Source organism: Xiphophorus hellerii, chromosome 9 (genome assembly GCF_003331165.1).
Source record: "Xiphophorus hellerii strain 12219 chromosome 9, Xiphophorus_hellerii-4.1, whole genome shotgun sequence".
Lineage (NCBI taxonomy): Eukaryota > Metazoa > Chordata > Actinopteri > Cyprinodontiformes > Poeciliidae > Xiphophorus > Xiphophorus hellerii.
The window spans coordinates 17,379,042-17,915,330 of NC_045680.1; the positions used below are offsets into that span (position 1 = coordinate 17,379,042).

A 536,289-nucleotide genomic window follows, 5' to 3' on the forward strand; every position below is an offset into this window, starting at 1 on the left:
AATTATAACAAAGTTACTGTGCAATTACATCATTTGCTTCAATAATTACAGTTGCATAGATTTTCATATTAGCTTCACTGTTTCCTAAGTTCTGTCTATTTTGTGTTTGACAAAGCTTTGAGTGGTGGCTGTGGAGTTTGCCATGTTCCAACAGCTGCCATTTATTACTTTGTTGGTTTAAACAGGTAATGATGGCAACTTTTAGAAAGGTATTTCCATCTGAGAAAGGATGTTCTACTTTGCAAAATGTATGTAAAACAAGCACTAATATTAAAGTTAATAAGCTTTAAAATGAATGACTCAGGATTCACTTCAAAATTAGTAAAAGTCTCATCTGTTGTTTTTTTGTAAATAAACTGGTTCACCTGATTAATGTACCTTATGTAATGTCATTAAATCAGATATATTTTGCAGAATTAGCAGTTTTGTTCTGCTGTGCTCCTTTAAAAAAAAGGCGTGTTGTAAAATCCGTTATCCATACACCGCTGTAGAGGAACTCAATGTGCTACTGTTTTTACATTTTGCTTTAGCTAAATACAGGAAGTAAATAAAAAGTCAAAGACACCACAGTCAATGATCACAACTTAGACAAGAATGTCTGAGTGGTTTATTAGAATAAGAAAATTAACACAGAGCAAAGTCTCCATGCGGAGTGACAGGCAGAGCTCGGGACATTGTGGTGGACGGTGAACAACTGCTGGAGTGAGTCCGGTTTTCATGTGCCTGCGTGTGTGTGCTGTGCAGCTGTCAGAGGGTGCATGCATGTGTTTGGCGTTCTGTGTGACAAGAGACACGTTTGTTTGCTGACACGAGCGCACACACCTGCATGTACGGTACAAATTCACACATCGCTACTTCAGTACACACACACACACACACACACACCCACACACGGAGGCTGTGTTGTCATGCAGCTACTGCACTGAAATTACATGTAAGCATTTAGGTTATGTACACATAGCAGGGACATGTGTTGCCATCTGATGACAGCCATCTCAAAGCTCCCACTGCACCCAAACACCCCGCCTTTGGGCTGACTAGGAGTGTGGGAGTTCAGCCTCTGGTCGGGGCGACAGGATGACGGGGATCCTTCACAGTAGCAGGAGACTCCACATTAGTCTTTATAAGTTAAATTACTTCCTCTCTTCTTGTAATTCATCATTTAAACAGGACACAACACTTCGGTGCTCACAGTACTGCTTCATAATAATAATAATAATAATAATAATAATAAAAATAATGATGATAGTCATCAGGTTGAGCTTCATTGTCATCACTGAAAAAAATTCGGCACAGGAGAGAATTGAAACATCCCACAGAAGATTTAAATCAAATATCTACCACAGAAAAACAAGTAAAAAAAAAAAAAGGCAAACAAATCATCAGTGCCGACTAAACACATATAAGTTCACAAAAACGCAAATGTCAACTGGAATCTTGCTTTTGTGCTTATTCCTGTTGCACGTTGGCTTGGATGGGAGCAGCTTGATGACGTGCCTTTCTTAAATTTAGTCCCCGTCTCTGAACAACCTTTAATACGAAGAGGAACATGCAGACGGGGCAAGACGGCAGTTATCGGCTGGGGACTCACATTGCAGGGCCACATGGTGAAAAAACCCCAAACCCAACACACACAGCGGCACGGTGTGTTCAATGAGAGCAAAAACACAAGATGATAACAGCGTGTAAATGGGAATTTTGTGCATATGTGAAACACAGAAGCTCTTTATTTTGCCTTGCATAAGTATTCACACCAGTTGGGGATTTTCACGTTTTGCTAGCTTTCAACCACAAGCCAGGAATTTTAAGTATTAGACAAATCCATTGGTGCATAACTGTGAACTAAAAGGGACATGACACATGGTTTAAAAAAAAAAATAAAAAATCATATCTGAAAGTTTCGATGTGCATTTGCAACCAGTTCACTTTGTCCCCTTTATTCTAATACTCCCACATTAATTCAAATAGCTTTCAGAAGTTTTAATCTAAGTGAAAAATACAGATGTACTGGAGTTTGGTTAAAAATGTCCAGAATAGTAAACACACAGCATAATTTAGACCAAATCTGGCCCAAAGCTAAAGTGGAAAATCTTTCACTGCCACAGGGGCAAAAATGTCCAGAATTAAAAATGTTATCCCACAGCTCTGTGTGGAGAAAGACTAGCACATGTAACCTCCAACATATAATCACCAAACATCAATAAAGACACCACTATGTTTCACTGATGAAACTGTGGAGATCCTTTTCTTCCTATTTTGGAAAAAAGGAAGAAATAAAGAAGGAAAGAAAGGGCAAATAACACATTCCTGTAGATTCGCAGAACTAGAGGAGTTGCAAGTAAAAAAACCTACAGCTGTAGTTACAGTTGAAAATGTAAATTGTAAAGATTTTCAAAAAGGACATATCCTTCACATTCCAGCCGCAATTACGCACTACTTTGTGATGGTCTGTTAAATAAAATGCATTGAAGTTGGTGCATTATGACAAATTGTCCTAAGGGTATGAATACTTATGCAAACCACTGAAAATGGGCCAAGAAAAAAAACTCCCAACTTAATCAGTGACGGCAAAGAAAAGCAATTTCTCACACGAGAAGCTGGATAAACATGCAAAAGAACAAGCTTAGCATTTAGGATTTGACATGAATTAAAGGAGGGTGGGAGTGTTACTAAAAAAAAATTCTGTTTTTGAATCATTAAGTTAACCTGCAGACCTTTAACACTGAAAAAACACAATGAAAACCCCGGCTTTTGCTTAGTGGAGATAATACGAATGGGTTCCCAGTCAAAGGGGCTTAAAAACACAAAGAGCAGCTGCTAGAAGAGAAGGAAGAGAAATGGGAATTACATGAAGTATGGAGAGATGAGGGAGGATGAGGGCTTTAATAAACATACTTGCCTCTATGAGGTTATACCTGAATACTTTAGCTGCCTTGTAATGTTGAACTAAAGTAATCAAATTGTGCAGTCGGTAAGATAACATCATGAAGTGCTCTACCTTTATTTGAACCGGCCTGTGTCGGGCTCCAGTTTCATTTCTGATTTAATTCAATTACATTCCCCAATTTGTCAAATGGGGTACTTGTGTGGGGGTGCATGTGCGTGTGTGGCTGGTGGTCTGTAAAGGGTCAGAAAGCGCTGGTTGAACGAGTAGCTCCCTCTCAGAGACAACCTGTCTGCAGCAATCTTTCTCAGGGGGCACATCAACCCATTAGAGGGGCTTGGCGTGTACTTTGCCTCATCAAGCATGTTTAGTGAAACACCAGAAGAGATGCGGAGTGAGGACACGGCTGGGTGGGCACGCCGGGCCCAGATAAAGAGGCCACATTCAAAAACGCGCATATAAAGACCCAGAAATGGGAACACGGGATCAGGATGAGAGGCTGAGGTTTGCAGAGTGGAGCGGTCCTCGACACTAATGACCCGTTTCAGGGTCGAATGTGTAAAGCATACAGTGCGCTAATGTAGCGAGGGAGTAATATATTAAGATCACATTTGCCTGTCTGACCTCCTATGCATTGGTCTTGCTTTTATAAATCTTTTTAACTGGACTGCCTCATGTAATTTTTTTTCTCCACACATTCTCATTGTATATCAAATGAAAATCTTTCTCTCAGCTCGTGCCAGAGTACATTTTGAGAAAAGGTTTGCATTTGGACAGGTTGAAGAACCACACTTCACATCCTACAGCCGAAGCTGGACTTCTTCCCAAGCAGACTGTTGTTGCTGTCTGTGTTCTGGATTAATGAACGTATATTTCTTTCAGCATTCTTTATCATAGTTTCACACTGGCAGTACTGTTTCTGTAAGCCATCTCCAAGCTGTATGCCTCACAGCAATGCATGTTGTTGCCTCACAAGGTCCTAACCTCTTCTGCAGCAACATATTTTCAAAGCTCAAATTTTCAAAGTAAATTTTTCAAAGCTCTCACTGTAAGAAGCAGGTAAGCCTACCCTGTCTTACAAAACTTATTTAGCCAGTTTGACAGTGTGCAAATTTCTTCTTGAGGGTTTTTATTTTGATATAGTTTGAAATTGGTTACATTATTCCTGCCTTTTACCAAAGATGTGTTTACACTGCTCATGACTTTCCTCACAGAAAGCTGGTAAGTGTAATGGATAGACAGAGAGTTTAACATTAAGCACCATTACGATGTAAGCAAAACCATTCCATTCTTGAGAACTGATCATTTCAGACAGTATGAGAATCAGCCACACACATTTGTCATGTGATTTGTTATACAGGGAGTCTGAAAATGACTGCTTATACATTTGTAGAGTCTTGCATTGCTCTATGAAGTAGAGTTTATGCTTAATTTATTGACAGAGATAAGAATAAACTCCCATGTATTTAGGACAACAGATTTATTTAAATAGAGAAATAAACTTAGCTTATTTAGAGCAGCAAGCATATACTACATGTGTATAACAGCGAGAAAGAGACCGATGTGTTTTTTGCTTCCAATTGTCCTCATGCTGTGGTTTACGTTTTAGTTGAAATATGAAGCGACAAGGGAAGTGGTGAAGGCAACCACCACCTTTTGGCCAGTACAGCAGATGGTTACTATGGAGACTGAAGAAAGGCTTTGAACAGACTTCTTGGGCATCAAGATATTTGACGGGTGCTGCTCCTCATTTGGATGCTTATCGGTTCTAAAGGAAGACAATGTTTTATCAATATCCTGAAGACAAAAGAAATACAGTTTTTGTTTTAGTCAGTTTCTTAGTATTCTTGAAATTATAAATGAATGACTTGTGATCCATGGGTTTTTATTCAGCCCGTTTGTGAAAAATGACAGGTAAGTCAACACGGCGAATCGTAAGACATTTTTGAAAAGTTTTTTTTACTTCCAAATGAGGAAATAATGGTAGAGCAATGTCTGTATATTTAGAAGAAATATTAGGTTTTGTATGCATAAGATAACACATGGCAACTAAATGAGTTCCTAAAACACATGCAATAAGAGGAAACTCTTAAAAGGAAACAAAAGATGTGATTTTATTTTCATAAAGGCCTAGGTTTTCTTTGCTCTTTGTGGACTGCGAGGGGCTCGTCATTTCACCCTTTCAAGAGTTTTTATTTTTGTAGTTTTCGTCATTTGATATCAAACTTTTTTTAGGTTATTATCCATGGCTTCATAACAGCCATGCATCAGTTTAAACCTGCCACAGGATGTTTCACACAAATTATGGCTACTAGCATAAATAACGTGTGTAGTTATTGTTCTTTGATCTGACGTCATAATGTCTCATTTCACTGCATCAAATGGCCTGAAGAGGAATTAAAACCGCCACCAGTCGATAGTGTGATTTAAGATGTTCTGAAAATAAAACTGGAAAATTTAATTACATTATGTGAAATGCGAGGATTCTGTCATAACTACGTATTATTCACAAAAAAATACTTTACTGCTAACAAAAATAAACTGATAGGCTATGCCAATGGTTAATTACATGGGAAAAACTGGGATGCTTACATGAATGTAATTGAAAGAGGTTGAGGCAAAATAAGATTGGTACTATTAATATACCAATTGGTATATTAATAGTACCAATTGATGAGGAGGCAGAGTGACACAAGGCTGTCTCTGTCACCAGGTTTCTCACTAATAAAATGGTTTGTTCTAGCTATTTTGGTCCCTCTGCATGTTACACCAGGCTGTTATTTTTCTACATTTTAATTCCACTATAACTCAGCCTGGGGGTCCGGTGCTCTTTTGCTCAGTTCAGTGAACCATCATATTACCAAACAGCAGTGGCTGAAAACATGATACATTTCCTAAATTACAGAAGAGTTTCAACATTTGGGTCAAATGTGCAGTAAATCAGAGGGAACAACTAGTCCTGAAACATATTTTCTGTGTTTCCAGAAAATGTTCATAACCTTTGAGATTCTTCACATCATGTTAAGACAAATTCTTGTGCATTTCTTCTGGATTTTATGACAAACACAAAGTAACACAAAACTGTGAAGTGGAAGGAAGAGGATATATGGCTTTCTCATGTGTTTGTATAAACAAGAGTGCTTCTATTTAACCCCTTCATTCTGATATCACTAAATAAAATTCAGTCCACCTCTATTTTAGTTTGAAGTCTGCCATAAGCCACGTAAAAGGACATGGTGTGCTTGGTGGAAAACTAATGCTGAACGTCAATCAGATAGGACTTTTCCACAGTGAAGCTGGCTGGAGCTAATGAGACTAGCTCAGAGGTTCCATCGGGAAAAAAACCTTTAAACATACAGCAAGAGATCTAATGAAATGCTTTGGGGTAGATTGGTCCAGTCAAAGTCCACTCCTAAATCCAAATAAGTAGGAAGATCTCTATCCAATCTGACTGAATTTGAGCAGATTTCTAAAGAAGAACAGGAACAAAATGTTAAAGTTGGTAGAGACACAGCTCAAAGAATAAAGGCAACAGGTGCTTCTAACACTTGTATCGAGTCATGGGACTGAATCCAAATGCATTTCCTACTTTTGTGGATTTTTATTTGCAAGACATTTTGAAAATGATGTAACATTTTTCTTCCACTTTGCAGTAACACACTACTTGATATTGGTCTATAAAATAAAATCCAAAAGCTTTGCTATTGTAATGAAACTAAATGTGGAAAAGTTCAGAGGGCATAAATAATTTTGCAAGGCAGTGTGCATTATTGAGTTTTTTTTTTTTTTAAATCTCAGTGACTTTACCAGACCCTTTTAAACTAAGCTGTAAATCATAAAACACACGTGGCTTTGTTATATTAACAATATCAATCATGTAAAGAAAAGGAGCCAACTTGTTCTTCTATTACAGCAGGATTTTAGGCCCAATCTGATGCCTTTTGCCTACATTTTGCAACAGCACACACTGCTCCCACACAAAGCAGTGACACTGTTAGTACCTATTTGTAAATGTAAGGCGGATGGGGTTGAAAAGATAAGAAGGGTGGGGGTGAGAGCGAAACTGATCAAAGCCGCTTCTTGCACTCAATATGAGCAACACAGTGATGTAAACAAGCCCTAAGAGACTTTCTCATACACAAGCTGACAGACGCAAACAGAGCTAAATACCACCTTTTACTGAACCCTGACCCAGATGGATTAAAGCTAAGCATATCTACATTTGAATCAAGAACGGATGAAAGCGGACAAAAAAAAACATAAAACATGAAAAGATCAGACAACGGAGTGAAAGAGAAACTCCACACCCAAGTGCGCGCACGACCATCTGTTTTCTTTATCCAGCTTTTGTTGGGAGTCACACTGAAAGGGGAAAAAAAAGGGACGAAGCCACCAGGGATGACCATTGTGATGGTTAGCCGTGTCCTGACACTGACCCCCGCTGCAGCTTCAGGCCCCAGGTCCTCCCTGTACTGCCGACTGAGTGATTTGCCACGACCGTTGATCTACAGGAGATGCCCAAACCTGACTGGATGGAGCTGTAGCTCTCCTCATTGCTATTCTGCTACGCTGTGGTGAGTCAGATCCCTGACTCTTAATTGTTATTTGTGGCCGCAGTTTCTTCCTGCACCCGGGGCACAAAGAGGCTCAGTGTCGGCAGAAGAGACTGACTGGAGCTCCCAAGCGGCGGAGAATCTCCGCCTCGGTCAGATCGCCAGACAGCTCACATTCCCCTTCTTCAAATGCACCACGGATCCCAGGGAGGCCTCGTTTTGGGTCGGGTGAGACAGACCCAGGTATGTGGAGAGCCAGAAACTGTTCTTGTCTTTGTTGTAAAGACTTGTATAAAAAAATACTTAAATTAGATAGTCCTTTTCTCGTCATTGTCATTCATTTAGCTAATTATTGCTTTCTCTTACTTCACCATGGCTCTGTACAGCCCTAACTAGCCATGATCAGCCACTTAACCTTCTGATTGGTAATCACACTTAAAATTACACACAATAAAATCATTTCTGTATAAACAATATTATCACCAAATTCATTATATAGCCATACTTCACAGTTAAGACAGGACGCTGGTTGGGATTGTTGTGGCCAAACACACACCCTTACATGATGTATGATTTCTGTCTTTTTCAAGGTCCTCTGGCAGAGCTACAACAGTTTTGTCTCATCTGAAATCCAAAGTAAAGTACATCGTTGTCTGCTGGATGCCACTGGCACAAGACAACAGAGACAAAAAAATTCACCAAAAGAAGATCCGATCAATGAACAAAGTGGTCAAGGGGGGCCTGTCACATTTGTCCTTGCGAGGAATATTGTTTTTTGTTGTTGTTGTTTTAGGTATAAATCCTTCAGTTGTCCTTTCAAGAAGGTTCCTATTTCTTCTTGGCCCCACTCTTTACCTTCCTGTGAGACTTGTTGTGTCAGAGCTATGAACTGTGGGTGGCACACCACAGGTTATGAACAGAGAAACTCAATGGTTTGAGAATTATCTCAACTTTCAACTCTTTTCTCTCTGCCTCTCTCTGCAGTTTGCTGAATGACGTCAGAACATTGAATGACAGTGAGAGAGGACAGAAAGGATAAGGTCGGATCAGGACGGCGAGTCTGAGGGGTGGATATTTTCCAGTTTTCTATTGGCAGGAATGTTTTTTTTTTTTTTTCCAGAGAGCTCAGCATCAACGCTCACTTGACTTCACCTCATTGGCCACTGGGGGCGTGCTCTCCCATGTTCTTCCCCAGAAGGTGGCTGAATTCAGCCAGCTCTCCCAGACCTCGAGGTCCGTGTACGTCTGGCCTGATGAGACCCTGGCGCTGGGCGTAATAGGGCATACCGTTGTTGCTGTTGTAGTTGAGCGCCTCATGACTCCAACGAGGCTCTCCGTAGTCCACATGTGGGGTGGGAGCAGAGACCACCCTACGTCGATCTGGCGAATCCTGTGGTGTGGCAGGGTAGATGTACTCTCCTGCTGAGTTCCTCAGGCTGCCGGTGGGACGGCTGCCTCCATGCTCCCCCCTTTGGGTGGCAAGGATGAGGTAACGCTGGCGATCAGAGTGTGGGGGCAGCACCACCTCGCCGGGATCCTCTATTCGTACCAAACCCCCTCCTCCGCCGCCTCCATGCAGAAACTTGGAGCTCAGGTAGATGACAGCGTTGCCAGGGCACGGGTTTCCCATGGAGGTGAGGAAGGTCTGGCTCTGGTCCCAGTCGGTGTCTGGGAGGCGCATGACTCGTTTCTGCTGTAGCGGGGTCTGCTCAGGAGTGGGCAGTAAACCTGGGTCAATCTCTCCTTTAGGCCAACCGTTGGGCATCACGAACAGGTTATCTGGCTGCGAGCGCCGTCTCTCGCCTCCGCTCGTTCTGGTCACGCTCATCACTGAGCCGCTGCGACCCTGTCCTATCATGGTCTGCTCTTTATCATTTTTGCGACGGGCGCCGTTGGCTCCAGAACCGCGGGAGTTCCTATGGCGGTGGCTCATGATCCAGCAGACAGTGAGACCAGAGAGGATGGCACCTGTGGAGAAGGCTGAAACGGCAGACACCACCAGCAGATTTACAGACACCAGGCCATCCGGCTCCTCGATGAAACTCTCCTGAAACAGTATTCCTGCAGAGAAAGATGCAACAACACACAGACAGAAGGGTCATCAGTCAACTAGTGGAACCATCTTAATGGCGTAAATATTTCCTGTATTAAACTTGTGGGAGTTAATGAACGGCCAAATAAAACGACTTACTTTCTCCCTTCCCTCTGTGGGTGGGAATGAGCATATGTTTTCCAGCCAAGGTAGCTCTGTTTAATTGCCTTCATTACATAAAGTGGATAGTGATTTTAATGGCTATAATAACTGTCTTCCTGATTGAGAATGGCTCTCAACCGTAACATGTTTTGCAACATTAGCTTTACAGGGAGAAGCCAAGTCTGGCAGTAATGGTGAGTAATAATCAAATGTTTTCATTTCATGAAATCTGCAATGTTTACAGTAAACAACAGAGGTGAGGGCAACTACGTGCAACTTCATCTACAAAAATTCAGTTACGGAAAACTGCATCATCGCTCTATAACTGAATTACATTTAAATTGAAAAACTGACAAATTACTTTGGCACCCAATTAAATATTTGAAAAACACTTTGGAACAAAAGTGAACATACACTTATTGGTTCTTACACATAAGTCTAAATGACTTATGTGTTATCTGCACACTAATTGCAAAAATATTAATATAAAATGACCTGTTAAAGGAAGAGCTGCGTAGGTAATGAATCATCTGACGAATCATCTGTTTTTCTTTATTGTGGCCTCACAAACAGCTGTCAGTATAATTATACTCAGCATTACCACTTATTTGAGCAGCTGAGGTGATTTCCTCAAAATAGCAGCACAGACAGTGCAAAGGGTATTAAATTCTAATGACAAATGAATAAAAAAATATTTTAATTAACTAAATCTTAAGAAAGAAGCTGATTAATGGGGGTGAACCAGGCCAAATTAGAGGCAATGACTTCATAGTCCCACCGATGAAGCACACATCAAAAACTTTTGTTGATGCACCATCGGATTTTTTTTTTGCACAAAGAAGAATTCAAAATATAAGACAGTACAAAAATAATTTCTAAGAAAACGACACAATAGTAAAAGAGCTCATTTAATTTTAATGAATATTAACAGAAGCAAATTTTTGTCAGCAAACTGAGTCAGAATGAAAGAACTTCAAAGTCCCAAAGGTGAAGTCCAGAAGTGGGGGAATAATAATAATATTAAGGGATGGGGTTTCATGTTTTAAAAATGTATCAAACCATTTGCAGATCACAACACAAATAATTATGGATATGCAAAAGTATTACCTGACTAGATTATTGGAAATGAAGATGTTGAGGAAAACTGATTCTGCCAGAAGAATATAAACAGTATAGAAACAACAAATGTCTGCTTACAGAAATACTGCTGCATTAAGATCATTTACAAATACTGCAAGCTGACAGTGAGCTGACAGTTTGAATTATTTGATATGCATAGGCAACATCTGAGAAATGGCCATTATTAGAACATTTGTTATATTGTCACTGATGTTTTGTCCACTGTTTTATCTTTACCATTTAGTTTATTTTATTATAGGCTGGTGTTATCTATAGTAAATATGCAAACCTTTTTCTTTTAAATCATTGCACTGGAATAACAAATGTCTGCTTTTCATGTCTTGAACATTTATCAGTGTGTTTATGGATGAATGTTATCACATGTGCAAATGAAAATATTCTATATCATCTTTGTACAAGTACATTTAATGAACTCCCTCTCTGTGAAAACGCTTATGAATTATTGAAGACAAGACTACAGTGAGACCACAGCACAGGCTGCCAAGGATCAATTAGAAAAATGCCAGAAGAAAAGTTGTTTTTTTGGCTCCACAAGCTCCTGGGACCAACAGCGGTGAATACAATGAAATTGTGCCAAGGGAAGCAGATTGGAGAAAAGCAGATGAGGAAAAGAGGAATGAGTTACAAAGAGAGAAAGAGAGATAAAGAGAGAGAGAAAGACAGAGAGTGGCCTAAAGCAAACTTGAGCATTTGGGGGCTTAGACAAACAGTAGTAATAGTTGTTAAATTACAGCAGCAATAGTGGCAGAGGCAAAGTGTCTCCACAAGGACAGGAAAATAAATCCTTTTTCACAGAAAATTAATGGATATCATTAATAGGAATTGGAAACCACTTGCGAACTAACCCTATACAGAAAAAGCCAGGGCAGAGAGAAAGAATGAAAGTATTCAAGAAAATAGTCATACTTTTTTTTTTAAATAAACAAACCTCTTTTTTTTATGGTTTGATTAATTATTTTTTAATGGGGACTTGGGAAGTTGTTTGTGTAGAAGATCCTGCAGTGAGAGTTGGCCCGGTGGGTAATTAATGTGGCCTGTGGCTTTCTAATGTAAAGTGTTACTCTAGACACATCGGCATTAAGCTAAGGAATGGTAGATTAAACCCTGTGAAAAAACCCTTAAACCGCTGCGCCGCACCAGAGGTGATGTTGTACATGTTAAGCTGTTAATATGCACAAGAAGGAAACTAAGAATTAATGCCGATTGTATATGTTCTTGTCTGGGCCCAGACCTGAGATTCTATAAGGAGCAATTACTGTGATGGGAAAAATACACAGCAGGTATAATAACACAGTGAAGGAGGAAGCCAGAATCTACAGAAGCAGATTCAAGAAATGTAAATGTTTCTCCCCCCCAAGTAATTTAATGTAATTACCATGGCAGCACAACAACATACAGTAACCCTGCTTAGGATTCAAACCACAGCTGCATCCTGTGGGATTAGAGAGTAATGAGTACCTCTAATAATAAGAGAAACACCAAGTAAATAAATGAAAACTATTTGGATTTTGAATTAAACTGAAGGTTTTAATCTAACTTAGTTTAGCTAAAAATCACAGTTAGTCACTTATGGAAAATAAAGATCATGAATCATTGTCTACAAGACTACAAGGCAATTATGATTTCAGCTAAAAACATTCATTTGCTTTAGGGTTCTTGTGTAATGTGCAAGTATCAAAATAACAAAGCCTATCCTTAAACTCAAAGAGTGTGAAGGAAAAACAAAAATACTTCATTTGTAAGTGGCAACTATCTTAGTTGATCAATGAAGATCCTTTTCACATCTAATTACAAACCTTCAATTGAATTTTATCAGTTGCTTCACTGTGACTCTTCCGGTTTTTCTTCTCCTGGCTAAACTTTTCACTCGAAGCCGATCGATTTAAAATAACTCTACCAGTTCTCATAAGAAGACTTGTACAAGCTTGTTCGTGGCTTCGAGCATTTTGTTTCTCTGTAACTTGCTTGAAACATTTACCAAGATTCTACTGCCGGTGATTTCAAGCCTGTATGCAAACGTTTTATTACAGTTAGAATACAAAAAATCCAGACTGACTTCAAAATGTGAACCTCGTTCTTGTTTTAAAATCACTGGATGCTCTGCTATCAGTCAGTCTAAATAAACCTGGGTGCAAATTTATCAAGGAATTCATGCCTGTGAAGATAAAAAAAAACAAAAAAAAAAAACAAGAATCTGAAGGAGCACATTTGTTTTACTCCTGTTTTCCATTACAGACTCGTTCACATTTGGACAAAGCACATGATTAAGCATTCAAACTATTACTCCTTAAAACAGCGTCAAGTGGTTTGGACAATCTTACATGTGTCATTTCTGGTAAGAAATGAATGTGGACACTATCATTTTTCCTTCTGCTACAAAATACTTGGAGCTTGTGTGGTAGAAGCACAGCTTCCAGCCTGTCAGCATGATTGCATCTGCTAAATAGTAACAAAAGAAAAAAAATGAACATTTCAGTGAGATGGTGTTATTAAATATGTCTCAATCTCTAGTCCTCAAACAAAACATTGGGCCTCTTTTTAAAAAGGTCTGCACCGTTGTTAGCATTCCTCTCAAGGGGGCATGAAAACATCACCTTTAATGACATTAAATGTATTAGTATTTATTTATTACAAGTACTTATTTTTAAAAAGGTCAACATTTTTAATTAGTGTCGTCTCAAGGAAATTTAAATGGATGAACATTTTCTGTTTTTCTTTAGTCAATTTCACTGTTGAGCTTTTTATTCAGAACCTAAAAGCATAACTGCCCACTAAAAGCCAAGATAACAATGACACAGACATTTCTTAAGCCTTTTATCCATTTTGTGTCACCAACAATTGGACCTCAGACTTCAGACAAAGGATCCTCAACGCTGTCGATGCAAATCAACATCTTCAACAAGTTTGCCTTTCCAATTGATCGAAACCTGCCGTAAATCAACAGGCCATGTTGGTGAATCAATATCCTTCCAGCTCTAATTACTCCTTTATTACCAGACTGATAAGAGAGGATCCGCATGAAAGTGGGTTGTAGTTATTGCTTGACATGACAAGAACATTTTAGTTCTTCACCTCATCACAGGAATCCTGCCCTATATTTCCAGTCATATTTTATCAGGGGATTAAAATGAATTTATGCAAAATTTGCTTTTAATTCAGTCTTTTGTGTGATGCCATGACCCTCTCTTCCCTAATTTCTTTTCACATCAACTCTCCTTTAGTTTGGCACCACTTCTGAATATTAATTTTTAGAAGAAAAAATGAACTCCTCTTGAAGTTGGCCCAGGGTACTAGATTTAAAAATGTGCTTTAAGGTATTTAGTAAATGGTTTCTCTGAGGGTTCCTTTTCTGACAGGCATGATTCACAGTAACTCCAAACTATGGCAACTTCTTCTTCCCACTACTGTTTTCAGATAAAATATGTTTTTTTTTTTTTAAGTATTTGATAGATTTAAGCTTAAGTGATAAATATTTGGTTAACTGAGTGTTACTTTTCTCTTCAAAAATTTCATTAGAGTCTTGGCATGAGCAAAGACTTTCTGTGAAGGGGCTTGCAAACGTATTCATACCCTTTGAATTGCAACTAAAGCAACACATCAGGTTTTCACATGTAGAGACTGAATTTTCTGCTGAGGCTCAGTCAGATCGGACGCAGAGTGATGCTTCTAATTTTCAATTAAATTCAAGTCTGGGTTTTGGCTGGACCACTCTAACGCATGAATATAATTTAATATAAACCATTATGTTATACAGGCTTCATCACCACAGCATGATACTACCACAGCCGTGTTTTACAATAAGAATTGTTTTGCAATGGTGATGTGCAGAGTTTGGTGTCTGACAAATCTAACCTAGTGCTATAATTACAAATCTGACAAGAACACATTCCGCTGTGTCCTTTACACGGCTTTCACAAAAACATGTTCCTGTTTGCAAAAACTGGAAACAGTTTTGCAACAAACCTTCCTGCTAGCTAACGTGCGCAACAGTGCTTTGTGTGTTCAGAGTTTGGGATACTGTTTTGAAATCTCTTCTAACCTTTTTAATAACTTTCTTCCTGACTGATTTCCTGACTCACGTTAGTGAGTCTTCATGATAATCATTAATGTTCTTCAACTAAACTCAAGCCATCACAGAACAGATGTATTTATACTGATATTAAATTACACGCAGGGAGATTTTATTTATTTTATAGGTGATTTCTCTAGGCAATTAGTTACACTTGATTTTATTTAAAGGGTAGTGCAGAGAACACTTCTGTGATCACTAATGTATGAAACACTTCAGAATTTTTATTTGTGCAGCTGGAAAATATCCATCACTTTATCGTTCTTCTTCACATGTATGTACTGCTATTTATTGTTCTGCCACATCAAGTCCCAATAAAACACATCAACATTTTTGCAACGTGACAAATTGTGAAAAGGTTCAAGGCGTATTAAAACTTCACATGTTTCTGTAGAAAAATATCATGGTTTCCAAATATTGTTAAGCTTTAATTTAAAATTCCCCCTCAGTCTTTTTTCCTCAATATGATCACAAAGTCAGCTCTTGGTTGCTGGGCCTCATTGGCTAAATGCTTTGTTTTTCTAATAGTTCAGCAGCCATCATTCTATTTTAAAATCTATAAGTTTGGCTCAAAAGTTGCTTTTTTTAGCTTCTAAAACATCCCGTTTTAGAAGTTTCTCTCCCCAAATCTGCAGATGTAACACAAAAAAATCCATCTGCTGGTTAAAACAGATACAAATAAAAGGAGGTCAAGAGTGTCAGGTTTAACTGATTGACTAGAGCTTTGGCTACTTTCTAAACCAAAATGAAAAGGCCAAAAGCACAGACCATTTCAGAGAGAGAAAATTAATGACCACAAATCTGCAATCTTTCACACACACCCACACACGCACCCACACGCACACACACACACACAACATCTGGAAATGCTCTGCAGAGGTTATAGATGACATTTATCTCCACTGTAGTTCAGGGTTGCTGTGTGACACTTTTGATTAAGTTCTGCATACTGCAATAACAGTGCTGTCACATTCACACAGGGGGAATGGTTCTGACTAAAATGGAGACAAACTGGTTCAGCGTTTCCTCCTGCGCGTGGACACCCCATTATCCCAAACTTATGTTTTTTCTTGGATGAACAAAAGCTAAGCAAACATTTATAGCCAATGGCTAAAAGTTATGTGCAACATGCACAGATATTTGGCAGCATGTGTGTGTGTGTTGTTGTTGTTGTGACACATTTCTGTGCTTGCTACCAGAGGTGACAATAAAAACCGCTGGCTGGGCACTCTGTCCTTCCACAACTTCTTTCCCAATCCCAATGGCTTGTTAAAGCTTAATGGAAGCCAACAGGCTGTCTGTCAGCCCGACGAACACTGAGCTGTTTGTCTCGAGGTTTCTAGCTCCAATTACAACATAACGAGGAGAGGAGAGGAACGGGGAGGCAAGCCAAGGAGAGGAGAGAGATTTTTACACTGTGTGTGCTGAAAGGAATTGGGAGGACAAGTGAGGAAATGAGACAAAAGAGATGACACAAAAGAGTTGAGAGTACAAGAGGAGGATTCAGCCAAAGAAAACAGCTCGGGCAAAAAAGAGCAGATAGGAGATGATTAAAGCAGTGAATGGAGCGAGAAAGGCAACACACGAGCAAAAAGGACTAAAAGCACAAGAGCTCGAAAAGCTCTATAGCTACAAACAATACCTAACGTCAATTTGCGTAAGTATAGTTTTACCAGTTAACATTTAAAACACAAAGACTCTGTAGTTTAATACCTAGTTTAGTTTTTCCTTTTTCTTGAAATACTTTTCTCTATGTACGTTGTTTCCACCTTCACCTTCTAAATCGTCTCTTCTGATATCTCTCTTGCAGCCACCTGCCCATTGATACCAAATATATTGGCATGAAGGGAACAATTTCACATTCCAAAAACATGCACATGTCAATCAGTGCATGATTTAAACTTTAAACTAGCATAAGTATTTGTACAAATAACTTAAAACAGAAAAAGGACTTCATTATACTTTTAATATGCCTCCATATTTCACATCTCAAAACATAAAAATTCCCCACAAAACTGATTCATTGTAGTATGTGATACGATTGTTAAATCACTGACTGGTTTTATTGCGTATTCTACCCATAGCAAATAATAGCTTCAGGATTACAACATATAACCTAATAAATCTTTAATACCCATTATCCCTTAAATGTGTCACCTGCTTACCCAGCACCTGGTGATATAAAGGAAAACCTTATGAAGTATATCTACTCAAAGGTTTTATTTCCAATATAGAAAGTCAATGTTTTCTGAGCAGCCCTTAGTACAATATCTGACATGGCTGCAGTGTATAACTCAAGTTGAAGCTGCGTGTGTGACCTTTTTTAAAAGCTCTTGTGAGGTTTTTCCCTCATTAAACCAGACTTAAGCAGCCCTGCTCAAGGACTGACAACATCACCCTTTACTGTGAATGCTTACTGAGTGGGAAGACTCAACGTTTGCAATATATAGAATTGGGAATGTGTCAATTAAAGGAACCTCAGAGGTATGAAAAACTATTTAAAAGGAAGATGCATTTCTTAAGATATGAAGATCTAAATGAATGAATTACATTTAGACTGCGGAAGATTAAGAGAGAGCAACACTTAAAGCAGATAACAGACTAAATATTGTATATCAAAGTTTCTGTGTTTTATTACTTTGAGCTCTCATCCCCTGTCTGTTTAGTAAACTGATGGATTTAAAATGTCAGATTTAAAGTAAGGAAATCATTTTGTTTTTGCTTTAAATAACTATCACATATGTGGTGTGTCATCATCTGAGCTCCCAATATAAATAATAATAATAATAAAATCCTTATTTTTGTTTTATAACCGCTTATACTTCTTGTACATATACATACATACAAACTCAATAAGCTTCTTAAAATCCATTTTTTGTACATGGGTGAGGCTATGTGAAATCACCTGCGTGGCCACTGCTTTGGCTTTGATTACAGATTGGGAGGGCAGGTGCTAACTAATTAATCTGAGAGCTATTCTGAAGCCGCCTACGGTTCGATAGGTTTCTTAATCAAAAGCTAGACCTGGAAACTTTTATTCACTTTCACAGTTAGAATACATGTATTACAATCAGGGCACATCAAACTCGAACAAAGAGACTTCACAGCGTCCCAGCGGATACGTCGGTGGCATAAGCACACACTTCTAAGCTCGATAGGCTACGACTGTGTCATGGAGCAGCAAGTGATCTGAAGGGCTTTCATCTCCACAATCTACCATTTCGATGCATAATGCTAATGTGTTTATGTACGGAGTGGAAGAGGGATGCACATGCCAGACCGCGTGCACTCCACTGTGAATATGTTTGCATTGATGCAGGAATATAAGTGTGTTAATAAGTAAGTGTGTGCAGTGTTTCCACGGCTGAGTGACTTTGCTCATTATCCTCCTCTTCTTATTCTTTGCTTAAAGGCTGCCTCTTGGTCTTTTGGCCACATTTTTGTCCTTTCTACTTTCTTTGTCTCAACATGCCTTGTAAATATATTTTCCATCTACTTTTATTTCTCCATCACATAACACCAGACAGTTCCTCTCATGTTATCTGTCAAACTAAGACTGATGTGTATTATTTAAGTACGGAAACAAACTAATAAAGAATAAAGCTGCTTTTAAAAAAATGATCTCAGTTCCTTACTTGGACAAATCCCTGGTTGCACATAAACTGTGTTGACTCTCGGGATGACGGTAAAACCCTTTATGGCCCTTTGCTGACAGCGATTTTAGAGCTGGGCTTTAAAAAGTTTCTGGTGAGTTCTGCAGTAGTCTATTAGCAAAATAAATACATAAAATAAAAAATAATAAGGTAAAGAAAAAATTTATTCAGTCTTTTATCCTGTCAGACGTGCCTTGGCTGATCAATATGGTGAAACATTTATGCACACCAGCCATTCATGTGTTTATAATTAAAATTCTGTATAATCTGCACCAGAAAAACACAGTCTTGATAGATTCAGGTCTTCCTCAGGGTTTATTAGCAGGGGTAGTTCAGGCTTAGAGTCAAGGTTTGCTATGATGACTACATAATCACATACCTGCATGACTCTCCTATTGCCCTTACATTCCTCTTTAGCATATTTCACTTCTTCCAGCTACCCAGAAGAGCTTAATTATTAATTCAGCCTCATTTATGTTTCTTTTTCGTCTGTAGAGAGTAGACAGGTTTCTGAACGGGGTAAGTGAGGTGACTACATATTTGCTTCAGGCCAGGCTGTGTGTTAAAATCATCGGGGAGGGGGGTCAGCCATGTAAACAAAAGGTAAAGGCTTTATATTTTTCCCTTTAGAAGGCTTTTCATGACGGGTTTTCAGTGCCTGGCCTGCAATCAGGAATATGTGGATTCAATTATATCAGCAGACTTTTTTTAGTTTGTTTTCCCAAATCTGGTCAATCTTTTTAAAGGGAGTCTTAACAAGTAGTTTCAGCTGAATCTTATCCAAGTAAAGCCACCAGATTGTGGTGGGCAATGTGGTGAAAGAAATTGTTTTATGTGCATATTTGCAAAAACTTTGATTGGGTTTTTTCAGTGGGAGGCAGTGTTATTTTTCTTTTAACAGTGACTCTTAAAAGTGAACAAGCTCTTTTAAGAACCCCGGGGTTTCTAGACAAATACAAAATATTTCAAATGTCCTCCTACCTGTTTTTGTGGAATGTATCCTGTTAAATCAAACTGAAATTAAACTAATTTGTTAGGGGAATGTGTGTAAAAAATAAAGATATAATAACCTGCTTGAAAAAGTATGGACACTCACGCTTTACAGAACCAACTACTGAATATTTTCAACATTTGTTCTTTTTGGGTACACCCCCAACATGAGTTATAGTGAATCTGATTATCCAGAAATTAAGATGAACCGTCTAAGAAGATTCTTCTTTATATTTACCAATTTACATATTTTTAAAGCCAGAATTTGCAAAAAGGTAAAAAAAAAAAAAAAAGAAATATATATATATATAAAGAACATCTCATCATGTAAAGGTATCCGCAAGAAGAAGGGAATAAAAAAATTATAGCGCATCACAAGAGATAGTGAGGATGTTTTTTTGTTTTTTTTTTAAAGAAAATTTAGAAAATGCTGCAAAGCAATGACATTGGTGAAACTGGACTTTTCTTCCAAATGGGTAAAACCAAGAGACCAATAGCAACGATGAATGTGCTTCATAGGAATTTCTGCCAATTACTGACTTTGTTCTGTAGGAGAGAAAATCTAGAATTTTCTCTGTATTTTGCATAAAGGGCTTTTCTTTCAAAGAAAACACCCAGGCTGGATAAAATACTTTAAAATTTTAAGTTGTACAGATAAAGGGAACAATATTCAAGCTATCCAGAAGGCAGCTGGTCGAAAGTTCTCCTGTTTCTTAAAGTTGTTCCTCAGTTTTGAACATAAGTTGAAGTTATCACACTTATGAGCTGACGTCAGGACAGTCAAATCTAATCTACATTACAGCCCAGTGAGCATTTATGTAATCAGGTTATTGTGGGTTTTTTAAAGGTTTTTCTTTCATGATCAATGATTATTTGTGGAAAAAGGTTTGAAGGGATTCAACACAGTCTCCTTTTTAAAAGCTATCAAATATAAAATGATGCAAGAATTACATAGCTGGCTGTGTAAACGTGAATGCATATGGTGTAGAGCTACAATAAATATTTTAAGATATGTCTAAGGGAATGAATTAAAATGTAGGTCTGCATCAAATTAGTGTAATGATCTGCACAGGGTACATTTTTCTCATTCTTGACTTAGGACCTAAGTTTCAACATAATCTCTCCCACCTGCTAGAACCATATATAAAGTCAGAATCATAAAACTTTCAATACTATACTTACAACAACAAAAACACTCACATGCCAACAGGAGGCATGCCATCTGGTTGGCTGACTGAACTGCTCTCACCTCCTTCTTTCCACTGTTTGCCCGCCACCTTTGGTAATTTACAAATCACTTTTAATGAGATCTCTCCTCTGTGACCCGAGGCCAAGATACCTTTGAGTGGACATGCTATCAGAGTGCGCTACTTGAGCTCAATAATCGCTCAGGATCAGTGCGCTTGTCTAGACCTGGGACTACACAGAGCTTCAGCTGATCAATACCGAGGTACACTGGTAAACTCCAAGGTTTTAAGTTGACAGGAAAGAGCTGATGGAAAGATGAACAGAGGAAAAAAGATCAGGAGAAGTGACAGACGGACTGAAGAGGATGTGCCACAGAGAACAGAAGCATGCACGCGGTGAAAGCCAATGAGAGTGTGGAGGAAAGAGAGTGAGACTCGTGAGAATGAGTGAAAGCCTGAGAGTAAGTGGAAGTGTGGAAAGAAGGATGGCGGTGTTGTTGATATGCTGCAGAGTAGAGGGAAGAGTTACTTAATGCAGAGTTATTCAAACTCATCTGGAGGTTTTTTGCTTTAGTGATAGAAAAACATTACGGCAGCGACAGGAGTGAAAAAGAGTCCTAGAACCCTACATATCACATTAAAGGACTCTCTTAAGCTATTTCCCAGTGCCATCAAGACCTACCCTCTACCAACTGTGCAACATCTGTCACCCAGGAGGGTTTATAATCATAGATAGGTAAAAAGAAATCTCTGAAATGAAAATAGGATATATCACAGCTTCTAAGTGCTTAGGTTAGCATAAAATGGGTTTTGGATAGGTGTTACTGTCTAAAATCATTTGCTCATTGACGGTAAACTCTAGAGATGTTTTAAGATAAGTTTTTATAACATTATCCAACTTTTAAAGTTTACATACAGTAAGATTGCAATGCATTTAAATAATTTGGAAAATCCCAAGTGATGATGTGATTGCTTGGTAAGGATGATTACGAATTAAAGGGCCGGTTGTGGCACAAAGCATTGACAAAACTGATTTTGAAAAAAACTTTTTAAATATGAATATATAGCCGTCTCTGTGTTTAATGAGTACTTCTTAAAATGAAATAATATTGAACATATTTTCACATTGATGTAATTTGGCAGTATGCTCATAAAAACTGCTTTGATGTGTGACATAAAAATATTTAAGCACAGGTTATCTGGATCTATAGTTCTTGTCTGTGGGTATAAGGCAAAGTTTGGCCACATTTGGGGTATTCTTGTTCCCCTGAAGTGCAGAGTAAATTCAGCTTGATGGTCTGATCAGCCAATAATATTTTGGTTTACAGTCAATTATTATAGGAGATGCAGCTGTCACTTCAAATTGAAGACAATCCATAAAAAGAAATGACCTGTTGAAAAGATTTGCATACTACAGTCATATTCAATAAATCAGAATATTACTGAAAAGTCAACTTATTTTGATAACTCAATTCACTAAGAGAAAACAGATTAATAATAGACTGATGTTTTCAGATTTGCATATTTCTGTTACTTGCGATGATTTTCTGCTTGAAAACACAAAATTTAAGATTTGAATATTACATCAGACCAACAAAAACATTCTTAATTCAAAATTGTGGGTTTAATAAAAAGTATTTTTAACAAAGCTGATTAATGTCAAAATGTACTTTTAATCTCACAAGTGGTACTCACTGGAATGCATATTATTTTTTTTTATTATGACTGAATTCGCTGTTTTTTAGTTTGTGACTTGTAGACATTTTTGGTTGGCCACTGGGAAGGTTCAACTCGGCTTACAGCTTAATGCTTAACTCAGGAGGTTCTGGTGTTGGAAGAAATTTATGGACCGATGCAGCAGTGTGGAACTGAAAAAGCTTTGATAATACAAACTGTTTAATTAAAGCCACATCAAATAAAATAACAGGTGGTTTTAAGCCAACAAACAAAATGACACTTGAGATCATATGGGTAGAATATTGGCAGATTTGAACTATTTAAATGGATTTAGTTCAACTAATAAATATTAATAATGGGAAACCTAATTTATTTTTGATGCAGTAATTTGAGCCCTATCAGAATCTATTAGCATCTGCTACAAACTAAGTATTTAAAGTAGGACTGTTGCAGGGTGACTATTGGGTTTTGGGGAATTAGGAAGAGAAGGCCCAACAATGTGAAGCAGGGCTTGTTATTGATATCAAGCCATGCTCAGATTGCTCATCTCCTGGTGTGGGATTGTTTTCTTTTGGGTTCTGGAATACACAATCCTCATTTAATTGGACACTTTGAACTAACTTGGATAGAAAAATCTAAAAAATGCAGTAGTGTAGAGAGTGACTTAAACAGCAGCATAATGGTGCTACAAGTAGAGACCAGTTTTATATATGCAGAACATTCAACACAAATAGAGACTTAGTGCAAGATGTTGCACATATTCAACAGGTCTTGAGTGTTTTTCTCTCATCATAATCTGTGTAGTGGAGCAACATCAGAACAGATGACTCAATAAAATCTCGGAAGGTAAATGAGGCTGAGTCTGTGGTGTGGACAGCTGCACAGAGACCCTTGAGCTCTCTCGAAGCAGAATATGGCAGGAGTTGGCAAGCATTGTGGAAAACATTGCACAACCTCCACACAACATGATGATAAAACCATAAACGTTTCTTCAGCTGCAGATCTGTTTAGCTCTGCTGCAAAATAAAAACAGCCCAGATGGTCATTCCGGCCCACAGCTATGGCCCTAAAGATTTTTGAAAAAATATTCAAAGCATTAGTTTATTTTATTTTAATTAAAAATGTATATTCTGTTAATTATGTGCGCACCAACAATATAACATTCCCCTAGGGAATTGAGATTTTTTTTTCTTCTTAATTAAGTACAAATAGGAAACAACTACTATGTTTTTGGTTCAGATAAAAAAAACAAAACAAACTTGCCTTATCTACCGCATTGCAATCAGAGAAAATGTTTTTCTTTCCTGATAACTGTCCTCAAGGTACTCTTTAAGGCATTTAATGATTGCTTTTACAAATGAAATATTATGAAAGCAATGTGATATAACTGAAACTCTTTTGTCTGAAAAGTTACAAAGCACTGTGGGGACATTCCAATAATTTCAGGATTTATTTCACAATCACAAGATCACATTTAGGATTTACATACCCGAGCTAAGGGTCATGAGTTGCAACTGTAGGCCACTCTGAGCAGAGCCCAAAACACACAAACTCATTTCAACAAAGTCCTTGAAAACACCCATCTATCAGCAAGGGGCTGCCGCTTGCTGAAGGGTAAGCCAAGCCTCTCGTGTTTTTCAAGGTTCTCTCAGTTGCATGCTGTGCAGAGAAAGTTGTGAAGAGAAAGGAAGGACTCAGAAGAACAGACCAGATGAAAGAGTTGAAGCCTTCAGGAATTCTTGCACCTCACCAAGCTCTCCAAGAGCTCAAGCCACTGCTCTTCTTTTCAGCTTTCTTATAAAAGAAGCCTCTATGCAAGAAACTGCACACACCACAAGGTTCAGAAATATATCAAAGCGCAAAATTAGGTCGATTGCTATAATGTGTTTGAATTTCAGTGAGGGGAAGATCAGGTTTGTCTCGTGAGACTTTCTGAAGCTCATTGGGATGGAAATGAAGGTCAGACCCTTGCAAATGTTTCCACACTTTGAATATTTTTACATTTTGTCACATTATTACCAACATTTTTCAATGGTCCTTGTTGGGATTTTGTGTGGCAGATCAACAAAGACTAATGCAAAGTAGTAAAGTAGGAAAATAAAGTTTTTTGGGTTTTTTTGCTAAAAATACAAATCTGAAGTGTGATGTGCATTTTGTATTTATCCCCTTAGAGGCAATACCTTTACCTAAAACCATCATTCACTGCAATTACATTTGCAAGTCTTTTGGGGAATGTCTCTACCAGCTTTTCACAGCTAGAAGCTTTTTGCCCAATGTATTTTCTTACAAAAAAAGGTCAAGTTCGTGCAGGCAGGAAGGAGAATATCTCTGAACATCACTTTAATTTTTCAAGTGAAAGATTCTGAATTGGATTTAGGTCAGGACTTTGAGTCATTCCAACACATAATTTAAACATTAGTGTAGCTTTTTCCATCATCCAGAACATTACAATACTAAGATCTTACATGCAAGACAACTTGACGACTTCTCTTCTCTTCTGATACGAGGCGAAGGTCGCCTCGTATGACCATGGGGACGGTGTGTTCAGGGTGATGTGTAATATTACTGTTCTGCCATCAACAGTGTTTTCTGCATGTCAGCCAAACAATTTGATTTTGAGCTCATTGTACCACCTTGTCTTCTTCCACCCTAAACCTACACCTTAAACATGGCTTGAAGAAAATTGTAATTGGGACACATTTCATCAGGCCACTGTTTCATAAGGCAATGAAGAAAGTTTCACACTATGCATCCTTTACTTTTCACTTCACATTTATGCAGTGTTTTGTGTCGGTCAATCACAAAAACCTTAATAAACTTTAATAAAGTCTGTGCAACATAAAAAACATGTGGACATTGCAAGAAGTGCGAATGCATTTTCAAGGTACTGTAAGTGATCTTCTGTGGCCTTTCAACACAAACCATACTGCTTCAGGTCCATCTATCTGTTTTATTGTGTCTTAGTGAAGTGACAGTTTAGGGAGTCAAAATCAAAAGAAGGTTACAGAGCACTCTCTGTGTTTGAAGAAGGAGCATTTGTTAAGAGGGGAACTCCTCTATAGTGTTTCTTTTTCATTTCCCCTCCATCTCTGTTGGGTTTCAGGCTAAAGCACAACACATGTATCACCAGCAAACCTAAAACTTTACATCCACAGTTCTTTGGATGTAAATCCAAAGAACTGTGTAGGTTTTGTCGGTTCCCTCTCCTAAACCTCAGCACCAGCCTCTCTCCCCAGACCGCAGCAATTAGAGAGGAATTAGATGAGCCCACTGTCGTAAATTTGCCAACTAATTTTCTTTCCTATAGGAAGCCTCCCACACACATTAAAAACCACGCAGCAGAAAGCCAAACTGTGACCTGGCTCTGTGGTGATCGTCACCCACTCTGACGTGATGCCACGAGGAATCTCCAGTCTGCTCACACCTCATTGATGTTTCAGTGGACCTCATTTACTGAGTAACTGCGTACCCGCTGTTCAACCAGTCAAAACACTGCCTTTCTTCAGGAAATATTTTCACAGCACCATAATTGCTTCCATCTGTAGCCACACTGCAGCAATACTAGCTGTGTCATTACAGCCCGGATAGTTCAAACCAAACGGGTGGCAAATGTGTGACTGGAAGGGTTTTAGTGGCAGGCTCAATTGTGATTTATACTCAGTTTTTATTAGCTGAGAGGCAACAAAGATCTGAGGAAAGTGTTGCGATGCTCCCGCTGCTATAGGGTCACACTTCCTAAACACACATCAGCTCCTACTACCAATTAAAGACTGATTTAATACAACTGGGTTAGCAAATTACAGGCCTGTAAAATGTCCCCCCTTACAGATTTCTTTTTTTTGTCTCACTTAGAAGTTTCACATCAATAAACAAATGACTATATCAGACAAAGATGGCCTGAATGAATACTAACCACTTGCGTTCCAATAATCGATTAAGAGACTGTCCATCTTTGACAATGAATGATTAACAGTAAATAACCACATATTTTGGATAACTTAGTTCACTTTCATTGGTTCTTTAAATATATGTCGGGCAACATGAAATAATCTAAGAGGTCTCAAAAAGCAACACATCAGTCCACAATCCATCAGTCTGGTAATGGTTACAAAGTCCCTTTTAAAAACTGTGGGATTCACGCAAACCAAAGTGAGGAACATTAATCAGCAAGTTTTAGAGGAAGAACATATCTACACTCAAAAGCAGCAGTGGTAGTGTTATGGTTTTTAGCTGTCTTGGTTTTTCAGGATCCACACAATTCTGTCATCGATGGCACCATAATTCTACTCTCAAGAAAAATCCTGAATTTGTGACATTAAGCTCAAAGAAACTTGGGTAATGCAGCAGGATGATTATCCAAAACACACCAGCAAGTTCACCTCTATACAACGAATAAACAGGTTTTTTGAATGTCAGAGTCTGAACTTGAATCTAATTAGCATGCTGTGGTTTGACCTTAAACGGGCCATTAATCGTCAAAAATTCTCCAATGGTTGATATTCCGTGCAAAGAAAAGTGGGTCGCAGTTACTCCACATTGCTGCAAGTGATTCATTGTTGTAAATACTTTGTGGACAGTTGATGACACCAATTGTGGGCCAACCAGTTGTGAGGTTTAGGGAGCAATTAATTTTTCATGTAGGACCTGGTTGATTTGCAAAGCTTTTTTATTCACTCAGTTTATCTATGTTTGATATGAAAAGTTCATCAATGATGTGAAACATTTAAGTGTGGAAAAAGGTTAAAAAAAGGCACTTATACATTTTTAACCAAATTTGACAATTTCCGTCAACTACAAATAGCTAAACTACAAAACAGGGAACATGAAGCTCTTTGCCAATGTAGCATTGCAGGATCCCAATAAAAGATTTGCATGCACAAATCTATCCTTTATAATTATTATCACCTCAGAGTAAATCAAAAGAGTGAACATGGCAGTGTGACAGAGGAATCAGTCCATGTTTAGGCTGTAACTGATTGGCCTGTCAGCAAAGGTCGTGACATGCAAAAGCTGAAGGAAGCCAATCGACATGTCGCGATAACGTGCAGCAAGTGGATCTGACATCCTATATGGTCTGTTGATGGTTGAACCAAAGCTAACTCACTACGATGTAAACAGTTGACGCCACCTGTCACATGCATGTTCACACTTGCTCATCGCTGGTGTGAACACACAAAAAAACAGCTTGGAGGTTTCTGTTAGCAAAGTCGGGACTCCTGAACCATTGGTGACACTAAATCCAGTGTGAATAAAAGGTGCAGTTTAGAAAACTGGTGACACCGACATGTTTTACTGGTGCATACAAAACTGAAATGGCAATTTTCAGGATTTTTGCACCGTTTCTTTTTCTCTCATTACAGAAAAGTAATGAGGTCGAGGTTGGGATATCAAGGCCTGGTGTCTATGCAGCACAACACAATCGCCTCGCAAAAAGAAAGTAATCATAGCAAAGTTAATAGCTATGATGAAAATTAGTAGCACGAGGAAGAGGAAATGGGACAAGTTGACTGAAAGGCTGATGATCCATTAGATCAGAGATTCAAAAGACTGACACCCTGTCAGTTCAAATCGAAGGTCCTGCTGCAGACAAGGTGGAAGAAATGAAGCTGGTGGAGGAAGACGACCAAAATCAAACAAGGTTCTGACTCATAAGTATTTATGTAGGTCAGTTCATTACAGCGTCCTTTTTCTTTGGTCATTTATTTCATACATTTCAGTGTTGAAAAGATCACTACTGCTGATCTTTTATTTACACTGCTGTAAGATTGTTAAACTCACCAATTTGGTTGGGCTCTGTTTTCTAATTTTTGTAAGAAGTCACTATGAAATAACTCACATCTATTATCTCTAATTTATAGTGTGCAATGTTATGTACAAAAAAGAATGAGAAGTGTAGCTTGATTCTTATTTAAGTTAGAAGTGCCAATATTAGCAGATTTTCTGACTCTACATTTGACAAAATATGTAATTTATTGAGCAAACAAATGGTGGATTGTATCAGGTGCCGCTGGGGACATTAATCTGAATTACCTTTCGTCTACACATATGAAAATAAACTCTCCCACACATAATACTGAAAATGTAGAATCCAAACAAGCTGACCAACTAATCTGTGCTACATTCAAAAGTGTTCAACACATGAACGGTCCATGCAGAGCCCAGACCTGATTACGGAAAGGGATTAATAGATTAAAAGATTAATATTTTATTAGAAGGAGAAAAACAATGTCAACAGGAGTAAATGAGAATCATAAGGTGTTTCTTTATTTTTTCCGGGTGTAAAAAAAAAAGCCCCTTGAAGGGGAAAAAAAAGAAATACTAGTTTTGAATTTAGTTTTAGTTTTTATATCCATTTTAAAGGGAACCTGTTAAGCAAAACTGTCTTTTTTCATATTTTTGAACTTCTTCTTGAGTCTTTACTGCTGTAAATAAAACATGGTTTGCCATTTCTGCTTATATTACCTCATTCATAGCCATGCGTGCATGCTGGTTTGGACCATAATAATACCAACCAAACATGCTCCCAGTAGTTTAAGCGATGCAATAGCCAGAGAGTAACAGACTTGCAATACATTATGCACAAACACGCACATAATTGAATCCAGACATTTCACCAAACTTCTCTCTTTCATCAGGACTGTAACTCCCACAACCTTTTGTCTCAACTGGATTTTATGCTTCTAAAGTATGCTCTGATCAAATTAGGTTTAGAGGAAGGGCATGTCTTCTACATCCTAATATCTGGCTGTGTTGGAAAGCGGGGGTAAGGCGAGTTGCTTTAGCGTCCAGTAAATGCATTAGCGTCGCTTGTAACCACAAGTCAATACCCAACTCCCTCAGTTTCCCATTATGAAACTGATCCTTCTCTGTGGTCTTCTGATGCAGCAGAAAGACATTCCTTCAGTGATGTAGTAAAGAACAGCATTGTCATTTTAATTTGTGAAATATTAAACAAAACTGAATGATGCAACCTTCACAATTTGAGAGAAATAAAGAGAGGTGCAGCAAACGTGGGAGATTAAGAGGAGATGAAGCAGGTGGCTTACACCGACTTGACAAAGTTACAGCCTGGCAGTAGGCCATCTGAGGAGGCCAGTGGCAGTGTTGTGACACAGGAGATGGCGGTGGCACTCGTAGCCCATTTGTCATTGTGCCCTGACTGAATGGTTTTGAAAACAGATGCTGCTCTCGCCTCCCTGCAGCTTTCTTTACTCTTAGAAGTCGGGAAGCAGGTTCCAAAAGCAAACCGTGAGCTTTTCTAAGCTGATCCAAGAGTACAAAAAGTCATCTGGCTAACAACACAGACATCATGCTGAGGAAGAGTGTGGCATTTAACTAATTACAGTGCTGTGAAAAACTATTCCCATATAATTCATATGGTTTTAGTTCTTTTATAAGTCTTAAATTGTCATAAAGATTTTAATATCAAAGATAACCTGAAATCATATGTTTTAACCAACCTTGCTTTGTGTAAAAACTTTATGCCCCAACCCTTTTCACTGGCTGTGACCCCATTGGAGTATATATATATATATACTTAAAATGATTAGTTTCTCTGATTTTACTTTTCATAGATATATATGTTTCAGTAAAATGAACATTGAGTAAAATGGAGCTCAAAAGCATTAAAAATAGATTTGTAACCCCTAGTGGAGCTTATAGATGTCAGTGACTTCTGTTTCTTATTCTTGGGTTTCTTCAAATTGGGGTATGTTGTGCTGCTTTTGTTCTTCGGGTTGAATCAGATAGCTTATGTTCCCCTTAAAAAATTATTATTTGAAAAGTACTCTCAGTTCTTTTTGTCAAACTTGAACAAAAGAAGACACATTTCAGAAAGAAGATTCAGTTTTCATGGTACCATCAGTAATCTATGATTACATATAAAAACTGAGCAAAAAGTACAAACACACAAATGTGATAAATGAAAATCTTTCATCCATCCCTTGACGTCCTCGTATTATTTTCTGTAACCTCGCTCTTCCTGTCCGCTCACCACCTCATTTCAATATTCATACATCTTATCACCTGAGCCACTTTCAAACCTCAAAGTTTTCCTTCGTCCTATGATCTCTCAATCTCTTCCTAATTCCTTTTTGCTCTGCCCTTTACTCTTCGATTTGATTTACCCACCCTTCCCTCTCCACTCTTGCTCTTCTCAGCCCCATTCCTTTCCCCTTGCAGCATCACCCTTGAAATCTATTCGCCTGCCATCAGCCAGAAAGGAGATGAAAATCGATTCTCCCTCCAGCAACTGCTTCTCCCTGGTTAAAGGGAGAGAGGAGACAGTTAGCTGGGCTCTAAGTAAGGCCGTCCATCCATCTCCCTTTGTGGTCCGACGACAAGACTGCTCTGAAATCAGTGCAGCCCCGACTGAGATGGCAGAGAAATGAGTAAAAGCAGAGGCACGGGGAAAGAAAACAAGGCAAAACTACATTTTGCAGTAATAGACTTGCAATAAAAAACATAAGTATGAGTTCCAAAACTTAAATATAACCAACCTAACCTCAAGGACTTTATTAAGAAAAACAAAAACTACTTGCCAAAAGAACCTCTGTGATGGTGACCATGCATCTGGCAATGAGTTTTATTTTAAAATTTAGCTTAAAACCCTTGTGATAATCCTTATCTAAACACTCTAAACTTTCAATATTTGCTGAACGTCAACTGAAAATTTAATCAGTAAGCTTTTTGGAGTCCTTGAAAGTAAAATTAATTTCTTGGTCACTATTGTGACCGATGGGTTTAAATGGGTTAACTCAACTCCTAAACATTCAGTAGTTGAACTCTGTGTTATTTCATGTTTTTTAAAACCAAAATGTGACTGTGCACAGCATCCTTTTAAGGTCACAACGATTTTTTTTGTGCACAGCTTTCAAAATTAGTCAACAGATATTTAAGAAGTTCTCCAAATTTATCGAAGGGTTTTGCATCCTGTACAATGACAGTGAAGTGACTCTTGACTGCTGTGATTTTGCCATTCTGTCTGTGTGATGTGACTATGCTAACTGCGTTGGAAAAGGAAACCCCAGTCATTAAATTTCACGGCACTCAAAGCGAAACACTAAGTTTATTACGTACAGCTTTTTCAGAAAGTTTTCCCCACACCTTTAACATTACCTGGAACCACAGAAATAACGGAAGACGCCGGTTATCAATGAGTCATAATGGAGTGTGAACATGGAAGCTTTAGGTTAGCATAAAAACATGCTCAGCAGGATGATGTCAGCTCATCTTGAGCTGCCACCGTATGTGTCAAGTGAAATTTTTCTTTAAGAAAAATTTTGTTTTAGATGACAAGTAGTTGGAAACCATGTGCACATGTTGACCTGTTAGCTATAAACATATTGAGGCAAACATTTAGAAACCCTGATTCGGGCAAAATGTGCAACAGCCAAAGCAGCCATAGGACACTGGTGAAATGGGACACAATCCCAATACTAATCTAGATTATATGAAACTGATTAAATGTTTTGCCTTTGTCCAATTATTGGGTTTTTAATCATGTCCACAACATTTATTTCAATAAAATGCATGACTGTGACTTGGTACCTAATCCCTAATCTTTAGGGTTTTGTTTTGTTTTTGTATATTAGTTGCAAGTAGAGTTTTCAAAGGAAGAATAAGTGGATTCTACCAAAGGTTCTCATGTTTATAAATGAAACACCCCACCACATAAAATTTTAATCTGAAGATAAAGGAAGCAAAGCTAAAATAGAAATATAATATTAATCAAATTGATAATGAACAACCTACAGAGCCACCAAGCAAAGATTTTAAAATAAATGTTCGCAGTTTGGATAAATGTATCAAGTAGAAAAATGTTTTAATTGCTTTTATTTTTTACCTAGATTTGCTAAGTGATTAACTTGGGAGACTGATGCTTGTTTTTAGTTGGCTTATTTTATGTTACAAATACTGAGCTTTTGAATAGTGACTGGAAGCCAGAGGGAGAGAAAATTTACTTTGAGAGGCAGACAGAGTCAGTCACAGACGAAAAAAAAAAATCTTGCAAACGGAGGGAAAACGAGTTTGCTGAAATTTTCCAAAAGAGAGATAAACCAGCCAGACCACAACTCTGCTTTCATCTGGTGGGTCAAGATACAGACAGGTGAAATGAGCCAAATACAGGAGACATGAAATATTCAGCAGGAAATATTTCAAAGAGCTTGTGCTAATGTGGACAAATCCGGTGTGAAGGTGTTTACAGGTACAAAGATGCAGAGTATGTGTGTCCTGAATGCATGAAGAACAACCCCGTAATAAATAGGAGCTCAGAGACAGACCCGGAGAGAGAGAGCAGACAGTTTTCAAAGTCTTAGTGGTGTCAGTGACAGTCTGTCATAACAACCTTCTTGAAGCTGTGCCTCTGTCTTCCTCTGACTGAAGATTGTGTGTGCAGTAAAGATCTCAGCCAAACAGAGAGCATTAACAAGAAGAACATGAGCATCCAAGGCAAAGTGTCACATTTAAATTGATATTTGACGTGAAAATGGGTCATAGCCCATGAGATTAAGGTTATTATAATATCTCACAACAACTAAGCAAAAGCTGTTGTGAACAATAGTTCACACTGCTGTAGATTTTGTTCAGTTAAAGCCTTTTTAATGGCTGCAAAATAAGCCTGAATATTCCTCAAACAGAGGTCCAGTGAGCAGAACATCTTTAGGTGTTATTGCTAAAAGACCGGTAGAGAGCAGAGCTCTTCACCTGCTCGTGGGCGTCAAGAAGAGTTTATGTGTTTAAATCTGAAACTAAACAGAAAGAGATATGAGTGCCAGTTCTTAGCAGCATGCCCACTTGCTTGTTCTGAGTCAATGATCTGGAAAATTACATCATTTGCACATTGTCTCACCTGCCGATCCACTGTAGACATTTTTTCTTGAGGGCTATGTGAAAATGTTTGCAAGAAGGTCCGTTTGATTCTGTATTTGGGGGCGTTTTTCCTTCACAGGGCCAATTTTTCCAAATTATGAGAATTTATCAGGAAGCTTCCTGTCCTTCTGTTCACAAAATTGTTTTAACTGCTGAGAAACGTTTACTTTTATCGCAGGTGTAACTGCAGAGGGTTGACAGGTGTTACTCTCCAGCAGTAAAAGCATTGTGTACAGAAAGGAAGGATTTTCACGTTTACATTTGGGATATCAGAACAAGGCTATAAACCCATTACTTTTGATCAGCAACAGAAATGCAAGACCAGGAACCCACAGGTGGAATTTTACAGCAGATATAAAATAATAAGTTCACATTCCTTTGTTTTGATCAATTATATCTGCCTCCACTGTCTGAACATTAAGGTTTTCTCACTGTATTTACTGTTTTTCATTAATCTGTTCTTTTAGATCAAGTCAAGATGAAAAGTGGTCCAGGTAGAACCAATAAACATTTAATTATATGGCAGCCAACTTAAATTATTTAAACTTTTTTTTAACTTTCATGACTTTTTGGCCCATTTGCTAAGACACTACAAAACATTTAGAGAGATATGTCTGTCCCATTTTGTTTTAGAAACAAACTTTTAGGTTGAAATAAATAACAAATTTGAAGCACTGTAAAAGCATGTTACAAGAAGGAAACGTGTTTTGTTTAATTCTGGGAATCTTCCTATGCTTGTCTGTCCCTAAACAATTATTCTTCTTGAGGTTTTTTTTCATGCTCCACTGCTAAACCTTAAAGGTACACAAACACATTCAGCCTTTAAACTGTGCTCTATTTAGTACTGAACAGCTGCTGTGATTAGATTCACAGGATGAAGTTTAGCAACTTTCTACTAAAGTAAGAGTTGTCTTTTCTCGTGTTTCTTGGTCGTCTGTTGTGTGTGCATCCTCTCGCGGTTAGGTTACACTTACATCGACAAAGTTAAATATGCCACTACTTTTCTGAACTACTGTAACATTTGTATACAAGTATGGAGACTATAAAACCACAAGTGTTGATGATGCACTTTTTTTTATAAATGTTAAAATTTAATTGAAATATGACTTTCTAAAAAATAATACAGTAAATGTATTGAAATGTATTTTGCAAAAGTCTATCTCATGAAAAAATTATCAATGAAGATAAGTTGGTTCATGTTTGAGCAGTAAACGTATGCATGTTTGCTGTAGTTAAATCTGTGTTGGTTGAAAAAAGAGCTACCCATTGTGAAGAGTGCACTTGCATAGCGACATGCTACAGTAAAAACATGTAAGGTTGCAAATCAAGAATACTGACTGATCCTACCAATGATACTACGGTACAAATTGTAGCAGTTCTGAGTTTATATCTAACAAATTCACCCATCTTTAAAATTAAATCTTAAGTTGCAGTGTCACCATATTATAAAATGTAGAGAATGCTTTTCTAACATAATTATTACATTTTGTTATATATGCAAACTTTGGATGAAACTATAAAAGGGAAAAAAAAGAGGTTGTTCCAGTGTTGAATTTGTAGAGGACTATGTATACAAATAGCTAAAGCCTAATTACGCCCATCTCCCAGTAATGGCTGTAGTGGTGAAAACACCACAAATCTTAAGAGTTAAATAAGTTTTGCATATATATCTGTTTATCTGGAGGTTCATCTGTGTAGAAATTAACGTGTCACATTTTTATCAGGATTAAATGTATTGCTAAAAGCACTGAAACCTTTTATAAGACTATCTGTGTTAGACACAGGGTGAAGACCGTTTGGCAGCTCTTTAGAAGTAAGGCCAACATTTTTATTAATGTTCCTCGCTTGTTTCATAAAATGGATACACGTGGGCTTAGTGAAGATGAAAAACTAGTCAATTTTCACCACATGCAGACTGAGCGCCGACCCTCTATTACAGGGTTCACCCCCCCCGTGGTTCAGTGGTCAGCAGATCTGAAGTGAGAGCACAGCATCAAAAGGAGCACCCATCTAAAGCTGGATTAGACTTGTACACGAGCACCCTCTCTGAAATATTTTTCTCTCTTTTCTCCAGGAGCATGGCACATAAACTCAGGAAACTTTCACAAGAGATGGATTAATTTGCATGCTTTGGAATTAGCACTAAGATCAAAGAGAGAGGATGTCAGGGGAGCATCCTAAAAACCTCTGCATATCTACAGCAGAGATTATGCTTTGCTTTAAATCAGCTTCTATTTTCATAATGATGCACAAGAAAGAAAAAAAGGCTGGCGTTTTACATAATTAATTACTTGTAGATAAAGTAGAGCCTGGCACAAAGCAGATACAAACAACAGAATAAAAGCAAAATTGTTCTTTATGCTATAGGACAAACTGAGACCAGAAGGGTGTTATGTTAAATTTCGATGTTTGCTCTGCAGAGAAACAACGAACTACAAGGCACTAAAGAGAACTGGAACTTGTTTTTAAAGTTATTTGTGCATTTTCACACCACATTAGCCAAGTTAAAATTTCCGATAACACTTTATTTGACGGATTGTGAATAAGTCTGTCATGACGCCGTCATAAACATGACACAACACCATCATGAACATGAGTAAGTCTTCATGAATATTTATGACTGTTGTCATAAAGTGTCATTCGGTAAATCATGACACTTTTAATACAAAGTTGACATTATTCAAAATGTCTTTGTTATTACAACTTGTCATTTACCAAGAAATCATGATCTGACATATATTTATTATAAAAGTATTACTGATTAAACTTTAAAAATGATGTAGCTTTATGTTATTAAAGCTAAAGTTTAATCAGTAATACTTTTATAACAAATTTATGTCAGATCATGATTTCCGTCAAATAAAGTGTTACCAAATTTCCTCCTCTTGTCTTTTTGTTTGAACTGAGAAAGTCATGCAAACATCTGGGAAATACATGAAATGCCATTTACTTTCACATGTCTATGTAAACTGACAAAGAATCGGTCCTCTTACCATCGCAGTCACCCAAGTGGGCCACGTTTCCATGTTCAACATCTTGCTCGAATGGCAGTCTGCGGAGGATAAACGGCACACTCATTAATCAGAGAGCACACAAGCACAGCAAGCCAGCAACTGAAACACAGAGCAGATCGCCCCTGATAGGGCTGCACTATCTCAACATTACAGGTAAGGACTGTGGGAATCTTTACAAGCTTTTTTCTTCTGGTTCAATACAAGAAACTCGTTTTTATTTTGAGAAAGTGGATAAAAATTCATTAAATCATAAAAACAACTAAAGAGGCCCTTGAGGTATCTAATGTTCCCTAATAATTACCATTCCAATTTTAAAGATAACCATTCACGCCTGCAGCTGTGTCCATAATTAAGCTTATTCAAGCTGGATGACAAATATTTCTAGGTCAGCATGCAAGTCTTCACATGAGGTTTTTGGCTCTAAATATAAACTCCCCGTCTTCAAGGATTAAGGAGTCTGTGTTGCTGGTAAATATCAATTTACTTTAAATGCACATAGTCAAACATGCTAGTCTGTTATCTAAACAACAAATACTGTTTAGTCTGCTTCTGTCTGTCTACATGTAGGCCAATAATGTTGCATTTTTACTCCTTGTGCATTCTTCCAGGCACAATGACTCATTTTCCAATAGTATTCAATGGTTGAAATAGGCATCTGATCACACTGAAGTGAATAGTTTGTCATTTGTATAATATTTTCATTTTTTAAGAATGACAACATCAGCGAGAATTCTTAAAAAATACAATGCATGAATTAATAAATGATCTGCATATCATTAGGTAAAGTAGGTATTTGCAAAATGTGACCTAATTCTTAGAAAAACCTTACTTGCCAACACAGCAGGTGTTTTTATTAAGTTGGCCACAAGGTTTGAACACATCTCAGGAGGAATCCTGGCCCACTCCTCTTTGCATAAAGTCTCTAAAAACTTGACGTTTCATGACAACTTCATGAGTTTTATGTGATTCTTTTAAGCCACTTTTTTTGTTGCTCTAAAGCCAGTCTGCAAGATTCTGGCTCAGTTAAGAAGATTCCTTTCCAAGACTTTACTGTATATGCCTACCCTAATAGGGTTGAAGTTATTCTGTGTCTTTAGAAGAAACTGCTCCAAATTGACTGTGGCAAAAATTACTGGGTCATATTCAGCATTTTTTAATTCTCCAAATAGAAGAACTGTGGCAGGAAACACACACATGTGCACCCCAATAAAACATGGCTGTTGCTCATGTTGCTGTTGCTGAATAAAAAATATCTTAAATGAACAAAAAGTCTTGCACACATGAGGACTCTGCTGGTTGCAACACTTTGCAGTACCAAGCTAAAGTTTCAAACATTTGGCTCTTTATCATAAAATTTAAAAAGCTGCATTTTTAATAACATGTGACAGTCATGTGAGCAAGAAGATTTCAAAAAGTGAATCTGTGAAAACATTACATGACAGGCTTAGTTGCAAGCAGAATTGCTACATGGCAAATATTCTGAGTAGAAAAATATCTTAAATGATAACATACATGTCTATGTACTTGCAAAAATAAACATTTTCTAGAAAACAAGCTTGAAGCATAACTTTTCCAATTGTGTTTTTTCCTGAAGGGACTATGAAAAGTTCATGTCATAATCGGCGTTTCTCCTCATCCAAACATGGAGAGTTGAGTTTTCATAAAATCATTTCATGAAAACCTAAGCTAGGAATCAACATGTTCCTCTATCTCAGAAAGATTTTAATCCATGCAGCTCAGTACGTTTCCAATTCTGACTGGTTCAAACTACCACCACATTATTAACACATTTCTCCTGTTTAACTTTGGGCTGATTCCTCAACTTTCTCCAGATCATCTTCACCCATGAGCCATGCTCGAAGGCAGAGGGTGCCCGATGGTCATTTAATATTTTTACAGTCCCTGAATGAATGAAACAGCAGCTGATGCTGATGGTTCTGGACAACATTCCAGCCTCCTTTGGATTTACTTTTTGTTCCCGACATCCTTTGAAAGCGCTTTGTTATTTCCAAGGCTTGGACCGTGAGAATCTCATGATTTTGAGGACAGGTGTGTTTTATACACACAGCCACTTGAGGTCATGAGTGCCTTTATTTGGCTGATAGAACCAATCTGTTGGAGCCAGAACTTAGGTTGTGTTTCTGGTGATCAAATAGTTCTTTATCTCAATGGCATGCAACAAATTTTTTAGCTCTTACATTATGTGTTTTTTTTCCCTATTTTACAATTTTGGTTGATATTCTCTCTCTCTCTACATTGAAACCAAACTACTTGCTGTTCAAGCAGGAGGTCAACATCCATGACTATTTATGATTCATAAAAATCTAGAATATTGTCAAATTATTCAAATGTTACTCAAAAAAAAAACACACTTAATTGTGAGACTTTTTCAATAATCTCACAATAAAATGTAACTTATAGTATTTCTGCAACTAATTTCCTATTTGGGCAACAGGGAGAGCAGAAAACTCAACACTATATAAGTTACAACGAAGCGAGGAAGTCCAGAGGAAATGAGAGCAGCTCGGCACAGGCCAGGTGCTCTCAAAGAAAAACACAACTGCTTTTGGTTACGGCTCGTGTCAGGGGAACAGCTCCACATTGCAACGCGCAGAGACAAACGAGACTGTGTGGTTTAGTCTGAGCACAATGTACTTGCCTGCAGGCTTCATTTAGAGCAGAGCTCATTTAATGAAATTCATGTGAAAGAAAAAGTTATTGTTTAGTGATTTAAGTGGAACATATGTGAAAGTTCTGCTTTGGCAATTATTCAAGAGCAAAATAAAACATGCTGCATCCTGTAAAACTATATAATGCTCCTCGAGCTTTTCCCATTTGTTCAAATAAGAGTCACAAGCTTCAGATTATTTAATGGGGATTTTATGTTACAACCCCCCAAAAAATGGTGCGGAATTGGAAGGAAAATTATACAAGGTTTTCTAACTTTTTAACTGAACAAAATATTTAAAAAGAAAGTTTTGGCGAATGGCTGTATCTTTGTAGATGTTAAACTCTTATGTTGTTGCTCTATAACTTTCAGCTGCTTTGAACATCTCTACAATTTTATGTCTGACCTTTAAAAACAATTATTTCAACAGGGTTTTAATTGGGGTTATCAAACTGAAAAGGATTGGTCAGAGTTTTCCAAATTTTATTTCTAAACCGTTATCTTCCAATTTATATAAATGAGCTGCTTTGTGTTGGTCTGTTGCATAAAGCTAAATAGAATATATGGGTTCTGAGACTGCATTGTGACAAAAAGGGGAAAGTTTAGTGTATGATTACTTTTGCAAGACACTGTACCTGAACTGTTTGGTGATTAGTAATCAATGTAAACAACCGTAACAATGCAGTATTATCATCACACACAAATACCACTGAAAAAGACATTGCAAACAAATGTCTAAACAGATTTCACTTTAGACTTTAGTCTAGAAAAGAAGCAGCTAGGCAGGAGTATCAGAATGACCTTTGAAATTGGTTTGAAATGCCATTCTGATTAGTTTTCTACAGATACTTCTGGTTCCTACGCTTCAGCTGCAAAACAAAGTGTGCAACACACAGTGACATTTAAAAATCAAAAGTGACAAAAGTATTGAGCAGAATTCAGGCTTTGTAGAGAAGAATCAGCAGAAAAGGGGCTTCAATTTGTCAGGTGAAGCTGAAAGGAAGAATATCAACAGAGCGTCTCAAACAAAACAATGAGGTGAGTTGCAAACAACATTACACAAAGTCTGTACTAAGATTTAATCACAATCTGATTTGTCTGCAGTCTGAGTGGTGATTACAGTACCTTTCCCTCTAACATTCACAATAAAGCATGATTGAAGGATATAGGGGGTATGTTCAGATTCTTCCTTAGTGGTAGATGGGGTCGTCGATAACATTCTGTAATTGCATTAAATCTGAGCCCCGGGCAACAGACCATCAAGTTGGCTTTCATAAAGACCAAAAACAGGAAGGAGCAGTGGACCTGACGCTGTCCAAAGCCTGAGCAGTGGTTCACTGTGGAGTTTAGCAGCAGGAACAATGTCTTGGCACGAGTTAATATAATTCATGGCAAGAGTGCATTCCCCCAAATCTTAAACATATGTCTTAATAACTTTTCATATTTCAGAATTTCTTTTACCTTCAATGCATAATTGGTGAAAATCCTAACGTTGCACTTTCCTATACAATCTAGATTATGACATTTCTTTCAAGATGTCAGATTGTTGTTTTGTTTCTGGCTCCATGGAAAGCAAATATATTAACCGCACACAACATCTAAAGAATGTGAGCAGATGAGACTACTAGATTGCCTTTGAAAGTTTGATTTTACAATTGGAAAACCTTGCTGTACAGTAACTATTTGGCCTTTTAATGCCACTGAAATACATTGATAAATGAGTTTAAATATGCGGTAGACGCATGACAGATATCATAACAAAGAATAATGTCTTGAGTTCAGCTGGCCGCCTCATACTCTCTGCTAGACTACATATAGACTGACAATGTTGCTTTTTTACATCTTGTACATTTGTCCAGGTACACTACTTCATTATTCAAAGCCTTCAAAATAAGATATAATAAAGACCACATGATTTCCATGGCACATGCTGTTGAAAGTGTTGCAACATGGTGTCCAAAGCTGAGGTGCTGATTACCTTTATTGCATTCCTACAAAAGAAAAATAATATATCAAGTAATTATTATAATTTCCGGACAGAACATCTGTATACTTTTACTTTGCACCATATTTAAAAGTATAAATGTGCTGGCAGGAGAACATAGATGTTAAAAATTCAAGCTGAAAAGGATCATGAATGTCATGAAAGGTACACTTTCCTTCAACAAAAGTGGCACAAATTGGAAAGAACTCTTCAGTCAGACATTTACATTAGGTCCTCAAGGACATGAATGTCGATTTATTTTCCCCTTTTCTTAAGACTTTGTGACATTAGGGGCCTTTGATCATGGCAATCAGAAAGAGAGAAAAGGAGAGTAAGGATCCCAAGATGGAGAACCGCATACCAGATGACTTTACTGGTGATCAGGCTCTGTATATGGGATGCACACATTGCCATTATTCCATGAGTCACTACATGCCTGTGGTGACTCGTTATCGGTCAAGCACACCACCTCATTTTTTTATATTGGATGCAACAAGTTTGATGTTCCAATTTCAACTCATTCACATGCTCAAAATAAGATGCATAGGCTTAATGACATACATGTATCTTTCACTATTACAGTGTTTGGATAAATCCTCTTTCGTAAGTCCCACTGCACGACCCACTAACTAGCCAAGTAGTAAGTCCAAGTTCTTGTACTTCACCTCACATAAAACATTCAGCATTTTGAAACTTGTACAGAAATGATAGTTCCAGCAAGGCAGTGCTCCCAACCACACATCAAACCACTTTTGAAATGGATAAAGCTGGCTAACATAAAGTTTCTCCAAATACTCTGGTGCAACCCCACTGAAAATAAATGACCTATGCTTAAAAGCTGAGGAAAAGAAGTACAAGTTTAAATAATGTATACCAATTCTTTAAAGAATAATGTTAAATCTGGCCAGAATTGTGCTAAAACATTGCAGATTAATAGTTCAAATAAATCATTAGAAGCACATAGCCTGATATGACATTCATGTCAATGGTATGTTAATGGTAAACTTCTGACAGAACCTGTGTACCATATTACATACTTAGTTTGATTTTATGCTAGAATCAAGAAAGCACAATTATAAAAGTACAAATGAATTCATAAAGCTAATGGTTTTAAAATTACTATTAAAAATACAAAGCTTCCTTGGTGGTTTTCCATGTCACAATCTCTAGTCGCATGATACTGTCTGACGATGGCTACCTGAGAAAGGTTGCATTATTCCACAAAAAGGAACTTCTCAGAAACTCGATATGTATTCGATTGCAAAGTTGACCGCCCTTGGTAAATCTAATCAAGACAAACACAGAAGCCTTTAATAGTATAAGCAGCCTACCCGAGGTGGTATTTAAGGTCTATGTTGTCTGTTCAGCTGGCACTACACTTGTGTTGGAAAGCCTAACTCAATAAGCAGCTTGATCTATGAGAGATTTGATTTCAGTGGAGGGAAACGATCAAGACTGGAGGTGAGCCGTGAAGACAGACAAGTGCAGCAGGAACAGCGACGGGTCTCACTCTAGTATACAAACCCGACATCTCTGACACCTACGCAATGTTTTGTGACAGCTCAATAGGTAAACACAAAAAAAACAACATTTAGGATGAGCCATAAGTACACTAAAATAAGACTATGTCATAGATGAGACAGGGAGGAAAAAAAAATTACTTTAAAGACTAGAATCAAATGTAAAACTCCCAGTGTGGATAAATAATGCATGAAATATCTCTAAGGGTGCCAGTTCTGCTCTCAGAAGGCAGAAATAACCACGGGATGACTAATAATGAAATAAATCGACACAAAAACAAATCTTTAGAATCAAAGGGAAAGAAAATAGAAAGTGGTAATAAACCATGTACAACTTCAAAAGAGGATAAAGAAACGGTGTCACAGAGCAGACAGGAAATAGAAGTATTTGGAGTGTTTGCATGGATGTGTAGCCACAAAGGAAAAGCGTCCCACCTGGTTCCAGGTCTGAGAAAGGAGCAGGTGCTTCCTCTTGTCCACCCACAGTATGGGTCCCTGGAGGCGATGCAGTTCCTGAAGGAAAAGCGGAGGAAAATTAATTACCTCAACCTCAAAGATTAAACTGGGTTCCCTTAAGGAGGCCTCAAAGTTAGTCTCTGATCTACTTGATGAGAGCAACTTAAAGGGATAGTCATCTCAAACATGAAGGCTCACAGTTCACTAATTAGTGTAGTTAGTACAACATTTTTACTTATAGGGATAACATCATATTTATATACACTTCATTGAAAACACATATATGCTTTTCTTCTCTGCAACATAAAATTTAAGTGTCTTCTGTTTAAGGTCAGTTAAAAATACAAACCTGTTTTATGTATTTGCCTACAAAAAACATCAAATACAATCATTCAATTTTAACATTTTGGTGAAAAAGTTAGTTTCAGGGTAACCAAAGCTATAAAGGACACTTATGTGTTTGAAAGACTAATAAAGAACAATAAATAACTGTTCTATTGCTACGGACAGAGGCTCCATTAAGTTAAACATGGATTTATATTTGGCTTTGATTGGTTTTGGTTTAAAACTGAAACGTTTCCCAACTGTCAATCAGGCCGTCATCCAGTGAAAATGAATGTAACCTGAGTCAGCAATACCTGGTTGCCTTTCAGCAATATTTGAATAGATTTCTTCACAAAGCAGAAAAAGGCTCTCACAGCTCTCTATGCTGCACAAGTGCAATAGAGATGCTGACTGCCACTAAATTCTCCATCTACAGCCTGTAGAGGACATTTTAAGTGTACTGCTAAGGTTACAATGTTTATTATGACAATAAACCATAAGTAATATGCAATACTTTAATGACGTAAATAAAAAAGTGCAGTATTTTATTGCTGGAAAAGTTTTTAATGGCAGTGTTATAAGTTTAAAATAACAAAACAGAGAGTACACAATCATCTTCGCAAAATCGTTTCCACCTCCAAAGGAAATCTGGACGCTTGCCATGGGTCAGTGTTTTTAGTGTTTTTATTTTCACAGTAAATCCAGCTGGCTGAGTAATCCTGTGTTTATGTTTGTCTCCTTCCTAAATGATGGAGATGTTGATCTAAATACCTACAGATTCTCATGAGTTTTGTTTCCCCCCCAAAAAAGTTCCCACAACCAGAACATCTGAGTTTGTCATTCTCCCTTTCCTGTCCTTTCAGCCTCCAGCACTGAATCTGGGAGTTTTGTCCCTTGTTAAAAGGGAACTGAATGACTTATAACTACTTGATTCAATTGCTTTGCTCCTTTAAACAATCCACCAAGTCGAATTAAAATCAATTAAACCTAACTAAATTATTTTGTAATTTCATTGCATTTTTTTTTTTTTAGATTATTTATGCAAGGTTTAGTGTTGCGCATCCACAAACACTGAAGACGTCAAGGATTAAATCAAATCTGATCCATTATGCTTGACCATATTTGGGCTTTTAAATACAAAGAATATTTGTCAATATTTGACATACAAACACAAAAAGTAAAAACATTCCACCCTGCAGTACAGAACACAATTGGGATTGAGCTGGAGACCAACTACATACTAACTAGATTTAATTGAACTGGATCTTGTTGAGTTGAAGTTGGACCAAATCAGGTTCTCAACGACTGGATATGCATTGAACCAGTTCATCTTGTAAGGTGGCTTCAAATGACAAACATGGGTAGATTTTATTTTAGTTTAAAGAAACATAAAATAAATCATTGTAAACCCGATTTAGGAAATGTTGTCGGTGTCCATATTGCTTGGTGTACAATTGCAGTGCAACATGTTAATAAATTACAAATAAAATCTTAGATGGCTGTGTTTTCATTTAGTTTCCTGACCATCAAATGACACAAGCAGCATTTAGTAGTGACGAGTAACAAAATTTTCCTGGTAACAGTAACCACTGCCCAATAAAATTGTTTGAAAAACTAATATTCTCTCTTGTAAAGTATTGCAGAGTGGATTATAGGCCAGTCACTAATTATAAAACATTTAAATCCTCTGATGTTAATCTATATTAACATTCTATGGACCTCAAATAGGTCAGACTGTAAAAGTCTAAATTGCATGTTCTGTGCGGGCTCAACTTCTTCTAAATACTGAAAAAAGGTTTAACTGAACAATTACAACTTAATTGAGGGGGAGCTAAAGAAATACTTAAAATCACGGCTCACGGGTTAAAAAAAAATAAATAGAGCACGAACCGCTGAAACGTGACTAAAAAATCCTCAACCTACTCATGCACAAAAAACGAACCCTGATACGCAAATATAATAAGCACACATGCTAAACACACCTCAGGGAGCACACGAGTGGTTTCCAAATGTGGTCTGGATTACACGCCTGCATGACTCACCTGCTCCAGTGAACACATGTGCTGCTGGGGTGTGCACTGGTTTGTGTTAGTGTGGTGGAGGACCCCAGCGGGCCGCAGCCACAGGTCTCGTGAAGAGAGGAGTGTTTCCTGTGTTGCTCTGATTGCATGGGTGTAAGCAGGTGGAACGTCATTACATCGCATTTATGCATCTTGTGTATTAAGAGTGAAATTAACCATAACAAAAGAAAGCTGTCCAAATGGCCTGGGTCAATCATTTTGGGTTTTCCTCTTGATTACACGTCATGTTTTGAGCATAGTGGTTAAAAGAAAAAAGAAAAAAGAAAACTATCAATTTAAAAAAACTCGTAACAGTCATGCCACTAATAAATGAAAAGGTGAACTTCTCCATATTTTCCAAAATCACAATTTTTTTTCTTTGAGTTGTTTATGACTTCCTTTGAATAATTAATGTTTCAACACATTATTGAACTTTAATGACTGTCAGAAGAAAGTTGGGCATGATCAGAGAAGAGTGCCAATCCTTTTACCTTTTTGTTGTTTTGATGTTGTTCATTAAAATAGAAGTAAAGCATTGGAAGCTACACTCAAAATAGCATAGGCTAGCATTGTGTAGCAGTGTAGCATAAAGTGCAGAAAAATAAGACGGCTTTAGTTTTAGTTGCAATCATCTTACAAATATGTGCACAGTCAAAAAAATGTGTTTGGACAATTTTAAGAAAGGCTGTGATTTAGTAACTTGTGAAAGATATACTCATTTTCCATGACAGCTCTCTGATTGTGTATACATCGTAATGCCAATGCTGATTTGAAGAGCAGCAGAGGAAGTTCTTCTGTGTCTGATAATTATTAGTAAGTTCTGCTCAAACGTAGCTGTGACTAAGCTCAGGATTTCTCAAGAAAACCCCTGTATTAAAGTCTTTTACTGCATGAATCTTGACTGATTTATTCATGAACATTTTTGCAAACAAAAAAAACCACAAGATCATAAACAGATGTTATATTAATGTAAAGTATAACTGCTCCAGTGTAATTGCACACAGGAACCAGGAAATTATAATCTTTTAACATCAAGTGATCAGAGGCAATGGAATCAGATTCATCTTCCAAGTCATGCCTTAGACTTAGACTGCAGCTATTTACAGAAAAACTCTTTACATTTCCCCAAAATTCCTTTAAATATGGCTGAATAAAATTTTGCCTTGTTTTGCTATGGTATTATGTGAAGAGAGATATTGAGTGATAATGTCATGCCTGAAGTTTTTGTTTCTCCGATTAAAACGGCTAATGCCACACAACCCCAATTGCAAATGATAAAACTGAAGAGTTGTGATTTGGGAGAGTAGTGTTTGTTATGAAAATACATTTTCAGACTATAGGACAACAGAAGCCTACGCTAACAGGCCAGCGTTTCAAACCTCGAAAAAGAAATGAACACTTTGAACACAGAATTGAACACAGATTACTGTGTGGTAATCGTCAGTGATCTTTTGTTGAGATGGGTCACTTTAAAAAACCCTTTGGTTTTTAAATCCTCTACTGTTCATTACTTCTGCTGAACACTGTGAAGGGAGTCAAAAAACCATTAAGAAATATGATTGTGGTACGGCCATGGTCACCAAACTTATCAATCACTCAATCAATCCACTCTACTATTTGCCAGTAAAGAACATCTAAAGCCACACCTGCAACTTGCCCCTCAATCATTTTTGCACCAAAATCTCAATATTATTGGGATAAAACAGGTCCAATGGGTCTTAAAAGTTTCAAAACTAAAAGCCTTTATTGAATATTTTACAATCCCACCGCCTCAATCATTTAAATGGGACTCAATTCAGTTTTCAGAAATAATTAGGTATTATTCCTTTTATTAAGACCAGAGATTATTTCAAGCTGCGCTTCCCTCTTACTGCAGCACAGCTCGTCTGCTGCAGCTAACAAAGCTCTACTTTTCACCCTCCTTAAAGACAAATGTTGGATGGTCCCTCCAAGGTCACCAACTTTCGTTTTCTACCTCACTGCCCATTTAAGGTATGGTTTGTGCTTTATGCTTCGCAAGCTTACTTCATGCATCGGGAATAGAGCTGGCATCGGGCCACCGGCACTCTGACCACACAGGAGGGAAAAGCGAGGAGCAGTGTGTGGCTCGCCCGGTCCAGAGTGAGAGACAGCAGCTGCCTGGCTTGCATAGAGTCCTCAGCACACCTGCATCACAGAAACGGGCAGAAACACACAAAACAAGAAGAATTTGCATTAACCAATTTCAATTACTAGCTCGCGACCGCGCATTATACCCCTGACCTTGATCTGAGCATAGCAACAGGGCAAAAATGTCTCTCTTGACTCATTGTGAAACACAAACAAGCCAAAAGTGCTCTATAAATAAAAAAAACTGTAATAAAAGCGAGAGCGACAAGTGCCTGATGTTAAAATGCCAACCCAAACAGGCTGATTGTGGAACTTCAAGGGGTCGACTGGCCTTCAAAAACAGCGGCCAGGATCCAAATCACCTCTAATTGGCACTTAGAGTCACAAGAGCTGGCAACAACCTGCCTTCATGCAGCAGATTTACACCATATTATGCACATGTGCATCCATGCATTAGTTATATCTAGACAGTTTATGGTAATAAGATTGTGGATGGCCCACAGTCATTAAGAAGAATATATCATTCTGCTAAGGCCAAGTTGTGAGTCATTCTTCACAGCCAGAATCATGAAATGCAGGGAAATGAGGAAGGAGAGAAAAAGTAAAGAAGCCTTGAGCAAAGAGACATTAAAGAAGTAAGATCAGGTGAGGGAAGTAAATAGCAGGAGATGCATGGTGCATTTGAGAATATAGATCTGTCTGACAGCAGACTTTAGGAAGGTTGCAGTATACCTAAAACATGTTACCTTTGTAGAGGAAGCCAGTGTCTTTGGGTCAAAAAATTGAACTAGCACCTAAAATTTTTCTGCTATTTTAAGTCAAAGTGTCATTTTGTGCTTTTATTTTTATCTGTCATTGTGTCTTTAAATGGGTAAATGGCTCTGGTTTGGAAAACAGCATCTCAAATGTTTTTGCTCTTTTTGTGGTAAACTTGCAATTAGTAATAGCAAGTGACATTTTGTGTAATCTGGGGCTTATCACACTTTTTCCTTTTTTTAAGAGATGCACAGAGAAATTGACTTTTGATTGGAATGGGAAGATTTTCAGCTTGCTCAGCCTTTAACAATGATCAGTGGGTTGGAAACTCAGAAATCCTATCTTTTTTCCTATCAGTGCTCTGATCAGTGGTTTGACAATTTAACGGTTTGTGAAATTGGCAAAGGAAAGATTGACCTGGAGCCGACTACAGCAGAATACTTGGGAGGCTCAATGTGTACCAACAAAGTCCTCCTTCTTAGCTTTTTAAGCTTTCAACTTCCTAAATGCTGAAGTTTTGAAGATCTGGAAATCTTTTGGAAATCTTTTAAATAAAACTGAGTATCTTCACTCTTTAAGAAAAAAAACATGAAAACTGTTGCTGTTTACAGTTTGTGATGCTAAACTTCTTAATCGTTAATAGAAGGTGCGAAAATATTTTTAGATGACTGTCACTCCAAATCCTTTGTCTTTTTAAAAAAAGCAAAAGATGATGATCATCCTGTCTTAAAAGGGGCATCTCTCTAGTAGTCTAGGGGGGAAAAAAACAACATTTTGACCAAATCTAAGCAGCTAAAGTTAATATTAGCAGGTCAAAGCTTGAAAACCAGAGATCTCAAATCTCTCGTGAATCTCTAGAGGTCTTTTGTTTTAGTTTTTGATGAACAGGTTAGGGTGATGAAGGCCTGGAGGAAGATGCAGCTGTAGTCTGATTAGACTGACGCCTGCTGTGATAGCTGGACTGTCAGCAACCTCCCGGTGAGCTCACCATGCACACCAAATTATTCCTAACACACTGGCTCCAGGCCTCACCAGCTTATTTGTCAAACTGTCTCCCTCACATTTCCCTAGCAATCACTGCCCTTCATTTTGTCAAATTTGTGACAGAAATCACCAGCATGAGTTAAAAGAGATGAGAAAGGAGTCAAAGAAAAAAAAAAGTCTGTTTTTAGCCAGTCAGTTCAAGAAATATTCCCAATTACCACAACAGAAATTGTTTAGAAACATCTACTTTCTTTTTAAATGCCTCTAATTATCCTTAGTGAAAGATAATCACCATCCAAAGCTGCCTGCATCTGTGTGACAATTATCCCCTCTCCCCACTGGAACGCTGCATTTCAGCGAAGAACAAAACACAAAAAGGAGTGAAAAGAAAATGCATCTAGTGTTCACTACGTAATGATCTAGATCAAGTGAAGTCTCAAAGCTGTGCGCCTTGTGCAAAATGCTAATTACAGAAGCACAAGAGGCCCTGTTCAATCCAGTCTTTTGTTAAGATGCAGATAAGGAATAGGATTCAATTCAGACTGAAGACTGAGGGTCTGCCTTCCTGGCAATAACTTTGGTCAAGATCAAGGATGATTGGATTTTCACATCTCTTTCATTATTTTGTAATGTTTGCCCATAACAGTTTGTCTCAACCTCATTAGAGGACAGTCAGATTCTGTGATAATGATTATTAGGCTCTAATTCAAGTCTCATCTAATTACCATAGTTCTCCTTCTTGTATGTTATTGGATTGTCTCAGACACTGCAGAGTGATTTATATCTTGGTGGGCACATTCAAATGAACACATTTATTAGTAGTGGTCATATTCTATATGAATTTTGAACTTTTTATCTGAGGAAATCAAACTGAGCACAAATCAGCAGTCATTAGGAGCAGCTGAATAAAAATATACCTAATATTTCTTTCTTTAAAGGAAGAATATTGTCTGATGATGGTGCAGTGCCATCAAGTAGACATTAAAAAAATTTTACTTATTGCCCTGCCCCTTACTGAATACATCATGGTCATTATGGTAAACTACCTATAAAATCTTAAAATAGTTAGCAGTCACAACTGTGAACTGATGTTAAATTGCATCTAGATTGCCGGTTTTGCTGGAAGGGTTCCTGCTAATCCAAACCCTCACCCAGACAAAAAGTACGAAGCGCAGATCTTCAGAAAGTGCACCATTTTCAACTTTTCTCACTGTATACTTTATCTTCCTGACACAGTGTTAATTAGATATTGTTGAGCATCAATTAAATCAAAAGCACCTTTGACGTAGGGCACCAACATTAAAATGTTTAAAATTACCATTTTAAGGCCTTTTCTACCAAACTAGTTCTTTGCGTTTCTAATTTTAAAAGCTCTGGATCCAAAAACTGGTTGCTATACCAGCATAACTTTGCTTCTGGACTAAAAGAAAAATGCTTTCACCAGGAGATAGAGGATACGACAGACAATCAAAACATTTTGAGCACAATGTTTAAGACTTCAGAGTTCAGTTTGGTTTTGATCTGTCAAATTTCAAACAAAAAACACCTTTGAAAATTGCCTCAAAATTGCATTAGCACCAAAATAACAATCTTTTATCTTCCCACAGTTCTTCATATTGTCTATGCTGAAGTTTAAGTAGGTCAATGTCCTGTTTACAGCTGAGCTCGCAGCTGATTATATTCCACTGAATCCATGAACTAACTCTGCATTTCAGTGCTGCAAATGTGAATAAAGGACCAGCTGATTAGGATTGTGAAGCATTCAGTCACTTGTTGTTTAGAACTGAAATTTGAAATTAAGCAAGCGATTGTGGAAAAGGGTTTTCTTTTGCCGTAATATTGGAATAAATAAAATAATTTGTTTTGTATAGCTGTGTCTATGTACCGTGCTCCTTCACAGAAACACAGAACAGGGAGGATCAAACAATAACTGATTGAAATGCTTACAATGACTTTATGATGCGTCTACAACTCGTCCCCCAGGTGGTGGAAAAGCACAATTATTTTCTTGCAGAACCAGTTGAAAACTGGCACCAGCACTAGATAAGCACTGGAACCATTACTGTAGCTTTCTACCAGTTTGAAATGAAATTTGAGGTAAATTTAATTGTAAACTTGTCAAAAAAAACATTGTGGGTTTGTTCGCATGACTAAGCTGTTTTAAAGCAAGATCTTAATCTCTGTATTTAGACAGTTTTATATTAAAATATATCACTCTGCTGGTTTTGTTTGTTCAAAAGCCTTCTCCTTGAATTATGGGAATTGACTAGAAAATGCCCAAACTAATGACCTTCAGCATATATAAAAAATATCTTCCTGTGATATATTTATGCTTTTTGATTTATAATACACAAATGAAATGGATAAGCTATCTAAATCAGAGTATGTGAATAGTTTTCCACTTTTTTGAATCTATTTTACTTTCTCAAGTATTTTTTTTATCTCCATTCGTTAATTTTAGCTTGTGATTCATTGAGAAATTTTGTGGTAAGTATAAGCCACTTATTTTCTGCTTGACCCAAGCAGACTGCCTGGTTGGATTTTCAACAATCTGATATTTTTGCAATCAGGTGACGCCAACAATAAAACTCTGATGTGGGAAAAATGACTCAAAAGCTCTTTTAAGCAAGAGTCAGGTTTTTCAAAAAGGAAGTTGGGGGAAACAAAATTGTATTTAAAAACAAATACAATTTTCTATGAAGACTGATCACTAACATAAGGTGTTATTATTTGTTGTCTAAAAATGGTATTGGCAGGTCAAAGTTTTCAAAAAACAAAGACTATCAATCAAAATTGTGATTCATAACCAATAGTATCCCCCATACTATTCTGTGGTCTTACTTGTCAGGGTTAAATCCTTCCAGTTCCTCCAGAAAGATGTTGCTGCTGGTCACCGTGTTGTCTTGGTTTGGCATAATGAGAAACTTGAGGATGGTTCCTCTGCTTGACCCAAGGAAGAGGACGGTGCGGTTTCTGTATGGCCCGGCTTCTGTATCCACCACAATCTTATTCAACTGGTACCTGAACCACAAGAGAGAGTCGGTGCTGCATTAATGGCACAGAGTGAAGCAACTCATTCAAGACCTTCCACTTATGAAAGCTAAAAGTGTTGTCAAGAAACTCCTGGAGGCCACTGTATGATTCAAGTCCATTAAAACAGATTGGCTAAAGTGAAACGTACAGAGCCGCGTGAAGTGAAATCAAAATATGTCATTTCTCTTGAGCAGCTGGAGAATGGAGTGAAATCCACAGTAGAAACTTCTTATTAAATTTGAATAATCAACTAATTAAACCAGACATTTCAGTCATTAATAATTTCAGTCAAGTGAGTTGATTTAAAAAGAACCAATAGCAGAGCACAGTGAAGCTACACTCACTCCTGACTGAGTGAGTGAATAGATGGGAATAGAAGCCACGTTGTGCAATATTTTATAATATTCTCAATACACCTCTGTCTCCATAATACCCTGGTGGATGGTGGACTCCATCTATAAGGTAATGAGCGGAGAATTACACAACAAGCATCCATTAATTTTTATAGATGACACTATAGCTCAGTGTTGTCCAAAGTCAGCCATCAAGAGATGGGCTCCTGCGGATTTTAGATCTTTCCCTGATTCAACACACCTGAATCAAATAGATACTTGATTACCAGGCCCCTGCAGAGATTGGTGACATGCTGAGGAGGTAATTCAGGGATTTGAATCAGTTGTGATAGAGCAGGAAAATATCTAAAAGAATGGGGACTATTATCATATGCACTAACAGCAATGATGCAGCTCGTTCATGTCTCATTGTGCATTCATCTGTGTTTCCTTGACATATACTCTGTAAAACACAATACAAAATATTCATATGCATAAAGTTTGAAAGTATTTCAAATATGTATAAGTTCTACTGATTTTTCTCTATAAATGGGTGTTCAACAAAAGTCATCCATTCATTTGTTTGTTCATCAACCCAAACATATAGATCTATCTTTCGCCACCCATGCACCGTCCATTCAGCCATCCATATTTCTATTAAAAATCTTAAAAAGTTTCAGTGGCAAAATTTGGAATGGCAAATAGGTGGAACAATATGACAGGATCTTTAAAAGTTTAATAATATTGTGATGCATGTAAACATAATCCAGTGATATGATTTGATAAAGAAAAAGGCAGAGGAGACCCATGGATATGATCACTTAGCTCAGAATCAAACATCTGAGCTAAGTGGTTATATTAGTCAAAAACTGAATGGACCCTGATTCAAAGATAAAGATAGACATTGAGGCAAATACGATTTGGCAGAAGTTTGTTTGAGGTAAAGAAAAGATAAAGGTGCAGAAAAAAAAACAGAGAATATAAACATAAACATCTGAAAAATCATGTTATAATTGTCCAGCAAAAAAATTATGAAGCAGGAAACGAATCAGCGATTTCCATGAATTCCAGATTTCTGGATCCAACAGCTTGTGGATAGTTGTGTTTAATTAGGATATATTAAAAACCAGGCCGGGTAATAATGGTTATGTTCTTCATTTTATTGCATATCTAATGTCCTGAAAATATACCAACCTACCACTTCATAACATCATGTACAATTTATATCTAATTATCTGTGAAATAGGAAGCAAAACAGCCAAGCCAGTTTTTCACCAAGTTCTCACCTGACCATGGTCCTCACAATCCAAGGTCTTTGTCCGAGTGATGGGACCGCTTCGTCCATCAGGGGATGCGTCTTGACGAAGTTCAGCATCTCATCGGGGAACGAGTTGGAGGAATTAAACTTGGATCCTTGAACGGCACAGCCACCAGGTCTGGGGACAACAAGATGGAGCACATCAAAAAGAGGGGAGCGAATTTATCTGACAACATCAAGCCACTCACGTCTTCGTAATGATATATTATTAAAAGGACAGTCTAGACTGTCTGAGTGACTCACATTCACGTAGAAATACTTTAATAGCATCGCTACTGGTGGAAAAACTCCCATGAAAACAGAGTTTTCCTTATTTACTCTTTAGTTTCCAACATTTATCAATATGTTTCTCCCTTATTTTTTACTAAAACCTAAAACAAATGTCTGCAAAACTCAGAGGACACTTACGTCATGTAATGAATGCCTGACTGTGAAAATGCCACAAATAGTACAGTGACATGCAAAAGTATCCACACCCCATGTACTTCTTCACATTTTGTTTTAGTACACTCACAAACTTCAACATATTTAATTTGGTGGCCAAAACAAAGTAGCAAGAAATTGTGAAGCGGAAAAAAAAAAACAAGCCACAATCGATCCAGTGTACGCTTTGTGTCGCTTAAGTGAAAAGGGCAGCCATAATTCCTGTTTTCCTGATGGCTGCACAGTGCTCTGTAAAATGTTCAAAGCTAAGAATATTGTTTTCTAACTGAACCCTGCTTTTGTCTTCACCACAGATTTCTTCCCAACTAGTCTGCTGCTTTTCTTGGTCTTCATCAGGCTGTTTGATCGTTAATGTTCTCAAAAATCCTTCACAGAACAGCTGCACTGGTACTAAGATTAAATTTCACAAAGGGCAGTCAGTAAATACCTATTCACACAGCACTAATTTGGTGTTTTATTTGTAATCATATTTCCTTTTTTCTTCACTGCGGTGAAGGACTTTGTGTTGGTCTACTCAATAAAAACCCAGTTATATACACTGAACTTTGTTTCTTTAACGCGCAGGTGTCAAAGTCCAGTTCTCAAAGACCAGAGTCCGACAAATCTTAGATGTTTTTCTGTTCCAACACACCTCACTGAAATAATTAGGTCATTGGCAGGACTTAGGAAAAAGTGACTACCTGCTGAGGATGTGATTTAGCCATTTAATTCAGGTGTGTTGGACCAGGAACAGATCTAATAGTTGCAGGACAGCAGCCCTTCATTGCTGGAGTCTGACCGCCCTCCCCTTTTCCAAAATGACAAAACGTGAAAATATACACTAGGTGGGAACACGTTTGCAAAGCTCTGTAAAAAGACACTTTTTGCAGTAGAATCATGTTTCAGAACAGCATTGTCATTCTCCCAGCTTGTTGATAACAATCTGAAAGCACAGGTGCATGCATTGAGCACTGCCATCTGGCTTCACCTTGGCTTTGGGATGAGTTCATCTGGAACAGGCGTCCAAATAGACTCCGGAGATTTCTGCTCCTTAAACCTTCCATCAAACACAGCAGCCAACTGCTCCATGTCAAAAGCGCACACAGCCGAACCCGGTATGCTGCAGAGAAGGAGACGGGATGGTGAGACAGAGGCAGATGAAGCACTTTGAGCTGACACAAAATGACTGTCAGCCGGTGTCAAGCCGGCTCTACTCTCCAACAAGGTAGCAGAGAGAAAAAAATAACATAAAAAGGAAAGAAAGAGGATTAAACCCACTCTAAAAAAAACTGACAATAAAAATAAACTCAGATGTATACACTGTAAAAGAATTCGGAGCCCAGCTAAGATGACGAACTCTGCTTTTTATTTTTTGGGAGCCTACAGCGGAGTATAAAGGAAATAATGACTGATACACACTGAGAATAAAGAAAGGAGAGACACTATCAGCTCTGGGCCATCGTATATAGATATTCGGCAGATAGAAAAGCTATTTTAGGTCCGAGAAAAGATCCTGGCGGAAATTCCTGGAATATAAAGCTACAATAGGAAATGAGTCACTCAAAATTCAGTTCCCCACAAGAAGGAGGAGGGAAGGATTCTCATAAAGGAAATGAACCCACAAAAACATTCCAGTAAAAAGCCTGGTGTACCTCAGAGGCTGTTTAACCGCTCATGAACCCGGCCGCTCAGAGAAGTGTCCGGTGCGCCCTCGTGCAAATAAACACACAGAGACATTTACAACAAACTCAGAGGCGCCCAAACAGTCAGGCTGTCTCTGCTGAGCCTGATGCTACATTTGTGCGTTTTAGGCACACTGAGAAAAGAGGGAAGAGCTGTCAGGATGAGATAAGAGATGAGTTTAAAGAAACAAAGAAAACATCATGCTTGCTGCTCCACTCTGTTCTGAAAGTGTCCTCATCAATGAGTAACTACGTACATGGAGAGAAATCTTCAAACTACTTTAGAAATATCCACAGAGACTGAACCACTTGTTATCCGCTGCTGCATGAATTTCAGCTGTTTGTTCCTTTTTCTGACTTTTATTTTAAAATAAATGTCCAGCTGTTGATTTTTAGTCCCTCTTGGTTTATGTTCTGAGCTGATTTCCAGGAGTGTGTGGAGGAGCTGCGTTTGTGGGCTGGATTTTCTGGCTGCAGCTGGGAACCGTGCTCTCACGACGTGCTATTTGATCGGGTCAAGCGGTCACCCCTCCGTATTTATCATTTACAGACATTTACAAGCAGGAATATGACTGAAGCCTGGCTAGAGCAGCGAAGCAGTAGTCATAGAGTAATGGGGAAAAACATTTACCCCCTTAATAGGGTGAGGCAATAGAAATACATCTATCCTGACAGACATGTGACCAATATCAATAAAAACACATATGATAAAATATTGATCGTCTGATCCAGACCTGCACAGCACTCTGGGGGTTGTAGGCAGATAAGGTTAGAGCATCAACTAACTCACTTACTCTTTGGCTACCTAGCAACACCTGTGCAGTAACTTGCACAGGTGTTGATTGATTTGCTTGTTTGCCACACTGATGCTTTTAGATCAGGGATGTCAAACTCCAGTCTTCAAGAGCCACTGTCCTGCAGTTTTTAGATGTGCCACAGGTACAAAACACTGGAATGAAATGGCTTAATTACCTCCTCCTTGTGTAGAGGCCTGCTAATAACCTAATTATTCTATTCAGGTGTGGTGCAGAAGAGGCACATCTAAAAGTTGCAGGGCAGTGACCCTCCAGGACTACAGTTTGACACCTGTGTTTTAGATCATCAAATCAAATTTTAGTATCACATAAAGGTAGCTTAGAGCTGATTTAACAAAAAAAAAAGAAGCAAATAATCATCACGCAGACAGTCCAACATGGTGGTAGCCATCTGCTGGTATGGAGTGCTTTGCTCCTTTAAGATGTGGACTACTTACGGAACCTGGTGGAGAAATAAATTCTACTCTTTCACACAAAATCCTAAAAGATGTCTATTTATGAACTTAAGCTGAAGCACACTTGGCTTATGCAGCAGGACAGTGATTCAAAGCACTCCAGTAAATCCATCTGTGAATGCCAACAAACAAGACTGACTGAGATGCTGTGGCATGACCTTAAACAGGATGGTTATTCTCAAAAAATCTCCAATATGGCTGAATTACAAATCATGAAAAAAATAGCATGCTGAAATTACCATAGAGATGTAAAAATGACTTTTTGGAAAAACCAGACTGCAGCTGTTGTCACCTAGTTATAAAGTGCAGGAGCAAATTACATTTTCACATTGAGTCAGGATGACTTGGATATCTTTATTCCTGTGATAAATGAAACAATTATCTGAATACTAAATTTTTGTATTTACTCTGGGTTTTTTTTTTTTTTACTGATATAAAAAATACTTAATGATCAGAAACATTTTAAGTGTGACAAAAAAAGAAAAACAGAAGTCTGTGAGAGGGCAAATACTTTTTCACAGTCCTTTAAACGTGTCCGATGCAGCTTCTCTCCGAGGACTGAAGGCACCAGATGTTATATGTGATATGTCTGCCAGCTCTGCCAGCTTTCTCTACCCTCACCAACCTCCCATCACTCTGCTTGCAGGTCACTGGCTTTGCCCTGTGCATGACTCTAAATCTAACGGAAGAAAGCCAAAAGGCCTCGAGCTGTTTTCCTCTCACAACTGTCTTTTATTATTCTCATTTCCAAAGTAGTTTCTCTCACTTCTGCTACTCAGTCATGCTTTAGATTCTTTCTTCTGCTTCCCTTCAGTTATTTCTTTTGTTGTTGTTTTTTCCCCCCTCTGTGGTTCTTCAACGTTCTTTGTTTTTATTTTGAGATAAAGTTTTGCAGGCTGGATGCATATGCCGTCTGTTTGAATGAGCAGCCCTATTGTTTAAAAACTCTCAGACAGCATGAAATTGCTCATGTTATCAGTCACAAGATGGGTTCCAGAGATAAGTGAGAAAAATAAGAATAATAACAGTCAGGAGATCTTTAATCTAATCCTTTAATTATAGGATACAGCTAGTTATTTTCCACATTCCTCAATGAAATTAAAATTAAGATCTGCTAAATCAATTATCTCCAGGAAGGATACATATCCAAAACAGCTCAAATTGGTCAAGCACAGTAGGTGATACTATATTTAATAATGTCCATTAAAACAAAAAATTTTTCAACTCATGAGTTCAAAACTACCAACTATCATCTGTAATGCAGATAAACGTAGAGGCGGGGCCAACCCAAGGTTGTGTTGGGGCCTAAGCAGAATTTCATCCATGGGTCCACTTCCTGCAAAGATCATCTTGATCTTTACAGATTCTGAAGAGTCAGAGTGGGGGTGCAAAGTTTCATGTTTGTTCATTGTTTATTAGCTACCACAGTAAAAAAAAAAAAAAATCTTCTATAATTTGATAGATGAGTTGTAAACAGTGAAAAAGTGCAAGAAACATGATCTCACCTAACACACAAACTGCACAAAAACCTATATTAAAATTATGAGTCATAATTTAATATTTTAATTAAAGATGTTTTCCTTGAATGTTTACCCCTGGTGCCTTGACCTGCTTTTTGGGTCCACAGACCTGAGGACCCAACGAAGGGCAAAAGCTGATGAGAAATATTTTAGTAAAAAGCATATTTCTCTTGTGAGACTTGTTTCCAGTCGGACACATGGAGCATCATTCTCCAGTACCAGTTTCTGTAACTGCAGCTTGTGACCTTATTATGTATTCCTTTGCCTAGTCTGTTTGTGGGCCCGGGGGGGTGCAGGAGGTTTATCCTGCACATCTGTGCAATCTCCCCAGTGCCACGTTCTTCATGGCATCATAAACCTGTTCTCCTCCTTCTCCTCGTTGCTGCTGTGTTTTTTCCCAGAGGGACATCCGGCTGTCACGCAGAATTCTCCACATGGAAAGCCAGAGACGGCGTCCCGATTTCAGGGTACACACGATTTCATTTACAATGCGAGGGAAATTATACAGCTCTATTAAGCCCAAAGAGCCCACGTCAGTCAATGCAAATGACATTTTCAACTGGCAGAACAAAAACCAGCTAATACTAAGCTGAAAACTTTTTTGTTTTTCTTCATTGTTGCTCTCGTACTCAAAATCTCGATGGTATATTTTGGAAAAAAGAGGCCAAAAAACATGCAGTGAATGCAGCTGGTATGTGGTGGTAAAATAACCCCTGGAGAGTGTGGGCACAGGAGGAGTTGAGCTCCCGCAGAATGTAGAACAATAAATCGTTGACTTCATTTTGTCACTCCCATACCACGGTGCGGCCTGGTGGATGTTGCAGTGAGCCAAGTGGTAGGAGTGAACAGCTATTACCTTCCTCCAAGGTCTTGCTTCATGCTGTTTCCACTACACTCTGCCAGCCAAGGCAATTTGTCTGGCAAGCACTTTGCCGGTGTGCCGCAGCGGGCCACAAGGGGCCTATGAGGAGTTTTTGCAGCTCGCCTCACACATTCTCTCCGATAATTCCTGCTCATTTTCCTCCACCTTTACGTATCCATATCTTTTCCCTGAGAACCTCCATTTCTGACTTGCCTGGCGGTTATTTAAAACAAGACCCAAGGGCAGCTTACCCGAGCATGGGTTGACTGTTTGTGTGTGTTCAGGTGGTCCTCCCATCCTTTGTGCAGAGAAGTAAAAGCTTTTATCAGGGAACTGTTTTAATTGTTTTCGAAAATGTGCTTATTTGTGTATGAGTTTGCATATGTGAGGCATCCATCTGACTCTGCAGGTAGCGGCCCAATCTCCCGCAGCGTATTCTTCCAAACACGCAGATAAGATGCAGCTGATGAAACAGTTTTAGGCTTCAGGGAGTGGGAGGCACACGTGTTGTCCATTACCGACTTCCCTGTCCTTGGACTTATCGTACTTCTCATCTTCCTTTTTGTTCACACCACATCTTTTACCATTCAATATCTTCAACTTTTATTTTTCTATCAATTTTTTTTTCTTTCTTCTTCTAATGTCAGTAGCAAAGATGCAAAAGATTTACTATTAAATGATGTATTGGAAGATGTTTTTTGTTTATATTCCAAAAAACATGCACACATTAATATGCTGGGATAATTTAAAAAAATGCTTGGCAGGTTTTCCAGCAACCATAACTCTACAAGACATTTTATTTGAATTAGTGACATTTATGGAGTTTCTTATGGTACAAGTGATTCGGCTTTATTGCATCACTTGGGGTATTCTAAAATTGTTGCTAGAATGTTAGTTGATGTTTTTATATAAAAAAAGAAATAAACAAACAAGATGGCAACATTCCCAAAAAGTAATGTACCTGGTTATGCTATATCATAACACTGTGAATTTTTGTCTCATTGTCTCTGCTCTACTGTAGACGCTAAGGTGAATAGAGGCACTGACAAAATAACTTCACACGAACTTCAAAGACTCAACACTTGATGGTCCACAAAATCCCCTTAATTTTCTCACAGTTAGACCAAAGTTTTAGAGCAGAGTCGTACTTGGCAAGGCAGTAAAGAGCATTTTTGGTTTCAGCTGACTGATACACATGCCTCCAGTTAGAGTTCATGAATTGCTTGAACTCCACATGCTTACTTTTGTGATCCAAGTACAGAAAAGGCTTTTTCTCACATCATTCCCAAACACCAGCTGGCATGTTGAGAGTCATATGGTTGTTATGGTGATCCAAACATACCACTTTGCTCTGTGCTGCAGATCTCTCACACTGAGCTCTGGAAAAACTCAGTTTTTTAACCTCCATTAAAATCCTCATTCAGCTCAGTATCTCGTGGCAAACAATATTTTTACTGCAGGGAAACAAAAAGTTTCTACATCTTTAACAGGGACACTAGGTTTAGCATGACGGCATGTGAAGTGATTTGTGTAAATATACCAAAAAATGCGTGGCAAAGAGATTACTCTGTAATGAAAGAGCAAAGGGGGTAGGGGAAAATAAGTATTGAAAGCATCAAAGAATAAGCAGAAATTAATTCATCTGTGTGCATTAGTGTTGCTGTAATTAAAGCATAGCTCTACATTTAGATTATAAATAGCTTATCATGAGGTGTACATAAATAATATCGTCTCACGTTCCCTTGTTTCCTCTGCTAAACAGTTCCTCTGGTTTACTGCTTGTATTGTATTTGAGCCTTTAAATTCCCCCCGGTCTCCATGTTGTACTATGTGGCTTAAATTCCTCTCAACCCTGACCCTCCACCACACCCACTTCCTATCTTGACCTCTGCACCTTGACATCGCCACTGAGATTTTTCTGGAACTCTGTTGGGGCCTGTGGGAAGACTTGCTGTTTTTTCTTACAGCTGTTTTTAGCTACATAGATGAACGAACAAACAACAGCGGTTCAATAAAATTTCAAGGTGCACCATGTGAATGCAGCTACACACAGGGGGGTCTGCCTTGGTCTCTGTTTGAAGGAGGCTAAAATGGGTTTTTATTCATGTGGATCCAGCTGCTCTTGAATACTGAAGCTGTTTTCCTTACCCATTTTCTGTGATTTCAGTCACTAATTAAATCCATCTCCAAGTAAGCAAAGCTCTAACAGAGTCTAGGTTAGATAAGATGCTATATTCACTCTTCAGATTTTTCCCCTTTCATTAACCTGATATGCAACTTTCTTCAAGATGCTGATAAAACACAAAGCATCCTAAAATATGTAGCAGTTCCAATCCCCATAGTTAGATGTTTAAAGAAAATGCACTAACCCTGTGCTAAGTTTGATACAAACAATGTCCACAAGTAATTAGTTTTTGAAATCGTGTCTGTCAGACATAAATTTGCATTACCAAAAATGTGACTATTCAAGCAGTGGAAGTAAAGCCTTCTTTCTCACCAGAAAGAAAAAGAATGACTAAAAGACGGAAATAAAATGTGTCAGACATGACTCGTCCCAGAAGGGTCTCTTCTCAAGGGATAACATTGTTTGTCAGTGGAGCCCTGAACAAGTTTTCTTTTATTGCTCTTTTCCATTTCCATTAAAATGGAAACAGTGCCTCGTGTGCAACAAAACATAACTGTACGTAGCAAGTGATGCTGAAGTTGATATGGACAGAAATATATTCACTTTAAGCTAAATACACAACACATAGAGTCATCTATTAATGGAAATGGTTTAAGTTATGTCAATCTGCATCATAAGACAAAATATAAAAACAAATCTAAAATAAACACACACAGTATTTTTACTGAATTAGCAAGGATATGTTCCAAAAAGTTTGGAAGAATGCTGAGAAGTTAAAAAATATGAACAAATGAGATGCAGCACGTTGTCAAAGTAACTGTGAAATGGGTAAAAGCCTCACTCTTGCAGTTAAAATTCTTCTTAAATTATTAAATTGTGTTATCTTTTCTGAAAAGCTAAATGGGAAAAAACTGGGCACAAATCTATGAGAGGGGGGGATATACAGTATGTGTGTGTTGTACCTGTTTGCTGGTGTGGAGAACACGCCCAGGATGATGTCCCTGCCGTGCATCCTGATGACGGGGCTGGTGGAGTGCAGCAAGTTGAAATAAAAGTGAGAATCTCCGGGAATGGAGCAGTTGAGCCGGGCCTTGAGGAATGACGTCCACTGCTTCTCCAGGACGCGCTGCGAGCCACCCTGATCGCGTTTGCACACGCGAGCAACGCGCGACACCACCACCTGTGAAAGTCAGGCCATAGCTGGCTTTGTGATGGGACTTCACAATATAGATAAAACCCTCGAAACCAGTGATAAGCTGGGGATGTTTGCATTTTATCTCCAAAAGGAGACATTCAAAAGCTCTTCGGCTCAAATGTGATAAGTCGTTTGCATGCTATTTGCAATGTGATAACCCTGTTTTGACAGATCATTGTTTAATAACACTAAAATCAGCATCAATTATTCATGAAAATGTCAGTGAATCCCAAAATTGGTTCTTTGAACACCCAATTCTGTCGCTGTTTGAGCATCCATTTACTCTGCTCTCTGTAAACACGTCAAAGCCAGAAACCTTCTGTAAACACATCCCCCAGAATGCGAATTGCTCATTTATTAGATTTGGCACTTCACATGCTTTTTAAATGCGCTTTAAAGAAAGAAATTACTTTTTAATAAAGATGTGTTATCAGCACAGGAAATAGCATTAAGACTATAACAGTCGCATCTTTTTCAGGGTAACAGAATCATGTTCTGTGTTTTGTTAGATCAGATATGCATGCAAACAAGTGAAAATAAAAGGTCATTGTGGCAGTGAGTAAAAGTGTTGACGCTCAAATGTAAACAATACTGCTGGTTCAGCTTCACCTTTCATGTTTGTATTCTAAACAATGCATTCATATATTCCACAGACGTCCTTTTAAAGTATGCGATGAAAAGACAGCTCCCTCCTCTGCATGAAAAATTCAGACACAAAAGAGGAAATACATTTTCATCTGATTTTCTTTTATACCTTTTCCAAGTAGTTGAACTCCATGGCTATTTCTCTGAAGAAGAAGTAGATGTGAGGTCCCCACTCCACAGCACTCACAAAGTAGGGCTCTGTGTTGTTGTGGAGAAAGAACGCATAGATGGTTCATGAGAAATTACGCATCCAAAAACATCTCCGTTTGTGAATGCAGCATTAATTCCCACAACGCTGGAGTAACATGAGGGCAGGGGCACAGAGGCACCAGCCAGGCCTAATTTCATTACATGCTGAAAGGGGATTTCACAGCAAATAATAAGAGAATTATGTCTCACTGGCATTTCTGAGACACGATTTTCATGCTGATTCTGGTAATAATTCAGCCAGGACTTTCTGCAACACGTGTTAACGGTAACATCGAACTTGATGCGAAGGGATTTTGTGTCCCGCAATCAGTCTGCTGAGTCAAACCTCAGCTGCTGACACATCCATCAGCCTCCTGAGTAACGTGGACGCTCACTCAAACCTATCCAGCTCTGACCACAGAACAGAGGGCGTGGATTCTGAACACAGGACAGACTGCAGCAGGGGAGCGACTCGCTTAAGAGTACAAACATGCAAGCGCATCTTGGCAAGCACGCGCATTCACACAAGCGTGTATTGGTACCTCTGAACCACTTGGAGTCGTGCTTGATGGTGCGGAGAGCGGGGCTGTCCCCAAGGCTGCGATAAATCACCGCATCAATGGCCAGGAAGTCTGTCACCGTAGCTGTAAACAGATTCCCCTCTGAAACACACAAACACACACAGATACTGGTGAGCTGAACAGAATAAAAAAGCAAATATAAATAGAGAAATGCAAAAATTGACAGAGCCCTGGTCACCCTGAAAATACTTCGGTCAGCTTTGTTTGTTTTATTTTCTCCTGCCACATCTTGATCCTCTGACATCTTTGATTGTTTTGCTATTATTCTCATTAGGATATTTAATTTATTTTTGGACAATTTTGTGATTCAAGGACTGTCAGGCCTATAGTAGAATTCTCATTATGTCCGTCTTGAGTCAGTTTTCATTTTATTTTGATGTGAAATTTTCATGCATTCTTTTTCTAAGTTATATAAACGTTGCACTATTCAGTGGAACCATTCTACAATATATCCTCTCCCCCACTTCCTGCAACACCTTCAAGACTGATCTATCCTTGAACTGATGAGTTGGAGAGGCTTGATTCTAAGGACGCTGTGCACATTTTCCAATTACATTTTTATGCTGGAAGTATTAGGGACTGCTCAATTGTTGCAAAAATGAAGTGGCTTGTGTTAAAATCATCTTTCGGTCAATTTGGTCAATACAGCAATTTGGAGCCATTTCATTGCTTCCTATTTTTAATTCATTAATGCAAACAAACCACTTTGTACCCATGTACCCAAAAAATTGCTATTTTCTTTTGTTTTGGTCACATGTCTGTGTTTTGTAATGTGAGATTAGGACAAATAAGCACACTAAAATAACACACTTTGGTTGACAGATATTCATCAGTCACAGAACCACATTTCCTTACATAAGGAAAGGTTTATACAAGCTGAAACATCAAGTGGCTGACTGCTCTTTTTAGAAAATGGAAAAACATTACCAGAACTGCAACAGTGTAAAATAAGGAAGGGGTTAAATTTAGAGAACTCAGGTGTTTTAGTCAGACCCAACTTCATCTATTGTGACACTAATTTCATCAATAGGAAACTCAGAGGTTCTTCTCTTCACACAATCTTTTCTTCAGATATGAATTCCTCACATTTCAGTCTTCAAGTGGTTCCCCTTTAAAAACCCTTAACAGTTTCATATGGAGAAAACAAAACAAACAACAAAAAAAACACTGACTTTTAAAGATCTTACCAGCATTTGGAGTTACGAATGGGCCAGATTTCAGTTTTAAGACACTTTAAATAAATAATTAATATCATATGACTTGTTTAAAAAAAGATCTTTTACAATAGGACACCCACACATTTCTTATCTCTTTAAATGGTTTAAATCACACAGACATATCACCTCAGGTGCACATGATAAGCTAATCTGCTGGACTGATAAAGTGAGAGTGAACACCAGGGAGATCGAAAGAGCCGTTTTAGACTGTTTTAAGACTGTAGTGGCTGATACACGACATAAAAAGGTCTCAAAATCATTTAAAATCAGACATTTCACTGTGTGTAGTAGAGTTTACAAGTGGAGAAGCAAGTTCACTATGAAAAGAGACTGAAAAATACAAGTCTCACTAACAATATGGTAATATGTTGCAAACAAGTCTTCAACATAATATCACAGGATCTCCTTCCAAGGCTGTTATAAAAGTGCATAATTGTACAGTCAAAAAAAAGGCTCTTCAGATTTAACTTTCATAGAAGAGAAAACTGTTGGTCTCAAAGAAAAGCATGACTGAAGATTTCCAGAGAGAAAACAGACAGACTAGGAGATCTGAAACAATATTATTTGGACAAATTACTCTAAAAGTTAATAATTTGGACACCACAACTCAGGACAATGTTTAACAACTGTATGCTTCTAAAATTAGCGAGCTTTAATTGAATATATACTGTATATTTCTTTACTTCTTCAACTGTTGGGTTCATCTGTTAAATGCCTGCAGGATTCATGGCATTTAAATGAACACTGAGGGGGAAATTCACCCATTCATTTTAAATATCTATAATAGTCTAAACACATATCTTGTTTTACTTATTACATAGTCAGTATTTCAGAAATATGTCATAAGCAGCAGCAGTGATACAAAACTTAAATCAGGTTATAGATTTTTTTCATAGTGGTACTTTATCGCCACAAACCTAAGTCCATAACAGAAGTGACACATTAGTAGAAATCTGTAATCAAGCTGAAAAATGCTGAAAGCTGACAGATTTGTTTTTGAGTTAACACTGTTTGCGCATCATCTACTTAACTATCTGCAGAGACAAACGATGGCGGTCTAAACTAATTCAGGCCATTGTAATGATACACAATAAAGCAAAACTGTTTGTTATCGTAGACATGACAGCTGACAAGACTAAAATATTACTGCAATAAAAAAAACATGATGACTGCACCACAATGGCTCTCTGCAGTTTGTTTTCACAGAGCTGATGATCACATTATCAGTGAAGTGAGGTAAACAGAAAAATTGCAGATAAAAACTAATTGAAGCTGAACCAATACGGCATATTGAAGTGTCATGCATCAAGTTTCATAGAGGAACCGGGTTATTCCTCAGTTTTTCATCCCTGTCTGACAGCGCTGTAAGAAACACAGAAGAGGTGCATGGAGCCTGGAGGGAGCATCTTACCAGCAAACAGAGCAACGTTGGCGTGTTTGGGGTCATAAGGGCATCTCGCCATTCCATTGACTGGGTCTCCCATCATCTCCAGAGTGTCGCCCTTGAAAATCACGCACACAAACAGGCGGGCAAAAACAGCTTTCAATCATTGCACTTCAAACAATATAAATGCATCCATGGCAGCATCATGAAAACAAGCCACAAGAGAATGGCAATTAGACAGTGTTATGGAGAGCGCAAACTAATGACTCAGTGGTGGCAATTAGGCAACAAGAGAGTTACATTCTCATACATAAATAAGAGACCAACACACACATACAGGCACCCGCATGAAGTCTAGTTAATAATTCACACAAGTTTTCATCCCATTATTATACCGTTCTGTATCTATACGGTGAAATCTCTGGTTCTGTGTCAATTACAGCACATGTATATTTAAAAGGTAGCCACAAGCACCTATTTCAACCGTTTCTGGAGAAAAAAAATACACAACTTTGAGTGCCTTCCACCCACCGTCGAGAGCAAAATCATTTATAAATGTCATTTCATTAAAACAGAGCTATAAATAAAAGAGCAGCTTGCATTGCTAACTAGTCCCCTGAGAAGCAGACAGCCTATCAGGCAGAGACAGGTGTTGTAGGGCGTCATTAGTGGCTGACAGATAATGGGCCAGGTTTGTTTCTATGTTCCAATGTTGCACCAAGTCTGAAATGTGAGAGAATGGAAATAACACTGATACAAAAAAAATAATAAAATCTTTGATGGAAGATTCCCCCCCATTTTCCGAATCTGTTTTTCTAGCTCTGACTACTAGGCTGCGTATATTCCTTCAAAATCTCTTCAGAATGATGCAAAATCAGCTGAACCCATTATTAATATTTATGTGTATTTTTTTCCCCCCCTTCAGCGAGTCTCGGGTTGTTGCCGTAATTGAGTGAGACAGGGATCGCTTGGGAAAGTGGAATGAGCTGTGTGGAGGAGGATTCAGGTGAGCTGAAACTTGATGGGTAGAACCTTCAGATTCTGACAATTGTTTTTTAGGAACAAACTGTTGGCGTAATGCTCTGAAAATGTGAGATAATTAGCTGAATCAGTGCATTTGACTTGTTGCTTTAAACTTTGAGTCTTTATATGTTTGCTTCTTTAGAGTTCCTTGCAAAAGTGTTCATGCTGCTTGAACGTTTTTGCATTTCGCTACGTTACAACCACAAACCTTGATGTGTTTTATTAGTGCTCTACGTAGTAGGCAAACAAAATTAGTGCATAACTATGAAGCGGAGGAAAAATAATTCACATTTTTAAAACCAAAATCTAAAAAGTGTGATGTGGATTTGAAATTACTTTGCTCTCAAACCCTAAATAAAATGCAGTGCAACCACTTGCCTGCAAAAGTCATATAAATAGTAAAGTATGCTTTTTTTAAATGTAGGAGTGTGTATTAAAATTGATGGAAAGCTGGAAAGAGAAAATCCAAATGAAATACACCAAAGTTTGTGTATGTAATGTGACAAATTGTGAACAGATTCAACAGGCTGAATACTTTTGCAAGTCACTTCATTTGGAATTTGTTTTTCTCTTTCTCTCTTTTTTTTTACCACGAGCAAAACAAAAAATAAAAATCCAACCAAGTAAACAAGTCATGTCTCCAGCTTTCCTCTAAAGCCACTTCCTTCAACCTCTTGTTGTTCTCCCTGATTTTCTGCCTTTGACTCCAACGTCAGGCCTGAAAGTTTAACCACCAAGAAATAAGTGTTGTTCCCCTGAAAAACAAGGAACTAAAACTGCCAGACAGAAAGGATAAATAGCTACTTGGGAGGAAGTCAACACCTCCTCAAGTGCCAAACAACCCAAATCAAGCTGTAAGCTTTCACCTGAGTAGACGTACTAATTGCACTGCTGAAGCAAGCTCTCTCATTGCAAAACATAGATAATCTATCTATCAATTATGTTAAAGCAATTGTATGAATAACTGAGTTATTGGCTGGCCCACAAAACGTCTGACAAAGTTACAGTAGAGCCAGCAGATGTGATGCGGTTGCTTACAGTGTAGTTGGCACAGAGAGGGTTGAAGGCGTTGGTGCCACACAAGAAGAGGCCCCCCTGTCTGCTGAGCAGCACCTTGATAAAGTTGCGGCATTCATCCTGTAGGAAGGAAAAAGACAGAAAAAGAAGGGAGAGTTTAATGTGTAGCAGGAGTTAAGAAACAGAACAAAATTGTGGTGCAGGGGGAAAAAAACAAATACAGAAACTGATTATCCAAAAAAAAAAACTGTGTGAATTGAAGCTTTTTAGCTGCCTGATGTGAGGAATTATTACACCATTAACACTGTCAATCATATTGATACACTCCAAAGGAAGTCTGCAGAAACTTTAAGTGCCTACCTGCTACAGACATGTGCACACAGACAGCTGTTTTTGATTGACAGACTATAATCTAAACCAGCCTCAGGATTTTTTTTAACGAGCAACAGACTTAAGATAATTTCAACATGAGGAATCAAACTCTACTCAAAGCCAGCTGGGTGACTCAATCAAGTTGTGTCGCAGTTTCCTCGTTCCATGTTTGTTCTTCAGAACGAGTCGTCGTGCTGTTTGTAAGGCGCCAGATAAGAGCTGCGTTCCCCCACTGCAGCAAGCAGCCATGAATATAGGCACAATGAAAGTTAATCCCTTTTCATTCTGCTCCCTCAATAAATGTTAACAGATAAACTCATACTTAGGCACGCTGGTATCAAATTCAACGTGAATGACGTGTTGCACTTGTATTTGTGTAGTTCCTTCCACAAGTATTCATACCCGTGGAACATGTTCACATTTTGTGACATTACAATTACAAATATCAGAGTTTTTCATTAGGAATTCTTGTGATAAGCTAAAAAGAAGTAGTAGATTACTGTGAAGTGAAAGGAAAAATGTCACCTGAAAGAGGTTTTCGATATAAAAAAAAAATCTACAGAAAGAATTCACATTTTTCCACACTTAATCCTTACAGCAGGTTTTCATAATCATTCTGTGTTTAGCTTCATTTGGCTTGCATTGTTTTCACTCTTGCATATCGAGCTTCCCTGTCCCTTTTGTAAAAAAATATCCACACAGCACAATGCAGCCACCAACATGTGTTGCCTATTTTACCATGGGGATAGAAGGTTCTGGGTGATTAAATTTAGTTTGAGTTTAAATTTTATTTTATTGCCTCACTAATTAAGTGCCATCTAGGGTCAATTTCTGGACTACATTTTATTTAGTGGTATTAATATGTGAGTAAATGTTCGCCCATCTAATAAACAGATTCCCCCAGTCAAGTTCTCTGAATCTTCTTAGGGAGGTGATAGGTTAAATATCACCTTTTTTTGCTTTGCTTTTTTGCTCATTTGCTTTTAACAAAGTAAAAGCAAATGAAAAGATTTGCTTTTTATATAAAAAACACATTGAGTTTGTAGATGCAGCATGGCAAAATGGGAAAACGTTAACAAGTACACATGCTTTTGCGAAAAGAAAAAAAAGATTATCTGAAGAAATCTTTTGAAAGCACTGGGAAGAAATTTCAGTTGAAACTTTAAGATAAATGTCAAAAATTTGTGACAGCAGCTTGCATTTGCAAAGACGAGCAAGCCACCTGTAAGTGGGTGGTGATACATAGCACATCAATGGTAGTCAACAACCAACAAATCCTCTTCCTCAAATGGCAAGTGTCCCAGCCAGCATGGCACCAGAAGTGACGCACACACGCACACGCCGATACACAAACACCAAATGGGGTCTACTTCAAGACCAACACCTGCACTGATGTCATCTGAAAGAGCAGCGGGGCTGAAGCAGAGGCTGCAGAGGAGGTGATAGCTGATATGTCAAAGCAAAGTGTGAGTGTGTGTGTGAGACGGGGATCAGAGAGAAAGCAGTGATATGGGAGACGAATGAATGTTATTCCAGATGCTCCACCCTGCCCCTCTCCCTCTCCTCCGCGTTCCCACTTTGCTCCCTGCAGGGTTCTCGTTTTTCACCGGAAAAACAGACACAGGAAAGAAGGAAGTGTTTTCATCTTCGAGGATGCAGGGCTCTGGTGCTTGGGGTGTTTGGGGTGTGTCAAGTTTGAGCCGTTATTTCTAATGCCGCAGCAATATGTGACAAACTGAGTTGAGGCTGTGCCAGCTTATCTGAGGGCATGCCACTCACATACATGCGGCATGCGCTTCGTACAGTGCCTGTAACTCATCTGGCAATGTTTATCAGAGCACAGATGTAAGCTCACATTGGGGAACCATTTGCATGCTGTTTGTTGTTGGGTTGTCAGCTTGGTTTGATCGGCAATGACAAAGTCAGATGAAGCACTCCTAATAACAACCCAGTCCGACTGCCAACATCTCAAAGAGAGGCGTGAATACTAAGAAGAACCAGACCACTGCACAAAATGTCTTCATTTGGTGCTGATTGTACAAATAAAATGAGCGATTTCAAGATTGCAGGGTAAAAACAACACTTAGAGCCTTTGTAGCATCAACAATTGAGCTCTGATTGCCATTCCCACTTTGGTACCATCATCAAAATGTATGCAGAGCTGCATACGTGCAGCATCAATTTATCCAAATTCAAATATCCCAGGAAGTGATTCTGCACTTCCAATGAGTCTTTATTCAAAGCCCAATTCTGCACACAAAATTAAAGCTTTATTATGCTCTCCACACAAAATCACAAACCAATTATAAAGGATCAAACAGTGAATCACTGACTTAAATAATCCAGAGGCAGTGTGTCCTGTTGTCTGCCTTTTCTCCCACTGCATTCCTCTCTTTTTTGCACACTTGCTTGTGCAAAATCCTGACAAAATGCCACATCTACAAGCTGGCAAAGTTTCCTAAGACTCAAATGACTTCAAACCTTCTCCCATTCTCTGTGTAGCCATGTTGCCTGCAGCTAACCTGCAGCAAAAATCAATAAACAAGAGCAGAAAACAGAAGATTCATCTATATGTTGTTTCTAATAATTGTAATTAATAACTAAATTAGGTGGGATCAATCTGGCTTGTCACAGTGATATTTCAAACAATTTTATGGAAAAATATTTTAGACTTATATTTAATATAGAATACACTCATTTATAATTTTTGATCTATTGTTCTGGATTGTTTTTTAATATTCAATAAATTAAATTAATGTATTCATTTATAATGTAAAGGATGCAAATGTATTCGCAACCACTTTTTTAATAAAAAGGAAAAACAGAAAGTTAAGACAGTGCAAATTTTTTTTTTCAAAACAAAGTACTTAACCACTCTAGTTGTTAGGTATCCGTTGTGTTCATCAGAGAGACAGCCTACAGGAAGAAACTGCCTGCATGTTTTGTGTTTTTTTTTTTTTACAAATAGGGCTCTGTAGAACTGATCTGAAGGTTGAGTTTTAAACAGATTGTGTCCAGAATGTGTGGTGTCTGCAGAAATATTAGCTGCCCTTTTCTGACCCTAAACCTGTTTATAAATCCCCTGAACTACTTGTATGATACTTAAGAAACTATTTTCACTGTCCTTTTGATTAGATTTTCAATAACTATACCTTTTCCATTTTAAAATAGTAACCACAATTATTGCATGATGTTAAGCAGTGCAGTTAAACTGCTTGAGGTGGTTGTTGTAGCAGAATAATCTTTCTGATTAAGGGTAAATTTAACTTTTTTGTTTTTCTGAGCTGCTGACTGTGTGCATGTATAGATTCATGACCAATACATCATATATTCATCCCAACAAATACAACAAAATACTGTGATAAGTCCAAATTGCCTATCTATAGTGGCTTGTGGAATTTTTGTACCTTCATACAGAAGCACATTCCTCAGCATGAATACTGATGTAGCTGTTAATGTTAAGAGAAGATGAGTGGAAAGATGCATAAGCGAGGATATGTTTGGATATGCAAATCTGCAGTAATATATTAGCCAGACTTTGTACAGGTAGCACGTTTCAAATCAGCTCCTCGCTCTGGAGAAAGATAATAACAAGGCCACTTTTTTTTTTTTTTTCTGCAGATGTTGAGTGAGCAAGTGAGGTTCCCAGCAAAGCCGCACATCCACCATCTTTCTTTCACTCACACACAAAATAGACTCATCCAAAAAGCATTTATGGGGATATAAATGCGGCTGACGCACACAAAATCCCGGTACTGACAACGAGCTCTCTGTTGCTACAACACATTGTCTCCGAAAAAACCTGCAGCAGAGAGACACCATTAAAAAACTCAGGGGGCTCCAACTTTAGCATCTGCTTCTCATCTATTGTCTGGAACTAAACCTTTTGCTATTAGATGATAAACAGCTTTTCATTTGACCAAAGCCTGGACTTGAAGCTTGTCCTAATGACGAGAAGAAAGACAAAAAACCTTTATGTGTTTTACCTACGGCAGCAATCAGCATTCCTGTTTTAAAAGTAACAAAGTTACAACACTGTTTATGACAGTAAAACATTTGGCTTACATTGTTTTAACTCTTTAGGGAGTAACAACTACATATTTGTTATGTGATGAAACATAATAAAATGTCCCCACGTTATCATGATGACCCCACACAGTAGGAGTCATTTGAGGGAGAACATTGGCGGGTTGTTTTTTTTTTTTTTTTTTTAGCAAGCAGCTTCTCTAAATCTCCAAAGTTTCCATTACATGCCTGGCTGGTCCCCTGACGTTCAAGGTGCGTGCTGTTCTCCCAAGAGCAGCTATGAGCCAGAACTCTCCCACACACATGAACTCATACTGTGTACACAATAGACATACACACAAAGCCCTTTCTGAAAACCACTTCTCTGCTCATTGAGGACAGGTCTGTCATTTTCAAGAAAAAAAACAAAAACAATCCCTGATGCATAATTCTGACTGAAAACAGAGCGACGCTCTGTCGCAGGAGCACAGCGTGAGTCTATGCGTGTACGGGCGTGGGTGGGGGATAGATTATCAGAGGTACTAATTCAGCAGCAATGTGCTGTTCCAAGTGCTGTGGTCTTACTCAGCATGTTAAAGCTAATCTACATCCCTCTGAAACCCCTTTTTACTGTTTGACAGTAATTCTGACTAAACTGACCACAGGCCAAGAACAAACAATCAGTCGCAAGAGGAAGAGTGAGAAGGGAGGAACGACGGAGTAGTGGAGATGTGATGATAAGTGAAGAAAAGGAGGGAAAAGAGAAGAAATCAGAAGAGTTTTCCAGGTAGGTCAGCCAGACCCTTAATGGCCAAACTTCCTGTGGAAAACAAACATCCATCCCATAAAAGTAAAAGAAGAATTTTGCAAAGTACTTGTATAAATAAAGAAAGGCCAACTGTTAAAGCTTTAGAGCTTTCAAAAACCTCAAAAAAAGACAGTGTTCTGGTATGTGGGTGTAACAATACAATACTGAAAATTTTTGGTATGTTCCATTCGACTTGGGACTCAAGTGCACCGAAAGAATGAAGCTTGCTTCTAAACCTGCAGCACATTTATACGTAGAACCAAAGTGCAAAGCTCTACTAATACTCCTTAATATGTTGCGACTATATTGTCATCTCAATATAAGTGTCATAATTTATTATTAGTGTCACAAAGCGCTCTTTAAAGACATTTTTACTAAAATATTCATGGGTTTACATGTTGCATGACAACAGGAGTCTGGCTGCAGCAGATGCTAACACCAGACATGGATTATATATTATATTTATGCTTCAGATACACAAGGTCAGAGAGCGAGATAAAAACAAAATGGAAAAAGGATTAATAGAACATGGACACCAGTGATCTCTAATTTTGCAAGCAGCGTCACATCATTAATTAGATTTTAAGCAGTTTTATGAGCAAGAATTATTAAAGAAAACCTGATTTTTATTTTAACAATTTGAAGGAAATACAAATACAAGCTATGTATTTCATACCTTTAAGCTATGAAATGGAGTCATGTCCACAAACATTACTTAAAACTCTTCTGTGCAATAAAAAAGCCTCCTATTAACCTTCTCTGGAGGTGGCTTGGATTTCCCTGGACTTTGGAGCATCTGTAATGGGCCATCACAAAGAATAAATCAGTATTCCATGACTCTCTTTGCCCTTGGCAAAGCTCGTTTAAACTTCTGTAATTGTGGTGTTATTGCGCGAAAGCACGCTGAGATTTTAGATCAAGTTAAGCTGCCTTTGAGATGACATGCTTTCCAGGGATTTCAAAGCAATTTTTAAAAAGACAGAGCAAAACAGTTTTCTGCACACATTACAGAAAGAAGGCAGTGAAATAAGAGGACATATATTATATTGGAATGCCATTCTCACCTTTATTTAATAGAGAAGGTTTTAGAATTTTGAACAAGAATAATAGCATCCACAAACTTTGATATTCCTCGGGGTTTATTTTCAGAGCTAATGAGGCAAAAACACTTGAGACACTTTAAAGATTTGTAACACTGTCAACACTGCACCACAGACAAAATAACATTGTCTAAATTTTGTTTGGAGTTGGTGTTGTAACTTTGGAATGGATGTATGGCAGATAAAATACAGCTGCTCAAGAAAAAACATGAAGTGAGTTTATATGAGTTTATAGCGTCTCTATTTATTCATAAGTTAAACTACAGTCAGTACGGAACTGATTTCACTGTGGATAATAACTCAGAAGCTTACAATGCCATAGCATCATCATTTTGTAAGTGTTTTAATCATAACTGGGCAAAAACAGGAAACCTTTTGTCTGATGCAACGTCAGACAATGACGATAAAAGATCTAGTGTATGTAAACATCTCAATTCAAATGTAAAAGTTACTTCATTAAATGGGGGAAGATGTTGTGTAAATTGAACTTTTTGAGTTTCATGTTATAAAGTTGTAGTCTCATCAAAAAAGTACCTGAACTGTTGCTTTGATTCTTTCATGCATGTTTGATAAATTCTTGAATCTCCCATGACAACCCTTTGGGGGTCTTGCTGCTTGGTCATACAATGTGCTGCCTATTTACCCAAAGCTCCTCCTCTGAGCTGCCGTCCCCCATCGAGCTTCCGCCTCACAGAGCACACATCCCTCATGACTCCCTCACTCAGCTCCTCCAGACTAGCAGCAGCAGCAATTATCAAACACCCGGTGAAACTTCGAGTCTGCTGAGCTCATCATGCAAACAATTTCACAGTCCAACGCTCCTGAGTTGCAAATGGCATCCTGGCAGAGAATTGATATAATGATATGTTGGAGGTGGAGTGTTGGAAAAAGAAGTTGCTTCTTAAAGAGATAAAGGACAATTTCAAGGTGTCAAATTACGAAGTAAAATTTCCTTTACGTCATGTTTAATATATACACCATTTCCATAACTGCTGAAGGTAACAGTTACTATATTGTGCTATAAAATCACACAAGGTGCCTGAAAAACACACAATTGCCCCTTTAACATTTTCTGACTTGGGTGTCACTCAAACAAAAGTAACAATGAGCTGGTAGGGCATTCATAATATCCATTCATCGTCTATACCACAGGTGTCAGACTCCAGTCCTCAAGGGCCGCTGTCCTGCAGTTTTTAGATGTGCCACAGGTACAAAACACTGGAATGAAATGGCTTAATTACCTCCTCCTTGTGTAGATCAGTTCTCCAGAGCCTTGCTAATGACCTAATTATTCTGTTCAGCTGTGGTGCAGCAGAGGCACATCTAAAAGTTGCAGGACACCGGCCCTCGAGGACTGGAGTTTGACACCCCTGGTCTATACCCACTTTACTAAAGAGGACGTGGTGGGGTCTTTCACCAGTGGTTAGTGGGTAAGAGGCGTGGTTCACCCTGGAGGTCACCGGTTGCTCGCAGAGCAACTTGGAGACATACTAACAACCAGGCACAGACACTGATATCTAAGAACAAAGTAAGACGAAGGAGAAACCAATAGCCCTAAATCTCATGTCTATGGACTGTGCGAGTACTTGGAGAGAACAACAAGGAGAACATGCAAACTCAAACCTTGAACCTTCTTGCAGCAAGGCAACATTTATTATTTAGCGGCCATTAAACAGCAAAGAAACTGATTTGTTTTTCCATGCTCAAACCAAGAAAATGTGCTTTGGTTCGACAATTTAAAACCCAAGAGCTTGATCAAGGCAATATTGATTAAACAATCTTGCTAAGTGCTGGTTATAGCAATGCCCAACCACTCTTTAGAAGTGCATGACTGTGTTTGCATGCAAATGCCTGCCGTCATTGCTTGATGCTGGCATTGAGCCATTGTATTTCATTTCTTGCTTCTATAGGAGTGGAAGGGGAAAAAATGAAACAAGGAGAAGATATGACAGAAAGAGACAATCAAATACCAGTGATGCAAAAGAAGGAGACTGTGACAAGGAACAAACTGATCTGTAGGAATGGTAAGTGAGGCCGGTTGTGGCAACAATCCTTTGGTCAACACAATGAGAGGAAAACAGCAGGAGACATAGGATATTGAATCTTAAGCCTAATTAAGGCAGAATACTGTGTCCTTCCTGATCAGCCAAGCAGAAATATTTAATTACAAAACCAATTCTGAGGTGGCAAGTGTATCACATCTGACACAACCTTCCTCCAAGCAGAACAGGATATTTTCAGAGGGCGAAAAGGAGAAGTGAAGACAAGGAAGGTATAAATAAAACGACAGCCTTGATTCTGGGAGATTAGGAGAAAAAAAACTTGTTTAGGATGGACAGAATGAGAAAGAATATTAGAAAAACTAACTTTGAAGTATAAATGCTCAAATATATACATACTTGAACTTTGGTGTTATAGTTTATGATAATACAGATGATGCATATTGTTTGTGTGTATGCACTAAGTAAGACTGACTGTTTTGTCTTTTAAATTAACATACTTATAAAAAGGAATAAAGCTTCCAGGAAATTTAAATACTCACATTAATATAATGTAAAAGCTGCACACATCGTGCTTTTTATGTAATTGTGCAAGAAAAATCATAATTAAAAAAATATTTTTTATTGTTCACCTATAAATTTCATATAGGCCTATCCTTAATTTGTCTGATGTAACGTCAGAGATCTCTTTGTGTGCATATTTACATAATTTTTGCATATTTTCAAAAGTCCTAGGAAAGTATTTTAGAACTTGTTGAATTTGGCTGTCCAGGTTCGCAGTCTGTAGAGTAGAAACCATTCTCATATGCTTTGTCATGTATGTGAATACACTGAGATTCACCTTATGCAACAATCAGATATTTATTGGACACAGCTGGAACCTTTGGCTTCAGGTGTATTGAACATACATGCTTTGCTGTAGACAAATGTAACTTTTATACTTTCTGTTGTAAAACTGAATTGATTGTAAAATCGTCATTTGTCTGCTCCACAGTAACTCTATGTATTTAAGCCCTTATAATACATATATTGGACTGCCAAAGCTTATCATGATAAGCGTTTTAAGTTAAGGAGCCTATGGAGGCACTTAAAGCAGAAACTCAGAAACAGAAGCAATAGGTGCTGCTGACTGTGCAAAGATTCCCCTGAGACAGTCCAGTACATAATAGCTGAGTGTACGATGCTGGCAGGCAAAGTGAATATGGGATGCCATTGCAGAGAGGCTGGAATAGAGGCATGGCACTAATCTTTGACTTATATGCTTCATCTAACCAGAATGTAGCAAAAGTCCTAACTTGAATGTGATGGAGAAAGCATAGTGGGAGCCAAAGATTAGGGTGATGACCCTGATCCCTTCCAGCCTGGCAAAACCTGGCCCGCAATTATAAGTTTGACTGTCGCAATGTGAATAAAGATTTTTGATTGATTTTTAAGAACTATACACATTTTCAACAGGCTATATTTAAAAATGTCAATAAAAAAAGTTTATTTTTCACCATGTACTCTTTTTACATAATTATATTATCTTTTCACCATCTTTCCTGTCCCATTTTCAATCAGAGAGAAAATATCTGGTTTAAAATGATCTTGTTAACTGTAAACATGTTTTGCATGAACCCATTCAGAATAAAAAACGTTAACGATTGCCATTACCATGTTTTGAGAAGTTTGCGAGCTAACAGACTGGTTTGAACATTAATGAACTGAGCAGAGCTTATTCTGGCAACATTAAATTGTGTCTTATCTGGAGGTGAACAGCTGCTGCAAGCTGCAAACTTTTTAAATAAACTTCAGCTACCTCATACAGAAGAGTCACCAATTTTATTTTTTAAGAACAGTTTCTAGCTTAAATCCTTTGCTGTGTTTGTACCATTTTGTAGGATTCGTGTTGGATTTGTGTGACTCCATGTTAACTGTGAAGTTTGATCTCTTAATGTAGTTACATTTACAGAGCAGACATTATCTTTAAATTGAATAAATAGCTCTTTTTTTCTCAATTGATATTATGCCTTAAACCTCGACATATCACATATCCACATATCCTATTAGATTAATCATTTTCCTTTGCGGTTTATAAGGTATTTCTTAAGTTGAAGTGAACTGAATAAACAATAAAATTCACAATTTTCTCAAAAAATATGCAAGAGGTAAATTTAAATTTTGGTGGCAGTGGTGAATTTAGAACATAAATACATTTTTAATCTGCACTCCGAAATTGGAACTAACTATTGTTAGTCTAAAATTTTCAGCAAAGTGACAACAGAACTTAATCACATCATCTTTTATGGAAGGAACAATGACTTTCATTGTTAACATATTTTCTTTTTGCTGTGTTTTTAAATGTGAATATTTCTGCAGTATTTTATCAAACATAAGTGTTTAAAAGAAAGATTTCATGTGGAAAATAACAAGAAACGTTGACCTTAAAGTGACTGAAGGTTTACATAAATCTATGCATTTCTATGGGCAACCATTGAAAAGCGTCTGAGCCCTCGGAGAGCTGACTGAAAGGACCTGGCAGTGTTCTTATCTTCCTCGCGTTGCTGTGTGACTCACGGCATTAGCAGGCAGCCCAGTCATTAGGGGCAAGAAGACCTTTCATATCTCCGTCAGCCCCACAGCCCTCCTCAGGGTCGGCCAGCAGGGACTCACACCCTCCCCGCCTCTTCCCTCCTCTGAGCTTCAGCTTTTTGTCTCAGTCCCTCGATCCTCCATTGTGCCTCCTTTTTGGCACTGTCTCACACAGATTTAATGTCAGGTGTTCTCTCGCTGTGTTAAATAAGTCATTTTTTTCTGTGCCTGAGGGGGAGACAGTCCATGTGGCCCCCTTCAACCACATTCATCAACCCCTGCATGAAACCACTCGCACACATGAGCTTAACATGCGCTGTTTATGTGTGGCAGACGGCAGCGCGGATTATGAGTGCTGGAAATATAAGAGGTATTCAGGCGTGGGCTGCTGGCCGCTATTGGGACATATCACCCCGTCTCTTCCTCGCCACACTGGTTTTTTGACACCCACGTACAGTTAGTGAGGACAAAAACCGCGGTGTTAACCCACGATGGAGGGACAAGTTTTAAGCAGAAAAAAATTATTTTATTATTTCCTTCCTGTGTGAGTGAGTGGCTCATAAAAAAATAGGACTTCCATAGATCAATTTACACTCGAAACTGTGTTTTTTAGTATGGATAATGCATGCTGTGGTTTCAACAGGCACTCTTCAAATGCATTATACAAATTATTCAAACAAAATAATGAAAGCTGATTTTTTTTTACACAAAAGTTTATTTATTTTGTAGGTGCAAGATAACGATCAATAAATTAGAAACTTGTTCCACTAAAGAAACAGCTTGCTGAGAGGTAAAACAGCATGCCAAATTAAACATAATGAAAAAATTAAGTGCCTGCCAGTCTTCTCCAAAATTGCTGATATTTTAGCATAAATTTTTTATCCCTATTAGTTTTAATTTAGACAGACACCTTAGTTTAATAGAACTTATAATAAGCACTAGTTACTAATCTTTTCTACATTTGCAGGATTGCCTTTAGCATGAGGCATGTCATTAAATCAAGTAGAACAGATTTTTTCTCTCTCTCATCATTTAGGAATGTAGCATCTTCTGGGGAGATTGAATTTAATTACAGAAATCAAATCCTCAATTAGGCATAGACCAATTTCCAGCTCCAAGGTATTAAAAAGTTAAAATTTTAAATAGGTTAAGAAATGTCCATCATGCTGTTCCTACAAGATAAAGACTTTTCAGTGAGATGCCAGAGAAGGTGATCAACGTGTGGTAATGCAGCAGAAAGTGGTCCGACTCAAACAAGACTACACCACTCTCTTATGAGGAAACTAAACGAAAAAAGTGACATCCATCACGCTGTTTAGCTAATTATCAGATATTAGCTATCTAATCAAATACTAGCTAGCTAGATAACAATAAAATATGTTTTTCATTATTATTTGAACAGCTGTAGGATTATTTGCTTCTGTTTGGTTTTAAATAGAAGTAGTCAAATCATTTTTGTTTAAAATCTTTTGCTTAAAAACCGTGGGGCCATGAAATTTTTACTCATGGTTATTATGAAATGATAATCTCATATTGACTTATTTGCAAATATAAGGAAAAGAACAAACTGGACCAATGCACACAGTACTATATCAGATAGCTCATCATGAATCCAAGCAAAACTGAGCTTAACTTTGACTAGGCTCTCTGATGAGACTCATTAGCTGTTGGATTTGTGAACAGTTGACTGCAAAATCCCTGCGAGACTTTAAAATGTATAAATATAAGAGAAATGTATGAAGGAACTATGTCTTACCTCATGTTTGCCCTTCATCCTGCAGATCCTGATGTCATTTTTGTTCGACTCCCATGTTCTTTTCTGTAAAGGAAAAGAGACCCAAATTATCTCAGTTCATGAGCCTCACATGCATGTCTCTGCAGACATAAAGCAATATCTCTACAGAGGTTGTAAATGCTACGTGTGTCTGTCCAGGAGACGTACTTTGCTGTAAAACATCTCATCCCCAGCACTGTTGTCCATCTCCACCCGGAAAAGATCATCCCTGCACAGAAAGACAAAGAGAGAGAAGGTGACTGAGCTGAGTTCATCAGTACAGCATTATCCACGGTTTCAAAGGCACAGGGCTACATTAAGCAGACCATCAAACATTCCTGTCTATGCAAGAGTAGAAAATGGATATTATTGCAAGCTCAGTATCTTAGTGTTTTTGGAATAATTCCAAACCACACATTTAATACAAACTCACAGCATGATGTCCCCCCCGCTACCGCTGTGTATCCTTTTTCAGACACTGTACAAGTCTGTGTTGTGAAGGTGATGATTGCAATGTGACAAATTGTTAAAAGGTTAGGGTGTTATTTCTGAAACTGATGTGCATAAAAACTTAGAAGGAGAATATTTATAAGTTCTGCAGAATTTTGCACAACTGCAAAGCACAGAAATCAGCAACATTTATTTATTAAATCAAATTTATCAGACAGACCTTCAGATCAGAGCTTTATGGTCTTCCACTTGTCTGCAATCATATGAGAAATGATACCAGACTAAGTTGCAAAGTCTCATATTTCGTCTCTCAACTTTTCCCTCTGATCATTAAACTTAACTCGCTGCCTTGAATTTTCTGCTCAGCCTCCCAATTCAGACTTATCAGTCATACTGAAAAGCCTGTAATTGAATTAATGAATGATTTAATCAAGTGGTTACACTGAGGCTTTCACACCCTCACATGCTGCCCACACATAGCCTAAAATCCTAACACCATGAATAAATTCACAAAACTCCAAATGCCGCTTTATTGCACTTTTAATCCCTAGCTAATTGTATGGCAACCTTGGATGTTCCTGTGAAAAATGCCGACCAAACAAGAGTTATGCTGGGCAGATAACAGCCGTCGTTTGCATATTGATTAAGGCCTTCGTATCTGTTGGGATGGATCTGAAGTGTGGGCTTCAGCTGAGCACAGGCCGAGCTCCGAATGGCCTTATCTGTAAATCTCCGATAGCCATGTTAGTGCTGCGGTATCGATCCCGTTTCTCATCCAGCGCTGTCTCTCATCTGTGCTGCATGTTTGCTCTTGCTTTCACCTTTCCTCAGACAGACGGAGAGGTTATCTCTGTGTACTACATATGTGAATCCTGTTAAAAACTGAGAGCGAACATCGAGAGTTATGTGTGGATTTACACCGGATTTAATTAAACGAGAAAACTTTAGGAGTTTCTATTGAGACTGCATGTGCCATCATTCTCCTGAATAATTTATCTTTATTTCCTGTTCTGTTAGAAGATTACCACCCTTAGTCAGCCTTGCAGAGCTCAGGGGTAAAGATGTGTTGGCTCAGTGAACCCCCTGCTTAACAGGTCAAAGTCTCAAAATGGTGTAGAGCCGAGAGTCGGGGCTAATCTCTCCAAGGCTGCCTCAGCATTGCATCTGAATAAATACAGTGAATGGAGCTCAGTAAAATCATGCAGCCGTTGTGGTTTGAAAATGTTAAAAATATTAAGTTAAAGACTGAACCAAGAAACATTTTGTGATCTGTGAAGTAGTCAATGGAAGTGTGAGAAATCACATGTGTCAATCTACAAAAAATAATATTCTTCTAAACTACAAGGCATATTTGTTTTCATAGCAGAACCACCCTCAGACAGCTCTTCCAGTCTTTTCCACGCTGTCTGAACAATACAAATGACTCACAAACTCTGGGTCTGGTTAAATAATAGAATTGAATGGGGGAAAAAAATAAACTCCTCTTATCTTTATTAAATTATTTTTCCTTTAAACTTATTTTAAAACGCCATGTAATTATTATGAAAATTAGTGGGGACAAATTTGTAAGGGAATGAAAGGCAAGAAAATCACAGAAACGATAATCTGACCAATTAACTTAACTGTGATGCGAGTTTTTGCCCCTATAACATTTGATTTAAAAAAAAGTATGTTTCTAAAAGAGCAAAAATTCACTACATTACGTGAGCAGGGATTCAAATGGCTCACCTAAGTTGTTCGGTAATTGAATCTCAATTAGAAAGACTGTGTGAGCATTTGTTTAAAAGACATCTTAGAAATAAATTGTAGTAGAGAGTAATCTCCCTTTTCAAGAAAGTAACTCAGTGTTTCCTGGCCAAAAGGACTTTATAGAACATGCCCTGAAACTCCTTGTTTTAGTCTTTAAGAAAATTAAACCAGTCCTACCTAGATTAACTACAACATAGATACTGCAGGATAATTTCTTAAGGCCCTCTTGTTGAACCGTTGAGTATTTATGTATTTGGAGGCTATTAACCAGATGTTTAGTTAAGCCCAGGTAGGGCGTGCTTTCCCTCTTGGAAGAGCCCTGGCTCCTCTCATCCTCATTAGCTCAGTTTGGTCTAAGATTTTACACCAAGTTTCATATTTCACTCTGTCAGACCTTGTTTTTGTATTCATAACATGCGTGTCCCCATTACCTGCCTCACATTATTAATGGCCTCAACCCCTCCGACCTCAGTATTAGAAAGTCAACATTTGCTCCAGATAAACTGTCAGCATTTCCTAAATTTTTACTTGACCACCTCATGAACCTTCTTCTTTTAGCTCAGCCACACAGCAGCAGAGCTGAGGTCAAGACCTCTAAAGCCTCACATTTTTCTTTTTTGGCTCTCCTGTCTTTAGTAGCTGCTGCACTGCAGTTCAGTGTGTGAGCTGCAGAAATACTTTCTAGTACACTGGAGAAGAAGTCACTCTAATGAATAGAACAAGGATGGATTGAATCTGTGTTAGACCGACTAACAGTGTTGTGTTTAAAATTGAAGATAAAAATCATTCAATTTTAGGTCTTGAATTGTTTGTTAGACAGAATCTTGTATTCTGCGAAGCTATCAACAACAATAAAAACTAATTTAAAAAAAGCACAAAAACACAATACATACAGTACATTCACAACAATACATAAAGGGTTAGGAGATGTTTGAGGACAAACATACTCCAATCCTTCCTTTAGTATTACGACTTTTTTCAATTGTCTTTACCTTCTTGATGATGAAGGAACTAAAAAAGAAAATAAGTATTGCTGATGTCAGAGTAGCTGTATTTGCAGTCTTTAAAGACTATGCTATTGAAAAACTTTCATTTATAGAATTTTATTAAAATAATCCTGAATTTCAGCACTGATTGTGATGAAAGAACACAAAACATCCATGTTGCTAAAATTCAACACTATAAAATGTGGGCGTCCTCACATCACCTGTGTGAGTCTGTCTTTCAAACACACTTCTGTCTGCATTAGAAGTCAGACTAGACTTCTGTCAGCTCCGTCAGACTGGCAGCTGGGACCTCCTGGCTTTCCAGTGTTTATACCAACCAAGTTTCATTGTAGCCGTCTGCCATGAAGCATTTGACCTGACTGTGACCAGAGCAGGACCCCTGTTGACATCTGAGGTCAACGTCTGTGGGCTAATAACCGACCTCCAGCCTGGAAGTGAGACAGCAGTTCAAGCAGACTCACACACAGTTAAAGTCATTGCACAACTGGAACAGTAGTTGGCTTTGTCCTTTTATATTGTCAAATATAAACACTTTTAAAGTGGCTAATATTTGCATGGATTAGCCTTTCGGATCTGAGTGAGAGCTGGAGCCCACAGCAGCCACAGCTGCTCATCTTTACAGCAATGAAACAGGGCTTAACGCAGCAAGGTGCTTACTCCCACCTGGCAGCAGGCAAATACATAGTTTAATTTCATTTAGGAAGGCTGGAAATAGAGCAGGGAGGGGTAGCTTCTCTCAGCAGGTGCTTACAGCAGGGATTTAGCTCCGCTTGCAGTCTCAGGAGCAGCTATGCTAACAGTGACAGGACTCAGGGATGATTGGGGCGTCTTATCAGGCTGTGCTCTCTGTGGGAGCTTTTGGCAGCTATACCCTGCCACTACAGATAATTATATATGCATTATACATTTTAACACTCTGTTGCCATCTTGGCATACACACACATTCACACATGTATCTGTTTCTTTCAAGCTTAAATTAAAAAAAATGAATAGGTCACGGTTTTCTCTCTCTTTCTTGGTATCTCCATACCTGTAGAATAACAAAATGACTCAAAGCAAGCCTGCTTAAAAACATCAACTAGGCAAAAACATCTCAAAAAGTATTACATCATCTACTAATACAAAGATATGCTAGAAGAGATGACAAGTAAAGTTAACATCTGTCAGTTTGAAGGGGGTTATAGAGAAACCTCTAAGGTTTCGGGACTCCAGTGAACCACATTAAGCGAAATTACATTTCTCAGGGTTGATGACCACCAAGAGCCAACAAAAAGCTCATCCTGAACAACATCTGATGCACCGCAGTCCTCACTTCGCTCAGTTAAGGTCAGAGGTCATGACTGAACAGTGAGAAAGAGGCTGGGCAAAAAAGCTTCCATGTGGGAGCCCCAAAACCAAAACCACTTCTGACCAGAAAGAACAAATAAAATCTACAAACAAACAAAAGACGACACCTTAATAATCCGCAAAATGTTTCAAAAGTATTCTGTGGACTAAACAAACAAAAGCGATGATGCTTTGCTGCTTAGGACCTGGATAACTTGCTGTTATTGGTGGAATCATGAATCCTTGAAGAACATCTTGTCATCAGTTTGTGACCTTAAGTTTATGTGCACCCGCAGGACTTGCACATAAATGCAGCAGAACAATGATTTGCAGCAAATCCTGCAACAAATGGCTACAAAAAAGAAGAGTTGGATTAACTTAGTAAAAGTCTGTACTTAAATCCGATTGAGATGCCTTGGTGTGACCTTTAACAGCCTCTTCATGACTAAACATCGACAAATGTGGCTAAATTAAGTGACCAAATGGAAAAAAAAAGAACAAATCCGTAACCAGGTATTTTTTAAAAAACTACTATACCTTTGCCCTCTTGCCTCATATTTATTGCTGCTGAGGCAGTAGAGTATTTTACTATCATGAGCTTGGTAGAAACATTGATATCCCATTACCTGCTTAGTAAAAAATTTTACTGCTGTAAATCAAAGTGAACATTTTGCAACAGGGTTCATGGTTCTGGTTATATTTTAGCACAGAGCTTCAGACAGTAGTAGCTTTGGCTGCCTCAGACAGTTTTATTAGCAGTCTGTTTAAAAACATGCGTGTGTTAGCTCATGGGCCGTCTCAGTGCAGACAGAATGGCTGCAACCATGTTACATAGTTTGATAAATTTACTACCACGTCCCAGGAGTGAGGTGGGACCAGCTGGGGGCAGGGGACTGGGTCATTTCCTCAACCACAGCGTCTCTTTATTTTTGGAAAACACCAACTTCTTTTTCTTGATCAGGAAAAGTAGATCGTGGTTTGAATTATAATACCATTTATCCAGTCAAATTTAGTCCAGCTGATGCTTGTTTTCTCAGATGTTGAAGATGTACTGTTGCCATTTAAACTACAATGAGCTGTTTGTCCTTTGCCTTCAGTCTTGACCACCATGGCGGCGGTTTGCTCAGGATCAGCACATTCCACAGACTTATACACATGTGGAGAACATCATTCCACTGAGACAAAACAAGAACATACTTGACCTCCCATTTGTTGGTCAAAGAAAAGGTGCACCCGGACTGGCCCAGATTTTTTGTAAATGAGGAGTGGCATTTGCGATTTGAGACACATGTCCTTTCGAAAAGGACCGCACTCATTATTCTGGATGGGCTACGACAGATTATGAGACGTGTGAAAGGTTAGTTGGCTCCTAACACCTATTTTAACATTTAAAGGCTGCAAGGTTTCTATTACTGTGAGGATGTGAGAGGAGTCTGACAACAGCTGTGACTTTAAGAACCGTGTCACTAAGGAATGGTTAGCGACCATTACCTTTCTTTATTGGGGATTAAATCAGTGCAGTTTTACATATTGCTCAAATGCAGAACCTAAGCCTGTCTGACTATTCCTACTTACAGTCGTTCGCATTGCACCACTATGTTTTTGCTCAACATCGCCTGAGTTTTCCTTTTAGTCTAACTTACTGTGTTTCTGCAGGATCACTGGTCACTGAGAATAACATACTTGGGGTGAGGAAAAGATGACAACTGGAGGTAAAATACAGCCCTTTAGAATCCTGCATGTTTGTCACACCTCGTCACTGCCTGACAAGGTGGGAGGAACATAAGTCTCCTGGCTCAGCGGGGTTGAAACCTCATGCATATGGGCTTCCACAAGCTGTGTGACTGTAGAAAAATAATGGTTTTACCTTCTCATATCAGATTGACCAAGATGCTGTGCAGAGGTGGATCTAAGGGTAAGATTTAACAGTTCATAAAGCTTTCACATAAATGCTAACACTGCAGTTTGCTTAAGTGTTTGGGTAATCCAATAACATTTAATGACTGTGAGGAATAAAATACCAATAAATGAGGTATTGATACTTGACATACCTGCTGAAAAATGCAATCACGGCACGAAACTGAACATTTGAGCTACATCTTCTTTAACATCTACATGCCTTTGAACCTTTTCACAGTTTTTTGTTGCTAAAACAACAAAGTTTGATGTACGCTACTGGATTTTAACGTAGCAGGAGCAACGTGGAAAATGATTAATGATTTTAATAAACAGTCTTACATGTGTAGAGCGCTTTGCGTTTGAAACCAACTTTAACAATCCCCATAAATAAAATCCGGTTCAATCAAGTTCTTTCACAAAATAAGATAAATAAAACTTTACCTGTGCATAACTTAATCTTAGAGTAAATACAGCTGTTCTTTGAAGGCCTAAGAAGTTTTGATTTGGAGAAACTTATGTGCAGTCAGATGTCAGAGATATTTTAGACTTGAACTGATGAAACATTTCAGAACACTTGCAGTCACACACTCAAGACAGTAGTGAAAACAGGAAATGTAAGAAGAGGGGGGAAAAAAAGCAAAACTCAAAGAGTAAAGCCTTGTGAAAATAAACAACTCAGCAGCGCAGAATGTAATGAACATATTCTGCCACATAAAAAGCCATTGTGTTCATCCGGACAAAGAATGCTTTCATATTTTGTCAAAAGTTAGTCATACACTCCACAAAACTGCCTTTACAGAAGAACGTCAAAAATAGAAAACTTTCTAAAGGCACTCTGTGCTGCCATGAAGACTCCTTCCATATGCATAAGTGTGGCAGAAAACCTCAACTGAACATAACCCTGCACACAAATGCCCATGGTGAAAGTTGGTGGTGGCAGAATCATACTGTGGGAATACTTCTCTAGAGCATGGGAAGAGAAGCTAGTCAGAGTTTATAAGAGAATAGATGGAGCAAAAAAGCCATCCCCCCAAAAATCTTGCAAAAGGTATTGGGACTGGGCAGAGGTTCTGGCATAATAATGACCCTTAAATGTCAAAAACATCGCCAGAGCTTCAAAGGAATGGTTCAGATCAAGCTGCCACAGTTTTCTGAATTTTAAATTGTAAAACTAATTTGAAACTTTGTGTAATCTTCATTTTACTTTCCAGTTATGGACTGCTTTGTGCTGTACAATCACATAATATCCCAATAGCATAAAAAGAAATTTGGAAATGTAACAGGGGAAATGCAACACAGTTTAACATGAGTAGAAGGTTTACCAAGTCACTGTGTTGTATGTCAAAGGTCCCACAAATTTCACAAGTATAACCGTAAAATAGAGTTGGTTATTGGATACATAGAACTGTGTGTGTGTGTGTGTGTGTTGGCATTTCTTGTACCTGGCACCGATGTAGAGAGTCCGGTTGACCTGAATGATCCTCTGGATATGCAGAGGCTCTTGTCTGAGCCATGTTTGGTGCGGTCGACCCAGAAACACGGGGTATCTTCTTACCACTATTGGTCAACAACAGGGAGAAACACATAATTGATTTTAAAGTAACATTCAGTTTTGCCAATGAAAACTGAACAATAAAAGGCTTGGCTTGAAAGTTCAGCATTTCTAAGAAATATTCATCATAAAATGGAACATTGCGTCTTTCCATTTACTGGCTTGGGCAGGTGATTCATTTTAGAGGAATGGTTCATTTACTCAAAGATTCAGTTTTTTATTCCATGTTTTGTTGAATGGTGATTGAGAAAGGAATGTGCAAACATCAACATCTTCTGTATTTTAGAGGACACTGTATTCTTTGTGTTGAGGGGAAAAATTACTTTGTAGTGAGATGAAGGAAGAAAAGATACAAAATGTCAGAGAATAAGGGAGCTATTTTTAAATAGGTTGGATTACAGTTAAGAATCTGTACAGCTATGTGCATTGACCTTCACCTTAGATGCAGAGAGAAAGTTTGCATCTGACATCCTTTCATCATCTCTCTGCTCTACCATCATTACTTTTTTATATCCCCCTCTACACTCAGCTCATCTCTCTTGATCTTTTTAACCTTTCTACTTCATCCTTTTTCTTAGAGTGTTTACCAAAATTTCTTATCACAAAGATGGGTATCACTTGCTGATACAAAATGTTTAAATTTCTATCTTTATGCGTAAACTGTATGCCTAGATATAACTTAATATGCACTGAAGGCCATTTTTGAGCAAAACAAACCCGTATGATGTTTTTAAGACTGTGAACTCACCTAGATGTCATGAAAACAGTTTACTGAATTTCAAACCTGAAAATAAATCTGAATTGAAAATGAAGAGAATTGAAGTCACTTTGACTGGACTGCTTGTTGGTGCCAGATGTCATGGTCTGAATATTTCACAAATTGCTGATCTGATGGGATTTTTCACACACAAGCATCTCTCTGTTTAGCAGAGAATGGAAGAAAGGGAGAAAATAGCCAGATGTGAAAAGAGAATTGGAAGACTGGCTTGTGTTGATAGAAAGGCAACAGTAGCTCAAGTGACCATTTGCTACAACTATGGATGGATAACACCATTAAACACCTTAGACCTTGAAGCAGATGTGTTACGACATCAGGAGACAATAACGAGTGCTGCTCGTTTCAACTAGCAGGAAACTCTGGCTACATTTTGCACAGGATCACCAAAACTGGACAATAACAGATTGTAAAAATGTTGCCTGATCTCAATTTCAGCTGCAACACTCAGCTGGAATGGCCGGAATTTGAATTTGTCATACACAGCATTAAGCCATGAATCTATCTATTGTTCAGTAGCAATAGTTTGGGTGGTGTAATAGAGTGGGGGATATTTTAGCACACTTTTGACTCCTCAGTACCAAGTACCAAGATCTCATTGCAACACAGCACCTTAGCAATGTAGAGGACCAGGAGCTTCACACCATGGATGTGCAGTTAACAAATCTGCAGTGGCTTAGTGATACTAGCATGTACAGCAAAGGTGATAAATGCTAAAAAAAAAAAAAAACTTAATTTTGGAACCAAAATAGTGTCCAACCTGGTACAACCAGGATGTAGCTTATGAGGCAGGATAACCCTGAATGCATACATCATTCCTAGCCATGATAACGGTATATTTCCACTTGCACAAGACAAACCCTTATGTATTTCTAATACTTACATTGCTTCATTAGATCAAGATTAGGAGGTATAACTTTGGGAAACATAAAAGATGTGTAAGACTGCAATCTCTCATTGTGCAACATGCTGCAACCTGTAACCAGCACATGTAGCTATAGTTCTTGATCAAAAGGTTTCCATGTAAAAGCGAGGGACTTTTTTGATGGAGATTACAAATGATGTATAATCTCACATGTTACTTATATTACGTAATATGTTTCTGTGCAAAACCTTAAAAAGTACATTATCTCTCATGTGAAACTGAGAAGCAGCTGTACATGTGCTTCTGATTACAATCAAAAGAAAAATAGTTTCTACAACATCTTTGTTAGAAACTGCTATAGCATATATTTTTCTATCATTATGTTTCATTTTGTACTGTTTTATGCAAGATATAGGACGACATGTACCAAGGTTAAAAATAAGTCCAAGAACTGTAAAAAATAAACAAAAAGTAGATTTCGCTGTTTGGAAGTATTTATTAAAGAAAAAAGAAACACAGACCTTTATAGTTTTGGCAGGTAACCATCCTTATAAATGCAACACTATCTGAGCAGAAAGCTTGGCCTTTTAATCACCTAATATCAAAATGTGTTATCCTGGTGTTGCAAAGATAGGTAGACTTAAGCAAAAGAGACTATCACAAAACAACAATAAACAAATGTTTAATTGTAACTTTCATAACCAATGTAGGTTATTTTAGCAGCATTGCTAAAAATTTGATTTTTAGCTAATTTTGCCTTTCTGTTTCAGATAAATTGCAACGTGGTCATGGTGTGCAGTTTGGTTCCAAATCTGTAAGTTAATAGTGTATTTTCTTTTTCTTTCTTTTGTAGACAATGTATGTTTCTCTTTGACTGTTTTATTCAGACTTGAGCTGTTGATGAAAGCCGCCCACTATAATTCAGCTGATCCAGTGTGGAGCTCAGTAGCCTGACAATGTTTGCTCTGTATTGATGCTTGGGAAGGGTCTGGACTCGGTTGGGAAGCCATCAGTCACCATTATCGAACTTTAATCAATCAAAGTCTGGTCAGAGCTGGAGACTGCCACGCTGCCGTGGAGACGCAGAGTCTGAGCGCTGAAGGAGCTGCGTCTCCTGAGGATCTACGCATGTTGGTGAGGGGAAGCTATGAATCTGAGAACCCCTTTTTACACGCATGGTCTCAATCCTGAACGTGGCCCCAAATCTCCTGACCTGGACAGCAGTCAACACCCTTCGTGTGAGAGCCTCTGTGACCTGCATGACCTACACCACGACCGTTCTTCGTACCCCTACCCCCCTCTATTCATCACCATGCGTGTTTGGCTGCAGTCCAGAGCTTCCCACTTTGTGTCTTGTGAGAGAATGCACACAAGGGAATAAGAGTCTACAAGACAGAAAAGCCAGGAGGTCATTACCTTCAGTGGGGATGAAGTTCAGGGGTCCGGGTTCCTCTGGGAATGCCAGGCTGGCTGTTCGGAGGATCCAACACATCAGGAACAAGGAGTGAGAGATCCCTGCCGCCATCGCAACACAACTGCGGATTCTGGGAACAAATACGAAAATAAATTAAATAAATGAGTAAAACACAACACTGAGCTACAACACAATCAGGCTGGTTCTCCGTACTGATGTTTCTTTTTTTTTGTACCCCCAAAGCTCCTCTATCTCCATGCTGAGATGTGCAGGGAGATAAGTGGCCACTCCAACTCAGGGATTAAGACATCCTCTGTGGTGGAACTAGTCTAGTCACCTCTGAATGCAGCCTGATCACTGTGGCATCGAACATCATACCAATATGACACATCTTTGAGTAAGACACGAGAGCAGAGGAGTGGCTAAAGATCTCGGGTGAGACGGGGAGGGAGAGAGAGATATGCCATTTACATGGATGAAACCAAATCTCCAAAGGAGCAGAGTGAGTGAAGCGCTCCAGACGTCAGGCATTATCTAGGATATGAAAGCGACTGAGAAGAGGTGGTTTACTTAAATTAAATGCCTTCCAGCGACACAAATCACCCCTCTGCCAGAGTGGCTTAAACTGATGGTGTTTTTTTTGTTTTTTTTATCAGGCAGCACTGAGGTACATATAGGTTCTGCGATGTAATTCATGTGGAAATACAAATGATGCCTAAATGAAGCTACCATCCACCATCAATCTAGAAAATAACTCCTCAGCTCTGCCTCTTTGGAGAAAAGCTTCTGGGATTGCTACTGACTTGAGCCACAAACCTCAAAGGATATAAAGTGGCTGACCACAGCCTCTACATCCTGATACTGCAATTTTGCTTCAAAAGCACATGTGTGACTCAAAGTGTTTCCAAAAGGCACTTTGTCAAGCTGTTACTGACTCATCTTTAAGAACGTGTCAGGTCTATCATCCACTGCAGGCATCACATTGTGTTTTCACTTAAACTGCACACACAGTAATTTGAAGAATCCTGAAAATGAGCACTCCTCCTCTCATCGAGTAATAAGATCTAAAAGTCTCCATTCCAACCACTGGAAACACAAAACATTTCTTACAGTCGTGCACAATTGCAACATCTCACAATTTGAATAGCCAAAGCTGAATTTCTTTATGCAAAATGCAGAGGCATTTCACTGTGGTCACAGATGTGCATTGTGTGAATTTATGCAAATTACTGAACAGTGGATAACTTGGAGAGTTGCTGAACGCAAGGGGTGTAATCGGCTTATGAAAAGGTTTACATTAAAAGGTAAAATCATGATGATTTTCAAAATATTTAGACAATTCCAGATGAAATTTTGCCACTAACAATAAGTTCTGTTTCTCCTACTTCTATCCTAATCCTTAATTTGTCCTATTTTTCTCTCAAGCCAATTACTGAGGAGATCACTAAGGTCTCACTAACTGTACTGGTCATTCATGGAAATAATTATTCTCATCATTTTTTCTTTCTTTTTTTTTGCTAAGAAAATAAAAAATTAGAATTTGTTAATGCAATCAAAATGTAGCCTAAATAGCTAGTACTTCTGCCACAGGCTGTAAAGTAATGTGGCGTTCTTTTGGAGTTTTTTTTTACACCATCTATTGTTTATTTGGGTGAAAAGTATACATTATTTTTATTATTTTCTTAATAATATAATCTCAGAACAATACAATAGTAATTTTACCAAGCAAAAAGATGAAAAAGAAAAAACATGTTCATGTTGATATTTTTGTTTGTTACATTAGATTTTAAGTTAAATTAATGCTGGCAGGCCCCATGTTTGCATGCAGCACTGGATGGTGAAAGTAGGCTTTCGCTTGAATTAATGGCACAGTCAGAAATGTGGAGTCTTTTTCCAGAGACGTGTTAAAAGTATTTTATTTGGTCTATTCAGTTATGGGAACACAAGTAGAACAAAAATGACTGAATAGAGAAAAAAAAAAATGCATTAGTGGTTATCAAATCTGTAGGTCACGATCAATGGACCCCAGCAGCTGTAAGATAGAAAGCCTGCAACGATGAAAGCATCTGCAAGGTCACTGAACAGTGCTAGAACATTCTTTCGCATAACAAATATACAAGCAGCGGCTGCTTCATTTTTTCTGCCCTGCTGCAGAATTCCAGCTAGAGTCACAAACTCACAGCCATAAAAGAAAAAATAATTACATCTTGCCTGGCTTTAAGATTTCCATTTGTAACAGAGGCAAAGGGATTTAGACCAAACATCATCCTATGCTGGCTACTTCAAGTAGGTTTTAGGTGGCAACAGACAATTTTTGTGACTCCTAAAGCAATCTGTGCCGTCTATAAAATGATGCAGCTTTGTTTGTTGCTTTTCCTTTGGTTTGTCTTAATTCCCAGCAATGATCCCTATTAGTTACTGTTTATGGATGGTCAAAGAAAGATAATAAGGAATGATGTTGACTGGAAAAGTCAAATACTTTAGAGTTTCATATGTGACACCAGCTGTTCTTTATTTTCCATTACTTTTTGCTTGTCGTTTACCATTAGTTTCATTCATAGTTTTGTTAAATGCAATTTTCTGGCTAAATAATTTAATGGCTATACTGAAGTGTAGGTTCTGAGCACAATCAAATTCAAGGTTTATATTGAAAAATATGTTTATTTTGCAATCTGAACAATCAAATGACAAGCAAATTATGCTTTTGAAGTTACCTTGATGTTACAAACAGCTTGCATAGATAATTGCTTAGATGGCTTTAAGTATCTCCACACATCTGGTTTGTCAGATAAGCCATTAATAGCATCCACATTTGAAAAATGTTGTTCTGAGTAAACCTTTTTTAACACTAAATACCTCTAACACACCATTTCCAGCTTATTAGTGAAACATGCAGAGTTGTCCTAGTCAATGGAAAAAAGGAATTGCTGATAAAAAAAAATCTTAGTTTATCATAAATTCAGTAAATTAAGTTTTTATTTCTACTAAATCAGTTCAAGAATACTTTGTACATGCATAATGTCTCTTTTCATGGACTAATAATATAAAGATGTGCAGTCTTAATGATTCACCAGTAACAGAATGAATAAAACTACTAAATAAAAAGCATTAGAAGAAGAAATGTACGGGTTATGATGAATACAACATCAACTTTTTTTAAAAACTCGCTTCTTTAAAAAAGCGAGATTGTCCTCTTTGGACAATCTATATTTTTTTACTTACTTTAACTGCAAGACTCAATCCTAGCAATGTTCCTTCTTTTATCTAAGTAAAGACTATAAAAGCTTTCTCCACTGAAATGTGCTTTCCATCTGAGGTCATTTTTTTAAGTTTCTTTCTCACATGCTCTTAGTCTTCCCCGAAGGATACAAACAGTCATTGTGCAGCCCATCTCTTTAATGGAGTCACAGACATAACCTTATCAAGACACATAATCTTTATGGGACATTTCTCAAATTCCCTGGACTGACACCAGAATAAAAGTGGGAGGCATGCTAATTACTCAACACCCACAAGCAAAATTACAGGAGGTGAAGGTTAAAGAGTCACACTGAGAAGAAAGAAAGTCATTGGCTTGAAAGTGATAGATTTAGAGAGAGATAAGTGAGACTGAATAAGACGCACACAAAGAGAAGATGAGGAGTCAGAGAGATAGTATATCCAATCAGAGAATCTTTTGTTTCACCTATTAAAAATGTATGACTAAATGTCAGGCAGTATGCATTCGATTTGTATAATTAGACACCCTGGGCTATAGGATTTCGCAGGCCAGCAGAATAAGTAGATACACAAGTCATAAACCAAATGCAGGAGGGAGATATTTAGTGTGCATGTGTATGTGTAAAACTGTAATTATCACAAACAGCACCAGCCAAGTCTCTTCAGAGGCATCTATGTGAGGTAAAAGCTGTACTTCAGCATACTAACACTGGTTAGAGCACATTGCGGCTCCAATTTAACATTTGAAGTAAAACTCTTAATTGAACACCTGGGTGTCACAAACCTCTGTGTTCAAACTATAAATGTCAACATGTTGTTTTTTTTTTGTTGTTGTTCATATGGAAGTTGGCACACAATATGAGCTTCAAGGACATGGAAAATATCAGCAGAAAAACGACGCTGTCTGAGGTAAATGCACAGTTGGAGCAACTGAGGAGGGATTTTGTTTTCAGAGCTTTAACATGCATAGTCAGGGAAGGTCTTCATTTATAAGACTTGCCAGGTTGCCAAGTTACTGCTAGATGTTATTAAAATAAATCGCAAACAACTGTTTGTCGAGCATAACTTGAGCTGCAACATAAAAATGAGAATCTTGAACCAGCAGGAGCACAAGATGCCACAATAGGGATGTGATCCTCCCTATACCAAGGGGTATTTAATATTTAGCATTTGCCAAAACCAATTCTTAATTCTACATCTGCAATATTTATTACAGATATTCACACACAACACATCATAAGTCACCAATGCTTTGATCCCTTTTTACCTTACTGCTGCCCCTTGAAGCCTTTTCTGCTTAGCGTTTTCCTCAAAGTGCCTCATTTTAGGCTTAGTTAACCAGAGGAACACATTGCTTATGGAGCTCTTTCGCTACCACCTTGATAAATACCAAGTTATTTAGTTTACATTGTTTAGTTTGAACTATTTCAATTAGAAAATGCAAGGAACACTTTCTGAAATGTTCCATAGTGATATAATGTAAACATCTGATACCATTACAGGTTTTGATGTAAAACTGTAGCCTCTGGGGGACAGGGGTTAGCAGGGCAACTCCCGTTCCTGGGAACCAATGTTCTGCATGTTTTAGATTGTCCTTTGATTTAACACACCTGAATCAAATCGATGGTAATTAGGAGATAAAACATTACATAATTCAGCTATTTATTTAACTATTTTAGGAAAGGGAAATACCTAAAACATGCAGGACTGGAACTGACACACCTGCAACAACCAAGATCAGAGGTTTATTACAGTCAGCTACTTAAAAAAAAAAAAAATCAATCAAGGCGGCAGCGATCAGGACCCCAAACTAATACTTAGATTTGAAACAGGACATCCCCGCTCAAAGGACAAACAAGGACTGGTTATGTTTTTCAATTTAGTTCAGTATAAAATTGAAAATATCTTGGTATTTAAGCCAGTTGTGACCCCTAGTTGTTAGAGATCATTAAGTACCACTAAGTGAAATTCTTCCTCATTCTTGCTGATTTACATTACAAATTAGCTGAAAAATCTATAATGTCTACTCTATTAAGTAAAACCTCAATGAAAACACAGTCAAGTCAGGTTAAAGCACACAGCTATATTGGATGAATGGAAATAATTGGATTGAAGAATGTCTCCGGTGTTAAATTAGATGCTGCTTACAGACGGTGACCCTGTATTTCACAGGTCTTGGTGCTTTGCATGAAAAAAGAACACATCATCATCAAATGAAAACACTGATAAGCTCTGAAATGTTTTTGTTACTTATTATAGTTGCCATGGTGTCTCCTGCTTTCTCTTCTCTTTCAGTCTTTTTTAAAATTTCAGCACCATCTCGTTATGCAGCGGTTTGGCTCTGACTGTGCCTTAACCCTCAGCCTTGATGATGTATTTTTGTAACACCGCTGTGAGGGACTTGCAGGAGAAAGAAGGAAAAAAAAAAAGAAAAATTGGACTAAAATGGGGGTTTAAAGAAAGCCAAGATTATGCATGTCCTAGATATAGGAGCCTGGTAATGAAATGCAGCCAAATTAATGGGGGGAAATGTAGGGTGGTGTAGGTTGGAAAATTTTTGATTAAAATATTTAACAAGATGGTTTCAACTATTATGCAAAGGTATCAGAATGCAATAGTGCATAATATAATCCTTTTTCACACTTGCCGCCTTGCTTCAGAAAGCCTGTGCAGAAGAAATATGAATGTAAACATCCTCCATTTCCAATCAAATCCGTTTATCACTATTCTACAGTGCAAAGTGTTTTTTTTCCCCTCTGTTCACAGGAAATAAAAGTCTGCTATTTCTTCTGTGGATTTCATATCTATTACAACTGGCTTCATCAAGGTTAACATATGCTTCATAATAACAATAACTCACAGGAACAAAAAAAAAATGGTGCACTGTTAAAGGAGACAATCCACGAATTGAACTCCAATTCTGCACTTAACCTCATAAATTAACTTGCTTGAGCTTCCGGTCTTTAAGGCTTGTGATAGGTTTGTCTGGCAGAAAATTGTGAAAGCCTTACCAGCTGCAGAAGTCTACTATTTCAGTGAAAAATCTCTGAGGAAAAAGTTGTACGCTTTATGTTTGGCACAAATGCTAGCAAGTCAGAACAATGCGTCTCGTATTTAGTGGATGAAGAGACAGATATTTTACCAAAAACATAAACTGAGAGCAAACCAAAAGTGATATTCATTAAGAACAGAATTAAGAGAGCTCAAAATAAATTGTCACTGCTGTGGGATGATGAAATGACAGTGTGTCACCACATATTAGCAATCCTACTTTGATAAGACGATAATTAAGTGAAGCTTTCCTGGGCTTACAACTTCTTGCACTTCCAAGCAGATGATTTGCATAATTAGTGCAGGTTTGAAGTTTTTACAACTTCACTCATTCTTTGGTTTCTATGAATTTTGCAAAGATCTGAGTGGAAACATTCTCAAAGAGATCTACGCTCCAAGTCTCTCATTTTATTTAATGCTTTAAGGCAGTTTGTAGCTTCGCTAGTAAAAATGATTGATGTTGTATAAAAATCTTGCTTTTATTAGCAGTCAGAACCCAACGAGGGAAGAGAACTTGGTTGAAAAACAGCAGCTTTTTTGTGACTCCAACAGAGCGTAGTACAGCACAACAGCTTATTTTTTATTATTTTCCCCAAATGAAACTCATGCTGCTCCCTAAAGCAGAAACAACCTGATATTCTCCTGGAAGCTGAATGCCTCACCTACAAAGCTAATCAGATACAAACATTCTCCACTGTGCACCAATATTTAGCACTTTAGATAAGCTCCACACATCTTGGCTAATAACTTCTAACTTTAAATCACATACACAAAACTGTCCACAATCCATGGATGTTCCTGTATCAGAAAGGCAAAGTCATGCACGACTCCATTTTGAAAAGGTTTTTGCTACATTGTAAAACCTTGTTATGATGTGTCCTTTTTCAGATTCTTTCTAGAATTTCGTAGATATTTACCTGTTGTACCAAGAAGAAAGTGACACAAAGTTTGTTACTATTCAAGATGAAAAACTATTTAGACATAATTCTAATGTACAAAATTTATGAAATATTCACTGTACAGGGCAGAAATAACTTTCTGATGATTTTTATGGAAAAAAGTAGTTTCACTTTTATGTAAAGATTCGGCTCAAAAGCTTCATACTCGATATGAAAATATACAAAACTAGATAAACCCTTGTCAGTCTAAAAAAGGCTCTGTTTAGTAAAATGTATATTCACTTTACTTGAACATTTAACAGACCGACTCTATAATTAAGCGTGATGTTCATAATTTAACACTTTTATCTCACCCTGGTAGTAATGCAATTAGATCGCACACAGTTTTTCCAAAATATAAAAACTGCATTGTCCTCCCTTCTACGTATTATATTATACTTCATATACCAATGCCAATAGTTGCAATACGTTTAAAAAAAGCTTTGACCTTGAAGTTTATATCTTGGACAGTTCTGATCATCGGGGTGTATTCTGAGAATTGCTTGACAAATAGTTTATTTTGTTATTGAACTGTGGTCATGTGCTGCCCCATAGAGTCAGAGTTTTGGTAGCTTTTCTCCTAGTGAGATCTACCTCCTTGGAATTGCATTGATTTCTGTAACAGGTATAATCAAAGTATATGCACAGCAATCAGCGCAGCAGTTTTGATTCATTCATGAACAACCCGACTCTTAGAGCCGAAGAACGAGAAGCGTAAGAAAATCAGAGGAGAATGTCAAGATTTTGACCTTTATCTGATGTCTATGACTCAATGCAATTTTCCAGGTTTCCTTAGATAGAAACTTTTTAAGCTACTTTGAATAATTAACTGAGTTTATTGTACTGTTTGACGACTAGGATTAATCGAAAGGTATGCATAGTTTAGTTGAAAACATTTCCTGTGAAGTGCCTAGAGATGATTGTTGTGAATTGGCTCCATTAAATACACTTCATTGAAATTGAGTTGATGTATTTGCTGCATCTGTTTTGGTTCTGTTGACTAAAAGTTTGGTTTGAATGTTAAGTAACAATAATGAAATGTGATTATGGTTCATAAAAAAGAGAATTAAACCAGCAGGTACAATGCCTGACAAGGGGAGATAGGACCCCTATCTTAACTTCAAGTCTAGCTCACCTTAAAAAGTCATGCTCTGTGGATAATTAAAAATATATTGAACTGAGGTCAAGACAGACAAGGCCTATCACTGTTTAGCAACTTTTATTACAACAACAAAAAAAACCCAATAAACTACAGCTCCCAGCAGGCAAGGGAGTGGGAGACACTGATGACCTTCAGGCTTTTGAACATGAAACTGTGCAGGAACACGAGGAAGGATGTTATGTGAGCATTTTTATGATTGTTCCACTTTCTCCATGTGGACCAAAAGACAGCTCATAGATTTCCAGCAGACTGGGCTAATCATCTTATTAGCGAGACGGGAGAGGCTGCTTTATGGACTGAGTAAAATCAATGACAGGTGAAAGCCCAATGCTCCTCGGATCTCCTTCATTCGGCAATGACACAAGAAACTGCAGGGAGAAGATGATGAACGGGGATAAAAAAAAAGTGTGAAAAATAAGCCTGGGAACAGGGATTTAGGACGTAGATTAAAACAAACACCACCACAAAAGATCGGGGGGCGAGAAAAGTGGAGGAGGACACAACACAAGGAGAAATAAAGTGTAATCAAAGTGAAATATGAGAAGCCAGCTATCCAAACAGAGAGAAGGAGTCACAGCGGAAATACAGAGGGGAAAGCCAAAATATGTGTGGAATGAGAGAGACGGAAAGGCAAAGACTCAGAAGAGGAAGAGTTTGGAGCCAAGAGGACTCGTGTGCTGCCAGATTTATCTGCACCAGGAGCCAAGAGCAGACTAGCAGCAAGAACCTTCAAGCTCATCACTCGCCTGGTATGCAGCTTATCCAACGTGTACTCCTTGTGTAGTCAGTGATTGTATATTTAAATAATTGCTGGGGTAAATCAAAAACTTCCTGCTGCAGGAAAGGTATCACAATCTTTATCCGTGGAAATAAATCTCAATGATATTGTTGATGTTATTGTCTTCCAGAATGAAGTTGCCAATGAATCAACTTTATAAATCTGTTCATTTTTGCATATATTAAAACTTTAATACAAAGATTTGAAGATCTTAGATTAACCTCCAAGTTTTTCAAGCTCAGTTTTTCAATCCAAGTGTTTTCAGTTTTACTTTAAAAAGACAGCACATCTCTGCTTTGATTAATGGACAAAACTGGTAGAAATCTAATACCGCCTGACATCAGCTCTCTGTTCACCGAGGAGCATAAAGGAAGAAATCGAGGAGGCCTTTGTTTTACTCTATTTTCAGACGTTAAGTGAGCTGTTACTGGGTCTTGTTGGTAATGTTTGCACTTAGAAAGGCCTCCGTGAAATTCTTGCATGAGAAATAACAGCATGGAGCAAGAAAGACTGGCAATCACATTGACAGATGACTTAAATTACATTGTTATGACTGTTAAAGGAATGAGTGGTTTGAAATCTACTATATTTGACTTGTTCTTTTTTTTTTACCCTCAGACAGGCTTTAATAACAACACATTTGTTTTGTTCTTGAGACTGCGTGCTGTAGAAGAGTGAGACCTCCAGGAAAAATGGTCCTAAAAAGCCCTATGATTAACCAAGAAAGTCATCAAAGCTCTTCTCTATAAGCATTTCATCACAGAAAACATGTACACATGTATACAGATGTCATATTCATGATGACTGTGCTATCCCTGTATGCAACATCAGCATAGCAAAGAGCTACTTAGGCTGAAATAAATATCAATATAATTATTTAATTGTATTGAGCATCTCTATGCCTGTAATATATTTGGTGATGTCTGTTGTTTAATGCAGCAAAAAATGTTTCAGGAAGGCAGTCAGAAGGGAATCATTCTTCTCCACTGTCACCAGATGCTTGGTCCGGATGAAGGACTGCTGCAACGGCAACGACTTTATGCAATTGGCTCACCCTTCCTTGGATAAATAACTCTTTACGAATTGGCATAAGATGATCAACTCAATTTGAGTGTAATATATTACAAAGAGGACAGGGTTGGCTTTTATCTAATTGGACATGAATCTTACAGAGTGACTGGGTTTTATTGGTTTCATCGGAAAGATCTGGGTTGAATTGGAGCCAGATTTGACTCTGCATAACTAGATATGAATTGAACCTGTGCCATGTTTTGAATGGGTGATATGTACCCATAAACTGAGTAGGAATGAATACAAAAATCAGATAAACAATCTGCTCCAAAATAGCAACTGTCTAGGAGATTTAAAGCAATAGTTATTCCATGTGAATGTTTGGGCTTTTCTGTATTTAACTTGAGCAAATATTCTTTCTTGTATCAATGGAATAAATTACATAAAAAGCATATTTGTCTTGCAATGTAAACCAGTGCAAGCAAACATTTCTTCTGGGCATTGTGTCTTCACTTAAGTTAAACCATAATCGTCTCCCTCCATCTCTCTCAGGGCCAAGTGTAAAAAAAAAAAAAAAAAAAAGCATCTAGGAATTCCCTCCACCGCCAAGTTATGAACACACAATTTCATCCCTTTTGCCTGGCACTTGAGTGACCCGAGGTCTGTTTACTAGAAATTTACATCAGCATAAAATCCTGGAGCCTTAGTAACATCACACATATTTAAAGTGAGAGACAGCGTGTGAGGGGAGAGAGCAGGAAGGAGAGAGGGAGAAGGAGGAGTGGATGGTAAATGAAGGATGAAGAGTGACCTTTTTGCACAGAATGCTTATTTTCCCATGCACGGAGAAATAGCAAAGACGCACTTTGTGAGAAAGATGTTCAACCTCGGTAACAAAACAGAAATTCATCTCTCTTCCCCATTTTGCTGTTATTAAATCCTGAGACTCTCTACCACATCATTATTTTCTGAGTACTGCTGATAGGGTCTTTGTGTATATTGTTCACTGGACTTTGATTTCTGGGCTTTGTTCTTTGTCTCATTATTTTTGGGTACAGTTGAGTTTCAATCATGACATGTCTCAGTTAGGAGTAGCTTGTCTTTATATTCAGTGTGCCTCAGTTTGTTCCTTCGTTTTTATGTTGTCTTTGTAGTTTTTTTTTTTCTTCTTCAATTTGTGTAGAGGTAACAGTGGTGGGAGTTTTATATCAAGGTTTTATGCCCGAAACCTCTACAATTTTAAGCACTTACAATTATTGTATTTGCACTGTATTGCAGTTTTTTACAGAAACCTGAGCTGTTTAGTGCACAACTAATAGTTGTCTTGTGAACCAAGGGGTACGTTTGAAATGAACTGTAAGAGTAGGGATTAAAGGATGGAGCTGGTATAAGACAATCTCTTTCATCACAAATGCAGATAAGGTCCCTTGAAGATGTGAAAAGAAGGCTGATACCAGAGTGCTAGATTAAAGAGTGCTAATGTAACACTTGTGATAGCTTATTGTTGATTGAATATATTTGAGTATTGCCAAAGCTCTATGTGAAATTGTGTCCCTGTTATTAACCTTCACACTCCCCCAAAATTGCAGCAGCAAGGACAAAAAGAGGAAGAAGACTCTAGTCACAATCCGAAAGAGCCAGAACAAAGACACAATAGTACTGTCTGACAGTACAGTATATGCATGTTAATTATGGGTCTGAGTTTCAGGAAGGCTCTTTGAAAAGCCTACACCTTTTTATCGTCAGAGTTGTCTTGTTCCACTTTAATGTTTTAATAATCCACATACCTTTCCTTATGAGGAATTCTGACTGTGTTGAACCGTTTCCGTGCAGTCCTAAATTTAAATGAACTTTACTAGGAAGAATGTAAGACTGCAGGTATCCAGGTCAGTCGGATTTTAAAGGCGAGTATTATTTATTTTCCACGCACATAGTGGCATTTTATAACTATAACAAAATTAAGTAACTATGTGCCTTAAAGCTGGTTTGAAAATCCTGCATGTATCAAAAACTAAACAAAATTTGACTTAGACGTATCCGACACTTTAAAATTGATCTCCGTTTCGTTAAAAACTTACACCTTCAGCACATTATCACAGTGATTCTCCATCATCGCTGATGCTGTAAGAAATCATTCTTGGGAGAGTTGTAGTTTATATAACAAGCTCTGCAGATGTAAGTGTGTGCTAACCATCTCCCTTATAAAAGTTTTAAATGCCTGATTGGGTCGGAATTAATATCCAAGAGGGAATAGGAAAATTATTGTACTCTATAAAAACTGTGGCCAAACTCAACATGCAGCAAAAACTGGTCGTTTGGCACAAAATACAAACTAGCTTTGAGATTATGGGTATAATAAATCTTTTCCATCTCTGTGTCAGCACTTTGGTCACTCTTTTGATAAAACAGTATTGTGAGACGTGGTGGTTGAGCGCTGTTAGAGAACACGTCAATTTTGAAGTATTCATTCATTTTGACTGCAATGAAGTTATATTTGTGTCAAATACAGGAGATTTATGTATTCCTACATATTGCCCGTCCATTCTCAGCATTGTGAAGATTTTTTAAAGCATCATTGCATCTTGCCAACTACATGCTTCGTCATGATATACTGTATTTAGTTCCCTAAAGTAACTGGAGTATTTTGAGACTTGAGAACACGTCCATCTTCTTTTGCTGTGTGCTAAATATCTTAAAAGGGGAACTTGGGACTTAATGAGAGAATGGCTTTGATCATCAAAACAATTCTTGAAACGAGCAGAAACATCATGTTACATCTCAACAGCAGAGATAGTTGTGACCTTTGACTTCCCTCCAGTTTACAGCAGCCATTAGTGGGACAGAGGTCAGGGCAGAGTCCATAAATCATACTCAAACCATCTTTGTAGGAGGAACCAAGTTACACTGCACTAAAAATGAAAAGAATACACACTCCAAGACTGACAGGAGGCTAAAAGCTACTCCATTCATCAGTGGCCAGAGGCTCCATAAAGTCCGTGAGGGGAAAACACACAGGGCGATAATCCTTAGCATGGTTATAAATAATATAGAAACCCTGCTAATGGCAATAAGAGGTTCTGGAGCATAACAGGACCCCTCTTGATGTGATTATTCAGCTAGATGTTCCCTGAGGACAACAAGCATTATCCTGAATAAATACTCGGAGGTAACTTAATAGGTCAATATGTTCCCGTCCAGAGACTGTTTGACCTTTTTGGTTGCAAATCAAAAGGAGAGGCGAATTTATTATAATAGCAACAGGTGGCTACCAGAGGAGGTGTAGGAGTTGGGTGGCAGACAGAAACAGAACATTTTGTGGAGGAAGGACAATGTAAGATGAAAACAATCTGCAGACAGTGCCGGGATGAGTTGTGCTCATTAGTACAATGTGTTGGAGTTTTTGGTAATAGCTTTATGAAAAGCAATTTGCTACGTGCAGAATACTACAGAGACATAAACAAAGGTTTCACATCTGACAAAGGATGAATGCAATGCTTTCTAACTGGGTTCTTGTAATTCCTTAAAGTTGTGTTTTCTTTGTAGAATAGCTGCTGGTTCTCTCTTTTTAATGAACCAGTGAGATGCAAGCTACAGACCGTAAAACTCTTTTGAATAGTCCGATTATGAGGTTAAGTATAAATGTTAAAGCACCGAGGACCTGGAAGATGCTTTAAGTTACCAATCCAATGTTTTCATTTAAGAAGTCCTTGATCTGTAAGCAACTTCAGTCACATGGATCCAAGTACTCCACCTCCTAAGCTGCAACACTGACTTCACAGATTTCACAGCTAATTTAAGTCCCTGTTGAGAAGTTGTGGGTGCTTCTTTGTTGTACAAGTCAGCATCCTGTAGCAGTGTGATAATTACAGAAACAACTATCTTTCTTTGAAAAAGACAGAGCACAACAATTTTCTGTGTGTGTTAAACAGGTCTGGGCTTTGATAACATTGTAGACAGCAAATTAATCCCCGGTGCCATATTGCCTAATAATTGTGCAGGCTCTGTAACTTTAGATAATGCACTTTATGTGACAGGAGAATAAAAAGTAACCGCCAAAGCAATTCTGTTTAAGAATAGCAGGAGGTTAAGAAATTCAGGCTTAACAGACAGAGATGTGTTTTATGTTCAACTAAACTGGTTTGGGCACCATTGGTGATGCAACCAGTTTTCCGTGTTTTCATCGCAGGAACAATTTTGAATCCAAACCATCAGAAAAAACACATAAACCCCACAAAAATGTTTATTATTTTTGACATATTCTGTTTAGAATGCTCTAATCTTCCATAGTCTATTTACTTGAGGAAACCTTATTGAAAGATTCCCTCAGGTAAAAATTTAAATGCATGCATAGAAAATTTCAGTTGCTTAGGGTTTCCAAATGTGAGCATTTTAGATTTATTTACCTATTTTAAACTGTATTATTTATAATTCATTGAATTACTTCATGATACTAAATGAGCCTATGTGACTTTTTTCAATTTAGTCTTTTGTTTTCCAGAGACTATTGAAGAACAATAAATTGGTTGATTACATTTGGATAAATGATTTGATAATTGGAGGGTTTAACAACTAAGGTACTGTGAAAAATAATTTTCAACTGAATTTATAGTTCCAATATTTTTCAAAACTTATATGTAACTGTTTAAAATATTCAGGATTTTAATCATGACCAAAATATATTTTTTCCATAATAGAGCCATTCTGCCAGCTCTGGTTCTGGGACATGCCGACAAAGTTTTAGCCTCTTAGGTTGGCTTCTCTTTTAATCTGTTTCAGGACAAAAGGAAGCATAGCAACTTTTAGTTTCTTGGAATAATAATAATAAAAAAAACGTCAGATTAGCAGTGGAACAACATAGGATCAGTCATGCATCTTCCTGCTGTTTGTTTGTGACCCATCACTGAATTTAAACCAATCAATGGGGTCACACAGAGCTGTAGTCACAGCCAATATTTTCAGCTGAATCCATTAAAGCCTTTTCCGACTCAGTTTTATACATGGTTAGTCTTCTAATATCAGAATCTGTTAATAGATGCTGCTGCTGGTTTGAGAGCAGCTGAATGAGAACGCTGGAGAACTTTACACTGCTTGTTTATTTTGACGATTTAAAGTTTGTTTTTGTTTCCTGTTTTGTGGGCTACATAAGCACCTGTGCTGTAGTCTGTCAACCACCATTACAAAATTTAAGGAAGGAAGGAAACAACAATAAAGAGGTGTCAAGTCATGTCAAACTTGTACTTAGAAGTAACTTGAACTTACAAGATCAGACGAAATGTACTGAGAAAAAACAGCTGCTTATTTTTCACAACTGATCGTAAAATATTACCATTTCTGATGAATAAGTGGAAAGTTTAGTTTACAGTAATGTTGGGACACATTTAATGTTTATCTGCAAGACCCATATGTATAGTTTATTTTAAAAAAATAGTTCTGAGTAAAATCAAATGAGCACCTATGTATAGAGACGTCTGCTTTTTTGAATGCAGATATAAATAATGTACGTTTTGCCCACTGTCTTTCTTTCCTAAAATCATCCACAAAAATTGAGGATAAAAATGCAAAGTACAAAACATTTGTTGTAAAGATGCAACGTTGTAGCAAGTAAGAGCTGCAAATGTAGCACCAGCCCTAGTTAAACACAGATACTGCATAAATAATATCTCTCAGATATTATTTATCTTCTGCTTCTTTCCAGCTGCTCACTCTTGCACAGATCCAGACCCTTCTGTTTGCTTTCAAAGCATTCTGCATAAACATAATGAAGAAATAATTCACAGAGTCCTGTTGCTGCAGAAGACACACACTTTTAAAACTGAAAACAATAACCCTCTAACTGTGTCCAGATTTGTCACATTCACAGTCCAGAATTTTTAACCAGAATCATGTTTTCACAAGCTTCGCTGTGAATGTCCTAATCATAAACAGTATCTAACAGCAGTTTTCTCTGTCTTGACAGGGACAGTGAGGCATGGTGCTGTATCTTCCCAAAGCAGAAGGCTGACAGAGCAGAGTGGCGCAGGTAAAAAAAAAAAAAAATAGAAAAATGTACCTGCAAGTCACCAGCCCTTTGATTTCACACATACACATCCTATCTGCCTTCATCTGTGCGCGCAGGCTCACACTCAACGCGTCATCGGCTTGGACGCCTCTCGGCCTCTTTTCTCCTTTCAGCATTCACATTCACCTTCATTTCTGTCTTCCATCACCACAAATCAGCCACCTGCTCATTCGATTCATTTAGATCTATTCCACCTGTATCACTTTCAATTTCAAAACAAGCTTGTGCACTGCATTAACTTCGGTTTTCGTTTTCTGCCTCATCCCTCTGCGCTGCTTTGATTGTCACATCTCATGTGGCTCGCAGACACACCGTGACATGCACACACCTCACCGCAAATTAGCAAACGTCTACAGTTGACAGTGTGCACACCAGACGGCTGTGAACAGAGGTGCGTTCGCGCATGTGTACGAAGCAATAGATCCAGAGTACAAACAAACTAACAGCTTTGAATACACAAACCTACACACACAGTCTCTCAGGGCATCACAGCAAAAACCCTCTGACCTGACTGTGTGCAAGTTGGATTCTCCTCACTGTGTCTGAGAAGCATGTTAATCAGCAAAGGAAGCTGGAAGCGCCGCTGTTTATGAGTCCATAATTCAGCTTCAGTCTCAATCTTCTGTTGCCAGTTTGAGCAAAAAGTCTGACTTCCTGGTTATATCTCACATTCTTACTCCTCCTTTTCTCACTGAGAGTTTTAGTTCTCTGAAAGATGGGTAAGGTAAAAGAACTATTTCCCAAACACACTAATATTTTACCAATTCCTTCGATATGTATGAGCTTGCATCTTCTTCACCAGAAGGCAGTCCAGCATTTCAGGGTTGTAGTGAAGCTGGAGTAAACAGAGGACAGCAAATGGAGAGAGCGTCATAGAATCCAGTCTGATTTTATTCTCTTGTGAGTTCAATATGAATATTTTTCTTCTTTTTTTATCTGGATATAAAATATCTGCTTTGCAACAAAACTATTTGATTGACAGCTTTGACATGATTCTCTATACCTGTGTGTTTCTAGGTTTTGGGATCCAGCCAACAAGTACAAATAATATTTTGCAACATTCTACTGAAACGCCACAATATTTCTCAGCCTTGCCATGTCCTATCTAGTTTCAGACTCCCTCTGATAAACTAAGAATAACTGATTATAATAAGTCCATTAAAAAAACCAAAAAAAAAACAAAAACAGATTCAACATTAATGGCCAAGATTGTACATATAGAAACAATGAATTTGACTTCTGTTCCACTGTCTATTTACTAACATTTTAAATGAAAATATATAAATTTGGTGGGAAATGCAAAGCATTTTGTTTATAAATGCCTATAAGAGCATTTGTAAGCTGTGCGTAAATGTGTAAAGATGATAAATTTAGCTTGAAATCCTACTGAAGCTTTATTTGAGGTTTTTGATTTGTTAGGAAGGAATTTGTTCAGTTGTAGATAGAACCAATGTTCTCACACAGTATTTAATCAGAAAAAGTGTCTACACCTTTTCAATCTATTTTTTCAAACTAGTAAACTAGTTTTTCTTTCTGGTTGCAAAAATCTGCTTTCAACCCAGCCATCCAGCAAACCGTTGCAGATGGGAACAAACAGCAAACTTTAAATAGATGATGCAGGGTGTTTCTAATAATCTTTTCCTTTAGATATGGTCTTTATTGCAAACGTTCCAAACTTAATATTTTCTTCAAAAATTATTTCATGGTGAAGCAGCAGGCACACTGTCTGTGGATGTCCTACAGCTTTGGTTGAGAAAACACTTGAAGTAAAAGAAACACTGTTTATTTTTGATCTTTTTCCCCCCCATCCTTCGGTCAGCGTCCTCCTGAACCCCCATTGCTCTTAAGACTTTGAGTTCTGCTTGTGGTGCTTTTAAAACCTATTCGGTCACGGTGTCTGGAAGGCGGTCGGCGGCTGTGGGATGCTGGATAACTTTTAGAGGCCGACTTTCAAAGGGGGGAGCAATGAGAGCTGCAAGGCTAAGAGGAAGGGGAAGGAAAAACGGCCAGAGGAGAGGCCGTTGTGCAGAAAAAGAGAGAGCGATATGAGGCCGTTCCTAAGGAGATTTCAGCCCGAGCACTCAGTTATAATTCATGCGGGGCAGGAAATGAGTGGTGTTGGTCGTCGCAGCGCAGACACTGATAACAATGGTGAGACAGATGATGAGGCAGCAGAGGAGACAGAAAAGGGTAAATTAGAACAGAAGAAGAACATGCATTAGGGTTGAGGAGAAGAGCATGTCCATTCAGCCATGTCACATGTTAAAAATGCACTGACAAAAGAAGCACTTCAACTTTATCAGACAAAGGTGTGGTAGCCCAAATTAAAAGAGATGTTTCTTCCTTGACCTGAATGACTCAGACGGGTCATCAATAAAGACGTGTCATGGTTGAAAGCCTCTTTTCTTCGTCTCACCCCATGTAACTTGGCCTCTATTCATGGCGTTGCACTTAAAAATAAATGCATTCACATGGCACACTTCATAGATAACATCTCAATGGGATTTTCCCTTGCTCAGTCACCCACTAACATCCACTCCTATTAGCATAAAACACCCCCAAGCTCCTCGTCGGCCCACCATCGGAGTGATGTTTTGCAATTTCATTCGCTACCTGGCATCTTCCACAGCAGATTAAGTCAATAAAAGCCATTTCCTTTTAAAGTCAATGGTCCCCGCTTCAGCTGTCAGGTTGAGCCAATAAAATCAGAGATGAAAAAATTGAGAGCAGAGAAAAATACTCGTGAGCTCTCACTTATCTGACATGGGGCCATCACAAGTAAAAGCATTTAAGCAAGTATGCGGGACATTTGCGGTATTGATCGTGAGGGCTGAAACACACAGCAGGCTCCAGGATAGGCTAAACACAGTGGAGCTATTCTCAGTGTTACCTGTCAGGAAGCCAGTGGAGAGGAATGAGGCAGCTCATCTGGGCTTTCCAAATTCCACACAACAAAAACAAGAATCCAACACACAGCTCCATCAGCTCTGTCTGTTCTCCCCATTAAATAAAGCAAGGATCCGGTACGGGGACCCTTCGTTCTTTGGCAGGTCAGGCCATGCAGACATGAGTGTTTTCTCTGTGTAACAGGGCTAAGTGACTTAGTCATTGACTGGTCTTTCTTCTGGTTCTTGAGCATTGGGGGTAAAACAATGAAAAGCCAAGCAGACAGGAGAAGAACCCCCTGCTGCATCTGCTGACTGAGGCTGCCATTAAAAAGAAACAGAGAGATAAGCAGAACCACCAAGGCGCTGAAGCAAAGTGAGGTTTTCCTCCAACCAACTATCCCTACCTTACAATGAGAAATACTGAAAGAGAAAAAGACTATTTGAATGACTGATTTAGCATGGATGTAATATATCCTGTAACCTTAGTCTCTTCTATTCACTGAATGCATTTCGCATTCCTTCTGAGTACTTTGAACTACGTCTGATGGTTTCTAAAAAAAAAAAGACAACATTGTGGAGAAAAAAAATTGTGACCCATGTGAGGAGATGTGACGCTTTCACTTTTCCAGTTTTGTCCATTTCAACCTCAAAGTAATAACGAAATACATAATTAAATTACATTTTTAACAATCATGCAATTATGTTGTTATGTTTTGTTTTTATTTATCATTTTGTTTTTGCCTTATGATGGACTGGATAGGAACTAGTCTAATATAAACATAGCAGAATAAATTTCTGCCAAAAAACTTTTCTGTAAAACTGTAAAGTGGAATTTAAAAATTTATTTCATATATTTACTAAAATAACTAGGAAATCATGATTGACTATAGGCATAATTTTACAATACCCAACCTAGATTATTCTGTAACATTGTAGAGGTCCAAATTTGCAAGAAAAAAATTTATGTTTTCCAAAACGCAAGTGGTAGATCCAGCATTCTTTCCTGCATCTTAATGACATAATCTGGGAAAAGAATCAATGCAGTCATATTGCAGCTTTTTCCTTACTAAATTTTTTTTTTTCTCAAGTATTCTCATTAACATTCTCATGAATGTGTTTCAATGTCAGAATAAAAATAACAGCATCAGATAACATTATTTTAAATGTCAAAATTAATATTTTCTATTTTTTGTAGCAAGGGTAGAAATAGTTATTGCTTTTCTGATTTAAGTAAAGGTAATTGTTACACACTTTGAGTTAGATCAAAGACATCATTGTGTGAAAGTGAAAAATCAAAATGAACAATTAGAGGAGAGCCATCGCCCTGAGTCCCCAAATGCAGAAATAAATTTGTCATTTAACTCAAAGCTGAGTTGTTCCGACCTCTGAGATATTACAGACCGTATTTTCTTAAAATCCGCTCAACAAGCAAATGTTACTATATTGCAGATTCCCTAATATTTAGTCATTTTCCTGACATGTTTTTTTTTTTCTTTGTGCATTTGAACAGAAATAAAACAAAATCTAAAATTAGATGGAGATAAAAAATTAAATGTAAGATTTTCAAACATGCTTCAAGAAATGCTTGGGGAACCTTCTAAAAGTCAAACTAGGCCGTGTACATTTCTAAAGAATATCGAGCCAAAGCTCAATGAAGACTGGCCCACATAAAAAGTAGCAAACATGTGCTCCATTGTCAGCGCACATGGCAATTATAAGTGAAGCTATGGTCGGGGCCTGGATTGATCCAATAGCAGCAACAACAACCTGCCTGTTATTGACAGATCTCTGGAGTTTCACTGATGCACACATGCCCAGAGGCCACTTTGCTGGGCTCCAGCTCCCACCCACCCCCCACCCCTCCATCTTTCGCTCCCACTGGCTCACTCTTTATGTGAGAAGCAGCACTATTCAACAGTGCCTCAGCGGTGTCAGGCTTGGTGTTCCTATCAACAAAAGAAATCCACTCTCAGAGCCTGAAGACTGTTATTATTCAATTCTTCTCCTGGCATAATACTTTGATAAAGACTTTTCTGCTTCTGGAAGCATGGGCTTGTCTCCTATTGCCTGAGTTTAATTCAGTGTGCATTTTGCATTCATATGATGTGCAAATAACATTTCTGTCACAAACATTATTAAATATTGAAAATGTGCCAGATCCGGATCAACATTTGACAAGGCTCTATTTACAGGCTCCAGCTCTTTTTAGATGGTTTCATAGAACAGGCTTACATCTTTTTCTTGTCTGAAAATGCCTATTTAATCTGCTTTGGTTGGTCAAACCGGACAGAAAAATTGGTTATCCTAATTATTGCTTTGACATGTGACAAAGTAGATGCAAATATGTACACAGGTAAATCAAAAAAGCCGAGACTCCAAACGAGGAGTTTGAGGCAAAGCGTGTTTAATTGGTAGATAATTACTTCGTTTAGTTTGAACTACCATCTTTGAAAAAATCTTGGGGAGGTTTTAAATGAACAAAGAATAAAATTAAAATGTTCAGTATTACTTATGATGTTTCATTGCTTTGATCATAATTACTGTTGATAATGGTTCACTTAGTCATCAAGGCACATCTAAACATCTTTAGATTAGCGGCTGGCACTGCCGCAGAATAAAAGATTTGAAATAATTGCACCGACTGCCATTAAATTTAGGACCAAGATTTTGAATAGTGAAAAACAAAACTGATATTTTCAAACCAGAATTAATTTGTACTCCATCTTATCTCATGATTTTCTGGTAAGATATCTCAATAATGGATTAATAATTGGACGAACATCGATTATATTTTCTTCTGAGGGTTTAATTTGTCCAATAATGAGCTCAGAAAATGTCTCCTACATGAAACATTTCTCAATTAATCAGTGACAATAAAGTGAACTGATGTACCTACTACTTTTGGTCCAAATGAACGACAGCATTCCCCAACAGAGCTACATTTATCTCTAGATCATGAAGGCAGATGATAATCTGCTGATTTGTCAGCTGTCTATTCAGAACAAAAGAAAACATGAAAGTATTTCAGTGTATGTAATAAATTTCTAGGATTTGCAAATATCCTAAGTTAATGTATTGTTATCACAATACTTCACTGGTTTCATCAACCAGTGTTATGAAAAAAGTTTATTTTTTCATAGCAACAACCAACAAGGTAATTGCCCATACCTACTGATTTAATCCATACTCTCTATGTGGGATTATATGTTGAAATATATTTTCTTGAAGATAATCAGAGGAGAGGGCAAATCAAAGCCATACAAATCAGCCACAAAGTCCTCTGTTTCTGAGAGACTTTTTCTCGACTCCTGTTCATACCAAGAGGTGACCGCAGAGAGTTTCAAGAGAGCAGATATAATTTTACAGATTGTGGACAATCAAGCAGATTAAGAGGTTCGGATTCAACCTAAAACCACATTGAGTTAGCTACAAAGCTGCTGAGTCTCCATGGATTAAATGTTTGTTAAAATTATTCTTGCAAGGGAAAATTGTGCTACTACTGGTATTACATTATATTATGTTTTATATGTTATTCTGTGCTTACATAAAATAGCAATTAATATTTTTTTCAACTGTTACACAAATGAGTACACTACCTCATTTATCCTGCAGAATATTTTCTTTTGAAAAGTTTCAAGCAACTGGGCAAAATCTCCTCATTTTTGTGATTCATACCATGCTTAATGAAACCTTCATTTCAGACTGGATTCAATTTCCATTTCTCCTTAGGCTTTCATATGATTTCTTTGCTGCACTTTAATGAAAAAAAAGTTTTTTTCCTTGACAGATGAATCTGAAATAACCTTTTGTGAGTCTGTTTAAAGGTGGACTTTCCACTGTGAACTTTTTTTTAATGCGAGAACATTACTATTTATTAAAGATGTATCAATAATTCAAATATGTTATTATACCTCATTTTTCCTTTTAAAAGGCCTTTTTAATCTTACACTCCATATAATATCACAGCAGGGGGTTTAATTTCATAGACAGGTGTGAAATATGTTGACTCTGCTTCTACTTCACATTTTCACTAAATTGAAACATCTGCATCTTATTTATAAAATATGCTACTAACCATCTTCTTATATGTCATAGGCTTATAACTGTAAACTAAACCAAAGGTGCTTCCTGAGCATGAAAATGGTCTTGCAGCTACTAAGAGTTTGTTTCAGTTAGTTATTTGAAGTAAAAACATAAGATTTGAACAATCCAGCAGTTTATTAAAAATGTTTTTAGGACATTTTTGATTATTCTGACCCCAAGTAAATCCATAACATGAACACATAGCATGAGCACTGCCTTTCAAAAGTATTTCTACCCTTTGGTCTTTTGTCAGATGATAACCACAAACTAATGTATTTTATTGAGGTTTTAGATCAAATATCAAGATAAAGGAGTTGACTATAGAAGGTCAACTCCTTCTATAGCTGACCTCTGGCACACAATACCAGATTTACTCTTGATGTCACTACAAACTTTCAACGCAAGATTTTGCTTTGCAAAAACACCCAAAACTTGGTCAGATTGGATGGAGAGCATCTGTAGGCATCCATTTTCAAGTCCTTCTAAGGATTGGAATTAAGCCAACTAAAAAATAAATGTGTTTTAAAGTCCTATTCCATGGTAGCTGTATGTTTTTCTGCTGAAAGGTAAGTCTCAACCCCAATTTGAAGTGTTTTGTAGTCTCTAGTGAGTGACTACTTAGCTAAAGCAAGATATTTTATACTTGAACTACAGTACTCCTTGGTACCTTTATAAAAAAACAAAAATAACTTGAGGTTTCAAAAGCATTTTAGTTTTCATTGATATGTGGCTAATTGAAAGTAAAATAATACTCGCTGCTGTTTTCCCGGGACGCACTGGTTGTCTTGATTTATTCCTGCACTTGTTTTTGTCTTTGTATTCAACTGTTTTTGGACCAATATTGTTTTCCACCATTTTTTCATTTAATAGCTGAGAAATTGAAAAATGTCCATGATTTGAGTTGTAGTTTGTTTAAACGTGATAATGGTGGGTACCAAAGCCTGCCTAGTTAAATAGCTTTACTAGATGAACTTCTGAATTCACTTGATTGCACTACATTTTATTAACAGTATCAGAGTTAGTGGGGCAAAATTCACATGAATATCACATTAGTTGAATCATTATGTTTAAAACATGAATAATTGCATCCTTTCCCTGTCCTCGTCACAATTTTCCATTACTTTGGGTTTGTTGATGCATAAATTCCCAATAAAATACACTGAGGTTTGTGGCTTTACCCAAAAACCTTTCAAAGAGGTTCAACAGGTCCTTTTGCAAGGCACTGTATCTGTGACATCATTTTACAGACTCAGCTTTCCAGAAAAGAAAAGCTACACTCAGACTGTTTACACTGAAGCTGTCATTCTAGTGTGCAGTAGCTATGTTAACTCAAAAGCTTTGTAGACACACATGGTCCGCGTGCATCCAATACGGTCATGGAAACATCCCAGGCATGCCAGGAAAGCTAAAAGTCTTTAGAAAAAGAAGAAAGAAGAACTAGAAAGAGAACTGATATCTGTTTGATACTGAGCGTAGGGAAAGAACGTATATGTAACAGGAAGCGAAGGCAACAAGGAGAGGGGTAATCTCAGAGTAAGAGGGCCTAAATTAATTTTAGAGTCAGAGTGAGATGACAAAGGCAGATATAGACGGAAATAGGGGGTCGGATTGGGACTGGCTGGAGACAAATGGAAAGATATCTGAAAAGCAGCCTCGCCAGCGGTGTTGTTATGTCGTGTTCTCCTGGTGAAACAGTTTGGCTCGTGATAAGATAAGCCAAGCCATTACAACCCGAGTCTGCATTTCCACTTCTCCCACCTGGTGGCTCAATAACATTCCTGAAACATGTTTTAGAGCAGATGTTTAAAAACTGCACACAGAGACAGAGAGAGACACGTCTCATTAAATGTTTCAGTTGCTTTGAATGAAATTAAAAGACTATTACAAAGGGACAGGCATGGACCATCAATCTGGGCACACAAGAATCGGACTATTGGTTTTATGAGTCTGTGCCTGTAACGTCTCGTCTGTGTCTATTCCTTTTCGTTAGCAAAGCTCTGGCCGAAGAGGAGAGGAGCTTCTGTTTCATTCTAAATGTTACAGCCCCTGTCCACTGAGATGGCAGCTCAGAGCCAAACAGAATGAGTCATGCTGGGGAAAAATCTGTAGCAGGAAGGCAAAAATTCTCCAAAGAAGCAACAACAGCAGGTTAAATCACCAAACTTTCATCTATATGGTTGGTCATTAAGCTCGGCATCCACCACATGTTGATCTCTAATTCATATCTCTTCTGAGTATTTCCTCCTCTGTATGTCCTACATACCGGCTCCCTCTTTCTTTGACTCAGCCTTGCTGGAACTGTCAATGCCAATCGGGCACTATGGCAACAAGATACTCCTGCAGAGTTTCTGTGAACATGGGAATCAACATGTGTGCCAGTTTGACTTCATGCATGATTCTGCATACTCTTCACTTCAAGCTATAAAAGAAGAGAAAACGACGACGCAGCTAGAAAACATTTTTTCTGCAGTTTTGCTTTCAGATTTAATCCTTTCAACTTGTTTTGTTTTATGGGAATAATAATGACCCAAACATCACAATCGCAACCCCGCAGTCTTGCATTACTCAAAGAGAATTGAATCCTGATACGAATGGAGTCCGGATCAGAAGATAATGGTAATCAATTCAATCTAAATAATCTGCATTGATCGCTGTGATCTGAATCCACTGGAAACACAGAGCCCTGGGAACACATAGGCTTGGAAACGATGACAGAAGACATCTTGAGAATATAAAAAGTTAGAAAATTACAGCAAGTGGCGTTTGCACTATCAGAAGGCATTGAATCTAAAGAGAATATTTGCCTACAGCAAATTACATTTAGCAAAATTCTATGAGCACATAATTTTATATTTTAAATACTATAGATGCAAATTCTGCATGCCAATAACATGTTTGGCTCAGTGGATAGACTTCCACTGCTTGATGTATACACAAAGAGTAATTTGGATATTTCAGCATCATGTTATAATTACACATCTTCCTTATATTTTTAACTGTACAGGAGTTATTCTCATTGCTGTATCACACTCTCTTCACATCCATCTTAGCACTATTACATAAGATCACTAATATTCTTGATTTGTCAATTCTCTTTTTATTCACTGAACGTTGTCTTATCAGTCACTTAGTCATTGGTGTAGCTGCTAACGTAATCTTGTTGCACAAGGTTGTTCAACTTGTTTTAATTTAGGAATCTGAACATGGTTTGAAGTGTTCACATCAAACAATGGCTTATTTGGGAGTGAAGATCTGTGGTAAACAAAAACTTAAGAGAAACTAAAAGCAGTTCCTCAAATATCCTTTCAAAAACAGTCTTTAAGGCTTTTACTTTATCTCTGTACTTATGCCTTCATCCATCCGTTTGAGTCTTTATGTTCCTCCGTGTAACAACAGGAATAAACAACAACAACAACATCACAGATGTTGCCATTTCATTCCATTATTAGATTTTTATTTATTTTTTATCATGGTGCCTTCAAAGTAACAGATTAGACACAAATTCTCAGAGGACCTCTTTGGAGTTAGAACTTTATGTCTTTTTGTGTTTTCATATAACATACGAAACATAAATTGCATTACATTTTCTGTCAACACATTCAAATACAGGAGGTAAAGAACTATAAAAGAAGCCAAGAAATGAGCAAAGATGACCCTGGCCAGATTGCAAATACAGAATGATGGTGTGAAGAATATGCTACCTGTCAAATAACCATAACGTCCAAAGGAAAAAGGAGCTTTTTCCTTTGGACATGATGTCACAACGAATTGAAACATGAACAAGCTCATACTGGAAGAGCAAATTAAGTTACTTAACTATTTAAATTTTTATTACTAATATCCTTACTCCAATATGGCAGTCTGATACTTTTTTATTTCATATGGGTATAAATAGTCATCAACATTGCAGTGTTTTAAATTCATTTTGAGTTTCTTTTCTTACAATGGTCAGCTCAGATAAGATGGATCACTAAAAAGAATATGCTCCCAAGATAAGCGTGAATGGATTTTTCTATGCGCAATGAGCATCACTTTAAGTGGCTTCAATGGGGAATGAAAACACAGGCACATTCTGAAATCCTTATTACAGTATAAAGAAGACGAAAACAAAAACTGAATAAGTTAAGCCCTTGTGTATTCAGCTTCATCATCATCTGGCCAGAGCTTATGTCAGCCTCCGGCTGTGCTTCTCTGTGAAAACATCTAGTCATGAAGAATTAAAGCTTCCAATTTTACAAAACTTTCCTCAGAAAGAAGTGAAGAATCATCAAATATAATTTATCTCTGAGGAGGTGAAGGAAGGCGCTAAAAAAAAGAAAAAAAAGACTGAGAATATGCAAACATTTCTTTTCTACAAACAAGGAATTCTCCAGATAATTTTCAGAGAAGGAAACAAAAGGCTTTGAACCTACGAAGTCTGCAAAAGAAATAGGCTACAATCCATTACAGATCTAAAGTAAACCACAGTGTGAGCCTCTAACAAAGACTAGTTGGCTTGTTAAACTGAACTTCACACCTCAACTACCTTGTCAGGTAAGTTGCACTAGTGGTGGCTTGAATAACAAGTAAAATGTTTTGTAATCTCGCAAGATGTTGCCAAGAGCTTCCTGGGTGTGAAGGTGGGAGTCGGCCAAGGAGGATGACACATTTGGAGCCTATAAACACCATAACAACATGTGTTACTGAGTTAAGATACAATTGTTAGTTTTAGCTTCCTGCAGCACAAGGATGAAGCTGCTATTCTGAGAGTAAAAGGGACCAGATGTTGGAATGCATTTTCTATTAGCTGCTCTTAATGTAGGTAGACAGGAATCTTGTTATTATGGAAGCACCAGATGCAGTTTATAGTGATGGAAGATGGGCAGAAAAATGAATCAGGATAATGAGATGGAGTGAGGAGGGTGCAGATTTTTATAAATAAACTCTACATGTCTCTTGGTGTTAATCAGTTCAAAGATTTAAATTTGATCCAAGTGACACTGATGTGGGTAAAAGGAAGTGGATAAAAGTAAATAACTAAATAAAATATAATTAGATTTCATGGCACTAAAGGCAGCTTCCCTGCTGATTTTGAAATTGCTACATATTAAATGAAGTGGGGGGAGGGTTCAGTATATTATTGCAAAAGCCTGATGAAAACGCAGCTTCCTTTGAGTTGATTTTAATTGCATTAATGAATGCTTCTATAAGAGGAAAAAAAACTAACTGGAATTTGTTTATTGCAGCTTTGAACTTATATGTTGACAGAAGATGTTATTTGCAGGCTGGTCAGACCTCAACTTCACTGAGCAAATGATTTTGACACATCTTTACAAGTTGACACCTTTAAATCTCAGTTACAACAGGAACTGAAGCGGAAATATTAAAGAAAGCTAATTGTCCTCCTACATTATAAGGCAGGATGTTGGTGTAAAATCTTTGCAGATGTATGTGTGCACTCATGACAAGTACTGCCCAGCAGCTTTTTAAAGCCAGTCATTGGAGGGGGAGTCTGGCTACAGCGCCTCATGTCCACGCTGTAAGAGCATAATCAGACATGGCGTCAGTTAACAGCGCCAGCACATGCAGTCCATCTTCACTGCACACTTGGCCCGAACTTCAAGGCTGCTGAAAGAGGGGAACATGTGTAGGACCGTGCGAGTAGGCCATATGCTCACCGACACGACAGCGGGGGGGGAAGAGTGTGTTTTTTTTAGTTTTTGTGTCGGTGTAATCTCCTGATTTGTGTGGGGTCGACTTGACGGCTGTGCCTGCTGGTGAACGAGACGTGATCTGAAACAACAGGGATTGAAGCTCAGAAGCTAGGCCCGCTGTGCTGTCAAATCTGACCCCTTACGCTTCTTTGCTCCAGCGTTAATGAAGAAAACCGCCTTGAAAAAGGGTTGGAGCCTTAAATCTCTTCAAGGATACAGAAACTTTACTGACAGGTGAGATGTGTGAAAGACCAGAAAGCAGTGGGATCGGAAGAAAATGAACACTTTGACAAAGGCTTTTGGAGAGTATTAAATTATTTAATATTTTATTCTAAGACAGTTAAATGAAATGCAATAAAATAGACTCACAACCACCAACCAACAAATATTTCATAATTGAAGAAGTGTAGTTTGATCTGTATCTTTTCCATACCGATGGAAATTTAGGTGACAGAACACTTATTTAATTTTGTAGATTTAACCTTTGGATTAGAATATTTATGAATCCGTCAAGCCAGTACAGATTTGTGGGTGGAAGAGGTTTAGCACCAGAGTGCAAAAGACCATAAAAATGCTGGAGACTGCTGATTTATGCCACTTACATTGCCACTGCAACAGAAAATATTGTAATGACACTCCAATAATGAGATTACTTAACTGCATGCTATATTTTGCAGAAATGGTGCTGCATTTAGAAAGGTTCTCTCCACTCTGTCTTCCAATACTCTGAGTGGCTGAAACAGCAGGGAAGCTGGGATCATTTTATGATTACTTCAGCTAATAATTGTATGACTACCTGGGGCATTCATGGATTATGTATGCATCACTGAACTCTCCAAAATGTGCTGGCATAGTAGCACATTGTAGATTTCACACCCTTCATTCCAATTTACATTTCCTACATAAAGCAACTGTATATTGTCAGAAAATGATTTTGAAATTTGACTGAGAAGCAGTTCAATAACACTAAGTTTGAGTTGTCACAATTAGGGCACAATGTTTTTGAAACCTTTTACAAAGTCCTGGTTCTTTTGAAATACATCAGCTGACAGAATTCTCACCCACATACAGTATATTGAAGTAAAAAAAATCTGAGTTGTGATTTCATTTACCAGTATGATGGTCTGAGATAAAAGTAAGGAGTACGCTTATTTTCTGAGGTCTGAAATGAGGGGAGAGTTACGCGTAATGAAAATTGTATTGCGTAGACTGCCTGGGTGTGTGTGTGTAGGAACTGAACTGCATCCTTAGACACAGCATTCACCAAGCTCCCACCTCAGTGGGAAAATGTGTGTTTTTTTTGTTTTTTTACATCAAGCATCAAGAGAGAAAAATGCAGACTATCTATCGTTCACTCCCGAGTAGAACACTGTCCAACAACATAAGGAGGAGCTGTGCTCTTCAGGCAGAAAATCAGCGTTGCTCAGTTAACAGTTTTCAAAAAGCGAGCACCACTCACATTTATGGCCACATCTGGGAAAAGGTATAATCAGTGAAAGGAACTCAGCCCTATAATTTTATTAACTTTTGTAAGAAAAGTGTTAAATATCATATATTTAGTTTATGTTATAAACTATTATGCAGGTCTACGTATATTTTGTCACCATCAAATTGAAGTTCACAACAAAACCCGGGGACGGGATGGGAGATGAAAACAGGAAACCAGAGCCAGAAAGAGAAAACTAGTCTATGAGGCCAGCTTCCCTTTGGCATCGGTCCAAGCGCTAGTTTGTGTGGGCAGGGCACCAACTGATGCAAGGCTTTTCCACTGTGCCCTAAATGCCACATGCAAAGTTCACACGCAGAGACGTCTCTAATTTCCAATCCATCCTGCCACTTTTCAACGATGCCTATCAAACCCTTACGTGGTGGGAGTTTGTTGTGCATTGCAGAGATTGGCTCGCTTCCTTTTACTCATCTGTCTATCACTCTCTTCCTGTCCATCCATGCATGAATGTTGCTCGTCTGCTCTGCTCTAACAGGTCTCCATTGATCATTGTATTTTCTCTTTAGCTTTAATCAAAAGGCTGGGAAATTCTGTTGTTTAATTGATGAGACTCAATGAGAGTCTCTCTCAGCAGTTCCCACAGAACCCGCTTAAATTTATAATTAATAAACCGCTGCTAATTATCCGAGCACTGCTCCACACAAGGCACGTCCTATATACAGAGAGAAGAAAAGAGAAGACGGAGACTGAACAGGGAAGGGAAATAGAGTAGGGAGGAAAAATGTCAGGAACAAGAGGCAGAGTGGGATTTGCAAAGTTTGTGGTGGAGAAGGATGAGAAGATGAGAACCGTCACCTGTGGTTGCCTTCCATAATCCATCTCAATTTCATCATTTCTCTCATCTCTGCCGCATCACAAACTTCCTCCACCCGTTTTTATCTTCCTATCAAAAAAAAAGACCTAAGACTTGTATGAGCTTTGAGAGAACAGAAAGAGAAAAAGAGTCATCTGCAAAGACAGGCCAAAGATGGGAAGAAGAAATTTTTTTTACTGATTTGAGAAGGAATAATGTATAAGAGGCACATACGTTTATTTATCCTCACATGCATCTTTGCACCAAACATCTCTTTAGACTATTTTTGAAATGCTGAAAAATTTCTTGGAGTCTCCAGTTCAAGCAAGCTAGCTTCACTCACAGGGATGGAGACTGGATGGATGGAGCGGCAGACGCAGTCTGTAATAACGCTCCATCTGGATGTGGATTGACCTGCCTGTCTCCCTACAGCCGCCTAATGCAGATTGATAAATGGGTGGACTGGTGCTGGACAGGGGGTGAGGAGAGCCTGCAAGGGAGCAAAGCGGGACGGCACATCATGAGTTCAGAACAGTCACAGCTTCTCATTGCAACTAGAAGTGCAACTAAAGCGATGCAAAGAGAGGCATGAGTTTGACTTATCTTTGTATCTTTGGGTCCTTGTTTTACTATATTTAAGGAGACTAATCAGGACTCTATTACAATAGGAGACTCTTGCACTTTTCTGAGGACCTAATTGCTGGAGCCAATGAGCTTAAATGGCTTTTAAGGGTCAAAAACTTTTCTTAAGGTTTCTAGGGTCAGAAAACTGATCTGAACCCATCTTCCTGCAACATGTTTGAAATTAAAATCACCATAATAGACCTTTTACCCTTATGTGATTTCACCACATTTCACTGCAAACATTTGGCAAAATAATAACAAAAAAAAAAAATTTCTGTCCGCGGGAAAAACTTTGACTTAAATATTTGACTATGTTAGCCATAGTCAAACTGTTACGGTTTCACAACAAGTCTGTCAAACCAATGCTTTGGTTTAAAGTCTTTTGTTTTTTAATGAGCTGTCAGTTTTCTCCACCAAGAACAACCCAACAATGTCCCTCACACTCTGGTTACTGGCAAAATGAGAACTTCTAGAAGTTTTGGTCGCTTATTAAAAAAAAAAAAAAAAAAAAAAAAGCTAAATAAATGGTTTGGAAAAGTTACTCTCATATAGGAAAAGCTGTTTTAAAACCACAACATTACCGAGTTAAGAGCCAAATATTTGTTAAGCAGTAGACTGCAGGCTAGCAGCCAGAGAAGACAGCCTGACTAATTAAAAAACTAATAAGCTTGTTATCTTTGTAGAACAGAAAAGGCTATAATTCTGTATAACAGGCACTTGCAAACTATTACAACAATTATAGATAAGAACATAATTATAAAATTCTAAATTTATTACTTTAGCAACAGTTGGAATAATTCAAGCTTGCGCATGAAAATAAAAAAAAAACTAGATGCCACTTTGGTTTTAAGAGTTTGTTTCAATACAGTGAACCCATGGTATTTCTAATCAAGGTTATTATACCATGAGAATTTAGTATAAATTAAACAAAGTTTAAATTTAAATGGATTGTTAAAGGTACCAACAACTGTTACTTCATTTTCCCCCACTGAATAAATGTATTCATTTTAATGGGTACAACTATTGTTACTGTAATAAATTATAGATTTAAGACTTTAATGCATGTTTGTTGTTCAGCAACAAATGCCTGTTAATGATTTATCATCTTCATGTCTTTTCATGCTTCAAACTAAGTACTGTTGCTACTCTTTTCTTTTTAAATTTAATCTCAGCCCTCCCTACAAGGAGCTAAAAAATGGTTAAAGCTATGCGAGTCTAGCGATTAAGCTCGAGGGTAGATTTGAACTTGGGTAGCAAAGGTTAAGATTGCTCCACACTGAGCGAGAGTCCCCACAAAGACGTTAATGTGTGTTTGAACAGATTCACAGACAGAAATCTATAACAAGCTAAAAGTCTTCATTGCTTGGAACGTAAGCTCTTTAAATCAATACCATAAACAGTAAGAAATCCATGTAGTCACATTCACAGAATGAATAAACTGCAGCTGCTTCGTTGTATTAATTGGCCTCATGTCTGTTAAACCAACAGTTGCAACTATTTATCTAATTTAAGGAAATTCTGATGGTGTACTTTGGTTGCCCACGAACAACTCAACAGATTTACTGGTTTCCTTTTGCCTATAAAACCCCATTTTATGATTCAAAATATAACTTCAGGTTTATTTTAACAAGCTGGAAATATTATTATTAACTTTTACAGTGAGATGCTTTGAGGATTAGCACACTGCTTTCGGTGCCAGCTAGTACTCCTCCTCCTGTTCGCACCAGTTTTTGAGTTAAAATCTAACCTTTACACTGACCAGAACCAGATTTTATCTTCAGCTGACCCAGCCTAAGTTTTTCTTTTTACAATCTTTGAACACTGCTTAAATTGACCTGATGGATATGAATGTTTTTTCATGATCAGTCAGCCTTGACTGCCCAGCACTCCCACTTTAAATTCTTATCCAGAGATTAAATTACAAAGTCTCGCAGACACACCTCCCGCTTCCTCTACCATCTTGGCTCTGGTCCATCTCTGCCTCCAGCATGTTTCAGGCCTCTCTGTATCCCGAAACTCCCCCAGACCATCCATGTTGCTCTTTTTCAGGCTGCAGATATTTTAGCTGCCCCAGCAATCCTGTCAATCTTCAAAACAAAACATACTTAGCTAATCATTTTTTTTACAGTGCCTTGCAAAAGCATTCATATGTTATCGCTTGGCCTGTGATCCCATTGCAAAAAGTAATTTTAATGAATCTTATTTAGCTTTTATTTGCTCCACTTAGCTTTTTATTACTCCACCGCAAAATGGAGCAAATATGGGACATGGTTTTATAATTGTTTTTAATACTAAAAGTCTGAAGTATGTTATTCATTCAAAGTTGGATCCCTTTATTCTTATACCCCATAATGAAATCTAGTGCAATCAATTATACGAGTGGCAAGAAGAAAGTCACTATTGAAAGACGGCCATTAAAAGTTTGATTTGCAGTTTTCCCAGCAAACATGTGGAAGAGATGTTTTGGTCAGATGAGACACCAAATACACTTTTGGTGAGTGTTTAGAGGCATGACAATCAACAAATACATCAAATAATCAAAATAACTTAATCAGATTGGATACTTTCCATTCAATCTGATTAAATTTAAGCTAATTTGACAAGAAGGCTTAACAAGAAGTATAGCCTCTAAATGTGAAAGAAAAAATTTTGCACTACCTCACGTTGATCAGTCACATAAAATCAAATAAAATCCATTAAGGTCTGGGGTCACACAAGAACTTGTGAAAAGGCTAATAAGATATGACTAGCTTTGCAACTTTAAATGATAACCTGGAGTGCCTTCACTGAAATACAAGACTAAATGAAAGGAAGAGAAAGGAACAGAAGACCCCTCACTCTCTTCCATCAATCTCCCCGGCCCACTCATGTAGCCTTGCTCCTTCCTCTCAAATGACACTCTAATGGTTTAAATGGTACATTCCCCTTGAGATCCAGGGCGGACTGGGGCCAGGGTGAAGGGTCCAGCTGACAATTTATGAGTCAACTGAAGGTCACTGGTAAGCCTTGCTCTGCAATTATGAAGCTTCTCTGAGCAACAGTAAACAAAAATGCACTCACCAATACAAAGTTGTGCAGCATCTTTTCAAATGAATTCATATGTCACACATGAATTTTTTATTTTTTTTCCCCAAAGGAACACAAATCAGAAAGAAAAAAAATTATTCATCACTGCAATCTCCAGCCACCAGACAGGGCTAGATAAAATGGTATCTCCTATGACAAGATGTATTCCCACTGATTCTGTCACTGTTGTGCAGAGAAAAAAAATGAAGCAGTGAATGTGTAGAAACCTTTTCTTTTGACTGTGCTGTGGAAAAACATTCTCTCTCTCTGTGAAATTAAAAAGAGCCCAAGTGTACCTTCTCTATCTGCTAGATGGAAAATTTGTAATTTGAGCAAGCAAATATTATTTCTCTGTGTCAGAGCCAATGTGTTACAGTTTGTTCAGGAGCTGTCTGTTCTCCTGCATTGGAGCAGGCCTTCTGCGCCTTGTAATGACAGCAGTGAGGTTCTGTTCATGATGCTCCTAGAAGCACAAGAGAAGTTTTGATACTTTGGTACGTTTCACACCAATTTTACCATTTCATTGAAAAGAATACTACAAGTCAAACATGTGAGTACAAGGCACGTGCCAATGTGCATTTTGCATTAGGAGATGCATGGAGAGTCTCAGTCTAGAACTTTAGTAAAACCATTGGATGCATGAAACAGGTATGTCATCCCAATCAACGTTGCTGCAACCTATTGGTGTTATGAAAAAAGGCTACAGTGCCTTCAAAAATAACTTATTCACATTTTGCAACATTACAACAACAGATTTCATTGTGAGCTGGAAGAAAATTTGGAAAACAATCGTTTTCAGCTAAAAAAAAATAATTAAATTTGTAAAGTGCAACAAGCATTTGTATTCACTTCCCTAGGGTGTGATGCCCCAAAAAATATAAAATCAAATATTGGCTGGTTACTTCTATTCCCAATAAAATACTTTGTAGAATGAAGTTTGTTGTTCCATCATTGAAAAATGTCAAGGGGTGTTACAAAAGGGTTGCAATAAAATATACTTAAATTGTATGACAATGTGTCACCAAACGAACAAAAAATCATTTTTATCTAAAGATGGCCTCTGTTTCATACATATTGCTACTGTTTTTAACTCACCAAGCAGTTAACTCTGTATATATAACATGCTAGTGCTAGCTAAGCTAACATGTTTATTATCTATTTTGATAGGACTCATTAATTTGTCTTGTAGTTCATTTCAGTGCAGTTCCAGTTATTTCTTTGGACCTTGAAGAAACCTTTTGGTTTGTTACTAATGCCATAAAGATAAAGGCTGTCAGACAGCTTTGTTTGGATTTAGTCACAGTCAAATGTTTCAGATCATCAAACCAATTTAATACCAGACAAAGACAACCTGGCTAATTACTAAACACTGTTTTGAACGATGGTTTCTTTTGTTAGGAAAAAATATATCAAATCATAATTATGTTTGTGAAAACATAATTATTAAAACAGTGGGACTACGATTTCTGCTCTATGACAGAAAATTCTGAAGGAAAATGTTTCAATATCAGTTTGTCGCCTTAAACTCAAACACACTTGGCAACCAAGCAAGCTATTAGACTGGCATATAAAGTGCATGTTCAGTTTTATAGGGATTTAATAAAGAAGATTACATTTTCTAAGTTGCTAGCATGGAGCTAGCTATTACTTTTTGCTCTTGCTTTAGACCTACAAAAAATTTTAACAACTTTCCGATGCTGCACTGACACATGTAGTGACAAAAGTTTCCATATATACTGGTTCTGCATTGTAAAGTTAAAGCAATGTCGTTTTTATGTGATTTTATATGGTGACGCAGCATTTCTGCTCCACAAAACAGCCCAAGGTTGAGCTGTCCTAAAGCTGGCTCCTGTTTGTCAGTCTCTCTCCCTCAGGACACTGGGTCTTCCCACACAGACAGCCAGCAGATACAGATGGACTCCACTTGATACATGGCAGCAAATATTTGCTTTTGCTATGAGAGACAAGCTCTGTGAGTCAGAAAATAGAGAACGACAGGAGAAAAATACACACACAAAGTTCCTTTGCGTCCCCTGTCACTTGCTGACAGCTTCTACGTCTGATTGTTTTATTTGCCACACCAAAATGAAAAATGTCTGCTCAGTTGTTTCTGCAACAGCCAAATTCTCTTTGAACGTGTACAGATCACACTTTGAACACATCAGCAGATGACACACAGACGTGGCAATCTGCAAGGTTGCCTCGTGTTTAAGAAACACCAAAACACGCCGCCCTGAAGGTTGGAAACAGCTCTATAACTCTGCATCACCAAAAGCAAACATTGTTAACACGTTATGTTGTGTTCGTACAGATAATGGTCTCTGTACAGACACCCCCACGCCCGTCATTTTTCTGACCGAGAGACATTTGCACACTCATACAAAGACATGCACAGCTCTGAGTCCAAGCACTGGTTTCAAATCGAGACTAAATATAGGCGGTGAGGTAGGACCGTCAGTAGTTGTCAGATGAAGTCCCATTATGAGCCTCGGACTGTGGTGCTCTTGTGTTCTTCCATAATGACCAGCCGCTGCACCTGTCTTTCTGCACATGAGTACTCAGGTCAGACTAAATATAGGAGTGCTCCCCCTCTTTGCCTCTCTCTGTTGCCCCAACGCTGCACTACTCTGCACCGCAGATCGTTCCACCCCGCCCCTTCCTGCTAAAGCTCCCGGTTGGAGCAAACTGGGTGCAGGAGGCACCGCTGCCAACAGAGTCGCATCGGCTCTCATCTCATCCCCTTTTATAGAAATATCATGACATTACAGTTGGACAGGAATGACAAACAGGGACAGGAATGGCATCGGGGAGGTGGCCATCGAACATTACCCAATTTGATTTTTGGACTGAAGTCTGTCTCTCATAAAACTATCTTTAGAGCACAACAAAGTCATGCTCGGTTAGTTTCCAAGCAAAACAAAATATTATGAAATATTTCAACTCTTTACTTTATAATCATTTAAAATTTTGGTTGTGTTCAATCTGTTCTGATGAATTTTGCATTACCCCATTAGACATGGCAGCGTGTTTGCTTTTCAAATTTTGCCATTGGAAGCCGTATAATTGAAAAATAAAAATGCTTTTAAGACACTTTCTATCTTGTCGGCTTTTGGAGAAATTCTTTGTTTTAGTAAATGATCTCGTCTTTACAGAACTTTATGAACAGGTCCTTCAAATCACAGTGACAGAAGGAAATCAATTATGAAAACAAGCAACAAAACAGATAAATACAAAATAATTTGACGTTTCATTCATGGCAATTTCTTCTTCCTTTGAACAGAACTTTATGAGAACATTTTGTTCACTAAAAGCAAAATGTTTTTTTTGTTTTTCAAGATACAAAAAGCCTTGATGACTTATTTTGTGTATATATTTATGAAAAGCGGCTAAAGAGCTAATTTCATAAACAGCACAAATTATTATTATTCCATCATGACTACAATCTTCAAGATATCTGCAACAGATACCCAAACTAATGCAAAATATTTTCCCCGCTAAGTACAGAAAATACACTTTGGTGGGACACGCAAGGGTGCATCCATCTTTACAAGCATTTAGCAAAGACAAATGGACTTGCATAGTCCTCCACAAAATGACAAGAAATGCTGACAGGCCAGGTCTTATAGTCTAATAAAACCTGTTTGCTCCACATGGTTACATCTTGATGGTAAAAGTCTCGAGATTAAGTTTAGGTCAGTATATTTCAGATGCACATTGACAAAGCTCATATTATTTGTGTTTATGTAACTAGTCTCTTACATCAGCATTGCATTTATTTCAGCATTTCTATCTTTAGGACATGGTTTACTGCAACATAAAGTGCATCCTTCTACCATAAACAGTCCGCACCTAAAGTGCTTTAACATAACCAGCATTGGTGCTTCAATTACAAAAACCTCATTTAGATGGAAACAAATAGCCTTTGGCTTTCTCTAATGGACACTTTGATTACCTTTATACTTGTAATGATGGGCCATTAACTAAATACATTTGATCAAGTGTGCATATACCACGTGGTAGTACCCAAATAGTTACTGCTGCAGTCCAATGTGTGTAAATGGCTTAATACTGCAGGCCAGCTTTTGATTAATATGTCAGTGCCAAACAGTCCAATAAATGTATGAAACACTGACCTTAAGGTGTTACTGGCAGAACAAAGAATCACTTTTATTGTTCCAACACTACCCAGAGAGAAAGACATGTGCAAGCTCGAAGCTTCCAGCTACTTTACAGTCACCTGATTGACCTAAAGGTGATGCATTAAGCTGTGAAAAGGTGTTACACCTCCTCGAAATCAAATGTACGCATGCCAAAAAAACCACATACCCGGCTGAGCGACAGCTTTATATCTGGATCCGTTTTACAAGGAAGCATGAGTGTTAATCCCTGCAGCACAAAGACACTCAAAAACAGATCCACTTAGATTGCCTTATTAGTATATTTATACCCTTCAAACGTTATATATATATATATACATACTGTATATATATATATACACATACTGTATATATATATATATACAGTATATAGCAATATTATATTAATGTTGATGCATTTCATTGTAACTTTATGTGATAGACCAACACAAGGTGAAAGGAAGATTGCGTGTTTATTATTTTTATTTTCTACAAATGCGTCATGCATTTGAATTTAGACTTCATGTTACAATATAACAAAGAAAAAACAAAACACGTTGACCTGATGAAAGTCCTTTCCTGTCAATTGCAGGATGGTTTCCTTCTTCCATACATCATCTTACCAACTCTGACCAACTTCCCTATCCCTGTTGAACATCCCCACAGCATTATACTGCCATAACCATGTTTCACCATTGCAACGTGTTTATGAAAATACACAAAGTTAGTTTTCTTCCACACACAGAGCAAATTTGTAGTTTGCCCATCAAATGAAAATCATAGGAGTCAACAACGCAAGATAGTTACGGGTGCTTGATATGCATTGATACTGTTTGAAACATTTAGAGAAACTCAGTCTAGTTTTCATTGTGCTGCATCACCTAAATGCTTTTATTCGCTCCCTATAAGTTTGTGATAAGCAATCAATCTCCCAGTTTCATGCTATGTCTGGTGTTTGCACTCCTCCTGAAAGTCTAATAAAGGCTCAAGGTAATGATTCCCTTTTGCAAACAGGAAAACAGCTCATCTGCTCCATGGAATTCTGTCCACAGCACCAGCAGCTGCATAAAGATTCAACAAGAGAAAATTTTCTGAATGTATTTTTTTTCTCCAAATCTCAGAGTTTGTTTCAACTCCATTAAAGAAGGAACTATCCTTTAAAGAATATTAATTCCCTGGAGCAAAGTGGGAATATTACTGTCAGTCATATTATGTTTTCTTTCTCCTTTCCATTCTGCGGCTGACAAAATGCCCAATACTGCAGGCAGTAAAAACATCTGCAGTGCCTGCACCCTGGAGGAGAACGACTTTCTGTGGTAATAAAAGATGAGATGGAGTGATTAGAGAAATGCCAGTGAATTGCTGTGAGGCATTTTGGTTCACTCCTTTTCCTTACAAATGCCATTCATTGTAACTTTTGACTGTAGTGAATACGTCCACTAGCCGAATCTTGGCAGAAATACTTATCGCCTTCTATTGGAGAAAAAAGACTAAATGAAAAACTCCAATAATGTTTTTGTCAGATAGAAACATTACTGTCCTACATCTTCATTTCAATTCTCAGGTTACCAGTGATGCAGGCAGCGTGTAATCAGAAATGGGCCAAAACATTCTGCTGATAAAATTGACTACACCACAGCGCACTCTGTGGCCTCCTCTCCCCCGTCTCTGTTACCCTGGAAACTGTTGTCCATGTAGGAAGGAGCAATTCTATTACAGCGACGATACGACCAGCCAGCAGATAGAACCATAAAACGTAACTTAACGGTTAAGAAAGGACGAGGGGAAGCAAAGATGAAAACCGCAAGGGAAAGGAGCAAAAAAAAAAAAAAAGAGCAAGAGTTGAACAAAGATTAAAAGAAGAAAGGGCATCAGAGGTGGTGAGAGAGATCAAAAGAGGTGTGAGGAAATATAAAAACAATGTGCTGGAGATAGCGTCCAATCCTCTGACATCCCCCAATTCTTGCAGAAATGTAAGGAAGTTTTAACATTTACTTAAGAAAAATACAGGGTAGAATCCTAATGTACACTTGGCACGATTCACAATAATAACCGCTATCAGAGCACGTCTGATTACACATGGAAAGTGTGAGGAGACGGCGAATACGGAATGGGGCCAGAAGCAATAAGCTAGTTAAGCAAACTGCGTGTTCTGGCCGCGTCTTTCACGCATCTATTCACATCCTATCAAAAGCCCCGTCTGTCCCTCAACCACCACAGTTACCCTCGACTCATAATGGATCTATTGAGTCACTCCATTTGTCTTCTACAACATGCCCAAAGCCAAATCCTCTCTCTTTCTTTCTTTTCTTTAGTTTTATTTTTTTATTTTTTTACACCCCCACACTGTCTCACACCATCTCCATCAAGGGTAAATTACCACGCTCGTGGCGAGAGGCGGAGTCCGGTTGCTGTGTTGGTGGGTGTGTGGGGGTGTGTGGAGACAAGCCAGGGAAGGTCAGAGTGGACGGACACAAGAGACCAACGAATGGCAGGATCATATACTAATCAATGCTGAGCACACGGCCTCTTTTAGTGGCCTTACACTTAACCAAGTCTTGTCCCTTTCACACTCCCAGTCTTCGTGGAAATGGTATCAGCTTTCGCTTCTTTAGCTAACGGTGAGGGAAAGGTCTCTCTCTGATGTGACATGGCCCCAGAGAAACTTGTTTGTCTGTGTGACCCCTCCATGCCTGGGAATCATTGCATAGAAATATCACATTACGATCTGGCTTAGGCCTGGCTTACTTTGTTCTGGGATAAACTACCCTAGCCCATAAAGCAGCCACAGCCTATAGCTGTAATACCTGACACGGGTCACATTATGCTACCTAAATCCATTTCAGTGCTTTTGTGTAATCAACTCCAAGTTGAACAATGGAAATACAAACGGGTCAGTCCTAAGGCTTTAAAGTGTCTGGCCCTTAAAGACATTTTTTTCTTGGGGAAATGTGATTCCTACATGTCTTTTAAGAGTCAGGTCATAAACAGGGCTGAAAGAAAGACGACTTTGAAATTACATCAAAGCTGGGCTCAGAAAACTGACAGCTACTATGTGTAAAAACTCAAACAAAGTCTCTTCATATTATGTAGAGCTGATGTATGGTCCTTCTGCAAGTCTGTCACTTTGTTTTTCTGCTTACATGACATTCATTGTAAACTCTTATCGCCCTATTAAGAGTTTTTCTTAAGAAAAAAAATCGTTAAGACATGTAAGCTGTTGATTTTGTGATGTAGACCATTGCACTTCACTCTGCAGTAGATGAGTTTGTGTTTTACAGGTTTAAGGAAATTCAGATTAAAGCCAACATTTCGTAATGGATCTTCTTTCTCACCTGCCGCAATTTCCCACCAAGGTTAACGCAATTCAGTAGCAAAATATTCCCAAGGAAAAAATAAAAATAAAGAATAAAAAAATCACGCTTCAGTAAAGCTCACAGAGACACTTCCTGTGAAATGAAGATTTACTTAAATATCTTAATAATTTGAAGTTTTTCAGAATTTCTTTTTAGCTGTTTTTTTTAAGTAGAATAAGCAATGTAGAACTGATTGCACTGGTTTGCATTTCTTGGGAATATTCTCCAATTCATGCAATGTCAGAATTATACATTAAAATATGCCTACTGATATTTGATTAATTTTCCTTAGCAAGATACGCCTTAATCCCATGTTTTTTTGTTTATTTTTTTATAGATGGTGACCAGATAAACTTGATCCATTGCATTGAAGTGTAATTATAAATTGCCTTCAGAGGTGGGTAAATTTTATGACTACCATTTATCTTCACATAAACAATTTGTTTCCTAATATTCTGTAACACCATTGTCATGTGGGTTGAGTTTGTCTATATACAGTATGTGCTTAACAGAAAGTATCCCTCTCGGACCTCCAAATGCAAAGCGGAAAGAATTTTATCCCTGTAGAAGCTGTTTTTCTGTTTTTAAAACCAAGAAGCCGTAAAGCAAAGGAGAACAGAGAACTGATGCTGCTGGATGTAAACGGAGCACTGCATCAAACAACTGAAGTTTAATGTTTTAAACTTCCAAGGTATAGCTATGAGAGGAGAGAGGGACACTTGGGAAAACAGGACAGATTTATTGCATACCTCATTTGTTTTCCACCTGGGAAGGTTCACCCTTTTACAGAATTAAAGGAATTAATTTATTGTACAATCACAGCGGTAAAGATGCTAATATCTGCATGTCCCTTTTTCAATAACAACCCATTTATGGAAACCAATCACCGGGATTTAGGGATCCACTGTGGATAATCTCCCAGTTTAAGAAATGCATAAATTGTGATTGCTTTGAACATGATTCAAATGCAGAACAACATACTTCTGTCTTAGTTTTAACTTATTGCTTGGTGGTAATTTAAGACAGCTGTGAGGCAGTTTGAAGTGACAATGCTTTTTGTTCATTTCCTCCTTTCATCCACACTCAATGATGAATGCTGGTATTCTCTTGTAGTAAAATGAAAAAGATTCAATTAAAGTTGAATGAGTACAAAAATTCCCTATGAACCTCCTCACTACCCACACAAAACAATGCAAACTGGATGACAGAGAAAGGTATGTAAAGGAAAAGGCAACATTAAGAAAGAGTCGTTTAAGCAAAGGGACACAGGAAGGGAAAATAAAGGATAATCTGTCAGGAAGTGAATCCAGACCATCTGCTCATCTTTTTACCTTTAGGTTTTTCATCGCTCCTCATTACTGAAAGTGTGAGCTGTGACTAAGAGGTGGAGAAAGTTTGAGGAGGCCATTTTACTGCTGCACTCTTAATAATGGATACCTGCTTCTTCACTCCCTCGCTGTCAGTTTGTATGATATATTTTTTCAACTATCATAGTTAGTCTAACCTAAGTGGGACGAGCTGCTGCTTCTGACTAGCAGCTCGTCCCACCTCAACTCAAGCAAAACTTTGCGGCTGGTTTCCCATATTAAATATCCAACCAGTCGCCTCACCTGTTGCTGCCCGTCTTTTACCCCAAACCAGGTCATCTGCTCTGGCTGCTGCTTTCAGACCTCTTGGTATTGCCACTGCAGCCACTGGGAAAAGTATTCATCTTGTGAAAATTGTGGGTTAAATTCCATCACATTTCAATGTACCCCCAGGAAAAAAAAAAAGGAACCTAACCACAAGTTGCCTACCAATCTGCATATTGATGTACGATGTGTGCATGCCTGAGTGAATTAGAAATTCAGTCTATTTTACCACCTCATTTTCAACTATCTTTATCTATATCAGACGACTGTGGTATTAATCTGACTCTTATGCAGATGCTTCAAATCACTAAAGGCTGATCGAGAAAAGAATGTTAAATATTTTTAGATATTATGCTCACTGACCACGGTGCCCTCACTGCCGACTGTGAAATAGTTTCATCTCTTCACATCAGTGTTGTGTGTTAAGAAAGTTGCAGTTTAAAAGATCTTTACCTCAAGGTTCCTTATTTAAATAGACAATGAAAAATGTAAATAAGAATAGACTTTTTAAGCTGACTCTGAAATATCCCTCCATTTGCTGGAAAACATTAGCAAAACATTAGGCATTAGAAGTATCTGTATCACACACTCACCTTACTGAGAAATAACCTTAGAGGTCTATCTATAATGTCATATTACTAATACATGTCTGTTGACTTTATTTTATGTAGGCTAAATACATTTGGCAGCAATATTAACTTTTGTAAAGACTTTAAACTAGAGAAAACATTTCGTTTTTCTACACTTGTAGTGAAGGCTGATGTAAAAGTGTAAGTGAAAAAGGCAGGAAACAAGCAGAAGTCAATTTATTGCATTCATGCCGTCACCTCATGCAAAACCATAAGGATTAATGGAAAGTGAAAATTCTGTCATTTGTGAACACTGAAGATAATACAAATTTTCCAATTTATCCAACTTAATATGACTAAAAGCAGACGGCATTGCACATGCAGGCTTTGACTAAACATGACCTTTAAAGGCTTTGCAATAATAAGTCCAATGTTTTATATTGGGATTTTTGTGACAGACCAACACAAACTTGCCTATAACTGCGAAGTGGAACGAATCTTACATGTATTTCAAATGTCAAGATGGATCAGATCCTAACACTATTATCACCCTATCAAAATGCAACCAGTTGCCTTCAGAAGGCACCAAATTAGTTACCAATTTCTGTCTCCACCAAATTCAAAATAAATAAAGGCAGGCAGTTCTTCTCAGAAGCCCTCAGTGGTTGCAAAAGATTGCTGGAGCGCAAAGTGTATCCTGTTGTTTAGGGAACATACTAGACAGGTAGAGTAACTATTGGATGCTTTTCCTCAGTCATGTCATGAAAACTGGTCAGAGTTGAAAGTAGAATTTCTTCTGATGCGTCTTGCAATAAATAATATTTTTGCAGAATTCCCTACAATGTATACCAATCATAGTACCACTCAATACAATAAAAACACAAGATGGTGTTTTATGTCAACAGAAATGTGAGCTCAAAAGTGAATAACTTGTTTCAAATCATTCCTGTTGCCATCAGAAAGTGTCCACTTCTCTGTCCAAGCTGCCCCTGTCATCTCAAACAACCCATTTTATCTTCACTTCAGTGTTTTCTCTGAACGTCCATCTCCAGCCAGGAAAAAAAAATGGAAGACATGTTGGCTGTTTTATGGTGCAATCATGTCTTTGTCATGTCTAAAACAAACAAATGGGCTAGGCAGAGGTAGAAAAAAGAACTAGAGCAAAATGTGAGAAAAAAAGGAAGACCTAAGGGTAAAGGACACCATCTCCTATATCCTACTTCAGTCCTGACAGCAGTAACCTGTTTTATGGCTGTGAATGAAAGCAATATGAGTAGAACTGTACCTACGCATGTTAAAGCACTTAACAGCGCCGCTGCTGCCACTTTCCCCGAGTGACTGTTCTCAGTCCTCTTTCACTAATGTTTCTAAATGGTCCTGCCTGGTAATCAGTGTAAGAATCAATAATTAATTTTAAAGTCAGTATTAAGTGCTTTGTTACTGTAACTTTGGATAAAACACAAAGACCTGATCACAACGTCTGGAAGGATAAAAACTGCACTGAAAAAAGGCCAAAATGTTTGTTCTTCTTGTATGAAAGTCACTTTGTGGACTAGGAGACAAGGAATATTTTAATGACTCTAAAAAATGTTAAATGTGCTACCTGCTACTGTTCTGAACTTATTATTTCTGTAATGGCTGAAGGCACTGCGTTTTAGAAAAGGGACAGTTTCTTCCCAGTTGTTCGGCGCTTCTTACTGACACGTGCAGCACAAATGCAAAAATTGAGCTCAGTATGAGTCGAGCCCTCCGAAAGGCTGCTTACTTACAGCTGGTTGCACCAGCAAATGTAATAATTGGGCTCCAACAACCGGCCAGGAACAAGGGATGAATTAAACACAAATCAATAGTTAAAACAGAGGTTAACAAGCAGCTGTGTACTGTAACTACTCAGGTCAAAGGCTAAAGCTTTTCCACAAAGGTACATTTAGAAATTAATCCATTACATGATTTTTAAATTAAAGTTAGAAACAATGTTTGACTTTGAAGAATAATATTTTATATATATATATACATATATATATATATATATGTACTGTATATATATATATTTTTTTTTTTTTCTTTTTTCTTTTTAAGAAAGTAAATTATTTGGGATTGCAACCAGAGATGGAGTGATCAATTCACCAGAGATTGGAATCAAACATTTTTCCATAGAGTAGCTTTAACTGAGACAGGTTCTGGTTCTGCTGGAGGTTTCTTCCTGTCATAGGGAGGTTTTTCCTCTCCACCGTCGCTCCGTGCATGAGGAATTGATGTAAAGTCAACACACCACAAGCGATTTTCTGCTGTCACCATGTTCTCGTAGAGGAGGAGTGAATGCTGCAAGTCAATGACTCGATGCAATCTGCTGGGTTTAGAAACTTTCTAAACCAATTTGAATAATTAACTGAGTTTAATGTACCGTTTGATAACCAGGATCAACTAGAATGCACGTGTGATTGAACTGAAAAGTCTTTTTTTTTTTTGTAAAAGTGCCTTTAAACATTGGCTGTGAAATGGTTCTACAAAAATAAATTGAATCAAATTGACTTTGATAATTGATAAAAAAAAATGTATGTTTTCCCCAATTCATTAAATGTGTCAAAACTAAGAAGTCCTACCATTTCCCCCCTCAAGAAACATATAAGCCAGCAGAATTTACTTTAATATATTAAAATGAGCATTCTGTTAATTCTTTCATCTGATGTTGGATTCAAATCCACCTGCCTGCAAGCATTTACAGTGAAAGTCTGCTTTAAAGCAAGCGGAGGGGTTGCATCAACCTTTCCACTGAATTTCTACCAGCAGCCAATACATTGCATCAAAAGTTTACTATTTAATCCCGTGCATCCACACGCAGCTAATGAAAAATTAAAGATGTAGGGTGCATTACTGCTTGGCTCAGTTATGCAAAACTGTGGAAGACTTTGTTCCAGTATGGAAAGAAGAAAACATGAGGGCAGAGAGGGATTGGCAGCCATCACTTTGGAGATCAAAGCCCTGTCTGCTTGTTCTGCCTGCAGCACTCCTCTCCTCTTCGTTTGGGAAAGAGGGAACAGGACGGAGAAGGGGATGCTGGGGGAGGTCTGCATGGAGGAGCTGACATGGAGAAAAAAAAAAAGGCTTCTTTTTCTTGCTCACTTTGCTCTTCTTACATCCACCCCGATGCTGTCTCGCTCATTAAAAACAACCTTCCATCACACCCTCTCGACATGCAAGCAAACAAAGCACAAATTTGCCACACATTCACACAGGGCAGAGGCTCTAAGCGAATCATGGAGTTAATGAAGCAAAGGTCACTCTTAGCCCAGCAACCCAGGAGGAGTCCGTAATGTGACCTTGATCTGTGCAACTCATTCACTTTCTTCGCTTTATTCTCTCCTGCTCGCGCATACAAACCCACACTGAAAGATAAAGCTCTTCCCCTTCTTAACCTGAAAGAGGGATTAAACAGTGAAGGGGAAAAAAAACATAGATATGCTGCATAATCTTTAGTGCTGAGCTCAGCTGACTGCAGCAGGTTCTTTGCTGAAAGTTTGTCTTTAAAAAAAAAAAGAAGTTTATCCTCCAAAGTTAACTCTTTTTAAACCGGGTGGTGAGATTCTGCCTTCAAGGCTCCGTAGAGCTAAGAAGTTAATGTCTGCTTCTGAAGAATAAGCACTAAAACAGTAGAGGATTGATTAGAGAAGCAACCAAGAGGTATTTCTCTGGAGGAGTTGTAAAGATCCAAAGTCGTAAACTAGACAAGTCTGGCCTGCAGGGAAGTGAGGCATGAAGGAAACCATTGTTGAAAGAAAGGCATAGAAAATGTACCTTAAGGCCTGACTATGTTCAAGCTATGGTGCAAAGATGAATTGGCAAAGAAATAATGTAGATATACAAAATAGGTGGAAACAAATCCCAAAAGAATTTTACATGTAATTGAAGTGGAAGGCGGGACTAAAAGTATTCACTCATGTGGGTGGATTACTTTTTGGGTCTGTCAAATAAATCTCAGTAAAATACACTGAGTTTGCAGCTCTAAAATGACAAAATATGTAAGAGCTAAAAAAGTATGATTTTCTTTTCTTTTTTTTTTTTTTACAAAACACTATAGCTGTGGTGTGTCTGGAAGTTTCTGACATTAAGAGCTCAACTTCGTGAGACTTCAGTGAGATCCAGACACAAACGCAAAGGATTAGGAGCCGGTGAGAGGCCTCACTGACAGCTTCTGAAATAAAGCGAAAGTCAATGCGATGCTGCGTCATCTTAAGCTTTCCCCTCTCCTCCGCTGCCAGCCATCCATCTCCCGTTTGACATAACATGAAGGAAATGGAGGATTTGCTGCGAAAACGTGACCCTTGACCTCTATATATTCAATATTCCTCCAGGAAGACAGTTGGGAAGCCTCTCCTTCCGCAACATGCAGCTAATGCTAACTGACGTTTCCATCACACCACCTCAAGTTGGAGCCGCAGCAACTGGAGATGGAGAGGGAGGAAGACTGCGGGCTCCCATGCCTTACAGCATGACAAACATCTAAATACAATGCTGCTGACGGCTCTGAGACATACAGCAATCTTCCTGAGCCGGTTCCTTGGGGGATGACGAGAATCTCATAAGCAGGGACAGGAAGAGAAGGAAGAGGAGGAAAGAAAATTCAGTCCTAGCCTCACTCAAAAAAAAAAAAACTCCTGTAATAGAGGAAGGCGAGGGAAAAGGCTGGGCCATCCTGTGGCTCAGTTATATTGCCTGCTCCCTGTTGTGCCCTAGGCAGTCTGAGACTGATTTAGTTTTCTTAATCAGAAACTGCTCCGTCCATAGAGCATCCTACAAACCCTGTGCAAACAAAGCAGGAGAGAAGGAGAGTGAGAGAAAAGGGACAAATGAGAGTCATATTTACTGCTGGACAGAGAAGCCAAATAAAACATGTGTTATAATGCTTTGTTGAACAGCAGAGCCCCGTCCTTTGGCAGTTCTCTGAAGGTCCACTGGTGTTTCTTTGGCATAAGTCCCCACACCTCTGATTCTTGTGCAGAAGCCAAACAACACAATCTCCCCTTTTAAAAAGAAACCCAGAGAGCAGAACCTGATCGCCGCAGCACCAGGTTTGTGATCCCACTTTATTGGTACTGGCTGACGGTGTTACCACAAGGCGTCAGAGCTATCCTGAACAAATAGTAGTGGAGCAAAATGCTCCCTAAATAAATTTTTCTGGATTGTGTTGCAAGTGTATTTTATAATGCAATGAGACAAACTCAGGGTATAATGACGAAAAAAACCGACACAAGTAGGAACTGCTCTCATTAATCAACAGTATCCTGACCATATGGATTTTACTGATCCATATGGTCAGGAACAACAACTGAGTGCAACCTTATAATTGGGACGCTTTTGTGACTGAAAAACTCAGCTACAGGGTAATATTTACTTAGGTGTTTCTTAAACCTATATTGAAAAAGTACAGGATTTTCAATTCTTAGCATTAAGACTACGCTTTGAACTGGAAAGCATTTTACATTGAATTAAGATTCATTAAAACACAGCTTATGTTTTGTGAAACCTTAACTCAGTAGATCCACAATCCAAAACTTGGAATGCATATATTTTATTTGATCTTGTAAATGTAGGGGGCCTGATTGACCTTTGATGACCTCTGGAAACACTAATAACGTTTGACACCAATTTTATTCAATTTGAAGAAGGCGTGTGTGGGGGAGGCTTGGATGACTTCACTCAGATCAATTTGGGTGCCATGTATTAAAACTCTTGAAGACACTTGAAAATAATACATTTAGCCAATTGAATGTATTAAATGTATTTCATCTTGACACTTGATACTGTAAATTTCAGTGACAAAGTCCATGAATCAGGAAGAGCATTATGAAAATTGTCCATCAATCCTGCCCTTGTCAAGTAGGATCAGGTTCCACTCAGGGTAGGTGTGTGAATCTCAGTTTTAACAGAAATATTGCTAAAATCTGTCTTTATTAACTCAATTTCATAATGTCATTGAATGAGTCAGATGTATAGGTATACCCGTTGTACCATCAACGTAAAAAGAAAAATCAAGTGGACTCAGATGGTTGTTCTTTGTCCTGAGTCCAGCATCAGTGCTTAAACAGCTGACTGCAATGAGGCAGAGCAGGAAGCAAGTGAGCACACTCGTCGCTGCTTGTTAGGCCAATTTGGAGGCTCCGGTTCTGCACCATTTCAGGAGGTGTGGTGATTTTTAATTTCAGGACACCCGGTTACAGTCTAGCTACATTCAGTCCATCTGTTGTCTGGTGTTGAGACTTCCTCACTTGCTGCCAGCAAAATGAGCTGCAAAATGCATTGGTTTCATAGAAATCTAATTAGTACAACTCAATCACGAGGAGTCTGAACAGAGATCAATTAAAAAGCCAAACTGTAAACACACTGCAAGAAATTTTTGATCATGAACAGATTTTCTTAGTGACAATGATTGCAATGTAAAAGTCAACACAGCTTTATGTCTTCATCACACCAGATTCATATTTAAAAAGCACTACTGCCCTGTCAAAATCATCACCGTCTGAGTGTTTTCATTTCCACTGTAAATTGCACTGGGACCACAGCGGCGAGTATGCAAGCAGAAAGTAGCCCTGCAGTGAAGCACCCTCCAACCAATCGTTCTCATCTGCCACAGAAAGGACAAGAAGCAAGCAGCAGATGCTATGCTTTACCAGTACGGGGGTCATGGAGTTAAATAAGATCGCAACAGAGTCAAACACCATTCCTCTGCTCCTGACTTATATTTTAGCTCCAGCGCAGCGTGATAATACACTGAAGGTGCCCGGTGGTAAGCAGATAAGTGCCATCAAAAAGAGGATTGGGTATGGCACCTTTTAAATGTGCATTTCAGAGCCACTCTCTGAAGCGAGTCAGACCCACAGAGACTGAGAAGAAGCGTGAAGACTCGGATCTGTGGATGTCAAGAGTATCTCATTATCAGGAGACACAGAGTACAGTGGGTGTCTTCAAAGAGGTGGGACCGGGCCTTGATCTGGCTACGCACCACTTGGCAGGCCAAGAAACTGTGCCTGTTCCAGAATAAAAACAAGCTTTTAGGCTGCAGCAATGCTTGGATGATGTATTTTTCTGTAAAAAATAATTTTTTATATATATATATATATAAAATAAATATATATATATATATACTGTATATATATACACTGAAAAATACAATGTTTCTGAAAGTGCTTTCTTTGTCTGTGAACCAACTGAAAGTGGTGTTTTAGCAATACAAAGACAAAGCCAACATGTGGAAAAAGATGTTCTTGTCACACGTGAGTAAAAAAGGAAACTTTCTGGCCTACATGCTAAACATTAAGTCTGTCAGAAAACAATTTGCATCACCCGGCGGACACTAGTGGAACTTGGTGGTGGCCTCAAGATGCTGCAGTGATGTTTTTCTTTTCAGTAGGACTTAGCAAGGATATAAATGAGAGCTAAATATTTGATGTAAACCTTTTAGAGGTTGAAAAAGACTTGGGTCTGCAGTGAATGACGTTAAGTATACAGCTAAAGCTACAGCGGAGTTGATTTTATTAAGGGGTATCAAATTAGAGGTGGACAAATAAAATGAAAACCTTGTATTGTTTTCTTTCTACTGATTATATTCTTCGTATTGGTCTATCACATGAAATCTCAAAATACAGTACATTTTGTGATTCAAATGTGGGAAAAATGTAAATAAACAGTTGGGGTGTATGAATATCTTTTGAATGTGTTTTTCTGACTGCTGGAGCCCTCAATGAAAACCTTTCTGGCTGACATTTAAAATACAGGAGAAGAATTGATATGAAGCAGATCCAAGGAAAAGTACTTTACAACTAAACCAGACAAATCCCTCAGAAAACAAACGTTTAGCAGAACTCTAATGCAGCTGATCCAAACTGCATTTCTATTTGTGTTCTCACTTTGACAATGACTAACGCCAAAGCCCCCCCCCCAACATGTAACCCAAGCAATGCTACTTTGCACCTGACAAGAGCTGCTTTAACGTTAGCGATAAACTCAGAGATGGATGACAGCTGGCACGCCTATGCCCTCACCCTTGTCGTATCATTACTTAATCCTCTCACTTGCAATTATCTCTAAGGGGAACAAAGGCGGCTGCCAGGCATCTATTACTGAAATGGCAGCTCAATGAACAACACAGCCTTCATTTCTATAGGGCCAATTTGCAAAGGAACTGCAACAAAGCCCGGCCTAATGAAGGAACATTTTTACATCGACAACCACATACTACAGTCCCCTCAGCAGGAGCCCAACATCTCAGCGTGGAGTGAGAGCAAAATGAGAGAGGCAGGAATGTGGAAGAGAGGAGCATTGTGTTTTTGGACAATGCCTAGATTCCTTTTCAAATTAGAAAATTACCCAGAAACAGGAAAGTCAGTTAAAACATCTTAAGCAGACTTTTTCTTCCACGTTGATTTATTAGTGGGGCACTTATTCACTTTATAGTGAAGAGAATATAGCTCAAAAATGGTTATCTTAATTAACAACAAGAAGCAATTGCTAAAACAAAAACAAATCACTAAGAAACCAAACAACATTACATAACCTCTTAAGTAAACCACATTTGGTCTCTGAAAACATGGTTTTTCTGTTTGTGGCCCAGAATAGATTGAATGAATCATGGTTCCCAATGTTGTTGCCTGGACACTCCTGGGAGGCAAAGACTTGCGCATACAAATCAACACTAGTATTGGGATTGGGAGTATAATAAGTCAACATTATAATGAAATATGTACTACAGATCTGAACGTTGATCTTTGTGAAACACCAAACCAATTATTGGTTTTTGTTATTTTTTATAGAAGAGATGAAACACTGTTTGGGGTTTTAAAGAAATTGACAAAATGAGATTTTAATACTTTTAATACTTTAGGGAATCTATACAATATTTAATCAGTTTAAAATAACTGCATGCAAACTAGACCCAGTATTGCAGTTTTCATCGTCGTCTCAATCTAAGGTGCTTCCAGACACAGAACTGTAAATGCTCTTTATCATTTGAATGATTGAAAGTTTGATAAATGTCTAACTGGTGTTAAAAAGTTAGACATTTCTAACTTGACGTTAAGTTGGAAACGTCAAGTTTCTAACTTAACGGGGGGGGTTTTCAGGAAGAAAAAAAAACGTTAAGTTAGAAACTTGACACAAATATTTGGTGTTTCAGATTTCAAACTAAACATGATCAAATGATCAAATGCAGCCCAGATTTATATATATATATATATATATATATATATATATATATATATATAACACAACACTAATATAACCCTTTGGTGGAGCCAAAGACGATAAGTTATGAATCAGATATCAATACTGGAGAACTTACCCAGCACTGACATATGCCTATAATTTCTTAAATCTCTTACAAATTGTTTGTAGCTTGTCGTCTGTTTCAGTTGTTTGGTTGTTTTTTTAACCCAAATGGTGCAGGACAAATTATAAGATTTTTCAATATTATAATGTGACTGTTCTTGGTCAGTCCCATGTGGTTTGTGTAGTGGACTTTTTCAGTGCAACAGAGCAACTCAAGAACTACTTCCCTTACTACTTCAAAATGAGAGCCTAAAAAAATAAACTACTAACTGAAGCTAAAGATACAATCATCATCTCTGGGTTGGTAGTAAAACTTTTGACATGTTTCTTTGGACAAACTTGAATTATGACACAGAAAGTAGATACCTGACTTTACTTTAGCAAGAAATATAGTGGTATGTTAACACTGACAGCAACATTTATTTGAAGAATTAAAGTGATAATAACTTTAGACATTTTGGTCCACTTTGCATCTTAAAATCTGAAGCCAATTTCTGCATCAGCAGTATTTTATGATTTGCAGAACAACACACAGATAATAAAACTAGGCATACTTATTTTAAATATCCACAATGTTCAAAAGAATGAAGGAAAAATAAAAAAAATGATCAAATAATGCAAAGAATATTGACATAAAATTTGTAGGAAATCTGTAGGAACCCTGCATATTAAAGCTTTTTATGAAAGTACGTGCTTTGTGAAAGTACTTCACTTTTTGAGAAGTACTTTCACAAAAAGTACTTTCACTTACTTTGTAGTGAAAGTAAGTACTAAAAATCGCCACTTTTTGTGAAAGTAAAATTTTTTAGTAGAACATGTCAAAGAGCTATTCAATAATTTTAACCTAATAATGTAAATGTACAGTATGTCAACAGCTTATTCAGAATCCAAAAGTTGTTTTTAGGAGATAAATAAAACCAACAATGCTCTGATACAGAAGACAAAAAGGTTACGTTGGACTTCATCGGCAATTAAGATAATGTGAGAGCACCTTCAACAGAAATATAAGTCCTGCTTCCCTGGATAGAGCCATTTTGAAGGGACCAAGATGAGAGCAAAGCCAAATTGTCAGGTCACAAGGAGTGAAATACAGGACTAGAACGGTAAAGGTAAACTAAGCATGGGAAGAAAGGGTCATGGGATCTGTGTGCAGTCTCCATGTTGTGAGCTAGAGTCAACAGTGATAGAGCACACAGCAGTCGGACCATTATCTGTCTTTCAAAACCATGGGACGCAGTTTAGAAAATACTCAGCAAATATCTGCTGGGAAAAGGAGAAGGAAACAGACCGTGCAACAGATAAATAACAGCAGGTGGACATCTTTTGGCAAAAATATTTGCTGGCACAAGAAATGAGAAGACATGAGTTTGAGAAAGTTACTATAAAAAAAAAAAGACGACAGTAATTAAGAAAGAAATATGTTCGAACGCTTGAAACAGCGTCTGTTCTTTTAGGACAGTGGAGTGATATCTTCTTTCCAGGGCAAAAATAAGACAAGCTCCCCGACAGTGGGAACAAACAAGGAGGTAGAGAAGCAGTTAGGCTTTGTTTGTGGACGGTGTGAATGTTAATCATTCCCACCAAGAACCCAGCATGTTCTGTCTACCAGCACACCGATAAAATGTGTTTACCTGCACAGCTGCAGAGCAACTGGACTTCTGTCTGGAAATTACTTCAGTGGGGAGAAATGCAGCGTCATTGGGAGTGCTTTTAAAAAAAAACTAGCTCAGAGTAAGACAGATTTTTCATCGAACTGCTGCCATCATTTCTCTCTCATGATGAGATTCCCAGCTGTTATTTCTGGGAAGACGAGTAAACAGCCTGAATCTACCTGCTGCACTTTTTTTCCTCCTAAATGTTCCTCCCATGAGGAGGGAGAGAAGGAAGACAGGGAGGGAGTTCACCTCAATCTGTTTATCAGCCTAGAGAATCAGTTTTAGTCTTTTTGGTTAATTAACTAAGTGGTGTCTCCAGGCCATATTTGTGCACTGTTCGTTGCCAAACTCCATCAAGCCACCCAACTGTCTCAGACACTCTAACCTCAGGCGGATCGCTCCTGGACTCAGGATGATAATTGCAAAAGCAACAGGGGGGGGAAGAGTGAGCATGCACACACTGAAACAATTATTACTTTCCCATTAGCTCCTGATTTCACCATTCCTCACACCTACCATTTCAACTGCTTTGTCACGATTCAGCTTAATATTCCTATTTGGCACAGTGTATTAAAATTCTTGAATTTTTCCACATATATCAATGTCTTTTATTTCGATTTTATGTGACAAACCAACATTAACTAGAAGAAAATTGTGAAGTGGATGAAAAACGATACATGGTTTTCAAACATTTTTTACAAATAAAAATCTGAAAATGTGGTATGTCAGCCCAGGTTCATGCTTGGTAGAGCCACAGTTTGCTCCAATTACAGCTGCAGGGCTTTTGTGATTTGTCTCTATCAGCTTTGCACATCTAGAGACAGAAATTGTTGCCCATTCTTCTTTGCAGAATAGCTCAAGCTTAGCCCAGTTGAATAATGAGTCTGTGGAGAACAATTTTCAAGTCTTCTGACAGATAATTAGATTGACGTCACGACTTTGATTAGTTCATTGCAACACATGAAATTGCTTTGACCTTAACCACTACATTGCAGCACCAGCAGTATATTTACTGCTTAAGAACTGGATGGATGGAGAACCTGTCTCCAGTCACTGAGGTCTCCAACAGGTCTTATTTCAGCCTTCTATTTAGCTTCATTAATCTTGACATCAAATGTGTTCAAGAGAATGTGCAGTGTTACTATAATGTCATACAAATGTTGATCGCATTTTTAGATGGGCCTTTTTTCCTCAATTGACCAGTCAACCTTCTTCCATGGCTTGAGCCAACCCGGAAACAGGCCATCTTGTGGGTTTCTATCAACAATGATTTTTTTATGACCCTCTATAACTGTCAGGTTTATGGAGTGCCTTATTAAATGTTATTAACAGATTTCCTATCCTTTGTGCCATCCTCTTTCACAAGACGAAAATGGATACAACAGTGCTCTGTAAGAAATTCAATGCAAAGAATATTATTGTTCTTTGTGGGAATTATGATGTTTGTTCACTAATGTTCTGAGCCACATTCAGCCGTTTCTGAAAGCCATCGACTGAACAAGTTTTTATTCATCAGCATCACTGTTTGCCCCTAAATACACATTAATGAATAAATCATGAGTGTAGTTTTACCTAAAAAAAAAAAAATGTCAAAAAATTAAAAGGATGGGAATACTTTTGCAAGACTGTACATAAAATTTTGTGCCCTGCCATTATCTTCTCTCCCCTCTTCCCTGTGGTAATGTTATGGCTTTCTACTTAAAGATTTACTATATCCTTGGCTCTCTCACTTGAGAGTGCAGAGAACCCTCTTCCAGCAATCTTTCTCATTTACTCTGTTTTATTCTCCTCTCCACTCCTTCAGACCCTTCCATTCCCTGTGCTGGGGCTTGGCAAGAGACAGCCAGACTTCGTTCAGACTAAACTCCTCAAGCGCTCCCTCTCTCTCTATGGTCATTTATTTCTTTGCTTTCTTGGCTGGTAGCGAGTTGCATTCTTCCAAAGGCTCTCATGGAGCAGTGGAAGTTGTTCTGGAAGTGACTCGGGCTCTTCTCCTTTTTGTGCCCCAGCAGATACCCACAGACAAGTAAAAGGACAAATGCTGGCCGAGGGTAGGAAAAGCACAAAAACACATGTACACTCAAACTTATATACAGTATAAACAGAGTCAAACTTTGATTTTGCTGAAAGCGTAACCCTTCAGAGTTTGTTGCCAGGCTCCATTTGAAAAGGTATGTAGCTCCTTTAGATGAAACAGGAGTCTTCCAGCTGAAATCACACAATGTTCTCAGTAGTGAAGACCTTTACTTCTCCTTCATTGGCACCACCAATTTCAATTACCTCTTTTCTCACACAAGCTATATTAATTTACAGTAACTAGATGTCTCGGCAACTCAACATCCTGGAAAATAGGTTGCAATTATGACATTCTCAGAAACCACAAAAACATGCAACATTTAATTTCTTCTTAAGTCACATAACCTCGGAGAACTGAACTAAATTCTGGTGATTTTTCCTCTTATTTCTCAGGAATCTGGGAAATACAACACCTTGTAGGAGGAGGAAAATAAGTACTTTACCTTATGGAGGTTCTTGCTACTGCAAAGGACATGAGCTAACTCTTACCTCTTTCACACAAACCACATGGTCATATGCAACAGTGAAAGGAAAGTCATGGTCTGTCCTGCCTTGCTGTGCAGTGTTTTTCCATCAAGGATCAACTTAGATGAATTATGACCCTTAAAAACACTGATTTCCATTACACATCCTGCAGTAATCCATCATATGGTAAACCTAGTGACATTTCAAGCTTTACTTGTGTTTTTTTCTTTCTATTTTAGATTGTTGTGTTATTGTACAAAGAAGAGCTATAGGGAAATTGTTTTGGATTCACACTGATAAAACAGAGGTGAAGCAATTTCCTTCCTCCTGTGGAACGGGTACAGGTTTTACAGGATCAGAGGTGTGAAGTTAGGGTTGGTGTCTTGAGTGACATTTCCTTTGTAAACAGCAGGTTGTGTAATTACGGATGAGTCCATTAGGCCTCCACAACCCACACAACTTTTGGGGTTACATTATTGTCGTAAACCTACATTTTCCATGTTTTTTCTCATACATCGTTATGTTTCCAACACTCTATGACCTAAGCATATTGGGTGCTATCTTCTTTGGCAATAACTTGTGCTTCAAACAGCCCCTTTCTGTTGATCGCATTTAGGCTTCTTCTATACCATTTCACAATGTCAGAAAACACAGAGGGGAATATTGGACAATTGCTCTTTGAACAGTTTCACTAGATTGTTCTAAATAAAGTTAAAGTTCTCTAAGTATCTCTGCATTGACAGAGTTAGACTTTTCTTGTCTGTTGTGTTGTGCCATAGAAACTAAAACTAAATGTAAAAATGCATATACCTCGGCACTGCGATATTTGTAGAGGAATGCAGTTTAATTGCGTGTTCCATTTTTTACCAAGATATGGATATTTCCAAGTTTACAGTTGGAAGAATCATCAGAAATATCTAGGTGTGAGAATTCTTGATGGGGAAAGTCTGACGTTTCTCACAAGCCTCAACCTCAATATCAAATGCGGATTCCCTATATTTAAAACTTAGTGAAAATCAATGCTCTTTATTTGTGCTGTAGCAATGTTAGTAGGGCCTAACGGAGATAAAATGGCCCACAGCAACATATATTTTTAATATCTTTTAACGTCCTGATTCCTGTGATATACTACAAAAATAAATATCATGCCCTGTGACGGACTGGTCACCCCGACTCTCACCCTAAAACTACTGGAGACCAGGCCTCCCTCCCACAGGTTAGCAAATAAGCAGGTTTAGACAAAGGATGGATGGAAAAATAAAAAAATAAATGAATAAAATAAATAATGCAAGTCAGCTAAAATTATATCCACATGATTAATTTGGGACCATGCAGTGGTCAAGCCTGATCTGATATTATCTGGGACCCCATCACAAAAGGCAGCCGCCATTTAAAGTGGAATCCCCATTATTGGCCAGTTAAAGTGCCAGACTGAATTTCACACGCTGACACACACCATTACATTAGTTGGTGGGGGGAGACCCCGGCCCATTTTCTCAGTTCTCCTGGAATAATAGATCTTTGAAGCCTGATGCTCTGGCCAGTCTTAGAACTCCTTTAGGGAGTGATTAAAGTAGTTACACTCTTATTATGTGTTTATGTATGGTTAATGCCAGGCTTTGACTTAATGTGCCATTGAAGTTGAGAGGATGTTCAGGTCCAGAATGATTTCTAGATCGCTCCTTGGAGGTTAGTCCACAAACGGACACTTTTCTTAAAATAACAGGCTTTTTATGTTTTGTTACAGCTATAATGAGACACATAATGGCTGTAGTTGGGACAGTGGGATCACTCTGGGGAGCAGTGTTTGTCTTCTCCTTTCAAGTCTCTGCAGTTGAAGCATTAGCAGAATAGCTTACAATTATGAGGCTTAGAGATTCAATCTATGAGTTTTCATACATTCAGGGAGACCACAGCACCCTACAGAGCAAAGTCACATGTTTTTCTAAATTTTACCTCCACTATCAGACTGCTCTGATTAATAAATACGAAAGAAAGCATGTTTGAAGGACAAGCTCCTATTGTCACAAGATATTCTCAGTATGACAACTTACACTGAAAACACCACCATTTTACCATAAAATTGTATTTTTATTTTTTTGCCACTTGTGCAAAAAATTGCATGCATGAATTGCATTAATTAAATACCAATTATGTGTGGCGCTAATTTAGTTTCCATAGTAGGACTTTCTATGCTTTGTAATAGCAGATATGCAGAGATTCCTCATCTTCCTTGTATGCAAAGGTTAACCATGGTAACCTCCTTCAAGTCAACTGACAGGCAGAACACAGCAACAGATGGAGGAGGGGCATTGCTGTGTTTCTTCTTACAGCCAGAGAAAACTAAAGTCATTCTGGCAATTTCTACATAATCTAATTGAAAAGACTTTAAAACACTGAAAAGTATTTCTGTGTTTTAAAACTCTAACTTTTTGAAACCTTAGTATACAGTTAAACCCAGAAATTGGATAAAATATGGATACGGTTTTTTTTATTCCTCTCAGATATCAGTCCAAACTAAACAGAAGTTTGACCATATGAACACAGATTTCAATAGTATTTTGACTTGTTTTGGGCATCCTTCTTCCATTTTCTGGTACAACTGAGTCAGGGTTTGTAGGCCACGAAGCTCTCTCACACACACACACACCCCTTTTTGTTATCATGTTTGCCAAAGCTTTAGCGTCCTGGCTTTTGTCTTGAGATGTTTCAATATTACAGCATAATGTTCTTTCCTGATGATGCCATCAATTTTGCGAGATATACAAGTCCCTCCCTGCAGCAAAACACCCCCTACATTATGCTGTTACCCCTGCTCTTCACAATTGGCATGGTGCAGGCTTCCCCTATATAAAAAGGTTGGGCTCCATATGGGAATTAACCACAAAGGTGCATATCAGCAGTCTCAGCTCAGAGACAAACAAAAACCAGACCAGTGGCAATGTGTCCGTTCATAAGACCAAGTTCGATGTGATACACTCAGGTTTGTGTTTAGCCACGAGTATATTTTAATGACTTGCCAGTGGGTTTTCTTGCTTCTGTTTAAATGAGGTTATGCATAAGTGGCAGTTAAGTAGCATGATAGATGTGACTGCTAACTAGTTCCTACCAGATAGGTTTGTTGTTATTGTGTTGCCGTTTCTGTTCTCTGTGTAACAGAGGATAAACAGTGTGTGGTTGCCTTCGTAGCTGGATGCTGTGTGATAAATCATGACTGATTTTAGGTTTACATAACCAGTCTGTTATAAACTGCTTTTAAGTACAGATCTGGTGTATCATTTAAGCTGATGATGCAATTTAGTTTCTAATTAGTTTGTATTATTATGCTTTGTCTACAGAAACCACACACCGATACTGCATACCTGTTATGGCACAACAAACTATATCATGGAGCACAAAGACTCCATGACATGTCCTGTCACGGAGTCTTTGGACTAAGTTCTTTGTTCCTGTGGGCATTTGCAAACAATGTTCTGTCTTTTAGAGCTGTGGCTTAATAATTTCTACTTTGACTACAACCCATGGCTTTGGATTTTTTCTGTGAAATCCAAAGAAGAAAGTGGATCTTTTTTTATTTTCCAGAGTAAACATTTCAACTATACATGTTTAAAAATATCCGCTTGCAATAAATGAAGTTTATCTCACTTTTTTCAGCTGCATTAGATAAAAAAGATGCTAATTAAGAACATGATCAAAGCCCTAAAATCCATTAAGTTTACATCAGCAAATTTTACTTTCATAAGCTCAAAAACAACATTACAGAAAAGTAACAGCCTGCCAGGCTAGCACTTACACACACACACCCACCCCCTCACACACACACACAAAAAAAATACTGCCTTAATAAGATGAAAATCCATTTCAGACAGAAGATGAGATGTCAGACGCCTCCTTGCAGCCGTCCGAATGATCTAAGACACAAATGACTCAACATGAGTAGACATTTTGATTTTTCACACTTGTGAGCCAGCAAACACTTTGGCTGACTGGCTCACGACTGTGGCCTCCTCTCTCCAAGTGTATAATCAGTCACATTAATGAGAGTTGTAATGCGAAGCACAAGAATTAGTACAGGTCCTGGGGGTTGAGTCTCAGGAGGGGTTTTGGAAGAGAAACAAGTTGCCTCGGCCATAAACTCACTGAGCTTTGAAAAACGGCACCAAGCTGTCTTAATTGTGGCGTTATTAACAAAATATCCCAACGCATGCACACTCTAAATAACAATAATTCACTGCTGAAAGTGCTCTGGCAAAATCAATAGTGTACTCTTGTTAATAATACTGATGCAAGATGAATGAACAGAGCCCTGGGACTCACCTACCCACAGACAGCCGAAAGAGAGCAAGTTCGCCAAAACAACACTGATTCCTGTTCCTGTAAGGTAGGAGCTGGAGTTGTGTTTATGGACACAAATTCAGGCTATTTCTATAACTAGCTTCCCATGAGAGTCTGCATCCCTTGGGACACAGATGGAAGAGAACTAGTTCCCCAAAATAAAGCGCCGGTTCACAGGGAATGTCCTGCTCTGAGATTAATCTCTTCATCCACCAACGCAGACATTTCTAAACCTTTAGTCAAACTAAACATCAGCTCCTCATTTAACACAAGTTGTTTGTTGAGCTAATTTTCAAGACTGTGTATGTACAAGTGATAGAGCACAATAATGTGATAGGGCACAATAATGTTCAACATTCTCTCTGTTGTTCTCATTATTTCTTTCCATCTCTTCATTAGATTCTGCAAGGGCAGTAATATTTCATACCAGGGCATGGTGGGGTGTTGGCTTTAGGGTTTATACATCTGTACTTCTTAGAGAGGAGTGAGATGACCATCATCAGTTCATTATTTTGCAAGCTCAAATTGTGAAAGATTTAAGTCAACATTTGCTAGGGCTTTTTTTTTTTGGCTTTTTCAGGGGTGAGGGGAGTGATGACTGTAACTTGTGTCTAATATGTTTGCATACAGAACATGCTTTCTATGAATGGTCAGTGGTGCAATAGTCTACATTTTTATTGTGTTATGTCAAGTTTTCAGGACTCCAAGGAGCTTTACTCTACTTTCATCCAGTCATATACACATTCACACACTGATGGTGGTAACTAACATTGTAGCCACAGGTGCCCTGAGGAAGACAGACAGAAGCAAAGTTGTCATACAGTCGGTGCCACCGGGCCTTCTGGCCATCCCAAGTAGGAAAGACGCCTGAAGTGAAGCTTAAATCATTTTGGCATACTTGTCAGCTTCACCTGAGTGAAGCCTACAATTGTTTGGTTGATTGAATATTTTGATCAAGAGAGGGTTAGATAAAGTTCTCAGTGAGTTCAAACTTTTGCACCCAAGACTTGTTTTTAAGAACATTCACTTTAAATTATAATTGTATCTTTAAAAAGTCATCTACATAAATATCTGAAAGCTCAAAATTAATATGACATCAGCATCAATGAAAGAAAACTTGAGAACACAACTGTATCAAGGACATAAGCTTTTTAGGCAACTTGCTTTTAAGGATGCTTTATTATACTGATATGACAACAGAAAAATAATGGCATGTCACAATATATATTTTTTTTCATAATCATCCAGCTACAGCAAAACATTTTTAAGCTTTTCAGCACTTGGTAGAAACCCTGGAACCACTTCATATCAGATCCACTTTGCTTGAATAAAGACTTCCTAGATGAACATACTCCACCCCACACACACACACACACACAGACTCTCCACTAAATTTCCTATCTGTTCTGTAAGCCTTGTTCAGTTGTAATTTTGCTCCTGCATGCTAGCCTCAAGAAAGAGAAACTAATTTTCAGGAGTGAAAGGGGATTATCAGATGCAAACCAAATCTCTCCACCTCCAGACAAAGATACTCGCATAGACTTTTCTGCTGGAACAAAACGTGTCTCAGAATTTGCGTTAGCTTGTATGTATGGCAGCTCTCATGGAGGAATCTTGTCAGCCGCGGCGTTTGCAGTTTCTCCTTATCAGTGCGAGAGAAGAAAGTTCACAATAGCAAAAAAAAAAAAAAAGATGCTGAGCTGGTGGCTCAGAAACCACAGGCAGAAGTGACAGCAGATAATATAATCACATTTACCTCATTATGTGGTCTGAATTTTGTGTTCAGTGTCAAATAAGTGAATAGAAAGTGATGTGGTCAGATGGAATGCTTGTGTATTTGTACCTCAACAAACATTGGGATATTTTTTATCAGTAAACCAGTAAAGCCTCATCAACAAAGAAGAGCCACTACATAAAAGAATCCTACTCAGGGTGGCTCTTTCTTTTATGGTTTGGACTGATTCCAATAGGTCATTAATAATCCCCCTCATTTTAGCTAGTCTCATTCTATTATTGCAGGGCATGCTGTTATTTTACCTTACCTGCTCACAGCAGGTAAAATAACTATTGAACACTTTGACATTCTTACAAATAAAGTGGAGTCAGAGGGAGAATGGAGTTAAATGCATGAAAAAAGGAAGCACAACAAAGCACATAAACTGAACAAAACAGCTGAAATCTGTCAGAAACTAATCAAGTATATCCCATCACTGCAGGTTAACATCACATTTAGCTGTAATAGACCTTAAAGGTTTTCTCAATGCCATTTTCAACACACTGATGGTAGTGTTTTCAAACTTTCAGATTTCTAGACTTCTCAATGCTAGCACAGAATCTACGCACAGTCACTGCACGATTCCAAAAGTAGAAGAAAAAGTATATCATATTTAATATCAAGTTTGATGCAAGCCATTTGAGCAAATCAGTGAAGTACTGGGAAAATAGCTGAGCTGACTTTGAACTCTTTGGATGTAAATGATTACCACTCACAAAACCCCAAACCAACACTGAAGTCTTAAGCATTGTGACATTGTGATTGTTTGTTTTTACCCAATTCATTTTAACTTCATTTATTGACTCATTTGAGTTTGACTCTTAGGATGTGTGAATCGCTTAGGTTATAATTAACATATGGTGTGAATTTCACATCAACAGCCCTATTAGAAATATGCTTACTGATAAAATGTTGACATTTTCAGTACTTATTTTCCCTGCTGCATCCTCGCATACAAGCAGAGCCACATACACACGGGCTGACACACAAATCTCCTACTGCACAAGCCAAGGAAACCATAGAGACAGGCTCAGGAAACAAAGAAAAGGAGTGGAAGGAAGATGAAAAGTGTCTATGTTTGGAGCCAACTGGGTAAAGATAACAGTAAATTAGAAATTGGATTAAGATTAAAAAAAGAAAACAAATTAACATCCAATTTAGAGACAGAAATATGTACATAAATATAGAGATTCATAAAAAGCCTTAAAGAAAATTATTTCTGTCATGCATTCTCTGCTTTGGCATACTTAATCTTTGTTGATATATCTTGTTGCACCTGTCAAAGTCGAATTTAATGATTGAACAAGCAGATATGTGAGCAGATAGGAGAAGCTGCCAAAGAAACAGACATAATTGGTCCAGATGTGTTGAAAACTTTATCTTAGGAAAGGGGGATAAAAATCTGAGCTAAGGAGCAAACGGCAGAGCCCCCAAAGCTTTACTTCCATTATATCCTGAGCCCAAAGCTGTCCTATTACAACCTAAGCCCAGTACAGCTTCAAAGCCACTTCATAGTGTCCATTAATGGCGCTGATGACAGCACAGAGGATTTCTGTGCCAGGTAGAATGGCACAAGCCAAAGCTGCAAAAAGAAGGCGTTGTATGGTAGACAAGTGGAGAAACTCAAAAAATTAAATTTTTAACATTAAGCTTGAGAGCTTTAAGTCATTCTGTCACTAAACACAGAGCTTTCCCTTCTCATGGGTATGCACAATGAAAAACACACTGAGTTATTGATGAAATAAATTAGGAAGGAAAAAAACAAAACTTTCAACTCTTGTTGGAGACATGCAGGGAAGGGAGGGGGGCAGACATGAAAGGTTACTCTTTGAATGCATGTTTCACAATGCTTTGAATTATTCCGACTCCTGGTCTCTTGCTGTTACAGCAAACAACAAGGCTTTCATGTTTTTCTCCGACATGCAAGAGGAAAAACTCACTAAGTCAATTCATCTCTGTTGTTGCCTCACTCCTAATGGTTCATGGCACATGAGACCACTCAAGTGCCAGGTTCAGACATTTTCTGTCTTGTTTATTCCTCCAGTTTAGACTCGGGTATACAATCTTCTCAGTGGTCTCACTGCTGCCACAGAACCACAAAGCCAGGGCAGAGCGTGGCTGCTTTTGAAAGAACAGACAGAACAAGCAAATCTATTTATAAGAAGCAAGCGGGATAATTGTTGAAAAGGTTAGCGCAGCTAGAGCAGGTAACAAGTGAGCCGTGTGTTGATGCACACAACAGGATGAGGAGGCGATGCTGCCGGCAGGGAAAGTCACGGTCAGAGAGAGCACCGTTTGAATCTGATGTCAGTAAGCTACAAAGGAAGCAGATACTAACCATGTTTAGGCATCAACAAAGACTTCACAAACTATAACGTAGCACAAATCCACAGACTATACAGAATAAAACACAACAAAGAAGCAACAACTGGACTTTTTTTGTCATATTTTTGAACACAAACCATTTAAAGTAACATCACACCAGACTAGGGTCATACACAGACATGTAAACTGAGAGGTTTTCAAAATAGTTCCTCCAGTTTATTTATGTATACCCACACAATTTCCCACACAAGCGGAGACGGACTCACACAGCCTGAAAAATAATCCACCAGGGCAGAAAGATCAAACTTTGATTTTTACAAATATGCAACAGAAATACTGAGTGGGAAAGCAGACCTGACAGACATGTTCATTTTAGCACTTGGAAAATATTGCAACCTTTTAAACATTTTAAAATCTTTTCACATTAAAAACCACAAACTGCAATGTATTTTATTGAGGGGTTTTTTTTCTTGAAAGATCAACAAAAAGTTGTGTATAATTAATTGGGAGAAAACTTATTTTAAAACTTATGACCAAAAGACCGAAAAACATGACATGCATAAATACCTACTCATCTCCATGGATATTGTGGAAAACTCTTTATGAGCATGTTTCTATAAACTTCTCAAACCTAAAAACATTTTAAATCCAATCAAATTGGACAGATGGCCTGCCTTCTTCCTCGACCTTTAATGAAGATGTTTGTTCACCAATATTCTCTGACAAACCTCTAACGCCTTCACAAAACATCTTCATTTGCACTTTGATTACATGACAAACATGTGGAATCTTTTTGTTTGGTAGCTTCTCGAGATTGCTGGTTTTTATTTGGGGGCATCAGGCTGAAGGGGGCTAATTATAAATGCAAAACACACTTTGGGTTTTTATTTGCCAATTATTTTGAAACAAACTTTCTTCTAGAATAATGTATTTTTCTGTTAAGTAAATCCTAAGAGAAGCCATTTAATTGAAAGTCATTGAAGCCTAACACTTCGAAAACTAAACATAAAACGAATCATGCACAGAGCCATTTGTACAAGACTAAATATGCATCACAAAATGGTTGCGACAAAAGCTCTAAAAGATCAGCAAGATAAAAGCCTTGGGAACTTTTGCTCATGACTACTTTAGAAGATTACAAGAAAGTCTGGCTGCTTTGAAGCAAAACAAACTGAAATGAGGGGTGGCTGAGAATTCAGCAGAGCACTGTAAATAAAGATTCCATCTGAGACTGTGGAAGTGAATGCTTCCTTTACATTCCCATTTCAAGCCCTTCATTTACTCCAACACCGTTTCCCTCCAGAGATATCATGCCCCACAGTGTCCCCTCGCGCCTGCCTTGCTCAGCTACCAGAGAAGCCAGTCAAGCTCAGAGACTCAGAGAGCGATGCATCACTTGATGACATGGGCTGATAGATGCCTGACAGACTGCCAAACCCGTCGACGTGCTACATGAGTCAAGAACAAACACTCCTCCGACGTGTGTGGATGTGCTTTTGCACATGTATCCATCATCGCCATGTAGGAGGTGTGTGTATGTGGATGTGTTTTCAAAACCTGGCCTGGGTGAGAAAAACCATGCAAACTGTCCATCTTAGTTTATGGAGGAATGAAGGAGACCAAGTCCAGACTCTGATAATGAGGAAAGTAGGAATGGAAATTAAGTTCCCCTGACTCAGGAAGAATAAAAACAATCACAAATCAATGTGTTTACATGGTGCAGTTGAACCAGATATTTACATACATTTCATGAAAACTCATTCTTTTTTTTCCCCCTCACCAACTCACATGAAAACAGACTGGGCTTCCCGTTTTAGGTCAATTAGGATTGTTGAAATCATTTTAATTGGCAACATTTTTAAATAATGGAAATATATATATAAATATATTTTTTTACAACTTTCTTCAAAGTCAGACGTTTATGTACACCAAGATGCCTTAAAATGTATGTGAACTTCTGAATTTGAAGAAAGTATCTAAAATTCTTCCTTTATTCTGCTATCTAATGAATAGAGATGATTTTGGTAATTCTAACTAATCTAAAACAGAAAATGTTCAAACTGATTTGATGTCAGGCAGTGGGAGAAAAAAAAGGTTACGAGCTTTTTATACATCGTGTGTAAATATCTGGTCTCGATTGCATCTGCGCACACACATAGATGCACTCCCTTCCTGTCTTTTCGCCTCCTCTTTCCCACAGAAATAAATTTGTAAATGAACAAGCCCTGCTGGAAGTAAGCGGTGACGCCAGGCCCGAGCTCTGAATGTCACAGTCACTCATTGCAGTCTCCCTCTAAGTGATGCAGACAGAGCCCCATTCTCATTACCCCACCAGTCAAGCCAGGGGGCGAAAAACATTTACATGCAAATACGAATGACCCACCGGCTACCTCGAGCGCACTGGCTGCCGTGTTGTCAAAGCACGGCAATGACAGAAAATCCGCTTGCCAATCAACGGCTCCATTGTAAAAACACAAACTATAGAAGAAAGTGCTATGTGTGTAGATTATCAATTTTTTTTTGTAACTTTTGATTGGTTTGTAACTTCTGCTAGTGCTCCCCATGTCCAGTGACATTAGTTTGAAAGGATTCAGACTGTGACATTACCAACTACATTAACAGATGTGTGGGGAAGAGGCTTAAAGTCCTTTCTATAATTTCTATAAACCCACAGAGTTTACAGATCGTCTACCATACTCACAGGACCCACTTGTCTCTGACAGCTGTGCCTAGCACCCCATAATCAAACACTCTTTCAGTCTGAACTATTAGGAATCCAGAGCTCATAACAAATATGGGTCCGCCGTCTCACCAATGCGGTTAATAGAGGACAGATTGCTGATGGACTGGCTGGGTCTCCAGGGGTTCTGGGCAAGAGCAGATTCCTCCTGCTCGCAAGATACTTGGATCAAAAACCACCCTGCTGTCATCAGACCTGTTGCCTCCAGATGGGTCCCGGCTCTGTCCGTGTGATTCGCACTCTCAGAGAGCATGCGGCGTAGTCCTTCTCCTCCTCTTCTTCTTCTTTCTCTAGTCCTTATTTCATCTCTCTTTTTTATCCTGACCAGCAAAAAAGAGACATCAAACCTGACCTTCTCCATCTTTTCAGCACTTCTTAAAGTCCGAGCCAACGTTCTTTTGTTCTTTAACCTTGACGCACGGCTTTTTAACTCTGTGTGAGGCTTTCATCTGAAATCATACTCATTGGCTCAGTTTCTTGGCTAAAATCCCTCCTGAGTGCGGCGTGCGCGGGGGCGTGCGAGTGCATGAGCTCACATGCTCGGTGCCAGGGAGATGAGCAGACGCACCGCGCAGCAAGGCCTCTTTGATGCGGCGCAGTAGAGACCCACGGCAGGGCCGTACATTAATTGCAGCTTCTGAGCCGTTAATTTGGGAGAGTACGTTCAAGGACCCACTTTTCCTCCACTTTCCAACAGCAACAGAGGCTGAACAGGCATCCCCCTCAAGATTCATCCACTTTTTTACCTCTTCTCAAGGCCTTCTGTCGGCTAAGTGCCTCTCCGTCCATACAATTCAGCTTAATCCACAAACATGTTTTCCCCTTTTGCTTCCCCTTCTTTCTCGACCACCGTTACTGAGCAAAGGGACAGTAGGTCACAGCGTCTGCACTGTTCTCCCTCCTTCGCCAACTGGCAAGCACACCCTGCCAAAAAGCCAGAGTTTTCTTTTTTTCAGTCTGACTGATCCCCACAAGTTATTAAATGTACTGAGCTGATAATTAACTCAAATAACAAAATAAGTGGAATCGCAGCAGACATAAAGTGTGGATTACACAAACTATGAGTAGAGATCATCAACAGAAGCTAAGCTACGGGTGGCAAACAATTCCGTCAAGAGCAAAAATATGACAATGAGAGCTTTCTCATTTTGTTTTCGCAGCATCTCTACGACCATAAAACCACAGGAAAGAGCCGCTTTGGCTGAAAGTTCCCCTAAGAAATGAATCAGCTATAAAATCCGCAGCGGGATAACTGTAGTCTGCCCCGCAGGGCACGATCTCTCCAGATTCATGCTGTGCTGATGCGGGAAGTGATTCAGGATGTGTGTGGCCAGCATCTTCTCTGTTATGTCTCCCCCCAATAAGGTAATTAAACCTGCACACTTATTAGTTATGAGCTTGTCAAAAGTAGACAGGGGCCTAAAACCAAGAAAAAACATCTGGGGATATGCTGGGTCAGAAACAAGTGCTGCTATTTTTATAACACCAGAGGAAAATAATGTAATTTCTTAAGCCACAAGAAGTTCAGAAGGAATATTTTTGACAAGACAATTATTAGTTGTGCACTGAGCAAATCTGGAAGTCTTTTGGAAGTGTGGCTGAAGAAAATTTACTGTTAAAAGAAACCTACAAGATGTAGGACATGTGGGAGTATGTACAACTAGCAGTTTTACCTTACTTGCAAAATGCTATGGAAACCAGGAAACCAACACAGCACATTACCTTAAACACAACATGCCAACTGGGATCAGCGTCATGCTGCTGGGGTGATTTTCATTAAAAAAAAAAGAAAAAGAGGGAATTGGTCATAGCTGACTGGAAAACGGATGGAGCTTAAAGAAATTATGATATGTTGGAGGCTGCACCAGACTGAGGAAGAAACTGAGGAAGAAAGAAATTTTGTTTGTCAAAATGTAAAAAAATAAATTAAATATAAATTTTAAAAAAAACAGAGGGAAGTAAGATAATTTCAGTGCAACTGCTGGCATCAAATATAAAGCTCAACGGCTTAGACTTAGAGTGGATTGTTAGTGTGCAATTGTGCATGACAGCATATTATGCAAACTGCATTTAAATGTGCAGTTTGTATAAGCTTGTTGGTTATGTTGGGCCTTGTTAGAGTCCTATTTTGGTCAGAAAATGAGAGTCATTTGCCTCTGAGATTATAAACAGAGTGTTAGAATCTGTGAAAAAGAGAAACCGACCAAAAGAGAGGGTGGGGGGAATCTATGTGAATTCAAGCAAGCTGACCATGAAAGACATTCAACCCACACTCACAAATTGTTAATTTGTGTCCAAGGCAGTAAACATCGGTGCCCGTCTCCATCGTGTCTACCCGTCTTTTCATTCTGACCTGTAATGCCCATGGTACGCTGCCAAGAGTTCATACACATGGAAATGTCTCTTTCCCAATGCAGAGAACACCTACCTCTCCCACTCCCTCCCTCTGGGACTTTTGTTCAGATATAGGAAAGAGACACTTTTACATACACATGAGCAGAGAGGAAGAAGCCCTGCCTGTGGAAGTACACTAAGCATACATGGAATGCCAGTTTTTCCCCAACCAGAGTCATCTTTATTCAACAGCCACTTGGCCTTTGGTGATAGCAGCTGCATTCTCTGTTCCTGTCATACTGCACCACCTCGGGCTTACACAACTTGATGCCGCTCCAACTTCTCCAAGACAATATGTCACAGTTAAAGTGCATTGGTAAAAATACTGAAATCACAGCCTTCCTTAGGAAAACAGAGGAGAGACTAGCCTTTGGCTCCTGATGAGAGCAACTGTATAAAAAAAGAAAAGAAAAAGAGTTTTCAAAGAAAAATGAAGGCGTGCTTATTACTGACTGCATCGAGCTTCTGTCTTTGAACTCTCATCTACTGCTTGGGCTTTGCAGTGGATGTGTAGGAAAAATGAAGACGAAAAGATGAGAGTGAAAGGAAGACGGTGCTGGAAAAAACATGTGATTAAAAGATAAAAGGGAAAGAGCAGATGATGAGGGAGCAGCATTGTGTGATTAAATGGCAGAGGTGATCCCATTGGACCACAGCCATTATTGCATTTTAATAGACGACAGGGTTGATCCTTGACCCGTTTTGAGGCAGGGGTAGTGTTTAGTGCAAACGGCTCTCCTTGATACACCTCCAACCTGCAGGGCATGTGGGCATTAGAAGTAACGTGAGCTGTGCGAGGCCTTGAAGGGTCACAAGAAATAGCTTTATTCTCCTTCCACAGCATCTCAAGCAGCAGCCTTGGGCAAACAACAACAACCAAAGCATCTGTGTGTGTGTCAAAGAGGATTTCAAAATACGAGCAGCGCAATTTAATCTACGTCTTTAATTCATACATTTCAAAGTGCTTTCCTACTTTCCCCAACAACCATGTTCCCTTCACCCAGCTGACCCCCCCCCAAAATCGACCTTCAATCATCAGTTCCTCCTTTTCACCTTCTCTTTCTTCCAGCTCCACATGCTAAGTGGGAACATTGTTACGGTCAATTTGTCCCATTCAGGGTCCCGGTGGGCAGTGTCCCTGCCCTGACAACCCGCAGACAGAGACCACACTGCCTGAGAGGCCTTGACATCAAGGTCCGGAGCAAGCTTGGAATGAGGAGGAGGAGGGGGAAAAAAGCACAGGGCAGAGGAAAGAAAAGGGAGGGAGAAATTAGTGAGGAGAGGTGATGAGGGAAGTGCTGGAATGGAGACAAAATGTGTGAAGGAAAACAAGTTTTGGGGGGAATGATGCAGCAAAAGAATGCAGAGGGAAAGGAAAGGAGGCCGGGGTCCCTAGTTTAATGCAGCCCCGAGATTATGCTCAGGGTTGTTTCAAAGCTGTCAATCAATCCCAGGTTTGATGCAGTAGGTGATGACAGCATTGCTTACATAGAAGAAAACCTAAATGCACGATTTATGGTTCTGCATTCATGTTCATTTGCATAGATCTAAGCTTTGTAGGAACTCTGTCAGCACAGTGGCCTGAATATAAACGCCATTCCTTAGTTTGAGACTGTGTCCAGGTCAATGGCTACAGAAGTTACCCCCAATCAGAAAAATGTCAACAGCAGTAGAGGTCACTGCAAAGAAAAACAACAAACCCTGGGTTTAAAACATAAGGCCAGTGAGGGACTTTTTAAGAGTGCCTCTGCCAGCTTCTTGGCTCTGATTGCCCAGACAGGCTTTCAATCAAAAAGCATCACCTTGAGTTTATATACTGCACAGTCAATGGATGGTGTCTGCCGGTCAATACAGTGACATTAGCTATTTCATTAATTCAAATCAATGTGCTGCTCATTTATCTTGAAAATAATGTGATAATTTAAGGGAGACTATGCCTTAAACAGAAATGTGCATCGCTAGTCAATCAGCCTGTTTAATCAGGCTGATTGACGGTGGCGGCCAAATGCCAAGTTTAGAAAAGGAAAACCTTCAAAAATGCTTCTAAAGTGTGACAAGTGCGAGTCACCCTGCTGTTTTTAGTGGGAAGTGTTAAGTTTGGCAATAAAAATTTTGAATTATTGATGGAGATTTGGGAGGTTTTTTTATCTAAAGTGGTAAAGTTACAGAACAATTAAACTGTTGTAATCTGAAAATAAATAAATAAAATGAAAGTGACAGCAAATTTAACAAACCAAGTCTTGACGAAGTTGAACACTGAACTACACACCCTCGACACAAACTTCAGATCAATGTTTACTGAATGTTTTTAATATCCCAACTTTAATGAATATGGCAAAAATGACACAAAGCATTTAAAAGTTTTGAACAAATATATTCAAACATCTGTTTTTATGCAATATGATTCATATTTTTACAACAGGACATCTGAAGATATTGTTTCATTTTACTTTGATTAGTCCTATCTCTTTAGGTTGTTAATATGTTTTAACTGAACTAACCATACTCAGTTAAAACAAAATTGGACTGTACAGGTTACTGACCCCTGGTTTACATGGAGGTAAAAAGACTGGGATGTCAGCAGAAAGCAAAAACAAATTTGTTTCAAACAAAGACCTCAAAATGTTACCGCCAAAAGTTTTGATTTCTTTAGTCTGCTTTCAACAAATATTTTCACATCGATCCTTAGAGGCAGACAGTCGAATGGTGGTTATCCTGCATAACTTGCCTGTCCGAAATCTGTGGAACAACTCCTAGTTAAAAAGTCAAAGCATTAATAATAGCGGTGGAAATTACTGATATCAATCAGCTAGTGCAGCAGCTAGCTATAATGGGCCAAGGCTGGAGAGGAGACACTGCTGACCAAGCAATCACACTGATTTCTTATAGGCGAGTACACCTGCTGTTTGGGCTCCCAGGTTTCTGAGAGGTGGTGCTACCCTCCTGTGTGATCTACAGGAGGATACTGCTTCATTGTACTTTAATAATAAATACCTGACTTGTTAATTGCTCTCATATGAAAATACAATGAAAAATTGATGGGATAGGACTTTAGGCACATCGTCACCTTATCAGCGCTAAACCACAGTACGACTTGTCCTACCGTGTGGGAACTGCCCCAGGCCCACAGGTGAAGTTAACCCCCCGCCAATTCAGCAAAGACGAGGGATTAAGTGACTGTGTTAAGGCACCTGTTATTTCTGCACAAAGGACACAACACTTGCTCCGAAGCATGAGGCCTGGAGCGGCTGTTAGCGTCAGAAGCAAGGCTCAAACAGGGCACCCATTCAACCAAGGCTGGCAGTGCTGAATCACACTCACATCGGGCCCAGACAGACTGACTCACACATGTGCACACATACAGAGTCCGTACAATACAGGAAGGCAAACAGACACAACAAGATAGACACCGACCCTTATGTTTCTCTCTGATGGACACGAACAAACTCTCACCCTGCCGTTCTCTCCCGTGTCTTTGATCCCGACCCACACACATCGACTTCTTCAAATTAATTGCCAATTCAGACTCCAGAGTCGAGACAGCGGGAATCTGTCAGGGGCCCTGTGTATGGGAAGCGATGTTGCAGATCTCCTTAAATGAGCTAACTTTATAATAAATCACTGGGCACTGCTAGCCAAGGATTAGGCAAGCTCCACCGAGCAGTTTGTTAAGCTGCAGAGAGAAGAAGCACTGGGGATGGAGAGAGGCCCGCCAAAACTGACATCAGCTCCAGGACCTTGGAACAGTAAACCCTCCCATGCCGCCTGGTTTCTTGGGCACACATTTAGCCTTGTTATCTGAGTTCTCCGCTGACACAAAATCCCAGTGCTATTAAGCCTTTACATGGAATTATGGTGTTTGCTTCTGTAGGGGATTTTAGACTAAACAGTTATTGTCCAGAACATGAGCTCTACCCTCAGGTACCCAGTTTTTCCAAAGTGCTCTCTCCTTATACTTGCCCTAAATATTTTTCTGCACCGTCTTGCCTCAACTGAGTCATTTCTCTTGGAAGGAGTAATGCTTCCTACAGTGAGGTTATTTATACATGGACCTGCACAACATTTATCCCCTCTCCTGTACATGCAGAAGAACAGCAGATAAGAATAATCACTTCTTCTAGCAAATTTCCTCACCGATTTAAGGATCATCACTGATTCAGTGTTACTGGATATCTTATGAACCTTCAAGAGAAGCATATCAAGAAAAGCAGCTTATGTTTTCAAAGTGAAACTAAAGGGAGCCTTCAGCAGCTTTTTACTTTAGATATCCTTCCTCTTCATCTTTTCTAAGGATAGACAGTGAACATACTTCAATCTAAACTTGGCCACTAAACAAATTAGATTACCACACACGGATCATAGATCAAGTCATGTAGATTATTCCTCTTTTGTCTTTTAATTTGCTGCTTGTGATAGCACTTCTCATACAATTGCTAGGCGACGTGGGACGAGCATGTCAGTGAAAGACTATTTTGTTTCTCTTTCACAGTTATCTCAAGAAAGCTGCAAAGTATAGATGATTACACAAAAATATGGTCATTTGAGGTTTCATTTAATACTTATCCCATCTCCCAGCGAGTACTTCCTTAGATCTAACGTGGTTTGCAAATGCATTCATAGCCCCTATAAACTTTTTAACATTTTGTCATTTACAACCCAAGACTTCAAAGTGTTCAATAGGATTTTTATGTGATAAACCAACAAAAAAAACTGTAAGTAACTGCAGAGGGTAAGGAAAATAGCATATGGTTCTCAAAATGTATAATATATTAAAAGTCAATCATTTTAGAAACTCACTGCAATTTCAGCTGAAAAACACTTTATAGTTTTACCAGCTTTGCAAAACTATAAACATTTTTGCCCATTCTCCTTTATAAATTAGCTCAAGCTCAGTGAGTCCAAATGAAAAGATTCTGGGAATGTCAGTTTTCTCTTTTTCCTATTCTTGTCTGACATTCTCAACAAGATACAGGTCTGGACTTTGACTAAATTTGATGTAAACCATTCAATCTTTAGCCAAACCTGTGATCTTTAACCAGCTTCTCTATACCTGCTAAAGAAAAGCAGGTCCAACAGCTTGACCTTGCCACCAACACGGTCACTATGTAGATGGTGAGCTCAAAATGGTTTATGATGTTGATTTCATGAATACATACAGCTACCAAAACCTACTTACCACCTTACAAATTTTGTTTTTGTGTTTCCATCACACTTAAATATTTCACAAGATCAAGCAAAACGTCCTGCTCCACCAGGGATCACCTCGATGTGTTCTGGGTAGTACCTATTGTTTTCTGCAACGCAGACCTTTGCTTGTATTTTGCACTTTTACATTTTTATCTCAATTGACAAAATTATCTTCTGTCACATGTCTGCTGTGTCTTAGAACAGTGGCTATTTAATTTTTGCATGATTGTCAAGGCCACATTTGTGGAGTAAAAAAATATATTCATTGTTCTGTTAGCAGATCATTCCAACTTAGATTTGGATCTATGGAGCTCCTCCAGTTTCCATGAACCTTTTGGCCGCTTCTCGTGTGAATGTTCTCCTATGGTGAATGTTGTCAGTCTAGGTGAGTGGCCAAAACTATGAAGGTGCGTCATACTCTTTCCATTTTCTGATGTTGGGTGTGCTCTTTGAAATCAAAGATGGTTTAAACTAACCCCGTTTTTAAATTTCTTAACCTCATCCCTGACTTGTGCTGTGTGTTTATTTAGGGATAACAGAGCATAAGAGACAGAATACAAACTCATGCCACAGTTTTCTAATTCACTATTATTTTTTTTACCTTTTTTTCATAACCATGCATCTTGTCCTTTTCACTTCACAATAAGGCACTACTTTATGTTGGTCATAAAAAAACTTGAACTAAAACTAGGATGAACAAATGTGAATGCTTTTTTAAGACACTGCACCGTGTATTAATTTTAAAAAGACCAAGCCTGATCCAGCACGTCATTGCCTGATGTGAGCAGCAGGGGGAAAAGGATCCTATATGCAACCTCCAGCCGCCTCCTTGAGCTCCGGTTGCCAGAGCAGGCGACACCCCAGAGGAAAAGGAATTAAAGAGCCTCTTTTCCACCAAGGTTGATTGATACTGTTAAGAGTGACAGCAAGGTTAAAGGAGCTGCTGGTCTTCTATCCTCACACTGGACTGCCTCACTTTCTTTAGAAGCCTCTCTCTTGCCCCCCGTAACTCTCCACTTCTCTCCTCTCACACAAACTGGGGCTCATTTTTAAGAGAACCCTTTTCCCCTGGGGGCTTTAGTTAGTTCTCTATCTCTCTTTTCCAGTCCACAAACCTCAGCACCGGACAAAAGGCAGCTTGAAAGGCAATTTGAATTTGAAACAGAGGGGGACACAGGAAAAAATGTGCAAGTCCCAAATGGGAAAACTTGAGGCGACTTGGAGCCAGCTAGGGTAGGAGTATGGCGTTAATCGTAAACTCTGTACAGTGTTGAGACAAGATCCTGCAGAGAAAGGAGAGGGACATGGTACAGCCTTCAGGCGTAATTATAATGGGCATTAGAGATCCGGAAGGTTGGACTGTTAAAATAGACGACAGATACGAGGAAAAACCTCCAGTGAAATTCTGCAACACACAATTTAAAAATGAAATTAAAGCTCCAATGAAGTGCGAGCTTGTCAAATTACACGGCTTCTTTAAGAAACTGAGTTTATTGGTTTCAATTGACAGAGGACAACAAAAAAATCCCCCATCATGATATATTTGATATGTGGATGGAGATAGCTCAAGTCTAGTTTTCAGTGCGGCTGCAAGCTACGCAGTATGAAATTGGACGCGCAGATGCCACAGATTGCACCCACTACTGACTACGAGATGAGTTGGTTCAATTTAGATAACTAGATTCCCTCCGCTAATCAATGCATCTGAAACATTAAGGCGAGGCACAGAGCGAAAGCAGCGCACCGCCAGCACCACCCCAGCGCAGCCCTTCACCGGACCCCTCGGATCACTTACCTCTGATTACCAGGAGAGAAAAAGCGCCGCCGAGGCAACAACAGTATGACTCAATTGTCTCTGTCCCACTTGGTACCAAATATCCAAGCGCGATCTAGAGCCTTATCAGATCCCGCGTTGGGCTTTAGAAAGTGTCCCTTCCTGTCGCACCTGTCTCTGGCGAAGAAAAAAAAAAAAGAAAGAGAAAACTGTTCGCGACATCCATAAGACAACTGTCTCAGCGGTTGGTGTGTGTCCGTACCCTCTTTCATGGGTTTCAGCATTCACATATGCACGCACACATGCACCACCTGTCCCTCCCGGTGCAGAGCAGCCCACAAAGAGCGCCTATGTGGCGCAACGACACATGGTCAGTCTCTGCTGCAATATACTCCCTCGAACCGAGATCTCAAAGTAGTCTGTAGTGGTCGGTTAAAAAAAAAAGAAAATAAAAGAACAGCAAGACGGAACAATTAAAAATAAAAGGACAACACATCCGTTTGGAAATCACATCTGCCTCTTCATCCGTTGTGAGATCATGTCTCTGCTGTACCCAACAATAGTTGGTATATTTATTTCTCGCGCTGCGCACCGCCGGTGCTCTGTCTCTGCGGCGTGCTCTCCACTTCAGCTCTCAGTGTTTGGGGGAAACACTGCGCTCTCTCCACTTTCACGTACAGGCAGAAATCCCATTCATCGGCTGATTTAAAAAAAAAAAAAAAACAGTTCCTGCTCCCTGAAGCTGAGCTCCGGAGCTTCGATGAGGTGGGAGGACCGATGGGTTAGACTCTGAGCACCAGCATCTACAGCGCTGCTGTCATCCCCGAGACGCCTGGAGACTGTTCGTGCCAAAACCTGAAGCAGAATTACGCACCGGCTGGAATGGAACTGATTAGGGACTAATTAGGGTTAATTGGGAGTGTTGGCGTTGCCAAAAATATCACCCACGTCAAAGTTAGGTTAAACACGGGTGGACTCTTTTGGAGACCTGAAATACTTTAGGTTAATTTTAGTAAAAACTAAGACATAGCTTAACCAGGAAACTTGGGTGTACCATCTATTTTAGGCTGATTACAATGAATTTCACATTTCAAATCTAAAAATTGAAGGGAAAATCAATGGTTTTCAATTTTTTTATATTAAAAATATGAATGAGTGTGTTACCTTTTCATTCAACCTTTGTAATTATTGTAGAAGTATTTTTTTTTTTTTTTACAAGCCATACTTTTTTAGCATATTTAGACACCAAATTTTATGACTTACCCCAGAATTTTTGATGAATTTATGTTAGAACTTTGACTTGGTCATCCTAACAGACGAATGCGCTTTGATTTAACCATTTATGGAGTCCTGGTTGAAAATTTAAGATGGTTATTAATTTTTGCAGCATCCCAGTGCTTTTCAGCTGGTATTGCCCTGAATTTAGCATTGTACATCCCCACATCAACCCTAACCACCTTTCCTATCCCCACTGTAGAAAAGCATCTCCACAGCAAGATGTTGCTATCACCATGTTTCATTGTCAGGATGCTATGTCCCAGTTGATGTGAGGAATCAGTTTAGCATTCATTCATGCATTTAGCATGTTGGTCACAATAGCCTTTTTAGTCTTATCTGACCATACCACATTCTTTTACATGTTAAATGTCTTCCACACGGCTTGCAGCAACACTTGATTACCAACATGTTTATCAATTATTAAATGTTTCCATTGTCAATCTTCAATTTATCAGGAACAGCAGAATAGAAGTGTTTAGACACGTGAACTCTTTTTCATTCTCTCCCATCGTTCCCCCGACTTTAACAAACTCAAAGGTCCTTCTGATCTGACGTCATATAATTATTTATCTGCTGTTGTTGAGCTCAATCTTTAAAAAATTGGACCTAAAAACTAAAGATGACTAGTGAGGACTAGAACGTATGGATTTTGTTACATTTATGAGAAGTGGAGAATTTCACTAAAGTGAGAAAGTGGAAATTACAAAATTACAAACCACAGCTAAAAAACACAATTCTGGCATCAATATTGAACAATTCAGCCCAACTTTGACTGGCCTATGTTTGTTCTTTACTTCGCATTGATTGTTTAAAACACAATTTGATATTTCTGAAGCTTTTATTTTGTCTGTAAGAAAAAAAAACACTCAAAAAGAGCATTCTGTGTTTTCTTGTCATTTGGAGTGTGGAAAGAACCAAGTCAAATTTTGAAGTAGATGTGGTCAAATCCAGCAAACTTCTGAAAAAACAGTAGCAGCCTTGTAGTTAAGAAGAATGCAACAACCATTTTCAGGACTCCCTCATTCTCAAGTCCCAGCTCTCTCGTCTTTTTCTGGTTCATAAATTTGTTTATTTCATGCCCTAACGCGTAAACCAACCTTAACCTCGACATCTAATTCTGACCCATTCCCAAAAGAGACCAGGGTGCAAATAGAAAACTCCTTCAGCATGAAACCGACAGATAATATATCAGCCAGATAATAAACTGCCACAACCAACACCTTTTTGACATATTTGACATATGACACCTGGGCAGCTGCCCAGATCAGCATTGGCCAGAAGTACCAGATAGAAAAAAAAAAGATATTTACCCATCAGTTTCAGTTTATGCTTGTGTAGCCCATTCAGAGTTGTTTGCATTTTACCCCTCACAAGAAACTTTAACCATTTTCTGCAGCTTGATTAAACGGAGTGACAGAAGGAGGGGCTCACATCTGGTGCCATTCTTGCAGGAAATACTATAGCAGCTTCTGTCATGATGACTGATTAATAAAAATCACTTGGTTGTATTTAGTCAACGTTTGACTGAGCCAATGTATTCACTTAAATTTTACAGGATCTTTAGGTAGAGATTTTAGTTGATGTTGGAATTTAGCAAATACTGAACACTGAAAAATATATATATATGGTTAATGATTATTAAAAAAGGAATTCAGTTTCCTGATGGACTGTGTCAAAATTCATAAAGTCTTGTGGTTATAAAAACAGTGGCACTAGAATTAAGTAGAAGGTTTTATTTGTGACATATCTTGTGCTGATGTTGGAAAAAAATAAATTAAAAAAACACGGGGCTGCTCCGAAGCACTTTCCCCAAAAATTATATTTTATATCTGAAAGATCAGGTGGCCAAACAACAGGGAAATTTACCTTGGAGCGGCTCCATAAGTCACAAAGTGGCTTCAGAGTAGGCTGCACAGACGAAGTACAGAGACAGTCTGCAATTTAAATTCACAAGTATTCAGACAGTTTATCTTCATTTTCACCATGATGTAGCTTCATATTTGTAGAACACACTTACAAGCAAAATGTTTCAGTCAGAGATCCTGGACGTCTGTCTTACAAAAATGCATATAAATGCTTTGAATTTGGAAAAAAAGGTTGTAATTCTGCATTTGCCCATCTCTCTTAGCTTAAAGTAGCAACAAATATATATAAATGGTTGATGACTGTTAAAAAACGTCACTCCTATTAAAAAAGGAATTCAGTTTCCTGATGGACTGTGTCAAAATTTATTTATATATATATATATATACCATAAGTATAATTTAAGTGGATAAGTCTGGTGCTTCATGTGCAAAAGCAGTCAACAGCCCACTGGACCCTTCCATCAAATTGCAGAAGCCACTTTTAAGATTTGATGTATGAATAATTAATATCTGAAATAATGACTACGACTGGCTGAAGGCTCCTGTGCCTAGTGCTCCCTTCACAATCCCAACAAATCTGCTCCACTGCAGCCTGTCAGCCTTCAGACAAGCTGCAGATCAGCTGTGGTAAATCAGACAGCTCAGCCTCTGTGTGTGTGTGGGAGGACACAGCAAAAAGCAAACAAGAAAACCGCACCATATATCATCTAACCTAACATAATGACCTACTCACTATATGCATGCATGATTTTTTTCGTCATGCAGCAAGAAACAAACTTCAAAAGTCTTAAATGTGAAGTTGATTAAATGTCCCATTCTTGTCTGACTTTCATATTTTTGGAGGACATTGTTTTGTTGTTAAGTATTTGGTCGCCCCCCCCCTCTTATCTTTATTTACACAGGCAACATTCTGTGTTCCCAAGCAGTGTAATACTCATTAACATTATTCATCCAGCTTATCGCCAAATACCACCTCTAACTTTGCCGCTTCTACAATTACAACTTAAAACAGAAACTGCATTATGGCAGAAAAAACATGCTGAGAACAGAGGACACCTCTTTTTGGCAGTGGCATCGTCATTCAGGCCCCGTAAAACTGTGGAAAATTGGTGAGCTCTTTCTCCTTCCTTGAATTCTGCTTTCACCTGAATGTCTCGTTTGTCTGCAAGAACTTAAACCAATAGGTTTTTTTTCCTTTTCACAAGATGCTGCCAATGGAGCTTCTCAGGTCATAATAAGCATGACCAGAAAAAGAAGAGACATTTCCATTTTTCTGGAGGGCTATATAGAGTATATTCACAACTAAAAGACTCCTCAAAGAACTGATTATAGAGACAATACAGTTGGGGAATTTTTATTCCATTTTAAATATTGAGTGCATTTTTTCCCAAGATTAATAGCTTGTCAAACCAATAGCTTTGTGCAGTTGGTAATACGGTTTTAGGTTCAAATCCATCCCTTAACCTTTTTGAAGTTGTCCTTTTAATTGAGTAACAAAAGATAACAAGTGTGACCAGATATAATTCTTAATTAGTTTTTTTAAGGAAGGGAAAAAGTTAGCAAAAACTAATCCAAGTCTGGTGGTTTTTGAAATCATGCATTTTAAAAACTGGGACATTCACACTGGTAACCTACCTATGCCATGATAAAGAACTGGAAAAAAACAAAATCAGTCAATTGTGTCAAACTAAATCAACCTGCCGTGTTAAATCAACCTCAGGCACATTTTGGTCTCTGGCCAAATTGGTTTGTTTTTAACTTAACAGTTTTTAAAATACAAGATGTGTTCCCGTCTACACTCCTGTAGATGTTGCATTTATATAAGCAAGAATTGATGTGTTAAAGTTTGACCAGTCTCACTTTTTGACCACAGATTTGGTCATTTCTCCTAACCAAAAGCATGTTTCTAAAACATTAGTAATAAAGTGACTTCATATTTGTGGAGGGGTTTTATTAAAGTTTCTTTCACGACATCACATTTCCTTTGAAACCACATTCCTCTGAAGTTTGTGGAGATTAAAAATATTGTCTAGAAGAAGAAGTGATAGTAGGATTTAAGCTTGGAACAAGCTCAGAGATTAAATGTGAAGTGGATAGAATGAATTTGCATCAAATCAAAATCCTAAAAAAAAAAAAACCCAAACAGCACTTAGATGGAATATCCCTGCTGTGCTACTAATAAATGCAAGAGGTGCAGAGGAACTTCAACAGTCATTCTTAATATTCATAAAAATACTTCTGAAAATGTACTCTTCTACTAGAGCTATCCAGAGTTCTGCTCTTTTCTCAAAATCCCCAGATTAGCATTACTATTCTGTTTCTGCTACTTTGCATAAAAATTCTGAGCTACGTTCAACAAAAGAACTTTGCCGTTTCATCTCCTGTCAAAGTCTGTGTGCCGACAGTAAATAAATAAAGAAGTTCTCATTTTGTTCATGCTTTTTCTTTCATCCTACTTGTGTGTTGTAGCAACCAGGCAGCGGACCTGATTATAATTAGGAAAAAAATAAGGAGAAAGGGCTGACACAAGAAAGTAAACAAAACAGAACAGAAGCCACAACCTTTGATGGTTTATGAACTTTGTAATCATTCAATAACATGGGGGAAGCTAGCTGAGGAGCCTCATTGTGTATATGTGACTTGGGGTACGAGAGGAAATGTTGATGCGGGTTGAGATAAAGTCTTTAATCTTCTATATCAGAAGAAATATGTATGTAAAATAAAGACACTAACTCTCTAGTGCAGGGGTCTCAAACTCCAGTCCTCGAGGGCTGCAGACCTACAGTTTTTAGATGTGCCACAGGTACAAAACACTGGAAAGGAATGGCTTAATTACCTCCTCCTTGTGTAGATCAGTTCTCCGAGCCTTGCTAATGACCTAATTATTCTATTCAGGTGTGGTGCAGCAGAGGCACATCTAAAAGTTGCAGGACTGCGGCCCTCGAGGACTGGAGTTTGAGACCCCTGCATCTAGTGTGAGCACTTTTGTCTCTCTACAGTAATCACATGGTTCACTAACAAGACACACAAAGAGAGACAGAGATGGAGACAGGGTATTGAGCTCATGTGATCAGATGCCGGCTCAGCTCCCATTCTGACTCGTGAAATAATTTCATTTAGTGGAACCACATTTTAGTATTTAAGTCAAATTCCTTCGTTTTCCGAAGAAGGGATAGGGCTAGGGTTAGTGAAACAGTTTCTAAACACCTCAGTTTGATCCATGTGAGTTGTAGCTTTAGACATAAACTGGCTCTGGAGATGGGCACTAAATTCATGGCAATTAGGAAAACAATGTTGCACAACTCGTTACTGATATACTGTGAATATGTAATATGTGGTTAAATTACACACAGATGACTATGTTTACTAATAAGGTGATTCTGTAGAAAACTGGTATCAATGAACTTTGTTTAGAGATATGAGGGCTAAAAGGATTGAATACAAAATTAGCCAACCTTTTCAGATCTTTGTCTGAAATTTTCCTTCTGTTTCTCAATTTTGTACTGTTTTATGTTTAGTTATCCATTCAATCTCCATTAAATACATTAAAATTTATGCTAATAATATGAAAACATATTAAAAAGTTTTAAGCGATGTAAATCCTTTTGAAAGGCATTTTAAATTTAAAATAAAAGGTAATGAAATAAATTCCGTGCTGGATTTAAATTCTCTGTGCTCAAAGATCTGACCCCAAAAAAGGAAGACATGAAAACTGATGATGTGAATGTTATTGATGCATTATCCTTGTTTTCCTTCGCATGTTGTTTTATCTCTTCTTCTGTAGTTAAATTTAGTTACTCATTTCCTGTCAGCTTGTTTAAATCAAAAATAAACTGTCTGTGTGTGCACAAAGATGCACAAATATAACATGAACCTAATCCAAAGGGCAAACAGTAAACTTGTTATGTTTCTCCTGTTTAACAGCCTCCATTTATGAAAAAAAATACAATTTTGAATCTACTTAGCTCTTTTTAGCTTATTATTACACAGTCAATAGCCTAAGCTTTAACCCCTCGGTTGTTCTCGTGGTTCATATATGCAGAGTGGTTCCTCGCAAGTAAACAAATGCACTAGATTAATTTACCCAATTTTCCAGACTGACCTCATGCAAGCTGGTAGCCACATGAGTAAAATTAGCTTCAGCTCTCTGTGTGTGAGCAGTTGCATATTAATACAGATCGCAAAGGCAGAGAGCTCATTGGTAAATGGCTCTTATTCTCAGCATGGCATGTAAACAGCGAAGCAATCAGGGTGTAGAAGTAATCCTTTAGTCAGAGCAAGAGAGTCCCTTTTCATTAATGATGGATGTTTGCTCTATATTTGAGACTTTGTGGAACTGGCAGTAATGTTACATTGCACAGGTTAATACATATCATCCTATTTGCTTTGACTTAAATATATACATCTTGTTAGTTCATTCATAAGAAGTTAATAGACTAACATTTTATGATCTACACATATATTTAATGATCCACACACAAAAAAAATACTTTATCGCTTAGTTGTAAGATATTTTGTGAAGTATTGTCGTGATACAGATTTTTTGTTTGTTTGTTTTTTACTTTGTTGCCACAGTGACATGTGACTGGACATACTTCTTTATGATTTTATGGTAGAGAACAAACTTCATGGTTCTTTAAACTACATTGACATTTTCGTGTTGCGAAGCAGCAAGGCATTCCCAGACCATTGCACCACAACCTCCATGTTTAATAGTTGGTGTGATGTTCTATTTCTGAAAAGCTATTTTGGTAGGACCCACACCCAAACAAATCCACTTTTGTTTCAGCAGTCCAAAGGACATTTTCCTAAAAGTCCAGGCCATTATCAAGATGTTTTGGATTTTTCTGGGAAAATAAGAAATGGCTCTTTGTGCTACTTTTATACACTGGTCATTTTTGTCTTGGAGCTGTTCCGTGGATGTTGTTTTTACTAAGCTTTCTTGCTGCGTAATCATGAATACTGAGCGAGGAAAGTGAGAACTGTAGTGCTCTATAGATATTGATCTGTTGTAATTTCAATGTAATTTTGGTACTGGCCACACCTGGGAAGGTACCAGTGGTTTCATGTTTTCTTAATTTATAGACAAATGCTTTCACTGTTACTGGTTGAAGTCCCAAAACTTTAGAAAATGCATTGTAATTCTTTCCAGACTGATTTTGTTTCTCATCTGTTCTTAAATTTCATTAGATCAGCAAATTAGATTATTTCTGGCCTATTTGATGCTGTTAAGACAGTTCCTATTAATAATTATTTAATATGTTGTCGGTCTGGTAGCAATCAGGCCTTTGTGTGTCTCAAGGGGGGGATGCAGCTTTGAGTTTTCTTCCTTAAAAGTAACCACATTTAGCTGTAACAATAGACTTTATTTGAGAAATATTCATTTAGATGTAAAAACAATACAATGATAATGTAGGCTGTTTAGTTTTTATAAAATAAATATTGTCACATGTTGTTTACACTGCAATGCATTCTGGGTAAATGAGGTAAGCTTGGTCCGATTGCGGTAACTGTCCAGCCAAAACATCGTTAAGCCTTTTCAATTTGAAACGGAGAGAGTCGAAATTAATGGGAATGTAAAAAAAAAAGGAATGAGGATGAGGAGGACCAAACGGAGGAAGAGGAAAGAGTTGGCTGAAGAAGCTGGTGTTTGTGCTGCTGCTGCCACCTTCGACTTCATAAATGAAACAATGAATGACACTTACCTCTGGTGGACTGTGTGATCCGGTAAGTAGTTCTGTAGTTCTGTCTGGTCCGGTAACAGCTGTTTAGGGTTCGGCGGCAGTAGGAATAGTTCCGTTGTCATTTCCGACAGTTCGCTGCCTGCCGTCAATGTTTCTCCCAGCGTCTCTCGCTCTCTGAACCACCAGCGGTGGTGTTTAGGCGCTTGGTGGATAAAAAAAACTGTGGGTAAGGCATTTGGTTTTAGCTTGCAAAGGTAACGACTATGTCTTAGAGCCTTTATCAGTTTGCTTGTACAAATAACTCAAAGTCTGCACGTTCATGTTGAAGGGATTGAGTGCGTTGGGTGTCCCAATTCTCCACATCCGGCCTTCGCCCCGCCCCTTTTTGGTCCTGTTTCCGCCCTTCTGCTAAGTTCACATCCAGTTCCTTGCAAGTATACAGGGCAGGCGGACTTCGGTAAAGTGTATTACCCACAATCCATCGCAGCATGTTACGTTTTCAGTTTAAAGGTGAAATTATGGCAATGTTTGTTTTCTTTTGTTGTTTTGTTGTTCTCTTTTTTGTCTTTATTGGAAATTAAAAGAAAATATTATGACAAAGCACACATCAATGACAAAAAAAAGTTTGATGTGATGAACTGGGCATAAAAAATGAAAAAAAATAGTTACAAACGAACTGCAAAGAAAGTAAATCTGAAAATGTTACAAATGCAAGAGGAATTTCAAATCTTAAATGAAGCTATTAACACATTGGTATAAAAATAGGCTTTTGTGATGTTGCAACATTTAAGCACTTAAATAAAATCATTTCACTTTAAAAATGGAGGTGATTTTTAGAAAGCGGCATTTGAGAATAAAAACTTAGAGGATTAAACTGTTAATACTGTATCATAATTTAACTCTTCATCCTCAGCTACCAGACCAAATTTTATTAAATCAAAACTGAAAAGTGGAATAGATTTCTTGTTCAAGATCCAGTTTTGAAAATCTCTTTTAAAACATTAATGAAGTTACAATTGAAAAATGGTGTATTGTCTCAGTCACAAAAGCGCTCAGGAATTGACAGCTGTCAATCTAAAACAGGCAATAAATGAAACATTCAGAGTTAATGGCAGAAAAAGAAGAACATAACTACTAAGAAGAGATTTAGAGTATAAAATTTAAAACATTTAAAGAAATTAATTAACATTGGATAGATCCACTACGAGAGGCAAATAAGGATATGTAGCAGAATGGATAAATAGTTGATTTATGCACTTTAACTTACCCTTCCAGGTTAAAACAGGTAGCGAAACATCATGCCTTTAGTGTGATGACAAGTTTGTGTTTTTCTGTCAAAACTCATACTATCTCAACACTAAGGAACCATGCATTTTTCAATGGGAGAGACACATTTTCTCTCCACCTCCTTTGAGTCAACTGATTCAATGTCAGGGCCCCGGGGTGAACCAGGCTCTCTAAAATAAACAGTGGAGACCCAAAGAAACACATTGACAGCTGTGGGTATTAAAGAAGCCACAGTGATTAAACACAGCACTAGGAAAATGGAGCCTGTTGGTAATGGTGGGAGATGGTTCGCTTGTTGTTGTTTTAGTTTGTATGTTACATATATGGGTTCTGCTGTTTTCTAGGTCCCCTGGCAGTGCCTACAAATCTTTTAGATTATATACTTCAAGGTTTGCAAGAGGTTAGCCACAAATCACCTTTTTTAATATCCTTTAAGCTGAAGGCACAAAAGTCGTAAAAGGTCTGCAGCCAGTTAGGTTTTCCTCTCTAGATAATTTTAAAGATTAAAGACGGAAGGTGATTTAATGTCTTTTATGAGCTTTCATTTCACTCTTCCACTTTTTAATGAACATACAGGACCTCCTTATGGTTCAGGTTGCAGAGACAGAGCATATAGTTAATTACATGCATTCTGTGCTTGAGGTTGAGAACATATTCAATGCACGGGAAAAATTATTAAATTACATTCTCATATATATACAAAATCTCAGAATTAACAGGAAAATATCAATAATAAAAGAAGCTTGACCTGATGTATGTCTGTAGTACGTCTGCGGTAATGATATACCTTAATAATCAGCATCTTCAGTATCTGCTCTCATCATCCTTGGGGGGGTCAAAGATGCAGTCTGCTTTTGAGAGTCTTCCCACCAAACGACAAAGCAGGCAACTCAGTAGGAAATGTGCTTTTTTTCCCCTGTCATCTCTTCAAATAGTACAGCAACAACCATGTGTGAGGAGCTATGGAAAAGAGAAAGGAAACATTCAGAGTTACCTGGAAATGACGGTCTAACAGCATGTGAACAAGGTATTTCAAACTAAAGGGTTGTGTGTCTGCTAGAATGGCCCATTTGCACTGACACTCTGCAGGGAACTGCACTATTCTCCAGGATTTCACCTCAGGGTCAAGTTGTCATGTACACTGCTGGCTTTGCTGGACTGGGTTGTGTTTTGGTGAGGGTCAACATTTTTGGAGAATTGTTTGAAAATCTAAATCAAGAAACATTCTTGATGCTAAATGAATAGATTTTTCAACTGTAATGGTATTAGGATTTAGGGACATTGCAGTCCCAAATGAAAATGTTTTCTCAGTGAATGCGTAGATGAGAAAATGTTTAAATATTTATTTTTAACAATTGACATGATAAATTTAAATCTGTCATCATCGTAAAGTAACAGAGCTTGTCTACAGTAGTTTCAGGTCATTAGTGTATTAAATAGATGATAACTTCATACATTCTCTCAAATAAACATGAAAGATTTTATTGCTTCAGGCCTGCTGTCAGAAAAAATAATTTATGCTCTTTCAGATATCTGTTCAAGAACTTAATGGCTTTTGTAGTAAAGGACTCATCTTTTCTGTTTCCTGAGGGCTTGTGGGAGAGAAGATCTCCTCCTTACTAATGTTAGAGAGTAGTCATGCAAATCGGAGGTTCCCACACATTGTCTTCTGTTCTTGTCTCCACATGATGGTAACACTGACAATACGACCAGAACATCTAAGAATGGGATAATGGCTTTCTACAAATCATTGCCTGATCATCTGGGTCAAGTGAATCTGTTTTTCAAAACTGCTTTGTTTTGTCTTTTTTAATAACTCTCTATGTATAAGTACCTAAGACAACACATTTTCCACTTAAACTCTTAGGACCTTGTGTTTCATTATCAAGGATTCTTTAATATCCAAGTTTGCCTGACAAAACTAAATTGCCCCATCCTCTTCCTAAGAGCAAAGCCTCCTCCTTTGACAGAGAGAGATAAGGCACAGGCCTCTTTTGGCTGCCAGCTTGATGAGAGACGCAAGTTCCGAAAGACAGGGAGACTGCTGTTTCTCCTCAGACAGCAGACATAGTGAGGGCATTTTTATATACCAACTAAATTGTTACCAAGTAATTATTATAGTTAGTTAGTTAGTTAGTTAGTTAGTTAGTTAGTTAGTTAGTTAGTTAGTTAGTTAGTTAGTTAGTTAGTTAGTTAGTTAGTTAGTTAGTTAGTTAGTTAGTTAGTTAGTTAGTTAGTTAGTGACCTGTCCAGGGTGTACCCCACCTCTCGCCCGAAACGTTGGCTGGAGATAGGCACCAGCAATCCTCCCAATCCCACTAGGGACAAAGGTGTAAGAAAATGGATGGATGGATGGATGGATGGATGGATGGATGGATGGATGGATGGATGGATGGATGGATGGATGGATGGATGGATGGATGGATGGATGGATGGATGGATGGATGGATGGATGGATGGATGGATGGATGGATGGATGGATGGATGGATGGATAGTTAGGTGTCTATTTGTGTAATTGACAGACTGACTGACCTATTCATTGACAAACATAACAATGCAATTGGTCAAATAATTATGCAGTAGTAAAATTTAACAATTTTACTACTGCAAAGAAAATAATCTATCTTTTCTTATTTTTATATGGACATAGTTTCACATCTTGACCTTGTGATGCCTTGCTAACATGTTTTTGTGGAGAGTTGTAAATGCAGAAGTCCATATCGTCTTTCAACCCCCTGATAATCTGCCACTGAGTTGCATGTTACCGATACCTCGTGTTGCAACCCTCCAGGAAATTTGTTGCAGGATGTTGGAAATGAGATTCTGATCAACTGTGTAATGTCAATGAAACCAATGTTGGTCAGCTGTTATTGGATAACGTATCATGGTTTCAGGGTTAGTGACGATAGAGATCAGTAAGTGGAGCAGTGAGCACAGAAAATGTGGAGTCAATCAGAACCGTTTGATCTATTCCCAAAACACCTTAGACTCTGTAGATTAATAAAGCAAACATGAACTGGAACAAGTGGATTTCATTAGAGGATAATTGTTCTGCTTCTTTGATTGTGCCCAACTGCATTTCAAAAGTGCTTCTTAATGGTGATGGATTTCTTGTTGAAAGGGTTAAGGGTTAATCATCACTTCAAAGTTCTTCAAAGGCCTAAAAACACATCTGGAATTTGATAATCTTGAAAGTAAACGTTGTTCCTTTAGAAATCTTCACTTCAATTTACTGAGGCTTTTGAGAATCTATTTTCAACTTAAACAGAACATGGATAATTTTGGTTCGGCTGATCAATGTGAACTAGTCTAAATGCTGTTCTACAGCTACAAAATACAATTTCAATTTATTCTGGAAAAGAAGGCACCAACCACCTTGTGATGAAATCTATATAAATCGGATTTTTTTATGTTCTTGTCTCAATTCCTTGACAAATGTTATTGAATTTACAATCTAATCCTTTGTTCCTGAGTGGTAGGTCTTTGAAGGAAAAAAATGGAGAGTGGACACAGTGGGGACTGTTCATTATACTCTATGGGATTGGGGGTTTTCCTGTTATTCGCTAATCTTCAGTCACCAGTTCACTAGAACAATTCTGCCTCCAATCAGCTGGTCCATTGAAGCAGACTTATCAGTAAAACAGGAACAGATGAAAACCTTTAGGCAAAAGTTGGCAGAGGAAAGGAGTGTGGGAGCACTGGCATCTATCATACGAAGCTGAACTGCTTAGTCCATCACATATGGAGACCTCAGACATTTAGTGTCGTCACGAACAAAAATGTAAAAGCAAATGTCTTTTTTACTACTGTGACATTATATTTAGAAAAGAACCTTTTTAATTGACGTCTGAGAGAAGAACAAAACTTAGTCAAAGTTTAATCAGACAAATCGTTAGTCAATTAAAATAATTTTCTTTGCTAACTGCCACAAAAATGACCTCTTTTTCTCTGAGTGGCCTTTTAGTTCTTGTTGGTTCAGTAGTCATTTCAATGTTAATAATGGTATTCTCTTACCATTTAATCCAGCGTCTTCCCAAGGCCTAATAATTAATAATTTGGGTCATCCTAGCTGACCTAAACCAGGAAAGGCTTCATCTTAAAATAGTTTAGACACAGTGACTTGGATAAGTAACTTTAGGCTGATTACTGGTTTGGAAATAACAATGCGTTAGATTATTTTTAAAAAAAAACAACTTGTCATATTGGCATAATGTGTTACTAGACACCAGACCAAAATATATAAAAATATATACACACAGCACAATAGAGATGTCTCATAAAAAGTGAGCACACAAGTCACATGCATCAGAATATATGACTTAAAAATGAGATAAAATAGAAAATGTATGAGGAATATCAAATGTCACATTTAGCCTTTAAACCTTTCAAGGTAAGGTGTTTAACACAGAAATCCAGAAAGATTCACAATCAAGCAGTAAGATATTTAAATCATCCTATCTCTAAAGATGAAAATATCTATTCCAATGCATGTGTAAATCTTCATAAGTCTACAAAAATAGTTGTCGCCTACATTTAGCCATGTATACAGTGAAAGCAATAACCTTAAACCATTTAAAAGTGCAACTGTGACACACAAGGCTAGACAAGGACCCAGGTTTATCTTGCATCATTCACTGTGAGGATTATGGTGTAAGAGGGAAAATTTTCTTTAAAGGTCATTGAAAGGGAACTGCAGCAAAAATGTTGCGCTTTGAGGGCGCTGAGGCTCAATGTTTTTTTTACACCAGAAATGCAGACAAATTGTGAAGAGTCCTGTGTGTTAGAAACCTGAAGGAGACACAAATTAGATTTAGACAGCCCTCCTCATGCTGTTCCCCTCATTCTGCCAAGTCTAGCCTCCTGGTCTGGTTTTATAACCTGGGAAATGAACCTGTAAAACAAAGTCACAACAGCGCCGTTTCAGTAAATGTTATCAGTTTTCCTTTTCCAGAAGTCTGGTAGGAGCATTTAGAAAAATTAAACTGAACAAATAATGAATTCTGTAATGAGTTGAAAGAAAAAAAAATCCCTCTGAATGAAAGGCATAAGCTGATAGTCTTCTTCTGTTGAAAATATTAAGTCCTCAGTCAGGGCAGTCACTGCAGCTTTTCAATGCTCTGTGAGTTAACGCCATCCCAGTGCATGTTGGAAATGGTTGTAATTAATGCAGTACTTGCTACAGTGTGTCCTCATTCGTTTTCCATACCCCCAGTTTTCAAGCATATATTTAAATATTTTATTTGTTGACATAAAATGAGCTCCTTGCTATGAAGTTGTGGTGCATCTGCAGAAAAAGAGATCCTACGAATGAAAATGAGATTTAATCTCCATGTGGGTGAGGTTGTGGAAATAAGATCACTCAATGTGTAAAGACTGCCCTCTATAGGCCTTACACATTAACTCAACTCAGCATGGACTGGACATACTCTCATATCTGACTCTTCAGAGTGCTTCTATTCATTTGTCTTCTTTTTGCTGCCTTCAACCTTGATAGTCAAATAGCTCCTCTGTGTTCTTGACCTAAGCAGCAATGTTGCAGGTTGTTGAAGTCATTAAGGCCACATGTTGGCCATTTTACAACTCAGATATTATGGGAGACGGAGCATGTCATAAATCAAGGCGCCGGTGGCGACAGAGGTGACTGTTTTGTATTGTGTGCGGATTTTAGTGTTACATTTGTACAGCAATGATCTCCCAGCTTAACTCAGATGGCCTTTTTCACTCACAAGCATTGCCGTTCACAAAGTAAACTCCATTATCAGTTGGATGCAGTCTGACTGCGAGTCTTGACCTGAAAGACTCCTTCATATAAAGCTCTTTACATTTCCCACTCCACTGAGCTGTAAATTGTGTTGGTGTGTTATATCCTAAGGGTGAATTAGTTTTTTCTTTTGTCTGAGAAAGTTGCTCAGTGTGATGTGTTTGGAGAGTTTATCCAGACACTTAGGCATTGTGTTAAACAGGGATTTTGTTGTCAGTCTTTGTTTTTTCTTCATTGAGCCAAAAAAGGTCGGCTTGGAGTATCCACAAGTGCTCTTATTTTCTTTACTTCAGACCATAATGGAAACAATCTCAACATAGAGATGATATTCCAGTGTCAGAGAGCAAGTATTGAGCTGTGATGCTTTCAGTTAACAAAGAGCATAAGTATTCAAGTCACTGCTGCACACCACAGTGCAAGCAGAGCCAGAGGTGGGGACTCGAGTCACATGACTTGGACTCGAGTCAGACTCGAGTCGTTAAAATCACGACTTGAGACTTGACTTGAAAAAATGCTCAAAGACTCGGACTTGACTTTGACTTTCATGCCATTGACTTGGGACTTGACTCGACTTGAAGCTGTTTACTTGAAAAGACTTGATATTTTTTACTCAAAGTCTTAAAATTTAAAACACATTATTTATAAAGTGGCGTCATTAATTAATTTCACTCATTCCGTATCAATATGCGCAGACCGTCACTATGGTTTTCCTCTCTCCTTATGTATGTATGTGTACGTAGCTGCAGCACAACCAATCAAATTAACAGGATTTGGACGTTTAAAAAAACGCGGCAAAGCTACAGAGCTCAGGGAACGAAATACGAAATAACCGCTCGAATATGCTTCCGCGAGTAATTTCTTTAGGCTATGTAGGTTATGAACTTTCGACTAAAAAACGAACTGCAACTTGTAAAACATGCAAGAAGAGAATATCGGATGGAGATGCCACGACGTCCAACTTTGTCCGGCATTTGAAGCTTCACAAAGATCGGTAGGTGGCACTTTTCTTTTGCTGTAAGATAGTTGACTTTAGCTAACTTCGTGTTAGCATGTGTACTCCGGGTTAAATTGGTGATGATTTACCATAAATCCGGTCCTTCAAATGCCTCCACAAATAATGTGCACCGTGTTAGCTCAGGAAGCCGGTGGATAGTGAGCGGGGCTCCGGAACAGAAAGCAGATTCTGGACCTGAACACAGGGAACAGAGTCTCTCTGTCCCATCATGATGATGAGCCGGGTCTAGTATCATCTAAGGATGGTTGGTGTATTTGAAGACATCTACGTTGGGAAATTATATTGACAATATATTGTTTTGACAGGTCAGAGAAAAGAGGAAAAAACTGCTGTTATGGTTCTTTGTATTGTGCTGTGGAAATGTCAGCATTTTCGTCTTTTTTTATTGAATATCAAGTTTAACAGAACTGGGCAATAAAGTGGTCCAATTTAAAAATGTTTTTTATACTTTGTGTTCAGCTACACATGTTCTATCATTTGAGATAAATACATATTTTAAAACGAACAAATGGTCTATTATTTGAATTTTTTGTATAATTGCAAATTATAAAAAAAAATAAAATAAAAACGACTCGAAATGACTTGAAATTAAAGGTTCCTGACTTGAGACTTGACTCGACTTTTGCCTGTCTTTACTTGAGACTTGACTCGGACTTGAGGACAAAGACTTGAGACTTACTTGAGACTTGCAACACAGTGACTTGGTCACACCTCTGAGCAGAGCTACACCATGTTTTAGCGCTGGTATTGTGTGTATGCAATGTGTACGCTATCAAAAGTACAAAGTACTGCTAGGACTTTTGCTTGTGACAATAAATTTAAACTGAAACAAACTGAACTGTCAGTAAATTGAGAAATAGTGAGCAGCAAAAACAAAAATCAACTGGCTCTTTAAACAAAACAGAAATTGTGTTTGCATTAAACAACTACACCCGTACACACTTTAAAATAATGCATGCATTATCGGATCATTGAAATAAGAAATCGAGTAATTTATGCAAGTCAAATTCCAGAATTACATCTACTTGAGATGCTACAACTTGACAGACTATCAGTTTACAACAAATTGTCTCTAGGTACCTTACAAAACAGTTTTACAAAGCATCTAACGTGATGTTTTAGCGTTTCCCACTTAACTGAATGACACATTGAATCAGAAGTTACAGGAAGTACCATATGTGAAGTGTGTGTCATATCCGTGCTGTGATTTAATTGGCTGAAAGTTGCTAAAACATTGCAAGGCCCCGCCTCCTTCCAGCATTAAATAGTTGCTCAACACTTCAGTAGAAAGACTCTGATAAGACTTGGGTCCATTCATTGAACAGCGTTGACGTCGCAGGTCACTGCAGGGCAGAGAGGAACCGGTCCGTCAGTAAGGTGGGTATTTTATTTCACTGCTTCGTTATGTTTTTAAAGCTGCTTCAGAAACCTCAAATGGCCAGCTGATGCTAAGCTAGCTATACTAACGCCAACTTGTGTGACAAACAGGGCGTTTATCATTTTCAGCCCGCATATATAATGTGAGGTTTTTTTTCTTCATTTTTTTCCAATTAATATTCCCTGACCTATGTTATTTGGGGTTATGACTAAAACGCTGATTTCAACATGAGCAATGTTAGCCACAGCACCAATTCTATGTCCTCATCTGGGTTAAAGTTCATTAGTCACAAAGTGAAAGGCGCGACAGTGAAACCCCAATAATAAGATAATCTGAGGTGCTTATTGTCAATATTATTATTATTAATGTTTAGAAAGATTATGTTAATATTGTTTTAGGCAGGAATGTGGCAGTGTTATTTTTTTTTTAAAGCAAAGAAATCTCAATTTTTAACAAATTGTGTTTATTTTATCCAGAAACATCTTAGCCTCAAATACATACTAATTTTTTTTTATGGCATTCAAAAGTGAATGCCATGACTGTGGTAGAATATGGATTTGTACAATGTAGTTTTTTGTTTTTGATAAAGAGGCACCGATCAGGCTTTTACTGGCTAATAATGATGTCCAATTATGTTTGAGGCCTGATAATTGCAATTGACTTCCTGAAAGTTATTGCAAACAAAAACTCATTTGTGGAAATGTTGTTTTAATTCTACAACTAAATGTAATCAACAATGTGCTACAGGCTCTTTGATGGGGATGGTAGTTTTGAAGAAACGGCAAATGACCCCCAATGATTCCTTATAATTGGTTTCCAAACTTTTCACAAATTTTAAAACTAATGGTGTCAAGTACCTGTTGTTTTTGCAGATGGAAAATAATTTTTAAAAAAGCAAGAATAAATTTCCATATTGCACTGACTGATCACAATAAAATTAATAGATGTAAAAAAATAATCCAGATTATGTTACAAAACCAAACAAAAATCACTGGTGGCTACCAGTACCACAGTTAGGACTAGACATTTATCATATGATTTATCATCATCATAAGAATAAAAAGATATCTTTGGAGTTTCTGATGCTATGATATTCTTGGCATTTACTTTTGAAAGACTTTTGCTAGCTTTTCAAATTATGATTAAGCACAATTATGCCGTTTTTAACAGCACAGCTTTGCTACTTAGTGATATAAGTGTAGCAAATAGGGCTTATGATGATAAAATAAAATTTTTTGGGAGGGCCTGACTCTTTATGTAGATTTCTAGCAAAACTATTCTTGATCACCACTTTTATTGTACTCTCAATAAATACCACAAAATATTGCAATATTTTGAGTCCATATTACCTGTCAGAGTTGCCTCCGAATGCTGTTTGGAATGACAATAAACCTGACTAAAAATTTAATAACAATTGGATTTACTAATGGATGTTCTTGGTGATCAAGCTAAGTATGGTTAATATAAACTAATAATGCATTTCTCTGTATTTGGCACAGAAATTGTAGTATGTTCACTGAGGGTTATTGAATAGTACTGCCTGTAAAATATTTTATTATTAAAGTTTCTTTGTTTTTTCTTTACAGTGCCTATCACTCAGTTTTCTGTGATAGACAGACATGTTGGATTTTTCAGGTTGGGGGGGAAAAAATTGATTCTCCGTTCTTGAATCCCAACTATTGGAGATCTTTTGTTTTTAATTAAGTGAAAATATAGACTTAATTTCTAACAGATCAAACTGTGTCTATTACTAATAACATATATTTTTCTATAAATCTTTTTTATTTTGACAGAATACAGAAAAACCTAACAGAGTTAGAGAATCACTAACTTGCAAAATCGGTCTGTGTCTTTTGTTTTATACCCACCAGACCTACTACATCAAATATCCTAATGGAGCTCATAATCAGTACTAGCCCTAATATCAAAGGTCGTGTTGAGTTGTGGGTTCAAACGGAGTCTAGCATTATTTTTCTGACCGATTGTTTGTGAGCTTTGTAAGTACTTTTAAAATTCACTGGCCAGAGTGCTTGGCAGGATTCCTGTGAATGTTTTATGGGAATCTGTTGTCAGTGGGCTGATTATTTATGTACTACTGACAACCTTTTTTTCTCCTGGACGTCTCTCGTATCTCAAGAATATTTATCTCAGATTTATCTTGTGCTCGACTTCAGCGCTTATAAAGTCAGACTTTGGTTTATAATAAAGTCAGTGAAGATGTCACCAGCTGACACTTGGAAGAAGGCCTGTTGCTCAACCAAGCTGTTGCAATAAATTGTAATCTTCCTTTGCTCACGGAGGCTGTTGGAACGCTACAGTTTTGTGAAAACATCAGAGGGAATATTTCATTCCCTTTGACATCTCAAATATGTGAAATGATTAAAGAGCATCTCTTTATTAAAATCAGCTAAAGCTTCTTGCAGCACAATTTGCCTTCTCCTGGAACAGTTCCTCTTGTCAGGTGGATGTAACAGGTCTACGAGAGCATTTTCTTCTGGCTGATTACATGTTGCAGCTGGTCAGCCCACTCTTTCTACTCCCAGCTCAGGCTCAAACTCATGTCCTTCTGTGACTTATTTGTCAAAAACATCAGGCCAAGCCTGTCGAGCAGCTGTTAACTGTCTCCCAAGACAGGTGAAGACAGATGGAGTCCATTTATGTCTCTATGTGCCATCTGGTAGAGCAAAATCAGATGTGATCCACATGTTTTGGGCACCAGAGAGACATAAGGTTGTTGCAGTGGATGCTCTCCTCTTTCCTTCCCTTTTTTTTTTTTTTTTTTTTTTTTTTTTGCTGTGCCCTAAAGCTGGGCAGAGATGAGAAAAGAGGAAATTAATCAATAGAAGGAATTGCCTGCTGAGGTTGGTCATCCGATTAGGCAAATTCTCTTTCTGGTCTTAGTTCGACAGAAATGCTGAACTGATTCAACACCTGACTGCCTGGTGGTGAGTCATATCGTAATTCAATCAGAAACCACCTGCTCTGACGCGTTACCTCACACGTTCAGATGCAGACAAATGTATTTGCACCACAGGTTAAGATGCAAACATGCCTTTAAAATAAATCATTTTACTGTCATATTTTATTTCAGTAGAGTAACCTGATACAGAAGAAATTGGAACAAATCATTTAGTACAAGAAAAATGGCAAAACTGGTTAAGATTAGCTGAAAAGCTCACTGTTGGAGAACTTCTGCAAAGAGTGGCTTCTCATTAAACTTCTAGAACATGGATGTTTAGCATCACTGATAAATGGCTTTCTTAAGGCTACACAAGACTTCAAATCTGATTCCCTGAGTTTCCCTTGTTTATGTTTAACATAACTCTGAGTTCTACTGTTTATTCTCCAGTTTGATGTCACCAAATTTTGAAATGATCACCAATTGTGATCATTCATTAGTTTTCAGCTGCATTTCTTCCTTGAAATTGATTATTTTTTTCCTTTCCTTCCAGTTTTTAATAATGCATTGGACAGTTGTTAACCCAGTTCTAATAACTTCTACAATATCCTTTTGATATTTTTTTTTTTGCTTCATGCATGCCAGTGATTTGATCCTTCTCACTAACATCTTTTCCACAACCACAGGTTGTGTCTTTCAACATGCTTGTTTAAGAAATGAGAAGCACCTCATTGTATCGGTTGGGGTTAAATAGCTTGTTGCCAGCCGAAAGACAATCATTCATGCAGTAACTATCAAAATATCTATCAGTAACTATCAGGAAATCTTGCTTAAACCTGGCAGTGATGCTGAAGGAATCCATTTCATATTTTCCAGTTTTGTGCTGAAGGGAAGTCGTGTTTTACTGTTTTGTTTAAGTCTCTGGACTGCATTTGAACAACTCTTGTTTAAAATCTAAAATACTTAAACTGAATTGTATTTATGAAATCTCCTGTTCTATTTAAACAAAAACCAAACTTTTCTTTCCTTTTTAAAAAAAAAAAAAGTTGAACTACCTTAAATCAACAGATATAATGGATGGGTCACAGCTAGACTGAACAATTTTTCTGGTCCTGGGTGCAGATTTGAAGCTTTTTTTTTTTTAAATGTTGGGCTTTTTCGTTTTACTTTTTTCTCAAAGCATTTCTTCTTTCTGTTTAAAATATATTTCTTACTTTAAGCATGCGACTCATATCCAGGAACATCCCAATAATATTTATATTATTTGAAAAAAATAGAGATATGCAAAGTCAATGAGAAAATATAGTTAAACATTGTAAATATCAGAGTTCTATGGAGGCTTGAACTGTTTGTAGTGGCAGCCCAGTTTTATTGTTTTATACCAGTTTCATCCTTGTTGCATCATTGCGTTGACTAATGGATTTAACATGGCTGAACTTTCTTTCTTCATGCATTTAAACCATCTGACAGGACAGCTATTCCTGCTAGATAAAGTACATCAGCCACTTTAACAAAGACTTCCAGAGACGGAGCTGTGTTTCATCATGCACTCAGAGCAAAGTGAGGTGAATCTCAATTTCTAACTCTCTCTGTATTCTGTGTCAGAGATTGAACCCAGCAGTCACAATGGCAGACAGCGGGAAAACTAATGAGGCTGGAGCTGCAGCAACTGAACCAGCTAATGGAGAGCAGCAGGTGAGGAGCACAGAAATCCACCGCCACACCTAATACAAATTATAACTTATTTTACGCTTGTAACATCTCCAGGTTCAAAAACGTCAGTGTAGTAATGCAACCAAATGTAAATGAAAGCATAAGAAATCCGATTTGTTTTAGAAAAAGGTGTATTTTCCCTTTCTTTCTTTCTTCTTTTTTTTTCTAAGCGACCCTAAATGTTTCTTTCTGGTTCCAGAATGTTGTTGCAAGAGTGAGCCACTTGCCTCTGGTCAGTTCAGCCTGTGAGGCTGTTTCCAATGCTTACAGCAGCACCAAAGACAACGTACCCTTGCTGAAGGGGGTGATGGATGTTGCAGAGAGTGGGGTCCGCACTCTTGGAGCAGCTGCCAGCACGGGGTCCAAACCTGTTTTGGGCATGATCGAACCACAACGTAAGGTTTTCCTCTCTCCAAAGTGTGATGTAATGTGTATGCAATAAAAGTTCCTAAATGTTCTCTGAAATCTACCATTAAATTAAATGGGGACTATAGTTCAAATATAAAAAAGTGTGAAATGAGCTTGAGGTTGGTCTGCCTGAGAGTTTCATGGTAATTTTTTAAAAGAATTTCCTGAATCGGCTAAAAACAAACTTTGCACATATTTCACCATACATTTTGTTGAAGCTCTTTGGTGCTGTTGTATTGTAAACAAAAATGTGTATCCATTCACATTAGTTGAGTCATTATTTTTGTGCTGACTACAATAGTAGCTCTTCTTATTTTTGTATTTTCAAGTAAGTTTCTATTCTGCATATTATTTCAGTTGCCACAGTGAATGAGTATGCCTTGAAAGGACTCAATAAGATGGAAGAGACGCTGCCGATTCTTCATCAACCAGCTGACAAGGTCAAGAAGAACCTGTATTAATAACGTCTATACAGTTCTTTTCTTCTCCTCTTCTAAGTAGATAATTTATAAACCAGCATATCATCCCCTGAGAGGCTGGAGTGAAAACTGTGTACTGGATCTTGGAACTGCAGTTCAGTCAGGTTTTTGCCTGGACTTTGATTGGACCTTTGAAACACCATGACTCTGTTTCTTTTCAGCCATCCCGTTTTGCTAGTGTTCTTGGGGTCATTGTTGTGATGAGGATGTAGTCTCTGTCGAGCTTCATCTTGTTGACAAGATAGCCTTACATTATATTATAGATCCTGTGGTTGTAAAACATGACAAAACTACAACAGCTCCAAAAAAATAGCTGCATTTTTTTTTTAAATAAGCTTGTTTATCCAGTGTTTAATTAGTATTCACTAATGGCCTGTAATTTTGTTAAAACACCTTTGGAGAAATCATTTACTCAAATATTCTTGAGTTTGTGTGTTTGAGCTTGGCATATTTGTTAAAGGCTATTCTCATTTTTCTGTACAGGACATTTTCTTGAAGACACTCCTTTGGTATTTTTGTCAATTTGCTTTTGCGTCACATTATCTTATTAGATAATGAACCATCACCCTAATCTGAAATCCAGCGCTTTTATGAACAGGTTTTGTTTTTATTTCGCTACTGTCATCTTGCTCTCTAGTCTGACTGGGACTTCTATTGTTTGCTTTAGTAAACATTTAAATAAATTAACTTTTATCATTCTGCGTCTTTAATTTGTTGATTATCTTGAATATATCTGAGCCCTAACTTAAAAAGCAGTGAATTTGTTTGTCTTTGTTTTTTCTGTTTTGTTTTGATTTTTCTACTGGAACTATATGCATTAAATTTTCATAATCTCTAACACCTTGTCTCTTCATTATTCCCCCAGGTGGTGTCAGACACCGTAGGTATGGTGTACCAGTCAGTGACGGGGGCCAAAGACGCGGTGCTGGGCGCTGTGATGAGTGGCGTCGAGCTGACCCGGGCGGCGGTCAGTGGTAGTATCAACACCGTCATGGGCACCAGGATGGGCCAGATGGTCAGCAGTGGGATGGGTCTGGCCCTCAGCCGATCTGAGGACTGGGTTGATCAGAACCTGCCACTTACTGAGAGGGAGCTGGGTCAGTACCAATGCTAAATGAGGAAATGATCGTGTTTCTGTTCAAAAACGGAACCACTGACTCCACTTGTCTGCCCCTGCAGAGAGGAGTGGTCTGACGGTTTGATGATAATGACATCCTGATCTGATAAATAGGACTGTACACAGGACGGATGATGGGATTTTATTGGATTTAATTATGCTACGAGCTGATGTCATCAATAGTTAGGTGCTATTCATAGAGAGGAAGTCGGGGCATTGCTTTGAACTTACCTTCTGTTCCTTTGGCTCACATAGTTCCTGTAATTTCCAACACACAGTTTTGACACCTGCTACTGTGATGTCATACATTTGTGACAACTTGCAGTACTCCAGGTTAGAAATGATGCTCATGGGGACATCGAGTGATTGTGCGCTGTGAAAATGCACCCAGAACATGACAGCAGAAGAAAAGCACTCTGCAGTTTACTTTCAGTCAACATGGACAAGAAAGTCAATAATTTGAACATTTTAAGCATTTCTTATTGGGGCGGTGGTATAATGCAATTATTCAACAAACGACCTAAAAAAAAAAGTAAAACGATATAAGTTTTAATTGAGATTTTTCTCTAATCTACAAAGGTTGAAATTGGATGTGCTTTAAATTAAAACCCTTCAAATCAAACTGAACATGTAGTGATGTGATAGACAATGAATTTTATTTGTTCCATTAAATAATTGCACCCTCAAACTATGTTGCAGAGTAGTAAAATTAAGAATAAAAAAAACTTGTGTATATAGCAGACATAACGATATCCAGCTGCTGCCCCAAATATGAAGTGTGTGCAAGAAAAATGACACCAATAGGTCTTATAATATTGCCTTTAAATTCCGACTGTGGGGATATTAAATCTGAACTGTTCAATTTTTAACACTATTAAAAACTGAATTAACAGTACTACCTTACATTTGTAACCATTAAATAAAGCGTGTGACTAAGAGATTATTATGTTTCTCTTCCAGCTGCTGTGGCTGAGCCTGCCAACTCTGAGGTGTCGACTACGTCAGCCAACCCCAGCTACTTTGTCCGTCTGGGTAAACTCTCTGCCAAGGTGCAGGAGCGAGCTCTGGAGCAATCCCTGGGCCGCGCACGACAGGCCAGAGATGCCACCTACGCTGCGGTGGCTCAGATTACCAGCACCCTGGACTTGGTGGAGAGCGCCCGTGCCAGTCTGGGGACAGCAGGCAACCAAATAGCAGGAGCTCCAGAACAGCTGCTGCAGCGCTGGACCGAATGGAAGAAGAAACGGGAGGGAGAGGGACTGACCGAGTCAGAACCAGATGGGTCCAAAGATGAATCTGAGGTCAGGATTTAACTATTTTGGAGTGTAACTCATTGTTTGGTTTTGTAATCTCACATTCTGTATGTAAAATGTACATCCTCGGATACTGACACTGACTTTATGTGCCAAGCCTGGATCTTTATTTGAAAGTTTATAGACTGATTTTAATTGACTGAAATGTTTATTTGATCACAGTCTTTTCCTACTTTACTGTGACTTATATCTTATATTTATATTTCAATGGCTTTTTTCACATTTACTCTTACTTTTTAGATTTTAAATCTTTTACATTCAGATGTTTTGTTATCAACTTGTCTGAAACCCCTTTGCTCACTCTGCTGCAGTAAACTCTGCAATAGAGCTGCATACTGAAATGTGTTATTTTCACTCTGACAGCAGCTGGAATCCCGCGCCCTTTCTATGGTACGAGGCCTGAGTGACCAACTGAGGGCATCGTGCTCAAGCGTGGTTTCCAGTGCTCAGGGTCTGCCAGGAACAGTCCAGGAACAGTTGACCAGTGCCCAGGTAGCCGCTGAAGAACTGCAGACATCGCTCGGAAATGCCAGCACTCTCACTCCCGTCCTGCTAGAGCGAAGCCGCCATCACCTAAAACAAGTACGAAATTTTCCATGCCGTTTTTGTATGCATCAGCATGGGAAAATATGTCTGACTTATTATTCAACTTTTTTCCTTACTTTGCATGAGTACAGGTCTTCTACTATCTCCACACACACAGGCTTTTACGGGTATTGTTAGAATATCATCAAAAGGGACTTAAGTATTTCAGTTTAAACACCAATCTAAATGTATTACACAGATAAGATGGTCTTTTCTGTTAATATTGGTGGTTATAACATGTCAATGATGGATCTCAGGAAATTTGAGTATTCCAATAAAAGATGTATATGGGACATTTTTTGAAATTCCAGTCATACCATATATATTTGAATAGTTTTATGCAACTAACCCATCTTGTGGAGAGTCTCAGTGGCTGCCTTCTAGACAACTGACAAATGCCAAAACAGAACATTACATTTTTGAAATCATAAAAAATAATAAAATTTGTAATATTCAGATACTTTAAGTGTAATAAATATATATTGATATAACTTTCACATTTGATCTGAATTGCTCAAACAAACTAAATTTTTGCTGGTGTCCTAATTTCTTGAGATGCACCTTGCATCCTAAAGGTGTATGATAAGACTAAGCATGTCACAATTAGTCTTTCTTGTGAGAAAGATTAGCCTGTAATTATAAATTAACTGCTGTTGGTGTGTATCTTTTGTAGGTTCAACATTCACTGGATGGCGTCATGGAGTATTTGCTACACAACACGCCGCTCAACTGGCTGGTGGGACCTTTTGGTGCTCAGAAGACTGAGAGTGAACAAGGGGAAGTGCAAATGGAGCAGGCTAGCTCAAACAACTAGCACTCCATTTTTTTTTTTGTCTTCACTTTTGTTTCTTTTTAACAAAAGCTTCTAGTATTTTGAAGTTTTTTTTCCAAGGCATATCCTCTCTAAAACACTGCATAATGTTCATTTAATCGCATCTTTATTTTGATGCTTATAAATTAAACTTAAAATAAACTGACATTGCACTGATCACTCAGCATTTAACACAGTTGACCTAAAAAGGTGGTTTTCCCTTTATCTTTTACATTTGTACGTTTCTTTTCTTTCTGTCAAGTAATAACCCATCCCTTTTTAAGATGGGACATTTGTTGACATTCCAGTCATTCCAACAACAGAACCAGGAACAAGATAGAGGAGGAATTGAGAGCACATTTCACGAGTTTATAACATTCACGATTGTTCCATGTAAATGAGCTGTCACTAAAAAGTATTCAATAAATCTTGAACAAAAGACTGTCTCTGTTTCTCTTTAGTATTTATTCTTATCTATTAGCTAATAGTGGGATTATATATATAAGTATTGTACATTGCAGTTTCAGCCTGTCAAATCTTTGTTGAAGACACTTCATAGAATGCAAACACATTTCACTGACACAAAACCCAAACTACGGTATGCCGACCACTATCCAGTGGATGGATAGTTTCTAATCTTTATGCCCCCTTGGAAACTGAAGCCAATTTTCTCCAATTAGCCTCACTGATCAGTGTTTATTAATTTTAAACTTAAACCCTTAAGTTTCCTTCACATGTAAATGTGTGTAAATACTATTATTATTATTACTATTGAACAAAATATGCTGTTGTATTTTAACTTTATTTCACCAAACATTTACAATTGTATTCATATCCTTACATACACCAAATAAAGACACGCACACCTTTAATTCTGTCTGAAGTAAAATCAGACCAAACTTCTCTTGCTTTCAGTCAGTTAGAATGACGAAAATTATTTCTATTTGCTAAATTCCACAATGAAAGAATATCTTGATCCATTTATTAAGTCTCCAAAATCTGAAGTTGCATAAATTTACTCAGTATTATGTACAATTGTCCTTGAACTGTATGACCTTATTGGAAATCTTTGCCCATTTGGAGGACCTGTTGAAGTTTAACTTTTCTTACTGATATCTTTGGATGTTGCTTCAATATGTCCACAAAATGTCCTTTCAAAGCCTTAACATCATCATCTGGGCTTTCCCTTTATTATTTAATGAGATAGTCATTCTGTATGTAAACTTTGCTTTTGAAGACATTAATAAATAAATTTCTGACGTTCTCACACTCTTGTGGCATTAGGTATATATATATTTTATAAACTTTGTATTTTTACGTCAGGTGGAGTAGCTTGTCAACAAATAAGCAATTTCCCCTTGGGGATTAATAAAGTATATTCTATTCTGTTCTATTTAGCAAGCACATATATATTCAACCTATATACTGCTTTCATAAGCTTTCTATTGAAACATTTTTGTAAAAGTATTTCTGCTTATATTTTGCTACCATTTTATTTGTGTTTTTTTCTTTTAGTCTGTAAAACACGCAATTTGCACATTACCTTATATTTGTCTGACGTCACTTTAAAAATAATTAATCAGATGTTATCAGTTATTCAGTGGCCTGCTTAATTAGTTGTTTAAGAATTACTTTTTTAATCTTTCTACTGTTTTAAAAAAAAAAAATTTTACTTGAGGAAAATATGTGGCTGTAGTTCTACTTTTTCTAAATCCATCCCTTAGTCCGTTTTAACAGCCCCTCGGTCCACAATCTTGTGGTTTCTGTTGGTTCCTATGATCTGAATCGATGAGGATGACGTCATGGTCCCTGTTTCGAATGTCGGGAACGCGCCCTGGGTAGGAGGCCGCGCGTTCTGCTGGGGACACAACTTGTTCAAATCTAAAGCTCAAGGTCGTTGACAGCCTCCGGTACCTTGGATTTCAGGTACTGTTTGTATCTCAGAAAGACATAGGACCGTTTCGCTGCGTACTGCCAATTTTAAACTCGCCAGAAGAGTGTCGGGAAGCCCACTCGTTTAGGTTGACTATGCTAGTAGCGCGGCTAACGTTAGCCAGCTAAAGCTAGAGTTTATTCGATTAAAAACAACCCGGATTTGATTGTTGTTTGTTACCAGGGATACATTAGTTTTTATCTGCCTGAGTTCCTTTGTAAGGAAAGGTAAACGTGTAAGTTTTGTTCTTCTTTTCGCGCTGGTATGTAGAGTCAGACAGATAAAACGGCCATCGCGGCTGTTTGCTAATGTTGCTGTTTGCTTTGAGCTAAGCCAGCACTGGACGGCTGTTGTTTTCTACAACAGCCTGTCAGTGGGAAGTTGCTTAGCTTAATTTGAAGCAATCTTCCCTTCATAGTTGCTGAATATTTTGTTATGTAAGACTTTTGGGTATGTTTTTGAGTTGGTTTCGTAGTTGCCATGTCTTTCGGTGTTGTTCCTTTTATGGCAACTTTTTTCCTGATCTACATCTTGCTTTGCGGCGGAAGAAAGTGTAATCCATCAACTAGCTGCTGTTTTCGCATACCGTCGCTCCCCCTTTAAACGGCAGCGGTGAACGACTCTTTTGTAGCTTTTGTTTGTTGATCCTTTCTGGTTCTTTCCTGATAAATCCTCAGCTTAATAGGATAAGCACTTTTTCATGCTTTGCCTTAATATGTGAAAACGTAGCTCTGTTGTACTTTTATTATATTTGTCACCTGTTCTGAAAGTGTTATTGTTGTTGCTTGCTTTCTTTTTAAAACTTGGTTTGGATTCAGATTTTGCTTTGTTGTTCTCTGATGCTGTAAAGAGTGAACTGGACTTTGTCACTCAGTTATTGGTGTTCGCTGAACATATAAATCTGTTAGGCTAACTTTTATGAAATTTAACATTACAAAGTAATATTGGACCACAACCATCTAAAGCCTTGAATTTGCTTCAGCTCTGTTCTCATGCCGCCATGCCAATCTCCAAGCTCTTTTAGCTGAAAAATGGAAAAACTCATCTGGTTAGATGGGAAATGCTGGACAATTTTGACTAACTGATTTTACCACATTTTCAGGAATATCCTCTCCCACCCCCCTTCCCCCTCTGTCAGAGCATGGCTCAGGAGACCAATCAGACGCAAGTGCCAATGCTTTGCACTATGGGATGTGGTTTCTATGGTAACCCTCGCACCAATGGCATGTGCTCTGTCTGCTACAAGGAACACCTGCAGAGACAACAGGGAGGGGGACGATCCAGCCCTCCCGGAGAGAAAGGTAGGACAGAAAACCTGCCAACAACTGGGTTCAGTCTGATATGATTCGCTTTCAGGCTTCAGAGCTGCTAAATTTGCTAAAAGGGGTTGGAGAACAGCTGCCTACACTGTGGCATAAGAAAGCAACAGAGTGACATTGTCATGTGCTGTTTAACCTGAACTCAACTTACATCTGATCTTTTTTGTCCAGGGCAGTGTGTTTTCTTTATCAAGACACTTGAAATAAGATATATATTTTTTTAAATCTCTCTGTAAGTTCTGTGTTATCACCCTTTTCTTTTCACACAGCTGCTACATCACCATCAGGATCACCAACATCAGCAACTGTAACTGTGGAAGACACAAACTCAGAGCTTAGTACAGAAGCAGCAGGAACGCAAGCTGAGGAACAAACAACCAGGTATGCTGACAAACTCCTGGACCATTTCTCTGTCTTTTACATGTATAAAATCTGTCTCATTTATCATGGCCCAATATCCGTTCCTTTGATTACCAATACAGGTAAATGTAGGCATAAAAATTGGTAAAACAATGTTGGCATGAAGATTGAGAATAAGTTTTTTTTTTTTTTTTTTAAACCCCAGCATATTTGAGTTGGTTATTGCTTAGAATATTCTACCTTTTTTCTTAGTTCTGCTCTTTATAAAGTAACGTGCAACAGAGTATTAGGTCCTAATAAAAAAATAAGGTGACCAGGGATGACAACATTTCTGCCAAAAACTTGATTTCTCGATCAATTTCAAATATTTACTAGAAAACTGTTACATATTCTCTATCAAAAGTTGTAAATTTTTGTTGTAAAACAACAATATTTTTTTTCATTGATTAAAGGCAAAAATGTACAATGTTAAAACTAAGAAATTTGTAAGAAAAAAAAATATCTTGAATGGATCAGAGGAAAACTCAGAAGTTTAATGAGATTATGAAGTCAGACATTTGCAACAAAACATGACAAAAGTCCTGGGATTGCAGTGGGAAAAATTGGAGTTGTGCATCTGGATATTTTCCAGAGTGTAAGTGGGACATCCAAGCTCTTTTCCGGTATCAGAATATCTCTCGGGTGCAGAGTCGACACAGCCATGTTGCAGCTTTCCTGACTATCCGTATCCCGTTTGAGGCGCTCATGGTGATTCTGCACCTGGGATGTGTCGTTTGGTACAGGAAGAGCCTGGATGTACTATTTACACTTTGGAAAGTATCCAGATGTGCACCTCTTTAATTTGCCACTTCAGTCTTAGATGATGTCAGAAATGACCTTAGTAAACCTCAGAACTTTTTTACTCCAATTTCTGACTTCATAATGTCAGAGGATGTCTTAGTTTTATTGCTGTAAATTTATGTCTCTAGTCTGGAAAATTGCCCTTTTTTTCTCAGAAATTTACTTTGCACATTTCTTTTTCAAAACGTGGTTGCATTAGTGCTTCAGCCTTTTCAAAAGTTTTTAGTAGCAAGCTTACTTATGAAAATCAAATTTAAGCAGAATTTAGATTGGTTGAGCGATACATTTGGATTTTTTTTTGTCCTGTTGTCAACTTATTGCTTACATGTATCTAAATAGTTACAGTGTAGGGAAAATGTATGTTTTCTTTGTTTGGTGGATGTATTGGAGGGTGTCAAACTAATTTTCATGTCAGACCACATCAAGACCATGAATGTCCTCAAAGGGACAGTTGTGACAGAATGCATTGATAAAATCACCAAATTACAAACTGATACAATATTATAGCTTTTTCTGCATTTGAGTTACACTTCTAATATTTGTTTTCTATTCACAATGCTGTAATATGTCCCTACGCAAAATATTTGATCAAACAACCATTATCTCGAAGTTCTTTTTCTGTGGCTCTAATCTCTAAAGAGCTACAGAAATACTAGTATGTCTCAGTAAGTTAGAATGTGACGTAAAAGTGCACTATTTCTTGCACATTTGCATGTCAAGCCACTCTTGAACCGTGGACGTCGTCAGAGGCGTCTCACCTGAACTGAGGAGAAAGTGAACTGGACTGTGGACCAGAGTCCTGTTTCCAGATTGAAATAAATTCTACATTTTATTTTGAAATCAAGGTCCCAGTGTCTGGAGGATGAATGGAGAGGCACTGACTCCATGTTGCTTAGAGGTCCAGTGTTATATTTTCGGTCTGTGATGGTTTGCCATCAGTCATAATCATTAAAATGCCAAAAAAATAAAAGCTTGAAATACCTCTATAAAATAACTGTTTCATGGACTGGAAAGAAATATTCCACTTTTGCCAATATTAAAATTGTTTGAGACGTACTAGTATTTGCCCCACAGGCCTCGAGTTTGATACGTGATGTATAACTTTACGATTATCAGCGGCCCTTATCAGATTTCATGCAATGAACTTTAATTGCAACTTTACTCAGGTTTTCATTTCATCCTCATTTTCCTGTCTTATCTGTCTCATCTTTCTGTTCCCTTTAATAGATACTCTTTTTCCGTAAATTGTTTTTGACTATTTGATCTGTCTAATTTCAAACTATGCTCCTGTTTTGTGATGTTAGTCCCAGCTCTCCGAGCCCAGTAACTCAACAGATGACAGCTATGAGCATCTCCCCAGACTCAGGGGCCGTAGACTCCGATCGAGCAGTGGTTGAGGGAGGAGAGGAGGAGGAAGATGAGGAAGAGGGGACATCCAATAGCGCAGGTGAGCATCACTTAAGGGGTTTCCAAAACAAGTCCTTATAGTAGTGTAAATGGGTAAAACATGTCTCTTAATATATGCACTGTTTTAGTATTCTAGTATTCGGTCTTTGGTTAAAATAAACGTGTAGTTCTTAGCTTTCGCTTTTTGTTTCAGAATGTAGCGCTTTAATGCATATTCTTTGAAACTTGTTAGTAGTCATTATCATACTATTTGTGTGGAGAAGAGTTAAATTCTTAACTCTTTAACGCTTGGGGATCTGTTTAAGCTCCTACCATTTTCAGTTTAAAAAAACCCCAAATATCCACGTCTACAAAATGCGATATTGAGTTGTGAAATTATTGGAGTATGAGATTGCTTTAACTACTAGATAAATGTTTTATGGTTATTCACCTCAAATATGATCCTGTTGCAAATGAGTAATCTAATGAAGGAATGTGAACTATTTAAATTTCATATCAGATTTTAGCTAATTTTTCACAACAAATCAGCTGTCCATGGTGCTTTTGGTGAAGATGTGTGAAATTTTTTATAATAAATTAATCTTTCATCACAGTAGCATTAAAATAAAAGCTAACTTTTAAGTTGAGTACATTTATTTATTGTTGAATATTTCCACTCCTGCAGTGGGATGAGTAGTGAGAAAGTTTTGGGTTTGATTCCAGCTTCCTCCGTTGTGTGAGCCTGTCTGGGGGAATGTGGTTATTCCCTCAACATGATTCAAGTGGTCCATATAACTAGCAAAGGGCATTTTATCTTCAGTCCACAGCATCACAGAGCCTTTGCCATTCTTAACAGTGGACACGATTTCCCACTGCATCATGCTTTGTTTAACAAACTGCTGTCTGCTTCACTTATCTTCCTCTCAGCGAATACCAGCAACCTTTTTAATTCAAAGAGCTATGTTGTCACCCGCTGCTGCAAAATGAGCATAGAGCCACTTAAAGTATTAATTTTATAAATATGCACTAAATGAATTATATTTTGAAAGCTAGGGAGATTTAAACTAAAATGTATTTCTATTTTTAGATGTTAAAACAAAAGGAATTGTCTCATCTTTACAAGGGGCAAAAAATGAATACATTTTGTGTAATAAAGCCAGCTAAGTGAACCCTTTCCATATAATTGTGAAAGATGGGTAACCCACTTAAAATTTAAAGCACATAGTTTGAAGCTAAGAAACATTAAATTACTTTTTAAAGCCTCATACAATCGATCTGCTCTTGTAAATATTCAATGCCGATATCTCAAGAAAACATAAAAAACTGAAAATAGCCACCCTTTCTAGTTGCCTTTATAATTACAAAACATCTTATTTGGTTTTACAAGAGCCACAGCGTAGAATCCAACGAGCCACATGTGGCTCTGGAGCCGCAGGTAGCAGACCCGTACTGTGTGCTAACAGGATAAACTTGGATCCTCATCTAGCCTTGCTTGTAATCGCTCCAGTTAATTGAAACCTTAGATAAGAGCAGGCTTGAATATGTGGCAATTTTCCTTTTAACCATTTCCTGACTTGTAACTGTGGCACACAATTGTCTTTCTTAAATTGTATGGATTTCTTTTTGGCCTGCCTCTTTTGAAAAATGACTAAGGGTCCTCCCTCATCTAAGTATATGCTGTTTTCCTTCTAACATCAGAACCTGTGGGTGATGATGCACAAGCTTCTTCTGAAGGTGACCAAACCCCCGATAAGAACAAGAAAAAGAACCGCTGCTTTTCTTGCCGGAAGAAAGTGGGCCTTACTGGTAAGTAGGGAAAGCAGTTTCCACACTTTCAGGGTAATTATTAAGCTCTGCCGTGATGTTGGGCTCAATAAGTTTGCAACTTGTGGCCCGGGATTGCTGCAAATCTTTACTTTAAGCCCAACATTTAGTAGACCCCTCGACCTCTCTAACCGTGTAGAAGATTGGAGACCCAATATCCAATCTTCCACAATCTTATTGCATTATCTCTGTAACCATGTAGAAGTGGAGATCCAATCTGTTATCCAACTTCTGCCAAAACATTTTAGATTTAGCATTATGAATTTAAGAGATTACTGAACTTGTATTGGATCCTTTTAAAAGTTTTTTAAAATTATAATCTTTCCTCTCTAGGAGTCTAGGTTTTGTTTTAAAAAGCTACAGTATGTGACTTTAACAAAAATCTGTTTTTATTTTTTACACATAATCTATAAAAAGATTGAACTCCTCTGCCTCCTTCCTGTGGTCTTATTGCCATCGGAAGAAATGCATTGCTCCTGGTCAAAAACAGCCAATCGGAGCCAGGAGGAGGGGCATAGTGCTCTCAGTCAACTTCATATAGGTGCTGCTCAGTGCAGAAATGGCGAAGAAACAACTTGCTGTTCCAGGAAAACTGTTTATTTGTCGTATTGGCAGTCATGCTAACGCTCCTGGGCAATCAAGGCAGGCTCTGTTATGGTGAACAGCACAGCAGGACAAGTGGGGGTTTGTGAGCAGCACATACACAAAGGTAATTCACAGCACTGTGACCCTCCTCCTGGCTCTGATTGGATGTTTGTATTGTACACGCTCCATATTTTGCTTTAGAAAATATCCAAGATGGTGTCACGCCAGAAGCACTCAAAATATATTTATATTTCACAAAAAAAAAGACGAAACTAGGGCCAGTTGCAACATGTTCAAAACTTTAATCACAACAAAAGGAGGAAATACCTCCATCCTTACAGTTGACCACACTGCATGCAACCAATATTGTACAAATGTGAAGTGTTTGATGTATTGCTTAGCAACGTATCAAAGCTTTGAGCTCAGAGTCCCCTGCTATAAATGTCCCAGGTAACGTTAAACTCCTCCGCATTCTGGATATTGTATTTATTTTAGCGCCATACAGTATGAATAATCTTCATCTCACATTAACATTTACAGTCATGTTCAATAAATTCCAATATATTTTCTGATGAGGCTTATCTGTTATATTAAAAGCACAATAGCTGTTGATGTGCAGGAAGTTGCATTTGATGTTTAAATGTTCATTTGTCAGGGGGTTTCGTATTGCTCAAGCCAGTTTTAACTGGTTAATATTTTGCTGGTTTCTTTTGCAAATTACTGATTTTAGAAAAATCTTTGAAAGGGTTTTTTTTCTCTCCTTGAAATGGCAAAACTTTGACTGTAGTAGAATCCTATTATGTAATATTGTCTTTAATATACTTTACTGGCTCAGGCAGGACAATTGGCGTTACAAAAACCGTTCTGAGCGTGTAACCCTTTGGAATTGTGAATTCATACTGCAGCACTAAGCATTAGTAAAATGCTGCCAACAACTTCCAATGGATGTTGGATGGATGGAGGTTGAAAACACCTGAACAAATTTGCTGCACTCCTTCCTCTTATCTGAAGTCTGTTTTCAGCCTGAACGAACAGCAGATAGGTAGCAAGAAATTGTTTTTTTTAAAATAGCTTCTTCCATTTTAGTATTTCCTCTTACTTCAAATCTAAGCCCTTATTAATCACTTTGAGTTGTCTTTGACATGCAACAACTTATGCACTGAAAAAGGGATTCTTGAGCTGCCAATCAAGCAAAATTTCCTATTAATGGAAAAACATTTACTGTCTGAAAGATTTATATGAAAGTAGTTTTTAAAAAAACCTGTAGTTAATTGAACTTTTAACTACGGTTCAAAGTTAAGTGCAACAATCCACATAAAGCAGAGCTGTTTGGATATGGCCTGTACTTGCATAGCGTTTTATTAAGTCCAGAAGACCCCAAAGCATCAGTTTGTATTCATATTTTTTATGCTAATATTTAATTAAACAGTTTTCTTTTTCTTTTAAATCAGGTTTTGACTGTCGCTGTGGCAACCTGTTCTGTGCCATCCATCGCTACTCTGACAAACACGACTGTCCATACGATTACCGGAGTGCAGCTGCTGCACGCATACGCAAGGAGAACCCCATCGTGGTGGCTGAAAAAATTCAGAAGTTATGAGGACTAAGTGCAATAAAAGTCTCTACGACTTTGTGAATTTGAACAATGGCAACTTGGATGAAAAACACCCGACATCGTGGCTTCATTTGTTCAAGGTAGTCGAAGGCGGGCGGGGTGGAGCGACGTGGTCGCAGCAAAAGTCAAGACACGCCCCTTACTAGTATTTCCCTCCCTCTCTTTCTCTTGCTGTCTCTCTCTCTCTGCTAGTGACTGCAGCTAAATCTGAGTGTCAGTGTTTTGGGCTTGTATGAAAGTGTGCGCGCGCGTGTGTTTGCATACATCTGCTTGAGAGTTAGGGAGAGAGTAGTAGGGGCTTGATGGACATTTGTTTTGCCATGGGGAGGGAAGGGATTTCATTTTAGACCTTTTTGTTTCTCAACTTAGAGGGATCGTGTTAGTCATTTTTATTTGTACAATCCCTGTGGGTCATTGAAATAAAATGGGTATAAGCAGTTTGGGAATGTGCCACAGCCTGGATAATGAAACCATATTATTCAGAAGGTGTTAGTTCAAAAAGAGAAACAAAAAAAAAATCATGTGTCAGACCTTTTTAAGGGCTTTGGAATATTTTTTGTCTTAGACTTTAAAATTTCTGTAACCTTCATTTTGAAATTGCTTTTTCCCCCTCTCTTTAGCTCTCATTCTTTGGATCACCACATGTTGAAGTCCGAAGGCTCAGCATTTTTTTCAAAATTTCTTTCTTTAGGTTGACATGCATGGATACTGGGTACATGAACAGCTATTGATTGGGGAGAGAAAGGTCAGAGCTGTCGGAGAACCTCGACTTAACCGAGTGATTGAATCCTGTTTTTTTTTTGTTTTTTTTTCTGTTTTAATGAGCGTATGACTTCAGAAGATCTATATTAATATATTCTAGTTAGCTTGAATTGTGTGATTGCATTCTATTTATTTTATATTGTTTGGTTGGTATGTGCTGGAGGATTGGTGGCATGTGTCAGCAGATTGTTAGGATTTGCACTTTGCAGTTTTATTTAATGAATTCCGTCCTTACTCTATAACCATGAAAGTAAAATAATACAACCTCTCATATGGATTGGAGTGCAGTTTCACTGCAATCTGTGCATTAAGATTGCCTTTTTCTCACTGTTTTTCTTCTTTGAAATAAAGCACAACAATGGATATCAACTGCAGAGCACAAAATATGTGCCAACCCTACTTGGTTTTGTTCAGCATTTTGGTCATTTGAAGTTCTTATCTGAGCTATAGAACAGGCTCAGATGAAAAATAATGTCTTGTTTTAGTAATGAGGTGTACTATAGGAGGTTTTCCTTGAAAACCTTTTTTTTGTGTGTGCTTTTTTGTTTTTGGAGTCGGAGTGAGGCTCCACGTTTCTCTAACCACCAGCAGACCACTGACACATGCTGAATGAAAACTGACCCGGGTCGCAGTTAAGCTACACAAAAACATTGTTCTGCTCAGCTACAGCAAAGATTGTCGCCGTGCTGTGCTTTCTGTTCTTTTTTTTTTTTTTCCTTTTTACATAGCAGTCTGATTCAGACGAGTCCTTATGCAAAGATCGCTTCTAGCTAGCTTGTTTTCAGGAAGTTCTGACCTAATGCATGTGTGCAGTTGGACATGAAGCCCAGCGTTGCAAGTTGACTGCATAGTTGGAAATGTTGGCGCTGTAGTCTGAAAAGGCCACACTCAGCAGTAGCACAATGCATGGCTGAAACCTTTGGGGCTGAAGTTATCAGGACTCAACAGTTTTTTTTTTTTTTTTTGTTTTTTTCAAATGTAAATAACATATGGCTCCAATTCATATAGTATAATCTTTATGTAGATTATTGCCAGGTAACTAAGGTGATGGATTGAGGTGAAGAATAGTACTATGTGTATTAAAGTGCTTTTCATAATTATCCAAAAAAAAAAGAAAAGTGCCCTTACTGGCACTGACAATTTTACCAATTTATTACCCCATTTAATGTACAATTATAACATGTAAAATTTTGTCTTTTCTGTAAGCCACCCGCTACTTGTATCTTCACCAAGCCATGCATCTTCTATTTTTTACAATCATAATGTTTAAAAAAAAAAAAAAGCCTCCTTACGCATTTAACATCCCTTACTCTGTATTCCGATCCCTGCTTTTATCCTGTTACTGATATTAAAAGTTTATAAAGGCCCCCATGACGTTCAGGTAGCAGTTGAGGTTTCACGTTTTCATTATTTAAGCTTTCCCCGTAAACGGCGCTTGATCTTGATCATTAAGTATTTATAGAAAAGCTGAAAGGAAACTGAAAGGTGTTTTTTATTTATTTTTTTTGTTTTTGTTTGTTTTTTCCCCCGAAAAGAAGCTAATGCAGATTGTGATCGATGTGAAGCTTTTCTTCTGAGATGAGTTTCCGCTTTAACTCCTCGATTTGAATTCTTGTTGAAGTCTCTGTGTTGGTGATGGACATGTCTGAATGGCTGCTGGGGTGAGGACTTGGCATGCCAATACCGAGCCCATTTACCTGCGATAGGCTGAGCGTCTATAAACCCTGACTGTGATTAATTTCTCCTGCCGTTTTGCATCTAGTGGAAAATTGAAATCCAGATGGGGGTGAATCTTGGGTGATGATGAGACAAATAACAGTCTCGCTTTACGAAGACTTATAGCTGGTGAATTCTGAATATACATACATATATATATATATAAACATAATTCCCAGACTTTCAAATATTGTTTGATACAGAACATTTAGTTTTGCTTTACAGATGACTTGTAAAAAGATTGTTCGGCTGCATAGATCATGGGGGTCCCAGGATTTGTGCTTATTAACGACTGCTCATATCAGTAACCCGACCCTGTAAACAGGCTTTTTTCTAATAATTACGAGCAGTTTGAATGTAAACCACGATATTTCACACAACATGTTATGATGTCAATTTAACAGACTATTTGGATCTTATTTTGACTGTTTCAGGGAGAGAATGGATAGCCAGTTGTCATTTTTACGCAAGTGTCAGTTGAACCACTAACATCGTTTAGACTGTGATTTGGCACCAGCAACTAGAGTTAGCATTCCTACATAATCTAGATTCCATCAGTACATTAGCCTCTCTTTTTTTTCTGTGTATTGATTATGTTCTGCTGTCTTCAATTCAATGTTAACATCACCGTTGATAAAAATGTCTTGATCATACAGGAGGTTTGATTGATATTGATAAACCTATATCTTACTGCTGGTTTAAGTTCTGTTTCCCCACAGGAGTAAATGCAGATTAAGGTTATTTTGATCACTGTCATTAAAGATTAATTGTGGAGATTTCAGATTAAATTTTTGTTCAGAGATATAGTTCCTGTCCCTTCGCACTCCAGTCCCCCAGAGACACCACCAGATAACCTTTTTTTTCTTTTAAGAGTTAGGATTGTATGATGTGTAAGATTAAGTATAAAACAATAAAATCACAAAGTTTATTTTAAAGTATACTTGTCTTTTGTTTTCATTTTTATGCACAAATGTATTTCTTTGTTATATACTTTCTTACATTATAACTACAAACAATGGATTTTATCAAGATTTTAGGTGGTAGAGCAACACAAAATAACATAATTATGTTTTGATGAAATAAAACTGATCTGCCCCCTTTTTACTCCAGCACTCCTAAGGAAATTCCTGGCTACTAATTGACAGATTTCACAAGGGAAAAAGGCATTGATTTTAAAAGGGGTCACTTTTGTGGTTTGCCTCAAGTCAGATAGGGGGAAGAGCATGCATGTGGAAGATGATCTAGTTAGATTTGATCTAACTAGAAACATGAAGATGTAGGGATGCTTTTCTTCAGGGCAGGAAAACTGGATGGAATTAAATGCATTGCAATCTTTGAAGAGAGCTCATTGGTGTCTGCAAAAAGGCAATAGAAGGGTTTAAGTCAAAGCATTCTTATATACAGTATATTAGATTGGCCTATTCAGTGTCCACAACTAAGTTTAATTGAGAATATGTGCCAAGTGTTGGAAATTGCTGTTCAAACACCTTCTCTCCTCAGTCTTAGCCGACTTTGAAAAATAAAAATGAACATGGCTGACGCATCCCGAGACGTGCAGCTGTACAAAACATTGCTTTGGGAGAGGCAGAAACAAATGCACCCCACATTTCCTCTGATTTCTATATTTAACCAAATTTAGCAAACTATCCTTTTTCTCATGCACAAACTGCTCATCTTTTGTATAAAGTTACTCAAAGCAATAAAACTTTTTGCTGTAACTAACAATGTGAGAAAGACTAATGGACGTGAATGCTTCTGCGAGGCACTCATGCTCTAAATGTTACGTTGCCGATATAAACTGGCGCTCTTGTCTGCTTTTGTACTTATTGTTTTGAGATTCAACAAAATGCCGTTGGCACAAAAGCTACCATTCAGCTCACATAATGTGTTTTAATGTTTAACAACACCAAGAGCCTGCCCAAAGGAAAGAGGCTTGTCTGTTTGTGACTACTGTTGTTTTGTAATATTTTGTAAAAGTATAATTACATGAGCAATTGCACTCTGCTGAAACTGTGCATTCTCAGATGGCATTGCAAAGACTCACACCAAAAACAGCTGTTAGTTGTGGGATCCTAAATCATATAATAATGGATATGATTTATCCATTTTTATGTGGATAAATCATATAGTCATATGATTTATGAATATATGATAAATCATATATATATATGGATATATTTATCCACATAAATATATGATTTATGTGGATAAATCATATATCCATATGATTTATCCATATAAATCACATGGATTTATATGGACAAATCTGTATATGGATAGATATATGTACAGTATATCTATCCATTGATAGAGATGGATATCTATCCATATCTAGATAGAGTATACCTTTATTTATACCTTTATAGATAAAGGTATAAATATTTATAAATACTGTATATAGGTTTATAAATAAACCTTTATTTATAAAAATGTATTTATACCTTTATAAATAAAGGTATACATAAAATACCTTTATTTGTGTATTTATTTACATAAATAAAGGCCACTTTATATATGTAAAGTTGCCTACATAAATAAGTGGAGCAATATTGCAGGTACTGTCTCTTACTAAAACATCCAGAATAAAAAACAGAATATGAACAAAGGTACTTGAATATGTGTGGCAGAAATCTAAATGTTATTGGTAGACTGTGCACACTGTGACATCAATTTAGTGCCCTATTTTCAGCTATGGTTGTCATTCATTTTTGCTCAAGATTCAAGCATCTGGAATGAGTTCTCACAGAAGCCCTGCAGGCCTAAAGAAATTAGATGTTTAACACAGCGTACGCAACATTCTGCTGGTATAGAGGACAACTGTGTTATAATAACCATGTCTGAGTCTTCTTCTACTTCCAAACTATTTGTCACTGCTGTTCTAATTATAGCTTTACTGCTTTAGCACATGCAAAGTAGTTACAAGAAGCGACATGTTTTTCAATCTTCTCTAGTATAAAACTGCATCCCATAGTTGTTTCTGACCTGCGACAAAATGGCTTCTGTTTTAATAACTAAATGTGATACAAACAAGTTAAATTTGCATCAAGCATCTTAAAGCCTGTGCAGAAACTAAATTATATTTTGTTCAGGCATATCTGTATATGAGGAAAACAACTATTCATCAACTAAAACTGAATTTAAGTATTTCTTTGCGATGTGCTTGATTCTTTTTGTAGAAATTGCTTAGAGTTTTAATTTTTTCACTTTGTAATTGCACTTTTAAAAAATAATTTCACTTTTGTCATGTACTTTTAAACGAAAAGTTATTTTTATTGTATTTAATTAATCAGATAAGTTGTTCCTAAAAGCAACTTTTGTATAGTTCAAAAACTTTGAAAGCATTTGGACTAACTAGGTTTTAACATCAAGTGATTCTGGAGGTTAGCGTTGATGCTTGGAATAAAAAAAACATTTTCTCTGTAGCTGTTTAGTTTTTCTGTAAATTGTCAGGATGCTGAGTGGGGATTGTAGAGCACGTATGTGAACAGCAATACCCTAAAATCCAATCTAGCTTTTACAGCAAAACCAGTCCAAAACGATCACCACTTGATTAATATGAGAATATTTAGTAGCTGTCAAAAGTAAAACACAAGCTGCAGCACTCTGAACCATCTAAAGGCCATGTAAAACTGCTAAAAGCGTGTCAGTAATCTAATCTTGAAGGAAACAAAGGCATGAATAAAGATTTGAACATGCTCTAATAATAGACCTAATCTAATTTTAGTAACATAACAGATGAAAAAATGTTTTATCTAGTTACTTTGTGATGGTTAAATGAAAGGTTCAATCAAAGATTACAAAGAATATTAAGCCTATTGATACAGTAAATAGCACAGTCATCCATAAAAGAACGATAATACCTCTAAACCTAATCTTTTCAACATCTAACATGTAAAACCAATACTCACATGTTTCTCTAAACATTACACAGTAATGTATATTGTAGAAAATGATACATAAGTTGCAATTAAATCTCTATTTAAGCAATACAGGTTATTCAGAATATAACATTCTACCAAGCCCGTTTACAAACAAAAAGTCCCGCAAACATAAACTGTGTGTCTGTGTTGTTGCATTTTTGGCGGAAAATGTACAAACCATTTTCCACCAAATGTTTGGTGGAAATCATTTGGTGCAATTAATAAAAAAAATAATCTGTTTTTAATTAATTGAAGTTACTTGAGCCAGAAATTTTACTCAAGAGTAGTGATAATGCTCACTACTGCACTCAAATAAAAATACAAATAAAGGCGCTTTTATTTGAGTACTTTTATAACTCAAGTAAAAGTAAGAAAAATACGGTGTAATAAAACGATTCCTAAAAGCACAAGGAAGTGTAAGTTACTACCCAGTTCTGCTTGTAACACTACATACGAGCTTGAACCAGTTATTGATATTTTTCTTTCGTTAACACTTGGTTCTTGTGCGACGTATCTCTATTTATACCAAATATGCAAATAAACTGGCGTGGGATTTGTCAAACCAACTCCGGGAGCTTCCGTAACGAAAACGGTTTCGCGTCATATCCGGTCAACTACGCTTCCGGATGCGGTGAAATAGCAAAGACGAAGGAAAACGCCGCTCTTACTAGGATTAATTTAAAGGACAAGACGCTGTCGGTGCAGTTAGCTGAGCTACCAGCGAAGCTCACATGGGACCCATGTAGGAAGTTTAAGTCATTTCAGACGGTTTGTTACGATAATCTCCATGTGAGCTGTTTGGGTTTGTTTGTTTTTTTTACGGAGTGTTTATGTCTCCGAGTTGCTAGCTTAAGCCTCGGTTAGCGGGTGCGCAGACAAACAGCTCCTCTGTGAGATGATAATCGGACTCGCTGCCGTTTAACCTGATATAGCACTCCCTCTTTTCCTTGTTCAGCGGGATGCAGCTGTCTGCGTGTTTGGTTGTTTTCTAGAAGCGTTTGGATTCTTTTTTTGTAGTAGCTTAAAACACAGCCAATGGGTTTGTAATCAAGCAAACAAAAGACGAGGATTTTGGCCCTTCAAGCCCATCGGGTTTGCTGTTTAAAAAAGTAAATAGAGTCTAAAGACAATTATAGAACTTTACAAAATGGCTGGACCCCGGACTTCAGTCTCTTCCAGGAAAAACATGCTGATAGTTTGTAAATAGTGCTTCCCTGTCAGCTACTCGGCTCCACGACTTTTTTTCTTGTTCTGCTGGTAGAGGACCTAAACTACAACCTGTGTTGGAAACTGAAGAGGAAGATTTTTTATTTATTTATTTATTCTCGTTTGTCTAAGGAAAGTTTATATTTCATACGCTGAGATCTTCAACTCAACAGGTACGTCAGCTTTCCTGCTCAGCATAATGTGAATTAGAGCAGATTTTCATGGTTGCCTGATGTATTAATTATTATTTCACTGACAATGACAGCAGACTGTGCAGTTAGGTACTTACAATTTGAAAATTGGATATGCAGAAGACCATAAAAGAGCTCAATCATGTTTAAGCCCAGTGGTCTATTTACAACAAGTGTCTGGCTAGATAGATAATTTGTGACAAAAGAGGCAAATTAAATAACATTTTAGAAAAGACAAAGGAATTATTGCTCTAGAGTCTAAACCACTTGAAATGGATCAGTTTTTTAAAAGTAGGCTGTAATGAAATAAGGAATAAGTTAAAGCAAGAGATGTTTCAAAATTTTGCTACCAAACATTTTGACACGCCAACCCCAATTTTAGCCAGTTTTGCTACATTACGGCATGTAATGTAAAAGAGGGAAATAAACACAAGTTTTACTATATTTAATTCTAGATTTTATCCAGAACAGTTGTTTTTAATTAAGAATTCAATCGAGAGCAGTTTTTGTAACCATGTTTAACAAGTGCTTGAAAACAAAGATAAAAGGGTCAAGGTTTGAAATGATAACCTCCTTTAGCAACTTGTGTAACTTATATTTTGGACAATTTAGATTTTTACCGTGACAGTAAGATTTACTAAAGACACAAATATGCTGTACTTCATTTAGCCTACTCGTCCTAAAAAAAACATGTTGTCACAAGCTAAATTTTATTTTATAAAGTTTCTTATGCCTTTTTGTGCTTCCCTTTTGATATTGCAAATTGTTAACTTTGAGCAGTCTTTCCTCAGTAACTCTGTCCCCAACAAAGAGTGTTTCAATAAAGAGTAGAGCTTCTGTGTGGTGCGTTCACTGACCAGAAAAAGATTAGAATTTATAGATAGATTGAAATTCTCACAGTCTGGTCATCAGTCAGGGCAGGTCAAATTGAATATTGACCAGTTCTAGTCAACAACTCAAAAAACCTTTGGACAGTGCTGTGAATCCTATGTTATAGTAATGTTTGTACAAAACAAATAATCTTCCTATTTAATCTGAAAAAAATCTACACATTTTTAGTAATCATAAAGCAAAACCCTTAATATCTGGAGCTCCTTTTATCATTTGTTTTTAGTTGCTGACATCGACTCATTTGCATAGCTGGCAAATGCTTAAATTGGTCACATATTCATCTTAATAGAAGTTCAAAACTACAATTCGCATTTTGTTCCCAGATCTTCTAATATAGGATCATGGACTTGATTATATGTATTCTATTGTTGAGAAACTTGCCAGAGATGTAAAAATGTTCATTACTGTCACCTCCAGGCAAAATGGCTCACGCATGACATTGCCATAAGGCTCTTGTTGTGTTAGCATGGAGCTGATGTATATTCACTGGTACAGTGACCCTCTTGTCTTCCTGCACCACAGTGAAGGATGAATGGCCTCTCTTTCAAAGAGCTCTGCTGCCTGTTCTGCTGCCCACCATGTCCGAGCCGCATCGCATCCAAGCTGGCCTTCTTGCCTCCGGAGCCTACATACGCCTTTCTTCCAGACCCTGAGGCGGACCCCCCCACACTGGGCGCATCCGGGACGTCGAGCCTGCGGTCAAGGAGTTCGGCTTCGGTTTCTGGAGGAGCCGGTGGCGTGGAGGGGAAGTGGAAGCTTCACCTGACGGACCGAGCAGAGTTTCAGTACAATCAGCGAGATCTCGACGAGGTCGAAGTGTTCTACACTCGCTCCAGCAGAGGAAACAGAGTTGGCTGCATGTACATTCGCGTTGCAGGGAATGCCAGGTGAGAAGCTGGAAACAGTCTCGACTGTTTTTTGAGATTGTGATGTTCCAGATTTGAGATTTCTTCTGTCTTTAATTTTAAAGTTAGTCTCCATTCCTCAAATGCATCTAAATCATGGGCTGTGACGTGTACCGAATATGTAGACAGCAGGTATCTGTAGAACTTGATTGCCGTATTACTGTCCATACCACAATAACGTGGTATGCTTAGGATGTATCTACTGGCGTCGCACAACATCGTCCATTTATGGTCGGACAGAAACAAGCAACAAGCATGAGACATGCTATTGTATCACATACTGTATGTCTTAGTCTGACAACACAGGTGCTTAGATTAAGCCTAAGCACCTGTGTGAATTAGAGTCTCTACCTCCAACTAGAGACTTTTTCCTGAACATCCTGGACCTTAAAGTAATTAATTGAACCGTGTGGACCCATACCGCTCAGCGGAAACGAAGCTTGAATGTTGCTGGTGGCCGGTTCTTGAGCCCTGGAGTTCATCCTGTTGATCTTAATGTAGAGATGCACCAGTCAGAGAGAATGATTCCTGATCTTTGTTTTTGTTAAGGTAAAGTATAAGAAAAAAAAACTGGATAGTATAAAAAAGAAACTGAAATCTGAAAATATTTGATTCAGGTTATCGTCCTCCCCTTTTTCCTGTTAACTTAACTGACTCAGAAATTTCCTCATTTTAGATTTTTCTAATTGATCACTGTCAACTAACACTCATTTTCCCCAAAAGTCTAAACTTTCTTCCTTCTTTCTGACTCTTTATAGGAATGTAAAGTTTTGGTTTGTCTTGTTTGTTTATTTTTTTATGGTTGCAATCATAAATAAGCAGCGTTGTACTCAGTGATGTTAGTTTCCAGTAAGTCGGAAACAAAGTCATCACAGGTCTGTGTCGTTGACGCCGTGTGCTGGAATCGGTACGTGGTTTATGACGCTGGTTTAAACATTAAACAGTTTGTTATGAGATAGAAACATAATTTAGATTAATTGAGGGACCAACCCTGCTAATTTATGCAGTTGCTTATTAACTTCTAAATTCAGTTAAAGAATAAATCTTCAGCAGTCATAGGCATCTGGGTTTGTGCAAGCAGAAATACAGAAAAATATATATTTGATGCATATCGGTAAGGAGAGCAACATGTTTTTATTTCATCATGGCAAAAACTAGAAAACCTGATCTCATTAGAGCGGTTTTTACTATATTTATTTATAACAAAATTCTTGTTGTTAGTGAAACAGTTCTCGGCTATTAGCTGAAATCTTATCGGTCAGAATCTACGCTGACATTTCTTACCATAATGACATTTCAGGAATCTTCAGTACATCTACCAACATTTCCTTTAAATCTGCCTCTTCTCAGATTTACCGTCCTTTTCTCCCATGGCAACGCAGTCGACCTGGGCCAGATGAGCAGCTTCTACATCGGCCTCGGTAGCCGTATCGGCTGCAACATCTTCTCCTACGACTACTCAGGTTATGGAGTCAGCACAGGCAAGCCCACCGAGAAAAACCTGTACGCGGACATAGACGCTGCCTGGCATGCCCTGCGTACGCGGTATGTTGTTCTAGAATCATCCCAGACTCACAGGACTGTATTTTACTTAAGTTATGTCCTAACTAGGGGATATGGTGTCCTAACTCTTTCCCCAGTGAGAATCTACATTTTTATTTTGCAATTATAAAGTAAAGTATACCTTTTCTGTTTTCTGTTGGTAAAATGTAATTGAATCCCTTTTTTTCTGAAGATGATTTAAAAAAAAAAAAAAAAAAGATTAGATATTGTTCTTTGAACATCTATTGTGAAAGACCTGAAACTTTTATATGGTCCTCAGTTTTCCACATGACTGTAGGTACAATTTGTTCATATCAACATGAGAAGATGGGGCTTAAAATGGCAAAAGTTGTGCTTGGGAAAAACAAAGATTGGTGGAAACATTTGTGTTTTGATACGCCGTTTATCTGGAGAGATTACATACTGCAGAACAAACATCAGTGTCATTCAACTTCATGAAGGTCAATTAAATGCATGGCATAAATGTTCAACCAAACAACCGTTCTGTACTGATACCAGATCTACCTGAAAAACTTTGGTGCAGGTGCCTCAATATGCCTGTTCATCTGCAAAGCCCAGATATGATTTTGTACACTTCTGTTACTAGGACTAATGGATTTAGAAAAAAAGGTAAATTCAGGGTTTTGACAAATTTTTACTGAAATAGATTCAGAACAAAGGGATTATTATTAAGTGGTTGTATTTTTTTGTCCTGCTCTCCATCTTGACACTCCTTTTACTAATGAGTCTTACTCTATTTATTTTATGTAGGTATTGCATAATCCCAGAGAACATTATCTTGTACGGACAGAGCATCGGCACGGTTCCCACTGTGGACTTGGCTTCACGGTATGAGTGTGCCGCCGTCATTCTTCACTCGCCTTTAACGTCTGGGATGAGAGTTGCCTTTCCTGACACAAAGAAAACCTACTGCTTTGATGTTTTCCCCAAGTAAGTCTTTCTCACCCTCTGTTCAGTGCTACACGTCTGCTTGTAGGGATGCATCGAAATAAAAATCTGGGCCAGTATTGATGTGCAACATTAATATTGCTACTATGGCTAATATTTATAAATGTGTATTCTATACCTACCTTTTAACAGCATTAAAATAGACACCAGTTGCATCGCTGTCACATGACCAGACAAATACACATAAACAACCTCTTTTCCCCTACTGAAATGCAAAAGGCAGCAAGATGGAAGTAAACATTGGTTGATAATATCGGACCAATACTGACCTTATTGCAGATACAGTATATTGTGCATTCCTATATCTTAGCACTTTATTGAGGGTGTCCAAAGTGTGGCCAGTGGCGCTATCCCCAGAAATATTTTTGAATTAAAAGAATGAATAATGAATGTTTGCATCTGGAACTGGAATGTAGAGACCTGTTCTACAGTTAACGTGACATTTATTGTCGTTATTCAGAAAATAAAAGTAAGTCAATATGATGCGGTGGTAGGGAGAGGAGAGCTAAGATAATTCAGTGGAAGAGAAGCGCTGTCAAATAACAGCTTTCAGCTGTTTTCCTGTTATCTTTGTTACTTTAGGGGCTGAATATGGAGCAGGAGAATCCCAGTGATAATTCACACCTAAGTGTTAGATTCTATAGGTGGGTGAGAAGCAATTTGTTCCAAGGAGGATCTGGCTCGTCTAAATGAGCTCTTGCATACAACAGATGACTGCGTTTGTAGCGTGAGGGCAGAAAGGGCTTCATCACCTTGTCTAGCAGATGTTTATGTGCTATATTGTAGAATGAGGTAGTGAAACACCTTCTGCAGCAAGATGTTCTGCAGGTCTTCACAGGTGATCTGCAACAATTCTCAAAATCCTCTGCATACTTTCTTTTTTGGCCCAGCAGACCTGGATTTACCAGCTGCTCTGCCTGTGATGTTGCATTTCCTGATTCCATTGCTTCCAGTTTGAAGTAACACTTTAAACCTCTGAGAGGCTTTTATAACCTTCCCCTGAACCATAAACCTAAACATTTATTTTCAGAGCCACTGAGAATTCCTTATAGGATCCCATGATGGCACTCTGCAGAGGAGTGAGGGATAGGCCCAAGTTGACTGAGGTTTAAGGCTTAGCAAGCTAATGAGGTGTTGTAATGTAATCGGCATTGAGCATTTACATACAGTCAAAGCAGCAAAATAGTCTAGTACGGACAGTGTTTTTTTGTTTTTCTTACTTTATTTTTAGGTTTTTGTCGGCTCTAGTTGCCTTTGACAGTTGTCAGACAGGAAAGCGGGTTGTGAGAGAGGGGAAATACATGCAGCAGACCTCCATCTTAGTCCTTGACGTATATGAGTTGCACACTTTTACCGCTGCAGTTTTCCATGTTTGATTGAATTTTATACAACTAACTGTTGCTTCACTAAAAGTTATTTTATTTTATTTTTTTCTGGAAAACACCCCAGTTATCAGAAGTCACCAGGAAAGAAGCATGCTGAGGCGACTTCCCAAACATCTTAATACTATCAGGCCAAACATTATTGAGATGAAAGACTGAACCAGTAAAACCAGTCATGTGAACTTCGATTTGCCTTTTTTCCTGCTTGATCTGATACATATTTGCGCTGCTACAACATAGGTTTTGTACATCAACATATTGCTGGCTATGAAAGTGTGATTTTCAGTTGTCCGATAATGCCCCATTAAGCTTTAAAAACTATATTTCTGATTACTATATTTCTCATAGTAATTATTTGTGATTTTTAACATCATCTGTGAGTGAACTGTCACTTTAAAACAAGGCATTTTTTTACAATATTACTTGACATTAGTTGAAAATAAAAGCAATATTAGTTCGTATTTTAAGTTGTCTTTAGCGTCTTTTACCAGCTTTTATTTTGCTATGCTTTTATTAGCATAGCTAACAGTACAAAACCAGTCTTTGTTTGCATGTCCTGTTAAAATGTTGACCCTTACCTCAAATCTGACATTTCTAAAAGCTCCCAAATCTGTCATGTTCCTTGATGGGGCAGGAAGCTGACGAGGATAAAACGAGATCTTTTCTGCTCAGCTTTCCTGCTTTCAGATGAATATCTTGCGGTCGCTTTAACCCTGAGTAACATACAAATGTCTCAAAATGTTTAACCTCCACACTAAAGAGTGTTTTCTATACTGTGACCGGCTAGCTCTTGGCACAAGAACATTCAGTGAATATTAACCATACTTCAGTGATGCCTAACTAAACTTTCTGTCTTCAACTTTTCAGCATTGAAAAAGTGTCTAAAATCACTTCTCCGGTTCTCATCATCCATGGGACGGAGGACGAGGTGATCGACTTTTCTCACGGCCTGGCCCTGTTCGAGCGCTGCCCGAAGGCCGTGGAGCCCCTCTGGGTGGAGGGCGCTGGACACAATGACATTGAGTTGTACGTTCAGTATCTGGATCGCCTCCGGCGTTTCATTGGACAAGAATTGGCTGTTCAGCACGCCTGACCTTCACGAGAACATCATCATGTCATTTTATTCTTCCTATGGCACTTAAAACGCTGCCTCCCTGTGTGGAAGACGGAAATAATGTTTTCTTAACTGTCCATCATGGCCCGCTGGACTACAGTGTCCCACACTCCTACTGTAGGCCTCTACATAGACCACGGACCAATGAGGCACAAAGAGATCTTTATAATCAGATATGTTTAAGTGTGGAAGACGACGTTTAGACGGTTTCACTTGGCAGAAACCTAAGTAGTACTGATCATGTTTTAACAGGGCAGATAATGTATCTCTATTCTGTGCAATAACAAGGACACAGTCCACAGAACAATGGCATTTGATGATGTTCAAAGATACTGCTAAGAATCCATGGAGATTTTCTAGTCTACTTATACCTTGTGTGTGGGCGTGGGTGTGCGCGTGTGTGTCTGTGTATAAAACTTTAATCTGTTAACTAAAGTTGGCAGAATAATATTGGAGCATGGGAAACACTTTTGTTCTAAAAGTCTTCATGCTAAAAATGGGGATTTTTTTCCATTTTTGTTTAACAGAAATTTTAAATGAGACTCCATATCGGATTTTAGATCAAGTAATCATGGGACTTTTGTTTAATCTCTAACACACCTCTAGAATCAAGTGCAAACTTTAATAAATATAGACTCGGAATAGGTTTGGTTTACTCTATAGTCTTTGTTTGTCATGGCATTGGACTGCACTGCGTTGGAGGATGTTTCCTGTCTTATGCGTGAACTGTGGTCTGAATTTTTCGGGTGGGAAAGGGACATCTGTACGGATTTAAGCTTGTACTCTGAGTCTCTGATTTAGTTTTCACTGTACTCAATGTTTTCCTCAGGTAAACTTATTTTTGACATTTGGATGGGAGCGTTTCAAATTCATTCTGTTTATTTTAATAAGCTGAATATTTCTACAGGTGATTTCATGTCCTCTTTTTTTTTTATTGTAAACCAAGTAATAAACCAAACTTTGATCCAAAAATGAAGGTACTCTTTGCAGCAAAGATTGGTGAAACTTTGACCTCCATCTTTTCTTCTTAGCAACTCGTGTAGATCCCAGTTGGGGAGTGGGATCGGACAGAAGAAAAACATTCAGAATCTCTTTAAGTGAAACATTAAAGTTATTCCTTTTTGTTTATCTTTTCTCTCACACCCGCTCACCTTTGCACGTTGTTCTGCGACAGGAAGGTTAGCGTTAACACTAAACGGGCCTGGATCATCTACTTCAAGCCTGTAAACATCTTTTTAATATCGATACTGCTGAGATGCATTTCTACCATCATACTGTGAATAAAAACCTTCTTTCTAAAGAAATATGTTGATTAAAAAAATAATAATTCCCACTAAATACAGAGGGATGCAGCATCTAAGTACAGTAATTATTTTTATTGTGAAGCACTACCCTTTTATCAATATCAAGCTAAAAGATGTTTTCAGGGGTTTCCCTCTTTCTTCAGTCTTTTTAATGATCTGTAAACTAATATTTGTGCACAATTATAGAAGCTCTACATCTTTACAAGTCTTGATTTTCTTACAATCTGTATTTTTCTTTGCAGATCCTTTCCATTTTTTATATTACAAAACAGTTTTTTTTTAATGTGGCTGATATTTTGAGCTTAGTTTGGGAAGAAAAAGTAATAATGTCCCCCCACTTAGCTTTGTTTTTCTTTATTTTGTCCGCAGGCTGCAAACCACCAAAGTTTCGTAATGAAACTTTCTGTGTTTAAAGCTAAGAATACACCATTGTTTACCCTTATGGGGTCTTTTTGAGCTCTGAGAGATGCAATGCAGCAATTTTCAAGGTTCTTCATCAGTTCCTGAACCAAAATGTCACCCAGCCTTTCTGTTACTGATGTTTTCTGTCTTCATATGCTTCAGGGGGAAAGGTTCAAAGTTGAATTGTTTTTTTTCTGTCTCTTATTTATGTGATCTTATGTTCTAAGTTTGCATCCATGTTTCAGTTTGAATCTTTATTAAACCATGTGAGCTGATGAACCACCATGACACGGGAGCTTTATGTAAATGGCTTCTTTTCTTACAAACTGCAGATCTCATGTAAATGCTCCAATTCTTTATTATACTGATGATTTTTTTAGGTTTAAAAGATTTTGTTTTTCTCCAAGAGTTGAAACGAATGACTCAATAAAACATACCCAGATGTTAATAGCTGTTTTGTTCTCCTTTTTTCATCAAGACTGCACTGGAGGGTGTCAGAAGATACATTTCTGTCTCTTTTTTTTTGTATTTTTGTTTAAAGGAATGTTTTTTTTATTTTTTTTATCTGGTTTAGTCTTTCACTCGAGGCTTTTCTGGCATTCTTTGAATAAATACCTACCAAGGTTTAATGAGGAAGATCCCAGAATGGCTTGAATGAATGGCTGATAAGTAAATAGGTCTTCATTTACACTTTTCAGATGCGCTGTTTGATCACTTTTTGACTTTTCAGCTGTTGTGTTGAACAAAGGAGAAGGCTCAAATGAGGTTTTATTTAAACCTGTACAAGGACTGTGGTGCGTCCCGGCCTCCCCTCTGTCTGCTGTCACGGTGAGAGCTGAGGGAAACGGAGACAGATGGAGGGTCAGCTCCAGCCACTCTCCTTCTTCTGCTCAGACCAAGCGCAGATGCAGTGGCATGTCCCCCCGCGTACAAGGCACAGCGAGTACAGGCTGACCCGCTGCAGACGAAAACAAATCTGCAACCTTTTGACACAGACGCGCCTTCTTGCTGAACGATGCCAAGCCATAACAACGGAGGAGTCAGACGAAGCAGTCTGACAGCTGCTGGCGGAAGGCACAAGAAAGACAGATTATCATCCATGTTCCATTGACCTGTGACAGAGATAATCAGCTCGCTGCCATTCACAGATCACAGCAGTTATCTGTCTAAAAGCTGGTTTTGCATTCAGGGAGAAACTCATATGCACCAAATTGGCATTTAAAGTGCAGAGGATTCCCTGAAGCCTTACCATATTCGAATCTAACTAGTAAGTGATGCAGAGACGGGAGAAACCTCCCCGTTTTTGTATGCAAGCAAGGTTTTTCAATATCCTTCCTGCAATGGTGCCTGTTCACAGATTTATGCCGCATTCCCCTGATCTTGAGTTTATTCCTGTTGGCTGTTTTCTGCTGTGGGTTGACGTTTCTGCTCGGATTCACTCGGTGAACATTCAAGGACAGAGCAGCTTCTGCCAAATGCCAGTAATAAATATCCGCCCGGACCGACAAATCATATTTACAGTGTGTCAGCGATGCTGCTTGACTGATGCTAGCCCACGGCCTCATCTCAAGCATTCCTCTTCCTCTCCACCAGCACCACCTAATGTGCCAAAATGGACTCCAAGAAGGTTTTTTTTTTTTATCCAGATGTTGTGATATACAGTATATATCTCCAGATTAACATATAACATACAGTTGGGTTCAAATGAATAGCATTGCAACATCACAAATCAGATCAGTCACTGTTTTTGGTAGAAATATAGAAAACAAATTGCTAATAGGAGAAATAAAAACTCAACAGTCGACAAATGCATGCTGCTCTCTGTGACTGAATCATTCATTTAAAGAGATTTTGGTTAAATTATAACAGTGGAGAACAAACAGTGAATCATTTCGTTCTATAAACAAACAGGCTTGAAACAAAGAGGTGTCAAACAGGATGAAGGCAGAAAGTTTTGTACCTGCAGATGGGTCAGTTCAGACTTTGTTCAGAAGAGCAACATACTTTGACTTAATAGTTGATTGGAGAGATTCAGAAGTCAAGAAAATGATAGTCTGCTCAGCTAAAATATACCTAATGCTTTGGAAAGGAAACAAGAAACCACCATTCAAAGAATGACCACAATCACAAGAGTGAGCCAGTAATTAGCTGGTCTACAGTTGTCTGTCGATACTGTAACATTTTGCTGTTAAATATATACAACAGGCTTTACAAAGTTGATCTGAGCAAACACAGATTCAGGAAAGAGGCCCTGACTGCTGCAGTCAAGTCAGCAGAAATGTCCTCCACTCCAATAAATATCCGTGGCTTATCCTGCAGAACGGCACATTATTATTCCAAACAGGAACGAGAGCGCCGGGCATCACAAGACGATGAACATGCTGTGATGTGCTCAGAGAGATGTGCTCAAAATATTCGTATCTCAAAATCAAACGTCAAAGACAAGTTTGATAATAATGACAATAATTTATTTATTCATGTAGAATAAGAATCTTTGGCAGTGGAGAACAGGAAATGAGGATGGGTTTTTCGGAAAACATCTCAAAGTGAAGTGTTGCATGAAAAAGTCTGGCACGGCGACGCAAGTCCCAACTGTGCGCTGCTGGAGTATAACCGGTCAGACTGGTCAGCGTCGTATTATGACCGCGACCCTGCCGGCGCCTGCCGATGCTGATCTGATTTAGTCTGAAGGGAAAACTGGCCTGGCCTGCAGATGGGAAGAGTTTTTGACACAGATGGATAATAAAATAAAGTGTCCTTCTGAATTAGTCAAAGTTAAATCTGGCACAGATGGTCTTTTATAGCAATTTGAGTTCATTAACACTCGTGTTGAAGATCTCTTGTTACCCTCACATTGGTGAATACAATTCTGAATGAAAAAAAAAAACAATACAAAAACATTTAAAAAACCCGAGCAAAAACATGAACTCATTTAGTAAAGAGGGAGTAAAACCACTTACAGAGTGGTTCGTTCATCCTTCAGATTCACATAACACTGACATCTGTCAACTGGCATCAGTCTGAGACATTTATCTGCTTTCTCTTTCAGTAGGATGCCAAATTCATTTTCGGTCCTCACACCTTTTTTTTTCCTTTTTTCATGCGAAAAGATAAATCTGCATCAGAAAGCAGCACTAATTGTACCTCTTCACCCTGAAGACAGGGCATGCAAGGCCTTTTCAGTATTTGCCAATGACTTGATAAAACCAAGTACAGGAACCAATCAGAATGCACCAGCACAGCATTCGTCACACAGCTCACAATAAGAGGGAAGAGCTGGGGCAGGGGAGGGTGAACGCATACACACAAACATATACACATATATATGTACACACATACACTGTGCACACTGTGCACAAGCCAGACAAGGGCTGTTCAAGATGCCCAACTGGGGAAAAAACACTGACGTTAAATATCTTTCAGTCAGCTAATACGGTTCAGAATACTGTTGGAGGTCCATTCAGTCATTATTAACAAAGTCAAACAGGACTGAACACCAGAAACTTGCTGTTTCATTTCCGTTCAAAGAACATTAAAGCTTCATCTACACAGATAACTCATTTTCACAATACCGTTGGAGGTCGGGGAGTTCTGCTGCTCCCCGCCTGTGCAAAAATCTGTCGGAGGCCACTTGGGGTCACTGTTGCACAGTTGCACAGTTGCACATTAAGGCTGACAAGGTGATGATGGCACAGTTTGTGATGAGACCCAGATGGGAAGAGTTTGAAAACAGTCTCGGAGAGCTCACTGAGATGCATCTGGTCCATATTAAATAACTCAGAGCTCTTAGTTTATTAATGAATTCTCCTACTGCTACGATCCAAAGTGGCTTGGATTAGCGAAGAGGCCGAGGGAGGACCAGAGGGAGGTCACAGAGTGACTTTGCTGAGTCTGACCGAGAGGCTGGAGCGATGCTGAGCGCGAGGAAGAGTGGAGCTGCAGCGGCTCCTCAGCTGCACGGGTCGACCGGCCGAGCCTCGAGCGCGCAGCAGGAAGTCGAAGTTGGCTGAGGTGTTCATGGCGTAAAAGACGTTGGCGTTGTCAGGAATCACCAGCTCTGAAAGACATTAAAGAGAAGACAAACACTTAGTATTAAGAAGCTGTCAGTGATGTATTTCTAAATGAGAGCAAGGTCAAATAATCAGCGGAGAATATAAAATGTCACTAAAGTTGAAATCTTTGGTTTTTTTGTGTGTGTGAATTTGTTTGCCTTTAAATTACACTTTTTGGCAGCCATGTTTTTACCTTTCTCCTCAGAGATGACCTGCACCAGCTCAAATCCTTCCTCTGGCTCCACCTCCAGGTTGTGCTTCGCCATGGCTCTAGCTATCACAGCTGGGGTCTTGTCCTGACTGGTCAGCTATTTGACAACAACAAACATATCAGGTTACGCCTGCTTCATCGCAGATTGCCTCAAAATGCCGAGCTGTTTTCTTTTGAAAACACAAACCCTGTGTTTTTCGCTCACCAGAATGCTCTTGTACAGATTGCCGTTGCCGTGCTCCAGGCTGACTCTGATGATGCACGCGTCCTGGGCTTGGGTGTTGTACGCCGGGCTCTGGCTCAGGGAGCAGGGGGACATGGGCGTGAGGGAGATGCACCGCCTGTGGGTGCCGGGACGCCCAGGCAGCGAGGGCGAGGCGGGAGTCATGGAGCCGCTGGCGGTCGATGAGCTGGTGTCCATGGAGTGCAGCGAGGTGCAGGACGATGACTCTGAGAGCTGAGGAGAGACAGACGTGGTCATGTACGAATGTTATTTGAGGCAGCAGCTGAAGAGAGAACAACTGAAACAAAGTGATACTTTCGCAAGTTTTAAAAAGTAAAAACAGTTAACTCATTAGAAAGTTACATTCTCTTTTCTTTTCTGTTTGCTTCCTTTCCCTTTCCTCCTTCCAGTAACCATAGAATCATGACATCCAGCTCAGCAATGTGTTGCACCAGCTTTTTACTCTAAATGCAAAACAGTGTCAGATAACAAAGTCATACATTCATGGAAATAATAAGAAATAACTCTTTTTCTTTTCGGAGGGGTGATGTGGGTTTTTTTTTGTTTCTTATTAATAGTTAGAATTTATGTTCTTGAAAAATGTCTCTAAGAAAAAGTTGACTGCAAACTTTAACAATCACTAGCAGATTTCCACTAATGCCATTTTTATACTCCACATGAAACATGTCTAATTATTCTAAGTTTTTGTTCATTTGCACACTGACCTCGATAAATGTTTGCATCCCTCCTATTATTTACAATTGTATCTAATTTTAAATAACATTTGTGCTGTTATTTGTAGTATATTATTGTTTGCAGTTTTTTCCCCACTTCTTGTAAATGGTCTACTTTTTATGCACAAAATTAACATTCACATCTTGTTTTTTCTTTGAATTACACCACTCCTTTGCATATTTCTCTTAATCTGAGTAAGCTTTTTAAAAAACTGTACAGTTTGATTCTCATGTTTTAAATTTACCCTTGCTGTACTGTATCTCATTCCTATCTTTTATGTTGTGTGAATATGCACTCTTCCACTTACCGTACCTTTCATTTCCCCTCGGTGGGACAGTAACGGATATTCCTATTTTGTTCTATTCCTGACATCCAGTTCGGTCGTAACTCACCTTGTTTTGACTGGAGTCGGCGTTGTGAGTCGGACTGGCGAGCCCCTCGTTGTCAGACGGACTGCTGGAGTCGTTGGACGACACGCTGACCGAGTCCATGCTCTCTCCCGAGCTGCCAGCAGGAGGCGAGCGCGGCGTCTCTCTGACTGGTGAACTGGGTGTGCTGCTGTCTGGCCCAAGAAACAATCTGCCCAGTGGAGGAATGGGAGTTATATCTTAGTAAAAGAAAGATATGTTTAGATGTGACTGTAACCCCCGACCCCCTCAGATCTTTGGTCATTCATCTGTTTTGTGAGTGAACTCACAGGCTGATTCTCTTCACCATGCTCTTTCGAGGTTTGGGTAAAGTCGGGCTGCTGTCGCCAAGCCCTTCGATCTCACAAGACAAGGCGTAGCTGTAAGACAGAGCAATAAACCTTGAATATCATAAAACTTTAATAAGCCGTGTGCGCTGCCAGGCAGAGAGGAGAAACAAAAGACAAGATCAACACAATAGATCAGTGGGGAGTGAAGAAATGGTAGAAAACAGGGAGAAAGAAGCTCATCGTGTGTTTTTGAGCATGAGCAATAGATCCAACAGACCATAGCTCACGCACCAATTTGATTGTTGACACATTAGTTAAGGACACAAGATACACAGTGAGAGAAAAGCAGCAGTACCTCTCCTCCTCACTGAGTTGAGGTTGGTTCTTAAACCAGCGGAGGAAGGCCTGGTCTGCAGTCAGGCAGTAGCTGTTACAGGCCGACTGGAGCAGCTTGATCTGGGCGATCACCTCAAACTCCTGCAGAGACAGAAGGACAGAGGGACGGTCATCAAAGGCAGAAAAATGCCTCACATCAGAAAAGCCATTTGGATCCTTTATGTCAGCCAATTAATAGGTGGCTCCCTCACCCTGCGTCTCTTCTCAAAGTTGAACAGGCCCCCCTGTGGACACAAAGACACAGAGAGCGTACGGTCAGAACCTGGGGGCATCACATACCGGCGACCGCTCAGACAAACAGCGTTAGGTGGAGCTCGCCGATTGGTACAGCAGCAACACGGGCACCAACATCACATCTGGAAGGTTCTGTTCACTCACAGCAAACAGTCGAGGGTCTAAACCTGCTGGTGGATTTTGTTTTATTTACCTCCACAATGTCTGGCAGGGCTGTGTCCAGCATGGTCAGATCAGTCAGAAACGTCCCCAAGTACGGTATTGTCCCTTGCATCGCGCCCTGTGGAGAAATATTTTTTGTTTTTTTGGTCACTTTAACAGTAAATAAGACATTGCATTTGATCTTATAATATTGGTTATATGTATTTTTAACATTTGAGAGAAAAAAACCTCTCAAATTCGACAAACGTCAGTTAATTTGTAGAAAGTGAACAGGCAGAAAGCAGTTTGTGGCTTCTGTTAGTCTTCTTTCTTAGCTCTCTCCCTGATGCTGCTGGAAATGTTTGATTTTGCTGCTTGCAGCTTTAATTTACACTGAGCTGTTGACAGATGCCGAGGCAGGCCTGTAAATTACAGCCCCGACTTAATGTGCGTACAGCACACAGTGCATTGCATAAACAAAGCTAAGTATGTGGCTTCAGCATCCTGGAGAGGCAAGAATTCTCCTTTCACTACATTGCTCAGGAGGAATGTGTTGTTTGCATTTTTCTTTTCGTGTCAGCCGCTTTTGAAAAGGGACAAAAAAAAAAATCCATCTGTCTGATTGCTGTTTCTGAACTTCACCAGGGATTCTCTCACCATTTCCTTCTGCAGCTGCAGTCTCTTGTGGGTGCGCTTTTGGTGATCTTTGGCACAACTCTCCAAACTGGCAAACTTTGAAGTACCTTCCTGTGAATGAACGAAAAAAAAAGAAAGAAATAAAAAAGGTTTTCACCTGAAGTTTGAAGCGAGTCAAATAGGAATGCATTTTAGAATTTAGCTGGGTCGGTGGGTGGCAATCTAGATCCGACTTACCCTCATGAGCAGCTCTCTGCTGGTCAGGTAGTTGTTGTGGTCAGAGAAAATGTCTGAGAGCTCCTCAAATGTCTGCATGCTGTCTCTGCATCAAAACACAGGCTTATTTCAGCAACCAGGATCAGAAACAGATGCTAAACTACACGTGCAAACAATCCACAAAACAAATAAATAAATAAAAAACGCAGTAACTTGCTTCCAGGAAGTTCTGCCAAAAGTCTGATTTGTTTAAAATAGATTATTATGCACACTTGAGAGGCTGAATGCTTACTTGTGAACACAGGCCCATACTCTCTTCAATCTGTACAAAGGGTTGGACTGCAGTGCCGACACAATCGCTCTCAGGGATGAGAAGTTTTTGCGTATCCGGCACTCCTGCGCCGAGACACCAAACAAACGGTCACAACGTGGAACACCACTTTTCGTCTGTACCTGGGATGCTTCTGGAACTTTTCCTGACCTGGGCGATGTCTATCCAGCGCTGGATGACCCTGGCCCTGACATGCGGTCTGAGCTGTCTGTGCTTCAGCACTGTGTTCACCACGCAGGCGGCGATGGCGTTGAACTGGGTGATGGTCGCGCGGATGGTGGGCGCGCTGTGCTTGTTGTCCTTCTTGTCCCTCTGGGACCAGATGGAGCCCAGGCAGTGGTGGGGGACGACCTTCTTAAACAACAGCTGGAAAGAAAAGATACAGAAACTGCTGCTGAGTATGGCCGGAGGTGCTGTGAGTCCAGCGCAGAAGTAGCTGAATTTTCACGCAAGAGCAGCATAAGTTCAAGTAGCTTGAGTAATTTCTCAATAAATATGAACACAAATTAGCCAGTATATGTGGCACAAACGGATATTTGGTGCTCTAACAGCTCAACGTTTGCTTGTACAACTTGTGCAAATGAGATTATATAGGTTTTTGAACAAGTTTCTAACTTTTCCCTTTGTTGTTCCTTTCTTTTTGTCAAGTCCCAAAGTTTTTATTCATTTACTTTTACTTGTCAAAGTAAGGTGTCAAAGAGTTGGCGGGAAAGTATGTGAAAAAGGGGCCAGAATTGAAAGCCGAGCAAAACTTTCACTTTATATATATAGAGAGAAATACATCTACACATTTCTTATTCTCAAAAAAAACAAAAATGTAACGAAAATTTTTCAGATCTACGTAATAAAATGAGCTTCTCTGACTTGACAAGGGCACATCAATCAAATTTTTTTTCAAGTTTTTGATTTGAAGCAAATGTATGAAATTCCAAAGTTTTCTTGTGGGCACATTACATTAAAATATTTCAGAAATGTTCTGATTATGTTGAGTCAGAAACATAATCTGATTCAACACTGACCGCTGGATGTTCAGAAAACATCCAGCGGCCTCCTCTAACGATGGCTGTAGCTGGAGGGATATTTCAGAGGAAAAGCATCGTAGAGATGTGCAATGTTTCCATTTCTTCTGCGTCCTCTTACCGCGTCCATGTAGGTCAGCTGCTCGGCCACCAGGTCAGCCTCAAATGACAGGAAGTCCTCCTGGACCTCGATTTCCACCTCTTCTTCCTCCCCAAGGCAGAAGGAGCTGTTTCCCTGGAAACCAACTAAAAACAGACAAAAAATAGATAAATTATTAGACTCCAAATAAATGAATGAAAAGCAGAGAGGAAATTAAACATAATTGGGGAAAAAAAACAAACCAAACAAAACAAAAAAACACCGATACCATCTGTTTCGTCCATGTTGGCCTGACCCTGCAGCTGATCCAGCAAACCCTCGGCACGTCGGAGAGCCTCTGAACCCGGCAGAGCTTTGCGCAGGTACTCCATCAGCCTGTGGAGGGAGGGGTAGTCCGGAGGCTCCTGGAAGTCCTCAGGACACTGGTCCAACCAGGCACGCAGGATAGAAGCCAGGGCGCTATCGGTGCACAGAGACGGACGTGTGTAATTAGTGACTGATGCCAACAGGAGCACAGCTGGAACTAACTGTGACGTATTAAAACTGAGTCTCACTTTCTAATGGCTTCACTGCTTTCAGTGCCTTCCTGATTATTTTCTTCCACACTCCCATACCTGCCAGAGAAAAAAAAAAACAACTCAATTTAAACTTGCAGCCATTCACAATCACGTATATCATGTTCTTCATTTTTTTTTATGTAGATAAAAAATGAAGGAAAAAAAATGTATCCGCCCTACCTGTCCAGCAGCAGCTGCAGGACAGTCTGGGTGCTGGCAAAGGCTCTGTAGGTGGAGAGGAAGATGGAGGTGTAGGTGAGGTCGTTGTCTCCGAAAGCCGTCAGCAACGTCTCCACCAGGCGCTCCAGAGTCCCAGCGCGGATGCTGCGGATTTTGCAGGTTTCCAGCTGGCTCACCGTGTGGCCGGGAGGCAGGCGATCGCCCTCCGCCTAAACACAAACACCTTCAGACTGCTGCACCAGAACACATTCAAACACCTGCTACGTGCGTCTTGCTTTGGTCACTCTCAGGTGGAACAAGAATATCAGAAAATCTTACTTTAGGTTGAATAATTTACTATTTTCTGCAGGAAAACTCCAACAAACAGTCTATATCGTCACCATAAAAGTATTTCCATGACAGTTTTTCTTTCAGCATTTGAACCCATTAGTCCTTTATTTGTGCGTCATTTCCTTCTTGTGTTTTCTCCTCCCTCTTTTCTCCGCAAGTTTATTTATTTTTTGCATTTCCTTTTAACATTCCTCCGTCTGCGTTTTAGAGTATTGTAGTCGCTGCTTTTCACTACGTATTCGAGGAAGGCTGTTTTTTTTTTTTTATAGTGTGCCACACATTGGAATGAACCAGGTGAAAACTTTGAAAAATCTGAATTTGTAACTGTTATGCCAATAGTTTTTGTGAACATTTTAGATTTCTAATTTTATCTGCTTATCTCCAAACCTGCTCATTTTTGTAACAGAGTTTAAAGACTGAAAATTTGAGGCGAATATCTCCAGACGTTTTGAGTTGGAAAGTTGGAGATTTTTCACCAAACCCGACTTCAAAGTCAAATATGGATACCGATGTGAAAAAGCTAAGCCCGGGATATGAAAAGGACAAAATAAATAAATAAAAAGACATAATGAAAGAAAAAAAGCAAAGAAGGAAGTGACAGAAATTAATATACATATTAATAAAACATGCAATTATTTATTTTAAGATAGATGATTAAAATGACAAAAAATGGAACATTAAATAAGTTATGCAAAAGAAATTGAAGAGAAAAAAAAGTCATGCTGAAGTAAATTCAAGTGCAGGTCTCCCCCGCCCCCTTGTTATTATTTAGCATTGTTGCCTTGGTTACTTTGTAACCAACATTTTTGGGTTCAAAGTTGAACCACGGAACGTTTTGTACCAACCATTTATCACTTTTTACCCCAGGAGGACGTCTTGCACCGTCCAAAGTCACAGATGTAAAGCGATTTTTAATAGTTTTCTCATAGTCGACTGGAAACAAATGGGGTAAAAGGACTCCGATAAAAACATCTACCAGCTGGAGGTAACTCCATCGAGCTATTTTGACTTCAATCAGAGGTCATGTCTCACATTTCGGAAATAGACATAATTAGAGGGATCAAAACCAAGAAAAGTTTAATCAGGGTTCAATAAAAAGTTCTAGCAATATAAGGAACCATTACATTTATCTATAATTCTGATTTTGACATTTTCATGATCACTTTTATGCTGTATATGAAGATGCTTAAGTACAAAGGAAAACAAATTTGTAGCTTATGGTTAAAATGTGTACAAAATGGCTACAAAACAATATGAAATTGTCATAAAAACCAGCAAAGGGATGAACAACCATCCCTTTATCTTTGCACCAATAAGTGCCTTTAAAGATCATGCAAGCTTTAAAGGGCTTGCATGATCTCACAACAAGTTATTATAATACTACTGCTACATATTGTGCTGATATCTGGAGTATTTAATGAAATACATTTTTACATTTTTTTTATTTATTAGCATGCTCTGTACTACAATGCCTCAGACATTAATGATACTGTCTAAATTTAGGACTATAGGAAACAGTGAACATGTATTTTCTGGTTGCGAGTTTTACTCATGACATATTTTTCTGTCGTGTTCAGAAAAACAAGAGCACGACATGTCAATAAGACACAAGGTTACAAATTGTAGTCCGAGATAAAAAAAATCAATCCATCTCTGATAACCAAAGAATAAGGAGGAAACAGCAACGATAGCCGTGACCTATTTTTAATCCCAGTTTCTCCAGATGTGTCCGACTATTGTGTCCGAAGGGGAATCGAGCGAAAAAACAGGCAGGGAGAGACTGTGGGAGGGTGGCACATATGCGCACTGAGAGGAGGGAGACCTTGGTGAAGTTAGAGCGCTGCAACAGGAAACGCTCAGATCTGCTTTTAATCACAGTGAAGCCCCTCCTCCACCCGCCCTCCAGACACAGAGGAGGACAGCGGCAGAGCAAACCTCTCCCACCACTCCCCTCTGATAAGAGCCTAAACGCGTAACAAGTAAGATTTCTATCTATGCGAGTTGAGTCACCGCTGGGTCACACAGAGTCTTACACGTCACAAATCGCCGTGCATGAAAATAAACAAGATTTGCCCGTTTGAAATCCTGCAAATGCAACTGAACTCGTTAGAGCTGCTTTCTCCTTCGCTGACAATCAATAACTTCCAGGGAGTGTGCTGATGTGTCGGCTGGAATTTTCTCCTGCTGTCCGTGTTCGGTAGCTGGCACTGATCAAAACACCCACTTTGTTTTAATTAGCTGGAGCACAGCAGTCGGTGCCTCGCGCCACTGTCGATATATCAATAGGCCCTTATAGCTGCAGGGCTTTTGTGTTATTGTGCAGCTTACTCACCAAGTTCCCCAACATGTCCCATGCAAAAAAAACAAAAAAAACCCACCAATGGGACAAAATACAAGACTCTGATTTATGTCAAACAGAAACTCTGTGAAAACGCCTAAAGCAAGCTAATGCCCTATAATTTGTCCCTTCTGTGCTGCATAATAATGCAGTCCACAGCATCTTATTATGCAGGGCATAATAGCAGAGGAAAACAGCACTGCCTCATATTCTCTGGAAAAGCGTTTAATACTCTGTTTTTTCCTCCGTACCAGCATTTGGTAGAACGCGCTTCCCCGTGCGGAGAAACAAGCAGCTTTACCAGGAGCTGGACAAGTCAGGAAATCACATGCTCTAGCAAAACAGTCCAAGTCGAGTGAAACTGTTGCTTTTTTTTTCTTTCTTAGCCAGCAGCTGAAAGGTGTTGCCTAAGTTAAGCAGGCTTAAAACGTTAAAACAATAACAGTGGTGTCAAACGGCTGATTCAAACAAAAAGGGTCAGTCGAGGCGTTCTGGTTTTAAACTCAACAACAGATAGCTTCAGCAAACCATCTGTATATAATCAAATGTATGGCAGTTCAATATACCAAAACAAAAACCCGGGTTTTACATTTTTGCAGCAGAAAGCCGGGAAGGAAGAAAAGCATCAGGAGTTCATGTGTCTGCTTAGGTTTGTTTTGAGCCGGCGCTCACAACCGATTATATAAGGTCATATTTTTACGATCTAGTCAAAGTCTACTGTAAAGAATGCGGTTATATGACTGCAGTATAGGTGTTAGTAGAAGGTCACTTAGAGATGTTATGCCCTTATCAGAGGTCGTAACCTGTCATGTTTCATAAGAGTAGACTGGCCCAAACAGGGCCCGGAGCCAAAATAAATGGAAAAAGGGTTTAACAGAAAGATATATTACACAGCTAAATTAAATTATACATAAGAGAGGGAATTTCATGCCTCTCTTTTTTCCACAATTCATGGAAAATGCTCACTTACAGAGAAAGAGAAGCTGATATCTATTGGTTACGTGCAAGGTTACGGCATAGTAGGAAATGTGATTTTGAGACTCCAAGAAAACATAAAGTTTCCTTCTGGTCAGGGGTCATAAGCTCTCATATTTTGTAAGAGTTAACTGGCACGAATGGCATCGGAACAACATTAAAACAAAAGTATGTTCAGAAAATAACATACAATTAAATGTAACAATTTACGAGATCTGAGCAATTTATGATATATGTAAATTTTTGGATTGATCAAAATTACCAAAAAAAAATCAACCTGATTCGGGTGCAAAATGAAGGTAAGAGGGAACAAAATGACCGCATAAACTGGTAAAGGCGCGACTTGACCCGACACTGGAAAAGCTTGACCAGATGCAAACCCTCATGTCAGACTCACCCCCAGCCATCTTGCTCCCTTGTTGGCCGCCTGTTGAATCTGAACCCTCTTCAGTGTCACATTGTAGACAGCTCCTTCCTCAACTTCCTCCCCCCAGTCCTGCACCGAGCTCTGAAAAGAAGAGGAAAGATATTATTGAACCTCTTGCAGGAGAGGAGGGACCTCATGTTGAGGATTAAGAGATAAAACAGCTTCCAGTAGCAGCAGCGGCAGCAGCCTCACTTGCACAAATGTCAATACGATGACTTTAAAAAAAACAAAAAAAGCAGGACTTGACTTTTTAGAGACTGGTGCAGGAAAAAGAAGCAGAAGGTTGAACACAAAAAAAACAACAACCACAGCATAAAGTGAAACGAAGTAGGGAGAGAGGAGTGCAGTAAAACATAAAGAAGGACCACACTCCCCCCAGCCCCCACCAGCGCAGCAGCCTGCCAGGCCTCCCTCCCTTTTTCTTTACTCCCTCTTTTATTCCACATCCATCTCTTTCACCGCCTGTCTCTGGAGTTGAAATCTGGCTTGGATTGCTTTCCTCAGAGCTCAGACAGACAGAAGATAACAGGCTAAGCGAGTCAACTCTCCAGAACAAACACCTAGATTCTCACTTTTCCTCTTTGCCGACGCAGACGCCTGTTTGGCGAAGCTCAAAGGAGCGTGGTTGCAAATGTGCGCTGAAAGAAAAGAGCGCTAAGACTAAATAGATTTGTTCTGGTCTTGTCGCCAAAGAATGATATGTTTGTATCTGCATGTAAATTAATTCCAAACACGAGAGTGCATAAGAACACAGAGTGAGCAGAGCGGAGTCATAATGCAAAACTCCTGCTTGGAGAGAGATCTGCTGAGGCATCAGCATACGGAGACAAAAACAAAGGCAGGGCTGGCTACGAAGGAGAAGCACTGGCCAGATATAAACAATCAGCTCGCTGCACTTTCTGAAGAAATCCTTAAGAATACAAAGTCAACACCAGCCAAGATCCTTCCCGCTCTCATTTACACAACTCTGTGGCAAAGTCCGCTTCTACTCCCCAAACAGAGGGCCAGCGGGTAAAGGGATCAAGGGTCAATGTTGCCTTTAACAGGCTCAATGGTCGGTCTAGGAGGCCCATGACTGGGCTGTGTTTGGGTTTTAGCAGAAACATGGGGATGTGAAAGTGAAAAAGCAGACACACACACACACACACAAAAAAGATAAGAGAAAGAGTACAAATGATTTGCAAACAAGCAATCTGCTTCTCGTCTGACAGTCAGAAATATGTCCCCGCCCTCGCGACTGCCCTGACCCGCTTCTGGCTGTCCGGCCGACTGGCGCAGAGACAGATAAATACATCAGTGGATGACTCATGCAGTCCACACACTCCCAAAACAATAGCGGGAGGTCTTGGTCTTGCTGAGCTCACAGTCCTGCACACACACACACACACACGCCGACTGTTTTTTCATGATGGAGGTGTGTTTTGGTGCGACATGTTTGAAGGCTCATTTTGAGGCAGCATTCCTGGAGTTTTGTACACAAATGGAAACCAAAACATTTCCATTTACACGTGAAGCTATTCGACAACAGCGACAGTGTAGATAGAGTTTACAGAGGCTGCAAGTGATCAAACCCAACAGAGAGGTGAGCTCTTTGTTAGAAAATACGAGGATAGTATCAAACAGTTATGACTCAACTCTCCTGGTGACTTCATTTAGTGTAATGGTGGGTTTGATTTGGAGCTTGAATCTGAGCTCGATTTGAGCATTTTCTAGTTGAAAGTCATGAAGTGAGCGGGATTGCTATTTGCTTCAGCATTGACTACCAATAAAAATGGAAATAAAAAATGGATATTTCTTTCTATTTTACATACTCAAACATTAAAAGAATATGCCGATAAATAGATACTACGCAGCACTATGTATGTTCGTGGTTTAATGAGACACAAAGTGCTAATAAATAGCTGCTACCTGCAACATTTGCTACATTTTATATGCACAGCAGCCATATTGAATGCTAAACAAGCAGCCGCGACCCTGAAATTGTAATTCTGCCTTCAGGGGATGTTCTTGCTGTTCTCATTAAATTCATTTTGAAAGTATAAAGATACCACATTATTAATCTAGATAAGCTGAACTCAGAAGTTGAAGCTAACAGCCTGAGAGTGGTGAAGATTGACTTCTTAAAACAACTCAAAAACCCCCTCTATGCCAGCACTTTTATGCAAACTTTTAAATCATTCTCAAGGTTGGTGGTTAGTTACAAAGAAAGCAATTATTATTTAAAAACCATAGCTGGTATTTGTGGCGCGCCACAAATAATTGTCCTGTGTGCAACATTCACCAGAAACAAACCATAAGGGACGAGGTGTAAAATTCAATACAATACCATGTACTTTGACCTCTACGATATATATACATATATATATATATATATAAAGTGGTGAAATAAACTTTATTTATGGTATATTTACACCACTTTATTTCATATCAGAAAGTTATTCTGACCAAGGATATTTTACATTTATCATTTTCAGTTGTTGTTTCACACAGGAGCATCAGTGATGGTGCACAACCTCCAACTAACATTAATGCAAAGATTTATAGGCTTCTAAGTGAATTCAACGCAAATGTAATAGTTTATAAAAATAAAAATGTTCCCACCGTTGTTTTGAGGCTTTAAAAATCAGATTTGATCTCAGTCAGTTGTTAGCTTTCAGCTTCCAGGTTCAGCAAAACTCTATACTAAATGAACATACCAAGGGCGTTATAATGTAGATAAGATATTTTCTGTTAATAGCTGAATCAGAGAACCTCACTTGAAAAATCCGGACATATCATACAGAGAGATACACATTAGCATCTCTTCTCAAAAACAGCGATCCATCATTATCCTTGGTTTGAGACAATACCCACAATAAAACAACAGTTGTGTTAAATCTGCGGCGCTGATCTCCTGCATGTTATTCTTTCCAGGACGCAGCTGGGACCTGTGGAGAGGCTGTTTTTGGCCCCCGGGGGCTGCGCCAATTGTTCCCTGTCTCTGTCGCACTGTGGATAACCAAACAAAAGTTTTCATATCCATCATTATGCAGGCGTCAGCAGACGGGTCGGGGATTTTAGGCTACATCAGAGGTCGCTTTTCCAAAGTCTGCGCCTCATTTTTACGCAGCAGCTCCATGTGGGTTAAACTGGGTTTAAAGCACAATAAAAGCAAAAGTGTTCAGCTGCGCCCCCCAGCCCCCATATTCACTCTCTTCCTCCTCCTCTTTCTTCTTTCTCCCGTTATCAACAGCTTTCCCGAGCATATGCACCCCTCCTCCTCCTCCTCCTCCGCCAAACCACCAACTCTATAACCTAACCCAACTCTCCCCCTGCTTTCTAAACCGCATATAACACAGCACAGACTGAAAAACTAATGCAGCCTGTGTTTTTCTTGTTTGTTTTTACCATTTTAGTTTTCCAGGCAAACTTCATGGTTAGCGTTTCTTTCATGATCCGGGGACAGCATCAGCTCTCCAGAATAATCCAATCGGGGGGGTAAAAAAAAGAAGAAAAAGTGCTCCTTTTTTGAAATAAAAATCCTTTAAAAGTGTTTTTATTCCTCCACACGTTTCTCTCTAAAGTCAGACTCCTGCTTCTCTGGTCTGTCAGCAAGCACTCCCTTCTTCCACTGAATGACCGACCTCCTCCTCCTGCTCTACTCACAACAGTCCCGTTTAAACTCCTCCTCCTTTTTTGTCTGACTTTCATCAGACTGACAGCAATGTGCGCACTCGGAGCTGTGATTTCTGCTCGCGCAATTTCACTGTTAACCTGTTTCTTTGCGAGTTAGAAGGAAATGTTCATGTCCAATCATTTGGATTTTCCCCTCTATTTATTTTCGGAAAAAAAGGGATGCTTGTGGAAAATGAGGGGGGGGAAAAAAACACAATTTCAATCAGTAAATTTTTTGGAATATCTCATTGCTATTGGATGCTGAGCATGGATCATGGAACAAAAGTAGTTGCAAAATCAATAATATATAAACAAAAGCAAAAAAAAAAAAAAGTAATATAGCCTATGTCAGACTTGATGATGCAGATAATGCTCAAGTTGTGATGAACCTCGAGGATCAAATTTTCCTCCTTTACTGTAATTATCGCTACCTGTGCCTTTATTTATCCCATTAAAAGTCTCTCCATGCTGCAGCTGTTGTGCACAGTAGAGTGTAGTAACGCTTTTCATGAAAATAGAGACACCCATACTACAAAAAACCTTTCATGCTTTTGCAGCTGATTTAATATTACACTAGAGTTAAAAGTAGCTGCAGGTCCTGGTTAATAAGACATTATTCATAATGTTTTACCTGTTGAGGTAACAGTTCAACAGACTAACTCTACCACACCCTCAGTTTAAGTTGACGTTTCAAACACAAATGGTGCAAATAATCTACATATAGATTATTATCTTCCACCCAACAGCCGCCTTGTGTGTGAAACATCTGCAGCCCCTTGGCCCCTGCGTGGGACAATACAAGGAAAGCGGTGGATGCCGTCACTGGTACTGTGCATTGTCGATGGCAGCAGGAGGAGAATGGGTTTAGTGTGTCGGGACGGGCAGTACTGTTCCACTGTGAATGTGTCTCCACACGTACTCAAACGGCCCACTTGTGTGAGTAAACGGGAAGATATGAATCAAGCTCTGAGCTCGTGAGGGGTCTTTTTGTATCGCAAACATGAAGCAAATGTGAGCAAGTAGACCCATAAATTTATCATGAGCTGATAAATGACAAAGGAAAATTCCTGGGAAAAAAAGAAACAGTTTTTGTTCCTGTTGCCTTAAGTTTCCAAAATTAGACTTTATATTTTAAAGTATTAAACTACTGAGGCACTTTTAATTCACTGTGTGTCTATATCAAGTTTCCTGTGTGGCAAAAAAGTTGACTCACCACACTGTAACCCAATCTATCTAAAGTTGACTGATTGATCTGAGGTTGTGAAGGCTTGAATTACATTATGATGCATTGTCTATAATTTTAATATTCAGTTTATAAGACTGGAATACCCTCCCATCTTGACCTTCATCGCGTCAGTACACAACCTAAACGTCACACTCAGCGTCAGTGACTATAACACACCATCACCCATCTTCGTACACACGAGGTGCCCACCAGTACTCCCAAACATCTTGACTCAAAGGTCATCGAGAGGTCAGAGAAGCCTGCTGTACATCTCCATCAGTCGTTCTCCATGTGTGGTTCCAACCAGCATCAGTTTCTCTTCTCTCTGTTTCCTCATTGCACTGCAAATCTGGCCTGTGTCCAATTCCCAGGCCAAGTTGCCCCCGGTGTCCGCTCGGGTCTGGGGAACTCTGGGAAGCCCAGAGGGGCAGTGGGAAGGTTGCGACCCCAGAAGACCTTTGGCCCAGTCCCAGGGGTTAGGAGTGTTGGTCTCACAGCGGGACTAATGTCACATGTCCACAGAAAACAAGGCATTGGACAAATGTGACGGCTGCAACTGTGTAATGGATGATCACATGAGTGTGTGCATCCTTCAACTTGGGAACAACACACAACCTTTTCTCCTCAGGTTCATGACGCACTTTTTAGGATTGTTGTCGTCAGATTTTAGGACATTATTATTGCTTTTATTGTTATTATGAGTTGCTATTGTTGAGTAAGGGATTGGTTCAGCTTCTCTGACATGTAGGACGTATGATGAATTAATATTTTACACGCAACTTGCAGAAATCTTAGCTGCTGCTCAAACCAGGAGCACTTAAAAACTGTAGCTGGATTTACAGTTACTAAAACTCAAAGCCAAATTAGTTCACAATAACTGCTTTTTTATTTTTTACAACTCATATAATTTAAAACTATCTACACTTTTGCTATTTTCTCAACTGAACAACTATTGTCTGCTTCTGATCACCAGTGTTGTAGTTTCTGATTGTAAGCTGTTCCAGACCACAGGAATATTTTGTGGGGAAGTAAGGGGATACCTGGGTGAAACAAGTTGTAAAGAGAAACAAAATGTTTGTTACAGAGATAAAAACAACAACAACAAAAAACATTTCTAGGCTAACATAATCAGCATTAAAATACAGTAGTATGAATCAGAGTCTCTGGCAACAAAATGTTGTTTTCTTCAAGAGACAATTTGCTTTCAGATTGCTGCAGATAAATGACTATAGTTAAATACTCCACCAAAAAATCCTAAATCAATCAGTTATTTAAAGACTGTAGTTGCAATATGTTGTTGGTTAAACCCAAAGGAAAACATTAGAACAATAAAAAATATCAACTTATGCATTTTGGTGTAAGGGCAGATATGGCTACTATCCAGTGTCGCCACTAACAGTGTGTAAATGTGTGAGTGAATTGTAGAAAGACTGAATGTAGTGTGAGACGCTTTGGGGTCCTCTGGACTTGTTAGTACAAGCTATTTACCATTTATCAAACCATTCACAATGTTGAAATGGGAACATAAAATAAAAAAAATACATGTCATTTCATTTGCGTTTTATCAAAAATATTTATATTCATCCTAATAATAAATAGAAACATCTTTAATCACAGTACAGCAATCAAACCCTTCTTTGATGAGAAACATTTTGGATGTTTTCACAGGTATTTAGATTATTTATATTTGGTGATGAGCTTCAGGTCTGTAGCCCTGTGGTAAACTGAGGTTACTGTAGCCTAATGACGTATGTTGAGGTTAATAGAAATCATAGTTCAAGACAAGACCCAAATATATTAAAAGTGAACGTTTATTTACTAATGCATAATATTGGTGATAACTATGGATTTCATATTCTTGTCTCTGGAAGAAATACAGCAGTATTTTCCTTTACTTTAATATTTCAATAATTTAAAGGGTAAAGGTAGCTATTAAGTAATTTGCTTACTTAGTAATTAAAACTGTATTATTTGTAAATCAACTAAGAGCATTATTTTATGTAAATATTGCAATTGAAAGAAGTATTAGTGTGACGTAAGATGCACTATGTATTTTATTTGGCTTTGCCATTTGATTGGTCACCGAGACAGTCCGTCTGACACGTGATTGGTTGAGAGAAGAGGAGGCGGGAGGAGGAAGGACAGGAGAACCGTGATGGTAGAGAACGGGGAGTGAGACGAGAGGACAAGAAGTGAAGAAAACACACTCAAGGGAGAGAAAAACTGAACAAAAGTACGGAAGAGGACGAAATTCGGGAGACGTTAGGAGAGCTTGGTCGCCGCGAGAGGGACAGGACCAGAGGAGGTGGACGCAAGTAGCCTAGTCCTGACGGGTTTTGAGCTTAGCTAAGTGAGCTTAGCTAAGTGAGCTAAGCTAAGTGAGCTTAGCTACGTGAGCTAAGCTAAGTGAGCTAAGCTAAGTGAGCTAAGCTACGTGAGCTCTCCGCTTCAGCACCACGTGTTCAGCTGCGTTCACCGGAAGTCGAGGAGAGGACGAGTGAATTGCAACGCTCTCAATGTTTTGCAAGTGAATTTCGACTCATTGTTTTTCCAACAGGCCTGCAACGTTTTCACACTTTCCTGGAGGTCGTGAGTAACAAACTGACTGGGTTATATTTTGTTTAGAACTGTATGTTGATATAATTGGACATTTCTTGTTCTGTCCTGGTGCTGTGAGAAACAAAAAGGGTGGCCGTTAATATTTTATTTATCCTGCCTTATGTAAAGAGGTTTATGTTTGTTTAGATCCTACTGAAGGGTCTTTCAACTACAAAGCTACAGTGGTGACTAAATAATAGGTTTTCTGTCATTTTAGTTTAATAAAGTTAGGCTGAATCATTTTGCCTAAAATTTCGATATTCCTCTGGGTCGTATTTGTCATAAGGTAGGTCATTGGTGCCGCACACCAATTGGGGTACCGGACTGATGTCGAACCCAAGCACCCTCCATCTTAGTTTTCTCGAATAGAATGGAAAAAGGTGCTTCAGGTCTTTGAGGTTTAAAGGTTGTGGGACAATCCAAAATGTCATTATGACATGCAATTAGAAGAAGGAGGTTGGTAAAACGAAAACTATAAAATAATCCCTACATCAGTCAAAAGGAGAACATATAAGATTGGATTTATAAATGTATTGTTTTCTTTTTGTCTTCATTCTCTTCCTTCAGCACTTTTTTTACAGTAAAAATGAGTGGACGGAAAATTCAATATTATGCAACTTCTCTCTATAAATTTGTTTCAGTCTGTCTGTAACTGCTAAAAGCCAAAGGGTTCAGTGAGGTTGGATGTTTAAACCCCAGCAGTAGTCCAGCATTGTAATTCAGACCATTTCCCTGTCCAGGTTTTCCTTTCTGTGGATGCCTAGTGACGTAATTCCACTCAGGAAAGTCCTTGACCAGACCGGATCCTTTCTTAAAATTCCTCATTAAAGGAGTCCTGCCATTATCCGGCCTCTCCTGTGCTCCACAGACAGCACCGTGAGCTACAATACCCACAGAAAGGGGACAAAAACAGGAGGAGCACTGCGAGCGCTGTTATTGCACCACAGTGGGGGGGAAAAAAACGCACATTCCAGGAAATCTCCCGCTTCCTGCCCTCAGCCTCCTGACTCCAGCGAGGCTGCTGTCCTCATACCTTGACTGGCTGGGGAGCCTTTCTGCTGGCCTGAAGCGAGGTCATAAAAACTGACCAATGAGGGAGAAGCAAAGGAGACCCGAAAGAGGCACGGAGCAGGTAGTAGCAGCAAAAGCGAGGGATGCTTGACAGCAAGATAAAGACAGCAACTGTGAGAATCCTGAGCTGCGTTTGTAGCATCTCTGTTTATATACGAGATAAGGGGGTCATGTATCAGACAAAGTGCAGCACACTGTCGAGATTAGCTTGAAGGAACATTATCTCAAGTTTGGGAGTGAGAGACCGAGGAGTTCACAGCTCAAACAGAAACTGAGAAGAACCACGCTGACCGGAAGACAAGAGTGACGCAACTGGACAATCTCTCCCTGGCTTGGAGAGAACAAATAATTCCTTAATTTCAAACAGGAAAGCGACACGGTAAGAGAGAATGGAAGTATCTGTCAGGGGGAATCTATGAAATCTCAAAACGATGCACACTCCTGAAATAATCTCTGCTTTCAAATCGTTTAAATCCTGTGTGTGTGTGTGTGTGTGTGTGTATGCAAAGGAATATGCATGATGCTTTTGCTTTTGGTCGAATGTTTGCGTGTGGTTGATGACTTTGGGTTTCTAAAGCATGCCTCCCAGCAGAGGGCAGAGTTTAAGAACCAAAGTGTTTATCCAGAGTCAGCAGAGATTTTAGTGAGAGCAGGCAGGCCGGGAGGGAAGAGAAAAAGAGCACTCGAGTTATAACTCAGGGTCGCAGTGATGTGTCTTAGCTTCACAGACCTTACAAATGAGACAATTAAAGCTGAAATGGGGAATTTAAGTGAAAGATCATCAGCGGTAGTGAGAGTGCATGAATAAATAAAACGCTGCATATTAAAAGTTGAGATTATCTGGATTTGAGTACTCCTTTATTTCCTTCTCCTCCAGTCTCGGTCGAATGAACCTTTTGTTGAAGGAGTTGCATTAAAGCTCAGTCTGCCTCTCTCTCTCCTCTGCTCTCTTATGTCACGTCTCTATTACTCCCCTTAGATCTTTTGTCTGGGTTGTTGTTGAGCTGTCTCTGGTTGGGTGACATCATTCCTTTCCAGTAAAGTCCAAAACTGCAGACAGTCCCCCCCCCCACACACTCCTCTCTTCTTCTCCTGCTCCTCCTCCGAGCTCAACATGCAAGCGCTCTTAAAGGAAAAATGTTAAGTCCAGGTGTTGCATTATTCTTACAGCTGCCAAATAAGGTTGAGCTTAAATAAAACTGAAAGTTTTTCAGACTCTGCGTGGGCTGAAAACCTAGGAGGATTCAAGAGTGATTCAGATGGTGATAAGTTTAGAGGGTTTTATTTTATTTTTTTTTTTGTATTTAGAGGAATTGCCAAAAAAAAAAACACTAAACGGTTCCAGAAAACCCTTCCCCCGCATGTGCCCTCGAGCCTTGACCCCCCTTGAATCTAAGCCCTGCTAAGCCTGGAATGAATCGGCCTGAACTGGCTTGGATGTCTGTCTGTCTGACCCCGTCAGCTAATGAGAGCTGGACCATCTGTTGCCCAGCATGTAGATGCAGACCCGAAGTTGTCACATTCGCAACAAAAAAAATAATAATAACACACGGCGTCAATCAAACAAGCAGCAAGCCAGCGACGACCGCTGCCACTGTAAAACTCAAAACACTGGAAAACCACAGCAACACACAAATGTAGCAGAAGGAAACGTGCTAAAACTTTTTTTTTTTTTTTTTTTTTACATTAAGCATCGTGGAGTTCTGGGGTTTTTCTTTAATGTTATGATGCAGTTTGTTTACTCAGCTCATGATCACCGTAGGAAATGAAACTGCAGCCAAGCACAGAGGCCACAATGCAACGGAAAGAGGGCAGTAATTCAACTGTGGCACAGAAACACTCTTCAACAACACAGCCGTTACCATAGCGTTGACCAAAATGTGACACACTGTAAAGTTTAACAGCATATAAAGCTAAATGAAACTAATGCATGGCTGGATTTCCTGCACTGTATTTTTCTGTTTACATCCTTTTTATGATGCAGGGACAGTATTTTACTCATGGGCATTTGCTGACACGGGCACTGACTGAATGCTGACCAGTCACATTAAAAAGAGCACTGCACAAGTCCTGAGCACAAAAAAAAAAAAAAAAAGAAACTTAGCAGTGGCAGCTTGATCCCAGTCATGCGTCCTGGCTAAAGCTGCATGTGCTGGCTGAGCGGGAAAAGAGAGAATTAAGTGTGTGCATGTGTTTGGGAGGGGACACCTAACCATAAATCCCCCCACCCCAACACACACTCACACACACACCCAGATCATTTTATGCAGCTATCAAGCCATGAAACACACACATATACTTAGTTGCACGTGCCGCCATCAAGAGCACTAGCACTACCATATGGTGCAATGAATTTCTGCCCCAGTTAAGCGAGCTGCTATTGTTTTGCTACTCCGAGACAACATAAGGGGGACAGCGACAGTGTCAGCAACATTGACTTTTCACACCAAGACCTGTTATATGAACTAATTAGGTCCAGGATCGCGACCTCTGCCGAGCTGCAGGCGCAGAGACAGCTTCACAAGCAGGAGGTCACTTAAGAGAATAAACAGCATCTAAAGTGTTCAACTGATTAAGAAGGTCATGTTTTGTCAGTGGTGCAGTTCGAAACATGAGAAACAACAGATATTTCCAGAAAAAAAACCTTGACTGTCTCACAACTTGAAATGGATGTTTGCATCCCTTGCAAACGTTGTCAAACCTACTTAAAGTCCACCGCAACCAGCTACCTCCAGAAGTCACAAAAATAATAAACAGAGTCCAGCTGATAACTGTTTTTTATGAGAATAAATCCTGTGAAAGCCTCAGAAGTTTATTAGAGAACATTAGTGACATCAGGATCATCATGAAGAACAAACGGCAAAGAAAACTGAATGAGTAACCTGTGGAGATGTTTAATCCAGGGTCAGGTTGAAAATGAAAAATCCTTACATTTCCAGGAAACACCTTTCAGTCCATCATGTCAAAATGGAGAGACTGCAGAGGTCTGCAACCTGCGGCTGCGGAGCCACACGTGGCTCTTTGGACTGTCCTCAATTCTCCTAATAACTTTGGCCAAAACTGATATAGAATGAACCATTGTTTTTAAATACAGATATGCGGGTTTTCAGTTTTTTTATGGAATTAATTTATTAAATTTCTTCAAGTGATTCACGCTGAAAGTGTTATATTGTGATGATACTAAAGTAAATTGATTTATCATGAATGTTTTTGAGATATTTTTCTTGTTAGTTTTTTTCCCCTTTCTTTTATGTATTTCTTTCACCAAAAAAGAAAAAGAAAATGCCCAGATCAGAATACGTCCATAAAATGGTGCTTCTATAAAAATGACAAATCCTCACACATTACACAATGAAACAGGATAGTGGCTTCATTGTGCACCTTTACTTCCTGAGGTGCAGGCAAACTGGTCAAAGTTGAATAGTGGAATATGGATTGATGGATTAAGCACTAAAAATGCAACCAATGGTTTATATTAAGGCAAATACAGCTGGTAAAACAGATCTGTAAATATAACTCAGAATCTGTGGCAAGACTTAAAAAGTGATGTTTATAGATGTTCTCCATCTGACTGAGCTTAAGGTGTTTTACTAAGAGGTAAAAGTAAGCTCATGAGTAGTAGTTCATGATTTATTGTCGTATCTGGAGCTGAATTACATTGTTCTCTAACTAGAACTGGCAGAAACTTAAAAACAAAGCGGAAAAGACAAAAGACGTTTCTACAGGGCTAAAAAAAAAAAAAATTAAATTTATAGTTCTGTGAAGTTTGCTCAGCAGTATGTGGAAAAGTTTAACGTGTATAAATAGTTTTGCCTAATGAGTTGACCAAAAGGAAGTTTCTGCCTAACTTTGACACGGTCCCAATTATTCTTCATTGTATTAGTGTCAAAACTGAGAAACAACCAGGTCAAAGGTTACGAAAACCAGTCGCATCCGGATGAATGAACCCTGCTTGGAGTGTTGAAATCGTTGACAAGTCATCAAAACACATGATGAGCAGAAAGAGCCAAAACATCAAAACTGGAAACACTGAGACGTCACAACGCTCCGGCATGAAACGTGCTCTTCCCGGTGCAACAAGACAGAAAAGAGGAAGAAGGAGCGCCAACTCAGCTTTCTTATTTTCTTTCAATGGAAAACACAGAATCATCAAAATTCTCTGTCATTTCCCTTCTTCCCTTTTCTCCTCATTTTCTTTGCATAAAGTAACTTCTGTGTTTCCGCTAACAGGCCAGCTGAGGTTGTTGAACTGCCCTGCTGGGTGTTATGCACCAACAGGGCTGAGGGGGGAGAGGATATTCCCTCTGCTGGAGCTTTTATTGATGGACTTGTGGCTTAATTACATTGCCCTCTAAGTGGGTAGTAAAAAAAAATAAAAAAAAGTTCTGGGGCTTTAAAATAAAGTTAGAAGTGTGAGGCAAGACAATGTTATTTGGTTAATTGCAAAGCATCTGGTATCGGAAAACCCGTTGCTTTCATGTTCTCAAGTTACTGAATCAATGTATCCAGCAGTTTGCGTGAACCGACATTGGTTCTGATAATGACTGACGCCTCAGCACTCTTTCTTTGTCTCTGACCTGAACTGTGGACTTGACAGTTTTCTCCAACAGCACAGCGTGGAGATTGCAGAGAGAAAACTAGAGCAAGTCACCGGCTCTGTCGCTCGCACAGTTTCATAACCTCCTGCAAGGAGGCAAAGGTGAGAGAGGAGGGCGGCAAACACCTGACACCTGTAAAGTCAAAGTAATCTGCGTCAGCACCGGGCAGAGGGTAAACTCATAAACGTGCCTTTTAAATCACAAAATGTGATCCATTTGGTGGAGAAGAAGAGCGTTGAATTTTTCAAATGGCGCTAATGTATTAACACCGCTAACAGCTCTGTTGGATCCTTGCATAACTTTATGGAAAGAGCTTAGCTCTCTCAATAATCATGCTGTCAAAATGTCATTCCAGCTGAGGAGGCGATGATAAGTCAACACAGTGAAAACAGTCACAGGGATGAGCCTCGTACAGCAGAGTTCATGCAAGTAATCTGAGCCTTTAGAGGGGGCCTGCCAGCTAACCTCCACTCTCATCACCCCCTGAAACAATTGGAGGAAACAGGGCTCTGTGATGGGGCCGCATTTCGGCCAGGATGTCAGATAGGCAGCGAGGAGGATGACCTACTGAACTTAAAAACACTTATATGCGCATCACAGCGAGACTGCGATCCTATCTAAATTGAGGAAGGAGTGAAAGAACTACAGATTCAGCTCTACTTTTAAAACCATCAAACTGTTTTAAAAGCTTCCCCTCCCATCAGTTTTTTTAGCTGCAAAATGGAAAATACAAAATTTGGAGCTGTCAATACAGACAATGTCTGAGTTTGTCCCCAACAGGGGGATATTTCCTGCCCATTCGTAGTTTTCTGTACTCTGATCAGCCTGCTGTGAGGACATGTGGTTGTGTGACTCCAATAAACATTAGCTGCCAGTGGGAACTTCATCAGAGTTATTTTTGAATTGATCAGAGATTATGATCTGTCATATTTCATGAAAACTGGTCCAAATGGTTGTGAAAGCAAAATAAATTGGCATACTTTGCAAAACAATGTTTCCTGACAATGCTACACATTTTAATGAGATTTGAGCATTTTTATGACCATTTATCTTCATAATTCACAGGAATACTTAACAATACGAAAAACACAAACCCATACACCATAAATAATGTACATAGGTATGAAAAAGGACACAAAGGAGGTATGATATAACAAGTAGAAAAGATGGAATGGCAAAATTTGGTTGCAAAATGGGGGTAAAATTTGGCAAACTATGATGTGGTGATTTCTTTGTTTCTTTCTTTTTTAACACGTATTGATAAACCTTTTGTCAGAAAATCTCTCATTAGTTCTCCGAGTAACAAAAGTCACAAAAAAAAATAATTCCTTCTTTAAAGGTCAAGACTGAGTTTAGTATTAAAATTAAAATATACTTGTGCTTCAGCTTTTCTGTATGAGCTTAATCATACACAGTTTCTGGGGCTATTTGTGACGCCCAATCGCAGAGTCTCAGTTGGTGATGATTGACAGTTTTAATAGCAATTAAATTTGCTACAGTACATTTAAATTCAAAAACAAATCCACTTTGTTTCTCATGATGGCAGTTCTTACTTTTTAAAAGTCTAAAATATTTTTTAGTTTCTAAATCACATATTTAGTCATAGGCTGCATCGTTTGAGCTTTCGTTGATGTGTGAAGCAGGCAGGGTTCTTCTTTCAGACATGAAAAGTTTGTTTCTCTGATAATTACATGGATGTTACAACAATTAATTCATTCATTTTTTTTCTCCAATCAAAAGGATACTCATGAGAGAATAACTAAAGGCCTTCCGGCAGTTTTCAGATTTCACCCTCTTCACTTAGAAAAAGTCTATGCGGTCATGGAAAACGGTGTGTTCATGCACACAATTATCGATAATCTGGTGCTTCTCTGCAGGTTGATTTCTGTTAAAGTATTAAAAAAGGCATGTATGATAGCTCTGAAAATAGCATTAGCAGCATTTATGTTAGCCTCCGCAACTGGTCAACATTTATCATGCTAAGAATAGAATTGGAGAAAAAGTGAAGTCAGTCAGCAAGACGCAACACCCAAAACACACAAAACATGCAATAAGTGGTGGTTATGGTAAAAATGAATCACTGATTTATAAGAATCCAGCCGTCCGTCAGTCTGTGCCACCAAAGATTTCTGTAGAGTGTGAATTATTGCACTGTGACTTGTCAATTCAATGCATTAAATGCCATCAAGAAGGAGCCAAGAGACGGGCTGATACTCCCCAAGTCAGCTGCTTAGTGATTTTTATGCAGTTAATTAAGATTTTTCTAGCAAATTAAATTTAATTTTAGTATAACTAAGCAAGATGTGACTGCTGATAGTTTTTTTGTTTTTGTTTTTCTTTCTAGGATATCTTTCCCATCACTGTCCTTCACTTTCTCAAAGTCACTGAGCTCTTCTAACCAAACAGACCTTGAAGAAGTTACAAACAGCTGATATCGCTGACCCTCACTGCATAACTTTAAATGCTTTCAATTCCAAGCTTCTTTTTGAGATATTCATGTTTTACTCCCCACATTCTAGGAAATTTCCTATCTACATAAAAAAAAAACCCACAAACATAAAACAAAACAATAGAAAGCATAAACTGCAACACGTCACACATACCGAGCAACAACACAAGGCAGTCGTACAGCTGGTAACGTCTGCCAGATTGTTTAAGGAGACGGGAAGGATCTGTGCTTTCCCACAAATGGAAACAAGATTTCAATAGACACAATCGTTCTTGGTTTATGTGGACAACAGGTGCGGTACTGACCCAGTGGTGAGGGCTGCTCTCTGGGGAGCGAGGCTGGTACCTCTGCAGAGTGACACCTCCCTCCCCCTCCAGCAGTAAGGTGCTATCCAGGTCGGGGCAGTGGTTTAGCTGGGCGCTGATGGGCAGAGACAGTAGGGTGGCCAGAGGGCAGTGGGAGATCATGGCAGCCACCTGCTTCAGCCGCAGGGATGATAGGGATGGCAAGGCATACTCCAGTCTTGAAGGCAGAGTGGAATGAGCTTTTGGTCTTCTTCACTGGCTGGAAATCAGGATGGAGAAGATGCAAATCCTTAGGGACGAACAAGTTTCTTGCCAGATAAGTCAGTCCTCTCAGTGTAGCCGCTGATGATTGCCAAGGGTTTCTCTAAATTTTCGTCTTACTCTCTTCTGCTTTTTTTTTTCTTTCCTTCTTACTTCTCACCACACATGGAGTTCAGTGTGCCAACAGCTCTACACCACGAGTGATTAAAGTCTATTGTCTCTCTTTCTGTTTTCACCTCCTGCATTCATCACAAGAGGGGGAGGAGTTATAGCTCTGTGGCCCTGCCTCCCCGCCTTAAAATAATAATAAAAAAAAACAGACCAGGGACCAAGGAGAGTTTGAATGTGAAGAAAAAAAGCAAAGAATGGCAGGAAAGCTGGGATAAAGGGAAGGATGTTAGAGGAGAGTTTCTAAGAATGAACAACAATGGTAACTACTTAAAAAGAGAGCTGGCTCAGCTATCGCTGATCAAACTTTAAGCCACCAAGCAGAGTTTAGGTTTATGAAAGTATTTTTGATGTGTTCACATATGCTCTTGCAATCAAATCTGATTAAAATTAGCTAATTTTATCTGACAAATAACTAAAGGAAGGGGGCTTTACATTAAACTCTAATGTGTTTAGGTGTGATGTTTCCTCACAAAGTTATTAATTATTTAGAGTCTGATTAGCAGCACAAAGGTCAGAAACGCGTAACGATCATGAACAGAGAGAGAAAAGTTCATGTGTGGAGTTACACGCTCCATATGTAGACCTTATGGGGACTAAAACCCGACGTTGTCTTCTTTGCTTTCTTTTATTCTCTTCCATTCATTGATCTGAGCTGAAAACCTGCGTTATTGCAATAAATAGCTGGTTTGGCTTTACTGTTTTTTTACTGGCTGTTTATTTACTGCGAAAACAGGACGCAAGGTTTGATTTTATACTAACGCTTTCACCGGTAGGAAGCAACTTTCATCACACCTTGTACAACATTAACTGGTGAGTCTTCTGTGTGTTTAAGTGTTTGTGTGTGGGAGAGACTCGGAGCTGTGCCTGGTCCCAGATAATCCTCTTTTCTGTGTTTTACACTTGGCTGGTTCTTATTACGGCGCCGAAGTTGATTCCCCTCACACAAAAGAGACGCTACCTCCAAAACAACCTCCACAAGCTCCAGTTTGCTCCGTTCAAGACGTCTTGTATGGTCACACTCTTTCTGTTTAAGATTTTCCCTACATTCATTTGCCATGCTATTACAAAAAGGGGTTTGGTTAAACTAAAACTGTTGTCCTAAATCCTTTAAATTATACAAACTGAGAGTGGTTTCACCTCATTTCATTTCAGATTTCTTGTGATCAGCAGTTGTCACAAGTTTGACTAAAGACACTTCTGCTCAACTTAGTCTTTTCATTAATAGTTAAGCCAAAAATATATTTATATTTTCCACATTCGCTGACAGACTTCCTCTGTTAAAAGAAACTGAGCAAACTAGTAAAAATGTTTAATTGCGTATTAGTTAAATGTGTGTTATTATTTATCTTCAGTAATGAAATGTTTATGTTCCTCCTGCATAAGAGTGTTTTAATATGTGACAGGAGGCAGGAGTAGTTAGTTTAAGGTTATTTATGAATGTAGACTAAATCAGATGACCTGGGAGGATCCATGAATCACATTGAACATGAAGAGAATCCAGAGAAGAGTGGAAAAAAGCAGAAATCTAGAAGAAAGGGCTTGTGATTACTGAATTGAGGAAGAGGTGAGTAATTTCATTACTTGCTTAGGAGAGAAAATAATTTACTGACGGAGAAGAAATATTCAAGGAAACACCGAGGTCTGGCAAACTAACTAAACTAAAATGCTGAAATGACCAAAATGTACAGAAAGACGACAATAACATCAAACTGAAAACCAAATGATTAAGCTCAAAACTCATAGAGTCATAACAATGATAATTAAGACATTTAGAAATTTAGTTGCATAGTTTATCAATGCACAGTCATATTCAACACATTAGAATATGCATCATACTGAGTCTAGTTTGTCAGATTTAAAAATATGTCTTGAAAAAGCTAATATTCAATTTATTTCTATGACATGTTAACAAAAGCAATAGCAGCTGACTAAAGTGCTGTACACCCAAAGTAATAAAATAACATAACAAAAAACATAAAATGACAAGACAGGAGACATAAAATAATCAAAACCTGCATAAAAAAACACCTTCTAAATGTTTTTATTTTACTGTGCTGTATGCAGAAAATCATCATAATTAACAAAAATAAAGTCTTTAAAACATCAGTTTGTAATTATCCAGTGTAAGTTGTTCACTTAGTCAATTAAGTTATAGTAATAGATTAACCTTTCAATAATTTTCTGATCTGTTGAATCACCGTGTTTCTTTTTTTTTCAAGTAGTATGTCTAACAGAGAAATGTAAAAGTAATAAATCAAATGCTTGCATGAAAAAATGTCCAAATTGTTTTTATTAGACAATAAATCTGTTTATTGTCAATCTGTTAGAAGTTTTTAGTTTCATTCTATCCCTTTGTGTAGAGCGTGAGGTGGCAAGATAAACTAAAATATTTCCCAAAATGTTGGTGACATAAGTGAGGTTTTACTGATATGGAAAGAAAAGATTTCTCTGTACGTTTTTTTTTTATCACAACAGCGGCACTTCAATCATCATTTTTTCTATTCTTGTCGCTGTACTTGTAATCACATTTTACTTTACCAATCTTTTTTTTTTGCTGTTAAGATTACCTGCTGACACATCCGCTGCCGTGGCACCAGGTAGCCTCACTGGGACTTGAACAGGGTCAAGTCCCAGTGTGTGACTCAGTCTGGCAAAATTCCTCTGTATGTACAGTATGTTACTCATAAATTTAATGAGACTCAAGCTTAGCTATGTTTTTATTTAGCCGTGATTCATGGTTTGAGATTGAGAATGCAAAAAACTGAAACGAAACATACAGCATTGAAATGTCTCTCTAATCAAACCGGATAAATCAGGCTCAGCTGAAGTAGGCGGAGGAAGTGAGTGAGGCTTTTTGCCATGAATCTGTGTGAGGGCTGGAAGTGAAAGAGAACATGACGAGCAGGAAGGATGAGTAAACATGCTGTCCTGTCAACTTGCTGTCTGACTTCCAGTGAAGCTGTCACTGACTTTTCTTCTGCAGTTTCTTCAGCGTTGCAGAGTTTCATTTTCCAAAGTCTTGACTTTGTATTCTCCCGTTTAGTGATCTGAACTCAACTGGCAGATAGGATTTACTAAAGCATATTTACAAAATGGGAGGAACCAAGATTAGAACATTCTTGACTTTCTTGTTAAGTCTTATATTTCAGACCTCCCTTCTTACCTTTCTCTGTGCATCTGGATTTGTCTTCCTTTTCTCCATTGAGATGTGAGATGCTGACAGTTTCAGTGTGGCCAGCATCAGTTCACACAGCTGGGAAGCCAAAGCTCTCTTACACATATTGTGCACTGAAGTTCTTCACAGCTTGGATCAACACAAACATGAATTTTGTCTGTCTTTCTCCCATTTTCTCTCTCAAACTTAAAAAATAATTGAGGCTATAATATGTAACACGTTCAAATATATTTTATTGGTATTTTATGTAAGAGACAAACACAAAGTAGGACGTAATTGTTTTTTTGTTGTTTTTTTTCAAATATAAAGTATTCAAACTTTTTGGTACTGAATCAAATTCAGACTAAAAGTGGTCTTCAGTGTTAGTAAAGAGAAACTGTGTAATTTAATCTCTATTGTGTTTTTTTAAGGTCTGAGAAATAAATTAGAGAATATTAGAGACTAAACAGCATCATAAAGACCGACACAAGAAACTGCTCAGGGATAAAGTTGTGGAAGAATTTAAAGGTGGATCAGAATTTTAAACCACACTGAAAGTGGGTTGAACAGAGCTCTAAAGATGGAAAAAGTTTTAGTGGAGATGCTGTTGTCCACTAAAACTTACAGCAAGGGCAGAAGATAATTCATCGGGGAAGCCAGTGGTTGCTTTAGAGAAGGTGCAGGGATCCACAGTTTAAGTGAAGGAAGTTGTTGCGATCTGTTAGTTTTACAATTCACAAATTTAGCTTTTACAGAAGGGTAAAAAGAAAGATGTAAATGAAATTTAATTTCTGTGTTGGATTTGCAGTTCACTACATGGCAGGTGTCAAACATGGAAGAAGGTATTTGGGTTAGAAGAGATCCATATTGATCTCTTTGGGCAAATCCAGGCTTAAATCCAGTTGAACGGATCTGAAGACTGAAGGAAAGATAAATACATGCACACAGCACACTTTTAAAAAAATTTTTGTTTGTAAAAAAATGTTTGAAACCGTTCATCCACTTAACTATTGTCAACTACTTGTTGTGTTGTCATTTCTTTTATGGCAATATAACAGAAGCTGATTGAAAATACAAAAAAAAAAAAACTGATGAAACTATTAAAGGAGTCTAGAGAATTCAAATCTAAGATTTTTCTTCACATTTCATCAGGTGGTTCTAGGAAGCAGCATTTTGGAAATCAAATTGCAAGCTCAGTATGTTAAAGTTCTGTAAAATGGGAGAAGTATGTATTTAATCACTTTACACCACTGAAAGCACATGACAGTAGGTGAGACAAGGTGGCAATACATAACTGTGTTATGTGTAAGGTTATAAAAAGAAAACATTTTGCGTAATGAAATGTGCTTCCCAAGCAGTATCGTCAACTCATTACTGCTCTCTGGTGGCCAACACCAGAATAACATGTTTATTTCTCTGAGCGACCAGCATTTACAACATTTTCGAGATTCACTTAAAACTGTTGAGATCTAACTATTGTTGCAGCACTGTAATCTTTCCCTGCCTTATTGTGCTAAGGCGCACACACTCATTCGCTCAGTAAATGTCTGAGAAGATCCTGTTGACACTGACGAGTTACCCATTATCAGCAGAAGGAAGAGGACACAGATAGAGAGAACAAACACTTTCTCTTGACAGCTGATTGAGAGAGAAGTGAAAACAAGGGGAAAGGTGAAAGCTGGGGAAACATGTTTCTTCCATAATTTCCTTCTCCTTTTGTTCCCTAAATGTTTTCAAACTTATGCATATCTGCATGGTCAGGTCATTCCAGGTCATGTTTGAGGGCATTCTCGAAAAGATGTCTAAAAACCCTTGAAAGAAATTTTAATCTCTTTTTGCAGTAACATTGAGAAAAGCCAAAAAACCTGAGTCTTAATTTATTCAGTGGGTAAAAACATTTCCTGGTTTTAATAATTGTTGGCATGCCCTGGGATGGACTCGTGACTTGTCCAGGGTGTACTCTGAATCTCTCCGATCACTGCTGGAGAAAGGCACATGAAAGGATGGAAAATTACAGGAGGAAGGAACCAGATGAGCTAATCAGACACAATGAGGGACATTAGCAATGTAAATAAATGGACAAGGAAATAGTCAAAGCACAAACACAAATGAAAACCAAAATCCTACCAGCCAAAGAATGTAACATTTATGAAGCGTCTGTCCAGGAACAAAAATAGCAACTTCACCTACTTTGACACATTTACTTAACACCTAAAGTGGGAAAACCTCAGTTTCCTTGAACTCTGAAATTAAATGTGCAATTTGAAGTCATTATTAAGTTCAGCAGCTTCAAGAGCAATGGTGAAGTTGGTTAAATTTTTTTAAAATCACATTACTACTGACTAAATGTCAATCTTTAAGCTTCCTGCCTGTCCAGAGGTCAAGACATCTACCTGTGATAAAACTGGGACTAGCCTTTGATAAATATCAAGTTAACATACACTCTAACGTACGGTTTACATGCATACTTATGGTAAGATATTTACACTAGCAAAACAAAACAAAAAGAAAACCAACCAAAAAAAAACCTAACTAAAAATCCAAACAAATTCACAAAATAAAAAAAAATAAATGAAATCCCATAAAGCAGTGAAACAAACATAGTTTTGTTTAGATGTTAGTGGAACCAGTCAATAAATTTAAAGCAGCAAACTAGTCAGTATTGCTCCAGTACAACTTCTTATTCTAGTAAAACATATTGATCTTCAAACATCCGTTCAGTATTTAAAAAACATAATTAAAGGCACACTCTTAAGTCCATAGTTGCGTTATTCCACAATTTAATTCTGAACACAGAAAATAAAATGTCTGCTAACATAATTTTGCTCCCAATGTGTTTATCACTGATAATGGAGAAATGTAGTCCAAAGCTGGCACTGAATGCATCCCAGGAGTTCAGGTTTGTGACACTCGTCTGCTGCCAAAGCTGACACATCACTGATGGCTTACGATGCACAATAGTAATATTTAATCTTTAACTACACTGAACCTTTGCAAACCTCCAGCAGAATTATTTTATGATTATGATCTCTCAAAGTAATATAAACTTTACTACTGCCTGCTGGAACATAAAAACTTTAACTAATTAAAAATTTTATGCCAGTTCCTTCTTCCCCTGGAAAACACCAGATGTCATTAACCAGCTTTGGAACAAGAACTGGTGGAGATGTATGATTAGGGTTAAAAGTAAGGGTTAGTATTTGTATTATCAGATATTAAATCCCAATCTATTGCTCAAATGACTTTTTTGTGAAACTAAACATTTGAGCTGAGGAGGGAGAGTTTCAACAGGTGAAGTACAAAACATAAGTTGATCATCAAGAAGACATTAGATACAGATATAAAACTTAGGTATGCTGAATAATTACAGACTTATTACTCTTATATATTCTGTAAAATCATTTTTCCTACTTATAACCATACGGCCTTAGAGTTATTGATGCTTACCTGAAATCAGGTCACAGAAACATCAAATTGGAAGAATCGCATTGCATATAGTTATGGATGAAAGTAATTTAAACATAACTGCATATAAAGTAGAACTGATGTTTACCTTCTAAGTCTTGTTAATCAATGCTAAATAACATCTAGTAACAAAATGAAACCCACTTTAAAATTCTATAAGTTAAGTTTCCCTTGTACGGTTTCATTAAATGTTTAACTGAAGTTGCAGAGAAATAGTCATCTTTGGCCAGCAGATGGCAGCAAAGGACAAAAACGTTTACTTAAATCCAGCGTTGTAAGGAAGAAACCTACAAATATGTAGTTCTTAACAGCAACTAATTTTTACTTTATGACAACACAGCAGCACAAATAGAAGGATAGTTAATATATTTTGACTCAGTATTTTCAGCACAGAACATTTATCTAAACATAACCAAATGTTGTTGTTTTTTTACCTCTTGTCTCAGCCCAGCTGAAAGCAATCAATAAATCAAATTAGGCATTCACTTTTCTCCCTTGTTCTGCACCAAGCATACAGACCATTACAAAAGTATTCACACCCCTGAACCTTTTCTGCATTTTATAATAATTCAGCTGCAAACGTCAAAGTATTTTTTGTTCAAAGCTTACAAACTGAAAGAAACCTAAAATTGACATTTTAACCTAAATATTAATCTGAAAAGTTTAACTACAGCCTCCCTGAATCACTTTGACAAAAGCAATTTGAGCATGTTTATTATGTAAATAGGTTCACTATCCGGCTGGAAGGTGAACTTTTGCCAAATTCAGAATTTCTTTCTGGACTTTTAAAAGAAAGACATCCCCACAGCATGACACTGCCACAACTATGCTCCACAGTGGGGCCAATATGTTCAGGGTAGTGAGCAGTGTTAGTTTTTGACACAGATTGTGTCTCAAGTGTAATTAGATCAGGCTGTCACACATAGCTGGTGGCAAACCGGCTCATTGAAACTTCTGCAGAACTTTTTTTCCCAAAACTCTCTGTTTTGTTCAACAATGTTCTCTACAAAACCTCAAACGCTTCTGCAGAACAGTTGTATGCACATTGAGATCTTTCCAGTTCTGCATATTTACTAATTAAGTGACTTCTGAAAGCAAGCGGTTAAACCGCATCCCTTTTCGGATATCGGAGTAACACGAATGCTTCTCCGATTTTTATTTGTGAACAATTAACAATGAAAGTCGTGAATCTTGTTTCTTGGTATAAAATCCCAGTAAGTCTTTGGTGTAGCAGCACAGAATGAGCAAAGCGCAGAATGTATGTGAGAACTTTCGCAGGAAACTGCAAATGTAGCCCATAATCCCCTCAGTTGCGGGTCTGCACTCTCCTTCCATCTTGCACCGTCTAGAATCGAATCCCACAGCGGGCAGGAAGCACAAAGCTGTGAGGCATATTTCACAGAACTGGTCTAACACCAGGAGGCAGCACACCACAAAGACGGATTGTTCCTTACACGATCCATGCTCAAAACCTTAAATTAACAGGGAGGCCTAAGCTTTTATTGTGTTTTACCACCATCTGTGTAATCCCATTATATTCATTATAGGAGATTCCCAGGAGGTCATGGGAACATTTAGACGAAAGTTATGCTTGTTCTAAACTCTTTAAACAATAATATACACAAAGTTAATGACCATTTTAGCCCAGCAGAGAAGAAAAAGTGATTTGTCTCAAGAGTTTTAATCTGGCTGACAGCGAATTTTTTTCTTTTTTACTGTCTCCAATCACTCCACCATGTCTGTACAACCACAATAACCCGAAAGAGTGTAAAAAGACAGATAACATCGGCCCCTTTAGCCTGGGGAGGCAGATAAAGAAGAAGTGAAGAGGCTGTTTTATTGCTCCAACTCTGCAGCGCAACCCAACAAAGAAGAGCCTGTGTTCAAGAGAAGAATCCAAACTCTTTTTTTTAGAGAAAAACAAATTCGGATGTTTTAAGATCAGCAGAATTGATTAAAACTTTGTTTGTTTCTACGGCAACAAAACAATGCCCTGAAATATTAACAAGCAGGACCAGCCTGCTATGAAAGATCCTCTTCCTCCTGCAACAAAAACTTTAGACCATGAAAAGCATCTGTTGCTACCCTGCTGCTTGGCAAGAAACCGCTGCATATTTTTATTTTTTTTTTTTTTTCTGTTTGCATGACATCATCTGAAAAATTACTCTGGGGTACAAAACGTCAGCCTCTGACCTCCCACACAGGCTCAGTTCTGGAAGAATTACAAATATGAACCAGCGAGCAAAACTAAGTATAAATACAGTAGAGATGTTGATGCACAGCTTTGTGAAACAAAAAAACAAAAAACAAAAACGTTTTCAGTCAGCTGTATGTTTCTTTTATTCCGCCACAGTCTCTTAGACGCACTTCTGTTCTGCTTAAATAAAAATAAGAATCTTTTTGAAACATAAAAATGAATTCACAGAAGATTTCATTTCTTTCTTTTCACATCATGTAAATGTTGTTAGCCGACTTCCATGTGTAAAGTCTTTCAGGCCAGAACTGGATCCACACGCACAGAGGAGACGCATGGAGAATAAATAAAGCTCTTTGTAAAAGTCGTGCTGGCCTTCGTCCCAGAATCTGCGAGCCTTGTCCCCAGGCGGCAGAGACGAAGCTCGTCTGATTTCTGCTGCAATCCACCTGTTTTTAATTGCCGTGAACGCCTGTACAGTATGTCAGCACCAGTTTCCTTTTCAAGTGCGCGCATGTGGGACGCTCACCGAGTCTCTCGTCCGAATTCATCAGAGCTCGTCGCGCGAGGCTCGGGCAGCAGGAGGCGGCGAGTCTCCAGTGACGCTGTTCTGCGCTACGGGTCGGATGCGGCCCTGCTGGGCCGTCTTGCGGGCGTGCTGCCGGTCCCAGTCTGTGGCGACGGCCTCGTCGTCCCAGATGGTGGAAGTCTCGGTGTCGCTGATGTAGCCCGGCTCGCCGGTGTAGTGGGTGGGATAGAGCAGCAGCGGCTCCACGGAGAAGGCCTTCAGGTCCCGTGGCTCGAAATGGGACATGTACTGAACACTGAGGAGGACACGAGAAACAGAAACAATGGAGGATGATGTTAATGTCTCAGTGTTCAATATTTATTTTCCCAAAAACTCTTAAGAGTGAGCAGGGATTTTCCTTACTGCAGTTTTTTTCATATTTTTGTTGGGGTTCCCCATTTGCAATAGTATTCATTCCCTCTTAAACTTAGTGTCAATTTCTTACAATACAAACACAAACCTCAGTGTATTCTTAGAATATTACAGATTTCAACAAATCTGTAATATTGTTATTATCGCTGTTTCAGGACAATAAGCCACAAGCCCCAAAAAAATCACTTCCTCAGTTTTGAAAAACTCTCGACTCATCAGGGCCTAAACATTCAGTTCACCCAGAATTTCACTTCCGCCATCACAAACTAACAGGACGGGGTTCCTTCTTCATGTTCCTTTCTTTTCAGAGGAATGGGGCCAGGAGTCACTACATTTATTGTTTTGCAGATTATGCACAAACAACAAAGACATATTTTAAGTTTTTAAATATGTTTTTAGCAAGCCAATACAGTACATAAAAACAAATCTTATCTCAGTAGAAAACATTTAAAATGGACCACAGATTGATTCTAATTGAACAACATTGACAAAGGTTTGTCTGAAGCGAAAGGAGAGCACTGAGAAGTGACACGTCACTACAGCAACCCTAACCTTTTGTAAGATCTCCGAGTAGCTCAGCTCTAATAACACACTCACAGTCACACACATCCTCCACCCAATCAAGCCTTTTACACCAAAAGGCTTTTGATTCCTGTCACCTCTGAGTCTTTGCATTTATGAACGAAAATTGATCTACATGAAAATAATAACAATTAACAAATGAATAAACCGAAACGTATTTGTGACACATTCTCCTTATACTCTTTTGTTCTTAATAGTTTCATATTTTCTATACTTTTGGAAAATAAATAAACACTCTTTATTTAGTAATTTATAAGCACACATATTGGTGTGTTGAGAAAGAGCCACACAGAGACACACACTGAAACATGCACACATGCACAGTGTTCATCTCAAACCAGCCCCCACGCTCAGAGCTCTATCAATGGGAATCTTGTCCCTCTGCACCAGCCGGCAGGAAGAGCCACGCTGCTCGACATTCCTCAAAGAGAGGGGGAGGAAAAGTGGGTGACACGGCGATGGCGAAGGTGTGCTTTCGACCAGAACGGAGTAGAGCCCAACTTTAAAGACCTAGAGCAATGTGGAGGAAGTGTGGAGTAAGACAGAAGAGAGAGATGGAGATGACTGAGGAGAAAGGCGGTAGCGGAAGAGGAACGCAGGGCACCAATGGAAAACCCTAATTCGAAGAGAGAAGAAATTTTTGGCATTGTTTGTCCTGCTTGAGGCACCGTAAGGCACGGAGAGCCCTCAGAACAATCTGTGCCCTGTGTGTGTGAGGAGAGGAGAGCAGGAAAGCTGTGCTGGACAGAAAGGGAAAACTGGAGAAGCACAGATGTATAAAGAGCCGAACATGAAGAAGGCTGTGGTTTACCACAATCTAAAACGCTGCATATCGTCCACAATGTAACACAGTCGCACAGAGGCCAGGGACTCGATTGTGTGTGTTTTTTTTCTATGTTTAGATAATTACTGTAATGATGTTCAATTAGTAGTTCTGCAATACTTTATTGCTTTTTGTAGCAATAAGGGGTCTGTTTTTGTTTTTGCTTCTTTTAGAGGCAGCGTGATTGATGCATGTTCCTGGAGTTTAAAGTTTTTTTATTATTATTTTACACAATAACCACCTGATGGATTTCAGGTGCTAACAGATTACCAGTCTGTTCGGTGTCTGAAATGTACAGAGCATTCAGGAACTGCCAACTTCAGCATTGTGTTTGTTTTATGTTACAACTCTGGATGAAGATGTTCATTTGTTTTTATCGTTCTTTACATTCAGTTACCGTCACATGAGTGCAAAACCTTCTTACCCTGTGAGCATTTTTACGTTTTGCTCTTAGCAGGAAGTGAATCTTTGGAAGTCAAAATTGGAAATCAAAGAAGAAAGTGCTAGTTTTCATTTAGAACAAGCGCATGCTAGCAGCAGGCACGACGGAGAAAGTTCTTCAAACTCACATGATGCAGCTTTTAAGTTGAGGGCCATCGATCTGGCAGTACAGGAGGGAAATAGAGCCGCTGCACGTAAACTCGAAGTGAACGAAACTATGGTTCGGAGTTGGAGACGGATTAAGGACGCTGCGTCCTTATGGAAAACCGAGAAGGGCGGTGATACCAGCGGCTTATAGCCCGATGTGGCTCACTAATGTACGTTTCCAGTTTTTGTTTTTTTTTTAATTGTAGGTGCAGCTTTTATGTATGGTGCGCTCTATAGTCCGGAAAATACGATACGCTTTTGCAAGGTGCTGTTTATGCTTTAATCTTAGACCAGAGAAAACCAACGTAAACACTGACTTGGGGTGTTTGTTGAACATGATGGGAAGAAATTCGTCGACAGGGAGCATCTTGGTGAAAGGTTGCACCCCCAGCAACTTTCGGGCCCCTTGCTGTGAAAGAGCGTAGGCCAGGGTCCAGTAGGAATAGTCGGCTTCCACCAGGTTGTTCACACCTTCCACTGAATGCTCCGGCTGCTGCACCTGCATTCGCTTTCTTCCCACGTAGCTGAAGGTAGAATGAGGAAGCCAGAGTATGTTTAGCTTTTAGAAAGACTAATCCACACAGAGGTGCTAATTTGTGCAGCCAGAGAAGTTCTTACATGAGGTCCCAGTCCAGCTGGGCTCTGTCTATGTCCTCCATGATGGCCTGAAGCCTTCGTTTAAACCTGGGTTCAAACCTCACATCGTCCTCCAGAGCCAGAACCTTCTGCAGGCCACGATCAACCACCTAATGATCAGAGAACAAAAATATTTTTACTCAGTTTTCTTCTTTTACTTGGTGTTTATAAAGGGGCAATGTCAGTTTTTCCAAATTACCATCCTGCAGCACTGTCTGACATTTTGTACTATGTTTTAAACAGAACATGTTTGTAAAAAAGAAACCTTCTTAAAATTCTGCTAGCACTTCATTTTGCACAAGTCTTTCTTAGGGTAAAATTGTAAGTAGATAGAATATGTTAGAAGAAATTGATTTGTTTTTGCTCAATTGTCACCAGTCCACCATCCTGCTGGACACTTTTAGGAATGATTTTAACATTCATCAGCACAAAATGTTATGTAATAATTAAATTTTTCCACGTCTTCTTCCCTTATAAGTTGATGTGTATTGCATTTTAAGCAGAAGTAATCATAACTTCAGTAGCATGCTTATCAAATGGTGCAAAGAAACTTTGTCTTTCAGTCTGACGCTAACCTGCATCTGCAGACATCTTTTTGCCTTACAGATTGAAAGAAATAATGTTTCTTTAGCACAAACCATCACCATGCCACCACCATTCTTTGTGAAGAGTTTATAAAACACTGCTAATAATTAAATAATAATTTATAAGAATTTCAGCACAGTTGCACATCATATGTGTCGTCTAAAGGGCTCAAATGTTGGTTCAAGCAAAGTGTTTAAAGAAGTCCAGACCTGGTTCACTCTGAACCTTTCCTTTAGATAAAAGCCTTGTCCTCCTGCCCTCACCTGTTTCCATATAGAGTGGTGACTCAGGAAGCAGCCAATCTCCCCTCTGGTGAGGACACGACCAGAATATGGATCCTTGTAGCCTGGCAACATCTCAATTCCCAGTGCCTGCAGCTGGGATGTATTTAGAGCTCTGAGAAAAAGGCAAGAAAAATAACATGGATGATAAGAAGAATAAAAAAAAAATCCAACATTATTAAAAATGACTTAATTGATCATCATTAAAACACTGCAAACCGTTTTTTAAACAGTTTGCAACCCAGATTGTTAGAGGAAAAAAAGGGAGGAAGGAGGATTAGGAGATTTCTAAGAATGGATTAAAGTCTGCAGAGAAGAGGGGAAAAACTCAAGCAGGAAGCAATGAATGCAAAGTTGGAGAGGAAGGATGGATTTAATGACAGCAAATATAGCGAGCTCAAGATGAAAGACGAAAGCAGCAGGTGAGATTTCAGTTTTTACAGGTATTTCAGTCAGTATTAGAAGGTCCTTTAATTTTCTGATTCAGATTCATGAATGCGTTTGTGACCTACTTCCCGTCCACTGCATCAATCAGAGTGGGGCGAAGGCCCATGGCGCCCATTGTTTTCAACATCCTGGTTCTTCTGTCCAGACGGCGTTTCAAGTTAATCAGGAAAATCTAAACATTGCAAAAAATAAAAATAAAGAAAGAACGAAACAGGAAAACAGTTTTGCACCCACCCAAAAACTAAAATAAAGATTTGACAAATAAAAAGTAAGGACTGGCGATTAAATATCTAATTTAAATACAGACATGCTTACATCATCGAAGCCCATTGGGTCTGGAGGTAACGGCGGGGCGTAGATGTACTGAGACGGCTCCATGTCGTGTTCAACTGGGAGGAAAAACCAAGAAAGTCTATGTTAGAAAATCACCGAATTTCTGAACTGGGTGGGGATAAGCAGGCAACAAAAGGGTGGAGAGGGGTCAACATGAACCGACGCAGTGCAAGCACCAAAGGTCGTTGAGGTCAAGAGGAAGGAGAAACAACCCTGAGAGGTGAAGAGGTCAATCAGTAATAAAATGTAAACATGAAGAGTTTTGAAGTGTGGAAACTCACTCAGAGCTTCTGAGATGGTGTGTATGAAACTCTCAGCTTCGTCTTCCACATTTTGTTGAGCTTTGAGCGGGACGGGCAGGAAGCCGTAGTGTTCCCTATTGCACACGTACATCTGCACCCCTGAAACACACACAAACACACACACACACAAATAAACGGGTTGCTGTAAGACAAACATTTCCAACAGTCACGGAAATTAGGCAAGCACTTCATCCTGGTCCTGCCTCGACCGATAAATCGGCCCTGATTTCTGTCATTTGGGGAGATCGCTGAGTGGCCATTGCTTACAGGTGAAGCTGATTTTATCAACTGTTCTTATCCACCTCAGCGTAGGTCTAAAAATCTACCGATGTTCTCTTTTGTTCTACCGTGAGAGAGGTCTGACACATCCACCCACCAAGTTATATTATAGTCACCCCCACTGATGTCAACTCAGTGATTTTCTTGCTCTATTTAGCAACATATTTCAGATACAAAAAAAATCGGCATCGGAAAAAATCAGAATCTGGAGGTCAGGCTTTTCAAAGATTGGCAAACGTGATCGTCCAGAAAACTGCAATTAATATAGGATGCTTCCATTTCTGTGTGTGAAACACCCAAAAAACAGAAACCCTTAAAAAATGAATCCATACCAGAAGTTATTTGCTCTTAATTGCTCTACCAATGCCGTTTAAAGTTCCGGTCTTTCACTATTTGCAGGGTTTGTAATGATTTTGTGCGGCTCCTGACCACAAGTTGCCCTGCCCAGCGTTGGTGATAGATGAGAATTGAGCAATGTCTTCTTTTTTTTTAAGAGCAAATTTTCACTCACAAAATAAAATATCCTTTCTTTATGAAGTGCATTTTTCTTTTAATTAGAAACACTGTTGTAAAAAATATCCACAACTGAAGCTTGGTCTGTTGGTACCGGGTTATTGACATGGTGTTACCGATTAAAATAGTAAGGCACAGGAACATAACAGTTAGGATAAGGATGAGTGTAAAACTAGTTCACAACAGTAAAATGTAAAGAAATAGGCAAACATGCAAGATGGTTATTTTAGTCTGATCTATAATCATTACTTTTCTACAAAAACCAAGCAACTTATTTTATTTCATTAATATATTGCTTGCTAAGTACATTTCTGTGCAGGTAATCAACAAAAAAAAGTTAAAAAGAAGACCTTTTGCAGCCCAAGAGAAGTTTCAATTTAACAATTTTGCCCCAATGGCAATAACTTTGGAGTCTACTAGTTTATGCTGTCATTCACATTGTGAGTTAGGATATTTTTTTTCAAGTTTTGAAACGTATTTGCAAAATTGTACAACGGAAATATTGTTGTAAGATTTTGAGATGTTTGTATGTTATCTTCTAAGCCAAGTTTTTGACTGTCCAGTGAAAACAAATCAAGTTTGTCTGTTATGAAGTTGTTTACTTCAAGGCAGATGGTGCTAAACAGCGACACAAACAAGGATGTAATTTAAGCAACTATTTTTTTACTGAAGAGATAAATATTTAAAAAGTCACACGACACAGAATGGTGCCATAATGACTTATGAATGGAGTCCTGCAGTGTGCAAACTGCTTTAAGAGACATTACAAAACTGCATTAAAAAAGGTGCAATATTCACTAAGTAGTACATAACACCTTCGTATGATTTTTAAAAAATGACCAAACACTTTAGTTTTTTTAAGCTGAGTGAATTGTGGTTATTTTCATCACTCTGAATAATGACTGGAATCAACAGAATCAGCTCATAATTTATTTAATTAGAAATGTGTGCAAAATACAAGACGATTTGCTCTTTTATGTTTTTGCACCCCCTCCTGCTGCATCTCAAGAAATAATACAAAATCCATTTAAAGAAGTTAATAGATCGTCTCTTGACCATAAAAACAAAAGCATAAAGAGTTTACTTTCACTTCAGTTCTGAGAGGAAAACCGCCAGAAAAGGTGCGAGGTGGCCACAGGGTAAGTAAAGTCAGAAGGGTCAAGACAACAGGTGGTCCACCTGGATGGTAAATCTTTGTAGCAGGACAATAATGAGCTTCAAAGGCGTAAAAACGAGTGACTGAAACGCAGACTAATTGGACCTCCTTTTATCCTGTGGGTGCTGATTTTCATTTATGAGCTGGAAGAAGTTCATGTTTCCATCTGCTAATGTTTACATGAATGCTTTCATGTGTTTATTTGGTTTTTCTGCACATACGGGAAAACTTAATGGTCCTGTTTGTTCCCCATTGGTGATTGTTCACTCGAAGTCCAAACTCACAAATTGTGCAGCCAGCAAAGCCGCACGTGCTCAGTAAAGCAGCACACTGCCGACTCATCTCAGCAATCAAACATCCTTCACACACGTACAGAAAATTAATAAAGCTCCTTCGGATTTTTTTTTTTAGTGCACCCTGGAATAGCAAAAAAAACAACAACAACCATTTGGGTTTCAATTAACTACTAAGAAGCTAAGAGTCACTGATGGGCTGCATTTCAAGAGGAATTTGCTTCCTTGCATCAAGTCTCGTGGTTTGGTGAGAGTTTCAAACCGACCTGATTGACGTGCCGAGAAGGCAAACACCATGATATCATCAAAGGCCCAGCTGTAGTCCGGGTGAGGTGGGTAGAACGCCAGGTCTCGGCTGGATTCGCGCCGAAGGTCCAAAAGGAAGGTGCTGTGCACCATGGGAACAGGGAAACAGCCGAGCCTCTTCCACTCCCTGATTGGCTGGTAGTCCTGGGTGCGCTTGTAGTAACCCTGAGAGGGGATTCATGAAACCGTGTTCAGCTGGTAACTCAGAGAGAACGGATAAATGTGCTGGCTTCTGTCTGAGCTGCACCTGTGGGGTGACGCCGCACCAGAAGTTGGAGTAGAGAGAGCGAGACTCCATCATGGGAGCGACCAGCGTCAGGTTCTCGGCCATCAGCAGGTCCAGCACTCGGGGGTTGGTCAACAGGTTGTCGCTGTCGGCGAACTGAAGGGCGGGGGGTTTTGATTGAATGAGTGATTTCATGCTCAAACAGAATTACACATTCTGTTTGGGTCTACTGAGCAAAGCCAAAGTGTTCATGCCCCATAAACCTTTTCACATTTTGACAAGTTACAACCACAAACCTTAGAGGGTTTTATAGCAATTTAATGTGATGGCTCAGCACAAAGTAGAACAATATGTGAAATGGAAGGAAAGGGATCCACGGTTTTAAACATTTTGTTAGAAATGTTGCTACTTGTTGCTGCTTTAGCGAAGCCTTTTCTGGCTTTGACCATGCAGAGACTGAACATTTAAGCATGTTTCTCTCCAAATAAACTCAAAGTACATCAAACTGGATGGAGGTCATCTCTGATTCTCAGTTTGTTACTGGATTTAGATGTAGACTTTGACTAGACCATTCCAACTTAACATAGATTTGCTTTGATCTAACCCTTTCTCTGTCTCTAAACAGTTTTCTCACAGGATTTTCCTGTATTTAGCTCCATACTTCTTCCCATCAGCTCATGAAAAGCGTATTATCCAAACATAATGTCACCACCATGTTGAGCGTTATGATCGTTTTTTTTGTTTTGAAGGAAATTACTACCGCCAAATAAATGGGTCAGAGTAAACAGGGCTCACAACAGAAGAACGGCACACTTCCGAATTAATTTTTGTACTACTTTGTATTGGTCTTTCACATAAAATCTAGAGAAATTATTCTGAAGGGGCATGAAAGCTTTTGGAACGCTGTGAGATTCAATATGTTTTGATTGTTGATTCTATGTTGCATTGTGTTTCTGTGTTTGTAATGATGTAAAGCACTTTGAAATGCCTCGCTGCTGAAATGTGCTATACAAATAAAATTTGATTGATTGATTGAATATTGCACTGATGCTTTAGGATTATGGGGATTATGACCACTATTAATTCTAATAACCAAAAGTTAAAAACACATTTTCTCGATAATACAATCAATTAAGAAATACTAATAGCCTGGGATTATTTAGTAATGGTCAAATGCCTGATGCATGGCTGCATATTTCTGTTGAAGGCGTTACCAGTATGTAGTCGGCCCATCGCTCCCGCGCAGCCTTCAGGGCCGCCTGCCGCAGCTTCATTAGATGGTTGAATCTGGAAGGGGGCCAGTGCTTCGGACCCCACTCATCTGTGTAGGAGCTGATGCAAAAATGCAAAGTGTCAATTAGAGCAACTGGATTTTTGTGTTATATTAGGAAGGAAATTATTGCAATGACATGAAAAACATTTAAAGAGACTAACTGTTCACACAAATTTTAGTGAGACTATGAGCGCAGCAATTGTTTACCTGGTGACTGGATGCCATCCAGTTTTTGACTTTGAACAATCTGACATTGAGATTCAAATGTTTCCCAGATCAAGGGTCTTACCATAGATAACTGACTAATTCTCAATAAAGAGACACAGAGTCATGTGTCAGAGGCTTTTCAAAGAGCAGCTGCAGGTTGTGCGTGGTGGCCAGGTACATTTGGATCCTCATTTGGTTTTGGGACAGTTTTTGTTTTATTTTGTATTTACTTTTTCAGTTTTGCTCTGACTGTAGATAAATGTAGGTAAAGGTGAGGAGCTGTTTTTGGACTTGACAGGATTCTCATCTTAATCAGTGGCAATATGTGAATACAACTTTAATAGTGTAATTTAATATCAAGTGGAAATATGCCATGGAGAAGGATAGAACAAAATCTAGAATTGTCTGAAAAATCTTCAGTAGTACAGATTTTCTTTCTCTCTCAAACATTAAGTCACATTAATGGATTTACTTCTAAATTAAACATTGTGGGAAAATAGAAATTTTCTCATGACAGTGAGTTTTTCCATTTATGCTAACAAAAAGACAAAAAAAAATAAATACTGTATTACTTTATGTAATACAGTAGGTACTGTATGTTGACACAGATTATTGTACATAAAGCAGGACAATCTGCAGGTTTTTATTTACTGAGAAAAGGCTCTCTAGGCTCATATTTCAACATAAAAAATTAGGAGAAATATACATCTTTTTGCCATCAATATTTTCAGCTTAAAATTGGAATCAGAAGGGTGGACCTTTTTTTTTAAAACAAATCTGATATTAAAGGTATATTTTGTGCATCTCAGTTTGTGAACATACCTGGGCTCCTCCATTGGTCTCCACTCCACATAGTGATAAACGCGCTGCGCTCTCTTCAGCCATTCTCTCAACATGGCAGTGGTGTTGTCTATGTTATGGTCTGTCGCTGCCCTGTAAACAGAAAACATGCACTCATTAAAACACAGTACACGTTATAACAGAGTCTTATAACAGGATCAGGTCTCAACAGGCAGCCTCAGTGCTGCAAACCACATTTACTGCCCTAAGTAACTGCAGGAGAATGGACTAGGTCTGAGGAGCCACGGGGCAAACAAGGCTTTTCTCTGGTGCTCTGGTTAGAAATAATGACACTGCAGGCTCTAATGCCCCCTTACAGAGTGACTGCTTATTTTGCAACCATTGATAAAGACAGTCATTGCAGAACTCCAACACAGTCTTAATAAAACACAAAATTTGCCGCAGCAGAACTAATGCATTACCACTTTGCACAAAAGCTGCTCAAGCCAAAGCACCAACTTACACAGATGCACTTGTGTTGGAGGAGAAATGAAGTAAACATGGGAGCTTCTGCTGGTTTGACTGCACTGTGGTTTGTGACTCCGTTTCTTTTCAAAGATTTCCACTTTGGTTAACACTGTTGATTCAAAGAAGACACTAGGCCCACTGTACACAAGGATGCGGGTGAGTCTAAAGGTGATACATTTATGTAAGACAGAAATTAAATGCATAAACAAGCCCATCTATTGTATTTTATCAGTCTAAGGTTTTTAGGAATCATTAAAAAGAGCTCTACTGCAAGTTAAAATTAAAAAAGTAATTTAAAGAAAACTGTCAACAGGATACTAGGAAAAATCCAGAGCTCAGCTGTGCGAACACAACCACACATTTGGGTGTTTTTGGACTTTTCCACTTCCAGCTGTAATATTCCTAGCTGTGCAGCCATTTTTAGGTTCGACAGACAGATAAACAAACACAATGACACAACAAAACGCCAACACCCCTCTGCTCAGATTTGCCACCTGGTTTATGTGCGAGAATTGTAGGATCCGTTGTGAATGAATATTTGTAGGCAGATTCAGGTTTTAACTTTGACATCTAACCCTTTAAGCAAATATTAGTCAAGTGTTTTTATCATAAACAGCTATTTGCTAAAGAACAGTGTGAGAACAGGGATGTCGGTGAATCCAAGTGGGAAGTTAGTTCCTCCAAGTAGTGGGTTATTTTCTGCATCAGCTCAGGAAAACAGACCTTGCACCTGCAGCTAGAGAGGCAAGAGCTGACCAGATTCTATGAGAAAGGTTATTGTGTGATGATTTGGGCGGGGTAGTTTCTTAACAAAAACTGTTGTTTGGGGTAAATCCTCCGATCATTTTGGGTGGTTTGCTGTCAGATGTTCTGAGAGGTGTGATCCCAAAGATATGTCTTTGTATTCAATAAATATTACCTCGCTGACTCTTTTTGTGCTGGCCTAAGCCTTTGCATGCAAATCTAGGGGAGATCAAATACCCTTTTACACACAAGAATATCATCACACAGAACATCTATTTTTCCAGATTGTTGTCCCAAAACTGATCTTTTGTTGCATGTGGTATTTCAATCATATTCAGTGAAACATGTAAAAACGTCACAGGCCAAAATAAACATCTGCAGGCCATAAACCACAGGGTCAAGCGGTCTAATTCTATGTGTCTGGGTATGTGCTTGCAAATATGTGGCAAAGAATGAAGATGATAATTGTTGCATCCTGGGAATGCTCTTTTTCAGCAGTGTGACCTGTTATTTATGTGCTGCAGGACTGCTGGTTCAAAGTTCTCAATAAGCATGTAAATCCAGAGTCAAACTGGGGGGATAACAGCACAGCAGCTGGAAGAAACTACCTTTGATTACCGGGTTTTTTTCAATCACAGAGCAGGTCCATTCTGAAACACCTGACTTTCTAATAATGAGAAGATGTGCAGGCACTTTTTTTTTTTTGCACGTTTCTAAAATAGGCATCTGAAATAACTGTGCTTCTGGAAACCCCTGATGTGGATTATTAAACATTGTAACTTTTCTAAAGGCAAAGAAAGCACAATGCATACTGTAGTACAACGCGTATATGTGCAGCAGGGTTTATTAAAACACCCTCTGCCTCTCAGTTGTGACTCAGACTTTAGAATCATCATTACATCATCGCTTTCACAGGCTCTCTTTGGCAGGACTTGTTCTCCCTACATCCAGATGACATTAAGACCAAGGCAACCATGTCTGCTGAAATGGTTTATTTCAATTAACAAGACAATTTTGTTGATGCAATGTTTGTTGTTTTTAATTCATACCCGTGACTCAAATCTAATTTAGTAATTTCTCCACTTCTCTGCTGTGACATTTCATACTTCTTCCATATATTCCTCCTATGAGCTGCTCTGGGAAACACGGCGTTAGTACACTGCGTGATTTTCCATTACTGCCTTTACACCTCCGGCTGCTCTATTATTTATGGATGTGTGAGTCTAAATGATGCTTGCAATTCATGCCCCTTGAAATTTCCAAATTTTGTCACTTGAGAGCCATAAATATCAAAGTATTTTATTGGATTTTATCTAACACACCAAAACAAAGTAGAGCATAACTGTTAAGTGGAAGGAAAAGTTTTCAACTTTTGCAAAATAAAAGCCTTGAATGCTTTTGTAATTAGGAGAATAACACTCTTCTTTTGGACCGTCCAGCATGTTGACTTAATCTAAATCCCATTGAAAACATTTTGAGAAACATTGGCAGGAGAGATACCCCTCATCCTCACCATGTGAAGCTCCAGCCAGCCTAATGGAAAAATTGCATCAAGCATTTCTAAACAAATATTCAAGTAAACAACAAAAACATTGGCGGTACTCAGTACAGAGTCCTTTTGTTTACAATTTAAATTTTTGCTTTTGGCAAATGTTCTCAACTTTTGATTATCAAAAGCCTGTTAAACAGTTTTTCATATATTTTATTTCTCATGTTCTACTCACAACCTGATGTACTACTTTATGTTAGTCTGTCACGTAAAATCTCAGCAACATTTGCTGGAGTTTGTATTTGCAATTTGACAAAATGTGAATGTTTTCCCAAGGACTCCTGTTTCTTCTCCAGGTCCTTCTTCTTAAAGCAGTAGCCGACAAGTGCCTCCCCTCTTCCACTTCTTCTTCCCTCAGGCAACCAAAATCTACCAAAGTCTCTGCAGCTGATTTCAAATCCACTCTGGGATTTTGTCCATCTGTCCATGGATAGGAAACCCAAAATGTGTATGCAACCCTCCATGCAAAGCAGAGAAAGATTCACTGTTATGTAGTTGTGCACATGCGAGATCTGCAACAATCTGGCTTACTTACTTAAAATCCCTTATTTCCTTCAGTCATACCTATGTCTGCCTCATGCTGTGTCCACACGTTGCCGTTTTTGAAGTTTACAGTAAGCAACAGCCTCATTATTCTGTCGCCTGCAGCTTTCGGGGTTAGGCTTCCTCTCTCCTCTGAATTTATGAGCGCCATCTGGACAACACATGAGTGCAGGGCCCTCACCTACACACTCCACCGATCCCGCTCACGTCTCCTCAGAGATGTCCGTTTATATGTCCCTGATGTAGAGATGTAGGCAATAACAAATTTTCCTGGACGATAAAGTGACCCAGAAATTATTGCGATAAACAATAATGTTGCCGTTATGAAACCATTATCGACTAATATAAAGATAACAATGAGAAAATAACACATGTACAACTATAATAACATGTTTTACTGGATAGTAAATTGTTCCAAAATTGACAATAATTGTCGCTTTGAGACCATTTTCAAGTAATATATTGATAATGGCATAATGACGCGAGTTCGCCCTGCCAAAGATTTATAAACTAATTTGGTACAGAACACTCAACACTGGAAGACATTTTAAATATCCCACATAAAACATAATAACAACCTAAAACAATAAATGAAAAGGAATTATGAAACACTGAAGGAAAGTCTTAAATACAATTGATTATGAAGTCTCTGAACAAAATTGCTCTTCATAAATTATTAATCGTCAGAATGGAAAACCTCAAGCTCGTTTAAATTTATCATGTGATTAGTTGATTATTGCAACAGACTTAGCAGGTAGTCATCACCTTCAGAGATTAGAAAAGATGAATTTTGTTTGTAGCCAAATCATTCATTTTAAAAGCACTGTATGCATGAATTAGCCTTCATGTTCTAATTTATTTGTGTAGCCACAATAGTTCTGACAAAGCAGTGAGAGGTTCAGGGTCTTTATGTAGGCTGCAGTATGGTGCTTGTTCCTGCAGCTACTCAGATCCTCAGTCAGACTGGAATCTGAAGTGTTTGGTCACCAATGCATTTGTATCTTTGTTCAAATGATTTGCTAGAAGCTGACTTCTTGTTATCTTGTACAGTCATGGATGATGTTAATGTGGCGGTTTCATTTATTCTGATGCAACACTTAGCTGATTGCTAACCCTCCTTCAGTACTTTGCTTCAGTTACCTACTATAGAAACGCCTATCAGATAAGCTGGGCTTAAAACACAGAGGCTGGCCCCTGAAACTGGCCCTTTCAAGTAAACACAGGTCTCAGAGGAACTGGTTGGCTGCTTTCAGCTCGCTGTTTACTCAATGAACTATCTAATATCATTGCCAATAATGAACCACCCCCTCGCCCCCTGCCCCTTTGCAAGCAATTAAGGAGTAAGAATGCTCCTTTCAGACGGGACTGCTGATGGTTTTACCACATAATCACCCTTCAGGAGTCTAAGTACCTCTGCCTTTGTGGTTCAGCCTCTGAGCTGACGTGGCTGTCAGGTTTCTGATGGCCTGAGAGGGCAAAGAGGACAGATTGGGGGTGTCGACTGAGAGGGACTGGAATGAGGAGAAAAGAAGGAGAGCTGAGGCGTTTGGCTAGACAGAAGCGCTCAGCTGAAATTCCTCACAGCTCTGAGGATCAACAGAAGCTTCAACGTTCTGCAGAGTGGCACTGAGGTGCGATGCTCAGCATTGACGTTCAAAAGCAGAAGAAAATATATGATGCCTCTCAGATATTCAGCAGAGCAAACACATTTCATACTAGGAGACCTGACACTTAACTTCAAGTAGAGATTGTTTTATGTCACACTCTCTCTTTGCTTTGTTATTGTTCAGCAAATACTTTTGGTTGGTTGTATGCGATTAAAATGAAAACAACGCGATAGTCTGTGGAGATTGGTGTTCCTCTCTGCATTGTGGGAAATGTAGTGAGGAATTTCTCATCTGCAGACTCCAAGCAATTTTGCAGGCGCTGACATTTACAGATTCTCAAATTCTCAGTGTGGTGCAATAATTATGTACCTTTGCGAACTACGCAGACAGAAGTGGTGGCCTCAGCTAGGAGGATTCTGATCAAAACCATTTAATGAAATTTACAAGAGCTCCATGACTGTAGCAAAACTGTAAGAGTAGATATTAATTTTAAATATCGCAATAACTGAATCGGTTTTGATTAACACGCATTTTTGTCGTGCTGCCCCTCCTGGACCCCCGTCAACTTCGAGCGCAGTTAAAATTCATCCAAATGATGATAAACAGAATAGCTTTTTATGCAATTGGCATATATTCACTTAAAACATCACTTAAACCAATATTGTGCTGAAAGCTCACTTGTAAATTAATTTTGTCTGATTTCAGGTGCTTATTATATTTATATATTAGATATTTGCACGAGAAACTAAGATCAAAAATACTTGGTAAGATTTTGTGTTTTTGAGATGTTTTCTGCATTTTCCACTCAGTAAGTGAATGTAACACATAAGAGTAATTTGAGTAATAACCGAAATCAACCCTGATTATGATTTGCACCATAATCAAGCAGCTCTTGAACCAGACATATTTCAAATAAATCATATTAAACTTATTTTATCCAATTTTATGCAGGGACGAGAATGCTAAGAATGTAGTGCATGTTTTTAAGTATTTTATCTAAAACTAGAAAATAAGAGCGCAGGTTGTAGAGAGAGGCTGCGGCAATAGGTAGAACAAATATACAAAACTCAAATTTCATCATAAGAATTTGAAAAAGATATTTACTTCATAGATACTTAAGTATATTCCTCTCAGCACTTCTGTTTCTAGTTCTTTGTTCTTTCCGTTTTCTTTATCTGGTTCCATACTAAGGCCTCCCTCCTCTCCATGCACCATCACAGCTCTAGTTTTTGGTGACACTGCCAAGATCTGACAAAAATGCTGGAGTGCGTACCACAACCGAGCAAAACTTACATAAAAACCTGTTTACTCCTCAGAGACGAGACAGAGAGCTTCAGAATGGCCCGGGGTTTGGAAAATCAGATCTCTTTGTTTATTTTCGTTCACTTGATTGAAAAGATACGGCGTTCCTGAGAAAGCTTTCTTGCTGCACGGCGATGAGGAAAGGGCTGGAAAGCTGCCAGGTCCATCATCAGCTGCATCCTTAGCTTGCCGAGTGCATGACTGGAGAGAAGACTCTGAGGTCAATCAATTTGGAGCGTTTGGACCGTTCACAGTAATCCTCTCAGGTTATTGTTCATCACAATGTGTGGAAGAAAGCAGATGCGATTCAGACACATGAGCAACATCCTGAGAAATCTAAATCAATGAATCACAAGTTATATTTAACATTCATTTTAAAGCGATTCATCCACAGTGCAGTGAGCTACATATATTGCACTCCTTCACACACCTAACTAAGCCGTACAGTCACACTGCACACTGTTTTTTTCATACACCGTACATACTGAGGATCAACTTTTCCCTGTTTAGGTTTGTTAGGATTACCAATGTTATCTGTATTTGTTACATGCCAGAATAATTAGTTTTTTGTATGGACCCATAGATCTTTGATGATGATGTTAAAATTTTGTGAGAGTCTGATAAGTTGATTCACAGAAGCAGTTAGTTAAACCGAAGCCCTTCCTGCAGATTTATTTTATTGCAGCACCTCAAACACACAGCTTGCTTGTGTGACTTCATGGGAAAATCAAAATAAATGAGCCATGATGTCTGATTGAGGATTCTGAATCTCCACAGGCATTACACCTCCTTTGACCCAATCTCCACACTTTCTGTAGTTTTTCACATTCCGCCATCACTCCCAGAAGAAAAGTGCAAGATTCTCTGAAGACGCCAATATCCACATCTAGCAAAACGAGCTGAAGAGCCACTCGGAAAAGAAGACGTCATATTCAAGTTTGCAGTAAAGTTGATAATTGAAGTGCCATCAATATATTAGCCACTTCAAAAGAAATACTAACTGATCTGATTTTAATTTAGGTAGTGGCTTATCATTTGTAAACAAAAAGCTGTTTTTACCTGTGTTAGTTAGATATTTGAATTTAAACAACACCTATTACCAAGTTTAGATTGAAGTAGTCATTTTAGATACAAGTTGAACTATTGTTGCAATGCCAGGAAACAAATGTTTTTGGTCTTAAAAATTATAGATATGACCAGGTTGCCTGGCAGCAGCGTTGTGACCCTAAGGTTAACTTCTGGTTAAGGACTTTCCGCAAGGGCCAAACAGGGTCAAAGGTTAGGGTAGATGTCAACTCAGCAGTAAAGGAAGCTGAAAACAAAATCTTCTTTTGACACTACATCAGTTTTTGCAAGTCAGTACATCAAATAAATGTAAACAAAATATGTTATTATTTCATCCACTCATAAAGCAATAAGGCATTATTTTGTAAAATTTGAGACTAAATTACCCCCATCCTAAAATTGTCAGTTTTACAGCCTTATGCACAAAAAAAAAAAACATTCTTCATCTGAGTCAGTGAATGGTGCTGTGGATCCCTCCACAAAGAGAAACAAAGAGGCTAAAGACAGGAGCATCTTGCTCTGGATTTGTCCCATCACGAGCTTCGAGTCTTTGTAATGTCACACTGACATTTTTTTGAGCTCCTAGCTAAAATTGGAGCAGATGTCAGAACTTTAAAAGTTCTCTAAAAACTGAATATGACAATAAAATGCAACTCCACAGAAGATACTGATTTAAAGGTCAAGGCTAATTGGATCCAGTTACTTACCACAGTTTTGCCTTATGGGGGACTAAATGGAAAGTATGGAGTGAATCCAAATAACAGCAAAACACATGTAATTGAATCCACATCTAGCTGTCTAGCACAGACATGCATGTGAAACACATGCGATTGCACAGTCATAGGCACCGGGACAAAACCTTGTATGTAATTAAATAAATTATTTACGCAGTGCCAGGGCTCTGATTGAATGCATGCTGGCGCAAACCAAAAGCTAATTATTCACAAATGCAAGATCCTGTACAGCTATTCAGATAATCCGTTGTATACAACTGGATCTCCCAAGTCCGATAAACTTCAAGGTTGGACCCGATTTAACTCCTTCCCTGCACTTTGTAGCGTCTATATGTTCTCTGTGTTCATGTGTATGAGTTTGGGGACTCTTGCCTTTTTTGGTACAGAGGGAGGGGTAACCAGCAACCACGTCTTTTATTTAAAACAAAGACATTTCAGGGAGTCACAACAAATCAAACGTCTACAAGCTAAAAGCAAACACACTCACCTTGTTGTCACCTAAAATGCCTCCCTTTGAACATTTCAATATGCCATCTGCCAACGGATAGAGTATGCTACTGCTGAACTGAAACAAATACAGATAAACTATTTACTTTTGAGATGTTTAAAAGCAATCTGTTGAATTTTATAGCAGTATCTGGGTAAGAGTGGCTGAATACAAATGCATGCCACAAATTTTATAAAAATTTTTTTTCACAAAAGTTTTGAAAACTGTGAATCTTTATTGTTTTCGTTCCACTTTGCTACTTTCTACTGGTTCATTTTCAGTTAAAAGTTTATATACATCTCCTCGGTAGAATTTCCTTTTAAACTGTGTGACTTTAGTTAAATGTTGAGGGGATCTTTCCACAAGCTTCTCACAACAGTTGCTTGAAAATAGATTTTCTATGGATTGAAATTGACTTCACTGTTCTTAAGCTACTTTGTAAATAATTTGGTGGTATGCAGCCATCGTCCATCCAAGATATTCAATCTTTTAATTCCTGCCCAACACAGGCTGTTTCAATATGCCGTCTATTTTGTAATGGCATTCACCCCCAAAAGTTATAGTTGAGATGATGTTCCGAGAACGGCAAGTTACCACAAAGATCTTTGAGATCAACTGCTTCCTAAAATGAAGATCAATTTTAGGAATCCAAAAATTCAAGTCTTTGTCTCAGAGTGAAAAACTGTTCAAATCTTAATATCTAAGTTGCTTTTGGAGTGATAGCTTTTCCTCTGAGGGGTCTTCCTTTTCTTGCTGATATTTATGGTCCTGTTTTGACGTGGATAATAAAAGTCTCTTACCAGCTTTGCCAGCATTTCCACAAGGTTTTGAGTGTTTTGTTCAGACGCAAAAAACACATCCATCTCTGGGATACGGCGTGATGGTTGGACATGCCCATGGTGTTTATGCTTACATATTTAAACTGATGCATGTTCAACCCTCTGGAATCTAGAGATTGTACCCAAGGATGAACCAGACCTGTGGAGGTACACAATTTTCTTCCTAATATCTTGGCTGATTTTGTTAGATTTTCCATGATGTGTTTGAGGTGTTGCCTTTAAACACAACCGGCAGGTGCCCATCAATTTAACATAAATTATTCCTTTCAGTTTGGTCTTTGAGTGTAAAAAGACAAACCGCATGTCAGCACTTTCACCAAAGGAGTGGAAAAGCCTTTCAGTCCACCAGACCGATGTGTATTATGGGGATGCTATGCAAACTGCTGATGTGACTAATTGCCTTCAACATGAAAACTTTCTTCCTGTCAACCCAAACATCAGTAAAGCTCTGCAGTACACACAGCATAACTCATCCAGCCAGACAGACTTTAACTCAACATTCAAGTTCGATTTGTTGCGGTTCATTTTACCCACATTTCTCAGCGCACTTGTCAAAATAGCTGGATGACGTCATATGAAGAGAGTTAAATGTCCTCAGGTTACGTTATGTGAGAAATGGCCTTTATCTGAGCTGCAGTACATAAGGCAGATCTGTCAGAGCTAAAGTATTTATGCAAAGGTGGAAAATTCTTACCCTGTGCTGTTATGTCATATTCCAGACCTTTAAATAAATCATATTTCTTAGCTGAAAACTAAACATCCACTCGCTGTAGATCAAACACATTAGTCAGATATTTTATAGCTATGTATCATTTTAACCAATAAATTACAAGTACGTTCATTGACTTAAAGACTGTTATAAATCAAATCATATAACACAAACCTCATTGTTTCTGAGCTCTGTGATGGTTGGTGGTTTTCTAAGAACAAATAACACTATGCCATAAAAGTGAGAATGCAGGTCCTGAGGGGAAAGACAATTATGTAAGTCTTATTTCCACTTTATTTCCAACTCTGACAAGTCCACAAATGATCTTAACCCCAAGCTCAGCACCTGGAAAAGCGCTCCACCCTGACATGAACAGAGCCGGCAGGCATTCGACAGCAGGCAGCCAGAAACGAATGTTATCGCCGCGTGGTTTGAAACATCAGGATCCGCCTTTAGCATCGAGCCTGATACAGAAAGCCAAAACACAAAGTTTACAATTCACGGAGTCTCTTATGATTTCCCTCACAGCTGGTTATAAGGAACACCATTCTGGTTATCTGCTTCTAACAAAAGAAATAATCAATAGGGAGCAAATCTGTTGGTGAAGCGTTGATGAAGTTATCTTGCTGGGTTATATTTCAGTGCAGCTCTGCTATTTCAGTGAGAAGCAAGAAACCTTTCATGGTTCAAGTGGAGGGCAGATTTAGTTGAGTTAGTTTGACAATGCAGATTATCCCAATTGCTATGCCTTCTGGGTAATTTCGAACACTGCTGACCAGCAGCCCCCCCTCCCTCTGCTAATACCTCGCATTCTTTCATTTACTAACAAGGGCATGAGAGGTTTTCTCCTTCCTCTACGACTATTCGATAAGATCAGTGCCCACTTCGAGGGGGGAAATTCCTAAATAAAGGAGGGCTGGTATTCAATGACAAACAAACAATCTGCACAGAAAAGAGCAGCAGTAGCATTATGGATTAGATCTAAACTGAATTTTGTCCCACTACCTTCACCTACAGGCTTTCTGTGCTTTTTGTGAACATACATGTTAGTTTCATTGTATGCACAAAATGTTCAGAGGAGCTTCATCATATAAGCAGCTACAGTAATATTGAAGAAAGTATCTATTTATATTTCCTCTCCTAAATATTATTTTTAGTAGGAAGTCCAAAGTTTTCTTTTTAAAAGCTTTTTTGGACACTTTGTCACTCACAGCGAAATCCATATCATAACTGAGTGAAAACGTATTACTTTATTAAATAAACACGTCCAAATGTAAAGGTTTTTGTCCATTTAAAGTAAAGGTTTACAAGTTAAATCTTTCTGGCAATGTGGAGCACCTCAGGGCTCTATTATTGGCCCCATGCTGATTTTTAAGGTTTCAACTTTGATCAGAGTTCACAAAATACAATTATCTCCATTTACTTTTTTTCACTGATGATTTACAGATCTAACTACATATTCAAGCTATTATATTTGCTTAATGATCTAAAGACACCTCACTTTTAATAGGGATTAATTTATAAACTTTATCAATGCCACCCATCTTCTTCCTATTTCAGAATTAATTTTAGACATTGCTACAAAAAATACCTTGCAATACGACTGTCTTTTATTATATTGTGATTGATTTATTTAAATTTTTCTTGTACAGTGTTTGTTCCGACTAAGTTTGTTTTAAATATAGCATGGAAAGGAATAAACAAAAGTGAAATGAGGAACCCAAACACATTAATGCCCCAGATATGTGTTGACTGAGGAGTCTAAACTCTGAAGGCTCCAACATCTCCAGCAGCATGAAGCGACAAAATTTTAATCTCGGAAATTTACAGAAAATCTTTAAATAAAAAACACAAGTTGCCACAATTTTTCTTCACGTTTAAAGTTTTTTCTCTCACTCACTGGATCTTGTCACACACAAAACATGATAAAACAATGTTTCAAACTACCGGGTTGAAAAAAGTGGAAAGGTTCCCTCATTCCTGCTTTAACAATGTTTCCTCTTCATTTTAGGAACCCAGTGTTGATATTTATTCACCTGTCAGCACATAAAGACAAGACAGAAGTGAAGTGTGCTTCCCTAACTCCACCTGACATCTGCACATAACCTTAAGTGTATATTATCATATAAGCCCTTAAATAAAGGGCTTATATGATAAGTCGTGAAGTTTCACCTCAGTCATGTGACCCTAACCATAACCCCTGGGATCTGGTTGCTCAAAGAGCTTGTTTTCCTACATGTGTGGATGTTTTATTTCCTATATTATGTTTTTGGGTATTTATTGGGTGGTTGGCCCTGGCCATAAGCTGCAATGATGATGAACACACAGCAACACAGAAAATGACTAAGACATGTCATTTTCCTAACCACAAAAAGCCAGTAAACTTTGTTCAAAGACAAACGATTATAAATGCCTCTGCATTAAAATATATTTGACGTTTCTAAACGCCAGTCATTCTGTTTCACATCAACAGAACCCAGTTCTGTTACAGTGTTTGAACTTCAGTATTTAGTTATTAGTTGACATTTATTGGGCTTCTGGCTAGCTTTGTATTTTCTTTAAACAAACCTCCTAACCACAGAGGCAAACAAACTTCTTCATTACATCGTTAACACAATAAGTGGGGTAGTAAAACAGCTACAGTGCTCCTTGTGGTGGCAGAGGATATCGCAAATTCACTATTACCTGTCTAGAAATATAAGTAAGTAGAGTTGGATTTGAATGTCCACTTGCTTGCATACATGCTAATAATAGCACTGCAGCACAGCAGAAAGTTTCAAAAGCAGCACTTTAAACAATCACCCCAGCGTTTACTTGAAAAGATGACACTGTTTTTAATCTGCCCACTAATTATGCAAATAACTAATTCCGCAATTTTTTTTATTTTAGTTTTTAATATTAGTGTTGCTGAAAATGTTGCTTTAATACTGTCGCTAATAGCTGCCATAGTTACTGGCTACTTAAGCAATGACTCACATGCAGTCAGTATTTTGTCGAGTTGCGATTGAGTGAAAAGCCAAACAGCCAATAGAAATAATAACGTTATTATTTGAACTTTTTCCAGTAAACAGCAGCTGAATCATGTGTTTCACAGCTAAAAGACATCAAGGTTATAAGAGAGGAATGTCAATCACTGAACTGAAACTTATGTTGTCATGGTGTGTTCATCAGAGCTAGAAATGTCGACGTTTTTTTAGTTAGACTACATCAGAAGCTAAAAACTGATCAATGAGCTTCAGCCTATTCTGTAGGTGCAAACCTCGACACTGCATTAAATCCAACAGAGAGCATTTGTCCTGTTTGCACTGACAGCAGAGCACAGAGACGCCCCTCATGACTGATGGGGCCCCTTTCTCTGTTGGTTAATGTGATCACAAATCCGTGTAAGCTTCAGCGCCTTTCACACTTTGCGGCGAAGTGCCGGTTCTCTCTCCATGGGAAGTTTTTCCCAGCATCTGAGTTCTCACGTGAAAACTGGGTGAATTTGATGAGGCTCGTTGGACTGGAAGCGGACCTCGTGCAAACAGTGTCGTCCACAGAAGGGAGGGACAGAAAACAACAACGCTCCACCAGCTGAAACGCAGCAAAGATATTCATATCACTTAGATCAGATCACAGTTTGATATGTGGAGCCACAAGCTTCAAAGTATTTTTAATGAGATTTGATGGGATAAATTATGTGAAGTGAAAAAGAAATGCATGATTTTTCTGTCTGAAAAACAAACAACAAAAAAACATGATGTGCATATAAATTCAGCCCCAGTGAGTCAGTACTTTGCAGAAACCACAATTGGCCTGATTAATCAACTCCATTTGGGGAGCTTAAATATCCCACAGGATGATGCAGCCAAGTCAATGTCTCACAATGAAGATGGATTCCTCTCCTATCTGTGATTTTTGCAGGACAAAATGTTTGATTTTAGTCTCATAGTGCACACCGACAGCACCTTTCTTCATGCCATTAGAGGACTTTTGGGATGCAACAGTAGATGAAACATGTAACTCGTCTTTTCCATTACACAACTATATGCACTGAGTTGTGTTATTCATTCATGTAAAAATCTTATTAACGTACAAAATACAACACAGAAAAGGAACAACAGCACTTTTGCAATGCATCGTGGTAAAAATCATTGCACAGATTCAGAAGCAGACCTCCTAAAAGTTGTCCTTCATCAGATAATTATCACATCTTTTGAAGTCTATATAGCTGAGGCTCGAATTCTATTATCTGATTCATAATCCCGCATAGCCACCATCCAGTTTGTGCAGAGGCTCACATATATTTCACACATGACTTCCAAGAACTCTCTCTCACACACACACACACCCCCCCACACACACACACACACACACACACTCCCCTCCTGCTGCTGTCAAACCAGCTCAATGTCTTCTTTCATCCCTACACCTGCAGGCGCCCTCTTTGTCTGCTTCATCTTCTCCTTAGCCAGTTTACGGGACCCTACCTGTGGTGAAGCCCCTCTTTCATACCTGCGAGTCCTGCTGTTTTAAAGAGCCGCTTGTTTCCGCAGGTTTATGCTTAATCAGGCGGATGGGGCCGTGATTAAGGGTTAAGTCTAACCCTAACACGCCACAAAGCTCTTTCATCTTCTTCCACAGTGTGCAATTTGGGGAAAACGCAGCGACAGGTCTGTCGGTAAAGTTTACGAACCGCTCGTTTTTGGACCACCGTGCAGGTCACAACTGAACAGAATCTGGCACTATGATTTTTTTTTTTTTTTTTAATTACTAATGCAGGTAAACTCCACATCAGCACCCCCGGGCGGCCCCCGCTCTCTCACCAGATCGCTATGCGCTCCCTCGGGTACTCCAGCCGCTCGATGCAGCCCAGGTAGTGCTGCAGGCTGTGCGCCGCGTTCCGAGCCAGGATCGCGATCATAACCTTCGGCGGCAGCACCGGCGACTCGGGCTTCACCTGCTCCTGCACCAGCGTCACCAGTTCGGACGCGGCGCCGGCCACCAGGGCGGCCAGCACGGCCCACAGCTCAGCGACACCCGCGGCTCCGACCACCCGCATCTTTACCCCAGGATTCAGCTGTGAGTCAAGCCGGAGTCCTTCAGACTGAGAGAAAGAGGCAGAGGAAGAGGAGAGGAGTGAGAGACCCGTGGAAAGGTGGGACAGAGAGGCAGGGTGGGCGTGGAGGTCTCTACCTCTGTTACCCCTCCTACGGTCAGTGGCGGTTCTTGTTTGAATCCCACCCGGGGAAAGCCCCCATGTACAGTAAAGCCCACTGTGTGTGCAATAGATCAGATTTTAGTGTTGAGGGTGAAACATTTAGACATTACTCAATGTTAAGTCTACAGTTAAGGCCAAAAAGTGTTCACGTCATTGCAAAATTACATCTAAAAAGTTTTTTTAATCAGTCAAGAATCAATTCATCTGACTGTTCTTTGTAGCATGCTAGATATAAAATTGCCACTATAAAAACTAAAGTCACAAAACTGGTGAAAAAAACAAACAAAAACAAAAACAACTAGAACTTGGAAACTCCACTTTCAATTGGTATGAGGCCTGTACAGGATGTTTTTCTTCGACAATGTTACAACATGTTGTTTTGTCATTTAGTGCTTTTATTGGTTTCTTTTCCTGTTTTTTTCTCTCCTGTAAAACACATCCTTTGTCTTGTTTTCATTAATTGTCCTTTTACTCATCCGGAGTACTTCTTTCCATCTCCACACCCTGACTTTGTTGAGCATTTTGAATGTTGCATAAGTGGAGAGTATGAAATCATCACATTGACAGGCTGTTGTACTATTCGACTGCCCCTAGTTTTAATTCCTCACAGCAACACAAGATGGGCAGAAAAATTTCCAACCACAGCTTACTTCTTCATATTTGCTTCCAGGGATCTAAATTTCCATGTAAGCATTCAAAGCTATGTCATAATGTCATAGGCGTCATGAATTTTTTCAATAATAAATAAAAATTATTAAATAAATAAAAAATAAAGTCTAACTAACATCACAACAAAACAGAAACATCCCAGACACCCCCCCCCCCCCCCCCCCCCCAAAATCTGAAATTCACTTTTCCACCTGTGGGTGGAGTCTTCTGTCCCCATACTTGGATCTCCTGCTCTAGAACTTGGCATCTATGCTCAACATATTACTATAATATTATAGTGTTCCCTCTTATAGAATTACTGCTGCCTTCCAGCAACCTCTTTTAATTATAGGAGCCTAACAACGGGCTCAGACAGACGGGCAAAGCTAGCTTGCTTTACTGTCTTGACTTCATTGTGTTTATTTAAGTTGGGCTCTCTGCCACTCTGTAATGTTTTCCCTTCCCTGGGGTAATGACAGCATTCTCCCATGTCTTTGGGTGCCCTTAGTGTGGGTAAGTTGTCAGCTCCCTCTAGTGCCCCCCCAAAGATATTAGCATTCTGATGCACAGAAACATCAAGGAAATGACCAAAACATGCTGTCCTGATCCTGCAGCACCTGCACCAAGAGCGTTCTAACAACTCCGAGCTTTAAGTGTTTGACACACACAGGTTTTTTATTCCTGTCGTAACCACAGGGCATCTGGCTGAGCAGTTGTGACTGGTGGAAGCTGTCCATGCTGTGACTTGCTCCAGTGGATGTTAACAGAGCGAACCTCTTTGGCTGAAGCTCTGGTCAAACAGAACTGAGAGTGTTTAGTTTTTCATTAACAAGTAAGCGCATCTGAATAAAACCCCAAAACAAAATTTCCTCCCCCCCCCCCACTTTTTTTTTTCCAACTCATGTTAGTCATTTTATTTTGCGCTCTGCGTAAAAACAGCCTCACCCTCCTGGCCCAGCGTCAGACCTCTGCAGTGAGGCTGGGTTTTCATTTTTCAGATGGTTCAAACTCCCTGTTCTGTCGTAGCGGAACATCTGCTCAGTAATTTTGGTCGTGTTCTTGACACGTAGCCATTTGTCTTCCTAAGAGCTGATCTGCGGCTGAGAGACACAGCAGAGCTTTCTCGTCTGTTTCAGTCATGTTTGGGATAAATGTATGTTTCAAGAGGTGCCAAGTTTTTTTGTTCGGTAAACTGTGGTTTCAGACAAGGCTGGGCTTAAATCACCAAGTTCTTTCTCCATTGTGGCTCCTAATAGTAGGGTAAATCCTTTAATGAATAAGGTCAGTAAATACAAAAATGTGTCACTGGAAACAAACAAATGGAGAAATATGTATTCCAGTTTGTGGATAAGAAGCTTAAAATTGTGGATATTTTAGATAAAAGTAATTCCTTGAAAGATTAACTTAAGCTTTTTGTTACATTCATGAGGCAGAAACAAACAACCACATTTTCAGAGTATTTGATTAGGATTTTAGATGACACACTATTGAAGAGTAAAACATTATTCTGAGGAAAGACAATTACAAAAAGTTTTTAGTTTTAAAAGCTCCTAGCTCCTGTTACTCTGATACACTAAAATAAAAATTCAGTGCAACTACTTACCTTCAGACAGCATCAGTTTGCAGAAAAATCCAACAATATACAGTAAAAAAACAAACAAAAACTGGCATGCAAATACAGAGGAAGCGATAAGAAAAGACAAAGGAACCAGATGAAGTAATCAGAAAATATGTGGTACGAGGAAGAAGAAAATTAGAAAAATTGAAGAATCATTTGCACAGAGAGAGCTGAACTAAGACTCGGTAGACTAGAAACCACTGGGAAAAGACTAACAGAGTACGAAATCTAAATGCACTACAAACACCACGCCACTGAGAAACTATACACAAAGGAATGGACTAATACGGCAACATCTTGCTAACAATAATGAACACAGAGAAATGAACTAGTTAAGGGAAAACACAGACACAATAAAAGCCCAAACACACAAAGATGACAACACTGCAAGAGAGCGCTAACTAGGAAAGCTGCCAAAAGGTCCATTGGTAACTCTGGAAGGTCTGCAGAGATCCTCTGCTCATGTGGAAGTACCTGAAAAACAAAAAGTTAGTTGTGCAGTTCACAGATTTAGCTAATATAAAAGTGTGTCAAGAAGGAAGCCACTGCTGGGAAGAAAGCCTTCAGGAGCTCTGGAGTTTGCCACAAGCCATGTAGGGAAGACAGTAAAGATGTGGAAGAACATTCTTCGGTCAGATGAAGCTAAAATGTAACTTTTGGACATATATGCAACAAAAAAGAAGCAAAACAAAAAATTTTGCAACTGCAAGCCACACTACATATCCTGTCCCCATAGTGAAATAACGTTGTTCCCCTTTAACAGACTCCATGCCTCCAGCGTGAAATCGTTTCTCAATAACCGAGGGAACAGACTCTCTGTACGGAGCAAAGTGTTGAACAAGGGGCTGGTTTTTGACAGGCTAATGCCACACTTTGCATTCATTTATTTATGAACGAAAAATGCAAACCATAAATCATTTCCTTTTCACATCACAAGTATCCATCTCAGGTTGATGCCCCCATAGGCTAGTAATAGACAACACAGTCAGATCTCTGAGGGCGTCGTTGGACCAGCAGGTGGTGCTCTTGTGTTGCACTTGTTGCCTCCCCTGATGTGTGCACACCCACACACACACACACTCACCCCCACAAACACAGACAACAATTCTTCAGAAGAAGCAGATTTCCCATGTGTTGAGTAAGAAAGCTCCTGCTCCTGCTCCTGAGTCCCCTCAGAACTACAACTCCAAACTGCGACTGCTTACTCAGCTCACGTAAACTTGGCAGGCTGCTGAGAAACAAAAGTGTACGAACATCCGTCACTCAGGCGGTCAGGCCAGTGTTTTCAGTCCTGTTGGTCCCTCAGTGGAGCGACGCAGGGGATCCCAGCGCAGTTCAGCCCTCACGCCGGCATGGTGACATTAGGTCACCGTGCCTAATGTTGAGATGGTTGCATGGATACATTCAACAATTAGCGTCCTGCAGTTTATGTAGGTCACTTGTTGTGGGTGAGCAACATGAATCTAAATGTATGTAATCCCACCTTATTTCCCCCACCCCCTTCTCTTCTTAAGAGCTGCTCTGCAAATATAATCCAGAATATGGATCTACTGCATAAATAGGAGGGGGAAGAAAGAGCAGAGTCTGCTGATGTAAGGGAATAATGTAAAAGGATGGGAGATAATATTTCACAGGACAAGCAAGGGGGAAAATAGAGCTGGTTGTGCAGCTAGGTGGGTTTACAGCCAGTGTAGGTATTCCAAAGCGGGTATTAGGGAACTGCTGCAGAGAGCTGAGACAGTGAGCAAAAGGCCTGTGGGGCGTCCAGGCAGGAAGCCAGCCAGTGCCTCTCACAGTTGACTCATAATGGCTACGTGGGCAAAGTCTGCCTGCACACACACACACACGCACACACACATATGGACGCAAATTTGCCGTGCAATATCTATGGTTTCTATTTCTTTTCAAGCACAATAAAAGAAGATTTTGACAGGTTTACATGTAAAGATTTAATCCAAACTGCTTGAAAGAGCTGTGCGTTTTATGGTGAAGATACATCTGGACAAAACTGCTTATTCTAAATGTTTTCTGTCACGTTTGTAAGTAGAAAAAAATTCAAATGAGAGCAAAAACAAAATTCTGTAAAAAAAACAAAAAAAAAACAAAACAGCCATGGCTACCATGATTGGTTTTCTTTGCCAAAGAAAGCTCACTACTTCTAACCCGTTTCCTCTTAATGAGAATTCATACAATCTGCTGGAGGGCATAGCTGCTGTTCTGGTAGCCCAATGACATCACACAGTGTCTTCCCACTGCCTTGTTTTGTCTGGCAATCACTTTGTTTTAATAGGAAATATATGGTATTCACTGAGATCCCTGTTTAGAGTGCTGGCTTAAAGTGTTTTTCTAATGTTTCATCTGGCTTATCAAAGGTTTTCCAGAACACTGTGTAAATGTGTGTTTAAACATAATAACCTGAAATTATCTGTGAATTCGATGTTCTCGTGTACTCCGCTCACAGGTACAGAAATGTACACAAATTATAGGAATGCCTTTGGAAAATTTAGTGGAAGAGAATTACAAATGTCGATTGCCTGTTGTGCTCTTCCAGCTGGAACAAAAAACTGGTGTGGACGCTGTCCACTGACTACAGCTCCACTTTGAATCCCATCATTTCATAAATATGAACACGCAGCTCCAACAATCTGGCCAGGATTCAGCTGTAAAGTTTGACAAGGGTTGAATTATCATGATTAGATGGCTTGGAAAGGAGTGTGCACTGTCATCCCACAAGAAACTCAATATGAAACTGTATGAAATCAAATAACAGGCTGATAAAAACTTAGCTTGTCAAACGTGTTCCTACTGCTGCTGTTCAAAACACGCCAGTTACATTGATTTTGAGTCATTTTCACACAAATATTCCTGAAACCTTAGCCCTAAAACACATAGCAGCCAAGAACATGTTGTTCCTCTTCCAATGCTCTCTTCTCACACACATACATTACACTCACAAAGCAGGGAGGAGAGAGCTTTTTTTTTATTGGTACTTGCGTCAGTGTGGAAAGAACATTTTCTTGCCCATATTCCTGTCTGAGGTTAACGGTCAACATCCGTCTCTTCCTCCCTCCTTCCCTGCCTCATTCCCACTCCTCCGAACACCTCCTCTTAATTTCTCGCTCCAGCCTCCTTTGAGCACTTTTATATTTCTCCGTGTGGGAGATCATGACTGCCAGCGCCGGCCCACAGAGACCCCTTTCTCTTTTCTGATTCGCTCACTGGTTGCTGATCATAACCCTAAATGCCCCTGCCAGTGAGTCATGCGAGGTAAAGAAAGAGTTTGTGTGCATCGTGTGTCGCACAGAGGCAGCAGGGAGCAGCTATTACAGAAACACACTTCAAGCTTTTTTAACTCGCTGAAAGCATTGTGGGATCTGGTCTCACTGGGAGCGCGTTGGGCTAAACATCAGAGCAGATATTGATTCAGAACTTCAATATGTTTTACAGTACTACATCATGTGGCTATTTATATGTATATAAAAAAGCTCAGTTGACGACAGAACTGTAAACAGAAATCACTTTTTCATTATGAAAGCATTCAATCAATGAGGCTGCATTTTGATACAATAAAAAGGGGGAATTATTACTTCAAAAACCAAAGACAGTTTAAATATTTTAACCAAGCACGGCACGGCGCTTGGAAAAAAGTTGCAGAGTCAAATTCAATTGAATAGTTAATGCTGGGCGTCCTTACACGAGTCAGAGTGAGAAATTTACAATCAATTTTTTCTCATTAAAACTGAATAGCACAATGGGACAATGAACATTAAAATAGAAATCCTACCAGATAACTGGGAAGTAATTTGTATTGGTATGAAAAAATATCCCTAAACTATTCAAACATTTGTTGGAGAAAATGTAGTACAGAAATTGCGTCTCATATGTTCACACTTTGACCAAACTCAAAAATAATAGAATACTAGATTAATGTTTTTGCTTCACTACATTATGAAGCCAAAAGTGGCAAAGCTCAGGGTAATACCTAAAATACTTGAAGGCTCAGGCAGGGAATCCCTGTTGTGATTGTATCTTAACATTGTTTTTAACTGGAAAATAACACCTTCAAATAGGTCATTTAACAGAAACCATCCAGTTGTTAGAAAAGGTGGCATTATTGGAATGATGAGCATCATTATATCCTTGATTTTCCAGAGTGAAGTGGCCTAAGGAAACAAAACAACATTCTTCAGAGAATGGTCACGTAATCGATGGAAAAAGAAAGAAAAAGTAGCTAAAATCAAAACATTTGTTTTCAGTACTTAAAAGATCATTTGGATTCTAATCAAGGTGCAACATTTTGTCTTCCTAGTGGGAAATTTTATAGACATAAGGAGGAAAAAAGGACTACCTTATCCAGCCTTGATTTCAGCTGCAGTTCAGGTATTTGCTGGTGATGTAATGCTCTGGACTGGAGGATATTTATTTTTTGGCCTCTTGGCATGAACCGAGCAACATTTAAACACTACATACTACCACAGTGTTGCTGCTGACCATGTCCACCTCTGACTATTATACCCATCTGTACTTACTGAAATGCAGTGTCGGTATTTCACCAGCAGGGGGTATTACACAGCCTTGCAGCTTTAAAGCACTCCTTTTCACGTCACACGTCTGGAAAAGTGACTTCACACTTTTTAGTTCGCTCTAGGTATAAAAAACATAAATAAAGACACCATTCAGAGCGCCTACATTTTTATCTTTAATTAAAAAAAAAACGTATTCAAAAATAATACAACAGGACGTATCCAGCAAAGATGGTTAAAAATAATAACAACAATAATAATAAAAAAAAAAACAGATCTGTGTTTCAACAACAACCACAAATTCTCCCTTTAAGTTCCTCAAAATTGTTGTCGCTGCAATGTTCATGAAAGTGTGTGAATACTGACTGGATCAGAAATAAGCTCTATGGGTACCTCTGATTTATGCACATGATAATCTGGTGAAACAAATACGATATTGTAATGTGTGTGTGTGTGGTGGAGTGTGTGTGAGACAGCCGTCTTCCACACTGAAATAAGGAAAATGAGTTTCTCTTTGTTAAATAAAACAACTCTTGTGTGTTTTTGTGTGTATAAGAGAGGATTCGTATAAAGGAGGAGTGATTGTGCTGAGACACAGACTAAATTTTGGAGCTTCATTTTGCCGACGATTATGACATACTATGATGGACGTCAAGAACAAAAACGGCTGGAAACAAACATTTAAAGAAGGATAAATTTAACTGAATAAGTGACTGTGGCATAGAGTGAAAACAAAAATAAAAACAAAACAAAAAAAAACAACAGGTCCTTGACTTAAAAAGGAAGGAGTAGTTTAGGAGATTCTAAACTACTAGCTCCCTCCATACTCTCTCATATTAAAATATCCCATATTTCTCCCTCTTTTATCTCCCACCCTCACCCTTTCAGTCCATGGACAAGGCGAGCCCGACTGAAGGTAGTCAGGTGATAAAGTCCAGCACCATCCTCTACTCCCTTGGGCTTTATTTTCTCTACTCCGTGTGTTTTTCAGTCCTCAACACACCAACGACAACTCTAATCTTCGATGGATATCAACACCCAGAAGTCCCGACTGCGTGGGTTTATATATTTAGGGTCAGGCCACAGAGGAGGACACGGACAGATGAGGACGGACAGGTGAAGGAAATATCTGCTTGACCCGACAGGTCCGGCGACGATCTCTCCATCGTCTCTCCCTCAACCTGAAGGGATGAGGTGCTGAGTGCTGCAGTCCGTGACGAAGCTTGTCTTTGTCCCATTCTATTTTGTTTTGCACTTAAAGTATCACTGCCATATGCTCAGAAAACTCCCCCCCCTGCCCTACACACACCAATAGTGTCCCGTCACACTGTAAAACACTGATTAAACTTTCTCTTTCACTTTCAGGCACACATAAACACACGCTACCGGTTTCACACACACTCGACGAGGCTGTCCATGGGGGGAATCGGGGAGGGGGTCGAGTCCGTGGGGGCTGGTGTGCTATGTCCCGTCTTCCTCCTCCTCCGAACAGTAGTCTCGCCCCTAAAAACACAGCCAAACAGATGAAATAGAGGGTGAATACCCCACGTTTAATGACTCTGAACGGTCTGCACCTGTTACTTCAGTCACATTCAAATAAACATCTATTGCTGGAACAGGAGATGCAGAATGAGATAGTGAAGTGCTGACAGGTGGCTTGTTCTGCTGTTTGGTTTCTTTCATGAAGGTGAGGAGCTGACGGCTGCGCTGCTCCCTTCAAAGCGCCTCCAACAGCCTCGTCTCTCTTCCGAACGGCGCTGGGTTTCAGCTCGGAGGCTGCGGCGTCATAAACAAAGCCTCTGCCTGCAAGACTTTCATTGCAGAATTTCTGTCCACAGCTACTCTAATGTAAAAGATAAAACTGTCCCTCGTCGTTCCTGGTAAACTGATGTGGCATTCAGGTCACCTAACTGTGAACAGATGTTTTTATTTCAACTCCCCAACACGTGGGAACATCTGGGATTTCTCCACCATCTGACCCTGATGTCCACTTTACAGAAAATTCAGTGATCGCTGCAGTTAAAACTGCTTATTTGCATGTTTGCCCATTTGAATCCCATTCTTTTGCATAAGAACAACCTGCTTAGGTTAATATAAAGTCAAATGTGCAATAAATGCAAAACAACTCAAAATTGCATTAGTAGCGTTTAATAGTCATCCTCAGGTGTAGTTAACTGGTTTTGGAAGCGAGCGCCATGCAAATAACACCAAAGCATCTTCTGAGGACCACTTCCAATAACGAGAAAAATATCTCCACAGTATAATGCCGCCAACACAGTGTTTCCAGTGGGGAAAGTTCAGGCTCGAATGTGGAGTTTTAATTCCCACATTCCCCAAACATAGATGAAAAAGCTACATTTTGGTTTGATCTAACTAGAACACCCTCTTAAACGTGTTTTTGCTTTCTTTTTCACACTTCTTCCATAAAGGCCAGAGCTGTGAAATGTACTGTATGACCAATCGCTGTCCTGTCAGAAGATTAAATTACACATAAGTGGCGTGTTGCTTTACTTAGAGGCTTTGAAGTAAAGAATAATGGTTAGAAATGTACATTTTTATTTGTAAAATGTTTTAAAAGCTACATAGTATTTCCTGCTTCATCATTAATATGCACTCTTTGTGTTTGGCTGATAAAAAAGGATAAAGAATCAAAATATAAAATGTGATTCTTGGTTATATTTTGACATGTTAAAAGCTCAGAGGGTGTAAATACTTTTGGAAGTTGCAGTAGCTGTATGCGTTCAGGTCCACCAGCCACTCATTGGAGCAACAAAATGACTTAGAATTAGATATGTTCTTCCAAATAATTAACACAAATTATTATTGTCCAATATTACTTTATTTTACACCTTTCTGTTTAAAATGTACGCACAGCACATAAGCTGATTTGGAAAAGACGCAAAGTATTATGGGATTTCAGGCTCGACTTGACAATTCAGATGTGATCTATGAGCTGAAAGTCAAAGATAAAAAGCAGCTGAGCAGGCCGCCTGCAGGTTTGCCCTGGTGCTTCTCTCCTAATGTTGCTACAATCTCAAATAACAGGAACCAGCTAAAATGTGGTCCATTGTTGCCTGACTGGCACTTTTGTCTTCTGGTAAACATACCAGCTTGGACAACTTGGTGACGTAAAGCAGAGTTTAAAGTATTAAAATTACCCAAGGCTACATTTGTCTGTGCTGTTAGCCAGAGTTCCTACCCTGTTTTATTTTATCTTGATTTGTTGGTGATAAGATGTGTTGTTTCTGGATTCCTTCCAGATACACCTGACATTCAGCCAATCGTCATATGACAATGAGCAGATTGTTGGACGCCGTCGAAAGATGCTCACTTGTACTTGCCACAATAAATGACAAAATTACATCCTTGTGATCAAAGGTAAACCTTAAGGGGTTTTCATACTCTGGTGTGCAGAGATGTTTATTTCCTTGTGCAGTAAATGTTTTTATTATCATACAGTTCAGAGGCAATATAGTGACAGTGACATTTACTTTCACCCAAGATGAGTAAGAAGTCCTTAATTTTGTAATTCTTTCAATCCAGCAACATAGTCCTATGTTAAAAAACTCAAGAGGGGAATTTTTTTTATTATTATTATTTCGACTGCATTTCTTTAATAAAGTTAAAAAAACAAACTTAAAAACAGTTTTTATAAAATAAGGTAAGGAGGATGGAAAAGCAGGTTAAAAAAATCTCATAAGAAAACAGAGTGCCATCTTGGAATAATTGGGTTACATAATCTAAACACCAACCGGTGGAAATGTAGTCTTTCTTGTACGATCACCACCTATTTAAGCATGTGGAGTTCGCCAAGCTGTCCTGGAACTGCGCGTTTGGGCCACATGAGACAAAGATGGACGTTTTCAGGAACAGACAAACATCCAAGATAATCTAATGTAAAACAAAGGATGCATAAGTGGAAAAGCAGCTCATGTTCAGTATGGTGATGCTGTGTGGCTGTTACTCTTTAAAAGGCCCTAGGAAGTGTATAAGGGTGGACTGCATCATAAACTCTTTGAAAATACCAGGACAATTAAATAAAAATGAGGTGGACTCTGCAAATAAACTAAAAGGGAGGTAATCATTGGATTGTTTTAGGAGGACAATGATCCAAAAGACATGGCGGGAACAATGTTTCACCAGGTACATAATCAATCTTCTTCCATGGCCATCTCACTCCCAAGATTCAAGACTGAAATCCTATAAAAAACAACCTTTTAGGTCTGGAGATCTGAAGAGAAAAGAGCATATTAAGAGATCTGGACTTTATTTCAGCTTCTGACCCCTCAACTAACCCCTCAACTTGTATTGCCTACTGGATGAGTTTACATGGATGATTACGAAGTTGACTAAACGGGTGGTAATAGCAGCACAAGCAGCATCAACAGCCATTTCATTATAGTTTAACTAATTTGTAAAATCTGTTTTTATCTTTTACAAAAGGAAAACATTTTTCTATAAAATATACAAATCTACTGTAACTCTTCCAATGCTTCTTACATATTTTTTTCCAGGGGTATTGATAAATGTGGCTGGCTCAATATTTTCTACTAAAGCAGCACAATAAATTGAATCACAGTTGTCATCGCAAATATTTATGTGTGAAAAAACTAAATTACAGCGTGTGTGTGTGTAGGCCAAAAAGTTTCGAACACCATTCATTCAGACGTTGCATTTAAATACTATATTTGCTTTAAAAAAATGGCGTAGAAAACAGGATCAGTGTTTGGTCACATCAGCGGTTGGATTTTGGCAAAGTTCCTAGGTTTTATAAACCTATACAGAAACACAGATTGGAGAGAAGCATCTCATTTTGTGCAGACAAGTCTCGCTTTGGGTGGTGACTCATATTGCGTTAAAACCCCATCTCCGCTGAGAAAATAACTACTTAAGTGAGGACTTTAAACGTTGCAGAACTTTTTCATAATGCAAGAAAGTGAAGCAAAAAGAAAAAAGCCTCGTTGCATAATAAGGTATGCTTCAAGCACTTTGTGAAGCTGAGGAGAACTGCTGAGTCGATCATTTAGTCTTTGTAGGGGAAGAGCTGCTTTTGCACACAATAATTTTGTTTAAATGTTGAAACCAGATTTTTATATACACTGTAATAAAACATAACTTTATTTCCTCACTGTCAAACTTAATGTCTCCTATTTTGGGTCATCCAGGAATACCTATTATTACTATAGAATCACTGTTTTACTACCATCCAAATTCAGAGCTTCCTTGTGTGGAATCATGGAAAAAATTCAAGATATCTGGAAGAGAACTGTGGACGTCTCCGAGTTTTGTTCATCTGTGGGGACACTTTCCAGATAAAGTGTCCATGTTCATCTGCTCAAACAATTAGTCTGAACGGCATGTGAATGTCCAGCCATCATACAGCTAATGAAAAGAGTTAGTTTTGGAGCGAAATGGGCATTTAGCAAATAAATTAAAACAACGCTAGTAATTCTGACCCAAAACGTTTATTCAGACAGTGAGGAAAAAGAGGTTGTGTCTCTGTTTAATGGTGTATGTAAACATCTGGTTTCAACTGTAGAGAAGAATGGGACCTTTGAGATGTGTGCACAACCTTTACCATTTGACAACGTGATACTCGTCTCTCAAGAAATAATGTGAATCTCTTTATATTTGGCTGCAAGCATAAAAATGATTCAGAGCAGGGAGTAAAAATAAAAATGAGTCATTACTTGTTGCACCGTGTCATTCAAGTAGCTGGCAAAAAGGAACAAGTGTTCATAAAATGCAGTGATTACCTTTCCTTCTGCTTCAGCTCGTACCAAGAATAACAATGTGGACTAATAAATGTCTTTGTTTATTTTTAATTTTGTCCCTTTTAATTTCGAAAACCAGCTGTGACTTTTTAAATGATGTTAAATGTATTTTCTACTTCCATCAAACCAACCCCCCCCCCCCCCGGGCCACTAATGAAGACACACACGCACACACACCCCCACGGGCCTCACCTTTTCAATTTTCTCATCCAGCATCCTGAAAAATTCCTGCTGGCTCTCTGACGTGTGAATGCTGAGCGAGACAGAGAAAGGGAGGGAGAGGAAGTCGGAGGATGGAGATGAGGAGGAGGAGGAGAAAGGAGGCAACAAATACATCATGAGAATTTTCCGTTACACACCTCCCTAACCCGAACCCCCCACAGAGAACAAACACAGATGAACACTCTCTGCAGTGTGAGAAATTGTCTGTTTAGGACTCTACAAATGATTTTAAATAATAATTCAATAAAAAAAAAATATCAAAACGGTCCTTGAAAGGACAAAGAGTCCAACACGTAGCTGCCATTATTCACACGGAGCCTGAGGTGGACGGCCAAACTGCTTTGCAAAAGCCAGACGCTTCAGATTGTTTACTTACAGGAGTCACGCTGTGAAGGAGGTGACAGTTTAATAAAGGGTCAGCTCGGCCCAGTAATGAACCAATGAATGCGCTCAACTTTTGTCAACAACTGCAGCTACTCTTACGTCTTAAGGTTGGCAAAAGATGTAAACTATTACAAGCATCTCAGCCTGAAATGTTCTCATAGAGGGAGAGAAATTTCCTTAAGCTAAAATATTGACGACATTAAAATAACTAAAGCTATTTTATCTAATTTAATTAAAACATGGGATCATTGTGACATTGTTGCATTTGACAAGATTCATGTTAGCCCATATTTTCCCAAACTCCAAGGTTCAAAAGTTAGTCTTTATTTTTAATTTTGAAGTATGTATTGCTACAGTCAGCAGTGGTTCAGATGGAAGAACTAAGGATAAGGATATGTGTACCAATGCTTGCATGCATGTATGTAGGTTAGCATACATAGAGGTTCGCATTAATGTATGCATGGATGAACAGATAGATAATGGACAAAGATTAGAGGGTGAGTGGACAGATTCAACTTCAGAACAATGGAATACAACATGAAGTCTAAAAATGTATGCAGACATACTGTATTATCTTTTCCACAACAATTTTTTGTAAAAACTTTCACTTAAAACACCCAATTACTTTGTAATATCATGAGTGAACTCTCCCTTCAACAGTTGTTTGAGTGCTACTTACACTCCACAGGCCCCTCAGAAGAATAACAAATAAAAACCTGGATGCTTAAGCCATCATATTGGCATCACACAGTAGGACAGCTTCTTCCTGTGATAATTTATGCTGTTTTCTCCTTTAATCCATCACTCACTATGATTGACTATGTAAATGTATCCAGTTTATTTAACAAAGTGTCTCTGAAGCAGCTCGAAGGGCTGCTGCCGTCCACTTACTTAGATTTGATGTTTGTTGCAGCCGCCTCTTTCTGCTGTTTGCCCCTGTACTCCACATTGCTCTTCTCCTGAGAACAAACGCACACAGATGCCATTAGTTTTCATTATCAGCAGACAGAACAGATTCCAAACACAACGACGGGTATCAGCAGAGCGGCCACGCTGCTGACAAATCAAAAACCTGAATGACTGAGCTGCGCCCTCACCCAGTTGCTGCAGGACATGGGTCACAGACATAATGCATGAGCATCTAATAAACCCGTTTCTCAGTGCTGATCAAGGTCAGCTCTAGTCAATCTTTCTGCAGCCATGTTCAGGTCAGCGCGGAGGTTAGTGTTGACAACCCAGAAAGGTTTAGAAGATACAACTTTTGTCTTTTGTTTATCCTGACATTGTCTCTATTGTAACTTTCAAATTTTGCCGCTTTAAGGTGACTGAGCAACATAGGGCTGTCTGTGGAATGAAAATCATGCATGGATTTAAAAAAGAAAAAGTACAAGTAAAAATCTGAAACGTGTGGTGTGTGCATTTATCCCCCACAAGTCTTTATTTTGTAAAACCACCTTTTGCAGCAACTGCAGCTGCAGGAGAAATTTTCAAAACATTGCCACAGATTCCTACTGGGAATTAGGTCTGTACTTTAGCTAGGCTATTTGAACACATAAATATGAGTTGATAATAGACCCTTCCATTGCAGCGCAACCTGAGCTGTGGATCTCTGCAGCTCCTCCCGAGTTAACAGGAGCCTAATGTTCTTTGTCTGACCTTTTAATGTAGGTGAGCTATCATGGCTTGGTATGCTTGCAGTTGTGCCACTCTCTTTTCATTTTGAGATGTTAGAACAGTGCTCCATGAGATATGTCAAACAACTTCATTCCTTAGTCTTCTTGATGCTGTTTGTTTCCTTCTATAACAAACCTTTGTTTTAAAATATATAGGCTAGGGAATCCATGCAATACAATATGCTTTTGGAACAACAAATTACACTTCAGTTAAAAACAAAAAAGAAAGGAAAGGGACTTTCGAAGCTTGCAAAAACACATTTCCGCCAATTCTTGGAAAAGTTTGACTTTAGTAAATCAAATCAATGAATGAACCGAGCATAGTGTTGGAGCAGCATAATAATAGTGTTAAAGCTTGTCTTCTGCTTATAACCTTGTGTTTTTATGAAACAGTGTGATCCTCGCTGCTGTTTTACAATCAAGATTTATTATGCTTCTCACTGTTTTAACAATGGCCAGGACGCCACTATGTCCACTTACAGGAAAAAAAGAAACAACCTGTTCTTGTATTCTCTCACCATCATAATGTTCAGGCCTTCTGTGACCTGAGGAGGAAGTGGATTTATTCAGAGATAATGTGCCTCAGCTTATAAATTATTTACACCGTCAGGTAAGACATAGTGGCAGTAAAATCATTTATGAGGTTTTAGAGCAAAGTGACTTCATAAAACTCCTCTGATGTGTTTAAAACCTAAAGATTTTTGCAGCGGCGGCCTGGAAACCAACCATGCGCTCAGCCTACACATTCCACACACGCCAGACTGTTGTCTCCACCTGCTTGTGAGGAACCTTTCTGTTTGCCTCTGTGTATTTTTTTTGTGTGCTTGTGCTAAAAGAGAGTGTGTGTGTGCTGCACACAGACAGAGAGAGCTGCCTTTGGACACAAACGCAGGCCTGTTGGCTGGAGCTGATGAGCTGTCAGAGGAAGGTTTGAGTGTGTGCGGATGACAGGCTGTCAGTGGACTGGCTGCTGTATTTTGTGTTTGTGTGTGTGTGTGTGTGTGTGCCCGTCTCTCACCAGATTCTCCTGGTTGCGTACGTTCACCCGGTTTTCATCCCCTCTCATGTACTTCACCTCTTCCACTCCCTTCATCTTGTATTCATCTGAGAACAGAAGAGTTGGCATGATTAAAGGAGGGGGAATTAACAATTACATGTATTTATGAGGAGTTACCCAGAGATGAAACGTCAAGCACATTCCTTTCATTCGCGTTTTGACAAATTTTGAGAGAAAAGATGGGGGGGAGGAAACGTCCTTTTCTGCATCGTCACTGCATTATATTATCAAGGCTGGTCATTATTCTATTGATTTTTAGCCACATGTGGTCGATGGCAATGTGAGAACAGAACCTGATGCGACATTTCATAATATGCATGACAGTCGAGGCGGAAGTACAGTTAGATGGGACATTGCTTTACCATTGGAGCATTAGAAATATAGAAGCAGCAACATAGAAACAGAAGGAGGAAATACCAGAGAAGACAGAAGAGAAAAGGAGAGAGGGTGATGATAAGGAGGAGGGAGATGGGGAGGATTAGAGACCAGATGAACAGCTTCTTGGCTACATGGACAGCTTAGACGGCTAAGACAGTTAGGAGGAGCTCAGTAGAGACGAGAGCTTTAAGACTTCATTGAAGATGACACGCCTCACACACCGCCGTCCATCCCTCCTACCAACAGCAACTATTTAGGATAAGACAGATATTTTACATTGTCTTACTGACCATTTTGAAATTGTATTTGTGTTAAATTGTCAACGAATGCATAAACTAATGTCATTTGTACACACTGTAAGTCCAAGTGCTTTCCCAGAAGGAAAGTAAAAATATAATTAAGACTAAATACCACGGTATAGTGGTGAAAATGGAGTATTACATAAGGACAAAAACAACAAAAATGGCTAAAACATGACATAAGTGAAAAGACAATTGCCTTTACTGCAAAGATTTAAGCCATTACTTCAATAGCAACACAAGCCAGATTACAGTTTGCAAATGCACACAGAAACAAAGTCTGAAGACATGTCCTGTTGTCTGATAAAACTAGCATTGATAGGTTTTGCCATAATCGCCATAGTTACATGTGAAGGAAATGGACGAAAGCCCAAGAACACCATCCAATTATGAAGCATGGAGGAGGCAGTATTATATTTGCAGGTGTTTTGTTGAAGGAGGGACTGGTGCACATCAAGAAAATATGGCATCATTAGGTAAGACCATTATGTGGAAAGATTGAAGCAACATCTTAAGAGCTACAAGAGCTAAGAGCTTAAGAGTTACAAAGTGGCTTAAAAACAACAGAATCAATGTTTTGGTAGCCATCACAAAGTCCAGACATCAGCCTCCCTGGAAAATTTGTAGGAAGAACTAAAACGGCATGGAAACCTAAGTGAATTACATCAGTTTAATCAGGAGAAATGGGCCAAATATTCAGCAAAGTATTGAGGGAAGTTCATAGAAGGATACCCAAAACCTATCCAAGTCGTACAGTTTAAACTTCTGGCTAAAAAAGTAAAATAAAAAAAATATACATCTCAAAAATGTCTCTGTTATTTAACAATAAGAAATAGTTTTTGTAACCGTAACTGAACATAAACTGGGACAGTTTAGCAGCATTTTGCAGGAATATTTATTTGGTTTATGTAAATATCTGGTTTCACCTGATGAAAATATGCACCTTAAGCGAGTATTTTGAATAAACAAAAAACAAAAAAACAATTTGCCTAGACTTTACATTTTTAATTTTGCACAGTGGTGCAGTTGGTAGAACTGTTGCCTTGCAGCAAGAAGGTCCTGTGTTCGATTCCTGGCCCGGGATCTTTCTGCATGGAGTTTTGCATGTTCTCCCTGTGCATGCGTGGGTTCTCTCCGGGTACTCCGGCTTCCTCCCGCAGTCCAAAAACATGACTGTTAGGTTAATTGGTCTCTCTAAATTCTCCCTGTGTGTGTGTGTGATCGTTTGTCCTGTCTGTCTCTGTGTTGCTCTGCGACAGACTGGCGACCTGTCCAGGTTGACCCCACCTCTCGCCCAAAACGTTTGGTGGAGATAGGCACCAGCACCCCTCCTGACCCCACTAGTAACAAGGGTGTTAGAAAATGGGTGGATGGATGGATACATTTTTAACCAATTCTGCATAAGAAATGGTACACATTACAGCAAATATGTAGAAGTTGGTAAATATTTAATTGTAATTCATAATAAAAAAAATGCATTTCATTTATAATAGAGTCAACAAACTCAAGAATGAGCTGACCACCACCAGCACTGAAATTATCAGCTGAATGCCTGCTTGTCTTTTAAGGTAACCGCTGACAGTGATAAAACCCATAAAGAGCAGCAACACCTGATTTTATCTGTTCCACATCTTGTTTCTCTGCCCTCACTATCAGCAGCGACTCTGTTCCTGTCTGTGTTTATATCTGCGTGTCCCTTTGTACCCAGCTGAAGCTCTCCCTCCCCTCTGCTCACGCTCCTCCTGTACCTTGATCACCTGTGTGTCTTGCATTCGAGCACAATCACACGCCTTCCAACAAGTACGTCACTGCAGAGCCTAACGGCGGCCCGCGGTTAACCAACAAATCATCTGTTCAAGAACGTGGTGTTGGGAAGCGGCGCTACTCCTCTGCTGTTTATGCCAGGAATGTAAACGAGTTTCAGCAAAGCCGCTCCTGTCTGAACATGCCACCGTTCACAAACGGTTCCTTAACGCAACGCAGGCTCACCGAGGCTGGATGTGCTCGGTAAACACATGGCACATCACAGCGCTGCAGCAGGAAGCAGAATTAAGAGCCGCTTCCTCTGCTCTCCGGTATGGCACTACAACCGTATACACTGATGTCAAGCTGTGTAAGCTGTCAATTAGGGTGGATACAGCAGGCAGGGAAATTAGCAGCTCTAGGCCACAGAGATGGATCTAAATGTACATTTGCACATAGCGGTTATGAGAAATGCCATTTTATGATGCTGGATTTGCCTGAATATTCTCTCCCTGTTCAAGTATCCTGGCTAAGCCTAACGTGATGAATATAGAAAGATCAAAGTGGCCCAGCTTACACCATCACAGACTTCAGTTTAGATAGGAGCAAAAAAAAAAGGGTGAGTTGCATTTGTGTGTGTGCGTGTGGGGGTGGGTGTGGGTGTGTGTGTGTGTGTGTGGCCGTCCTTGTCAAAAGAAATGACACGGGTGTTTCGTCACGTCGTTGCCGGGGCTCGCTTTTGGGTGGGAGGGAAACGAAAAGCCGTCAGAGAGGAGAGAGAGAAAGAGAGGGAGAGGGAGATGAAAGGACTATTTCGAGAAGCTGAGGTTTTGTGATGTGGACATCTTTCTCGTCTCTGATTAGAGAGCAGGGATCTGCGCTGACCTTAAGGACCCGTTGCGAGTGCACGACGGATGTGTCTGTGGGACTGTTTCAGAGTCAGAATGCCTCCGAATCTGAATGTCGCTGCATCTGAGTGTCTGCGCAGCTCGTGAGTCATTTAAATGGCCTTATTTGGCCATGTCTGCTCTCACAGCCCGGCCTGTCCTGTGGCTATGTCACTCTGTCCTTCCTGCCGAGCGTCCTCCCTCCCAACCCAACTGGCTGCAAGCCATTGGCAGCCTGGCATCAACATTTACACCTGAGCTGAAATCAAAAATCACGCACATCAAACGGTCATCAGCAATGAAACAAAATCAGAGCGGGTTTATTGTGGCGGACGTGAAATGACAAAAGTGGAAGTTTAAACTATTAAACCAGCTGTGACATATTTACAAACGTAAATCTTATCCCATTGTGTTGCATCTGCAAAGTTATGGTCTTATCCAAGATCACATAAAAAAATTTATTATTTATTTGTATTCATATAGAACAGCCGGCATATTGGACTGGCTGAGAGGCTTAGGTGCTGTAAAAAAGAACAACTCTAAATAAATTTAGTTAAATAAATGGACACATATCAATGTGTATACAAATATATATGACATATTAATGCACATAATTTAAATTGATCATTCACATACCAACGGACGCTTTTAATGTGATTCTGGTACACAACTGACAAGAATTGGTAAACAAAGTTTTACTTTGAATGTTATAAAATTTAATGAGTGTGTTTCAGCTGCTCTCCGTCTGGCTCTTTGCAACACAGAAAACCACGTGAGCAGGTCATATGGCACAGATGGTTAAAATGCTGCAACAGTCTCACTTTTCACTGTATTTATGATTTTAAAAAGGACTGAAACGTGTTCAACTGTTAGAGGAAACCCATAATTAAGTAAAAATAATCTGCACAGCTGCCTTTAATATAGCTCAGTGAGTTATGCAAGTACAATCACAGAACCGGAAAATTTAAGCTAAACAACAGCTAAAAAAATTGCTTAGATTTTACTTACTTTACAATAAGGTAGAACATGTAGTATGAATTGGGCTGCATAGATGATAAGGGGGAACTGAATATCCTGAATCAGAGACAGGAGCTCTTTCTAAGGAGCCGTTCTGCAGGAGAAGTGCTGTAGACAAACAGAGGGCATCGGCATTGACTTGAGGCAGGGCTGTAATTTGACCCGATGCTTTCAAAAGCCATGAAATCAAATGTGACTGCACAAGAGATCAAATTGCAATCATTATCACAATATTAACTTGCGGAATATCAAAATCACTAAGGACTGCTTGGATGCGACATTTGGTAGCCTATTACGTTTCAATCCTGTGCATTCAGGCTGTGTGCTTGGATTTTATAACCAGCAAGTTGGAGGGATGAACTCTCACTGCCCTTGATGGCAACACCTAATATAGATTTTAGTGGCCTGTGGAGACGCAACATTACACTCACATGTTTTCCTGATATCATGCAACCGGACACGGCACAAATCGTAATGGGACTTGCTCTTTTAAATGCTTCTCCAGTGAGAACATTTTCCAGATCATTTTGAAATACATAATGGCGGCAAAGAGTTTGGCTGAGGACGGAACGAAGAACAAAATTTGAGCTAGTTCTGCTGTAATATGTACGTACATGTGAGGCTGTAGGGATTAGTAACAGATCCCCGATCACTATTTGACTCACTTTTTTAATAGATGCAACCAGTGCAAGCGTGGGGAAGAAAAAAACTGTTTAGGAGTTATGTAGTTATACAGCTACTGTTATCTGTCTTTTATTAAAGACTAATGATATATGTTGAACCTTCACCTTCTGCTGGACACATTTTATATCCATCATAAGTTGTTTTTTGCTTAAGAATGAAGTATATTCTAATATTAATGGGGCTGTATTGATTTTAGATAAATGTTTGGCATATTTACAAGGATTACACGGACTATGACTAAATGGTGGGCTATTGTAATAACATAAAAGTTCAGGGGCATTTAATTGCCGTTAGATGTTTGAGAAGAAGTCGTAATGTAATGTGTTATCGTTACGACATACTTCCTCTTTAACTTACAAAGATACCTGTACGGTGCAACACAAGTAATTCATAACAACATTCAACAGTGTGCATATAGTCAACATTTGTTCAGCTTCTTATTAGTCATATCTGTAGTCCAGAAGATAAACATATTAAATGTGTGTAGTTTCTTTAAACTGAGCAGTTTATTTCCTGCCCAGTCAGACCTTGTGGCCTCCCATTTCCACTGAAAATGAGCGATGTACCACTTTCACCTCCTTGTGATGGATTTGCTTACCAGAGAAGCAACTTTTGACCTTTTTAGGTCTTCTGCACGTTTTTTTTTTCCATTTCTGTGCACTGCCCTGTAAAGAACTTGTTTTTAATAGGCCAGAAATGTAGATGTTTGCTGTGAGTTGAAGACATTATTTAGGCCTAATAACTCAGAACTGACACATAGGAGTTCCTAAAAAATAAGATAGTGAAGCATATGCATCTTGCTTCTATGGTGACTCAGAAATGACTTTAATATTTGTAATGGCTGTGATTTTGTTTAGAAGTCAAAACAGAAAAGATACCTTCATTTTATTTAATATGCTAGAAAAAGGCATTTTCTTTACTCCATGGGTGCAAAATATTCCACTTCAGGTTTAGATTTATCGAACTGTTTGGGATTTTATACATAGTTTAAGAACCGTCTGAATGGGAACCTTATTAGAAAAATAAAAGTTAAGAAATCAAAGTTGGGCAAAATGGAAATCAACAGTTCAAGTCTCAAAGAAAGAATTGGGGCGCCTCCTCTAATCAGAATACATAAACTGTCAAAAAACTATAAACTAGACATTATATTGCCTATTGCACAATTAAAAATATTTACATTTCTAGGTATATTTGAAAAAAATATAGAAATTAAATTTTAAGGGCTGGGAAGTTATTGTCCTTTTCTCCCCACATTGAGACGTTTTACTCCTTTAAGACCAGAGTTGGAGACTAAAAATGAAGGGCAAGGGGTGAAATCATAGAGGTCTGTTGACAGTTTTCTGATGCATGGTTTAAATAACAGTGAAATGTGTATGCTGAATGTCTGTCTGAATGTTTGGATGCTGCATCATGCAATCTAGCAAACACATGCAGCACATTATAGCGTTATCTGCTCTCAGATCTCCTCTCCCTGTGATTATTCCCCAGATCAACAGCTTGATGCCGAGGAGGGAGAGTGTTGCTATTTTTCCTCGCTGTTTGTGTAATGGAGCTCTGCCTTTTTCCGGTTATTGTGTGGGAGCAGCTAATAGGGCTGGGGGTTGGGGAAGGCGGGTGGTTTAAGGCTAGGCTGGAGTCTGGATGGACAAGTCCAAATATCTGGGATGCACTCGCACCGAAATCTGCTGGTGCGCGTTTCAGTGTGAGAAAGAAGAAGAGGGTAACTAAACACGCCGACGTACGGCACACACACTCACCGACACGCAGGCCACTAGGGGGTAAATTTATGAGAGTAAGCGAGACGGACTGTCTGACCAGGGGCTATCAGTCTTTTCCACCTCAGTTATGAGAAGTGAAACGAACGCAGCGAGGAAGCTGGAGAAGGGTGGAGGGATTGAGAGGTAAAAGATGACATGAGGTAGATAAGAAGAAATAAGGGAACTTAAAAAAACAGATTTTAAAAGAGCTAGGAATCAATCATGCTACTCATCAAGTCACACATCCACTGTATGCAAATACATGTAGACAAGTCCAAACAGTAGTCTGCCCCATCCACAGCTACTCCACATTCCACTTTAATCAAAAGACAGCAGAAAGGGGACGGGACAGGCTGGGAGGAAATGGGAGGAAGGGATGTGAAAGGACACAAGGTTTTGACCTAATGTTGCACAAGAGACGAGAGGAAAAGAGCCGCGCAGAAGAAAAGCGGGGAGATGAACGCAGGAAAAGAGGGAGGAGGGAGATGGGGGTCATGGAGACCCAAAATAGACAGAGTGGCAGAGAGAAAGAGGAAGAGACGAACGAGGCTTGGAGCAGGGGGAAGGAAAGGAGGCGATCTGAAAGTGGCTGGAAAGTTTCGAGGAGAGAGAAAACGATGAGCATCAATACATGTCGGTCTCCTTTCCTCTCTCAAGGAAATTACCCTCCTCGGACTGCCTCCCTCTCATTCTCTGGCTCGTTTTGTTGCTCTAATAAAAAATCAAAAGAGAGAAGAGTGTAGAAATCTCCGGGGTGAAAAGAGGGGAACGTGTCTGAGAGAGAGTAGAAGGATGGGAAAGGAGCAGAAAGTCAACGGGAGGTGGAAGGGAAGAGCGGAAAGGGGGTCAAAGGAAAACCATGAGAGACGATGAAGATGGTGGTAGGGGGGTCTCCTATGGATCATCTGCCACAATTCATCCAACTGTGTCGCTCCTAATTCTTAATCTCTGCTAATCCTACGACAGCCATTATCTCTTTTTCATTCCAGTCCCTTATTACATCACAGCTGGCTGCATGCAATTAAAGATAGAGCTGCAGCCGTCACTAATGAACCTCGGGCCGGTTTTCCTTTAGACCCATCACATAATTAAAGTAGGAGGTCTTTCCCTGGATCATTCATGGTTCAAACTCAAATCTCCACCAACAACCCTTGTAACTGTGTGGAAAAACAAAAATATTAAATGACTGAGAAACCCTAAAAAAGGTCAACCTCTACCGACCTATTTTTAGAGAAACAAACACCCTTTGCCAGTTTCTACCCAAATTCAAGCCCTTCTGGTTTCCATTTAAACAAACCGTCTCGTGGCCAGCTTCTTAAACCACTACATAACAGCACACATCATAGTTAGGTCATCTGAGAATATAGAAATATTCAGATCTCAGGTGCACATTTAATTTTCTGCATTAGATTTTATAATACACCCAGTTTCCATTGAGTGTCAGTCTAGTTTCCTTCAGTATTAAAATCTAAGATTAATATGTGACGGACATGGAATCTTCCAAACTGAAGAGGAGCAAGAAGAATTGAGCAACATATTCCACAGGAAAATTTCAAACGTTTTTACAAAAACACTCTGATTCCAAAATATTTGAAGGAAAATGGGGCTTTACTCTGAACTTGTCACCCTTAGATGCATGTATGACGACAAAGCTCCTGAGCTTTGTCGGCTCCTTTTTGTTACCTAAAAACCTCTGTTGGCAAGAAAAGATTAAAAACACTTTTAACATGACGAGGTTCTGTCTTCACTTACTAACTTATATTAAAAGAAGAACTGGAATTTGCAGGGTGGAATTTGCAGCTTCTGGCCTGATCAGAAATATGTAATTTGTTTAAAAATGTTTAATTGTTATGAAACATGTTTTAGTTTCATTATGTTAAAATTGTTACAGCATACATAGTTTCCTAACTTTTTACCCAGCCTCACTTTAGAGCAGACTCAAAGTTATCTCTCCATCCAGTTTAGTGCTGAAATATTAATCTCCAGCGTCGCTCTTATCAACAACATTTCACCCTCTGGGTACTTCCTCTCTCCTATATGAGCAGTAAACACAGAACACTAATAAAACTACAGTTGTTGATACTGATATTTTCCAAACCAGAGTACCCAGCTCTGCCAGACGGCTCTGCGGGTTCAGAGCGAGGCCACGGGTCTGCGCTGAACTCAGCTGTGGAGTGAGACGGAGTTGCGGGCATCGTCTCGACAGCCAGGAGTAAAACTGACCAGAGTAGAGGTCTCCGTTGCTGTAGGCCTTCCCGCGTCCCTCCTCATCGTTGGGCACGGCCGACACCTGCTTGGCCGAGGTGCAGCCCATGACCTCACTGTCTGAAACTTCTCCTCATCGCACTCGCACCTGGATGGGGCAGAGAGCAGAGATTTACAATCACAAAACACACAATAAAATGCATGTCAATGTAGAACTGGGTGGAGAAAGCAGAAGTTTTCTATATTTGAGAAAACTGTACACACGTAACCTTTATTACCTCTCTGTCTGTTAACAAACCTAACTAAACCAAAAGTATTTCTATTTCCTACATGTCAAAATAAGAGAGAATTTGTATTAATTTCATCAAATTCAGAAGATTACATTATAAACTTGGAAAAAAAAACAAATGGTGACATCATAACTTTGGAAGATTCTGATAATTCACACAATTTGAGTTAAGTGACGGTACAGTATGTGGATGTATTTTACACACCGCCTCCTTATGTGACATCACTGGAATAATCAACGCAAATCAGTCATAATATTAAAAATAATAACTGCTGACCTCCATACGTCTCATTAAATTTTCCAGATGCTTGAAGATGCCACATTAGACTGTAGACCAGAGTAAACAGATAAGAATATCAATCATACAGTTGAGGAACGAGATCAATCCCAGAAGAAAATTAAACAGCTTTGTGAAGATGCGGCCGAAAAGACGGCAAGAAGTGTCATTATCCGCAGTAAAGCAACGGTTTTCCTAGAAGCAGCATTCAGCTTTTATGCATCACATATCTGGAATAAACTTCCAGAAAATTGCAAAAGAGCTGAAACATTGCGTTTCTTTAAATCGAGACCAATACCACACCTGTTTAGAGCTGCATATGAACCATAATAAGTGGAACATTTACCAGTACATTTGATGTGCATTGCCTTGTTGCTGAATTGTGCCATACAAATAAGCTTGATTGATTTAGAAAATAACAATTACTTTTGTTATCGTAACTGACTCAAGCGAGAAAACGTTTTGTTTGTTTTAATGTCAAATAACTGAGCATATCTGTAATCATTTTAACAACAACAATATTAACATTTTATTTTAATCATCTTGAAAATGTGGTGATAGCATCTTCCCACCCAGCAGGGGGGCTGACAAAAAGCAGGTAGGATCGTTGTCAGTCAAATGCATCACAGACGGATTCCATGTCAGTCACTAAGACATAACGCCATCATTGTCGGATCCCTTCTGATTGCTGCCAGTGAGAATCTGTGTTTCTCAAACGTAACTGAGATGAAGAGGAGAACGGCTTGACAAGGGTCAAGAAAAGGATGGACAATAAGTGAGAAAGGGGGGAAAAAACGAGTGGAGACCTTCAAACACACTGTCTGCCCCTCCTTCCACCCTCAGAGCGTTTGAAGTTGGACAGGCTCAGTGTTTATTCCTGTGTTCAGGCGGAGCCAACCGGACCCGTCTTATCCAGCTACAAAGTACCAGGTGTATGCGGTGCGGAGAGACGCTGAACCAGCGCTCTGAGACTAACTGGGCTTTAATTTGCTTTAGACGACTCAGTCAAACAGTGGGAGGATTTGCCTTCCTGGTGAATCAACGTTAATCTCTAGAGCCCGAACGGGAGCTCATGTTAATTTCCCCACAGGCCTCAACCGGCGAGACGGAGCCGTAGCAAGGGAGCAACAATCAGGCGGACACCGCTTGTACAGCTGGTTGTTGCACTGTCACCTGTGGTGTTCGTGGGACGCCTCAGCTTCACACCAAACCTACTGGAGCCATCAGGATGATCTTTCTACAGTCAGAGGCACGTTGTCATAAATAATCTCATCCGGCGTAATCTGCCCACGCTGAACGAGCAACACAAACGAGGATCCTGCACCAATCAAGACGAGGTGTGTGTGCAGAGTAGCGAGCTGTCACATGTGGAAGCAGCACGGTGGAGCAGAGGGAGCGCCGAACCGAGGTGGAACAGGAAAGTATTCACACCCCTGCTTTCAAATTTTGTGAGATTAAAACTATAAATGTTACCAAAACTTCCAACAAAACAGGTTAAGAGTCCAACACAAAGGAGCATTTAATTATGAAGTGGAAGAAAAACAATTTGTGGTTTTCAAACTTTTTTTTTTTTAAACAAAAGAAGATCTGAAAAGTGTGGAGTGCACTTTGTTTGCATACATACAAGTACAATCCAGGGAAACCAACTGTGCTGGAAGACGGCAGTAGAGAATTTGAAAAACATTATTGCGATAATGTAGAGAAATATTGCAAATATTGACCGTGACAAACCCACAATTTCATCCCTATGGTAAATAGTAAATGGCCGGTACTTGTTTAGCGCTTTATCAGGTCCAGAGAGCTTCACGCTGCATTCAGTCATCAACTTATTCACACGCAAAGATACTTGATAGTAGTTTATGTCAGTTGTAGGGATAAACAACAGCAAAAGTTCACACAAGTGGCTAAATATACACCAATAAAAAGTGGAATTGTAAATCATGTAACCTAAAATACACAGACATTGCATCCAAGCAGTACTTTGCAACTGATATGCTGCACTATGATACAGTAAGATGAATTAGATGAGACTTATATTGAACTTTTTGGCCAATTTGAAAATTCAAAGCAAACTCTTCTCATCACCTGGACCATCATTCTCACTGTGAAGCAGGGTGGTGGCTGCATCATGATCTGGATTTTCTGCAACTGGGACCAGTAGGCTGGTCAGACTTGAGAGGAAGATGAACCTAGCTACCGGTAAATATGGAGAGATGCAACCCTGGGTGAAATTATGTTAGATGTTGCAAAAGACTGGTAACTGAGGCTGCAATTTACCACAACAAACAGAATTACATCATGGTAGATGGTAGATTTTCCAAGTAACTCACTAGACAGGTTAGACGTAAAGTTGTGGAAAATGTTGCTATGATATTTCAAGCTCAGAATTACAAGTTAAGCCCATCATCATCAGCAAACCAACATAGCCATCTACTTGAATAGCAAAATACAGAATAGCCAACAGGTCCATAGTTTATCAGGAGGACGTCCATGGATCCACTGCTCAGAAAAGGAAATCTGTTGACAGGATAACTATTGGTTGTGAAATTCAAAAAGCTATACTTTATGGAAGAGAGGCAAAAAGAAAGCCATTTTTGAAAGGAACCCTCAGGAAATACTGGAGCTTATGGAGTTTACCATAAGCCATGTAGGGGACCCGACAAACGCGATGAAGAAGCTGTTCTGGTCTGAGACTAACAATTAACTTTTCAGCCAACATGCCAAATGCTGTGTGCCAGAAAACTAACATTAAAAAAAAACATCACTCTGAGCACAGCATGCCTGCTGTTGAACATGGAGGTGGTAGCATTATGTGGTGAGGAACAAACTAACAGAGGAATGTTAGAGGCAGCAACTTGTGAATGACTATACATATTGTACATACAGCCAGAGCTACAATTTAATGGCTTAGATCAAAAGCATATTCATGTGTTAAAACGGCCTAGTCAAAGTCCAGTTCAATTGAGAATCTTTGTTCAATCTGACTTAAGTAGAGCTATTCTGCAAACAAGAATGGACAAGAATGTCAACCTCTGGTTGTGCAATCTAATAAACCTGAAGCTGAATCTGCAGCAAAAGTTACTACTACTACTACTGCTGCTACTATATCGCATTAAAAACCCAACAAATCACATATACAAATGAATGAGTACCTTTTCAAGGCACTGTGTCAGCACAGAGGAACTGAAGTAAATCTCATTTGAGCAGAAAAGCAGGAACTCCCTTCAGGAAAACCTCTGGAGGAGGTGTATTGAGAAATCTGTGAGGCCTTGCCAGATTTGAAGTTTCAAAGGGTCCTTGGTGTGTGGGCAGCATCTGTTTGAAGAGCTTTCATTTGTGTGTATTGAAGCACCAAATTGTGAATAGGAACTGGGTAAAAATAGATCCGGCAGACGAAGAACTGTTGTTGTGCGGGGATAATGTTAGGCTTTGTGGAGCCGCAAGCTGCTATTACTTGGAGTTAAGGCAAGTAGACGGGCTATTACACAGCAGAATACACCTATAAATACATAGAGAGGCTTATAAAAAAGGAAAAGGTTGCAAAGTGTCTTATAATACAATTTTTAATATCCAAAGAGCCAGAAAGGCTTCTCCTCAGCCACTGTGAAACCATATAGGCCGAAGAAAATGCACATTTTTAAAAACAAAGAACGGACAGTTTCCTGTTATAGTTTTGCAAACAGGAAGAACCAAAACCTCACCGGTATTAGAATATTCCAGTTCCCAACTTGTTTGCATCCTCCTACGCCATTTTTTTTTTCACATGCACTTAAGCATCTAAAGTACAGCTGGAATTGGTGTGAGTTGGTCCTTCAGAGCTCCACGCACAGGTTCACTCTTCACCACGAGCGTGGCGCCGCTTGGTGTTGACTTAACCCACAGGACAGCTGCACCGTGCCACTCAGCTCGCCTACACCCGTTAAAAATCTAAAGTGTGTCAATGGGGCAGGCTTAGTCCAGCGAGCGTGCCAGCCGTCTCCCTTTCCCACACACACATAAACACACACTGAGCCGACATGATCTGATAAACAGGCTACATGTGACGGGGATAATAAAGATCCTAACTGCATGTAGCTCCAGATGCCTCGCATTCGTGCTTTCCAAAACAAAGCTGTGTCTTTCTTCATCTGCGAACTACACGCATGTCAGGCTGCAGTTCTTGCATTGCTTGTATTATAAAGCTCCATTTGCATATAAAATACAGCTCACCGTGACCTCGTCAGAAATGTTGAGCTTGGAAACGCACGGCTCTGACTCATTCTAAATGCATGCTAAGTTGCATGGCATCCTCAACACCAAGCGGTAACTCAAACATATAAAATGGAGATGAATTGGCAAACAGAAAAACTTGCCCACGCCTGCAAACTTTGAAACTTGGGACGTGACATGCTTCGAGTTCTGAAAAAAAAAAAAAATGCAGACTTTACAAGGGAGTTTGTCAAAGGAGGAACTTGTAGATGAGTGGGGTGGGGGCTGGGGGAACCTGATGAGGGAGACATACATGCTTGCATAAACATGCACTGTGCTCACAGGCAGAGAGGTGTGAAGGTTTCTCAAACACTAGGTTGAGCCAGAGGCAGAGTGATCAGCCTTGGAGCCTGAAAAACTGGCTGGACAGAAGTGAAAGAGTGAACGAGAGAGAGAGAGAGAGAGAGAGAGAGAGGAGTCACACATGGAGGTTTTGCTGAACCAGGACTTGTTTTTGCCTCTTTTTTTAAAAAAACTTCCTTAACATCAAGGCCTCAGTGTGATGAGGAAGAGATTACTTTACCTGCGGAGGGAGACTCACCTCTGCAGGGCAGGCCTCCGTGTGAAACCTCCAGTGACACAGCACTGATTAATTCGCAGCTTTATCAAGCCACTCTGTGTCTCTGCACTTCTCTATAATAAACTGAAGTCAACTGGGCGGAGGTGAGCTCTACTGAAAACCAGAAGTTTCCACACCAACAGAGGTTTTAGCCAATTCACATGACATGTCATAAAAAAGTGACACCCCTGAATAGATGTTTTTCTTTTTCTTTTACAAATTAAATAGTATTGAATCTATTGTATTAGTTAAAAAATAGGAAAGGTCAGCTGACAAATCAGCTGCTGAATTGTTTATTTTCAGCTTGTTTTTTAATATAGTTCTTAAAGGGAGACACAGTTCTAAATCTTGGTCCTTCAAAAAAATGTGCATTCTGCATTTCCAACATCATTTATTAAAGCTATGTGGGGTTTTTATTTTTCTTCATTTAGCAGGTCAGTGAGGTTATCCCTCCTGAATTGCCTTCACTTTGTGATCGTCCTCCTCACCTTTGCCCCTAAGCCGTTTAGATAAGTCTGTTTTGTTTGAATGCCCCCGAGATAAAATGAAACAACTAAATAAAATCACAAGCGTCTGCGGTTGCTATTCTATCATCGTGATATGGAGGCAAACATGCCCCGGATCACAACAACTCTTGGCGGCATATATCTCGGGTCCTGTTATGACCTGGCGCTAACGTGTGTCACAAGTGGACAGCTTAATGGTAATAAAATCTGTCATGAGCGATTTACGAGCAAATAAACAGGCCATCACCAGGCCTGCTGATATTTCTCTAAAGTCAAATTTAGTCCTGTTTCTGTGGAGTAATTTACACAACTCTTGATAAACTTAGATATGCAGCATAAAACGAGTGACATTGGAGAAGTGGAGCAGACCGGAATGATTTATGACTTCACAGAGCTGTGATCGCCCACTCTAGTGGAACTGTGGGCTTAACTGGTGGAGCTCCTTTAAACTGCATCTTCATTTTGGCCATAATAACAAGAGAATGTTTGAAGGAGTCAAAGTGAGCCTTTAAAACCCAATAATGTTGTATCACCCGTCAAGCATGGTGGTGGTAGCATCATGCTGTGGGCTCAGGTAGACCATTTGAAATGTGTTCCAAACTCTGCGATACATTATATTAATGATCCCAAACATAAATGGAAGGTGGTTTTGGAACTGGTTAAGCAAGAGCCTTGAGGTCTTTTCAATGACCAACTCAAAATAACAACAACAACACACACCCATTAGTGGTTCTGGCAACATGCTAAGGATAACATCATGAGAAAAAGTTGTTTTTGTTGCTCTTTTTGTATACAAACATTGATAAGAATTCAGGCAGCCAATTCATTAAAACCTGTGGCTGTTCAGCTCCAGTACTCGAGGTTCAGTGTCCTGCCAGTTTTAGATACGTCTCTGCTAAAACACAGCCGATTCAAATGGTCCAAATTTCTCTTCAGCATGTCAATGTTCTGCAGAGGCCTGGTAATGAATCATCTTTTATTCAGGTGTGCTGAACCAATGAAAGAACTAAAAAATACAGAATATCTGCCCTTGGATTAGTAATTATACAGAAAATGGGCAGAGAGAAAAGGGAGGGAAAGACATGCTGCAAACGGCCCAAAGTTAGGGAATCGAACTCTAGGCGGCTGTGTCACGGACTGATGGCCTCCATGCAGTGAGCTCGTTCTGCCTCTACACCCAACATTGCTGTTTATAGAAGGCATTCATTTCTAGGGGGAAATTCAGAGAGAAAACCAGGTTTTTATGCAGTGTGGTAAATATCTGGTTTCAAATCTATGCATAAAAAAAATTTGGCAGTAATAACTGTTTTTAAGTGTAGCAAAAATAACCAAACCCACACTGGCTTTAATTTGGAAGAACAAAACCATCTGCAGTGCTCCCTGATGAAGTGATCACTAACACAGTGTAAACTTTGTGGCAACATCAGCATCAAGTTCTGTCACTGTGTCATCGTTTTGCAGCGGCAAGACCCCCTGATGGAGAGCCGTGTCTGTTGCGCTGCACAATGTCGCCGTCGTCTCTGCGGCTTCGCCCCCCCACCCTTCCGACAGAATAGTACTTCAGCCGACTTCAAGTCCAATGCATCATAATATTTACTTTAACCAGGCAGTAAACGCCTCACCCCTAATCTCCTTGCAGTTTGGGCTCTCCATCAGTCTGACAAGCCACACCAACGCAAACACGCTGAACGAGCCGCTCTTAAATGGAATGCTGTTAACTTAACGAATGGCTGCAGATTTTCTTTGCCTCTCAATTTAGAGATCTTCCCTTCAATTTGTTACGACACTGGAGACATTTTCAAACAAAAACGCTTAGCCAATTTGGGTTTTAATAGCTTTTAAAATAAATCAAACCACACAATCCCAAAACTGGCTTCCAACTCGGCCGTGAGGTGAGGGGGCCATTTCAGTTTTATTTTGACATCTGGACAAACTTAGATAAGTTAAAATTTATAATAGCCAGAAATATCTGGAGTGGGACGAAACAGAGATGCTTCCAATCACAATTTGCAATCGATAATAATGATAATTTCTCAAAATCAAAAACAGGAATTTCAAAACTTTCTTCTGAAATCCACTTAAAGCACCTCGGGAGTCATTATGTGGTCAGTGCTACTGTTGGCAGCTCCAAAACCAAAACGATCAGAGCTGGACGAAAGCGAAGTTGTTGGGGCGTCATGTGGCTCGGTGGTAGCCTGAAAGTCTTTCCCTGGTCTCTCTGCCCTACTTCCTGTCCAGCTACTAATGAATAAAGGCCACTTAAGCCAAAAACAACAACTAAAAAAAAAAAAAAAAAATTTAAAAAGCCAAGTTGTGATGTGGAATCTGAAAATATAAATCAATGTAAAAGAAATGTTTGTTTTTTTTTGAGAGAAATAAAATTAAAACATGAAGAAATTCTAGACAATGAAGCCGCAATAATAGCATGAAGAGATATTTTCCTAATGTCTCTTCATGACATGCTCAGATTCATGAGCATGTCCCATGAATCTGAGACATGCTCAGATTCATGTCTGATCTTTATACTGACTGATTTAATATATTTATTTACTAGTATGAGTGAGTCTGTTCATCGTGGGGCTTTTTCCAAGCGACAGCTGCAAGGCCGACAGAGTGGGCCCGCTCCGGCACAGCAGCCAACCACGCAAGGTCAACCTTGTTTACGTTTTCTTACCCAGATCCATCTGAATTGCTAACAACCCGGCCCACGAGCTGCAAAAAAAAAAAAAGAGAGGATCCCCTCATTAATATTCATTAGTAATTACCAAGACTGAAGAAAATAAATATCAGCCTGAGCATAACCGGTGGGCAGCGCGCTGCAGGATAAATGGTTTCAAATCCGTTATGTTGGCTGATAAAAAAAAATAAATAAAAAAAATAAAAAAACAGCACTGAAATGTTTCCCTGTTTTAGCCTTGAGCCGAGGAGCTGCAGAGGAGTCTGTGCCTCACATCTCAAAATGGCTGGTGTCATGTCCACGATGCTACTCTGTCCAAATGCAAACCGGCTCTGCTCCTCTTCCATCAACAAGGCCCCCTTTAAGAGTCTGCTGACACTGAATAATTGGCTTTGTGTGGTTCATAATGGCAATGTGAGCAATCTGGTCATATTGGTGCAACTCTAATTTTTTTCTTGACACGTCAAATGTCTTCCCAGTCATGTGTGTGCCAAAACCAACACAATGACCCAAATGTCTATGTTGTATCTTTATCCAGCAGTAATGCAGCACATTTGTTTTTGTGGGTTAATTGTACATACATACTGATTTAAGGCACATGCACTAGCTTTGTCCAATTATTCTTGATTTTGAACATTCTTTGCATACATGGCCAGAAAAATATTGTATCATTGTTGCCTTGTAGCAAGAAGGTCTAGAGTTCGAATCCCAGTCTGGTGTCTTTCTGCATGGAATTGGCATCTTTTGCCCATTTAATGTGTGGATTCTTTCTGGGTACTCCAGCTTCCTTCAACAACCAAAAACTAAACTGTTAGTGGTTAAGTCATCTCTCTAAATTGACCTTAGGTATATGAGTGTGCACATGGTTGTTTGTCCTGTGTCTATGTTGTCAAATGATGGACTGGCAATCTGACCGCTGGAAATAGGCACCATCTCTCCCACAACCCCGTGAGGATAATCAGGTATAGACAGTAGACAGATAAAATTAGCAGATTCACAAAATAAGAGGGTTTTAGTGGATTTTGACACAGAAAAATAAGATGTTTGTTCCAGTATGGTCGATGCTTTTACAAAATATCAGGGAAAATTATTAAATATGAAATAAAAATGTACTCTGGATCAAGGAAATTGCCTTATCAGTCCAAACAAAAGCTAATATAAGTTACACTGACCATACAATTACAAAGTTAAAAAGGCACAAGCATCAGTCATGTGCGTAAAACTGCTATATATATTTTTTTTTGATTGATTACTCAGATGTCTCTGTCTTTCAGTGTGACACAAGGATTCTTGAATCGAAGCAAACAGTCCATGTAAATCCGATTCACAACCGTTGGACTTATTCCATCCTGTCCCGTTGCAACCAGAAACTTGAATGTATTTCATTCAAATTGTATTTGATAGAGCAATGCAAAGTAGTGTGAAATGGAGGGGAAATCATATGCGGTTCTCAATTTTTATTCCCACATATAAACTCCAAGAAGTGTTTCATGCATTTGCATTCAGTAGAACCATCGTTTGCTTTAGTTACAGCTCCAAGTCTTTTGTCCAGTCAGGTCTTTATCAGCTTTGCAACGTTAGATAAATTTCTTTCTCCATTCTTCTTTTAAATTAGCTCAACCTTATTTGACAGAGAGAATCTGTAAAACGTAAATTTTTCAACTCTCGACAGAGATTCTCAATTGGATTAAGGTTTGGCCTTTAACTGGGCCATTCTAACACAAGAACACACTTTGATCTAAAGCATTTTATTGTAGCTCTCAATGAATGTTTGGGGATGTTGTCCTGTTGGAGGGAAAACATCTGCTCCATTCAGAACTTTTATTATTTCTCTATTCTTTCTCATATCAACTCTGAACTCTGCTGAAGAAAACTAGTGGAGTTGAGGTGTTCATGGTGAGAGGTATTTAACCCAGAAAGTTACATTTTGGTGGCCAGAGTACCTACTAACACGTCTGCTGGGACTCATCCTCTGTACTGCTTGGGGTACTTTTAATACGCCCTTTCTTTACCGATGATTTTCTTCTTGCTGCTCAACTTGTCCTTTCAACAGATTCTCCCACCTAAGCTGTGGGTCTTCGCTGCTCTTTCAGACTCTCTGATTAATGCTCTCTTTTCCTGGCCTGTGAGTGTAGGTGGAGCGTGGAATATTATTTTATAATCTAACCCTGCTTTAAACTTCTCCACAACTTTCTCCACTACCTGTCTGCTGTGTTCCTTGATCTTTATGATGCTGGTTGTTTCTTGAAATACCTGAACAACAGCCAAAGTTCGTAGTTTAGTCATTATTTATTCACCTCTTCAATTCACACAATTATTCCAATAGTATTAAACCCGTAAACTCTGGGTGGAGGTTTAACACTCCTTAGATTATCATAATGTAGCCTCGCAGACATCCCTCTGGGTCCTTTTTATGCACAACAAAGAGAAAAAAAAAGATCCTCTTACTTTAGAGGGAGAAAATGAGAAGGATGATTCAAAAGAACCAAAACAAAAATGAACAAAAAAAGGTTAAACCAATGCAGCACTCATCTCCATCTCTTGTTCCAGCTGGGCTCTGAGCAGAAACTGAAGTGTAAACAGTCACGGACACCCAGACAGATGCTGCAAACAGACACGAGCGCACCCAGCGAAAGGCTGCACCGCCGATCCCCGCTGACATAAAAGGCGAGGAGTCAGAAAACAGAACCAGTGCAAACACAGCCCACAACCACGCAACAGCCGCATGTCTCCTGCAGAGCGTGCAGACACGTGGAAAACCCAAAACACCACATCACAGAACACGGATGCATGGGACTGCACCCTTGGCGTTTGATGCAGCGACATTTGCAGGTTTGACTGTTACCGAGTCAGGCAGACGACCCAGCAGTCCGGCGCTGCCCTCAGCCAACGCGAACGCAGAGGGGATCAGGTTGTGCTGGCCTTTTGCTTTCTGCACCGCAATGTAGACTACATCATCTCACCTGACAGCACAGTGGCTGCAAAGCAAACACAAGTCGCATGCGAGAGACAGACGCGGAAACTCCCTCCCAACGCCCATGCAGAGATGAGAAGACAACCTGGTCGTCAAGGAAACCCTCCACCAAGGTGTTACGTGAAGACCACGGAGGGGTCAAACGCTCATCTGAGCTGCTTTTCATCAGCTAAGGGTTAAGGGGGCATGGGGCCGATGATGGTGATGATTGAGAGGGTGAGGAAGGAGAGAGGAGGAGGGCTAGGAAAAGCTCCTCCTCATGCCTCGGAGAAAGGGAGCAACAAAAAAATAATGTGAGGAGGAGTGAGACTTTTGGTGTTTTCTGTACAGTCACTAGATCAAAAAGTCATATGTGTGCAATAAGCATGCACATAAACGACACGCTGCGCAGCAAAGACGTGAAGGAGGGCAGATGAGAAATAAACCACGAAGCAGGCTTAATAGATCTACGGATTACTGCTGACTGACATTCAACACATTTTAAGTGTCACAATTTCAGAGGTTTCAGCACTCACATTTTCATAGTCCTTTTTTTAGACAATTACAGGATGGTTACTGTGGATTTGTGGCAGATATTTCAGCAGTGGTTAAATGTTTGAATGTGGAAACTGCAAAAACCAACGACTGTCGGGAAATGTGGCAAAGGTCGGCTTTGACTCGAGAGAGAGAGAAGGAGGGATCGAGGGAGGGATGGATGGATAAACCAAAGAACAGATGGATGAATGGATGGATGGATAAGCAGCTGGATGAGTAGATACACAACATTTAGACACTGAGAAAATAAAAAAATTTAAAAAAAACACTAGAATTAAAAAGATTTTCCTCACTCTACTTTATATTCCCATCATCATCCAGACCTGGAAGTGACCTGGATCAAATTCCAAACTTTTCCAGACTGTGTAGGAAGCTTGTAACAAGTCCTGCACTGTCCCCAACCAAGAGCTGCGTAACAAATAATAAAAGGACATCTGTACTGTAACTCATTTTATGCTGAAGTCTTCAGTGACAAGTGACCACAAGCAAGATTTAAAGGTTGGAAAACTTCTGGAGAAGAGTCAGTTTAAAATAGACATGATGCTAATTAGCCATAAATGAGCCTGTTTTATCAAGTCTGTTCTTGCTGTCACGTTATTAGTCATTTCCAGCAGTTCCTGACTCTCCTCCTTTTGAGGAATAAACACAGAACCAGCCCTAGGTGTAAGCAAACTTTACAAGCAATCTGAAATTGACAGATATTAAAGAAAATTATTGATGGCTTTAAAATTAACAGTCATAAGTTAAAGGTGGCTCAAAAATCTCAGAGGAGTTGAAATGTTGATCATTAAAGATAAGGATCATATCCCTGACTCCAGCATCTCTCTAACCATTCAGCCAGACATAGATTTAAAGAGGAGCAGCACAAGCAAATGAGCTGGATTAGCAGTGCTTGTCAACTGAAGGAGTCATCCAGGACATGGATATTGAGCTGTTAGCACGTCACTGTCACAACAGTCTGTGTGACAGCGGGCCACCAGGCTTTACTTGTGCCCCCACCAGGCTTAGCATTGCTAATTTATTTTAGTTATTTTTAATGATAGCCTTTTTAAAAGAAACTTTACAGTTGGTGTTTAAGTATTAATGCTCCAGTCTTCCAACAATGCATAACTATCAAGTTATATTTCCAAATTTCCTGTCAACTACAAACATGTTTCACCTCAAAAACATGGCGGGCAGCTGGATGACTGCCTTCGTGCCCCAAGCACCCAGCTTGGTAAGTTTTCTGGGGGAAACCTTGGTCAGCAACAGTGTCTTCAGTCAGAGGCTTCTTCAGATTTGTATCAACACTAACTGCTACTGGAGATCCTTCGTGCCCCGCGGCCTCACCGTCCACAATGACTCTGAAGATTCTTGGATGATATTATCTATAATGCATTTTGTTTCACCTGGGGATAAAATCTTTGAAATAAAAAAAATTCTGCTGCTTGTGTCTGAGCAGAGAAACATGTTATGTCATAACGGCTTGTCAGTGTACGGTAGCACTTCTTCTGTGGTGTCTTGTAATCACAAAGAGAACTGCTGAACTAAGTCAGATGCTGACAAGATGTAAGTAAGATACAAACTTAAGAAACGTCACATAACAATGTGAACTGATAGGTTTTCTTGTCTTGTAGTGATGTGTAAGTTTAAAAAAAAAACACCCAATATACCTAGTTTATTTAGTGTGATCTAAGTAGCAAATGAATATTTCACCTTCTAATTAAGATTGTGCAATGTTAAAGGTACTGTGATGATTGAGACATTATGGGATTCTGAAACCCTGGATAATTTTCATTTAAAATGACAAATTTTTCTGTGGTTCTTTTAGCTTTTATGAGAAGTGGCATAATTAGTACTTGTGTATGCCAAAGGGAAATAGCAAGAAAAGGTAAAAGTATCAATGAATATGTTTAAAAAGATGTTCGCTTGTATTTTGTACAGCTACTGCAAAACATTTGGGAAGACACTGCTTGGATTTCAAGAAATTTAGGCAACAATTGAAGGCAGACCGGAATATCCAGATTTCATAATCAAAGCTCTTCTACTTTCATTCTGAACGTGAGAAAGCACACAGTCTGGCCAATATGCATCATCATGACTTTCAAATCCAAACAAGGCTTCATGCAAAACATCAGCATCCCCCACATCAGCCAAAAGTCAGCATTAGGCACACCCTACACCATAATAGTCATTCTACTCAACACCAGAAGGAAGAAGAGAACCCCACTGGTCAGCAGTCAGACCGAAAGTTCATTCAAATACATTCAAGCTCGGTCAATGGGGTCGAACTCCAGCACAAACACAAAAGTTGAACCAAGTCAAAATAAATGTCAAAAATCAACTGTCCTTCATGATGTTTACAAATTGTGCTTCTTCATGTCAATGACCTAAATACACCTAAAGCATAAATGTTTTTCAGTGTAATTTGGTAGGGGGGGGGGGGGGGGGGGAAGTACATAACTGGATAATATCTTTATTTTGTTGTTGAGTTGTGCTGGAGTGGCTGGTGAGCTTTAATTCCAACATGAAATCTGCTTAGGGTTTCATACCACCTTGGAGCAGCTCTGCATAAACAACAGAAATGACCAACAAAGACGTGCAGCAGCTCGATAAAACACGCCGAAGAGCCGAGGGGGGAGTCGTAAGTCACGAGAGTCTCTGTGCAGGAGCAGCGGCATGCAGCCCCGTGCAGCCCCGAGGCTCGAGCAGCTGTGTCCGGGCTGCATCACAGGGAGACACTGGGCGCTTTGTTCCTCCCAGGGCAAGGCAGTTCGGCGGGGGAGCGGGGTTCAACCCGAGTCTGTGTGCGGTTGGACTTCCTCAGTGTATGAACGGCCTGCAGCCTCTTTGGGCACAGGTCTTCCCTCTGTCCGTCCTGAGACAGTCGGCCTCAGAGAGCAGCGGGACAGGGTGGCACAGCCAACCAGGATGAGTGGAAAATTTGAACTGCGCCGAGGCAAAGCTGTCCGAGGCAGCCCCCCCGCCCGTCGCACAGACGGTCCAAAGCACGTCTCACTTTCGCTTCTTCTCCTGTCGTAATTAAAGCGTGAAAAATAACAACAAAAGCAGCAGTCGTGTTGTCTCAAGGAGCCCCGCAGACAACAAAATGCGAAGCTCCGTGTGCGAGGACGAAGGAGAGCGCCGGATAATCACGGCTCACTCAGGAAACAGCGAGAAATCACCCACAACGTGGCTCTGACCGGGGTATAAACTGCACCTTTGGGAGACTATTGGAAAGTAACTCACGTTTGTACTTACTCAGAGGAACCGGTGTGCCTCGGTCCACTGGAGGAACAACCAGACAGCCGGGTCGTACGGGCTTCCGGGGCTGTGTGCCGGGGTGAGAGCGGAGCTATGGAGACTGGGAAGCTGAGAGCTGAGAGGACTGAACGTAAACTGTGGCCTGCGTCATTTCACCAGGATGCCACTAATGCGCGGCGCGCAGCAATGCAGCCATCTTACCCCACCGACTCACCAATCACTGCTGGAGCAGAGCTGCTCAGAGCTCCTGGAGTCGGCAGTGACTGGGCTGAGGATTGGATCACATCTCTTTCAAACACGAGGGATCCATGACTCCCTTTCCTTTCCAGTCGCGTTGGTCAAATTAAATAATTCAAATAGTGGCAGGAATTAACTGAATATAAAGGAAACTGTAATGCGTGCAGTTTTTGAGGGTAGGGGTTTAAGACTAGCACATTTTTCATGAAGGTTTATTGGTAAACATAAGTAGAACAAAACTTGCAACCTGTTGAAAAAAAATTAATAAAATTGTCTCAATAGAGTATGGAGGCCAAAAGTGCCACAACTCAGTGATTCATAAACTGTTAAAGCAGTAATATGTAACTTTTATTTTAAAAAATATATGTTTTTACACATTTGTTGAAATTGTCACTATGTCCTGATAGTATAATAATATGAGAAAAATAATAATAATAATAATAAAACAAAAAATCAGAAATAAACAAGCTCCTCTGCCTTCTCCTTGTGGTCCGACTGCCACCTGCAGAAATACACTGGTCAAAAACAACTAATCAGGGCCAGGATGAATTTCCTTGGCACTGTCAAGGCCTCCCCCACAGGACATTCACGCTCAAGACTAACATATTGCTGCTACTGTGCAGCAATACGTTGCTGAGGAGAAACAACCTAATATAACGGGATAACTGCTTATCCAGCATCATCGGTGGCCATGCTTACTAGCCTGCGCTTCATGGCAGGCTCTGCTGTGGGGTAGGAGCTAGCGCTTAGCAGAGAGCAGGGGGAGAGTGTGAGCAGTACGTGGACAAATATGGTTGATAATTTAATTAATAAAATATTTAATTTGAAAAACATCACAAAAACCTTTTCATGCCCCTCCAAAACACACAAAATAATGAAGTAAATTGTGACTTTTTGGTAGTAAGATACATATTTCTTTGAATTTATTACATCATTTATTAACTATATATTTTTATTCCCAATTTGAACAAATTAACAATTCATGAACAATTCAATAACTCAGGTATGAAAATGACTAATGACACAATAATTTTATTTCATTTTTCTAATAAAATAAACATTTTAATTAAATAATTTTTCAAGTTATCTAAAGTAACACATTAAAGTAGCAATTACATTATCATTTATTCATTGCACTTTTGGTCCTCTGTGCAACAGAGTTGTGTGAAATAATTAAAACTTTGATTAGATTTCGTTTTTTTGTTGTCATAGATTTTACTGATTACATTTTTAATTCATGACATTCAGTTAATTCGCTGTTTTCATTCCCAGTTTTGACTAATTAATACATTAATGATATCATTCAGTATTTATAATTGAACTGTGCTCCATACAAAATCCCTATACCAGCTGATTAATTTCATTTGAATCAACGTTTCTGTTTTTAAAGAAACTAATGATTGATTTGTCTTTAAAAGAATCTACATTGATAGTAAAAGGCAGCTGGAGTTCACAAAATAGCCTTTAAAAAAGTGCAAAGAAAAAAAAACCAAAACTCTGTTTATTCTGCTTCTGCATTTGAGTTGATGACGTCACCGAAACCACAACAGTCAAGCTGATCAGCTGGTGTTTGCAAACAACTTTTGACAGTTTTTGACAGAAAAGTCTGGTTAGCGTCTATCAACGTGACAGTTCAATTCATACTCTTGTTAATAATCTGTAAGATATGAACTCACTTAATATTTCTGTTTATTTCAACAGTATTTCGATGTAAATCTGTAGAAATTCACAGAAAGGTAAGATTACAGCAACATATTTTTTTTATTTAGCATTAATTTTTCTGTCTCGGCAGTCTTTCATAACACCATAATGCTATGGTGCATACTGAGAATTTTCCAATTACATGTGTGTCATGTTGAGTCAAGTGATTTGATGTGGGCGTCCACCCACTGTTTATAGAAACGTATGTCGGAAAGAAGCGATTTGAAAGCCTTCAGCCTTGACTCAAACATTCCCATTATTTTGATGTCAAGATGTGCTCGCTATTATTTCTCAGATTTATGACAGCTTTTTCCACCTACTTGGTTTCAGCCATGCCCTCTCCCTAATGTGTAATTATTCACATTTGAAAGGAATTTTCCAAACAATCTCAAGCAGCAAACTGAGTAAAAGGTTTCACTGAAAAACACAATGAGCTCAAAAGATTAAGACAACTTAGTTTTCAATCTTTATTGAATCTCATCCTTTCAACTCGCTGATCTCTGCTTCTTCCAGAGTCCAGAATAAGAATCAGTTCTTCCAGCGCCCTCCAGTGGCGGCCAGTGGTTGCGCTTTAACGCAGAGAGCGTGTTTTGCTCCAATGTGGTCCAGAAAATGTTGTTTCTGTTTGGAGGTCAGTGACTGGGCAAAAAGCACTGTATTCTTTCAGTCAGTCTATCTGGGCAAGTAAATATTTATATATCTTGTGATCTTTTGTCAGACATACAACCATAAAAATATATTTATCTTACCAATCTTCCCCCATAATAATTAGTTGTTTTTTTTTATTCTAATGAAAGTCTGTGATCAGCCCCAAAATCAAAACATTAAATGTTAAATCACATGTAATCTGAGCTTTCAAATAGAATCAGTTGGTCAACGGATTTACGACTGAGAACGAAGTTCAACTGAGTAAAAATGGTCAGAAATGCATAGACAGGAAAAACAAGAGTGGGAAGAAACAGATTGGAAAATACAGTACAGTTACGTATAGTTTCAAACGATCTGGTCCGAGTCATTAAAAAACAAAAGAATGCACAGACAGAAACTGCTTCAGAAAGTGAGGTAAGATCCATGGTCTCTTAACTCATTATCTACCAAATGACTCCCACAGTTACAGCAAGGGGCGCTGCCTTTGCAGGTAAAACCTTTCGCAGAGGGTAAAATAAATCTTTTAAGACCTTTTAAGGTTTGACAGCTCCCTCTGTGTGAATGTCCCATCTCCTCTCCCTACACTGCGGTAAGCCCACAGTTAAAGAGCAAATATGTGTCTAACGACTGTCAGAGCTCATCCTTCTCCATCTGCTTGAAAGCCTCCAAGTCTTCCCGCCAATCAGCCAGCAGCTCATCCACTGACTGGCTGTTGGAGTCCGTGTCGCCTCGAGGCTCTTCCATCTTCTCAGAGTCTCTCTCCTCTTTAGGCTGAGCCGTTTCCGCCTGTGGATCTACGGCTTTTTCCTCCTCTTCTTTTATGACTTCCACTGCAGGACTTACCTCCTCCTGAGCAGGATAAACTTCCTCAGGAGCCGATTGATCCAACTCCTCTGTGCTCATTTGCGACTGGCTAACAGGTTCAAATGAAGTGGGAGTCGTTGCCTCGGTTTGACAGTCCTCCTCCTCTTCTTGCACACCCACACCTAGGGAGGAAGCACGGATGTGAGATGAGGCGTTTTGCATAAAAATGAGTACAACTAACATCTAATTTTTCTTTTTCTGCCAGTAATGCACACACGCTTCCATTCCAGGTCAAAAATAGAACAGTTTTTATAAAGAGGCTGTCAACTCGAACAGCATGGTGCTGATCGTGAGTCATGTTTCCTGCAGGATATAGCCTTCCTCACATAGCTGTGTAGCCAAACTGAGAGCCAGCTGAGAAATGGGGGGGGGGGGGGGGGGGGGGGGTGGAAAAAGCACTGTGAATTTTTAACTAAAGCTGGCAGGAGTGTTTGTCCTGATTCTAAAAATACAGCTGATTGTAACTGAGTTTAAGGAGCAGTTTTCACTTTTAAAGAAATAACACTCAGTACGACAGCAACAACTACAGCTTCAGACTATGGTCAGGGCGCAGACGGATACACACAGGAATCACTAACGCTGGTTTCCAAATCCTACACCGATTTCATTTCACATTTTTATTACACTCAAATATCCAGGCAACCCATTTGTTGATGAAGGGAGGAACGAAGGGAGGAAGAATGGATGCATAGGTAAAAGAAATGGATGGATGGACAGATGGATGGACAGATATATGGATGAAAAACTCCTGTTTTCAGGTTATGATCATGACTGATCTGGGTTTGTTCAGCCAGTTTCATATTAATTATAAACACCTGAAACTGAGACGTGAGTTTATATAGATATATGGATGCAAACTTTCCAGTTTAACTTGAAGAGAAGAGGAACAGACAAAGAAAGTGGGAAAAGAAGAGATTACTTACTGCCCTCAATCAGGCTCCCAGGAAGAGGTTTACCTTTGAATATGGCTGCTGCTCATCAATAGGAGTGAAGGCAGCAAGTAAGAAACGGAAAACAAGTAGAAGGAAAAAAAAGGTAAGGTTACAAGACAGAGGAAAAAAATAATCAGAAAAAGACTTGGATATGAGGTGATGAATCTGCTCCACCGTGTCTCATTATAACCGCAGGTGGTGGGTGCCTTTGAATAAATTCCTAAATCATTTACACCCCATGTTTTGTTTTACACAGCTAAACACATAATGAGGCTCGGCTGATGGGGAGAGTGGAGCACAGTGGTGTGATCAGACTTGTAATGAGCGATATGTGAAGTTTGGGGCTCAAGAAAAGGAATAATGTCACACCTCTGTCTCTGGCTTTGTCGCTCAGCAACACCTCCACCTCTCTGTACTCCTTCAGTGCCTCCAGCAGAATGTTCCCCTCCTTATGAAACAGGAAGAGGAGGGGCAGCGTGATGTCGTCCGTGCTGCGGCCGTCTCCGGCCATCTGGAACAGAGGAGCCGTGTCGCTGCTGCTGCCCTCGTTGTCATCTAAAAGCAAAAACACAAGTTAGTGAGGCACAGCTTTACCAAACTATATGCTTTATTTATTTTACTGCACTTACTATAGCATTCTTTTATTAAAAAGGAAATATATAACCCTTATTGAAAATGTCATAAATATACAAGGAAGTTTAATAAAGCCCTGTTGTTCCCACAAAGCTCTGTTTAAACGCTAAGCCATCATGTCGGGTGCAGCGGCCTACCAGACTGGATGTCTTCAAAGCTAATCCAGTTATTGCTCACTAATCTAGTCACAGAGTAGTTAGCATCTGTCTCGGGCAGCTTGCTGTCCGCACTGACCGATGACTATGCCTCCGATGGCGCCGGCCCTCTGGATGTTCCGGGCCTTCTCTGCAAACATGCACTGACCGCGCTGCAGCAAGGCGATGTGGCCCTGGACGTACTCGGCGTTGGTGATCTCGCTGCAGCCGCTGTACGGCTCGGCCACAGTAACGAAGCCTCGTACCTGCGCGAAACACGAAAAGAGCCAAGATAAAGCATGCAATGTCATCTAAGTGTTACATATTTTGCAAAAGCAAAACCACAAACTTCATGTCATGTATGAGAATTTTATGATATGGAGTAATAATTGAAGTGTGGTGTGCATTATATTGTCGTAGCATTGTATTTTCTTGTACTTGTATCATTTTCCTTTCATTTTACAGTTAATGAACTAATTTGTGTTGATCCTTACCTTAAAGTAAAAAAAAAAAACATATCTATCTATCTAGTTATCTATCCGTCCCTCCTTTTCTTTCTCTCTCTATATATAAATATATAAATACATATAAAAGTAATTGATTATTTTATAGACTATTCTGACAATTAATTGATATATTGCATTTAAAAAATTGCCACGTTCTGCAAAAAGAATTAAGCCTTTTTATTCAATGATAGAAATATATTAGACACAGTTAAACAAATAGTTCATCTCATTTTTTAAATAAAAAAATTAACATTTTGTTGCTTAAAATATATGAATTGGTTGATGCTTAGTTGCTTATGGTATAGTACATTGACTTCTGTGTGAAGGGGTAGACTATGTAAGAATTATTTTTCATCAAACTACTACAACTACAGTTTTGGCTTAATTACTGCTCAGAATGTTGTTTTTATTTTTTTTCAACTAATAGAAAATAACACAAAAATAAAACTAAAAACAGGGAAACATTTATTTACACCTTTGGCAGACAGAAAAACTTACCCCTGTGGTACTTTTAGAGAGGTCGGTGCCAAACTGCGCCGGTCCCGCAGTCAGCACCACTCTACCAAAGAACGGATGGGAGACGATCTGGATGGCTCTGGGAGGCAGCTGCTCCTTCTGCTGCTGGCTCGACAGCTCCATCATCTCCTGCATGAAACGCACCCCGTCCTCTGCTGCTACTGCGCTCACAGCCTAAGTGTAGGTGCGACAGAGTGGGAGAGGAGACAGCCGTTGTTAAAGGATTAAGCAGGGAAGACGCCAAAAATAACAGAGGTGTGATACATTTCTATCTGCCAGAAATAAACGGATAAACTGTATGCTAGTTTTAATGGGAATCAGCTATCTGCTGTGTTTTTGTGCTGCAGTGTTAACCTGTGTAGCATGCTGGACCAGCTGCACCCTGCCGTCTTTCAGGTGGATGAGGCTGACTCCCATCCGTCGAAGCAGCTCCAGATGTTCAGGGTTGTTCGCCATAAAGTCCTGAGCCCTCAGGGGAGGACGGCCCATTCCAGGTTCCCTAAAAGGGAGTAAAGGATAATTAATAAAATGCATATTTACTTGTATATTACGAGGCCTGACACAACAACAAGCACTGCTGGACAATAAATTGTCCCAGAAATTGTTGCAATAAACGATTGTATTGTTTATTATTATATTTTCAACTAATATAATAATGGCTTATTAATGCAAGCATACCCACTTAAAGATAAGAACAAAGCATTCATTTCTAAAGAACATTTTACACTGGAACTACAAGATCTTTTAAATATCCAAAAACAAACAAAGAAAACAACCAAAGCGATAATAATGAAAGTGGATTATATAGTCTCTGTAATCAAAATTGTATTTCAGAAAACAATCATTTAGCTTAGATGGGAAAAAACAGGAAAAGGTGGCAGATAGCGCAAACTAACCACATCGTACTGGATGCCCAATATTAGTAGTGTATCTGAAAATGCCGGCTTTTCAACAGTATTAAAGTGGGACATCTCTTAAACGACTGCTGTCCAATTTTCATTTTTAATTTGCGATTAATTTATTTATTGCTTATTGTGACAGGCTTTTATGGGAAACATTAATGCTATTATAACCGGAGCAGAAAAAGAGCGATGCAGCTGATGCAGTAACCCAATATGCGCAGGGCCAGGAGCCGGTTCAACCTGTACGTTTGCATACCTGTACGGGGCAGGACGGGGACAGCTCTTGTCGACGGCACTTCGAATCGGTTCTCTCAGGCTGCGAGGAAAGGCGGGGTCGGGAAACAGGAGCCGGGTGTTGGGACACGTCCAGTCAAAGTTGGAGTCGTCCAGCTCCTCATCAGACTGAAATGTCGACAAAGGTTTTGCCATTACTGGTAGTGCCACAATGCTTCCGTCAAAGTTTCTGTGATTTTACATTTCCTTTAGGTTACCGTTTTGTTTGAGGGAATGGATGAGGCGTTAGGGGCTGTAGAGAGAGACAGAGGCAGTAAGTGAGCCTCAGTTGTGAAGACGTAGTCTTCCACATCAAAGGGAATGTCTTCTGCCTCAGCAAACAGCAGGAAGAGGTATTTAAACATCTCGGCAAGGAAAAACGAGTCCATTCTGAAAAGAAACAAACGAGATGTGAAGCATAAAGCAGGATTTAGTTCCTAGAACTACAATTTGCTTGCAGCACAATAACCACAATTGGATATCATAAATACCCCTTGATAAGTATAGTCATACATATAAAAGTTATATCTAAATATTGTAACCACTTCTATTCAGTTTATTGTCACTCCAAAAAATTAAGTTAATCTGTTTGGACTTACCGGTCTTCGTGGCTCCCAGTGCGCACATCCTTCATAGCAGCGAAACCGCAAGGAACCCGAGCAAAGCGGTTGAGGTTGTCCAGGATGGTGCGTCCTGCCTCCAGGTAGTAAGGGTCTCCTGTGGCCTGGTGGAAATGGGAGGAAACAAGTTGGAAAAAGTCAGTATATCAGGTGTGGAAGCTGCACCAGTTGAGCACAGTCTTAGGAAAAATGATTTCTTTGCTGCTTGAGGTGGAGAAAATCACAAAAGTGATGCACGGTAATAGATATTTCCCTCTAGTGCAAGGGAAGCGAAAACACAGCATTAAGGCAGTCGTTTGGTAAACCACCTTGTAAAGGAAGTAGGTGCTCTCGGCGAATTCAGGCCTCAAGGGATGCTGAGCCCAGTGCACCCTGAAGTCAGTAGTGAAGGCCTGAGGACGGACAGAGGAGGGCACAGCGGTCAGCACATTAAAGAGAATGAGACCAGTAGATGAAAATGCAACATACACTCATAAAGTTGGATGGTCACGTCTCGATAGACCTGCAGTTCAGTCGTATTCTTTGCATTTTAGGATGATGAATTAAACAGATCTCTGTTAGATATTGAAAGCTTGGGATATTGCTTCATAACCTAACCTTACTTTAAACTTCCCCACATGGTTATCTCTGACCTGCAGTGATGGTAATAATGAGTTTCCTGTTTGCAATTCCATCTGTTTAGTGTCCATTTATTGAATCATATATACAACTTCATGATAAACATTAAAATAGATATCCCAACATTTCATTAAGAGGGGTTTATTTACATCAATTTAGCATATAGAAGAAAATGCTCAGAGAAACATGGCAGTCACAGCATCATACTGTGAGGACTCTTTTACAAACTGATTATTTTCACATTTGTCTTTTTAAAAATGTTGTGAGGACAATGAATCGTTTCTTTCCCCTTCACAATTTTGTACATCCTAAAAGAAATACACAGAGGTTTATGGGTATTATATGATGAAATGTGACTGAAGGTTAGTGTGTGCAAGACACTGTTACTTGCCTGCTCACATATCCAGCGGATAATCAGCAGAGGTTTATTTTAGAGTTGGGTTTCTGGCTATCTAAATGGGTTCGTGCAATAAGAGCTGCTTTCCTGAACAGGTCAGTCTGCGCAGGCCACAAGTGATAATTTGATTCTTTCATTTGTGGAAGAATTCGAAACCAGCACACAGCGCCTGACGGAGTGAAGCAGATTACCTCTGGGAGGAAGTTGTGTTTTTTGGTAACTTGGTACAACATCTCATGAGTCTCGATCGCAGGACGGATATCTCCCTTCAACACCTGAAACACACGCAACGTGTATCATGTCAATGAAACGCCAAAAGACCTAATAGACGACCTGACCTATTCGGGCGAACGGGTTCTAATCGGACCTGAAGTCCAGGGAAGAAGGCCAGCAGAGAGTCCATCCAGGTGCGAGCAGGAAGCAGGGGTTTGTGGATGTGGACGTCCAGCAGCAGAGGAGGCTGGCTGATATACTTCATAATGGATGCATAGTGCTGCAGGGGAGGTGTGAAGGAGAAATGGAATATAGAAGAGGACACTTTTAGATGCATGGAGTATGAAGATGAACATTCACAGACTAATTTTAACGCCCTTAAAATTGTGACGTTAAGCCTTCCCAGCTTCATTAAATATTTCATGCTAAGTAAGAACTAATCAATAAGAAATGTATTATTCACTAAGAGCTTAATGCTGGAAAACCAATATTGTTTGACTGGGCATGACAAAAGTCTGTCTACAGTATACTTTGAATCAAATTTTCCAATCAGGTTACTGAAAAATAATACAGAAGAGGGAAAACTCTCACATCAGACCACTAAAACTGTTCTAACATTGGATAAATTGATGTGTTCATGAACCTTCACATCACTCATTATACAAAACAGATCGATATACGTATTATGTCTGGGATCTTAAAAGCATGGCGAGGAAAATTAGTTAGGACCTGAGAGAGAAGCTTAAAAGCATAGCATTGCGTCAGTATGTGTGGGATGCTCTTATGACAAATGTTCTGAGGATTGAGGAGGAATCGATTTATTCTACGGTGTGTGTGCATGTGTGTGCCCTCACGATATTAAAACGCTGCAGAAACAGGTCATCTCCCAGGAGGATGTAGGCCTTTAGCAGGTATTCATAGTACGAGTCTATTCCAGCTCCAACTCCGCTGTCTGCAAGCGGCAAGAAAAAGGCAGCTTTCAAAGGGATTTTCAATGCAAGATACAAAAATCATGAAGGAAGATTGTCTGTTTGTGCTCATCTGACCTTTAACTTTCTCAAAGCAACTCAAATCTCTAATCTGCTTTTTAATTTACCAGAAAGCTAAACCTTTCCTCTATGACTAGTCTGCAACTCAGTCCCATCCCCACACTCTGTATCATCTCACCTCTTCTGACCCACTCTCCTGAGTGGATGTTGATGGTCGTTCCCACCAGGTTGCTGTTTCTCTGCCTCTTCTCCCACAGAAAGTCCAGTGCCCTCCGAGCATGGTCCTGTCAGCGCGTGAAGAATAAGTTACTATAAATCCAAAATCTAAAGTAGCTCTCTGCTGTGAATGAATTACTGACTGACTCTGTGCTTGTTCAGCAGTTTACTGCCGCACCAAGGAAATTAATCAGTCAACAGCCAAAACAACAAAATAGTCTGCCTAGCAAAAGTATGTATACCTTGAACTTTTTCACTATTTATGTTACAATTAGGGATGCAACTAATGATTATTTTAGTAATTTATTATTCTGTCAATTATTCCAATGATTAATCAGATTAAAAAATTGGCACATTCAGCAGATATTTCTTTTTGACTATCATACAATAGTAGAAATACAATAAAAGATGCAAATACATGAATAATTCAATTCCTTTCTTTAATAAGAAAAGGAACATGTTATTAAAAAAATGCAATAACGCAGTATTCCTTCAGTGTAAGCTTGATAATTTGGAGCAAAGACATTCATCTGCAGATGAAAGAATACTTCCTACATTGTACAGTTTTTTTTTTTTTTTATTACTCTGACTATGTTGTTCATTCAGTAAATGCCCTTTTTTACTCTGTGTATTCCAGTATAATAGACTGCTAAATTAGTTGACGAACATTTCAACAAGTGATTCATCACAATTTATCTGATTAATAGTTTCAGCTCTAGTTCCAATCACAAACTTTGAAAGTATTTTGTTTAGATTTTATGTAACCAACCATCACAAGGTAGTACATAACTGTTAAGTAAATAAATAACTGATGGAAGGTTTTCATTTTTTCTGAAAAAAATGAACTAAAGACAGACTAAAGACAGAACAGTGTAACTTCTCAGTTCTTCAAATATTTGTATTCAACTGCACTCCTAAATTAAACCCATTGCTTTGGAACAGCAGCTATAAGTCGTGTGCTCTGCTTGTAACAAGTCAAAGCTATCAGACATTTTGGTAGCGGTTCAAAACAGACAGAAGACAAGGTACTGCTTGAGTGTTATTAGTAACACCTGCAGTATTTGTTTTTCCAACTGCTCTACGTAAAGTCAAATATTTGCTGTGAAAAATACATCTGCATTTAAGCAAACAACTGCACCCATGGCAGTCATGAGTTCCAAGAGTTTTTTTTTTTTTTTAATTATTTCTGACCGGGCGCTTGTGTGCTTTCATTAATTTGTTTCATACAAGTTACTGTTCTTTTTTTTTTTTTTTTTTTTACCCTCCTCTGAATTATGTAAGCTGCAATATTTTTGTTCATTCTTTGAGAGTTTGAGTGCAAGTAAAACCTAAAACTTTAGAAAATGTATCTTATGCAACCAAATCTAGAACTTACGTTAATATGCATTGCTACATAATAAAGGTCATTTTGTTCAGCAGCTGCCAATTTTCAGATTTCAGATTTACGAAAGGCATATTTCCTAATTATTGGGTGTGATTAGGGTGAAAATAAGTAAAGTCTGGGTAAAACTGTATTAAGTTTCAACAGATAGCTTATTTCCGTCTTATTTCATAATCTCCTGCGAACATATTATAGAAGCTGCGTTATATAAAGGGTGCAGCTTTTCAGTGCTGCCTGTGCAAATATCTATTCCACAGGTCATAAACTTGTGTATCCATTACCATCAAAAAACAACATTACATAAGGTAATTTAGTGTGTTCTATTAATTAGACCAGTTTCTTACTCAAATTAGTGTTTACTTATAAGTTGGTTTGTGGGGATTTTATGGGTTGGATATCATGCATAACATTTTCATGAATATTAATTTGTACCTCAAACACAGGGTCCCCAGTGAAGCGGCTTAAGGCAGCAAACTCCAGGATCATGGTGCCCGCGCACGCCGTGCAGGTGTCCGTTTCTGTACCGGTTCTTGTCTCTGGACCCCTGACGCCATGTTTCAAGTTTATCTTGTAATAAAAAAATAATAATAATAACAATAATTAAAAAAAGGTTTTCAAGACTGCACACAGAAGCAAGTCAACCGGGAAAATGTGTTTAGAGTTCCAACAGCTGTGGTCTGTGAAGCAAAGTGGAAAATGCAAATAAGTTTTGAACAGAGACAGATCTCCATGCAAATGTAGATAAAGTAACATTTCAAAATGTTACTTTTGGAATGAATTACCAACTACTTCCAACACAGATTATCATTTCTGCTTTATGGAGCCACTATCTAAAAATCACAAAAAGATTTTTTTTTTTTCAAGCCATTATCACGCTGTAATGAAAACTGCAAAATTCTCCCCTCGTGAAATTGAATGACAGTGAATCTCACCCTGGGATAAGGCAGGCCGCTGCTGGTGTTAAAGGCTGGCAGTAGTCGCAGTCCCAAGTCTTTGGCCATATGCAGGAGCTCGTCTTGGTACCACTGCATGTGCTGTCCTCCGTCCTTCAGCATCATAGCCATAGAATGACCACCAAGAAGACCCCTGTGGGACCACAGTTAAAAACCAGTACAAAAAAGCCGCTGCCTCTTCGGTATTGTATTTGACATCCACTGTTTTAAATATTCAGTTCTGCAATAATTTAAAATAAATAACGCAAGAGAATTTTTTGTTTAATTTACATAAACAGACCAATGGAATCTCACCCAAGGACTCGAATGTTGGTTTCAAAGACCGACACCACAATGTCATTGTCCAGCCGCACATCAGACAAGACTCTCCTCACGGCGGCTTCAAACTCCGTCGTCTTATTCAGGAGCTGCAGAAATAACCCAAAATCACCCTTAGTTACAGACCTAAAGACAGTATAAAGTTCAGTTTAAAAAATTCTGGGAAACTAGGAGGATGTAAATTCTGCTGAATTTGTAATTTATGATTGCTTTGATCGCTTTTGTTGCATGTAAAATTCCACGATTATTAAGAAATGGTTTGTTTTGAATATTATTTCCTTTTAACTATACTTTTAGGATAAAACGTATTCACACTGGGTTTTGCTCATTTTTTATATTATCTAAATGTCATATTTGGATAAATATAAAAAATTTGGGGGATTATTTTATTTATTTTTTTGTATAGAATTACTGCTCGATTACTCCGTTCTAATACGTTTTTTTGTTTAAATTTCACAGTAGGTATTCTTATGCAAAAAATACTGCAATACTCAAACAGTTTTCCAATTAATTTGCTAAATTTTTATCGTGTAAGGTCACCAAATATTAACAACATAAGAAACAATACTCACCACCAAAGTATCCAAGGTGTCTATTAGCGTCAAAGAAAACCTGGCAGATAAAGCAACACACATTTGAAAAAAGAAAGTTAATGAGTGCTTTTGTTCAAATGGCAAATAAAGAGTTTAGACTTTATTTTATAACTGCATTTTATAGTATGTATTGCAATGACAATTAAAAAAGTTATTTGAAATTCATCGCCTTGTTGCCATATATCTAAAAATAAAATTAACTCTTATTTATTAAAAATTATTACTATTATTATTATTATTATTAATAAAAATGACGCTTCACTACAATAGTCACATGTAGTAGAGCAACTGAACTGCCAACTATTTTAATTGATTTATTTGTTTTTACGTATGTTTTTTTTTTTTTAAACAAAGCATACAAGTAGCCAGCAGGACAAGAGAAACTGTGAATACAAACCCAAGAACAAAATAATAAGCTGCCAAGCTTCACAAGACAGTTGAAATTAAATTGCATTTTGAAAAGTAAACCCAACCTTTAACGATGATCTCAAGGAATGAACAGAGTGAAAATTGCTTAAAAAAATAACAATTCCCATCATGCTGTTAGTTTCAGGGTTTTGCAAGCGTCAACACCGAAGACTTTATCATTATTATCAAAGCATGACTAATTCATTTTGCGCTATTTTTTCCACGATAAAATAAAACAACAAAGTAATAGCTCATCTAGATGTCAAACTTATCATTGCAATCTAGCCAAAACACAAAAATAACACCTATATAAGCTTTGCATGAAATAAAACACATAAAACAGACATTATAATCTTAGTTTCAGATCTGAATCTCATGTGACGTGGCAGAACCTGTCTTCATTTTCTGCGCTTCACAAAGACTTCCTCGTCATCTAATGTTTAACCAAACGTTCAAATGCAAATTAAACTCTTCTTTGTTGCATTTAGGAAACCTCAAACTTCATAATATCACAATATATATATTATATATTGAGCCCTATATATTCAATACATTTTCTGACTGTACTTTTCCAAATAAGTTCCAATGCTTTTTTTAATCAGTTAAACTATGCCATGAATGTGTTATAAAAAAAAAAGCATGCCATGTGTATAGAGATTCAATCCAAATTTGCAGCTTGCGAGCAAACAAGCTAGGCCCGGGGGGATCATATCGGCATCACTGTTTCCATTAAAACAATGAAGGCCAAGGGGTAGCGAGGCAGAATGCTACCTACTTTCCAAGCGCATCATCCACATCTCCTCGACTGGGTTCAAGGCCACGTACTCTCCCTCTGCAAGTCAGAGGCATCAGCTCGTCTGCTGGGTATGCATGGTCCTAGAATAAACACAAACATTCCTTGAACTCCATGCCACAAACTTCATACTTTACTGTTTTGAAAGGTGGTAATAAAGTAGGACCAAAACTTACCATATAATTCTGATATGCATGGTCAAACATCTCTACCACTTGGTTCCTTTGATAAAACCACAAAAATTAGCGAAATTCTGCAGGATTAAACAGTTTTATTTATTTTTTGTCATACAACAATCAGTGTTCCTGTAGCTTACCTAAACTTTTGTTTCTCTTCCCGCGACATAGCCTCTCCATAAGACCATAATGCCCCGAAGAGCATCAACAGGCACAAAACAGGCGGCATGTTGTGATGTGTTGAGATGATCGCAGCAATGTACACTCAGCTGCAGTTTATGTTAAATATTTAGTCATTACCACTGTTCTAATCCAAATGGACACCATGGCACCTTTCAAGCACATTTAAGTGCCCTCATGTCTTCGTAAATTTTAGCTACCAACAACTAAGTGCAAATGTGGTTTCTATAAAGTAATAAAGAAGAGAGGGGGAGCAGTGCAAGCAGTTTCAGGTCCTGTTTACCTTTCCAAGTTGTCACTTGAACCCATGCGACAAGAAAGAGACCGACTTTCATACGCCTCACTCAAGCAAACCTACTCAGTTAAATGAAGCCAAATATGACATTGACAACCATGGTTTAGTATGTAAAGAAATAATCTAATCTCTTAGTAATTTAGGCCAACGATAAAAAAACATAAATGCGCACCGCCTTGTTTTTAGTATCTTTATAACCGTTAAGCTTCACTTATACCAAATAAGATTAATCAAATAATTAAAAAAACATACCAAATAAAACCAGGGAGTCCTATTAGTACAAGTTCCCATTGTCCGCGAGTTAGCATTTAAAGAAACTAGTTAATTATTTCCTCCGCTTGACAGTATTTCGTCTTTCGTCAGCAGCCGAGTGCTTGTCAGAGCTTAATTAGCTAGCTATGCTAATAAAGAACCGTAGTAATGACAACAGCTTTATCTGGAATACTAAACATATTGAAAATAAGCGTCCACGTTGTTAAACTGTGAAGCTGGTCCGTGTCGTTTGGAATATAAAGTGAGTAAATGCACCGAGTACAAGGATTCCGCACAGAAACTAGCCGTCTTCCTAACCGGATACTACTCCGAAAGAAACGTCAACAACATCCGTTTTGTTATGTTTACCCCGGAGCTTAGTTTTTCAGGCGTAATTTTACTTTAGCCACATTCACAATCCTCATCATAATTTCAAAATAAACTCATACGTTTTTAAACTATAATTTTTTTATTTTTTATTTTACTTTATATATTTGGGTCTACATGTAGGCAAACCGCTTAAGCGGAAGCTACGCCTGAAAGTCTGTGCTCAGGGTTTACATTTTAGATTTTTCGTCACCTTCCGTCGTGTTCCCTTTCAGATCGGCTCGGAAACAAATGTTTCGCACCATACCAGCTCCTTCCAGTCCCTTAAGCCTCCACCAGTATACAATTTTATATTTCTCTCTCTCACACACACATAGTATAAATCTTATACTATATTATAAAGCTAGAGAAATATACTATTCATTAACACAAATGTAAAATGAGTTATGAGTTTCATGAATGGGAAACGTCGCCACATATATTTGGAGATTGTAGTGCACGTATCGAAAAGGTAAGATATGTATAATCTGATTTATATTTGGATAAATTTCGTGTGTATTCTGTGTTTTTTCTTAGGTGTTACTTTTGAACTACATATCCCATGATCCATTGAGATGTCAGTTGACACTTCCGATATTTTCACATGATTAGCAAACCAACAAATCCCTGGCGAATGAAAAATCCGGCTGAGCAAATTATGAGCAGTAACTTCCACTCCAGAAAATAATATTTATCCAGAGGACTAATCGAGGAACACAAGCAAAGGTATGATGAGAGTTAAATATGTCAAATGTTTCAACAAACTGCAGAAACTGCATTGAACATTTAATGTGTTTTTTGTTTGTTCGTGTTTTATCTATATATTCTATATAGAATAAATAGAATGTTGGTTATATAATTTATAACAAACATGTTTGTGCTTAAGTTGTCCGTTCTTGTTATTCTGCAATGCACTAAGATTAAACTAATTATATATAATCACTAAAATACTCAAAACCATTAACACATTTGTGTTTTTATTTATTTTGTTTTATTAGTTGATGTCAGTATTCTCTTCTGACATCATGGTTGATAGATTAGACGTTTTTCACTATCTTGTGCATGTTAAATTTCACTTACTTAGATAGATATGTCGTATTCTAGTAAAACCGAAATATCTTCAAAAATGCTTAGTTAACGTTTTTGGTGAGCGGACGCATGCTTTATTGTCTGGTGTTTTTGCAGCAAAGCTCAGAGTCAGGACATTTTGAAAGGATATGACTCAGGAAGTATTTAGGCAAGGAAAATGGTGTGGAAATTTAACATTTATTACAGAGTAGAGGGGATAGTGAAAAAAAAATTAGGAAAGCTTAGTGACTTCTTGTAGACGACTAAAGGAAAAAATATATATATGTTGAAGATTAAATTGGAAAAATGCATGAATAAATGTGCACGAAATTAAAATAAAATTGTAAATCAAGAGAAGTGGAGAAATGACAAAAGAACATTCAAAAAGTGTAAAAGAGCATTAGTGAAACACTGAATGTGCTGATGGTGGAGAAAGTGGAGTAATATAGTTCAGTAGTTTAAGGTCTCTATAAACACTACTGAAAAAAACCCCACAATAACTGATTGTGTTAATGTAATGTTATAGAGTCCACTAATGAGAAGCATTACTTCCTAAGTACTTGAATACTTGGGGCCTACTGTTGTATAACAAATATATTAAACATCTATAAAGATAACTCATAATAGTTCTATATTTAACTTGAGCTGCTGCTCAATGCTTTGCAGCGATCCCACTATATTATAGATATTGAAGGTATTAGTGTAAGGAGAACACAAAAGCATGGTTTGGCATGCCATTGCAGTTTTTTCACAGTAGATGACAGTATATACTCTCAAGTTGTTTTGGAAGCTACCAGAAGTAAACAGGAAGAAGAAAAAATGAGTGGAAAAACGTTGGGATTTTCTTGTATTTGAACTGAGTACAGTAAATGCCTTATTATTCTTCTTAGTACTAACAGTACTAAAAATAAACAGAAAGCTCAGACCTATGGCTTTCTTTTTAAATTAACAGTTATTTGTACTTCCTTTTACATTTATGTTTATGTTTGTTAGGTTCGGTTGTTATCTTAACCATGGCTCCTGCAAATGACAGAAAGGTGACAGGTCTGCTTGCTGCCACATTCACTCCTTTGACCGCTCAAGGGTAAGGACCTTTCAGAAGCTCTTCTATCATTGCAGACCATAGCAGCTCTGACTGATATTTGTGTGTGTGGGTGTGTGTGTGTGTGTCTCTCCCATTTCCTTGTGAGGAGGAAATAGAAATAGCATGTATGTGTGTGTGTGGAAAGATCTGATATGATGTGTGACCACCGTCATGATGTGGAGTTTGGTGTTTCTGTTTGATTATGTATTGCACCATATATGTAGGACTATATTTCTCCTATTTTCTCGAAACAGTGAGGTCAACTTATCAGTGATTGGACCTTATGTTGACTACTTGACAGAAAAGCAAGGTATAAAGGGCATATTTGGTAAGTTTAAAAGTGGGATTCCTTCTGTTGACGTTTGTCCTGTTTTATGTTCCCACTTGAGTCAATTTTAACGATACATAGCTACTTGATTTATCTGATTGATATGTTGACACTGTCATTCCTTTGCCAAAAGAGTTCAGTTTCCAGATGCACATCTAGCGTTAAGAGTGAAGTAACCCTCCTGCCCTTTCCTCCAAAGGTTATGATGGTAAATAAAGCAAAGCGTTTGAATTTTAGTTTGCAACATGCATTTGCTGTTGCTATTGGAGCAATGGCTTTTTTATTTGTCTGTCGGTACTGGAATCGCTTCATTGTGGAGAAATGCAATCTCTCACCAGCTTCAGCCAGCATTGAGGTCTTTTGATTTTATCCTGGGGTTGTCACAAAACATGTTGGCTTCCTGAGCTGTTGACCGGACATTTCTGAGGTGTTGCACATAATTGTTTAAACGGATGAACTTAGAACCTTTAGACATCTGGAAATTGTTAGAATGAACCAGACTTGTGGAGGTAAACAGTTGTATTCCAGACATCTGGGGTGATTTATGTTTTATTTTCCCATGATATCACACAAGGAAGCAGTGTATTTGAGGCTTTACAACCAGCGATTTGTAATATACGTACATATTAATTTCCAAAGCCGAATTAAATGTTGCAACTCAGATTGGAAAGATAATCCAGGCTTCCTAAATATCACTGGAGTCATTGATGGTTAATTAACCTATCAGAAGATTACAAAGCCATAACATCATCCTTGTTTTGACAAGCAATTTAAAAGTACAGTTATCTTAGTCTGTGGAAATCGCTGGTAAAAGTTCTTAAAAGAAACTTCCCTCTTTTTTTTTGGAGATTAGCAAAAATAAATAAGTTAGCAATCCTCACTGACCAAAAAAAACATTTAGATTAAAGTTTAGATTAATGTACCACAGTGAGAAAGAAATACTTTGACATGAACCATTTTGTGTGAATAAGACATGCCTCGTGTTTCTTCCAGTCAATGGCACGACCGGAGAGAGCATGTCCCTCTCTGTTGCAGAGAGGAAGGACCTGGCAGAGGAGTGGTGTCTGAGAGCAAAGGGAAGGTGAGTGATCTTACACTTTGGTTGGCTATTTTTTTCTCATTAAGTTACATTTAGCAGGTGCAAATATTAAAATCTGAAATGTTCTCTTAACAGAATGGATAACGTGATTATACATGTCGGATGCATGAGCCTCAAAGACTCCCAGGATCTGGTGAGTCGTTGACTGATTTACTGACTAATGCGAGATGAAATCAAATGACCACATACCAAATAACCAAGTGTTGAGCTTAGTGTTGAGCTAAGTAACTCCGCAACCTGCTGCATAGTTGTGTTGATATTTATACGCACCAGTGTTACGCTAATGAGAGTGATGGTTTTATTTCCGACTTTCTAATGGCTGAATATGTCTTTGTTGTAATTGCGTGTGTGTTAAGCCTTCTATATGCTGGTTGATCAACAGTGTGCAACAACAAGGTGTTAGAATCCCAGTTTAACTTCGCTCTAGTTACCAGCCTGTTACTAAACTTAACTTTGTTTTCCACTGAAGGCTCGTCATGCAGCAGAGATTGGAGCTGATGGGATAGCAGTCATTTCTCCCTCCTTCTTTAAGCCCAGAACTGCAGGTGTGACATACATCATTCTTTAGGACTTTAGCATCTGCCTCCTGATTTAATTTATGTATCAATGCTGTTTGACTCACAATATGATCCAACCATTTCTGTGTTGTTTCTTGCTCATCCTGTTTCAGATGCTTTGAGGAAATTTCTGCAGGAAGTTGCTTCAGCTGCTCCAACTCTGCCCTTTTACTATTACCAAATCCCATCATTTACGGGGGTGAATGGTCAGTGGTTTGATTTATGCTTTGCAGTAAAGTTATATAGAGCTGAATTGGTCTTTAAGCACATGTAAAGACCTAAAAGGTGTCTACTGCTGTAAATCTGACATCCCCCCCTGTTTTCTTCAGTTCCAGTGAGAGATGTGATAGAAGACATCGAGAAGCTCATTCCCTCCTTCAGAGGAGTAAAGTTCAGTGGGAGCGACCTGTTGGACTTTGGCCAGTGTGTCAGTTACAGCCAGCCGCACTGGTCAGTCCTGTACGGTGTGGACGAGGTCAGCCTTCCCCACATACTCATCTGGTCTTGTGTTGCTGTTGCTTTTAGTGCCAGTATGAATTAATATTAAGGTGTTTAAATCGTTTGATCACATTGACTAGAATGATACGTCTCTCTCTGCGCTTTTGCAGATGTTTCAAACATCTGGACACTGGAAGTGTTTAACAAATTTTTCTGCTGATTTACCTCAAATTTTCAGTGTGATGTTATGACACTGCAATAAAATATTAATTGATTTAAAGGACTTAAAATCAATAAAGGAACCCCTTTACTGGGGTTAACAAATGACATATCTCTCTTTCAATTAATGATTTTGTTCAATAAAATATAAAAATGTAGCATGAATGGATCATTTTTTGAAGGCACTGTGCACTGCTTTATTGTACAATTTAACATAAACCTCACAGATCATCACTCTAAACTAAATATCTTTTATATTATTTTACTGCAGCAATTGCTAGCTGGTCTGGCAATGGGAGCTAATGGAGCTGTTGGCAGGTTAGTAAACTTTCACTTTCATAATTCTTTGCTTTAGTTCAATTATTTTATTGTTTTGATGTGAGGTTGTACATTTATCTTCCGGCAGCACATATAACTACATGGGATGCTACGTCAACCAGATGATTTCAGCCTTTGAGACTAAAGATCTAGTCAAAGCCCGAACCATTCAGGTAGCACTGTCCCTCTTCACTTTGTCATAATAAACTCTTCTGTCATGTTTCTGACATATTTGTTTAAATTGTGGTCTGATTTTTACATCCAGTTCAAAATCCAAGAACTCGTGCGTTACGCCATAAAACTTGGTAAGTGATAGCCGCAATATTCACCTTTAAAATGAAGTCAGACTGAGGAATTCGCCAGCAAACTGCATGAAAAACCGTTTTGGTGTGTGTGTGTCAACAGGTTTTGATATTGGAGTAAACAAGCAACTGATGGCCGAGGTGTCGGGCTTGCATCTTGGTCCGCCTCGACTCCCTGTGATGCCATGCTCTCCTGATCTCGCTCAGCTGATCATACAGAAATACCAGAGTATTTTTGTCTAATGGCTGGCGTGTCTCAGCTGGTTCAGTTTAAACGAACAACACACCTGTTGATTATGCTCACAGTACTGCAACAATGAGGCCAGTTACCGTTTTTCACACATATCAACTAACCAGCTATTTGGTATCGGATGTGCACATTTATTTTTGGAAAAATGTAAAATGTAACAGATTTTGCAGGTAAATTTGTTTCTATTCTATACTGTAATGTTGGACCATTTCTAGAAAGTAGTGACTCTTTTAGCTACTTAAATGAGTGATCAAACTGACTTTCTGGGAAGTTTGTCTTTTCTTTTTATTAAAACAGGTTTAATTTCAGCCTTATTTTGATCCGTTAGAAACAAGTCAACATTTTTATTTTTCTGTTTTAATGTAATATCCTTACATTAAAAGAGTCGACTGACTTGAACCGTGATAATGAGGGCAATGTGTGAAACTGAATCATACAGTTATGTAAAATAACATTCTTACCAAACATCAAGGAGATCATAACATGTTGCTTTTTATTGTTGATTAATGAGTTTGTGTTGTTGATAACTAAAAGGGAAATTAACTGAGTGATCTGTGTTTTAAAGCTTTTGAAAAATTACTAATAAATATTTTTTGTGATTCTTGCTCTTGCCTTTTTCTTTGTTGCTTTGAATTCAAAAGCTCAGATTGTTGTTTAAATCCTTGATGCAGTCTACAGGAGTTTGTGTCTTCCTTTTTAAATCTTATTTCTTTTTCTTTTAATGATATGGACTAATTCTGTCTGAGACAAATAAATCAATAAAGTAACATACCCTGAATCTCATTGATGAAACAGACTTCTCTTTGTAAAAGCTACAAGGGTGATGAGCATATTTTTTGGTTATTTCTAGGACGATATTTCATTTTTTTGTAGTTGGTTGTTGACTGGAATCCGGACTGTTTACTATTATTTTTTATTTTTCTTGTGTTTTACATCCAGATATTGAGTATGTCTTGCTGCTTTGGTCTGATCAGTATCATTAAAGACATTCCAAATATTGTTTTTTATTTCATTCATTATTTTGTCTGGCGACTTATTTTATTTTGTACTAGTACAGCAGCACTGTCCCAACTTTTTAGATTCACAACCTCAGAATGGAATTAACGTGATGCGGAACTTTATCTGTGAGCGCATTCATTTCCGCGTCGGCGGTATTTGACTGTGACGCTAAACGCTGCAGTATTTCCGGCCAGCTCAGCGCGTCTCCCCTGTGGTGTTGTCACTTTTACAGCCCGCCCGTCAGTGCTAACGCCGCTGCCAACCAGCTGGGACTTTTCTCCGGGCCGTGGACACACAGCGGGACACTTCGCAGAGATGTTGCTGCTGACGATGATCGCTCGGCTGGCTGACGGTCTGCCGCTGGCCGCTTCAATGCAGGAGGACGAGCAGGTTCATTTCTCAACATTTCTACCCCTGTAGCTGGTTTCTCTGGGGATGTAATTCAGTGACACGTTAGCTGACAAAGATCAGGTGTGACCGTCTTAGTAGTAGGGAGCAGGTTTACTCAAAATGTGAGGATCCCGGGGCATTCAGATCTCATTATAAGTAGCTAATGGGCTAAACTTTGTTTTATCAGCTGAGTGACTATTTGAAGTAGGCCTGCATATTACCCACAACAGTAATCAGTCTCTCTTAGTGTGAAATCTTCTGTGCTTCTGAGCAGAGGTTTTAGTTTTTGTTGACTTTTTCACCGAAAGAGGATAAATGAAATGAAAGAGCTTCCATTAATAGATCTTAGTTCTGATGAATTAGCTGACTAGGAATAGTAGCACAGCACTGTAGATAAATATTTAATCTAACTTAAAAAACAGAAATCTACCTTCACATAATTTGCAAAAACTGGGCACTTTATATTTATATTGTAAATTATGGCACATACTTTTAAATCACATTGCAAGAAATGTTCAAGAAATATGAATTCTATTGTAGACAGTCGTAGTACAAGTGTTGTGTTTTGCAAGTTTTTAAGTTTAGATTTTTGTGGTAACAATTAAGATTATTTTAGATTAGTGCATGGACTGATCAGACACGGGTATGTTGCCTGTGTCCGATCATTTATTATTAAAACCAATTTTCTGTGTTTCATTTCCAACTCTGACACAAAATGATTAACTTAATTTCAGCAGAGTCACTGAAATCAATACATAAATCTGTCGGTGTGATAAATCCAGTCCCTTGCAAAATCATTCATTTTGCCACATCCTTCAATGGATTTTTCTGGGATGTTATGAAATAATAGACCAAGTCAAAGTGGAAGGAAAACAGATTGCTTTTAATAGTAATCTGAAAAGAGTGGCATGTACTGAAATTGTAACTTTTGTTACTGTCAGATGGCTAAAGCTAAATACAGGACTGAAGGGCCTTCAGTCCCAGTCCAGCTTGACTAAATTTGAGCTATTTTACAATGAAAAGACAAACATTTTGGCCTCTAAATGTACCATGCAAGTAGAAACCTCAGCGACATAGAAGCAGATTCTGTCAACAAACTTTAAATCAAGGACAGACTGAAACTTTTATCAGGATTTTTAGAAAAGGTATCATGGGTCTTGTGCTGCTTACTCACACTGCCTGACAGAACTACCATGAATAAAATATCAAAACGTCCTCCAAGTACAACTTACTTTTAGAAGTAGGTGCATTCTCCCATTAGTAGAAATAATGTTACAAGTAAAACAAACTGACTAATTGTTAACCTCAATGACATTGTAGACTTGTTGCCAAGGAAGGAACCGCCGCAATCTTAACTCCACTGAGAAGCTGTGCTCATTTCTCAGAAAACAAGTGGAGAAGAAGAAAAAAACAAACACTGAGCTGATCAACTTGAAGCACTGACAAGACCACGTGTAGTTTCTCACCATTAGATGTAATTTGCTCCAGAACATTATACGCAACAACCCAGGTTGCAGAAGTTATAAAGAATAGTTATCTTTCTAAATTTCTACCCTTTACTTAAATTTAATGCAATTGTTAATAAATGTAAAACGTTTCTCCACACCATACAAACGTTTAAAAGCTAAAGTTGTTAAAACTACAGACACAAGACGGCTACATTTGTGTTCCTGGCAAAAGTATCAACCATGACTGTGCATACTGCATTCACACAGCTTTACCTATATGAGCCTCCAGAGGTCAGTATTGGTATGTTGACATTATCTTGCTTCTCTTGTGAAAAGTTGTGCTGTCATTTTAGACTAAAGGATCAGACGACAATTAAGAACTTTAAAAATATGCTTCCAATCTGAGAACTGGCTAAGAGCCTCTGTAACACAATGAGCTGTTTTATTTTGTGCATAGCTTCATAGGATTCTAACATGTTTTTCTTCACTTTTCTTGTGTGCTTTCAAAAAGGGAAGCGAGAAGGTTTGTTGTGTCTCTGCTTTGTGCTTCATCATCTGTCTTTCTGTGATGCTGCAGTGGTAATGCCGTCATTTATTGTGATCCAACCCAGCCCAACAGGCCCTGTACTAACTGTTAGAAATGGCACCGTCTTTCATTTAAATCCATTATCAAGGCAAAAAATGAGCAAATGTAGTACAAAAAAAATGTTTTGGTTTTTCTTCCAAGTAGTTAAGCTGCCATTATCCCCTCATAGATACATTTGCTTGTGCAGTCACTCTGTGAAGGTGCTCATAAAACCAGCATCCAGGTGTTTTATGGTTAACATAATCAGCAAGTTATTTGATAAGAGCTTCTTTTTTTTTTTTCTATTTTTCTTCAGGTGGGTCGAGACCTTCAGCAGTACCAGACTCAGGCCAAGCAGCTTTTCAGGAAACTCAACGAACAGAGTCCCACACGCTGCACCTTAGAGGCTGGATCGATGGCGTTTCAGTGAGTGTGAAGATGTATTTAGCAAACCATGTTGACTGCCAAAAAAATGTTTTTTTATGAATGGAGTTTTTTTTTTTTAAAAAACAACAAAAAACCCAGAAAATATAGTTTGCTCCCATTAGTTTTCTCTCTTTCAAAAATGCCAAATGAAGCAAAACCCAATCATTGTTTTCAGAACTCTATCTGGACAGTGAAGCTAAATCTGTACAGAGACCAAACTAATTTCTAGCAGTTCAAAATATTGTATCATTAAAATAAGTGAGTCTATTTTAAATCAATTTTTTTTAAAGAGGAAACCAAATTAAATGTTTATTTTAACTTCCCTTTAGATTCAAATCTCTTGAGGAATCCAAACCACTTTTTTTTGTTTAACTTCTTTTATTTATTTTCTAAAAAGGAAAAAAAACAATAAAAATAAACAGAATCAACACATCAAGCCTTAATAAAAGCTGAAAATCTTTTTTGCAACTTTTTTTCACTGTTTATTTTTGGCTGCCTCCCTCACTCCTACTTGGATTGGTAGCTCAGTAAGGAGTAGCCCCATCCTCATCTTCAACATTTACACAAACAAAGAACAAGCTTTACTTACTCCACACTCGATAATTCTTTCTCCGTCTCCTTTGCCGCTTTGAGTTTTTAACATGATCCACGTCTTGCTTTTCCCTTCAGCTATTTCATAGAACAAGGAGTTTGCTACCTTGTGCTGTCGGAAGCCAGCTTTTCCAAGAAGCTAGCCTTTGCGTACCTTGAAGACCTGCAGGCAGAGTTTCATGAGCAGCACGGAAAGAAGGTCCCCACAGTGTCCCGTCCTTATTCCTTCATTGAGTTTGGTAAGAAACAAAAGACTCTGACAGTATGACTGACAACTTGTAAGAACCTGCTTTGGAATATTTAAATATACTGATCATTTTTTTAATATTAATATATTTGTTCAGACACTGACTCATGTTCATGAATGTCATTACAATTTTGAGCTGTAATTGATGAATTGACAATATTTTTTTCCCATCCTTGAAAATTTGAGTTTCTTGTGATTTTTCACTAATTCACAAAAGATTGAAATTAAACATGAAAGACTTAAAATTGACATAATAAATTTTTTTGAAATATATTTAAAAAAAATATTTCAAATATTTTTATAATCGCTAGTTGCAGCCCTAACTCTGAGGATCAAATGAGGACAAAAAATGATCAGAGTTATGAGTCTGAGCATCATGATTAACCACAAGGTAGGACTGCAGGAATCTGCTCATTAATGCCGCTTCCTCAGACACCTACATTCAAAAAACCAAGAAGTTGTACATCGACAGCCGAGCCAGAAGGAACCTGGGCAGCATCAACACTGAGCTGCAGGACGTGCAGAGGATCATGGTGGCGAACATCGAGGAGGTCCTGCAGAGAGGGGAGGCGCTCTCTGGTGAGTCAAGCATTTGCTCTCGTGTCATAAAAAAAAAAAGAAAAAGTCTGCTTTTGCTTTGCACTCATCGTCTTCTCCCTCATCTTCCTCACACAGCACTAGACTCCAAGGCCAGCAACTTGTCCAGCCTGTCGAAGAAATACAGGAGCGACGCCAAATATCTGAACACCCGCTCCACTTACGCCAAGCTGGCAGCAGGGGGCGTCTTTTTCATCATGCTCATCGTTTACATTCGCTTCTGGTGGCTCTGAGTGATGAAAGGGGAGGAGGAGATGAGGAAGGAGGTAGAAAAGTGGAAAATGAGCCGTGCGCAGCCTGCGGAAGTGAAAAAGAAGCTTTCGCTTTTGATGAACAACAAGATCCCTGCTTCTTAAGGAGACTTTACAGACATACTGTCCCACTGCTCTGTCCTCACCTTGTCCACGAGTGGGTGTCTGATCTGAAGCTAAATGATGTCTGAATGCTTTGTTTTATTATTATCATACCGTATAATACCCTTGAAGTTGCCCCGCATTTCAGAGTTAATGAGTTAACGTGCGAGTCTCTGTGTGTATGTGGGTTGGCTGTTTTTGAAGGTGATTTGTGGGTAAGTGATGAGAAAAAAAAAGAAAATTTCCTGTGTTATAAGTTTCTAAAGCTATTCTGTACTATAAAGGAGTGTGTGGCTGAAGCTTCTGTATGTCTAATTATACAGATGAAAGAAACTAATCACCTTCTTTTTCTTAGAAGCCTGATCACATCACTTTGGCAGTTCTGTTCATTTACTATATGATTATAGTAGGGATAGCTTTACGGATTATACTCCGAATTCATAAATAATTAGGAAAATGTAAATAGACATACATAATAGACACAACAAAGGAAAATGCAGTACTTCCTATTGTTAAGGCAAGTAAATAAACCATTCTGATTTTTGTGTTTTTTCACTTTTTTAGGGGATGCTAATGACAATAAAAGTAATTAAGATAATCTGCAGCTACAGCTTAATTTGGCTCAAATTCCAACCTTAATTTCAGCATTTTATTACAAAGTAAGAACACCTGCATGTGGATATTCGCTCATGAAGTTGCTTCTTATTGTGCGCAGAAGACATCACTAGAGATGCACCGATCCATCCACCGCAGAAAGGAATCGGGCCGGTTTTCCACGATGTGGAAACAGCAGATCAGGGCTTTTAAAAGATCTGTTTTCCGAAGTGCATCAAAACTAAGAGCTCATGCTTTTCTTGGCTTCAGTGTTAAAAGATCTGTTTCCCAAAGTGTGTCAAAACTAAGAGCTCATGCTTTTCTTGGCTTGTGAACTCTTGACAGGATGTACTGAATTTGTTGATCTTTTGACATTTATATTATTTGGAGAAAGAAAAAGCCAAAACTGGTAGGTTTGACCCTGAGAAAACTGCAAAAGCCTGACGGGTGCATCTCTAACACGGCAACTTTTTTTTTTTTTTTTTCTTTAATATGTCAAATTAGTCAACATATTCACTGGACTAATATTCTTTTACATCAGTTCTGTCTCAAGTTTTCATTCTGTCATCTCTTATTACATTAGATTTTTATAGTCACCTTTTGAGAAGACTGCAGCGGGAGTATTCAAAATTTTAGGTTTACCGTAAGTGAAATCACTTCCACCAGCCTCTGTGTTGTAAGTTATTAAATTACTTAAAGCTGCAATCTATGTAATCCATTTCTTAACGTTTATGCATTTCCTTTTTATAGCTGAGATTAATAAGTTGGAACTAAGAAGAAATGGAAAGTGCTGTTTGATGTAATGGCACCCCTGAACTGTAAGCAGAATAAATGCCAAAATAATAAATTACCTACCTTTGTAGCAACTGAGGAGTTAATTAAATGTCTGAAGTTATATTTGATCAATTGACATTGGGAGTCAGTTTGCAAGTACGACTGGTGATGCTTACATGACCTGTATTGAACTCTTGGAAGTTTTTTATAAATATGAAACAAACTGTCTGCCAAAGTAATGAGCCCAGCCAATCAAAATGTTGAGTTGTTCAACCACATTAATCCGTGACTCAGACAGTAATCACTCTTGTAGAACTGAGTTTCACTTTAATTACAGATACAAGTCTGTTGGGGTGTTTCTCCACTAAACTCATCTGAACGATCTGAGATCAGGTGGAAAACATCACTATACGCTACATGCTACACGCTTTAATCTGAAGGAAGGCTTTGAAACTCTGCATTTAGTCTCAACTTTAATCATAACACTGGCCAGTTTCTCTGTCAGTGCAAAGACGGATTTTACATTAAATCGATAAATTATGAATAATCCTCAGCATCCTCTTCATGAGACTGTCAGAAAAACAGAACGTCTTCAGTCAGAGGCTTCTTCAGATTTGTTGTGATGCAGACTGCTACAATAACTCTTTAATTAAATGAGTTACAACAATAACTCATTGTATCTCTTTACTCACAGCAGGAAGGACATCTTCTCTTTTTCTGTTCTATGAATAAAATTATTTGCATATCTGCATATTTGCTGTATTTGTAGTGCAAATACAACATATTTGCAAGTAATCCAAATATGATAAATATTTGTTGTAGCAAATAAATATTTGCTGGAGCAAATTTTTTGAATATTTCTTACAGTAAATGTGCTAAATATTTTTATTATCAGTTATTTTAATTATTGATTTTAAGAGTTTATCATTAATTCCAGTTTTTCAATGAGGCATCAAGAGTGAGGGCCTCTAATAACCTTTGGGTGGCGCTAAGTCTCAGTTCTACATCAAATTTACCAGTGGCCAGCAATCTTTCATGGGGACAAACAATAACAGATTAATATATTGTCTTTTATTATATTACCACACCAAAGTTAAATGAGACAAACAGCCACTTACAGCTTCCGAGCTGCAGGCTGCAGATCCCTGATCTAACAAATGAAAACTGTAATCCTAACGACTGAAGCTAACAGTGTAGAACCTTAATTTTTAATTCACTGGTAAAGTAAAGCTGTGAGAATAAAAAAAAAATGAAATTAGTCCATGGAACCGATTACTTACGGTTTATGTGCCAAAGCATTTGAATGTTTTAGATTATCCAACTCATGTTACAAGACAAATCAACCTGAGTAAACTCAAACTGCAGTTTAGATTTCAAATGATTTCATTCATGGGCTGCATGGTGGTGCAGTTGGTAGCACTGTTGCCCTGCAGCAAGAAGGTCCTGGGTTTGATTCTCAGCCTGGAGTCTTTCTGCATGATGGATTTTGTTCTTTAAGGGAAAAAGTGTTTAAAACTCTTCTGGCTCTTTGAAAGAAAGTAATCACCTCCTTGGTTTAACCTCCTTGTTAAATCTTTGGTTAACTGTAATTATCTCCATTATTTTAGATCAATGTCTGTGGGATTAACCAGGTTTGATTATTGTCAGATCTCCAGAACACAAGAAACTTACTTAAATATTGTTCCCACACTAGGTGCTGTCACTGTTTATGAACCATTGTTCTAAAAATATGCAGAACACTTCCAGGAAAAAAAACTTTGATATGAAATGGGGGAAATATAAGTAAAACAACAGAGTCAAGACTGGATCATGAGAATGAAACTTTGTGAGTCAGAGTATCCTCCGAGGTGCAGCATCTTAACGTTCAGTGTGGTTTAGATTTTCCAATACCAGGTTTTGTTGGGCAAAAGGACACACGCTGTCTCTCAATTGTTTCACAGAGCAACTTCTCCTTACTATCTTGTCCTACAGCAAACTAATGGTGTCAAGGCGCTCTGTTTTAAACAGCCTGCTCATGCTACTTTTGTCCAGCAGGTAGAGTGCTTTGCTCACTGTTGCACAGAGGGAGCTGCAACACAGGGCTCAAAATCGTCCTCCCTCCGCAGCTGATGCCTTTAGCTTTACTTTAAATCGTAAGTGAAACGCGATTTAATTATAATATTTTTTTTTAAGTATTATAAAGTTCAGTGGCAGTTTATAATACTGCAGTGCAGTAATCTGGCTCTCAGATTATAGTACTCTGAGTCTTCGACTTGAGATAGAACAGGAAATGTCAGAGAAAAAAATGAGAAGCAGCAGAGGGTAGCGTGCCAAAAAGCAAACCACAGGGCACAGGCTCACCTTTTCACCTTTCAAGGGAAGTTGAGTTTGTCACTGTTGTGATCACATTTATCTCTCTTTGTCATCATGTTCCATTAAAACAGCTCGGAGGCTGTGTTTGTAAAAGCCTCTTTTAATGGCACTGAAGGTTGCTCTTTTTTTAATCTATGGTTTGCTTCTAAATGCGTCACAGTGAGCGACAGCAGTTTTGCAGTTTCGTCCATCCTGTCTGTCTTCCTCTTACTTTCAGTGTCTGCCGCCCATTGCCCAACCTTTCTCTGTACTTCTGAGCCTGGATATGCCCCGTGTCTGAATGTAACCGCATGAATCTTGCCAGTTCTGCAAAAAAAATAAGACGGGACATAAGTGCACACAGAACCTTCAATTTTGTTGTCTGCATTCAATCAATTCGTCATCATAACCAAACATAAATTGTGGTATAAAGGTTTAAAAAACAAAAAGAAGAAGAAGCCCCTTCCGTTGTAAAAAAAAAAAAAAAAGTAAATAAAACCTTGTGTAATGTGTGTTTGTGTGTGTTAATTTCACAGTGACTAAAGAGGCGACAACATGCCTGGTGTTTCTCTCCAGTGCTTTCTTTCCTTCCTCTGCACGTTACCATGGCAGCAGCGAGTGTGTGACAGTCATGTGAAAACGAAGCTGATTGGATTAAAATACTTTATGTGATCAGAGGTCAGGAATACTGCACATGTACTAGACACACAGAGCCGGATTCAAACACACACACATGTGTGTGTGGCTTTTGACAGTAACGGACTGAAATATCAACTTCTGCACATTTTATCTGCGTTTTAAAGCAAACTGGAGAACTCTATTGTCCACTCGTATTGACATATCTTGATTAGATTTCCTGTCAAAAAAAAAAAAACTGATGGAACCACAGCGCCACACGCCCACACTTGACTTTGTAGTCTTAAAGAAACAGCACTTTAAATTATTAATTCACCTCAACCTTCACCTCCAGCCTGTACTGCATTTCAGACATGGTGTCTGCAGGTTTTAATTTGGTCTGCTGGCTTTTGGTTTAAACAGAGGCAAACATAAAACTTAATTATAAATCCCTTGATTATTTAAGTGCAAGGTCCTAATTTTATCTTGCTGGTTGATGTGGAAACATGCAGTCGTGTCTGCTCCTAATGACTTAATGGGATGACTTTACTGTGACCCACAAGAAAATAGAGGGGAATAATGATGTAACATTTATTTATACCCATAAGTACGTTTTTTGATCAGCTCTTTAGTATTACGCTACCATGAAGTGCTGTCAGCTACATGCTAATGCTAGTATTGCAATCTGTTACAATTACATAAATGTCTGACATACTTTTGTATTCGGCCCATGTTACATGTTACATAGATAAAACTTTGCTGTAATCAAAGTTGTCCTTTGGGTTAAGACTCAGCCATCTTTGCACATCTAGAACCTGAAATCTCTCCTAGCTTTGGTTGCGTGTTGTCCTGCTCAAAGGTGGTTTTCACTTTCTGGTCCTCCACAGCCTCTAGCAGATCTTCTTTCATAACGGCCCTGTTTTCAGCTCAAAGGGAAAGTCACTCAACAACATACAAGAGGTCTTATTGTACTTCACAGTTTTCTAATGTGCTCAATGTGATGGGTAGTGTAAGTTTTGCACCATTGTTAGTTCTGCATTTTTGCAACCTCTACAGAAAACCATATACAATGCATCTGTAAAATACTCACAGTGCTTCACTTTTTCCACATTTTGATTTGTTACAGTCTTATTCCGCATTGTACTAAGTTAACCTCTTCCCTTAAAATTCTACACACAAATTTACTCCATTAAGATGATGTGGAAAAAAGATTTAGAGATTTTTGTAATTTCATTAAAGGGGCAGCATTATGCAAAAATCTACTTTTTTGAGCTTTACATCATGTTACAATGTTATTCCCTTATCAAAAACATACCTGGAGTGTTGCTTTGATTCTGTCATGCCTGTTTGAGAAATCCTATAGTCCCAAGGCCTTTTAGGGTGAAGCTCGTCCTCGGGGTTTTTTGGCCAACGTTGAGGGGGGGGCGGGGGGGGGGGGGGGGGGGGGGGACCTCATCTGAGCTTATGAGTCTTTTTATAACTCAGGATTCAAGATTTAGTTTGAAACTCTTTTACACTCACTGTTCTCATTCTTCTTATAAAGCAAGCTGCCTCGATGGCCAACAATGTTGCCTTGTTAGTCAGAAGTTCTCAGTTCACAATCCAGTTCTGTGTGAAGTTCCCACTGCATGCAAGGGTTTTCTCGAGGTACTTCAGTTTTCTCTCACAGTCCAAACAGCGTTCACGCTGTCCGTCCATTTGTTCTGACTTCTGACATGACCTGGGTGCACAGCCTGTGACTGCTGGAGATAGGCACCAGCTCCCCTGTGACCCTGCACATGATCGAGGGGATATATAAGATAGATGTCAGGATGGATGGCTTCAATAATCTAATAAATCTGCTGAAACCTGCGAAATACTTGCAAATGGGACACATGTGTACTTTCCAGCAGAGCAGCAACTCTAAACATGCAGCCAGAAATTACAATGGAATAATTTAGGTCAGAGCATTTTTCTGACTGGATTGCTCGCCATCGAATCTGACTGAGCACAAATTCTTCTGCAAACAAGAACAAGGAATTGTTTCACTCTCAAGATGTGCAGAACTAATCAAAACTTGCTGTACATGACGCACGCTCACCTGGAGACCAGTGAGTCTTTGCATCCATGTTCAACAGACTCCAGAGTACTTTCCTTTCAATACCAATAGCTGCTGACAATGTGAGCAGTTTAAGTTAAGGCAAAATTTAAAAAATAATGATTTTGGTTGGTGCTGGTGTTTTGGTGTTCCTCCAATTTTTTTTCATCTTACTTGCTTTAATTTGTTGGTAGTTGGTCAGTTTAGTGCTTGTCTGTTTAGTGGTCTTCCGCTGTAAAGAAGTGTTATCCTCAACCAGTCTGGTGGGCTGAGAATAATCAGGGTTACAAGAGTAGAGAGGTCTGAAATTAAATGCCTCAATTTTCAACAATTTTTTTTAAAGCTCAACTGAACAAAGGGTATGAATACATTTGCAATGTACTGTAAGTGAGGATCTACAATATCATTTTACACAGATGCAGTGTGGTGGGAAAGTGAAACGTAACAAGGATCCGTGGACGTGTCCATCATCTCATCCAGCTTCCCACCTCATCCCAGCTGCTTCCCTTTCTCTTCCCGATCACCATCTCCTGTCAAACTCCTGCATCATCCAATCAGAGCAAAGGGAAGCTGCAGACACAGCAGCTGTATGGCAGAGACGAGGTGCCATAAAACACAGAAGGCCAAAAGAGGAAGTTGAGGGGGTCTGGTGCGTTATTGCAACACAAACACACGCAGACACACACCGGTTCCTGGGAACTAGGAACTTCTCACGGGAGGTGAAGGTGTGGCGGGAGGGGGGGATTAGTGTGGAAGTTTTTTCTTTTCTTAGTTTTCTTTGGCTTGAACCTGCATTGCATATTGTCTCGAGTCTACAACATCATCTTAGATGACTTTCCTCTCAAGATGTGGCATGTCTTCTTCAAAAATAGCTGACCTGAGATCCTGTGGGTGTCAGAAAGGCGTGTGAAATATTTACACATGTTCACAAATATAGAATTAAAGTTAGAGAGAAATCAGAGCCAATGTTAGGAGGTAAAAAAACCCCCCAGAGGATTGTAAATCTCTGTCACATTTGTCCCATTCACAGCAAGGTCAATACAGCACAATGAGTCATAGACCGGTCAAAAACACACCTCTGCATTACAAGTCAACAGGTTCCGCTATAGGTCAGGATCCTGGTTAACATGGCTTTCAAAGGTTTACACATTTGTTCTAGCTTGCACTTTCTTTGCCATGTAAAACATGAGACCATAAGATTTCTGTTTACAAAAGAACAGAACCTGACTAAAGTGCTGGACACTCAAGAAATTTAAGAAGAAAATTGAAACAATGTGGAAAAGAAAACAAGGATACATCCTAATGTGAAGAGGCAGGTTATTCCACTTTAGGCACAGCAAATGGCAAAAGCCAGATCACCTCTGTTCATTAATTTGCTCCTCAGAGCATATAAGAGCGTCTGCTTGGCTGATCTTTGTGACCTTTTTGGGAGTGTACAAAGTTTGAGAGTTTTGACAGGTATGTGGGTGCGGATGCTTTTAATGATGTAAAAATCAACAATAAACTCTTAAACTAAATGATAAAATGAACTTTTGTGATAAAGTCATTATAAAAGGACTAGGACAGGGGCTTAAGTTTTCCAGTCAGAAGTGAAGCTGCTTCATTTTGGATGAGTTGAAAACAAAAAACGACGGAGACAGGAGTATAAAAAAGTAAAGGATGTTGAAATAGTACATTAAGGAAGAAATTAGATTTTCAAAATGAAAACAAATTGTCAATTGCATTTATCTGCTTGATGAAGGAAAGTGTGTTGTAAAAGATAACACCATCAGTTTTACAACAGTTTTATTGCATTTAAATTGAGAAAGCTGAGTGACGAGCATATCTTAACAATTTTTAGACAGTCAAGCAACGTATTCAGTGGAGATTCATGTATGAACATAGAAAATCACAAACATTAAAAAAAAAGATGTCACTTTAAAATCAAATCAAATAAGAGCATGTAAAATGAACCTTTGAGAACCCCACAGGAAAAGAAGGCAGTGGAAGATAATGAGAACTCAAGCAAAAAGACGGCTGTATGGTTTTATAGCTTTAATGTGAAATATGCCCAGGACAATTTAGACAAAAAAAGAAAAATACAAAGAATGAAAAAGGTTCAGTATCTGTGTGCAAAAGTGTGCACAACCTCAACATGGTGCTTGCTGAAACATCTCTTCATCCAGTCTCACCATTAAGGAGGAATCCATCCGAATCCCACATCTTGACTTCATTACACTTGCAAACACTATTTACTAAACACTATTACTCACCTAATTCATAATTTCCTAAAACCATTTATTTCGACATTTGTTTAAATAATGACAATGCCCATTCATAGCAGGGGCACACACTCACACATACATAAGATGCATGCAATGTGAAGCCGTTGGCTGGGAGAAAGTAATGGCTCATGTGTGAATTCCAGCCATGCCTGTCTTTTAGCAGCTTGTGAATTTATGATACAATTAGCCCTGGAAGATGAGTGCTGCGCCCTCATTTTACACTCCATGACTTGTGGCGTGTGAGTTAAAAGTGCAAAAATGCAGGCGAGCATGGTTTGGAGGGCCCAGTGTGTTACACTGGCCGGTCCCTGGACCTGGCCTCAGTAGAGAAATCTTTATTTATATCCATTAACATTTTTGCAAAGTTTTTCATATTTTATATCAGAGTAACATGACTCCAATGTATTCTTAGAGCTGGCCATTCATGTGATATTTAAAGTGTTTCCGTCTATGAACAGATGCTCACAGACATGCTTCCATGCATTTAAGTGTACTACATAAACATAAAATGCATTTCCTCCTCTGTGTACAGACATTTTAAATATAAATTTGGTGGAAATAATAGTTTTTAGCGTTTTTAGAAAACAGGGAGATAAGGCTGAAGGCTGTGGTTTTCTTGTAGTCGTTTGGTGGACTTGCCGGTCCACCTCCTGATCAGACCAATATAAATGAGACAACAACCTTCCAGAGATTTTTCTGTATATATAAAAGATTACATATAATACCAGCGGTGTCATCTGCAATCTTTAGGAGTCTGCTGATCAAATGGGTCGACAAGAGAGATGCAGGAGAAGAAACTAATCTATGTGGATTAAACGTTTTACATTTAATACACAGAATAAAACAACTGAGAAGGACTATTCGCTTTTGAAATACACACATTTTTAATTTATTTTACAATTTATTAAAAAGGGATGGTGAAGATGACATATTTTTGTCAATAATCAATGGAAAAATCTTGATTTGATTTACAGAAAATAAACCTTCATTTAACCAGCTATTTTAATATTTCCACTGGTATTCTGAGAATTTATCTTTGATTCTGAGCTTCAAGTCTCCACAGAACCTCCATCAGTAATACTATATCTAACTTTACTGTACTTTCTTTTATAACTAATCTCAACCTGTGTTTTTGTTCAGTCGAGGTCGGCGCAGTCTCCTTAAAAATGGCTTTGAACTGGAAGCGATCACCTGCAGTCTAGAGTCCTTGAAATGAATCAGACACCAACTCAAGCATCACCACACACTTGTGGTGAAAACCAGCAGTTTTTTCACACAACGAGGGGGTAGGAGTGGGTAAAATGAGGGTTTATGGTAACGCTGCCGCTGCTTGTGAAATCATTTAAAGTTACTGCAACATTTTTTACAGTTTGTGGTCCAGGTTATGTAAGATGATATGGTCATTTTGGACTAAGCTGACCCGAAGCCACGGAGCAGTAAATATCACCACCCTGTATTACATTAATCATTCAAGAGTTTGTGTTTGTATTCAAACACGTTGAACTTTTTCAAATTTCATCACATTGCGACCACAGATTTTGGTGTTTTCTGTTGGGGTTTGATGTGATAAACCAGCACAAAGCAGAACATAGCAAACTGAATGAAAAATCTACTTTCAATTTTTTTTTACAAATAAAAATCTGAAAATGGTGTGGCATTAATTCAGCCTTTTTTTTTATTTTATTACCCCAAAATAAAACCCACTACAAATAATTGCCTTCAAAAGTCAACTAAGAAGTAAACAGGGTTCCTTGGTGTTGTTAAATAATCTCAGTGTAGATGCAGCTGGCCTCAGAGGTTTGCTACAGAAAATTAGTGGGAAAGCACAGCAGACAGGTCAGGATGACCGTATTGGATTAGTTTAAGATGAGGTTGCTTATACTGGGGAGAAAAAAACTGGCGAGGTCTGCACATAACCTGACCAAAGAAGGTGGTGGCTGCATCTTGCTGTAACAATCATTTTATTCCCCAGGAACACTGGCTAAATACAGGACGGTCCAGAAATAAATCTTATTAGTGGTTTGTAGACGACTTGAAACTGGAGAAAAGGCTCACAATCTAGCGGGACAACAGCACTAAACACACAGTCGCAGCTACAACGAGATGTCAGAATGTCCTCATAAAAGTCTAGGCCTAAATCCAATCGAGATTTGTTGGAAAGTACTGACTCTTAAAGGCGTTTACTATCCAGTCTAACTGAGCTGGAGTTATTTTTGCAAATAAAAGTAGGTTAAATTTAATGCAATAATTTCTCTCTGTAATAATTTCCCACTTTACAACTGCACACTACTTTCTGTTGGCCTACATAAAATCCAATTAACGTGTTCTGATGTTTTCTGATGTTTGTGGTTGTAACATGAGCAAATATGAAAAAAGAGTTTAAGAGTTTGGAATAGTTTCACGTGGTCATGTGCTAAATCTCTACCAGGAAAAAAAGATGTGTTGAATCATCATTATAATTTATATTTGTGCTGCAGGTTAATCTTTGCTTTTTATAATCTGCTCAGGATATTCTAATCTGAGGTACCTCCACTGGTCTGGAGCTAACCCATCCTCTGAGAAGTGACCATGGCTGAGCAGAGTGTTTGAGCGACGTAGGGGTTCGTAACCATGCCGGTGCTTCATCCCTCAATGTGGTTATGTGCTGCAGTTCTGCAGGGAGCTGTTTGTATTGAGGGAGTTGGGAGCGAGGGTGGTGTTTTGCATGTGTGCATGTGGGTGGAGAGCGTAAACCTTGCAGGACCCGGATTGCACTGGTGGGGATGTTATTTTCCCACAGCATGGTATAAATAGCCCGCTGGTGTGGGGTGATGGCGGGCATGCTGGGGCGCTCAAGGGAGGATCCCATCCACATACAACAGCACATTCCTGTCCACCTGGCCCTGCCACAGGTCAACTTACAGGATGTGTTCATTTTCAGACACCCTTTCTCCTTCTGCTCCTCCTTCTCACCTGTTCACTCACCCCTCCTCTCCTCAAGATATCCGCCATCGAGGGGCGTCTCTTCCAGCAGTCAGGGACTGCCGTGGCGGTCACTGACTCTCCACCTTTTGACCGTCGTGGAACGCTGTGACGCAAACACTCACTCATGGACGCTGTCTTAGCTTCTGATACAAACATAGTGATACAGTTCCCTCTTTCCAGCAGGAAACCGTCAGACACTAAGTTAGTGTATCAAGCTCTGGAACATACTCTTCACTGCATTAGTATGACCTCTGCAAATGACCTGAGATGTATGTTAACAGATTGTACAAACAGAGTAAATCACCTCCAAGCTAAATTGCGAGAGATGAATCTGAGAATTTTTTTTTTTTTTTTTTCAGATTTATGACTTGGCTGCAATCTGTTTAATAAACATTGAATCTGAAGCTCTTTAAAAACTTCCACAGGTATGTTTACCTTCATTGGAGATTATCCCATGCCTAGCCGAGTGAATGATTACACCGACACTGAGTGGATTGGCGAGCTTTTTATTTTTCGCCTATGATAGCATTACTGTCCCCAGTGTTGACACTTGAGTCATAAAACTTGAAATTCACACAGGAAAATAATTTCAGCCGATTAAATACCTGGAAACCTTTTAGTCTGATTTACATCACTCTCTGAACTAGAGGCGATGTGGCTTCTTGTCAACTAGATGCTTATATTGCTGGTGCAGAGAGATTCGACTCTAAACCTATCAGGGCATCAACTTCATATTTTACGCAAGTTATTTACTTTAAACTGCTGCAGAATTGATATGTAAATGATATTTTTGCAAATAGGATGCTAGTGCAAAAAAAGATATACTGACTACTTTTTTTCTTTCTCTTTTGCAGAGGCCTTAGCATATCACTAAAAAGGGAAGAGGTGCTTATCAAACCTAAATATGCATTCTCTAGTTTCCTGTGTATGAGGTAAAGCATCAGAAAGAAAGCTTCATATTAATCAGAGTTTGTTTGGCACAGAAGTCTTGATGAATGCACATGAGTTATTAAAGATTTACTCTGGGCTGTCTGAGGTTTGCAAATCTCTACAAAGCTGCAAAATTCTGAGTTGTCAACAACTGAATGAACCAGAAATTAGTTCTAAGAACAGCAACACAAATTGCATTAACTCAATAAGTGCATAAAGAGCATAAAGGATCTTTGAAGCTAAAAGGAAACCAGAACCTCTGTTCTGTTCTGCTGCTGATGCGTGCAAATCAGCTGCCAGAGCCAAGTAATGAAAAGTGTATCATTCCCTGCTGCTGCTAATTATAGAAAGGCATCAGATGCACACTTCACACTGGCTCTGATGTCCAAAACGTAAAGGCAGAGATTCTTCCTGAGCAGCAGGTATGGATGTGGTTTCCCATGGCTATGGGACTGTGGGAAGATGGCATGTTTATGGTTAGGGGGAGCACACATATCCTCCCCAGCGTAATCAGTCAATACTATCTGCCCTGCGAGAGCCGTGAGAGAGAATAAATCTACAGTCTGACAGCTGGAGTCACCCTGACTGATGAAGCTCCATATCAGTGTGAAGAGCCCCCCGACACTGATGAAGGCAGCTCTCTCACCAGCATGGCAGCTGCTGATGGCTGTGATCCAGGCCAAGTTTTATTACTGCTCCACAGTACACCTGATATAAAAAGGCTTATTACTCACGGGAGGTGATTTAAAATGAACCGCATTAAAGCTGAAGTGGTGAGGTCACAGCTTTGGTTTTCTTTCTTTTCAAAAAGGACTTTATACCGATGTATATTTACAGTGTCTTGCAAAAAGTAATCCTACCCCTCGAACTTTGTCACATTTTGCTGCTTCACAGCCAGAAACATACGTAGGTCCTTTTGTTGAAGAAATTCATATGAATCGTCAACACAAAATAGTGCAAAACTGTGATGTCTTAGTAAACGAGTACATTTCAAATTACAAATATTTTCCTAATAAAACTGTGAAAAGTTTGGCATGCGTATGAGTCTGGTATGGATTCTGTGTCTTTCCTCTATCTCTTTTATCTGCTTTCACGTACACTGCTGCTGCTCACATAATTATATCACACAAGACTGGCGAGAGTCACACATAAACAAAATGAAACTGATTACACTACCCTTTAGGGAGCGTACAGAGTAAGAAGAATAAAAGCCAAACTCGTGCTATAATCTTTGTTTCACTTGGTGTCAGCCCTCAGGTGAGCTGAGTGAGACCCGTCACTGGACAGATACAGAGTGAATGTAGTGAATGTCACTGAGGACAGGACAGGATAACATTGAGGAGTTTTGCTCTTGGTCCCAAAACTGGTAAACGGGCCTGGGTAGTGCACAGAGGGGAACACTGATTAACTACAACAGGTCAATATTTTATATTTCTGGGCAATTTTCAGCTGCTACTCTTTTTAGCAGAGTACCAGGCACAAAATTCCAGCACAAGAACATTGAGGCTCTGGCTGAATGTAGAGGGTCTTTGTCCTGCTGGAAGGTGAACCTTCACCCCAGTCTCAAGATTTTTGTTCACATCCAAATCATTTTTGCATGTAGGTCAAAAACAGTTCAATTTTGGCCTCATCTGACTACAGTACCTTTTTAACCACACATTTTCTATACCTCCAAAGTGACTTGTGCCAACCTGAAAACAGCTTTGACTTCCGTCTAACATTCGCTGTCTTCTTGCAACTTTTTCATAAGCAGCAGATTTGTGGAGTGTAAAACTTGTTCTTTTTACAGATTTCTCCACCTGATCCGAGGATCTCTTCATCTCCTCCAGAGTTACCTTGGCCACTTCTCTAAATAATGCTCTCTTTCCCATGCCTGTCTGTTTAGGTGGATGATCATGTTATGGGATGTTTTATAGCTGCCTCGTATTCTTTTCGTTATTGCTTCCAATATTGATTGCTTGAACATTATTTGCATGACTTTATTTTATTACTTTAAGTGCTGGCTGCTCACATAAAAAACCCATAAACCACATTGAGGTTTGTACTTGTGACATGACAACATTTGAAAAGTTAAATGGGTTGAAAGTCTTCTGTGAAAGTGTATAGATTTTTTTTCACGTAAATCCAGAAAATGGGGTTTTGGTAAATTCAATATGACTGCTTAAAGAAATATAGTACTTTCTTAGCACCTTGTTTTCAAGTGTTTTCTCACAGACTCTACGGTCTTTCATCAGTGCAGTGGCAAGGAAGAACTAATCAGTATTTTCTGCCTATGCGGCAGAGCCGCGCCCTGCTCTCAACCCGTCTCTCCCAAACTACAGAAGCCCACATCTGGAGTGACATCACTAAGAAAACAGCCCTGCAGACAGAGTGATTCTCTGACCAGATGCATCTCACATTACTGTACACTCTAAGACTGAGATTGGATCCACCAAAGGTTCGTTTATGACCCTACAAACAATTAAGAGAGGATCGTCTTACGACGAGTCAGTGAGCAGATAGTAGGGGGGAAAAGCAAACACAAGGCCAAAAGGCAGACCTTTTGAATATGAAGTGCGTCTAACCAAACGTCTGAGCACCGCTGCTGTGCCAGCACCTGATAACAAACCACACATGAAGAGCAAAAGACTGACACTGGCCAGAGCAACAAAAGCACTCTTAGTATGAACCCCCTGAGGAGATCAATTTGCTCTCCTCTGGTTCCAGGCTTTTCAGCGGGGTTGAATAGAGGACAAAGGGCAGCTCACAGCAGCAGGAGGTTCAGCAATGTTTTTCTAATGGGGTGTAAAGATAAACAAATGACCAGGAAGAGACATGAGGACATCCCAGACATTTTGGAGGAACCTGTGATTTACACCTGGATTATTCACCTTGATAAGGGATAACGAGTCTCAGATTACTGAGATCTATTGTGGCTTATAAAGTATAAGTGACAGTGAGTATTATAATTATACTCAAATACAGGATCACAGGAATCACAAATCAAAAAATTTTACTTACTGAGCCTTTTTTCTTTTTACATAAAGAAAAATAAAATATCATCACATTATTAAAATAATGGCCTAAGTAATTTTTTGTCGAAAAATTTTGTTTTTGGCAAAAATATCATCCCTGTTTTATTTCCAAAAAATGATTTAGGGAAAAAACAAACAAAAAAAAAAAAAACACTTTTGGCAAAAATTGGCTTAGACCATTATATTAGGACGGTGTATGTGTAATAAAGAAATTCGACAAGATATTAGGAAGAAAATTGTGGATCTCCAGACGTTCGATTCATCCTTAGGTGCAGTTTTCAGATTCCTGAAAATGCCATCTGCCCAAGCAAGTATGTATCATAGAATCATAAAAACCATGGGAATGTCACAGTGTTCAGGAGGGAGAGGGGGTTTTCCTGTTCCAGCGATGAACAATCATCTCTGTTAAATGTGTGAATCAACCCCAAATATAGGCAAAAAGACCTTGAGAAGATTGTGGCTGAACCTGGTAAAAGTCCCCATGCATAGTGAAACAACCCACGTCCAGACACTCAGAAAGGAAGAATATATGACTCCAAAAGCATATAAGGCCAGAGGTCTGCTTGCAAATAGACAGAGGGACAAAGGGTCTTCATTTTTTGAAGTGTTTGGCCATAATTAGAGTCATTACCATTACATTTGGAGGGAAAGGAGGAAAGCTTGGAATATTGAGATTACCATCCCAAATGTGAAGTCCTGTGGTGTCAGCATCTTGTTGTGGGGGTGTTTTACTTTAAAAGGAAGGAACATAATGGGTCATTATGTGGAAATATCAAAACAGCATCACAGCAACTTAAAGCCTGCATGGGCACAAATGGCTCTTCCAAAAGGACAATGACTATAATCCTACCGTTTTAGTTGCAGTGCAGATTGGTTTAAGGACAGCAAAGCTAATATTTTGGAATGGCCACCACAAAGCCGTGTGAGAAAAGCTGAAATACAAGGCAGATTACAAACCTGACATAGTTACACCAGCTTTACTGGAAGCAATGGGATAAAATTCCAGCAACACAGATTATAAGGCAATTCAACCAAATACCAGGGAAATCTATTTATACCTCTGAGTTTAAAAATCGGTAAAAACTATTAACCAAAGTAATCTTATCCATCATTCTAGGATTTAGCAAATACCTATGATTTCTGTAATCCCAAATTACTAACAGAATAATATAATGTATTCTTATTTAATTTCATACAGTGAGAAAAAAGTTATGTGTCTTTTTAAACACCATAAGTCAAAGTATTTTCCCAGTCTACAACGCTGGAGCCAGTCATCAGCATTTGGAGAAAGTCTTATATATTTCTGAGGTTATTAAACTGGATATTTTTACAAAATTCTAAAACTGATGAAAAGATATGAGGAAAATTGATCAAAAAGGCTGCCAATATACCAATAACAACAGAAACTGCAGACGTTTATTACAAATATCACTTCATGTGGCAAAAGCTTTCATACAGTTCTGAGAGTAGCTGTACGTTTTATTTCTTCCAATAAAACATAAAGGTACTGTGCTTTAAACTAAAACACATTGTTTTTAGTTTAAAAACAACAACCTACCCATGGTGAAACATGGTGGTGGCAGATTTATTATCCAGGATCGCCTTTCTTCAGAGGGTACTGGTTGTAGTATAAATTATAAACAGGTCCATATCAGTTTAGACCCACAGCCTTCAAGTATTTGTGAGAAAGCTTAAGAGAATGCTTCTTTATAAAAGTGAGACCAACATACGTCCAGTTTCACAAACTTAATTAGACAGAAACTTTGTGCAGCAACCCAAAAAGGGCTGTGTACAAGAGATGTCTCCACAAACTGATAGGAAAACATTAGCAAAGACTGGGGATTGTTTTTTCCAAGTCACATATGAATAACAAACACATATGAAGCTGAATAACAAAGTCCTCCAACAAAGCGTCAGTTTAAAGATTTGCACTATTAATGCAGCTATTTCATTTTTTCAATTTCCCACTGGAGCAGGTTTGTTAGTTTTGTAGTTATTTGGCAATATGTTTGGAAAGAGGGGCGGAGAACGTTTTAAAATAATGTAATTTTGTAATTTAATCTTGAGATATTGGACGTTTATGCCTTTGAAACGCACTGTAAATTTGTTTTATCTGGTAAACCTACCCAAGTTCTACTCAGAAAATTTGATTTTAATACCATAAAAAACGCGACACCACTTTTTAAAAATACTAACAGTTTATTTTATTAGTGTGAGGACAGCTTTATTGACTCTAATAATGCAGTTACCAACTACTGTTTGCATATTATAGATGGTCTAGTCTGCTAATCCACCACTATTTTGTATGTAAACTCCAGTTTTTTCAGCTCAGATTACCTGGAAGCAGTGATTGACATCTCACTGTGGACATGAACCCTGGCTGCGCATTATGGTAATGATCAGGGTAACTTAAGGTTACTTTAAAAGCAGACATCTAAGGCGTAGGTGTTAAAAGAAATACCGAGGGAAAACGTGCATTTCACGGTGAGCAGAGAAGAAAGAAAACTCATTGAACGGGTTAACTTTGAGTCATACCAGACTCCGCCAGAAGTAGAAAAATGAGAAAAAAAATTCCTCCGCCACAACGACACTAAGAGCGACTACTTCTATTTTTTTTTTAACCTTTTACACACCCTATCTACGACAAAATGTCTTTTCTCCCGTGTGATTTTTTAAAAAAATGTCAATAAATGCTGCCTTAAATACACGAACCCCGTAATTTTAAAGACTAGCCATATTTTTTAATCTAACGAATAGATCCCCTGGGTTTCAGCGGAAGGATATGATTTTTTCAGTGGTAGTGACTTCAGCGCTCTGGCAGCATAGAGAGGTGCGAGACTTTTTCAGCGCCGTGGCTACGCAGATGAAGTTTACTGTTTTGGACGGGGTTATTTTGTCACAGTTTTAGAGTAACAACCCGTAGAACACATGTAGACGAGTAATGGGATGTTGTAAGTAGCCGCTGAAGCTGATTTTGAGCCATTTAAATTTCGCGTTAATCCTCCACTGAGACCTTTTTTTTTTTTTTTTTTTGAGAAGTAATCGTTGAAGGGAGACAGCTCAACTTTTGGGCTGGCTGCCCTATGTGGATTTTACATAAAATATGGAACACATACCCGGTTTCTGCCTTGGCAAGGCCCTAGTCTTGGTCTTCTACTTCACTCGGCTAACTCTTGGTAAGTTTTCTACTTGTTGAATTGTACAATGGTTTTGGCACGAGTTCATAGTTTTTGTGAAACACGTTTTGTTGCCTCGGCATCTGTGAGACACGGGGCAGGCATAGCATCACTTTGCTTCGCTCACCGCCTATGCGCTGCTGTCTGACTTTATAGTTACGCTAAGAAGAAGTTGAGCCAAAGTTAAGAAAACCCTCTAACTTTAAGGGAAGTTCACATTTCGGTGAATATGGTTCTTTTTGCCTAAAAATAGGTGCAAGCGCGGTTTTTTTTTATTCACACCTTTTACCAAACTTTTTTTTTTTTTTTTTTACCTCCTACTCACGCGCTGTAAATTTGTGCGTAAAATGGTTGCCTTCTTCCTAAAATGTTTAAGGAATGTATTTTACATTCTTTAAAAGAACTATGAGCAGTTTAATTCTGATAATATGGTCATAACTTGAGTTGCACGGTCCAGATGTTTTCAAGCAGAGCTAAAAACTCAAAATGGACACTTCACATTGATTAGGCTGCTGTGTTGAATTAGTAGAGCTGTCAGTAATGACGGATTAGATACGGTTTGAGTTTTATGTTTCATATGCTGCAAAATCCCTGCCTTTTCTCTCTTATCAAAGACAGTGAGCTACCATTGTAAGGTTTTCAACCTGCTGGGTTAAATGTCAAGTGCACATCTTCACAGTGTGTGGGATAAAAGGGCAATAAGGGTGACACATAGAGATGCACTCCTGACCTGGTCAGATCTGACCGTCTGACTTCAGATTTGGACTGATTCAGATTGCTTTATTTTAAAAATATTTATGCAAACAATCAATTATACGCAGCTTTATAGAGAATAGGTAATTTGTGAATGTAATGATCCTTTCACACAGTTGGAAGTGGGGATCAGATGTTTACTTTTGAATACTTTTGTCTGGTTTTCTATGAGGCCTGAGTTGTCGATTTCTGATTTTTACCAATTTGGGTTCCTTTTATTTGAAGTATTTTAACACATATATTGCAATAAAAAGTCCTGCAGGCCCTTTTATACAAGTAGCCATTTTAAGTTTAGGAATTACAAGATTATCCCCATTCACCCGTCAAAGCATATATCCATGCACCCTGAACTTTTATCAGATTTTCAGAAGTTAAAAAAAAAAAAATGCTGTTTGTTTATGAGTTATTGACCGTAAACAGGGAATGCATAACTTTGATGTATTTAATGAATAATTAAATAAATAATCCTAAAATGGCCTCCAAAGGAGGGGCTGTACACTCTTGTGTTTTTGACACAAATCAAAACAAAGTGCCTGTACATTATTACTTATTGACTATTACTAGATTTTATAAACAGAGCAGCCATATTGGATTCTGATATCGGGTTAGGTTAGAAACATTTCACTCCCCAACTTCAAATTGTGACTTGCATGTAATATGTATTCTCATATCAAGCAAGCAGTAAGTAGAGGAAAAGTCTTTTCCCTTCTTTAAAAAACAAAACAACAAAAAAAACCTTTTATGATATTAATGCAATTACAGCAAATCTGCGCAATATATCATCATAGCAACAACAGTGTGTGCACTATTGCAGCTGTAAAGGATGCAATGTTGTTCAGGCTATTATATTTCAGGTGACGTGCATTAATTCTCTGTATGCAAATAACATATTTGGCCAGTTGAAACCACTCTGTGTGGGTCAGCTTTCCCATACATTGGATGGGAAAAAACTTCAACTTATGGAAAGTGGTGGAGAAATCATGATGATGATGATGATAATGGGAAAACAAAGAGAAAATTGAGGGAAATGTGTACTAATTGCAATTGATATTATCATTGCGATATTGAATAACATGATCAAAATTACATATTTTCCTAAGATGCAGGCCTCAGGCACATGCTGGGAAAGGACATATTTACAACTGGAATTAGCTGGTTCCATGAACAGAAACATGTATAACACAATATCTTCAGTATCTATGAAATTCAACAATTTCATACTTTTGTAATTGGCTGTTTTATACCCAAGTCTTTTGACTTGTTCTTATGCAATGGGTGAAGGTTTGGTACCTCTTTAGCAATCATTGATTTAGAGTAATTTTCTAAAATCTTATCATAGTCTACTGTAAGGAAACGTGATTAAGCCGCTCTGAGTAAGTGTTATCGATCAGATATAGATTACAGAGAGTTGTTTTGGTTTGATCAGAGCTCATAATCCTGAAGCATTATCGGGTCCGTCCATGAGTCAGAACCACATTCAGAGGAAGGAGAGTTCAATTTAAAGTCAGTTAACAAAATTTCATTACAGTTTAGATTGAAGCATTTTATGTCGTTGCTTTTTGTAAAGTACCTAATTACAATGAAAAATGGTCCAGAATGGTAACACATCAGTTCACAGTGGGGCTACAAACTGACCAGGATCCTTTATGAACTGATCTATGGATAATAATAATAATAATAATAATGCAAGTATTGGATCTTCTTGTGTGAAATTGACTTGTAGTGTGCTAATTTGCTATTTTTCTTATATTTGTGATTATGCCAGCTTTTATTTTCACAGAGTGTAGTGTGACACTCTGCTGTGGATATGAGTTAAAATGTCGCTATGCAGTTTTCATGCAAATGTACCAAAGTGGTAAAATATATTTTACATCAAAGGTCTTTGAAACTATTTAGCTCACATTTGATTGATGTTTGTTGGTGTTTTCTTTTTTTTTTCTCGGTCATGCTGTTTTTTTTTTCATGCACCATAAGTTACTTATGAATGGTGATATCACACAAAGGACGAAAACACAATGCAGAAGTGCTGCAGGCTGTGCAAGGAGAAACACTGGAATGCTGTTGGTGTTTGACATTCCTCCCTTCTCTGTTGTTTCCCTCCCCTTCTTTCTCTTAAGCACACACACACACTTACACTCGATGCACTGGGATTTTCTCTTCTTTCTATTTTCTGTGTTTTTACCTGCTAATGATTGTTTGAGGCTCTGCGCTGTTCCGTCCCATTTAAAACTATTGCAGCCTTTAGATTTTAACCCCTAATGGAACAGTGTTTTATTTTTTGTGTGGAAACAGCAAAAAACATGTGAAGTGGCTCCTTAATTGTGATTAAAACACTCTCGTCAGCTACTTTTTAGCAAACAACGGATGAATTCATTCAGTGTAAAAGTTGTTCTATAAGCATAAATCAGCATTCAACTTTTGCTGATGCTGTAAAATTGGTGATTTTTCAGCTTTGTTTATTCATTCAGCCACTGTGGTTTGCTATGTTGTCGAGTTAGAAATGTCTTGCATATCTGTGCAAGACATGGGCCCGTATGAGATTCTCACTGTCTTAAGTAAATACACCATGGTATCACCACAAAACCTTAAAACTAAAATCTCAACCTTGGTTTAATTGCCTTTATTTGAAACAAAACAAAAACCCCGCAAGGTATTCAAACTGGGTCACATATACAATATGACAGTTGTCTACAACATTAATTTATTTTGGTGAATTTATTGACTTAGGCACAAATACAGATTTGTTTAATTTATTACTGCCAATGTGGAAACTGTTATACATGCTGTTGTGTTTTTAATAGAGTAACAAAAGTAGAACAAACTTTATTATCTGGTTAGCTAGTCGGGTTGTGTGCTTCGGTAGCCAGCCTTAACTTATACACATGACACTTGTAGATTCAAAACTGTGGGATTTTAAACAATTACTTAATAGGAGTGATGCGTTGCACTCCTTTAATGTCCACACCATGACTGTCTGTGTTTTTTGAGACTGGAAATATTTTAAAACACTAAAGTCTGACATTCAGCAAGCTGACTTGCTGTGCATAGCAGCAGGTGGGATGCTGTGTTAATCAATGTTTAATAAATCTGGAGATGAACTTCAGTTACTTCAGCCATTTCTCTGACATCCCATTAAAAGCACTTGGTAAAATGAAGTTATAGCTTGATACATGCCTCATTCTAATGTGTATAACCCACAAACATTTATGAGCAAAGATGTAGACAAAGAAGTAGCAGTGTAGTTTAGCCTTTATGTGGTAAGTAACAAACAACATGTGAATCTTTAGAAAGAGAAACTTCACAATATCAAATTATGGAAATATGTTATAATTTATCATTCTTTTGTTCAGCTTTTCAGGTATTTAACTACTGGGTGAAATATTTGGGCCAGTATCCCTCTGGGTTTTACATTTCTAGAATATTCACTGTTATTTAGGAATGTGACAGTTATTTTTTATTTTTTTATTTTTTGGTCAGGAAGCACAATAACACATATGTTGTCTTTCTATTGTTAGAATGGTCATATGTGGTTTGTAGAGATCCAGCAAGGTCAGCCTGTAAAAGACTTCCTTTGTATTTGGGGTGTGGCACCAGCAAAGTAAAACATCTGCAGTAGGTTTGCAAGATAATTTAACATATGAATGTAGCACATAGTTTTCTGGAACATACAAAGAGTGACTTGGTGTGCAGGCTATTAAAGAGCTGCTCCTTCAAACTTTTGTATTGTGGCTGCCAGCCTGTATGCTTCTTTTCCCTCATTGAGGGATCATGTGAATGACTTCAGTTACAGAAATCCTGAAAAAGTCCTTAAAGGCCATTGTTGCATTTATTGAAAGTAACACAGATTCATTTCATCCTCCTGTGCATTCCAGCCAAAGCTTCCCATGCATTCCCTATGAGTTCATCTGACATTTTTGAAGTTTATGCAGGAACAGCAACAGTTTGAATTGTCATGACTAAATTGTGAACATTTCTTATTCTCATTAGTGAAAACTGCAACCTCCCCATTGGCAAACTAAATTAAGATCATATGTAATCATGTGTAAATATTAGGTCATCTTCTGGTGTTGCAAACAACACTGCTTAAATCTTTTGATGTGAACTGAAGTCATGGTGTGGAGTTTTTATATCATACTGTTGATTCATTGCATTGTTGAATAGAAAAGCTTTCTAGTGCATCTTTGTGAGAACATATGCCTGGCATAGATAAAAAGGAATCAATAATCTCAAAGCATTTAAATTTGATGGCTGAGACTATTTGGAAAAGTCTAAGATTAATGCTGTCATTGCTTTCATAATTACACAAAACAAAGCGATTAAAGCTGAGAGGCTCAGAGCTTAGCGAGGCAGGGGACAAGCAGTTTGACTGACGAGTAGGTGCACAGCGTTCTCTTTCTTGAACAAGCGTTGGTGTCATTGTTGTGCCACACGACAGTGCCACTCTTTGGGTGTGGGCATGTGGATGGCTACATATTTTAGCCTAGTGTGAACTGTAGACAAGCCACCATACGTGTGTGTATCTGTTTGTGCGCGTTATGCGCTGCTTGTGCAGACCGACAAAGGCCAGCAATTGTGCCATCAGTGGTTTACTTCAATTTGACCCAAGCTGGAGCGTGGTGTGAAATGTGATTTATCTCCATCAAGTTTTGGCCTGTGCTCTGGAAGACAAAGATTTTCATTGAACAGCCCACAGGACAGCATTATTTACTGACCTCCAGATTGGAGCGTAACATTGTGGCTGTTTGCTATAATATAAAATATCATCTCCATCCTCTCTGAACTCTACACTGACATCAGGTTGGGCTTAATTTGTTGCTTTTGCATTGTCAATTTAATACCAGAAGGCAGAATAAAAAATGCTGTTATTTTGTTCTTCTATTAGTATTTTTATTTATCAGTAGTTATACAAAAATCCAGAAACAACATGCATGTCGGATCTTCCTTCATATATATTTAGAAAGCTTATTTGATTACAAATTAGTTAATTTTATTAAAGGTAGTGAAATTTAGACTAGACTTACACATCAGATTGTAGTATGGAGGAGAATGGGAAATCTTTAAGACAAAAAGCTTTCCCACAGACAAGAAATGGGAATGCTTTCTGATTTAGCTAATAGTTCTCATCATAAAAGTACAAAACATTAATTTTTATGATCTATTTCAATGTAAAGTGTTCAATACTGATAACTAAATAGAGAGTAACAATTATGCCTTGGATATTTTCTCACAGTCTGTAATCCTGGCTATTTAGAAATATTTACTGATATATTAATACATTTAGCTACGTGGGTGAGGAATGCAGTGACATAGTAGCCCGAGTGTGTGAAAATTTATCAAAACATCCAGATAATAAGATAGCAGGCTTCTATGTATCATCTTTAGACACCGTGATTGAAACAGAGTAGAAATGATTAGTAATGCTTTGAATGGAGGAGAATTCTGAATATGAAAAAGGGTGGGGAAAGTCCCGAGATTTGCCTTCTCTGGACTGCTCACCTTGTTTTTGTCTCCTTTTCCAATCACATTCTGACGCACGCTGACTGTAACATGTGCACAACAGTATGCTCTGGTGTCCTGGTGTTTCAAAAACAGCTCAGCCCAACATTATATTCTGCTAAGACTCGCCTTAGTTTTCTAAGTGTCTAGCAGGGCCACGACTGACACTTTAGGTCTTTTTATTTTGAACTTAATGGCTTTCTTTTGTTCTTTGTTTCAACCGCACTTTTAGTTTTTAAAAACTACTGACCTGCTTTTATGTATTTTGATTGTTACTGGTGAATTATCACAGACTTTGTGACAAAAGGCTGTGATATTCTTGAGCCCCTTTGTACTCTGAGTCTGCAATACATTAGGGTTTAGAGTTCAGGAAACAATTCTAGAGAATTAGCTTAATGCATCTCAGTTAATCACATAATTTACCTGGTTTTGCTGACGCTCATCTATCTGTACAGTTAAGACACCACCCTGAACCTGAAGCAGACCTTGAAGCCTGTGTGAGGTTCAGGCTGAGATCATCTGCTTGGACCCAGTTCTGCTTGTGTGGGCCAGCAAAGCTCCCTTCGGGGTAATACTGTTTAGTTAGAGGTTTCGCTCTCATACTCTCTCTCTCTACTTCATGCTGCGCTAAAAGTATTTTATTGCAAATTACCATGGCAACATTTTTTTTTTTTACCTTGCTAGATAAAGAGGCTTGTGGAGCAATTCCAGGAAATGGGGTTACTTCCTCACTCAGCGCCAACAACTTCCTGCCCTCTCCTGTATGGATTTGTGCCAGTCGTCAGCGACAGCCGCTTGTGCCTTTTGACTCCAGTTTCATAATTACTTCCTCTTATCAATCCACGGCTTTTAGCTCAAAACTTCTTTTCTTCATTCTGCTACCTTCATGACTTTAATTTCTTTGTGGATTGAGCAAACCAGAGCTTGTTTGCTTTTTTGTTTTTAACAGCAAAGGATGTTCATCCTACTGTTCTGCTGAAGACATTGTGGTGTCACATTGCTGTAAAACACCAAAAATGTTAAAGAACAAGAAGGAGCAAATGAAACAGCTGTTGTGTTGCACTGCTGTTACACTAATGCATTTTTAATGTAGTAGTCTGTGGTACAAACTAGCTAACAGCTTACTGTGAAGACTACAGTAACTGCTCAGCTGTGATTTGTCTGTGTTGAAAGTGCTGCACACAGTGTAGGGTATCTTTTTTCAATGTAAGCCAAGCTGCTTTGCTGAATTATCACAAGCATCTCCACTCTGTAGAAGAATTCATAGCACAAACATTCGTCACATGTATTTCAGAGTATCTGTGATACACCAGCATGCCACCTTACAGATATATCGCACAGGTTGTGGCACGTTTTTAATACTTGTAACCACATTGATTTCTTCTTCAAGAGCTACTGAAGTATTTAAAGACGTACAAGTGCCATTTTAACACACGGCCCTTAGCATTCATTCATGACAGCCTAGTTAATTAGTGTGATTCTTATTTGAAATTATGAAAACAAAATCTTTTAAACAAAAATTGTGTTGCATCTTTGTCTTTTAGCTGCTGGAGAAGGTGTTGCAATATTAAGGGCGAAGGCCCGGTTTGATTATATTAGGTAAACATGGATTACCTGCATGGTTGACTTAGGGCTTTGTCGTACTAACTTCTTTTCCTGTATTTTTTTCACCCAAAACTTATGAAAATACAGCTCTGTTGATTTTTAGCTTTTGAAGGTTTTTAGCGCATATACAGGACTTTCTACATGTAGCCATTTTTGCTTAGTTACCTTTTTACCTAAATGAACAACTGCTTTCTGATGCAATTGCAACTCATGCCTTGCAGAAAAGTCCTCCATCAGAAAACAGGGGCCATGCGGTTTGCTAAAACTCCCTCTGCTATTATCCGCATTATGGGAATAGTTGGTGGTAAATGAAGCACGACAATAATTTCAATGTCGATGATAGAAACAAGAGTGAACAATTTTCTTTATCCGCCATTTCTGGTTTATTCTAACTTTAAGCAAACCTGTTTCCAGTGTTATGATTTTGGGGTGATATGTGTGTAGTTTTCATTCCTGATCCCTAATATTAACTGCTTTCAGAATGCAGTTGTTGAAGTAATCAGATAATATACAATGACTCTCGCGCATACACACCCCTTTTAAAATTCCTGGTTTTGAAACTCAACAAACTAAGGAAATAAGTAATCTGTAAAGCTTTTCTACTGAAATAATTTTTTATTAATTTACTTTGCACTTGCATTTAATTCTAGTGAATTTGATAAACCTGAAATAAAGTTCACATGTCCTAGTATTCAGTGTTTCCTTTAGCTAAAGCGGTAGTTTGCAGAGAGGTTGCAGAGCATCAAAATAGCCTGGTTGTACAAAGATATAAGATAAAAGGTGGGAGTCTTTAGTCATGATTCAATTGGATTGCACTGCAGAAGGCTACGATGCGATTTTAAACTGACTAGACGTATCGCACACACACACACACACACACAATAGCAAGACATTTTCGTTCAACCACCAGCTCTGGAAAAAAAGTTTTTGGAGAAAATGACACCAAGGTGAAAATATTGCTGTCATGTTTTCTGTCTGTAGCAGATGTAACTTCAAGTATGTGCTAGAAGACTCAAGAGGAAGATGTATCTAGCTTTTCAGAATCACTTTACGTCCAATCAAATATCCAAATCAACACAAAAATGAATTCACTGAAGAAATGAGAAGCTGTGAAGTTTCCTTGTTAGAGTCCAGAATTAAATCTGATAGGAAATCTTGGAGGTCATCTCAAGAGAGCTTTGGACAAGAGTTCGTCTCACAATCTGATAGAAATGCAGAACTTTTGAAGACTCAAGTGGACAAATATTATCAAGTTCAGATGTTCCATACTGATAGACTTCAACAACATAAGACTGAATGCTGAATTTGAATCTAAATGTGCTCTAGGGAGTAACAGTTAAAGGGTGTACAAAGTTATGACACCAAGTTATTGCGCCTTTTCTTTTGTTTTTATAATTTAGCCTGAAGGATTTGTTTCCTTTTCAAGAGATTGTGGAGGACTTATGGTTCTGCAAAGAAAAAACAGTACCATAAGTTATACAAGTTATAATCATAATCAAGATTTCTCCCAGAAAACTTTCTAAGCCCTGTAGTTGGATGGCAGGGCAGTCATTCATCCAGCAGCCTGTCGTGTTTTTGAGTTAGAAAATGTTTAAAGTTGGCAGGAAATTTGAAAATATCACTTGATAATTATGTGCTATTGAAAGATTGGAAGAATAATACCTGAACACCAACTATAAAGTCTTAAAAAATGCAGATATTTTAAAAAGGCTTAAATAAATAAGCAATACTTAGCCTGGTGGGGGCACAAGTAAAGCCTGGTGGCCCCCCAGTCTTATAATACACCCTGCATGATATCATATTTTAAAGTTTAAATTTTAACAGGAATGTGTTACTTGAGTGAAAAGGAATCTCTACCCACACAACATGATTAGATTTTATTCTCTAAACAAAGCACACTTGTAGTGAAACAGGTCAAAAACTTTTTAATGCTACTGTTTGTGTTTATGTCCTTCCTACAGTCGTCAAAACATCTGATAGAGTTTAGCAGACCACCCTGACATTCTGTGTGTTCATTGATGTTATCGTCTGGAGGTTATTGAAAACTGCAAACCGTAATCTGTTATTTGCAGTCTGATAATATCTGTCAAGATCCAGCTACTATCAGGAGGCTTCCTTCAAGGCTCCTCTGTCTCATCAAATTGTAAACACTAACATTCGCTTTTCACTGAGTTTGTTTTACATGTAAACCTTTCATGTTGATCATACTTATGCAGACCAAAAGCACACAAAGCTAAAAGGTGAACTGGAAGTTAAACAGAAATAAAGACTTTTGTTGAAATGACAAGGATCCAATTCATGGTTGAAGTCAGTCAGGCAGGTAATGTCCACACAGACTGGTTTTTGTTTTACTGTTGACTTGGTCGATCGGGCCAATGTAGGTTCTCACTCCTGGGAAATATTTCTATCTGTGCTCCATTGATAGTGAGGTGTGAGAATAGCCATGCAAAAAAGTCCTAATGCTGGTGTTCACATTCAGGACCACAATCTGAATATGTGTGAACTTCCTGCTTGTTTTATTTTCCAATAAGTCTGCTTTGGAAACATTTTCCAATCGTTCAGTCAGAGTGTTGGTAACCCCTGCAGGATGAGGTCGTTGACCTTTATGTGTCTGCTGATGTGGTATTATGCAGGATGTTCCAAATTTGGTAAAGCTATCGCGTCTGTGGTTACAACAGGTAGTATCGGAAGCTTGTCAAACCTGCTGGGGTAACAAAGGCCTTTGGTCTGAGCTTCTGTTCTTTGTTTATCTATATTTAATTAAAATGGATGAACTATGTTAAGTTAATAGTAATAAGTAATGAAAGTTGTAAGGCCAGAGTGAATTTCATGTTGCAGGCCTAACCACTTAAGACATAAGAAGTATACATGTCTGAAATAAAGCTTTTTTCTTCATTTTGATTTTTTCTTTGCTAGTGAGAACCATGTCTATTTTGGATCTTTTGCTGTGTGTCTTACTTAGGGTGTTTTTAGCTTTCTGGCTAGCATCTGTGTGGTGCTGTGTAGTCAGCAACAACAACATGTGTTTGAAATGCTACACAACTTAAAGAGGACTAATGTTAATTCAAAATCTATAAAGCTTTTACCGGAAGAATTTCTGTCTAGATGAGATTTTGTGTTGCTGTGGATCCATGCATATTTCAAGTTGGTCATTTCAACAGCAATAATTTTGATAAAAGAATATTCTGCATGACTACATCAGCATCTGACATTTCTCCAAGGACCAAATTGAAGAGCAGTCAGGTTTGTGGACGTGTATTTATGCACATGGGTTTTAAAGTTAATTTGCATTGTTTTAATTAGCTTGTTGTTGTTTTTTTACTGGCTTTGTCTATTAGCTATTGTGGTTTTGTCGTGTTATGCGATGCAGTTTTGAGGAGAGGATATATCAGTCAGACAAATAGTCTAAGATTTGACCCCTGACTCAGTAATTGCTATATGGTTGGATGCTGTGGCTGTAATAAAAAAAAGCAAGAAATGTTACCCCTCATGTTGGTATGGATTGTTCACATTAGCCTTGTATTTCTGAAGCACGTTTTTGGATGTTTTTTTCAGACAGAGCTTTGAAAATGTCAGGGAATGCTCTCTCAATGTAACACATCCAAAGAAGCAATGTTTGTTTGGCTATTATTCATGCTGATTGGTACTGGGCAGTTTCTCTTGATCAGCACTGATTAAGTAATGAGCAGGTCAAATTCAGAAAATCAGAATACAGTGAACCCTCGTTTTTTGCCGGGGTTGTGTTCCGAAAAGAACCCATGATAGGCGAAATCCGTGAAGTAGTTACCTTTATTTTTTACAATTATTATACAGCGTAATTAAATACTCTACATTGAAACCAAAGAAAAAAACCTGTTTTCAGGCCCAAGCATTTTTTTAAACAAATATAACGCTTTCTTACAAATAACTACAGTAAAATAATCATTTTAATCATCAATACGAAGTACAGTGGGACAAATTGTGACTCGCGTATTTCACTGCCTCTGATTATGACGCTGCTGCTTCACTCCGCTCTCTAGTGTCTTTTTCTTCTGAAGCCTGTGGTGCAACATAGTTATCTGTAGTTGTTGTTGCTCTTTTTTTCTAATGGGCAAAAACATTTACCAAAATTTGCCAAGCTGTATTACGTTTATTTAAATACCGTAACGTTATTGTCACACAGGTAGAGAAGAAGCGCGGAGATTGTTTAGCCAATCAAGATGCAGAATACAATGCACTGTGAAAAAAAACTGCACAAAAACAATTTGCAAAGCAGCGAGGCCTTGAAAGGTGAATCGCGTTATAGTGAGAGTTCACTATAGTTGCATTTAAATATATCAAAACTCATAACTCCCACCATGTTTGACCTGTAAAAACACAAAACATTGTGTATTTTGATGCAGTTCTGAGTTTAAGAGATGGATAAAGGTTAGTGAAATGTTCTCAAATGGTGTTTAGTTCTCTCTTAGACTCAGAACTAATAACTTTGTTAAAGAACCTGAAGTACATGTATTTTATGTTTTATTGGTTATCGCCCTAACCCATATGAGCAGATCGGACCTAAAACTCACTATCATCCAGGAAAAACTTAACTGGTTCATCTTATTGCTGATGCATTTTCCAGCTTGCTATTGAATTACCACATTCCTCAATGTCTGAGAGCAGCAACCTATCAGGCTTTTGCTCTTTTTAACAAACATGATGGTGATCAGTTAATGGAACAACACTTCATTTCCATTTACTCATTGAAACCATAATTTCACTCAATACTTCCACAATGTAGTTCATTTATGTTAGTGTTGTGCTAATGGTTGCTATTTATCAGAATTTGTGTTTAATAGATTCATGTACTTGTCATGTCCTGCTGTAGAAAACATTAAAGTGAAACAAAATTCTACTTATTTTTGCCAGGATGAAGAAATTCTTGTTGCAGTATTTGCATGATCTACTTCTGCAGTCCTAAAATAGCTACGCATTTTCTGTGGTTTTTGTTATGCAGCAGCCTACACTTTTTTTTTTTTTACTCAAAAGATGTCTAATAGTAGCAAAGGCTGAGTGTGTGTGTATTTGTGTGTGTGGATGCCTGTAGGATTATAAATTTCACAGGGATTTGTGTATTGTATCTCCATGTCTAAATGGGTATGCCTGTTTGCCACACTCTAAGGCATAAGTTTGCAGTTGCTCTCTTGCCTCCGCATGTTCAGAGATACTTCATACACAACAATTTGCAATAAACTTCTGACACTTCATAAGTAGATGAAGTAGTCCAAATATTGGTGTTTGTGTCATCACAGGGACTTCCTAAGTTGAGTGATATTGAGATTAATCTAGGTGCAGGAAGTAACATAACTGCTGAGTGCACTTCCTGTAATGCAATGACTGTTTTGCGAAGACACTGTTTCTTCAAAATCAGCTGACCTGCCCCGTGTTTTGAAAAAAAGCATCTTAATACATTAGAGGCTATTTAAGAAGAAAATATTATTTAACTACTGGTAATAACTCATGCCAGTTCTCTTAATAAAAAACATCCGTTAAGCGTTGCTTTCCAGCTGTATCACATTAATAAATAAAATGTGAAAACTCCACTTCTGCTTGGCATGTTGTCTTGGCCTGGTGCGCGTGAGGACCTCTTGAGCCATGTGTCTCTGGTGGCTTGAAGACACAATGGCTGATGTGTCTGGCAATAAGTGTTTCATTGGATGGGGAATAGTTGGCCTTTGTTGTCTTCTGCAGGATGATTTTTTTTCCCCCCTGCCTAGCCATCCGGCTTGCTCGTGGCCGATGACTTGTTCCAGGATGGCTTTGCCAAGTTGGAAAAGAGAGTACAGAGTCTGCTGCCTAATGTTACCGCTAAAATAAGCAAAGAGGAGAGATTTAGAGCAAGCTTTTGGGATCTTACCATTTCCTTTGAAAGACTTCCAGGATTAATGGGCAAAGCTAAATTTAATTTTAACTCAATTTGAGCTTGTATGTTCCTCGTTGTAGGAACATTTTTTTCACTTAAAGCTGCAGTATGTAACTTTTACGTTACATACGTAAAAGTTACATACTACAAGTAGGTTTTAAAAACTGTCACTATTTGTGACATTATAATAGGAGGCACACAATCTGTGAAAAGATCAATTTCCTCCACCTCCTTCCTGAGCTTATTATTGATGTCTAAAGAGAGAGGGATGAGCAGTGCCACACGAGATTGTGATTGGCTGGTTCTGATTGGTTGTATCTAATTAGCACTTGGAGTATTTGGAGAAGGCAAAGGAGTTTGATTTTTCCCACAGATTATGTCTCATACTGTCATGACATAGTGACAGTTTCAACAGATATAAAAAAAATAAATATTTTTTTTTATACAAGTTACATACTGAAGTTTTGAAGTGACAGCATCTCACATTTAATTTGGTATTCATAAAATAATGCTACTTAACTGACTAAGAAAGCAAAATTGTCATAATCGTAATGGTTGGTTTTCTAAACACGATCTGTAGCATATATTCTAAATTCATTTAATTCATTCAGAGTAGACAACAATTAAGTCATCCTACCAACACAGATGCATTTCAATAGGAAAATCAATATTTCTGCCACTGTTACTTTTTGTTGCTCTGTGATAGTGTGAGAATTGTCAAATCTGACCTGCAAAACATGCTAAAGCAAACATTTCCGAAGTTAGAAGAAGCCTGTTTAATTATTTACAAGATATCTTTTTCTGATTTCTGATCCGTTTTCAGTATTTTGACTGAAACTTTAGCAGCAAAGTAATGACTGTTACTCTAATTGTCTAACATGACTCACGTCTCTTGCAGGTCTGCAGTGTGTGGATGAAAAGGCACCTTGTATTAACAACGCAACATGCCTGACCTTTAACAATGGCACAGAATACTGCAGGTAAGATTCACTGGCGAGATTTACAACCAGTCAAAAGCTTTGCAGTTTCATTTCACCAGGTCACACTGTAATCTGAGATGTATAAAAATATGAGCACAGAGGTAGATATGCGTTTATGTAATAGTTGGATATGAAAGGCCAAGCCAAAAATATGGCTTTTAGGTCAACCACAGTCTCTTCAGGGGATCAAGAAGTTTTGTTTGATTGACAGACTGCTTTGTTTGATTAACTACTTTTCCATTAGTAAATAAAAAAACAAGCAACAGACATATTTCCTCTCTCCATGTTATTACTCTTAATGAGTCCACACAAACACACACACACACATTCAGTGTGAACAGAATGAAAGGAAACTGTCCAAATCCCAAGGAAAATGAAGTTATCAAAGAGTGCCAAGTCCATGTCAGCTAAAAGCTAAAAATATTTCTTTTTCTGCTATTGGGGTAATCAAACTACGGTGGCCGACAGGTGCAAATGCGCAGCAAAAGAGAAAACATGCAAACAAAAAAGAAGACACCCCCGAATGAAATGCAGCAAACAAAAAGAGAGACGCAAACACCCCCGAATGAAATGCAGCAAACAAAAAGAGAGACGCAAACACCCCCGAATGAAATGCAGCAAACAAAAAGAGAGACGCAAACACCCCCGAATGAAATGCAGCAAACAAAAAGAGAGACGCAAACACCCCCGAATGAAATGCAGCAAATAAAAAGAGAGACGCAAACACCCCCGAATGAAATGCAGCAAATAAAAAGAGAGACGCAAACACCCCCGAATGAAATGCAGCAAACAAAAAGTGTTGAAAACGGAAGTGCTCCAGACCACTAGGGGGAGTCAAAGAAAATAGTATTCATTTCTATGGGACCAGATGCAAGATTCAGAGAAAGAAATTTGAAAGAAAGTAAAGGTATCTCTCTGAATCTTGCATCTGGAAAGTGTGATTATTGTGAGAAGTCTGAAACAATAGAGCATGTTATTTTAGAGTGTTGTAAGTATGAAGAAGAGAGAAGATGCATGCTGAGAGAGTGTGTAGGTATTAAAGAAAGGTTTAATTTAATAGAATTTTTGAGGAGAGATTTCGGGAGTAGACATATTCAAATAATTATTCGGTATCTTAAAAAAACAAAGCTATTTCATAGGATATGAGTAGAGCAAGTTGGGTGTGAGTGTGTAAAGAATATCAAAGAGGGGTATATAAAGCTATAAGCAAGTTGGATAATATAAGCAGGTGTGTATGTGTGGGGGTATGTTTAATCAGGAGTTAATGGAGGGAAAAGGTAGAAAGTGAAAGTTTATAGACCATCTCGAACCACACTCCATACTGGTAAGTGGCGGTAATGCTACTGTAAGTTTGTTGCCAACCGCCAATAAATACCAAGAAGAAGAAGAAGAAGAATCTTGCATCTGGTCCCATAGAAATGAATACTATTTTCTTTGACTCCCCCTAGTGGTCTGGAGCACTTCCGTTTTCAACACTTTTTGTTTGCTGCATTTCATTCGGGGGTGTTTGCGTCTCTCTTTTTGTTTGCTGCATTTCATTCGGGGGTGTTTGCGTCTCTCTTTTTATTTGCTGCATTTCATTCGGGGGTGTTTGCGTCTCTCTTTTTATTTGCTGCATTTCATTCGGGGGTGTTTGCGTCTCTCTTTTTGTTTGCTGCATTTCATTCGGGGGTGTTTGCGTCTCTCTTTTTATTTGCTGCATTTCATTCGGGGGTGTTTGCGTCTCTCTTTTTGTTTGCTGCATTTCATTCGGGGGTGTTTGCGTCTCTCTTTTTGTTTGCTGCATTTCATTCGGGGGTGTCTTCTTTTTTGTTTGCATGTTTTCTCTTTTGCTGCGCATTTGCACCTGTCGGCCACCGTATCAAACCATGTAGGAAAAGGACTGCAATGTAAAGAGTGCAACTACTACTTTTTGATGACTTATCCTAGTTTGTAATTAGGCCTGAGCTTTCTTTTTAATTCTGTTACCACTCCCAAGCCCAATTCCCAACAAAACACACACCATAGCTGGTTCATGAACCTGATCGTGTTTCATCAGATGTGATGAGAATGCTGAAACGTGTCTGTTCCCAGAGCTTTTGGAATGTAAGTACTTGGCTGCCGTTGTAGAAAGTGAAGATAAAACCAACAGCTCTTAATCACTATTAAACATTTTCTCTGCTTAACTGAAGGTCAAGTAAACATTTTTCCTGCAGGTGCAAAGTTACCTGTTGTCAGTTTGCATGTGTGTGACAATAAAGCTTTGTTGGAGTCAGTTAGGCTTTGACATTTCAAGGCTTTGCATTGTTTAAGGCAAAAAATGAATTGGATTTTGAATTCAAGTCACAATGATAAATGCAATGTGTGAAAGAAGGTCGGTTTTGATGTGATATTCTGTGGTCTTCATTCAAGTTGTTATATCTAGAGAGATAAGAGATGGTTGTTGTGACCACTTAAAGGATGTACATAGTGTGAGAAGTGTACTATTGGTAGAACTTTTTCAACAACCAAAAAAGACCTGATTTTAAATGTGGAACTGTGTGTGCAGTTAACACAAACATGAGCAGAGTTTTAGGGAACCAATGTTTTACAGTATGGATATTATTTTTAGGATATACATTAAAAAATATACATGCTAAGCAACATTTAGATCAGTTACAACTCAGCAACAGTACATAGACACACACAGTTGCTGAGGATGATGATGAGAAAGACAGTTAAAGACAATATGAATTAGGTCGAAAATTAACCGATACTGAAATTTATGACAATGACCATAAATGTCTTTTTGGCTGTATATCGGCAGACTATGTTCATGTCCCGTCAAGATGCTGTGCTACATGTACCGTCTGCAGTCACCTTACTCCACTTTTTATGATTTTAGTGATGCTAGCCTTGTATTGCTAATAGAAGATGGTAAACCCAGATTAAAATGTTGGCTTGGTAAACATTTTTTTTTACAACAAAGTGGTAAATGGTGACATCATATTGTGTGTGTGGGAAAGTATTTGGTGTAAATGGGGATTTCTTTAAAATATAGGGATTATTTAATTATGCACTTCCCCTATTTAAATAATGAATGATTACTCACCATAGAAAGACTAGGAAAAAACTGTTTTTAATTGCCAAGATATTGGTAGAAGGGCTAGCAGCCCTGAGGTCATACATGGGTTTTTCAGCATAGAAGAGTCAGCTGACAGAGAGCAGGCCTAGTGTTAGACTGATTCAGTTGCCGATTTTTTTCCTACTGTCTACAAGCAGAACAACATGTTCATTATCATACAGGCATAGTGTATGTACCCATGTGTGCATAGTTGCCTCTGTTGAACCTTTTGGCTTCTATTTTTATTATATTGTCGTTCAAAAGACACATTGTCCAAAAATCTGATTATACGTTTATTAAACTCTGCTGCAAGTTAAACTCAAATAAACAGTCACTGTGGCCTTTTGACATCAACCAGCTACAAGCTACATGGGTCTTTGTGGGGGTCAAACTGAGTAGCTGAATAATTAAATAAATCCTTATTAGGAAAAGCTGGAGCAATAAAATGCATACAATTATGCTATCTGTTTGATATTAATAAAAAAGAACAGCATGTCAGAAATTGATGTTTTGTGCTACCTTTTATAAACAGAAAGCACAGAGAAAGGAAGGAACACCGAGCTGCGGTATTTTTCTCTGGTTAATTTCAAGATTAGCTTTGAATGGTTTCCCATTTTGATCTATTCCCTCCATGGTTTTTATGTCACCAAACCTTTAGAAACTTCTGCTGTTAAAGCTGCACTGTTGAATCACATGTTTCATATGTGCTCGGTGTTGGTGTTTTGATCAGACATGTTCACCTGTTGTGGCATATTAAGCCATTTGGGTTGCTGATTTCTGTTGGTTGCACGTGTGGCTTTGTTGATCTTATTTTATTATCGTAATCTCTACCACTGAGAGGTTGTATTGGACAGAAAGTAACAGAACAATAGAGGGAAACTGTTGTCCAGTTTAGTTATTCACATTCTATTCAAATATAATCGTACACCTTCGATTTCCCACATTTCATAGGAATTTTACAAAGTGGGGCAAAACATGTGAAGTGGATAGAAAATGAAATTTTTTTCGAACATTTTTTTTTCTTTTTAAGACAAAATTGAAGACTGGGAAGCAGTCTTCAATTGCTTCCCACTCCTTTGTTTTGTTCGCCATAATTAAAATCCAGTTTAACTAAATGTCTTCAGATGTCAGTTAGTTAAGAAATAAACTCCCTATTTGTGTTTGATGGGCGTTGGATTTGTTTGGGAACATTACTACACAAACAGTATAATAAGTACTAATGAAGACATTAGACAAGTTCAGAGCAAGTTTTTAAGCAGAGTTAGGTTTTACTATTTCTGAAGCTTTGAAAATCACACAAAGCGCTGTTCAGTTCATCTTTTTATAATGGGAAAACCTCAAACTTGCCAAGAAGAGTTGTCTGACAGGCTAGGTAAGGAGTGGTTTATTCAGTGAACCAGCTGAATCATCCATTACTAACTGTGCATGAGCTGCATAGATCCACTGCTTAGTTGAGAGAATCTGTTGATAGGAGAAAATCTTAGTTGTGCAATCCCCAAATATGGCCTCCATGAAAGAAAACCATTCTTGAAATGGAAAGCCAAAAGAAAGTCATTTAAAATTTGCCTCAAACCTTGTATGGAAAACAGAAAATGTGTGTAAAAAAGTGCAAATTGACATAATGCTTGTTAAAAAAAATAGCTTGAAAACCAGATATTTTCTTCTATTTCACAATTATGTACCATTTTGTGTTGCTGAGTCTGTGTTGCTCTTTCGCATAAAAAAACTATGAATATACCTGATTGTTGTGTGGAGTATGATTCTCTCATATGCCTGTCATATCTATGCCTAAAGTGGAGGCAGAAGAAGCTGCTGCTCACAGTTCATGACTTCACTGACCTGCAGAAATCCAGTACATTCTCTAAATTCTGAAAATCTCATTTTAGTCATGAGAATTTCATTTCTTTTTTCTTTAAATTTCTATTTAAATTAACTAAACATTTCCGCTTCCATAACAGGTTAATAAGATATGTGCCTACGAAACAGCAGCATAAACTATGACTATTTTCTCAAAGGCAATATCGTGGGATTTTCTTGCACATCCATGTCTTCGTGGACTGAAATATTTTATCAGATGAAGTGAATGTCCGTGGGAGATGTCAATTGGCTGCTTTTGCAGGGCAGGGTTCAGAAAAGCTGTCTAACCGGTGAAACTGCAAACCATCGGCTTTAGGTGGGTGAGGTGCAAACTACGAGTCAATCCCTGTGAGGATCTGTCTGTGTTAGCCTGAATGGTAGGTATTTGTAACTTGCATCACAGTAAACAAGTTACCTGGTAACAGAACTAAAGTCATGGTGTTGTTCTCAGGCTTGTGAGGATTCATATTTAACTTAAACATGAGGTTGAACACCATGTTGTCCAGATCCTCTGAACAAGACCTCTCTGTCTTGTGTTGGCTTCGGAGCAAACTGATTACTTCCTCTCTCACTTTGTGAAGCAGTTTTTCTTTGCAAAGTTTTTCTGCAGCATTTTTGAAGAGATTTACGGTGTTGTGTGGATCTGCTCCCTGTTTGATCTGACAGGTAGAATTAACCTACAGGGCAGGCAGAGGAAGAGAAAGGGACAAAACAAAAGAGGATGTCTCTTTTTAGGTAATTTGAGAAGGAATACCTCAGAGCACAACTCCTTACTAATGATGAGAGACTTTCGAGTGGGGGGGATGGGAGGCACGGAAGAAGTGGAGAGAGGAGTGTAATTTCCCTTCTTGCTTTGCCTCCTTCATCAAACTGTCACTCATCCATCTATTTCCCAGTCCAGCCCACTGCTGAAGGGATTTAGATGCCTCTAGACAAGCCACCTGGTCTACTAATCTTTTCATGACTATTTCCTAATTCTAGATGAGGTTTGGAGGTAATAAATCATTAGTCTTTGTTTTAATAATCATGACTTGATCTCTATTTAAAATCTCAAGGCTTTGTGAGCTTTGTTCTGAACTTTCCCTTCCTCAGTCATTTTTTCTATTAGTCACCTTATAGAATCACAGAAAACCTTTTCGATTTAAACAGGCTGTCACACACACGCACATACACCCCCATGCACACCCCCGCACACGCCCACGTTCTAGACATCCACTCTAAGTTTTGGGAATGGTTTCAGCACAAGATTCAAGCAAAGCTCCCCATACCCAGATGTGGGGAACTGTAAGCCAAAGCAGTGATTTCCCAATCTTACACTCCAAAGATGTATCTTCTTCCCACAGCTCAGCCAACAGCAGTGTAGTTGTGGTTCAGACTGGAACCACAGTGATAAGAGTTTTATTGTGAATGTGTGTTTGAACTCTTCTTTGGTGTTTTATCTGGAAGTCTAGGGCAACCAGAGCTGAGTGCAGGCTCACATGCTGACACTTTAAATAGCTAGCTCTCAGTTAGCGCATAAAATCAATATTTGGATGAGTGAGTTTAAGCTCTGCATGACTCATGGGGTGCATGACACTTCATTAGCACAGAACAGCATTGCACCAACCTTGTGTTGCTGTATTGTTTGTCCTCAACTCCTTTTTCTTGCACAGTTCAATGGACTGTAAGCTGTAAAGAAATTTGAGTTACTCAGAAAGGGGAAGACTTTCAAAGCAGTGGGGAATGTAGCAACCAGACCATAACCCGCATACGGTGGAGTGGCAAGTGTCCCCTGTCACACATGAATGTCACACTGTGAGGTTAAATGTACGTCTGTTGTGTCTTAAGGTCACACACATTGTCCGCACATGCATTGTGATGATGAGTCCTTATTTGACACTACTGTAGTAATTAGATTTTTATTTTCAACGAAAAAATTCCAAATAAAGGGCCGCTCTTAAGATTGGGAATAAAAAAAATACCTTAAAGTTTGTTTTGTTATTTGAATAAACTTCTTAGGGTAATTGTGATAGTTCGAATCTACGTATTTATTCTTGTCAAATTTAGAGTTCCATGATATTTAAAATAACTTGCATTAACCTAAAACATCAACATTTTTCAGTCTATTAATTCAAAGGCAGTTTTCACAAGAAAGCAAAATGCTACCCCTACAGCTTCAGAACAAAAATCTTAAGATAAAAAAAACTCAGGAGGGTTAGGAAGCATCCATAAAATGAATCCTTGATAAACTGATGCAGATATCAGCCACTATTTGATACAATTTCACAATTAAGTTTAAAAGTCTTAAGACAGTACTCCCAACTGGAGCCACTCCCTTCTGAACTGAATGTGTCACCGTGGTCTCATATTGAAGGGAGCTAAATAACAAGCAAATCCTTATTTTAAATTTGAGAAAACTATGTATACTTGTACATTATTGAGTTTATGTTTGAGAGATTCTGAAAATTTATTTTCAAGAGTTTTTATGTTAAATCTTAAATCTGTTTGTGTGTGGCAACAACACAAACAGTTTATCCACCCACACACCTGACTACTTTCTGAAGTAAATTTGGCATTTATGACAAATTTGGTTAAACAAAAATTTTAATAGAACATTAATTTTTTGTTATGAGGTGTGAGTTTGTTGATGATCCAAAATGCACACAAGAGCTGGGAGCACAGATCATGTTGAATTTTCTTTAATGGTAAAACTGAAAATTTACAGAAATCAAAGGGAAGGTAGGGAGCCAGAGCAGAACAAAAGCAGGGACCATTAACCAAAAGCCAGCATGGTAAAATGGGGAAGCAACAGGGAAGTAATGGGATTAAATGGGAAGAACCAGCAAGGAGTGTGAGCAAGATAAGGATTTAAATACTGAGGGTGAATGCTGGAACAAAAGGCCTGGTCCGATTAGCTAATGGGTTACAGGTGTGAGGGGAGATAGCAGACAGAGGCTGAGTACAGAGAGAGAAAGAAAGTGGCATAGAGCAGGGGTGTCAAACTCCAGTCCTCAAGGCCCGGTATCCTGCAACTTTTAGATGTGCCTCTGCTGCACCACACCTGAATAGAATAATTAGGTCATTAGCAAGGCTCTGGAGAACTGATCTACACAAGGAGGAGGTAATTAAGCCATTTCATTCCAGCGTTTTTTGTACCTGTGGCACATCTAAAAACTGCAGGACCCTCGAGGACTGGAGTTTGACACCTGTGGCATAGAGGGCAAGGGAGAGTACACAAATGTGTCTAAGAATAACAAGGAATGACTAGACACACATAATAAACTAGAATCACTAAGAAGAACTGAACAAAGGCAAAACCGAAACGAGGCTGATCTAATCAAAGAAAGACTAAAGAACACATAATAATAATAAAGCTAGAACCAAATAATCAAAACACCAAACCAACCCAGGATCTGACATTTTTAAATTTTTAAATTCATAAATAGTTTTCTTCCATCTATATCCTGAAAAAGCAGTACCAAAAACAGTTCCAGTTTAGTAAACAAAATGTAAAAACTGAGAGGTACCCATGAAATACATTGAACTTCATGTTTTTATTTTTCTGTTCAAGGAATCACAGGCAAACATTCAGCCAGACAGTATCTCAAAATGTCCTGCTTTTTTCAGTTTCTAACCTATCATAGGCTGTCATTATTCTGTGTTAGTTACAACAGTTTTTGTAATGTACTTCCAAATTAGGCAGTGGTGTCCTATGCATAGTGTAGAGCTAGATCTGGAGCTTTTATATGTTGACCGGCCCATTGTCGGAAACCTAACTTTAAGCAACCACAGGAACAGCATAATGACAGAGCAACATACAGAAACAGGCACTAGGAACATTCGCAGGCTGAACGGGACTTGTGCTGCGTACCATGGCAGCTTGGATGAGTCTTTATGGGTGCATTTCTAAACATGGCCTGTGATTTTACCACTTGATGCTTGTGTGAACTCCACCCAACTCGACACTCCTTTTTTCGGTCAACACTGATGGTTTTAGTCTGCCTGCCCGACTTCCTTCTCTTTCTGGTATGTCTCGCGCTCTCTTTACTTTAGTTGGCTCTTTAGTTCCACCTCATTTTTTACTTTATCTTTTGCCGTCATTTGATTTGTGTAACTTTGAATAACCTTGATAGTTGCCAACCCTCCTCCACTTTGTGTCAGAATGAAAAGAAAATATTGGTAAATCATAATGTGGTGGTAATTCACCTCCAAATCATAAAAAAAGACTCACAATTGAAGTTCAATGTATAAGTAAAATTACATTTTGTTTCCTCATTTATTCAGCAGGCCCTGCTGTCTGAATTTAACCACTCAAGGCCTTTAAGATGCAACTTTTAAGAAGTTTTCAAATTATTCAAATTTTATTGTATCTGCCCTGTTTATAAGCAAAGGCCACTGCAGTAAAAATTCTAGGGTGATACACCTAAGAAAAAAAGTATATCACTGATTTGTATGCATTTACTTATTTACTGGGCTTAACATTTATGTCTTGATTGAAGAAGATAACTCTACGCATCTCTATGAACTCGACATGATTTAGCGTAAGTCCTTCAAAATGTTATACATCCCCAGTAACTTTTTAACAACAGCATCACATTGTGAGGGTAGCTACAAATGTTGATTCACCAATCACGCATTTCATGTCCTGCACTCTAGTGGATGTTGTTTGAGGTCTGTTGTGCCATTTCCAACTTTTACCAGAATGGAATTTGTCTTTAAGTGAAGAATCTCATGTGATGCAAACTTTTTATTAATCAATAATTTTGAATCCAACATGAAATGAATGAATCACACTAATATCTCCATTTACACATCAAAACAACTGCTTCCAGAGCTTTATTTTACTTTTCGAGAAGTGCTTGAAAATACATGCTGTTGGTCGATGCTTTTGTAGACCCAAATAATGAAAGGTTTTAGTTGTGGTGCATTTTATGAATTGGATTGAAAATCTAATTTCTCAGTGTTTGACTTGCTGATCAACAATCAAAGCCAATAAAGAGGCTTAAAATCACAAAACTAATTGGCTTATTTCTCAAAAACAGCACTAAATACAGCTGTTTTTAATTAATTTATGGATCAAAACTGCTTTTGCTGCATTTAGTATTCTATGAAAAAGATACAAGTATTTGATCTGCTGATCGCCAGTCAGATCTGGTTGAGGAAATACTGTCTGGCTCTGATCATTGATTGATTGCCTCGTCTCTTATACTTGCTTTATTAGTGTTTTTCTACATGAAATGAAATATTGTACAAAGCTCGATCTCCATGCAGCCTTGCACAAACATTCAGTGAATAGGCTACCTCTGCTCCAGCCAAGTAAGGGGATGATCCGGGGATTGAAATTTGAGCTGGTTTTTACTCCGTCTTGTTTCTCTAACACCAAGTCTTCACGATGGCCGCAGGGGTTGAACAAGTTATTAACCGTAGCTGAGAAAGGAAAAGTAGCAAGAGGAGGTCGTGGTGACATAACTGTAGCTGAGAATTCAGACGTAGGTGGGAAGATTTGGCAGCAACAAAAACATAATTAGGCTGAAGAAAATTTTAGGACAAAGGAGTGGGGAACAAAGAAATTTTGATATTAGATGGCTTAGTTCACTGCTCACTGAAAACCCCCCACTGTTTGCCAGGATAGGCAGAGGTCAGCATGAGGTAGAGGAGGGGAATGAAGAAAATGAAGGAGCACAGAAAAAGAGAGAAGAAGGGTGCGCATGAGATGGGGGCGTTAATGTGAACCAGCTGTAGAAACCTGACACCCCAAGAGTGGGTTTGAAAGGAGAGGTGGAGGACTGAGAAAGAGAGGGAAAGAGGGGCTGCAGGAAACGGCATGAGACGAGGGACGGAGAAAAGAAGAGGGGGGAAAAAGTCCTCATGAAGTACAACAAAGAAAGCCATAGATGAGTGAGGTAGCAAAGTCTTTCTCTGGCAGGCTGTTTTATAAAAGTAAAGGTATTGTAAAGGTTTCTGACTAATGATTTGTGAGAAAATATTTGACTTTTTTGTGTGTTTAGAAATTTGTCAAAATAATCACATTGGGTCCTGTGTTGTTTTTAACCACAGAGTATGTGACAGAGTATTTGGTTAGAGCTTCCTCTGTGAGACACCACTCCCTGACAATAATGTGAATCATGCACAGCCTTGTCTGTTTGCCTCGGGCTCTGGTGATACAGCCAGCGGCTAATAATGAGCTCTCTATCTGGCAGCGAAACCTGAAGGACAGGGTATCGCTTCCTGACGCCACTGCGTTTAGCTCTGTCAACACTGGTTAGATAGCAGCGATTTAATTTTAATAGAGCCTACCATGCATCTTTCCTGTCAGCACTTTTAAATTTTCACAAAAATCCATGACAAGCAACTAATTCTTGACAGGTGGGACTGAGTTCAAAGAGACCTCCAGAACAGATGTTTTAGCAATTGAGCTCTACTTCCTTAAAAAACCCTCATTAAATACACAATAAATCACCAGCAAATCCAGTGATTTAAAGAATATTTTATTGTATTAGGTCTGATCAGGTGGTATTGTCTTACTTTGAAGATTTTGGCTGTTTCCCACCTTTAAAAAAACAAAACCAAAAAAAAAATGTTTTAAGTGATGAAAGGTAAACCTTGTATTAACCAGGACATGGGGCTCTTTGTGTGACAGTCTGCTAATGTGATTTATGTTGCAGGGCAGAAGGCCGTGTCATTACTCTGGGACAGAGGGCACAGAGGTGGTCTGAACAAAAATGAGCGAGCTTATTTCCCAGGATGGCCGTCTTGTTGTGACATCGTGATGAAGCTGTGTTTGTGTTTACAGTGGGGAGTCAGACTGGGGAGGAAAGTGTGTTTATGTGTCATCTTGAATACTCGTGTTGTGGAGGAGTTGGGCTGCAGACCAGCTGATACAGATGGGGAAGATTGAGTGTGACCATGTCTAATTTGAAGTTTGTCCTGTTTTTGAAGATTTCACATCTCTAATTTATCATCTTGCCTGCCTGTGTGCTGACTTCACAACACTATTTACGTTCCAAGGGAATTGTTTAGACTTTCAAATCATATTTCCATGAATACTGCTTGTGATGTTCTTTGGATTATTATTTATAGGTCCCAAATATTTGACACAAAACAAATATAACTTTCTAGGATTTTGCTTTATTTCTTAGCTTGTTAGCTTGTAGAGGTTTAGACATATGGATATTTTATATTAATTTTAGCATAACTGGGAAATTAAAATAATACAAGTAAAGAAAAAGGCTAGAACATTCAGTAAAATCTAACAAAGTAATGAAATTTCTGATGAAGGATAAGTTTGGACACCAAAACTTTTATTCCCATGTAAAGTGGCTAAAATCACAAACAGGCCTCTCACAATAGATTCACATGATTAGAACGTCGTTACTGTGCGTTTTGAAGGAGGTTTGCCCAGTAAAGCTCAGACACACAGTTTGATGTGCTCCTGACTGATGAAGTAAGAGTGACCTTCATGGTGAGATTGGAAGAGCTGTCTGAGGTGTTCATAAGGAAGATTGTAGCAGCTTATGTCAACATAGTTGGACCTGAACAACCAGTAAAGCTCAACCAATTCAGCAGACTCTTACTATTGTTGACATGAAAGTACATAATCCGAAAACCTCACATTTAACTTTTTCGTACAGACAAGTCTAAGACTGAATTATTTAGTCACCAAGGCAGAGAACTTGTTCAGCATATACTCTACCTTGAAAATCTACATTGTATTTGAGGGTTGAGGACCATCTATCAAAAAGCTAAAGAAAAAAAAGCTGGAGCAGAACTGAACCCTGCAACATGACCTAATTTATACCAGTGAACTCATCAAGGACTGGCTGAAAAGTAAGAAACTGAAAGGGTCCAGTCAAAGCCAGATGTGCCACCGGGGCCTTGACCAATGTCAGAAACTCATAGATGGAATTGATTTCAGCCAAAGCGGGAAACACTAGCTATCAGGGCATTGAGGGTTTGTTGACGCCTTGTTTAATGGATGAAAATAATATTTAATGAGGTGTGATATTTTTCCACATGGTGGTGTTTTTCCTAACTTTTTAACTGTTTTATCCAAACACTTAGTGTTTTCTTCAAAAAAAAATGTAATTTTTATTACAATTATAGGTTTGTTTTGCAGCTGTGCATGTCTTTCTTATTCTGCCAGGAATGTTCTTATAATGGCCTTATGAGTGAACGCACTCGCACAAGTGCTTTCTAGTTTAACTGCTGATAACTGAGAGCTGATTAATTAAAAATGATCTGATTACTGTCTTTCTGGTTTATCTGTGCATCCATGCCTAAAGAGACTGAAAACCATCAAAATAACCACATAGCTTTGTACTTTTTTTTTCTTTTTTTTTTTTTTTAGGTCTGTTTATGTGTCTGTCTGTGCATTTCATCTATAAACAAGCTCCTTTAGACTGGGACTTCAGTGTCAGATGTTTGTTGTGAAGATGTTTCTGGTGACTCACACATGGTACCAGGCAGAAGCTTCTAGGATGTGATCGATCTGTGGGCCTTCGGTTTGACGTGATTCATAGCTCCCCTCCTTTCTCATGCGCTTACAACCTAATAGCTTCAAGCTGCTTTGGGGTGGAGCAGCAATTTCTAACTATAAGTTAAGTGTGAGATTGAATTTCACACAATTTTCTTCTCCACTACCTCATTTAAACGTTACACTGCTGTTTTCTGCTTGTCTTCCTTATTATTATTATTATTATTATTATTTATTTATTTATTTATGTATTTTTACATTTTATAAACCTGTTTATTTGTAAAATGATTTAAAATTACGTGTTAATGTGTCCTTGTGTACACGTGTGTGTTAGTTCCTGCGATGTGTATGCCTGCCCTCTATTGCATTACCTCAACTCCTCAAGGGAGGAAAGTTTAGAGGCCTCAAAGAGAGGCAGCAGGTCGCGCTGTCGCCCACGGTCTCCAGACAGCATGTCTGCCATGTGCCACTGCCGACACAAAGATGACGAATCTATGCAGCACATGAAGGAAACTACCTGACTGCAGATATTTTTTGTTACTTACAGTGTATTATCTGTGACCAAAAACAGCCTCGCATAGAGAAGTGATGAGTGAGAGTGGGGAGTGGGAGTAGCTGTGAAAAAACAGAGGAATAGAAAGTCACAAAGGGAACATTGTCTCAGATAAGATCCCTGGTGGACACATTGTGCAATATTATAAATGTCTCCACGCTGCCCTACATGTGGATGAATCACTTTACTGAAAAAGAGCAAAATCGAACCAAAAAGGATGACGAATGTGATTTTGTAAGCTGTAAAGAGTAAAAGACAAGATTTTTTTAGGTTGAGCAAAATACGTTGTGGTGAGAAATTTGCTATGAAGTGTTAATGTGAGGATCCATGCTGCTGCCCGATCACTCTTTGGAAATGTCTTCTTGTTGTTGTTTATAGTTTTTGCCAGGCACATACAACAACTTCCATATAGCCTTACTCCACATCCTTCTGCTTTTCAACTTCTCCTTGTCATCAATGACCTAGATTTAACCCTTTCACAGAACTCTGCCTCCCTAGTTTCTCTAAGAGGGGTTCTTGGGGCAACACCTCTGAATTCAAAATGCTACCTGTTGCAATTTTTGGGTTAGGGTACCTATGCCTGTCAGTTTCTTCAGGCATAGGGGTTTGAATTAACTTTGTATAGCAAAATACAAACCATTAAAACAAACATAAGAAGACTTTTAATAAGCAAAATCCTTTACCCCTTAAATATTTGAACTAACTGAACACCACTTTCTTTCTAACTCTCCTAGAGGGATGTGGTTCCCCACATACTGCTCTTTAGGCCACTTTATAGCAGCCTAAAGAGCAGTATGTGTAAAGAGAGTAATTAGACACAAGTATTCACTGGTGCTCTTTGATGTGTGTTTTAGAACAGGATTTGTTTTGCAGATGATACTTGCAGCATTTGGCAGCAGTTGTCTGATGTGGTGTCCTACATCCACCTCACTGAAACTCACTCTTGTTTTGTCTGTTTGCGTCTCTTTAAAGCACACACACATGATTGTCTGCTACTTCAATTCATTCTTTCTTGTTGCATTGTCTGCACTGAGTGCTGGTTAGCTTTAATTCCTTTGTGATTTTGTCTGTTTGATTGATAATTTCTATGTTTTTTTTCTCTGTGTATACAGGTGTGCTCCAGGTTATTTGGGAGAGTACTGTCAGCACAAGGACCCTTGTCAACCAGGATACTGCCTGAATGGGGGGAACTGTTCTGTGTCCATGTCAGCTGGGGTTCCTGTTCCTGGTAGCGCCTCCTGCACCTGCCCTCTTGGCTACACCGGACAGCGCTGCCAAACTCCCCAAAACTCCACGTGTTATCCAAACAACCCATGCGCCAACAAGGGGGTCTGTACACTGCTGTCCCTTGTCAAGTACAAGTGTGAGTGCACCAGAGGATGGACAGGTGAGATGATGTTTAATCAGCTCTTTCATCATTTCCCAGAATTATTTGATACAAGGAAAAATAACCCAGCTGTCTATTTTTGTTTAGTTTTTGTTGCTTCTGAAGTTTTAAAGCAGTTCATTCTGGACTAATGGTTTTTAATTTGCTGACAGAGGCATTGCTCGTATCATAAGGATAACTTCCCTATATTGTTTCAGCTATGTGTTTTTTTTTGGAAGTGTCACAAGAAGAAGGGAGTTTATGAAGTGAAAAAGGGCTTTATTAGCAAAGATTCAGTTCAGGAAATTCCATCAAACATTTTGAAACTGCTCTGATTGCCTAATCTATTGCATTTTTCCCCTTTAATGTCACACTGTTGAGTCATCACTACGCTTAATATCTGGCTGAAAAAATCTGACTTTCTTTTGCGTTAGACCCCATCAAAGCACACACTCTCATAATTTGCCCATCTTCACCACTTTCACCAACCTATGACCTCAATACAAAGTTACTGAGAAATCTAGAACATACTAATGGATACAAATTAGTCAGGGGCCACAGATGACTCTATGACAGCCTTTTGTACCACAATACATGTAAACTTTCACATCAAATAAAAAAACAATTACTCCCACTACTGCTGTAACAATATGACATATATTTACAGCTGTAATAATTAACTTAACAATAATATAGTAAATAAACATTTATTGGTTGCTAAGAGTTCTCCAGCAAAATTGGAGAACTCAATTTTTGTTATAATTTTCAAATAAACATGTTTATTGTACAGAAAATTGTATTTTTTTTGGTGTTCTGCTTATTATAGAGCAGCACAAGTCTAACAATGTGACATTGCCTCTTAATTAATGGACTATTTACTCAGGTAGAAAGCGCTTTCCCATCTATCTCTTTGAAAATGAGTTTAATGACAGGAGGGGTGTTATGCAAAATCGACTTTTTGAGCTTTACATAATCTTATAATGTTATCCCCTGATGAAAGACATAACTAAAGTGTTGCTTTGACACATTTTAAAATATTATGTGACTGTGCCGTAAAATGGTATCATGTGCCCAGAAAATCCATAATACGGCCCCTTAAAGCCTGAGGAACTGTATGCAGATTTGTTGTCTAATCCCTCAACATCTGTAGAGTGTCACTTTTTCTAACGAGACCAATGACAGCTAAAGCACCAACGTTAAGCGCTTTTTTCCCCCAATTTCCAGGTCCACGCTGTGAGCATGAGGACAGCTGTCTCTCCAGTCCCTGTGCCAATGGAGGAAGGTGCAGCTCTCTGCCTGGTGGCAGCTACACCTGTTCATGTCTCACCGGCTACCATGGTCCGCGCTGCCTTAATGACACAAATGAATGTGCAGACACACCCTCTCCCTGCCAGAATGAAGGCGAGTGTGTCAACACCCCTGGCTCTTACAAGTGAGTTTCCAGTGATCATGTGAAAACGTTGCTACTTCCACATGTTTTTTCTTGAAGGAATAGCAGACAGATTATACTGAGTTTGAAGGAGTTTATTGAATGAAGTGAGCTGTGCTTTTGCTACAGGTGTGTCTGTAAGCCAGGCTTCACGGGTCTTCACTGTGAGAGTTCATACATCCCCTGCTCACCTTCGCCATGTCTAAACGGAGGCACCTGCCACCAAACCTCTGAAACCACCTACTCATGCCACTGCCTTCCAGGTAGGACCATCAAGTTTGTATCCTAGCACACCTGCCACCACACTCTTATTGAGATGTAAACATTGGAAGAAAAAACTAAAAACTGTTACACTATAATTGGTATTTATGAAAAAATAACAGGCATATTTGAATGTTTTAATTGTTACTCTGTGCTGTTTGCAGTGCAAACAGTTTGATCTTGATCTTTGTTGTATTAGCCACATAGCAGCCTGTTACATTTAGCTTGTGGAAACAGCAAACACACTCCTGTACTGTTTATACTGCACCAGGACTTACTTTATTCTAAAATCGATGTTCAAAACAGTTGTTTGTTTGTCTTCATGGACACACCATTGAATCGATGTGCTTCACATCTTTATAAATGACTGTATTTCATTGATCCCAGGTTTTAATGGAACTAACTGTGAGAACAACATTGACGACTGTCCTGGCCATCAGTGTGCCAATGGAGGAACATGCATAGATGGAGTCAATACCTACAACTGTCAGTGTCCTCCAGAGTGGACTGGTAAGAGAAACTTATGTTTATCTGTAGTTGGGATTAAATTAATCTCATTCCTAGGTCTGGTCTGTGACTTGACATGTCCTTTTGGCTCATGGCTTTAAATATTTATTTAAAACTATACATTTGTAGTAATTTAAAATATCTGTACAAAGATATTCTGAATGAAACATGTCCACTGTTGGTAAAAAAAAAAAAAAGAAAAAAATTATATATCTGAATCTGTTTTCAAGTGCCTGTCATGAGTTTAAAACCAGCCTGCAGAAACACAATCAAAGGAATAAATATCTAATAGAAAGTTGGACACTGTGGGAAAGTTCAATTATTATATATTTTCAATCTCTGTCCACAGTGACTTCCTTCTGGAAGTGGGTTATGCTGTTTCACCAGAAATCGACTTACCTCAGTTATGATGAAAGCTGGTACCCAGAGTGTTATTTTAACACGTCTTCTTCTGTGTTCATTTCCCATCCACAGGTCAGCATTGCACAGAGGATGTGGACGAGTGTCGGCTGCAGCCAAATACTTGCCAAAATGGCGGCACATGTAGCAACTTGATCGGTGGCTACGTCTGCGTGTGCGTCAACGGCTGGAGCGGCCTCGACTGCTCTGAGAACATCGATGACTGCTCGACAGCCGCATGCAGCCAGGGCTCCACTTGTATCGACCGTGTTGCGTCTTTTATCTGTGTCTGTCCCCCAGGAAAGACAGGTGTGTTATATTAAGAAGACAGTGAAAGAAATACTTGGATATGGATTTTAACTCTTTCTTTGAAAAGACTTCAATTTGATACTGATTTTTTTTTTCCTTTTTTTCTTGGAGATATTGTTGAAATAGTATTCCTGTCTATTTAGTGGAACCATTAAACAAAGTTATAGTTATTAATTTAGAAAACTGATGACACTGCTTTGAAATTAGGCATGGACCTGTAAAAAACATCAAAAGTATCTCTATATAATGTATAACATGAGCTACATTCATACATACATACATTTCAAACAGAAAATAATTTCTCCTCTTGCATCTAAAATAGTGTGAATTTGCACCATGACAGCCTCTGTCTTTCTTTCCAAATTTGTCCTTCTGTAATCAAGTCATAAGCCTTGTTTCATTCAGAGGAGATGCAGATGCATCACTATAGAACCTTGTGTGATAACTTTGATTCTGGCGACCAGCCCATGCCAAATAGAGAAATTACATAACGCAGTGTATACTTACATCTTTGTGATCTTAACTGATGGCTCATTTTTTTGGAAGTTAACCTTAAAAACAATGCAGGATGTTTCTGTGCAAAAGCCCCATTAAAGCACAGGCAGGAATTTCAACAGTCGTTTCAAAAGTTTTGTTGTTTTCTTCTTCACATAGACAATTTGTACTAAATGTTTCTAACATGTTGTTTTTGTCAGGTTTGCTCTGCCATAGAGACGATGCCTGCATCAGTAACCCCTGCAGAGAGGGCTCACATTGCGACACCAACCCCATCACTGGGATGTTTAACTGTAACTGTCCACCGGGATATATAGGCAATACCTGCAACAGAGACAGAGATGAATGCAGCATTGGTGAGACAGCGTCTGGAAATATTTTCCTGCTTAGCTTTCTGCTCTTTGTTTTTTTGTGTGGTTTAATTGTTTTTTTGTTTTTTTTCTTTCATTAACAGGTCCTAACCCATGTGAGCATGGCGGTCAGTGTGTGAACACTGACGGCTCCTTCACTTGTAACTGTGTCAAAGGTTACTCAGGGCCTCGGTGTGAACAAGATGTCAATGAATGTGCCTCCAACCCCTGCCTGAATGATGGCACATGTCTGGATCGCATCGGGGAATACACCTGTATCTGCATGCCCGGTAACTTCTTAAGAAGCTGAAAATTACCACACAAATTCAAAAAGAAACCTTAAATGAAGCTTTTTCATATAGTCAGACTTTGTTTTTGTATGTAAGTAATACAGCAAGGCAACTTTATTTATGCTACACCTTTCATAGATAAAATAACAAGGTGGTTTATGGTGATTCCGATGTGGCCTTAAGACAGTAAGAACAACTGATAAAAACAAGAAGTAGAACATTTAACTAAAAGCTTTGTCTGAATAAAAGTGTCCTAAACTGATTTTAAGGGAATCAACAAAATCTGCAACATATTTTGAAGTCTGTCTTCAACAGACTTCAAAATATGTTTTGTGACTTTTAAAGCATTTTCATATTTTTGCTTAGAAATCATCCAGACAACATAAGTCTGCCAAGATAGTACTTTTAACTTGGTTATATTACTAAACGCAATGAACCCACTTTCATTTTGTTTGGAATAGTAAAGTGATATAGGTGGAGTGGTTCATTTAAAAAAGAAATAAGGAAAAACTAATAATAAAAAATACAGTATTTTTGTTTCTTTTTGTGCCTATTTTGGGGCCAGCTTGATGTAAATCCACTCACATAATTATTATTTTTTGCTTCTCCTAATACCTACAGGATTTGAGGGGAGTCATTGTGAGATTGACGTGAATGAGTGTTTGAGCTCTCCCTGTCTGAACCAGGGTAAATGTGTGGACCAGGTCAGCCGTTTCATTTGCCAATGCCCAGCAGGTCAGTTTGGCACAAGCCTGTTTTCACTTATTTCTCTGACAGATCCAAGTCTTCTAGAATTTGCTTAGTACATTGCTTACTTCAACTTGTTTTTCTATAAAATGTCCTCAGGTTTCAGCGGAGATATGTGCCAAATAGACATAGATGAGTGCTCCAGTACGCCTTGTTTAAATGGAGCCAAGTGTATCGATCGACCCAATCAATATGATTGTGAATGTGCAGAAGGTGAAGGCGAATATCATGTTTGGCTTCAGTTGAAAAACTATTTTAATTCCTTGTGTCTTCACTTTAACAAGAACTTTTCTTCATAGGCTTCACTGGTCGGCTTTGTGGGGAGAACATCAATGACTGCCATCCACCACCTTGTCATCACGGTGTGTGTAAGGACGGCATTGCCACCTACTCTTGTGAGTGCTACCCTGGCTACACCGGCTCCATCTGCAACATCCAGGTCCAGGAGTGCCTCAGCAACCCGTGCCAAAATCGAGGGCGCTGCATTGACTTGGTTGATGCGTACCAGTGTAACTGTCCATCAGGAACCTCAGGTAAGTGATTGGCCCATTTGAACAGTTACCGAATATCTTGTTTTTGTTAGAAAAAGCTACTTTTACTTATTCAGAATCAGCTTTATTCCCCAAGTTGGTGAATACAAATGAGGAATTTGATTTTGACTTCCACTTTTCCTTAGTGAAGACATTTTAGATATGAGTATATGAAAAGTGATTTTGTGTACATACAGTGTTTTTACAAAAGTAGAAGACATGGTTGGATTAGTGTGAATATGCAAGGTATGTGGGCACTTTCACTGTTAATTGTTCATCAGAGAAACAGTCTGGAGGAAGAAACTGTCTCTGCCACAGCTTTACAGACGGTGCTATGTAGTGCTGTTCGGGGTCTGCAGAGTGTTTAGTTGCTCTTTTCCTTACTCTCAACCTGTACAAGTCCTGGATGGTGGGTCTTAGGTTGCCACAGGAAGTACTGTCTTTGCTGGGCCTTCTTCTGAACAGTATCTGTGCGTGAGGATGGATCCTAGGATATGGAAGTGATCTGTTGTAGACATATTGTTGAGAAAACAGAGAGTGGGGAATATTCACCAGAAGTCCATCATCATCTCTACTGACCTAAGAGGGTTAAGCTCCAGGTGGTTTTGACTGCACAAGTGGACCAGTAGATCCACCTCTTTCCCATATGTATGCAGACTTATCACCGTCACACCACTAACAGTGGAGTCATCTGGAAACTTTGGGAGTTTTACAGATTACACCACAGAGGTGTAGTCCTTTTTGAAGGGATGAAAGAAGAGTGGTGAGAGAGCACAGCCCTGAGGAATGCCGGCCCTGATAGTGTGGAGGAAGATGCTTCCCAGCTTCACCTGCTGGTTTTCTGCCAGCCAGACTGCCAAACAGTACTATTAGCTGTTTGCTGCACAAGACTCTTTTGTGTCAAAAATGTTTGGGTTTTTTTCAATTACTTATGTACTTTGAAAACCAAGGGAAATGCATATTCTGATTTATTAATGTTTAATACTGTAAGTATTGGTTAGTTTTTATGACCCTAAATTCTTTATTGTTGGCATTTAAGTAAGGTTTGCAGTTAATATAGTATCACATTTTCTTGTTAAAATGAAGGTATTTTAAACATTATTTGCCCAAATCCTTGATTATCTTTATAGCAGTAAGAGTTGTAATTAGATGCTTTGTGTCATCTTTGTTAGAAAAAAGCTAGTAGAATTTAGTGGATTATTAATCCTTAAGCATAGAAAACATTGATGAAAGTCCTATTGCCACTAAGTATGTAATGTATTTCTCTCCATTTAAAGCTCACATGCACAAATTCACTTCATTCATTCTATCTTGAACAGTTTAATGGAGAACTTTCTTAAACGCTAACTTTGTGAAAATGTGTTTCCAATTTGTTGTTGGAGAACTCAAAACTTTGTGGTGCAAGTTGGATGTTTAGAAATCTAAATGTCTGTTGCTTGAAACAAGTGCCACCAATGTAAAAGCTGTATGGATTATTGGGTTCAGTACCACCATTAAAACTGGTGCTGTTTTCACTAAGCCTAGTGTTAGGTCACCCTATTAGATTTTATGCTCCACTTCCTCTCTGCTGTGCCTTCCCCTTCTTTCTCTATCCCATTTCTCACTTCACCTTTAGTAAGCATTTTAATAATGTTAAGCACTTATGTTGTGCTTGCAACATTCCTGTGTGCTACTTAGTCTGTCTCAGTTCTCCTTTTATAAGGTCTTGCTAAATCCGCTTTACTTTGAGTCCAACGCCCTCTAGTGGTGTAATCTTAGATAAAGTCTGTTTCCACAGTAAGATTTTTAGTGTTTTCTCGAACTCCAACCTTTATTTGCATTGGTCATCAGCCAATCAACATGAAGCTTTTGCAGTAACAGCAGTAATGTCTTAGTTAAACTGTTGTCATCTTTGCATTTCTTTTCTCTTCAGGTGTGAACTGTGAGATCAATGAGAACGACTGTGCCAGCAACCCTTGTAAGCACGGAGAGTGCCAAGATGGCATCAATGAGTACAAATGTGTGTGTTCCCCTGGATACACAGGTATGCGTTTGCTCTGTGCCTGAGTAAAATCACTAATAATAATCAATTTAGTTTTAGTCCGAGTATGTTACTGAACTTTTCAGTATGACTTACACCTGAATAACTCTTCAACAGGAGATCAGTGTGATGTCAACATCAATGAGTGTAACTCAAACCCATGCATGAGTGGGGGAACCTGTGTGGACATAGTGAATGGGTTCCAGTGCCTGTGCCCACCCGGCACCTACGGCCCGCTGTGCCTTTCAGGAACTGATCACTGTGCTTCCCAGCCTTGTGTACAAGGAGATTGCATCGAGCAGCAACACGGGTACTCAAAACCACTGATTCCTGGGCTTCAATGTCAATAGGAACATTAGTTGTACACTAAATTAATATTTGCTTTCTGCTTGTTGTAAATGTTATAGTTGCGTTATATGCTCCTTTTACACATGATAAATCTTCCCTTTGGAAATTATGTCTGAAAGTAATGATTGATTGAAAGCAGAAATAAGAGTAAATTGCATTTACTAAATTATAATAAACTTTTTTAAAATATTAATTACAACAGCCTGAACATGTATTGACTCTTTTCCTCATATTGAGATCAAGAGACAGATTCAGGTTATTTTATCCAAGTGCATCCAGTTGCCATCTGAAGTCATTTAAGTAGTGAATAGTATTCCTGTAATCTGGTCATTTTTTATAATTAGGGATTAATTTGCTTATTCTATTCTTAATTTACTGTCTGTTTTCTTTATTCTAGTTAATATTCATTTTTAAAAACCAATGTCGAAACTGATTGTCTGACAATTTCTGAAGTTCTGTTCATCTTGTTGGTTGTTCTTGCAAACAAAAACAACAGTTGTAAAAACATATTTATAATTTTCAAATGAATATTATCATTTGTCGTTATTTAATGACATGGATGTCTTGACTGTGGACATGACGAGGGTAAAGAGACTTGAACAATGAGTCTGTCCCACCTAAAGGAACAGTCTGTTAGCTACCATCAGCCCATCTTGTCTAGATGTTTTGATTGTACCTTTTCGTACTATTGATTCAAATAGCAATCTGTTTCTTAAACTTTCAATATTTTTCACACTTTTGCATTTTTACATTAAACTGACTTTATATTCACACATGGTAATCAGACTAGTAGCTAAGGAAACAGATAACCGATGCCTTTAACTGACTTCACAGTCTGAATTATTGTTTTTTCTCTCATCAAGGTACCGATGTGAGTGTAAGCCCGGTTGGGTCGGGCAACACTGTGAACAGCAGAAGAACGAGTGTCTGCCGAATCCATGCTTAAATGGGGCCATCTGCCAGGATCTGCTCAATGGCTACACCTGTCATTGCAAACCAGGATTCAGAGGTAGAGCTATGAATTGATTAGGCAAATATTAACTTCCCTGGAACCTGGGAATGATGTTCCCATTAACCAGTGTGTATTTCAGGATAGTCAATGAAGGCTTTATAAAGTAGTTGTTAGATGAAAGCATTCTTCTAAAACGGTGACTACAAGGAGATGCGAAAGCTGAGCAGAATTATTTCTTGCCTCGTTAGGGGTCAACTGTGAGAAGAACATAGATGAGTGTGCATCAGGGCCGTGTCTGAACCACGGCTTTTGTAGAGATGGAATCAACAGTTACACGTGTCAGTGTAATCCTCCATTCACAGGTTAGAAATGTTACATTTACATCACCATGTAAATCCAAGCTTTGTTAGAAGCAAATGAGGCAGCTTGAGCTTCTTTATTATTGTGTGAAAAGTGTTTGATTGTACATATTTTGTGCCACAATAGGAAAACACTGTGAGGTGGAGCAGGTTCCCTGTGCCTCTCATCCATGTGAGAGGGGAGGGGTTTGCCTTCCGTCTCAAGATTACACCTCTTATGCCTGCCGATGTCGCCCTGGCTGGCAAGGTACCTGTCTGAGACAGACATGTGATGTGGTGCACAACTTAAATGCTGCTGGCTTTGCTAATGGAGTTTATTTATATAAATAGGGAAACGCTGCAATGAAGACGTGAACGAATGCATGAAGAACCCCTGCATGAACGGTGGCCTCTGCATTAACACCCCAGGAAGCTACGTGTGTCAATGTCAACGTGGATACAGCGGACACAACTGTCAGATAAATGTAGATGACTGCTCACCAAGTGAGTTTCACTCAAGCTAATGTATTCCCCTCATTTGCACAGTTACCTAAATAAAACTTGTACTGGTAATTTCTCTTTTAATGTTGCGTGCAGAAAACTGAAGCAAGTGCATTATACATGTAGGATGAAAAATGTTTTTTAAATTCTAAGAAAGAGGACAAAAGATTTAGGATTCCAAAAAAGTGTTGTAAACATTATTTACTGATATTTTTGTCAATTTAAACAGACCTTCAAAATTACTTGAATCTAAACAACACATTTTTATTAACTATCATATTTATGAATGTTTCAATCCTTTTAAGGCTGTTTTGTTTACTGTACTACAAAGTTGTTTTTTAGGAAAAACAATAGCCTTTTAATACAGCAAAAGTAGCATAAGGATATTGCTGGGGCTTCTGAAAGGATAATTGAAGGCTGAAGTGAATTCTATATTGTATTTAAATGATAATTTTTGTCATAAATCACCTCTATTTCCCTTATTCTGCCCTGACTAGACCCCTGCCTGAATGGAGGCCATTGTGTGGACAAAGTGGCGAGTTTCTCCTGTGATTGCCGCGCGGGTTTTGAAGGTGATCGCTGTGAGACTGATGTAAATGAATGCGCCAGCGAGCCCTGCAGGAATGGAGGCGTCTGCCGTGACTACGTGAACAGCTTCGTGTGCAGGTGCCTACCGGGCTTCAGTGGAATCCAGTGTGAACACAACATTCTTGAATGCACAGAGAGGTGAGCCAGTTGATCAACTTTTTATCCATACAAAAGGGATGTTACGATAGAGAAGAAATTTTCTGCTGTTAATCCTTCACAGACATCAAATTTACACTAAATTCATATTTAAGAAAACATGATTTTCCTGTTATTTTTCTCTCCAGCTCCTGCCTCAATAACGGAACTTGCATTGATGACATTAATACCTTTTCCTGCCGTTGCCGGCATGGTTTTTACGGAACGTTCTGTGAGTTTGAGCACAACGAATGTGATTCTCAGCCCTGTAAAAACGGAGGCACTTGCACAGACGGCCTGGGGACTTACCGCTGCACCTGTCCTGTGGGATACAGCGGACAGAACTGTCAGGTAAAGTGCTTTGTTTGAAAATGAGGTGCTGCAAAAACTTTAGCTTCAGTGCTGAGAATAACAAAAAAAATGAACGTTTTGTTGAATTTAAGATATTACAGTGATGGTTAGGGTGTACTATGAGAAATGTTTGTTCAGTTTTTGTTTGGATGATGAATCAGCTGATATTTTGTCAGTTATAAAGGGATGATTAGTTTTTTCCAAAATATTCGATGTCTGGGTATTTTTTGTTTACTTTCTGCTGTCATCTTTACATTTAAAAGATTTTTTATTATTATTTTTTTCTGCAGAACTATGTAAACTTGTGCAACCAGGTGAAATGTAAGAACGGTGGCACCTGCTCTCAGACAGCTACATCCTGGACCTGCCGCTGTCAGATGGGGTGGACAGGACTTTACTGTGATGTCCCCAACATGTCCTGTCAGGACTATGCTGCCAGGAGCGGTGAGGGATTATTTCAGTTTCAAAACAATTGGCAATTTATGCCAGTGTTATGCATGAACAACTGTTTTATCTGCGAACTACCCGTTTTCTATGAAAATCTAAATCTGATGTTTCTGCTCAATATCATTGTTCCAAGTTATATTCTAAACATTTCTGTCCTTGTCTACATTACTGCAGGTTTGGCAGTGGAGCATGTATGTAAGAATGCGGGTCACTGTGTTAATGTGGGGAACTCCCATCAGTGCAAGTGCCAGTCAGGATACACTGGCAGCTACTGTGAGGAGATGGTGGACGAGTGCCAGTCGAATCCCTGTAGAAATGGCGCTACGTGCAAGGATTATCAGGGCACATACGAATGTGTAGTGAGTATATACCTCTTTTTTTTTTCTCTGCACATCTCTGAAAGTGGTTGTTGGGTGAAAAATAAATTAATAAATAAATTAACCTCATTTCATTGTATCCAGTGTAAATCAGGCTTCCAAGGAGTGAACTGTGAGTATGACGTTGACGAATGTCACTCTAAGCCCTGCCTCAACGGAGGAAGATGTATCAACCTCATCAACCGCTTTACATGCATCTGCCCACCAGGAACACATGGTAGGTCTAAACCCTGCTTGATTGTTTTAGGTCTGTTTGGATTAGCTAAATTATTTATTTTTGCTAAATCCCAGGATAAGGAGCAGGGGAATTAATTTTTTTTTAAATCAGAAGGTTTCATACATTTCTCAGGCTAAAAAAGATCTTTTCCAAACACTTTAGTTTTAGTCTCATTAGAAAGTGAAAGTGATGGGAGAAAAGTTCAACCACACCACCCTCTTCTGGTGTCTGGAGCTTTGACTCTTACATTTCGGCTGTACAGATGGCATGAAGTTCGTGTAAAATCCTCTCTGAAAGATTTGCTTTACATGGTGCATGTGTGAAGTAAGATCTTTTTGCTGTTCTGCAGGAGTCCAATGTGAGGTGAACCAGGATGACTGCGCCCCCAGCCCAGGCTCTTCTGAGCCGCGCTGCAGAAACGGAGGACAGTGTGTTGACGGCGTGGGCCGTTACACCTGCTCCTGTCCTCCAGGGTTCGTTGGGGAACACTGCGAGGGCGACGTCAATGAATGCCAGTCTGGACCCTGCAGTCCTGCTGGCACCCTCGACTGCATCGAGCTGGTCAATGATTATCAGTGTCTCTGTCGCCTTGGATACACAGGTACGTGCATCTTACCTGCTCAAACTGGTGGTACACAAGTAGAGCGATTTTCTGTTGTTGGTGTGAGAGCATCACGCAAGTCCCTATTGACCTTTCTGCCTTTTGTTGCTGATTATTTCTTAACCTTCTCGTGGGTCTGTTTCTTCCTCCTCGTTCCTTTAGGTCGCCATTGTGAATCGATGGTGGATCTGTGTGTGTCGCAGCCGTGCCGTAACGGCGGCGTTTGCACCATGAACATGAGCTCAGTACACGGCTACACCTGCACATGTCCCCCTGTAAGTCATTCTTAATTTTGCTTTTATTTCCATCATTGTGCGATATAAATATTACAAATTTTCAATGCTCGTAAACTAATTTATTTAACTGAATACAATTCAAAGTTTTCTGTTTTAAGAAACCAAAAAGGTTTTTTATTATTTCCTTAGTATTTCTGCATGAATTCTAAAAATTCTATATTAAAATCTGTTTCATAGCTAACTTAAGATAAGTATCTTTACTCTGTACTTAAAAGTTTGCACTGGTGCATTTTAGCTTGCTTTGTCTATAAAGTATTTAAGGTGGCAACAGAAAAATGGTCTTTTAACTTTAAATAATTATTTCTAACCACTGTTTTCTCCTCATCAAAGGAACCCTGCATTCATGTAACATTTAGGGCTGCAACTGATTATTTTAGTTATCGATCATCCTATTGACTATTCTCACAATTCATTGGATAAAAAATTGGTATATTCTGCAGATTTTTCATTTTACCGCTTAAGCCTTTTGTGTACAATATTAGAAGTATATTAAACATGCAATTAAACAATTTTAACTGCCTAAAATGTCAGCATGTGAAAAACTCAGGTCTTTCTCATACAGTGTAGAGCTGATCTGTTGATTACTGATATTGGATGAACTGATAATAGTTGGATTACAAAAAATATTTAATAGATTTATTGAGCAAAATTTGAACCAGGTGAAGCTAAAACTACGTCACTTGCGGAGTTTTGGGTAGAACATATTTACAGACAAATGTATATTTATGTCAGTTTTAAAATGTATACATTTTTGGACAGTTTTGATGTAATTATTGCTTTAAGTGTGTTCTTTCAGCAAATGGCCTTTTTTAGAGTCTATATTCTTCAGTTAATGATTAATCTATTAATTTACTTGATGAATTTTTCAGTAATCGATTCATCACCATTAATCTGAATAATAGTTTCAGCCCTAGCAACACTACTACTTTCTGTTTGTGTATCATGAGTTCAGGCTAAAGGTGACAATGCTGTCAGCTATTTTCTTTTCTTTTGCGTCTATTTGTCATTCTCTCTCTTTTTACTAACAACTTTTGTTTGTCTACCCTAACTTCTTGCTGCCTCTATATTTTCATGCTTGCTTCAGAGGACTAAACCATGGCTCAGGTAAAGTAGAATCTCTTTTGTAGGACCAGCTAGTGGCAATCATTGGAAAATAATCTACAAGCTTATTCGGTGCTTTCTGAGCCTATGAAATATCAGTATAATAACTCAGCGGTAACACTGTGTTTCACAGGGCTTTTCTGGATTCAGCTGTGGTGAAATAGAGGATTTCAACTGTGCAAGACTGAGCTGCCAAAACGGCGGCCGCTGCATGAAGTCACCAGTAGGACAACTTTATTGCCAGTGCCAGCCGGGCTTCAGCGGGTCACACTGTGAGAAGGAGCAGATGTGCTCAGTGCCCTGCCAGAACGGAGGAGTCTGTGTCAAAGACCCGTCCAACCCGTTTCAGCACAGCTGCCGGTGTCCCGACAACTTCTTCGGACGATTCTGTGAGAACAAAGTGCCTGGGCCTCTGAGATGCCCTTACGTACAGTGTGAGGTACGACTAGGGGATAACGTGTGTGACGAGCAATGCAACAACCATGAATGCCAGTGGGATGGAGGCGATTGCTCGCTCAGCTGGCTGCAGCCGTGGATCAACTGCACAGCCAGTGTTCCCTGCTGGGATCTCTTTAAGAACGGACAGTGTGACAAGGAGTGTGACAACCTTGGTTGTCTCTTTGACAGCTTTGAATGCATGGAGGTCCACACAAGCCCATGCAAGTATGTCACTCTCCTCCTTTTTCTCTTGATGATCTATAAAAAACACAAAAATTATTTAAAGCAATTAAAAAAAAACATTCCATGTGTTTTTAAGGTATGACATGTACTGCAAAGACCACTTTGGAAATGGGATCTGTGACAATAGCTGCTACACAGAGGCCTGTGGATGGGACGGACTGGACTGCTCTAACAACGTACCGGCTGATTTGGCGGAAGGCAAGCTGGTTATTGTGGTCCTACTGCAGCCAAAGGAGCTGCTGGGAGATCTGAGGGGTTTTCTGCGCTCGCTGGGAGCCCTGCTCCACACCAACGTGCGGGTGATGCTGGACGAGAACAAGGAGCCGATGGTGTACCCTTACTATGGAGAGCAGAGACAGACTGACCAAAGCAGAAGGAAGCGGGAGCTGGCCAGAGAGGTTATTGGGTAAGAGTGGCTTATAATGGGAAATGCCACTATTTGGGGTTTCTGCTCAGTCTGGCAATAACAGAAAAATACAGAATTTATTTTCAGTACAACGTCTGGTTAAATAAAAAAAAGAAAAAACAACTTTGGAGAAATATGTTTGTTTTTTTCCCAGAATTTCTTCTCCCTTTGTGTAAATGTTATCATCTATCCTTCCTTCTATTTTTCCTCCCTTCTTTGTATCCTTACTTATGTGCTCTTTCCACTATGCTTTCCTGTGCCCTTACTTCCATCCTCCTATATTTGCAATTGCTTGCCTACTTTGTTCCTTCCTCCTATGTTTTTGTCTATGAGGTCCTTCTAATCTCATAGGCTTTCCTCCTTATTCCCACAATATTTCCTTCATTGTATAATTTTCTTTTTCTTTCCCTCCTTAACTTCCTCACATACTTCCTTCTGTGGAGTTATCTGCCATAAATGATTCGCTTTATGTTTCTGAATGGATGTCAAGGAGAGCTGTGAAAAGTTCAGTCTGGAAAACTGTTGAACTTTTACATGACAGTGTAAAAGTTCAACGGTGTGTAGGAACTTTGTAGTTCCCTAATCAATGGGTTAAAATAATCAGTTGATATTTTATTGCTGACTAGTTTGGTGTTTTGACCTTTGTTGATGCAGCTCTGTGGTGCACCTGAACATCGATAACCGTGAATGCTCCAAGAGCTCCACCTCCAACTGCTTCTCCAACACTTCTATAGCCGCCTCCTTTATTGCAGCGGCTCACATCAAGGCCGACCTGCCTTACCCACTAGTGTCTGTTAAGAGTAAGTAGATCTACCATCACACATGTGCAATATGATTGAACAGTTTCTCTTTTGATAAACAACACTTTCTCTGGAATGTGTTTTTGCTTCTCTACATCTCACATTTTCTGTTCTTTTTTAGTAAAGTGTCTTCACTTCCTCATTTTATGAGAGGAGTAACATAACTCCTTTAATCATATCTCTGATTATCCTGAACTGGATGATTAAAAATTACAACTATATCTACCTTCCTCTTAAAAACAGGTGCTCCAATAGAAAAGCCCCCCCCACCATTACTGTACCTGATTGGAGTTGCTGCTCTCATCGTTCTGCTGATTCTGGTGCTGGGGATGCTGGCAGCCAAGAAGAAACATAAACATGGAGTTCTGTGGCTCCCCGATGGCTTCCTGGCCACTAAAAATGACAAGAGGAGAGAGCCTGTTGGACAGGACGACTTTGACATGAAGTGAGTCAATATTCACATCAACTACAAGTGAACCCCAAGATATAAGAAACTTGTGATTCATTTCAGTAACAGCATTGCTGATTTATTATAAAATATGTTTTCATCTTGTGTTAGGAATTTCAAGACCCATGATGGAAGCATGGTTGATGGAGGTCAGAGTCAGAGATGGCTCGATGATGAAACTCCATCCAAAAAGCCAAGAGTATGTAGATGATGACTCTTATGTAATGGGTCGTGGATGGTTAAGGTGTGGGTTTTGTTTCAAACTTTATATTTTTTTTCCAGACTGAAGACAAGCCTCTGCTTTCCATCCCAATGGATGGAGGTATCGACCGTAGAGAATGGACCCTGCAGCATCACAAAGCTGCAGACATCACTCTCACTCCTCCCCAGGCTGACTTAGATGCTGACTGTCTGGACGTTAATGTCAAGGGACCTGGTGAGACGGCGCTTTTTCTATCATTTTACAAGCTGAAGTATGAGCAAGTGCATTTAGTTCTTAATGTTCCTCTTTCCTCACTCAGATGGCTTCACCCCTCTGATGGTGGCGTCCCTGCGTAACGGTGGAGGTCCGGACTGCAGCCTGCATGGAGACGAGGAAGAAGAGAGCGGAGGAGATGAACCGGGACCGAGTGTCATTTCAGATCTGATCGCTCAGGGCGCGAATCTGATGGCTCAGACTGACCGCACAGGCGAAACCGCTCTCCACCTGGCCGCCCGCTACGCTCGGGCCGACGCTGCCAAGAGACTGCTGGACGCCGGAGCGGATCCCAACGCTCATGACAACATGGGCAGAACGCCACTTCACGCCGCCGTGGCAGCCGACGCACAAGGAGTCTTTCAGGTAAATCAGCTTCCTGATTTACCTGAAACGAGAACGAGAAGGACGAGAAGTCCTGAAAAAGCCAAAAACTTTTTTAGATTTTGTGACGTTACAACCACAAAATTCAGTTTATTTTAGTTGCTCTAATAGCTGGATTTAGAGCTTCAAAATTGCTGAAACAGATGGACTCTTTTTACTAATTAAGTGAGATCTGAAGGAAATTTGTTTCACTGAATTTTAATTATATTCTCTAGATATAGTAGGGGACTCGACACAAATACATGCACTGATCTTGTCACAAAATATCCCAATAAAACACACTGCAGTGTTTGTAATGTGGAAAAGTATTTGCAAGTCAACACAAAAGTGAAGAATGACAGTACAAGACAGTCATTAGGTCTGTCATGATAACAAATGTATTATTTATCGCAGAAATTATTGCAATAAATGATCAGGTTGTTTTGTGACCATTTTCAAGTAATATACTGTATATAATAATTGTGTAATAATGCAAGTTCGCCCTCTCAAAGTCCAGTAAACTTTAATTTTATAAGGAACACGTAACACAGGAACTGGAATATATCCAAAATAAAACGCAGCCAAAAGTAACAAATAAAATGGAAATGAACTGAAACCATAAAAAATGAATTACGAAGTCTCTTAAAATAAAATTTCCCTTCAAAAAAATATTAATCATCAGAATGGAAATGATCAAGCTCATTTTAATGTATCATGCTATTAATTGCAGTGTCGTTGTAGTGTATTTAATTGTGGTATCAGCTTTGTATAGTCCAAGACAAATTTCCCCAGGTTTGTTCTCTTCACGTATTGTTATGTTTGTTTTTCCAGATTCTGATCCGTAACCGCGCTACAGAATTGGACGCCAGGATGAACGACGGTACGACGCCGCTGGTCCTGGCAGCACGGCTCGCTGTGGAGGGCATGGTAGAAGAGCTGATCCACTGCCACGCCGACATCAATGCTGTAGATGACCACGGTAGGACAACAAATGATAATGTGGTTGTTGGTATGTGAGCAGGGCGAGCAACATTAGGTTCATCAACCAAAATGCGACTTCAGAGGGATTACGCCATTTTTAAGAGGCTCCACCACATCTTGTTACTGTCGATGCAACGAGTGGCCAATTCTGAGTGCAACTGGAATGCAGCAGAACAAGCTACCTGCAGCCACCCTGTTAGACAGGACGTCTAAGCTAAAAAAATTTAAGCATGCTGCTGAAATCAGGAGTCAAGGACTTCACTACAGAAATCTCAGAAGAACCAGGAAAATATAAACATTTACACACCTTTTTGAGTCATATTGTTCATATTTTGGCTGAATTTTTAAAAAGCAGAGTAGAAATGGAGATCTGATTTTAAATGTCATCTGAAAAAATAACGTCTATTTAACAATTTTTTTTTTATCAACGTTTAGGTAAATCTGCTTTGCACTGGGCAGCTGCAGTTAACAATGTGGAGGCTACTCTTGTGCTTCTGAAGAATGGAGCCAACCGCGACATGCAAGACAATAAGGTATGTTGTTATTATAGTTATATTTTGTGTGTGTTATGTCCAATAAGTGTTTTAAAAGCAGTTTTTTCCTGACAGATAAATATATCTATCGTCATGTGATGCGCTTGTTACTACACATTTGTTACTGTATAAATATTGAGGAGTGTTTCTGTTGGATCATCACAGCCTGACATAAATTAACAGGCTGCATGCGGTGTTTGTTTCAGGAGGAGACCCCCTTGTTCCTCGCAGCACGAGAAGGCAGCTTTGAGGCGGCTCAAGTTCTTCTCGATCACTACTCCAACCGCGACATCACCGATCACCTGGACCGGCTGCCCCGCGACACAGCTCAAGAGCGCATGCACCATGACATAGTCCGCCTGCTGGACCAGTACAACCTGGTTCACAGCCCACACAACGGTCCCAACCACATGGGTGGAGGTGGAAACTCTGTGATGTGTGGGGCAAACGGTGGAGGCTTCATCGGCATGCGGCCCGGACCCCAAGGTAAGAAGAGCAGAAGCAGAGGAGCTGGGGCGAAGGCCGGGGGAGTCGGCGGGGGGCCAAAGGAGCTTAAAGACATGAAAGTAAAGAGAAGGAAGAAACCTACTGGAGGAGAGGGTCCGGGTCTGGTTGCGGCAGGTGGAGGAGGCGGAGGAGGTGCAGGTGGAGGCAGCACTAACGGTGTAAAGGCAGCAGGAGGACTTCCTTCGGAGAGCTCAGTCACCATGTCGCCTGTCGACTCCCTGGAGTCGCCTCACTCCTACGCAGGCGACGTTTCCGCCGCAGGCTCCAACACCGCCAACTCTCCTCCCCTCCTGAGCAGTCCCACCTCCAGAGCAATGCTGCCCCCGGTCAGCCACATGCTGGGGCAGCAGCAGGGCTGGGGGGGAGTGGCCAAGCACGGCTACAACGGTCACATGTTCGGTCTCCTCCCGCACACCATGAGAGGAGCTCACCCCGGCATGAGCCACGGCCAGGGCGCCATGATGACCCCCATGAACGTCACCATGATCAGGGAGCCGCTGCCCCCCATCGTCACCTTTCAGATGGTTCCCACGGGAACGGGCCAGGCCATGCTGAAGCAGCCCCAATCAGGGCAGGTACAAGTCAACCAGAGCCAGGGCCAGAACCAGAGTCTGTGTCACACCCAGCCGGTACCGGGACATGTCCGCTGCAGCCCGGGGATGATCTACCCGGACCAGATGAATGTGGCGGTGCCCTCCCAAAACCTGCAGCATCCTCACAACATCAGACACTCCAACGGGATAGAGGGCCAGTCTCGACCGCTGCCGCCTTACACGCCCATGCAAAGCCCGGTGGATAAATACCCTACCCCTCCCTCCCAGCACAGCCATGTCCCCGCTGGGTCAGAGGGCACCACCCCGGGCCGCTCCACCCACCCGCAGAACGAGCACCCATACCTCACCCCCTCCCCCGAATCCCCGGACCCCTGGTCCTCCTCCTCTCCACACTCTAACTCGGACTGGTCCGACGTCACCACCAGCCCCACCCCGCTGGGGAACTCCCACCACGCACTGCCATCGTCACGCCACACACACATTCCAGAGCAGGCGCAGATGCAGCCGCCGTCGCAGCAGATGCAGCCGCCTGCGCAGCAACCTCAGCTCGGAAACATGCAGGTGTTCGCATGAAGGCGCCAGAGGAGAGCAGAAACAGACTGACTCTTTGGTTCAACACATAAACACACACCCAGTGTCTTTCTCATACACTCTCTGTTCTCTAAAATCCTAGTCACCCACCTCCCCTTCTGTTTCCAACTAAGAAAACAGTATATAGTTTGTATAGTGTAATTTGGTACTTTCAGCTAAAATCACATTCTCTGGAGCAGAAGCTTGGCTCTAAAAACTTTTCCATATATTTACATTCATCAGCCAAGACTTTTCCTGTTCATTTGGAACCAAATTTGAACAATAATAACCACTGCTACGCCATCCAGGTGCATCGCGAACTGGTTCTGCGATTCCCGAGGGATCACGAAGAAAAATTGTCGACCAGAAGAAGTTCAGCTCTTCTTGCTTAAATAACAGAAAAATGAGACTGTTCATCAGAAATCCTCGACACTGACACTCTATCTCTATTCTGAAAAAGTCTGTTAAATCTGTTCGCTAGATGCTACCTTTATGTGTTCTTCAGTGTTATAAACTTGCCGATACTAATTTCTGGTTGACACCGTTCACTCTAAATTTTTAATTTAACGAATCTCAATCAGCTGATGCTTTCATTAACTAAAAAAAAAACCCGCTTGTGGTTCCTCTTTTTTGTTGTTTTTTTTTTTTTTTTTATTCCTGTTTATTGTGCCAATGGCTAGGTTTTTACCTTTTGTTGTATGATGGTTTTACATTTTCTGTCTGTTCAAGTACATCGATTATGTCAGGCAGTTCTTTAAATGGGGATTTACAGTAAAACAGGTGTTGAGATATTTATGTTTTGTCCGTTTCCACTCTTAAGAAGTATCGGAGGGATTCATTCTGTTGCTTTAAAGCCGTTTGTGTTGGTTTTGTCCGCCGTTGCCGTCTCCATTGTTATTATTCTGTAAGAAGAAATGTACATACACTTAAAGCAATTTCTGCTTGTTTTAGTTGAGCTAAATGTGGTGTTTGTCTTCTTAAAGTGCCTGTTTTTTTATATAAATATCTGCACTTCCTGAATGATTTTGAATGTTACAAAGGTATATGTTTTTACCGTTAAACTGCCTCTATAAGCAGTTGTCTTCCAAAAATGTATAAGATTTGTTTATCTACAATCAATGTTTGTCATGATTCATAGCCAAGTCTGACCACAAGCAGTGAAAGATGTTTCTTTTTGTTGTTGTTCTTTCTTGTCCTCTGTCTCAAAGCGGATGGTGAGTATTGTTTCTGCTCTGTATTCACAGACAATCATAAAATTGTTGATTATTTTCAAAAAAGAGTGGGAGACCAAATTGTGTTTCGTTACGCCAAACATGCTCACTGTGTACATATATTTGTTGCTTTTAAAAGTTTTGCTTCTGCTCAACGGTAAGAGATGGAGCGCTTACATCCTGCACCAGCTGAAACGTCGAATCACCGTCAGTGAGGTCGAGCTGATCAATATTCCTGACCTTTACCTTCGTTTCTGTACACAGTCTCTTTAGTTTCACAAACCCATGTACTGTACGATGAGATGTCAGTCTGTATTTTTCATAGTCATAATCATCTGGTACCTATTCAAGGCTGTCTGTGTTCTGTATATAAAATGTTTTTTGTATGTTTACCTTTTTTTTTTATGTTAACCAAATAGCCTATGTTATCCATGCAGTATGAAGTAGTTGTCACCATGTTTGTTAAAAGTAGAACCAACGTCGATTCAGGAGGTAATCTGTTCAAAAAAACAATAATAAACCAAATGTGTTTACTTAAATAAAACCCTGATCTTCATAGACTTCTGCATGTTTGCCCATTTTTCTCATCTAAACTGAAATATTCTTACATTTTATAGCCTATCGCAAAAGTATTCACATTCCCACTTTTATTGGGATTTTATGTGACACACCAACACAAAGTAGTGCGTAATTATAAAGTAGAAGGAGAAAAAATACATAATTTGCTGTTGTTCCCTAAACGTGTGACGGAAAGTGTGACTTAAAATGGCTCACATCAACAACCAAAATAAAATACTAAGACAGCGTCCAGGTGATCAATTCATTTAAGGGGAAAAAAAGCATCACTCATCTTACGCCTTGTTTAATCATGAATTGTGATTAAGCACCATTTTGAGACAGATTTTGTTTAATATCACTACCTGCACTCAGACCTGATTACTGTCACACCTGTAGAACCTGAAAGACTTGAATAATGTGGAACCTGTCTGAAACATGAAGTAGGCTACAAGGTCTCAAAAAGCAACACAACATGCTAAAATAATGTGTTTTTGAATTGAATTTGAACCTGTTAAAAACATTTCTTTGGCATATGAGACTGAAAAAAGGTTATAATGTTGAAATGGGACTGAGTGAAAGCCATCATGTACAAATGGAGAAAAAATTACTGCAGGAGCGCATTAATGACTCATGCAGAAGGTTCATAAAAGAACCCCCAAAAAAAGTAAAGCACAAAAGGCCGTTACTCAGCTAAGGTCAGAGTTCATGTTTCAACAGTAAGAAAGAGACAGGGCAAAAGTAGGAGAGTTCCAGGGTGAAAATCTGCTGGGCAAAAAGAATATAAAGTACTGTCACACATTTGCAAAAAAAAACAAAAAACAAACATCTTGATGACCCCCAATTATTTTGAGAAAATATTCTGTGCACTAGTGACACAAAAGTGGAACTTTTAGGAAAGTGTGCATCTTGTTACATCTGGAGTAAAACTAGATGTTCCTGAAACCATCAAGTTTCAGGGGGAAAAAAAACATGATGGTGGTATTGTGATGTTCTGGTGCTGCTATGCCGCTTCAGAACCATGAGTTCTGCTCTCTGCCAGAAAATCCTGGAGGAGACATCTGGCCGTCCGTTCGTGACCTTAAGCGCAAACAAACTTGGGTAATGCAGCAGGACAGTAATCCAAAGTTCACCAGTAAGTTGACATTGAAATATCTACAAAAAAAACTGAAACAAGGTTTCATAATGTCCATATAGAACCTGTTTATGTTTGAAAACCTTTTCAATGCGAAACAGTTTTCAAATTTACCTTAGATTGTCTTTGTCTCATATTAAATTCTTTTTTTCGGGTGGGAAAAACACAACAACAACAAAAAACAGAAGAAATGTGCACAGGGGAAAATGAGAGAAAGAATTAGTCAGAGATTTATGTATGTAAATGTGGATGCAAACTTCTGATTTCAACTGTACCTACTTTTCTCTGAAGCTCCTAAAACATCCAGTTCCCTTCAGAAGTTGAATAGAGTCAATATGTGTATTTAATAACATATTAAATATGTAGTGTGTTCTTGATACTGTGACTAAATGAAAATAAACAATAGATTTAACAATATTCCCACTCCTTATCCACCTATATAATATTACATTTATTACATGCACAATCCATACATCTACAACCAAGTTAACTACATTTAATAGTTAACACATCAACATAGTATTTATTTAATTTCAATTACAAAAGTGGATGAATAATCATTATTTCTTTAAATTGCACAAAAAACTAGTTTTAACAACAAAAATACCAAAAATTGAATAGCAATGTTATATATCATATCCAGCAATAATCATATATTTATGACAATAATTTTTGGACATTGTCTAGTTCAATATTCAAATTATTCCACGGTATGACTCCACTTACTGATACACAATACTTTTTTCTAGTAGTTCTGAATTTGCACATTTTAACTTGTGATTCCCTCCCTAACTTACAAATTTGCTTCTTAAACTTAAACAATTTTTGTTTCTTTATGCCTTTGCAAAGAATTAGCGCCGTCTGTGAAACTGAATTTTCAGACAGGACAAACAACCATGCACCCCCCCCCCCCCCCCCCCCCCCAAACACACACACACACCCACCCCCACACACACACACACACCCCCACACCTAGGGAGAATTTAGAAAGCATGGATGGAAATAGTGTGTGTTAGTATTTCCTAAATATCCCCACTTTACGGATTATTCGTCCACACATTTAGACTTGAACCAGCAGGTGGCGCAATATGCAGCAGTCAGCCGTTAAGGAAAAAACAAGGAAGAGATGTGAACAAGGAAGTGATCCAGGACCTTCAGAGGCATGAGATTCCTCCAGTAAAGCGCTTTTCTGCGGATTGTGTGCGTCTCTTCTGAAGCGTGGTTGAACCGTAATGGCTCCGAGCTTCCCGACGGTCGGTGCGGAGAGCCGGGAGGAGACCCACCGGACTTAAAGGGACGGACGGACGGGAGAGGAGCTGCTGTTTTGACAGCTGGGATTATCCTCCACTCTGTCTGCCTCAGAGAGACAATCCGAACCGAACTGAGGTAAAAACTTCAAGCAGAGGAATCCTCTTCATGCTGAGGGGAACCTGAGGGGCTGACGGTAAAGAAAAGGTGAGCTCACCTGTCTGTTGCTCACCTGTCTCTGGTTCCACGTCTTCCTCCACGTCAGTCTGATTGTCCGGTTTTCATCAGGTTCCCACCATGGCTTCAGCCCGGCTGAAGTACCTCTCCCTGGGCGTGCTGGTATTCCAGACCACCTCGCTGGTGCTCACGATGCGGTACTCCCGGACCCTCCAGGCCGAGGGCCCGCGGTACCTGGCGTCCTCGGCTGTGGTGGTGGCTGAGGTCATGAAGATCCTCGCCTGTGTGCTGCTCGTTTTCAAGGAGCACAGTGAGTGGACCGGGTGGGGCATTCAGAGGGCTTCACCAGCGTGGAAGTGCTGGTCCTTCCAGGATGTTTAGGGTCCTAGGTAGTTCTTGATTTTGGAACCAAATCGACCTGGTGTTACTGGAACCTGTTCTGACATCAATTAGTGTCACGCAGTGCCGATGTTGCAGCCTTTCTGGGGCCCTAGACAGATGAAAAAGTACTAGTTTCACAGATAGATTATTTCACTTATAACAAGTACTTTTTCGTCAATATTAAGGAGTTGTTTACTTAAAGCAAGCCTATATTTCCTGTAAGTTGGTTTTGTCTTGTTTCAAGTGTATTAAGATATTTGCTCTAGAAATTAGACCAAAAGTACTTGGTAAAATTTTGTGTTTTTGCACTGAATCCTTTTTGAACTGGTGACATTTTGGTTGTAACAATGTTTGGAAAATATGTGTATTTTTGTTTATTGAAGACTTGAAAATGCATAACATAACATTCTCATTATACTGCCTGGATGTTGTTAGAATTGCGAGATGTGCGATCTTTCCACCGACAACCAGAGAGTTACTCGTTGTCCCAAAAAATGAATTTTTTGGTTTGCATAAAAAAAAGAAAATGTCAGCCGTTAAGCAGGATTCATAACCTCCAACCAGAGCTGCTGCAGGCCCCGATTTGAAGTGAACTCAGTTTCCGTCATAACACAGACGTGACAGAATGTCTCTATTTGTAAAGAAAACAGAATTTCCTCACGCAGGTGTGCATGGTAGATGTCAACGTGCAGCAACATGTGTGATTGAGGAGCTCATCTGTTAAAGACGCTGTCAGCAATCGAGAGCTCCCTAGTCTGAACCTAGCTTTTTCCCAGCTTGTCATTCTCGTCTGAATTAGGTTAAGACTTTTAATAAACTTCTAAATCTTTTAACTTTTAGACCAAACATACACCAAGTTTAACCTTGACGTCCACAAACAATTAAAAACAATTCGGAAAGACTCAGGCTTCACCAACCTTTGCTTTCATTGTTGCTGGACTCATCTGAGGGCAAACAAACACCACTTGCCTCTTTTACTCTATCCCAGCATAAAGGCATTTTAATGGCTCTCCCTGCTCTGCTGCAGGTTACAGCATGCGAGCTCTGAACAGCATCCTGCGTCAGGAAATCCTCCATAAACCCGTGGAGACGCTGAAGCTGGCCATCCCCTCGGGGATCTACACGCTGCAGAACAACCTGCTGTACGTCGCCCTGTCCAACCTGGACGCCGCCACATATCAGGTACGCCCAGAGGACCATGGGAGTGACTGACGAATCTGTGCTTTGAAATTAAAAACATTTCCCTCTTTCTTTTCTTTTTGTTTTTTTTACCTCAGGTGACGTACCAGCTGAAGATCCTGACCACGGCCCTGTTCTCTGTTTCCATGCTTGGCCGCAGGCTGGGGGTCTACCAGTGGCTCTCCTTGCTGATCCTGATGGCCGGAGTGGCTCTTGTGCAGGTGAGGTACATTGTTTGGTTTTAGTTTGTTCGAATGAACAGGAATGATATTGCTTCAGTTTAAGATGTCAGAGATAAAGCTAGGCAGTGACTTTGTTGTTCTATCTCTACTAGTTTTGGAGCGATAGCTCTGAAATTTCAGAGCTGGAAGTATTATTGTGCCACCGGCCAAAACAAATGTAACTAAATCAATTGCAAAAAGTAAATGAAAATGTCCTCTGTCTTTGTGTTTTGCTTTGACATAACAATGCTTACTGGCAATGCATCTTATAGCTATTTATTTCCTTTTAAAAGTGTCGAATTCATAAGAAAAATGCATTTGTGATATGAGCAGCAGACATGAGTATCTGATCCTTCCTCTTTGTCACTTGAATAACAGGGTTTTGTTGTTATTGGAGCCAAACACCCTTAAGCTATCAACACAACCAAGATGGCTGATTTGTGACAAATACTGGGTGAAGCATTTGAAGAACAGGATGGTATAATGTTCTTCAAGCTTCCTGTTTGAAGAACAGGATGGTGTCCTGTTCTAAGAACAGGATGGTGTCCTGTTCTTCAAATGGGACACTTTAAGAACAGGATGGTGTCCTGTTCTTCAAATGGGACACTTTAAGAACAGGATGGTGTCCTACAGCAGTGTGTGAGCAGAATAACAAGGTGCTTCCAGGAAGTGGTTGTTTCTCCCCTGCTTGTTAAAATGAGAAATTTTGAATTGCCAAAATGTTTTGCTGCTTAAAATTGCAACCCAATCCGATGATTTAAAAAAACCCAAAAAACTCAAGAATTACTAGCAGAATCATGCATATCAGCCAACAAATACATTTCTTATACAAATGTGGCTCCACCTGGACCCACTGTAGCAACAAAGTAATAATCAACCGAACACGTTTCAAGACCGTGGTGCTTAAATCTACTGATATTTGATTAAAAATACAGGATAAATATTTTTGTGTCATTGTCTACTGATAATATTTCAGTTTTTAACATCCTTTCTAAATCTCTAGACCTTAAGAGAGAACTATTTTGGCTGTAATCTGTCTCTTCGCTTCAAGGTTTTACTCTGTTTGCACTTGGCAGCAGATTCCAGATTCAGAGAAGGAAAAAGAAAACACTAAACAGAGCAACTGTCTTGCTTTCAGTTTCTCTCCGTGTTGTCGCTTTTTATTGCAACTGTCTGGATTTTACATCTAATCCTGCAATTCAAGCAAATAATATTTGTATCTAAACCAAAGCTGTCGGTCTATTAAACAAATTCCTTTTTATTTCATCTCTCTGCACCACCACAGCTCATCCTTTCCCTTTTTGTGTGTTGCCACCTTTTTTCCAGCTTACGGCAGCACAAAGAGCACAAGAACAATTTTCTCACAACTCAGCAAAACCGTGAAGATGCCAGCATATGGATTTCAGACACCTAGTGTTATAAATCTACAGACCTGACTGTGAATATAAATGAGTAGAGTTTGAGCCTTTTTTTTTAAAAATATCGTGTTATATATATGTGATATCATAGTTGATCCAAAAAGCAGAGTTATGACTCATTCAGGGTTGTTTAAGTCTTCTCTTCTCTCTTCTTATTGGCAAGGTGTTACTAAAAGTCGACCAGTTAAATTTAATACATGATTATTTGCATTGGTGGGTTTTTCGTTCTATTTTTTTCACTTACCGTCAGAAAACAAGGTCATTCTCTACCATCTGCAAATCTGTCAGCTCGACTTGTCGGCTTGCAAAATTAAAATGAAAACAGAAGTTTATCTGAGATGAACATAAGGCGTACTCGGGCTGACTCTGTTACTTAGAGAAGTTGGACTGCAAGCTGACGGACCAAGCAGTGAGTGAATCCGTCTGCTTCTGGTATTCAAAGTAGGAAACTTTAATAAAAGCTTTAGATTACATGTGGATATGTTTTTTGTGTTTTCCTTAGGATGATCTTTTTTTTCTACAAATTTCCACGGTGTAGTTTTCAATTATTTACAAACCCTGCAATAAATTAATAGCAGCCCAGTTTGGTATCATAGCAAATAATAAAACTCCTGCTCTTCATCCATCCACTTGAAAGGTTTGAACATTTTTTAAGCTAATGCTGAAGTGAACATCATCTCAGATGCAAAGCCACACGTTTGACCCACTTTGACATGGGTTCTCAGTGCTCCTATTATTAACTTATTAAACTGATGTGGAAAACCAAAGTGTCTTCTGTTTTTGCTCACAGTGGCCCTCCGAGTCTGCGGCGGCCCCAGAGAAGGAGGCCCGCTCCGCAGGCTCCCAGTTCGTCGGGGTCACGGCGGTCCTGGTGGCGTGCTGCTCCAGCGGCTTTGCCGGCGTCTACTTTGAGAAGATCCTGAAGGAGAGCAAACAGAGCGTGTGGGTCCGCAACATCCAGCTCGGTCAGTGGTCAACAGAGATGTTAGATTGGGGCGTTACTGCGTGGCGTTGCGTGTTATGGTGTTTCCAAAGTGAGAACAGAGGCAGCTGGGTTTTCTCTCCCTCCTGTGAATTTCTGTTAAGACAAATGTTCCTGTTTGGGTTTATTTTTACCTTGGAACATGTGAGGCATGTACTCGGTCTCCTGTGACTCCTCCTGCAAGCTCAAAGCTTTTTCACCTGTGTTAAACATTTGAGAGCCGACTTCTTCTGTTTTAAGGCTGTTAAAGCTAACCTACTTATTTTGACTCAAGCTAAGCTATGCTAAACATAATTCAGTTCTCTCTAAGGGCAAATCTTGTTTACGATCTATAGACTTACGAGCTTTAAGAAGCCATCAACACTTCAGGTACGATATAAAAATTGCAATTTTTTATTTTTTTTTACATCATTCTCTTCTTTAAAACTCAGACAAAAGCCTAAACTGCTAAAAGAGACTTGAGACATTACTCAAACCTTAAGGCAATTTAAATTAGCTTCTTTCCATCAGGAGGTGGCATTAGTCATTAGGCTAACCCAATTCTAGAGTTTAAAACTCTTGAACTATAAATTACAGCACTGCTAAAACTGTGAAGGCCAAAAATTAAGTCTGAATAAAATGTGACTTTAACTTTCTTTTTTTAGAGAAACTGTTTTATGATGTGTTATTTGAAAATTAAGTCTGCGCAAACACACTGTTGCTAGCTAGCTGAATTATTCGGACAAACATTGCAGCAGACCATCAGATAAGCTGTCTTCTCAAACTGGATCCTTTATCCTGAGCTGGTGACTTACCAATTTGGAAAGCATGCAACAGTAGGGGGCGCTACAACGTACAGAGCTTTACTTTGAAAATTCCCCATAAAAAGACTTGTTTTTCCTGATTTTTCTGGTTTTCAGCATGTTTTTTGTTGTTGTCTGAACCCGATGCAGTTTATCTTCTGTCTTAAACTCTACTTTTTAGGAATTTGTAATTTTCTTTATAAAATCTTAATTAAATTCTTCACACATCTTCTTCACAGTTTCCCTTAAAAAAGTTGTTCTCCCAATCTGTGCTTCTGTTTTCATACACTTCTGTAATATTTGTTGAAGATGGTGTGCTGGGGATTATTGCAACCATTGATAAATATGTTTTGATTTGCAGACATGTTAAACTGAGTCTTGCACCAGACAAACCTGTTCAACTGCGCAATTTATTCAGAATTTTTAAAACCATTTAGGTCAGTTACATTAGATTATTGTGAGAGTCCTCCTCAGCGGATACTACAATTATTTTAAAATTTTACATTTAGAAAAAAATCCCACTACAAGTTGAACACTAGGGGCGCTAAAGATAAGAAAAGGGGTCAGAAGCAACCAATTAGAGCAGATCTACCACATTCACATGAAATGTGGATTGCTGTATTTATGCTGTTTTAGCAGCTTGTGTGTTTTGTTTTGTTCTGTTTGGGTTATCCCGTTTTATTTGTGTGTGTGTGTGTTTCTCCTTCCAGGAATGTTCGGTCTTGTGTTTGGCCTCTTTGGCATGCTAGCATACGACGGGGAGCGGGTGAGAGAGTCTGGAATGTTTCAGGGATACAACACAATCACCTGGACAGTCGTAGCCCTGCAGGTAACTCCTCCTCCACTACCACGGGGTCTGATGTCATTTCCCTACCAGCCCATCCAGTTCTGCTGAAAGCGGCTCTTCGGGCCCCTTCAGGTCATGCCTTTGTCCATCTGCGCCTGTGTGTTTGTTGTTTCTCCAGGCGCTGGGTGGTCTGGTCATAGCAGCGGTCATCAAGTATGCGGACAACATCCTAAAAGGTTTTGCTACGTCACTCTCCATCATCCTGTCCACTCTTATATCCTACTTCCTGCTACAGGACTTTGACCCCTCAAGGTAGAAGAACCTGTATTTTTTTTTGTATATATGGATGTTTTTCTTATTGTTTCCGGAGCTCATTGTTTCGTTTCCACAGTGTGTTCTTCCTCGGGGCAGTTTTGGTCATCACTGCCACTTTCCTGTACGGCTACGAAGGCAAGCCGCCCGCCAACCCCAGCAGGGCATAAGCTGACTCTGCGGTGGCTTCAGGAGGTCCAGTTGGAGCCTCAAGACGGCGGGGAGGAGAAAGGACAGACAAAAGCGCTAAGGGGACAGAAAAAAAGACGGATGAAGGGGGAGGGGGAAGGTCTTCATCACATATTGTGAGCAGAGGACAGAAATGCAAGCATAACACTGTGGTTGGTCTCACACCGAAAGTGCCTCACTTCTGAAGGAGAAGCGATTTTAGGGGGGGGGGGGAAAGGAGAAAACACAAGACTGTGTTTTTTCTCTCTTTACTGTGGCAGAGATGTCCTGGCTGCCACGTCTGCAGGAAAAGGACGGACTGATTGCGTACATGAAGGACCAGTTTGACAACCAGTAACCGTTTACTGCCACGCCGGTCACGCCCATGCAGTAAATGATTGCAGAGGAAGAGAGCACCTCTACAGCCATAGTATTTATTGCTCTTTTTGTCCATTTTAAGCAAACATTAGAACCTGATGTGAGATGCTAACAGATCCCTAAACTCAAACAGGTCAATAACTCTGGCTGAAAAGGGTCCAGTGTAGTTCAAGTGTTACACGCCCTTCACACACACTTGAACTGTAGTGGCCTGCACACTTTATAGCACCCCTAATGAAGATGGGGGAAAGGCTCAACTTAAATTAGGCTGTTATTGGTGAAGTATAAATTCACTCTGAGCATTTTTTTTTTTTAGAAAATCTATCGTTTAATTTAAGCTGATTTATCCCACATTGCAACAGAAGCAGTTTTTTCCCCGTTTCCCTGACATTTAAATATGACTCTTCAAAATGGGAAACACTGAAAAACATGTTGGTTAGTGAAGACAGATGTGCATAGCTTCCCAACAACAATAATTAAAAACTTAAATTAAGGTTGCAGTAAACGATCTAAGTTTATTTTACCAGTATGCTTGGTGAAGAGGATGGGAAGGGAGGTAAAGAAAGCAAAGAGCAACATTTTTGAAGTCTGGACAACAGCAAGGAAAAGACATTTACTGGTAATTTGGGAACTAGGTCAATATATTTGGAAACCTTTGCATAACACTGTTGGTGTTGGGGGTCAAAAGACTCATTTTGTTAAAACAAAATTGATTTGGTTTCAATTATTTCCATCCTCCTTGGACTGTGTGAGTTAAAGTTGATCAGAGGGACATCATTTAACATTTTTGGAGTACTTAGTTTCCCATTCCCAGCGTGACAAAACAATTGTAGTTTGTGGGAACCTCGTTAGGTTGCTTCCCACATGGTAATGGTGGAAACTACATGTTCAAATCTAAACAGATACGGATGACCAGGCAGATCCAACTCACTCCACAGGCCTTAATCCTACGGGAAAAACCTGTTTGGTGAGCTGAGGAGAAGAAAACTTAAGAGCTGACCCAAAACTGTGGATGACCTGGAGAGATTGCACAGGTGCCAAAAGGGGGGATATGAGCAGCACATGTGGCAACAGTGAGTTTAGTAAAAAATAATTATTTCTCAATATTCTAAATATTTCCTACTGTGTAAGTTGGGCTAAATGAAAGGTTAGCGTTCTCTCAGCTTTACCAGGGGTGCCAGTCAGTGTGAACGGTTCTACAAACACATTTTAGAAGACAAGTCTTAAGACACTGACTGTTTCAATGACTACAACTTGTGTTTTCTAAATGACTGCTTTCTTTCTTCAGACGCAGTCTGTAAAATGTCTTCTTGTTGGCAAACTCAGAGAGATTCTGTGACGGGATTGCTCCGCCGTTGTCTCAGCCAGCTGGAGTCAAACATTTGACTGTAATTTGGAGTAAAATGTTTGATGAATGAACCGAGCAGCTTCTGTGACACCACTTGGAGTAAAAACTGGTGATTTGGTCATTGAAACTTGAAATAATCTTTAAATCAGTAATCAGTCTTTAGTTTAACTGCAGTAATTTGGCTTAGGTTTACATTGTTCCGTTTAGGCCAATGATGATGATGAAACTCTCTGTTTTATATTTTATTTTAATTTTATTTTTTTGCAGTATATTGTATTGACTCTGTGGCCAAACAATGAAACACAGAATCCTTTTAGGGAATGTATGATTTATTATGTTTGTTTTTGTTTTCTGAGCTACGTTGGGATAAAGCGGGTATAAATATTAAGTTTATCTTAATTATCTACATGTGAAGCTTTTCTGTAAGGGCAGTGTGTAACTTATGAGTACGGGTTGTTGTGTGGCTCCTGTTTGAACCTTTCTGCTGTGCAACACATTAACCGGTATATTCAGACTGGAATGTATTAAAACAAAATATAAAGGTGACAATATGGAGAGTTGTTTTTTTTTTTTTTTTTGGTGCGGTTTGGTAAAATGGAAAGAAATTCAAGAACAAAAGCCTGATATTCTGAGTTGACATCACTGCACTGTAAACAAAAATAATGAACCAATAGTTCTCCTTATGAAGACTCCTTTTCAGAGAAAGGGATACTTTTGAAACCCTCGAACACACAGACAGCAGATATGATCAGATATAAATATATTTAAATTTATTTTTCCTCATTAAAACATTACAGTCTTCACTATTTTCACACTAGAAAAGCCACAATTCGTTGAACAATAATGAATTCCTCTGTCACAAGTGCTGCTCTGTTGGTTTTTCTTCCTGATTGTCAGTGTGACTTCAGACGTCTGAATTCTCAGATTTTTCACCGACCGCTCCCGGGTCGAGGTTAAGGGAGGCGTATCCGTTTTCCAAAACACCCGGCTGCCCGCCTCTCTGATAGTGAGGTGTGTGTTGGTCTGTGCATGAAGCCTCGTTTAGCTGGCGCCACAATGAAGAAGCAGCATGGGAGCGACTATGTGTCGTCCATTCCTCCTCTGGCTGGGCTCAGCGCTCCTCCGTGATCTGTTTTTTTGTGTTGATGAGGCAGTATGGACTGATTGAACAACAGATGGACCGACCTGGCAAACCAGTGACATTACAGCTGTGCTGCACTAGTTTTACTTTCAGCCTTCCTTCTTTTTTTAATAGCAGTTTAGAAAAAGACGTGACACCAGAAGAGGCACTATGACTGTTTTAAATTCCCTAGGACATCTTTTTTAATTTGTCTGTTTGGGTTTTGAGCAGCAATTGTGGACCACTTTTAGATGGATTGTCATGAATGCACAGCCAGCCTTACAATGCCTTTCAAAAGTATTCCTACACTGTCATATTTTTCACATTTTGTTACTTGATTTTTATGATACACCTGTAAACTTTGAGTGTATCTTTGGTACTATAAATCTAAAAAAGGTGTGACATGAATTTGTATTCAGCCTCCTTTATTCTGATACCTTTAAGTAAAATCCAGTGTGACCTTCAGAGGTCATAGGATTAATAAATTGGGTGACATTTCATATAAATACAATCCCAATAAAGCATGTCAAGGTTTGTGGCTGTGTGTTACAATCCTTGTGGTTAGGCTGGGCGTTTACCTTTCATGTGAACATTGATTACTGATTGGGGACAGCTGTGGAATAAGGCATGCAGCTGCATTTTGATTGCACATGATTCGTCAACATAGATTTCTTATCTCATTTTCTCATCATTGTCACATGACAAAATGTTTTAAAAAAACCCATCAACAGATAGAAATATTTTGCAAGGCATCATAAAATGGGTTGACCTGAGTCAAGAGGAAATTTTCTAGTGGTTTTCTCATTTTTGGTTTCCTTGAAATATTCAGTGGTTACACTGAGATGGGGAGCGGGTTTAAATATTAATATATTCGTATAACACTTGGGTACTTTTGCATTTTGACAGCAGCCATACGTGCAAAATCCCACAGCATTTAAAAGCACTTATGGAGGAAATTTTGTGTTCTCCATTTTATTGGGTGAGGAGCAAATAAATGTGAATAATATTTCAGAAACTTGGCGCTGCAAGCTTTTTTAAATCCTAGGGGGAAAAAAGGTTTTCTACCTATTTTAAAGCATATTTAATTACAATTAGCCAGCCAGCAATATTATACTGAAGATTTTTACAGATCAGGAATAGGACGGAATATAAAAAGGAAACTGACTTTTGAAGAATCAGCAGGGAGAACGGCTTTATACAAGAGGTTTGTGGGAAATCCTCAAAGACGAATTTGTGTAAAATTAGCATTTTCCTTTTTTAATCTCCATAGAAAGATTCTGAAAATCTTGGGACATTTCTACACAACAGAGGGGGGGTTACAAAACAAAATTAAAACTCTTCCAGCTGACAACACTGTACGTATCAAAAACACTGGTCTGTAGAAGAAATCTTTTGGTCGCCACAGAGACACTTCCACACTGACAAAAGTCTGTAAAGAGAATACAGCCTCTCAAAACTTTGACATATAAGGGGAAAATTACAAAAACAACAAAACCCACCTAAAAACAAAACATAAACAAGGTTAGAGGTAAATTGTTTTTGGACATGATTATGAAAAACTTTAAATTTTACTGAAATATTAAAACAAAAACTCAAGTTGATTACTCTGTGTCCTTCAGGCTGAAGAGAAACCCGGCCGTCCCTGACCAAAAGAATAAATCCACCAGAGATATGCAACTTACCAACCAGAGAAGGCACCAATAATACTGACTGATGCATGCATTCATGTACTGGTGCAACCCTTACTGATAATGCTAACCCCTGTTTAAAATATTTTTAGCAAATATCTCTAGTACAGAAAAAAAATCCATCTGTCAAACTGATCCACCTGGATGTCGGAGCTGACACAACAAGATGGAACAAAAATACAAGAACATTAAACCACCGAGCAACAAAACCCCTTAATTCACACAAGAATCAGACACCTTTGACTTTTAACACCCCAGCTGCTGTTTCTGCCATGTTTTTAAATGCTTAGTGTTGTAAAAAAAAAAAAAAGAAGATACATTTGCCTCTCGTCTTGAATGTGTTTCAGCTTCAGCCTTTAAAATAATGTCTTTGTATTGTGTATGACTAAAGAAAAAGAAGAAATATTCCTAATCATTTCACATTGTGTTTCTTTTTACTTTGCTGTCAGTAACCAATTGTGTGTAGAAATTGTTCGTCATTGGCTAAAAACACAAAAAATCTGTGGAAATCTTGTAGAATCTGGAGACTATCTAGACCAGCGGTGGGCAATCCTGGTCCTCGAGGTCCTGCAACTCTCAGATGTCTCCCTGGTCCAACACACTTGAATCCAATAGCTGAATCACCTCCTAAGTGCAGTGAAGTTCTCCAGAGTCCTGCTGATGACCTCATTATTTGATTCAGGTGTGTTGAAGTAGAGATACATCTAAAAGTTGCAGGAGACCAGCCCTCGAGGCCTGGAGTAGCCCACTCCTGATCTAGACACTGTGGCTGTAACACTGTAAACTGGATCCATGACCCAAACCTTGATACTCTGCTAATTACAGACAAGCTTCAAACCCAGGGAAGAGTAAAGGTCTGTACTCTGCCTGGATGAGAGCCACACTGTTCCTTGGTTCAACAATCAGTTGGATCTTGCTATGCAAAAGCGGGAAGAGCAAATTTTCCCAGAGAGGTCAGGAGAAATGTAATTCCTCAATAGCTGGAATGCACTCTCTGGTTTGCCTTCTGAGAAATAAAAACTACGATAACGAGTTTTTTAAAGCAAGTCGTCGATTGTAGAGGCAGATTTTTAAACCACATTTTAAGACGGGATGCAAAGCTTAAGAGCGACAGGCAAGGTAGAGAGGAAGAATGAAGAGTTTAGAGTTCCTATTCGCCACTTCCAACCCCAAACTCTACTAAACCCCATGTATTTCACGATACCAGTCCGAACACAGCTCCCACTGGGAGAAAAAAGCAGCATAAAGCACCTGTAAGTAATACTGAAAGACCATGAATTTATGGAGGTGAAAAGGGGGACAGAGGGTTTGATGATGTGGCATGTAGTTATGATTCATCATGGTGGTATACTACTGGTTTCCCTTTCTAACAAACAGTCAAATCATTTCGGGGTACGTTTGCCTCCTTACATTTTCATTCTCTCCAAATCTAATAGGAGGGGCCTGAAAATCTCACCAAAAAATAAAATAAAATAAAAAAATCCGGCTTTACTGTCGATATCGGCAGGCATCTCTGGCTTTGCAAAGGCAGAACTGGAGCAACTGGGAAGCTTGGATGAAGTCACTGTTAGAAAAGGAGAATCTCTCTGTAGGCTTCATTCATGTGTCATTGTGTACGTGTCGAGTCTGTATTTCCTGTGATCTGAAAGTTGAATCTAAAACTAACCTGAATGAGGCCTCTGGCGTGTTTGAGGCAGTCTGGTGTGACAGCAGCAAGCCCGAACGCAGCCGTTATAAAAACACATCTGCACAAACAAAAACACCTGAATACGTACATTCACATCATCCATCAGAAATGAAAACGATCAATTAATCCCCACAATAGAGTTGTCTTTCCTTCACCTTCACCTCCAAAACTTTTCCTCTGGAGGATCTTTAAGGCTGTAAACCTTTTTGTGTATATCTGCCTGTGTCGAGGCTTGATCACGTCCTCCTGAGCCAGAGGAGCTACATCGAAGATTAATGACACATCCCAGCACTGATGGTGTTTTCTCAGAGTTAAGCAGCGCTCTGCTCGGGTGTGCTGGGTTAGAGTGCACCTCCGTACGCTCCACAGTTCTGCAGCACCAGAGGCTGAAACCTTCTGGATGGTCAAAGGCAGCGGTGGGGAATTAAGGCAGAGTTTTAACACTGATTCAACAATTAAATACTTAACTCTGCTTCTGTCTTTCATCATCATTTTCAGTCGTATGTGGCTCTCTGTGATGTTGTAGCAAAAAGAAACAGTTATGAAGAGCCTCTCTTGGCTCTACTTAGGCGGTATGACAACAAGCGGAGGACCTCTCCTTGGCCTCCACATCAGAACCTGGGCGTCATTGGCGTTCGGCTTCCCCATGGCGTTTGGAGGGACGGGCTCCATGCGGCTCAGCACCCGCGGTTGTTCCTGGTACAGCCGGCCCACCAGCCGGGCTCTGGAGCCCAGAGGCTGGGCTGGATCCACAACTATGTCCACCCTCATCCGCCACTTGATGGTGTGTAGCAGGATCTTCTCCTTGGACGTGGTGTTCAGCGCCACCAGCCAGGTGGTGAAGCTCTGGTCCCTCTTGATGTTGGTCAGCAAGGGCGTGTTGGATTCGCTGACCGGCACGGCCCAGGTGACACTGGGGTAAAAGTTATCATTCATGCTGACTGTGAAGCGGGACGGTTTGGAGGTGGGCCCCACTATGGTGACGGTCTCTGTTGTGTTTCCGTACCAGGGGTAACTGATGCCATCGGAGTCGCTGATGGCCCTCACCAGACCTTCCCGCAGCTGAGGCAGCTCCCAGCTTGACCTGCAGGGAGACAGAAATGAAATCCCCTTCTGGGTAACCAAGCTTTGGTTTCACAAGCTCAAGAGTACAAAAACAAGTAAAAAACAAACCCAAAACGTCTGTCTATCTATCCGTACATGCTTGCAGGGAAGCAGAGAGGGTCTGTTTTGGGTAAAAAAAAACAAACAAAAAAAACAGGGTATGCCCTGGATATCATCCATAAATCTTAAAACCACATGACTTCTCTTTAACAGAAACCAAGTTTATCCTAACTTCAAACCTCTGTTCAACTTTTGTAAAAGATGGAGTCTTAAGTAGAAATTCTCATTTAACGCTAAACATATTTTGACTTGCAGGCGCGACGGTGGAGCAGGTGTAAAGTGGGTGACCCATACGGGGGCCTTAGACCTCAACATGGCCGTCATGAGTTTGAGCCCTGACCTGTTGACCTTTCCCGCATGTTTTCCCTCTCTCTGATAACCCACTTTCGGTGTGACTGCTGTTAAATAAAGGCCACTAGAGCTGCAGAAAACCTCAAGATAAAAATAAAATGTAAAAAATTACATAGATATTTGGAGGGCTCTGCTTGATCCACATTTATTGTGAAACTGAAAAATTAACGGTTTACCAGTCAACAAACTGAAAAAGTTAGCTTCATATATCATCAGTCATACCATCCACATAGTGCATAAGAACACAAAGAAATCTCGTTTTCTTTCTAGCTTATGCTTGAAGCTAGAAGAAAAACCTACTTTCTATGTCATTTGTGAAGGTGGGAAGTTAAAAATTGAGCGTTTAGTGTTTACTGGTGGAGGTTTTTATTGCAAACATAAAAGTCGGTGTTTGACAATACTGTTCGTCAAGCGAACTCATTGACTTCTGCCTGTCACTTTTTATTTCGCAGACGGTTTTGTTCGTTGGTCTTTGAGCACATCTCTGACTGTGGTACTAATTTGATGTTTGGGTGTTTTGCTGCAAGAATTTTAAGACCTTTTGGAGGATTTTTTTTTTTTTTTTATCAAACTGGTTAAAGATTATTTTCTCAGACGTCTGACAGAAGAGAACTTCCAACACTTCAACACCTCAAACTATTTTCCACTCTTGATGCTTTATGATGAAATAATTTGGAAATTCAGATGAAGAATCTTGAAGACTTTTGTGTCATTATTGTAAAATGTTTCTTTTGTTCTTTTTTTACAGGGACAAGTTTGACACTGGGGTCAAAGTCACATTTTCTGTAAACAGATAAAAATATATAGGATGACTTAAAGACAAGGAGCTTTGCTTATCATTTTATGCAACTTTGCTATTTACCGTACTATCAGTTATCGGAAACAATATTTAATTGACTTGATGTAATGACTTTGAACTCGCTCTGTAACTCAGTCAAACGTACTTTTTTGTTACTAAAACATGCAAACCATAAAATAATAGCACAGATGTTGCTTGAAACACTGAATTAAATGTTTCCTCTTTAATTCTTTTTGTATATCATTTAATCCTAAACTCAATAAAAAAAGACTGTAGACTTCTCTTGAAGGTTGTAATTCTTTTATTTTGATTGTTTTGCGCCTGTTTTTATCCTGTATATTTTCCATAATTTTATATTTATCGTTAATATTCTCAGTCTTATTTGAAATCAAAAGCATTGGTGCAAGAGGGGGGCATTTATGACCCCGTTCACCCTTTAGCCTTTCCAGACTGTGTGAAACGTATTTTCATTTTTAACAATTCTGTACATTTTTTTTTGTCTCTGTTGATTTGATTGACACCGTTGTCTCTGTTGTTGGAAGCTTTTTAGTTAGTTTGTTTGTTTTACCTGGATCCCCAGGTAACAGAACAGCCTTAAAATAAATCCATCTTTTACAGCCGCGTGCTAACCTGATAAATTTTTTGCCAGCGGTGCCAATAAAAATGGAAAGCACTGCAAAACCTTGACAATGCAAACCAAACTGCTGTCAGGGCATGATCATCTCTTTGTTCTGCACAGTTTGCTGCCCTCTCGTCCTCCACTATTTGTCGAGCTTTTATGATTCCGAAGCCCCTTTCCTCTCCCCAGTTTATGCAGTACACCCACCTTAGACCTGGACCCCGCAGGATTAAACACCCCCTCACATATGCCTTCGCTGATAACGCGTGTTTGTGCGTGTTGTGGGGGACGGCATGTCCCCGTGGGCACAGTTTGAGTGCCAGAGAGCGAGCAGCAAATGTTGCTTCATCTAATAGCAGCTTTTCTATTTACGTGCCAGAGTCACAGGAACAAAATCTGTCGGTGGGCGTCTGAATGAAGAAGGGCTGACAAGCACAGTGAACCTGCTGTGTGCACAAATGCTCCAACTCCCAGAGCCATGCACCAGCATCAGCATGCTGGCGCAGCATTGCCCGGAAGCTGCTCACTGTTTGCACGATAAATCACTCAGTCGGGGCACGATGGAGACTCTGGTGACTTAGATGTTGACTTACATGCCGATGTCTCCGTAGGTGTTGTAAAACTCCATTTGAGTGCACGCCTGGATCCAACCCACCACCCAGGTCTCGTTGCGCGGAATGGGGGGCATGACAATCCGCGCAGCGGCTTTAAAGTAGGGCGTCTTGTATCGGAGCACAATGGGGGAGTTTTCCTCTATGACAGTCGGACAGTGGTCTATGGTGGCGGACAGGTCATGCACCACGATGTTCTCCCGCTTGATTCGCGACTTGTTGCAGGCTATGCTCTGAATGCAGCCCATGACTGCGCAGGAGAAGGAGAACCTCACAGGCCCGGGGAACCTCGCAGCTGGCTGGGACTCGACCAGTATCAACACTATGAGGCCGTACATCAGATGAGACTGGGAGGCAGAGGTGGGTGTCACCACACTGAAGGTATACAGATCAGAATAAGGATCACGGGGACTTTCTGACCCCCTGGAGACTCCAAGCCAGTCGAGCACTTCTCTGCTTAGACACTGACAAAGGGAAACTTTCAGTTTCTTTGCACCCTTTCCTTGAGGATCTGACCCATCCTTCTGCAACCCCTACCCACAACCTTTGATCCTGCTCCTCCTGCCCGGAGTTGTCATGTCATAAGAGGCTTTGGGGGACCGGCGGACACCGTGGCACCGGCTGGGAGACCCGGTGTTCGGGCGGCGGCAGCTGTGATAGCGGATGCGGCGTTGTGCATGAGAAGATAAAGCACCTGGACTGAACCCGAGGGATGGTTTTAGTAGAGTCCGTCATGCCTTTGGACTCGAAGCGAAGCAGACCCGGCGAAATAAAAGAAATCTGTGAAGCATCCGAACATCCGCGATGCTAGATCTCCTCTGAAGACAAGACGAATCCGCCGATCAAACTGAGAAATATCCTGGCTGGGACTACTTCCTATGGATGGATGGAACAGTCTCATGCAGAGTAAAAAAAGAAGAAGAAACCCGGTGTCATAGTAACCGTGTTGAGCGGCTTCCGTGGCATCCTCATCCGACGAAACTGCGGAGTGTCGCTGTTCACCCTGCGTGGTGCTGAACCCGCTCATGGACCAATGAACTGCAGGGGGAGACTCGGGGCGTAGGAGTCTACACTGTAGTAGATCTACGACCTGATTCCTCCATATTGGAATAATGCTTTCTAATCCCACAATAATAAAAAATACAAGCCCCCAGTGGATGGGATGAAGACTACACCAGTCTATAGGCGGTGCCCTGTGGGCTCCAGCTTTCAACTGGTTCTAACCTCATAAACACACCTCTGGTTCATATAGTGCCAGTCTACTGTATTGCTGCAAAACCGAATTTTATACAAACCAGACTGAAAGTGATAGACCACTGCTAGACAACTGCAAGGTACCACTAGAGTTTCAAATAAAAAGGAAGTTATAAAAATAAATTAGAAAATGAAATCTTAAAACCATATTCAATGTTCAACAGTAGCTGGTTTACATATGAGCTCAATTTTAGTGAATTAACAGCCACTCCCATATAAATGAGGTTGTTTTAACATTAACGTTACAAGCTTGTAGACTACATTAGACTTTATTTGACTTTAGAGGTCTTCAAATCCAGATGGTGTCCTACAACTTTTAGGTAGTCTCTGGTCCATCACACCTGAATTAAATATTAAATGGCTCAATCACCTTCTCAGTATGCAGCCAAGTTCTCCAGAGTCTTGCTATTGACCTCATTATTTGATTCAGGTGTGTTGAAGCAGAGACACGTCTAAAAGTTACAAGATTTTACCCCTGATCTACATTTTGCTGCTTTGGCCTAATTTTATTGAGAAAGAACAAAGGCAAAAAATAAATAAAATATATTTAATAAATAAATAAATAAAATAAAAAAATCTCCGTGCTTTTACTTTGAAGGTTGATTGTTTACGCCGAACTGAATCGTCATTTCCGGTTTGCCCAGCATACACGCTGCCGAATCGCAACACTAAAGAAAAACAGAAACGGCCTGCGTTTGCCACATTCAAACATGCTGCTGTTATAAAACAGCTGGAGCTGGTTGGCGGTATTTCGTGTTGATTACGACAACATGGTGAGAGTCCGTTTCATTTGACTATATATTTAAACAGCTCAAAGCTAATGCTAAGCTAACCAAGCTAATAATAAGGTAATGTGGTTTGAATAACAATTTAAAACAACGTCAGATATCAGGTTTGATTTTAGTTGTGATTCTAGTTTTTGTTGCTTTCTAGCCTAGTTTTTTGTTACTTTTTTCACCCAATATGATGTCCATATCGGGTGATTGAAAGCTGTTTATCCTCACTACAGTACAGGCCTTTTTGTATCTTATGAAACCTTTCTTTATTCATCAGGTTCCATCAGACTGTAAGGCCCTGATAAAGAGGTTTTATCAGCTTCAGTCTGAGCGGATAGAGACGTATCAACTATTCGAAGAGTGAGTTTGTACCTTCTTTTAATGTCTCAACTGGCTTCACACTATTGTACACATACAATATTTTTTTCTGAAGGTGATGCATAAACTTTACTTAAATTAAAGACGCTAAATTTTGTTGTAGTTTTCAAGTAAGCATGTTTTTGTGCAAAATATTCTACCCCTTGGTTCCATTTGCCCTTGTTATAGAGAAACAGAAGTATAACTATTTGCTGCTATTAGTTAGGTCCTTCATTAAGGTAGTGGCACAGTTTCAATGATGTGAGTGATAGATTATGTTCCTTTAACGACCAACAAGGACAAAAAAGCCATATTTGCCCTTCTTTTAAGCAAGGATGGAGTGAGGTAGTCTGCTTTCAGTCAGCTGACTGGCAGTGCTCTCAAACATGTGGAGGATCAGCAGCAGTGTGTTTTGTTAACGCTCTGTTTAGCTCTGATGCTTCATCTGGAATCTCATTAAACGCACCTTCCTCTTGGAAGTTGAAGTTAATGCAGCAATTAAAGCACCAGAAACAGACATAACATTTAATGTAAACACTAAAGGAAAAAAAAAAAACTAAATTAAAATAGTTTGATTAAAAAATGTCATGTTAAAACAGTAAAAAATAGTGTTCAAGAATACTTGAACACTATTTTTCAAGTGTTAATGTATATATTAATATACATTAATATATATGTATATATATATATATATATATATATATATATATATATATATAGAAAAAAAATTAAGTACCAATTCTAGTAATTGGGCCATGCCAACTGACAAAATAACTAAAAAACAAAACACTTAGTTGTTTTCAATAGATGTAATGATTTACTAATTGGAATATTGGAAAATGTGGTTTTATTTCAGTCAAATTATGCGTCTTTGTAATCTCTGTGGCATTAGATTGTGATTCTCCCATATGATGCTGTGTTGAATTTTGCAAGACACAATTGTTTGTGATTTGCTGCTAAATTGCAAACCAATCCCCTGTTTAGGAAATGGAGGGAGAATTGAGGTACTGCTATAAATGTGAAGTAATAAATTAGAGTTTCAGCATTTTACATACACTCTGATGTGTGATTTCTCCTTCTGCAGGCATCTTAACACAGTCAAGGACTGTGAGGAGGCTAATTTGGGTTTAGAAATCAGATTATGGGCAGCTTGGGGCTGAAATTATGTGGTCTAGATGGAGATTTTTAAAATTATTTTTAATGTGGTACTAAACTGTTACTTTGTTTAATCACCCTTGTTGTCCTAATTATCAAGTCATTCAATAGTAAAATCCCATGTGAAGATCCAGAGATTGACTGGAGATTTGGGGAAAATTAAGTCAGTTATTCTTCTTTCCTGACATTTTATTTTAAATCAGTTCTGCGTTTCTGTTTACTGCAATCACAGTCAATATAGCAAAAAAGTCTAGAATTATCCTGAGACTATTACATTCCATTAACAGTCAAGTTTGTGATTCCCTTGAAATTGTGGATAATTTTATTTATTTTCATGTTAGTTTTTATTTATTTATTTAGTTCTTAACATCCCAGTCCCATTTTTATTATGGTTGTTCACATTTTCTCCCCGTCAGAGGGGCTGAATCGCACAGAAATGTGAATTGTATGTCAGTATTAAATTTATTATAATTTTTTTTTTTGTGGCTGCTCAGAGGACACGAAGCCTACTTGAGGACTGGGCCGCATTACGACTTTGAGCACTATAAGCAGTTGGTTAACGAGATAACTCAGGCCTTCAGTGGCATTTCTAAGGAAGTTCTGGAGATCAAGGCGAGGCTTCATCGAGATTTTGACCGAGCTGACCTCTCCGAGCACATCGAAAAGCTGCAGAGCAAAGAGAAGCAGAAACTTGAACTGGTGGGTAAACATCACTGTTAAACACAAAGAGCAAAACATTCAGCCATCCATTGTCTATTGTCATGTCTGTGCAAGGTCAAACGCTCTGAACAAGTCACCAGTTCATCACAGGACATAAAATATTCACTTTTTTATATTAGTTTTTATTTATTTCCTCCTTGTACTTCGGAAGTTAACATGCATATCCTCTGTATTTCCTTTACGATTTGGTAGAATTGTCTTGTAAGCTGCAAAACTTTGGTAAAAATTTTTTGGACAGATTTCTCACAATATTTTGCTACAAATTTGTCCTATTTCTCCCAAAGTTACTGCTGTAAGTGAATCAGCTATAACAAAGCTGGTTTGTTCAATCTAAGGGGAAAATGTTCTCTTTGATAGAACGTCATTGTTTAACCACCGGGAGGCAGACTTCTCAACCATCAAATTAGGTTTTTCTGTATAAAACCTATCTCACTGCTTTGCTTTCTATCAGACGTTTTTCTAAGGTTTTATGTTCTCAGCACTGATGTCAGAAAGTTATTTCAGAAGCTTTGAGGATAAGCAGGAAAACAGTTTTTCGTATTTGTTTTTACAGCATTTCTCAAACGATTCTTTCCTCTTTCGACCTGCCCCACGTTCTCTCTCGGATTTTACTTCCCAAACATTCTCATTTTCTCAAGCTGCTTTCTGGAAGGGATGATTAGAGTTTTCTCACATATATGTTTAATTCTTGTGAAATTCCTGTTATCCCTGACTTTTTACCTGCTGGTGCCTATGAACAGACGGCCAAGCTGCAGCTGGCCAAGCAGCAGGCCCAGGATCAGCCGGAGGATGAAGGATGTCAAGAAAGAATTCAGGAGCTCAAGCACGAGTACGAGACACTTGATTAATGCATTGTTGACCTCTTTATTCACTTGTTTACTAAAGTATGAAATAAATGCATTTGGTACAACTGATATGGTAGTTTTAAAGACTGTCTTTTTGTCTGCCGTTGGACAGGATCATAAAGAACAAAGAGGCTCTGAGTGAAATCATGCAGGACTTTAAATACGACTCAGAAGAGTGTGATTGACAGCCGACTCCCTGGACGTCTGCGCCGGCAGCCCTGTCTCATGACGAAACCGCGGGGCCGACAGGCCGACTTCGCCCTGATGCAACTTCCATCTCAGCTCTTATTGATTGGCCTCAGGCTCCGCCCTGCTCACTGCTGCAGTCTGATCCCACCCAGGGGGGCTCTCCCAGTCCGCCTCGGTGTGTTTTTATGTGGAATCATGCGTTTGTATTTGCTGCATTGCTCAACACATGGAATATTCATAATGTGATGAAATGTTTGTTAAAAACACCAAGATGAAATCATTATTGGAGCTCGTCCAACTACTTCTTGCTTATGTCATTACTTTTTTTTTTTTAATTAATAAATACGCTTAGAGTTAAGTTTCAACTTTTTACTGGATGAACATAAGTAATAAAACTCGATACAAAACCTAAAAACAAAAATATAATCTCTTCCAAGGTTAAAAACAATTCTTATTCTGACAATAAGACTTAAAATGTTTTAAATTACTGATGCTTTACTTGAATATCTGAATATATGTTCTGAAATATTGAAGTGAACAGTGATCATTATTGTCACTGATATCAGTCAATTCCCCTTTATATCAAACAAAATAAAATGAGCAGATTTACCTAAAGTTTATCTACCTCAGGAGGATTTACAGATCTGAAGAACAGATCTGAACTGAGGAAACACAAAGAGCTGCAAGGGAACCAAAAAAAGTTTGATCGGGCACACCTCTCCAAATGTTATCATGGATAACCCAAGTAAAAAAAAAAACAATCGGCTTATTTTTATTTTGACACAGTGATGAATTATTAGGAAAAAAAACAACCTGACCCTGTTTGAGAAAGTAATTTGTCTCTATTGGCAAATAATTTGTGACTTCCAGGAGTTTTTTTGGAGGAAAGTTGAGTCTCATTTAATTAGCCAGGTTGTTTTGATAGTTTCCCCCATATTTGAAAACTGCATTATGTTGTCTTTGTCAGATATTAAAATCTGTTTCGTGATCTGACAAAAACAGAAAATATCCATAAGGAGGCACCGTATCAGATATAATCATTACTATAATAGTGTATTTTTCTTCTTCTGTGTGGCATGTAGCCAGACAGAGCAAACAAACAGCTACTTGGTAAAACATGAATCCGTTCAACAACTAAACATTTTTCCTAGAAAAAAAACGTACAGTTCAACGTTCCTGATTTACATTTCAAGCGTCACCTTAAAATGTAAACATCTTTGACAATCTGTGCTCTTGTGGACTCCCCCTTTAGGTTTGGGGAATAAAGTAGCTGCTTAGTTTGCCTATACATTGGTCCGGCTCTGCTGTTTTACAAATCTTTTTAAAAGTCAGGCTCAAATCTTCAAATCCTGGACTTCTTACCCGACTGGAACCACGACGACCAGTTAGACTCCAGAGTATCCGGGCTATGAATTATTGCTTTGTGGAACCTGCAAAGAAAAAAGAAGGTGGTTCATCCTGAAAAGAATATGAGAAAAATATGTTAAATATAAACAAAACTCCTAATTACTACTCTCCACCAGCCTCTTTAATCTCTTTCTCAGCTTTTCTTCCCTGCTAAGTTTTCTCCGAGGTAATCAATGAGAATCTGTCACTCTTGGCGAATAAAGACATTACTCAGGAGACGATTTGTGCCTTAGAAAGCAGAAAAAAAACCTGAGCCTTGCTGAGCGAACCAAGTCAGGTGGACTGAAGGTTTCTCTGAGTTCATGGACTGAGGACGCGGCTGAAGGATCTGAACTCCTCACACAGGAACACTGAGCTATTTTTTTATTTATTTTTTGCAAAGAAGGAATCTGCACGCTAATGCAAAAACAAAAGACGCACATGAGAATGGACTGTTAATTATATGCAAATGTTTTTTCCTTTAGTCTTTGTTGTGGTCATCAGCTGAAGATCACAAGTCTGCTCATTAAAATATGAAACACAATCAGGCGTCTTGACGAAGAGCATGTCTCTCTCTCCGCTTCCACTTCTGAGCCCGTAAAGCTCAAACCGCGCATTTATACCTGATCATAAAGCACAGACTGAAACTCCACAGAGCCAGTTCAAAGGAAATCTTTCCTCTTTTAAAAATGCCGAGCAGATGGCAAATGAAAAAAAAAAAAGACCGGGTCAGAAATTCAGCTCGGCGTATATTGATAGAGTAATGAGGTGTTTGCGAAGGGCATTTCCCACAGAAGAAAAAAAAAAAAAAAAGAGTGTGTGCCGCTTACCGACCTGGTTGCGTGTTTTGCGGGTTTTCTGCAGCCACACCCTCCACTGATCGTACAGTTTGATCGACATGCTGCCGCAGCCCGGGGCGTGCTTGCGGACCCAGCCGAAGAACTGCTTGAGCTCCCGCCGCAGGGCGGAGTTCTGCTCACCGGCTTTAGGATCACAGGAGCCTCTTTGTAGCAGCTCTGATGGGAGGAAGGAGAGAGAGGACGAGGAGGGAGGAACCGTGGGAGAAAATGTCAGGAGCGTCATGGTTAGAGTGTCTCGTACGCAGCTTGAATATTCTCATTTTATTGCCTTGAAAGCAGACAAGTAATCCACGGTTTTAAAGTAAGCTTGCAGACTTTTAAACAAAACGGACGTCTGGCTTGAACGCACATTTGAGTCGATATTTTATTCAAAAATCATCTTTTTCTGCAATTTTAGCTGGAAATCTTTTACGCGACATGTGTCTACCAGCTGTGCACGTCTGTATTTGTTGATTGTTCCTCAAACTCAATAAGCATCTAAATTTTTAGCTCTTGCCACAACTGGTTAATTAGATTAAGGTCTGGACTTGGACTGGGCCATTTTCAGCCAATGTCTGGCTGTCGACTAGAAAGGTTAATCCACCCCGTCCTGGTTTGCTCAGTTTATCACCCTCCATCTTCCCGTAAACTCTGATCGACTTCTCTGCTCCTGTTGAAGGAAAGCATCCCCTCAGCATGATGCTGTCACCACCATGTTGCAGAGTGGGGATGATGTGCATTGTATGAAAGAGAAAGAGGGTTGGAAAACATTCTAAACTATTGCAGCGTAAGGAAAATAACGATTTTATCTGTTTAACCAAAAACTCTCAAGTGAAACATGGTAGTGGCAGCATCATGGTGTGGGGAGAGACGTATTGAGCGAAACTGTATTAGCCTGATCTTCCAGCGAGGCAATGGCCCTCCACATACAGATTAAAATAATCAAATCAAAACCAAAGTTCTGATCAAATCCATTGTAGAAATTTGCTGATAATCTACATCCAACATGAAGTTTAATTTTCTTTAATGCAAAAATTTTAAAAAAGACACAAACCCTTGTGTCTGCATGCTGAGCTAACAAACACACAGCATATGTTGTCATTTGAGACAACTTCTTGATTAACATCAGCATTTTTGATTTTTTTTCTATATGAAGAATGTCATTAGCATAAAGCTGTTTCAAGCTAAATGTATCTAATTAACAATTTATGAATGAATAATAAGTTCCTAGTAGAATTAAAATTAGAGTAGAGGTTCAATCCTTTCTAAGTCTTTATCTTATACAGAGTTTACAGTAACACTGACGCTTTAAACAGAAACATTTCCCTCAGTGCAACGACCTTAGCCGAAGAGGTGACATTCCATATTTGGGTTTCAGAAAGAGAATTTTGTCATCTGCCAAAATCAATCCTTTATGGCAAACAACAGAGCTCAATAACGACTTCCTCCCCCCTGGGAAGTAAATACCAACATAACTTATGTAGCTCATTATCTGCTCCCAAACCTGCTTCCACTCAAGCTTTATAGGCTCTGTGTGTGTGTGCCACAGACTGACAGCCAGCTCCGTAACTGGATCAATCTTTGAAGCGGACGAGAGAAATTCATCAAATGTCCCCCCGGCTCTCTGCAGTTCCCTCTAATCCTCTGAGAGGAGAGATCTCTATCTAGCCAGCAAGCCGACTGATGTTTGGTTTCCTGCGGGTCACATGCGGTTCGGATCTTCCTGCGCAGGATGTTTAAGGGACATTGTTTCTCTGGCTTTAATTGCCAGTGAAAGGTCGATTATTAGAAAAGAACAAATGGTCCAAAATCGGAAGGATTTCAAACACTTGGACTCTTTGCAGTCCTGTCATTTGAGCATCAGAATATATTACCACAAAGTTCCCATAAATTTCAGTGAATGTAGTGTGACGAAGTCTGGAAAATCCTCCTTACCTCCGCTGGGTGTGGAGGCTGCAGCCGGGTGGCTCCAGTCACTCCAGATTCCAGGTTTCCTGGAGCCAAAGATCCCCACCGGGTTGCACCTCACCTGGACAAAGTAGACGATCCCAGGCCTGAGGCCCGCCAGCCGGCATGACGTCAGGTTCCCAATGTTATCCACTGCCTGACAGAGGAAACAGCACCGTGATTAAAGAAATGACAGGTCACAGAAATGCTTCTCACTGAAACATTCTTTAATAATGTACTTTCACTACAGAAGATGCTCGGATACTTGAACTATATCACAAGGACAATGAGGGTGAATCTAAAGTCCTCACACGTTCATATTTCTATGCAGACAAACCCTGACTGGTAGCTAAATCTCCTCTGCTTTTTTCTAAGCCAATCCTTTTCACTAACAGACCCTTCTATTTTAGAAACGTCGAGCATCCCCGTCTTGAAAACATCAAAGGCGTCTTCTGAAGGAATTACATCTTCAAAAACCTTCACTTCTGCTGACTGCGATCAAAGCCCGGGTTCAAAACGACGGGGTTTAATTAAAATGAAGACACGAGAGGGAAAATTCATCAAGCTGGTGCGAGGATCACCTTCCAGTCAGCGCCGTCCTCCATTCTGTAGCGGATCTGATATTTGGCCTGAAACAAGAAGTCCTTGAGCTCGGGCGGACTGGCCCAGCGGACCATCAGCTGGTCGTCGAGGCTGCCGATGCGACTCAGCCGCACGTGAGCAGGAGGGTCTGTTGTCACTGCAGGGCAAGAGCGTTGCAGAGTTTCTACACAGCTCCCCTCACTGTGCACACTGACAGGACATGTGGGTGAACACTGGACAGACGAAGGTAAAAACTCTAATGGACGCATTAGGAAATACCGAGGAGGAACATTGTGCAATATCCATAATGTGTGTTTTTGTTTTTCACATTCTTTACAAAAATATACAGTATGTAGGCTGTCTGAGTTTAGCTGATGTTGAGCTTTAATAAACCAAGAAGCCTTAAAGACAGAATCCCGTTATCTACAGTTCCTCTCATGCCTTCTTTATAAATGAAGACAAAAAGAAGATCTAACAAGGGATTGTTTCATGTTTAACCAAGTTAAATAGTTACTGTGTTATCCCAGGTCTAAAGTTATTTTAAACCCCAGATTCCTGAAAATATGAAGATCTCAAAGATTTCATCTTGTCTTTCTGTGGCAGTCAGGTGGCTTGTGGACTTTGGGTCTGCTAAGTCGGCATGATGTTCCTCATTAAGACACAACGGGCTGCCATACAACAATTCAGCCACTTCGAAGGAGAGGAAACCAGAGAAAATACCAACAAGATAACAGGACAGGAGACAAAGCTGATTTATGAACCTATTAAATATCTGTTTGTAAACTTCTGCTCGACACATCCGCCGCTGCTCCCACTGCTGGTGGGTCACAGTATTTATAAGGTATGTTTATTCTAATCAGAAGGACAAAGGAAATCCACACTTTGCTTTTCTGTTCTTTGCTGTAGCATAATGCAGCTGACGAATCCTCCATTTTAACTCCAAGAAGCTTGCAACCTCCAGGCTACTCTGCAGTTTGCAGAGAGGATTTAATGCGGAGCGAAAGCTCCAGGTATCAAACACGGCTTAGGAGAATGTGGTGTTTGCAGAAGGTTAGGGGACTACAGAATATTAGTGCTTTAGTATTACGGCTGTAAACCTGAAACCTCAGAAGTCATTAACTGGGAGGCATCTGCTGAGCTGATACTTTTACAACAAAACTTCTGAGAGTGTCGCACCCTGGGAATTATTCTTCCTGCCTGACTGGAGTGTTGTTATTTATTGGCAGGAGATCTGAACAGCTGAGGAGAAAATAACTAAGCAATAAATAAAGTATAGTGGCAAGTGTTCAGACTCCTTTGTATTTCTTTCTCTTGGTTTCATTGCAGCCATTTGCTAAAGTCAAAAAAGTTCATATTATTTCTCATGAATGTACACTGAGCGTTCCACCTTGACAGAAGAAAGACTGAAGTGTAGAAATTTTTGTGAATTTATTCAAAAAGAAAAATTGGAATATCACATGGTCCTAAGTATTCAAACCCTTTGCAGTGGCTTTCATATTTAACTAACTTTTGTTTTTATTTTGGCAAATGACTGAAATGAAACAACGAATGAAAAATTTAAAGAAGTCTGAATATTTTCCATACCCACTGTAAGGGTAAGATACACTACCATGGAAAGTGTTTCCCCCCTTTAAAGATGAGATTACCAAACTAATTTTAATACCAGATCATTTATGAAGGGGAGAAAAGAATGTCCTCGTTAAAGTCTGAATTAACTACGATGAACCACAAATGCTTAGTTTAATTTTCTATAGTCACACTCAGGCTGAGGCAGTCCTATCGAAATGAAGTCACTATACAACCTGACTGATAACATGAAGCAGGCTAAAAGAAAGGATTAGAAAACCATCTTCCAGTGAACCACAGTGAGAGGCTATATGTCGAAATAGAGAAAACAGAATGATAATTGTTTCCAGAAGTGGCCACCCTACCAAAATTACCATGGGAGTGCATCAAAAACTAACCCAAGAGGTCAGAAAAGATCAAAGAGCAGCATCTGAAGTACTGCAGACTGAACAAAAAGAAAGAGACTAGTTGGAGCCTAGATGAAAACCACTGCTGATCAAAGTGATACCGACCTTTTACAAACAACCTCTTGATGTTTGAAACAACTGTTGGGACAAATATCCTGTGGACAGAAGAAAGAAAACTCTTTGGAAGGTGTGTAAGTATTTTATACACAGAACGTCCCTCCAACATGATGGAGTAGCGGGATTGCTTTGCCTCTTCGGGACTTTGATGAACTGTCAAAATTGACGGTAGAGAATGAGATTAGATTTTGACCTTTAGTTCAGAAAAACTTGGGTTATGCAGCAGAACAAATTTATATCCAGTTATTTTGGTATAACTGGAGTTATTGTTTTCTGATTAAAAAAACAACAACCCAACAACAACTGACAATCTAAACTATTTTAACAAAAAAGAAAAAACTTTCAATTTATAAGAGATCAATTATTTTTCACAACACTGTACTTGGGTTACTTCCTTCAGCAACATTTTTGAAACTTCATGATCTCATGACTGATTGAAACTTCACCACATTTAATCACTTTATTGTGTTCTTGTCGTGTTCACCTGCTGTGTTTCCAAGAACCAAACATTTTTCCATGACATGAAGGCCAAAGAGTTCCCTTACTGACCTACATCCAGGACGTCGAGCGAGCTGATGTCGGAGGCAGCTGAGCCCAGCTGATTGGTGGCCTCCACCCAGATCTCATACGGCGTGAAGAGAGCAATTTTTGCTGAGATACGACAAGCGTAACCCTTCTTCTCTGAGCTGTAATTTTCACACTCGTTTTCTCTCCCATGCCACCTGAACACAAAAAAAAACCCCAAATCTTTTGCTCTGGAGATCACCATCTACCAACTGATTTTGGTAGATCAGTTTGTCTACTGATCTACAAAGAGCTGTGTGCATGTTGAGCGACACCACCGCCATCTCTGAGGCCTGGGCCAGGCTTGACCACAAGTTTGATCTCATGACTGATTGAAACTTCACCACGTTTAATCACTTTTTTATGTTCTTGTCGTGTTCACCTGCTGTGTCTCCATGTACCAAACACTTTTCCATGACATGAAGGCCAAAGAGTTTTCTTATCCTGATAGCTTATCAGTCTTTACCATAAAGACTGATAAACTATACAAATCAGACATTTTATCTGTCTAAGTGAGGAGCTGCCTCACCTCAGTTTGTACTTCAGGGTGTATTTGGTTGGGATGTGTGTCTCTCCTTGCCCACCGACGCTCCACCTGCAGCTCAAATCCTTTGCATTGTGGGACCAGCATGTTAAATTTACTGGCTTCTCTGGAGGCACTGGAATATAATTAAAGTAGCAGAATTAGCTTTAAGCAATCCCCACCCACAAAAAAAATAAAAAATTAAGTGTGCTCAAACATGTCTGTAACGACGTCCTTTTGACTTACTGAAAAATGTCACTAACAATTTTCAGTAACAACAGAAAAATGTTACTATTGTTAAAGAAGCAAAGAGGTAAACTCAAAGTGAAAGGTCAAACGTTTCAGGTGAAGTGTTACACTTATTTTGAACAGTTAAGGTTTTTATATTTTCTGTTTTAATCAAATCTCACACCTACAGTTAGAGTGCTGCATAAAGCTGTCCTTGTGCTAAGCTGCAAACTAATTTCATTTAAAGTCAAACACAATGATGGACTTTTTAACAACGGAGTCCAGTCCTTGTAACTTCGAACTCATATTTAAAATAATTTCTGCCGATGTTTTCCGGATTTGGTGTTCCATCAAAAGTGGCCTTGAAATGCAGCATCAGTCGTGCTCTATCATCAGGAAGTTAACAGAAGAAAACAAACAACTTTCGAGAAGCAATTTCTTCAACTCAAATTTAAACCAAATGCAAGCGAGATTTGCTGGCTTTTCAGTATTTCTGTTTTTCTCCAGCAGTGCATGATGGATTTGAGAAAATCATCTTGATTCAAATAAATAGTTCATTTCTATTTAAATGCAGAAATTTAAAACAAGTAGGTCCCAAACATCTGAAAACAGTTGTGACTGTCGTTGCAACAAGTTGTCAAGTTACACCTTGAACGGACGGATGTTTTAAAAATAATTCTCAAGCTCAGTCATATTGGACAGATAGAAAATCTGATCACTAATTTTCAAGTCAACTACGACCACCTTCCCAGTCCCTGCCGGAAATAGGTATCCCCACAGCATGATGCAGCCTCCACCATCACTCACAGTGAGAATGGTGTATAGTGTTCATGGACTTCTTCTACTTTGTATTCTCTCATACTTTTCTTCTGGCCTCTTGATGTGAAATAGACAATGAATATTTAACACTAGATTGTATTTAGTCACAGAGAGATTAAAATTTTGAACCACGTCTTAGTTGCCTTCCACTTTATGATTATACAACATTTTGTGTTGGTCTGTTCTGTAAAATTCTGATAAAGCGTCCAAGTTTGCTTTTCACTGAAATATCACAAAATGTGCAAAAGTTCAAGGAAGATCAAGACTCTATACATACTTCCCACATGGAGACAAGAACCAGCGAGGATCCGTCCGTCTGCTCCGTGACACATCAGGTTGTCTCCGGACTTCTGCTGGGAGCCGTTCAGGCTGCGGAGCTTGATGCTCAGGATGTCGGAGGACACGACGCTATGGGTGCTGCTGGACAGGCGGACTCCGTTCAGAGTCCAATACAAGGAGCTGGCGTGGAGACCCAGCTCTGGGCTGAGCGTGCAGGAGGCCGTCAAACCAGAGCCAATTCTCAGGACGGGATCCTGAGGGGAGATCACGGCAACATCTGGATGAAGGAAGCACAGCGCATGTCATTAGGCCGAGCTAGTTTTTAAAACACTTTCTATGTAAGCAAGACTTGATTCTCAGTAAATTAGACAATACAAAATTGTTTCATCTGTATATTTGTGTCTGGATATTTAGTAATTTTTCTATGTAAAAAGTAGTCCCTATTGTTGCATAAAACCTTGTAAAATATGTTGATAGACTTATGAGCAGACATAAAACATTTTTAATTTATTATGAAAAAGATAAACCTTTTATGATTTCTTCTATGTCAACAAATGCTTCAAGAAACTTTCAGTTTTGTTATCAGCACCTTCGTATTTCTCTAAGGTTATAAACATCATGTTGAGTCCCAATTCAGCTGCTTCTCAAAATAGGAAATAAATGACAGTAAGTTCACATAAAGCTTTATAAATTAGAGAAATCATAAAGTAGCTTCTCACTTGGCCACAGTCAAGCAACTGAAAACATAGCAGCATTTAAAACAACAACAACAACATTTAGAGTAAACTACACACCAAACCTAAATACTACCTTTTTTTTATTAAGCTATTCTTTAGTGTTGATTAGTTCTCAGTAAACCTTTCATTATTAGCGATTAGTTTACAGGCTTACAGGCTTTTTGTCTGCAGTGTTTCATTGGTTTCAGTGTTTTTAACGAGAGGGATCCTAAAGAGACATGGCCACGTTTTAAGAGATCATTCATTTTAGAAAAATGCTTTGACTGGTTTTTACTTTAATCTTTAAAGATTATAGCCACGCCGCCCCACAACAGAGCAGGAGCTCAGATCTTATTTACATATTCAGCTCATAACGAGGAAGATTTATGGAGCCACAGCAGTTACACAAAAAGATTCCTCAGAGTTTTCAGAAAAAAGTGTTTTGCTTTTTTTTTTTTTCCTCCAACACCAGAACCACCTGTAAAACATAAAGATTGCTTGCCTGATCGATGTCCATGAAAAACTCTTTTGGTTGAGTTTTAAAAAATGTATCTGGGTTTTATTTACCGGACTTCAGATTTGTGACGGTTGTTCATTTTTTCATGTGTCTCTGCACTTTTAAAATCTGGTCATAATAATAAAAATACCGATAATAATAACTCATTCAAGCAAATAAAAACCACGAAGTGGTAGAAACAACATCAGAAATGTTTATCTTTTGAAGCATAATTTTGACCGTCTGCATGGATCCTAGTTTGGAGCAACAAAAGATAAAAACGACTGATCTCTTACGTGTTGAGGAGAGCAGTATGTCTGGAGCGAGGAGCAGCAGAAACACGAAGAAAATCATAGTTTGTGAGCTGCTACTCTCTTGTTTTCCTGCGTCTGTCTCTTCGTCCCTCACCGGATGGATGAAGCGGAGGGAGGACCTGTGCAGCTTCCCAGTTTGAATTCTTGTGACAAAGAAAAATAAGTGCTTACAATCTGAGAAACACAAGTTGTACCTCGTTACGTCTCCAGCTGCCGCAACACTTAGGTTGGGTTTCCTCCTCCGACTTAGATCTTTAGTTTTTCCAAGCCTGTTCCCTCCCAAATACTCACACACACACACACACCCACCCCCACGCCCACACACACTTCCTCAGATGTCAAAACAAGTCTTTGGCATAGAGAATGACAACCGATTCAGAAAAATGAAACAAAACATTTTCATATATTTGTTGATATAAATATTTCTTTCTAACATGAAAAGTAGTCAGGTAATTATAGGGTTGGAATAAACTTTTTTTTTTCAGGATATTGATTAGTCCGCCACACCAGCTTGATGGAATTTCTTTATTCTGATTTCTGGATATTGGAAGATTTTTCCTCACATTAACCTCTTGGTTCAGTCTCTTCCACAGATATTTTTGGTATTAAGATCAGAACTCGCTGTTCATTTTCTGTTGGGATTCATTTCACAGGTCATCATTCTGAAATTACAAAATAATAATAATAATAATAATAATAAATAAATAAATCTGCTAATTTAAATTTTGAATAAGGAAAAGGTAGTAAAATAATAATTGTTGTGATTCATGTGGATTCTTTTTCTCATAACAAGAAATTTGCTTAAACACAGAAATATATGTTTTATGCATCCTAAATCAAAATGTTCTACATTGGTATGGTAACACACAGTTCAATGTATTTTAAAGAAAAGTTGTTTTTTAGTCCAATTATTCAACAGCTCACACATTAACTCAAAAATTACTTTTTATAGAACTTAAACTGGAACCTCTGACACACCAATGTCTTGGGTTTATTAGTGGAAAATTCCTGGGAACATCAAGGTATCCACATACACTGCCTGGCCAAAAAAAAAAGTCGCCACCTGGATTTAACTAAGCAAATAGGTACAAGCCTCCTATTGGATAAGTACTGCATAGGCGATTATCTTTCAGCTGGCAACAAGTTATTTAACCCCAGCTGATGCAATGAGTAACTCCTCATTTCTTAAACAACCATGGCAAAAGACGCATCCTGTGGTCGTGGAAAAGACGTTAGTCTGTTTAAGAAGGGTCAAATCATTGGCATGCATCAAGCAGAGAAAACATCTAAGGAGATCGCAGAAACTACTAGAATTGGGTTAAGAACTGTCCAACGCATCATTAAAAACTGGAAGGATGGTGGGGAACCATCGTCTTCCAGGAAGAAATGTGGTCGGAAAAAAATCCTGAATGATTGTGATCGGCGATTACTTAAACGTTTGGTCAAATCAAATCGAAGAAAAACAACAGCAGAACTCAGGAGTATGTTTAATTGTGAACGCAAAAGCATTTCCACACGCACAATGCGAAGGGAACTCAAGGGGTTGGGATTGAACAGCTGTGTAGCCGTAAGAAAACCTCTAATCAGTAAGGCTAACCAGAAAAAAAGGCTTCAGTTTGCTAGGGAGCATAAAGATTGGACTCTGGAGGAATGGAAGAGGGTCATGTGGTCTGATGAGTCCAGATTTACCCTGTTCCAGAGTGATGGGCGCATCAGGGTAAGAAGAGAGGCAGGTGAAGTGATGCACCCATCATGCCTAGTGCCTACTGTACAAGCCTGTGGGGGCAGTGCTATGATCTGGGGTTGCTGCAGTTGGTCAGGTCTAGGTTCAGCAACATTGTGTGCCCAAAGAATGAGGTCAGCTGACTACCTGAATATACTGAATGACCAGGTTATTCCATCAATGGATTTTGTCTTCCCAAATGGAACGGGCATATTCCAAGATGACAATGCCAGGATTCATCGGGCTCACATTGTGAAAGAGTGGTTCAGGGAGCATGAGACATCTTTTTCACACATGGATTGGCCACCACAGAGTCCAGACCTTAACCCCATTGAGAATCTTTGGGATGTGCTGGAGAAGGCTTTGCGCAGTGGTCAGACTCTCCCATCATCAATACAAGATCTTGGTGAAAGATTAATGCAACACTGGATGGAAATAAATCTTGTGACACTGCAGAAGCTTATTGAAACAATGCCACAGCGAATGCGGGCTGTAATCAAAGCTAAAGGCGGTCCAACAAAATATTAGAGAGTGTGACCATTTTTTGGTGGTGACTTTTTTTTTGGCCAGGCAGTGTATTTTGCCATTAATTCATCATTTTTCTAACTCAGTGTTTCCAAGTCTTGGTCATTACTCTGCTTTCCATGTCTTATATGTTTTTTTACGCTTCGAACACATCTGCTTTCAGTTGATGGGTCTCCAACTACGTTATTTCAAATGTGCGTAGAGAAGAAGAACAAATTGTAGTTTTCCAAAACAAAGCAGATTACGTTATTCATTGAATCTAAAGTGTCTATAAACATAAATGTGTTTGTGTAAAGATGTTGGATCCCATTAATGCACTATTGGCCTGGAATAGGCTTCTGCCTCCATGGTTAGATTGTCATGATTCCAGCCCTTCAGCTCTGCCTTGACTGTGCTGATTGCTCATTGCCCTCACCTGCACTGAGCTGGTCCCTACTTAAACAGCTGCTCGTCACCAGCTCAGTGCGAGATCGTCTGTTGCCGCTGTCACAGCTTTCAAGCCTTGTCTCATGTTTCAAAGAGTTTTCTGGTTTCTGATCCTGCCTGTTTTTGACCACAGATTTTTGCCTAATCCTTCTGCTGTTGAAAGTCCTGTTGCTGAACCCTGCCTGTTTCTGACCCTGCCTTCTGGATTCTGGATTTTCACTGCCTGAGACCCTCCCGTGCATGACCCTGGACTGTTTCACGACTCAGCCTCTGGTTGGTGGATTTTGTCCCTGTGGTCTGTTTGTCCCCTGAGACCCCCACAGATCTCCCCTTGTCCATTCACCCTCCCCTTCCCCGGCTGGACTCCTGACCCCTGTGGATTCCTCGTCCCTGACCCACTAGTGTGACCACACCCTTCTACACCATTTACTTTAGTAATAAAACTTTTTGGTTAACCATCCTCTTGTTGTGGCTGCGTTTTGGGTTCTGGCGGATTCTGCTTTTACCATTACAAGATTGGGCAATTATACAAGAAATGGTGGATGGATGGATGATGGATGGATTGACAGGTGAATGGATGAACAAATTAATAAAAGCGTATCACTGCAGTTAAACAATATAGGATAATTAAAGCTTTTAGCTCAGATTTGTGCAAATACATTTAAAACCAAAATATTTCATAAACATGTTTTTTAATATTCAACATGTGATTGATTTATGATATTTTCATTGCTCTGGTTCAGTATTCAGTCTTTTCACACAAACAGCACGCAGATGTAGCACAAATCAATATAGCCTATGCAACAAATGACGTTTCACACATGAACAGTAAGGAATGCAAGAGCATGTGCTTGTGACTTAATGATGACATTTATTAAATTAAGTAAAAAACTGAATGATTGACTGAAATATGATTTTTTGTTATATAATATAACAAAATATCTATCTATAGATAGATACTACCAACATCATTTTTGCTTACCATCTTCTAACAGTTTGTGCCAAAGTCATCAGAGGCACATTACACACTGCAGTGAAGGCTGCGCTGCAGGTTCAGTTTAAAGAAGAACGGCGCGTGCGTGCGTGTGTGCGTGCAGGACGGTGATGATGCGCGTGACGGCACGAGCAGGAGCGGATCGGAAGAGCAGCAGACAGACAGGACCCGAGCCGAGCCCAGGCAGCAGCACCATCCCAGGTAGCTCAGTGCGGGTTGAAGGCCGACTCTCCGCTCCTCTCTCCAGGCTCCCTCTGATGCTCCGGTTCGGCGGCAGCATGCGCGGCTGGTTCCCCGCCCTGCTCTCGGTTCTTCTCTCCGGGCTCGCTGCCGCGACGTCCTCGGATCTGTTTGACAACCAGCTGGGTGACATCAATTACTGCAAAAAGCAATGCCAGCTTACCATCAAAAACAAAAGCCCCGCTAAAGTAAGTTGCTCCCGTGCGCTTAGCTGTCTTTGAAAGGAAAGGCACTGGCTGAAAGCGGGTACGATCCTTATCATAACCTATATTTCACCAGCGACATCAGCGTATTTTATAACGAGCTATTTTCGGGAGTTATAGTGTGAAGAATGAGTAGCTGAGGTAAACGCATTTCTGCGCAGGTAGATCCAGGCTCGTACATTTCTCTGCATCTTCTTGGATGCGCTTTACGGCGCGCACAATTAGGCCGAAAAGATGCAGCTCATTTTTCGTCTGCGCCCTGGAGGCAAGTCCAAGATGTGGACTGCATCCAAGGCTCGTCCCGTGATTTAACCTTCTCAACACTGCACCATGACAGATTAGGATCAGGGGATACCAGTTAGTGAGAGTTTGCGGTTCTGCGCACAGAAGGAGGCCAAACTGGACCCGAGCGGGATGCGGGGATGAAGGACATTTTCTTGCGGTTTCTTTGATCTAATGCGGTTAAATCTGCAGCCTTTATCCGCTCTCCCCTCCCTCTGCTTCTCTGCTGCCTTCAGGTGTGGTTCAGACATCCTGCAAGGCTGCGAGGAGCAGACCTGCAAAGCGGGCTTTATAGCACGCTTGAGAACTGTGCGATGCGAAAGAGTATAAGGATGTAGGCTTATAATGCATATTAATCGGCCTGCTTTTGTTTGTCGTGTTTTGGGAAATACATTCAAACCAAATATTGTTTGCTGAAAAACGAACAGTTCTTATCTCGGCTTTCTCCGAATCATCGACAATCCCCCAGAAAAGATGCTGAAAAAGCTGCACTAAATATTTCAGAGGATCTCTTTGTCTCTCCCGTGCTCGCAGTGGACGCTAGAGGGTGCCACTTCTCCAACTAGCAGAGAAAATCGAGACCCTTTCTCCCCGCTCTCCCCCCGCCATCACATTAAACTTTTCACAAGTCTAAAACAGCCAGCTTGCTCATTACCACACGTTTACCCTGACGGTGTCTAGGAGTCTGTTATAAACTGTATATGACAGCCCATAATATGACAGCCGCACTGTGTCATTAACTGATGCCGTGCTTCATCCGTCTCAAACAAACTTAAGTGGACTTTCTCCCAGACTACCAGGGGATGTTTCTAATTTTGTTTCCCTCTCTGTCTGGCTGGTAGGACTCCATAATGAACGCCTGTCACCGCGGCTGCCGCCTCTATTCCATCTGCCAGTTTGTCAATGGGGACGCCGGCTTTAATACCAGCAAGGAGGAGTGTCAGGGAGGTGAGTCAGTGAGGCAATCTTTGCATGGGACTGTTTGTCTTTTTGTCCCCAGATAGAATAATTTCACAGATCCATCATTGATGGAGACGTAAGTGACCGATGCCGCACATTTGGGTCAATTTGAAGTTTTTTTTATTGATATTTTCTTGCAGCAAGAGGCTAGTCACCTTTTTCAACTGCCATATTGAAAATCAGTCATGTGATTTGCCATCCATGCAGGTGTTTGGTTTCAGTGGAGAGTGAATTCTCTTCTCAGGAGCCAGCAGAAGCAAATTCTCCCTCGTTCTCGTGCAGCCTGCCCTTTATTTTGTCAATTTTTTAAATCTTTTTTACAACTGTCCTCCTCTTTTTCTGTGCAGCCTGCCAGGAGGCATACATCAAGCTGCTGGAGCAGGAGGCCTGCAGCACCGGCTGTGCCAGCCAACCCTCTGAACCTGAGATCATGAGGAGGAAGGTGAGGGAAGGCAGCTCTGTACACAATAAATTCACACTCCCATACCTACTTGCTGCTTTTCAAAACGAGCATGACTCACCAGTCAGCGCTGAAAATTACCATTACAGACACGTTTGCATACACACTGAGGTCAGCCAGGCTTTTCTGGTCTAACTGTTTGACCTGTTCTTGTCTGTTTGGCAGCTGAGGGCCATGACCTTGCGCCCGAAGCCCCCCTCTGTGATGGAGGCCGTGTCCAGCTGGTGCAATGACATCGTCAGCTCGGCCCAGAGCTTCATCTCCTCCACCTGGACCTTCTACCTGCAGGCCGACGACGGCAAGGTTGTGGTTTTCCAGGTAAGAGGCCCGACCAGATTTTAAAAATTCTTTTTAATTTTAAAGAAGAGAACTTTAATGCAAAGTAATTATTTACGAGGCAGTTGTTTGTTTGTATGTTTTTATAAAGCCTTTTTTTTTTACAACTAAACATTCAATTTTCTTCTACTTTTTCAAAACCAACAGCAGCTTATTCAGTTATTTTCAGTTCAGTAAACCAAAGCCACTTCACTAGGCAGAAACATCCAATTCTTATTTGATTTCTTAACAGAGCGGTTTGGTTTAAATTCAGCTCACATCAATCGAATTAATTCAAAAATACTCCAGTGAAATAGACAAGTGAAGATACTATCACTGCGCTGTGAAATGATTTCACCCTCTCACAAACTTCTTATGTGCTTTTTCCTCATACTTTTATATTTCAGATGATCAAACACATTTTAATATTAGATCAAAATAGTGGTTATTTTATTTTTAAGGTAAAAGATTTCAAACCAAAATGACCAAATGAGAAAATATAATTTCCCTTCCCTTATTTAATCATAAATTAACAGCTATCTGAAATATTGGCTTTGTTTCTTTGGTCACTTTTGAATTTGATACTGCCAGACCAGTATAATCAAGAAATTGCTTCAAAAGAACCCATCTGACAACATGAAGTAGGCTAAAAGATGTCAAAAAGCAGCACACCATACACAAATCTAAAGAAATTCAAGAGCAGATGAGAATCCAAGGCTTACCAAACCATTTCTAAGGTTTAGACACTCCAGTGAACCACAACGAGAGTCTCATCCACAAATGGAGAAAACATGGAACTGTGATGAATCTTCCCAGGAGTTGCTGGTTTGTCAAAATTACTTTGAGAGTATGTGGACGAGTCAGTCAGGAGGTCTCAGTAAAACCTAGAACCACATCTGAAACTCTGCAGGCTTCACTTGTCTCATTTAATGTCAGTGTTCAGGATTCAACAATAAGAATGACGGCGCATATAAATTACATCCATCGTGTTCAAAGGGGAACCAATGCAAACACAAAGGATGCTTCTCAAATTTACCAACGGAAATGTTGATTCTCCAGAAAATTTCCCTAAAAGACTAAAATGTTTGTGGATCTATTCTGCAGAGAGAAGAGACAAAGGGGAACCTTTTGGAAAGTGTGTGTCATGTCACATCTGGCATAATAGTACTACATCTTTCACACAAAAAGGGATCAAATTAATTGTTAAATATAGTGGAGGTTGTGTGATGGTCTCTTAATGCTTCCTCAGTTTAGGGCCTGATTGACTCACTGTAGATAATTCTATTAGAATTAGAATTGGCCCAGTCACAGTTCAAACCTAAATCTGTAACATTTGAAATGTAAAACTTACAGGAACTCCCCTTCTTATCTGACTCAACTGGAGCTATGTTGCGGGGGAAAAAAATGTTTCAAGATTTCTGTCTCTTAGTGTGAAAAGTTGGAAGAAAAGATCCCAAACATTTCCAACGTTACCTGCAGTGGAAGGTGGTTCTATAAAGTAGAAGTGATCTGAATATATATGAACTCCACTCTTTTCAGGTTCTTATTCTTCTCCCTTCCTTTCTCCATAACCCTTTTCTTCCACTTCACGATTATGTGCTATGTTGGGTTGGTCTATTTGTAGAAAATACATTGAAGTTTGTGGTCGTATTTTGCATAACAATGTATCAGTTCCTTAGTTTCTCTAGTTATTCTATGGCTCAAAATGAGCCATAGTAATTTTTTTTTTATTTCATATGGTTGTAATTTGGAGTTTAAAGGAACTCAGCAGACCCCTGCAGATTATTTGATGCTGCACTCTGTTTCCTGTTTAGATTGGGAATTATGCCCTCGACTCTATGCCTCTCTTAAGGTTGGGCGAGTGCCAGTAGCTGTCGCACCCATTTGGGAGTCATCATGTACTGAATGTGCAGCATGAGTGAGCATGCAGCTGGGCAGGGAAAGGTGGCTGAATTGTGACAGTGACAAGCTCATTTTTTTATTCTCACACAACTTTAAAGGTTTTAAACATCCTCTGACATTATGCCATGACACTCAGTTTTGTACTCTGATATCATCATTGGTGAAATCACAATAAAATGGGACACAATGCAGAATTTAACAACCAGAGGACTGCTAAAAATAAAATGTGAATGTGGCAATTACATTGTTAGAAGTAAATTCTCACACTATAGAGAAACTTTTACCAAAAATCTTAAAGAGACAGCATATGCTGTAGATTTGTTATAATTTCACTTCCCTGAAACATTTTGACCAGTTGTTCTGAAGCGACGAGGTAGATGTATTTCATTTGAGATAGCATCCAGAAGAACATTCTTTGCCTTGTTTAACTTTGAGAAGTAAGGTTCATGAAATTGTATTTTTTAATTTTTTACAAAGATGCAATGTTGCATTGCTTTCTAGAGGAGTTTTAAGAATCTTAAACTAAAGTCAACACAATAAAACACCTATCAATTGAAGCTGTAGAAAAGATTTGCTTTGTTAAACCACCAGGCTGCACAATCAAACCCTGCAGTTAAAAAAGCTGACCAGAAACCTGCATCTCTCTCAAGTGTTTGTTTTTTTTACTGTTTGGATGCATGGATGACAGTTTTAGCTGTCTAATTGAACGTTTCAGAGGGAAATGATAGTGTTTATGTACTCTAACCCTCACAGAAGAGCTTCTGTATGAAAAGAGCCTTCTTCATGTGGGAATTCAGAATTGCGTCTGAGGATTGGTGTGCTAACTTGGCTGTTGCCTTCTTAGAGTTGCTTTTGGACTTGGTGATGGATGTTTGCATGCAGAACAACACTGTGAAGGGAAGCCTGCCTCAGCAGGGCTGTAGGGAACTTATCAGGCCTATGTTTAGCTTGCAGTTGATACACTGCCAAAAATGTGACAGGTTCAGACTTAAAAAAAAAAAAATCCAACACACTGAGGGACGGCAAAGGTGGGAAACGCTCTCTGAAATACAAATTACAGTATGAGAATATCCACAAAGGGCTGACAATCTACAAGCAGCCGTTGCGTTGGTTGTGTCTAACTTTGTTTTCAGAAATACACATTTGAAAAATGAGATACCAGAAAAACAATGTTCCCCTCCCCTCACTCTCTGTCATTAAATCAGACCACACTTCTTTTTTCAGGATCATTAAGATCACCATGACCATAATTTTAGTTGTTTGTGTTTGCTAAATGACAAGATAATGAAACAGATACAAGTTTTTATAGGTTTCTATTTGGTAGCTTTGCTTTTTAACAGTATGACTTGGATGAACCTTCTGTGTGTCCTTCTACAAGAGTTTCACTATAGTTTGCTGAAATTTTGGCCCATTCTCGATAAAACTTGTGTAACCGAGTCAGGTTTAGATTTATTGTGTAATTGGAAGACTCATTTGTATTCAACTAAAAGGTTTTTCTCATCATGATGCAATGTACTTTTATGAAGTAGCCAACACTTGTCCCTCCTGCAGCAAACAGGCCCATCTGGGAATGTGCTTAGCAAATTAGCAAGGCTCTAAATGTTACAATGTTTTGTTTTTAGCACTTATCCCCATGCAACAAGGAAAGATACAGTAGAAGGAACACTCAAAAGATTTAAAGAGTCTGCAGTTTTAGCTGAACAATTCGGTGTGATTCAGTGTGGATTTGTCTTTGTTGGTAATGCATCTAGCACAGGAGTCTCAAACCCCAATCTAAAAGCTGGTGTTGCGTAGCTTTTATATGTGTTTGTTTCACTACAGCAGAATTAAATGATGAGGCCATTATTATCGCTCTGTAGCACTGGATGTTTCCTGAGGAGGCAATTCAGCCACTTGATGCTGAATTGTGTTTATGATAAAATACACTATCAACTACTGGCCGTCAGCTGCAAATACAAGAAATTATTTTTGTTAATTCCAATATGGCCGACAGATAAAAAGGCATGCCAACCGACCCTGTCCCTCCTTCTACTGTAGATGACTCTTGCAGGTAAAAAAAATATTGTGACATCAAATAACCCCTGAAGAACAATACTACTGGTGTATTTTTCAAATAACAACTTTGTATTTGGAGAAAATTACAATTGATCGCCTAAAAAAAAAAAAAAATTTAAAAATCTTTTTTTGTTTTTTACAAAAAATTTTTTCCTACCTTTTTTTATGCCTTAAGAAAATAAAAGACAATTGGAAAAAAAATTCTGACACAAAGGATCATAATTCATGACAATAAATCAATAACAATATATATCTTGATAGACATATGATCAATATCAATAAATAATACGTCTGATAGAATGTTCAATAGTTTCACTGAACTCCAATCCAGAACTGCACAGCATTCTGGGGGATGTAGGCAAAGGAAAAGCTTTGACTGCTCAACCTCTGACCGGCAGCTAAGGAAGGTTGGTGGCATCAACTAACTCACTTGCTCTTTGGTTACCTGGCAACAACCTGCTGAGTAATTTGTAGTTCAAGGTTTCACTATCAAGGTAAAAGAAAAAAAGAACAGAGGAATGAAAACTGTGGATTCACCACCAGCTTGGCTGTACAGTATTTCACATATTTAAAACAACAGAAACCTAATCAATAATTATTGATATTGACTGATATGAAAGAATTACATTGTGATACATTGCTCAGCCATATTGTCCAGCCCTAGTGTGTGTATATATGTAAATATCTGATTTCAACTATATGAGTGGAAGACACTCAGCAATGTCCAAAGTGTAGCCAAGAAATATTAATTTAAAAGCCATGAACCCTTCAGATAAGGCCTCCTATTCCAACTCTTTTTAATACAGATAATAATGATCTCTTCTTCTGATCATTTCAGTCTACAGCACACTGAAATCACCCATATACCTTTTTCTCTCACAGCGTCTTACACTGGTGCTACATCTGGTTTCAATGCGCTCGGTCAGAAAAACATGACTCATGGGCGCTTTCCTAAATTCAGTTGTAAAACTGCCTTTTCATTTTGGCATTTTGGGAGGTGAGCTAACTTTGCGTTTCTCCACTGTGACTCCAGGACGCTGCAGCGCTTTGTTGTCTCAGACTAGTGATTGGGTTTGGTTGGCGCAAACCAACATTCTGGTGCTACTATAGGAGGTTCAGAGCTGGATGAAACACATAAATTAATACATGAACAGGAAGAAGAAAAAAAAACAGTTGGGAGGATTCAAGCTGCAGCGGGAGATGATTTACCTTTAGGTGCACACATGTGCGTGTTGTTGCTGAGGCCAGCAACACTATTATTAAAAGTGACTGCAGCTGCTGCTGTAGGGAAAAGAGGGTCAGCAGTGGGAAAGCAAAATCCTCTTTTAATGAGTCCTCTGGGTGAACCAAAAACACAACAGTGAAAACACTGACGACAGGCAATCTGTGTGTTTAAGATGTTTTTTTTTTTAGAAACTACCTCAGTACTAAGTTAAAACCCATTAAAGTGAGTGAAATGAAATGAAGGAACACAGAAAATCTTAAATAAATAAAAACTCTGTCCTTAATGAGCTTCAGGGAAAATTATTAGTGCTCATAAAATTCTGATGTTGGATGGAAACTTTTAGTTTACCAGAAAATTATCATATTCAAGAAGTATGTGACCCTTCCTTCTTCTGTATGCTTTCTAGCCACATTTAAACATTTCAGATCATCAAACAATTTTTGTGGGATAAACAGGTAATCTGAGTTAATACAAAAAGCAGTTTTCCATCTTGGATTGCATTCAAACCAACCTGGCCCTTTGTGAAAAAGTAACTGTGATAAGTAATGTGCTATTGTTTTCTCATGTTCATTTTAATTATTTTAGTTGAGACACATTGACTTTAAAGCATTACCAGCCTGTTTAAAGTTATGCCAGATTAGGGAAAGTTCAGTTTTTTTCCATTTGTAGAAATCTCTCACTTTGTTTTAGTGAAGTCTAAAGGCTTAGAAAGTAGAAACATTGCTTTGGTTTCAAAACAATGCTCAGCTGTAATTTTGGAAGAGTCATTTTAATAAGCAATACACACGAGAATTTGTATGGAAAAGATATATTTTTTGCACCAGAAGCTAAAGCTGTCAACCTAATCTTGAGGGATGCCATAAAGGTTACAGATTATTATTTATGTAATTCTTGTAGAACAAGGGGCTTAATACGGTTTGGTGTGATCTTTGAAATATTGTTTTAAGTGGTTTATCAATCATCTTTTGTCTAGAATAAGGGTACAGATCTGAAATCTATATATTAATGAAGAAATTTGTAAAGTTGTGCATGAAATTGGTGAAAGTTTTCTGTCTATATTTCCACTCGTGGTTAAATATCTTTCTGCTCTTGTTTATCAGAGCCAGCCAGAGATGGAGTACTCCATGCCTGAGCTGCAGGCTCCTCGATCCAGCGTGGCTGACAAACCCTGGCCTCAGGTCCACTCCCACACCCAGAGACCTCATGGTAGGAACATTTTCACAACACTTACAAACAGTCATGTGACTTGGATCAACGTTTTGGCTGTAACAATCAGTCCATCGAGCTGTCCTGACCCTAATGGTCTCGTGCATGGAGTTCCAACATATTGCGTTGAACGTCGTTGGTGTGTTGTGGCAAAATGTGAAAGAGTTTAGAGAGTATTGAGCATGTCAGCAAAGCAGAGCCTTTTTCTAATTGTCTGGCAGGCGTTAAGGGGCGAGGAGAAAAGGGAGCAGGCAAGTCAGCGATCAAAGGGAAGCATCCCATCCAGCATGCAGATGACGCTGCAACTGACCACGACTTCCTGGGCTGCATGTCAAGGTCAGAAACCTTTGAGAGAGAAAAAAATATATTTTTGGTGACCTGATTCACATGATTAAATGATTCACAACTTGTTTGTATCAAATCTTATTCATGCTAATTTTGAGATCACATACACCAAAGCTTTCCACCCATTTATTGTCCTTTTTCCTCCTATTCGGTTGTAGCTTTTGCTAATCTTTGTGGCGTCAGTCCACAGTTTGAAATGCCTCCTGGTGGTAATATTTGACTGAAAAAATTCAAACATTTGAATATAATTGGGATTATCTCCATCTCTGGACACCAAGCCTTGTACTTACTTGACTGCACTTGTTGGCTTGCAGTAAATGAGTGATAACATTTAACAGAGAATGTTATGTATTTTTATTTTTGACTGTCTAGTTATGAATTTTTCTGTGGTTTTGTTTTTAGTGTCTCAGTGTCAGTCTCCCTCTTCCTTGTTCCAGACGCTCAGGTCTTCCGCGGTGGATTTTAGCTGCTTGTCTCTTCCTGTCCATCATGGTCATGTTGTGGCTGAGCTGCGCCAGCCTCGTCACCGCACCAGAGCAGCACATCAAGACGCAGGTACTTACTCAGAAGAGTATCTCCATGTTCTGTCCCCTGCTGTATTCTCCTCCTCTGCCTGCAGTTTTGGATTATTAGTGAAGCATACTGTAGCATGGCAGGAAATCCAGGAAGATGAGTTACAGTGTTTCTGTTCAGTTTATTAAATCCCTTTTTCATCACCAAATCGTTGTTATGCAACATATATTTTAGTGGTTAAACAGTTTTAAGCCTTGCCCTATGTCGACCCACTTATTCTGTTTGTGCTTCTAAATTATTAGTTGATTATTAATATACTAATAAAGTATTAGCAGTGCACATTATTAGCTGCACTGCTAATAATGTGCAGCAGCAGCTATAAAACATTAGATAAAACTCCTTGTTTATTATCTCTCTAAATGTGTGATACTGTCTCCTCTGTGCATATCAAATAGGTCAATAGATGTTTAGCTTAAGTTGTTTGCACAAGTTATATGATTAATAAGGCTGCACAATTTTTGGACAGCAAGGATTATTTTCCATAAGCATATGGATCACTATCATCCAGTCATTAAAGAGAAAGTACACCCTCCAATTTATAGTTTTAACATCTAAATGATTCCGTCTCATCCAGGTGCTAAAATTATTTAACTCCAAGTGCACAGAAGTGCACACCATAGATTCCACAACGTTATGGTGTATTCAGCAAAGATCAACCATTAAAAAGATTCATAATGTACTGTGTACATTTTAATATGACTCCACAATAAATGTGTGCATAAAAAAGAATAAGAGCCCACCAAGTACGTCAATCAGGTTCGATTTTTTTGATTTGATTTGGAGTCTGACTGAATTGATTACATTTTTGTGACATTATCAGTTCATTTCCGTTAATATTTCTCATCCAAAAAAGGATATTTAAATGTTAGCAACTTGGATTTCTGTAAATTGAACAATAAACACGTATAACAGTAAGTACATGTAAATTGAATATTACGTCGTCACTGTGTAAAATTCTCCATCTCTTTTCTGTCCTGTTGGAATCTCTCCCCCCGTTCGTCACTCACTGATCCATATGTGAGAACAAGTCGTGCATTTTGTTGCTCATGTTGCACCGCTCAAGTTGACCTGACTGAGCAAAAACCAATGTGATTTTTGGATTCAGCACATCAAAAATGACCCTAAAACAGCTGAAAAACCCCAGACAAGCTTTTGGCCAGTGCAGTCATGTCCTCGTTGGCTCTTTGCTATTGTCTGCTTTTCTTTGCGTTTCTCAGCTGAGCATCAATGGAGATAAGGAGTTCATGGAACATGTGCACAAGGTCAACCCTTTCCATCTGAGCTCCATGATTGCCGTCAGTGTGAAGCAGTCGGAGGAGACCCAGGAGGCAGGACCACTTCCGGTCAAAGTTGATCTCAACAAAACCTGCATTTAGAGAGAAAGTTGCTGTTTCTTGTTACTTTTGGTAACCACGTGTAAAACATGTGGCCTGTCATCAACGCGCCACTCAGCAGAGTTTTTAAAATACGTTTCATAAAAAGCACGGCTCCATGTCCTGTTTACTCAGAATGATCAATAACATCTCGTGTCAGCAAGATGTTTTTTTTTTCAGTTTTTCATTGTAAAGTCCATTTTTCTGCAAGTTCATCCTCAGATTATCATTAAAGATCCGCTTCGCTCACCGCGGAGAGACGCTGCCTCGTCTCACATCCACACATGAAACGAGCAGAGAGGATAGATTACAGCTGAGAGCTCCGCTGTCATTTCTAATGTTGAGTTTGGACAAACGCAGAGATTCGTGTTAGATTTAATTTATCTCATTTTCGCAGAGTTGGGATTAATTAAAATGGCTCACTCAGACTCGAGAGATGAAAAGTGGTGGGAGAGAGGAAGATGAATGAAAGGTGAGCAAAGTACTCGACAGCACCGCAGGAAACAAACACAGTAACAAATACGCAGTTTATGATCTGTTTACATAATCAGCTTTATGAGCTCTTCAGAAATATCACCTTTGCAAACGGTTCTGAAATTGAAAATCCTCTTCTTGACATCGTTCTCAGGTGAGTAATCCTCACCAGGGAGACAAAAACTAAATTAGCGTCTTTCTGTAATCTAATTCCTGTGTGTGTGTGTGTTTGGATAAATCTGCAACAGCACTCATTCATCTGCGGAGAACAAATTCAAATGACAGCATCTGGGCGTGCTGACTGGAAACGAGAAAAGCTGAAGCTGTTATTTATTTCCTTCCCTATTTATTCTGAATCATCGACATAAGTAATCTGCCGAAGTGTTACTGAAGTGCCATGGACATTTAATGCATCACACAAGTGTAAATGCTCTTTGTGTATGACCATTACAGCACAGACCTTACAGAGAAACACCCAGGACAAGATGGCACCAGATACTGTATTAATATAGCTATGACTATTATGATTACTATGGCTCTTATATCACTTCAAGACTTTGTAGCTGTTACCTGTGCCATGTGCTTTCCAATAGCTGACTATTTTGTATGTCCTAGGAGCACATATTGAAGGATAACCCCTGTAATAATGTGTAATGCAAAGCTTTGAACATAGACCTTTGTTATTGAACAGAATTGCACAGTCTTAGAGAAGATATTTTGTTTTCCTCTCCGTGCTTTTGGTGTCCTGTAATGCTCTCTTTTAACCCCCGCTATGTCGACAATTAATCGTGCATGCAAGTGATAAATCCTTTTTCTTTGTTTGTTTTTTAGATGATAGTTTGTTCTAAGCACTCGCCATGCCAGTAACGACACTTCTCTATTGTGGACTTGTGATTTTTTATTTTTTCTGTTTTATGCGTTCATATTAACAGTTAACCTAAAACATATAATAATGATTTATAGCTAGGACTCTTGTTTAAATAAGCCATCTGATCAGTATATGTGCAGCTTCAAACTCAAAGTTACAGGATATGAATTTCAAACTGTATTTGTTTCTTTTTACTGTTTGTTTCCAATGAAATGATACAACATGATGAAATAAAGTGTTTTCACTGTAACTCAATAAAATATGCAAGCGGAGGTTTTTGTTTTTGTTAGAAGAATATTTAATAAATGGATGATTGACATTACAGATTCAGTGTCTGTGTTTTTCCTTTTTCAAAGTTTAAACTACTTTTTATCACTTGCAATATGCATGCAATATATTGCTTACATAAATGTGAAAAATAAATGGTTCTGTGCAAAAGTTTGAACTCAGTCCTAATTTGGTGATACTTCCGGGAAGCCAGACTTCCCTGTATTTAAAAGTCATTGGAGGTTTTCTCTCGTTTAAGCTCAGATAATTGAAAGAACCAAGAAGAAGTCCTGGGTTTTAAAAACACAGCTAGAGCAGATGGACAGTGTCTAAATATAATGTCATGAAAAAATAAAAAGGCCCCTGCAAAGATCTAACTTGCTGCTTGAGATATGTCTGGAGTTGCTTTTAAATAAAGTAATGCATCACTTCTTAACCAATTCAAAGACCATTTAGAGCCACCCTCACCTGCATATTGGTGGGGAACTTGGTATTAACTATCTTCTTCAAGAGCATTTTGACGTGCAGCAGGGAAAGAATCTGGAGTCAAACTTGCAACTTTCAGATTCCTCTCTTGCAGTTGAATCAGAGGAACCACAACAATCCTACTAGATTGTTGTGGTTCTCAAACTGTCTAGTGACTCAGTTCAGCCTGAGTCACTGCAAGATTTTTGAGGTAATTTTGTCAATTTAATTTGCTTCAGTCAGTGTTTTAATTAAAATGTAGAGTAGCATTTCACCCGTCTGCAGTTATTTTACCAGTCAATGTGAATTTCCTAGGAGTTTAATCTACAAAAACAAAAAATTAATTAAATCATAGAAAAGAAATTATTTATGCCAAGGTAAAATGTTCATCCAACAATGTAGTGTAGTTAGCTATGGTTTGCGATACACTGTGCACAGACTTTTATTTTTATTTCAAATAACTATTTTGATTTACCTTTTCAAAAAGTTTCAAAACTCCAATCTCTTAAATAAGATGTTTATTATGTATTAAAAGAAGAAGATTAGTTGTTTAATAAGATGTGCAAGCAGTACAACAGTGTAACTCTAAAACTTCAATTTAGCCTTTACCTTCACCTAAAACATTAAAATTAGCAGCTTTTCAAAATTCATCAGAACTGCTTTACCTGAAAAATATACTAATATATGTGAACATATGAACATATTGATTTGGCAATAACATTCCTTTAAAGTAATAAAAGCTTTGTGCAAAAAAAAGAAGAAAAAAAATCAAAGAAGCAAATCTGAAAATCATTCAGCAACAAAATTATTCCATGAGGACATAATGTAGCAAAATGTAATCTAATTTTTAAATTAAATGCTCTTCTGATTTTTATAAACAAAACAAAACAAACAAAAAAACATTCAGCCAGAAATGCATTCAAATGGGGTAGTAAATAGAAAATCCACTTGGGGGCAGCAAAGTTCATGAAGTCTGACAAGTGCTTCGCGCTTCGTGTTGTCTGTTTTTATCATATGTAAGAAAATCTAAAGCAAACCCCCCCTGTTTGGGTTCAAAAAAAGTTCAGACCAGAGACGAAACTGTGGAAAAATTTAAAATCAAATAATCAGAAAAAGCAGATTTGGAGTTTATGAAGGGTTTGTGAACTTGTTTGACAAACAGTTATGTAGTCTTTTGGAATACATCTTCGCTAAGGTGGTCAAGAGAGAAATGTTCACAGAAAACATAACAGTTGAACATATAGTGAGTGAGAAAGCTGCTGCTACAACCAATAAGCAAATAAATGCTATAAATGCTGTTTTCACTGGCCTCCATCTGGAAAGGACACAACGAGGGGGTGGGGAACTTGATTTTATGTTTTACACTGCAGAGAGCAAACTGTAAATGTAGAGAATCCCAACCTGTTAAAAAGAGAAATGAGAATATGAGGAGAAATAACGGAACTAAGACAAAAAAAATTGCGTAGGCCTCTTTTGTCACAGCATCAAACACAGACCAGATACAATGAATTCCTAATCAAACAGCTCAAAACAAGGCCAGCACAACAGAGCTTCCAGCGCATGTGTCCAATTAGCATAACATGCTGGTTGGCTGTGTGAAAGACACAAAGACAGAAGGAAAATATCAAAACATGCCTTAGCTGTGACACATAATCAAAGGGTGGAAGCTGCACCATGAGAGGGCGTTACATTACATTACCCCTTGATGTCATGACAGACATTCAGAAGTGGGGTTGGTGCAGAGACTTCAGCTGGTCACTGTGCATGATGTGTCAATGTATCATCATGCATACATGCAACAAGATGTGTTCATGTCACAATGGACTAGCCTATTATGCAAAAATTGGGCAAATGAAAACATCCATCCATACAAGTCCAGAAATATGCAGTAAGCAGGAAAATACAGAATTTCTGCAAACTTATCTTCCAGTAACATGGAGGAGGACATGAAGAAACTGATTATGTGTTGTAAAATATTTACCTGCTTCTTCAGCTCCACTCCTTGAGACAGAGGAGTAGCAACAATATAAGAAAGTCTTGAGGCGTATCGGTACACAATAAGAAGTGTGGTTGCATTTGAAGAAGGGGGTTGGGTACAACCTCATAATGTACCTCAAAGCAGAGGTGGAGCCTAGTCAAAGCCCAGGACATCCCTTTGTTTTGGGTTCATTTTCAGGAAGAACATGGACAGCATGTTGACATTATGGAAGCTGAAATCAAATTTAATTTGGTAGTAATTCAGCATTTTCTAGACTTTCCGATTGCTAATAGCACATTCATTCTTTATTAGACTCTTTTTTTCAGGGGCAATTTTTTTGTAGTTGAAGGCTATAGTTGGTGATGGGGAACCGGAAATATCATGACCTGATAAGTTATTTCTTACCATAAATGAAAGTAACTGGTTTTGGATACCTGCTGTACCCAAAACCTAAAATCATACATAATCTACTCTCAGCATTGATGTTTATCCTTCTCAAAAGCCAACTTTTCTCATTGGGTGGTTGGCTGTAGGTGAATCACCAGGAAATGTCAGGTCATTGTTCTTGCTCTTTGGGATTTTTGTTGACTAAGTGAAATAAGTTTTTTGGATGCACTTTAAACTTTTAAGCCTAATTTTTCCTTGTTGTTTTGTCTGCTTGTACCAGATGGTAAATGAAACACGGAGAGAAGAAACTGTCCCATTTAAGATTGAGTGCATTCTTCACACACTTATTGATCCCACAAGTTAAAATCTGTCAGATTCCAGGTGCACCCAGGTAGTATCAACAGGAAGTGGAGCTTGGACATGTCAATAAGTTTGCAGAGTGTTGAAACTGCGCAAACTTAGCAAACATGCAAATCAGTTATGTCAAAACTACAATTCGTCATGAAAACAAACTATTTTGCTGTTGTCTACATTTTTTTTGTGGTAGTTCCATCGACAATCAGTCCTACAGCACCACTGCCTGAAATAGCGTGGTTAGTCCTTTCAGTGGGTTCTGGGTTTCCTCTTAAAGGGACATGTGTAGAAATTCTCCTAAGGGAGGCGCTCTCTGGATGAGGAGCTCCCCATCATCCAACCTCATCAACATGTTTTGGAAAAAAAAAATCCTACTGCAGGTTAACTTCTCAAACCCATGCGAGTAAAAAGGTCAAATCTGATTTTGAACTCCTCATTCAGAGGAGGATTGGAGCTCAAAATCGTCTGCTATACATTCAGACACTTTAGGTGGAGAGAAGACAATTACCTGCTGTAGCACCACTTTAGTAACTTGACCAGACCGGCCTTCACTCTGTGCACTCTCAAAGGGTTTGCCTGCGATGGGATATCATTCATAATGAACTAGAGAGAGATCCAGAATAGAGCCTGATGTGATTTGGTGAAATACATCCTTATGAAGGGTTTATAAAAACTACAGGAACGGGTTGTACTGTCTGTGCTGATGTGTTGACTCACTGAATGCAAATAGGCAGTGTTGTCCTACTCTTCCTCTGCCTCCTACAATCAGCCGCTCTCTGTTGACGGAGGAGAAGACAAACAGGGATTTTATGGCCGCTGCAGCCAGAAACTCGGACAACACGTGTCATGCAAGCTGACATTTATGACCGGATGAGAGTTACAACTGTAAATTCACCCACTGAATGCGAATGGCTAATCTGGTTCATTTACCTTTCATTTCGATTATCTCAAAGCGGTTTTTGAAGCATTATTTTTAGAACTGCGATCCCTTTATGTTTTTTAACTCACATACGGCATATCATGTTGAATTATTCTCCCTCATTGCATGCTCTCCTACATCTCGAATCCACATATCTAGTCATCTTCACATGCCGCTCACTTAATCACCCTCAGGGGGCGCTATGGAACCATGTTAGCGCGCTGGTGGCCCCATTATTACAATTTAATGGTTTATGTGAGTGAAGAGGCAATGTTCCTCTCTAGCTCTCCTCCCTCCCAGCCGCACAGAGCTGTGTGCTGCTCTTATCTGGCCAGACCTGCTGCAGGAGCCAACCTGCAGTGCATTAAACAAGTCACACACACACACGCACGCAGGTGAAGACGCACACACAAAACAGCAGCACCGTGAGTATGTGTGTGTGTGTGTGTTTGGAAATGAGCAGAATAATGAAAGAGGAGTGTGAGATTGTTAAAAGAAAGGAGAGGGGGAGTTCATCAGGGGGACTGATTGGACATTGTAGTGTATATTTGTGAATAATTTATCAGAAATTTTACACTAAGAGAAAAATGATGAAACCGTAACGCAATGATGGGACCTGTAGATGAGGCGTACGTTGGTTGGCTTTAATTAAGATGCATACAAACTGGGTTCTGATATTTAAATCAAATTCAATTCACTTTATTTTCATTTCTTTTTATATTTATTAGCAGGCGACAAAACGAGACAGTGCTCTCCTGAGATCTGCCACATGTCAATGCTAAAGTCCTTGTGTGGCTAATCGAAAACCCATACAGACATAAACAGAACAACATGTAAGACAAGAGCAACAAAGTAAAGTGCAACGTCCTAACACCAATTAGCACCACTTCACCACCTGCAAGCTGTACCGCTTCTCTGATGGCAGCATGCAGTTCAAATAGTTGCTGTAGAGGTGGTCAGTCCTGTTCCTGCGGTGGTTCTGAAACCAATCCTGGACGGAGGCAAAGCGTAGCGCCATATATGGAGCCACGATCATCATCACAATATTAAAGTGGGCAACAACCCAAAGGTTCAGCTGACATTGATTCACTCTCTGCATGCAAATGTCCAGTCTAGCAGTCTTCCACTGCCCTTGATGCTCACACCTGATATAGAGCTTACTGCAGGGAAAAGCAAGCATTGATACTACAGTCACCAGTATCAAGATTGAGAAAATTACAGTTTCAAAACAGCTAATCACACTTCCTTTACAGTTAAAAGTCATTTAATTGAGATCCATAAGAAAGTGACCAGAAGGCCTACCTGTTGCTGTGCTTTGCCAACAGCTGGCTGACCTGGGATCCATGTCCTATTTTGACAAGGAAAATGAACTTAGCTGTTTGGAGATTTTCCCATTTGTGGAAAACACAGATAATAATAAAAATCCTTGGAGAACCACCCAAAAGGTTGTTTTAAAGATACATTTGGTAAGCCAGGAGCAACATGCCTGTTAAGCAGCATGCTGCTAGCTAGCTACCCGAACAAATAGCCCGACCAAGTTAAGCAGCTTCCATCAGCTTCTTATATTTAACAGTTTTAATAGTTTTTATATAATAGCACTGAACAGCAGAGAATAAAAACATAAAATCACAGGACACATTTTGCACAAAGGCACAACATCCATCACAAAGTGAAATTATAAGATTCTGCATAATTATTTTTAACATTAAAAATAATAATGTACGTAAAAGGCCTCAGGCAAATCTTAAACGATGGGTCTGTTATATTTTAAAGGATCAAGTCAATCAGCCGCACACCACCTGAAAGGGTTGACCTCCTTTAGCCATCAGTCTGATGTTTGTAACAATCAACAAATGTTGATTTTGTGAACATAGATAATGAAAGACTGAGTGTTCAGTGAGATTGGACAGGCAGACTGGTGCCTGACCATTTACTGCTTTACAAGCAAAGGCTAATATTTTAAAATAAACTCTGAACTCAAGGGGAAGCCAGGGCAATTAACATGAAAATAATTTTCTTATGTTACTTTAAGAGCAGAATATTAAGAACGTACCATATTTAAAATAAAAATGACTAATTTCAGTGTGTGTTTGTAGTCTACATTCTTGTCAAGGTCTACACATCTAAATCAAAACAGTAGCTAAAAGCTATTGAAACATTATTTCAAATGTAATAATCAATAGATTTTATTATTTTAGCAGCATTTTAAATAATTCCAGCTCTTTTGTTTTAAATGAAAGCAATATTATATTTAAATGTTTTTGTATAAATACCATGAAGCCTTGGTATTCCTACTTAAGATGATTGTTTTGTTAGACTCTCATAGAACCTCATGCTGAATTGTGATGCTAAAACATAGTTATTCAAATGAGAGTTAAACTTAATATCGTCAATATCACAATATTAAGAAATAACTGCATGTTTTCCGAACGTCATGTGGGGACACTCCACTGGTCTTCACATCCCCCCATTATCTTTTGCAGGGTCCTCTGCAATTAATGCCTAATGTGTCTACATTAAATTTCAGGAAAATACAGAGCAATAACTGGGTCTACTTTTATTTGTTTGATTAGTTTGCCTGCCGTAATACTACAAATAAATACTGAACAACCTAAATCTGAAGTCAGAAAATGAGATTTAGTTCTATGAAAATAAATAAAATAAATAAATATCACTTTGCTAGTTTTGGACCAGTCAATTCTGTAGTTCTTTGACTTATGGAAAGTGTGAGTGAAAAGTGCAAAAGTGAATCTGAATTAGAGTCAGATCAGTTTTTGGCATGGTGGAAAGTTTTGTTTACTTGTTGTAACAGGATGAGACATATTTAAACCCTCTCCATTAACATCCCTCTATGTGTGTGTGTGTGTGTGTGAAGCGCTTTGTTTCCAACATGCACACCCTCACACTAAGACAACCAGCTAGACATCCATCCATCCATCCATCCATCCACCACCGCCAGCACCGGACTTTGTTGGAGCACCAACTTTATTTCACCATGACATTTGTCATGAAACCGCACAAAACAAAGAATCAATCAATTCCAGCCACTCTTATCCCCCCATCTCTCAGCCTTTCACAGCCGTAGCAGTCATGCAAGTGCACATGCGGACACAGACGTATATGTACAGCACGGATGCTACCTGGACTATTAAACTGCGAGCAGCCCGACACTCCGCTCTCTCCAAACTAAGCGCGCAGGCATGAAGGTCGGTTTCAAGCTCCCCTCTCTGTGAATTGATTCTACTATGAGCCTACACGAACCTCCGCTCTCCGAGCCGGGGAGACTCGGAAAGAAAGGACAGAAACAGGTTCTGGTGAGAAGCGCCTCTTATTTTACCAGGTGGAAAAAGAAGGTTAACAGATTTGATCAATTATGCTTAGCGCGATAAAACAAGGTAATTAGTCTGTTTCGGTCGGATTTGCATCGGTTTTTATTTAGCGCCATCCCCGCGGCGCTGAATGGTATATTCCACAATTTATTCCAGGGAAAGACTGACAGTTTTTTGGGTCATGAAGCAGCTGTTGAAGTCAGCGGCCTGTCCCCCCTCCTCTGGAATAAGAAATTAGTTCATTTTAAAGTAAATAACTAAAGCCCGTGGCCGATAAGGAGGAATTATAGAATGACTCGTCCCCCAAAACATTTAAACCTATAAATACGACCTCCTTCCCCCCCACTCCTCCCTATGCTGCTGCATCATATTATTAAACAGATTGGTGCCAGTGTAACAATTATTACTAACACAACACTGTGTATACTAAGCAACTTATGGAAGAATTATGCTGTGCGTGGTTCGGATCCTGTTGGTTGGTATATGTGAGCATTCTAAAAAAGGCCTAATGCAAATTAACATTTAATAATATGAAACTGATTTTCAGTGTTGGAATGAAATTTAAAGGCCCCTGGAGGTGATATAATGAGGAATTTTTATAAGTGTTATTTCCATGTTGCCAAAACAGGTTCCCGATTATGCTGCTAATGATGCAGCAATGATAAAATGGTGTCTAATATTACGCTACCTTGTTGCTTCTTGGGAACTCGAGTTTATCCACAGTGGGCTCTGCGTTACTGAAGCTATTTTTATTCAGAACCGTGACATAAACGTATAGAAGTATCATAAATGAGCGATAATTGCTCATTTTTTACACTGCCTTACTTCTGGTAAAGTTACTGTTACTGGAAAAAATGTATCCACTTTTTTGTGAAACACATACTCAGAATGAGACATGTAAAGCATTCCTGGGCAAAATTAGTGTCACAAAAGTAATATGGTATGAGAAGGAAACATATTGTAGAGGTCTAAGTGAATGCTATTTTACTACTTTGCTGCTGTACCTGCTGGTTTTCATTATTGGGTGAAATTCAATGGCTTGATTTGCCTCCTTACTCCATCTCCCATGTAATTAATTCTCAGCTTCTGTATTTATCCACCCAGTGCAAATGTGATGGAAGTTTTAATGTTTCCAGTATAACATTAACATTAGAAAAACTTTCTGATGTTTATTGGAGAGACTGTATTTCAAGATGGTTGGATGTCCACCAGGTCTTTGACCCATACCCACATCAGCTGTGAGCTTCAGCCTCTCAGTTTATTTAGCTAAAAACTGACTTTACTGTAGGTGTAAAACTGCAGAAGTACAACTGGACATTTGGAGTGAAGGAGAAAGATTACTCAATGTGCGTATCCAACTTTTACGTTTGAGACCTGTATAGATAAAAATGGGTTCAAAATGAGAATCTCCATGAATTATGTAATGGCCTCAAGATAATATAGGTTTCATTCAGGACAGTTCTGGGTAAAACATGGGACCCATATGGGTCCTAAATGTGTTATGCAATTTGAACTAATTTTCTTAATACCCATTTAGTAAGGTCCTTTGTATGTACAATTTTATTCCCTCTTTATATTTATTAGTGACCTTACCTCAGTTTCCCTGCTCATATAACTCTCCAGCTGCTCCATATTCTTCTGATTTAAATCTTTATTTTTTCTGTTTTTGTTTATTTTTCCCCCTTTTTTTTTGATCAAAACCTTCTTTTTTGGAAGAACGTTAACCTGCATTTGGGTACAAAAAAATGACACAATCATAACAGATAATACCTGAGTCAGGTATAATCACCTTTATATTTTTGTGCAATAAAGCGGTGATAACAACCCAAAACTCGCTGTGACAGGAGATCTTTCTATGACTGATAATAACTTAACAAAACGTGAATTTAAACATTTTAAAGTCTTTTGTAGACAATAACACAGCAGTGTTACTCTAGTATCTATTATTACTCGTCCTAGACTTTTATAGAAATTTAATTCAAGAGTTTAGTACATTTTGTGAATTCCTGAGTATAAAGCAAATTCATGAAGGTATTTATTGCACACTTTGACTCTCTCTAGTTATTTATGTTTTTTACCTTTTCACAGCAGGCTTAAAACAAAAGCCACCTACTCCTTGGACATGTTCCAAGTTTAAAAAAATTGTCCTTAAAGGTGATTTAATTAGTGACATATAACTACATTCTCATTTTCTGGTGCCTGCATAAACATTATTATAAAATAGGAAATTGATGAAATTATCATGGAACCAATTAGGTGTGCCTCGTTAGTCTAGAGTAGAATCACATTCAGCATTGATTCTTAGTGTTTGGGTCACCTGGAAGCTCAAATTTTTAGGAGTCGTTTGTTAATGTGTTTCGACCGACTGGAATCTCTTGACGGTTCCAAAGCGAACCAATGCATTCCAGAGCGAGTACATGGAGTCTCACCAAGCGCTCTGAGACAGCACATGGCATGAAAAACCATTGCTGCCTGTAGAGAATCACATCATGTCTGTCACACATTTAACTAAAAACTAACTTCACTGTAGTTGTAAAACTAGAGAAGTAAAACTTGACATTTGGAGTGAAAGAGAACGATTATCTTATAAAAAATGGTTTCTTGGTGTTGTTGGTCCACTGTGAGACCAAGCAGCAGCCAAACTCATCTGTAATCTGATTGGATTGCTAGATTTGTGATTGACATGGCATCGACCAATCAGCTGAAAGGGAGAAGATCCTTTTTTGAATTCATTCTCGCTAGGGAACTTGAGCGGAGAGTTTTGTATGTATGTTTTGTTTTGTACCACTAAATAAAGTCACAAAAATGTCTAACCTATGTCATTGGTTTTTAAAATACAGAGCAGAAAAAGTGTTCAGTTTGTCCTCCGGTAGCCAAAGCTTGTAGAACAACAATAGAGATAACTCAGGATAAATTAACCTTCTCTAACTATAAGATGATTTGTGATAAAAGTAGAAGGGGTGAGTGTGTGCCTCACTGACTAAAACTGGGAACTGATTCCACAGGACAGAACTTGATATCCTGATATCAAAAATATGTTGCTCTGATATTGGACGTCTACAGTCTCCTTGTAGAGGTACCATGAGACTGAGTCACTGAACTTATGCACCTATAGGTTTCCACCTATTATTACCTATGGAAAAAGTTTTTTTTTTATAGTCTCTAAGCTGCTTTCTTAACTATCAATAACTAAACTGAACTGCAAAAATGAATTAATTTAAAGTAAAACAAGGAGTCAGAATATGTTGTAAGAAATAAAACATTTATGTTAGCATTTTTCAAGGTAATGTACTAGTTCATGCAAAAGTCTGCATTCATCCTTCATTATTGTATTTTCATTTCTATGTGGCCTTTTCACTTTTTTTGTACTTCTTGTACTGAACATTTTCAAACGAATGTTCTCTTTGTTGTTAAAGCCATCTGAGATCTGTTAATTGACAACTTTGCAATGAGCCAAATTGCAGTGTTGGGTACTTTGGTATAGCCACAAAGCTAAAGAGAAACAATCTGCTTCAATGTATTCAGTTGAATCTTTGAAAAAAAATATTGCTATATACTGAAATGCTATCTTCTACTTCCAACAAGGTAATTTCTAAATGCCTGGTACTTCTTTTTTATTACTTGTCCATTGTCCTTGTTTTTCTAAGAATACGCCGCAACATGTCATAAACTTTATGTAAAATGTGAGGATAAAGTGGCCAAAGCACTACAAAAATAATTAATTGAAAAACCTAAAGAAATCATGAGGATGTATTGTTCAATGCTACTTTAGAAGAAACGAGAAAGAAATCACACAGGAGTTAAACTTTTTGGAGAGTACTTTCAAAAACTTGTTCTGGATTTCCTTGACATCTTAAATATTAGTTTTGTGCCGAAAACCAACAATATTGTGATATTGTGCTGATCAAACATAGTTGAGTATTTATTACTATGTTAAAAACTAAGAAGTAGATTAAAGTTGGTTGCTGACAACCTACACTGGCACCCAAATCCATTCCCTTTCTCCACTTAGCACTCAAGACTCCTCTGTTTAATATTCTCTTCATGACTTAAATTGCTTTATGTTGTTAAATGCCCATCTGGGGAAGTGCATTCCTAATTAGTTAAGGCTATAAATGTTAAAGTGTTCTATTTTTGTTTATACTTAACACTTGTCCATATGCAAATAAACAATAAAGTAGAAAGAAGACTTGTCCACCTAAGCCAGTGGTCTCACATTTATTCCTTCCTCCATCTCTTCTTCCAGTACCCCTCCCACCGTCCTTCCTGTCTGCCCAGAATCACCAGTCATCCACCGGCATGCGTCCCTCCTCTGGTTATAATTGAGATCATATGCCGAAGCCGGCGCTGAAACCTAACACGGGACGTCCACATCAAATAAAACCTGCTGTCAGCAGCGGGGCCCGGCTCCACCAAGTGAAACGATATCTGAGTCCGCCTCACCAACACGCCATAAAATGTTAGCCCAGAGGACCAACAGACATATAGACAGACGGACCACACCTCTGTTAAAGACATTTAATTCTCTGTATGTAAGGCTGAAGGTTCTGTCATGTTTGGGTTCAGGTGTTCTTCAATGTCTGAGGGGAAGTTCTCCGTCTCTTTCCACTACTTGCTCCGTCAGTCACACATCAAACAGGGGATCCTCAATGCTCAATGCTAAGGGTTGTTTCAACTTTTTTAAATGTTTACTATACACACACCTTCAACAAATTGAATTATCTATTTTTTTCTGAATAAGCTGAGAAGCTAGTTCTGTAAACATTTTGCAATATAGCAAAAATGCAAACATACCAGAATTTTCTATCTGTCTAATTCACAAAGTCTTTGCCTAAAGAAATATTTGTTGCTGCTAAGCTGATAGTGGCTCCTTGTGTATTGTGCTTGCATCTGGTGAATAATCTATTGTATATTTTATTTATTTATTTTTATATTTATGAAAATTGCAGCCAGACAGATTAGTTGTTGTTTGACTTACAGGGTGAAATACTGCTAGTATTTTGCAATCATTGCTAATTTTGATGCACAACAGGAACAAAACTTTGTTCCATTACTGGCTTTACTGAAATATTGCACTAATATCATGCAAGGTATAATTCATCTTCTTTCCTCCATGATCCCTTGAATGAATTGCCAAAAACTTAAAATGTTTTTGTTGGCACCTTAGAAAGCAAAAGTTATAATTTTTTAAAATTTTAGTGTATCACATTCAGAGGTTAATAACTCGAGTGATATAACTGTGCATATAAGCCACGTCTAACCTGGCCAGGAGTCATGTTTAGGCCAAGGAAAATCCCAATTCTTCTAGTGGGAGAAAACCTGAAGAGCGTTTTTACATTTTCTAAATGAAGACAAGATGCAGTGGTGTCACACAAAGCACAAATGTTTCTTTTCTGTTCCAAAAATATCTAAAATTACTTGCTGATTTACAACAACCATCCGCACATAAATTTTTCAATAATACAGTGAGATGCTGTTCTAGCAGTTTTAAGGCGAGTTCTCCATACTAAAATATACTGAGATCTGGATCTTACAGTGAGGAAACCAACTTCTTGTCCTCTCCTTACTATTTGGGACTGGTGTGTTTGTGTTGGATTTTTAAAGCAAAAACAACCGTGACTCGACTCTAAGAGTGCAAATTGCTTTCACCGGTTCCACTTGATTGGTGTGTTTGTGACATTCAGTGAGTGCCTTGCTTTGTCAACAAGTTGCTGAGACAGAGCAAATATTGTCCTTACAGGTTGCACCAAAACTGGGGTAAGAGGATGCATCAGTGGATGAGGACAGAGTACACTATAGAATAAGTTTAGGAATTGGACAATAGAATCAAGATCAAATTTGTCCAAAAATGTGGTTTTGTTGGTATATTTTGCAACAAAATACACTTGAAATAAAGAATGAATCATTCGAATAATATTTTTGTTTTAAATCCTAGTTTGACTTTTCTTAGACATTTTTCAAAAATAATTTCCTTTTGCTTTATTAACAGTAGGGGCACCTATAACATGCAAACTGATTTATATTGAGTTCTGTCTCTTGTAATTTATCTCAGCCATTAAACTATCTTCTTAGTCAAACTTTTTTTTAAGAGGGGCATCGGCATTTGGATTTTGAGGAAGGGTTGATAAGATAGATAGATGACTCTACACAGTACATGAGCTCCAGTGAAACCCCATCTCCCAGCAGCATATGTCATAGTGTTTTGTCATAAGTGGCTTACAGTAGCATAGTAAACAATGATCATGGCAGAGAGGAATAACTGTTACGAGTTCACACGTCTGGAGGAGGAGGAAATGTTGACTGATGAGCTGCAACACCTCATTTTATTTTACATGTTATTAAAAAAAAAAGGCTGGAAGGTGTCAATGGGACTCTGACCCTCTGCATCGGACCAGAACCGATCAGGAAGAGTTTAATGTTTTAGACCAAGAGTTTGTATCGGACATTTGCTACTCAAAACCATCCTGGCTTCTGTGTTTTTGTGCATCTTCTCATACCCCTAGTCTGCCTCAAAAAATGGACGCTCACACTGAACCACTTTGTGCTTTCTTCTTGTGCTTTCTTAAGTCATTCCTTCCCACCTTTACCACATGCTTGGTCAGTATGAGGGATTCCCCTGCCCCTGCTAGCCTCTTTATCTAATTTGGCAGAAAACTTTTCAAAAGTCAGTAAAATAAACTCCACTTGACTGCATTGTTTTGCAACTAGGATACTCTATGCAACTGAATTTGAATTTTGTATAATTTAACTGTTTTTTTGAACATGAAATTTAAGAAAAAGGATCTGTTTTTAAAGTGTTTCGAGATGACAATTGTGCTTTAAAAATAAACTCAAATGAATAAATGTCAGTGCTGCTGATGCAATTAATGCACTGTGACTTTCACAACTTCAGAATGCTGAAATCCAAAATGTCCTCATGGTGGTGGTTCTGAGTGCCGTTGCCTTGCATCAAGAAGATCCAGTATGTGATTGCTGCCTTATTTGTGTGGAGATTACATGTTCTCCTTGAGCAACCATTGATTCTCTCTGTGTACTTTGGCTTCGTCACAAAGTCCAAAAACGTGACCTCTTGGCTAATTGGTTACCCTGAGTTGCCCTGTGTGAGTGTATGTACGTTGTTCTGAGCAGCCCACTCATTACCAACCCACCCACTCATTGCAGAGCACATGTAGACATAGAGGAGCAGGTATAAAGAATGGATGAATGATTCAAAGACCTACATTCTACTTCACAATATGTAATTGACCAGGAACTATTGCAAAAAAAACCCAACTTGTGCTCAGGTGCTTGAAACAGATTTATCTAAACATGACTGACTTAATAAGATATTTTCTGAGATTCTTGGTCTCTCAAAATCTTCAGAACATTAAAACACGCACACACACACACACATATGCTGTGCAGCCAGCCCCCTGCTGTATATCGCAGACACAGCAGCATCAACAGTTCCTCAACAGATACGACTGCGATTGAATTGCCCTTTAAGTCCACATGTCTGAGCAGAAAAGATAGAGATCCAGAGAGCCGGAAGATAGATGGAGCACTGGCAGTTATGGTACGGCCGCTGGAAGCCATGGTGTCCTGTTGTTCGTCAAGTAGTCTGGAGATCAGATGCTATCAGGCCAGGAGGTGTCTGCTTTGCACCGAGCGCCACACACAGCAGTGAGTTTACGTAAGGGATAAACAGTGACCCTTGGGTTGTAATCCACTCGCAGGCCGAGCAGAAGCTGTGTGTGGATTACCAAAGACTAACTGCAGACTCTTCGCTTGTTTTACACCTCAAGAGGATCCTAATTGAGCCAAATCTCATTATTTATGGCTGGCAGTGGAGACAGTAGTACTCAATGTTGCTGGTGTATCTTTAAGGAGATCAGTCAGGAGCTGGATTTGTTCCTGTAAGAGTGAGCACGCACTAGTTCAGCTTGCATGCAAGTGGCTCTCCAGAGGAGAATTAGAAGGTGGGAGCGGAAACATTTGCTGGTCATGAGAGGCTACGTCTTCACAGCATTGCAAGTGAGCAGTGCAGGCAATGCGTAACAAGGACAAATGATCATCACTGTCAAAAACAAATTGAATATTTTCATTAAACAAATATTTTCTAGCTTTACTTTCTGTGACTTAGTGAATCTTGTTAATACAGATCCATGCAGAGAATTCACTGCAAGCAGCTTCCTCGACTGCCAATTTCCCCTCATTATTAAAACTCAAGAATTGTCGATTTAAAGATACGACGATATTAAGTTTCATTGCTGACTGATATGAGAATTATGAATGGTGACAGAGGGCAAGAGCCACGGTTCTCCACAGATAGACAAAAAGGAAAGACAACCTCCGAGAGGCGTCCACATAAATGTCACGCTTCTGGCCTGCTAATAATAATTTTTAAAAGAACACGACTTACAATAAAGGCTTCGTCGGAGGAGTGAGGGGGTAAGAAATTAAAGAGAATCAGAAAGCAAAAGAATCAGGAGAGGAAGAGGAGTGTGTTAATATATTTCAAACAAAGAAACAAAGCATATCAGATGCAATGTGAGATTTTGCTGATTTTCCGATGGCTGTAGTCAGGTGACGTGAAGCTGGGCGAGGTGGAAAGCGCGAGAAACAGAGAGAAAAAGAAAGATGAAGGAGACAGACAGAGGTGGGGGGATTTGGGAGTTAGAAACCTCTCAACCATATGCATTTCTGCATCTGCAATATCCATGCAAATGGTGGCATGCATGAGTGATAGGAAAGCAATGAGAGGAGCTACTTTTCTTTTGTTACCCTGAATGATGCTGAGCTCCTGCCTAACTCTCACACAAAACCCACAGACATGCAGATGACAGCACAAATGTAGCTCCTTAATTCAGTATTTTTCTCCATCAGTCTTTAGAAGTGGACAGAACAGCGTCTGCCAACAATTCTCCATCTTCATAAGCCATAAATTGTTTTCACAATATTAAAAAGGCAAAGCCAGGTTTTGGGCTTTTGGGGTGATTCAATCATGATTAGATTTTTATGTGAAGCAGCTGACTAGGAAAAGAAAGTAGAGAATTCAAAATAAGTTAAACATTAAAAAAAACAGCAGAGGACAAACTAAGAGCTGCCTAAAAGTTGTTTGGTTCTGGCCCTGGCAAGACTGAGCAAACAGCACTCTGATGACCCAAAGGATCTACATGGTTCAGATCTGACAAGCAACTCTTTGAACTTAAAACCTGTTTTAGTTGTAGGCCATTAAAAATATTCTACAATCTATCCTTTTACAAACAGCAAGCCGGAGTGGTAATTCAAATGCAGGTTCATTTTCCTGGTGATGGTCAGGACTCTGACAGCAGCAGTTTGAATGGACTGTGGCTGCCTGATTGATTTTGTATTTTAAAGAGACTGGAAGTTTTGATACGCTGGTGCTCAAATATCCTGAAGCAACAAACGCACCATTTCAAAAGATGTAAGCAATGCCATTAATTAGGCAGATGAGCTCACCCTGCTTTTTTTTTTTGCATGGTGGCATGCAAACACAAGGATTTTAAATAATTTTAAATATTTTTTAGGAGAAAAGTACTTCAGTGAAACCAGTGAAGTGTTATTTAGAGGAATGTCTAATTTTTATATAAAAGCGGACAGAAAAAACTTCAAACTAGACTTATAATTTAGTTTTGCACTGGCTGGAGAAGCATCTATTGCCATCAAACTATATTATCTCAGTGTATAAAACCTGTTTTAGGAACCAAAACAACAAGTTAAATCTTTTCTGCATTAAATAGGAGGAACATTTGACCCATCCAGGTATTGATATATGAACACACTAACTCAGTGACTATAGTGGACTGTTTTTATTTAGTGACACATAAACCTATCATTGTACTGTATATCATCAGTATATACATGGCTAGAGATTGCAGTACTCCATAATCTGAGAATCGTGTAGCTGCTCAGTAAACTTTTACCAATGTAGTCTCAATGCTGTGATGTACATTCATTGATTAAACAAATGGAAATCAGATGGCTGAATTTTTACATTTAACAGAAAGAAGACTGTGCCTAGCCTGGGACGCACCATTCCAACTAAGAACAATGCTAGTATTGACCCTTGGGAATGCTTTTCCTCAACAAGGACAGAGAAGCTCATCAGAGTTGCTAAACAGATGAATGAATGGAGGGCAATGCTGCAAAACCTGCTGGAGGTTGTGAAAAACTTGAGACCAGGACAGAGGTTTATTTTCCAGCAGGACATTGGCTCTAAACCAGGGGTCTCAAACTCCAGTCCTCCTGGGTTGCTTTCCTGCAACTTTTAGATGTGCCTCTGCTGCACCACACCTGAAAAGAATAATTAGGTCATTAGCAAGGCTTGGAGAACTGAGCTACACAAGGAGGAGGTAATTAAGCCATTTCATTCCAGTGTTTTGTACCTGTGGCACATCTAAAAACTGCAGGACAGCGGCCCTTGAGGACTGGAGTTTGAGACCCCTTCTCTAAACAGTGCCAATGGCCCAAACAGTGTTCGAATGGCCCAGTCAAAGTCTGCAACTTAATACAGAAAATAATCAGAGCCAGGACTTAAAAATTGCTGTCCAGACATTCTCTAATCAGCCAGACTAAGCTGGACCTATTTTGTAAAGAATTGGCAAGAATATTAGTCTGTAGTTGAATTTTATGTGTAAAGCAAATGAAGACACAACTCGAGGATGTAACTGCGAGGAAAGATACAGTAGTTCTACCATGGACTGACCCAAAAAGGCCGAGGATTAGAAGGTTTTTGTTAAAGAATTTTAAAATTTGGGTTGTAATGTGAAATGTAAAAACCGTTAAAGGAATGGGAATACCTTTACATTGCCTTGTGTTACTCTGAGTTGTCTCAGGTTGGAGAATCAGAAACTGTTTGAGCTAATTATGAATCACACCAAGGTCAGTTTCATTGCTTATTTCTGCCAAGCAGCTCCAGAACTAGAAATTTCATAAAGTTTAATCCGAATGACATTTTTTACACCGTTCCACTAACAACAATTTGCCTTCAAATGTTTATTTAAATCGAAGTCTACTATTATCTCGAAGAACTTGTTGGCCTGCCATCTGTAACCAATTTGAAGTACACTTTAGGCCAGTAGTGGAAAACAACACGCCATGTCTACGCCTGGCGTTCATCTTCCCCAGGCTTAAGTCAGTGCAAGACTCATGCAGTGAAATGCTGTTCACTTGTTCACTTTGAATTTATTTATTTAATACTATGTACAGGAACATTAATCTCAAATGAGAGGATATGCACGGCACCAGATTAAGCCTCTGGCAATATTGTATCCACGTTCTTTAAGATGGATAGTAGCTGTATTCAATATAAATACAATAAATCCATAAAGCATTAATGTAAAATAAAAGATGACACAAAAACCTGCTCTGATTTAGTTTTTCGTCTAACCCGCGAACGCAGCTAATTTAAATTTCTACAGTAAATGTAGAACATAAGGTAACTAATTCCTTTCAGTAAACGTTGACAGTATTTTTAATTTCATATAAGTATGGAAATCATCACAAATTGTTTAACTTTCTGAGCACAAGTTTTATTCCTTAATGAAAATGCAAGCCTCATTTCATCGACAGTATCTCAGAAGTGTCGACATGGAGGATCTAAAAAATTTCTTCTGAATGTTTCCAACAATGGATGCACCAAACTGTGTGTTAATTTGAAAACAAGCATTAAATATGAATTCCCAATTTGCCAATCAAAACTCTGCATGTTTTCATAATGATTTCCTTTGCATCAGTTTCACTAATTGTTTAGCTTCATCATTTAAACATTGATGTTTAAATGATGAAGCTATAATAAAAACATTTAAACATGTTTTTCCATCTGATGTTCTTTTTGATAAGAGAACATAAAGCAACAACGCCTTCCTTCTCAAGAACTATACCACCCTTAGAGAACTAAAATGAAATGCAAAAAACATGGCTGTGTGAAGGTTTATGAATAGCATTTACATGAAACTGTTGTATTTTTGACTTCGGAGTCGGTTTGACAGCAATAATCTAATGTTAAAATAGACAAAGCCACAAGCTTTACCTTACTGTCATATGTTTTTATTACTTGCACCTGAGGAATTTTAAACTCCTTTGGAAATCTGTGAACTGAAGGAAAGAAACTGTTGGGTCATAACTCTACAGATGTCAAACTTTAAAAAAAAAGGCAGAAGGATCATTTTAACTCTATTATGAGCAATGAATAGACACAGAATCTAGCAATGACATCAAATAAGGTTTACTTCCCTATTTTTATTTTTTCTAATTGCTACCTTCAGTGTCATTTATGGAGTAACATTTCTGAGGAACTACAGTATGTGAGTAAATTACTCTGTGGTGTCTGACAAGACAAATGTGGAGGAGCAACTGAGTTTCTGAGGCTTCTTTATCACAGAAGGTAAAGAGTGCAGATGGGTAATGGAGAAGAGGAGTATGTGTTAAAGTATTAATGTATATTGTACTACGAGTTATGCAAATAAAAACATTTCAAATAACATGCCTTTGCATGCTTACTCCTGGACAAAGTCAGGGTGCGTCACTGATTGATATTGTTTTTAGTGTCCTCCCTTTTTATTGCAGCTTAAAGGAGATGAACGCATAATTTCTTCTTTGTGTGCATGTGTGACTTTCACAGGTCTTGCAAAGTACGTGTATTTGTGTTAAAGCTGTTGCGTGAGGAGCTGGCAGCAGCCTCCTCGCTCCTCTTTTCTCCTGCAGTAATCAGCAGGAGTGGAGGCCCAGGCTTCTCCACCTCTCCCTGCCTGTGGTTTCTTCACATACCGTCTCAGCCGAAAGGGTAGGAATGTTCGGGTGTGTTGGCGTGTGGGTGTGTGTGTTTAGGCAATTCTGCGCGCTCTTGTGTGTCTTTGTTAGGTGGGTGCATGTGCGCCGAAACACACAGACTGCACAGCAAACGTCAGTGCTTCGGTGTGTGTGTCAGACAGAGAGCGATCTGGTGCATTTGTGTGTAAGAACAAGGGGAGGGGGCTGAAGAGGCCCTGAAAGGGAGAAGACAGAAAACCTGATGGTAGTTAGTTGGCCTTTTCCCTGCAGTAAACAGAGCTTTGCACAGGAATTCAAAGCAGTTGTTTTTTTGTGAAGAGTCTGCACATTTTATTATGGTGAAAACATTTTAATCAAACTGTACAGAATTCAGCATCCCCTCCTTGGAGGGTTTATGATGTTTTGGGTTTTTTTTCTGTTATTCGGAGGGCAGAATGGATTCTAACATCTACACATCTACACAAACGGACAGATCTGTTGTCACCCAAAGTTAAGATGGCTCTTTTTGTAAAAGAGCCAAAAAATGATAGTTTTTACAGAATCTTTTGGTCAAACAGGACAGATCAAGCAGAATGCTACTGGGGTTAACGTTTCTGTTGTAGTCGTTCAGGCTCCATACAGCAAACTGAGCAGCGGCTTCAGGGATGAGCGAGTGAATCCATGATTCCATCATGATAACCACACAGCGGTTCAATATCCTGTCGTTTGTTTTAAGTAACTTCAATTCGTCTTTTTTCATGGACAACGGAGCATTGGTTAGGAAGACGCTTTGATTGCTAATTTTAAAGGTTCTCGAGCTAGCCTTGCTAGCAAGACGACTCTCTTCTGTTTACTATAACTATGCTGGCGTCACCTTTTCATTTCCAGCTCGTGAACAAACCATGCAGAGCCCGGTGTTCTGGAAATATCCTCCAGGATGTTGTGAAACTGCAGAAACCAGCTCATAATCTCCATGTGACACGTAATCCTGATGGTTTCAGGAAGCCTAAAGCCGCTGCCTCAGTCATTTCATGGTCAACAAACTTACTGTACATGGCTGGTGGCTTCAAAGTTATAGACCTCTGTCATGTCATGCGTGTACTCTAGAAGAGCTGAAACCCTGCATTGATGTTTTACTTGATTTTCCTGGAAATTTAACCTGAAAAAGTCCATATCCAAAAATGGATTAGTTACATTTGTTTTAAAAGAATTGTTAAGGGTACAGATAACTGTGTGATTATTTTCTACAATTGCTTGTTAACAGGATCCGATCAATCAAAAAGAAATGTATTCAAATTAAATCTTGTTTTTACACCTTTTAGTATAAAATTATGTCATGACAATAAAAGATCAATTCATTCTGACATCTTACCCAGGAGTTCCAGTTAATCTGTGTTTCATTTTCAGATAGAATCAACCTGTTTTGTCTTCAGTAAGCGGACCTAGAGCAGTCCCTCAAATCTGTGCTTTGGTGCAGTTTTGGTCAGTTTTGGTCGATCGAGAACAGAGGGAAGCATAACAACTGTTTACAGCTTTCCCCTCCGACTGTCTGTGGACATGCTGAGACTCTTAACCGTCTCCCAGAAACTGCTGCACGCACTCAGCCCCATTCGCACAAGAACCTCTCTCCCTCTGCAATGCCACACACGTGATGGCCATGCAAACAAAACTCTTTTCCTTTTCTTTTCTCACACATGTGAAAACAGAGAAACCTGCCATCGAGTTTGTTAATGAACTGCAGCTCTTCAGCAAGGCACAACGCTGGGCTTATATGACACCGGCCTGGTATGATCACTCAGCTGATGTAATCACAACGTGACGAGAGGTTGGGATGACACACGAACAGAGAACATTTGGTCCCTCGCCAAAATGTGTCACTGTTACGATAACCTGCTTAACATGTTACGTTGACTTTGCAGTCATGGTAAAAACATGTATTACAAATCAGGAGCATTTTCTTTGATTCCCTTGTTGCATCTTCATTAGCAACAGCAATGGCAGCAATCTGAATCATAGTGCTGTGAAAACCGATCCTGGAGTGGATCCGCAACCTGTGGCTTTTGGCCAACGTGACAGATTAGGTGGCTTTTTTGAAATCACCTAAAATAAAATAGATTTTATTGTGTGTTGACCTTGCGAAACCTGATAAATTAATTAAAAAGGAAATTTAAAAGTGATGATAGCAATGAGTGAAATTCATACCAATGGCTTGCTGAAGACAATAGGAATGTTTTGGAGATCCAAGGCACAGTAAACCTGCAAAGCAAGTTTAATTGACCATAGCAAGGTTTTTGATTTGGATTATTTCTCTGAATGTAGGTGTTCGGTGATAAACTAGAACATAAAAATGGTCTTGTATGTGTCGGTATGACCAATACCGACATATACAAGACAATCCCATTTTGTAAGTTGTACACTGCATAAACCACCATGCTTGAAATTGCCATCTATGTCTTAGTTTTGATACCACATGCTGTCAGAATATTGACTCTTATTGTCCAACTTGAATGGCAGATAGTCAAAATAAAACATATTAATTTATAGCTATAGAGAGCGCCTTTAGATTTACAATGTTTAAGTCTTTAGTAATTGTATAATTATTGATGTTTTGGAAAGGGTGGATGAGAAACAAAACTAATATTGGGACATGTAGTGTTTTTTTTAAATAAAATTAAATCCTTGGCATAAGCCTGCAGTCATCATCTGCTTTGAAAGTGGTCTGAGCAAGAGCAGTGACAGCAAGTAAGCTTAAGTGATTAAAAGTGTGTATATTAATTTAATGAAATTGGTTTATTCAGTTTAATTTTACATGGCCAAATTCCTAAATGGTATTTGCTTAATGGGTTTTTACACTCAAAACATACACGGTCATGTTACTTTGTTAAACCTGGTAGGTTATAGCAATCCAGTCCGATTTTTATTATAAAGTAGATGCAAAATCAACAGACGGTTGACCAAAGGGATGTACAATAAGAGAATAAAAACAAATAGTCAAAAAATTATTTAAACTTTACTTTTTAAGTGCAGGCTGCAGTCACTTTGCTCCACTTGCTCCATCAGGAGGACCAACTCCAGAAGCTCTTATTTTACAAGATCTGAGTCAGTAAATGAACACAGTGAGCCACAGCATTCAACTCTGGTGAAATGCCCAGGCTGGATGCAGACCTGAAAAAGAAGGTGAGGACACTGAACATTACTTAATCCTCTTTGATAGAGCTGCCCATGCCTGTCAGTGTCCTTGAAATTAGTGTGCTCTTCACTGGAAAAGCTTGTTCTGCATATGTAGTCATGGATATTGCTGACACTGTGGACTATGTGAAATTGAAGTATTGCTGTCTTGCAGAACTTTGAAGTGAGTCTTGACACATGTTGAATGGGATTTCGTTCAGGTATGATGGGAGAAGAGGAAACCCCTAAGGAACTGCATGTCCACCTCAAATGGATGAATCCTGAAACAATTGCGAAGGAGGCGTCCTCGACTTGGAACAAACAGTGTGTCAAGGTTCTGAATCTGGATCTTTAGACATTCGATAGTGCAACTCAAAGCAGAACTGGTTGAAGTTTTCTCAGTGGCTCATCGACCTTCAAAAGACTTCAATCACACTTAGTCCCATTCCTGCCTCTCACCCAGCAAGTCATTTGGTGACACAAACTTTAAAGTTGAGCAGATCAGACAGCTAGAGTGATAAAAGTCATGCCAGATCTGAAACAAGAAATGAAGCCAATAAAGCATTTCATTTGTTTGCTCAAACAAGTCATCCTGTCCATAAAAAGTACTTGCGTTCTGCTCTATAAACTGTAGTCAGTAAAGAAAAGAAAAATTCTGGTTGTCAGCAATATGAGCCTTCAGTGGGGGTGCTTATTAAAGATAAACTGTGTGTGGCTCGGTTGGTTCCAACAACTAACAAAACCATCTTGCTTGTGATGCCGTTTTTCATTGAGCAACAGTTACTGGTTGCTGTGTTCACAGTGAAGAGGTTCCTTATTCTGCTGCTGAGGTAATGATTAAAGTTGAAGGCCAGTGTTACTACAAACATAACCACATCCAGTGGTTCTGTAATTCAATACAATCCATGACTTTCAAAGGGAAGTTGCCCGAAGATTTCTTTAATAGTCTGTCCTGAGTTTAATGACACTTTCAATGATTAGCAGGTATCAGTGATCCAGGCTTGTCACTTGTTGAGTGACTTGGTCCTTCACAGTCCTATATCTGTCCTAAATACAAAATTCTCCCATCAATGTTTTCCAATTGCTTTGAGCACATCCTAGGATACCGTCCAGTCTAATTCCAGTCTGTATTTCAACTCCAGAGGGGGAAAAAAATGGTCATAAACATGCCAGATTAGGTCAGCGCTGGTTTCGTAACCATTCCATGACCTCTCTCGTTAGATTTTTCTTTCCCTTCTGTTTTTCTTTCTCTCTCTTCCCTGCGCCCCTCTCTGCTCTCTCTTTCCTTCCTACTGTTTCTCTTCTCCACTGTGTGCAGCTCAATCTGTCTTCTGTTTGGCTTTGCTCGCTCTTTCAATCTTCCCCAATCCACAGCTCTCTGTTTAGGTGCTCTATCTTTACCATCTTTCACCCAATTTATAAGGTCCCACTGCTGAAGCTCTAAACTTCACAAGTCCTGATTCATTGTAGGTTCCTTTTTTTCTTTTCCCAGCTCTTTCTTTTTGTTCTTTCCTCCTCTTGCGCCCACTGAATTTATTTTCATTTTTCTACATTCAAGTCACCACCTTTCTGGTGGTTGATGTCTTCACGTGGCAGAAACTATGAGTGCACTGAGAGGTAAGGCTAACAATTGGCATCCTTGTCATTAAGTTAAAAAGAAATGAAATATTCTCTGAACATTTTGCACATGATCTTTGAATTAGGATATCAAAACCATATCTATGCTACTACAACAAAGACGCCAATCTACTACAATATTACCAAAAGTCCAAAACATTATGAACATTAGTTTATTATGCACAAATCGTTGTCTTCCCAAATGTATATGCACAGATTATAACGCTGCTCAAAAAATGTTTTAGATTCAAGTCAATTTGACTCTAAATTGTACCCTAAAGTTGTATCCAGACAAAGTAAAAATAAATAAGAGCATTTAGAAATTTGATGTGTATGAAAGCAAACAAGCTACTTAAAATAAATAGTTTCATAAATATATTTTGTTTCTGAGTGGCCTAGTCATAGACAAATTTCAAGTTCCATCAATTAAATCAGTTCGTTCAATTCCTGAAGCAGCAACGCAATATCAGAACATCACATTATCACCACCACTTCTGACATTATTTTTACGAAATGTTGCACGTTTTACTGCAGACATAAAGAGAAAACCCCCTCAAAAGTAGTTCTAGTTATTGTTAAAAGTCATAACTAGTCATCAAAATATTTTTGACAATTGTGTAGTAGCAGATCTTTATGTTCTTTTGCGTCCACAGTGGTTTTTCTTCACACAGATGCCGTTTCTGTCTTTCTATCTTATTGTTAAATCATGACCACTGACCTTATCATGGCCTTCAGATAAGGTCAAATGATGTTTTGGGTTCTTTTGTATCTCATTGAAAAGCGCTCTTGAAGTGATTTTGGTAGCATGGTCTTTTCTGGTAAGGTTTTGTTTTAACTTTTCTCCCTTTGAGGATTATGACTCGTACTTTGGTTCCCAAAGCTTTGAAATTGACCTTATAACATTTTCCATACAGACAGATGTCAGGGATCTTGTTTCTGGTCGAGTCCTGAATTTCTATCAATTGAGTTCCTTTTTCAGATGTTTTTGTCCACTTCACATTGCCAGTCTGGTTCTATTTAAGTTATGACTCTACATGCCTGGTTTTAAATTGTGCCAATTGAAATATAACTTGTTTTATTATTTATTTATTTATTTATTTACAATTAAACAATTTTTACCAAATAGATAAAATCATTTTAAAATTGTGTTTTTGAATCACAAAAATGGATTTCATGGTGTCAAACATATATATATATATATATATGTATATATATATATATATATATATATATATATATATATATATATATATATATATATATATATATATGAGTGGAATCCGTTTTAGACCACCGAGTTCACCCATACTTCTGGGGATTGAAAACCAAATAAAATCTCATATTTACACCAGATCATGATGTCAAAAACTAAAAATATTACACTCGATCATAAGTCTAAAAACTGAAAACTGAAAAATGTTTGTTTACATGTATCAGATGAAAAAAATGAAAGATGCAACACTACAAAAATGCACATTGGGTATTTCAACGAGAAAATTGTGAAATTTCATAATCCAGACATACAGACCTTGCTGTCGTGTAGTTCTTCTTTTGGGACAAATGTTTTTGCAGAAATCTTGTGATTACGTTTTGTAATGCACATCATAATGATTTAGTGGCAGTGAAATTCACTGATTGGAGCTTTTCAGAAATACATAATGCAACTCAGTTTAAAACAAACAGCGTGGCTGTTGGGCGTGTTTGTGGCTAAATATTCTGTAATCTCTAGCGGTAATTTAATTAGCCAGGAAAGAATGTGATTAATCAAATCAATTAGATTGCACGAGGAAACATAAATCATGCTGCCCCAGTCTCATTATCAACCTCAGGGTGGACATGTGAAGAGAGTGTGCGTCTGCATGCAAACATGTGCGTGTGTCTGTGTTGCAACGTGTCCAAGTGTGACGGTGAGAAAATGTGGCTTTACCCTTCAGCAGCAACCATTTTACTCTCCGTGTTTGTGAGTGTGTATGTGCTGCTAGTGTACACTAGAGAGTAGTTGGAGAGGAGAAAGAGAGGGATAAGCGTTTGCAGGCTGCAATTATGGGTAATTTTTCCAACAGCAGCAAAATTAAAGCCCCTGAAAACAAAACAAAGAGGGCAAATTTACTCCCTGGACTACTATGTCACTGATGCTCTTGGAGAGGAAGGGAGCACACAGCTCCAGCCAACATGCGTCATGTATGAACTGATGTATGACTGTCATCATGTTGTGGAGCTGGTTTGGATCATGAACAAAGCTTCTTCATACGTTTCCTACAGATAGAGAAGAAAAGGATTTGGTATTTGGTTGCTATGCTACCACACAGTCTGACCACATGCCTACAAATGTTCACGTCCGCATCTCCTGGTTATTATTCATATCTGTGGTATGTTACCAGACACTTCAGCAACGTGTCGTGGACGTGCATATCTGAGTACAGTTTTCTTTTCTCAAACACAAGTGGGTTTCTCATTGATCCACTTCAGGACGTCAGGCACAAAATTGTGCACTAGTCTTAATCTTTAGGAAGTGATATGAGATTTCAATAAAACAGGCTTATCAGCGTTTCCCCCAGAAAACTTACTAAGCCTGGTGGTTGAGGCACTAGGGCAGTCATTCATTCAGCGGTCCGCCAGATTTTTGAGTTAAAAATGTTTAAAGTTGACAGGAAATTTGAGAATATCCATTAATAATTATGTGCTGTTGGAAGACTAAAGCTTGAATACTGACTACAAAGTCTTAAAAAATGCAAACATAAAATCCTTAAATAAATAAGCAATGCTTAGCCTGGTGGGGGCACTAGTAAATCCTGGTGGCCCACCAGGCTTATAACACACTGAGGGAAATCCTGGGCTTACGCAACATCTGAGTGTTTTATGCATTTTTTATCAACATTGAAAATTTGGAGTGTATAAACATTTCCTGTTACAATACTCTAGTCTAGACGGTCATTTTATTAGGTATAATCATTCAATTACTTGTCAGCACAAATAGTAATTCGGGTAATCACATCACAACAGATAAATGCTTTCATGGAGCTGAAGTTAAGATGTTCCAGGTGGCGCAGAAATCCTCACCTACATGACAAAGAGGGAGATGCTACAACTAACTGACATAACAGCTTTGTTCTCCACCATCAACAAAAATGAAGATAAAGTCTAATAATTTCATACAAATTTTAAATGTTGGATGAAAATTAACATTCTTCACTTTTTTCAGCTTTCTGCACAGCCAAAAACAGTAGGACAGTATAGACAGATGCACATTTTTAATACGTATATTAACAAATAATAAATATAGAACATCTTTAAATAAAGGCTTTTAGTCTGTACATTTGATCATTTAAGTTGCAGTTCATTATATATAGTACTATCTCACTGGAAAATGCAATCTTGTAAATACTTTACCCTTCAAATATTTTTAGTTTTCATGTGATGAAATTAGCCTTTAACAGGATTTGACAATTGTTCTAGAAAAAGCACCATGAGTTGCCAGTTATTTGCTGAGATGTATCTGCAGAAAATGTGTTGAGTGGTGACATTAAATTATAACAAGATCATTTCTTTTTCTTTTTCTTTTTCTATGTTGTTTAGCTCATTTAATAATAACCTTAAACTAGAAAATTTCGGAAGAAATTTAGCCGGGGCCTGCCAAGGCGTGCCCGTCGGTTTGGGCCCGGCGTTGTCACGCTACAAATTAGCATCGATGCTAAAGAATGCTGCAACGTAATCAATAGCATGTGGAGAATCACAAGAACGTTAAGTAAGGTGGACGTGCACCATTCAGTAAGATTTAAAATTTTCTCAAGGCTTTTATTTTGGAAGTTTTGTTAAACTTCATTTGAAAGGGCCAAACTAATCCCATGCGTAATAGTCATTGGGTTAAAATAGTTATATAATGCTCAAAACACAAGTAGTTGATGTAAAAATATTAAAGGCTTTTATTTTGAAATGCTTGTTAAGCTTCATTTCAAAGCGCCAAACTAATCCCATGTTTATCAGTGCTTTGGATAAAAAATTCACATAATGCCCAAAAGAGCAAATACCTGATGTAAAATTGTCAAGGCTTTTAATTTGAAATTTTCAGTATGCTTCATTTCAAAGGGCCAAACTAATACCATGTGTAACAGTGCTTTGGATGAAAAAGTCAAATAAAGCCAAAAAGAGCAATTACATGATGTAAAAATATTCAAGGCTTTTATTTTGAAATTTTCATTAAGCTTAATTTTTATTGCCCCAATAAACCCATGTCTAATAGTCATTGGGTAAATCAGTTATATAATGCTCAAAACACAAGTAGTTGATTTAAAAATATTAAAGGCTTTTATTTTGAAATTTTTGTTAAGCTTCATTTCAAAGGGCCAAACTAATACCATGTGTAACAGTGCTTTGGATGAAAAAGTCAAATAAAGCCAAAAAGAGCAATTACATGATGTAAAAATATTCAAGGCTTTTATTTTGGAATTTTTGTTATATTCCAGGCTTTTATTTTGAAATTATTATTATGCTTAATTTTAAAGTTCCAAACTAATCCCATGTGTAACAGTTACTGAGTTAAATCAGTTATATACAGCCCATAGCAGCAAGTAGTTCTAAAGGCCAGTTCAGTCCTGATCTGTTTCAACTGAGGGTTCCACTATAGATAGAACTACAGTGATGCGTATTTGTAGTCCTAATCAGCAGCCAATAGCCTCTTGAGTTCCGTTGCTATGTTAAATAAGTTTCTCACCAAGGTGTGAAATGTCAGTGACAGAGCCTGAGACAGCCTAGAAAATCCTGTTGCATGACTTTGCTCTGAAGCACAGTGACAGAAAACCGTACGATCTAGATAAATTTCGAAAACATTTTACCGGAGCAGACATGCGTATCAATGTCAGGACCGATTTTGATACCAATCGTGCGATATTTGTGGGCGTGATGGCGATTTCAAAATTATTTTGGGGTGAAAAAGTTCTCTTGATTTCTCACTCTAATCAGTGAGAGACGCACTCTAATTTTAGGAAAAATGAGAAACTTTGGGTCGCTTAGAGACAAATTGTGGACAAACCGTAATTGGTATCGACGAGCCGTCTTCACTTTCGAAGAGATCACAGACGTATCTACAAAATGAAATTTGAATGGCATTTCTACGTGAATTCGTGACGACACAGAAAATCCTCAAAAATAGGGTATTTCTAGGATTTTTCCCATTGACTTATAATGGGGTTTTTTTTCGTAGTTTTTTGCGAATTATGTCGCCATGTTAACCCCGAATCCCACCAAAAGTAATAGCTCCAATGGCGTGAATTTTCTGCACGTTTTGATACCTCATTTGTAGGTGTGCACGCAGCGGTACGAGCCGCATTAACGGTTACGGATGAAAAATAAAGAATTGGGAGAATAGCAATAGGTTCCTGCCATTGCTTTGCATGGCAGGCCCCAATTAAGAGCTCAAAATCTCTGAGCAAATTTATTAGCTGCCTCATTCTTCCTGATCTAGAAATCTGAAGTGTTGAAATCTAGCTCCATGTGAGAAGTCAAGATCTCTTTAGAGCCCCCTACTGGCTTGGAGGCTCTAAGCAATAGCTAAATTTGGTTTGCTTGGACCCACTCAGGTTTCAAATGCTTCAAAAGTTGCTCTCTGCACTCGTCTTTTTAAAGCATAAACACCTTTTCACCAGCACCCAACATCTCATCTGTGCTTGAACTACTGTTCAGCCCATTTCAAAGCAACTGTCTGTAAATTGATTTTGTGTTTATTCAAAACACTCATGAAAAAACACAAATTACAGTTCAGCTTTTTTTTAATATCTCTGTAAACAGAGATACTGGCAACTCTTTCAATAGATATAAGGCAACCTTCAGTCACATAGCCAGAATCAGCCTCCGACCTTTTTCTCTTCCCATCTATGAAAACAGATGACATTAGGTTGGTGGAGGCTTTACTGTGACGCTGTCATTAAACTCCACCTTTCACCCTGCGGGGGCTCACACTGTGATTTACCTCTTTGGGAACGTACAGTAGGAGGATAATATCTCCATACACTGATAAATCTCTCTTCTTGCCTTTTCTCCTGTCGTCACATCTCTTTTCCTCTTGTCAGGCTGAACCCGGCTGATCTGTTCAATCACCCGAGAGTGCTGAGGCAGGACCCCGTAAAGGTGATTCACTCCATTTCAGCCCTTCATACAACGTTTCTCCCATCCCCTCTGTGTTTATAGGTCCCTTCGTTCAACTGTTGTTAACCTATCACTGCCGCATCATATTAAAACAGAGGCCATGGAAATCTTTTTTTTTTCATGTTGTTTGAAAAGTGAGGTTTATGAAATGCACCTACACTCTCCAATCTATTTTCTTTGGAAAACACTGTGTCACTTAAACGAGTTTTTTCTGGTCCTGCTCTCCTAATCTTTTCTGTAAGTTTTGTGATATTTTGACATATTTGACAGTTTGAACCGCTGCAGACTGCTAACAGGCTCACTGTGTCTGCTATCAGTGTCTTGTTTGCAGCCAGTGACTGGCATCATGCAGGCAGGTGCCCGTTCCTTCTAAACTTTTGTACACTTTTGTTACTGCTACAAGTACAATAAAGAGTTTAGTCTCCAAGAAACAGAACCTGATGTGTAGACGGATGCGCATCGTATATTAGCTTTGCTTTTCACATGACCAAACTGAGTTCTTGTTTTGGACAAAAAGAAATAGTCTTTGTCAGAAAAATATAGTAAACAATTACCCTTGATCCCTTCGGTTTCAAGCACTGACCTGTGAAGGCAGGGAAGTGACTGTTGTCTTATTGTATCATGTCATGTCTCCTCATCTTCATTCAGTGTTGCCAGAGAATGCAGGACAACTGGGCAATTATTTCTGATGTATCTAGTTGGACAAATCTGGGCATCCTGAGCAGAGCTCCGGAGTATAGTTGAGGTTTGTGTCCTCATAATTGATGCGCTCTGTTCTGCTGCCTCAGTTCAAGATTTTCCATGATGTCCAGTTTAGTCTTGTCGTCTGTGCCGCGTGACAATTTTTTAGAAGATTTTCAGTCATGTAAATTAGATCATGGTCATTAAAGGCGACAATGTGCCCAGACCTTTGTCCTAAAATGAGACACAACTGTTTATCCCACATTGGACATATCATATGGTAATCTAAAGCATAAAATGGTAAAGTGAATTTGTGAGTTATTTACCAAATGTTTAGTCAGATGAAAGATCATTGGGGTATGTAAAGTTAGCACTGGCTAGAATACACCTCTACAGATGTATTCTGGGAAAATTAAAGTAAAACACATTGTGTAATGTTGAAGTAGCGTCCTCTCATTTTTTCAACTGCATTGTCACACTTTTCACGATTTTCTAATATACTGGTATATTTTATTCTTTGAACTCAGAACTTCAACTGGGAATGTCTGGCCATCAGTCTGGAGATCTCAAGTCGCTTAAAGAGTTTCCCTGATCTTCTTCTGGAGGTTGGGAACTTGTGATCAGGATGGACCACATTCAGGGCCTTTTCTGAAACGGCTTTCAGGAGCTGTGACCTAAAGGTAGTTTGTATCGGTCATAGCAGCAACCAAGGCATCAAGCTGAAGACAGGAGCTTTAATGTTTGGTGGACTTTTCCAACAAAAGAGCTGGAGCAACATTAACCAAAACAAAAAAAGGCTGCCTCTTGTCTTCGATCATGTTTATGGTGCTTCCGAATGGGATCCCAAGGCAGTTATGGAGTGGATGATGCCACAGTGGAAACCTCATTGTAGTAGCTTAAAATAGATTAAAGAAAACTGAGGCATATCTTTTACTTTCAAACAAGCATTGGTTAAAATGTTGACAACTAAACCTGGAACTATTAGGTCTGGATTTTACAGATAAAACAAACAAAAAAGGATTATCACTCTCAACTCTTTTTTTCCCCCACATCTTAAATGTATTCTCATCTTGCTTACAACATCATCAATCTACCCAAACAAAAAAATTATTAAATCACAATACAATTTGTATACAATTTCTTCTGTGTTAATATGCAGTCTGAAAAAGTAAAAAAAAAAAAAAAACTGGTCAGGTTTTGTAAACCATAAGAACATTTTGGGATTACCATTTTTCTAACATTTATTTCTGTTGAGCTGGAATCGTCATGCAACTTGTTGAACACAATCTGTTTTGCATACGTTTTACATTCCAGATGACCCCAATCAGTGTGCTCATTAATACCTGTTTGATGCTGACATTATTGTGAAAATATTGATGCATTGGCGTGAATTAATGTGAGATTTTTTTTATATTAAAGTTGTTTAAGGAGGCAGAAGTCCTCTTTTGACCTAGCCCAACCTTGACTAACTACAAGCTCAACCCTCCAGTAAGAACCATTTTCTATTATTTTTGCATGTAAAGTACTGACTGCTGGAAAAAACTCCACACAATCATTGCGTATAAAATTATATTTATGCACATTTTATTTTTTACATATCAAAAGCCTTGATAATGAGGTAGTATTTTACTGAGTTCTTCACATTTTATACAGTCTGTCTATAAACAGCAATGTACTGTAGATAAGAACAAAGCAGAGCTTCTTAGTGATTCTACATTGGAACTGGAACATCAGTTTTTCAGAGCTACACTCTCTTTAAATAATCTTTTCAGCCTTTTATCCATTCCCCTTCACATTCTCCCTTGACCTTACCAGGTTGCCATACTGCTGTTCTCCTGCTTCACCCAACCCCCAGCCCAGAAAACTGATACTACTCGACTCGCACTGCGTGTCATATTCTTTGTGGATGCATGTAAAACTGCCTATTCAATTAATTCCCAAGCAGGCAGCTCCTTATGAAGCAAACCATACAGGAAGGCAGGCAGAAAGGAGTCGTTTCTCCATGGTGTGCCATGTTGCCTTGACCGTTCCTCAATGAATATATCTTTTAGTTGTGATTGGGACTTTCTTGTAGAAACGCATGTGGTCTTTTACTTAATCCTCAATACTTATGTCAGCCTGAAATGTAACACAACTCCAAGGTCCAACCAAAGTGATTCAAATGAAGCAAAATAAACTTACTGCAAGTAAACATTGAAGACCGAGAATTTTATCACATTCAGTTGCACATTTCTTTGAATCTGAGGATGTTTTTTAATAACTAGTTAGAGGCTTTTTTTCTGATGCGTTACATGATGTTTTCAATTTTACATCTGTGAAGTCTCTTAATTTTAATTTTGCTTTATCTTTTACTTTGTGTGACTCTACATGCTTCCATTTCTCCTCTCTCTTTGCTGCTGGTACAATGAATATCCCCACTGAGAGACAAAGAAGGTTATTTCTATCCTATTCTATTCTATTAAGAAAAAGCTATAATCTCAGTGGTCATTATACTATTACTACAAGTCCTACAAATATATTGATGTACGTGTGTCTCTTTGCTCTATTGGGATTTTGTGATAAACCAACTCAAAGTAACATTGAAATGAAAAAAAAATTATGCATGTTTTAAAAAAAAAATCTTTTACAAGTTAAAACTTAAAAAAAAAATTTTTTTGAGTTAATTTGTATGAACAAGCAGCAGCATGAAAACCGAGGAGAAAAGAAATGCCAGGAAGGAAGTTGTAGACCAGATTTAAATCAGAATTATTTAGAAAACTTCACAAGTTTTGAACGTCTTGCAAAGATCCACTAGGGCTGCACAATCTGTCACAAATCATTATAGCAATGTCAAGATATGCATCATTTGTTCATTCAATACCCGTATTATATTTTGTGATAATTGTTCAATGCAGTACAATAATTTTTAGAAGGTACAGAAGGTGAAAGGTCACACAGACATTACGAAACTACAGCTAAGTGGCATAAATGCTAATAAAACGTTTTAATTATGTTTATTACCATTAATGTGATAAATATCACAAATATTTGAAACATTTATCAGGGACCTTTACTCAAAACCGGACCAGAACATACCCAATAATTAAAATAATAATAAAAAAGCAATTATTATTTTTTTTAAAATAAATGGCAAATATCCTGATGTTGTTGCTGAGATTATATTGAAAAATTCTATAAAACAGGAAACAAGTGATCCTTAAAAAAAATCTTTCATCCAATTAATAAAGATTTTAAATCCCATTGCATCATTCTGCCACCACCACCGTTTACTTTGGTCAGGGTGTTTTTGTTGTACCTCACTCAGGGGGGTTTTAACCTCTCTGTGCATCTGCAAACAATGAAAATCTTTTATGCCCTGTGTGTAAATCTCCAGAGTTAGTTAAGCTTTATTTTTCCTTTTTAACAAAACCTATAAAAATACCGAGCTTCATCATTAAGAAAAAGTCACTGGTGAACCACAAGCCCAAGCCACAAGCTTTTTCTTTTAATATCACCCGTCAGATACTTATATGTGGATCAATGCAAAATGTGTCTCTGATTAAAGTAACTTCTTCCACATGCTTAGAGGTTCCAGAAAAAGATTATCTGTAATTCCCTCCATACCTGCTTTGTAAGTTTTGTTGATCTGCCTTTTGTGCCCAGACTTGTTTTGGTGCCATTTTCTCTCCAAGTTTTAAAAAAGGATTTGATGGAGCTGTTAAATGTGCTATTTAGCTTTTAATATTTATTACAACTCACCCATAATTCATTGTGTTCTTTGTTTACTTGTCATCAGTTGTAATATAAGCAGTTAGTAGTCAACATCAATATTTTAATGTCTGTTTTCTGGTTGTTATGTTATTTTAATATATAGGGGTTGTATTTAGAAACTGGGTTTTAAAGAAAGTAGCATGGAAATGTTTCTGCACCGTATGCCTCATTCTGTTTTTCTTTCCATTTTGCAAACGTTTTGGAGTATATTATTTAACTCCATTAAATGATATATGTGCATTTGATTTAAAGCTGAAAGAAGTGAACGGGGACTCATATTTTACGAGCCGTCTAGTCCTTTGTATGTAGAGAAGAGCCTGTGTTGTAGACACAACAGTGGAATCGGTCCATTGTGGACTAATGTTTCCTAATGGAAGCTGATTTTTAACATCACATTAACACTGACCAGTACATGGATTTATTACTGTAACCTCGCCAATGAAAGTATAACATTTTATCTCTAACCCTAATGTTTTTCCAAATGCGCCCAGCTATGAATCTAAAAAAAAAGGGAAAAGAGCCAGAAAACAACAGTGTTATTTCATGTTTCTTTCACCATCAAAACACAGAATGCAATCTGAATATTTTAAAAACATGAAGCACTTTTGGCATAACAAGCAGTCCCCTGCAAGCCAGCATGTGTAATTTTCAAAAGTTTTTTTTTTCATTAAATTTTAATTCACCTTTGTTTTATTTTTGAAATAGTCTTTGGTTGCACTAGGTTTAAAACTCAACTCTACACATACTGTCCCATTAATATCTAAAAAAAAAAAAGCCCCCGCTGTCAATTTGAGGAGAAATCTCACACACACACACTTCTTCTTAGCAGAAGTGATGGAGCTTTTTTTTTAAATGGCCAGTTTCAAGGTCTAAGTCTAGCTCTTCAGCATATTCAGCACATTTTCTATGTTCCATGTTTTCTATATTAGTAATCAGCCACTAAAGATTTGTATGGTTTATTAATTTCAAACCCAGTTTCACAGAGTTTTTGGGATCATTGTCCTGATCAAAGCTTGCTCAGGTCCTTTTGGTGCCCTAGGCAAAATTATAACAAATAAACAATAAGATAATTTTGGGTAGCAGAATATCACAGAAAATTGATTTTGTCTATTTTGTTTCACAGAAAACAATGATTTAGCTCCAGTGTTTCCATTTAATTTGGATGACTGACTAGTTTCTGAATAAGAGGAGAAAATGAGAAATAAACACTGAATGACAGCAAAACTAAGCTTAGGTCTCCATGAAATAATAGTTAAAGTAATATAATTTTTGGGAGGTTGTATCAAGCGGAAACAAAATTTTGTGTACTCACATGTTCATTAATGTTTTGAAGGCTTAAATTTAACCTGCTATGACTTCTGTTCATCTGATATCAGATTTTTCAGGAAGAAAACTTGACATTGACATTTACATACTATTTGAGAAATACGACTCAGTAGACGACATAAAGTATTATTTTTTTAAACAGCATGTTTTAAAACCACCAGTAATTAACTTTAGCTTATAGGGACAACTCAACCTGGCAGTGAATGGGAGTGTAAGAGTTTGTACGGTTCACTTTAGGGGGTCTTCTGCAATTATTTTCAGTACATCCAATGAAAATGTATAAATAAATACAAGTCATGAGAAATGAAGACATTTTACTTCCACATACACTGGGTGTTTTTTATTTGATTTTTGCGTGCCAACTTTGACATAAGATGGGCCAAAATCACCTTTCCCTCCCAGTAATTACACAGGAAATGTTTGGGGCAGAGTCTATCAATTACTGATAAACAACAGTTTTAGTTCTGAACTCATCTATTTAGCTTGTTTAAATAGAGAGCAATAGGAAAGAGTGTCAATGATGGCAAAAGATTAAAACTATTATTTTGTTTATTTTGAAGTATATAAGCAGCTCCAGAAGCTCTCAGGATTTGATGGAGGAAAAAAAAATGTTTTTTTAACTTGGCAGAGGGCATTTTATCAAACATTAAATATCTTTGAAAACATTTGTCTAGTTTTTATTAACCTGTGTGACTTAGAGTAAATCTTCATTATGTTCAAGTTCTTTAAAATTTCTATTTTGTGATCTACAATCACGCCTCCCTAAAATCATAATTAAAGCTCCAAATGTAATTATTTTGGAGCTTTATTTGGAGCTTAATTAAAGCTCCAAATTATTATCATTCATTATCATGGGTCCATGTAAATCTCCGGCCAGCAGAGTCTATTGTCTAGTAAACAAGGAATACTAACATAACAACCTTGAAATCTAAGAAACTGGGTTTGACTTTGTTACCCATTTGAAACGTCTCATTGTCAGGGAACAATTTTAAATAAATGTTCCCCTGAGAATCGCTTCTACCTTTCTGGGTGGTTGTTTCTGGATTTTTCATTTTGGCTGGCAGCTGAATGATTTTTTTTTTTTTCACCGAAAGAAAAAGTTAGAACAGGTCAACTTGCAAAACACTTCAGACTGAATGATTCATTGGAGGCTCAAGTCTGGTTTGCACTATTTATATACTGGTTTTGCTGTTCTGTGAGTCATGCCTGCTTCTAGTTACAGTCTTTTTAAGAGGTCTTATGCTGGCAGTGACCAGTGTTCACTGTGGAGCTCGATGTGGTGCAGCCTGCAGAAGAAGCTGCAAGGTGCCATGACACACTATAATAGCAGGTACTCAAGAGAGCTGAATCTCTTAAATCTTGATTCTGCATCACTTTGGCAGAGATTGTTTACAGAAGACAAGAATATGTGTGTTTGTGTGAGCGCATTTGTCAGCGTGCAAATATGTGTGTTCCTTTGAGTCACTCCTCTTTTCTTTTTTTTTTTTTCCCCGCTGAAATAAATATGCAGAGCACATCAACTGTTTGTGCTTAGGCAAAATAGATGGCAGTGCTGGTGAGCAAAACATCTATCATTTCTGCCTCTGATTAATAGTTGTCCTGGGGATGGCTTTTCTGCAGAGGGAGAGGGAGGAGAGGACGAGGCGGGGGAATAACTGGGAAAAAAAGAGACAAAAAAGCAGAAAACAGCAGTGGAGAAAGAGTGAAAGGGAGGTGATGTGGAGAGGATGCCTCCTGGTTACTGATCTGAAATGGTTAAACGGAGAGAACTCGGAGAGCTAAGAAATGTCTGCAGATGTCTCCTGTTGTGTTGCAATTGTGTGTTAAACCGTTTTCTTTTTCTAAACAAAGCAAAACAAAGGGATCATGTCATGGTTGGGAAATAAAAATGGTGAATCAAAAACCACAGATAATTATGAGGCTTGATGGTCTGGAAATTTTTGTTTACCAAAATCTTCAACGCTGTCTTTAAATATCAATGCCCTGCTGGGGAATTATTAAATTCATTTTCCTGTGTTGTTCCATGATCGACTACTGTTTGTCATGCAGTTGCTGAATTATAAACTGGACTCAACAGAACTAATTACATGTTCACTAACAAGTCCCTATAAAAAAGTGTTCTTTGTCATAAAACAGTTTTTATCGATGATTACATTTTAAATCTTATTAGTTTAAAGTTCTTGTTTTCTTCTGTTTTTCGGAAATGAGTTGTTTCTTGAATATTAGCACAGAAAGATAATTGAATGATCAGATTTCTAATCGATGTCAATTTAAACAGAATAGTTACCCAACTGTTCTCACCTACAGCTGCTATAATCCTTGATGGGGCCTGCTTTGTGTTTGTGTTGGCACTTTATCGTTTCATCAGTGAGAATTAATCTCATGCATCAACTACAAGTAGTGCGGATGTTGACAAGTTCCTCTCTGTTATTATTTATTTGTGCATTGCACACAAAAAAAAAACAATTAAAAGGGTTGAGCTTTGGACCCAGTGGCGATGGGTTCAAACTCCGCTTAGACCCGTAGGTGTTCCTCTAATTTCCCACTTTTTGCAGTCTATGAATGCCTCTTGAGCTATGCGCTCACGTAAGTCATGTGATCGCAGTTGACCAATTGGAGGAAGCTGCAATCAGATGACTAGGGGAAGTGTGTTGATACCAGGTTTGTTTGTTTTTTACAAACAATTTATTATTTTTTACTCTAAAGTGTTTCTAATGTATAATTTGACAAACTATGTTGATGTAAAACCTGTAGACTGGATGATCAGCGGGATGTTTTCAACCGTCTCAGTATGAAATTATCTTGGAATTGGTGAGTCTGAATTATTTGTTTGTTTAGCATTAGCTGCTAATGCTTAGCTTTTAGCAGATCCAATGCCGTTTGTATTGCATTATGAGGCAATTCTGGATTATTTGTTGCTTTGTTCAATGTGCAAACATGGTACCCAAGTATTCCACTGTAAATGGTAATGTATTTATTTAGAATTGGAGATTCATTTTGGATTTATATTGATTGATAAGGTACACATTGTCATGCTTCAATTCAAGTTAGGATTTGTTATTAACTTTATTTATAAACCTTACCAGTCCTGTTTGTCTGTGGCCAGGTTGGATGAACTCGGTTTAACTCAGAAGAACTTGGGTTTCCTCAACCTTATCAACCGACCTGGAGGTTTGTGGATAGCAGCTAATTGCCCAGCTAGGAGTATGAAATCCCAGCCTACAATTGAACTCGTTCTATGGTCTGGTAGGAGGACTCAACCCTTTTAATTGTTTTTTTTTTGTGTGCAATACAGATTAACCTCCCATCTCATTAAACTAGCTTTGTCCATATAAAAAAAACAACAACTTCCAACACACTGGAGTCTTCAAACCACACTTTCTCATTCTTGAACTCATATAAACTCTTAAACTCTATAAACTCACAGTTGGGGAAAATTAGTTGTGTTAAAGTTTGGCACAGTTGTTGATGGACTTTTGCTTGTTTTTCTCTGAGCAGGACTTGCATTGACTTTGATTGATGTTTCTTTTGATGGTTAATTAAGTTCACATAAGAACAATAGCAGCTGCATCAAATTGTATACAATTTATGGTATTTGTTTTATTTGTCTTATATTTTACACATTTTTGTTTATTATAATACATGGTGCCATGCATTTCAGTCTCTTTCATGAATTACTGTTCTCCAAGTAGGTGAATCTAATCTTCTGTGTTTCAGCCTGTTTAACAGTGTAGCAGTGTAAGAAAGCTAATTGGGTTCTACAATTGTTTCAAAAGAAAAATTTGAAGATACATTTAAAATTAAATCCTTGCTGTTTCTCTGAAGTTCCTGTCATGATTGTTCTCTGTCCTGGTGTTCTGCTCCCCTTGTGACTCTTGTGTCACACTCTTGTGAATGAGACTTTCCGCACCCCGCTCTCCTCCAGGTCACAGGTCAACAATTATCTACCGGCAGAAAAACGTTTAATTCCCAAGTTTATTAAAGATGTTAACAAGGGAAGACTTGTTCATCCAACTTTAGATGTTGGAGCCAGAGTCTGGCACAGAGCAGGGGAATGAAGATGACGAACCTGCCGAATCACGCATTCGAATTAATGCATGGCAATTGTGTTAATACTGTATTTATTCCCTCTCCATCCATACCAACTACTGTACCTACAATGGAGCATAGTTTAACGCTTAAGTGCTCCGAGCAAACAAACTTTCCCCACTGATGTAGGTACATTTCCGAGAAACAAAAAATTTAACCAGACACTTTGATCCAGAAAAAGCCTCTGATGTAAGGAATCCTGTGCTACACGCGAAAACCGAACATATTGACTGGTCTACTTGCAACTCAGCATAGCTGAACTTTGACTACAAAATCACCGTGAGGAAAAACGATGGCAGATTCGCAAAGCTAATTAGCCAGAAGTCATGGCCTTGTTCCACAGCAAATTCAGTGACGTCATAGACAAGAAAACGTTGGGCAATAGAGAAAAATTAGCAGACTGAAAAATATAACCCAAAAAGAATATAAAGATATCTATTTATCACCAGAAGAGAATAAATCTAATATTTTCTCTCATAGACACTCAAAGTGCACAAAAATAATTACTTAAGGGCTAAAAAAGTGGCTTTTGTATTATATGCCACCTTTAAATAGGCCATTACACCATCAACAGAAGGCTGCCATTGTTCTATCTGCATTGTGGTCCATTTCCAAAATGCATGACAGACAATTACAACTTTTGCAAATATTGAATTGAACAGGATATTTAAGATAATAATAAATATAGAAATCATAATAATTATTAATAATAATGATACATTTGTTTATCATTTTTTTTATTTGTCAGGAAAAGTATGGATTGTTTACATTTTAGAAAGCCACTGAATGAATTTACTTTGTCAGTAAGTCATTAAAATCTGACTCAGAAGTTATCATATATGAGTTACATACAAAAGCTGCTACAGTTAAAGATGGATTCAGATCGACGGGCCTTAGAATATGTCACTTTTCATTAAAATTACATCTAACTAATATTTTCTGGAAAGTGATTACCTTGTACTTCAAAACTGATGAAATGTTGCTTTGCATCCTTGGTTCATTTGATATGCAGGGATATGAATATGAAAATTAGCCCCGCCTCGCCCGTCTCCTGCTTGTCTGCAACCCTCCCCCACTCTTCCTCATCCTTTGTAAGCAGACATCATCCCAATCACTCACGATCCTGGTGTCACATATTATCTCTGGATAAAGTCAAAGAGTCAGGTTCAAGGGTCGTCCGCAGTCGAGTTTATACTTGACATTCACAGATTCTTCCAGACAAATTGTGGCCACATCTGAAAATACTGCGAGCTGGAACATGTGCAGATTGTGAAAAAAATCCAGCATAAATTCAAACGTGCACTGCTTTAAAGTAATCTAGTGGTGATTATGCAACTACTAAAATGTTCTGTTTATTCTGGTGATTTTTATTTTTAATTTTATTCTCTAATATGTCACATAAAGTTTCCACTGAAATACAAAGAATGTCTCGAGCTTCATTTCTCGAGGGCAGAAGTTCTGCAGTCTTTATACAACAGCGTATTGTAAAAATTGGTGACTTAACACATAAGTAAAGAATTTTATTTGGTTTTAAGCTTTTCATCAGAAAAAAGACTGTTGAGCTACAACTATTTCCCTTGAACCAAGACGACAGGACTCTGGCTGGGTTACTCCAAAGATCACGTCCAGTTAGAAAAAGCATGTTAGTCAAAACAAAACATTATGTGAAATCTAAATCTGAATGTAAGTGTTCACATAAAGCACCTGAATGAGTTGTTTTTTCACACCTGATCCTGTTAAAAATACTTCTTGTATCCAAGAGGAGATACTTAAAACCAATTAAGTGCCACAAGGTACAACATTTACACCTAGTTGAAACGTGTCTAACTCAGTGACGGTATCGATACAAATCAGTATCAAAACGAAATTACAACCGCTTTGAGTTCCTTCAAATTACTTGTGTTGCAATGCATTTACAGATATACTTGATCTAGCCTGATTTTACCATTCAGGTTGTTTCTTTTAATATCTTCGTCATCATTTAAATTGCAAGCCAAAGGGTTGATTACACATTTATTTATGTCCACATGTATGTGTGAGGGCAGTATGCCATCTGCTCTGGAAAAGAGACGGTTGAATGCAGACAAAGAAAAGAGTGCTGCTAATGTAAAGTAGCCTTCGTCTCTGCTGCTTGACACCGGTCACTGTTCTTGTCCTGCGAGTGATTTTCCACATGTGTTGATGTGAAAAAAAAAATGGTGCAAGATAATGAATATGTAGGTCACATCAACTGACTTTCTGGAAAGCTTAACCTCCCCTCCATGCAGCATAAACACATCCACTAACACACAGTTAGAAATACAGCAACCCTGATGTCTTAAATCAGCCATTTTTAGTTACTGTAGCTAAATCTGAGGAGATAGACAGCGTGAAGAAGGGATGCTACAGTCCTAAAACAGACTACTCGCCCACAGACTGTACAGTCTCCCCAGGAAACCAAAAAAAGCGCTAGCAAGCGTGTTGCAGAGCCTTCCTCTCAGTGAGGAGCCTGCAGTGGCATTCCCCTGGCATCCCGCGGTGTTGGCTCATTTTGATGTTTCTCCTTTCTGTGGAGTTAACTGCTCTCATTCAAACTTTTGAGGTTTTTTTACAGTCTTGTTTAAATCGGGTGTAAAGTTCACATAGGGGAACAGGCTTCCTTGGGTTTATGCATCGGGAAGTTAAGAGCAAAGAATAGAAACAAGAGATCCAAACAATACTTCATTCATAAGTCTACCAACAGGAATGCCAGCTTGAAATTTTGCATCCCTCTGTGCCTATTTTGGGAACCTAAAATATTTGGTATGTTTCGCATTAAAGCGTCTCCTGATTTTTTTTTTTTTTTTTGTCTCTCGCTCTCTCTTTTTAAATCTTCTTCCTCCCACAATTTTTTTTAGTTTGCCAGTGTGGGTGTACAGAATAAATGTTTACTTTCTGTGTGGTATTATTCATATCGGCACCACCCCCACCTCTCCTCTGACAGAATCACAATCCAGCCTGCCCACCCTCCAACACACTAGCCATCTTCCTTGCATGATGACATGCACCTCCAGCTACCATGTTGGCGTCTGTCCTCCTGGTGACCCTGCCTCTGTATGCAGGGTATCCAGAATGGGCAACAAGCAGGGATTTTGTCAGTGTCTTTTATAACAGACATCACCTGGACTAGTGTTTACAATTCTGTATTGCTGGAAAGTATTTAAAATCTATACTTTGATTTTTGGCACACAGATTTTAGAACAGATCATGTTTACCTAAAAACCTGCCCTATATTTCAATGGTATCGCTAATTTTAATGTTATCAGCATCAGTTCAATACTATGCCGACTGTACAGCAATATATGCACCAGTGCTACAAAGTTTACATTTAAGATGTCACAGAAAATGTAATAAATATCACCGTAAGCTGATAAGGACTCTTATAAATATGGAAACCCTCTGTCTGCGCTGATGATGTTTCACTCACCTGTGCAGACTGATTGCTTAGAAGTGCGTCAACTGATGGCTCCAATTTAACCATTATGGGTCAACTACTGAGAAGGTAAGTTGAATTCTGAATTTAAAAAAGACAAGATGCTGATTTCATGGCAAAAGTAACCAACCCACAGAAACAATAAACGACTGAAATTAACCCCCTCATCTCAATTTGCACAAATTAAATAAGGTCACATCAAAAGCAAAATACATACTTCAATGGTCCTACTACTGTTTTGATGCAACTGTGGCTCAAATATTGCAGGCAATATTAAATATTTCTATACTAAGCTATGCAAATGGTCAGTCTGTGTTGATGGACGTTCCCTCCCCTCAGCATGCTGAGTGTATGGAGTGGCTCCAACTGAGGTTAACATGAAATAAAATGCTGTAGGAAAGTATTTTCCTCCTCACATACCTTCCCAAGAGCGTCCAGACTAACAAAGCCTCCCAAATAGAGCATCAATGACTCAAACGTGATCTCACAAAAGAAACATCTAAAGCACTGCAGGTGTCTGCTAAGAGTTGTGGGAAAGTCCCTTACATTTTGAACTGGTTTTGGCTGACAATACAAGCAAATGTGCGACCATGAAAATGTGTACACAGCCTTGAGCAGGCTGATGAGGTTCATGGTGGTGTGATGCAAAACACAGACAGTTCACAGTGAACATATGCACTTGTGTTTTTGATTTTTTTCTTCTTTTTTTTTTGAAAAAAAAAAACACTTACAGCCAAACAAAAGATTTTGCCCTAAGGAAAATCCACATTTTTTGAAAAATAAACTGAATTGAAAATCTGACACTGAGCTGGCAGGCGAAGGAGGCACTGGACTGAGTTGTTAGGGGCAACCAGGAGAGAAGTTACTTTCTAGATGGATTAGGAATATGGAGGTCCAGGTGAGCTAACTATACTGTTGTTTTTTCAGACCTAGATCTGAAGAAAACAACAAAAAAACAATTTGCCTGTTCCCATACAAGAAGTTAAGTTCAGTTAAGGTTATTGTTCATGATTCAGCTCAAGAAACAGATATTATATTGTGCAATAGCGCAAAAATGTCATCCATCAGTGAGCTTTAAGCCCCAAAGCCACTGCTGAGCAAAAAGTACACAAATGCCTGTCTCACATTTGCCAAAAAGCATCTTCCCAAGACTTTTGGGAAAATATTCTGTGGACCAATGAGACGAGAGTGAAACCTTTTGAAATGGGTGCATTTTGTTTTGTTTGGATTTTGATTGTTTTTTTGTTTTGTTTTTTTGTGATCTGCCTTAATTATTAGTTGTTTTCTGTTTCTGCCATCCATTCCTTATTTTATATCAGTCTCCTCAATCTAATGTCTACTTTTGGTTAGTTTAAACCTTAGTTAGCCATGCTTTTATTTATTTATTTATCTTTGTTAGATTATTTATTTTCTCCTTTCCTTGCTCCGCACCTACAATTTCTCTCTTTCTCTCTCCTCAATCCGCATGCCTGGTCTGTCCTCACACCTGCACCCTGTTCCAATCAGCTTTCTGTCCTTTGTGCAGTAATCAAGCTCCCCAGTATTTAATCCAGTGACATTCGGTCATTTCTTATTGGATCCTTCCATTGCATACCTCAGTTCTGTTTGTCTTTGCTGTGTGCCTGTCGTGTGTTTTCCATGTAAGTACATTTGTCCTTGGTTTTCATTTGATCAAATGTTCAATCTCTGCAGTGGAGTCCTTTGCAAACCAAAGATGACAAATACAGCATTTCAAAAGAGTAACATAAAAGGAGTATTGTGACGTTATCGGTCTGGTTCGCAGCTTCAGGACCTTCGTGACTTTCCATAATTGGAAGAACCAAGAAATGTTTTCCACCGGAAAATTTTGTAAGATGATTTCAACTATGAGTTTACTGAATGTGAAGTGCATAATTCTAAGACACTGTGGCATAACCATAAACAGGTCATTCATGCACAAAAGAAATCTCCACTGTGGCTGAATTAACACAAATTTGTAAGGAAAAGTAGGACAAAATCCATCCATGGTGACTTAAAAAAAAACCTCATTGCCAAATGAACGATGGAAGTTGACTGGCAGAACCTGCTATTAGGTTTAGAAGAAAATAATTTTTTTTTAACGTTGGGCCAGGTTGGACATGATGGCTTTTTCCCCCACTTAATTAATGAAATTCTGATTTCAAAACTGTTTTAATGAGGTTATCTTATCTTTGTCCGATATTAAAATTAGTTTAACGATCTCTATGAACACAAGAGGGAACAAATAAAAAACTGTACTTTCTGGATTAAGAGAGTTAGTCATTATTTGACCACTCATGCATTAGAAACTTAAACTTTCATCCCTACATGGTTAATTGATTTGTTTATTTGAAACAAATAAATAAAATGGGACTATAAAAGTATCATAAAATTTACACCCTTCAGCTCAATAACTCACACAACATACACAAGTGAAATCACGTAGATATCAAACTTTACAAATGATTCAACATCTGATTTTCTCATATTTAAATGAGCTCAAAACATGTTTTTATCTTGCCAATACAGATGACTCTTAGCAGAAGATAGAAAATGGTGTGACAAAATCAATAGGCTCATCACGATTTTTGTAATTTAACAAAAATTAGCATTGTGTTGCAGCTCCATTACTTAAAGGCTTGCAATGCGAAGTGGTGGGAATGAATGATGTTCATAATAGCACCGGTTCTCTCTTGGAGGACATGAAGGAGCAGACAACCGTCAATCCACGACTTCCTGGTGTGACAACCCCCATTACCCGTCTGCTAAACCCTCGTCCCCTCCCCCGCCTCCTACACACAGACACATGCAAACACATACATATATGTTCACACACAAAGCGCCTTAGGGCAGTGGGAGGTCACGCCGCTCTGTGCTGGCTGCCAGTGGCGTGTGGGAGACATGCAGCAGAGACTTACAGTGATGCACGGTGCATGCACGCGCCACTGTGGGCACGCACGCCGCCGAGTGTGCTCCAGAGCATGTCTTTGAGCAGAGAATTAACAAATGTGACAGAGTGAAGGGCTGGAATGGGGGAGGGTGTGGGATCGTACAGAGTGCAGACAAGAGACAACAGCAGAAGAAGAAAAGGAGGAGGAGGACGAGGAGGAGAGGTTTGACACAGCCTTGTTTTCCAAGTAAAACAGAGTCATGTTTTTGTTGTGGTGGTTGAATTTACACTAATGATGCAACTTCCTGGCCCACCTGCCAGCCAGTTGCAGGCGCTACGTGTTTCTCTGCCACCGCTGTTCTGGTCCTTATCTGATTGAAGCTGCACTTTGTCGTGCCCACCCAGTTTGGTTGAGGGAGATCAAGACACCACAAAGCCTGCAACACAAATAGTGTGCTTCCACTTTAACTTTTAACCCACTCTGGGCTGACTGTGCCCTGCTCTCTCTTCTCTGTAATGTCATCCCAGCTTTTCTAGGAAAGAGAAAGCCAGTATTGCGTTGGTAGGGATGCAGGGAGATGGCAGGGTGAAGAATGGTGGATAGTGGAAGATGGAAAAGAGGGAACCAGCAGGCCAGAATGTAACCACATATTTTACTGTGGTTCTTTTGGGTTTGGCGCAGTTTCTAGCGGTTCTTACTCAAAACTACAGAGGAAACCACATTGGAAAAACAGTTCTTCCTTACTTATCACCCAGGACTAATGAGACAGTATGTGTGGTGACATTATAATGCCTTGTTGCATCATCAGGACATATTATGGACACCAAAACTTAATTTATGGAAGCAATACATGCCATAAATTATAAGATACGGTCACGCTTATTAGTTATCCCGAAGCCTGCAACCAAGTTGTTCCTTGTGCTAGAATACAAAGTGAGGAGTAGCAAGAAGTAAAATTTCCCCCTATTAAATGTAAAATCACTTCAAGAAGATAACACATCATTCCTTCATTGTCTGTGATTTCATTTCATTCATATAAATTAACTCTATTTGTGCATCCTAACACTGTTTCTTACAAAAGTCTTAATACCCCTGAACCTTCTCGCATTCTGTCACTTTGCAACCGCAAACTTTAATCCATGCTATGTACTGCAGGTACACCAGGAGATGCATAAGTGTACAGTGGAAGAAAATGCATGGTTTTCAATGTTGTCTTGTAAAAATGTAATGTAGATTTAAATCTGGCCTGTGTGGATTAGTGGCAAGATGACAGCCGTAAGAAGTATGTTTGACAGTTTGTCACCAGCTATGAAGAGAATGCAGCAAATATGGGGCAGAACGTGTTCATGTCAGAGTTTTTATTTATCTGGGACATGGAACCTGTGGTATTCAGAGGTCAGGGACCGCACATACTTGAGAACCCCTTTAAAAACCATTAGAAATGGCCTATTTGACAAGTTCAAGTCAAGAAAAATGCATTTGTATAGCACATTTCAGCAATAAGGCAGTTCAAAGTGCTCTACATGACAAAAACATGACACAATTAACAAATAAAACAAGTTTCTCAAAATCTCATTGAGACATCAGGTTATTAATTCTCTAAAAGAAGAATTGGCTTTCTATCTGCATTTTCTTTCGTCTATTTAGATATTCTCGACCAAAATTATGATCAAATAATTAGAATTTATATTCCATAGAAGAATCTGCTAATAGGTGAATCTGTGAATACTGAACAACAAATAAACTGTGGTCTCCAGTAAATGGTTTTGAACCACCCTCCATTAAAACTTGAGCCATGAGAAGATGCACACAGTTCAATGCTTGAGTATTCAGGAAGAAAATATGTTGGAGACACAAAGATACCAGAAAACAAAACATTATTTACCTTTCAGTATATGAAATATTAAGATGACAGCCTGTGATAAAATGTTTTAGATCAAACACCTGACCTAAATCAATTTGCAAATCTGTGACAAGTTTTAAAAACTGCTATTCACAGATACTCCAACCAGTTTGACTGTGTGTGGAAAATTTACTCTTTGTCTGAAGATGGTTGAGACATACAGTAGCCTAAAAAACTTGAAGTTGTAACTAAGTGTATTGCAAGTTGTCTTCTCAAAGTATTGACTCGAGGGGACCAAACATGCATGAAGTGCATGCTACACTTTTTTTCTTACTTGTAAAAAATGAGAAACGTGTATCATTTTCCCTCCCATCACAACTCTGCACTATGTTCTGCTGGCCTATCACATAAAAGTGGAATAAAACATTAGTTTGTGGATATATTGTAACAAAATGTGGGGGATAAAACTTTTAGAGGCAAGCTGTTGTAGATTGCAGGGCTGAGAAAGTACACTCAAAACATAGCAGGAAGGGGCAACAACACAAACTGAGATTGCCTCTTGCTCAGGTGGTGCATCTGCAGCTCACTCCTCTACTTTGAAAATGGTAATTTTTAAAATTCTGCGTCCTCTGCCTTTTCCACCAGGGCATACTTTTCTGCCTTGCAAGCTCTACATATCAGTACTTTCCATTGATACTTTCTTTGTCTTTTTGTCTTTGCCTTCCCCGCCTTTTCCACACCTGCTGAGTATGATGAGATCTCAGCTGTGGGAGATGTTTGTTTACACTTCTCCATCCTCTCTGACTGTGAGAAGGCGGACCCTAACGCAGGAATAAAATGCGAGTCCACTCACAGACAGGTGTATCCTCGTTGCACACACCAAATCTTCGTACTTGGGATGAGCTGTACAGCTTCCCACAGAACTCATGAGAACATTACATCCTCTGCTCAGCCGCCCTCACTTCTTGTTCCTGTTCTTAAGGGTATACGGATAAAATAGACTTTAAATACATCTACGGCTTTTATTTGGAGCTACTGTTAAGTCCTCGAGTGTAAACTAAGACTTGTTAGGTTTTGGCACAACTGAAGGGAAATTTTAAAACTTAAAAATAAGAATTGGCAATCACTCTATGACATGCATAAAGCAGTTTCATTAACAGCAACCCAACAGAAGTGCCATCCCAGCATTTGCTTGAAAAATGGACAATGCAATCAGAGGCATGACCAGCAGATATATTGATGCAGTTGTTCTTTTCCCGCAGCCATCAGTTCAGCTCGGATTACTTCTGCTGCCTGCTCAGACAACAGTTTTGCCTCACAGATCTCCCTCTGCGTCTTGCAAACAGAACTGTCAAATGCAGCGAAGGTGGAACCTGCTAATTGGTGCAAATTGTGCCAAATTGACGCACACAACATTTAGACTTTTTAAATACAAGTCTGTCTGAAAGTAAATAAGAAAAATAGTTTGAAGGTCATATAAAAGTAGTTTAAAGTCAATGAGTATTTTTTCGTATTGTTTAAGATTTTAATTCTACTAGTTGGTGATAAAATAAGGCAGTTTTATTTGTGCAGTTTGTTTGCAGATAGGCTAAAAATGTGTAAGCAACCTCTATATAAACAGTTGGCTAAAACCCTAAGGCATTATGCAGAAGAACTGTTGTTGCTGATTAAGGTCTACACAGCAACAGCACCATTTTCCCACAGATACATTGTGCACAGATACATAGGTACCGCTGTTGCCAAGAACAGTGGGCAGGGTTCGATTCCCGGCCCGCGGTCTTTCTGCATGGAGTTTGCATGTTCTCCCTGTGCATGCGTGGGTTCTCTCTGGGTACTCTGGTTTCCTCACATAATCCAAAAACATGACTGTTAATTGATTAATTGTTTTCTCTAAAATCTCCTTAGGTGTGGATGTGTGTGTGGGGGAGGGTGTGCATGTAGGGGTGTTTGTCCTGTGACCTGTCCAGGGTGTGAAATGTCTTGCTGGAGATAGGCACCAGCACCCCTCCCAACCTTTTTAGGGACAATGGTGTAGAAAATGGATTAATGAGTGCAACAAAATGTACTCAGAGCAAATGCGCATTGTCTGCACTGAAAACATAATCATCTTTGCATGCTGGATGCCTGGAGAAGCTCCAGATGATGCCATCCCAATCTAGTGTCTGTCAATTTCAGCCTACAGCTGTTTTACCACTGGAGGGCATTTATGAATAAGGATGCATGTCCTGTGATTTTGCTGCATTCGTACTGGCTTTGGTTACAAACAGTTGCTTTCTTCCTGCTGTGTGTTAAAATGTAGGGGGAAATTCTTGGTATAGCCCGCTCTAAAGCTGGACACAAATAAGTGTAAAGACTGAGAGAAATATTATTATTTTTTTCCCTTTTAGACCAGATCACTGGTGTAAAAATCCATTTTATAGATGATTCTCTGCATCAGTGCAACTGAATCATATTAAGTCCTCAATCCTTTGATTCGGCTGTGTTGGACTTGGGATGAATTCAAAAGTTGCAGGACACGGGTCCTCGAGGACTGGACTCTGATATGAGCATTAGAAAGTAATTAGATATAGGGAGATCTTTCAGAAAGGTTTGGTGAGAATCTCACGAGTTATGACTAACCAGAGTTTAATCGGTTAAATAAAACTGCTGACTTCAGTATTCAAGACATTCAGCATTTCATTCCCATTTAAGCTAAAGATGAGTGTTTGCTGTTGGTATTTTATTTAGTCTTTACACTGAAATGCATTTGTTTGTTACTTCAAAAAATATATAAATATACAAGTCTGACTGATAAATAGGTAAATAGACTAACCTTTGATGCACAACAGTATGTTTAACAGTGCTATGTATCATTTCTTTTCCAGAGAAAATCCTTCCCTGATTGTAGAAGGCATCTGGATTATCATTTGAAGAAAATGTGAGAGCTACCATGACTCCCATGTTGTAAAAATAGTGAAATGGTGCAGGTGTGCATTGACGCACAATTCTCTTCCAAAAAACTGCAGGATATTATTGGTTGTATCACAATCTTTTCCGGAAGTCGTTTCCTCTGACTTTTGTGGAGTTCAGTATCCCAAGGTAAAGGTGATGCTGGAATGACTCAGATGGCCGCATTAGACTTTTTGACCTGTGACCTTGACCACATGAAATCCCATTCCCATTCAGAATCTGAGGTCAATTCTTAAAAAGCAGGTGAACAACCAGATGCCAATAAATTATGATGAACTACAAGAAATAGGGAGACCAAAATAGTATCCAACATCCATTAAGCAAGATGGAAAGATAATATAATAAAAATCTTTCTATTATCTAGAAAGAGTTTTGATAGATCAGAAGTTTGCTTAAAAAAGGGATTTGAAATTGATCAGCTGTCTTTTAATCACTCGCTACTGTAGAACAGATAAATGCCTACAAAAATATGAAAATGCTAAAACTATAGGACAAACGTTTTGTCTGGTTAGGATTGTGCAACATATCTTTGAATCTTCCAGCTCTCTCTTAAGTCTTAAAAGCACAAGGTTGTTGTGAGCATGCCTGGCCCAACTGGATCGTATTTCATCATCTTACCAAGAAACCACAGCAGAGCAACCCCCCCACCCCCCCACCCCCCTTTTTTTTTTTAAATGAAGGACTGCTTTCTGCTTGCATTCCAGGTGAGGCCTCATCTTTCACATGTTAAAACTGCACATGATGGTGAGCTGCCTTAAGCTGCTTGTAAATCTGAAATAGCAGCACATGCGACTTTAAATGAGACATCAGAAAATGTAACACAGATGTTTTCTAGCAGTCAAGGCTTTTGTGATGTCCAACACAATATGCCGAATCACGCGCTTAAAGTTTGCAGTAACTTTGAACGTTTTAACAGGGATCACAGAGATACAGTTGATGGATTTATTTTTCTCACATGCTGGTGTAACCTGTATTTTCAAGCATGCAACACAGAAGCTATAATCCTTTCCTTTTTGTCTTCGTATCTAATTATGGGAGAGTTCAAGGATCTCTCTTCGCTGCAGCCAAGCCCTGCTGAAGCCGCTGGGTGTAAGAGACATGAAGCTGTCTGAAAGGGGGGAGGGTGCAGAGGGTGTTGGCCATTTGGGAATGGTGCAGATAAACTGGGTGACCAAGTGGTGTGATGCAAATCAAAACCAACACTCAGCCACAAAGGCAACCAAAACAGCTATTAGATAGACTTCCAAAACAGACACAGGTTCACATTTGTGAAGACAGATAACTTAAAATTGCAAATGTTTTGTAAAAGCATTCATACTCCTTGAACTTTTTCACTTTTGGTCATGTCACAGCCTCTAAATCCATTGTATTCTATTGGGATTTTTATGCAACATACCAACTCAGTGTAGTGCGTAATTGTGTGTTTGAATGTTAAGATCGTAGCATGCATTTGTATTCAGAACCCTCTGGGTCAATAAATGGCCTGCACTTGTATAGCGCTTTATCAAGTCTAGAGGACCCCAAAGCGCTTTACACTTCATTCAGTCATTCACCCATTCATGCACACCCCCACATGCTGTTGGTGGCAGGATGCTTTGTGGAAACACATTTTGTTGCAGTTACAGCTGCAAGTGTTTGGGGGTATGGCTCTATTGGCTTTGCAGAAAACATTTTCAACCAGATTGGTCAGAGACATCTGTGAAATATCTACATTTGTATATTTATAACAAAAGATCAGGTGTAATATCTCTGTTGTTTCAATTTTTGGAAAATCATCTTATCAATTTTCTCCCACTTTACAGTTTTGACCTGCTTTTGTGTGAGAGCAACAGGTTATAGCTTCAAAACATTTCCCTGCTGCTGTAAAGGTCTATAGAGACTATCCTGGTGAGATGCCTGTTTTACTGCCATATTTGTTAAATATAAATTGTACTTCTCAACCTACAACTATTGCGAAATTAGCTTTGTTTTGTACAGATAAGATTTTAAAGCTGTGGTTGAAAGTTCGAGAAGCTCAAAGGTAGCAAGGACGTAATAATTATAGTTTCACCGTGATGAATGCAACAGGTCTTTCTTCTAAATGAGACAACGAGTCTCGAGATTTCTTCTGTTTAAATAAAGGATTACACTGACAAAAAATGGAATAAAACTGTCTTATTTTATACTAACCGACAGCAAAAGAAGAATAATGTAAGTTTATTTTGCGCGCATATCCATCATTATGGCTCCCTTCACTCCTGCTTACACCCAAATGTATTTAAGTCTCTCCACCCTGTTGAGCCACTCAATGACCCAAAATAACAGTAAAACAGTCTTCAGTGGAACCAGTTTGGCCTTCAAGAATCACTTTTTCCGTACTACATGCAAAGTGTGTGTTTGTTTTACTTTTTTGCAAAATGCACGATTTAAAGAAGATAAAAAGGAGTGGATTGAAAAAAGAAGTTGAAAAGAGGTTTATTAAGCTACTTAAGGTCAAGGCTGACTCATGGAACTGCAGGGCGGAGGGTTCATTGCTGTTTTGAGTTTGGTTGTTTTTAGGTTGTTTTTCTTATTTTACTGGCTCAAGATAACATTATCTACCATGCACACACACCCCTGACTCATCCGCGCATGCACGCACACACGCTTTTAGGCTCTGGGGACACCTCTTGAGGCAGGTGGAGAAAAAGACTTTCATTTGTTTGGCATTGAATCGTTTAATCTGTGATCAATTAGAATTTGGCATCACAAGGGCAGAGATCGGGGAATTCCTCAGTTGTTATGGTCTGCGACTTAAAGTGCTTTTTCCATCCCATGCAGGCAGATGTGCAGGCAGAGGGAAACTCACAGGGGTGCCTGAACGCCCTCTATGAGTCAAAGCTGTTGAAGCTGCTTCATCACATGAATCTGCAGACTCATGTGACTCAAGCATTTAACACACATTTAATGTTAAAGAAAGTCAATATGGACGGTAGTGGTCAGCGCTCTAAGGTTTGCAATCATCTTACTTGCTCAAGATAAATAGGGAATATACTGTTTCTCTAAGAAATGCTTTAAATCAGATTGCATCAATAGGTAATATTTCATCTTTAATACTACAAAGAAGTAAGATTATAACTACATTTATGACTACAGTCATTGTACACTTTGACCATAAGGATGAATGTTATATTAATATGACTATTGTTGTCCTTCCATCTTCTGTATCTACTTAGGTCCATTGGGGGTGAGTGGTGTGTGTGTGTGTGTGTATGTCTGACCTCAGCAGGAAATAGCAGAGAGGGACATAGTACAGGTCATCAGTCCATAACACGGCCAAAACAAGCATTTTACACTCACAGAAGAGCAATTTAGAATCACAACTAAAACCAAAATCCTGAGCACCAAGGGGGGAAAACACATATGCAGCTGAGATCATGCAAACTTCAAGATGGAAGCCTACAGAGACAAGATTTACATGAAAACTTCAGCTAAGAGTAGTGGATTATTTAACCTGATTTTTTTTGGGTCATTTTTATTTATGTACCAATATAAATATAACATTTAAGACATTTAAACTCAGAGAAACTGTACATCTGTTGATTCAAAGTTTAAAACCACTACTATCATCTGAGCACTTCAGAAAGGCTGGGGGGAACGGGGCTCCGTGTGGTAAAAATGGCGTCATGAGGGGCATCCACAGTTTTGCATGCCCCTCGTCTGTTTTTGTAAATCTCCTTAAGACATTTTTTATTAAGGGTTAGATCAGAATAACATGCAAGATGGTCCAAAGGAAGGATATTTTCTCTTCTGAGAGAAGAAAAATGTCTCCTTTTTCTGACAGATGTAAATTGCAGCATTTTCCTGGAAGTCGAGCTGGATGCCTGCAGTTAGATCTCCAAGTAGCCAGCTAGCCTCATGCATCTGGTAATCCACCAGCACCAAATGCAAACACTTGTGTATTCTCATGTTAACTATCATACTTATTTCATTGTCGAATTGAAAATAAAGACTAATAATAAACACATTAATTCAAAAAACTGTGTAGCATTAATTATGTTCTTTTCAATGTAATTAGAGCTATATATCTTTGCAGCGAGATTATTGAAATCTACCGAACAGTAATAATGGATGTATAAGCCTCATGCTTTCTGTGAATATTCAAGATTTAAGATATTATGCCCGACAGGTGTTGAAAGGATATTGAAATAAATTTAGCTTTTTTTTGTTTAAATGTTCATGTCCATTACTTTTTTATATTAATATATTTTCTAATATTAAAGGGGGGGATATAATTCATATATGTCTGTATATGATGCAGTAGGAAGAGTAGTCATTCAGATCATGTCAGATCTCCGCAGGATTGTGAGGAACTGTAGTTTTGGTAACGGTATTAATAAGCACATGTGCCTCTATGAAGTCACTACTTTTTTTTCACCTGAGGGTGTCTCCTGCTGTCAGGAGCGGAACCACTACTGGCTCTATAATCAAAGTTAACCAATTTGGCTTTTGTTTGTCTTACAGCTGGAGCTTGATGTTGAACTGTCCTGGTTCCTCTCTGTGTTGGAGAATACTTACCTCTTTACAGTTGCTGTGGGATGGATATTGGATATATAAGGATGTGCTGGTTCAAAGGATATGCCCTCTGTGCAGTGTAAATATGACCTGAATCAAGACAGTCATGTTCAGGTCTGCTTTATGAAACCACTTTTTATTAACTCGCTGCATATAGAGCAACAGTAAGTTCTTTCACTTTCATTTTCCACCAATCACTGGAGAAAACTATGACCAGAGCGGCTATTCTTTTCTCACATTTTCAAGATTACTTGTACAAACATGCCTCAATATTTTTTCACATAACTGACATGAAGCCACCTGTCAATTACTCTAGGGTGTTGGTCAGCAACTGACCAATTGATGGTTGCAATTTGTCCCAAAGTACAAGCCCCTTATCTGAAGGAACTGGACCTCCGTCAACACGATGTGGTTCATCATCGCTTACACGCTGTGGACAGAGAGGTTTCAAGGAAATCATGGTCCAATGTTGTTAGTGGGGAACATGCAATCCTGATATCAGCTGTGTAGAGGGTGGAATACAATTTATTACATTTCCTGCAGTCGACCTCATGTCCAGTTGAATGAAATTGAGACCAACGGCAACTACCACGTGTTTATCTGCACGAAGATATCTGGCAGTAAACATCCCATATTTTGTCACTTATTGAAAGTCAAACCTAAGATCAATAAATGAAGGTAGTTATGCTTGATTTTATGTATGTATCTACATACATGTATGTAGCTACCATTGGTATCTACCAATGGTAGCTCTATGGCAGCATGAAAACATGTGCTGCAGTACCTGTGGTATTTACATTTAAGCACTTTTTTATGCTAATGTAAATTTTTAATCATTTTCTGAAGGCGTATGTTCACAAGCT

General features: G+C 38.9%; 16 protein-coding genes and 1 long non-coding RNA gene across 25 annotated transcripts; 10 read left to right on the plus strand and 7 right to left on the minus strand.

The window, feature by feature from the left end:
• Positions 1-570: 570 nt before the first annotated feature.
• sema6bb (sema domain, transmembrane domain (TM), and cytoplasmic domain, (semaphorin) 6Bb) lies at positions 571-172,013 on the minus strand. Of its 2 annotated transcripts, XM_032572025.1 has the most exons (17): positions 171,208-172,013; positions 92,580-92,707; positions 89,414-89,528; positions 81,709-81,769; positions 81,523-81,585; positions 68,932-69,030; positions 66,898-66,988; positions 64,231-64,350; positions 63,609-63,697; positions 62,622-62,839; positions 55,189-55,320; positions 53,746-53,895; positions 51,936-52,115; positions 47,271-47,411; positions 42,841-42,918; positions 36,213-36,271; positions 8,591-9,498 (listed from the first exon to the last, which is right to left on the minus strand). In XM_032572025.1, exons 2-17 carry the CDS (start codon positions 92,686-92,688, stop codon positions 8,591-8,593), a joined length of 2,613 nt encoding a protein of 870 aa, XP_032427916.1. In that variant the 5' UTR covers positions 92,689-92,707; positions 171,208-172,013. The 2 variants fall into 2 exon arrangements, with proteins under 2 accessions (XP_032427917.1, XP_032427916.1); XM_032572026.1 differs by lacking the exon at positions 171,208-172,013 and having other exon boundaries at positions 571-9,498; positions 92,580-92,688.
• Positions 172,014-189,312: 17,299 nt separating this feature from the next.
• On the plus strand, positions 189,313-199,224 carry plin3 (perilipin 3). Its single transcript, XM_032573031.1, has 8 exons — positions 189,313-189,454; positions 193,960-194,049; positions 194,267-194,462; positions 194,833-194,915; positions 195,820-196,051; positions 197,032-197,372; positions 197,748-197,966; positions 198,643-199,224. The coding sequence occupies exons 2-8, from the start codon at positions 193,981-193,983 to the stop codon at positions 198,781-198,783; spliced, it is 1,281 nt and encodes a 426-aa protein (XP_032428922.1). The 5' UTR covers positions 189,313-189,454; positions 193,960-193,980; the 3' UTR covers positions 198,784-199,224.
• A 1,351-nt stretch (positions 199,225-200,575) lies between these two features.
• On the plus strand, positions 200,576-212,058 carry LOC116725920 (AN1-type zinc finger protein 5). Its single transcript, XM_032572335.1, has 6 exons — positions 200,576-200,706; positions 201,816-202,014; positions 202,302-202,413; positions 204,537-204,679; positions 206,317-206,424; positions 208,479-212,058. Exons 2-6 carry the CDS (start codon positions 201,855-201,857, stop codon positions 208,625-208,627), a joined length of 672 nt encoding a protein of 223 aa, XP_032428226.1. The 5' UTR covers positions 200,576-200,706; positions 201,816-201,854; the 3' UTR covers positions 208,628-212,058.
• Positions 212,059-215,640: 3,582 nt separating this feature from the next.
• abhd17ab (abhydrolase domain containing 17A, depalmitoylase b) lies at positions 215,641-225,394 on the plus strand. Its single transcript, XM_032572685.1, has 5 exons — positions 215,641-216,419; positions 217,851-218,215; positions 219,584-219,778; positions 220,547-220,726; positions 222,994-225,394. The coding sequence occupies exons 2-5, from the start codon at positions 217,857-217,859 to the stop codon at positions 223,217-223,219; spliced, it is 960 nt and encodes a 319-aa protein (XP_032428576.1). The 5' UTR covers positions 215,641-216,419; positions 217,851-217,856; the 3' UTR covers positions 223,220-225,394.
• A 1,998-nt stretch (positions 225,395-227,392) lies between these two features.
• On the minus strand, positions 227,393-255,105 carry rgl1 (ral guanine nucleotide dissociation stimulator-like 1). Of its 2 annotated transcripts, none has more exons than XM_032572821.1 (18): positions 254,645-255,105; positions 238,715-238,825; positions 234,675-234,883; positions 234,492-234,551; positions 234,206-234,396; positions 233,959-234,083; positions 232,969-233,184; positions 232,780-232,883; positions 232,509-232,593; positions 232,293-232,382; positions 231,688-231,774; positions 231,452-231,484; positions 231,220-231,341; positions 230,865-230,954; positions 230,560-230,746; positions 229,415-229,666; positions 229,192-229,306; positions 227,393-229,003 (listed from the first exon to the last, which is right to left on the minus strand). In XM_032572821.1, exons 1-18 carry the CDS (start codon positions 254,804-254,806, stop codon positions 228,816-228,818), a joined length of 2,427 nt encoding a protein of 808 aa, XP_032428712.1. In that variant the 5' UTR covers positions 254,807-255,105; the 3' UTR covers positions 227,393-228,815. The 2 variants fall into 2 exon arrangements, with proteins under 2 accessions (XP_032428712.1, XP_032428713.1); XM_032572822.1 differs by lacking the exon at positions 254,645-255,105 and adding an exon at positions 242,132-242,367.
• A 5,005-nt stretch (positions 255,106-260,110) lies between these two features.
• Positions 260,111-293,058, minus strand: colgalt2b (collagen beta(1-O)galactosyltransferase 2b). Its single transcript, XM_032571444.1, has 13 exons — positions 292,415-293,058; positions 289,352-289,632; positions 274,482-274,592; positions 273,394-273,511; positions 272,201-272,335; positions 271,914-272,118; positions 269,386-269,505; positions 269,087-269,160; positions 268,837-268,943; positions 268,307-268,439; positions 267,441-267,568; positions 267,140-267,346; positions 260,111-264,713 (listed from the first exon to the last, which is right to left on the minus strand). The coding sequence occupies exons 1-13, from the start codon at positions 292,436-292,438 to the stop codon at positions 264,440-264,442; spliced, it is 1,917 nt and encodes a 638-aa protein (XP_032427335.1). The 5' UTR covers positions 292,439-293,058; the 3' UTR covers positions 260,111-264,439.
• A 3,633-nt stretch (positions 293,059-296,691) lies between these two features.
• On the minus strand, positions 296,692-330,146 carry LOC116725414 (uncharacterized protein C1orf21 homolog). Of its 2 annotated transcripts, none has more exons than XM_032571446.1 (6): positions 329,908-330,146; positions 314,634-314,763; positions 305,607-305,692; positions 303,807-303,874; positions 302,502-302,562; positions 296,692-298,038 (listed from the first exon to the last, which is right to left on the minus strand). In XM_032571446.1, exons 2-6 carry the CDS (start codon positions 314,722-314,724, stop codon positions 297,997-297,999), a joined length of 348 nt encoding a protein of 115 aa, XP_032427337.1. In that variant the 5' UTR covers positions 314,725-314,763; positions 329,908-330,146; the 3' UTR covers positions 296,692-297,996. The 2 variants fall into 2 exon arrangements, with proteins under 2 accessions (XP_032427337.1, XP_032427336.1); XM_032571445.1 differs by having other exon boundaries at positions 329,920-330,144.
• Positions 330,147-332,303: 2,157 nt separating this feature from the next.
• edem3 (ER degradation enhancer, mannosidase alpha-like 3) lies at positions 332,304-346,011 on the minus strand. 2 transcript variants are annotated; one of them, XM_032572213.1, is made up of 21 exons: positions 345,084-346,011; positions 344,944-344,989; positions 344,750-344,850; positions 343,546-343,585; positions 342,950-343,062; positions 342,635-342,788; positions 342,135-342,269; positions 340,284-340,389; positions 339,971-340,068; positions 339,271-339,396; positions 339,095-339,178; positions 338,197-338,280; positions 337,868-337,992; positions 337,487-337,658; positions 337,252-337,397; positions 336,448-336,592; positions 336,076-336,267; positions 335,172-335,337; positions 334,674-334,859; positions 334,296-334,343; positions 332,304-333,494 (listed from the first exon to the last, which is right to left on the minus strand). In XM_032572213.1, exons 1-21 carry the CDS (start codon positions 345,170-345,172, stop codon positions 333,139-333,141), a joined length of 2,712 nt encoding a protein of 903 aa, XP_032428104.1. In that variant the 5' UTR covers positions 345,173-346,011; the 3' UTR covers positions 332,304-333,138. The 2 variants fall into 2 exon arrangements, with proteins under 2 accessions (XP_032428104.1, XP_032428105.1); XM_032572214.1 differs by lacking the exon at positions 334,296-334,343.
• Positions 346,012-346,301: 290 nt separating this feature from the next.
• npl (N-acetylneuraminate pyruvate lyase (dihydrodipicolinate synthase)) lies at positions 346,302-352,466 on the plus strand. 3 transcript variants are annotated; one of them, XM_032572215.1, is made up of 13 exons: positions 346,303-346,508; positions 346,649-346,762; positions 348,098-348,188; positions 348,443-348,516; positions 349,510-349,597; positions 349,691-349,748; positions 350,085-350,160; positions 350,286-350,378; positions 350,502-350,647; positions 351,101-351,147; positions 351,236-351,320; positions 351,413-351,452; positions 351,553-352,466. In XM_032572215.1, exons 3-13 carry the CDS (start codon positions 348,118-348,120, stop codon positions 351,690-351,692), a joined length of 918 nt encoding a protein of 305 aa, XP_032428106.1. In that variant the 5' UTR covers positions 346,303-346,508; positions 346,649-346,762; positions 348,098-348,117; the 3' UTR covers positions 351,693-352,466. The 3 variants fall into 3 exon arrangements, with proteins under 3 accessions (XP_032428107.1, XP_032428106.1, XP_032428108.1); XM_032572216.1 differs by lacking the exon at positions 346,649-346,762 and having other exon boundaries at positions 346,302-346,508; XM_032572217.1 differs by lacking the exons at positions 346,303-346,508; positions 346,649-346,762; positions 348,443-348,516.
• A 398-nt stretch (positions 352,467-352,864) lies between these two features.
• sec22bb (SEC22 homolog B, vesicle trafficking protein b) lies at positions 352,865-358,775 on the plus strand. Of its 2 annotated transcripts, XM_032571874.1 has the most exons (6): positions 352,865-353,088; positions 355,048-355,059; positions 355,418-355,527; positions 356,197-356,357; positions 356,798-356,944; positions 357,041-358,775. In XM_032571874.1, exons 1-6 carry the CDS (start codon positions 353,014-353,016, stop codon positions 357,193-357,195), a joined length of 660 nt encoding a protein of 219 aa, XP_032427765.1. In that variant the 5' UTR covers positions 352,865-353,013; the 3' UTR covers positions 357,196-358,775. The 2 variants fall into 2 exon arrangements, with proteins under 2 accessions (XP_032427765.1, XP_032427766.1); XM_032571875.1 differs by lacking the exon at positions 355,048-355,059 and having other exon boundaries at positions 352,866-353,088.
• A 16,898-nt stretch (positions 358,776-375,673) lies between these two features.
• notch2 (notch receptor 2) lies at positions 375,674-427,760 on the plus strand. Its single transcript, XM_032571869.1, has 35 exons — positions 375,674-376,054; positions 390,691-390,772; positions 405,829-406,103; positions 407,307-407,514; positions 407,641-407,774; positions 408,160-408,282; positions 408,754-408,987; positions 409,683-409,838; positions 409,937-410,122; positions 410,744-410,857; positions 410,969-411,082; positions 411,169-411,402; positions 413,312-413,422; positions 413,537-413,729; positions 414,631-414,776; positions 414,968-415,081; positions 415,206-415,325; positions 415,409-415,561; positions 416,056-416,284; positions 416,431-416,632; positions 416,923-417,076; positions 417,254-417,438; positions 417,541-417,673; positions 418,023-418,274; positions 418,437-418,549; positions 419,805-420,334; positions 420,429-420,758; positions 421,413-421,558; positions 421,802-422,003; positions 422,118-422,205; positions 422,289-422,442; positions 422,528-422,847; positions 423,676-423,823; positions 424,261-424,358; positions 424,565-427,760. The coding sequence occupies exons 1-35, from the start codon at positions 375,982-375,984 to the stop codon at positions 425,990-425,992; spliced, it is 7,482 nt and encodes a 2,493-aa protein (XP_032427760.1). The 5' UTR covers positions 375,674-375,981; the 3' UTR covers positions 425,993-427,760.
• Positions 427,761-430,000: 2,240 nt separating this feature from the next.
• On the plus strand, positions 430,001-436,774 carry slc35a3a (solute carrier family 35 member A3a). The gene is made up of 8 exons (XM_032571872.1): positions 430,001-430,345; positions 430,427-430,625; positions 431,724-431,878; positions 431,974-432,096; positions 434,305-434,479; positions 435,989-436,107; positions 436,244-436,377; positions 436,457-436,774. Exons 2-8 carry the CDS (start codon positions 430,436-430,438, stop codon positions 436,545-436,547), a joined length of 987 nt encoding a protein of 328 aa, XP_032427763.1. The 5' UTR covers positions 430,001-430,345; positions 430,427-430,435; the 3' UTR covers positions 436,548-436,774.
• Positions 436,775-439,024: 2,250 nt separating this feature from the next.
• Positions 439,025-448,103, minus strand: fam78bb (family with sequence similarity 78 member Bb). The gene is made up of 2 exons (XM_032571873.1): positions 446,293-448,103; positions 439,025-443,850 (listed from the first exon to the last, which is right to left on the minus strand). Exons 1-2 carry the CDS (start codon positions 446,646-446,648, stop codon positions 443,328-443,330), a joined length of 879 nt encoding a protein of 292 aa, XP_032427764.1. The 5' UTR covers positions 446,649-448,103; the 3' UTR covers positions 439,025-443,327.
• Positions 443,189-465,523, plus strand: LOC116725667 (uncharacterized). Its single transcript, XR_004340444.1, has 4 exons — positions 443,189-443,200; positions 454,057-454,061; positions 456,888-456,894; positions 464,992-465,523. It is a non-coding gene; the product is annotated as an uncharacterized LOC116725667 (long non-coding RNA).
• rex1bd (required for excision 1-B domain containing) lies at positions 448,179-451,907 on the plus strand. Its single transcript, XM_032571876.1, has 5 exons — positions 448,179-448,337; positions 448,618-448,700; positions 450,347-450,551; positions 451,313-451,401; positions 451,530-451,907. The coding sequence occupies exons 1-5, from the start codon at positions 448,335-448,337 to the stop codon at positions 451,600-451,602; spliced, it is 453 nt and encodes a 150-aa protein (XP_032427767.1). The 5' UTR covers positions 448,179-448,334; the 3' UTR covers positions 451,603-451,907.
• Positions 452,356-462,660, minus strand: crlf1b (cytokine receptor-like factor 1b). 2 transcript variants are annotated; one of them, XM_032571870.1, is made up of 8 exons: positions 462,372-462,660; positions 460,862-461,140; positions 459,544-459,673; positions 459,000-459,172; positions 456,360-456,517; positions 455,767-455,935; positions 453,827-454,008; positions 452,356-453,036 (listed from the first exon to the last, which is right to left on the minus strand). In XM_032571870.1, exons 1-8 carry the CDS (start codon positions 462,427-462,429, stop codon positions 453,013-453,015), a joined length of 1,173 nt encoding a protein of 390 aa, XP_032427761.1. In that variant the 5' UTR covers positions 462,430-462,660; the 3' UTR covers positions 452,356-453,012. The 2 variants fall into 2 exon arrangements, with proteins under 2 accessions (XP_032427761.1, XP_032427762.1); XM_032571871.1 differs by having other exon boundaries at positions 453,823-454,008.
• A 604-nt stretch (positions 465,524-466,127) lies between the features above and the next one.
• tmem59l (transmembrane protein 59-like) lies at positions 466,128-478,862 on the plus strand. The gene is made up of 8 exons (XM_032572621.1): positions 466,128-466,485; positions 467,625-467,730; positions 468,090-468,184; positions 468,368-468,520; positions 474,800-474,905; positions 475,127-475,241; positions 475,688-475,805; positions 477,041-478,862. The coding sequence occupies exons 1-8, from the start codon at positions 466,168-466,170 to the stop codon at positions 477,197-477,199; spliced, it is 1,170 nt and encodes a 389-aa protein (XP_032428512.1). The 5' UTR covers positions 466,128-466,167; the 3' UTR covers positions 477,200-478,862.
• Positions 478,863-536,289: the final 57,427 nt, after the last annotated feature.

Excerpts from the sequence above, each read along its gene's own strand:
- sema6bb (XM_032572026.1), bottom strand. The coding sequence starts at position 92,688 with ATGGCGGCAGGGATCTCTCACTCCTTGTTCCTGATGTGTTGGATCCTC. Across the intron at positions 47,412-51,935 it reads GAAGGATTTAACCCTGACAA|GTGTGCTGAGGACTCTATGC; the intron begins GTAAGACCACAG and ends TCTGTGATGCAG. Across the intron at positions 9,499-36,212 it reads CCACTTGGGTGACTGCGATG|GAATACTGTTTCAGGAGAGT; the intron begins GTAAGAGGACCG and ends CTTTCTCTGCAG.
- plin3 (XM_032573031.1), top strand. The coding sequence starts at position 193,981 with ATGGCAGACAGCGGGAAAACTAATGAGGCTGGAGCTGCAGCAACTGAA. Across the intron at positions 194,463-194,832 it reads GGGCATGATCGAACCACAAC|TTGCCACAGTGAATGAGTAT; the intron begins GTAAGGTTTTCC and ends ATATTATTTCAG. Across the intron at positions 194,916-195,819 it reads TTCATCAACCAGCTGACAAG|GTGGTGTCAGACACCGTAGG; the intron begins GTCAAGAAGAAC and ends TTATTCCCCCAG.
- LOC116725920 (XM_032572335.1), top strand. The coding sequence starts at position 201,855 with ATGGCTCAGGAGACCAATCAGACGCAAGTGCCAATGCTTTGCACTATG. Across the intron at positions 202,414-204,536 it reads GCTGAGGAACAAACAACCAG|TCCCAGCTCTCCGAGCCCAG; the intron begins GTATGCTGACAA and ends TTGTGATGTTAG. Across the intron at positions 204,680-206,316 it reads GGGGACATCCAATAGCGCAG|AACCTGTGGGTGATGATGCA; the intron begins GTGAGCATCACT and ends TTCTAACATCAG.
- abhd17ab (XM_032572685.1), top strand. The coding sequence starts at position 217,857 with ATGAATGGCCTCTCTTTCAAAGAGCTCTGCTGCCTGTTCTGCTGCCCA. Across the intron at positions 219,779-220,546 it reads TGGCATGCCCTGCGTACGCG|GTATTGCATAATCCCAGAGA; the intron begins GTATGTTGTTCT and ends TATTTTATGTAG. Across the intron at positions 220,727-222,993 it reads TGCTTTGATGTTTTCCCCAA|CATTGAAAAAGTGTCTAAAA; the intron begins GTAAGTCTTTCT and ends TCAACTTTTCAG.
- rgl1 (XM_032572821.1), bottom strand. The coding sequence starts at position 254,806 with ATGATCTCCCACTGCCCTCTGGCCACCCTACTGTCTCTGCCCATCAGC. Across the intron at positions 234,552-234,674 it reads CTGCAGCTGCTGCTGGACAG|GTATGGGAGTGTGGAAGAAA; the intron begins GTAGGGCGGATA and ends TTTCTCTGGCAG. Across the intron at positions 231,775-232,292 it reads TGCAGCTGCAGAAGGAAATG|GGCGCGATGCAAGGGACAAT; the intron begins GTGAGAGAATCC and ends ATTTCTCCACAG.
- colgalt2b (XM_032571444.1), bottom strand. The coding sequence starts at position 292,438 with ATGGACCTTTTGGCAGCTTTCCTA. Across the intron at positions 274,593-289,351 it reads AGGGAGCGCATAGCGATCTG|GGCAGCGACAGACCATAACA; the intron begins GTGAGAGAGCGG and ends TTCTGTTTACAG. Across the intron at positions 273,512-274,481 it reads AGACCAATGGAGGAGCCCAG|CTCCTACACAGATGAGTGGG; the intron begins GTATGTTCACAA and ends TTTTTGCATCAG.
- LOC116725414 (XM_032571446.1), bottom strand. The coding sequence starts at position 314,724 with ATGGGCTGCACCTCGGCCAAGCAGGTGTCGGCCGTGCCCAACGATGAG. Across the intron at positions 303,875-305,606 it reads TACGCAACCAGGAGAATCTG|GAGAAGAGCAATGTGGAGTA; the intron begins GTGAGAGACGGG and ends GTTTGTTCTCAG. Across the intron at positions 302,563-303,806 it reads GCAACAAACATCAAATCTAA|CATTCACACGTCAGAGAGCC; the intron begins GTAAGTGGACGG and ends TGTCTCGCTCAG.
- edem3 (XM_032572213.1), bottom strand. The coding sequence starts at position 345,172 with ATGCCGCCTGTTTTGTGCCTGTTGATGCTCTTCGGGGCATTATGGTCT. Across the intron at positions 338,281-339,094 it reads AACACAACTTCCTCCCAGAG|GCCTTCACTACTGACTTCAG; the intron begins GTAATCTGCTTC and ends GTCCGTCCTCAG. Across the intron at positions 336,268-336,447 it reads TGGTCCAGCATGCTACACAG|GCTGTGAGCGCAGTAGCAGC; the intron begins GTTAACACTGCA and ends ACCTACACTTAG.
- npl (XM_032572216.1), top strand. The coding sequence starts at position 348,118 with ATGGCTCCTGCAAATGACAGAAAGGTGACAGGTCTGCTTGCTGCCACA. Across the intron at positions 350,161-350,285 it reads CTTTAAGCCCAGAACTGCAG|ATGCTTTGAGGAAATTTCTG; the intron begins GTGTGACATACA and ends ATCCTGTTTCAG. Across the intron at positions 351,453-351,552 it reads GCGTTACGCCATAAAACTTG|GTTTTGATATTGGAGTAAAC; the intron begins GTAAGTGATAGC and ends GTGTGTCAACAG.
- sec22bb (XM_032571874.1), top strand. The coding sequence starts at position 353,014 with ATGTTGCTGCTGACGATGATCGCTCGGCTGGCTGACGGTCTGCCGCTG. Across the intron at positions 355,528-356,196 it reads GCTGGATCGATGGCGTTTCA|CTATTTCATAGAACAAGGAG; the intron begins GTGAGTGTGAAG and ends TTTTCCCTTCAG. Across the intron at positions 356,358-356,797 it reads TTATTCCTTCATTGAGTTTG|ACACCTACATTCAAAAAACC; the intron begins GTAAGAAACAAA and ends CCGCTTCCTCAG.
- notch2 (XM_032571869.1), top strand. The coding sequence starts at position 375,982 with ATGGAACACATACCCGGTTTCTGCCTTGGCAAGGCCCTAGTCTTGGTC. Across the intron at positions 420,759-421,412 it reads CTGGCCAGAGAGGTTATTGG|CTCTGTGGTGCACCTGAACA; the intron begins GTAAGAGTGGCT and ends TTGTTGATGCAG. Across the intron at positions 422,848-423,675 it reads ACGCACAAGGAGTCTTTCAG|ATTCTGATCCGTAACCGCGC; the intron begins GTAAATCAGCTT and ends TTGTTTTTCCAG.
- slc35a3a (XM_032571872.1), top strand. The coding sequence starts at position 430,436 with ATGGCTTCAGCCCGGCTGAAGTACCTCTCCCTGGGCGTGCTGGTATTC. Across the intron at positions 436,108-436,243 it reads GGACAGTCGTAGCCCTGCAG|GCGCTGGGTGGTCTGGTCAT; the intron begins GTAACTCCTCCT and ends TTGTTTCTCCAG. Across the intron at positions 436,378-436,456 it reads CAGGACTTTGACCCCTCAAG|TGTGTTCTTCCTCGGGGCAG; the intron begins GTAGAAGAACCT and ends TCGTTTCCACAG.
- fam78bb (XM_032571873.1), bottom strand. The coding sequence starts at position 446,648 with ATGTACGGCCTCATAGTGTTGATACTGGTCGAGTCCCAGCCAGCTGCG. Across the intron at positions 443,851-446,292 it reads ACCTACGGAGACATCGGCAT|GTCAAGCTGGGAGCTGCCTC; the intron begins GTAAGTCAACAT and ends GTCTCCCTGCAG.
- rex1bd (XM_032571876.1), top strand. Across the intron at positions 448,701-450,346 it reads ACGTATCAACTATTCGAAGA|AGGACACGAAGCCTACTTGA; the intron begins GTGAGTTTGTAC and ends GTGGCTGCTCAG. Across the intron at positions 450,552-451,312 it reads AGAAGCAGAAACTTGAACTG|ACGGCCAAGCTGCAGCTGGC; the intron begins GTGGGTAAACAT and ends GCCTATGAACAG.
- crlf1b (XM_032571870.1), bottom strand. The coding sequence starts at position 462,429 with ATGATTTTCTTCGTGTTTCTGCTGCTCCTCGCTCCAGACATACTGCTC. Across the intron at positions 459,674-460,861 it reads TTCTTGTCTCCATGTGGGAA|TGCCTCCAGAGAAGCCAGTA; the intron begins GTATGTATAGAG and ends ATTATATTCCAG. Across the intron at positions 456,518-458,999 it reads GCTCGACGTCCTGGATGTAG|TGACAACAGACCCTCCTGCT; the intron begins GTCAGTAAGGGA and ends CTTGCCCTGCAG.
- tmem59l (XM_032572621.1), top strand. The coding sequence starts at position 466,168 with ATGATGCGCGTGACGGCACGAGCAGGAGCGGATCGGAAGAGCAGCAGA. Across the intron at positions 467,731-468,089 it reads CAAGGAGGAGTGTCAGGGAG|CCTGCCAGGAGGCATACATC; the intron begins GTGAGTCAGTGA and ends TTTTCTGTGCAG. Across the intron at positions 474,906-475,126 it reads CCACACCCAGAGACCTCATG|GCGTTAAGGGGCGAGGAGAA; the intron begins GTAGGAACATTT and ends ATTGTCTGGCAG.